A 432,579-nucleotide genomic window follows, 5' to 3' on the forward strand; every position below is an offset into this window, starting at 1 on the left:
ACATTTTTATGAAGCGGTTCTCAAGCTGGGAGGGTACGAAGGGTGCGGAGAAAGGGAGGGCATTTCCTGGGAACTGCTAGAAGCACAGTTGAGGATACATGCAAAGAAAGCTCAGAAGGCGAGCGGGGGACCGGCATAGGGCTGGGGCTGGAAACCTCTGGCCAAGAGGAGGAGGAAGGAGGGGGCAGACTGAGCAGAGACCATGGCTGTTGGGAGACCTTCAGCCCTGCTGCCCCATTTCCCAGCACCCAGGATCCTGCTGACAAAGGCTGATCTTTTCTTTCTCCTCTCCTACATCCTCTTTTTACTTCACAGCTCCTTTCTATCTGTGTTTGGTTCCCAGGAGCTCCCCCAAACTTCCCAGCATCATCTCACCCAGGCGCATTCAAACACTACACACCCCCCAATAAAACACCCCTAAATCAGAGAGCAGGGGAGGGGAGAGAAAGCAAAGACCTCTCAAGGGACATTAACACAGGGCCCAGTGCCACCAAACCAGGGGTGGCTGCCCGGAGTCACAGTGCCCGGAGCAGGGGGATGCCACAAAATGGATGCAGGATGACTCAGGTGGGGAGGTCCTTACCATTCATCTTCAACCTTGTGGTGTTTGGGATTCTTGAGCTTTTCAGTTGAGCTGATTATAAAACCAACCAGCTGATCAACAAACCCCCTTAATTTCAAGAAAGTAAAGAAAATTAACTGTTTATAGAGTGCCAGAGAAAGCTTTAAATTTTGATGTAGGAGTCCAAAAGACTCAGAAAATACACTCAAAAGATACTCAAAGCTGTCTGAGTTTTACCTCACGCAGTCACATCTTTTCATGGTTTCTGGTGACTGTGCTCATGATTTTTGCAACCTAGGACTGGGGTTTTATTTTCTCTCACTTCCTAGCCTCAGGGAACTGCTTAAAGAAACACTGTGATGACATTTCTATAATAGGGGACAATCCAGGGCTGGTCAGGCTAAGCAGCTGTGCCTCCCTGCTCCCCTGCTATCTTCCACCTGGCTGAGTAATTACCATCCTGCATTGCCTCTTGCTCAGAGGATGAGGTTATTCTCCCACTGGATAACAAGGTAAAATCAACTTTCCTCACAAATCCCATTATCTCCTGTGATATCCTCTCAGAATGCAAATCAACAAGTTCAGCAGAACAGAGCCCAGCAGCAACCCACAGCCTCTGTTCAAATTGCCTCCTGGCTGCAGGATGAGAATCTGGATTACCAGGAATCGCCTGGGCAGAGCAGTGGAGCAGGGACTCCGACTCTTGTGAGCCCTCGTTCCTCAGATCAAAGAGGTTTGATGGGCAGTTAATTAAAAAGTTAAACTAGAGGGCTGTAAAACACCAGCCTAACCTTTGAAGTATACAACTCAAGTTACAATTAAAGACTGACTGTAATTGTCAGATTTTCAGACTTCATGGGCAATACACTCCGTCATTATGGATAAATTGACTGGTGAGATCAGTGGCCACTTTGCTTGTCAATGCTGCTGTAAGGCAAGCTGGTTCAAGTGGTACCTGCCCAAGAGCTCATATGCAGTGTTGAAGTCTCTTCTTCCCCCAAATCCAAGGATATCCACAGATGAAAACACAGATGCTCTTTTCTTCTTCCAGGACTGCTGGTCCCAGAATAAGCCATCCTCTCTCTTAGCATCAACATACTTCCTTGATGGGCTGTTCATTCCCCCGTGCCCCAGGGAAGAGCAGCCAAGGAGAAAAGCTCATTTAAAAGATGTATGTCTGAACACTGGGCGTGCTGTTAGGAACGTGCTGTGAAAAGTGACAAAGAAAGTAACTTCAATATTATCTGCACCGAGCTCTCTTTTCCCCAGCACAGTGATGTAACCGTTCCCTGGCTGTGAAATGCTGGCTGAGGCAAGGTGCTGGCAGTTTTTAAAGACAGTTTTTGAGATCAGCTTCTGCCTCTCCTCCTGCATCGCTCACCCTGATTGTTGGTACTTGCTGGTTTCTCTCATAAGAAAACCCCAACGCCTTCTCCCAGCTACACAACAGGACAGATGACTCTTGCACATTAACACCCAGCAGAAATATGCTTTTCTTAAATGGAGACACCAGCTGCACAGGGAGACATAGCATCTCTTAGGAGAACAGCTGATAGAGTAGGAAAAAGGAGATCGACACTTGGATTAAAAAGCCCCTGAGATCTGCTTCAGCAAAGAGGTCTTATCCAAAATAGCACAGTTTGCGAAGTGTTTCAAACACTTTGTCCCTGTGCCACCCAGCCCCATGTGCAGGGTCCTCCTCCAGCATTTTGCTGCTCGCCTCGATTGTATTTTTCACATATCTGGTGCTTAGCTGTACTTTTCTCCAGCGCATCCTCTCACTCCATGCCTGTGTATATTTACAGCCTGCTCTGAGAATGATTTACATTAAAACCCCAGTGTTAACACTGTGGAGCCTATTGCATGGAAAAGTCCAGAGCCATAAAGCATTTACAACATAGCAAAAATGGTTTCCTAAATCTCTGGCTTGCCTCAAGATATGGAAGAGCCTATTTTTTCACTTTGTCCTCTGGATCTGTTTTTTGCTCCTTTTCTCCGGCTGAGTAGCTCCACTGTAATCTTGGAGGAACGAATCATTATCCTGCCTTGATAAGAAGGGCAGAACCACTCCCTCAGCATGTAAAATTGAAGTCCTATTTGATACAGGAACTGTGATACTCTTTATACATTTCTTTCAGTGATGACATGGTTTAAAAATATTAAAGGAGCTAAAGATGTTAAAGTGTCTGGATGATGGCAAGCTCTTTGATAAGTTAATTTTGTATTCAGAACCAATAAAGCACTGGTCAAAGAGACACAGGGTTTGGATTTACCCTGGATAATTCCTTTGCCATAAGACATTTCAAATCAATTAATTCTGACCGTGCTTAGTCATTGGGATGTCAGTGCTAACATACCACATTAATTGAAGCAACAGAGAAAAGTATTTTGAGTTTAACTTAACAAAAGATGCACAACCTTAGCCATAAGCAACAGGCAACGCATTCACGCTGCGAAAGTGAATGCAAGGGCTCATTCTGAAAAATAATGTTAGCTAACGAGAGGCTGCAAGTCAACACAGCCACAGGGGAAAATAGACCAGAGACGCGTGGGGAGGCGAGAGAAAGAGCAATGGGGAGAAGGTGCCTGCAGAGGCTGGGTTGTGTGCCAGGGCACCTGGCTGCTATTGGGCTCGGTGTGCCCCAGCCCCGCTGGGGTGCTGGCAGCATGAGCCCCTCTGAAGGTGGAATTTCCCTTTGACTGTACCCAAGCTACACAGGAAAATATTTTGCGTTTAGAGGAGAAACGGATTAGAGGCACTATCTGGACCAGCGTGATAGAAGATGCATCTACTTCGAGCAGACAATCAGCTCAGAACAAGCCTTAATGAAAGGTGGGAGGTTTACCTGAAGTTTGTCTCCATTCCAGTTGTGTCATTTAAAGTACTGGAAGCTATTTAAAAAGCAAGTAATCTTCTCCCTGTTGAAGGATGTACACGCAGCCTTGCAAAGCTCCTTTATCTCCATATTGCTATCACCACACAGAACTTAAATACATTAAAATTGCTCCAAAAGTTGCCAACAAATTGTCTGTCCTGGTTACAACAATATTAGTGCATTTGATTCCCTTGAAAAGCTCTGCCTCTTTTCTCATTGAAAGGACTTGAGCACATACTTGCTGGGCAAGAAACTAATTGGGCAGACTGTATTTTTAGGCCTTTGAGAAAAATCTTCCTAATGTTCCTTCCCCTGAAAATTTCCCTTGAGTTCTGCAAAGAATTTCCAGTGCGATCATGCTACGCACAAACCTGGCACAGCAGGGGTGACCCTTACAATTAGAAAGCATGGGACATGGTGTCGTGGTGCTATTAGCATTTCCTTCCCAGCCAAAGCCTACACCAGCTACAAATGTAAAACTGCTTTTCCCCCACTTCATAGCACTTACTCTGGGCCAGGTTTGGCCCAGACGCTGAAGAAGGCAGCACAAGAGCTGCAAAAGGACATGAAAACAGCATCAGGAACTCCCCTTAACACTCAGCAAGTTATTCACAGGAGAGAGTTTATGGATTGCATTAAAGACAGTTATTTTTATAAGCATCTTAGTATCAAAAAAACACTCATTTATTTTTAACTTTCTGAGTGGGATGAAAGGTGATCAGATCCAAACAGCAACCATGAATTCTGAGCCCGAAAGCCCTGGGGCCTGTTTTTACTGCAATCGTTTTCAGAGCTGCAAGTAATCAATCGCTCTCTCCCGGTGTTTACGCAAGGGGAGCTGATTGATTACTCACTGCTAACATGATTGCCAGAGCTGAGAACACTTTTCCATGGACAATTCTCCAAAGATCCCAGGGTCTGAGGCTAACAAGCGCCCTGCTGATGGGAGGCCATGGAAGCAGGGCAGCAATTTTGGGGTTGTTTAGGCTAATATTATAACTGCGATGTTCAAGTGGTCTGAGACTCTCGAAGCGCTCTGCACCTTTGCACGGTGTACGGCAGCATCGAGGTCTCGTGGCCGACACCACACCTGTGGCAGAGAGGAACAGATCACCCCTTCCTTACATGTGACATTTTTGGGGACGTCCTGCCCATACGTTTTGCAGAGGGACAGAGGGCTTGCTGTCTTATCCTCATTCTACCCAAGGGAGCAGGAGGCAACTCCCCCTTCCCTCTTTGTTTAAATCCTCACGTCCAAAGCACTCCTTAGTAAATTGTTTATAGTGCAAATTTTACTGGTCCTACAGAAACCTAGGACCTCTGTATTCTTAATTATCCAATACCTCCCTTCATTATCTTATTTGCATGTGAAAGAATACATCTCTTTCATTAATCTCTTCTGTAAAATCTATACTTATTTACAAATGGAGAGAGACAAGTTCTCCTCCAGGCCATATGACGGATGGTATGAACTGACATCCTTTGTGACTGTTTCAAGCCTCAGACAGGATGATGCAGAGGCTTTGACTGCAGCTCCCTCCCCAGTTAGGGATGCTTTCAGGCAGAGGTGAAGGCCAGGGGTTACAGCATATTTATTGCTAAATAGATAAATAGAACATTGTCCCCCTAATGCTGTTGTCAGGAAGTGGGGATCAACAAAAGCATCTCCCCTCCCCACTCCCCCCCATTAAAGGCACCAGATAATTAAGTGAACTCCTATGCCATTTTCATGTTTTACACTGCCTGTAATCTGAAACCCTGGCAAACAAATAGAATAACCCAGAGTCTTTCTGGCAAATGGCACAGACAAGACAGTTGAACTACTCCCAAGTGCCACGAGCTTTCTACAAGAGCCTTTTACAGGACACTATTAATTGGGGGTGCAGAGGAAAGCATTGGCAGATACTGATGATCAGAAAGCGCTACAGGCTTGATTTATATGGATTCTTCTGCCACTTTGAGACCAATTCCAGTTTTAAAATTAAATATCTGTTTCTCTCTGTTGTCCTTTTCAGTACTTTATGCAGCAAAAACAATGCCAACGGAACCAGGGAGGTACTAAAAGGGGATGTTGATTAAATGTGCACCAACAGGCACAGCTAACAACTGTTCCTCCAACCAGATTCTCATATCATTCCTAACAAAGAAATTTCAATATCCAATTTCCAAAAATATTCTGAGAAAATCTGTATTACTGCAATCTGAGCACATTTCTCAAGGAATGAGCCCAAACACCTTGTAAAAGCCCAAGGGATCCAGAACGGGGTGGATGAGCCCCCATCATTTCCCACAGGCTTCCTGCAAAGCTTGGACCTCAGATATTGCATTATGCTGAGATTATCTAGCATTAAGAACCCAGGTCCTTCTTACCATGTGCCTTTTTTCCTTTCATATTTAGAAGAAGGTTTTAAAGCAGTAACAGTCTCATTATAAGTGTGAACAAAAATAATTGCACCCTTTATACATTACAGCATCTGAAACAGATTAAAAAATTCTAGTATCTTCTAGCTGCAATGGAAGGCAATGCCTTAGGAAAGGTGATGGGAGGCTGTGAATGTGTACAAACAAGCACCTCCAACTTTTCCCAAACAGCTGGGCATCACCAGTTCTTTGTTTCATTCCTTTTTCCTTCTTTTTAAATTTGACCTTTTTTTTTGTCCTGCTCTCCCAAGAAATGGCCACACTGACTCCAAGTGACATTTCAATCACAGAGGTAGGTCTCCAGCACAATACATTATTAAAATAAATAAGCTAAACAAACAAACGACAACAACAACAAAAACACTAAATCAGAGAATGCCCTAAAACTTCAGATGCAGCACTCCTGATGCCATTGATCAGGAAAACAAAATCCATGATACAGACAGACACATTGGCTGGGGTTGTCTTGCTGAAAGATGCATGAGGAAGAAAAAGAGAAAGAGGTTTTCAAAGACAAAAAAAAAAGCACAACAAAACAACAAAAACAGAAAATTCAACAGGAGTAAAAAACAACAACAACAACCCAACCACCTGTTTCTCTTGCCCAACTGACACCTTCATGTGCCATTTCAATATTCCCATACATAATACTACAGACGATGAAAACGTGCATACGTCATGCCAAAGCATCGCTGTATGAACTTGTTTACTATTTAGCAACACACTGACGGGGCAGATCTCTTGCAGCTATTCCCCTTCTGATGATACAACTGAAAACTCCAGTGTGAATGGAAATACGCTGCAGTTCATGTCGAGGAGAATAGCAATTTCCACCATTGTTTTTTCTGTTCTGAATATTCATTAAGCTTTGCTTAATCATCTGCTTGGCTATTTAGCAGCAACATTTTCAATAACTATTTAATTTAATGATCAATTTCTTTTAAAAAAATGAACACTTTAATTACACACAGTTGCTGGAGGGCCTGCCAACCATCAGCTGAGTTTTAAAGCAGCAGCAGAAAGAGTACTGGATGCAAGAGGAGCCTTGGCAATTTCTGTCACTGAGAGGATCACTCCAAAACCAGCATGACGCAGAATAGTCAGAGAGGGATGGATGTCACTACATTCAATTCTAGCACAGTTTTTAGCACACCACAGAAAGGCTCTGCAGACTGCAGCATCAGGTAAGATATGCAAAACTCTGGAAGAAAATGGCAATCCTGGCATTCTTATTTGTCTGTATTAGTTTCTCAGGTACTGACTGTGGCATCCCTCAAACGTCCTTCTGGCCTCCTGTATGCCCTCCTTGGATTTGAGCTGCATGGCCACATAGTTTTGCAGCCCACCAGGTCCCCAGCTGTGGGGGGACGTCAGTGAGCAGCTCACGGGGTCTGCCAGCTCCTTGGCTGATGGGAGCAAAGGGCCCCCCTTCCTCCTGGCTCCCTCAGGGCTGAGGCAGAAACGGGCTCATGCCAAACACGCAGCTGTGACAGAGCTACCCCAGAAAAGCGACCCCATATCATCATCTTTCAGGTGGTAGAGCCCCCTAACGATGCCCAGCCGAGCAGAGTCCTCTGGTGGGCGCTGGGCCTCTGAGCCAGCAGAAATGCCCCAGGGCAATGGCAAGTCCTACTGCTCACCCCGATTCCTGCAGCCCAGCATCAGAGATGTGCCAGCTACGTTTTCAAAGCACCAACCCAAGTTACCAATCCTAATGTCCTCTATAGGACCAGCTTTCATGCTCAGGATCCAGCTGGAATTCCATCTACATTTCAGTGAAATATCTCTGATTTCAATGGAGACCATCCTGATAAATGCCAACGTATACAGACACAGAAGCAAATCTTCCCTGCAATCACCCGGGGCATCCAAAACCAAGAGGCGTCTTGGCAGGATACACGACCGGCCTGATTGTGTCCATTTTCAGGAAGGAATACATATGTATAGCGCTGCGATCCAGCTCAGCCTCTATGGGATTCAGCTCTGCTTGATGAGCAATCAGCCTGCTGCGGGAACAAACACATGATGACTGCTTTCAGCTGCTAATGCCACTGCTTTTTCTGGAGCAATAGAGAGACCTAAACTGCAAATTCGCATCTGGCCTTGTTGGAAATTAGCTGGGAATCGAAAGGGTTTGCAATTAGCTTTTGGAAGGATCCACGCTAATTCACAATCACAGGACAGGTCACCAGAGCCCGCAGTGACATTTCGGGGGGATCTGGTGGTGTGCCTGTAATAGGGTGCTTGGTGTATTTATTTTAGCGAAAGTCTATCTTCTTCTGTTTGGCTTCAGATGCAAGGCTATGAAAGGACTCAGGAACAGAGATATTCCAAACATATGCTGATATTCATTTCCACAGCAAAATGTGATTTGGTTGCAGTTTCCCACTGTGTGCACTCATTTGCCATAAATGTCACCAGGATTAAGATTTGCCATGGTTATTTTTCTTTTCTATTTTCAATGAAAATTGTCATTGATATTTGAACACTTGTTTGATTCTTGAAGTTTTATAATTTCTTATTTTGCTAAAACACCTAAACATGTTTAAAACTTAAAGTTTTCTTTAAAAAATCATTTATTAGAACGTCTTAAGGGGATCTTTACTTTTAAGCGTTAAAACCACAATGAATTAGTTTTTACCCAGTTCATCTACACATCTTTCCTGGGCAGGAAACACTGATCTCCAACACCTGAGAAGCTGAGCCAAATTTTAGTGGTGGTCAGGTGAGAATAAAAGTACCACATCTCCCTACTTTTTAAGCAAGTAAATCTTTTCCTCCTCTCCTCATCTTCTTTACATTTTCCTGTACTGTTAGGAACAGAATTATAACTTGCTGCTCATAAATACAAGCTGCAAATCACTGTCCTGGGAGGAGAAAGCAGGGTGGCTCCAGGCCACAGTGCCTCCTGCTCTTCCCTGGGGTCAGGTCCCACCACACTCTGCTCCTGCCTCCAGGCTGCTCTTGGTGTCACACCTTGGCTCCTAAAAACTGCCGTGGGTGATGGCCCCAATCGTCTTCCGCTGGAAAACCTTTTCTGACAGCATCATTGGAGAGTCTGGGAAAGGGATGGGGGCAGAAAAGAAAACCCCTCTCATTCATATATCTACTAAGTATCTTGGAACCCTTTGCTGACTCATTTTGCAGTTTTGCTTGCAGCAAATTCAAAATTAAGTTACTAGAGAATAATGACCATTAAGTGACTGAGATTGCTTTATTTCTCTGAGCCCTAGCAACAGTGATTTCGCTCGCCTGTTGCCATAACAACTACGGCATGCACATCAAGGTCACTAAGCCCACTTTGCTTCTTGCCTGTGGCTATGTCTCTGATGGCTTATATGCCTCATTTTTATTGTAGATCCGTATGCAATGAGTAGGAAGAAAGGGTACGTTTCATCTTATGAGTAAACATGCATACGATGAGCTTTTCTCAAGGTAAGAGAAAATGGACAAAAGATGACATTTATGGGAAATGTTCACTTCATTCTTAATGGAACAGCAATTCTTGAATATCTAATGCATGTGTGAGGTCCAAACCACCTAATACGTATGGCTTAAGTTCTCTTTTACAAAGATGAAGAAAGATTCCTTGAGCAGTATGTTCATAGGGTTGGAAGTTCCTTGGTTTAAAAGGGGATCTACCAGCCTGCCCCAGGTCCTCAGCATGGGGACATCAAGGGCCCTGAAGATCCACCTCAGATATTGAAGAAGTCTGACCTCAATGCTAAAATATATGTATGTACTGAAGTACAGCTTCAATGGAAATGCCCCATTTATTGCACTGCTGCTTACTGAGACACATTGCCTGCACTAGGCTGGAATGAGAAAGCAGGAGAGGGCCACCGAGCTGGCTGGCTGATGAACTACAGAGCCCCAGGTCAGGCAGGAAATCACTCACAACACCATTTTCCTTAGTTATTTCTTTCATAGATTTTAACAGATGCAATTTTTACTCCAGAATATTTACACCACACACATCATTTTCATTGTATAGAAAGGTTATAAAACATCTTTTTAATACAAGCGACCTGCATTCATTTGTCTCATAAGTCAACTAGAGGCACTTTCAATGGAAATTCTAAGCTCCTACATTACCAGAGCATTTTTTTCTGCCCCGTGGAAGGAGAGAAAAGAATTATTGTCTCTGAACAATATAAATGACTTTGCCACCTCTTCTTATAGCTAGTTGATTACAGCAGCCAGGGAATGAAAGATTTTGCTGTTTATCTGTCAGCTTTACACCAAAAACTGCAGCAAAAAAAGATGAAATGTCCAGAATTGCAGAAGGATTTATGAGGCACTGAATACTTCTGTGAATCAGGGCTGAAATGTGATTTTATATATACATGTGTAGTAGCTAGCGATAGGACAAAATAGATAGATAGATAAATGTACACAGACACATAGGTGGGTAGACAGACAGACTGGAGCTGGACAACAAAATGTCAAATTTCAATATTGATTTATCATTTACAGCAGAGATTCTGGCCCAGCTCGCCTAGCATTGTTGAACATCTTGCTAGATACGGCAGATCAGTCATCTCATTCCAGGTAGGAAACAGAAGAATAAGAATTGCTGAAGATCATGAGCCCACCGGGCCAAGACAAAGATCTTACCACGTTTGGGGATGCCCAAGCACCTGGCTGAGCGGCAACAAGTAGCTTTGGTGTTTATAACAAGGAATAGCTGCAAAAGAATTGGCTGTCTTGGTTGGTATTCTACACTGGCTGACATTATCTGTAAAGATAGAAGGTAAAGGTATTCTTGATAATGACTGCTACCACATGTGAGCTCAGAGAACTCAGGGAAATAAGGCTTCCTGACAAGTTAAATGCCAGCTGCTGAATTTAGGGCTTTTGGGCATAATCCCATGGTTTACAATGGGACACACTGCGCTCTTCAAGAGAAGGCTTGTGACAGCAGTTGTGCCCCAGCAGGGCACGTCACAGCGCTGCAGGGCCAGGGGGCTGGGGACATGGAGGGGCTGGCTCCAGCCCCTTCCCTGGGGCCCAGGGGAGCACAGTGTGCTGGGAGTCACAGAGGCACCTGTGTGGAGCTTGATGGAGCCCCAGAAATGTGGTAGGCAAAGGCTAAGACAAGGGCAAAGTCTGTCCTGCCAAGTATATGTAGGGTTGCAAAGAAATTGGTTTCCAAACATTATTTATTCATTAGACACAAGTTTCTTCTTTTCTAAAGTTTTCTGATTTAGTGGATGTTCTAGACAACCAACTCCAGGCCAGTTTAATAATTCAAAATCCTTTGGATGTCCTCATTGTTCTCTATTTACAGGAAAGTCCTTGGCACATCCACCCCAGAGCCCTGGCTGCCTCCAGGTCCCCCCAGACACACAAAAAAATTAAATAGCTAAAAGAAACACAAAGGCTCAATGCAAGTCTGAACTCAAATCATGGGAGCTTGCCCAGCTTGTGTTTGGTGAGATGCAGCCCGTAAAGCTCCAGCTGACTACAGGTATTAAAGACGTGGTGCTTAATGCCTTTTGGCAGAAAATAAGCTGAGATGTATCTCGGGGAAACAGTACGTTCAATTGCTGCAGATTCAGTTGCTTTCCACAAAGCATCTCCTGTTATTGCTTTAATAACCAAAAGGAAATCCTGTTAATCATAAGTTGCGAGGTTGTACGAGTTGACAGCTGTGATATCTCAGCTGTTGATAGCTCTGCACAGGCACAGTGAGATAGCAGATAACGCACGTCGCGATTTTCAACAGGGAGTTGAGTCGGTTGCCTTATTCTTACCACACGCACACACAAACATGCGCCCCCAAGAACGTCACACATCTTTCTTCTCCTGGTTATTACAAACATATCGCTCCTACAGGCAGATGCCAACATATGATTGAGGACATACAGGTGTCGAGCATGGATTACCATTTCTTAGTTTAACAAAGGGCTAAACCAAAAGAAAATGAAGCAAACAACAAGTCAACCAGAAAGAATGAAAAACAAATAACTGAATTAAATTCATCTCTACTGGGGTGAACTCAGCCTGATTTTTGCCATTGAAACACACACAAAACAGCACCAGCAGCCTGAGCTTGCCTGCAACTTCAGTAACCTTTTCTTTTAGACAGTTTTTTAAAGCACACAGTCCACATGTCAATGAAAGCACCAGTATGGCAAAATTAGTCTGGTGTTGAGACCTGTTTGTAGGAAAAAAACCTTCCTGAAATGGTGGCTAATAGAAAGCTTTTACATCCAAGTGCACATCCATTACTGCACATGAAAGTAAAAAGTCATCTTGTGCAAACTGACCAAAGCCTGGCGAATATTTTAAACCCTTTATGGCTTTAAATGACACCCAGCTATCTTATATTTTCACATCATTTATTGCTGCTGACACACACAATTTGTTAGCACACTCTGGGTCACGAGTCAACAGAGCACCACTGAATTACAGCGACTGGATGGGTTCTTCTCCTCCTTGGTTATACATTCTGTGCAGCTTTTGTGCTGCAGGACAGAGAGGGCATAGCCTACAGCACCTATAGGTGCTGTACAAACAGAGGTGACAGCTGCCCAGGAGGCTGGTGGCTAACGAACACGGACAGGGTCCCATCCTTCTTCCTTTGAGCCCTGAAAAGTGTCCCAAAGGCTCCCGCGGAGAAATGCTTTCTACCTTTGCAGAGGCCTCAGGGCAGTGCTTTGCATCCTCACCCAAATGAGGGAGAACAAGCCCCTGCCACAAGACAGCTCAGCACCCGGGGTGTCAAGGTGCTTCCTTGGTCCTCTGAGCCCCCACGGCTCTGCGCTGCCCAGATTGAGGAGTCGTCCCCCGGGAGAAAAGGCTTCATTTTAATTATCTCTGATTCAGCCTTGCAGAAGTTTTGCAGCCCCAAACTTTATATAATACTTCAAGATTAACTGCGTAATAAGAGGAGACTTGACCTGGAAAAAGTTCCAGCTTAGGCAAAATTTATCTCCCCACCCCCCCCCCCACCCTCCCCCCATCTTGAGCAAATGTAGTAAAGATAGGGTATTATAGGTACAGCTCTGCCCAGAAGCAGTAGCTATTAGTCACCTCATTATCGTTAGTCATCTAGAATAGCAATTTTTAAAGACCTCTAATAACTCCATCTGGTTGTTACACCACAGCCTTAAAGGGGGGCTCAGTGCAATAAAACGGGCTCCCATGTTGCAGGGAACCCAAGAGAAAAGGCACGGTAAAATAACAGGAAGGAGCAAGCAGCTAAATGGCCATTTAGGCTGCCCACCCCCATTTTCATTTCTCTAATTAGGGAGAAGATATATCAGCCCCTTTTGTTAAGATCTAGGTAGTTAAAGGGCCTGTTTTCCCCTTGGGGTGATGGGTTGTGGTCTCCTCCCTCCCATGGGCACAGCCTGTGGTAGGGTTGTTCCTCCACCCAAGAGCCACGTGGATCCAGACCTTCCCCGATACACACTTCCCTGAGAGGAGGAAGGAAAGAAAGCAGGTTCAGGAATTTTGCCCTCCCTTCCCTCCCTAAATCAGCTTTTTTTGATTAACTGAAAGAGAGAACAAGTCTCCGGAATTTCATCAATTATCTGAATAGGATGGAAACCAGTGACATCAGCTGCTAATGAAATAAGTCCAAATTAAGCCACTGCTTTTTTTTTCCTTTTTAATTTTATTATTATTATTATTTTATACAAAAGGGAGACCATCTGGCGTTCACCACTGAGACCATTCAAGCCTCCAATTAATCTCTGCAAAGCAGCATACCTCCTGGTTGTTCTGTGAGTGACCATTTCTGCAGCCCTGACCATCGGTATAGAAAATAGCTTGTTGAATGGGCCGCTATAGAAATCTTCTTGTCGCAAAGAACTCATTAGGTCAGCAATAAAGTGATTTATCAAAGACTTGGACTTCAGCCACCAGCTTCACTCATACAACAGACTCTGTTGCAGTGCTTCAAGCGAAGGCTTACAAATTGCCATCATAATCATGTAAGTATGCCTCATCTACACCAGCTAGCTCCTGACCAGTGATGTGAAGACCAAGAAATACAATCCTTTTTGACCTCTATTATATGCTGTCAGCCATCCAGATGTGATGCAATGAGTTCAGCAGATATTAATACTTCTGAATGGCGAGGAAAGAGAGCTCATACTCTAGAAGAGATGCTGGAAGCAAGATCGCTTTATGTAATCTTAACTTCTCCTGAGCCAGTCACCACGAGCTTCCTTTGCCAGATCACGCCAGCCCTTCTGCAAGGAGCCCTTGGCAGGGAGGGATGGTCTATCAGCCTGTGTCAGCCACACAGCAGCTGACCTCATATAATCCAACTGTGCTGGATGATATTTTCAGTTCCCTCAGGTTGAAATCTGCTTTTCCGGAGGCATCAGCTGTGTTTTTGCACTAATCCCATTCTCCCTAGTGCCTGAGCTGGGAGAGCAGAGGGAATAAGGTAGGGAAGGAAGGAAGGATTTCCTTAGAAAGTCAAAAATCTAAGTTTCCATGGTCTGGAATGCAGAATCAAGCTCATCAACTTTGTCAGCCCATCACATACGCAACTGATATTTTTCCTTGCAAAACAGACTTCATTTTCTTACCTAAGTCACTTTTCAGCAAGAAGAAAGCCCACGGCTAAGCACAGCTTCAGTAACAAGCCAAGGTGACTCAAATACATTCCCACACATACATACCGTATTTACATTTCCATCCTCTGCTCTGCCTCTGATCCTTCCCCACCATCACCTGGGTCCTGCTGTCTCCTCACCGCCTTTCTCTCGCCTCTACCAGTCTTTGCCATTGGAATTTTTCCCCTCCTGCCAGTGTGCTCCGTCCCCTCAGGACATGAACTCGGTTACATCAGCACTGAACTTTCAAACCCGTAATGTTCGAGTGGATTCAAAATTAGTCAAAACAAGCTCATCCATCAATGGCTTTTCATGTCAAGAGCTCTTAGGGCAGGGCGGGGGTGGCAAGCGGGGCCGCAGTGCATATCCAGGGAACAATGAAAATGTTGTCAAAGAGCAATTAAGTGTGCTCCTGTGACAGGTTGGCACCGCAGCTTTTCCAAGGTGAAAGAAGTCATGAAACATTTACAGTTCACCCAGCACCACCAGCAGCTACTGCCTTTTGCATACAGCCTGCATTCAATCAGAAGGCCCAAACCTGTCTGGTACCAAACAGTAATTGTGTTTTTTAAATAACATTGATCACCTCTGATTATGGCTTCTCAATTTGAAGAGTCAAATGTCATATTCTCTATTGCTGTGCAGCCCTCTTCTTTGCACTGTGAGCATTAATTAAACAGACAGATTGAAATTGTTATCATATATCTGGGCCACCAAGCATAAACATAAATAAAACAACGTCTCTCTTTGCTAATATTAGTGTAAAATCATTTGTGGTTATCAAAACATTCAAAAGAAATATGATAATAACACTGTCTTGAAGAGTTTAATCAGAGTCAAAACCCCTTTCTAGGCAGAGGAATATTGCACTCCCTTCATATTCATGGCTGTTAATGTTATTTCCATGCACAGCGAATACGGCACTTTAACACGAGAATCCAGCTGGATTCAACTGCTGCAATCCTACCTAGCAGGAAAGTCAGGGGCTGAATCCTAAGAAGCAATGAATCAAAAGAAAGCAGCTGAAGAGGCTGCTCAGCAAGCAGCACATATTCCCACTAAGACCTGAGCACACCAGGTAGGATTTCCAGAAGGTGAAGGCTAGAGCTGTAAGCCAGGTATAAAAATGGAAAGAAAAAGCAACATAAAGAATTGGGTATCTGAAGACTATAGAGTGAGCTGAGGCTCCCTGCGTGGCTGAAGGGCCAAGTATGCTATTGACTGAGCCGACTGAGGGTTTTGGACAATATGGGAAATCAAAGAGATGTCAGGGAGCTGGAGAACCGGCGTAGTTCTGCATCCCCTCCTTTCCAAATGAGGGGAGCAAAGCAAAAATTCAATAGAGAAATGCCCATGCCTTAAGTGCTTGGAAAAATGCTTTTGTGTGAAGCGTTGTGGACAAAACACACTGAATGAAAGGCTAAGAGCCAGCGCCTGAATGCAGTACCTACTTGTGTGGGAACAGCTCCGTTTCGCTCCTGAATAGGGCACTCACCCACAGAGGGGACACCAGCTGTGTCCTTCGCCACCCTCCACAGCTGCAGACAGAGGGCAGGTACACAGCAGCTGATCTTTTTTGTATAACAGCACAAGGCAGACTAAGCAAAAAGCATTCTCCTCCACGGGCGGAAGCTGATACCAAAGTCCAGGCTTACTAGGTGCTCGATTCGGTCCTTAGCCAGCCCATGAGATATCAGAGAGTTCAGCAACACCCAACGTGCCCAGGTGCTCAGAGGAGAAAGTTTCCTATCAGTGCCTTTTCAGGGCAGGAAGCAAGGGAACACAATTTTGGTCTCTCTTTGCTGTGGCACAAGAGTTACACGACGCCAGAAACAAACCTCTCTTGCAGAGCTAGGGCTGGAAGCCACAGCTCCATGCTCGATAGCCTAAGCACAAGTGGTGCTGAGCCCTAGCCCTGAGCATCCGTCACCACGCAGAGCTGGGACAGGCCATTGCACTTTGCCCTCTGCCTCATCTCCTCTCCAGCAATTCCACCTATACTGATCAAGTCTGTACTATTCAGCTACAGTTGATAAGTCCTTCCAACAGCTCACTACAAGAAATTCCAACTTGTTTTATTAACCCATCTCCTGTACATTTACATACCAGCAACCTAAAAATGATACAGAATTAAAAACACTTTACCTTTATCTGTAATTATCCCATTATAGAAGCAGGTGAGTGCTGCAGAGGCAGTCATCACATTTTTACAGCATAACCACTTTAGATAAATGTTGCAGGGAGGCAGGTTTCCCCTCTGTGGGGAGATAAAGTGGGTCCTTTTAGAGCTTTGGCTAGTTTGTGACAGGAGGTCAAATGGAAATGTGAGAAGGCTGAAGTCAGCATTTCCAGGTGACCTGCATTTTGCCTTCAGGAAGTTTCTCTTTTCCCTTATCACTGCTGCCTTTGTCACCTGTAGCAGATTATTCAATAGATGTTTTGTGGTTTTGTCTCTGAGCCAAGATTCATCTTCCTCCAGGACAAGCAGACAACCCCAGAAAAGGAAAGGGCACCTGCTGGCCTCACCTCTTTGTGGAGGGCTCCTCCACCTTCTCCCTCCTCCCCAAACGGTACAAGAAGGGCAGCTTTTCTCCTGTAACACGGATGAGAAATGCACCCATAACACTTCTCGTATGCCAGGTTGAGAGATCAGCTTAGGGATGGGGGAGGCAAATGTAGGAGATGCAGACTGAAGAGCATTAGCTAGATAGATGAGCACAGTGAGAAATCAAGTAAGAACTATCCAACTCACTTTCCCACAGCCCCAGGCAAACGTGAAACAACTTAGTCCAAAAATAATTCCTAAATCTTCTTCTGTGTGCCTACTGCAGGCTGTCCGCTTCTGATATCACAGTGGATGTTTCCAGGCACCGAGCTGTAGGGGAGCGATGGGGAGCTCTGGCTTTCAGGAGGACACTGGGGGGGCTTCCCTGTTTTCTTGCAGAGCTGGCAGTGCTGTGTTGTACACCCCCACTGCTCCTTCTCGTCCTCGCTGTGGGTGACAGGACCCCTTTGGGGCATCCAGAGCAAGAAGATTTACTTCTTGCTTGAGCTTTCATGCTCATTTTTGTTTCAGAAATACCAGAGCAATTTAGTCGTTTGTACTGAATGTTACGATGTTCTTGTCTCTTCCCAGTCGTGTAAGCTGGAATTTTACTTTGCAAAAATAGGACAAAATATTTATTCCAGCCTTTCTCATGGAACGGAAGTCCCGCTTCTGCTCACCTCTCCCAACAGAGCCTCAGTCCAAAGGGAAAATGTCCTTGAATACCCTCTCTTCCTTGATGAGTGCAGAGCTTTCCCCATCTGCCATCTGAGCACAGACAAGAGCCCAAGCCTTGTGTCAACATGTTCCCAGCCTCCTTTCGTAATATGGAAATGACAGCGGTTGCTGCACATGGAGCTGAAATCAAATGAATAAATGAGTGTCAGCAGGCTGTGGGTAGAGGCGCAGAGGTTGCATAACAGAGCCACGACAAGTGCACAGATGCAGCGCGACCGAATTGGGCGTTGAGTGGATCGTCAGGGCTTGTTTCTGAGGGAGGCACCTCATCATTTCGCAGGCACAGCTGTCAGCCGATGAATTATTCCAAGGGAATGAAGAAACAAAGTCCTCTACCCATCCAGTTACTTGTGCAGGCCACTTGGAGGGAATATTCTGTGACATCTCAAGGTAAATTGGGTGGCAAAATATTATGGAGTGGTTCCTTCTCCCTGCAGGATGAGTGTCTCGAGATATCCTAAAAAATCCTTACTCTGTCAGTGTCAATAACCCTAAAAAACATATTACCAGCTGCACATTAGCATTAACGTCACGCTGCAGGCATGACTACACAGATAGGGACCAGCAGACCTGTGCTCCTTGCCCTGGCCAGGTGGAAATGACTTCTGATCCAGCAGCAGACAGCCATGTTAGCAGGAAGACAGCTCACTTGAGAAGTAAGGCCAAACTTTTTGCCACCATTTGGCTTTCTTATTGTCACTGCTCCTATTTGTCTCCCTGTCAGATGTCACTCCTGCCAACAAGCCCTCTAGCCTGAACTGGAATGCTTGCTTTTTATCCCCTTCACTTGCAGCAGCAGAGACGTAGATGAACCAGCGTTGCCTCAACAAACATGGCAACAGATTCTTAAATAAACAGCACGCTCCCGTGCTTCATCCCCCCCCACAAAAACACCACTTCAGCCTCTTTGTGCTGCTTCCCCTCCCAAACTGCAGCAGCAAAGCAATCAACGAGAGAGTGAAGTAGTAGCACGTAAAGCAGACCTGCTTCACTCTGAACAAACACACAAATAACCTCCAGTTTCAGAAGGAGGAATGCACAAACACTTAGGAGATAATTCCCAAACCCAGCAAGACAAAAACTGAGTTAAAAGACTCAAAACACCTGAGCAAGCAAAACAGTCTCTTATCCCTCACTAAAGCAAACACAAAGACGAATTGCATTCACTCTTCAACCTGGCAAGCCAGCCATAATATATTGCCTGCCACAGCGACGATGATTGTTCTTCTGCTCTCCACCTTGGCTTGATATGCACTTGGCAGATTCATAACTCTTTCAAGCTCTCCAAGATAAACACGTGTGTGCCTGATAGGGAACTTCAACTATAACCTTCCTGGAAGCATCCAATGCCCCCATGCCTGGCACAGAGGTGGATTCAGGCCCTACCCCAGGGACGTGGCTTAGCTGGTCGGGTCCAGAAGGGTCAGAGGGTCCTTGTGCTTCGGGAAGTCTCCTTTCTTCAGTGAGGATGGGTAGGGGCACAGGTCCCTGCTGCCTGTGGTTGCCTGAAGCATCCTCCAACATGCCCGTCCCCAGTCCCATGAGGACCACAGTGGGGGTGCATTGTGTTGGCCACCAGCACATGTAACGGGGGTATCCCCTCCTCTTGCTGGGCTCTGGGCTTGCTGACGTTTTTGGCAGCCCACCTGTCTTCTCCTCCCCTAAGCCCAGTAGCTGAGGAGCTCCTACTCTGCCTGATGCCCGCTTCCCGTGTCCAGACCTAACCCACTTCAAAGGCTAAGCTGCCACAAGGGACACGCTTCACGGGGGAAAAACCAAACCACTGTCACTCAAAGGGGTCAGAGAGTTTAGAAAAGTCATCTCCCCCTTCACCCCTAAGCCATGGAGGATTAGCAAGAAGCATCAGACTGCTGAGGTGAGAAGGGCACCCACAGCCAAAGGCTGCCAAGAACTGGGAGAACATGGGAGAGCAGCTTGCATTTAGGTGAGGAGCTGGTGGATTTAAATCTTGATTGAAGGAACACTTTGGACTCACTTTTTCAGTGGTGGGAGGAAACAAACAACAGTCTGTGGCTGTGTGTAGCACGCGGAAAATCCTGAGTTGCATCTTAGGGCTGCATACATGCATGTATACATACAAAATACATAGCAGGTGTTGAGAGAGCAGCCAGCTCATGTGGAAGCAGGAATCTGCTCAGGACCATCACAGGTCTGGCTGCCAGACGCCTCTGTCCTTGTGCAGAGAGGGGTGGGTGAGCTGCCACCAGCCCCGTGCCAGCCCCCACGTTATTCCTGAGCCGAGCAGGAGCCCACCCAGCTCCGCACCCGCAGCTTGGGCATGGCCGTGGGTCAGCTCGGCCGCAAGGTCTCCAGGAGCCACACAAATCTCAAGGTATTAGCCACTAGAGAAAGGTAAAAGCAAAAAGAATAAAGTCCCATCAAAAGAAGAGCAGGCGCATTCTCACTAGCCCGGTACAAAAAGTCTCCATGCCCTTCAAGTTTCTCACAATAAGCAGAAGTTATGGGGTGCATTTGTGTCGGCAGCTCCTCAGAGGCACGCTGGGGAATGGCCTCCCTGCCCATCGACTTCTTCTCTGCTTCTGAAGAAAAACTAAATCCCTCATCTTGTCAATATCGACCCTGATGTGTTAAGGGTCCATTTGTCAGGACTAATATATCGCTGCAGTGTCAGCATATCAGGATTTACGCTTGTCTGTAAAGATGGGTTCATTTCAGAGACCTGTGGAGCTTTAGTTACTGGGCCTTGGCCTGCCCTTTAAAACCCATTTTAGTTTAAAAAAAAAAAAATGCTATAACCAGCTGCAGAGCAACATGGAAACCAGGGAGCTTGTGTTCAAGCAGCCTTGTACTCAGCCCCGCACAAGTGTCGCTGCTCACACACCTTGCCCCCCACTCCCGCCATAAGGATAAGCCCTGTTTACATGAAAGACCCTCCTGCTCCTTCAACACCATGCCGTAAGGATCAGGCTGTGTCTGCAGGGCATGAGCTTCTCCGTCTCTCACCACGCCAGACCCTGCTAACCCTGTGGCTGCTCTGATTTACACCGTGGTCTGCAAGAGCAGGATCAGGCTCCGCAGCCCCAGCGGGTATCTTGTAGCAGCCCTGGAAACGGGTGGCAGCCAGAGGCAGCCCCAGCACATGGCTGGTGGGGTCTGACCTAGTTTTAACCCTGCTAAATATGCAGAGAAAGAAAATGAGCGCGTGTGGGGAAAAGGACAGCAGCGCAAGGTTTTCTCCGTTTCCTTGTCACTTCTCTGCTGCTTCATCTATAACATTTGTATGTTCATCCCACATTGAAACATTTCCACTGCCTTTTTTTTTTTTTTTTTTGTGGGGTGCTGAGAGAGGAAAAACAGTTACTCTTGAAGGGTGGGCTGCTTTTGTGTATCTGTGTGGACAAGCTTATAGGAGGGTAGAATTTTCAAAAGTGTAAAGTTTTGGCAAAATATAAGAACATCTGAAAACCTGTTTGCTATCTTTTGCAGGAAATCTCTCCTCAGCTGTTTACCTTCCCAGTTTGCTTGTTTTTTGCTGTCTTTTTGTTCTTACCTTAGTCATCAAGAGCTAAATGCTACCCTGACTATCATTCTGACAGGGTTTTTATTTTTTATTTTTAAGAGAATGGATTTTTATGCACTTGGTGTTATCTTTATTTCAACATCTGCCTTTCCCTCTGTATTTCTGGTCCACTTCCACCATAGAAAATACTGAAACTTCAGCTTCTCCTTCTGATTCTCTTTGAACTCCAGACCATTCGCGTAGTACATAACTACTTCATTGCTATGGAAACGCTGTTTTACTCGGATCACCCCACACTGTTCTGTATACCTGGGTTTTGGCACCTTAATTTCAATACAAAATTGTGCTCGCTGACAGCACAGGATTTACCAAGGGTACGTGTAGTCTACCTTTCTGGTCTGCTTCCTGCAGCTCATACTGAGCCCCCTCAGCCAGGATCTCATGATGCCCCTGATGCCAGCATGCCCTAGCAGTCTGCGTACACACCTGAGCCTGAGCCATGGAATGCCATGGCAAGACTGGGAACATGGTTCAACACAGGGACCATAAGAACTCGTGGAAAAAAAAAAAAAAGGAAGTAGAAACCCTCTGAATATTTGCTACTGGCTAACAAGAGAGAGAAGAGATACTTCATCTAATGCACCTAATTGAACAGACATCCCCAGACTAGATCCATTTTCCATCCCCAGACAGCAAGCAGAGACACATTGGGCAGACATCACGAAGAGGAACTTCACGGACAGGGAGAGGCCAATAACAGGATGCAGAGGTAGAGCCAGGTTTTGAATGCACTCGTAGTGTAAAAGAGGATTTGCCACATGATAACACGTGTGGAACAAGTCTTGAAGATCCTTGTCCAAGTGGTTAAGAAAAAGCCAAGGATAGAAAAAGCACGAAAACCATTAATCAGCAGACCGCAAGTGGTGCTGTTTCTGGCGTAAGTTAAGACAATGCTGGTCATTATGACTCCAATGAACATTCCAGGCCTCAGAAAGGTTCTTAATTAAATTATTACATCCCTGACTTCAACATAACTCAGGCACATGCTTGTGTGCTTTCCTGAGCAAGGCTTTTTTTCTGAATCAGGATCTCCATGATTGCAGTCAACTAATTATTTGAAAAGCATTTTCATCTGGGCTCCAAGCAAGCAAATTAAATACGATTAATGTGGGTTTGGCAGGATTCCATGCAAACAAAAGTTGCTCTGTTTTTGCACAAAATTGGAAAATTGTTTTTTTGCTAATAGAGCCTGATGTATGAAATCTGCTTGTGCAGCTTCTCAGTATTTTCCCAACTTTTCCACTTCGCTGCAAAACTGTTGATGCAATTCTGCTGTGATAAATGAAGCCCCAAATCTCACAGCACCCTGCCTTTAGTACAAGACCTTGTAGGAACCAGAGACTGAGAAAGAATGAATTACTACGGTTTGCAGTAAAAGTGATAAAGACAAAGAGCATGCTGAAAATAAAGGAATCAACGGTATGCCACTTTATCAAAAGAGATATACCAAGACAGTGATATAAATCATGAGGTGTTAGCAGCTATGGGGTAATTCAGGTAGGAAGGCGAGTGGGAAAACATGAAACAAAATATCTCTATAAGTACAAACACATACTAAAAAATAGACTTCATTTTGGACAGAAGTAAAATCAAACATACAACCTTTTTTTTATGAAGCCCGTAACGACAGTCTGCTTGTCTCTTTACTCAGTATTTTACTACAAAATTCACTTGACTTCTCTCTCCCAACATCTATCATTATGGATAATTTTTCTCAATGAAACAGGTACTAAAACAAATCTAAACCTGAAGCCAGTGCACGTCCATTTTTTCCCACTGAATTAGAGCACATCCTTTTTACAGAAGAAATTTTGAGGTGAAAATCATGAAACTGTGTTGCTGTAATACATGTCAGTAACAGAAAGGATACGTAATTTGGAAAGACCATGAAGCTTTGTCAGAAGAAGGAGCTATTCATATTAAATCTTAACTGGAATAAGGAGAGTCATCCTGATGAAAGAAATCCTTAGTACGCAGAGGGACACAATTTTTTCCCATATATTGAAGTGATGCTAATAGCAGAAGCAATGATCATGAATATTAATATTATTTGCATACAGAGTTTAATCTCTAAGACAGAACTTCAGGCTAAAAATATTTGAGTTAATGCAACGACACGGGATGGCAGTGTTTGTCACTCTGCTCTCAGCAAAAGGAAGTTTTCCTCCTTATGTGGAGGTCTTCATGGGGGAAAACCCAACTGTGCAGGCTTTGGGATGCCCCAGAAATGTGTACATGTGTTCGGGAGCAATGCAGATCTGCGTGCCCACCCATTTAGGCCACTGACTGTGGGTGTGAAGGCAACCCAGCTGCAATGCACCCCAGAAGTATGGGGTCCCTCGTGCAGGCTTGTTCCGGTCTCTCGACACAGGCTCTAGAGAATCAGAATTGTGTGTGTGTTGCCATGTTAAGCACCTCAGAGTTGTTTATCATTTGCATATTTTCGCATGGTTATTGCACAATTAAACTGAAAACTTCCAGACCGCGCTGTCCCAAAGGCACAAGGAGCTTCAGCCGCAGTCAACTTTCAATCCTGTTAATTAGGCAGGGAAAAGAAAATGTTTTTGTCGATGCATGCCACACGTTAGGAAAGTTCATTTAGCAGCTCCTCTTATTAAGAACTAAGCCTTTTCAGGGTAGAAAATGTATATTCAGTGATATCAAGTATCACTTGTATGAAGCAATACTTTCCAAGGACCACTGAAGACCTGTTTCAGACTTTTTCTCTAAGGTTCCAGCACAAAGATTTCTTTCTGACATCCCAAGTATTTTGTCTAAAAGTACCTGTCCCATCAAGTTATCCTTTAAAACAGAGAAGGGACTGGAGAAGGAAAACAGATGTCTGATGCATCCTCAACAGTGCAGCCACCTCAGCAAGAAAATAAGAACGCGTGACAAGAAACATATGCCATATATTTTCTTATGGTCTTTTCTTTCTGTTACTGCTATTAATACCATGTTAATAACTCACACTGGGACCATCTTTAAACATCTTCTAACCATTCAGTACATTTCACAGAATAATGAAGTCAGTACTGTGAATCAGCCACATAAATCTTACGACCGCTTTTAGTTTTTATGTCACTTCTGGAAACCCAAAGGACATGGTACTTTGGTGCTCCTTCAGAGAATGATTCTTGGCTTTGTCTGCGTCCCGAGGTTGCCCTCTCCTCGTCTCTCCATGCCTGTGGTTGGGATCTCCGTTTCCACTGAGGAGTAGGAGGGGGCCGCGCTGACCGTCCCTGGTGCTGTACTGTACAACTGCCTCTTGCTCTTGGACATTAGCCCCGCATTGCACAACTGCAGCTCAAAGGTTACAAAGACAAGGGCTTTGCCAGCAGACTCGACACTTCAAAGAAGTGGCAACAATTGCTGGATCAAATAGAGAGGAAAGAAGTTGCCTGGGGGTTCCCCAAAGCAAACTGGAGTCTTAGAAGCAAAAACAGGATCCAGAAGAACGTTACTGAGAAACAATGAGCAAAAACTGCTCATTTATGTGGAACAAAAGCCCGAGTCCTCAAGAAACTCTCCAAGTTGCTTCCGTATCCAATCAATATTTTCTCTAGCACATATGGAATGAGCCTCAGCCAACTTCCTCCCCCAGACATTCCTGTTTCCAACTATCCTCAGACAGAAGCAAGATCGCCAATTCAACGGATCTCATTCATAAAGGCACCAGCTTGGAGGAACAGTCTCACCATCCACTTCCCCTGACTCAACAAATTATTGCAGATAAGCTCAGCCACAAATACACCCATAAGTATGCCCTTAGCTCACAGCAAATGCAAGTTAATGTCACTTAACTTCAGTCCTCTAATGACAGACAGAAAATCTGAAGACTGAAATTTCTGAAAAACAGCAAAGGGAGGAAAGTTAAGACTGGCTGTAGGTGACACAGGAGTGGAGAGGAAGCCTTCTCTATGAGAGCCACATAAGCAATGTCTAATTCCTGTTCCATACAAGCTTGACTTCTTGCAGTAAGCACCCAAGTCCCATCAGCTTAGGAATGGCCCCATTAACTTTGGCTGAGGCACAATGCCAGCAATTTACAATTGGTTGGATATGACGAAAGAAAACACTCAACCAAAGTATTTCTCAGCAGACCAATTTCCATTCTTCTCTCCCTCTTGCTGCAACAAACCTCCTCAAAAGTTCTCTTTTAAGAAACTGTTTGTTGCAAAATTAAAGCTAATGAGACTCCTTGAAGAGAAGAAACCGCCTCCATTTCAGCTTCGACATCTTGAGGCTCAGACAACTCTTTGAAACGGAGGATTTGCAATTTGCACGCTGACAGAGATTTGCTGAGGATAACAGCCCTCCTCAACTCCCCCACACCTGCCCAGACAGCCAGCAACATCGACGGTGGGTGTTCATCTCTGCTGCTTCAGTGAGGGGTGCATCGATTTAGCTCACGCTTTCACTGAAACGGGTTTACACAGAGATGTCTGATTTGCTCTGAAATGGAAGCACTGGGGCATGCGTTACTTTCTGCTGACTGGCCAGAGCTCGTCTGCTGGTGCCCATAGGCCCAGATATGCAAAGTCAGTTGGGCACTAAATTCTGCTGGAATATGGGGGTTAATAAATGGTAGTGAATAACAATTATACAGTTTTATGTGTATTTATATAAAATAAACTATACCATCATAAACTACTTACATTAATTATATTAAGTATATAGTTAATAAATGTTAAAACTGCCTGATACCAAACTCATGCATAAGCCTCACTTCATTTTAATGGCATTTATACCCTAATATATCCTAGATAGAATATGCTCAGAACCATATCCACTTATGGGTATTTAATTGAAAGTACAGACACCATTCTGCAGACAACTTCTTACATTTTGATTGAATTTGTTAGTTTTTAGAAACAATCCTGCAGCTATCACAGTTCCATCTGGGAAGGAGCATGTGTGCTGTCTCTCTCTCCTAGGCCCTGTAAATATCAAGAAACATAATGATTTTAAATATTTTAGAAACTCTGTGTCCACATTTAAACTTTGTGTTTTTAAACTTTGATGGACATTTATTATTTAGAGGAGCACTGTAAAGGGTAAATTTCACATCACAGCAACCTGTACGCTAATTGCCATGAGTTCTTTTGAAGAAGTGGTTTGAGGGCCTCTTGTAGGAACATGGACGAGAAGACGATGTCCTACAAAGGCAAAGCCTTTGCTTTTTCCCCGATGTGTTGCACAGGTATAGCACTATCTTGCTGTACGTTTATGGCAATAAAGGCAATATGGAAAAAGAAATAGTAATGCCTTAAATTCTGAAAAGCACTCCCTGACTTGAAGTTAGGGACTGTGTGACAGATTGTCATAATATGGTCAGTCCCAACCATTGAATTTCTACATGCATTAAGCAGCAGTGCTTGTGGCAGCACATATTTTACACTCCTTTCCATCCTGAGACCCCACAATTTTCCATTTGTATGACACTTTACTGCCTCTTCATTATATACGCAGGGAGTAATGCTGATGGATTAGCTTCACATCCAACCGAGATCCTGGCATCATCTCAGACTCATGCGATTTACAACAACTGCTGAGTAAATTGGGGTACTTTTTTAGTTCCTACTCTTTTTTTTTCCTTTCTTTTTTTAAAGATTTATCTTTAAAAAAAAAAAAAGGCAACCTCAAAGGTCTAACAAGCACACATTTACAGATGGCAGCAGCAGGTCATAAATGACATCTTTTCCTGGTACTATTTATGAAAGCCAAATAAACTGAACATATTATGAGCCATTTATAATATTCTTCGGCAGAATAGTCAGCCAAGAGACAGAGCTGAAAGCCTGTTGTAACAAAAGGTATCAAACTGAGGAGGAGAACAGTATCTATAATTACTTCTACGGTGATAAAACAAGCATAGTACAGCAGATGGATTTAACACAAGATCACTATGAAATAAAACACTGGCTCGAATGCCAAGGAATGAATATTCAAGGAGGAGGTAACTCAGTGAAAATGAATAAAGGCAGCAAACATAGTGCAGCTAACCTAGAAGTTCCTTGTAACTCCGACCAAAAAGATCAAAAACGACATAATTCTTCATGCTGGTGAACAGCCCCTCTGCAGACAAAAAAAAAAAAAAGGTATTAAAAAAAAATTCAGGTATTAATCAAAATGACATACACAAATGACAGGACCGAGCACATGGGTGGTACAGGATCCTAACTATGTAAAACTAAGAAGAAAAAAAGGTGTTAAAAAAAAAGGAAAATAAAGAGAAGCTAACAATATCAACATATCAACTTGCTGAATTTTTCACTTACCACTTCATTAACTTTTCACTTCTTCATCAGAAACAAGTTTGTTTTTTTTTTTTGGCAACTCCATAATTGTAGATCATTGCTGGAAAACATCAGCAAAGTTACAGTCTAAAAAAGCATTTCTTTTTGGTTTTAGAAGTTTTGAAAAAATATAAGAATTTCATGGTCAGAAGTAAAGCTGGAATGAATTAAAGGGAATAGAGTTGCACCATGGAATACAGAGCTGCAATGCCCTGCTTTAGACCAGGGCTCCTTCTCAGTGGGTTTGGAAGCAGTAGAAAGGATGCCACCACTAAAAAGGCATTATGAGCAACTACGTATTTTTTCCCCTCATCTTTCAGTATTTTTTAAATTAAATGTTTTGTAATATAAAATTTCAGTATTATGTAATATCATCTTTTACATTAAAAAAAAAAAAAAAAAACATTTCAAAAGCTTAAGACTCACCTAATCAGCTAAGATCATTTAACCTATGCTATTATGTGATCTTGGAGAGGGTAAACAGTACAAACAGCAGAAGATATAAAGTCAGGGGCAATGTATTCCATCACAATATAATTTCATAGTAAAAAAGCACTGGGCGTCATAAAAGATTCAAACCTAAAATGTCCATAAACTTTCTCCCTGACCCAAACATACCCTTAAAGACTTAGGCTGCACCAGACCACCTTTGCAGGAGCTGTGATGGATATACAAACTGTTCACTGCTGCGTGTGATGATCTTGAACAGTGACACAAAAGCCAGGCATAATAACAAACCCTGCTCCACCTAAACACTCAGCTTCTGATTATTCTGGGGAAGAAAATCTTATATTGGAAAACTGGGAACCTTTGCTTTAAGGCTTGTCAAATGATTAACGTATGCAATGGATGACCCTTGGAAACTGTAACCTACAATTTACTAATTTAAACAGGGATGAGTAAGTAACATTACGTTGTGGCTACTCCTTTATCTTATCACTACACTCGTATGTATGCTTTGTATGGAAAACTTTATTTGATAATAAAAATAGCATTCACAGACTTTCTCCTTCTTTGTTGCTACATCATATACATAGCGTCTGTTCCGAGGAAAGAAGCTTGTACTGGGTAAGTCCACATCTACTCATCCTAGTGTTATGTATAAACCCAATAAGTCAAATAAAGCTATGAACAATGTAGTATTTATATATGCATAGTGTTTTATAAAAAAGATTGGCCCACATACTGCTTTTCATCAACACCGAAAAGAGCATTATGTCTATAGCACATTGCAAGAAATGATGATTGAAGAACAGAGACTGCATACATGTGCTTAATAATATATAAGCAGGCCCACCATGAAGAAAATGATATTCAAACCAACAAAAGCTTTAGAATTACTTATATAGTCTCCCATTTTAAAACAGCTTTACATACCTGATTGTTTACATTAAAATATATCCCCCTGAATCAATTTGTTCTATTTTCAGAAATATAAACACTTAATCACATTCCTCACAGCTAAATTTTGTCATAAATCCTCTTTTATACAAGAAAAAGGCAACAGTTTTTTTTTCTTTTTTTTTCTTTTTTTTCTTTTTTTCCAACAGGCTCTATTAATTACAATTTAAACTGTACACACAATGATCGGCCATCTTCTTTCTTGGTTTTGTTTTTACAGTACCATGGCAACAACAGTGATAGACTTGCAATGTTTTTGTGTTCATATGGAAAATGTGAAACAGTATACATGTACACACCAATGCACTGTAAAAAGCAGCAGTTTACTTTAGTGGTCCAACAGTAACGGCAAACATTTTGGCTCAGCTAGGCAGTAATCCATTAAAATCTTATACCAATGCTACAGCAGACTTACCACACAACTTGCAAATTTGAAAATACAACTTAGAAACTTGCAGGTTTCCCTTTTGCTGCTGTTCTTAGACTCAAATTTACAGCATATAACCAGTATGGATAGGCTTCTACAACCAGGTTGTCCCACTGATTACCTCTTTTTGCCCATGTTTTTTCTTTGATACATTTGATACATCTTTTTTTTTTTCACTTTTATTTTTTTTCCTCAGCAAGTGCACTCCTTTTGTCTCAGTGAGGATGAACCAGTAAACTAAAAACTTAAATACTGAGCGAAAAGGAGAATTTTCTGAATTTGGCAAAATAAGAAAAGCCCACTGGTTTTGCCTGAGCAGAAGGAATACACCCGCTCCGAGGGAGGACTCCGCTCCCCACCGCATTGTGCCTTGTCCCAGGATCCCGTTCCCTTCCCTTGCTTCAAAGCAGACAAACAATACCATGCATGCTCCGGTTGCTGTCCATATACATCTAGAAGATGAGTAGGGCTGCGGTGGCTGCCTTAATGACATATCGTTAAGTGTTGCTGAGGCTAATGAGAGATCAACAGTCTACGTTAGTGTGTGACACAGGCATGGTGGTTACCAGTCTTTCTGCCTTTGCGCATCCTGTAGAGGGGGCCTGAAAGTATAAACTGTTCATGGAACAAACTAGAAATTCCTTTTCGTAAATCATCTTGTGCTGTGTGGGTTTTTTTTTTTGTTCTTTTATTTATTTTTTATTTATTATTATTATAAATATCCTTCATTGAAACAGTAGTCTCTTCAAACAGTTCTTGCAATTTTAGGAACATTTTGTTTCTTTCTTTTTTAATTCCTTCAGCAGGAGCGCTCCATTCCTACTGAGATGAACAATATTCTTCCTTCCCCACCCCCAACCCTTAAAAAATTTTCTACATACAGTGTAGCAGTGAGTCACTAGAGAACAGTCTGGATCAAATTATTCAAACTTGGTCATAAAATCCTTTACCTATATTATATTACTGGCTACCCCCATTTACTATATTGGGGAGGGGGGAAAGTAGCCCGATAAAGGAATTATTCTTAAGAAATCTACAAAGAATGTAGAAACAGAACTTTATAATCCTTTAGGACCAACATTTGGCAAGTAATTAAAAAAAAAAAAAAGAATACACTGAAAAATACTTTCTTTAATATTATACATCAGGCACAACACTTTTTTGTTTGTTTGTTTGTTATAAGATTTCATCTGCATAAAAGGTTTGTAGGACCAGCAGGTGCCGGGTGTCTCCTCGCCTTGCGGAGGCTGGATCCTTCCAGCTCCCGTGCTCTCTCCTCCACTCCCGTGGCGTGGGGCAGGCGACGGGGACCCCGGGGGACCCCTCAGATGCTGAGGTCGGTGCTGCACTCCTTGTAGGGCCGCCTGCGCTGCTCGGGCAGGTGCCGGCGGCTCGCCTCGTGCTTCCAGCCGGGGTCTTCCCTCTCCCGGTGGCCGGCTCGCTCCTCCCTGAGCCGTCTGTCGGGCGACCTCTCCCTCCGTCGGTCGGACGACTTGGCCCGCCGGTCGAGGGAGGTCTCTCTTCTCCGGTCGGGCGACCTCCTCGGCTCTGTGAGTCTCTCCAGCGAGCGCCGGCGCCGGCTGGGCGACCGTTCCCTGCGCCTCTCGGGGGAGAGGTCTCTCCTCCTCTCGTGCCGCTCCCGCCTCTCCAGGGTGTTGTCAGCGCTCCTCGTCCCTTCCCTCCGCTTTTCGGGAGACCTCCTCTTCTGCCCGTTCACCACCGCCCTCTCCGGCTGCCTCTCGCGCCTCCTGTCCGGCGACCTCTCCGTCCTCCTGCCTGGCACGGTGTCGTTGGTTTTAGAAGTCCCATTCCAAGTGTGGTGTTCATTGGGATGTCTGCTAACCTCTCTGCTGCCTTTTAGGTCTCTAACGTAAGTCCGCCTGTCCCCATGTTGTGATGATTTGTGAAGGTCTGGTGGATAACTGGACTCCAATGATGGGTGCTGCCGTCGGTCGGATGGCGCGGGTTTCATTTCCGATACATTTTGTGAACCTGTGGCGGGACTGTTCCTGTCACTGCTGGGGTCTGCAAGAAAATAACAGCAAAGCGTTTGGTACCGAAGCCTTCCGCGGCGCCGTGACACCACTTATCACTCTTCAGACTTCATTAGTGACAAAAACAAACAACTGTTAAAGCAGTCAGCGAAGGCTAACCGGAGCTTTTGTTAATTTAACTGCGAACAACGAGAGTTACAGGTTAGTACTGGTGCTGCCCTGTTCATTAGCCGTGTTTTGGTCCAAGCCGATATCGTCTTTATGCTCTTCTCGTCATGGGGCGTTTTACATTTCCCCCAAGCCCAATTCACAATGTTTCGCTCACACTACTTTCTCTAAAGTGGGGTAAAAAACATGTAGTTTGGGTTGCTGGATTTTTTTTAACAGTTTCCAATAAAGAGGGCCGTTAGGAAATGTTTTTTTCTTTTAAGTCTTTTGAAAGCATTGCCTTCCAGTTGTGGGAGGCTTTGTTTCAAATAGCGGAAAAAAGCCACAGAAAATAGAATTGATTATTATGTTTTGACCTTGTAAAATAACATTTTGAATGTGTGAGAATTAGACTGTAATCAAGCAATTTCCATTTTACTTAATCTCACTTAATTCTGCCACGTTATGAGAAGTCCTAGGGTAGATTTTGGTTTTGCCACAATGATTCAACAAATGATGACAGAACGTATGTATTTTTTTTTTTCAAAGCAATGGAAAGGTATTGTAATATGTAGAATGGCTTTGATTAGAACCTAATCTCCAGTTCATTATTTTCATGTAGCGTTTCAGGTAAAATACAGCTGAGCTACCTCTGTAACAAACTGCAAAGCAGCAGGATAACCCCCCAAACCCAAACCCTAGCCCTGCACTGTAGCTTAGCTACAATCACCCTCGTCATTTGTAACGGATGTTTATAAATGATTCATTAGAGACACGGCAAAGGTATCCGTGCTGACCTAATGTGAGCATTCGTTTTATCTGGTTATTTTCTTTTTAAAGTAACTTTTGCATGGCAGCTGGGCGGGTGTTAGCTACACTTCCTGGGTGCTCCTTGCTGCTGGCACTAACCTCAAGGTGGGCTGTCCCAGTGGCAATGACCAAAAACCCTCACAAACACTTGCGGGGACAGAAATTTTTCTGCTTTTCTCCTTTTTGTTTTCCCTCCCCCATGCCAAAAACTGTACATGCTCCTTGCTCCTGTCACCACAACGTGTCTCCCATCTGGTGGCATTTCCATTCCTTAGCTCGGGAGGGTCAGTGTGTGCATGGGCTGTTATTTTGGTGATTTCCGGGTGAAACCCATGGTGCGACTCACGTGCGTGCGTTTTTGCTTATTAGCTTTTCCAGGCAGCCGCTGGAGGACCACACCGCTTTTCCGTGGCTGTAAGCACGCGGCTTGGGGCAACCTGGCTATGGCACACGGTACAAACGAGGCTTACACGTGTTGAGTGGTGTACTTACAATTCGGGGGACGCAGGGTGCTCGGAATGAATTGCTGTACATATAAAATATAGCGAAGCGGAAAGCAATGTGAGGGAATTAGGCCACAGCACAAAAACACCTAATATTGATTTTAGCTACAAACCGTAGTTTGATTATGGCCCATAAGGTAGAAGCAAGACTCCCCGAGCTTGTCATTTCTCATACATGCAGCGATATTAGGAGGTATCATCGCTGAGGAAGGAAGAGCCCAGCACCAAGAAAAGTAAGAGAAAGAGAAAGAGAAAAGTAGAAAATTTAGATTCCCTATATTAAAGGTGAAAGAAAGAAAAATCTTCATATTTTATCTTAGAATAAAGAAAGTTTATTTTTCCAGTCAGATTGTCTAGGCTTCACCCAAATATAAGGCTGCAAAGACAGCAGTTGTTATTATCGTGACATAAAGAGACATCTAAGAGGTGATTCATTAACCCAGACAACGAGAGCATCCATTCTAAAAGACAGCTGGAACAGCGACACAGAATGTCATAGAAAAAACATTAACAATCAAACAACAACGAAAAATAAAGTCCACCAGAGACCACAACATTAAAAATAAGTACAAAACTCATTACAAAAATATACAGCCTCATAGAGAAGCACGTTCCAATCGAGTCAGAAAAATATTGGAACTTAACATTATTAGAGGAACCATTTGTGACTGCAGCGAACAGAACGAAGAGAGGAAGGAGTCCCAAATGTTACAAGGATATTTCTTTACAGCAGTGCGGCCCCTGTATATTAAATCCTTGCTTGGAGAATGAACATTTTAGTGGTTTAGCATTAGCCAAAATAAAATTGGTGTTGGATTTTCATCCTCAGTGCAACAGACATATGCTTTGAGATGTGAAGCACTTAATTTACAGGGTATGTATGCAGTCTAGCATATGATACAGTACTGTACATCCGAAGGAGTATAGGAAAAGACAAAAGTAGAAAGAACATTACAGAATTTCAGTGCTATCATTGAACCTTCTGGTGTGCTATTTATATTACAGAAGTGTAAACCCACAACTTCCCTTCCGTATCATTAAATACTTCAATTGTTTGTTGGTTATACTCTGAATTGGTCATTTAAAGTTAAATAATGAACAGAGTGAGGAGAAATGCTCAAACTTGGTACAGTAAATAAAAAGAAAATCTAGTTCATAAATTGTGCAGAATGATTTTGGTTTTGTTATTCGGACATGGAGTGAATGATAAACACAGAACTTACTGACACAGAAATAACCCAAATAAGGGGAGAAAAATATAAAGGACATCCCTTCAATCATCAGTTTCTATAGAAACCTCAAAGACCTTTGGTTGGGAGTAGCCCTCCATCGAGGGCACAATATTTGACAATTATCTCAAATAAATAAGACATAATTATAATATTAAATAGTGTGCTAAGTTAAGCCACCCAGCAATCCAACCTCCGGGGGAAGAAAAGGAATTCTAATGCAATTCTTAGTAAGAAACAAGGACTGAGTGTTTCCCCCAAGACAGACACGAGAGCACCTTTTCATAACCTCCGCACCTTTTCAGACCTTACAAATTAACAAGTTGAAAACAGCAGACTGTTTAAAGGGGGAGAAAAGGGCTCAGGAGGCCAAATCAATATATTTTTGTAGTAAAGCTTTTCTTTTTTTTTTCTTAAATAACTTTATAAATATTTACATAAATATTAAGGGAAGGCAAAAATCCCATAAGCCATCCTGGCATTCATGTCTATGGATACAGACAAGAACTAAGAGAAAAACCTAACAAAAATTCACTGCTTCAGAATAACAAATCAGGATCCCAGTTTTTGCATTGATTAGAAGTAGAGACCTATTTGAAACAACAATTCAGCCGCTGAGAAACAGTTTGGCACAGTTCAATGACATTCCTTGTTTGGCTGGACAAGACAATAAGGTTTTTTGTTTTGTTTTGTTTTCCTCTCTGATCACCAAAAATACTGCTATGATGATCTTGCCTTACACTGCGCCCCAAGTCCATGGAAGCAAGCAAAGGATGAAATGTGTAGAAAATTCAGCACAAGCGAGGCAATTAACCATATGTTGCAAAGGTTGGTAAGACACTGGTGAGAAAGGAAAATAAAAAAGAATTCCCGCTTCAGATCTTGAGACAAATCATTCATGGAGTGATGCCAGGGAAGAAAGGAATGTTTTCATAGTTTGACCCACCATATTCTGGGACAGAGCCATCTCCACGTTTCAGAAACAGGCGGACCCTGCGGCCACCATTTTTAATCAGTTCAATGGCCCGAGCGTGCTTCATGTTCTTGGTAGTTTCGCCGTTGATCTCTAGGATTTCATCACCGATCTGTCAAAGCAATAAAAGAGAAGAGTCTAAGATTAGAAAGTAACCTGCAAGAGGGCCACCGCCAGCACATCACAAAGAAGACAGTGTCCACAGCAAAGGTGGAAGAAATATGCAGCAGGTAAGTCTACACGTGCCACACTCCTTCCAGTGACAGCTACTGCCACAGCTGAGAGTCCACAAAAACCAGCGTGCAGAGGAGACATGACGAAAACAGAAGGCTTGAAGTGTCGAACTATTTCTCTACTATTTCATAAAACCACCTTGCATTTTTATATTGCTTAATAACTAGATCTATGTTAGAAGCAGTATTGTTTTTATCTTATTTTGATTATTTTTAAGATTTTGGTCAAACTTGCTTGTTTTACAGTCTGCTGTAACCAGCAAGTTCAAATATTTTTGAGGTCCATTTCTCACTTGGATACAGATATCTGGTATGAACCAATAAACCTGCTTTTGTAAACATAATTTATCAGGATAGAAAAACAGGGCTTGGAGGAGCTTGTTAAAGCATTGGCTTCCACACAGCAGCAATGATTTATTTTCATCAGCAAAAATTTTGGACTTATAAATCTAGCCCTAGCAATAGAATTTTGAAAATGCCCTGTGTGTGATTTATCTGTAGTAGACAAAGACATGTTGTAAAGTTATTATGCATTCTCTATCAGAGGAGCATGGAGTGCATAAAACTTGGCAATTTACTTTTTCTGTAGGCATTTTATAACATATGATTGTGCTATAACGTTTATAATTTAGGTGATATGCAAAGTTAACAGCTAATACTCATTAAAAACTACACTGTAATTTTTTAACCCATCAGTCAACATATATGAATGGTCCCTCACCGCTCTACCCAGCAGAGGAGAGGATCAGGTAGGATAACCAGATTCTCTTTTCATGGCTCCAGCTTTAAAGGAGCTGGCAAAGACTGTGATTGTAACATTTTGATTACCATGCATATCTTTGTTAGGCTTAAAAAGTCAGTTTATATATTAGAATTTGGAAATCTGGGTTGGAACAAGGATGGGGCGAAGTCTTCCAATGCATGTGCACTTTTATAGAATGTACATAAAGAATGAAAGAAAAGTCACTGATAGAAGTAAATCTATTGCTCCTTTCAGTTACAATTTAATTTCCCATTAGCTGGCAAAGCAGAAGGCGTGCCTGTAGGGGAGAGGCAGGGCAGTTAGCTTATTGCGAAGCACTGTGTTTTTTAAATGTTTGTGCATACCCTCATCTTCCCACATCTCTCAGCTGGACCATCCTCAGCTAGTCGCAGCACGTACAGATCCATATTATACTCCCGGCCGCCTCGCAGGCTAAAGCCAAACCCTTTGGCTCCTCTCTCCAGCTCAACAGTGTAAAAATCTTGGTCCTGCTGGAGGGAAGACAACATATGTGCAATTCAACAGAAAGTTAAATGCTTCTCTATTTCTCATTTTGAAATTATTCAACCAGTGAACGTTATTATTTCTGGAACTCGTTAAGTACAAAAATAAAATTGGTGGAGTTTTCACACACACAAGCATTTTCTGCTTCCTCAGTCCCAATCTGCAGAAGAAGGCTAGGATGACCTCGCTCCCAGTGTCAGGCTCTAGTTAGCTGGTACATGGGACAAGTCTACACCATGGTGCTGTCTTCTCCTTTTTGTTACCACCTCTTCTATTCCTTTGCAAGAAGATCAGAAGCACATGCACTGTTTTATTCTACAGCACAATGCTGTTGGCGTAGGGATGTTTTGAAGTCCATAGTGGAAGAGGTTACTTCTGGGATGGCCAGTGGCAAGGAAAGATAACAGTGAAATAACCTCTCTAATAAGGTACTGTCTGCAAAACCAGGAACATGTTGGCTATTGCCCCTTATTAAGTTTTACTCTTTTTGTTCTCTGATTTTATCACGTGCACGCAACAGTACTTTGTGGAGAGCACCCTCAAAACATACACTTCCACAAACAAAACACATCAGTTATTACTGTAGTAAAAATGCCTTTTTTTTTTTTTCAAGTCATGATAAGAATGCATTGGAAATGCTTGTCAGATGAAACAACTGCAATACATATTAAGAAACTAATCAGCAAATCCCTCTTCCTCCAGCGAACAGACTGAGGGAGAGCAGCCTCCCAGCAGGAATTTTCGAGGGAAACGTTTGAACACAGCCCTTCAGCAGACTGGAAGCAATAGTCTGTGGTAAACAAAGCAATTAGGAAGGCACTCCTTACCTGAGCTGCTTGGGGCGGTTTGAAATCAAACTGGGATTCCTGCTTTGGTTTGGTGTTGTTCCTGCTGCAGTGAATGAAACAAAGAGGGAGAGGAAAAATACAGCTCATGGAAAGTGAAGGTGATTAAGAAGTAACCAAACAGAGCGCATGGCAAGATGCTCTCCTCAAGGAAAACAGTCTGACCTGGTCTCCTGCGGTATTTGCTGAGGAGTATGTGTGGTGGTAATTGTAGCAATTTTTTCTGCATTGGTCAATAAAGTAGCATTGGAGGATTCTGCAAAACAAATTTTATTTATTTATTTTTCATTATGAAGGAAGACCATTGGCTATGCGCTGAAAAATAAAATTTGCAAAGTCATTTCACTGGAAAGCATCAATATGTTTTTTTGTTTGTTTGCTTTTTTCTTTCTTTCTTTCTTTTTTTTTTTTTTTTTTTAAGAACTGGAAACTGGCTCAAAATTTCCCAAATCCCAAAATGAACAGGATAAAGTCTAAAGCTAAGTCATAGCAATTATGTATATAAAACTGTACAGTATCCCATTGCACAGAAATACTGGCCTGTAAGTTGCACATTGAAACTTAGTACGATCCCTCACAGAATTGCAGAATGATTTGGGTTGGAAGGGACCTTAAAGATACACTGTATCAGGCTGTCCAAAGACCCATCCTCAAGGGTCTGCTTTTTCTGGTATCTGTCATCAGATGTAGAAAATCACTTTCTACCCTTCTTCTCTGTAAGGGAAAAAAAAAAAAAAGCCTTCCAAACACTAAGCCCTTCTAAACACTCCTAACGAGCTAGGAAACATTGTCACATCACTGCTGTTGTTGTAGCCTATGCTCTTGAAAATGTCAAGGCTTTAGTGAAAACATCGTATTTAGTTTCATCACTGAATAAGTTAACTAGAAAAGAATGTGTGTTCCAGAAACCACCACAGCCAACCACCACAACTAGTGTAGAGCAGGGAGTCAAATACTTCTATATATCTGTATAATGCAAACATAGTATATTTATAATTTATTTTTACACAAATGAGGCTTTTTCAATAACCAAATGCATCACCATGATCATCAATCTAAAGGGAAATCCAAAGACATTCAATTGGAAAAAAGGAGAAAAGTTAAAAAAATAAATAAATTCTGTGTTAGACACAGAACAAAGACTGAGTTGTGAAGGAAGGGTCGAAGAATGCTTTGTCTGTTATATAATGGCACAAATTCCAAAATTCCAATCATTAAAGTCTCCAAATATGGAAGGTTGGCTGGATTAATAATCTTAAAGTAGCAATAACTATTCCATGGATTATGAGCTTAGCAGTACTTCCCCCATCACAAATTGCAATCAGTAGGATTGAGATGTGGCTTTTATCTAATGCCTTACAAGGTGATATTGAATATGGCTAAACCCCAAACTTGCTGAAATACGTCCTTGAAATGCCACCCACTGGTGCCTGAGCACTCAAAGATGCACAAAAGGATGTGGAACTGCCTGCACCAAATGCATCAATGGCTCTGGGTACCGTTTAAAAAAAGGGTCACTAAGAGAATGCAGAGAAGAGGATTAACCTCAAAGCTTAATTGACACCATGATGAAGGACTCCCAGCCCAACGTCAGCACATGCAAAAGCCATGTTTCTCCATGCAAAGCAGGAGGTGCTTCCAAGTGATTTCCTCACTCCTGCTTCAGAAACAGGGAAGGGAGTTGCTGTAGACATGAGTTAAAAGTGACCATCGAGCTGCTCCTCACGGTACAGCATGGCAAAATGGTCCTCTTGCTATTTTGGAGCTTTATCATAGACTTCAATAAATATAGAGTTAACTTAGAACTCATTTAAAACTCAATCTAAAATTAAGGTCATGCGAATGTCATTAGCCAAATTTCAACACAGTTTTGGAGGAAAGGCCTGGAACACATCCATATGGAACTCAACGCATTTTCCAGAAATCCATATTGTATCAATCCGGAACTGAAAATAGTACTGAACGGTTTCAAATTTTGAATTGTTCTGGGGTGCCTGCAGGTCAGCAATCCCCCAAAATATCCTCCCACTGAATTCTGAGGAAGAGTTAGTGGTATGAGCTTAACCATTCGAAATGTCGAATGGTTACCTCGGACAAGGATGGGCATTGGGACTGGAAAACCAGAGTCAACAGAAACACCTGCTCATTAGGCACAGCATTCCCAGCTAGTCACTGCAGTGGCAGGCACTTGCTCTTTTGTGGAACTGTTCTGCACACAGGACATCCCCACTACGTGCTATGCTGACCTTGTTTAGAAGAGGGCCATGGAATACAACTAATCACAAAACACTGATCAATACTTTTCAAGAGCAAAATCTAAGCTGAATGCACAATCAGTGGTTAAAAAGATGCAGCTTGTTTCTTGAATGAATTTCTCTAGTTCAGTCCCTCTTAAAAAAAGGCACCATCAGACAACAGAAGCAAAATCTGGGTGGAAATATCTTGCTCTCCAGAATAGAATCACAAGATTTTCTACCCTGCCCTTGTTTGCCTCATAAGCTCCAAGCATCTGGTAATTCACTTTATTGACTATGGAAAAAGCTCCCACTATTAAACAGAGTCCAGCTGTAATACAGATTTGCAGAAATGGGAGGAAATGGGAGGAAAAGCGGTGGTCATGGGTTTACTTGGATCTGGGAACCTATTTTATTTCACGGATTTATTTCAGTTGTGGAGGAACCTAAAAGAGCTGAAGGTTTTTCCTTTCTATAGCCGGTGCTTGTTAAGGGAAACTCAGGAAAAGGGAAAGAGAAAGAACTGTTGAAACAGATGGGTGCAAGGAGAGCACAGCTCCTTTGCCTGCAGCATTGTGCCCAAGTTAACATGCCCAAACCCATAGCATCTGGAGCCGTAACATCTTCCAGACCAGAGCTGGCCTGTGTCCAGTGGCTCGGAGAGCAAGAGAGGTTCCTGGGTCTGCCTGCACCTCTTGGGGCAGGCATGACCAAAAGATGCCTTTACAAGGTGGTGCCGTCGACAGCTGGCTTGTGTGAGAAGGACACGTCCCCGTGTGTGGCTAAACTGTTGGATTTAACAAAATAATTCTGTGTATTTTGTAAAGATGCCTTGATGCTAAAATCTGTCTCCAACTTCACAAGGTCCTGAAACACGGTTAAGTGTGCTGTATTCACCCAGAACAAAGCCCCTGAAATCCTCCACAAATATTTGGAGATGAGACGAAGATGGGCTTCAAAGAAAAAGCAACTTTCCTCCCCTTTAGTAGGTCACACTAAGAATACCAAGTAGAGCAACAACACATCTTTGGTACAGATGTATCTTCACACCACTGTACTGGGTCTATCTTTAGCCCACCCTATCCTATGAGGCGGGATTTGTGCATCATTTTTGCTAGTGTTTTAGATGCAGGACACATGCCAGCCACCATGCAAAATTGGAAAAGAATACAAATACAGGAAAGGTTTTCTCAATAACTACAACAGTATATTCTAACATAGACAGATTTCACCAACTTCTTGCACTATTCTGCCCTAGAATACCCAGACACCAGTGCCTAATCTAAGGTTGGTTTTTTTGGCTGCTTGTACCTTTGCATCAGCCAGTAGCATGCTAACCCATCGTAATGCCATTACAAATACGCTCCTGTAGTGGTCTATTACAACGAATTGGTGCAAGACTATCACACAGCAAAAACCATTGGGGGTTTTAATAATGTTAGAAGAGATTAGCAATGTGAGTTTATTGTGAGTCTTGTGATGAGCTTCAGTTTCACCTTTATCTGAGAAGCACAGCTTCTAATTTTTTTCCCATCAAAATACAATGTTAGACCCCTTAGACTTGCCAAAAGCACCCCAAAAATCACAAGGCAACTACAGAAATAAAACAACATTGAGACTGATTTCTTAAATCACGTTTTCTGAGCAAACCTCTCACCATGTTTCAGAGTGGTTGGCCTTACTACCTTTTGGAAATTAAATGCAGATAGAGCTGGCAATCAGACTTTGAATTTACAGAGCTCAGCAAACAAGAAGGCTCAAAGCCTGCATTATTGCAAGAGAAAAGAGTTGACTCCTTCCCAGAATTACAGTTCTCCATCTTCTCTAGGAATGCCTGATGTTAGTCACAGCTGCAGAGCTCCCTTCTAACCTAAGCAATTTAACAAGGTATTTTGTACACACATCTGCATGAACAAGGCTGGCTGAGCATTCCTCTCACGATGCTATGTTCCTCTTCAAAAATATCAATGGATTAAAAGTTATTTCACGTGTATTCTTTTTTTCTTCGAAGATTCATCTGCCTAGATTTTGATCAGATACCAAAATAAAAGTAATGAACAACTCTTCTCCTGGTTCACCTTCCAGAGCTGGCACACACAGGCCAGCTTAGCCATTAGCCTGATTCACAACCATTTTATTATTCATGAATATTTATTTTGCTGGAAGCAGTAAAGGATCACATCCCATTTGACCTGTTTGCTGCTAGACAGTAGGAAAATAAAGCCTTCATGCAAAACAGATCACCGTAAAGAGAAATAATTTATAACCAGATCACCTCTGGTCCTGCCCTGTGTTTATCCTATAGCTAAACAAAGCACAGTCATGCTCTGTGGGGTAACCAAATCCCCGTTTCAGCTTACTACAGCCATAGAAAGGAGAGTTAGCAACTAGTGAATGTTTCCCAGAGAAAATCACATCATGTAACTCCTTCATTCTGCATTACAGATACCAGGCTCAGTTCACAGCTTCCCTCCGGTTCTTCGGAAGCGGTAAGTGCACTAGTGCTAGTCCAAACAGGCAGAGCGACAGCAAAATGCTTCCTGGCAGGCTGCAGGATGAAAAGGTCTCCTTCCAGTAGTTCTCATTGTGAGGAGACATCTGCAGTTCCGTCAGACTTTCTCAACCTTCCTTTCAAATTTAATCACATTTTCTCTACGTTTAACTGAATGCAAGTAATGTCCTGTGCAACTCTAAGAAATGCTCATTAGCACTGCATCTGAGTTATCAAATTCTATACCCGCAGATTTAGCTTTAAAAAAAGAGCAATGTGAAAGAATTTCTGCTAAACGAGTACCCTCTGTGAACCTGTCCTCTGCAGAGCAGGACAATGAACAAATGAAATTCTTACAGTTTGGAACCAAAGCAATTTTAGCTCTGCTGCAGATGCTTCACATACATTTCTGCTCTATTCTTATTTGGCATCGCAGGTAAAGGATTAATTTCATGAAACTGATACCTAACGCAGACCCTCACTTGAACCAAACAGTTCAATGACCTGAAAATAGTACCAAGTGTCAGCATATTGCCAGGCATCCTGCACATCCCCTCTCATCTGAAACAATGAGATCTCATCCAGGGGAACCCTTATGACTGTCAGCTGCAAGCCCACAAGCAGCTCTGGAGCCATTGCCATTTAATAAAGTCATTTGAAAATGTACTGAGATGGCTTCAAAAAGCAACTTATGCAGAATAAAAACAAATCTTCTTTTCAAACAGCTTAAAGTATGACAAAGTGTTTATCTCTTTCTGTGATCTCCTTATAGCCTGTGGAAAGCTTCAGGGATCCCGTATATTACTGGGCATGCAATGATTCTCAAAAATCCTGAAGCTCCATTATTAACCTAAGAATCAAATTAGAGAGTACCAAGATATGCATCAAATTTATGGAAGATTTTAAGGAGATACTTGGAGGAACACAATCAAATTGAATATAATTATTATTTTTTAAATGGAGAATCAGTATCCTCCTTTAAAAAAAATAGGGCTCCTACTTCTATAGAAAGAAAATGGAAATACATCTATGGGACGCTCACAACCCCTTGCTGCTAATTCCCAAAGCAAGAGTGGAAATCTTTATGCTTTTGCAGCTCTGACTGACGTGAAAAGCCCAGGAACAAAGCAACAACAGGGTGAGAAAACACAGCAGGGAACAAATACTTTACCATCTCCTGGAATGATGCGCAGAGTAACGGTGTTTCCCGCTTCCTTAATGAGGTTGACGATGTCTGAATGCGACTTGTTGGTGATGGAGCACCCGTTCACGGCCAAGATCCGATCGCCTACTTTCAGCTTGCCACAGCGGTCTGCGGGACTCCCTTCAATTATCCGACCTATTTTGTGAGGCATGGCCACACATGCATTTCCCGCTTTTGTATTGGTTTGGGGGTTGTTTTTGTTTTTGTTTGGTTTGGTTTTAATTGTTTACATACGTGGGAATTACGGTGAAGGGGAAAAGGAGAAAAAGGGTTGAAAAGGGAAAGAGAAGGTTAAGGGTTAATTAATTAATGCATCAAGCAAAAGTTATTATAGGATAGCTTTGCTGCCAGTGTTCAAAACATTGGCAATCAACTAGTATGAGTGCACAATACTTCTTTTACAAAAAGGTGCTTGTTAACCCTCAAATCTCCCTCCCCCTTGATCTCTGTTAATACACGGTGAGCTTTTATGAACTACAACTGCACTTAGCAGCCCCACAATAACCCAAATCCCGATTTTATTTTTGTACCAGAAAATTGAAACTGTGTGTAGAAAACACAACCTTCCTCCTCCAAGATTACATCGGTGTCAGCCTCTCAAGTCTTTCCCTAAATCAATTGCTGTTCAAGCTTCTGCCAATGTTTTGTTCTTTCTCAATTCAGAAAGATGAAATCATTCTAGTACGAGGAGGGAGCGCGCCTCCCTTTCTACCACAAAGACCCAATCTGTCAGCGCTGGATGGGGAAGCGACATGAAATGGTTTTCTTCCGTTGTGAACAAAGGTACCACCAGGGAAGGCACAGGACCACTACAGATGGGCCAAGACTGACAAAAAAAGGTAACCTGTTTGGTGCAGGCATCCACCTCAGCCTCTGTTAACCCCCCCCCCCTTTTACAATCCAAGATGGCATAAGGGTGGGAGTGGGGAAGGGATAAGGACCTCCTGATTTAAATACCTCTAAAACCGCACGCAAAACCCGTGAGATGTCTGGCACTCAGAGCCAGAGCGCTTTAGGATGAATGTGTTTTGAAGACAAAACTCCCCTCCTGCTCCATGCAATTGGCTGGCCCCAGAAATGCAGGGTCTTCCACAAAACGCAGATTTGGGACACAGGAGCTACAGAACAGCACTCAGGTAAATCCTCGGGGCTTCTGTATGGCTTCCTTACGTGGGCAAGAGGCCCTCAGGCATGCAGTGCGTGGTGAAAAGCATGAGGTATGTGGAGCGGTCATCTGACACTTCACGCATACACGATACATTCACCCTCAAGATGCACTTTCCCATCTGTGCTCTAATCTTTATTTGATTAGTAGTTTTAAACGTTGCTGCATGACAAAACCAGAAATGCCATAAAGGAGAACAGGCTAACAAAAGGAATATGAAGTGAGAGAACAAGGTTGGAAAGATGCAATGAAAACTAGCAGAAGGTGTTAATATTATTTGCAAATGGTGGGGGATTTTTTATCGTTTTACTGTGATGTTAGAAAGTTTCCCTCTCTGGTGATACAGAAATCCATCCAGTATAAAGATTGTTTCAAGGGTATCTGAAATAAGCTCCTGAAATAAGGAAGGAGTTCCAGCTCTGGCCAATCTATGGGAAAATAGATGAGAGGCCACACCAAAGTGACCGAGGTGGGTTTTAGAACCACTTTGGCCCATCTCTGAATACCACCTATGAAAGAAAAAAAAAAAACTACAAAGCAGGCACAGAGCAAGCACCGCATGGCAGAGGGAACACATCTCATGCAGAGTATTAGAAAAAAGCTGAACACAGTTGAAAAAATTAAAGGAAAAACAGTCACAGATCAACAGATCTCCATGAGAAGCCCCTGCGCAGAAAACTTCCAGTTAGAGAGTATCTTGGGCTAAAACAAACACAACTCTTTACAATTTCAGGTCAAGGTTTCTCTGCAGAAAACAGTTAGAGCACAGCCTTCATACCGTAAAAGTTCTTTACGCACATTTGAAACGCTTTCAGAAGATAAAAGCTCTCTCTCCATTTTAGACTGAGTTCAGCTTATCCAATATTGCGTTACACCGTTGTGTTCGGGCACCAAAATACCTGTCCTGGAAGCACAGTTTCCAGCCATGAGGACAGCACAAAGGTAGCCCAGCACCTGAGGGCTGACAGAACTCACTCCACCAGGTCTACACTGGACAATTCCCCCTTGCAACCTCTGCTGCTACGGCTGCCCAGAACAGTGTTTAGAAATGGTCTGCTCTGTATCAATGCCTGCAAAGGAGGTGATGCTCCCTTGATCCCTTGTGCTTTTACTAGTGTAAGGGCACTGCCACTGGGTAACAGCAGGAAATTTCACTGGAAAAAAAGGGGGGAAGGCCACTTTTCGCCACACGCACCTGCCTGCCCCAGGAACAGTCAAGCTGTACAGGGAGACTGCAAGGTATTTTTGTCTACAAAACACAACCCTGCTCTGAGAGGCAGCGTGAATATGGCCAAAGCACTTCTTCTGCCCTTCCTTTCCCCTGTAAAGTCAAAGTGGATGCTGCCTCTTGGAGACCATAGAAGGGAAGAAAGTGGCATTTCTGACTGCTTTCCTCCTTGCAATGACAATTCTGCTCTAGAGCAGGCTGTCCTGCGCACACGTGCAAAACCAGCTTATTTGTGCTTTGCAATATATGACTCATTTGTTCTGTAAACAGAATGACGCCTCTTTTGCAACAACACCTGAAAACAAGTGTCTGTCTAGCAGAAGAGACAGTCGTCAGAAAGAAACCATGACCACTGCTGTAAGGGCAGGATATCAAGAGCGACATTGCACGAACCTTGTTCCCTCTTGCTCTGAAGAAATGGGTTTGGGAAAAGGAGACACAAGGTGGAACGGGTCAAAAAAATTCCTGTGTTTTTTTGTTGTTGTTGTTGTTAAACAATATCCTCCATTTAATGTCTCAGCAAGCACTATTAATTAAAACTTTCCAGCCATCAGCACACTCACTTTGTAATGAGGATCAGAATAACCCTGATTGCCAAAGAGAAGTTAATCAGTTTAGGCATTACTGCTCTTAATGATGGCTCAATTCCACCATCAGGAGACACACTTCCTGCCACTTGCTCCCTTTCTGCATTACACAACAGCATCTCTGAGGGGATCCCTGGCTGCTCTCCTGAGAGCAAGCCCCAGAAAGCTGCCCAGCTTGCAGGGACAGCCCGTGCTTCGGGTAGCACCAGGAATCGCCACTGGTGGTATTTTTGCTCTTCAGGATGGGACTTCTCATTTTGCTTTTCTCGACTCAGTGCTGAACAAAACCCAGGAGGCAAACACCTACCAAGTCTCATCCTCTGATTAAGCCATTAATCACACAAAATTAGGTCATACCCATGACTTTTAATTAAACATCCCCACTTGCCTCCTTGTGCTGCAGCACTCAAACCTGAGTCTCATTCGAGGGGCGCTGACAAACCCCAAGACTTACCGAACGTCGTCCCCGCCTCCGGCCTGCTCACCGACGAGACGATGACGAACCCAAAGCCCTCGTTTTCTCCGCGGCGGATTTCCACGTCGTAGGGCTGGACCACGGCGCTGACAACGCCACTGCCTCCCCCGCCTCCGCTCCCGATGCCACTGGTGCTGCCGCTGCCCGAGCTGACGGTGTTGAGGGAGTTCTGGCTGCCCTGCGGCGTTCGCTTCTCCTCCGTCAGCGAGGCCGGCTGGTTGCTGCTGTGGTGGGATGAGGCTGGGGACGGGACTTCATTCTCTGCCTTGGGAACTGGGGAAGGAAAAAAAAAAAAGACCGTCTGAGCAAGCTGCACTGTTTAATGCTTGACAAGTGCTGCACACTGAGAAAAAGACAAAAGAAGAAAAAAAGCACAGAACCTGCTTTAATCCATAAATCATGACCAGTGGCTCCATCCTCCATCTCATTTTGGATGTCACCGCAGCTCTGTTCAGTGACAGCACTGACCACACACCCACATCCACTACTGTCTGTGGTCATGCAGCCAAAGCCTTCCACTACCACATCCCCTCTTCAATTACATATGTGCAACTGTGTGTATGTGTACAAACTGTGAGGAGATACAGTAATACCACATACCCATCACTCAACACTTGGGTATTTTTTTTTTAACTCAATGCTATCAGTTGGGTAGCTCCGAGTGTTTTTAATTAACATGATCATGATTAATAATAACTACCCACACTAAAACAAAACAATTGTGAACTAAGCTTTTCTAGATGGAGGAATCAGCAACTCTCATCTGTACAGTCTGGCACGGTTGGGGGGAACCTTTAAATGTTATTAACATTAATATTAAGCAAGTATGTAACAGCAACTGAAGATGGAGGTGGTATTAGTTTAAAATCTAATCAGCTAACACAAGGCTTGAAGAAATCTCAAAAAATCTCTTAGTCCACACTACTCAAGTCCAGGCCAACAATACTTACTGTCAGTCCCGGCAGATGTTTGTCTAATCTGCTGTTAAATATCTCCCCAGGCAATCTATTGGTTGTAATATCTAACTTAAATCTTCCCTGCTGCAACATAAGGCTATTATTTCCAGTTTTATCTTGCAGGCATATGGAGAACATATTATTCCCTTCCTCTCTGCAGCAGCCTCTTATAGTCTTGGGGAGTTTAACACCTCCTCCCCCTTGTCTGCTTTAGGCTAAACAATCCCAATTTGTTCGATATTTCCTTGCAGACCATGTTTGCTAGAGCTCTCCTTATTCTCCCTGGTCCTCTGGACTCCCTCCAGTTGGGCCCCCTCCAACTCAAACATGTCTTTCTTGAAGTGCTGGACCACGTTGCAGCTGAGAGATCATCTGCTGGGAAATCAGGAGAGTTCCCTGCTGCCTACATTCCAGCAGCGTTTGTCTTTACCTGAGCCAACCCCAGGTAACACTCGTGGCCTACAATAATTTCCACTTCTATTTACCCAGCCAGTTCTCCACAGTCCATTTGTGCAGCGGAGAGCAGCATATTGCACTTGTCCCCACTGAATGGCTGACTCCATTAATCAGCTCACTTCTCCAATTTGTCTGGTGAATAAAAATCAAGTTGAAGATCTTAAAAGCAACAACAACAAAAAAATGGATGGCAAACACAAAATCTAAAGCTGTAAACCCATGATCTAAAGGAAAAGAACTTTTAAAATATTATTGGAAGGCAGTATTTGTTTGCATTTATATACTCGAAGTATGTTCTAAATACATAATATTCTACATATTAAGAATGCATTCTACATATTAAGAATGCATAAACATTCCCTGATGTGAATCTCAGGACAAGGAGTACCCATTTAGGTGAACAATCTTTTGCTACTGGCATATAGATGAGCAGAGGAATAAGGGACCAAAATTTGGGAAGAGGTTTCTCTGCAAAGTTGTGCTGGAATTTAAAAGCCTACAAATATAAGGTGAAAAAAGGGTTCCTGAATAATTTATGCTAGAGTAAGTGTCCACATTTGAAATGATTCGGAAATAGCTCTGAACAAGCCCCTGAATGAAACATCAAGGGTTTATACCAAAATCTCTCATGCATCTAAATCGTGTATAATTTCCAGCCTGCAGGGTTATAAAACTGGAAAACGCATGCACAGAAACAATACCAAGAATTCAACTGCCCTTCCCTTCCTCTCAACCCTCATCTCCTAAAACTTTTCTCGCAATGGCAGCTCTGCGTCAGGAATGAAAGATGTGCAGCGTGCACCACACCTAGCATAACTCAGCATAATCAAGCCTCTCTGTTACAAGGAACATGCAGTCCCTGTGCTACCTGCCTGGATCAGCGATGCTTACAGTTTTGCATCCTGCAGTGGAGTTGACTACATGGCACCACCCCACCTGAAGCTTCTCCTGCAGCTGGGACATCAGCCACCACACACCGATCCCCTACCTCGCTCTGCCCTTGCCTCCTCTCCTGTGGACTCTGAAGCATCTTTTCCCTCCCTCCCTGTTTAATGGTTGTTATCAGGCAGCACAATTATTTTGGGAAGAAAACAAAAAACACAGGCAGTCAGACACCGTTTCTGTCACTGTATGGATTCAAATAAAAATGACATGTTGCAACTAAACAGTTCCCCATTTTACCAGAAACCTTCACAAAGACTAGAAGTGAAATTGAGAGAGCCTTGACTACAAACAAAATATTTGATACATATTTGATCAAGAACAAAAAAGGCTAAAAATAGCCAAAAGAGGAAGAGTAACACCGCATCCCCTGAGTTTTTCCAGTATTACAAGGAGGAGCATTTGTTCCTTAAACTGTTGGCCGAACAGATGGAGTCTGGCAAGAAAATCTAGCCCGCTGAGCAGCACTGCAGCCTACCTGTGTAAACTACTTTGCGCCTGACAGTCAGATTGACGTGACCTTGTTTGGCTGCCTGTTGCATAAGCTGGACGACGAGCTGGTGCGATTTCCCAACAACGGGCGTCCCATCCACACAGATCAGCTCATCGCCCGATCTCAGGCGGCCGTCAGCATCAGCAGCACCCAGCGGTACAATGTGACCGATGTAAATCTGATGAATTAGCACAAACAGGAGAAAGGAAAGAAAGAAAGAATGATAAATGAGAACAGTAGATGCTCAGCAGCCAGCTAGAAGCGAATGGCACACAAATTTAGTAGGGGCCAAAATTGTTGACGTCTGCTGGTCAGGAGAGTCGATCCTGTGGAAAACAGCTCCACATTAACCTAGCCCTATCGTGAAAATTGTAATCAAGATACTGACATCTTTTTCCTTTAGGCAGTCCTCTCACTCTGCTGACAGATAGCCTTGGGAAATGCATTCAATCAGACAGTAACCAGAGAGGAGGATGGTTAAAAGCACCGGGAGCCTTGTCAGGGAGGCTGAGATTGAGTTATCCTTTCAGTTGCCTCTAGGGTTTACGAGTTCAGTCCCTTCAGCCTGTCCACCAGTGCAGTTTTGGTTTATCTTCAGTGAGCTCAGCAGAGTTGCTCTGGCATGAGAGGGATTCATGGGCTCTCTTTCCATAACAGCCAAAAGAATTTTGGCAGGAAAATATGTGGAAATTTATGCTGCTACTAACTAGCTTTGACCTGCACGGTGTATGATACCTCTCAAGGCACTGGATTTTGGTAAAGAAGCTAAACGAATACAAGAAATGAAACTGAGTAAATAGAAGGACGACCACTCTGAGGTCAAGCAGTGGAAACTACTTGTAAACTTGACCAGGACAACCTTTCCTCAATATCCAGGCAATTCCAGACATATGTGTTTTCATCTGGGCTATCACAAAAACAAAGAATAGCAGAGGAAGTCATACCCGTTTCAAACGTGGGGGTTCAGTTGGTTTTTGGGGGCACAGTGGGGAGATGTGAGGTATATAGTCATAGCCCGTTAATCATTTAAACAAAGATGCCACAGTGCAGTTCTGCACAGTTGTGTGTGCTATTGCTGTGATTCTGGAAGATGTCATGAGTTAAAACAAGCCAACTTCTTGATGTACTCACAGGTTCTCCAGGCTCATTTCCACCCAGAATCCTAAATCCAAAACCGGTTTCCTTTCTCCATAGAAAGATATCCTGCTCTTGATAATCTGGAACTGAAGGGAAAGAGGGAAAACTGTTATTTTAAATCAAAAACACAACTTTATACCTGTATCAGGACTACTCTGATGTATGTGTAGAGGGATCTGTTGCACAATTTTATTCATTAAATGAGGTGGTCTTGAACTTTTAGACATAATGAAGAATATTTATAGGTTTAAGTAGCGAAGGATTATTAATTAAATCACTACTAAAAATTATCCAATGCTTTCTACTTTCTAGGTGTCTAATTGTGATTTTGTTTATCGCTGTAATATTTCCTTCCATCAATATTAGCATCATTACCCAGAGCAAGAGCCTCTTCCAAATCATCAATAAATGAATGTGCACGACAGAGAATCACTCTGCCAGAAACAATACAGCTGCCTCCTCTTTCACAGGAGACAAAAGAGCTACTTGTTATGACTTCTACTGTTTAATTAACTTTCAGAAGCATAGTTTGCTATCCGTCTACTGACACTGCTTTAAATAACTACAGGACAGATCCCCAACTGGTGGAAAACAGAAGGGGTCCTCTCAAAACAGTGCAGCTCTCCAGACTTTCACTTGCTCATGTACAGGTTTTATTAAACCAATGAACAGACAAAAACAGCTGGAAACATAAAAAAGAGACCAGCCTTACCTACTCATTAGCGTAGAACACCAGCAAGGTTTTTACAATGAATATTGCATACCGTGAAGTACTAACCTTGAAGTGTAGTTGAACAGTAATATTTTACATTAACTTATTCATGGTCGCTTTCATCCCTTTTTTAAAAATGCAAAATTAATTGCTAACATTAAATCGTATCAGAAGACAACTTCAGGTTCATTTAATATTTATTGGTTAGTATCTATAACATTGATTAATTTTGTAATGATCCCCTCCCAGAATTTATAATTAACGATCAAAAAAGCTATTCCTTTACAAGTCAGCTGCCTGTATCTTTAGTAAAGAAACTAAAGCATATCATCCGGAAACATAATTTCAGTACGTGCAACTCAGATACAGGATGCAACACATTCGATAAAACACGATCTAGTTTTCTGTATCTACGAGCTGATAAACGGGATGTTTTCCACTGGCATCAGTGAGTGTCAGCCTGGGCCCTGACTGCATTTTACACTGTCGGTGCCTGTTGGTTTGGGTCTGCTCTTTTGGGGCTTCTCAGTGTTAAGACTTTTCTCTGGCTCTGATGCCTTCTCTTCAGTGACTCACCAACGGGCTTAAAATACAATAGGAATTCAAGACCTGGGAATACTAAAAATTAAAAGAGCAGGTGAGTGCTCAGGCACACGGCTGGTTTGACATACTCATTCATATCGGTTTCTAGCCCTTGGTTTTACGTACAATATTTTCACATTTTAATTGTTTGCAGTTACAAACTGAGCTTGAGACCTGTGCACATTACCTTACTGAGCTCGAGGCTAATTTTTTCCCAGCTACAATTACAGAACATCCAGGTGCTGAACGCGCTGGAAGCCCGCATTGTTCATCAGTTAAAACTAGCAGGCTGGAGGCAGCTTGCCATCCCAGGGAAATGCGGCACAACAGCAGAACACAGACAATGAATTAATTGCTGTTTGTCACTGCCTTCAGCGAGTGGGAGCGTGAAGAGCAGACACACTCGGAAGCGCCTCTCTAGCACTTCGTAGGCTTTTTTGGCAAAGGCTGGCCCCAACCAATTAATAGCGCGTGTTGGATCTGTCAGAGGCAAAATGGCTTCTGCAGAGAGCTTCAGCGTGGGCCCGTTTTTCTCGGCATCTCTCAACACCTTCCCATTTGTCAGCTCTCCAGCCTCCCTGAACGATGCCGTATGCTCCCGGTTCGGGTACCAGCTAGCCCATTAGCGGCCGCTGGAGATAGCAGCGAGCCGAGGTGTAACGGCGGGGCCAACCCACAGCAACACAAAGACAACTCATATGGACCCCAAGAAACAAGCTCAGTCCCGTAATGCTCCTTCTGCTGGGAGGATTACAGAAGGGTGAAACACAGATACAAACGTACAGACAGCACACGTTTACACAGCGTGAGTATGAACCCAACAAAACCCCTTTTACCGCTTTTTGCTCCAGCTCTGCAGTACGGTGACGCACTGAGAAAACCCCATCCACCTCCGTGCTTCCACACAGCCGAAGTAGGACCGCCTGCCGCTAACTGTGGCCACGCTGGAGAACCACCTTAGGTTCTCTGCTATTCAGTAGTGCTTCCGAGGAGCCACCTTCCCTACTTAGAAAATGTCAGACTGCTGCTGGACTTATATGTTTAAAATGAACGAAAAGTGGCCTCCAGGTGTCATTCGTAACATCTTTGCACCTTGACCTGATCTTAAGCTGTCTGATTCTTTCAGAAAAATCACCTACAGAGCCCAAATAGGTAAAATTTGCCAGTCTGCTCATCCTGTCCTAAAACAGACTGCCTGGAGAGCGTCGCAAAAGTGGTAAGAAGAGTTCTGCTGGGGCCAGAAGACAGAATGGAAGGGGAGGCGAGCGCCGTTTCGTGATGGGAACAGGAAGGTGATGCCCCCACTACCACCGCCCGTGGGATCCGCCGCCAGCCAGTACACAGTCAAGCAAATGCTTTGCACCTCCACGGCTAACCTCGGCGCACGGCCCCGCCAGACGCCCGCGGTGAAGAGGAGCCCCCCGCCACAGAGCAGCAATGACACCAGAACAAGACATCACAAGACACAGATACATTCTCGGCACAGTCTTACATTCTCCAAAACTCGTGGAATTGATTTCTCTCTCTCTCTCACCCTTGCTCAGTCCAGTTGCAGGCGAAGGTGACATAGCTGTAACATTAATTTTACAGTTTTGCAAAGCTTAATGTATCTGCTTTCTTGTTAGTTCATTTAATTAATTTAGACTGTATGGATAGTGTTAGGCTTTCATGCATGTAATTGCTAAGGTTATAGCTACCATGGATAATTACATACCAACTTTCACGTCTATTTGCACGTCTGTGTACATGGGATACATTATACGCACACATGTGAGTTTATACATTTATTCACATGCATGCAGGTACATTTGAGAGACCTTTTTTGTTCTCAGAGGAGGAATCTATTTGAGAACACCTTGGAAATACTTTTCTACCAAAAAATATTCAACATCATGACATAATAAGTTTTCCAAATGGAAATCGCTTTCTCTAATGTTAAAAGAAATTCTAAATACATAGTGATGAACAATGAAATCAGTGGTTAATTAGCAGTGTTTTTAATTAAATTTCTCCTATACAAACCTTAGTAATTATCTCACGTTATATATATAAAAAATCTCCCTGGTGTGATATCAGTTTCAAGAAAACATGGATTCAGAAATAATCAGTATGAGTTCGCTTTAGTCACTAGCTCATTTGAGGCAGCAACACTTTCAGTGACTCATAGCTTGGCAATGTAGAAAAGTTTTAAGGCCCAGATTCAGCGAAGTATATAAGGACAAGCTTGAAATTATGAGTGAACAGTCTCACTGGAGCTGATGGAGAGTTTCAGTGCTGAAAATTCCCGTGATTTAGCCGTAAGTCTCGTGAGATTCCATATTCACTGGAGAGCCCCGCTTTCTAAACTATCCCGGTGCAGGAAAATTGCAAATTTTCTGTCTTTTCTTTTTCATCAGCCCTTCTGATTGCACGGAAAGCTTTAGAGAAGGCTGCAGCATGTTCCTGCCAAGAAGACCAAGTCCTGCCACTGAGGTCTGGGAAGATGCATTGCCCTGGGCTGAGCCACGGACCGAGCTGGTGCCAGACGAACATCAGCAAAGCCTGCTCACGAGCCAGCTTCGTAAACTGCTCTGCAGCCTCTGCTGCTCCTGCAACGTGCTGCGAGCACTACGGTCCTTCCTAGCAAGGCATCCTCTAAGGGCATGGCCACATCTGCGTGCCCAAGTGTACGATTGTAACCGTTTGTCTCCTGCTCATGTAACAAAAGGACATAACCCTACCAAAGGCCCTTTACTAACTATTGTCTTTAAAGTCAGCCTGATCGGAAGGCGACTGCAATTTCCTGAGAGAATTTTTCTTTTCTATTTTAGGCAGAAAGTATCTCATGTTTGGTATCATTGTGCAAATATTTTTAATTCTATGTAATTGCTGGTGAGTGAACGCTACGCACTGGGGTCATGCCTTGTTTGTATTATTTTAATTAGATTTGGGGAGAGAAAATCCTACCAAATAAATTATGTGCCTGAAAATAAAATTCTAATATTAAAGATAAATTTGAATATTTTAAAAGCTTTAAAAATTATCTATAGTGTTCTGCTTTACTTTTAATTAAATACTTAAGCCCTTCAAGGGGATTCATTAACACATCTGCAATTCAGATTAATTCATTTTGTCACTGCTGTTTTGACAGATGGCCATATGTAGGATACGGTATTTTGCAAAGCAATCAGGCCACATGAGAAAAATTTGACAACAGATTGTGTTAATCTTTAAGGAAGTTTAATAATACATTGAAAAATAAAAAGCATATTATAAAAATGTATTTTCAATAAAACAGTACAAGATTTCAGAATTGTGGATCTCCAGTAAACTATTCAATTACTGTTTGTCTCACTGAGGGCTCTTCATGCATGTCATTCCCGGTCTTGGAAGTGCTCCATTTTTCAAACCTTAAGGGTTCATCCTTCTCTCTGATTCATGTACACATCTCCCATGAGCAGCAATGAGTTACCCATCAAGCGGAGCTCAGCCAGCTGAAACTTAGCACCAGCAAAGAGTGCATTTGTTATTGCCACCAAATGATCTGTTTTCGGATTCACTCAACACAAAGTCTTAATCCAGTAAGTATTGCAACTCTGGGCCAGATTGCAGCAGACCATTTGAGCTCAGCCTTAGCCTTAAAGCATCCAAGTCTCTTTGGGTTTACAGCTTGAATTTAAGCCTTCCTGGACAGCAGCCCGAGCCCTGAGCACCTTGGGGGCCTGATCCCCCCACTTAGGGGAGCTGCATGTGAAGGAACTTAAAGTTGCAGTTCTCATCTGCTGCCATTCAGCCAAAGTCCAGACACGGTTATGGAGCCAGTGCTCAGCTTTGCATTATTAATTCCAGCTTATTTTTTCTTCCTTCTATTTTTATTTTTTCTCTTTCCCAGGCAGCATCTGTAGCTCTCCTCCACAGAATCTGAGCACCTCCTGATATTAAGATGCATCAGGCAAATCAAAACCTACATGTTTTTACAACAGTATGGGTTGAACTTGAATTTGAACCAAATCCTTCTCTACCAATGGCTTCAGTGAGACGTGCCAGATAGGTCAAATATAGTCTTTTTTATTAAATAGAGATCCAAAAAATAGTCAAAGAAAGGAAGAACACTCTTCACCAATTCTGAAAAATTAAATTGTTGCCTGTGTGCTTCCCATGTCTACATCATTAATGTTAATAACAGTGGGATGCACTCCCAGTTAAAAAGGCAGTAGGTGGTCATTATAGATTCAGTACTTCTTAGAAACATCCTGGAGACAATGTATTCATACGTTGAATCAAACCTTTTTATATTATTATTTTTTGAGGGAAAAAAAATTCTGGCTGAGCTGTGGCTAATGAATTCACCTTTTTGTGTCAACTGCACTTGAAAAACTGCACTATGTTCTCTTTATACTCAAATGATTTCACAAATGGGACTAAATAAAACACTGATGATGATCTAATGCTCTGAAATTCTCTCCTCCACTTCGTCATACACTTCAACACAGAGGATTGTTGCTGTTTTTCAATCCACTTGTTGGGGATTCAAAAACCTGCCTCTCAAAAGACCATTTTATTATCCCTTTCAGGCTTATTGAAAATGTAAGGCAATGAATCAACAGAGAGCCCCTTGGACTAGGCAGCAGGGAGAGCTGACCTGGGGCTTCTTGGGCAGCAGGGGCTTCTAGGGCCCACCAAAAACCCCCCAAAAAGGATTAATCAGCCAGTCTCAGCACTGGCACAAGGGTGGCATCCTCCCACCGTATAACAGATATTCATTTAGTCCTGCTCATGTCTTCATCAGGAGAATGCAGAGTGTCACACCCAGCACCCAAAGCTATGGACGTCAAGGGAGAAGAGATGCCGACTTCAGCCCCAAAGCCAAAGGAAACGAGTCCTCAAGCAAAGACGCAACGATATGACCGTACCACTGCAGCCAAAGAAGGAACTGGAGTTAAACTGAACTGCAGCTGGGTGAAACCACAAAGAACAGCACACGTGGAGCAGTCAGCAAAGCTCAAGGCCCAGGGCTTAGTTTCTTCCATATCACGAGCACTCCAAGAGCCACACAGCTGGTGCTTGGGAAGCAAGTCTCCAAGGGATGATTCACATTCATAACAGAGCAGCTAATAATTGCCCACTTCTCATGCAGACCAAACACGGGGAAGGAAACACAGTGGCTCACCCCAAGCTGAGGAGGTGCTGGGTTTCAGCTGTGAACCACGGTCTCCATTCATGAGACTGGGGAGCAGGACGAAAGGGGAGGGCTTGGTGGAAGAAGGAGCAAGAGCTGACCACTGACCTACAGAAGAACCCACCAGTCACACTATGGGATCAGACCGCAACAGGAAATACAGCGTGTCCAGCAGCCTTGTTCACTTAGACCATCACGTTCCTCGTTTTCTTCACCTTTTGTTAGGTGCAGCGAAGCCCCACCACGAGGCAAGAGTATAGATTAATCCCCAGGGAACGAGTTTCACTTCAGCTTAGGGGCTCAAATCCAAAGGCTTTTGCAGACTTATAGTGGTACGTGAATACAAAGAGACATGGCCTCATCACACTTTTGACATTACCCAAAAAACCTCTTATGCATGAAACCAGCAAGTCTCAAAAAACACCTTCCTGGGAAGGAAATGACAAGAGGACAAAAAAGCGGTAGAAAAGCATTGATGTCCAAACAGGGAGGTCTCATCTGGTAAAAGAGGCAGGAGATGAGGACTGAAGCAACAGAAGAGGACCGGCCCGCTGCACAGAGATGCTGGCCATGGCAAGCTGCGAGAGGGATGCTGAAGGAGCACAGCAGATCCAAACTAGAGCAAAGCCTGAGCAGAGAGGGTTGTGGCACAGGGAGAGACGAGGTGTGGGAAACCAGCGGGTCAAGAGATGGTGAAACAGACTCTGGAAGGGCTCTACTCACAGACAGGGATAAAACCTCTACGAGATACCTGCAGCCATCGAGGAAAGAGCAAGGATTTAGCACATGGCGGTGGAGGTGGCCACAGAAGATGACAGCCTGCATGTGCCCTTCAGGATTTCTCCGTCTCAGCCTCAGGATTTTATCGGGAAAGACAGGCAGGAGTTAAGGCTGCTAAGCTGATACTAATGACTAATTAGTATGAGTTAAACTGTTAATTAGGAATTAGCTAAGTAGCTGTAGGGGGTCAAAGGAGACGGCAGCATGGTGCCTACAGGAAGGCGAGCTGAGCAAAGGTGATGCTGGTGCCATGGGACAGCCTTGGCCTCGGCCGTGTGGGCAGGGGAAGGAGGAGCTCTGCCTGCAGCTCTGCCGGGCTGAAAAGTCACTGCTTCTCAGCTCTCTGCCCTTTTTTCTATTTCAACGAGCTGCACGTGCAAGTTCAGTCTCTGCACTTCACTGTAGATCAGCATGATCAGACCCAAGAGCCTGCTTGGTCAGGAATGCACCTAGTCCCTGGAGAGGGAAAGGAAGCAGTGCACAGAAGCTGAGACACCTACAAACTGCATTGCTGAGACATTCAATCTGAAGAGATGCATCTTCAGCCAAGAAACTGTGACTCATGATTTAATTTTTTCCAGGACATAAGATTTAGAAGTGATTCATTTGGTCAGAAAAAAACAGTCCTACCATTTTTCATTCTGGGTTAGCGTTCATCTCAGACCGTTTCTACCAATTTCCAGTTAGCAGAATAAAACCAAACTCCAGGTGATACTCTCATGGCACCAAAACTTTGAATCTCCCCTTACAGTAACCAAAAGAACCATTGCTTTCGGAAATGAACTAATACTCTTTAACTCTTTCTTTAAGAAGCTGTTGCAGATTTGATCATTTTCAGCAGTGCAATTAAAGCAAAGCCAGCATGTTTATTTTATTTCTGGAGAAGAAACTGATTGAAACCATATTTATTGCCTTGGAGCAGAGCCAAAGTCCTGCTGAACTAATAGACAAGTGTGCAGATTATTAATTGCCATAAAAGCCATTTACAATATGCATTTGATAGCTGTATTGCTAAAGTGTCTACTCTGGTTAAAGTAAAATGGCTTAGCTGGATTTTCTCCTCCCTAGAGTGAGACTGGAAACCATCTGATATGAATTTCAGCAAACTAAATACTTCCCATCCTTACTGAAATTCCTGCGCATATCAGTCAATGAGTCTTAACCCCCAAACAGAGCTTAGGATCTAAATAACAAACTTTGAAATTCTCCTTCGGCTTAATTTAAAAACAAACTAAAAAAGGGGAAAAAATGGTCTTTAATTTTAATAGGATTCTTAGAATTATGCTTTGTTCTAAGTGCCCCTTCCTGGAGATGATCTAATTTCAATCCTCACCAGAAAGGAAGCTGCAACTCTGTGAGGTACAAATCACTGACAGATAAGAGATTAACAAACCGAAGCCTTATATTTCTAACACAAATCTAAAAGATGCAGTTCTTTGCAAGGAAAATAGAGAGAGGGAGCGCAGCTGCCAGAGCCGTAGCCTTGGCAACCACACCTGTTTCATACTCACGTCGGCTTTCATACATGCTCCTGGACTGGGCCCAGATTTTGAATGGATCTGGCTTTTTCTGCCCAGAGCCGTCCGGTTGATCCGCGGCGGGCGGCTCGGCGGCGGCGTAGTCCGGCAGCACCTGCGCGCTGTGAACGGGGGAAGCGGTGTGCCCGCTGCGGTGGCTCGAGACGCTGTGCTGAGAACTGTTTTGGCTGTCTTTCCTTTCAAGTGGTTGCTGGAAGGGAGAAAGCGAGAGGAAAGAGAGAGAACAGACGGTTATTGGTCTTTGAGTGGGTGTTTTCCATCAATTTTTCTCCCTTCTTTGATCAGGGTTTCTGCATGCACAGAAGTAAATATATAAATCACAGTTTTGCTGCCACCAGTTAATTCTGGGTACAGTCAAACTCCCTGATGGCAGATTTTGATAGACAGACTGACAGAAAGAGATATGCAAAACAAAGTCATTTATCATAAAAAACATGCGGTTCTGCATCTCGCACATAAAACAAATCTAAAGCTCATTATAGGTTACAAGTTTCAGAGCACTTCTTTTTTCCTACGGTAAGTCAGAAAAACTGAATCACGTTAGGGTCTAACGTGAGCTTGCAAGAAAACAGAAAAACTACCAAATTTCACTGGGAAAACATAAACAGTCCCCCTGAAACAGATGCAGGCACAGTCCTTACTATGAAAGATCACTTTTCCTCTGTAACCCCCACAACACGACTGGGCTGTCAACAGAGTACCAATTTCATGTCTCTGCTCCCCAGAGCATCCTGAGGATTACAGCAGACCTTCACAAACGTGAAGATGTCTATTTGCTGTTTGATTTCCTTGCTTTAACTGAGCACTTTAAAACAGGAAAAAAAGCATCCAGCTAAATTCAAAGCTTATTCAACAGCAGTGTGTCAAGAGCTCTGTCTGCTCAATATTTAGCTAGGCAGGGTACATAACTCTTAACTCAAATTCACACCGGTGTGCTCAGATGAAGCACAAGTCACATTTGCATCGCCAGAATTTGCGCTACTCAATATGCAGCAAAATCCTCCCTCAAAAAGAGCTCCCCGAACCGTAGAGCAAAAGCTTTTAAACGCTCTTTGGAGATGACCTTGGGCTGGCATGCAGGTCGAGTCCCACCTGCCACCTGCGCAGGGAACCAGCACGATGCTTGTACAACGGCCACCATTCCCTGGCTACAAGGGGTCACCCACGTGCTACCTAGAAACCTCAGGCAAAAAAAAAATAAAAAAATTTAAATCCTCCTACTGGCAGGTGGTGCCTGAAAACATTGCAACGGGAACCTCTGCTTTGAGAGACCCTTCAGTAAAAAAAACAAGACGGGGTAGGGGGAAGAGCCAGTGGCAAACCCAGAGCAGGGCAGCACGGGGGCTGAAGCGCACATGGGTCTGGGGACCCGCTCCTGTACGCTGAATGCAAAACCCTGGGTGGGCAATGCTCCATCACAGAAGGGCTGAATTAATTACAGAGGAGAAAGTCACCACATCAAAGCAACCTTTTTGAGACTTAACAGTAGTCCTGTTTTGTTTTTTTTTTTGTTTTTTTAAATTGCACATATTTTTGGGCTTACGTCGAGAAAAAACCCAGCTCCAACAGCCCAAATGGCTTTGACACCGCAGCCCCATATTCACGTCGTTGATCCACCACTAGCATTTTTTAAATGATGTCTCAATTGACTAGAATGTGAAATTGCCTTTGTCCTTTAAAGTAATTTTGAACAAAACATACCTGCTGTGATTACTCATCCACAGACTTTCAAATACAAATATCTGAACCAATTTCAAACATTTTTAGCTTTTTAAGTGGTAAAAGAAGCTAACTCATGCAGCCCTTCAGTTTTTAAATGAAGCAGTTTAAAAACATCTATGCTGTGGATAATCACTCCTTTGTAACTTAAAAAAAAAAAAAGAGACAAAAAAAAAACCACATTACAACTCTCAGTTCAACCATCTGGATTGTTTTGTTTGTTTGGCCAAACTACTAAAATAACTAAAAGCATCCTGTGAAACTTCAGGCCAATGTCACTGGAACTAGCTGGTTTACAGAACTTAGAGAAGAGGGACTCAAATGTAAAGCTTTATTCAACCCTCAGGGAAACGTTAAGAACTCTCTGAAAACTTTCTGATCTAAAGAGAAACCAAGTTTGAACTTCCAAGAGTGCTCTCACTTTATGATATGGAAGGTCTAAACACTGAACAAACTACGAATTCTGTTTTCTATTTGGGTTGCAAATGGAAGTGTCAGCTCATCTCAAGCAAAACCACCTCTAATTAAACCAGGGTTGCAATTGCAAATACACAGACATTTTCCAAGAAATAGGGGAAAACTATTTCTGAGGGACAGTTGTTTTTCCAAACAAAAATACTTTTAAAAGCCTGAAATATCTCAGTTTGGGAGTTGAAGAAGGGAGCAGAGAAAAGGGAAGACAACCACAGAAATCATGGATATATGTAATTAAATTAATTCAAGACAACATTAATCGACTCTCACATCACTAGATTAGGACACAAACATCTTTTCACGTGCTATATCAGCTTCAGCTCCGAAGGAGCTCCTGAAACGGGGACTGGCCAGACGATGGAGTTTGCGCCTTGGTGCAAAGGCTGAGTTTTCCCCAGAGAGCTGAGCCAACATTACACTGGTGGAATCCTCTGCTTCCTGCCTTGTTCCTGGCTTTGGGGCCCATCCTCCTGGGTCCAGGTCCGACTGCCCACACCGAGCAGCTCCCACACAGGCAGAAGGCAGCCAAGCCAGGGCCAGGTGAGCAGGGGCTGTTTGGGGCCAGACCTCTGCAGACCTCACCCCGCGATGCTCTCGCTGTCCACCTCTTTCAGGGCAAAGAGAATCAGACCAGCTGAACCGTGTTGACTTTGACAGCAGCTACAAAAGCATGGGGCACTGAGATACCCACGTCAGAGCACCCCTGACGCTGGAGTGGGAAGGGGAGGCAGCAGCGGTCAGTGTTTGGGACACGGCAGCCTTCTAGGATTCCTTGACCCCGCCGTGAGTCCCTAAGCACTGAGCACCTCGCCATCCTCTGATGACAGGGAGGGAAGCAAAAAGCAAAGGCCTTCAAATCTTCAGCTGAGGAGCTTGGAGCTGTTGGGCTTCAAGGGACGCAGGAGGAAAACTGATTACAGAAGCGTACGAGAGCCTGAAAGATGCCGCAGATCCCCACACGGCAGAGCCCCATTGGTCATTCGTGCTAAACTAAAGAGCAATCAGCTGTTACTTTGTACGGGGACTGCTAAAACAACGGAGACCTGTGACAGGGCTGGGGCACTAACCACTGCCTGGGGCCCTGTACGGCTGCGGCAGGCCGAGAAACCCACAGCGGAGAGGCGGCGGTGGCAGGGAACGTGTCCTGCAGCGAGCCCACACCAAAGGCTTGGCACAGGAGTCCCCAGGCATGAAACGGCAAGAGGGGAGAGCTGCTGGCTCCCTCGGCATTACACGGTGGGGAAAAACGCTCTCTGAACGGAGAGGGATGTGTCGTATTGTGCTGCGAAGCGATTTCTCCTGACAAAAACAGGGCACGAAGCGGAGCCCCAGGTACTGCCTCGCCACCCAAAATACGCGGCAAGTCTCTCTGCGGGGACAGGCTGTGCACAGGAATCGCACTTTGGGCCACAGTTCAGCCAGGCTGACGTTGTACCGAGAGAAAAGTAAGCTTTTTGGAAGAGCTTGGCACTTTCCCTGCAGTGATCTTGTCTGCCGCTGATCGAGCTGCAGAGTTTGTGCTCGAGAGCATTTTGGAGAAGCTGGTGCTGGCAGTGACAGCAAGCAGAGCTGGGAATGAGAATCTTTGCCCCCTTGTGGAGTGTTTTGATGCAAGCAAAAAAAAAAAAAAAAAAAGGAAATAGAAAAGAAGAGAAAAGTTTGTTTTCATCCATGTTATACCAGGATAATTGCAGGGGAAATTGCTACGCTAGACAGAACTTTCACGCTGAAAATTTATATCCCCAGACAGTCAATACAAAGGTACTGTCCATTTGCATTTAAAGATGAATCAATGGGAAACTGGAAACAAAGCAGCACAGAGAGCTGCTGTGGATCCATCCTTGGTAGCAGTGCAGGGGGAGGGAAGTGCCCAGTCCCCTGTTTGGCTGCAAACTTCAAGATCTGAAGATCTGGCTCTCAAGATATATTTTTTTAATCTAATTTGGCTCTTTCACCAAGGTTAAAAAGTCCTCCCTAAAATAAAAGAAACACAACAAAGCTCATCAGAAGATGCACAGGTTGAAAAATACAGCCCAGGAAAACTGAGCTCAAGGTAGCAAAGTATTCCCAGACCTTGCCACAGCTCCAGCATGAACAAAACCTCGCCAGGGGCCTCCGACACCTTCTCCAAGCTGGGATGTGCCCAACAGCCTGAAGTCAGCCTTTTGGGAACACGGGATTGGGGCTGACAGCTGAAAATAGGGCTTGCGGAAGAAAGGGACAGCTGCAGACAGTAAGCTGAGAGTGCACCAAGGATTTGGGAAAGGACAGGGGGTAACCAGAGCGGGCTTTTCACTTGAGCAGAGAGGAGCAGAGGATGAAGACCTGAGCTTGTGCTCAGCGGGGAGCACAGCAGTGGGCAGGCCTGGCTCTGCTCCACCAGGACAAGAGCGCTTTTCCCTGCCCGTGGGTTCCCCGAGGGGCTTTGCTGCAGGTTTCTGTGCCCAGCCCCTGCACGTCACCGATGCCGGGGATGGAGGCAGGGGCTCCACATGCCCGCTGTGCCCCCGCGAGGGGCGGCTGCTCGCTGGAGCTGCCGCGCAATGCAGCAGCGTGGTGGTGCAGCGGTGCAACACGGTACGGCTAATTGCCGATGCAAATGATCCGCGGGCAGGCAGCAGGAACAGGAGGCAGGCAGCGGGAATAGGAGGCTCTGCTTCTCGTGAATCCTCGGCTTCAGATGCGACAGCATCGCCTGGGGCTGTAGTAAAATGTACTGGAGGGAGCCTAGAGCAAGGTGATGGGTTCAGGAGAGGCACGCGAGGGGCTGCTTCTCCAGGGCTGGCCAGCTCCTCCGAGCTAAAAGTAGGAAGAAAACCGCCGTTGCAGTGCTGCACCTGTTTGCAAGCAGTGGCTTTGTTCCCCGAGGCAGGATTACCCCGATTTCACTGCCGCTCAGACTCTCAGGGAGCATCACTGCCCCCCAGACAGGTGTCTGCTGGCAGGAGCCAGCTCCCCGACTCCGAACACACGTGGGGCAAAGCCCGAGACTCGCTCAGCAGGGCTGGTTTGGTGCTGGCAGCCAGACTTCGAGGCGAGTGCAGCAGCTCCCGCTCCGACCGAGGAAAAATGTGCAGGCAGAGAAAAGAAACGTGCCAGCCGCGTACATCTCACACGCTGGCTTCTGTCTTACCGAGGGCTGAATTAATCTCCGCATACGACACAGAGGCGAGCGCACAGGGTCTGACATGCCCGCGATTTGCGAGGGAGCACACCCCGCGCTTCTGCCTCTCCGCATTAATGCGAGCTGACAACGGCACAGGCCTGGGCTCACGTGACTTTAATCAGCGCTGCCCTAAGCCATCAGAATCACATTAATTATTTCAGGGCTTTCTTTTGGGAGGAACAGAGAACTCGTACGGAAAGCGGGAGCCTTCTGCTCAGACCCTTGGCAAGGCTCACGCCCAGCTCTGCAGCAAGGCAGCGGGCGCCCAGCTGCAGGTTTTGGCACCCGGGGGGAGTGTCGGTGAAGTTTCGCACTGTCTCGCAGCACAGCAAAGACCTCATGCGCTCTGCTTCCCCAAAGCTTTTTTTCTCCCTTCCTCTCATCAGCAAACTGGAAACTTTCAAGCTTAAGTGCTCCATTCCCTTTAAAAATAACGCATTTCTTTTCGTTGCATATAAATAGCACGTTAATTTTTTTTTCTACAATATCGTGCACGGAGCTTTAATGACACTTTAGCTCACAGCTAGCACGCTATTAGCTAACACGTCATCCGGCAAACAGCTTTACATGGAAATAAGATCAGGCAGGACAAGAAAATGCCCGATTTTTTTCTTTGTAATATCAAAACTCACACCTGCAGCACAATCCTGCTCAGAAGGAAAATGCCTCCAGAGCAAGCACTCGGAGAGCTGCCTGCATTCACATGAAACTGCAAACACGCTCCGGTCGGGCTTTGTCTTTCTCGGCAAGGTACATGCTGTCACGTTCTGTCAATAATTCAGCCGAGGGTGCTCGGGAAAACTCAGGGAGTTAACGGAAAAGGTCGGTGCCTACAAACACCCGACAGAAACTGCTATCTGGCAAGAAGGTGGAGCCTCCCATCTTTCCAAAAGGAAACAATAGCTCTTTTTTTTGGTAAGTTAAACAGGAGAGAAGCTCATCTGCCAGGGAAGGGGATCTGTAAACCTGAGGCTTTATTTGCAAACCAGCCCCTCTTCTGCACTGCATCCCGCTCTCGTCTCCCCATGCAGCACAAGCTGCGCAAGGTAATCACAGCTGCAACAGAAAGACAACTTAAAGCCATCAAAGCCCGCAACGAAAACAAACCAAACTCACCCCCTCCTCCCTCAAAGCAGACAGACAGACAAAAACAGTAGGTGAAAAAAAGTGCTTACCGACTTTGGGCTCTTCTTTGGGACCGGCAGTCCTGAAAAATGGCAACAAGGGAAAAAAATGAGCGTTAGCAGCGAAACGTTACCTTCCCTCAGAGAAAAACCGCCTAGGTGTTTTCATCCGAACGTGGCCATCTGCAGAGTTAGGGCAGCTTTCCCTCTCGCGCCGGAGTTCCCAGTCTGTTCATATCGAATCAAAAGCCCGGGGAGAGGCAGCGCGAGCGCGAGACGGGAGCGAGGGCGCGGGGGGAGCGCTGGCGCTGCATTAGCTGTGCTGCCTTGCGCCGCAGCAGCCGGCAGGCTGCGAGAGAAACCCACAGCCCGCGGCAGGCGCCGAGCGAGCCCCAGCGCTTGGGCAGAATCGCCAACGCTCCCCCCCTGGCTTAACGGGAGCCTCGGCTCCCAACGAAGCCGAGGATGTTTGCCTTTTGACGCCATCGCCTTGTCGATTTTACCGGGCCAATCACAGCAGCACAGGGGGAACAGGTTGATTTTTTAAAAAGTATTTCTCTGGAAATAGATTTTTTTTTTTTTGGAGAGAAAAACCTACATTGGCTCGAGCTGGGAGGTGCCGGCTGGGCAAAGGAAAACAAAAGCACACGGGGGAGTGAGCTTTTATCCCTAAAAGCGTGAAAGCCGCTGAGAAAACACGTTTCCTTCCTGTCCATCCTAAGTACAAATCTTTGAAGCCAGAGATTTGATCTGTTAGCTACAATTTCAGGGAGCTGTGGCTTGAAAACAACGCTGCCAGTGTCCTGACCCTGGGGGGGATGCTAGGGAAGAGGGGAGCTTACACAGGTTGGAGGCGATGCAAAGGAAGGAACAACTGGGATGGCCCGAGAGAAGGTTTTTTCAAGGACAATTCTGCATTTTGGAGCTGCCTCTTGCTCGCTCTGTGATGAGCGTGAGCCAAGGAACTCAAGTGGGATTTGTACCGACTACTTCTGCGTGGCTCCGTTCCCAGCAAAGGAGACGCTTGTCCGGGGGAGTTTACCCCCAGTGCAGGAAAAGCTGTCTCCTGGGCCCGCCGCACATGGTCCTCCTCCTCCTCTGCTGCCGGAGGAGAGGGAGCCCCCCCATTTTGCTCTGCGTGGCACTCCAGAAAAGAACCATAAACTAAAGCACAGATTACCCTCCACACTAAGTGCTCAGTAATTCAGACGTCTGAAATCTGCTTTTGTCTTTAGGATGTGATTTATGTGGCATTTATGCCACATTATGTTTTCTACTTCATGCATTTTGTCTGTGCTAAAAACCATGCCCTCGTCTAACTTTTGCACAGAGAATAAAATAAGTGATGCAAGCGAATTACAAATGTGCCTAGGAAGAAGCTCATTTTAAGGTAATTAGGGAAATGTTAGTTCTGAATAGGGAAGATCCACAATTAAAAACAATAAACAGAGCTCACTGCTGCCTGCTCGCAGACAGGGCTGAAAACTGTAACGAGCATTTTAAATGAAATGTTTTCTGCTTTTGAGGAACATCCGCACTCTGCACGTCACTGCGGTGCGCTCCCAGGCACAAGCAGATACCCCTCCAGGCACTGATTGATCGAGGGACATCGAAACATCAAAACTGTTTGAACTGAACAACTGAGGCTGCAGCTCCATTTCTGCTGGCAGTGACTGGGTTTGCATAATAGACTTAAAGAGTAAAGCACTAATAACGTACACGGCGAGCCACATTTTTAACAGGCATCATTTATCATAGACAGAAGCACACGGACAGGAATTCTCTCTCCCCCTCCTTCCACATGCATGCACACACGTTTACTCTTCCCTTTCAAGAGATGCTCTTCCCTATTAAATCAATAGGTAGGACAGAGCTCCTTGCATGCACGCACCCTTGGCAGACCAACATGAGCCGGAAGAAGTATTGCAGCGATTTAAATGTCCCTTGCAAAATATAAAGCTGAGATGCAGCTGGGCTGTCAGTTCAAACTGTACCAGAATTTACTGTATTGCATCACAACCATTAAATGTTAAAATTTACTAACTATGAGCTACCGAACAAACCTTTTCTTCAAAGTTTGTCGTTAATTTTAACTTTTCCAATCTAAAAGAGATGGAAAATGGTTGAAAAATGATGGAAAATGCCCACAAGGCCATTGTTTGGCAGGTCCTTTAGAGGCTGATGAATCTTAACGGTGTTACTGCTCTGTACCAGTGTTTGCTGCAGAATTTGCAGCAATTGACTTTTTACTAAAATAAGTGGCTGCAGAACACGTTCACAAATATTGTTAGCTGTTCGTGGGACAGGCTTACAGTCAGGGGAATGACGTGCCTGTACATTTTCCTGTAACGAAGTTATTTATTCACCTAATTAGGGACTCGGTTCTTGACGCAGCAGGCCAAACGAGCAAATGATAGGTGTAACACGTAGTTTTCATGCTCAGATGATGGAAAGGATGTGCTATTTAACAGTGACGAACGCAGGGCGCTTGCATAAGCCCCAGCTCCTGGGAGCGCCACAAGCAAGGAAACGATGAGCTTTCCCAAAAGCTTACAGCATACGCAAGTGCCCACGCCTCTGAATTCGGGATGGTGTCAACTCTGAATTACAACATTCATCTTTCTATTATGTTAACCGCATCCCATTGCCACCCAGGCACTGCTCATGCTGTGCCTTGCCTGGTTGTGCGCATCCTGGAGGCTGCCCATCCTCTCCTGAAGCCTTCCCACGAGTTTTCAGAGCTAGACGGACCACACGTGGACTTAACGCTTTGCATCTCCCTGGCATTTCTGCCAATTTTTGGTGCTCAGAGTCACGGCATTCATACCCCCAGCTAGAGAAGCCACAAGGCTTTACTGCCTTTCCCCGCTCAAATTTGACAAGGGAGTAGCAATGGTTGTACCAACACCGTGGGCAGTGCGGTTCCGCTGTGATTTAATCCACGTGGACATCTCCAACCAGCACGGTAAATGCATCTCCTAATCTTGGGGGCTTCTGGAGGTGCAGATTAGAGAAGACGGAAGGCAGAGCAGTGCAAGCGAGCGGGGCTGGTGTCATCGCAGAGTTAACAGTGTTTTAAAACAAACCGGCACATCTGGTAAACAATGTCAATATGACCCAAACCCCCTTGAATGGGCTCATTGTAGCTACTTACAGAATGTGACTGGAATTAAATTAATTAGAAAACACAAATTACTCTCCTCTAAATAACAATGTAATAAAGCAACTGCTTAATGAAAAATACCAGTGATCAGCGAGCAATCCACAAGCACAAAAAAAGGGATTGTAATCACACTAAATTCGCAGACTCGTCAGTAAGGGAAGAAAGGCTTCATACAAGGTTAGTCAAAAATGAGTCAGATGCAAGGATCTAAATTAAACTAATTATCACAGAGATTATTACATTTATCTTAACGAAACCTCTCTCTTTTTTCTCCAGTACTCCCTAAAGCTCTATGTACAGCTGGCTGCATCCATCTGCTCAACTATGTTTTGTAACGCAGGGAAAAAAATGCAAATCATTAAGCAAGTTTTGTACCATGACTCCAGCATTCTTTATGCCTTTACCCATCACGGGCAATATTCTGCTGTGTGACACCAAATTATGCTGTGAATGATGCAGTGCACGCCGTAAGGTTGCAAGCCAGTTCCTTTCATATTATTCAGCATGTGTTAATTTTGCAGTCTTCTGCGGTAAACCTTTTGGTGCTGGGAAGCTGTGAGCACCCCAACCCTACATGCTATGGGATCACGGGAGAGCCCAGGGCCAAAACAGGGAAGTCACCCCCAGGTGTTGCTGTCACACGCAGTGGTCCTCAACTTATACAAGAACATTTTCTCAACCCCTTTTGTCTTTATGCAACCAAAGTAGCATGGGCAGACCACAACATGTGGCAAATCGTGTTTCACTGAGCACGTACAGATCGCGATATTTAACTACAAACCTGTACCATAACCTGGGCCGGACTCTGGTGACAGACCTCAGAAGACCACAGATGTTCAAAAATTACCCAGATGGACACCAAACACATCACATTTGAGACACAGTGGATTAAAACGATCAAAGGCTGAGTCTTAAGGAAGACATCCAGTCATCCCCTCTGTACAGCTCAGTTATGCGAACGTCAGTTGGAGCGAACACTTCTCCCTCTACCACCAACAAATATATATATTTATATACATGTATATGACACACATATATATATGTTGTAATATAAATATATGTAGATATATGCACACACACATAAAATATAAATATATATTTATGGTATTATACTTATATTATCGTATTATAGGTATGTATTTCAACGGGATCCAGCTGAAGTTGTAACAATACCAGTTCGCACAACCCATCCACAGGACAAAGGTGCTTGAAAGTCGCTAAGAGCCCACCCAGAACCTAGATATATCATCTTATTTATTTTATTGCTAACAATCTCTGTGGCAACTGCTCAACACTTTCCAGTGTTTGGGTGTTTTTGCACATGACGAAACAGAACAACTGAGACAGGATCTTCGCTTCCCATGACTGTTTAACATTTCCAATCTGGACACCCTGTGGACCACCTGCATCCTACAACAAAAACGCCATAGGTGAGCCCAGGTGAAGAGGCCACCCATTTGGTTTTGCCTTTGTGTGGTCTGCAGCCCAGAATGCACAACAACTGAAAATTAGGGGGAGATGAATAAAAACACATGAAAAGAAACATTTCAGATTGTGTCACAAGGTTAACGTTTGCAGAGAAAACATTCCTGCCTGGGAAAAAAAATAATAACTAGCTTTCTAAACAGTGCTGCTTACACTGTGCTGAATAAAAGCCAAAGGCTGTATCAAAGGAAACAGACACTGCGAAAGATGAGGGGTAAAGTACCGGAATCAGGGGGTACACAACAGTATATGGCATTGCACATTGATCGCTGTTTTCTGTGTGCAAAAGAAGGAACTCTAAATAATTAACGCTAATGGCCATTAGTGCTGCTGGGGGCAGGGGAGACGAGGTGGTAGTGACAAAGCAATCCCCTTGATTCTGTATAATCCGTTGCCAAAGAATTTTTAATAAAGGACAAAAACTATCTAACAAAAAATGGAGGGAAGTTGATCTTTTCCAGAGTGAACAAAGATCAAGGAAACGCACCAGAGTAATTGGCAGCAAGAGACCCAAGTCTGCACACAGCCGTAAGGAGCTCCACCAAGAAGAAAACCCCTGCCTCCTTCCTGGACAACTTTCCTGCCCATCATTGTGATCTGTATAACAAGAGCATCGCTGTGCTAGCAAGAAAATCAGCTCTGCAATGCAAGCTTTACGTGAGAGAATAATTCACACTGAAGGAATTTAGCCCTGCCATAAATCAAGATTGGTAGCTATCAAATAAAGTGAAAAATGCCATGTTTCTGATGCTAATGTTGAATGCTAATGCTAGGAATGGGTTGTTTTCAAGAGACCATCTCGGGCATTATTAACCCACTGGCACTAGCAAAAAGCATAATGAGGCATAGTATATTATCACCATTAACAAGAATTTCAGCTTTAGGTGCTCTAAAGATGTTTAATTGTATTAACTTCAATTAGTCATTCTCGGTCAGGATGCAAAACAATTCCCTTCATTTGCAAATCCAGTCATATTTGCAGCATCTCAAACCAGAACTGACTGCAGAAGTGATAAAGAAGATATAGGCCAATAAAATGCTATTTAATTACTACAAAAATATAAATTTAACTATGTAGTAAGATACATACGGTAAAGCCAAGACAGTAAGATAATAAAGTGATTGAGAATTAGTGCAACCATTACCCATCCAGCCAATGGCTGGAAGCATGTCAGCAGTTGTTAGAATTTTATTTATGAAGCTCATTAAATGAAGAGTTCTTCCTAAAGCTTGAGCGGTTGAAGTCATTTGCTTAAATGAAAATCTCTGTTAATATTTAAACAAATATGTACATAGACATTAAATTTCTTAAACATCAGGAATTTGAGAAGGTGAACACCAGAATTGGAAAGTAATTAGAAACCTTGGTGTCCTTTATACATATGTGCAAGCGCATGTGTACATAATATAAATTTACATGCGTACACAATATCAATTTATATGTATTTCCATATACTAAAGTGGCTATGCACGAAGCTACTTACCCTTTACCACAAGCCCACAAAACCTACGACTTGCATGCTTTACTTTTAGAGCACGTCACATTTTTTTCAGTGCGCTGCAATTTCTGTTGTCCCTGAAATTAAGTGATAATAAACCAGGGGTTTGATTTCTAGCTCGGAGGGGCCCAGTCCCAAATGTCATCTCCTCAGCTGGCTGTCCCGGAGCATGGCCATGCGGGCACCAAAGGGAGGTGACACCCGGAGGCCCATCTCAGTTGCCTCTCCAAGCTCAGCACGGAGCACGCTGCTAGAGGAAAAAACTTATTTTGCTGTTGTCACATCCAGAGTTATCTCCTGAGGGTGTTTGTCTTCAGGCTTACTGCAGCACCGTTAAAAGGTGTAAATCCACATGCTCGAACCTGTTTGGTTTACGGCAGGTTCTCTTATTTCAGATTTGGTCAGCAGCTCGTACAAAGGGGATGCCTGCAAATAGGGCCCTCCTGGCATTAGTTCGCTGCTGCTATTAATAAGTAACATCCCTTAGTAATATAATAATATTTACAGCATGCTCAGCCAGATTCTGTCCTGGGGTATGCACATGCACACATTGCACAAGACAGAATTTTTTTACTAGAGGACAACAGATTTGCCATGACTTTATCAATTTACAATACAGTTCTCTATAAAAATGGATCAGTAACCCAGTATACTTCGATATCTGTAACTGTGCATCTCAGAAACTAACCCTTGAGGATAAGGATGGAGACAAAACTTCTGGGGACCCTTATCCGCCTGCCACATCCCTCCCGATATCACCTTCCTGTGTCCCCAGCATCCTCAGCCAGCTGCGCCAGTGCCCTGAAGCTCAGCGTCCTCCACCCAGTTCCTCTGGTCTACCTGCCTGCCAGCTCTCCCGGACCGACACGGCACGCTGCAGGCTCCTGGCAACACAAAAGGCGCCGCTTTACCAGGGCCTTAAGGCTGGTACAGTCCTAATTCCTACCACCATCACACCTGATCAAGGAAAAGAAACACAGAAAGGAAGAAAAAGGAAATCCTGATGCTGGGTAGGGAAAAAAAATTAAAATCCACAATTAAATTCAGAAAAGACTTAGAAACACAAGGGTATATATTTAAAAACAATCTGTCTCAGAACAAAACCATCCACTAGCACATTATAACACTATCCTTCTTCCTCCGTTTTGCCTACCTGCTATTGCTTTTAATGACTCTCCAAATGTAGTTAATTACAGTGATAAACAAAGCCCTTTCTTGGATTTCTGATAGCTCATTAATTCTGTTATGACTGGTTATTATAATGCCAAATCAGGGCAGCAGCCACCGCACCCACCTGCAGCGTGGCTGATAAAAACTCCTTATTTACAAGTACACTCACACCCAAATGCCACACAGGCAGCACAAACGGGTAGGAGGAAAAACTGGGTGGAATAAAACCCTCTGAGCTGCACAGCTCCAAGTCTGCTCCATTTCCTGCTGTGCAAATCCTGATGAAGATGTGGGAGGCACATCCCTAGTTAAATCTGCCTTATCTAATGCCTAGCACTAGGTTCTGCTGTGCCACCTTGTGTTACAGCACATCACATTTGATAGAGAACAACGCTGCGTGGATTTGAGTTGCTCCACTTCTACCACTTCGGCATTTAATACCAAAACCAAATCAAAACATGAGGCGGAAAAAAACCAAACCCACAACTTTCAAAACCTCAATCTGGGGAGAACAAAAGGCTTTGGGAAGAATTTCAGAGCTCTCGCCTTCCATTTGCTAAGCAACCCCCAGTTTTGTTCTCATCTAAGAACGAGCTGCTTTCTGACAGATAAGGCGGTTCATGCAATAAAACATCCCGATGAGAAGATTTCAGACATTTTTTCTTCCAGCGTTCAGCAATCGCCTTGGTATTCTTACTGATTATAAAGCAGATCCAGTGCCACAGAAAGGCAGCCAAGTGTGTAACGTGCACAGCGCCGCTATCGCCTTGTCAGCGTGCAGCATTATGCGAACCTGAAATGATGTTGTTAATCCAAATATGTTAATCGCTCATCTCCTTAATAATCAAAGTACAGGTTTCCTCCTGGCCTCCAGGCACACTTCATGAAATAGCTCAAAACTTTAGGAAATTACCTCAGCCCTTAAAATTAAGGCAAAGCATGTTAGCATGTTACAAAATGCCATGCAATGAATCAGCAACTGCTTGGTGCTCTTCTGCCCTTCCCGGTGACACGCATGTCTGGGGGACACATGCTACAGCACAGAAAGGCCGTGCTGCCACAGAAATGCAGGGCAACTGATGCAAAACTAACGCTGACCCAAAAAGCAGATTTCCGGCATCTCTCCATTTGCTTACTCATTTCTAGAAGAGAATCAAACGGAGTTAATGAAGGGTAGCTGGGGGGAAAACACTTGTGCCTCCAATGTCGTACAGATCAGAGTCAGCACATTGCATGCCCCACACCAGCAAGAGCTGGAAATTCTGCAGGCAATTAAAATGCCCACATTCCAGCAATGCCCATTTTCCTTCCTTATCAGGATTGCAATAAAATATAAAGCCGTTGTTTTTTGGAGTCAGGTGCTCATATATGCATTGTTTGAAGTTTCTTAACCTTTGGGGTTTTGAAAAGGCAATTAATATGAATACTAGAGGCTTGAGGTAAAAAGACAGAATAATACATATTATTTTTATATCTGGAGTTTTGGGGCCTTAAATGAAGTGCTTGGGCTTACTGAGGTCGATAGTTGAATTTGTCTCTTCCTATTTCAACTGGATGCCTTGCATTGAGAAACTCCAGCATGACCTGGTAAGGCTAATTAATTAGTTCCTGCAAATGCACTGTTTGTATCAACATTAGTAATGCACATCGAACACTAAGGTGCCTCAAAAAGCAACCAACAATTATCCTTTGTGGCTACAGGCATTTGTAGGCATTCAAAACCTTGCTGAAACCCTACTGCCTCCTGGAGTCTAATGGGAGCCTTGCCATGAACTTCGGCAGCACCAGAACTTCATGTTTTTGGTAAAAACACAGTTGTCCCAAGCCTTGCAAATTCAGATAATCAAAACCAAACGGTTAATGTCGCTAAGATTAACACCTGTAAAGCACTTTGAAGGAGAAAAACACTGCATAATCCCCAAATATTACATTATTTATAAGACGACCTGATTTCAAATGTAAAGTTTGGCTTATTTTTATCACAAAGAAAAACAAGCTCCTGCTAGCTTGCTTTACAAAACCAATTACCAGTGATCAGTGTATTGTGCTGCATAACAATACACTGCATTGCCCCAAAAAGGCACGTCTAATGCTCCGGTGCTGTTCAGAGGAAAATTAACTTGCACAGTGCATCAAAATGCATGCATATAAGCAATCCTAATAAGGGCTATGAACTTCAAACTTGTTATTAAAAATATCGCAACGTGTAACGTTTCCTTTATTTCATCTTTTCTTGACTTGAACTGATTTTTGTACCTGCTCCTTGATATACTGGTCCCTAATCAGACTGTAAGAGAATAGTAAATGTGACATCAAACTTGCTTTAAACTTGTTTTTTTTTGCTTTAAACTTGTTTTAAAGTCTCATCAGCTTTTTTGGCCTTGTTTGAATATAATTCTGCTAAACAGAGAGAAGAGAACAGCAAAGACTGACTCAGTGGATTGGAAAAAAAAGATGCATCTACTCCCAGACAAAGGTTCTCCAAACTCAGCTCCTCTCCTGCACCGTAACTCATGGAAACTAGGCAGCTTGTGTTGAAATTATATTAAACCTGATGTAGTGTTTAAGCAATGTGTTTGTACTAGGATTATCTATTTTTTTGAAAACAGAAAGATAACATTGCAAAATGTTTAAAAATATTTCATTTTTATGCATTTTGTAGACAAAAACTTTACTTATCTGATTTCCTTCTTTGAAGGCAAATCTATTTAAAGGAAATAGTAACAAAATTAAACAACAGAAAATGATCGAAGGCAGATTTTTAAATGCCAAATAAGTTCCCAATTAGATCAGGAAATACGTAAGTCTGGAATCGCAAAGCAATAGCCCTGACATTACAAAAAGGAAAAAAAAAAAGAAAAACAGAAAAAAAGAACTAGAAAAATAAATCTTGGCATTACATATGTACATATATTTCTTTAAACATGCTGCGATTCTCATTTTTAACATAATTTACTAAATAAATACGTGCACCTGTGAGCGATCAAAAAAAAAAAGTATATCCCCACCTGTTATTTCTGGATGGTGTTAGTAGCACTACAATATCAGGTGTTTTATAGTGTGCACGTCAAAATAACCTGCACGGAGTGACAAACTGCTGAGAGCCAGCAGGCGTGATGGGAGACACCTGAGCAGAAGGTACTGGGAGCACTGGGAGCTGGTGGTGCTTGACAGAAGGGAAGGAGGCTGAGGCAAGAAAGAATTGAGATGACTTGAAATGGAGTTTTCAGAACCGCAGAGGTGAGCTGAGCACACCATATGGCAGAGAGGAATTAGGTCTGCTTCTGGTGAGGGAAGAAGATGTCACAACGTGGTGGGCTAGGGGGTAGAGGGAGAAACCCACTGCCAGGGAGGGCTGCAGGACGATCCCTACCGGCAGCTCCGAGCTCAGGGAGGTGGATTTTCACGGGGGTGCCTGCGGATCCAGGCGTGGGACAAAGACCCCAGTGTAATGCTCTGCGCCCTCTGTGCTGAGAACCGAAAACACTGCTGGAAACCCTGAACTTTTCTTCCCTTTCCAGAAGCTTTGGCACAGGCAAACATGCTCTGTGGTAACGGTCATCCGATTCCCAGGTTGTGATTTTGTCCTAAGAGCAGTTTGGACTCGCTTTTCCTCTACTTCAGCAGCTGCTAAGGCAGTTTGAGATTTTCTGGCAGCTAGATGCAGAAGTGGCATGACTTTCAGCTCGCTCTTCACTGCAAGCCTAAAGGGCAAACAGAAGTGAGTGGCTTGTTCAAAAGAGTTCAAGCCTCTACTGAATAGCTGATTGCAACTCTAATTACCATGGTTTTACATCATTAGGGATAGCAACTGAAAATGAGCTCTAACTCCAACACTGTGAGATTAGACTTTTTTTTTTTGGCTCTAACCACTCAATGATTGCTTTCCAACACTTTTGGTGGGGACAGGAAGGTAAAGTTCCCTTTCTGTGGGGGTAGAGGGATCTCAGTAAACAAGTACAAAGACAACATTTTCACTTACAAAATTCAGACTGAGAGGGGTTTGTGGTGGGGGCAGAAAAAAGGGAGGAGATGTCCTCTGAACCCAGCAGTGGTAATGGATCTCACTCGGTTTGGGCACTTGCGCTCAGTGTCGCTGTAACTTACGCCCAAGCATTGTATTTTGACACTCTAGATCTCAAAGAGCAGTCTGATTTCAATCACGCTGTTATAATGTGCATGCAATTATAAGTTGTTACGATATATTGTTTGTAAAGCTTTCCCACCGTGTCTAAAGGATCTTCTAACTCTCTCTGCCCTGGCTGGGGGGTGCCTGAAGCTGCAGCCAGCAGCATAAAGAAAAAGACAAAAATCTTTATATTATTGTATTATGTTTCACGGGCCTAAACACAAGATAAATAGAGAGAGAGGAAAAAAAAAAAAGTCCTTCCATTTTAGGCTACTGAAAGACCCTTCGAGTCCAGAGCAGTTGAGTCCAGCACTCATTTTTGGCACACGAGGAAGGAGTTAACTCCTCTCCATGGGAAGTGGTGGAGGTTAATTAGCCTCACACGCCAAGAGTACCTCTGGAACAGCAAGGGAGGCTTCATATAGCTAAGCAGACTTAATAGGTTTATTGCTTTCAAGCTCTGTAATTTCGTTCTGTTGCTATAAACCTCTGCTGTAGTTTTATGTATCGCAAGGACCTTCTTACGGCTGAGTCAAGGAGCAAATGAGCAGGGTTACCCAGCAGAGGCCTCCCCTCTTCTTGCCTCATCTCTCCCCACAACCACCTTCCATTCTACAGAACCCGAAACAGAGATTTCACCGACTGCTTTTACATGGAGGTTAGCACTCAGGTGCCCACTGATGGCATTCACACAGGTAGATGTTGCTCAGTCTCCCCTTCCCATAAAACACACGTGGTTCTGAAACTCCAACATTCGTACCATTTATGTCTTGAAAGTGATTTCTGTTCCCTGGTTTCATGTGAATTTGGCACTAGGGAAAGCAACTAGAAACTGCACTGATCTGCACATGACATGTGAGTGACATCTCAACTGCACACTTTTGCTTTGATCTCCAGTGAAGTGGGAACACACCTTTGAGGGGATTACATGGATCAGGCTCAAGGTCTATGCTACTTTCAGCCTTCTGGTCAATAAAGATGCCAGCGAGCACCAGCTGTGAATGCTTGGAAAGGAAACTGCCCATTCAAACCCGCATGCAGACTGCTCAGCCTAAGTCTTGTAACCCAGCACAAAGCAGTCACAGTATCGTTGGATTATTTGTACTGAAGACTAACCTAAAATTGAAAAAAAATAATCCTTTTTAATTTGAGGTAATTTGCAAAATACATCAGTAAAACGTGCAGCTGCTTTCACTGAGACAAATGTTAGTTCTTACCGACCCAGATAAATACAGCCCAGCAGTTTTTGCAGAATAACAACTTCTGAAGCAGCCCCCTGCCCGTCCTAGCACAGACACAGCTCCCTGGAACAGAAGTCACTTGGGAAGCAGGGAAATTATTCTGACAAAATGTTGCTTTTATTACAAATGGAATCTATGCAGAATGGTGAGGTATTTGAGAATTGCTGATTTCAGTCAATTACTCTGCGTCGACAAGATTTCAATGAAAAATGGATTTCAAGTGGCAAACATTACCTTTTTTGGGGTGGAAAAGTACTTTGTTTACTTGGTAGGTTCAATGTTTAAATAACCTTTTTCAGTTACAAATACTCAAAATAAAGATGTGCCTTTTTGTGGCCTTGTTAACAATAATTCTTCAAAATAAATGAGATGTGCAGTGGCATTGTGCATCGCAGGGACAAAAACATCTCCTTAATTCTGCATTTTGCAACCAATAGCGCTAGCAGTTCTATGTAGTCAGGCCTCGAACGGCCCTCCTGTGCTGCCAAGCATCTCTTCCTCCGGTGCAAGCACCGTGTCGTAACCCCTTCAAACCTGCTGAGCTTCACCTTCAGCCAGCAAAGGCTTCCTGCCTCCTCCAGTTGGACTTACAGACTCTGATGGGTCGGCACTTCCTTCTTATTACCGCTTTAAATTACTCACGGCCAGACAACACCCATTTGCTCCTCAGCCAAGATCTCTCTGGTTTAAGAATCTTCTTTCTCTCCTGCCTAATAGCTACAGACAATAATTTTCCCCTCTCCGTCCCCTCATTTTGCTGAGCAAAGGCAGCTTTTCAATCTGCTCTCAGGTACAGCCCAAGCAGCCACCCTGCCCCTGCCCCTGTGCTGAGTTCATCCTTCCTCAGCCCCTCGAATGTTGAAGTCCAAACCGTGAGATGGGCTTAGGGAGTTTTTTCCAGCACTGTGTAGGGATGAGATAGGAAAACAATAGCAAGAATATAATCAAGCCCTAGGGAAGGGAGGAGAAAGGGGAAAATAAACTGAAAACAGAACATAGGTAAGGCAAGTCTTCCATGGGGCCTCTCGAAAGCAAAAAAATGACATGACATCATCCCTCCCTTTATGTACCTTCCCCCCCCCAAAAGCTCATGTGAGTCCCACAAATGATTTTCAGATGACACACGAGCAGCTGAGCATGCAGAGGGGGCATTTCGGCTCCATCCTCCCTGAAACCCTCCTTCCGTTCCTCCCTCGGAGCACCTGCAGGACTCGCCTGCTCCCCCAAGCCAGCCTTACGGGAAATATTTCCCAGGCTGCTCTCGGCGGCTGGGGGTTTGCATTTTAACAATTAAACCTTGTTGTTGGGAGCGCACGAGCAGCTTGGAGCAGGCAGAGCTTTTCCTGTATATTACCCGTCTTTTGCTGATATTTTTCTGCCTGATTAGTAATCGCTCCTGACAAATCCTTTCGACAGCTCTGAGCACCAGACATAGTGTTACAGGGATGCTTTGTGCAAAGCCTGGCTGAATGCAAATGCTAGGCTAACGCAAGGATGCCTGGCAGCATCTGAGCACTTTCTTCACTGGACACCAGAGGGAGGAGGAGGAAAGGACAACTGTCAGCGAAGCTGAAGAAGAACAGCTTCAGGAGCCCTGAATCAGGCACAGGGGCCAAATGCATTTCTGTAATCGGACCACAAGAAACAGCAGCACGTTGTCTGGGGATGGTACTTCTGATAAAAGACTTCGCAGAGCTAACACAAGGCAAAATTTCTGCAGAGAGGACCCAAGTGCAGCAGCACTGGGTGTTGAGTATGTTTTAGCCACCTCCATCTCGACCTTTTAACAAACCTGACTGGTTTTGATGGCGGGCTACTACCACTGTGTGTATTCTGCTTGGCTTGCGTGCCACAGCCTCCGTGCCTTTCAGTCCAGCTTTCTTCTGGGTGGGGGGAGAAAACCACATTTCAATGATTAACTGGATCCAGGGCCACCACAGTTTCAGAGTCCTGTATCATGAGAGCATGAAATTTGGAGCTGCAAGTGCTCTGCACTGAGAGAGAAATGTCAGGACCTGGAGGGAGGGAGGGAGCTCAAGGAGATTGATATGGCACCTATGTGGGAAGGGGACAGCAAATGTTCAACATGTGTTTAGTACCTCAATTCAATAAAAAATATATGAGATTCAGCAAGATTACCAGGGAACTATTTACTATCCTATTAAAACTCTGCTTTTATTTCCTCATCAAATCTTTTCATTATGCCTTCAAGGCACAAGGAGAATTATTAAATGTCAGCCACAATTCAAATAATTAATGTATGGTGGTACCAGATATATATGTGCTCTCAAGGAGGATTAATAATAGCTGCTATCTTTCTTCCAACCATATTTTTTCCAAAATACATATATTAATCATGAGACTGTGGTCCATTTTTTAAACCTATCTAGTATTGAAAGTCTCTAAGGAACTCACACCTCGAAAATTGCAGAACTCTTTAATATATTCTGTTCTGTACTTTTTAATTTACTACCAAAATACAGAAATACAGTAGGCAGTTGCAAAGGAAGGAGTATAAGAAAGGCACTGCTTTCTCCGGGATTGCTATTAATTGCAGAATCGGTGCCCTCCAATCCTTGAAAGGACTTCAAAAACAAACCAGAGTTGCAAATTCAGAAAGCAGCGTGCCTCCATTAAATGGACTGGCCTTGGTTGCCAACTGACTACAATCAAAACACTTTGGGAGGGTTTCAGAGAAGTGCTTTCATATCCAACATTCCTCCCAGGGCTGCCTGGGGCTGCATTCAGCACCTGCCCCCCAGCTTACCTCTGTCCCCGCAGCGTGCCTGTCCCTGCAGGGTGCTGAGCGCCCACTGCTTGTTGTCTGTGCAAAGCACCACGCAGGACTGGGAGCGCCTTGGGGCCAGGGCTTTGCCCCTGTCAGAGCCGCAGGACCAGCCTCAGGGTGATCCCTCCTCGCAGCAGGGAGCAGAGACACGGGGGAGAGCCGACCCCTCTGCTCTCAGCTTCATACTCTTCAGCTGATCTGAACATCCCCTGCAAGCTCCCCACTCTCTCTCCCTGTAACTTTAACCTGCAGATGAGAGCGTGCTACGTGAGGTGGGGTGTGCCGCTTTACCCTTACTCTGTGGGTGGCAGAGGGCTCCTGCAGACGGCCGGGTCCCACTAGCAGGTTACCCTGCATGCCCACGCCCGGACTGCAGACATACTGCCTGCAGGGCATTTTTTGTACCTGCTGGTGCCCTCTCAGCAACGCAACCGAAAACAAGCTCAGCTCCCAGTTGCCAACAAATGAATATGGCAAGAAGAAACATTTCAGTTGCTCACAACATGAAGAAGTTTAACTCCTCTGCCTCCAACCCCAATTGCACCCCAGTGAAAAGTCCTTTCCATAGTGAAAAGTCCATGGGTATCTGGCTTCAGACACTGCAAATCACAGAACATATTACAAGCTTCTTTTATCCCTTAAAACAGCTCAAGAAATGTCTACATTTTTTAAATGAATAAAGTTTTATGAGCGGATCGGGGTTTGTAATGTAAGTAAAGGTGTAGCCATACCACCCTCTTGCCCCCTACCAGAAGCCGTGTGTAGTGCAAGCGCGCACAGGAACTAATGCACATTCCCCTCAGAGCAGCATCAAAACCCCAATAATTTTAAATATCTATGTAACCTAACAACTGCCAACGTGCGGCAGTTCCTGCGCCTCAGGCCACAAACCATTTCAGCAGAGAAGTTTACAAGAGCAGGTCTTTTGTGACACGCAAGGTTTTTTGTTTCATTTCAAGAAGAAAGATTTGCAAGCAGTTTCGAAAACGTACCTCCTCGCTGCACCAGCAACGTGACTTCGCTTCCCTTGGGACATTCAATCAGCATATCCACCACCTGGTTGTGCGTGAGGCTCTGCACATTCTTCTTGTTCACTTCGACTATGAGATCGCCCTCCTTCAGGCCTCGGCACCGCGGGCTGTCCACGATTTGTTTCACTCTTTGGCCGCCCCCGCCGGGACTGTCTGCTATAGTAAAGCCAAAGCCCATGGGCCCTTTCACTATATGCACAGTTATCAGTTCAGGCTGCGTTGCTATCGAGGACGCCAAAGAGACCGTGTCATTGGGGTAGCCGTGGGGTCCGTTGGAGGAGACCTCAGCCGGGCTGCTGGGTCTCGCTTCCTTTGTGCCGTTTACTTTCCCTGTTTTACTGCTGTGGCTCGCCGGGGAGTCATAATTTTCCTGCCCGTTCACAATGATTGGCTCTTTGTCCAAAATCGCCACGGACGTCACCAGGCTCGTGTTGGGGTCATCGGGATCGAAGGGCAGGGGATACCCTCGGCACAGTTCCAGGTCCACGCTGGCACCGATGGGGATGGACTGGAAGATTTTCACGACTTGAGCATGAGTGTGCCCCAGCACACAGGTGTCGTTCACACTGACTATGACGTCCCCTGCAGAGGACACAGACAGACAGACCAATGCATACAGCTGCTTCACGTTTGTGCAGGAACGTGGGAAGTGGAGCCTGTAAGCTCTGGTCCGCAGCACCCACAGGTACCACTCACAGGTGAAGAGCAGCACCCATACACTTTGCAAGGAAAAGGAGCAGTCACATTTGGGCAAGCAAGAATTATCTGCACATAAAGGATTCACGGCATAAAGCCCTCATGTACAGAAATGTTTTTGAAAGCGAAAACGGAATTTGGCTCATGCAAAAATTAATAAATTCAAGCGACAATATATAGCCCATTTAGCAGTTATTGTGAAGCCCCAGCTCTCACTGTTACACCCTGTGCTACGCTGACATATGATAGAAGCAAAACTGAGAGCGTATGAGAGCTGTAACAGAAGGCTCAAATACCAACTGCTTAAAAACAGCGCCACGTAGCATGTCTCAAGCATACTTTAGCCTGAAATCTAGGTATGATTCACTTCTTTAAGGCTGTGGCTGCAAGACAAGGATCTTTAGCATGCAATGCGCAGGTGGGCACTCCTCTGCCCATAACCTGCGAGAAGCTGGGAGAAGGGGTGCATGCCATGGCAGATAAATACAACGTGCAGTGATGCAACCCTACAAAAACACCGAAGATTTAGAGTATATCCCCCATTGTATCCCACTTCCTTGCTTGCTAATTGGAAAGACGAATGCCTTTCCCCCAAAACAAGGTGAGGACTAAAGGTCGTTAAGAATTGCACATAAAAACATCTGTAAAAACATAAATCAAAGTGGTGCTGGAGATTTTGATTTAAAGTACCTGTTTCCATTTTGCCATCCAGGGCTGCGGGGCCGTCGAGCACCAAACTTTTGATCTGCAGAAATTCATCTGGCTCATCTCCTCCAACGACAGTGAAGCCAAACCCCCTGCTGCTTTTCCTTAGCTTAGTGTGGATGAACTTCCCTTTCAACTCCGAAGGGTTTCTCGTAAAAAAAGGTTTCCCTGCGTAGGAAGTTTGGAAAATCTATGAACAGGCAAGCAAGAGCATTTGATCTGTTTTTCCTCTGTCCCTCCCCGTTCTAACAAGTGCACAGACACAGCGGTGAGCCAGGCTGGGACCGAGCTTGGCTCTGCTGTCCTGGCACCTCATTGCACTCCACCTGTTTCCCTGGGACCAATCATGCAGTAAAAGGAATGAGCAAAAACCTCCTATTAGCAGCTGCTTTGTTAGCTGTGCTTGTGCATACCAAAGCCCCGAGGCTACACAGGGGGAAATTTGTTTTTTTTGGGGGGAATGGAACATATTAAAGCTGGCAGTGCTGGCTTAGATACGTGTCTTATCTCTGTCCTGAGGTGGTTACATCCGTCCCAGTAAGGATGGGATGGGGGCAGCACATCTGCCCCCTACAAAGTCTGTAGTGAGAATTTCTGCAGAAATGAGTACCGTTATGTTTTCCTCCCCCTGGCCTTCTCCTAACCCACCCAGCAAAAAGCAGCTTCCGAGCAGCAGCAAGACACTGCTCAACCCTCCAGCACCATCCCCTGCCCACCCCACCACCGCTACCGCCCTACGACCTCTGCTGAAAGGGCAGGGAGGTGCTGCTGTTGTTCTTCAGACCCTGCTCGATGTCTGACTCTCTTCTTTCTGCGCCTTGCCTGATGCGGATGAAGCACTGCCGTTGTGAGGTACGGATCAAAGAGCACCCCGGGACCGGGGTGGCTGTGCCGGAGGCTGCTAAAGCTCTCCGGGATCACGGTTAAGAGAGAACAAGGCGCTCCAAAACCAAGCGCGCATCCTCGCAGAGCACGTTGCACAGCCTTGGAGAAGGAGTCAGAGCTGCTGTACTTCACAGTGGCAACGGTAAACACCTTTGCACTTTTAATTGTTTTTAATGCTTAGAGGGGAAACGACTGTGCCACTAAGCCCTCTGGTGACAGCTCCGGGAGCGGCAGCGTGCGGCGCAGCCAGGAGAGCTGGCACACGCTCAAAAAACCTCGGCGGCATCGCCGTGGGGCTCTGCTCAGAAAGCAGACCTTGAGGGAGGCCTGTAAGCCTTTGACTGGGGGAAAAAAAAAAATAAAAACGTACATTTGAAGATTATTCATGAGGGGGAAGTGCGAGGATTCGCACTCTTCTGCCTTTGAAGGGTAGCGCGGAAATCCCGCACACCGTGGGCAGGACCCAAGGTGCAGAAATGTGCCTTGATTGCTGAGTGCAGCCCGGCCTCGCCGGTAAAAACACAGCTGAGAGGCAGCACGTAGCAGGGCTTGGTCCTCTGCTAATTTCTGGTTCAAAAGCTGAACAGAACAGGCAGAGCTTGCCAGCTTCTGCCTACAAACACAGCGCGAACTCGCCCTGTAGTAACAGCGGGTGGTAGCACCACAGGCTATGTCCCACCTACAGCATTTGGGAGGGGCTCACGTTTTAAATGAGTGTATCCACAAAATCCCAGCTGGAATAGCAGTGCCAGAGGCACAGGGAGGGCTCCTTGTGCCCACATCCCCACCTGCAGTGCCACCGATGGGAGATGGAAACCCCTGGGCATAGGGCAGGAGGAGAGGGGAGCTGGAAATAGCTGCTGCGAAAGGGGGAGCGAGAGAAGGAGCAGCACTGAGAAAGAAAGAGGAAGGAATGGAAGAGAGAGAGTCATCAGTGGGTATCAGGGCACATCACTCAGAGTGGTGCTGAGACACGCTAACACTTTCTTGGAGTGTTGCTGTAAGATTTTGGTGGATGGCAGTCAGGAGCGGGTAGAGAGCTGAGTGAGGCTCCCAATGGGTCCTTTGCATTGCCATGCATGGGTGCTTGGGCAGCCCTGCTCCTTCCTGACAATGTGAAAGGCAGATGCGGCATTCGGAGATGGCTCCTTGGAGAGGACTAGCTATTTGAGGGCATTCTGATGAGATAACAAACACCAGATGCCCGGTGGGCAGGGCACTGCCCCCAGACCTCCTGCGTTTTTCCTTGCTGCCAGTCTGGACTATCCTAACACACTCTGATAACCCTTGTGAATGTGCTGGGGGGGTTTGGATACTGTCAAATCGGGCACAGCTTTTTCAGAAGGTCAGACCTGCTGCCACCTGTAGCAGAGAGCACGCCCTGGCTCTTCATGGCAGAAAAGGCAACCCAGGATCTCACTTGTGAGAACTGCCTTTGGAGACCGTGGCTGACCTGCAGAGCTAGAGAGTTATTTCCCAGCTCCTGGGGCCTGTTCCCCCAGCTCTGCCAGGATGACATGCTCCTGTGTCCCTTCTCTCACCTTCCTCATCCTCTGGTTCCTGCACACCAGGGCAATGCTGCGCACATGCGATGCAATTTAGACGTTGCTAAAGATGCAGCTTACTTACAGCCACTTGTAACCAGAGAGCACTTGTACTGCAGCAGGTACAAGTGAAACTCTGCCCTTGCTGGCAACCTGATCCAACAACATTTCTACTCATGCTGCTAATCCAGGAATGATTCCTGTCCTGTCTGGCAAGGTTTTTAAGACAAGCCACTGGTCTGTGAGGAGCTGGCCATACACAGACCACTGACACTAATAAAAAGGGCTGTAATACCCTATAGTGCTTGTACACATTTAATTCAACTTCCAAGTAGGTCCACGGTGTTTGGACCTAATATCACTCCCTCCTCATCACTCCCTCCCAGCTCCTACCCCTTCCACATTAAAGGCATTCAAACTTAAATTTTCACATGGATGTCTGCGTCTTTGACATATTAAAATATGGTAAGATTTTGTGTTGATTTGGGGAGGGAAGGTTGCCCTGTATAAACAGGAAAAAAAAATGTTTGCTCTTGATCTTACTATAAGAGCCACGCTGTAAACTCAGCAGTGTTTAGAAGATATAAAAGTCTAATCCTTGCTTACCCATACAGCTCTGTAGAAAAAGTTCTCCTCCCATTTGCACTTGCATCCACCAGCAGCAGTTGCTGTTAAAACCCACCGAAGTAACTCATGCTTTCATGCCTTTTTAAAGACTTGGAACACTACATGGGAGAACAGTCGCAATCCTTTTTTCATGCAGGTAATCTCATTTGCCTCTCACATTTGGCAACGGATATCGTCTTGAAACAACTAGTTTCAAAGTGTAGGGTAATTCAGATGAGCAGGCACATGCCCTGGTGTATGACACTAGTCATGGAGATACTCCCTTTACTGTGGCTGAGGGAATTTAATTTGTGTGAAAAAAACTTGTTGCACTTTTACAACTGGTTTCACAAGGTTGTTACCTTGCACTGGTGCTTCCCGAACTGCATCTTGGTTGTTTGAAACATGGTTTGGAGCAGCGGGTGGTGGGAGAGATGGACACTCTTCTGTCCATTCTGGAGAGGGCAGAGACGGAAATATTACTTGTTTCACAACAGCACTACGAGTTCGTGCATGTACACTGGGAGTGTAAGGTTTGAGCACAGGAAACATGAGAAGCATGGCAAGAGTGGAAAGAGTCACGGAGAGAAGAAATAAAATGAATGGGATGTTCAAAAACCTGTTCTGGAGGACTCCCTGTGTCCAGGTCAACTGCTGGGACACGCTACCTCACGCTCATACTTGGGACTTCATTTGCACCTAGGTGGTCTCAGTATTTATATTAAATCTGTTCCTCACAGCCCACATCTGTTCACCCTGACTGTTAAGTAGAAGAGATGATGTTGTGGCAGGAGGAATGCTGAGGCCTAAATCATGCCCCCCTTCGACAGTAGCTGTTGTTGAATGAGGGATGGGAAAGCTATGAAAATACCAAAATAAACCCACGGGCATCTCACTGCATTTGAGCTGCTTTAGGAAAAAAAAAAAAAAAAAATGGAAAAAAGCATTCTGAAATCATGAAATTACTTTAGATACTAGAGCTTGACAACATCCAAAATCCTTGGGTGAAGAACTCCCCCATGTAGAAAGGTTTCTCTACTGTACATGTAAAATGCCTGCTCCTCATCCCCTTCAGTATACTACACGTCCCAGTGTAGATTGGAACAACACCAGCTATAGTGAGCTACTTGATACAGCAGATTAAAGAGGAAAATGCGTGCTTTCATTATTTCTCGGAAGCCTAGAAACTTCCCAGAAAAAAAGGCCATTAAAAAAAAACTCTCCCCATTACAGGGCTGAAAGCTAGGACATTTAAGTGGTTAGATGGTTTAGATTTTCTTCCTCTTATGTGAAGGGCATATGCAACTTTTCTATGCACGTCATTTTGCCTTTAAACACTCTAAGGCCACAAAATGAAGGACAAAAAAACATTGGCACGGTGCTGCCAAAGTGACGGAAGGTACATTCCCCCAAGAAAACCCCAACCACCAAGCCCTTGGTGGTGCCAACCTTCGGGTGGCTGTTGCTGTTGCTCAAGCTGTTTCTTCCTCTTCGCTTCAAGAACTGGGTTTTCATATTGTGTCTTCCGGTTGATGTGGCTGGGGAAGAAAGAGAGCAAAGAATTAGGAAATCCTTTATGTGACAAGCGGGAATGTTGGTCAGGTATTAAAGCAAAACTCCAGATGATATGAACAGCAGCCTATGTGAAGCAATGCTCACCTAGTCGTGCCAAAAAACATACTTAAGAAAACAAGCTGATTCCAGTCTTGATACGATGCACTGGCTAATTCCTTCAAATACATTAAAATAATGATCTATTCCATAAAATAGTGAGATTAAAGCATGAAAGGTGCCCTTGCCTGATTGTATTTTAAAAGACAGGCCCATATCATCCCCGCTTCAATCTGATTCCCGGAGGTGCAGTCATTCCCTGGCTCACTGAAGTTAAAAAAAGAAAAAACAAACACAAACCCAATACCTGCTAACATCTGCCAGCTATCTGATCAATGCACACTATTAATAGAGTGTCTTAAAAATATCTGCTTGGATGCAGGCTGTGGGCTGAAAAGCTGCGCTCTGAACGGATCAAAATATTCAGCACTGGCCACCAGCAAACGCTCCCTGCTGAAACCAGCATTTGGTGAAACATCAGCTGCTCTCCTTCAAGGGCCATTAGGGTGCTTTTGACCCTTACAAAGTGTTTAGAGCTAACACTTCTTACCAATTTCAAGAAGAAAAAAAATGAAACAACACAAGCGTAAAAGTTTCTCCATCACTACAAACGCTTCCTACTGCCAGGGGACTGGGAGTGTTAATTGTATTTGCTTAATGCACGCATCTTTGTGTCCAAGGCAAAGTCTACCTTTAAGGACTTTTTTATTTTATAGTCTCTTATCCCACATGTCTTTATTAAAAAGCAAACACATTTTCAAGTAATTATGATACAAGCATTGTAGAGCGCTGTTCAGAATTTTTCTGCTAAAGATCAATATTTAACCAAACAAAGAAGCAGGTAAAACCTAGTTCGTGAGTTTTGTAAAAGCCTTCCAATTTCAAGATAGCTTCAGAAACTTAAGAATAATTATAAGGATTTCAAAAAGTGCTACAATTTGAACTTTTTCATCATAAAGTTGTTTCTCAAAAAACTACTAAGTAATAATAGAGGAGTGCCTGAATTGGAAGGGACAGAGACAAATGTTCAAATTACGAGCATCTTGCTAGCTTATAGATAGCAAGTAAAATAACTTTCGTCTCATTGCTGTTACTTTTCTATTTAATTACAGCAGTAAGGAGTGCCACAGAACTACCAGGCAAGTATATATAAAGTGACAGGAAAAAAGGCTGGAAAGACCTCTTGGCATGGGATTTAATAGCCGAAAAATATTCTCGATGTCTTTGGTAAATAAATGTCAAGCCTTAATTACACAGTTTGCTAACCCTGTTTCCCTAGGCACAGATGGTAGGGTCAGAACTGAGCCAAAGCAGACAGAAATTGTATTCCATGTCTATTCTGAGGGCTATCGTAAGCCACCCTAGTAGACAGGAGCTTACACATAATTAAAAATTCATTTTATGGGGTCAATGATGAAACAAAACTCAGCTCTCCAGTTTCCCAAGGGAGCGGTCTGTCACCTAGATGGAGAAGAAGCTGTTCTAATTCTGGAGAGCGTCTCCCTGACCCTATGACTCTAGTCACAGCAACGCAGCCCGGTGCAAGAACCTCTGCCGTGGCTGGGCGGCCACGCAGGCTCCTCCATTCCTCCTCGGGACCCACCCGAGGGGAACGGGCAGCCTGCTTTGCGTGCTGGTATTGTGAGCAGAGTGCTGGATGAAAGGGATCGAGCTCGGCAGATTGCACGCTTGTTAGTGCTCTATGGATGAAGGCATTTTGGGAGGTGCTGGGGCTCCTGCACGCCCTGCCCCTGGGGTGCTCCTGCCTCCCCTGAGCAGGGTGCTGAGCAGAGCCCACCCGAGGATGGGGAATGCAAGGCAGAGGAAAGCCCTTCTTCACCCACCAGCCACCCCAGACCCGGAGAGCAGCACTTACTCTACATAGTAGACACCATATACGGGATCCTCAATTTTCTCCCAACCAGCAGGCAACTCTGGAAATAGAAAAAGCATTACTGAAGCCTCCATTGCAGGATCTTTTTTCTGGCAGGTACCTGCTCTTGCTCAGCATACACTCAGCAGCAGCAGCAGCTCAGATATTGCTACAGACGCTTTCCAGAACGATCACAGCATTCTTTAAAGGCTGGCGTAGCGCTGCACTGACATCTCAACCTGCCCCATCGGTGCCGTGTTAGTGTGGGAAGATGCCCCAGCCAGTCAATTTTAGATTTGTTTTTTGCATCAAATGAACAAATGATCAATAAATTTCCTTTCTGGGAGTGCCTCAAGTACCCTCCTGGCTTGACCATCGCATGCAGAGTGGCCCTGGGTGGAGGCACTGCAGCAGAAATGGATGGACACAGGCTACAGGCCAGATTTACGTTAACACCAGCACATGAAGATGGGTAAGATTACAGCAGGCAATTGTAGCAGGCTAACAGAAAGAGCACTTTTATCTCCTATACCAGGGCAGGGCCATTTATGCTCAGCACTGCTGATAAAATTATATTTTTGACACATTTCCCAGGGATTTACATTGCATCGCTCAGCCCCAAGTCCGACGTAAACGTGCATCTTGGAACGGGACAAAGGGAATTTAACGTAAACACCCGGCATATGGAAACCACCCAAGTGGGGCTGGCACACACAGATGTATTTCACTGCATAGTACTTAATGTAAAAACACATTGCCATAATCACATGTAACAGAGATTTCCTTTTTTAATTAGCATAATTAACAAAAAACAGTTCTGAAGATGAAATTAACATTTGGAAATGTATCCACTTTTGTTCTTGTTGATTTTCTAGACTGCATGTAGTACTTTAGTTATAATTAGGGAATGTAATAAAATCACTTCAGCATCCAACTGAGGGTTATTAAAGCTATATGTATTACTTAAGGGCCTGATCCTTGTCCCACTTATTTGAACACAATGTTCCCATTGGCTATGGGTACTGAAATGATCATCAGATAGAGTGGTACGTTTATGCAATATTGTAATTCAACTCAAAAGAAAGCTCCACCATGCTATGGACTGTGCAAGTGTGGTCCCTGCCCCACAGCCTCTGCACATTCATTCTTTTAAAAAAGCCATTGCCAGATAACAGAAGTTCACATATCTGACACAAAATAATTCCTCAAAATTTATCACTAAGCTGACGAGACCAACAGTAAATAATCAGTGCTTGTTTATTATCAAATGCAAAGATTTATTTTCATTAATGGTATCAATTTCTCAGCCAATACAATCAACAATGGCCCATTAATTAGAATAAATGTAATTATCTAATTCTGCCTTAACAGACTTTAGTTCTGTTGCCATAAGGATAGAAACATCTCCAGACTGGAGACGAACAGGATCTATACAAACACACATGGACTAATTACTCAAAGTTTATGTTTGTGTTTGGAATTGGCTGAAGATCAGATGAAATTGATTTCAGGGTTTTTGCTCCACATGTCCCTTATTTGCAGATATAAGGTAGGTTTTTCATTCTTATCATTATTTCATCCTTACTGGGTTTAACATCTTTGGATTCCTTGAGACATAAGCAATTAAATGCAAGCCAGTGCTAAGTTTTGGGCATAAGAGTGCTACACAAGTTTATCAGAAGACTGATCTGAAATGAATGCTTCAGAAACTGGTATTTCTCCATGCCGTGCAAGGAAGAAGACTGCATGAGAGTAAAAGTTAGAAAGCAAAAGGTCGATCTTGAAAGTCTTTTTGCAAAGACAACGCTCTGGTTTGCAAAGGAGTCCCGTATGGTGAAAGCATGCCAGGGCTGGCTTAAAGAGTTTCCGTGCAGCTAAATTAAGACCTAGCAAGCAATCAGGAAAATTGCAAGTTGTGGCAGCCGTTTCATTCTTAATTTGCACTGCGGTGAAAGTAGTATGGTAACAACCAAGCCAGGGGTGGGGTAGGGTGGGGGGAATCAATGGGGGAAGGGAGATGTAATGTACAAATGCCTTGAAACGAGTTTTCCACAATTTTGCTTGCTTAGTAGTTTTTGTTGATTTTGGACTATTAAGTGCTTTTGATTTTTACAGTTCAAACAAAAATGCTTTGCTTTGCTTCTGTTCAGAACAGGTTTTGGTATTAAATTTTACTTTTCCTTTTCTTTTAAAGAACTTTCATGGAAAGTCAGAAAATCAGCACTTTCCTTAACCCCAAAACTGGTATTGGGCCCAAGTCATTTCAGGCTCCTGGACAGTTTTCTATCTCTGCATCTTCCCATTTGAGGAATGTGTGTCTAGGTTTCTAGAAGTAGCAATACAAAAAAAATGGCAATTTTTAACACATTACTTGCTGATTATATAAATGCACTTTTGGACTTCTAAAAGCCTATGAAAATTTCTCTAATGCCAATAATCTCCACAGCCATCCAAAACAGTAATTTCTATGCCATGTTGCACAGTCTAGCTTCTAAGCTGCTTTAAATTATTCATCACCTTTCTCTACCTCTCCTGCCAAACTGAAGATGACCCAGCATATCAAAATTTTTCATAAATTTAAGATTTCCAAAAACATTTTGCATCATTAGGAGTCTGAGTGAGCCATACAGCTTTTAATTTGGTACACCCACGCAGCACTCTGAAGACTCAGAGAATTTGTCAGCAGGTAAATTCAATGGACAAATATCCAATCTCACACTTTTAAGCCTGGTGTAAATACATAGACTCCTACTGAGATGCTCTTGTTTAGTATCCTATCCTACAGAGGGGATAGATGGAATCCTACAAAGAAAATCCTCCAACAACCAGGGATTTTAGTCATTCCCACGCATCACATAAAGGAGCTGGAGATGACTTCAGTGTACCCAGCTCGTACTGCTCCCCACGCAGGTGAGTCCAGGAGGACCTGCCCAAGTGCATGACAAATTCTACTCCAAAGGGGAAATTTTTTGCGTAAAGAGAGGTGATCACATAAGGAGAGGTGATCTATAACTCCATATTCAGTCCATCTCTTTCAAAAGGTGTAAAAATGTTTCAATTTTTGATTTTCTCATATTTATTAAAAAAACCTGCAGATACACTACAGAGCTAAATATCCAGCAGCACTACGTTAATGCTAAGCACTGATGCACTTAGTGAGTAGGCCATATGTCTTCATGTCCCCTCACTAACTTTGCTGTAACTGAACCATTGGAAAATGTCTTTCTTCACACTGCAATATTTGCTAATCTCAACAGCATATCAATGGGCTGTGACCTCAGTAAAGCCTATCTGCATTAAAACAAAGAGAACATCTCATGATGTTCAAGCAAAACACTGGTGTGTTTAAGTGCCTGCAGAACTGGGGTCAGGCTTATCAATTAATGAGTTTCCCTGCATCTGTTTTTCAGCCTTTCTTCTCATGCATTATTCCAGGTATATTATCTAAAAGAACAGTTCCTGGAGAAGTGTTAAAAGTGAGTCAATGGCTGCTGGCTGCCAATGCCATATCAATCACACCAAAGCGGGAAGCAGAATAACTTGCAAGTCATTACAGAAAGTGGAGGTTAATTCTCTGGTAATACAATCCTCCAGTATGCAGAACTATAAACTGTAAATACAGTCCTCTTTAAAGCAATAATAGTGGAAACAAAATCCTATGCCATCTCTTATGCCTTTCAGCTTTCAAAGTGCACTAGAGCATAGCTGAACAGAAATAACAACTACCCCCACCATCAGGATAACAGAACGAGCACCGCTGAGATTAGATATCAAGACAGCACACTTCACAAAAGGATGCAGCAAATAAAAATGTACCACATCACCGAAAATCATGTTTTTAAAATCACCTACTGAGGCAAAATGTTCTGCTATTTCATTCACAAGCTCAGCAAAAGCAGCCTGTGTAATACTTAAACTTTCTAAATCACACTTTGTTTCTCTTGTCTGGCAAATACATTCGTCCTTCAGCTAATTGATTTCAACTTTGGCACATTTGAACCTTTCCCTGAAGCCAGTGATACCAATGAAAAATCCCCTAACTTCTACAGAGTCCAGAAGGAAACAAATTCAAACAAACTTTGCAAAATTAAGGCCCTCTAGCTTTCCTCAAACTCTGAATCAATACAAAAACTACTGTAGATCTGAGACTAGGGGAAGACTAATACCTTTATGGGCTAGGGAAGTTTTGTTGCTAAATTAGGCTTGTTGAAATGAAAAACAAAATTGAAAGATGCAAAATGACACAAAGGAGAAAGCAATTAAAGGCTTAAAACTGTGCAGTTGAAGTCAAACATCAAAACAAGAGATGGATGATTTACCTAGTTCACTGTCCAGTTCCTCCGTGTGTACCCCTTCTTCTCCAAGGGAAGAGCAGTAAATGAGACAGAAAAAATTAAAAGAAAATTTCAGATACCAGCACCAAGCAAGAAATTCCCTCCAGCAAACAGCAGAACAAGCACTAGTTTTCCAGATTGAGCCCAAGCTTTCCATTTATCACATTCCAGTGACCAGAATATTGATGGATTTCGTGTATATAATGAAAGAACTGGTTCTTGCGTTAATAGAATATATGTATCAATTGACTATTTTCATGCCACGGTTTGATGTGGCAAGGTAATACATTTGTGTTCTTCTCTCTGTAGTGAAGCTTCTCCCTCAGATCTGCATGGTCCGACCTTCGTAATCTTTTCTGTAGACACAAGGATCTGTCAGAAGGCCAGACCTGAATACCAATGAAGAAATCTGAGAGGAAAAACCTTGTATCTAAATAAGAACTAATGTGGCAAGGTTTTCAAGAAGGTACCTAAATTTGTGTGCATACAAGGTCCAATTGACTTCATTTTAACTGCTGGGATGATTTAAGATAGGCACGAAGCAAAGTGCCTCGTTTAACTGGAGTCGCAGGCCCACACCAAAGTCCTGATGCACTGGTGAGGCAAAGACAGGAATTCTCCACTTTTAGAGGCACCTGGGACAAAGATCACAATTTTTCAGACACACAAACCCATCAATATTCACTGTTGCTCCATTTATCATTATCTGCTCCATATTCATAAGTTAACAGTGACACAGATGATTAAAGTATCGCTTAGCCTATAAATAATAATAATGCAGTCAGAAAATGAAGGATGATGACAAACCCAGAACAAAGATGGTAAAAACAATCTTGGACCTAGTACGGTAAGGTATAAGCCACGTAAATGAATGACAGAAGCAAACAGAAGATGTAGTGTCACGGCACTGCTTTTGAAAATTTGGATACCTAAAAACACTTCCACGACCTGCAACAGATTCTACCCAAACAGTTGTTTAGGAACATTAACATGAAATATGATCTGCAATTTCCTTTGACAGCCTAAACAACTCAAAACTACCCGGAACTGGCCAGGGACACACGTCCTGACGAAGAAAGAACACAAGACAACTGCCACCAAACAAGTCTGAAAAAACATCTAACATTTATAAAAGCCACAGACGGGATGGGGTCAAGCCTGAAAACTCACGCACACACACAGAACACGAACAAAATGGAGGCGTCCCACTGACTTCAGTGGAAATACGCCCGACGGCGACCCTTGCCAAAAAATGTCAAACTTCCACGATGCAGTAAAAATAATTTTCTCTCTTTTTAGTGCTTTGAAATATAATTATTCTTATGTGTGAAGCAAGATCGGAGCAGCCAAGCAAAACAGTGCGGTGCATGGCTGCACCTAGGAAGCAACTGTTTTAATTACTGAATGTTAAAAATATTCATTAATGAGCAACTTAGTGAATGAAGTGAAGGGGCACGTGGGAAGATGAAATTAGCTAATTTTAAGGACCTGATAAACAAAAATGCTGCAACTCTGTAAAATTACGAATTAAATACAATAAATTACCCAGCTGCATGTTTCCAATCCCAATTAAATAAATTATCCCAATGCTTGTCTTGTAATTGCTGAGAGGACAAGAGGTTTAAAAGACTTTCCCTTCTGCAAGGGGACGTAAAACCGTTGAGCGGAGTTGCTCAGCCGCCCGCTGCTGGCTCATCCTGCCAGCTGCTCCTCGCCCTGGCTCCGAGCACAGCGCGGGGCATCGCCAGGGCTATCCGCGTAGCGGGAATCTCGCTGGCACAGAAAGCCAGAGCAGAAGCTGTGCTTCAGGGAAAACTGCCCTCCGAAAGAAAAAGGCTTGTGCTGAGACTTTGCAACCTCCTCCTTAAATTGCCAGCAACGCTTAACTGGAAGGAAGAGGGAGCTCCGCCTGCATATGCTCCGATTTAATTTTGTTCCCGTTCTGATTACCCGCTGACATATCCATTTTTAGGCCCAGAGCAAGGCCTTCATTAATCCAGCTCCCTCCGCTCGCTCCTTGACAGCTGACGCCAGCTGCTGAGGATGTGAAGCAGGCGCCGGAGCTCAGCGTGCCCGTGCACGGTCGGTGCCCGAGCTCTGCACATCCCCGCGGGCCGGGTGCACGCCGCTGCACTGCCCACAAGAGAGCTGGCGACCTGCTTCGTCACGGCAGCGAAGGCCGCGCAGACAACTTCTCCCATCCTGCAAAACCTCACACGTGAAAAAGAGGAGGAGGCTGGAAAACGGCACGTGCAGAAATAGTAAGAGCAGTTGTGGGGGCCAGGTTTGAACCTGCCGGTAAAAAGGTTGAGCTGAATCGGTCCTTTTCCAAAATAAAATCGTAACGCTAGTGAGCTGACTCACACCAGTAGGAGGTTAATCATATCACGAACATTAATTTTACAAGGACAGCAACAACACCGATGAGGTAAACCTTTCAATTTTTACTATCTGTCTACCACGATAGCATTGCGTTAGTTGAAACTATTCACTAGAATATCAACACCTTTTCCGGTCAGTAGACCAAAATTTCCACATAGGTTTTTCCCAAGTGTCTGAATTATTTTTATCATGAGTCCCTTTTTCTTCCAGTGCCTCCTTAAGGACGCAGGGAGAGAACCTCCTTTAGCAATCCTGCATTTGGCTGCTCTACATTGGACAGTGGCTTGCATTTCCAACATCTCAAGGAATACAAAATTACCTCAGTGCAAACAATCAGTGGCAAAAATCTACAATTTCAAATGGAACTTGTCTTCAACAACCACAACACTAAGTGCGCTGTCAGAATTTAACATTAAAAGTGAAGCAATTGAGTTATTTTTGCTCAAACAAGGAAATAAAAACACAACTCTTTCAATTCATGTAAAACAGGCAGTTGAAGCGTAACACAATGAAGCACGCAGAGCCTCAGCCGCTTTCCTCCTACACAGCGATCCAAGGAGTGAGCGTTCGAGAGCTCCGAGGCTCGTTCAGCACCAGTGACTATTTCAATGCCTTTGCAAAAACAGAGAGGCCTCTCACTTTGACCACCTCTCGCTGATTTTTACTAAATGATCTGCCATCTCGACAGCTTACACACACAGACAGTGATTTTACAACACAATATTATCTCTATGTACTTATAAACCATCTTATTATTATTTACACATTTCTGAACACAGTACCAAAAAGGGAAAAAGGAAAGGGAGAAAGCCAAAGGATGAAACACATCATTATTTAACTATTTTCAGTCTCTTACCATCATCTTCACATTCTTCTAGAGGCTTTTGCTGTTTGTTCAGGCACCGTGGATCTAGCCAAGATGTTGTTTTTGTATTATGGCTGGAAACCAAAAATGGAAATATGACCTTTGTTAATAAACCAGAGCTGAAGTATCAGTGACAGAAAAGTATATATCCTCCTTATTATTCAATAGACCTGAAGGCATACTTTTGCCTCAGAAAACGCAGCATTACAATCTGATGTTCTGCAAACTAGTCTACCAAAATGCATGAATCTTGGCATTGAAAGGTGAAAAACAAAAAGCTAAAATACAAAAATTAGCATTTCTGACTGGCAGGATGTATGTGAAAGTTGCCAATATTATAATATGAATTTCCAAACTTTAGTCTTGGTGGTTTGTTTCTCGGTTCCAGGAGCTGTCTCATGAGCCATTTGCCTCTCGATGAAAAGACAGAAATTTCCCTTCCACAAAAGATGCAGTGACCTTTCTCGCTGCAAAAGACCCCTAACATTTGTTTAGACTTGGCCCATGCATTAGTCAAAAGCAAAACTTCCAGTGACAACTTTTAATTACACACACAAAAATGTCAGAGCCTTTGATGGAAGTCAAACAGCTTCCCTTTCAACTCTTCCTTCTCACAAGTCCCTTGGCAGTACTGTGATGCCAGTCCCAGTGGTGAAGGCTGCGTTGCCAAAAAGCTTTAAATACATTTTCTAAAAATTATTTTCTCCCTTCATTTAATTTGCATGTGGAGACAAGCTTGTAATACAATGCCTCTTCTGCAGCCTGATGTCATCTTAGACGGGACCTGCAAAGACAAACCTCTGGTCCCTGAGGTATCGTTTCTCTGACTTAGCCTGTAACACTGCTTAAGAGCTTTAGGTTTCAATACCATAGTAATGCTATTTACTTCTCCTTCAAGGTCTCAGAGAGGTTTACAAACTTAACCTTAGCCTCACACCAGGCTCGTGACATAGGAAATGATGTAAAGAGGGCTGTGATCCCTGAGGAGCTGACAACTGACCAGCAAACTTGTATTTTACTACCAGAACATGGGACTGCCCTGCTCCTAGGATCCGAAAACATAAATAAAAGGTCCTTGTTTTACACATCCTGCTACTCAGCCCTTCCAAGGCAGGAGAGCAAACTCGTTTAATGCTTCTGTACGCTTCAGAGCAATTAATCGCCAACTGGAAAACTGAATGGCAGAAATTGAGCAAGTCAGGCAAATTAGCAGCAATAAAGCAGAGGGGTTCTGACAACTTATAAATAAGGAAGTCTGTAGCCTAGCTGAGAAAAAGAGCTGTGGGAGGAGAGCAATTGAATATTTACATACTTTCTGCAACTTTGCCTCACTAACCCAAGGCTCACAACTGCATGGTTGGGTGAGGCACCAAGCATTTAGCTAACCACCTCTCAGATCCCACGCCCAGGGGACAGACCTGTGAAGTGCACAGATCTACATGCAGGGTAACAAGGGGCAGGGATACTTGGGGTAATGAAAATCCCAATTAATGCACCGGAGACACATATCTCAGGGGCCGAATCACTTCAGCTCCAAGCCAGCAGGATCTGTTATCCGACACACAGCTCTGCCCCCCCGGACCTGTGCTGGTTCTGTGCAAGCAGCTCAGATGTTCCCGTACTGCTCCCTTCAGCACCCCGACTTGATAAACTCAACGCGCTGTAGATGATGGTACAGGCATCTGAGCCAGCTTGGGTCCACACAGCTCATTAGCTTGCTCTCTTAATTTGATACAAATCAAAGTAAATTGTTTCTAGGCTCAGGCTGTCCTTAGAATTAATAGAACTGCAGCCACTCAGCGCTGCATCCCCACTAACACTTCCCTGCACAAAATCACCCCCTGTGCTATGCATCCTCAAAATGGTCAATCTGCACCGCGGGGTGGGAAGCAGTTGGTGTGCTACCAGATTCACATCAGACAGCGAGACGGGTACGCAGGCTATGCTTTTCCATCACGTACACGATTCTCCTGCAAAAGGTCTAACAAATTAGTTGAGGTGCTTCAGTCCTGCACCGCTATCAGGTAACGTGCATGGAGAATACAGTGGGGATGGATTTTAGTTTGGGGGAAACTGGTGGCAGCAACACCACCCCTTCTTCCTGAAGCACTGCTAAGGAAGGGTGGCAGGACCCATGCAGGGACACAGAAGGGAGCAACCGACTGCCTCGGCAGCATTTGGCACTCAGCATCTGTCCTCCTCCAGGGGGAAGAATGGCAGGCTGGCTGGGCGATTACTCAGGCTGTGTTATGTACATTAAAGCCAGAAAGTACGTCAAAGAACGAGGCACCCTGAGGACATAATGAGGGGCAGAACACCGCGTTCGGGATAACGAACACATTTCGGTTTCATCTGAAATGCAGCAGACGAGGATTTGCATTGTGCCTCCTAGACTTTGGTGCGCGGTAGGGCTTGGTGGAGCCTCTCAGGTAACCGAGAGCACCCTGGCCCTTTTTGCAGCAGCCCTCTCCCAGCTGGTGAAGAGCTCAAAATTCCCCCAGCTTCTCCAATATTCTGGCACTCTTCTCTAATGAGTTCTGCTGCCGCTGCGGCCTAAAGAAAACCTGCTCTGATGGACCTCTCCTCGGCTCCCTGCAGAAGTCCTCTCTCTCGATGACGGCGGAGGACTGCTCCATACGGCCCTTATCCAGCGCAGCTCTCACAGACTCACAGAATTATAGAACCACAGAATATCCCGGGTTGGAGGGAACCCATGAGGATCACCTCCTGCGTGCCCAGAGGGATGGAAGCGGAGGGGGTGGTTCTGTGTGAACTGGTCACCGCCTTCTGGTGCACACAGAGGCTCAGTTTCCAGTACCGCGTCTCACAGATCATCAGGGCCCAAATCAATTCCTCACCCCTTCCTCCAGCCACACAGCTAAGGGCTCAAGTTTCATAAGCTAATTGAATTTTAATGTCTAGCTAAGCTCTGTGCAAGAAATCTCTTCCACTAACAGGTCCCATTTTATAAGTTACTTCTATCTCAATAAATCTAGACAAGTATAATTAGGGACTATTATTTATGGCATGAAAAAAAATCAATATCATCATAAAGCTGCTGACAGCGCAGAGCTTTTAGGCGAAGACTGTAGAGCACCAGGTGCTCCGTGCTTTTCTGAACTCGCTGTGCCTACTTAGCACAGAGCTGAGCCTCCCGCAAACCACTGCAGCATGTTAACATCTTTGGCCCGTTTGCTCTGACAAGAGGACAACACACACAAAGCCCATTCCCTGGCTCCGCAAGGGACCGGGGGAATTCTCTGCTGCACTGCGCACAGGGGCAGGCTCCAGAAATGAGCTCTCAGCCCTTTCAGTCGGGACCTTTCATTCCACCCGTGAAAACAACTGGCCCATATTTTCCAAGGGTCTGGTGCTTTTGTAGCTGCCCTCATCAAACAAGCAATTGCCCGTGGCTTTGAACCTGAGAGTCATTTGGATGCTAATCCAATCAGGAAATGCAAAAGCCCTTCACACGCAGTAAAGAACTTTTAGCTTTGCAACATTACCGTGTTCACTAAATATTTAATACATACACACACAATGCATCCACAGAGGTGTACCCAGGGGAAGAGAGGTGGAATTAGAATAACAAAAATGTGCTTTACTCTATAAAATAGACTTCTCCGTTCTCGGTGTAGGCCATCTCCCAGTTTTCCGGCAGAGGACCTAGGTTGTCCTCGGCAGAAGGAGGTAGGTATTGAGGGAGGTTCTGAGATGGTTCCGTGGTGGGAACGTTGGTGTGGCTATCAAGCACGGACGGTGGGGCTGTCTCTCTTACGATATGCGTATTATGCTCGTCTTGGTCACCAGACTCTGCTGTGGATTAAAGAATTTTTCATTAGGATTAGTTAGAATTACTTGAACGCATAAATTTTCAACTTTTTTTTTCCTTCTCCTATTTGCTTCTCCGGGTTTATCCTCACAATTTTCCTCTCCTTGCTTTTAATTCACACGACACAGAAACAGATGAGCTGAGGGCAGAGGCTCTGCAGGCTTTTTGCAGTCGGGGCTGAGCTTGCTTTGCCCACACAGGCTCTGCCAGCCAGAGCCTTGCCAGCGCAAATCAGAGCTTGTGCTCAGCTACCGAGTTTGCTCTAATGGGCCCTGCTGAGGCACCAAAGTCTTCCAGGCTGTCTGAGGCCAGGGCTCACTGATGTGGATGTGTTCAAGGGGCTCTGAGCAGGCTTACGGGTTGACTCCTGCAGCGCCAATTGTGGCGCGGGGATTAGGAGAATAGAATTTCCCATTTGAAGAATGATCAAAAGGAGGGTTTGTAAGTGTACAAGGTAGCCTGAAGCTCAAAGCCAACAAGATAATGGTGAACTTCTTCTGTGTGTTTTTTAAAAAAATTAAAATGGACGTCAGCACCACACCGTGCGTCCACATGTTGCTCACAAGTGCCTGTTCTGACTGTCTAGAGAGGTTCATTACATGGTTCTTCACTATATCCATCCAGCCAAAGTCACTTAGGAGTATTTTATGATGTATTTGGCCCTCCTCCCTTTACGGAAATACTTTTCATGCTTATATCCATGCCGTTTTGAGCTATATACGTGAAACAGTGCTGACCATTCCCTCTGGCCCTAACCACAGTAAATACTCCCACAAGCCAGGTCTGTTCTCCTAACTCCTTCACAAACAAACTTTGGCAACAAGAGAAAAAAAAATCCAAAATTACCCACATTTAGCAAAGTTTTTTTTCTGTTCATCCCTTGAAGGTGTCGAAAAACAGTGGCAATCCTTCCAAATCCCCTGAAACCACCAGTCTGCAGTACAGCCCAGGGGCAACAGGCGCTGAGCACGAGATCGGTGTCACGCTGCCAAGTCCCCAAGCAGTGGGACCAAAAGAACTGACAGCCAAGACCTCTCTTGTGCTCTCCAGACAGGAGACCTGACCTCAACTCAAAGCCCCCAGCCTTGTTTTTTGGGGGGACCATTAGCAGCAGCTCCTGCACTGTTTCTACTCCGTGTGCTGCCTTGGCGAAAAGACAAGATACTGAAAATAATAAGCTGGAAGAATATGGAAGAAAAAGACCTAGACTGTACCCGTACCCTCAGACGCCTGCTTTCTAGCCTTCCTGTTGTTCAATATTTTAAGGTAGAAGCTGACAAGATAAAAAAAAAAAAAGCATGAATGAATCATCGCCAGCTTAAGACTGTGAGTGTAAACATGCCAAAGCCTGAAAAACACAAGTCACTGAGAGGTCTTCTAACGAAGTGGGAGCATTTTAATATGGCTAGCACACATACACATGAAATAAGCATAAGGAATCATTTTGGTATAGGAGAAATAATTCTCTTTTCTTGATTCTGTGCTCATTTCATGGAGGCAAGGGGCCAGGGTGTGATAACATTGTGACGAATGAGCTGCATCTTCCAGCATTTCATCTTGTGAAGGAAAACAAGGAAAATAAATGATGCTACAGTCAGTTCAGGGGCAACGCGCTGAGATGGGCCGAAAGGAGGTCAAACAGCATCTCCCACCAGCCTCCTCTCAAAATCAGATCCTGTGACAGGAGCTGAGGTAGCTCATTTTTATTTTACCCTCCAGTGAAATTACCCTCCGGTGAAAAACTGTAAAGGAGCTGGTAGGCAGAGATGGAAACTCCTAGCCTGGGAGGGATTAGGGCAGCCACGAGTGATTTGGGTTGAAAAAACATAACGGGTAACAGCCAAGCAGAGTACAAGCCCCAAAACCATTTGAGAGTTTGGCCTTGAGAGGTGCAAAACTACATCTCAGCCTAAATCCTTTCCAAGCTCTACAAGACGTCAGAGCCAGGACTCTGGTTAGTAGGAACTGGCATGATAGCTCCTGTGACTCATTCAAAACTGGGAAGAAAAATTATGGAGGTAGGAAGTGACCAGAGCCACAACAGGATTGAGATCTGTGTTCAGCAGGACACAGTAGGACACAAGACCTTCGGAAACACAGAGCTTGCACCCATGCTTCAGACCCCACTTCCACAGCAAGCAGCCCTCAGTTTGCTCGTAGGTACCTCGGAGAAGAGGACCTGTAATTAAATGCAGTGGGCATCTGTAGGTGCAAGGAAGTGGACAGGACAGCAATGTATTCTGGAAGCAGCACTGATTAATTTCAAATGCACCCTGCTTGAGCCATTTCATACTGGTTTTAATGACTGGAGCTCAACTACAGGTCAGCTCTTCCTTAAACTTTCTGACCTTGGCTGAGGTTGTACCGAAAAATAGCTGACAAAGCTACAGACAGAAATGAAGTTCTGGGCCAATTTACAATGTAGACGAGTACACCTCGTGTAGTATTCAAGATCGTTTCAACTCAGAAAGTTCCTGATTTCCAGTGGGACCCTTACATTTCAAGCTGACTGTCCACAAAGTGATGTTCAAAATGATGACATGTTCCTTGACATCAGAAGTCATTACACGCTTCTTTTTAAGAAAAACCTCTACGTTTGCAAGTAGCAGAATGATTAACTCAGAATATAAAGGGATTGACAAGTGTTACCTTTAATTTCTACCAGACATCATTTCATCTTTCTATACTTAAACTTGTCATTTGGTTCAACAGAGTAATTGAAATCTACACTGGAGTAACTGAAAGCAGAATCTGGCTGACTGCATTCAATGGACAGTTTCTGAAAGAATATGGATGTGTCATTAATGATCAAACTGCACAGTACTAGATAACATCTTTAAAAAAAAATCTCAACTATCGTCCACAGTTAAAGAAGTCTATTCAGAGACCTAACAGTTTCCTATGCTTGAGGACTTCAAAATTCGATGCTGCAAAGTAAAACACCTCCCAGGAAGGAAAACAAACAAACCAACCAAACATAAATTTCCTTCATACACCTTCTCAAATTCTATCCATCGCTACCAACAGCTATCCAGCAACAAACGAAAACAAAACAAAACAGAACAAAAGGTAACTAATGGATGTGAGGTTTTCCCCACTTTTTCTCATCCAGCCCCGTACCGCAAAGGCCATTTCAGAAATCACAACTGTGGATGTGAGCGTTCACACCTGGACACCTGCCATACAGGTAACACTGGCCAGTTCCTTCCAAAATTGACAGCTCTGCAGCAAATCCATTAAAAACAAACAAACAAACAAACAAAAAATAATAAGGTAAATTAAAACAAAATAAACAAAACCAAAATAAAATAAAACCACATAAAATCCCCCTCCATAAACCTTCCCCGTGTGTCCTAACTGATGGACTGCGGTATTTTTGTTTTACCTGTGAAGCTACTGCTCATTTCAGGTACATCATCCTCTTCCTCATTCTCTGTGTGCACTATGCCAGCATTTTGCATATCATTGTAAGACTTGGTTCGCTTTGGAGTCGACTGCTTGGAGCCAGACTGCAGGTTTTGCAGAGCATCGGTGGAAGTCACTTTCCCACTGAGGGGCTGGCTGGGAGGCTTGGGCGTTCCATAATAGTTACCTAGGCAATAGAAACACATTTGCATCTTCAAAAGGGAACTGTTTAAAGCAGCAAGATTTCTATTTTATTTTATTTTCAATTCCATCAAAATCTCTGTCCCACCCCAGCAGTAAATAAACAAATAGATAAACTGACGCACGCCGTTCCCATTTTTTTAAGGGCATATTTCATCTCCGGATCTCTGGAGCGGACACGGAAATATTTCTTGCCTTTTAAGTTATTCTTGTTGAATCTAAAAGGAGAAGCAATGGTTGCATTGTTTAGGTGCACTGAGCGTACAAGGGCTAAAACAAAAGGCAGCCGTGGTGAATACCAAACTTCATCTCATTACATCTGAATTTCAATTAGTAGCCTTTTTCCATGTGTGCACCCACACAATGCTGTGGCAGATCTGGAGTGAGCCCTGCAGAAAATAAAAAATTCATGACTGCTATCACCCAGTGAAGTGATGAAAGGCTCGGTAGCCTGCCTTAATACACAGGTTCTTTTAGGGCGGATGTTGCATTTAAAAACAAAACCCAGTCTCTGTCTAAAGGAAAACTTTGTCAAAGGAGAGAAAAGGAAAGGCACCGCGTGGCACTGCTTTCTTCAAAGGGGAAATTCCGCAGTTGGGTCAACTTGGGTAGAAGTGAAGACCTTAAAGCAAAACCAGGAGGGACAAAGACGCACCACAGTTATGCCAACACACGGCTGCTGGCAGCTGTCACCAGAGGCGACGTGAGCAGTTCAGAGCACTCGGGTACTTCGTTGTCATTTTAAGTGACAGTGGGAGAAATACACAAGACTTACAGGTCCACCGAGACCAGAACAACAAGGGAATGTTTCACTGGTTGGTTCGCTTCGCCTCGAACAGCCCAGCAGTGCTCGACCCTGGGATGCTCCAAAGGAAGCTCAGGTCTGGAATCGCCTCCGGCAGCACTGGGAGATACAGAAGTCCCGGCCCTACTGCAAGGCGCTTCTTCCTCCTCTGACGGAGGGATGGACACTTTTTGCACAGAGATCTGGGATATACGGCAGTTCATACGCAATTTCCCAAATCTTCCCATCCATTAATTATAATTATTTTTTTAATTTGCCACCTTTGGATTCCAAAGGTGGACTTAAATATCCTCCCCAGGCTCTCTGGCATGCCACAATATTAAAATCTGCCTTCCAATCTAGCTGCATATAAACCCACGCTGCTATTACAGCAGTACAAGATTCTTCTTTCAAATACACAGGTACGTTTATTTACATTCCTCATCTATCTCCATAGGTTATGCACAACACGACAGCATTATTTTTCAATTTTTCAGCACGTAATTACATAAGATATTAAATGTCCATTCCCCAGAAAACGCACACGTCCCTTTATTACTCCTGTTACACCAGATGGAAACCACATGCCAAAGGCACATTACGCAAGGGCACTTTAAAACCTCACCTGTGCCAAAAAAAGATTATTTCATTTACTCTTTACATCCGCGCGTGTATTTTTGTTGCAGCAGCCAGCCTCACCGATCGTACTCTGCGATACAGCGCAGGGTAACGCCAGCCAAGCAGTTTGCACGGACCCACCCAGCGCTGCGCGGAGCAGTTCCAGCTCACCCAACGCGCTCCACGGTTCTCCCTACTCCTGCTCAGCCCACTCAACTGCCTTTCCTGTCTGAGCCTCGAAGTCCCTAACAACCCCAAAGCTGTGGGAGTTGCCTGCTTCGGGATAAGGCCATGGGGATTGTGCACATCCCAGCACTCGCAGATCTCAAAGCGCAGCTCTGGAAAGTCTCCCGATACACCTGGAGAAAGGGAGACGGGGAAGCACCCAGCCCAGGCTGGCAGAGCCCAGCTGGGGAAGGCCACGTTGGGCACACGTTGCTGCCTTCCCCAGTTGTTGCCTTCCAACTGGAGGAAAAAGTCTTACAGAGCCGAGGCTGGAGGAGTCGTGCATCTCCTCGCTCCGTGCTTTCACAGCCCGAGCAGCCGGGCAGCACCACGTGCACGTTTGTCTTAACAAGGCGCGTTCCAGCCTGTGTACAGCGGCGTGGGTTCGGCTCCGTAGGAGCAGCGACACTCCGCACACCGCTTTCATCTTCCGTTCGTCATTTCAGAATCTTAAATGCACGCTGTTGCATAATTTATGGGGAGGAGGAAATTACTTCTTCTGGAAAGTCTCTAATGGGGATGGAGGCTACTAAAGCAGGTTGCAGTCTGTGCTAGAGAAATGATTCTTATGCTCTACATACTGCAAAACTATTTCATAAAAAAAAAAAGAAAAAAAGAAAAAGGAGGAACGGGGGAGAAAGAAAGCAAAAGGAAAAATACAAAGGTAGGTGGGAAGAAAAAAGAATTTACCCTGCTCCACTCCTATCCTCCTAGGCATTTCTCCAGACAAATGCTGCTACTTTTTTGTTTGCTTTTGCTTTTTCAAAAAGTAGGTGTGTTTTCTAAGGATGTTAACTGCTAAGCCCACAGATCTACGTGTGCACAAGGAACATGAGAACGGCTTTTATTTATGGCACTGAACACCACTATTTTGGACAAAATTTACTTCAGGTCTGTTGTAAATGATTACATCCTTCTGCAATGGATGCAATAAAGTGACTGAAGAGGGTATGTAGATGTTGTTAATGTGGATTTTTATTTCTCCTGGACAAAAACATAGCGCAGATGTTACCATCACTCCTCCAATTACAGACCAGTATCTTTGAGTTTGCTCATTTTCAGTTCCTCTAGTAACGGGCAATGCTGGGCTTCCTACCAGTACATGGAGAGCTGTTCCTCAACACAAAAACAGGCTTCTTCAAAGTATTTCAGATTTTCTTATTCCGAAATCACCAGTCACTTTTCAAACCCGCCATGGCTGTTGGTATCACTATTAGTGAATTATTATTTCATACAAAGGCTGTGTGCTGTGCTAGGGGATCCCTACAAATATATATGAAGGCATACAAAGAGTAAATATGAACTGGAAACTGAGCAAGGGTGTGCACGCGTGGGTTTTGTTTTGCAGGGTATGGGAAATGCAGCCACCGGGGCTGAACTTTGCTTTTCCCTCCACGGGAGGCAGATTCAGCCTGAGTCAATAGTGAAAAAAATCACAGCTCTTCCCTCAGATTCCCACGAGGAGATCCAGGCTTGGCACACCGCACAACCCACGATGACGAGGTGCAAAAGAAAGCTCCAACGCAGCTTCCAGGTGGCAGAGAGTGAGAAAATGGAAATATTCTCTTTGCCTTGTGTCTGCTGGGTGCAGTCAGACCTACTTCTCTTTGCTAAGCAGCTCATTTGGAAGGCGCAGCACGCGGGCCTGGGCTCGGGGGCAGACACACCAGTAGGAGGGACTGGCACTTAAAATCATCATCAAAACTCGTGTTTAATCCTACAAATTATAAAGAGAAAATATTTACCCTGTGACTCAGAAATCCAAACGTGCGCCATTAACAACTGACAGCAAACAGCCCAGGAAGAGTTTTTAAGCGCTCAGACTTGACATCATTTGCTCAAATTAAATCTGTCAATGTTTACGAAAAAACATATATTTAAAAATATGCTTTAACAGTGCTTTGTGAGCCACTTGTAAGCCTACAGAAGGGGCTAACTTCATAGCCAGTGTAATTTGTACTGAATATCCAATCAGCTCTAATTATTAACAGCATGTTACATGCGCATACACAAGCATCTGTCAGCCCAGAGGATCCCAAAACATTCCCAAAACTCCGCGCAGAAGTTGTGGCAGGACTGCCCGGGTGCTGGGCTCCCCCCTGGTGCCCCTAACGGGATGCCTCAAGGCTGGAAAAGAGCAGCTCAGCTCCTGGGTGAAGGGCCACGGGAAAAGCTCTCCCTTCCCGTGGAAATGCCAGTTCTGAAGCACCTGGGATGCCAGGAACTTTCCCAGGTCTGGTTCCTATGGGAATGGGGCTCCTAAGCCTTTCTCTCATCCACGTTTGGATCCTGCCTACAGTAACTGAAATAATAGCTAATAATACACTCCCTCAGCAGATGCACATGCTATTAACTGAACTTCTCGTCAGCACCTTTCACTAACCCTTATTTTATTCAGTCCCCTGGTGCATGAAACAGATTTATCCACAGCTGAAGTCTGATGGCAGCTTTTGCAGCCAAAACCGTGACTTAGTCCAGGTCCTCCAAAGCACCACTCAGGAGAGCACACAAAACTACCAATAATAACGAGGAAAACACAATAGCTATTTGGAAGGAGCTGATTTCTTTTCATCTCCTTATCTCTAAGTGTCGGCAGCTTACACGTTTTAGCATCACGCGCAGTAATTAGGCTTCGGTAACAGCTAATCACAACAAGACGACAAGTTCTCATCATCAGAACACTTCTTGCTCTGCCAGTTCAAGCAGTGTTCATAATCAATGAAAGCGATCTACAGCAGCTCCGATCCTGTCCTGCAGCTTATGAATTAAAGTAATACCGTCAGCCCAGAGACACCGTGGTTTTTGTTTGTTTAAGTTTTGGAAACCTAGTGGTAATGAAAAATTTGTCTTATGTTTCACAATAATAATTTAAAAAAATATTAAATGCTTCCCTGAAGGCAATAAATTCACATACAAGCCTAAGTTGTTTACTTGACTTGGAATTTGAAATGTAATTCATAAAGACAGCTAATTGGTGCATTTTTAAGTTAAAATAACTGAATCCAATTCCTAAGAACTGCTGCCTATTAGCATTCAATTCAAATACAGTTAGCGGGACTCCGTCCATCCAAAACGCTGCTTTTGGAATGGGGTGAAATGTGCAAGAAGACACATGCAGATCTAAAAGAGTCTAAAACTGAATGGACAGGAAATCAGGTGTTTCACCTTGCAGAGAGGCAAGATGAGACCACAGAGGCAGCTGGGGTGAGGACAGGGCAGCAGAGCCGACACGGAGATGTGCCGGAAGGCAGAGGAGCTGTGCGCAAGGTCAAGCACGAGGCCAAGCATTAGTCCTCATGGTACAACACCAACCGAGGAACGTGGCCCCAGACCTTACATTTCCAGGTACTTTAATCTCTAAGTGTTGGTTTTGCTGTAGCTATTCTCCTTTTGGGGAGAGGGCAATTTGTCTTGATTTTCTGTTGCAAAGAGATTTAGGACTAGAAGCGCGTTTGTCTCAGGAAAGTACAGAGCGGAGTTCTTGCGGTCCTGAATTTACTGATGCCTGCTGCGAGGCATAATTTTGCAATTATAAAACAAACAAACAAAAAAAACCAAGACACTCGAAAGCCTCTGTGTAGCGTAGAGGACCCTGCGTCCACAAGAAGTGCATCTGATCTTCAAAGGAGTTACCGAGGACTCCATTAACAGCTCATGTTTTAAGAAGCAGTTTGCAGCAAACTGCGTTCATGCAAATGCGTATCTGGGGAAAGGGACTTGGAGATAAGCAATAAAATTAAGCAAGGCCTGGACATGAAGACTTTAAATGTAATTATTAATGTAATTGTTTTCTTTTCTGAGAGGCAGCTCCTCTTCTCTGTGCCGTACAAGAACCAAAGCAATTGACCCTTAATTTTAGCAGAAGAGCCTCTGCTCATCTAATCCAGCAAGAGTGCTTGTGTCTGATTAGCACAGGATGAATTGATTCCTGGGAGCAGGGCTCCTGCTACTGTGTTTTGTCTGTTCTCCTTCCAGATCATATTCTGCTACAGATTTCCACATTTAGATGACAGATCTGGCTGCTGTCTGCAGGATTCACCTAGCTGCAACTGCACATTGATTAGCAATTGCCTCGAGGAAATTCAGAGTAACCAGGCAACCAGGAGGAGGCCTTGGATACAGCATCTGGATTGGAAGCAAAACACAGACAGTGGAGGATCTCGGAGAAATTAGCCTACAATATATGCAAATCCAATTTGCTCGAACTAGCAGATTCTCTGCCAATTTTTGCAGTTATTAATGGTGAGGTTAACTGGAAGATCAGTCTGGATTTCTTGTTAAGTTAGTAAAAATACTACAATGGGCACATTTCAATTTCTGCTCGATATCTAACACATACTACAGTGAGTGCCTTACAGGCGATGACAGCACGGCAGAAAGTCACCTACAGATCCGATCGGTCTCATTTATTTTAATTTTCCCTGTGTTTAGGTATCGCTAGGCATTGCCACAAGTTACCGTTAGCACTCACGTGAAGCTCTGTCCAAGCACATTTAATGCATGAAAAATTTCTAACGAGCCAAAACAAAGCAAAGACACTTCCAGTAACACATAAGCTGGAACGTATTGGTGGTACGGGGCATGAGACGGATGTGGAAGCTCAGGGTGCTTCCTGAGTTCAGCTATATCAGAGCTTCTGCTGTATATACATGCAAATAGATTTAAAAAAATCGTAGGGAACACAAGTAAGTGTGTGCTTGTGCATGGTACACCCACAGAACACAGAAGTGGCTGGCACACACCCTGCCTAGCACAAGGACGTAGGAATCAAGAAAATGCCACGCTGAGCCATTGCAACATGCAACCCTTCTTGCAAATGCTTGTATGTTTACGTGCATCCCCCCCCGCAGAGGATGTGTCCCGTTAGCACCTCGCCCCTCCGGAAGGCAGAGGCGTGTGCCTTGCAGCTTGCAGCACGGGGAGAGCTCTGCAGCGGCAGGGGGATGCTGCGAATCGAGGAGGCTGGGCTGTCTCCTGGCACAGAAGGGCTGCTCAGCTGCAAAGGCAGCTGGATGCCACCTACCCCAGAGGTGCAGCCAGCTCCAGAGACAGTCCTGAGAACATACAGTCCCAAGAAACAATGCCGAAATGTGCCTGGCTGCCATCTATCAACAGTCTTCTGCAAACAGCCTTCATTAATCAACGCATCAGATTCTGGTTAAAGAGTAAATAGCTTAAAATAACGTGACTCTAACTTAACACAAAAAGCAACCGATGCGCCATACCCTTTTTGTCACAGGTGTTTGGGAACAACCTCTGCCCCTGAGGCCTGTGTTTTAAGATATATCAAGAAAGAGTAAAAAGCAGGGCTGCCGATGAATAATTTCAGAAAAATTATTGGAAAACTTCCTACCACAAGTGCACAGAGAGAAGCCACACAGAATTTCCATAGGAAATTCGAAACCACTCTAAAGCCCTATCAGAGATTTGAATATTTGCTTTTAGAGAGAAAGAGTTACTCAGCTACGACTTCAGCTGTTTGTAGAACGAAGCATTGTTATCCGATGACAATTCAGTATAGCTGCGCTCATGTTTAATGCTGATAATCGGGCCCAGACAAAAATGTAGACTTTTGATTCTCACTAGCAGTTTAAAAAAGAAGAAGAAAGCAAGGCGTAACGCCAAAGGTAAGAAAGGCATCTTTCTGCAGTGCACAGATGCTTGCTCGTAAGTGGGAATTCGACGTGATACATGGTAACGGTGCTGAAGGAGCCATTATGATTTATTGAGTCAATCTGCAGGATGGAGACATTAATAAGCAGATCTTATCTCATTAAGCGGAACATGTTGTTCCGCTGCATGGGCATCCCCAGCATCTGCCAGCCCTCCTCGCCCAATCTTCTCATGTTCTGCACGCCGCGGATGCAGTGCTCGTTTCATGGTTGTACCGAGCTGGCAAGACCCACGGGCTGCAAAGACACCAGAAAAACGGCAGAGAAAACCCAGCCGTTTTGGGAAGGCAGCTGGGGGAGCAGCGCTGCTGTGGGGAAACCCAAGGAGAGCTCGCCCATCAGATCTATCAGGCCAAAGGCATCTTGATTTGAAGCATGTTGCTGAGTACACCTCTCTGCTTCCGCTGAAATTCTAACTGCTCTGTTAAGGTAATTTATTACACTCATTAAGTACCATGATCAGAGACCCTGTCTACAGTAGCTAGTTTTATACACTTTAAAAACGTTCGCAAGTCACCCCATTACATCTTAGTCATGAGGCTAATGCAGATTACTTATTACTTCTCTTGGCAATCACATAACGCTTGTCCTGAGAATGAAAGATGATGCCTTGACAATAATACTCCATAATGTAATAACCCTTCACACGTTATAAAGTGCAGCACTTTTTCTTTTGAGGATCGCTAAGTGCTGGGCAGGCATTCATTAATTCAGCCTCGCCAGACCCCAGAGATGCGGCTATCCCCATTCAAAATTCGGCCACCATGCCTATGTCCCCGTGTGTCTCTGCACAGCGCCCACCTCCCCTGTAACATCTCGATCCAAGCTCCCAAATTCCCAAATGCCATTGCTTCCACCGCCTCCCTTCTGTCTGTAACACGAGATAACTGCAGGCACAGGACAGACGCTGAAATATTAATGAGGAGAGAAGTAAGTGTTGTTTTAATATTCTCCAAGCCGGTAACCTGAAGTATAGAGCTGTTACCTGATTCGGCTACTCGGCAGGCTGGGGAAGAAATGGGAATAAAACCTAGAAGCTGTGTCTCCGCTCAAAGCAGTATTCCCTTGGGGGCCCTGGGAGAGCCCGCAGTTCAAATGCAGAAGTAATTGCCAAATAATTAGTAGCCTACACAATTACTGCCGTGCATCCATCAGTATTTTATGCCCCGAAGGATCAGTCAATAAATGCCCAAGATTACAATTATCTTGGTTTCCCATCCACCAGAAGGCCCAGGTAATGTGCAGTCTAAAAAGATTTTTTCTTTGTAATGAATATCGTCAAGGGGAGTTACCAGCTGGCTCGAGCACGTCACGTGCAGCTTCACCAGCACTCGGGTGGTGCAGAAATGACCAATACTGGTGCAACATCACGGCTTTGGGCACATCTTCCAGGATTTCATCTCCATGCAATCAAAATGGGGCTTTCATAAAGGAAAAAAGCAGACGTTTCTAGCAGCATCTTAAAACTGGATCTGAAAACCTCAGGAATTAAGGTTTTCAAATTCACTCCCCTCCCCCCCATGTGATTATGATTTTAGGAGCATTTTGGGTGAAGAACACACCACGGTGGTGGTCAGAGAAGAGGCTGCCGTGCCTCCTCTGCATTTACAGGGACGTGAATCAAAAACTGCCCTGAGGAACACATTTGCAGTGCACCAGAAGAAATACTACTGATATTATGCAGCCCAGTGGGTAGGCAACACCTTTTTTGTCCCCTTCAGCTTGCAGTTTCTCTTTGCAATTAGAGCACTTTCAAAACCTGATACACTCTCCGACTATTTTGTGGTTTCCAGCTGTTCTCTTCTGCTTGTTCTTTATTCCTTCCAAATCAATAGCATCCGTATCAGCATCAAAGTCCTGCATTTTACCCCTGCTCTGAAAGCTTCCTGTTTTCTATTCTTTCTCCCCAGAAGTTCTCTTCAGTAACTATTAAATGCTTTTGTTACACCTCCTGCAAGGTTTTTCCCAATGATAGTGCTGGTTTCTGAGTGGCTTTATGCCTTCAAAAGGCAAATGAATGCCATCTGGCAATGTCAAAACGTAGCCTTGATTGTTTAAGTCACACTTCCTCTCCAGCTGCTGAAATGTAGCAGAGAAATAAAGAACACGACTACATCCAACTCCCACCCGTCATCACATGCAGACACAGAGACCTCAGCCTCTGCTCCCAGCACCACGAAGAGCAGGAGCTCCTCAAGAGGTGTGAAATGCTTCTACCTTACTGTGGCATCAGGAGCTACTTACAAGCCCGTTCGTTCCTCCAGCCCCACCAAACCTGGGTTAGATCATGAAGCAGAATTTGCCTATTCAACATCACCGCTCTCCATCTCATGGCTTTGCCCTTGCTTCATCTCTAAATCACCAAATTGCACTGTAACTGAACGCAACCCTATCCCTGCAGTTGCTGGAGTTCGGCTCAGTACAGTAAGTAGCATTACTAATATTAAAAGCCATGCATTAAAGGTATTATTTTATTGTTCTCTGGAGAGAAACAGGAGAGTATTTCCTTTTGATAAGTTCTATCCCTCTGGTTTAGAATAAACTGTCACTGGGAGGGTCAAAAATACAATCAACTTCACCACGGTGGTGCATTAAAGAAAAAAAAAAAGGCAAAATGCAGCATAGAACAAATGAAAATTAAAATAATCTAGGGCTACAAAGCTGGGTACTAAAGAAAACCTGGACATTAGAATTCTAACTTAGTGGCCTTCATTTTGGGGGAGATTTTTTTATTATTATTATTAGTAAAGCAAAATTGCTGGTGGTTGCAGCTTGAGTCTTAACCACGCCATATTCTAAGATCTAATCAAGATCAAAACTGTTTTGATCAATACTCTCGTAAAATAAGATTTCAAAAAAAAAAAAAAAGGACAACGAAGCCATTAAAGAAATCTCAGAAGAGAGCAAAATCATTTCCTGAAGCTGTAAGTGAAAAATGAACTTTATTTATTTCACATTACTATCAAATATTGATGTGTCTTGATGCATATGTGTATACACACATTGTTATTATTTTCTTTATTCTAACTGATTTTTCCCTCATGGGCCAGTTCTCCAGAACCACTAAGCATCAGCATCCCTGATGTCAACGGGGAAAGAAGCTTCTCAGCACTTCGGACAAGTTAGTCCCTCCAAGTTGACACTTCTATCACCCACCGAAATGAAATACCCATTAGACTTAGGGAAGTCAACCTCATATGCAGCAACTCAAAATAGCTAACCATGAAATCTAAATTGTTTAGCTGCTAAAGCATATAATCACATAAGCAATGAAACGACCATGCTATCACTGTCCCAGATGGGTACAGCATTCCCTGAAAGCTAATGCCCAGCATCTCCCAGGAGCCAGCTTACAGCCAGTTACCCATTTTGTCTTTCCAAGTGGAAAGGTCACCAGAACGAATATGATCAGGAAGCAATGGCAAGGCAGTTCAGCCCATCTATTTCAAGCACCACAACAAAGAAAACTAATTTAGTGTTATAATTAGAAACACGGAGAGGAAAAAAACTGATTTTGGAGAAGTGCTGCTTCTGGAACCTTAGTGTTGGTGCTGATAGGGCTAATCAGCTCAGAGAGGTGGAAGAGCGAAACCAAATAATGCATTTAGCATCTTCACGTAAACCAGGTTTGACACCGCAATTGTCTGTAGTTGGGATTAAGTGCAAGGTTTAAAGGTGACCTTATAAGAGAGTTTTTAAAGAATTAGGCTAAACAGTGTTTCAGAACTTTATTTTTAGAGCTCAAAAAACAAAACCACATATCCCAATCTTTTTTGTTCATATTTGATAACTACTTTTCAAAGAATATCAGCTATTTGTGTGTAGTTCACATCGTAAAACATAATCCATGTATCTTGTTACTGGCTGCAAGAAGGGTTTTTCAACTCCTAGTTATGACAAGACCCATTTCACTTCTTGCAAACGACATGCATGAGCTGAAGTGCACGGGAAGGACTTTCAAACCTGTAAGATGTTTTTTTTGTTTCTATGATTTTCATTAGCTTCCCAAGAGATGCATCTGACTGTTCTCAGTCGGGGGGTAGATGGAAACAACACAACCAAAAGTAGTTTTCAATTTAAAGGAGATAGAGATTGCATCTTTAGGTATACAAATCCTATTGTGTAGCTAAATTTGGCCAATTTGCCTCGCATTTTCTTGGGAGGCAAAGCCATCTTTTTCCTTCCCTCACCCTAGTGACATTTCAGTGCCCCCTTGGCTGTCTCAATGCTGTTGTTTGTAAAGCTGCGCTGTCAAAAGAATCAACCCAATGTCTCGGCTTAGAAGTAATTATCCAAGAATAAAGAAGAAGAAAAGGCCAAAAGCAGTGCACCACGTAGTTGCATCCTGAGACACATTTGGGTGATGAAGGATGTGTACATAGGGAAAAAGACAAAAAGGCCGGAAGGAAAAGAGAGACAGCAGGAGGGAAGAAAAAGCGAACAGAGAGATAGGTTATAGGGGACACAAAGGAAAGATGCATTTTCATTCACTGCCACGCTGCCTTCCCTCAATATTTTGTTACCAGATTTCATCTTAGATCCTCCTGGCCTACTGATGTTAATCTTCTGAGGTAGTTAACTCAGTGGGAAAAGACAAAACACAGCAATATTGAAATTCCCTCTCTCTGCGTACAGACAACAAATGGAAATGGAACGCAAAGACAGAAAACAAGGTCTTAACTGTAGCTGGTTAACTTGAGCACGGGTGATGCAAATCAGACATCCTACCATGGCTACTTGAAGAGCTTTTTCTCTGCCCGTGATTCCGTACCTTCATAGGTTCCTACTTCCAGAAGGGTCCCACTTCGCTCCAACTCCAGAAACTCCTCCACAGTCAGAAAGTTATAGTCCACACCAGGCACTTCTCCTTCTCTCGGAGGGCGAGTTGTGCCTGAAAGGCAAAATTAACATTTAATACAATTTTTTCTTATCAAGTGTTAAAAGGGACAATAAAAATGATTATAAAGGTAGAACAGTATCCAAAAAATACAATTCTATGATACACAGAAAGCAACGCCAGGAGACCAGTTAGGAACCCACATAAAAACAAGACAAGACATACATTTCTGATGACGGTACTAGTTGTTCCACCAAACCACAGTAGTTTTGATATTCCCAGAAAGGCTTTCTGGCAAAGAATTATCTTGTACCACATGCAGAATCACAGCTGGAAGAGTACGGTATCTGGGAATACGCCAGCAATTACCTTCCTGCCATTAGCAGAGTGTCACTTCGACTTCGATAAAATTGCAATTCGTATTTTCAGATAAGGCAACTTCTGTCTTCCTTTATTTCTTTGTCACTTATTCTTTCACATCACAGATCTCTTCTCCCTTATTTCTTCTTATTACTTTATCTCTATGTACGGTTTTTGTTTTTGATTTTAATTCTACATTAAAAAAAATACCATGAGGCAGTTTGGATGCACCACTCACATGCACTCGCTAGAGAAACTGTCTGCAAATGCTTCTTAGTTCACCTACGAGCTCATCCCGGTTCAAGAAATACTCTTCCTTTTAAGCAATACTTCGCACTGAATCCCTCTCTAGCACTCAACAATTTAAACAGCACCCATGGAGAACAGGGCTCTGATCATTGCTGCTCTGCCAGCTCTGAAACCCTTCCCTTCCTACCAATTTCCAGCCCTTCGAAGCACGGTGTAAGATGAGTCATTTCACGACTTTTTGCTGAGATGGCTTGGGCCACTGCATTTTAGGTCACTGAGCACAGCTTAATTGATTGGGATCCATTTCTGTTCAATAGCCTCTATTTTCCTTGACTCCAGAGACTGGGAGACGGCTGAATTCTGTACACCTGGGATTAAATACAAATGACAGATTTAGAGACACCGGTGGAAACTGAACTTTAGAAGGAAGAACGGTGTTAGATGATTGCAGGTGTTTGATGGCTGTGGCCGCAACCAATCTGCTGGCTTGGGAGTAACTTCAGAGCTGTGGAAACCATACCTAATATTTAATGAAGCATGATTTCTCACTTCTTTGAGGCTTTCCCGGCCCCTGGGCAGTACCTTCTCAGTGCATATAGTTTCTTAAGCCTGCTATAAAAGGACTGAAGAAAATATAAAGAAACTGAGTTTCTGGAAACTAATTGGGAAGATTCCAGCTCTCAGAAGTTGAAAGAGCATAAATTTACCATGCCTACATCTGGCAAATGTTTTCCTCAAGTGCCAGGGAAGCGGAAAATCTGCTTATGCCCTATTCATCCGAGAGACTGCTCAAGAGGTCAGTCTCGATGGAATGACACCCTCAAAACACTATCACTAGATTAGTTTCCTTGATAGACATCCACTTTCTCCAAAATCCTCCATTTCTTGTTTCAAAATAGAATCTGTCTCTCTCTCTCCTCCACCCCCTCTCTCATTTTATTCACCATCAGCCTTCAGATAGCCTCTGAATTCCTGTGCTTTTGCTATCATTCCTTCTCTTGGAGCTGTGTGAATGGTAAAGGCAGGAAGAAGAAAAGCAAAAAAGGGGACGGAGGCGATGAAGGCTACCTTCACCATACCAGCAGAACTATTCTTTCCTATTTGAAAGGATTCAACTTGGCATTCTTTGAGTTCTTGAATTCCTACAACGATTTTTACCAAGCACTTTGCAGCAGAGGACAGCTGTCTTTCACAGATCTAGACCAGAGGAGGACTGGGCCTGCACTGCATGCCCCTTGCTGCCTAAGTTGCTGCGTTTCCACCCAAGACACGCTGCCCCACGCCTGATGCTGCTGCGGATGTTCACACCGTGACGACCCTCACCTGGGCATCACGGGTCTTGCCCCCTGTTGGGTTCCCCTAAACCAGGCCCGTAAGAGGGAAGGAAGATGAAAAAGCTCCAGCAATACGTCCAAGGATGCTCTGTAGCTGCCCCACGCCTGGAGCACAGTGGAAGTGAGAACCAGACTCCGTAACGCTCCTCACCCTCCGCGTCAGTCAAACGTCACCCCGAGCCACGCGAGCCGAGTGACAGAGACTGGGACGTGCTTCTTCCCAGTAACTGACAACACACGTTCATAAAGCACAAAGATCAAGGAACTTCAAGATTCATTTTACTTTATCTTTTCGAGTTCTCATCTTTTCTTTATCTATATCTTCCCACGGAGAGTATTTATTAATCATTTTTTTTTTCCTTCTGAATTTTTATAGCAGTGAAATTGCAGTCAGCAGTTTACTAGTGCTGGCTGCCTATTTGACATGACAATTATATCTCTGCCATAATTCCTCTGAGCCATTTTAATGGATCTATTTGTTTCATCTCAGTGTTCTTAATTTCCTGAATATGTTCAAGTCAAAAAATCGCAGATGTGCTTGCTATCAGCGCGATTGCCTGCAACACACGCTGAATGCATTAGGAGCGCCAAGCCAGGGCGTAGAAGAAAAACATTACATCACAGAGATAACATTTGTCACCTCCCGTTGGGCTCCAGCAAGGAACAGGGGGGGAAATAAAAACGACACTGCTTAGGATATCTTATCTGGACCGAGGCGAAACACCCAACAACTTTCCATGTCGCTGTCTAGAGCGAAGATTGCTTGCAGATGCTCGGGCTGTTATCCTGCTCCACATCTGAGCAAGTGTTACTGAATGCGATTCAGAAAGGCAGGGGGAAGGGAAAACCCGCCTCCGTTTTTCTTGTAGCAGAATGACAGGCTGCCGGCTGGACACACGCCTGGCAGATGGCATTTCAAAGAGTTTTCATGAACCATCTGGGATGTGTACAATGATTACAAACCACACTTACAACAAAGCCAGAAGGGCTGCTTCGCGAGAGGGGTGGGGGGAGAGGGCAGGCGGAAAGAAAGCGTGAAAGAAAAGACAACCAAGAGGTGCGTAAGCCAACTCGGGGACTTTTCTCCCAGGAACGGGATGCTGAGAACAACCGGCACCTTCCACCCCGAGCTCTTCTGCAGCCCCAAACAACCGCTCGACTGCTGCCCAGCACCATCGCAGGCTGCAAGCTGCCGTCAGAGCTTTCTGCTGATAAACTCAGAATTGTAATTAAGTCTCTCGTTATTAATGTGATTTAATTATGTGCAAAGCGTTGAGTGTGTCCTCCCTCCCCCCGTTAAATTGCATTTCAGCGTCCTTACTACAGGTTGGTCATCGCTGAGGAAAAGGGCTACGGAGGTGGCTGTGTATTTTATCAGAGCTAATAGCAGATCAGAGCACTGCTAATGGCAGAATTAATTGAGCGCAATGAGTGCTGTAGACAGCCCAAACAAGAGTTAGATACTCCATTAGGAAAGGAGAGCCTATCATATTTAAATACGTTAACCTGCCTGCCATGTTTGCACTGAAATATTAAGTGGCATCAAATCTTATTGCCATTAGGTAGCAATTTAGCTAATTAATTTGAGTTATGTCCCACTGCGTGACTAGCTCAGAATTGCTAATGCTACAACATGAAGAAACCGAAGGAGAAACTGAGTGGTTACTGACTCCTTCTGTACATTTAATGATTCATAAACTTTCACGATTTGGCTAAAATGTCCCACAACGTACAAAAGTAGGTATAAAAATGAATGCGCAGTGGAACTGCTCAAATCTTCTACAACCACAAAAAAAAAAAAAGAGGAATAAAAAGGCTATTGGTTAGCATTGAGGGTCTTGCCTTCTCTCTGGCTCTGGGGAGGTAAAACTGCCTTTGGGTGGCCCTGATGCGAGGTGAAACATCTGCCGAGCTGTTGCTTTGGTTGTCACGCTCAAGCTAGTGGCATCCTTGACAATCCATGCACGATTAATGCCCAGGCCACAGAAAAGGGATCTCCTCGCGGGCTGGAGACCCCACCTGAAAAAGTGCTCACAGACAGGTGAGCATGCGCAAGGAGAGCCCCATGCTGCACTAACTAAATTAATTAAATTAAAGCTTCTCATCCATGCCCAGAGTAACTGGACTACGGCTCAGATGTACTGATGACTATCAACTATTACTCTGAATAATTTAAGTGCCCATTTAAAAGACAAATAGCTACTGTTATTATGTTGCCTATCAACCATGCTGACAATTACCCAACATGAGCCTCAATTATAGCATGGCCAGATTGTTAATATGTGATTCAGGGGCTGTTTAGCTCCTTATCAATCTACCATGGCCTCATGTTAAGCTGTTAATAGCCACTGATGCCCTGCTGCTAAATTAATCAGAATCTTGCTTATTGTAACCTAAAAATAAGACTTCAAAGAGGCCATAGTCACTTCAGTTTTCTTCTTAAAAAAAAAAAAAAAAAAAGGAAGAAAAAACAGTTTTTGAGCTGTAACCATGCATCCAAACAGCCTCTGGCGTGTTATTTAGAAGTTAACTTCTCCAGTGCAGAACACCTACATCTCCCCATTGCATTTCTGCAAGCTCTTTACCCAATTCCACTGCTTGGCAGAAATTATGGTGAGCCACCACAACATAGCTGAGCAGACCACAAGTCGTTTCTCGTCTCCGCTGTCCAGATTCTCTTAAAATGACAAAACGTGGGAGTTTTACACTGAGGGTACTGACGTGGCTGCTACAGGCGTATTTTCTACAAGCCCCAGCCACTGGCGGTACCACAGGTGAACGGAGTGCAGGAGGGAAGGTTTTAATGCACAGCGTGCAGGGATGCTACCGACTCACAAAGCTGCAGGGCCGAGCGCTGCTGCGGGGGTTTGCCAACAGGCTGCCTGCAGGCAGGCTAGAAGGAAGGATGCTGCTCTTGCTGTTGCTCTTGCAGGCTGATATTTTTGTTCATTCAGCAAGCGATTCCTCTCCTTGCCTACCTGGAAAAAATCTTCAGCTGCTAAGGAAGAAACACACTAGGAAAAAAGCCCCTCTTCGCTCCGCGCAGCGCTCACAGGTCACCGTCTTCCCTCGTGTCACGAGACAATTTGGAAAGCCTGCTTTGGCTCTCCTGCATCTGTCACCTCCAGTGCCAGATAACTGGAAGGCAGGACAAATTCCACAGATCTGCTGATGGCAAGCAGAGAAGGGAAGAGACAGACAAAACCTGGTCTGCCTCCAGAAGAAGCAACCTGATTAGCGGCTAGGCGGAAGCCCGAACTTACCTGGAACACAGCATTAGGAGTGGCCTCATCTACGTTAACAAACAATAAAGAGTAACCTGTCTGTAAGCAAACGCTGTACACAGAACTGCTTCATACTATAGATTCCCGGGGTTATCCAAACTAAGACTGCTGACGTTATTTTCTAACAGCAGCATGAAGGCATTTTGTTTGGACACAGGTATGTTATCCATTACTCAAGTGCCTGTCCCCATTTACCTAAGGTAAGGGGTGCAATTTATAGTTGTAATTACATGAAAAAGACAGAAGTTTCAGAAAGCCTTAGTCTGTTACAAATCAAATAAGCTCAATTTAGAAATACAATTTTATCTGGAAACTCCAAACTCAGGAAACCCATTCTGGGACTTTAAATGGTGTCTGTCCCTTCTCCAGCCATCGACTCGATACCTGTAAACTACACAAACGTGACAAGCATCCAAAGCGTCTTGGTGGCAAAGCAGAAATTCAGTCCAAAGGAGAACGTGCTCTGTCATTAGACATTAACTCCCAGCTTTGTTAATGATGCATGTGCAGGAACAGATGCTGATTGACTCTTCCTGGCCACACAGACACTGCAGTACTACAAGCAAAATTTCTGTCAGCACGGTCTGCAGGAATGACTGATTAAACCCAGAAAGCAGCTGACCAAGACAAAGCTATCTTTCTACAGAGACATTTCAGAGAGAAATGAATTTTATGCCTACAGTCTACACTTTTTGTCTGTAGGGAAGATGGAAGGGATTTGTCCAAAGAGCTCGGTATCTCCTCCTGCTCCCACCAGCCTCTCCAGCAACGCTCCTTGGGCAAAGCCGGATCCCTCAGCTTAGGGGGACGCCCTCTTGCTCGAAGGACCGTGCTGTGCACACACCAAGCAGTGAGGCCGACCCTCGGCACACGTAAAAGCTGCTCTCCCTCTTCCTGAGGCACTGGGTCCTGCTGCATCTCTCGGCTCCTTTCTCAGGAAGAAGTACCGCCGGCCTGGAGCCTCCCTGGAGAAATGATTCAGCCAAGCCGCGCGGCAACGGCTCGGGGTTTGCATACCCTCAAGGCAGCACGTTATTTTTGTCCCTTCTAAATCTATTCTTGGTATTCCTGCGGCCCTCACTGCCACTGAATGAGAACACTGATAATCTTCAGCACATTTATCCCTGTAGTGTTTGGAGGTAGGGAAAGCAGTTTTTTTTCTGTTTTATAGCACCGGGATGAAAGATGAACCAGACCCAGGATCTCAAAGGACTTCAGGAGCCTAATTCCAGAGAAATCAATGGGATTTAGGAAACCTTATGTATCAGGGCCTAACAGATTAAAAGACAAAAATAACTTGCTGCTGCTTTGGGGCTTTGCAAGCTTGTGAATGGGCAGTGAAACACCGTGCCGTGGCTACATGAAGCCAATTCGCATACAGGGTTTTGTTCTGGACCTCAATATCAATTCAAAGAAACCGATCATTATTCAATGACCACAAGATGTAAGGGTTCAAAAACTGCCACGCTTCCCAAGAAAGCCACTTAAACAGGTCTTTTTTTAAGGATCTTAAGAAAAAAAGAAAAAGAAAGTATTCTGGCAGCAAATAAAACGTAAGGAATAAATGTTCTCATGGTCGCAGCAGCAGCTCACCTTCTGGATCCCTCTCTTTGAGTGATTGCTGTTACCTCAGACACCTGCAGCCGAATCCCTCTCATTTCCCATGAGATGGGACACCCACCAAGAAGATTAAACTTTGTGAACTAATGAGTTTGCCATTAATCCTGTGCTTACTGAGTCCAACAGCATGACATCCACTAATTTAAATTGTGAGAGCCTGATGAAAAAGCAAACGATGTACCTACTTGGTGAGAAGACCTTAGATGTAACTAGGCACTGTTTTATTCTAATATATGGATTAGTGTAATAAAGTGCAATTTTATAAATCAATAAAGCTGTAGTAATGGGATTGCACTGCAATGTTCTGCTTTTAAAAACTGGCAAAGAAATGAATGAAAATTGCCATTGGTGTAAGTGTGTGTGTGACTTACGGGAAGTGAAATCAGCTGAGAGTAAATTAACAGGGTGATTATATGTTTGCATTCATATTCACTTTCTCTCATATATACATTTTTAGAAGTCTAGATAATGCTACAACCATGACGCACGCCTTTACTTCAAAAGGTCCACCTTTATTGTCGAAAGAAGTACTGACACACCTCCTAGTAGAGATTTTGACTACTGCGTACAGCCGTGCACATCTGTACTAAACACAATGGACCAAAGGTGCTGGGGTGGGTGCTCTCCACCACCAGCTGCTCAAAATCTACGTTGAAGTCACAGGATATGTGGATGCAGGGTCACTCCCATGAAAACAGCACTTTTAAACAAATACCCCATTGGCTTATTGACACTTCCCCACTGTAGGAAGTTGTGTACCCATATGTACAACCTATCTCATATGAGTTATCAGTTTTTCTCATGGCCATTTGCAAAGCTATCTGATTTCTACAAATTGCCGAACAGGAGGTGTTGCCCAGTCTGAGAGTTTCATGAGCCAAGGAGCATTGCTTTTTTCTCTAAAACCTAGATAATAAAGAAATTAAATCTCCCCCAAACAGGTAACCTATTCTCTATTTTACTCCAAAGCTTCGGAGTCCTGTGAACAGATACTGGAATTATGCTCATACTAAACTGGGTATCCAACACAGACCAAACACCTGCAGTACTTCAATTCTGTTTATATCCAAAAACAATATTTACTCTTGACACCTACATACATACGCGCAGATATATCCATGAAAAGACATTCTGCACTTTAAAGCCACAGCAATAGATTATTTGATGTCCATTTGCTCAGCTGCTTCAACAAAGATTGCTTGCCTCCCTGGCTGTTTGTCTTCTGAGGCCGTTTGCGTTGCCGAGATAAGTACAACACAATGTGGGACAACCCTGCTTGGGTGTGATAGAAAACTCTTTTTGTTGCCTTTAATTGCCCTTCTAGCAGACCTTCAATTTGCATTTAAAAGTCTTAATAAAACAGCTCACCTAACAGCATGTGCCTATAACTAGATCAGTTCATTAGTCTGATCTCTACAAATTCCACCATAGAAAGAGAGAGTCATATAAAACCTACACGTTTATCTCTGAAACGTTGCCTGATGTTTGTTTCTGTGACCAAATTTTCTCTGACCATGAAAGAGAGAGCATCCATCACACTTCCACAGAACATCAATATAGTTATTTAAAGCAGTCTTTTCCCTGAACAGCATACACTGGAGATACCATCACCGCGGTATACTTCTTCCCCTAGCCCAGAGCTGCAAAATGCTTAGAACCTAATGGACTCCCAGCCGTGATAACCTCATCACACTCTTACAAAGTCACAAGTCTCCTGTGGCCCTTCGATTTTTGGCAAGACAAAAGTCTACCCACTTACCAACCCTCGGCTCAGATGGGTCTTGTTCCCAGACAAATCCTCCCCAAGCCTTGCTTGGTGGTTTTCCAGCTTCGTATTCATTACTGACCAAAAAATGCAAATGCATCAGATATAGCAAGAAGTATGCAGATTATAGAAACATGCAGTTATAGAGCCATATGGATGCACTTACTGTGAAATGTAAGGGAAGGACTAGAACAGACAGCAAATCCACCCAGCAATATGCCCATTTAGGCACCATTCCCTACAGATTCTGTCCCTTAATTTTACCTGTACTTAACTGCTACCAATTTCTCTCTTTTTTTTTTTTTTCCCCCCAGTAGCTCTGTATGCCTCGCACGCTTTGGTTCTCCATGATTGCTAACACTTTAGCTGGCTGAAAAGATTCTTCTGGTTTGCTTTCTGTAACGTTGTGATTAGGTGACTGCTCAGGATGCTGAAAAGATGCCAAATGTTCAGGAGTTGATTGGTGTTTGAGTTTAGGATTCATCCCTATTGATAATTGGAAGCATTAGAACATGAAAGAAAACAAATACATTAATTCTAATTTTTTCTTACCTCGCTGAAGTAAAAACTGTTGGAATATTTTACTGTGTGCAGTTCCCTTGTTGTCAATTCTACACTACCAGTTCTAGCACAGCAAAAACTTATTAGTCCTTACAGCTTTGTAAGAGCAATAGAATACCAGAGAAAACCCGAGTTACAACGCGTATTCCTCATGTTTAATTAAAGCATTCCCCGATCCAGGAAGCCTGCTGGTTAGTCAGCACACACCTCTGCATCTCCGCGGCCTGAAGCTATCCTGTCACGCCACTGATAACATACACAGCCTTCTCCATTTGTTTGTTTCGGGTTCGGTTTTTTGTTGTTGCTGTTGTTTCGGCTGTACACAAATAATGAAAACCTTGCCTCCCAAACCTGTCATCACCTCGGAATCTCACAGGATGTGTACCCACGGAGTGTTTTACTGCGCCTTTCTGAAGCCGAGCACCACCCTTACAAAATACTCCAGTGCTCAGACTGGGGACGATGACACAGTGCTTGGCTTAAATGGTCTTTGCTTCATTTCATCTGATTACTTCCAGTTATACCTTCTCCCTGCTAAATGTCCCTGCGTAGGCATTTAGAGCTCTGCCTTCACACAAAACAATCAGTCCATCACATTACACGCTTTGCCATTTTATTAGCTTCTCGCAAGTCATTTTCTGCAAGTGCCCCCATTTTAAATGCCATTTTAAGCCCGCTTGCCATTTTCCCAATGCCCTTCTGGTACGGGCGGGCCAACAGACAGCGCGGGACAGCACGCAGAGCCGTAACGCCAGCAGCTCCCACCTTCACCGCAGTAATTCCAGAGTATCTGAAGGTCCCCACTGTCACTGGTTTGGATCCAACGTAAATAAGCTGCACGCAACAATTATCGTCGCGCAACTGTTTGGCAGCCCAAACAAAATGAGCTGTTCCTTGTCCTGCGTCCAATTCCCAACAAACAGAAGCACCACCAGGTTTTAGCTCATACCTGTGTCAGGTTCACGCGGAGAATAAAGAAAAACCACAACTACTTTTTCAGCTTAGACACGGTCAGTGGAGGACATTGTCATCCGGGGTGTTGAGAAAACAGTCGGCCCAGAAATTTGCTTTCTCACACTACTAGATCAGCCCACTCCAGCAAAACGAATGTCTGAAAATACGCAATCAGATCTCGGCTTCAGAAAAACTCTGTAATGAGATTCTCTCCAAAGTCCCGATATGTTACTCGATTTAGAGGACAGTCAGGCGATTATCAGAGACAGAACGCTTTTCTTCAGCACGTGGATGTCATATAGCAGATAAGACTGTATCAAAAAATAAAGTTTACACCCAAACTCCAGCACTTATACTCAAAGCGTGAGGCATTTATCCTGCGACAAGCGTGTTGAGTCCTTCAGATGACTGATGCAGGTGACGCCACTCTGCCAGATGGATGCTGGCACAGAAGCCTCACGACACTCGCTGCAAATCACCTGCTTAGCTTAAAGCACACAGGTGCACGCAACAGCTTCAAGGCTAATTTCCATGCCTCGTGTTAAAGATGTGCTCAAGTTTTTGCAGGATAGAGGCAATAAATGTTTTGAGGATCTAAAAAATGTTTCTCTCACCCTGCCAAGGAAGCATTGTAGTAAAGCAAAAGAGCACCGGGAGATGAATCCCTGATACCCTTGCAACCGCAGGATGAGGGGGAGCAGAGCCCGATGGATGTGACAGATCAATTGCAGGCATTTTAAATGCTTTAAATAACAACAAAATAACCCCCTAACATCCACCACAAAATCTGAGCAACTCCCACTTGTCAATATATTCAAGAATTCCTTCTGCAAGGTGGGAAGATTGAAACTGCACCCATTTTTTGGCCGGGTTACGGAGCCACACGGCGACCGAGCTGGCAGCCCCAGCTCCGAGCTGACTGGGAAGCAAAAGAGCAGCAGGTCACTTGTGCCCCACGACTCTGCAGTTAGCAGACTTTGTTTGGGGGCTAATGGCATTACGTGCTCTGTGACGCTGATCTGCTGAGATAAAAGTGACAGTCCTCGGTGATGGCTTCATCAGAGGGAACTGCTGACTCAATATTTAGGCGTAGCAGCAAGAGCTGTTTATGTGCATACATTGAAAAACAACAGATGACTTGCAGAGCAAAACACATGGGCAACATTCTCTCTCGAGGCAATACAAAAGAGCCAAAGTAGCTAAAGCACATTCCCACAGTGACTGTGCAGTAAAGTAAATTAGAGCTCTATATAGCCATCATCCATTATCCCATATATTTTTAGCAACGCTAAGATTAATAACTGGAAGGAGCCAACGAAACCACATTACAAAGAAATATACGTCCTTTTGATAAACTGCCACTCCTTCCTCTGAGGTCACTTCACAACTTAACAGAAGATTAAAGTTTGAAACCTCCACTATAGCATTTTTTCTACCACTATTGCCATTTGTTTAGGTTATACTTCACATTTTTTAGATGAACAAATCACATTAATTATTATTTCTCTCTCCAACTCTTAAGCCAAATTAGGTTACTTCCAGAGGCTAAGGAGAAAGTGAAATTACTGATGTTTCCAAACATCCATTTGGGGGCAAAAAACGTGGTGAGGGGAAAACTTTGCTAAGATTTGAAAAAACATAATTTGTCTACTACACAAATATTACACTCTCCCCTTATTGCTGTAGCTGTCTCACCTACAAGAACATCATTTGAGATAGGTCAAGACTGTAAGCAAGTATATTTGAAAATCACAGCTCTGAGACTTTCATCAAAATACATTAAAAGTCATTAACACTCGTGCTTCCTTGGAGTCAACTCTACGGGGTTAGAGCTGCAGGACCTGGAGGAGATTCATCTCTCCTCCAACCCCATCGGTTCTTCCCAGGCCTCCATCAGAGGCTACACAGCCGCGATTCAGAGAGCTGAAGCTGATTTCCTGGATCATTTTGCTCAATGGGAATCTCATTTATTATTGAAAATAACAGAAACTTGACCTTCCCTGGAGACTTTTACAGAAGTTCAGACCAAAGGTGAATTTGTCCAACCTGCATAATGCAAGTCAATTCCTCCCTGGGTAAAGCAGCATTCAAAGTGAACGAGGCTGGCAGAATTGAACCTTTTGTGCATAATTAATGTAACCATCGATCAGAGGAAGCTTAGATTCAGAATTTTTCTGTGAGATAAATGCACAAGGATGAACTTCTACACTTTTTAAAAGTGTAAGAGTTTAACTTAGAGAAAGTGTCTTCGATTAACCAGAGCCTCTTGCTATTTCAAACTTAAGCGGACGCTTTCCATGGAGCACATGTTGGTTTCATTCAGCAGAAATGGTTGACAGTAAATGATGCCAGTTGTGACTCTCGCTTGTCACAGATCAAGATACAATACCCCTCGAGCACAGATAAGTGATTTCCTGGGCTATTCTCCACTTGGTATGTGTAAGCAATCCCCATTAGTGTCAATGGGAGTTATGCATGCGACCATGAGAAGTCACCAATTAAAGCTCAAGTGCTGAAGATATCTACAGGCTCTTTGATGTACTGTTTCATGATCTTTAGCTCATACTCCTTATCTTTTGGGGAAACATGGCTACAGGGTTTCCAAAATGCGTGAATTACAAATAATAACGTATTAATCCAGACTGGTATACATGCTAACCAGGTAGCAATGGTCACATATTTATGTAATTGGATTTATAAAACTGCTCATTCTCAGCCAGACAGAACTTGCTGTCCCTCTCCCCAGGCCTAATGATAGTGCAGAGGAAGATAAGCTGTTCGTAAAAAGTCTATTTTGTAAGCCCTGTATTACAGACACAGCTCAGTATTTCATGGACTGGCTGATGGAACATGTCTACTGGATGGCATCCTATTTTCTCATACACCTTTCCCATGCAAAAGACTTCAGATTCTTTGGATGATATTTAAATATCTAGGTAAAGGTTAGGTTTTCCAGAGCTCTAGACTATTACAAGTCACTTCTAGGCAAATTTTTAAAGAGTTCAGCATCACAAAATACAGGCTTGGAGGAAGACTGGCTGCAATAGCAGACAGTTGTGAGAACTTTGATATACTAATGTAGTTATTTCCATTGTTGATACAACATCCTATAAAACTAGTTTGTCTCTGGGGCTGGGGGAGAGCAGAAGGTAAGGTTACTGCGAGAAAGAAAGGGGCATCTTTAAGAGACACACATTTATCCTAGGAGCGATGTTTTTTTCTGATTCTCTAACTTTCAGGGCAACACCAGCCCTACTCTCCATCACGAAAAAGGCAAGTTTTGAAGTAAATGGATGTCCACCAAAGTCACCTACCAGCAGCGTTAAGGTACCATTAGTGGAGAATTCCTGCTGGCAACTACAATTGGCCCTAATGGCCAGTCTCCTGGAAACCACGAAGGACAGAAAGCCGACCCTCCTATCATACCTTTCAGGGATGATGCCTGGGCAGAGCAACTCTTGCCATGAGGTACAGGAATGGACTAAACGATGTCCTCAAGGTCTCCTCTCTAAGTCTGTAAATCACAAGAGCTGGCCACACTGTAATCACGTACTAAAAATTCCAGGAGGGAGGCAGAGTTGCTCTGAATTCTGTCAGAGTTGTAGTAAAGTGTGCTGCTAGAATAGGATATTTTTTTTTAATGTATCCAAGCCAACTCATTCATCTGTTTAGAGTGTCTCTCTCTTAAAAGGAGTTCTTACAAAGGGCACATCTACATTGCAGTCACTCGAGGACAAAGCTCAGCAGCCAAGTATTTATGGATTTCTTAGGGCAGGTGCTGCAGCTTGCCAAGGGCAGGAGGCTGTGCAACTGGATTATGAGCAACGCAACTTCATATCCAGCCAGGGATCTTTACACACCTCTAATCACCACATAAAGTGCAGACAGACCACACGCTCCCCTCCACGTGCAGGCTTATATAGATTCATGTTGCAGATCAAAGGTTTAAGAGTTCAGGAGATGTTGAGTTTCCACACGGATGAGCACGATGCCGCGTGCTCAGGCTGCTCCCTGCTCTCTCCCCATCCCCTCCTCACCTCCAGGTGCCCCTTCCCTCCTGGTCCATATGCACATCGCAGCCTCCCATCTCTGGCTCGTCCTCGCATCACTTCAGGCTGCGCAGCCTGGCAGCCCTCGGTAGTTGCATTTGGATTTAAACAATACCAACTAATTTTAAATGATGTTCTGTATAACCTTGGAAACAGCTGTGTGTGATGATCGTGGTCCAGGCACATAAATGCTTTTAAATGACGACTGAAAAAGCATGTTTAGAGAAACAGAAATGCATTAAATGAAATGAACTGCCTGTGCTGTTCAGCTCTGAGCTTTGTGCCGAGCTCTAGTTTTCTGGCCTAGCACATCAGGAGCTTCTACTGGAGGGGTTCATTATATTTCTTTTTCACAGCAGTTCAAGGAATTGCCCCTTCCCTTCCTCATAAAGTCTCTCCAGGAAAAGCACAGGTTCTAAGATCAGAAACTTTTCCAAATGGACCTTTGTTTAAAATCTCCTGGAAGGAAAACGGTCGAGTTGCCTATCTTCAACTTGTCTTTGGTCTCAGTATTTGTTGCCCTCTTGAACAGAAACAGGCGGGATCAGAAGGAAAAACTTCTGCTTTTTGTATCACTCCAATTATGCCAGCTCTGCCCCCATCATACGCTGATATTTCTGGAGCATGTTAGCTGTTAAACATCTGCTAAGTCCAAGTTCTCCCTTCCTTGGCCTCTCTCCCCTCAGTGCAAAGGCTGGTGAACAACCTCCTCGAGTTTCTCCTGGGGCTGGAAATGCACCTTAGCAGGACGTGTGATGGTCTGCAGGTGGGTCCGCACCTCAGCTGGGAGAGCAGAGGGGAATGCCAGGGCTATGCCATCACTTCTGGGAGAAGAGAGCCAGCTCACCCAGAGCTTGCTAGGCCAAGTTTTTAACTCATCATCAACGCAGAGCCTCCCTTACTTCACACAGCTCCACCTGCTCCACATTATGGTTTGGTGAATGATGAATTTGCGCAATGTAAATAAGGCCTATTTTATAGGGTTTACCCGTTTCCTACAGCCCAGGCTCAGAAGCAAAGTGTTTGCCATGGGACATCAGAGCATTAAAGGCCTGTCATCACCTTCCAGGTTTTTAAGAAGGTCTCACATGAACAGCCTCCTGTCCTTGCCTCTCTCTTCACGCATATCCCAAAGGGAAGACAAATGGATAATACTCAATTACCCCGATAAAATTACAAGCCTCCCCTGCTCTGCATGTTTCACCTCTTCAGCTCAGTGAAAATAAGCAAGACATGATTGCACGAGTCTAGGTCCCCACAAACATACAAATAAGGATCGGTGGTGTGAGACAGGAAGGCATTACCCCTTTGAAGCTCTGCTGACACATGGATCTGGGCTTCATTATCACCTCTGGAGTTCAGAGCACTGTTTGCTATAATTAGAAACGTGCCAAAACTCGGGCAGAGCATTGCAGCCATCACTGGTCACTCCGCTGAGACGGGCCTGATAACCAGCAGGAGTCCTTAAACAGAGACCGAGTCCCACCCTCTCCCGTTTGAAAAAGACCATGCTGAATGGTTTAAAGACCAGCAGGTCGGTTCATACTGCCGAGACCCCAGGGGCCTTGGCAAATGCCGAGCTCCTGCGTATCATTCACGTTGTCATAAATGGGGCTGGGGGTAGCAGGAGGGGGAGGACAGACTGGGCAGCGAGAAAAATGCCACCAAAAACTTAAGGAAAAAAACACCGTGAAAAGCTGACCTTTGCCAAACAGACTGGCATGCCAAGTACCATTTTCATAACTGATTAAATATATATAAAAGATTGTATACAACCGTATTATTAGATTGTTAAATATGTATAGTCAAATGCCTCCTGGAGTAGAATAGCTCTGCAGGAGCCATTCCTCACCCTTAGTAAATATTCACGACGTTTTGGCATACTCACTACATTTTTAAAACTGGAATCCACATCTATTTTTTTCCTTTGTTTCACAAATCTGCAGATATTTTTGGGTCTGGGCACTACTGATCTTTTCACAGCCATTCCAGTCACTAACTTCAGATGCTTAATGCTTTAGTAAAACTGTAATTGGCCACCGTTCGTCACGAGCTTTCTAAACAGGAGAGAAATGTTTATTGCTTTATGCCCAAATCCCACAGCGTGGTGCACGCCACCCGGTCTGACAGCGAGCAAGGTTCAAGTTCAACAACGTGTTTAACCAACTCACATCCCAAAGAGGAACTTTTTGTTCTGGGTTTCCGTAACCGCTTAAAGGCTGATTGCACTCACCTTATTTCTCACCACTGGAACAACCATAAAGCTAAAGTGAGTTTTTATATTCTGCATTTCAGGGTACCGAAAGTAGGGGGCTATAACAGAAATGCTGACGTTATCCAGCTATGGTGGCGCAACCTCTCCACCATAATTACGTGCAGTTGGAGATAATAAGCGCTGCTGATTCAGGAGGAATATCTGATTGGGCAGGAAAAGGGAGAAGTGTTGGATAATCGATTTCCTGAGTGGCAACAGCAGGCCTAAAGAGCGTAAGCAGAGGAACAGAGTTGGTAAGGAAACGACAACAAAGTCCAATCACGAATCCCTAGAGATGCTCTTACTCCTTTTATTGTTCATGTGATTGCAAGGGACCTAAAGGACTCATTCGGGACCTGTGTTAAAAGGGCATCACCAAGCTCCCTGGAGGAGCATGCAGCACGGATGGCAGGGGAAGGTTTGATTATGTGGCTGAGACGCTGGATGCCCAGGTGAGAGGGCACAGAGCACTGATTTTCAAAAGAACTGTGTTCCTTCCAGCTCTCTTAAAAATCAAATGCCTTCAAAGCATCTCAAATTCACCACCGAAAATGAAGGCACACAGAAAAGACTCACAACACACACGCAATGCTACTTTTAAACTGTCTGAATAACCAGCAAAAATTGCCTCGAAATTACTGATAAGGAAAAAAGCCTAATAAAATTGATAAAACTGTTTCAACCAGTTATTTTTTGTTTGAAGAGGGATAGGCTCTTTCTCTCCTTCCTCTTTTTTTTTTTTTTTTTTTTTTTTACCTTGGCCTTGGGGATGGGGTGGGGGAAGGGAACAGGACTTTTGCTGAAAACTGTTCAGTGATTTTAGTTTTTTTCCTGTACCCCTCCTTTTACCAGAGCTCATTCTAAATCTACACACTGAATTTCCCACAAGATGATAATTATCTCTAGAAGGGCTTGTTCGATTGATACAAAAAGTTCCAAATGCCACACTGTGATTGGTTCTAATTACTATTAATAAACGCATAATGAACATTGATAAGATTAACAAACCATTCTGAAAATTTCTTACTATATTCACTCTACAGCATAAACTTCAAACTAACAGCAAGGCCAGCTGGCTATTAATATTCCCAGATTAACAAAATGCAAGCAGCTCACACAAGGATGAGCTTGGATTTCGCGAAGTAAAATACCTGGGTAAATATTTAGCGTAAAAGAAAAAAGGTGCAAGTTCCTGTTTGCCTAGGATGGGGTATTATGGAAACAGATCCAGCGGCTTTGCAACATTCACCCCAAAAGGAGTGCAGGCACCAAGAGACGGGAGCACATCGCCCTTTCCCACCCAGTGGCACAGATGAGCCCACTGGTACCTGTTTGAACAAACTGGTCCCCGTCTCCTTCCACCCCCCTCAAAACCACCCCGCTCCCGACTGCCCCAGTCACCCACCGCAGGGGGCCGGGGGGCCAATACGCACTTTCTGGTTGGCTTCCCATGTGTCGGATGCTCTGGGGCATTTCCAATTTAATATGTATTTCTTTTTAAAGTTAGTGGGATTGAAATAAATCCATACTGTTTGCCAATTGCCAGCTTATGTAATCAAAGTCAACTGTGCATTCATAAATTCCTCCCTTCTCTGCAAGCTAATCTGACAGTAGTGGGGGGGAAATGTAACGGGAAAAATATTCTCCTGTGGCACTGTCTTGATTTCCCCGGGAAAATAAAATGCCTTCGGTTTGTAATGGCCTGGTAATGAAATAAACATATTGAAATCCATAAAGGAACCTCAATAATAAGGTCTTTAAAAACTGCAGGCACAGCCAAAGCAAAAAAAAAAAAAAAAGATTAAAAAAAAGGCAGAAATATGCCTGAAATTAAGTGGAGACAAATCACCAAGCCGCAGACACGGCGAAGCCCAGCAACAGGCGCACCAGGAGAGGAAGGGGAGAGGATCCATTCAGCAGCGTAAGTTTACACAGCCAGCATCTGCTTTCACCCCATACTAAACGAAACAAAGTCACTGCAGCTACAGCACTGGTCACTTACAGAAAACACCTAACTGGAGCTAGGTATACAGAAATATCAGTGTTGTAAAGCCTTTTGTCTGAGCGCTCAGCCAGGCTTCCCTGGTTAAATAAAAGTCTGTTCCTCCTCCGTGCCGGGAGGTGCTGAAACCCCGGCATTTGCATGGCTTAAAATGGCTGCAGCAGTTCAGGGCTTCTCGAACTTCTTGTAGGCAAGACCGCGGAGCACAGGAGAGGGGTGTCTTTCCTGGCTATACACTATTTTAAATTTAACAAAGCCATTGTAATTAGTCCCCTGAGTACCCCTCCAGTAACAGCTTCAGCTCCCAGCACTTGCTGTATGCCATGCAGTAATTATGCTACCAAGCTGTCAGAGCTTCCTTATCTGCATGCAAATTAGTTCATATGCTATACATCTGCCATAATGACAGTATTAAAACAAGAATTTTATAATGAAGCCATCCTCTTTACAGCAACACAGCACAATTACTTTATTAACATACTGCATATCTACGTCTGTAACCGCTCCCAGTCAAACAGCCAAATTTTCCCTTCCTCCGTGCAGCGAGATCATCTCCACCTCTCTCTCCGTGCCTTTCAATAAATGCAAAGAACAAGGACGGGAATTTCTCAGCTACCCCTGTATAACACCGCTCCTTCATTGTTCCCGGGGAAGTACTGCACCAAATGCCATTAAGCGTGACTAGGTGAATAAATATTCCCACAACGCTCCGAAAGGTTAGGAGATGAAACAGTAATAATCAAATCAGCAGCTGCTCGCTCCCAGCCTTGACATCAATCACCGGCTTCTGCCGACCGGTGACTGCGAGCGCCGCGGCCAAACGGCGGCGGGAGGGGGCCGCATCCCCCCGCGAACGCACTGAGCAAAAAGAGGTGCCAAGAGCAGAACGAAGCACGGGGCGAGCGAAACCTCTGAGCGGGCAACCCCGCAGACCTGGCGCCACGGAGGGCTTCTGCCCGGCGAAGGCATGCCGGTGCCGGAGGGGGACGCGAAGGCGAGATCGCGAGGCACCGCTGCCTCCCGCACCCTGCCTCCGCCCCTCGCCGCGGTGTGTCGGTGCTCGACGTGCCCGCCGAGCATCTTCGCCTCGCAGAAATGTTAGCGTTGGGACACTTCGGTGGGTCGCGGACCTCTTTGCCAGCTTGGGTTTTGGAGGAAGCACGCTGTTCTCTCTCTACAGAGCTTGCTCACAGTGACCGACCTCAGAGAAACGAAACCGATAGAGGACTTCACTAATTGCCTTGTGGGCGTTCTATGGTTCTTCTCTTCATTACCTTTTGAGCTCAGGTGCTTTTGTTTTCTTTCTTCTTTTTAGCTGTAAGCTATGTGATCAGCCCTAAACCTTCAAATAAATATTTACATGTATTTTTCAAACACTTTATTTTTAGCTCAGTTATTAACCTTCCAGTGGGCATTACCACACGCCACTGGTGCTTTGGGGGAGCTGCTGGGATCAGCACTCCTGCCCTCTTGCAGGGGCACACCCTGCACCCGGGCGGCTGCCTCTCCAGTGTAATCGGGGGAGGTGATTAATAGTGGGGGGATATCAACTCAGGGGCACTTATATAAACTGATACAGATTATTTGCACTTTTGACCAACTGGTTACTCTTTGGAAGCCTGTCTGGGGATACAGCAGTTGTGCTTTGTGGGCATCCTCCCCAAGCAGGAACACAGGCGTGTGCGAGTTGGAAAAAAAAATAAAAAATCAACTTTTCCCCTTTTCATGTTCTATTTCCCTAAGCACCAGAAAGGTGTGGATAGGTCTCAGCCAAAGTTTGAGCGCTGCTTTGTTCTTCATGCAAATCACCTCTTTCATCAATTATCTTAAAGCCATCTGTAAACATGACGGCCGTTTCAAAGCCAGGAGGAGATAGGTGAGAATTACCATGGACAGCACAAAGATATTCAGATACAGAACAAACCCAAACGTCCTTTTGAAACCTGTACTTACGGCTTCAGTAAAGCTCCAAGTGCTGACACCACCGTGCATAAAACAACAAACAGAAGAGTGAGGAAAAGGCACGGAGCGATGCTTCTTTTTCCCCTACAAAAGCAGGTTTTATTTTTGTCAGCATAACCTGTAGTTTGTTGGGTTTCTGTGAGACCAAATATTTGATCAGTTTATGAAAGGGATGATATTATGTGTTTGCCTGAAAGAACAGGGTCACCAGATTTCACGACCCTGGAGCTTATACCAGCACTTGGCTCCCATGAGACAAGTACCAAATTGCCTTTTTCCTGGGGGAGAATAGGAAACAAAATCAGGATATATCCCAGTCCTCCCGCAGCTGCTAACAAGACCTTCTGCAGCCTTTGACACCACCCCATGAAATAACACAACACAAGCCGCCTTATTAGCGCTCAGTGTGCACCTACCCACACGGACAGCCCTTTCGGAGAGGCCAGTTTTGCAACGAGCAGCTCAGTCTCATCTGTTGGAAATCTCCCCTGCTACTCTTCCGACACCTCTCTCTTACAGCTGTTATTAAGGCTAAACTCCGATGTCCCTTAGCGTCCATAAAAAAACCCTGTCATTAGCTCCAGCGGGGTTTGGGTCACGTCCTGGAGGCAGCATCCATCTCACCTAGCTTTCAAGATGACAAGGCAGGCATAACTCAGCCAGAGCTCACGCCCTAGGCTCCCTGTGCTCTCCAACACGAGACACGGGCACACTCATCCAGAGCACCGCTCACCCCACGGTGAGCATCCAGGAACGTCAATTTCTCCTTGTTGGCCCTAAAGGGCTTCTAGAGCTTTAGTCCAGACATAGACATCTGCAGTCAGGTGAGACAGACCCCACCTCAGGAGCATCACCACCCAGCATCACCACCCCAGTGTCACCAGCCCAGCCTCCTCAGAAGCAATGACTTTTTTGGCATCAACCCCTCCCTGCTGCTGCTACCGCCGAAGGCCCCTCCGTACTTCACCTGACAGCCTCAGCTTCTTCACACTATCCCTGGGATTGTCCATCCACTCTCCTCTCCCTCTTCCATCTCTTCTGTGTCTCTTCAAAGCCCGTATAGTTTTTTCAGTCTTATCAGTTCCTTCCCCAGCAGCTCCCTCATCAGAGCCATGAGCTTCTGGCTGTGGCTTGGCAGCTGAGTTCCCATTGCCTACTTAGGTTTTTGTTGCATTAATAAAGAAGAAATACTGCCATCAGCACGGTAATCTGCTGCAAAATAAAGGCACACAGAAATCACCTGCAAGGTGTGCTATTTTAGACAGACTGGTAATGTAGGTCAAGTTTTATTTAAAAAAAAAAATCCTAGCTGTGTAATTTGTAACGGAAAAGTTCTCCTCTGGGTTGCATCTGTGTTTATTGAGAAGCCTCTTATGAGTTCTGAATCCATGCACTATTGTCTTTCAAAGGAAACTCACATAAGCTTATACAATTCCTGTTCCCTCATTTCAGTGAGCCAACTCTACGTTTGCAACCATACATCTTGGGAGATATTCGTGACAATGGAAATTATTTTTTTTTGCACCTTAAAAAATAAATGTGATGGTGAAAAACCACCCAAGGCATTTGAGAATCAAATTGGGATCACTTCTCGATGCTGTTACACCTCTGGCTGCCCGACTCATTGAGATGGGTATTGTCCAGGCTCCTCTTTTATATAAATCTTCCTCAAGCCCATTCTACTCTGGGAGCCAGTCCATGAAGAATTTAACAGTTTTCCTTGCAGCTTTGGCATGTTCTCTCCCTCATGGTAGCAATATTGATCCATCTGGAAAACTGTGGTAGCACAGCCAGACTGCAGAAACACTGCACAACCACCTTGATGTATTGAAATACTACAGTGACCTTGTTTTCAACATACTGTCATATACTTAGTGTGTACATGACCCATATAATAATGTAGGGTTTGGGCTTTTTTTTTTTTTCCTTAAACAACTGAGATTGCTATTGCTCCTGAGCAAAGTTTAATCATTATAGTATTTTAATTTTGTAATTAAAAAATACAGAAGCCAATCCCAAGCCGGGAGTACGATGGCTGCGCTTCACAAAGGAGAGATCTGACAAGGGATAAAGCAATTTATTCACTCCTCCTTCCCTCACCTAGATATTAAACACTTCACAAAAGACCATCAGCAAGAAACCCAATTTGTAGCCACTAACAACCTTGGCAGTGTCCTCTGTAGCGCAGAACAGCTGTTCAGTTGATGGGCACCTTGTCCCAGTAGGGAAAGTCAGAGCTTTTGCCACTGCAAATGTTTCAGCTTTTTGCTTTTCAAGCTCTCTTGCTTTGTGCCTAGCTTGCAGGAGAACCCTGTGCAGAAATATTGCCACCAAGACCACAAGGACTGTTAACCCGAGAAATCGCTCTGTTCTGCCATTTGTCTCAACTTAAATGTATTTAAATTCAAACAAGCATTTACATTGCAAGCAACCTTTGTTGCTTTCGAAAATTAAAGGAAACAACACGTGACCTTTACTGAGACTTTATGCACTCGGATCCAGCTGCTGCCATTTAGCACTGACCGTAACCCAGCTGTGCTGCAGCTCCTCTCTGTGTAGTCCTCCCTAGACCAACCACTCAAAGCCTGAAGAAATAACTGAGAAAAGCCCCTTTCACCCTACCTTTGCGCTGGGCTAAACGCATTCAAATTCTTACCGCAAGCTCACCTGGCTGCTTTCTAACTGTAATATCTTGACAAACATTTTACATCCCATCCCCTGGCAGAAAAGACAAGTGCAGCCCCTTCCTCCTGCACGCTGGGGAACCCACCAGCCCACGATCTTTACGTGGTGTCTTCGAAATCTCTGTTCCCGCAGTGCTTTCCCAGACTGGTGGTTACCAGCACACTGAAGAACAGCGAAGTGGTGTCAATCTCAAAAGATCAAAAAACACCATTCTGAAAAACTGGTTTGGGTCCCTGGTTTCCAAATTCCTTCAGCTGCTGCAGTGTGCGTGCGATGCTTTGTACTTTTGGCAAAGCACACAATGTTAAAAAGGGGAATTTTGAAGGGCATCTCACGTCCCATCTCTAACCACCCAAAATGGGTATCCCTACCTTGGTTTTCCTTGTAATCTTGCTGGAGAAGAAAAGTTGCGTGCACCTAGAAACCTTCCACAGAAAGCCATATGGCTCAGGATGCCTGCACAACAAAGTGCCTGGTCTTTTCCCCACACCTAAATGAGAACTTACAAGGTACAGGAGGCACAAAGTTTGTCTACAGCCCTGCATCTAAGTAAGACCACATTTTAGGAATTACACCAGATGAGACTTGTATTCTGTATCTGAAACGGTAAAAGGTCAAGCAGAGGACGACAGGAAGGACACAGCCTGAAATCTAGTTTTGGGATCCTGCTTCTTAGCCTCCAGGAGGCTGGACGATTTAGTAGAAATCTGAAGGGTAAAAGTAACAGTTTTGCTATTGTTTATTACCTTGCACTAAGTGATTAATTGATAATAATAAACTGAGGTTTATTGCCTCAGTTGAGCAAAAGACCCGTGTGCCAACTCTTCAGGCAGACGGAGAAGCACCACATTGCTTCACAATTAAAAAAACATGGAAGAGCACCAAGGGTGAAAGGTAGATAAAATCCTAATCTCACTCAAGCAGAAGGGAAGAAAAAGGAGTTACGGCACAGAAATCTTTCTACCTTTGCTTCTGCTGCTTCAGAGATTACAGACAGACACACCAAACTTACCAGGAGTCCAAGCAGTGGTGAGAAAACTCAAGCAGAACCTGTTAATGCCTCCTTCCAGAACAGAGGGACCATAACACACTGATGTGAGACCTAACAAAGTCAATATATACCTCCCTTACACGTTGCTATTTCATGTTAGGGAATATCCACTAGCAACTTATCCCACCCATCTGCATTTAGCAGCGCTTCCACATCCTCCTGCGCACCACTCTTCTCTGCTCACAATAGTGCTGTTACGCACCCATGGTGAGAAGCTGTTGGTACTATCTTTCTCCCCCTTTTCTCTTTCTCTGTGATGCCCTAAAGCCAGAAGACCCCCCCAATGGCCACTGGCTTGTCAGGGTGCCAGGACCACGGACTGCTGTCCCACAAGTCGTTTCAGAGTCTCCTCCTTCCTGCATAATCTGTTGGTGGTCACCTTGCACATGGGTTTTGTGCTCTCTGAACACCTGCAGCACCAGGCACGGCTCTGGGCCGTAAGCAGGGTGCCCTCCCCAGCCTGCTCCGCACTCTACCAAGAACGAAAAACAGAGGAAGAGCTACAAATCTTCCATCCAGCACGCACAAACTGCCTTCTTTGGCTTTAGGTGTAAGCCATACTAAAAGCAACGTGCCTGGAAATCACACAGAATGCCGGCTCTCAGCAGCCGTTGCAAACACAGATAATCCTTATTGACCAAGCACGGCTGGGGGTGCGCTGGTCACTCCCAGCAGTGGTCTCTGAAGCCCTCTGCAGACTCTATTCTGCAGCGGTGCACAGGGAAAATACAAAGACTCTGGTTTAAATAAAAATTAATGCACTGTACCAGAACATAATTTTGCGCTGATACAAAAAAAAAATCACTTAAAATACTTTTTAAGAAGTTTTAAAATGACAGCTTTCAACTTTGATTGCACATACCCTGCTCAAGTCTACATGTGGGCCTCTCACAGGATAAGCAAAAATTTCCAGGTTCAATTCCTATCAATCTAGGAAACTTTAGATACCCCACATCTTTGCATCTAGACAAGCTGTGCTTGCTGCAGGACAAATCCACTCCATCCTGTCCTCAGCTCTGGCACATTGAATTTCATAAAGAAGAAGGATTCCCAGCTATCTCTGTGACCTATAATATTAAAAATGTCACATAAAAGATTAATTTGTTGGTAGAGAGCAGAAAAGATTTTTCTTTTGCCAGAGACAGATTTTTTCTTTTTAAGCGGAAGATGTCACCAGTTCAAAGTCCGTCAGAGATGTTCAGTTCAAATATATATTACAAATTTATCTCAGCTATCACTACCGTATACTTGCTATACAATTCACACACAAACATATTTCACTCTACATAAGGATATTTAACACAGAGAGGCTGTTCTTCCTCTGAAGCCCAGGATTAATTTATATAATGCACCTTTAAAGTCATTTTTTTATGCACTTGGCTATGAGTTAATTCCTGTTAATAAAGCAAGATGTTGCAAACATAAGTTCTAGCTTGGTACATGTGCTCACCCCTTTTTCCTGAAAAAACCTGCAGCTGAACCCCCAAAACAGCTACCCAGGAACAGCACGGCTGCTGCTTTCTGATCGGAAGTCGGTGCGAAGAGATGACCTGTGCTCAAGAAAAATGCACTGATCATTTGCCCCTGTAAAGAAAGAGACCAGGAGGAAAATAAGGGAATTTTGTGACATCGGTGGAAAAGCCCAAGAACATGCATAATGCCATACGACCCCACCAGGGTACAAACCTGCAGCAACTGCAGTTAAAGAGCAGGGCTTTGGAAGCCAGCTCGAAGGATGCCCGAAGGTGCTCCCCTCCCACTGTCCCCAGCTGCTCCCGCAATTCCGTGGCAGCCAGGCACCTTGGCACCTTGTCCCCTGCTCTAACTTCTTCCACATATGTTCTCTTCAAAAGGCATTTTAAGACCAAAGGACGAGCCAAAAACCTGGGGGGGACTTTTGATCGCTCCCAGCGTGGAAGGTCTGACATGGCATTCCAGTTCCTGCCATCGCAGCGAATACGGCCGCGATAAGACTCCTTATTGTACCTGGAGAAGCCTATGCTCACGATTCCAGGGAGAGAACTTCCACTACACATAGGTTGGGTTTTCTTGTTTTTTTCTCTTCTACTCTCCCTGAGGTTTAAACACATCCCTCCTTGAAGAGATCTTGTATAGGACACGACTATTCTGAACGCTATTATACCTCATAGCTTGATATATTAAAAGTGGCTAAAACTCTAGAAAAGTGTTTAAAGAAACTGGGGCTGCTGCTTGTCAAGGTTATAACCTACATCTACTAGATAATAATTTGTGGACTACGAAACATCTCTTCCATGTTTCTCAATTATTCCCAACATACAGTCCACACAACCAGATTAACATAAAAAACAAGCAACATCAGAAAGCTATAAATTTTCACAGTAAATCAGCCACTTCCCCTTCATTAGGCTTTGCACAGTTCATATTATTTCCTTTCTGGAGGAAATCGTTACTAGTTACTGTCTGCCTTCAGAAACAAAACTATCAGTAACATTTCCACAGGGATCATCTGAAGTGCATTTCTAATAACGCACAGGTTAGAAGGTTTTCAGCGTCCAGCGTTTAAACTTTATGGTCCCGATGACACCGTGAAAGGCACATGTGCTTAATAACAAAACTTGTAAAGAAACACGTCTTAAAACATGTAACTGCTTGCTTAAATATAGAGCAGACGTGAACTTGGGCACTCACTTTATACAGAGGAACAGGTTCTATTTATTGCTCCAGCAGCCAGCCTTAAAGCAGGAATGACTGACGCGGCAGATAAAGGCTCTTACCCTGGGCTGGGCTGTATATAGCACTTCATCAGTACACTTAGGGCACTTCAGTAAAGCAGGGATGTATTGTTATCCCTATTTTACTGCAAAGGAAAAGCTTCCCAAGGTTATAAAAGGTCAGAAACTCGTATATGCAACCACCACCTATATACCTTAATTCCCATGTTTTGCCCATTAAGCCACACTGTGCGTCACAGTCTGAGGTTTTAAGTAAATATTTAACTAATTTCTCAACAAAGCTATAAGCATTCACAGTACTTTGTCTTCTAAATCAGATTCACTTAGGCCAGCCTCAGCTGTGTCCAAGCACACGCCACTGATGGCCCAACTCTCCTCTCTGAAAACACAGAGAGGTAGAGTTACTTTTGCTTAAACTTCACAGGGAATACATGGGGCCCTGATAGATCTCATTTAAATAGGTCAATTAAGAAATATTTCATGTCTTTACAGTAGAAATTTAGGTAATACGTAGTAAATCTCACGGTGGAAGTCACAAGAGATGGATTCTTGAGTTAACACATTCATGTAAGTCCGAAAACACCCTCCTTGTGGAAGGAATTGCACAAAGCAACACAAAGCAATTTGTTCTTGTGGAAGGAATAACACAAAGCAATCTGAGTTAGGGTGATGCATATACCAACGCAGTCCTTGTGGCTGAGACCTCCTACCATTCCCTGCGAGGGAGGTGACACACAGAAGACGTCACCCTGGCTGGACCACAACTCCCCCACACCTCTGTGCACCACAAAACAGGGCTTGCAAGTCCCGTCACCCTCCGTCACATTCATTTCGGCCAGACCAGCCGGAGATGGCAACCCTTTTTGACCTCCAAAGGCAAAAGGAAGCCTCAGAGCACCTCTGATTAGAACTGCACAGCTGAAATGTTCCTTGCAGCGACTGTTTTCTTTGGTTTCTGCTGGCAGACAGCGGTTCGCTTCCCTTCGCTGCCTTCCCAGCTTCTTCAGCAGGGCATCATCCTGGCAGAGAGTCCAGCCCCAGAGCTCACAGCTGACTGCTTGGCATTCCCTCCTCTGCCTCAGTTTGCTTTCTTGTTTTACCATGCAAAGACTAATGAGTTCATTTTCATGAAGTGCTGAGCAGGCTATTTGACATAAGCCTCATCTTCCAGGCGGTGCCAAATACCTCAGCTCCTGCAGAGCGCCAGGCCATCGGCGCTGCTCGGCTGCGGGGAGTGGGACCGCGGGGCCACGAGGCAGGTAAGAAACAGCAATGCCATTTCTGGGGCAAGGCAGCAACATATCCTACAATTAGTGACGTGCTAGAAGGGAGAGACAGAGTCAAAGTGATGAAGAGAAAAGTCTACAAAGGAGAGCTACGGCCTTTATTTGCAGCCCTCTGCTTCACGGCTCAGCCGCTGCGACCAGGCCTCAAACCCTGACACAGCCACCACTCGAGGGCTGTATTTTCTACGGCCTTTATTCTGAAACGCAGCAAGGAAACAAACGAACGAGGAACGGCTTTCGCAGAGAAAGCAACCGAAAACCAATTGTGCCGGACATCTCTGCCCAGACCGCCTTGTCTGTTCGAGCTGTGACAGCGCGGAAACAAAACCCGAGTGCATTCAGCACAAGCTCGCATCCCCGCGTGCACAAACTCACCCCGACACCACCGCGGCGCGCAGAGGAAATGGCTGTGATGGGAGCATTTGCCAGGAATCACCGAGGAATAATGGAGCCTCTGTTCCCATTTCCAATCAAGAAAAGCTCACGCACCACAAGCACCTCCGCGCTACCAGCAGCGGATCCAGCACATAAAGCTCTTTAAGAGTGCTGCGCTGGGAAGTAGTGGGGAAATAGGACACTCCAGACTCTCCGGAGATTGGTTTCTATTTTCATGGCTTTTTTTTTTTCAATTTTTATTTATTATTTTTTTTTACAAGCAAAAGGACTGCAGAGAGGTATTTAAGCTACCACACCCGAGTAAGTAACTAAAGTTTACAGGGTTTGCCAAGGTCGGAGAGTGTCGTCTCACAAATTTTCACAGCCTGCAAACAACTTCACAATTCTAAAAATACCTGTGTAACTGTCATGGCAGGCAATCAAACACTCGTATTTTTTCCTACACAAAACTGTTTCCAACATACTCCGCCTTGAGAGCTAAAGCACGTTTTCAAAAGCAAAACCCCTGTATCTCAGCAAAATAGGAGAACAAAAGCAAATAGCTTGTGCAATCACCCTCAGACATTGGGGCCCTGGGAGAGGTGAGACAACTCCTCCCCAGCACACACAAGGCATTTCACATCGCAAACCATGCTCTGGAGAAGGCTGGGGAAGAGTGGAAGGTCAGGACCCGCTTACAATAAAAAATCAGTGTGCAATCTTAGTTACGAAGTTAAGATACTATAATACATTTTTAAGCAACTCATTACCAATTTATTAAAACACTAAGGCTTCTTTGAGACTGTTAGAGATCATTGTTTAAACTGCTATTTAACAGTGCACTGATTCACAGCATGGGGAATTAATTCTTATGCCATTACAGATACACATACAATATGTGTGTATATATTACATTTCATTTTTAAAAAGTGATTTTGCATGTAAAATAAATAGGCTTTTTCACATCTTGTCTATGAACTAGATAAATCTATTTTCAAATAACAAACCTGTAACTTACTGGAGCAGTAAGCAGTACTTCTAAAGAAACATAAATATTATTTTGACACTTGGGTACCTCACATAGCAATAAACAAAGCCATTAATAAAGGCAAGAAGGCACAGCGCCATGCTTCAGGAGATGCCAGACCATCACCTTTTTGAAAGGGTCAGGTGGCTTTAGAGAGAGGCAACAACCTCATCAAAGCCCTACGTCTGCTGGAGATTTTCTCATTTGTTCAGGCCGAGAGATGTCTCGCCTTCTTTCAAAGGATTAACAAAGAGAAGGGGAGCAGTGCTTCCTTGTCCAAGTTATTATTTTTAATAAGAAAAATAAATACTAATTAGAATACAAACCAACAGCAGTCCTGATGAAGTGGAACTGTTTTTCTCCCCCATCAATCAACAACCGGACCGCAGAGACGGGATAACCACACGGTAGAAGGTCTCATTTAATTGACTGATACGCTGGAAACCTTTGACAGAAAGTGGTCAGTTTGAACTTCGGGCTCAGTAATGAGCTCTCAGATTTTCTGTTTGACAGAATGGACCGCAACAGTCCTGCATGACTTCATTTAGCTTCACTTCATAATTACGAGCCTGTTCTTTACTATTTTTCCCCAGCTTAAATACCGCTTTTTCAAAGCAATGCCAGGAAAAAAAAAAAAAAAAAAAGAGGAGAGAAACCAATTTTAATGAACTCATGCAAATATAAGCCTGGTGAAATGAAATCACAGACCTAAGCAGAATACTGCATGGAACACATTTGTATGTTTTATGCAAAGCTCATCTAAATTTGAGTAATTGAACCTAATTTGGCAATCTGCACAATCAGTTTGCAAACTTCAACCACTGAATTTTAAGTATAAGCCTGGAAGATCATTAACATTTGTATTTATCACAGAGGCCACGATCCAGCAGAGTTCTAAAATCTGTGCTCAAGTGTTTTGAGCAAGGTCTTAGCATACACATGGCATCTAAGAGAGTATCAGGAGCTCTACATACAGAGAAAAGTCTTTGATATGTTCAGATCACACAATTTTAACCTCAAACCAATCTCAAATCTCAAACCAAATGTCAAATCTCTGAAGATTAAGGGTAGAAGCCTTCCTCTAAAAAGCCTACCATCTTTACTCTCCTCCGCCACTATCCAAAAAACATTCCCCTGATCATAACCATTCCTCTACAGCTTTCCATCTCCACCCCCTCCTCTCCTCCAAGAGCCCCGTTGCCTGCCGGTTCCCTCCTCAGGCAGACGTTCAGCCGGCCCTTTTCCTTTCTGCATGCACCCGGTCCCCGTCGATAACTGGACGTGCTTCCCATGCTCCAGGAGCGTGGCGAGAGCACCCAGCTGCTTATTAAAGGGCACTTCTCCCCTGCTCTCCCCAGCGCATGTTTTGGCTGCCGTAAGGGTTATTTTTCATTCGTGCCTTCTCTTTCTTCAACCAAAAAATGCAATGGGTCTTGAACTCATAAAAACGTTCTTGCTCCAGATAGCTTAAAATACTTTGTAGGAAGGAGAACTGTTTCCCATCCAACTCTAGTCATTACTTTTTTTTTTTTTTTTTTCTGAAGGCATCTCCTCAAAGAGAAGGCGAAGCACATTTTTCAAGGTGAAAACTGCCAGTCTGAATTTGATTCAAAGTCTGAATCCATTTCGATGGGAAGCTTCACAGCATCCCAGCCACTTACTCAAGCAGAGGAGGGTAAGCAGCCTGTGCTGGTATCATAAACCCTCTCCACGCAACCAGAACACCACCAGAGTTGAAATATGGTTGTGTTTCAGTAACACGGTTTTAAATCATAGGCATAGCCAAGATTTATTAAGGCAGAACTGCGCTAGAGCACATGCGAGTTCAGTTTCTCTCCATGTGTCCTCGGGAAATGTGTTAATTGCTCACAGCTCTAACACAGATTTTCAATACATCTGCAAGACACAACAACACACATGCTAGCACTGGGGGGAAGGGGAAGATCTGATTCTTTCCATTGTACAATCCAGAGAGATTCAGCACATTTCAGCATCACGGCTTTACGCCTTTCCCAAAGCTCCCTTTCCTACCGCCCCATCCTTCCCTCCAGCTGGCACAGCGCTGCACCCCAGCTCCCCATCCATCACCGATGTGGAGGGATGCAGCTTGCCCCCTGCACTCCTCCTGGGGACATCTGATCAGGGCAGGGTGCAGTGATGAGCAAACGCTGCAACCCCATACCTCAAATCCCCACAAGTCCTGCCTCCTCTTTCTCTATCTCTGACCAGTGACATATAAATCTGATCACACATTGATGCTGCAAATTAGATTTTGTTTTTTTGTCAGCCTTCTTAACAGCTGTGACTTGAAGCAATGCTATTTAGGCAAGAATTCAGAGGAGCAATTCCCCAAATCAGGAGGGCTTTACAAGGGATTCCTGTTGCTCCTGGGCCTTCTACAGCGTAGCCAGTTACAGCTACCTGCATTCCCATCACACTCCTGTTGCCAAATTCTCTCCAATTAAACTGAGAGCAGTAAAATCAGGAGGAGAAAAAATTGCAGGAGAAAATTTCAAACTTGCTTGGTCACAAAACATTTTATGAAGATTGCTGCTTAGGTGGAAGGAACCACGTGCTGGAGATGAGCTCAGGCCAACTCCAGCTGTAAGCACGCCAGCCATGCACAGCAGCGTCCCACAAACCTAGGTAGTTCTTTCTATGGAATAATCTAACCACCTGAACCACACCGAATGCTCAGGACATGCTGCTCTTATGGCCAGGACCTAGCAGGCCCTCACCAGGTGTGCAAATGAGAAGCTATCGGGTGCTCTAGCAGCATCAAGTCCAAGACAGAGCCTATCTTCTAAAGCAAACCTCTCCCCGTGACTGCAAAACATTGCAAGTTCCTACGTCCTGGCGGCTCATTCACCCCAGCCTGCCAGCTTGTAGAGAAAGAGCTGCGGTGGCATTACGATGGTTTGAAACGGGAGGTGTCACCAGAAGTGAACTTTGAAGATGTGCCTTGGACTGCTCAGCCTCACAACGCCCCTGACAAACGCTGCTCTTCGCATGCTGAAGCCGAGAAATGACAAAGAGGAGCTACTCAAACATATCTGGGCAAAACCCCTTTGCGAATCTAGGGGCAACGCAGCCGCATCCAAGGGACACCAGCGCCACCGGCCGACATAAGCCCAACTGACCGTGCTGCGCTCCCTCCAGCCCTCAGCGCGTGCTCACCAAACTCCCAAGTTTGATCGTCAAACCCGATCCAAAAACTCTGGGACTCCTCCTTTCACTGAGGGCTCCATCAGGTGTCCTCATTAATCACAGCTGACGGATTTTAATTTGGGGACTTCGGAGGGAGCGTGGAATGTGGCTTGGTGTCTTGTTTCAGATGAGGAGGCGACAACTCAGATCCGCAGTGCCTGATTAATATTTTATGACTGTGATCCACTGGGTATGCGGTGTAATTCCGGTGGCTTGTTTTGCTCTACGTCTGCTGCATCTCCAACGCTATCTGCAACAGCTTCGTGGAACAGCACCGAAAAGAGGTTTCAGTCCAGCAGGACAGCACCGGCTGACCTCCCTCATTGCTTCAGGTAGTTCAGAGGGAGCAACCATTAAACAGGAACTGGAAGTGCTTTTCAACTTTTAAAGGGAAAAAAATGGCACCAGAGATTTACATATAGATAGCATTTCAGAGAAGAATGATGCTGATTTCTCCTGCCTTGCATTTATTTTCCGAGCCAGCGTGTCGGAGCGGTCAGTAGCAAAGCCTGCAACAGGGCACCACTGAATACACATCTCCGTGTCCTCACCAAGAGCTCAGCGTGCTAGCATTAAAATGACATTAAAGCCCAGCGCAATCAATGAAAAGAGCTAATGACAGCAAAACGCATAACCTTAAGCACAATTCTGCAATCGAGATCAGTCTTAAGCCTTTGCCCCGAGGTCCCTGATGTAACTTTTTAGGGAATAAAGGGCTAACTTAAAATTTGGTGCTCACTGAGGGCACAGTGGGGTCTGTCCCACAGCCGGGCAGTGGCCGCAGCCCAGAGGCACCCGAGGTACCGGCGCTGGCTTGTCCCAGACCTGCTGCCTGCGGGGACACAACAGCAGGGGCGGCTGTTCTGAATCACCAACATCTTCACACAGCTCAGAGAGAAAGCTTTCTGGTTTCCTTGCGACCTATGAATAGGGTGGTTTGTTTTGTGGTTTTTTTTTGTTTTTTTTTTTTTTTTACCCCCCATTCAAAGATTTCTAATAGTATACTACTCAAAAACTCCCATTCTCTCCTAGGAATACAAGTAATGCTTGTTATGAACTCTGTCCTAAGAAGGTATGTGTCAGTGAAAGGCCGGGATATTTCTTGATCTCCAGTCTCTTTATGCAGCTCAATGCTAATGAAAGGAAACCATTTTTTTTGCACACAGTGAAAGGGAACAGATGGTGTCACAGTTCTGCTGTGGAATTTAAGCAGTGACAACCTATACAGCAGATCAGTATCACTGGCGAAACTCTTTTCAGGCAGTAGCATGGAGGGTTTATTTTGTTTTATTTTTTATTACTACTCACTATTTTGAAAGTCTTTTTCTCTCCTTTTTACAATGAAACCTGAGGAAATGGTATGGTAATCTCACCATCCTGCAAAACCTCAGAAGACACATGATGACCACTATTTTAAATGTATTGCGAAGGGACAGCTGAAAAACAGCACCTCATATTGCAAGCCATGATTTTCCAATCGTGCATCTATCTAGACACCAGTCGCTGGAGAGCAAACCAACGAGGGCTAAAAAGGGACACTGCCAAGCTGAAAATCACTCCTCTGTCTGAAATGTGGTCCCTAGTCTAATTATGCCTGCAACACAGCTAATGGGGAAAAAAAAGAGGTCTTTTTTAATTATTTTTAATAGTTTTGTATTTCGTACTTTTAGTTGGCAATATTCTTTGTGCAGTTCATCTCATTGTTTTGTTTCTAGGCTCACCTGCTTTCATCCTGGGGAAAAACAAAGGTGAAAAAGCTCAAAAATCACAGCTGGAAGTTGACTCAGAAATACAGAATTTTACAGGGACAGAGATTTCACATGGATTTGCTCCTGTTTTTGCTTACTGCACTGTTAATTACATTTTTCAGACCCTACTGACAACCAAATTGACATGTTTTTATATGCGGATCCTACCAGAGGCATCTGAATGCCCACAAAGCATCCCCCTCTGGTGAGACAGCCACATGCAGCTTGAAGTGTCAGTTTTTAGTACTATTACTCCTTCAGATTTATCTTCTTCTCAGCTCACTTGAACTGCCTGTATGAGTATTTTATACCCATACCACCAAACGAAACAGATGATATGCTCATCCACTCCACAATTCACACCGAAATAGCCAATCTCAGCTCAACCCAAATCCCACAAGAAAAAGGATGAACCAGGCAGTAGCATCCTTGGAGAACGAACCTCAGGCTGCAGGAGAAGGAGGAATGGGAGCTTCCCAAACCTCCGACCCCTCCAGGAATGTCTGGACCCACTCCACTTGGGAAAACAATTTTGCACAGGGGTAGGCGGTACGCAGCCAGAGTTACCCTATTGTCAGCCTTGCCGTTACGGTCATTGAAATGAGATTGAGAAAACCAGCTCTTAGACACACCTAGAAACTCAAACGGTCCGTTGGGCACGTTGCCATTTGCAATGCGCTCAGTTCTCACCGGGGGGGACAACAGCATTCAGCCCGTAAAACACTGCGAAGCCAAATTAATATATTCAGCTTGGAGTTTGCATAGATTAGGGACTTGAGATCCAGGAGCAGTAGGGGCACCATCATCCCAAGTGCTCCAGTCTTCAGTGGGGAGCGTGCTCTGGCTTTGTGCTCCCCTAGGTGCGTAACACATACGGCTCTAGAGCTAAGGTGTAACACAAAGGAGAAGCTCCTCTCTTCAATGCACATAAGGCTCAGGCCCAAATTCCCCGACTTAGCCAGGAGATACATACGTACAGGGGGTTAATTAACGCTTTGTCATCAAGGCACTGCTCCTCAAAAGCAGATGCCAGGGCTGCTTCACAGAGCTAGCGCCTCCAGGAGCAGCGACCGCAGGAACCGCTCCTCCCGCAGCACCAAACCGCTCCTGGCTTCCGAAGTGACAACCTTTAGAGGAACGATTGAGAGGAAATACGTTTGGGATGGGAGCACCTCAAGTGTGGAAAAGCGACAAAATATTCGCAGCGAGTGGATTCTGAGCTCGCAGGAGCTCACGAGATGTCACCTGCTGAGGGACACGTCTTGCAGGGAGGGACAACACACCACCTCCCAGCGCCTCCCCCGAGCAGAAGCGAGACGCTCCGGTTATAAGGCGTTTATAGGGCACCTCTTACACACCTTGGGTGCAATCACCACCGTGCACCAAAGCACCCGCGCTCTTGCGGCAGAAACTCAACAGCTATTACACAGCAAGCGTGAAGAAGCAGAACGAGAGGAGATTGTCAGTAAATAGGGTTAATCCCTGCAGGTAATATCCACTCCGTTAAACTGTGCAGCATTTTCCAGTCTGCAGGTTCTCAAGCCCATTGAACATCTCTCTCATGGTGCAGGCAGCCCCATCTGAGCTCCCCCCAAATTCTGCAAGGCTGCGTTTGCGGGCAGCAGCCGGTTAACTAAAGGCTGCTGGTGCTACCCCGGGAAGCTGCAGGGGGGTGGGCGAGTCGCACAAAAGCTCTCAGCACAAAAGGCCATCCTTTTCATCCCTTTTTCTTCTCCATTTTCTCCAGCTGAGCCATAGCTTTATTCGATCAAGTGTTAAAAATAATAGTTGCAAACGTGGGAGGGGGTCTGACTAGGGGTGGGGGCAGAATTACACGGGGGAACACCTAATTTAATACGAACACTCAGATTTAGAGGGTGAGGGGATGGGGGGGAGCCTTCAGCTCTCATCTTCCCCCTGCTTCCAAACGAGCCCTTCAGCCCGCTTCCTGGCACTCCATGCAGCACGCTACAGACATTTTCTGTTGGTTTTTTCTTTATTGTCCCCCCCCCCCAGCCCCGGAGAAGATGTGAAGTGCCCGACACCGAAAGGACAGCGAACATCTTTGCATTCCCAGCCAGAGCCGCACAGTGCACATAATCACATAAAAAACATGGCTGGCTGGTGCATCGACAGATGCAAACGAGAAATACCAGACGTAGCCTTATTTAGATCACGGCAAAATTAAACGGGGAGGAGGGGGGTGGGGGGGGAAGAGAGAGAAAGGGAAATAATTGTGCCTGTGTAACATGGCTGCACAATTTTCAAAGCCTCCCGACTGCCAGCTTGCAGGGAGCAGGGAAAATGTGTGCCTGCTCCGAGGGGAGCTGTTCCTGCCACCCCGCAGCGCGGCCCCTTCCCTCAGCCCTCCGGGCGGCGGGCAGGCATCGGCCGGCAGCGCGAAAGGCAGGGAAGAACTAAAATAGTTTACCTGCTCAATGCAACTTCACGGGAGCCCGGAGGTAGGGATTCCAGCAGAAACGCAGCACGGAAAACAAAACCCCGCTCGGATCCTTCTGGCGGTCCACGGTCTCATCTACATGCGTCTGAGCAAGCCCTCACCAGCAGCTGCTTCTTTTATCGAGCCCACAGGCACGGCGAATCAGTCCGGTTAGGCAGTTCGGTCAATGTGGGCTATTCACAGCGTGGCTGCTGGGAGAGCCCGGCTTCTCCTGTCCCCCCTGTCCCCGGGTAGGCACCCGCCCACCTCCACATGGCCCTGGATAAACACGGCTCCCGCAGCACCCACGGCGCACACCACATGATCCTGACAGTCAGCAGCACGGGCAAAACGCCGCCCGGACCTCTCGCTTCGCCCGAGCGAGACGCCAAAATCGGGGTAAAAAGGCAAAGCTGAAAGGAAGGGTTTATCTGAAAGGCAAAATCCCTTTTTTCCCAGCTCCCCCTGCCTTTTTTTCCCCCCCCTTTTCCCCTCCTTTTTTTTTTTTCTCCTCTTTCAAGGAGGAAAAAAAAAATAAAGCGAATGCAAAGACCTGAAGATTGGTAATATCTTCCAAATAACTCAGTTCTGAAAATGAGGTGTCACTGACACAAAGTGTCGTTCAGACCTCCAATGGGCACAGAGCATCGGGCAGAGACCCCGGACCAAGTTCAAGATGTTCCTGGAGAGATGCTGACCACAGCCAGCGCCTCCCTGGTCTGTACGAAGCCACACATTTTCATTGTTGCTTCCCAAAAAGAAAACGTGACAAGCCTTTTTTCCTCCTTTCCCAGCCACGAACCAGAGTAAAATATTCCTACAGAAACACACACACACACACACACTGAAATGCAGCGCTAGGGAGCTGGCAGCCCGCTCACACTGCCTGCCATCCCTGGAGCGGGGAGCAAGCCTGCACGGGGCACGCAGGAGGCTTCAAATACACTCCTGAGTGGGATCCCCAAGGTCAAACATCGGAAACAATTATAAAAGCCTCGATTCTATCATTGCACAAAGGGGAGAAGAACTGAGCCCTTCTCCACGCCTTCCGGCAACGTATCTGTAGGACGAACACCGCCTTTTCCTTCCCTCCAGCGTGGGAAGGCAAACGTGCACAGAGGGGTGCACAAAGATGTCCCCTAAACAAAGGTCCTCTTGGTCACCTCAACTCTCCCCTCCCCAAGGAGGGCACTCAGCTGGGAGGGTTCCCCAAACAGCCTGGCTGGTGGGTGCAGGCTGCCTGCTTCTCATCAGCATCTGCATTTAACCAGGAGTTAGCGCAAACCAAAGGTAAACATTCATAAGGTATTTGATGCTTTAAAAAAAAAAAAAAAAAAGCAGGCTTCTCCAAAAAGCAGATACTAGGAATACATCACGGCATAACAATGCCCCCTCTTGTAGTTCGCTTAAAATCCTGGTTCCTGAAGCTGTCACACCCAACCCACAAAGACACAAAACTCCACAAAACCCGCCTCCCTTTCTAGGCAGGGAAAGGAGCTCGGTGTTCTTACAGCTCTGAAGGAAAAGTTGTAAACTGCTGAAATTCCTCCGGGGCTTAGGAGAGAAAAGAATAAAAGGCAGGAGAAAAAAAAAAAAAAAAAGGAATAATTCTATAAGAATGAAAGCAAGCGAGCTGGTGCTTTCCTTTGCCATGCCCAGCTCCTCGGGACCCGACTCAGATGCTGTAGGGCCGGGGCTGGGCGGCACACGAAGCTCTAACCAGGGCCCCTGTCCGACCGGGGCCGTGGGCAGCAGGAGGACACCTCAACAAAGGAAAGAGCAAGCACGGAAAGCGTCCCGCAATGGGTAACACATTCATTTCAGGCTTGGTGGATAAGGTGAAACAGAACAAGAACTGGAGGGGCGGGGGGGGGGAGCGGGGCCTTGAGAAATCCCAGAAGGCGAAGCTGTGCCACCGCTCCCCAGCAATTCCCACTCTCAGCCACGAGCTGTTACCTCTGATCTGCTCCTGAGCAGGGAGGTTTGGTGCCACCCCTTTGCTCTTCTGCTCCCCCATTACCTCTCTTGCCTGAAAGGCGAGAGGAAGCAGGAGGCAGGACTGAGGCCGTTTCGGGATTGCATTGCGGGGCATTTTAATAAGCTCGGCACATCGCTGTCCCACGTGGAAGTGCAATCCACGATCCAGCCGGAGGGCAGCCTGTACCGCCCCCAAACCTGCAGCTGCTGCTCCTGGAAACACGCGAGCAGCCGGGGCCCCCATCCCGGGGAGGTTCCTGCACGTCCGCCCGCAGCCGTGGGGTGCTGCGTTAGCCCAAGGAGGGCACGAAGCACGTCCCTTCTGCTCTGTTGGGCAAACAAGAGCACAACCGACACCACTGCGGGAGAGATGAAGGCTGCTGCAGCCCCAGCGCCTCTCCTGGCGATCGCATCGCGCCTGGCGCCCTGCAGAACGGTGCATTCACCTTCGAATCATTCCCGGAGATCGCAGGGGGACTCCGGGTACCCACAGCACAGGGAAAAGGCTGGTTAACAGGCAAGCGGGAACAAAAGGTCGAGTGTGCACAATGCGAAGCTATGCAGGCCAGGTGTGATGCACGCAATGCGAAGTACAGTCAGCCAAAGACCTATTTTCAGGCTTAATTAGAATTTAGCTCTGATAAAAGGCCAAACCATCCTCCCATTTAAGTCAATAGAGTTTGTCATTATCCTTGATGGCAGCAGGACATGGGACATTAGGATAAAAAACAGTTCAATTCATCACCTTGAATGGGTGAAAATGAGAGTCAATTCTTTACGGTCCCATTTTATTCCTAGAACTTAGAGCATTGCTAGGATTTAGCTTTATATTTCTTAAAAATTACCTGAGGCGGGACAAAGCGATGCCATTTCCCCCCCTGCATATTTGATCACTTGTGAAGGAAATGCAATCTAGTCCTGCAAAAATCCATGCTGAAATCCTTCTCTCCGGGGATCCCTGAAGCACCCCCTCGGACCCGTGACGGCGGCAGTGTCACCCTGGCAGTGTCGCCCTGGCACAAACAACGCACACGCCTCTGCGCTCAGCCTCCTCCTGCCAAAGCACCGCTGCTCACCACGTAGTCCTGGAGTTGGCCCGGACTCCGTAGCAAGGAACAAAAGGCAGGAGAAAAACGCAGAGGCTGCCTTAAAGCGCTCTGAAAATGTGACTTCAGAGGAGAACAGCTGGAGTCCACATCGACAGGAGCCTGTGCTGGAGAAGCAGGAAACAAACAACCTCACCCTTTGAAGCCGGCTGCGAGCACAACTGGTTGGTTCCCAACTCCTCTCAGCCTAATTCGACACCGACTTCACCGGATTTATTTATTTCAGGGAGAACGGGAGAGGAAAGAAAAGGGTAAAAGCCTGGATCAATGTAGTAGGGACAAACACCTCAAAAAAAAAAAAAAGAAAAAGGAAGGAAGACCTCCATTCATCACTTCATCTGTAAACCGGCCCCTCATAATCCGTTTAGTTGCTGAACAAGGAATACAGGCGTGTATCCTTGGAGAGCAAAGCTTGCTCCTCTGGGGGCACCACGCAAACTTACATGAATGAGGCACATTTCTGAAAGCAATAAACACTGATCTGGAAACTGTTATCAACTACACGCGTTGTTATACACCGCTTTGTTCTTCACGTGCATTGATTTTAGGAACAGACCATTTAATCCACGCTGTATGAACCAGGCCCAACATTTCAGTGAGTTCCTCTGGTACTGAGCCCAGGCAGATTAGCCCGCAGAACCATTACCAACTGGAAAACTATATTAAAAAGAGAATAAGAAATCGATGTTTTGATATTCCTCCGTTTCTTTACATATAATTTCTGGGAACTATGTATTCTAGTGGCTTCCTCTGAACAGGAATATTTTTAATGATAAATAGAAATACACTGAATATAGATCTTACAAATGTCTAGTTCTCAAAAAGCCCAGTAAAGCACTAACTACTCCACAGAGTTCTCGTACGTTTGTATACCTCAATGTGAATTTTTTGTTTGCATTGCAGGAGCAGAAGCACAGCAGTCTTACAAAATTATAATGTTATTTTTAAACTTCTAAATGGATTTGTATGATAAAAACAACCTTGAAACCACAAAGTATCCCAGTTACATAGTTTCTAGTTGATAAATGGAAAAAAGACCCTTTTTATAATCACAGAACAGCAAGACATCCTTGCTACTGAATAAAACTTTCTATTAAAGGAAACAGTGCTTGCTCACTGAATCAGAGGATTTCACCCAAGTGGTCAATGATGACTGTTTTAGCAGTACACGTCCCACAAGCACATTAAGAGATGCTATATTTACCTGTGCATGAAAACTCCCTTCCTCTCTCCTCTCCCTCGCGAGAGACAGCCCCCCGAAGAGCGAGAGCATTCCCCCGCCGCACCGGCAGGCAGTTCTGGGGTTTTTAGACGTAGGAACAAGGATGCTCAAGGATCTTTTACGGTTTCCCGGCAGTATTTATGGCTGCATCCCGGCTGGCTCGGACGGCAGAGATGCTCTGCAAAGCGTCGTTTCCGGCTTGCTCCCCGCCACGGAGCGTCTCTTTCTCTCGCATTAGGAGCGAGCACAGGACTGATCAGTTTTCCAGCGCTTAACAGATTCTGGCACAGCCTGGCCTCTGCTATAAACAAATAGCCTCGGCGCATGAGACCCCTGAAGACTGATTAAAAGTCAGCCCGATTTCATGAGCACGGGTTGCGTGCGGCCATTCCCGGCGCTAACACACAGCCCTTTGTTCTGCCTCGCTGGAGGGCAGCTCGCGCCGCACTCAGCTGGGGCACCTCCGAAGGTAGGCTCCTGCCAGTGACATGTGCGGTTACGGTAATGGCCCTTAACAGTTCTTTAACGTATGGAAAACTGACACCAGCAATACACGAGTTGATATCGCGGATGTGAAGCGATGCCATTAGGTTCGGGGAGGAACGTGGGGGCCTTGCTGGCAACGCAGCCGTGCGGGTTTACACGAGCGCAGGGAAAGAAAGCACCTGGGCTGAGGTGGCCACAGGTGATGAACATTAAGCAACTGGATTCGCATTGAAGGAGCTGAGTCCCAAGCAGGACAATGCTGCTTTTGGACAGAAGGCAACAGAAGAACTGGAAACGTTCAGGAGAGGTGAGAGCAAAGGGGCCCTGGGCCGAGAGACCCTTCCACCAAGTCCTCGAGACCCCAGGGGACTCCTGCCAAGGACCGTGCTGGGGGGAGGTCTGAGCATTCCTCTGCCTCAGGCCGCTTTCCTGGCACTGATTCGCTTTTGTGGGGTGGGAAAATTCTGGCTGGCTTTACGGTCTGGCAGGACACCGGCACGCATGCACCACCCCCACGGGCACCCCAGCTCCCCGCCGAGGGAGCTGCGCGGCTTCACTGCAGCCGCAGCTCTGCTCCTTGCCCTCTCTTTACTGGCCTACGAAAAGGATAATTTTAAATCCAAATTAGGTAGCGCACACTGCAGGAGAAACCCCGCAGGTAAAATGATGAGGATACAACTTTTCCTGCGGTACTGAGACATTAAAATTTAAGTCTGACGTTTTTAGAAAGAAAGGAGCTGACAAACAGAGGAGGAAAGTAAAACCGTCCCCGTTCCTCCCCCATCTTCACATCTTCCTTAAAAATAAACAAACAGAAGAACAGAACAAGCCTTTGAGGAAAGGACAGCCCCGGTCAGAGCTCACTTCATTACACACCAGCAGCTCTGTCGCCGGACCCTTGGGAACGCCGCCTTCCTCACGTCTGCTCCTCGTGGTGCTGTCCCTGTGAGCTTGACCAAGGCTTGGCCACGCAGCCAGCTGACATCAAAGGATCCACTCGATGTAATTTATTCAATTTTCAACTATTTCATTTTAATGACCACTGCAAAGTTGTGCTGGAAGACTGTAGATGTAAGCCTAAACCGGTGCAATTCAGATCACAGCTTCCAGCCTGCCAAGACAAACTGTCCGCTCAGGCCAGCTCTAAAATCTCATTAATTTTAGATGAGCATGATGCTTCTTACAAGTAATGGACACCTGGCAGCAATCTACTCATCTGCACGGGGCTCAACCAGCAGCAACCACCAAAATAAAACCAGAAGAGCAGTTTGCAGTCCTGGTGATCCAGCTGCAGCGCGCTCTGCCCCTTCGGACCCATGTGAGTGTCGTGCCAGGCGCCTGGCTCGCTCCTGCAAGGTGAGAGCCAGAAATCCTGCTACAAACCCTGCAGCTCCACGAGCCACGCTGCCAAAAACCGCAGGAGTTCCTCCAGCAGGGACAGATATCTCCTTCTCACCAGGATTTTGAGATTCCCCCCCCACACGCATGCAGGTGAGGTGACTTCCCTGAGCGCAGACGAAGCAGGGAGCTAGTTTGCTTTCCGAGCTCCCTCGCTGCCCCCCTTCCTCAGTTTCTTGTTTCGAGCTCATGCCTACAACTTCACGCCTTGCTCACGGAGTCAATGCTTTCCAAGGCAGATTTATGCCTTGCCGTGCGTACAACGCAGGCAGACTTTGTGCGTGCCACTGCCAACAACAAAGCTCTGCAAACCTGTGAAATACGTGCCGAACACCACACCACGAGGCACGTCCCACGAACAGTTCAGAGGCACGGTGTCCGCTCCTTCGTGCCACAGAGCCAGCCTGATCCTGCCCACAGGTCCCGGCAGCCCCCTGCCAGCTCACACAGGCCGACTGGTAACACCGCTGCCACTGGTGCCTTTAGCTCCACCTTAGCACACTGTGCTCCCATGGAAGCCGGTCTCACTGGAACACGGCAGAGATCAGGCTGAGGATTAGAAACTGCATCTCCAGCTTTCATGAGTTAAGAACATGCGACAGGCATTTATTTGTTTAGTTTTTCAACCTAAAGGCAATTTTCCTCAATTCTGCTGTCAAACATTAGGCACTAAATAGCTTGTTCCTTCAGCTTACGCTTTGGTAAAATAATAACAGCAAGCCCGTAAATGGAGTATTGACTCTTTGGGATTCAATAGACTTTCTGCGAGAACCCAGCAGCATTCCTGCTAACTACAAGAGACAAACACGGAGGGACGCAGAGAAGGGGACATCATTTTCCTGTAGCCAAGCCAGGCCAGCGCGGAGATTCGGACCCGGGGCTCTCCGATCTCAGCATGCCATCAGCCTCGGCCGTGCTCTCTAGGCCAGTGACCTACAAGCCACGGAGAGCACACGAGCGAGGTGCGTGCAGGACCAGCCGCTCTCAGCATGGGCTGAGCCAGCCTCACGCCTCCCCCTGCCCCTCGACAGCCTCTGCCTGATACAAACGCACTCCAGCTTCACTTGGGGAATCAGCAACGCTTAGCTCCAGAGACCAGTCCCACGACAGGCCACCAATTAAACTGCATCCGAAGACAGGAGCGACAGGACTTCGTTCCAGCTGCTGTGCCGACGGCGGCTCCCAGAACCGAGAACATCAGCGGCTGGGAGCTGCTCCGTGCACCCCGTGGGATTCGCTCACCCAGCCGGCGTCCCAGGAAACGCAGGGCACAGTAACGCTGCCATTTGTGACGTGCAACGTGGGATCGGTGAAGTTCCAAGAGATGCGAAGGAGGGTGATTTCTGGCACCAATGCCAGATTCCTTCCACCATCTCGCTTTCAAAACGGAAGCCCGATTCCGCCTCTGCCTCTCCTCTGGCGCAGCCCGCTGCATACAAGAGTGGGGACGCGAGCACAGAGCGACAGCAGCCTGCAGGAGGATTTGTTTTATAGCCCAGCTACCGACCAGGTCGCTCTCTGGAAGACGCTGTACAAACAAAGACTAACAAGACTGATTCCTGCTCCGAGGCACCTACGGTAAGTAACGGTGACCCTCCGCCCCGACCCCCTCCGACACGCCGCTGCCAGCCTTCCGTGCCAGGAGAACGCGCAGTGGGTGCCTGCGGTAACTCACACGGCTGCTGTGAGTTACGAGGCAAAGCCTGTCGCACTGAGAACAGACCAGGAGCTTCTCAGCAAAGGGCTGAGCTCGTACCTCTGCAATAGGAGGAAAAAAAACCCTCCTGACCCTTTTATTGTGTGATTAAATTAGGCCAGACCTAACCCCGGTGCATGAAATTGTGTCAGACTTGTAGGTAGTTACATAGCATTTGCATTTAGAAACAAAACTTGAACAAACATGGCCTAAGGGCCTAAAAGCCACAGATCCAAAAATGAACCCAGAGCAAATGACCCCATGTTTTACATCCAAATACTGCCGTCCTTTAATGCATGATAGGTGGGAAGTAAAATACGTATCAGTGTGAAACTGATAAGCCTTGTACGTGAGCTGAGACAAACAGCACAGCAACCTAAGTTAACGTCATTAGAACAAATAAAACAAAACAAACCACAGAAGTATTTGTTTTAAGTGTTAGAGCAAATAAAGGTGAATTCTTTAGGTCAGCATGATTTTAAAGTTGACTCCACATCCTTCTGTAACTGTGTGCTTGCTTGGAACTGAAACGGTTTCCTGCTCGAGAGGAAAGCCAGAAGAAACAGTGAGCACCTCCATGGGTGACGAGCGGCGTGACAGCTCTGTCCCCTGCCTGCTGGCCATCTGCGGGACTGAGCATCATCCTTCCCTGCCAAGCTTCCCATCCCAATGATGGGCTTCATTTGGAAAACCATGATCTACCGGTGAAAATCACCAACCAGGTTTATTCGTCGTCATGTTTTCTTTCTTCTTCCAAGCATCCCATTGCTAATTACACGTCAAAGAGCTGTTTTCACACCTGCACAAGCAGCTATCCCACAGCACCCGCCCTTTTAGAGCAAAGACAAAACCACGCAAAGCCAGTCCCTAGAACGGAGCACACGAGGAATTCGGGTGGAAAAAGGGTTGCCCCATTCCCACCCCCGGGGCGGGACAGGCAGCCCAACCGCCCTGCACCCTGCAGCTCACCTCCCTCTTCGTGGCACCCCGGGGTCCTGGTGCCCCACTAGCGGTGTGCGGACCCTCGATCCCGTAGGCTTGGCTGACAACCTCAGCCTTAGTTAACTGCGTCTTTTTGAAATCCTGAGATGTGTGGGAAGAGGCGGTGAGAACTTTAAAAAACTGCAGTACTTTGATCCTAATTAACAGAGTTGACTGAAAGCAGAATATGTAGAGCTAATTTTCACAATATTTTTCCACTATCCCTAGACAGAGCCTTTTTCCTGGCACTGTTTAAAATTAATGAAGTAAATATGTTTGCATATTTATCTTTTCATTACATGGAAACAACAACAAGGAAAACAGATTGAACTGATAGCAGAATTCTTCCACTCCAGAGCAGTCTGGATGTGGTTTTTGTTTCAGTTCCTACAATGCAGCCCAAATCAAACAGGCAATGCGAGTTCACTGGCCATGTAAGTAATCAGTTTTATCCAACAGAGCTACTACAAAATAGCTGCTATTGGAATTGACCCCTTCATTTTATTTCTGTCTCTGAGGAGAGATACTGAAACAGTTTTCAAGGAAGACAATATCCTTCCTGAGGCCTAAAAAACAAATCACTTGCCAGTTGTACCACACCAGCAACAACAAATGTCCAGCAGTCAAATGCTACCACGTGGCCGATACGCTCACGTAACGGAAAACAGAAATAAAAAAGAGAAAAGACATACAGGCACAGGTTCATTAGGACTCCTGTATTAAGCCCTGAAGAGATCTCTCCATTTTTTGAACCTGCAGCCCAGAATCCATGAACAAGTGTCCGGGAGGTCAGCGGTCCCTACGCCACTCTGCAAGCCATAGTGTGGTCAGGATTTCACGTGCGGGATGGGAGGAAGAGAGGCACCCACCTGCAGGACTGAGCTGCAGCTCCAGCAGGCTGTGTGCGGAGGAGGCCCCAGCTGGCACGCGCCGTACGCGACGGTGCAGGCAGGTCCCAGAGCCGGGGGAGCGGGACGCACGGTAATGCACGCGCAGACTGAGCGGGAGCAAGAGCCGAGCCTTGCCGGGGTGGTAAGCAGAGAAGGGAACGGACCTTACTTTGCGTTTGAAAACAGCCAGCCTGTCCCCAGGCCCAACACCCCCCTGGCCTGGATGATCCTACTCATTTCCCATGGCACAGTGTGTGGAAACCCCATCAAGCCTCTTCCTTTTAAACCTACCCCGTAACGTGCCTGTTACATTGCTGGTTAGACATCCTCCAGCCTGGGAGACAGGGCGAGCGAGGACTGCACCTGATTCAGGAGTCACCCCTCCAGACCCAGTTTTACCTTGATTATCACAGATACAATAATTCACTAGAAACAGATTTTTTCTTTCCAAGGGTCACAAAGGCTAAGTAAACGTGATGGATTTTGCTCTACTCAGTGATTCCTATTTATGCCTCGATTATTGTATCGATTGCCATTACTAATGGTGAGTACCCGTGATTGAAGCAATAATTAAAAAGGCAAATCATACGCGGCAGTCGTTCCCCTATTACTGGGGTGGGTCTTGGACTAGACTGTTCACAGCACGGACTGCATGCGCTCATACAAAAAGCCCTACGGAAACCTCAGATTTCAGAGACTACAGGAGGAAAAATAAATAGAAAAGAATCATTATCCCTTCTTCATCGCCACTTATGAGGGAATTATCTGGCATGAAGATTTATTAGGTATTGGTCTATCTGGAAGAAAAGAACAGAGGAAAATTTCAACACTGATTATGGCACTTAAAGCGAGGAATTTTGCTCTGCTTTCAAGTCTGTGGTGCTATAGGAGAGATCTTGTTTTTATGAAACTTCATCTGCCCTACAGTTCCATTACAGCTTTGGAGCTGGAACTGCAAACACAACTTCCACCGACTTCTTACTTCCCCTCCTAACGGAGCCGTGCAGATGCCAGGAGTCGCCTCATCGTGCACAGAAGACAAAACCACCTTCCCTGCTTCCTAGCTCATTTCTGGTCCATCAGCTAGGAAGAAAGCTCTAAAAGAAACAAAGGTCAGCTGAAGATGACCGTGTTCAACAGAGCCACTGAAAGAGCACATTCCCAAAACCCTGTTGGCTCTCTAGACACAGAACAAATATATCACCCTGCACGTCTGTTCTCACTAAACTAGAAACCCTTCTCATTTCAAATTCTGTTTTCATTTTGTGCACTTATTTTCATCTTTTTCTACGCTGCACTTCCTCTTTCTTTTTCAGAGTAGGAGCGAGCAAGATCCTTTTAGATGACACTGTGGCGAATGACATGGTAACTACAAAATCCTTTATTAATATTTTGCCACAAAAGCCTAGAAAATAACGATGGATCTCAGAAGTAAATGTTGTCTATGTGCATAAAGGGGTTTGCTCTTTGAACTTCACTGAGATGACACAGTCATTACTATATAAAAGTGCGAGCATTTTCTTATATTTTGCAACAATTGTCAAGCAAGTGAAAGCTTTATTTGATTTTCATTCGTGTGTAAAGACGAGATTTAGTGCTCCTGTGGAATAGACTGTGTCAGAAGGGTTTTAAATTGTAATGCTATCACTTTAACATCTTTAAGGCTCTTTTTAGAAGATAAACTCATCTGCCTGTAATGACTAAATGACAGTAATGGAGAAGAGCTAAAGATTTTCTTATAGTAATAAAAGGGAATGCTTCACCCAGAGAAAGAAAAGAGAACTATGCACTTCCCAGAAACACTTTCAAAAATATTTCAAAATAATGGAAAAATAAGCAGATGTACTATATTTACACACACAGAAACTGAACCAGGATTGATGTAGGTCTAGGTTTCTGACAGCAAGCATCGCTGCAGAGCAGAAAAGGAACAAATGAAAGCTCTCAGCAGAGCACTTGTTGCTGTAACGCAGCAGGTGACGGTCCTGGAACTGGGGAGAGCTGCTGGCCAACGCTAGCACTGCATCAGCTTCCAAAAATAATAAGTAATATGCCGTAAGCCCCCATGATACACAGACAAGACTGTCTCAGCTGAAAGCCCTCGAAAAGAAACAGGGAAAAAAAAAAAAACACAAAAACCATTGTTTTCACTGATCCTCTGTGAAGCATCCCTGGCTCTATACAGTCTAGTTAGCCTCCACATTTTGTTCTCTCCTGTACATCCACAAAGAGGAAGTTTTTGAACAAAGTTGCTCCATTCTTTCACAAACATGAATAGCATAACTCTAAACAAAAGATTTTTGTGGGTGCATAACCACAGTTATCTACATGTTTCCCTGGCTGCTCAATTTGTGAAGCTATTGTCATTAGAAAAATTGCTCATCAGCCTTATGTGGTGCAACAAACACAGAATGAAATGTACTTCAAGGCGTGATTTGCAACTGAAAGCCAATCAAAAGGCAATGAATACGCTCCAACAATGCCAAATGAAATAGCGTGGCTGTGTCGGCCAGCACACGAACCAAATGTTACACTTGACATCTGGCGGGAGGCAAAAATGCGCTCAGCGAACTACAACTCCCAAAGTACTTTGCAGAACATTTATCCCAGATAAGTCAGATGGCAGCTACGGTTGGACCACGAGGAGAACTTAAAAATAAAAGGAAATGTGCTCTTTTCAATGCCACGAGATAGCAATCCCAATATAGGCTGTATAAAAATTTCTTGGTCCTTTAATTAGATTCTTCATTTGTTTGCATTATTCCGTTCAGATTCATCACAATAGCTGATCACTTAGTCAATACTTTCCAAAAGCAGAACTCTGTTTTGCATAAGCGCCGATGCCAAACAAGTCTCTCCATTTATAAAATAACAGTTGCAATCCTTCCTCCCCAACTGAGCGCTAGGACATAAATATGCCCATTTAATGAGAATGCTCAACCATGAACATTTATTAAAAGCGCGCTAGACATCAAAACGCCAGCAGAAGCTGAAATACGCATCGTGATTTTGGTCCTGTTGTCAATACTTGCATGCAAAAGTAAGCAGAAGATTTTCCACTTTTCATTAGTCCTGCTTAACAATTATCTCATTCCTGGTGCGGTTTTGTTTGTTTGAAAATAATCATATATATATTTTCCACAGAAGATTAACTGATATTTTGTATTATATGAAGTACAATTCCGTTGACACTGCTAGGAATCAGGTGGAACTTGATCCTAGGAATCTAGGAATCTAGATTCTAGGAATCCTAGATCCTAGGAATCCTAGGAATCCTAGGAATCTAGGAATCAGGTCCTGATTAGCAGCACTTCCAGGTGAAAAAAAGCCACCTTAAACCTAACAAAAAATCATGAAAAAACTATCCATGCATGGTGTAAAACAGCTGTAGCTTTGGGGGACCAGAAAACAGACCTTTTGCTTCCAGCCTGTCACGGAAGGGCAGCTGCCACTGCTGTTTCCCTGACCTTGGAAGGGATCGCTGTCTGTGACCGGGGACATTGGCCACGCCACGACCACAACGTGCTCCTTCTGCACCCTGCATTTTTCAGTGTGGACATTTCAGAAGGTACAGCCAAGGCAAAGGGGTGCCACAGCAGCTCGCTGTTACTAACAGCAAGCTGTGCTGCAGCCACTGTTTGTCACACCATTATCCTTATTTATACATGCAACTAAAAAATAAAAAAAAAATTTCCCCATTCTTGATGCTGAGGCAGCATTGTGATTTGGAGAAAAATCTCTGTAGGTGTCTGATTTTTCTGGGGGAGAGAGAGGAAGAAAATAGTGGAGTCGTTCTGCTGGGTTTCTTAAAAACGATCTGATATTATTAAATGTTACCAGTACCTGGACATTTGTGGGTGGCCATGCTTTATAAAACAAAACAGATGTATTAACGACGGGAATGGGAATGGACAAGATTAATTTACCAGGACAGCTGATAAAACTTGCAAATACTAGGTTTTGGCGACGGAAAGCCCTTGCTTGTGAAAGACTTCAAGGAGAGGCACCACGCTCCTCTCTGGATCCATCCCACCTTGCAAATTGGGATTTTTGGATTCAGCGGATGTTGGCCTCTGCTCACCCTGAAACTAATGGTACAACTGCCCTCTGCACCGAACGGGGAGAATCAGCCCAAGGAGCACAGCTCAGAATTACAGCTCTTGGCTTAAAGTTAAATAATAAACCAACGGTCCTTACTAAAAACTAAACTAACAGCCACCACAGGGGCAGAAAATGTTCTCAGATTTGATCAGGAGGTCACAGATGCTAGGAAGATGCTACTTGCACATTTTCCTTCAAGAAACACAAGGTCAGAAATTAACAGCTGAGAAGCAGCAAAGAGCACGTCTCAGTTTGTGCCATCCCTCTCCTGTGCTCGCATATTCCTCAAACCTGATTCCGAAAAGACCTTGCTCCATGCAAATACAATCCATTATGTCAGCGCAATTAAACTTAACGGGATCATAAAGTCAGCGAGCATCTGGAACTATTGATAAGGTTTCGGTTTATGGACACTTTGGTAGGGGAATTGCCGCTTCCTTTTACATAATGATGCAGCTATTATGGGTTTTGGGGGGTTGGGCTTGGGGGCTTTTTTTCTCTGCTCTCAATTTAACAGTTTGCTGTACCTTCATTCAAACACGTATGGGAGATCAGCGGTACTGAATTCCTTCCAGTTTTAATTTGGAAATATGTGGTGTGTGCTTATACATATATATATGCACATATATATATACGTGCATTTAAGAAAGCTTCTGTGTGTGTGTGTGTGTGTATATATATATATATAAAGAAGCTTTCTCATCAGTTCAACAGCTTGTCTTATCTCAATGCCTTGGATTTAAGAGACAGCTCACTTTGGCCATATGTTTCGGTTGTTCCTCTCACTCCCCCGCTGTCTTTCCACACATACCATGACCGTGGACAACCTCTCCTTAAGTGGGCAAACAAATGGTTTAGCTCAGATTTGCACAGTGTCTGCTGACTTGTGTGGGCTCTAGCATCCAACTCAGCTTCATCATTTCAGGCAAGCGCATTTCTGACAGACACCATGGTAATTAGAGCAGCTCGATTTTATTAGACCGATGACAGATTAAAGGCCAGGATCACAACTAGCAGAAATCGGTGTTGCTGCCCTGAAATCCACGGTGCTATGCTGGTCTGTGCCAGCTGCGAACATGACCCCAAGTCTTTTACATTGTATTGTGCCCCCCTTACGTAACGAGATTTTTAAAATTAAATGTTTTCAAGCCTGTGTGTGTGGTCCATAATCTAATTGACCAGACATTCTTGCATTCAGTTTCCACTTTCAATTGTCTGCCCCACCAAATGGTTTGAATTCACAAAAGAGCACATAACTGAATTTCAGCTTTTTGTCCCTGTACAGTAAAAAAAATATATTATATATTGTATATATCATTGCATCTTTTGGGACCTCTGTATGTACCAACGGCCCTGGACTGTCTCTCCCTCGTATCCTCACATACATCTGAAACTGTTCCACATGAGTCTCCTTTATACCTTAGATTCCAACTGTATGGCTATCTAGAGTTGGTTCAAGTTGGTGCCGATATCTAATAATAATTAAAAAAAAAAAGAAAGCAAAACCAAAAACACAGAACTTGCAGATTCAGATCCAAGATCCATTAGCAGAACCCTTGTTTCAGCAGCATCCTGCTATAGGCACCAAATTCTCAAGGACCAAAAGCCCAAGCATGGGGATCCTCAAATCAGCAAGATCTCGGTAGACCCATGGCATGCGTAATGCTGGGGAAGATCCTTAATGAAAGGGAGCCTCATCTATAAAGCTGATCTGTATGAGGTCTTGCGGCCCCTCACCTTGTCTTTCTTAGCCCTTCTCCAGCCGGTAACAGGACCCACCACGCAAACCTCACTCCCTTTACAGCTGGAAGCAAGATTCCCACTACGACTGCGCCAGAGTCCTGGGAGAGCTTCTGGCCTGTCCCCACGGGAGCGGGTGACCTGGATGCGCAGGGACGAGTACCGAGGAGGCCTTTTACGTCAGGTGGGTCCGTGCCCGTTGTTATAACCATCGGCATTAGCAAATGTAATCAAGCACTCGTCTGACCTCGTACCAGAGGTGAGCTGCATTTGTTTTGACCAGGCAAAGAAAAGAGGATAAAAATCCATTAAAACGATCCCACTATAAGAGGCAATCGAGACTATCCCATTTATTTCAAGTATACATTATATCACAAAACATTTCAAGGGCTTTCTGATGCTTGGTCTATTTTTAAAGACTTGCAGTTAGTCAGAGATGAACCTCCGAACACTCAGCAGCTTGGTATGAATAAATACGCTTTCCCAAGCCTGTGACCTGACATAAAACAGGCTGCAGCGATTCGTGCCAGCTGAGGAGGTTAAGCTAGGAGACAGGCCTCTCTTGTGATGCACGAGGGTTTTTTGCTGTTACAACTCAAGTTTAGAACAAGCCAAAAGAAAGAATCCTTTCCACAAGAAGACACCACTGCTATAATCTAGCCTGATCGCTCCAGACAAGCAAGGAGCGCTTCACCCAGCAATCCCTCTACCACATCTGTAACTCCAAACTTTAACAATTCTGTACCTTTTAAGATGATGTTTAATGCATTTTGATGCCTCCAATACGGGAACAATCCAACTCATTCCTTCAAAAGTTTGCCAGGACCTATTTTGCATGTAGTAAAGCAACAAAACAAAGCCAAGATACTTCATCGGTTCAAGAGACAAGCAAGAGGAGTCTTTCTTTGTTCTTTAAACCTTTACCTGGTGCTGTGCAAGTTCCTTATTTACAAGCCCGAGTTATTTCCCCGGTAAGGGGTGCTGTGTCGAGGGGTCACCGCCATCAGCTAGGAGCATCAGCGCAGAGCTCCTTATGCAAACCACCACACGCGCAGATTACAGAAATCTGTACTAACAAATCGGTCACGCAACAAACAAACAAATTAAACCCAAGCGATGAACACACATTACAAATTAACCGATGGATTATCTCCCAAGTGCTCATTGCCTGGAACAACTCAGGAAATTCGGTAGCTGGTGGCTTGAGCCAAAGGGCAGCAATTGGCAAGGATATCTGTGGTGAGTGGACACCACCCAGCAGCACCACAGCCGAAGACCCTCCTCCTCCTCCTCCTCCTCCTCCCTCCAAAAGCATTTCTGCAGCCTCTGCAAAGGAACAGAGACCCGAGCCAGCGCTCACCTGACACCAACGGAGCAGCTCACACGCAAGTGCCCCATCTCCGTCATACCCACAGAACGCAGCCGTTCCCTCTGAAAACCCGAAAACACTTACCAGGAGTGAATTAAGACAATTCACGCTTGCACGCCTTGTACCTGGAACGTATCACGGCTCTAAAGGCAACTTCTTCCCCTCCGTTCTCCATACGAAGCTGCTTGTAAGCACATCAAAAAATACCGAGTGCTAAAATGGCAGCTGTATACGTTCCAAAACAAGTTGCTACAAACTCTCCATAGGTATTCTGTTTTCCAGCAATATTCTCTTGCCCCATAAAAGACAGGTTTTGCATACCAAAAAGACACCTGTCTGCACTAAAAATTAACTACCTGTAAAATTACTTTTTTTTTTTCTTTTTTTAAATTAAGTACATTTTTGGCAGCAGCAGGACTTGACTTTTCTTTTGGCCACACTTCTGTAACTTGCAAATGCTTTAACCGAGCAGGGTCACCGCTAGTTTAACGTTTTCATCTGGGTTTACAAATAAATAGCACAAAGTTCATAGGAAATCCTAAACATAGCAAAGGAATTATGAAAGTTTGGCAACTAGCAAGTCTACCAAGTAACTTTTTGGTTTTTTAATATTCTGTATAATAAAAAGTACAGCTTTATGATCATTTAAATCATTATCATGTGTGCTGAACCTTACGAATCCTAGCCGAGCTGTACGCTCCAGCGCCTGACTTTTTTTCCAGCTGGAAGATGGACAGAGCTGTTTGCTGTTTGATCTGGCCACATCTGATATCACAAAGGAGAAAATAAAAGGTGAGTATCAACCGCTTGGCCCAGTGCATGGGAAAGAAGTTGTTTCCCCTGAAATATTTTGCTTTTATTGACTTTGAAGCTGAAAGAACTGACATCCACTGCTTTTTCTTTTCATAATTTGGATGACAAAAACTAGACGTTATCCTGGTCATTTTCTAAAGATCTGCACACAGGTAGGCTTCACCTGCAAATTAGGGCCTAAGCACCGATAACACCCCGCAGGGTTCCGAGCAACAACTTAGCTTTGCAGTTTGGATGCTATTAAAAAAACGCCGTACTTGCTCATTTTCATTACATTTTTTGGGGGGATTTTCAATGCCAGTCAAATCTGGCAAACTTTCCAGCGTTCTGGTGAGCAGCAACTTCATGTGCTTAGCAAGGCTGAGAACACATTCAGACAAGTGGGGGGATTTTTGTCTTTTTAACTTCGTCATCACAGTCATGACCCGATGCAGTATCACTTCTGCTTAACATTTTCCAAATAAACCACAGAAAATTGTATGCTATTTAGGAAAGTCAGCTGAGGTGATGATTAGCTACTGAAGCTATTGTAAAAATATAAAAAGCGCACAGGCATGATTTAAATGTGAAGTTCCATTTTGGTACTAAACCACTCAGCTTTCATTTGACAATACAATACTCAGAGACACAAATTAGCCTTTATCTATAATTATATGCATGCATTTACCAAAAAATAAATATTTTGAAAGAAATTTTCTGACAAAACAATCCTGAGACAAAACAATGAAGCATTCATTTCAGCCTCTGCCTGGCTTAAAATAGGTAGAAATGGTATTTTGAGGTACGGTTCTCAGGCAAATTGCACACAGCACAGCTGCTTCAGAATTTGCAGGCTTTAAAAAAAATAAAAAAAGCAACCTCTCACTTCTTTCATCTCAGGGAAGAGACAAGCATTTGAACTTAATGGCCATGAGAATGATGTGGCCAGAACTTGATGTTACATTGCCTAAGCATCTCTGAGTCCCAGGGGCTGACCACGTGTACTCGCGGGCATCATCCCCGGCTTTACGTCATTTTATCTCTGATGAGGTCTTCTTTTCTTTGTTTCAGTTATTTTTTTCCTCCCTCCCCCAACCCTTTTTCATGCATTTCCATTGGTTCAGCAAGATCTTGTGTAGTCTCAACACAGACCACTTTGGGTAAAAGATACACAACAGAACCGTCCTTTTTAATTTTAGCTTCAACACTGAAAGTCCGGTTCCCAAAGCCCCACCTAGAACACAAGGTTTTGCCAAGAGCATGTACGTTCTCTTTTCATTCTATAGGCGGCACCATAAAAGCTGCACTTCAATAATTACACAGTGCTTTTCATCCATCGATCCCAAAGAGCTTGAAAAAAGGAGCATGGCATTAATCTCAACGTACAACGGCAGAAAATAAGGCAGAGAGGGAGGACTTCTCCCCGCTGTTTGTATTTTGGGGGGCATAAGGAACTGTAACGCCCCGGGAGCCCTGCAGCGCCAGGTCTCCCACACGGTGACGAACAAGGGAGGCTTTTTTTTTTCCCCCTCCCTCGTGGCAGCTGGGCCATTCCCGCAGACAAGCAGCTGCTGCAGGCACCCCGTGCACCCATCGCGGTCACGGCCGGGCTGTGCGAGGACGCCCCCGTGCAGGGGACACGGCTGCCTTGTGTTCCCCACGTCCTTGTGCACTGGAAACTCACCGCTGGAGCACGGACCGACGGGAGCTGGGCAAAAACCTGCCGTGAGCGTAGCGCTGCCCTTCTTCCTTTTCACTCCTGTCTTTTAGGCTGATAACAGATCAGCAATTAAAGCAGCCACGCAGCGGCTGTGCCGTAGGTACGGTCTATTCGTAGTTTGCCACGGTCATTGTTATCCTGGGTCAGCTGCAGCACGCCGAAAAAGTTAGACCGATAAATTTAATATCGGGTGGCATTTAAGCCGCTGACAGCCTATTAAGGCAGCCGTGCTGTAGGATGCTGGCACTTAATTACTGAGATGGTATCGGACCGCACAGTCAGCGTAGCGTGGTACGTATTGGTTTGCAAGCAGAGCCCCCAAAACTGTTTTTAATACTACTTTAAGCTAGAGAAGCTTTGAATATGAGAGCTGTTTAGTCCTAGTGCTGCCCAGAGCTGGGGCAGTCAGTTGCAGAGCCCAACGGAGCGGCCACACCAGCTCCCACCGCGTGTCTCTAGAAAGAAGGATTATTCCTTGCTGTTGCCTCCTGTAATGTCCTGAAATTTATCTTTTTTTTTCCTCTTTTTCTTGAAGTATAGCAGACACTCAACAAAACAGTTTTTTGGAGAGGGCAAAAGTAATTCTCAGGATTGAGATAAACTGGGGAAGGATACACAAAGGATCAACCATTGCACCCAGCCAAAACGCTCTCCTATTAACAGAGCTTGTGGTACCTTAGCGAGGATGGGTGATTTTCTTATCCCTTGTGTTTTTTAGAGATGGATAAACGGATAAACCTGCAGCACGCAGAGGTGCAGGTGGCCACCAGCAAAGCCAGGAACCTCAGGGTGCGCAGACATCCCGGGGATGTTCCCCAGCAGACACCAGCCCACGGCAGCCCATCGCACGGCTCGGGTCCAGCCCAGCAGCTCCCCCAGCACGCTGCCAACAAGCACTGCCCCAAGTCTGGGGGCATAAAAATGGGGCTTGGGAAACTGAACTGGTACAAATCACACAAACCACAACTGGCAGCCTCTGAGCATCTCTGTTTCTTATTGCCTAGATGCATCAGAATAAAACCAAACTTAGTCAAACAGGGAGGAGGCATGAGCCCGGAGAGAAAAAAACAGGCTTCAACCCAAATATGCTTTCTATTTCAGCAAAAAGAGCAGACCACAGCTTATTGGAATACACCAGGCTCTGTGTAGGAGGAGGTTCAAGTACCAAGGGGATGGTCAGCAATATAAAATAACTAGGCTATAAAAATTAATAGTGTCAAGACTCATTTGAATGCATATTTGCAAAATACATTTAAAATAAGTAACTCCTGAGGGAAAGCTATCAAAAAATAATGCAATTAGATACGAGGTCAGGAAAGACATCAAAGGAGTTTAAGATTTCTTCCACTCCACCCAAGAATATCCAAGGAGTAGAGTTTCAAAGCCCAAGGCACAAGTGCAATTGTTTGTTCAGGTGGCGGTCACACCGCCGTTACTTCTGCGGCTCTAACAGTACTGCAAACCTCCAGAAGCACCAGCGAGGGCAGCTGCCTAGCGGCATATGGTGAATAGAAATATTTATTTGCTTTTAAAACACTCTTCTCGGGTTACAGACAGGTGACCAAACAGGTTACAGGCAGAAGACTGAAAGAAATCAAGTTACCCCTGGCCGCGTGACAGCATTAGCATCCCCGTGCAGAAGCAGAGTGTGAGCTTTTACAAAACAAAAATTTAACGCTAGAAACTAACGTATTTCATTTTATATTTGCTCAGGGCAAGGAACACATACGTGGCCAGTTACAGCAGCTGAGCTGATGAGCAAAAGCTCATTAGGCCATGCCAGACCAATCGATTTTGCCATGCAAAGATACTCGTATTTTATGCCACCATTTGTTCTGGTGCAATCATTCTGTATCAGAAGCGTTGTTGTTTGGAGCAGCGGAGAAGTCAGAAAAAGCAAATTTATTAAGCACTATGAATATGGAGAGAAACAGAGTAAATTTGATACACTGGTAAAAGGAGAAAAGGGATCAGAGAACAGTTACCATAAAACCTCATTACGAAAGCACCCATGAGAGCCATCGGTTTGCACTATTACTATATAAAGCCTTTTTGTTATAATGGGGCTATCTGAAATAGTGCTTAGTGCGGTGGGACACGCTTTAACTTCACAAAGAATGTTACAACAGGCAACTATTTAATAAGGCTGCTAGATGATCAGGTCAGCAGGTAATTCGCCAGGAGTGAGCCACTTTTAAATATTTTAGTAAAAAGAACACACCGAGATAATAACATCTCATTTACCAGCTTGCCCTTCAAGATGATATAACCCTAGTATCGCTTTTACAGCAAAGCAGACCTTTTCTAAGAAAGGTGCTTCAATTTAAAGATCTCCCCATGGCGACAGTGTGCCATTTTGTAGCTCAAGATGCAAAGCCTTCTACGTATAAAAGCAACATTTGGGCGGCATTAAAATTTCCCCTTGCTTTGCGTGTGTCAGACGCAGACAGAAGCACTATCTGAAGAGCTTGTTTCACACACACACACTTACAAGCTTCTGTTTTCAGTCGCTCCCACTGCAAAGTTTCCCGAACTTTAAATACCATGGATGGAATCTGCTATAGCTGTTCTCTGCTCCTCCGTAACAGCTCGTGCTCTGCTTTGGGAGGAAAATGGGACTCTGAAATTTAGGGGTGGTTCCTTTGCTCCTCCCTCCCTTTATAAAATGGGAAAACATTGCACAGAAAAAATGCCTGCTAAAACACAGCCTCCCAAAATTAAGTATTTCTGAGCTAGAGGAGGCCACAGTCCAGTCTCTGGTTCTCTTTGCACATGCAGGTAGTTCATAGAATTCCTCCACAGTCATGCTGGACATTACTATTTCACTTCTACAACCCGTTTCTCACTTCATTCATGTGCAGAGGAGAACAACAAATAAGGCAGAGTGTTACCAAAAGAAGAAGGCAAGTTTGAGCACAAGGAAAGCTCTTAACGTCACACGTCTGTTTGACAAGGCTTGGCCAGGTAAAGGCAGAATGCAATGCATAAATTAATCACATTCTGGCTGCCCCAATTCTGAGATTTCCTAACCTCGGAGCCCTGTGCCCTCCTCAGAGCCATGCCTATCCAAGTTCTGAGCGTGAAGCAGACTCCCAGCAGGAATGCCCCAAAATATAAGCCTACCATTAGAGGGCTGAATTTTCCAAAAAGACCTCTATTGGTGTAACAAGCTCCCTAACGAAGGTAATGCTAACTCTTCCATTTCCTATTATATGACTTAGAAATTCAAGTCAATCATGCTTAGCTTGTTAGTCTTCCCTAGGACTCTCCCGAATCCAACAGCATACCTTCAATTGTGTCACGGTACATTTCTTTATCTTGGTTAGGCTGGCAAAACTCCGCAGACTAGTTTCTCCTTCACCTCTCTTGCAAGGATCCTATTTACCCCAAACACCGAAGCAGGAACTTAGCAATGTGATGTACTGACCAGACCGAGAGGAAATGGGCTTTGATTTGCCATGCGATGAACTCGCTGATAGCACAGCACAGAGCAGCTCAAAAGCAGCCCGCGCTGTCTTGGAGAAGCACGAGGAAGATGAATAGAGGTCACCAATATTTAGTCACCAAGACCTTTATAAAAGTCAGAATAGTTAGACTGCAACGACCCAAAAAGGCCACTGAACTAATAAAACAATAGAATACATGAAACATGAGAAAGAAAAATGGAGAAAAAAAAAATGAAAGGGATCCATCCAGCCGAAAGCTAAACGAGCTGATGATAAGGGGAATTAAACGCCGCGTTGGACCCTGGTAACCCAACGAGAATCTGAAACTTCAGATACCGAGAACAGCAGTGCTCAACCTTCGTGTTCCCCAAATCACATACGTCTAAGAAGACGAGTTGTCTCTAACGGGTAAGCTGCTGCTCAAGAGTGATGATAAAATGAGCTCAAGTACTCAAATCCCAGCATCACTGTGGCTTTCTAGATCCCTTCCAGCTTCCCAGCGGTTTAGCGCCGTGCGAATGCTTTCTGGGGCACTCATCTCCTTCATGACAACATCCTCTCATCACCAGGTAACGCGTGACATTCTCGCTCACAGTCCCAGGAGTGAAGTGAAGGATTTAACGAGCACAGCATCTGAATCACTTCCTGACTGGGGTTCCAAATGAGTTGACTTCATCTTCACCAGGAAAATAAATCTGAGGTTCTTTACAAATTAAAGTCTTTGTGTAAAAAAAAGGCAAAGGAGTTCTAGTTCATGCATCTGAATGTGGAAAATCCTTGATTTCCCCTAAGAGTTCAGGATGACAGATTATCAGATGTTAAAATATTGCCTTGTCTACATTAGGACGCTAGCACTTGTCAACTGAACTATGTTCAGAACACACCTTTATCCAGCCAACAGCGCTGTGTGAGTAGCTTGCACTGCTACAGACCATTCCCAGCCTTTCCTAAAGAAAAGGGCTTGGCTTCCTCTGACATCTCACTCTCCTCAAGCCTCAGGCTCTCCTTGTGGACCCTAGAAAAAGAGAAGAGGAGACTTTTTTCCCCCAAGCCACTTCCCCACCTTTATCACAGCTTGCATTCTGGTGCTGAGCTGTTAGCACGCCATCAAAGAAATGACACACTATTAATCACCACCGCAGCCCTGACAATTTCCAGTGCATTTCCAATGGCACCTTCTACATGACTATTATTCAGTCTGCTCCCCGTTCGTTTAGATTAATGTAGAAGATTAACACCAGAATGTCCTCACTTCTAGCAATAAATGTACCAAAGACTCCTGGTAAAATTCATACGCAGTAAAGATGCAAATGGTTGGAAGAGAGAGGAAGGCTTTTACTTTTTCCACCCCAATATATCATGATTTCAGTAATAGTGTTCTTGCAGAGCTTTTATTTTTTATGCCTGATTCTCATCTCATCTTCAAATGCATTAAAGGCAGTGCTGTATGCTAATGGAGAATAAAATAAAATTTCCTGTCTACAGTGGACCAAGAGTTTCCTGACACAGATGGAAGTGGTGGTAACGCTGCCAATTCCAGGTGGGCCACCACCTCTGTTGGAGCAGGGAGAGCAACAAACTGCTTTTCGATGCAGTGAGCGATGGCCACAGCCACATCCCAACTGCTGACAAGACTACTTGATTCATCTAGCATTTTTCCCCCCACATAAATACTGGAAATTTGCAGAAAGTATATAGCAAAGTCATTCAGGCGCAGCTCACTGGGGGCTGGCTTCGCACATGATATTGTCGGGAATTTTGCCTCATTCACCTCAAACTGCTGGGTCAACTATTTTTCTTCTTGGATTTCATTTTCTTAATGAATCATTTGAAAGCCTATTTGAAAGAAAAATATATCCAATCTCTTCCAAGGAAGAATGTCATAAACACCCACATCTTACATCAACTAAACATTATCCCATTTTTAAGGAAAGTTTTTACTGAAGATGCTGTGCACTCTCCTGTTCATGACATTTGATGTTAGCAGTTAAATACAAGCATGAGTATTCCTACTACACACACCCACCATAAGCATACATCCCATACAACCATGTCTATACAGGGCACATTGGTATTAATATATTTTATGCAAGTGCGCTAATATTATAATAAGGGGATACAATGGTCATTCCATGGGTGAAATCAGTGTGTGGGAAGTTAGATTCCCAAGGCTAACCCATCTCCCTGCCTTCCGTATGCTTTTCTACTGAATCTGAAACATGGTCAAGTTGGAATATTGAGATCATACTAACAGACCCAAACGAATACATTTTTTTTTCCCCATCAGAAAAGGCCAGAGTTTGCTGAAGTACATCTCCTACAAGTAGACTCAGCTCTTAAAAATAAAAAAGTTTTAAAAAAAATCACTGTTCCTCCCTACATTTCCCTGTAGGAACTAGGAATATCCAATAACTTTCTTTAGGGGAACAATGTTAACTATAGTCATCGCTATCAGCTTCATCAGCTACATCTCTACACATTTCTACATGTAGTAGAAATTCTGCTTTTCTGTTTCTCTCTCTTGTTTTTTAATCCCAGATGGGGGTAGATGAGGGGTTGATGCCATTTCAGCACATGCCCTTTCCTCCAGATTTGAGAGGACTGGGATTCCTGAAGACATCCTGCATGGGCAAGCCATTCCTTCAGATGGAGCACAACAGATCAAGGATGTTTTTCCTACTTCTGCAGGTTTTGTTTTTCAACTAGAAGAAACACAACATACGCTTAGGAGGAGAAAAAGAGAGTAGGACATTCGATCTGTTATCTTTTACTAGTCAGCTGAAATTCTACTAGATATTATCAACAAGAGAGGAAAAAAAAATCTTATGTATGCAGAACAGCAACCCTAGGATTAGCTACAGACAGAAAGACCATATAGGATTAACACAGCGAACCAGTCATCATGCTTACCAGAATATTCACGAGCGAAATATTTGGAGGATTTCAGGACAGGATTTAGCAGAATTTGACTGAAAACAGCACCACATTCTGAATAAGCTTTATCGAATACCACAGCACCCAGCATCCCCTGACCAAAATGACTTAAAGTGCATTAATTTCAGAAACACTTTGGGCATAATCATTTAAGGACTCAGCGCACTGGGAAGGATGGGAGGCTGTCAGAAAGGTGTCTACACACAAGCTTCAAAGTGCAGGCAAGAGTCTTAACCTACAGCACATGAAGTTTTAAACGACTGAAACGCAGGGTAAGTATTATTACTGTCAGATGCAGAGTCAAGAACCCAACACCATTTAATCAGCTTCTGCTGCTGAATTAATGGCTTTCATTGTTGCTTTTTTCTTTCTGCAACGCTTTGACTGCTCTGACAGCCTCACTTGTGCTATGGCTTGTCAATAACGGAGGAAGGGATGCTCTAAGCTTCGAATTGCAGGTTGGATTACCTGCCTTAGAAGAGTGCCTAAGGAAGAAACTCGCCTGGAAAAGGCTCGCTTGCTGCCTCTGCAACACTTCAGCAGCGAGGAGCTCCTGGAGCGGCTGCCTGAGCTCTTTCTCAGCAGCTCTGCAACAGTTTCCCAGGAGGAAGCAAAGCACCATCCTGGGATCCATGCGGATCCATCACTGCTTCCATCTGACAGGAGCTAGCAGCAGGCAGTGCAGAGCGCGAACAAGCTGGCAAGGGAGAAAACACTCCCTGCTCCTCGGCACCACTGAGCGAATCCTCGCTCCCTTCAGAGCAAAGTTACTCCTCGGTGCATTTTCCCACGTTGCAGGAGGAAGCACGCATCAACAAGCAACAGGTTCACAATCTGGCCCTTTACCGAGCCAGATCCTCTGACAGAAAAGCCATTCGCAGCAGACTGCAGCCTCCTAGGAGTTAGACTTTGCATTTTGCCCATTTTTCCTTGTGCACTGCAGAGTTGAAAATGAGCATAACTGGCAATATAAAGCCTAGGCTGCTGAAGCTAGGAGCTCAATTTAAACATGAGCTCCATACATACACGTGGTGTGTGTTAAAAGAAGTCTTATTCAACTTCTGGGCAAGCACTGCCTTAAATTTAGACCCATTTTGGCTGCACGTCCAACCGCTACACTTGCAAACCGTCCCCGTTTACGTGCACACAGACGGATATCCGAGCAGCTGGAGCACAAAAGGGAGGGTAAATAGGGAGCAATTGATAACACCGCCGATGCTGGACGATACCATAACCTGACCCAGCGCACACGGGCTTGGCACCGGCTGGAACGCGCTCTGCAAGCGCTGCTGGCAGCCCCAAACGCTCGCCCTCTTATCTGGCTGCTCAGTAACTGCCTTTATTAACCTGCAGTCTTGGCCGGCCTTTAAATAGGCACAAGGGCCTGTCACCGTTCCAAACCGCCGGTTTATTTTTCTGAACTCCCGCCGGCAAGTTTACGCAGCAGTAAGTGATCGAAGGTGCTCAAGGACTAAGCCCTCGGTTGCGGTGACTCGTCCGTTCACCCGCGGACGGGGGACGCGGCAAAGGCAGCCGCGACGTGCAGTGCTGCAGCTGCTGGCCGTGCCTTACCTGGCCTGTGGGCAAATGAAGCTGACCGCTCTTCATCACACACCGATACGTTTAAAAAAAAAAATAAAGTCTTGCCTAGAAATTCCTCTGCAAGTCCTGGGAAAAATGAAAGCCCTTCCCCGTCTAACAGCGAGCACAGATCAACAGTTAAGTGAGCTCCAAAGGCAAATATTCCATTTGCACGGAGATGCAGCGTGCCACAATATGAACAAGGAACAAAGCCCCCTTTCATACCGCTGACAAATACAGTATAGCATGTCACAAATCACACGGGGAGCAGACAACACAATGGCAGCAGTCAGACGGGTGTCTTTTTATTAAGAAACACATATAATAACGAGAAATTACGTACACCTCCCCCCTCCCCCACAAAGCCTTCAACAATTACACTGGCTAACATGGCTGGAAGTATGCACGGAATTGACTTCTGCTACCCACAAAACTATCTCAGGGAGAGGTGCATCCAGCAGCACCACAGGACATGCACAAACACCGAAATGGATATTTTGTTTTTACACACGCTGTACATTTTGTTTATTGCAATGCGCACACAGCTTCTGCTACTCATTCACAGTTGATGTATTTCTGGAGGAGCTAAAAAAAAAAAGCCCTTTTTAACTCTCTCACTGCTGAATTTCAACTGAGACAGCATCTCTGCCTCCTCCCCTCCTGCCCTTTGCCCTGACAACCCAGCCTCCTCTCCAGAGATTCACTTCCCAGCCCTCACGTCTGCTTGGCTCAGGGATGTCGTACAGAAAAGAGGACCCTGGGGACCCTGCTACACCTCTAAGAGGTGCCCAGCCGCTCTCAGCCCGTCCCCTGTTGCTTGCCGCAGCTGGCATTGGGGGACCACTTCCCAGCTCGGCTCGCAGTGGCCAGCCCCTGGCCCCACAACATGACCCCAGGAGCCGAAACGCGCCGCTTCTCGCCTCCTGCTTTCCTCCCGGCGTGCCCGGCCGTCTGGGGAGCAGCCACATTTCCACCCCAGCTGGGAGCATCCCTCGCGAGGTCTCCTTCCTGCCCCCTCCCCGGCTGAGGCGCAGAACAATGCGGGGACAGACATTTAGCAACACCTGCTGTAGCGCATTAATATGCACAGGGATGTATGGATGGTTTTTCCCATCCGGCACTAAGACCGCATTGTTCGGGGCGATCCATCAGCGGATCGCTCCCCCCCAGCCCGACGCCGGCCCCACAAGCCCCCTTCTGACATGTCCCCTTGTCTCCCAGCCCGGGCTGACGACCGCGTTTAGGAATGCACTTCATTAAATCGGAGCTGCCCCATTCCAACCTGCAATGCGGAGGCAGTACAAAGCGAGCGCCACGCTTCCTCCCGCATTTCTTTCAAAAGCCCCATTGTTCGGCAGGCATCTGGTCCTGATCTCAGCCTATTCGTGCCCGCTGACCCCGCTTTTTCGCCGCGCACCCGCTCGCCAACGGGCCTCCCGTAAAGCCTGCTTGATGAATTAAAAAGCAGCACCAGCCATCTGTCCTCCCGAGGCTGGGCTTCGGCGGCGCAGACCCCTCTCGGCTGCTCCCTGCCCGGTCCCGCAGCCTTGCCTCCCCTGCCTCCCTCCACCGAGGAACCGCTGGGTTCGCCCTGCAAACGCGGACCCAGCCCGTCACGATCGCCGCTTTTCATTTCTAACGCTAGCATCTAGGAGGAGGAAAAAAAATAATACAACGGAACGTTCTCACTTGCCTGAGTCCTTCGAAATTCAAGCACAAATACAAGATTAATCCTTCCTTTGTGAGGTCTTGTCTTTAAGTCGTGGTATGTAATGATCCTCAGCACTGCAGCAGAGGGGAATAAAAAAATGCAGGGATCATAAGCAGGGGGAGGACAGGGCTTACTTACATCAGGGTTTCTGCCACATGACAATAGGTTTGAGAGGGAAGAATAAGCTGGCAGCAGCAGCTGACAGTGCAAAAGGGAGAACGCAGAAGCCTGCCTTTTATATTATTGGTGACATTTCTAACACATGACAACAATTTCCATCTGTATTTAAGCTGGGAGTGTGAGGAAAAGAGCATTACATCACGGCTCCTCTATTCCTAGGGGCTGTGGAATATGTAGGCCAGAGGGATTAAAAAGCACCTGTACGCGCTGGAGATCTGAAATACCCCAAGGCAGATTTCCCCCCACCACCACCTCTCCCTCACCCTTCCGATTTCTCTACCACCTTCACGGAGCTGCTGTTTGAGGACGTGCCCAGGGAAGTGCAAAATGGTATTGTCCTACTTTGCAAGGCGCAGGAATGGGGGAATGATGTGAACACATATTTCTAGCTGTCTCCCTCCGTAGGAGATACGGCGCTCATTTTTGCAAGCAATCAGACAAAACACAGAGCATCTCTCTGGCTTCCACTGTGCTTGTCCCAAGGGCTTCGAGTTTCTCTTAAAGCACCGACTTTCATCTTCCTTTTAAATCTGCAGGGAATTTCAGTGACAGTAACAAGGATTTTGTTTTTTTCCCCCCTTTCTTTTAGAGCCAACACACATGCCTGCATCTTCTTCAAAGCGAACATCAAGAACAGGGGCCAAAGATAGTTTGGAAGAAGCACTTGACTGCTTCAGAGCCAGCAGGTGTCCGTCTTGGACGCTTTCCACATACCTTGGAGGACAGGATGGCTCAGAGGCAGCACTGAAACCCCGGGGGAGAAGAGCCTCACGTGGAAACCTGCTCCCCCAGCAGCACCGACAGGGGCTTCTGTGGGTCCTGAGGACCACACGGGAGGTGCTGTGGGATGCTGTGGGAACACTGCAGGCAGCTGCTCCCATGGGACAGGGTTTGGGAACTATGGGGCCAGCCCTTGCTGCTGCAAGCACGGGGTGTTTTGAACCGTACGAGCCACGGTTTGCAAAGCAGCTCGGTACGGGCGGGGATGCAGGCAACAAGTCCCGGGTTTCGAGTACACGCACATCAGGGCCAGGAAACATGAGGAGAACACATCCATTGCGGCACCAAACCCAACGGCGCAAATCCTGCAGCTGCTCCGGCACAAGAACCCGACCCTCAAGGGACAGGATGCCACCAAGGCTCGTAGTACTTCTGCGAGGGAAATGGACCCACGCAAACAGGAGGCCGGCCTGACTATCAGAATATACCACAGTCCCGTTCTTACAGGGACACGAGCATCCCCATGAAAATGCCACCTGGACAAAGGTGCTGGCCCATCAAGTCTCTTGCCTAAAGAGAACAAACGAGAATTGTTTGCTCGGGAGCTGCCTTCCCTGTCTTTCCACAACAGCCTCCACGGGTCTGAGGCTGGTCTTGGTTGTGTGTCTGGTCAGCCCACAGTCTCTGCGGGAAGTCTAAAGCCTTTCATAATCGTGAGTTTACAATGCTGGATACCGTAAATCTCAAGACTGCAAAAAGAAAATATATAACTTAATTCCTTGCCTCCTCTTCTCATCCACAAAACAAAAATTTCTGCCCAAGTGAGGGAGCAGCTAACCGGGACATTCCAAAATACAAATAAATGCTTCTTTATTAAAGAAAAAAAAAAAGGAAAAAAAAGAAACGGAGCATTTTACTTTTATTCAGAGATGCAGTGCCCCAATCATTTACGAAAACTCTTTCATAAGATTTAGAAGGGGGAAAAAAAAGGAAACAATGAAATGACTTACTTTTAATCTGAGGTTTAAAGGCTTTTTCTCTATCAAAAAAAAAAAAGAGTCCCCCACACAGAAAGAAATTGAATGCATACCTCTGTTTCTGTATCATGAAAGCTCCTTGGAGCACCAGAGTAATCAATTTCTCAGAGCCTGTGTGGTCTACAGCAAAAGCCAAAGAAGGTATTTAAGTTTATACAGCCTTCAGCATTTTGATGGCTTGCTTTTGAAATATGACATGTTTAAATTTTATATCTTTTTTAAAGTTGGTTATGTCTTTAGAAAATGGTTGCTGTCAGTAGAAAAAAATAGAAACAAAGGAGAAAAAATGAAATTCAACCTGGTTTTGAGCTGTTTGTACATTTTAAAATCAGAGTAACTCGAAGCTCTAGCAAGAAAACTCTATGGTAATTACAGCTCCCTTCTTTACATTACATCCAGACTTATTTTAGCATCAAACACTTTGACTCATATCAACAAATTAAAATAATATTCAGTAAGAGCGGTGCTCCAATGCCAAACACCACCAGATAAACATTGATGCAAACTTACAGAAACAGTAAAGCAAATACTCGGTCGGATATGAGAGAACTTTGTACCTTTTCTCGTGCAGAAAGCCAAAGACAAATCATAAATCACTTCTGGATGGGGAAAGGAGCCTGTCCTTACAGTAACCCCAGCTTCCCACCATGGAACAAGACCATCTTGAGACATGGTTTTACAGCTGGGATTTAACTCGCGGGGTGGAAGAAGTGTGAGATAGAGCACTCTCGTAGGTAGGAACAAACCTCTCCAACAGACTTCTCAATCTTTCATCAGTGAGTTTTGGATCCAATTCACTTACCATGTGGGAACAGCAAATGGGGAACAAACTGTGAATTCAAATAACTGTAAACTCAGCAAGATGTGGAAATAAAACACAGATGGTGCTCTTCAGATTAAGGGTCAGTGTTTCAGCATCGCTTTCCACTTTTACATTCTGATAGGTGATGTATAACAACCACCTCCTCCCTGAGACAGCACTCTAAATAAAGTGTGACTCACTTAGGAAAACACAGAGGCGAGCGATACCTCCAAGGAAGCCTCCCTGCCGGGCGGGAGGAGCTGGGGGTACGTTCTTAGGCTGTGGCTCATGGGTTTTCCTCCTCAAGGATTAACATTTGGGAATGGAAGTCATCTGTGCTGGGTGGACACAGCTGAATAAAGTGTCTTGAGCTTTTCCAAGTCCCTGGCACGCAGAGGCAGGGCTGCTCTGCCTGGCGTCTATCACAGCCCCTGCCACAGCGCCCACCTGGTCTCCTCCTCACCATCTTCATTCTCCAGCAACGTTTCGCAGAGGCTCCCCTGATACCTGTCTGCAAGAGCCAAGAACACAACCACTGCTACCAGCATTACCCTGCGCCAACCCTTACACCGAGTGCCTGGTGCTAAAATACCTCGGAGGCTCACGTTTGGCTTGCCTGAACATCGGGTTCATTTTTCTTCTGAAACTGATTTTGTCCTAAATCCCAGGAATGGAATTTAGGATGACTTTATTCTTGTTGTGAAGTGTTAATTGCACGCCCAGGGCCCTCTAAGAAAGGTTCTGCTTGTAAGCACAAGTTCAAAGAAAAAAATAAAACAGTAAGTACAGATTAGATGAGAGAAGAACTATAAATCTATAGGAGCTTGAAATGTCAGATAGCGAGGAGGTAGTAGTGACTGTAAGGTGACTATTACCTTCAAAATATGCCGGAGGTTGTTTATCAGATCAGAGTTAATGACGGAGAAATCTAATAGTACTATAATATTAAATTTACCATTTTAATGGTATCATCAATGCTCTGTAATGTGGGCAATTTACAGACTGTCTGTCAGCGTGATCCTCCGCTGTGGTTAGTTACACGGGAGCGGCACGATCACATCTCGTCAGCCGTTCCCTTCCAGAAAACGCAGTGTGCTGAGCAGGGGACTGCAGGAGCCTGAGATAGCAATGCGTATACATATTTTAATTACAGGAATACAAAAATGGGAATGCTGTTCATGAACGTTACGGGTTTCTTTTATTCCTGGAAGACCCGGGTTCAGCTCTGCCCCGCTGCTGAGCACAGCCTTCCTACCTGCGCACCGCCATTCAGGGTCCTGCTGCGTTCCCCTCGACTCTCTCGCACGTCTGCTTTTCTCAAACCCTCACACGCCCGGAATTAAGAGAGCTGAAAATAACCTCACAATCTAAGCACAACTTGCAGATCTCATGCAGTACCACCCCAGCCCCCAAAACAAAACCAACCAAACAAAAACCAACCACCCCATAGCTTGGAAAAACATGAAAGAAGATGGAGGTAAGGGCTCTAAAACTAACAGGTAAATTAGAAGAACCACAATACCCAGTTTCAAGCTTTTCCTGACTAATTCGAGACTGTGAACAGCAGGAGACGGTAATGCTGCGTTTATAAATAGCCACCTCCTCACGTATTCAGGGAAGAGTTTGCCGGAACAGCTTCTTAATTTGGAGTTCCTCCTTCCTCCATCACCTGCCCAGCCCCTCGGTTCTGAGGTGCACAAGTTCAAATTCTTCATACTGCGAGAATTACCTGCATATTTTAGCACATGGCAAGCAGCTTTAAAGGAACATACTGTAGTGGCAGTAGCAGAATGCCATGATGGTCTGAGATATAAATGAAATTATCAGTTTATCCAACAGGAGATCCTGCTTCTTCCTACAGACCTCCCTTGGCTAACACCAGAATCTGTTTGCAGTAGTTTTATTTTTATTTTTTTTTTAATTCATAAATGAAGCGTTAAACCTGAAATTTAAAGAAGTGCAGGTAAGGAATGAATGATGAAGAATAAAATAACTCAATGGCAGCTAATGCTTGCAAGGGTCTGATGTTTTCCTCTACCTTCAGCTCCAAAACGACCCTGCAAGTAGAACTGCCAGACCAGTATCTACCTGATTACTCCGTAATATATTTCTCATTCTGGAGATACATTAGCCTTTCAAAGAGTCATTTATTAAACATTTCCATTTAAATAATAATTTTCACAATTCTCAGTGAAACAGACGTATTCCCTCTTAAATCAGTAATTAAGAGCAGCCTGGGACGTTACAAAGCCCTGTGAAAGGGATTCAGGGAACTAGTGTCCCCCTTAAACAAATCTGTTCTGGCAATGACCCAGGAATCTTGTCTTCATAACTCACAGCTCTAATTATTCAAGAGGACATTATAAAAGAAGGATATATCTAGACTGTTATGACTAATAGGAAAGATTTATTTCTCCTACAATAGGGGTAGAACTAGAAATATTTGTTCTTTTTTTTTTTTTTACTTTCCTACTGGGAGCTAAAAAAAATAAAATCAATGCAGATTAATTTACAGAGTTATTCCTAGTAAAGATACTGGGTATGACTCTCCCCAAAGAAAACCGGCTAGCAGAAGCCAAACAGTTTTATAAATGCTCACACAGCTAATCTCCTCTCCGCTGAAATAAACAGGGAAAGGATTAGAGAACAAATACAGCACACTTTATGTGAAGAAGCATGGTAATGTTAACAAAAAAAAGAAAAGGTAATTGTTTGAAGATGAAACACAGCAAGACCACATTCACCGCCAAAACCATCAGGAGTTTGCGTCTGCCATTGCTCTCCTGGGCTCGGAGACCGTCACGGTAGCGATATATGTGACTGGCAATCACACAGGCTTTTCCTCCTCTGGCATGCCACTGGTTTTGCCCACATTAAATTGCCGGTACTGAACTGGACCAGAATAATATCATATAAATGGGATTTTCAAGTGTCCTTTTTTTAGGAAAAAAGAGTACTGACATCTTTAACTAAGGAAGCATGAGACTTTCATACCTATGAAACAACCACACAAATCAACACACCCAAGTACGAACATACCTATATAGAGTGACGGTGACTGTCTTCTAGAGAGTTAAAAATGAAATACGAGGTGTGCATCCCAAACACAGCTGTGAGTGGAAGAACAGGTTCAAGAATAGCTATACGTTTGATTTTTCCTAATTCTAAACTGCTCACTTTGCCTGGAAAACTCACTCTGTTGGCTTGTACTACAATCAATACACGGTAAACTGCGAGCAGATACACAGGAGTAGTTGAAAAGAAATTAAACTGCTTGGTTTATGAAATCAACTGCTGGGATTTTGCAGCCATCACAAGAGCTTTAAGCAGGACACTAGGACATCACATAAAAATGTAGATAAAAGGACACTCGTCACCTTTGACCACACACTCTTCAGCAGATCCTCATTCTGTGACTTTTGGAGATATTGTGGCTCTCTTCTATAGTTTAAACCGTGATGGTGAATGAAACTATGGCAGGATGGAGAGGGTTTTGAAGTGAATAATCTGGGGTGACTCATCTCCACCCCTTCAACCTCCCAAGAGCAGTACCTGCTTTCACCTCTGATTTACTCTCAAGCTTTCCAAGAGACTCACAACCTTAGAAACCTTCCCATTTTAAATCACATGCACAGACTTTGTTTGCGCTACCTAAATACCCACTCACAGATGCTTTTCTGTAGTACAAGGCAACCGCAATGAAAAAAAATGTGAAATCAAGTACATTGGGGACTAACAAAGAAAACAAAGAAAACTAGCCATGTAATCTCTTCCCACACTTCTTACCCAAATCTCCTTTGGCAAACAGCATGGGAGAGCCTGTAAGGCTGAGCTCTTCTGCTTTGTACTGTTCTCTGGTGCCTCATGCAATTTCAACCGGGTGTACAGCGAAATACAAAAAGCTATTCCTCACAAATGGGTAAGCAGATGGAGCAATATTTGCTATCATAAGTGCTTTTATTTCCAAATGTAAAAAAATAAAAAATAATATACCAAATAGTTCCACTGGCACAAAATGAACTATTGATCTAAAAGGACACACCAGATGGAAAAGAAAAAAAAAAAAAAGGTCTGAAGTCTCCTAGATTAAACAGAAATGGCTGTGTATAGAAAGGAACTGAACTACAGATATATCGGTCCTATTGTTCAAAGCAGGGCATTTTTCTCTCTCAAAAGTGAAAACACACCTGGTTCACTAACTTGTGATAGAATTGTATCCCTGGAAACTGCAGGGGACTCAATTCTGCACTCCCGGGAACACAGCTACAAGAATTTTCTAAACCCACTAGTTGTACCCAAGGTACATTCCCTGATGAAAATAAAAGGGAAAAAATAAATGTGTGCATATTAGCTGGCATGGAAAATCTCGCTCATTCTTCAGAGTTAGGTAACTGACAAGGAAGCGTTCTTGAGAAAAATGATCTTTACATAATGCCGGTACCTGTACGTTGCACCCTAGTGATAAGGGTTCTATTTTAAAAACATTTCAAACTTTCTGCTCACACAGATCTTGTAAAACAATTAATTGCTCTTCCTGTGGTAGGAAAAGATCAGCCCACCGCTCATCACCTTATCAGTGCGTGCTTTCAAATTAATATTTCATGGACACTGCAACTTTTTCTCATTACAAAAGCAGAATTACACTTCTAGGAAAGGAACTGCAACAAAAGGTACTTGGATAATAAATACGGCTGCAGTTCTGGAGAGCTTTTGAGAATTCAAAGAACATTTGTTTACATAAACTGATGATTTATTGCCTGCAAAGAAAAATAATGTGCACTATCAGTGATTCTGTTTATCCTTAATAAAAATTAGCAACCAAAAATAACTTCAAAATTGTGACTCAAATATCCCCACGTGTAAAAGCGCGTGTGCTTGCAACGTAAAGGTCTTTTTGCCTCACTTCAATGATTTTTCCCTTGTATTGATATTCTGTTATACCCAATATTCTAAAGAGAAATAGTACCTGTAAGCTGGTTTGCATGTCTTCCTGTCAATTCATTAACAAGTTCAGAAGTCCGTGTGGGGAACCCAGTGCTAAGCGGTCCTCTGTTAGTTGCAGATGATGTGGGTTATGCATGTAACAGCTTATCCAGCTCCTGGAGCATCTGAACTACCCTTCGGTATTTTAATTATCGATGAAAACATTTACTCCAGGTGATAAGTTCTACACCCACTTACTAAAGTCTTTCCTATAAATACCGTGAAGTTACCTGGGTCAGTCTTGTTGGCTCTCCTTAGCAGGACACGTTCCCTTTGCACCAGCCATCACTTGGAATAAAGAAACTCAAAGTTCCCCCCGAAGTGTGAGAGAGCTCGGGCCAACCAGGTGCCTGGCAGTCACGGCTTTTTTCTGAGCCTCCTTACAGATCACTCAACGCTTACACTATTGATTTTTTTATCCGTTCCTTCCCATTTTGCTCCCTGCTCCCCTCTAAGACTAACCACAACGGCTGTAATTGAAGACACGGGAACACATCAAACTCCGGGAAGGCGAGAGAACAGGCAGCAGAAATGAAAGCGGTATCTCTCGAACACTAAGCTCTCCAGCCAATTAATCCCAGGGCATATACTTGTTTTGGGAAAGTGAATCAACTGTTGAATGATGACCTCTCGAGGTTTTAAACGTCAACTTTGGGAAGAAAAAAAAAAGAAAAAGGTAGCTACAGAGTGTCTAGGCTGACATCTAAGACTTAACTCTGGGCTAGGCATTACGTCGTCCCTGTTTCATCAACCATCAAAAAGACCTTGCTTTTCCCTGAGTTTTGATGACCGTAGCCAAGCAAAAAAGAATAAAAAAATAAAAAAAATTGCACCATACTGAAATAAGACAAATGCAGAATATACTTGAATAGGGGTCTGTTGTTTTAGTCATGCCTGCACCGGGAGCACTGCTTTGGCAAGTTAGGGTGCAGATAGCAGGCCCACCATAGCTGTCTGTGCACGTCACTGAGGAGTCCAGCAAATGGAGAATCAAGTAAAGGTGCTCAGGTGGAACCCCGTCCACCCCAAATACACACACACGGATAAGCTTTTATGGAAACAACCTCTGGTTCTTCTTCAGACACTGGGAAAGCCGCTGTCGAGTTGTTGAGAAGAAGCATCTAGGACAAATGGCCAGTGCTGCTTGTTTACGTTAAACAGATGCCCTCTACCATCATTTCAAAATGAGGAAGATAATCCTGTCTGTTCAGCCTTCCGTGAACGGTGCTTTAGACACGCTGCTGCACCAGGACATGAAAGGAAGCTGCCATCCCATCTCTTTCTCAATTAACACTACTGCACAGATATCCCAAGCTAAGGCGACGTGGAAACACCTATTTCGGATGCAGTCGCACGGATATATTCTTACATGCACTTCCAACTAATCACGTTTTCCACTAAGCAAACCTTCACATACACCAATGCGATTTTGAGGAGTTCTGCTTCTAGAAACACTTTGTGAAAGCGAAAGGTGGGATGTCAACACGCTGCACCTCCTGGCCCCTCAGCCTGCCCCACGCCAGGTGGGACGCAAATCCCACCAGCCTCTCTTCGCACGGGTGGGCTCCGTCACCCCTCGCAGTCAGCAGACCTGCCCGATTGTCCTCAGGGTTTCTTCCAGCTCAACTTGGCCAGCCTAAGTGAAATCCACACTAAAAAAAAAGCCGTGGGCAAAGTCCCAGCATCAGCCAAAGCGCTTCTGGTGTAGTCAAGGCCAGTCGGTAATCGTGACACCGTTGCCAAGTCACAGTCTACTCCAAGCTCAATGGAGCCGTTAACTAGCCCACAAACAGAGCGTTATTTCTGGTGGTCTACATTAGGCACGTCAGAAAACTGGAAAAATGTGGTGCTTCAAAACGAAACGAGGCCAAGGGGACAGCGAGAGCCTGCCCTAACATCTTGCTAATCTGGATGATGTCTCTGAGGGTTTTTTTCTGGTTTTGACAATGGATCCTATGTGCTAGGAACGAGAACGGATATTTGAACACGTAAAGAGAAAAACTTCGCTGAAGTTTAAGGTGCTGACTTCTTTAAGCAGAAGGCAAAAATACTATTAAAAAGTCTCAAGACCCAGCATGTGAAGTCAACAGTGAAATGAGAGCATCAGGAAGAAAGTGGAGGAAATGGCACACGGTTGGTTTAGCTAAAATAAAAGCTAGCTCAGTGTCTGAACTGCGCTGTTTCAAAGACGTGTGCATTGTAAATGCATGGCTTCATTAGTGTCTCTGCACCATCCCAATACATAAATGTGTCCTGCCTCTCTTCCTTACTCGGAGTCCTAGATTACGATGCCGAAGTTGTAAAACCCAGAGAAGAATGCTTTGTTTCTGTAAATAAGCCCGTGGGTGTGGTGTGATAGCAAGAGCAGAGCACTGAGGATGGCACAGACACCAAACCTGGAGGCCACCTGGAAGCTTGTCACAGCTGTTGTTTACTACAGATCTTTGCAGGAAAACTCAGCATGATGGGGAGCAGGGAGCTGAGTGTGTGACGGGCTGGAGGAAGCGTGCTGGAGGGCAGAGGGACGACTGCTGAGGCTGGCCAGAGCTGGGGCAGGACTGCGTGGTGCTTCCCATCTGAGCTAATACATGCATTTGCAGATGTCTCTTTACGACTTCAGCTTGCAAATATAACTGTGCAGTCCACCTACTTCTTTCAATAATAATTCCCCTTTGGGTGCATTCCTATGTCTCGTTTCTTTACAGACAGCTCCTGTGTTTAGCGGTGAAGTTGCCTGCTCTCTCAGAAGCCCGTACACCTGTGTCATCCATCTAGGCAATGCTCACATCGTCCCAACTCGATGAGAGCAACTGAAGTTGCTCACCTTGGAACACAGCTAGTTCCTAATCAACTCTGCTATAATAGGCTGTGCGGGAGCCTGCAGCCCTTGGACCTGAATGCCAGCCTCGACCAAGTGAGTGAGAGCTGAACCGCGGGGGATCCTAACTAATTTTGGGGAATTTGGGGGGAAGAACAGGTTAACCTTGCCTTTCTTCATGTTGCATTTAGTAATTATCACTTCATTTAGCCCTTCTATTAGTGCAACAAAAAGCAGCTGGCAGGCCAAGCACGCTCAGTCCAAGTGACCTTGTGTTCTTGTTCGTGTTTACCACATAATCAGCAGAGAATTCCATTTTCAAATACAAGACTTCATAATCCATTAGCACTAGAGATTGGTCCAGGGCTCTGGATTTACTGGTCACGTGCACCAAGGAATAAAAATATGAGTGTGCAGCTAGATTAATCTCCAGACCTGTAAAGCATTCCAACCCACCATGCGTGCAGTCATCTCATTCAAATTCACACATGAATATTAGCATCATTCTTAAAAGCTACCACTAATACCATCCCCATGGTACACGAAGAGAAAATTAAATGTTACCTGCTTTACAACTCAGCAAGTACGAAGAGACATGGTAACCGAACTCCACTTCTCAGATTTTCCATTTGTTTCATAAACGGAACATGAGTACTGATGTTCTTATTAACACACCAGCAACACAAACCTCCTCCTCCTCCTATTTCCAGGAGGCAGCAATCGCTTTCACCGGTCTTAATTTTAAATCAAAAGTCTTTAGCGAGTCCAAGCAGTTTAGCTCACCATCAAGTTCAATAAATCAGAGAATAGAATCAATGGAAAGCATTTCAAAATGTAACCTTGGTAACACACAAAATGCGTCCACAGTACTTCACTCATTTGCTTTATTTGCTGCTTCAGAAATTAGAAATTGGGATGTAACACATAGGCAGAAGGACGTTAGCATTAAGACATTGCATCTACCGAGCCTAACACCACATGCGTTTTCCTAGAAGGCACTTTCCCCATTATACCTTAAAAACCTGCAGCCAGGCAAGTCAGATGACTGAAAACTAATCATATTTCATGCTAACAGAATGGAAAATGGAAGTCTTCAATAGAAAATAATAATCCATATTTATTCTTTACGTCCACGCACAGCACTTTAGAGGTAATTTGGTCCATGCTTTCCACTGATAAAACGAGAACAAACTCAACAGCGATATACAACATCTGCCATTTGAAGAATCAACATCTATCAGCGTTACCACACAATTCTAACTGTGGCCCTACACAGTTCTCCCTTGTGCAACACTTAGATTGAAAACAGCTATTACTCTACCTACCATTATGTGGTATTTGTTGGTAAATACTGATTTTTGAATGGCAACATCATTATTCAATATTTATACAAGTCTTCCAATATAAACAACCTCTGATTCACGTACAGATAGAAAGCTTAAAAACGTTTTGCTGCTCAATTTAGCATGCTATAACTAAGAGTTTACTAGCTCTTAGCCAAGCCTGATCTGAAAGGCATGCCATTATCTTCAGAGCTCATCAAGGTTCAAGCAAAAAACCTTTTGTTTTCAATAACCTCTTCTAGAGGCTGGAGAATGGTGCAATGAAATAGGATCTTTTTCCACTTATTCTGCATCTTCCCCAAAAGCTAAGCACAGACTGATTTTGGGTAAAGCTTCTGAACTCCTAAAGTTTATCACTCTCTAAACTTCTCTGTTTTTCTACTAGTTGGTTTCTGGGTGAAAAAGAGTATTTCCTTCTTAGCTTCACTTTTGCTGCTTACCGCCTACGCGAACTGAAGATGACCTTCCAACAGTGGCAGTGCCCTCTTTCAGTGTGACCCAGCCACAAAATGCTGTTCCATTTCACACATTAAATAAGCATCAGAAATAAAGTTTTGCTAACAAAATAAATATAAAAAAGATGCTTTTATTCATCGGTTTCAAAACAATAGAGGAACATGCACCATAATGATACTAATGAACACTTTCTAAGCCAAGTACTCTTTTTTAAAATCTTTTTTTTTTTCTTCGCAGTAGAGCAGCATTCCAGCCATGTATCAGAGCATCCACTGATCCAAAAAGGTCATCACAAAAGCCGAATACAAGGATGAACTGGTTTCCCTGTCAACCCTATCTCAACCCTTTCTGCTGTCACACATGCAAGTTTGTCCTATCTGAAAACTGAGCTCTGCACACCACCACACAAAGGCTGCCTCCGATAAATAAATCCACAAATAAATGAATAAATAAATAAACCAATTAAAATTCCACTCCGTGTAATCCACCAGGTCAGTGTTTTGTTACTTACAAGGCACAGCATGGCGATAAAGGTTATCTCTAATAGTCTGCTGTAGATCGTGATCCGGCGATCCTTTCTGAAACCTCTGGTTGAGATAATGTCTCAGGTCTTTGTTCAGTCTGCTTCCTGCAAAGAAAACACAGCCATTTATTTATTTCTAAATGCACACAATTAACATTTCCAATTCAGGCAAATGTTAGGCTTCCATTCAGAGTCCCCTAAATTATGGCATGCTGACTTTACGAGCGGAGGCTCATCTTCCTCTACAAATGGCTAATTACCAAAAATAACTCGCTGTAAACAAGAGGTCTCTCTTGCCTCGTAACGCATCTTTCTTCCTGTGGTGCTAAACAGATCATGATTCCCTTTTATCACTTATTTGTCTGAGCAAATGGAGAAAGACAGATGACGTGAAAGAGATGAAAGATAATAAAGGTAGAGGATTGTTTTTGCAACTCACTGGAGAGGGAGCTGGGCAGGGAGATGGAAAGGAAAGACTGCTCCCATTAGAGGTACTAACACAGCCAAACACGGCACAAAATCAAAGATGAGCTGTACTTTGCACTGCTACCTACCCCTGCACACAGCGTGAGTTGGGAAATGACTGAAGGAGTTAAGAGCACCCAAAGTTCTTAAAAACCAACAGAATAATATCCAACGCTTCTCACTTGAATTTGTTTCCCCATTCAGCTTTGAACATTTCCATAAATATGTGAGAATAAAGACAGATGAGCTAAAAACAACAACAACCAAAAAAAGCAAGACTTCGTTGTAAATGAACATTCAACACCAAATCTTTTCTTGTAGCAGAACATATGAACTGGAGCAACTTAATGAAGTCTTTTCCCAGAAATGAAATATTTCCAAATCTGAAATAATGCTGACATTAATTTGACTGAAAAGCAAAACCAATCCCACATAAACCTACAGAGAATGGGGATAGAAACCCTTTTGTTCTTAAAATAAGGAGTGGAAAAGTAGCTCACACAGGCTGAGGCAGATCTGCACCGTGGGTGCAAGAAGCTTATAGAGGGGCTTAAAGGGGAGACCTGGAAAGGACACAGAAGATGGACCCATTGCAGGAGGGTTGCATAAATTGTAGGAAATCCCTTGAGCTGAAAATGAATTGCTGGTAGCTGGGAGTGTCTTGGGAGAGGAAGTGGGGGAATATCAAACATCTTGCCCATTTCCTTTTCTTTCCTAGGCATCTTGTTCAAGGGCACAGACTGAGCTAGAACACTGGGCTACGTGGACCTTGGGGTGAACCCCCACAGCTGTTAATACGGTCTTTTACAGTTTGCATGATCATTTTTTTATTGGATTGTGAATATGTAATGCAGAGGCCATCTCAATATTTGTTGACACTGCACTTAACGTTACTGTTGTGGATCCCTGGCTGGAGCCTCTAGGAACCACTGCAAAACAAATCAAGAATGATAATGCTGCAACGCAGTGCGGCTGGACAGCGGGGCTGGGAGGCAGCAGCGGCACCAGGCAAATGAGGAAAATAGTGCAGGCCGCTGAAAGAAACGGGCAGGAGCAGCCTGAGTAATGAGGATCTGCAACTTTTGAACAGTAACATCAGGTTAAAAACAAGCGTACAAACAACAACAGAAAACTAATTTGAAAAACTGAGTTAAACTCTAAAAAAAGAAATACAGGTGATTTGTATTTTTTTGTATGTACATTCTCCAGACAGCTTTTTTTTTTTTTTTTAATTGAAAGACGGCAGGAAGGAAGGAAGACAGGAAGGCAGGTTTAAGCTGCAGCCCCTTTCCTAACAAGAAGCAAAAAATTTATGACCAAGATGCTCATTACAGAAATGGCTGAAACAACAAAACTGAAATAAAGGCCAATAAAGCTGGCTCATCATACCTCCTGACTTACCCCAAGCAACAACCCGCCACTCCAAGAGCAGTCTCTGGTTATTATATTTAAAGAAAATAAAAATAAAATGGTTTCCCACATAAGACTGTGGGTTAAAGTTTTCATATTTCAGATCTGACCTTCCAAACTCCAGGTGTTTGATTTGATACCAAGTCTTTTGACTCCAGAGAGATACGGCACGAAAAGGAGCACCCTCCGAAATAATAAACCACTTGATCTTTCCGTTGAACAGTTCATATTTTTCCTCTGCACACGATAGTAAGACAAGGTAGTTACTCATAGCTAAAAACAAACAAACATGACAAGCACCTTGGACACGCTGCAGGGGAAGGAATTAAGCACTGAGCTGCATGTTATAATTTAGGCTCTCTCCTGAAATACTGTGTGATTCATGATTCAATGATTTATGTCACAATAATGTCTAGAGGTGAAAAAGCTCTGCTGAGATAGGCTTGTTTGACTACAAAAAGCATGCAATTTACTGATGATATCTGCCTTTATCTTCCCTCTGTGCCTATTCCATCGAGCATCTCAGTCTGTTACGGCCCCCACTCGGAAGTTTGGCTACGGGGTTATGCAGTAGCTGGGATCTCCCAACTGAGTCACCGATGTGCCAGCCAAATGGCATTGCAAAACCAGGGGCTACAGCAACGTTTGCACACCCATCCCCTCAGGGAGCTCACAGCAATGCCCATTTCTATTACATTTACTTGAAATAGGGAGGAAAAAAAGGGAAAAAGGGAAAAGGGAAAAAGAGAAAAAGGGGAAAAGAAGGAAAAAAGGGAAAAAAAGGGTTACATTTTTGTTGCTAAATTCCAGAAAATTCCAGATGGAAAAAAGGCTTCCTGCAGCCCTGACTAGCTTGGCTCAGCAGCTGCTGAGCCCCCAGCTGTGCACAAAACCAAGCTCACCCCATACAATCCAATCCAGAGCATGGAAGAGGAAAACGAGCTCACAGAAACTAACCCCACACAGAAAGCTGTCGAAAGGACCCGCCATGGAACACGTGGGATTCTCTGCCATTCGAAGTGTTGCAGTCCACCCTATCTTTTCCAAAAATCTGCTCAGCCGTGAAAGGGCACGTGCTTGATCCTGGCATTCTTGAGCAGATTCTAGCGCTAAACTCAAGTTTAAAAAGTCTGATTTTTTTTTTCTGGAGCCTAAAATATAAAACCCTGCAATTCCTGAGAAACAGAAAGACATGCCCATGACATCTCTGCAACCTCCCATGTGCAAAGTGCAGCAGCAAAACTCGTACTTGAAGGGCATCCCCCACCACTGCTCCCTTTGCCAACACGTCTCACCCGCCAACGGCTTCTGCCCCTGCGCCAACCAGCACCAGGCTGGGTGGGAAGGCAGGTGCCCAGCACCATCTGCCTTCGTGCAGACGTCCTCCCTTTGTAAAATCTGATTCCACGCATAAGTTGTGCTAAGAATATACCTGGCTTCAGTTTCCTTAGAGATGAGCCGTGCTAACTGAAAGGATAATACACTTTCAAACACTCCTCTGTTTTCAAGGAGATCGGATCTTACATTTGCTCTTTGGAGAACCTTCCTTTTCTTCTCTGATAAGCACATGTAAGGAGATCCTACAGCGATAACAGCAGACCAACAAAAGATGCAATCCAGAGGAGACAGCTCTTAACATCCAACCTTCCTGCTGTTGGAAATGCAGGAAATGCCACTAGAAATTCATGCTGGAAACGCATTTATTTGCCCACAGAAAAACTAACGTGTCTTTTCTGTAATCAAAATTGGGCAGTTTCAGAAAATCAGACATTTAAAAATAAATAAATAAAAATCCTTCCCTACTAACTTCAGCAAAAATCATACTTTGAAACTGAAGAATTACAACATGTTGCAAGATTGATTTTTGTTGCTGAAACATTTTTAACCCCTGGAAAAACAAAAGCAGTGCCTTTCTTTATAAGAGAAACAAGTTTCCCCTGCTCTCTCCCCACTGTAGACTACTCCAAAGCTGAGATGTTTCCACCTTATTACCTGAACCCTTCTTTCCCTTGCATGAAACAAAGGCAACTTACTGTATGGCCATTTTTCTCAATTATTCTTAATTATAATAGCGCATTTCAGAGCACATCAATCATCCTCCCAAACCATTGCACCATACTGATATCTCAGTAACAAAAACTAACCCCAAGGGGGAAACAAAACATCTCCCATGGAAAGAGCTGATGCTGCTGACATGTAGTTTTCTGAGAAACAATAAAAAGGTGCTGGTCAATTTTGTGAAGAGATATATATATATATATATATATATATATAACCTAAATGTTTCTGTGATTAATGAAAAATATCGACTGTTTCTACATACGCTTCTCTCAAACCCTCAGTGATCTGTCACACACTTGTCCCCCAGCAGTTACCCAGTACTCAAGGCACCAGAGGAACTACGCTTTGAATTCTGCTCTGACTCTTGTTGCTGCAATTCCCGGTTTCTGCAGGGGAGCAAGCTGCACACACCATCACCCAGCGCTGCCTTCGCCGCAGGAGCACATCCATCTCCTCCAGAGCACCGCCGCCAGCGAGCAGCACACAGACCCGGGGGGCTGAAAGCTTCTTGCTTTATCAAAATACAGCCTTCCAATAAGGAAAGCAGACTGCATAAGTGACCGAGCAAAATCTGCTATTTTTCCCAGCGAAAAGCTGCGAGTGAACATCGCCAGGCTGACAGCACCTTCCTGCCAGCTGGTAGGCAGCCTATGCCAGAGCTGCGCAATATGTATATGCCGAGGATATATTTTGAACTCATGTTTTATGCATTTGGAAACTGGCGTTTCTTAGTTTATGTTTATATTAATTACTGCAGCTGTTTTTATCCCATTTGTGCGTTGAGATGGTCAGAGCTAATCCTGATAAATAGCTGTAGTCTGGCAGAGCCCATGGATGCGTGTGCCACGATGGATCAGGGTCAGGCCCGGGACACAGTGGTCTCTGACCTATATTACATTCCCCTAAGAAGGTTTGCAGCAGTAAATATTTTAGCTTTACCCTTCTGTGGAAAGGCTACCGATTGCCACATTCACAGTGGCTGATTGCATCTGAACTGGAAAAATGCGTTTTCCATTCCCGAATTGCAGCAGAAGCCCCCTTTTCTTGTAGGGATCTCCACTTAGAGGCATCTTCAGCGAGTGATTCTCTGCGGGCGGACAAAGACCGTTTCAAAACAACAGGACCGTGAAGCAATCAAAGGTTAAAGGCCTCGCTAAAGGGATAAGAGTGCAATAGAGTCATCTGGATTAAGACTCTCTCTTGCCGCCTGATGTCTACATTGAGGGAAGGATTCCATTTTTGAAAGACACAAAGATTGCACATGTTGGATTTGCAGTATAAACCCCCGATTATAACATGCTGTCTTTCATCTGAAGATCCCTATCTGAAGATATTTAGCAGCCATTAGTAAGCTATCTTTGTCGCACAGGAACAGAACAGTGCCAACCAAATGCAGAACTGCAGATAATTAAAAAAGATTAATAACAAAAAATCAAAATAAAATAATAAAAATCAAAATAACTTGCTTAGAGGTGTGAGCAGAGAACCTGCAGCTCACGTTTTGCAAGGCAGTGAGGGGACTTGCAAACTCACTTGGGTGACCTCCTGGGCTGGGTGGCTCAAACCGTGCTCCTGCCTCCACGGCTGCTGCTCTGCCAGCAAACTGGACTCAACAGAAACTCATCTATACTGGCAGCCAAATCAGCTCCCCTTATATTGTAAAGTGTATTAACCTAAGCTAGTCTTAAACCCATCACCCTCTTTAAAACAAACACTACTAACTAGCTAGTTGTTGTTTGGGTTTGGGGTATGGGTGGGGTTTTTTTGTTTGTTTTTGTTTTGATAAATGCTAAAATATTAATGAAGTAACTAAAGACGACTTCCAACTGCATTGTTAAATTCTTACTGAATACAGGGGGCAGACAGGGCTCCTGGGAAGCAGAAACCACTTAAAACTCTTCCATACAACACTTTACACGAGAGCAGTGCTGGCATCAACCCTGCATTCACCACTGCATCTTACTAATGCCTGCAATGGATTTCCTTCGAGTCCTCCTGTAAAGGCAGCCCTGATACTCACACATACAGTTTGCTACTACCTGGAGAGATTCATATTTCATTGCTGGACCAATTAATATAATAATTTTCACAGTAAAGTCCACCAGGCAGCAGCCTGTCTTAGGAGATGAAATGAAGGCTGAGTGGATTTTTATCGTTTAACAAGACTGCGCTGGTAACCACACCACCACCAAATCTTCCTAATCCCAGCAGTTGTTACCCAGATGATAATATTTTGTGCTATATCATTTCATTCTGTCCCAGCCTTGTCTTCCAGCTGCCGTCCAAAAGTGATTATAAATAATGGGGCTATAAAAGCCATTCAATAATTAGAAGATTCATTGGCCATATGCCAGCAGTGACAAAAGAGAGTGATTTATGTAAGACGAGTATGTCACATCTGCCAGATCACAGTTTCATTACGCCTGTGGCTTTAAGGTCACAGTTAAACACTCTTCCAACAGCCATTTGTCAAGGGGGCGCTGGGGAGAAGAGGCCAAATAAATCACCACCGTTTTGTTTGCTTTCTTGTTTTAACTGCTAGGTAAATAAGTAAATAAAGTCGGGTACCTACTTTTGTTATTCCATGTCTCCTGTGAGGTCAAAGACACAAGGATATATACTAAGACACAAAGGATTCATTCATCATTGCTGGCCAGAGTTCAAACAAGACCACAAAGCGAAAACATCCAGTTCAAAAGCCTCGAGTATTCATAGGGCTTCTTAAATACAATATAATCTAAGCATGTTCTATCTGCCAGCCACCCATGAAATGAAGGCACCTTGTAAACCCACAACTGTTGGTAAATTAATTGCTATTACATTTTCCTAACACAAGTAAACTTAAAAACCTTTTATGGCTCAGCGTGCTAAAGATATTTGAACATTGCCAAGGGAGTTCAGCTTAACAGTTAACGCGGCTCAGCAGACACCTGATTTGATGCCAGTTCTGTTTTCCTTTTCCCTCTATTAAAAACAAACAAAAAACACTAATGAACTTTTACTGCTGCGTACAACCGGTCCCATGCAGCCCAGATGTTTGGGTGCCCCACGAATGCTTCAATAGCCTCATCTGTCAGTGTCGACAGTTGCTTCCCTACCAGCGTGGGGTCTCTGCTGACAAACTCTCCTGGCCTGGGGTACAAACTGGATCTTGGTGAGACACGTTAAATACAGCCCCAATCTTCCTTTCGTTTGTACCAGCCTGCTACAGCCGGCCTCAGATGCACTGCTTAGCTCAACCTTGGTTATTCTAACAAATCCATACCACAGCCAAAGCGAAACGACTGTTCATCCCCTACCTACCTTCCTGAGGTAAAACATAAAACACTTCCCAATTTCTATGCTTCAGAACCCACTCAGAACAACAAAGCCACGTCCGATGCAAATCCTTCCAGTGGAAGGAAATTATGATAAGCTGGAGGGCTGTACTGTAAAGAACTGCAGAAAGTTCCAGGATGAACTACCTCCACGGCAATAAAATCCAGCTTTGATGGAGCACGGCTCAGTCTCCAGCAGCAGCCCAGCTGCTGAATCAGCAGAGAGCACTTCAGCGCAGCTAGTAATTCCTGTCTGGAGAATGAATAACACTTGTTACTTTATTGCTAACAGAACTTCTTAAAATATTATTTTAGGTGTAAGTTGTGAATCTGAAGGAGATGTATTCACTCCAAACTTTCAGGGCGTGCTCAGAATCGGGAGCAGGCGAGAGCCTGCTTGGCACCGTACCTTTTGGTATCGCTCTCCATCTGCATGGGTGAATGAACCAGCACTAAAGTGGTAATTCAGCATTTGCTGCTAAAGAAATACACTTAACAGATCATAAATCCCTGGTGAAACTATTCTACAAGCACCTAACCTAATCTACTGTATTCGCAGGGCACTCCACATTATTTTCTGTGCCTTAATAGTGATTCATATTTCTAGTGTGAATTCAAACAAATAGCCTTTCAGCTGAGTAGTGCCAAAAAAATAACACAGAGCTCAGGCTCGGAGGCTGAAAAGCAGAAGTATTATCATTTATACACTAGGCCTGAGCATTCGGAAGCCTCGTGACAAACACACTTCTGTTGCCCCTGGCTGAGTACCAACAAATGCAGCAGAAGGCCCAGCCTGTCTCCCCTTTGGCCTTTTCAAGCTTCCAGTGCCCTCACGGTTTTCATCACAAACTTCCCAAAATTTAACTACAGCTACAGCCCTGGGTCCCTTCTGGGGCTGAGCAGGTCAAGTTGTCCCCAGTGCTGGTGGGTGACACAAACTGCCGGGGGCTGCTGAAGCTGTGACCACGCCGAGGAAAAATGCAGTTCTGCTGATCTTTGCCCCAGCTTTGCTGTAGACAGTGGTAGGTTTCCATGCAGAGGGGTCCTGTCTTGAAGTAAAGGCAAGAGGAAGAATTTAAGGGCATTTTCTGCTCCTCTCTTCTTAAAGCATTCGATATCTTTTATGCTCGCATGGAACCTGTAGCACCAGGACGCTGAAGAACAAGGGACATTTCTCTAGGGGAAGTGGCAACTGTACCTACCCAAGGAAGTCAGAAGGACAACAAATCTAAGATTGGGGTAACACATGATGCAAAAATAATGGGTACTGCCTCTAAATGCACCCGAACTGGTCAGGCTGAGAGCCTCACTCAGCAGCGTGGCTTTGCTGCGTCCACACGGGATCTGGCAGACACACAGCCAGCCCCAGTGCTTCTTGCCTACATCACGGTTAATGATTACCCCAACTAATTACAAGCTGGAGGTTAACCACTACTACTCTATTGACTCTCAGGAATCCAATTTTCCTGCCTCATGGTGTTTTCGCGAACCGCTGAAAAAAAAACCCTGCTCTTGACTCCGTTTTTTTTCCTTTTCTCCTCCGTTTTTCACTTCGAAGAATCCACACCAAACACGTGGCAAGGAGGGAGCCAGGGCTCTCGGGCAGTCTCTGGAAGTGACAGCGGAGAGCGAGGTGAGAGAAGGGGCCTGCTGGGATCCCAAATTTTCTTACTGAAAAGTCTGCAGGATAAACCATAACACTGATGAACACGCTATAAGGCTATCACAGGAAAACTCAGGGAAGAGGTAAGGGTGCAAGGAAGAACCTCCGGGAAGAGTTAGGGGTGCAAGGAAGAACAAAGTAGCGCAGCATCCCCTGGGCTTGTTTACAATGAAATCTGGACTAGCATTACGCTAAAAACTTGAGACAGTTCTGAGGCCAGACCGGCGCTGGACGAGAGGCTTGAGTTACCCGGCTGGCAGTCGAGCTGTGAGGTTACAGTCACGTCCTTAAGCGCTTCCTCATGGTGCTGACTTTAAACCAAGCACCCAGAGCAAAGCCTCAGCTCTGCAAAACTGTAGAGAAAGCCATGCCCTGAGGTGAGCATTGGGAAGAGCCACTCCTCCGAGGCAGGCGCTCTGCCTTGCACACAGACACTGCTGTGCTGGGGCTTTCGGCAAGGAAAGCAACGAGGAGTACAAAGCAGTTAACAGTGGCAAGAACTGTGATGTTGCCATGTAAGTTAAGGGGAAAAAATTTTAAAAAATAATAAAATAAAATGCACATTCAGCGTGAATGAAGTGGCATGGGATGCAGCCTCTTTCCATGAGCCGCTCCAAAAGAGTCCGTCCGAGCGGCTCACGGCCCGCCTCTGCTAAGCCTTTCCCAGGCTGTGTGAGCAACCCAGCGTTAGGACTTCATCGGGAAAACACAGCCTGCACGGGAGCCACCTACCCGCATTCGTCACCGACACCTACTCCATAAAACGGGGCTGCAGGAAGCAGCCCGGATAAGGGAGCGTTGTTCCTTTTGCCGTGCTCCCCCTCCAAGCAGCCAGCATCTTTCCTTTCCTGGGAGGCGGGGACAGAACAGGAGGCAGCAGAAGCATGGTAGGGGTGAAGAAGGGAGTCTAGATAAAGCAACGGGAACAGGAAAATCGAGATGAAAAGCACTTGCAGTCTTTCAACCAAAGGCAACGACCCGTTTCTGGAAATTAGATGCGTATCTCTGCTTGTCTTCTGAAAGAAGTCACCATATGTTCTAAAAGTAGGATATAATATTTGAGCTGTAAAAGCCAAATCAGCTTGAGAAACAGACGGTATTACAATGCTTTAGCAGAACAAGACCCACATAACAATATGCCAAACTCATTTTCTAGAACAGCACTAGGAAAATATTTGCAAAATCTGCAACCCATTCCCTAAATACAGCATTGGATTCTTTCAGAAAATGGGGGGAAAAGTGAAAATGCCAGTATCTGGGATTTATTTTCATTATTTTTTCTTACACTTGCTCTTCGCTGTAACTTCAGCACGGGAAGTGGGTTTTGGGGCTTTTTAAAAAACAACAACAAACTGATTTCAAACTCCTTCGGCAGTCAAGCCAAGGCCATTCTCATCCTTACTTTTCTGCTTGGCTGCTGGAGGGACAAACTCCCATTGCCCTGCCGGTTGCCAATGAATTCTAATCACAGCTTTACGAGTTTCAGCTCTGCCCTTGTCAGCTCCCGGGCGCACGTCAATACCACCGGCCTGATTTCCAGAGGTACTGAATACGTGAAATCCAATGCTAAGAGCCAGTGATGGACAGACAATAAATGCACCCACTGAAAGAACGCGAGAATTCTGATGCCTCCTATATATTTATTTATTCCCCTCACAGGCATCAGACAGAAAACGTTGGCCTTCTTGGAAGAAACAACCCGAAAACCACAACGTGTCCACTGTCCAACCCATGTGCCGATTGACAGCCCATTCCCTGCTGTGGCTGGACGATGTCGCAGCTGCACCAATTTCTCAGCAAAGAAAAAGAAATCTATGAGTTTCTTTCTCCAAAATATATTTAAATATATTTATTTATTTATTTTACACAAAGGGCTCCAAGTTACTTTTCCGACCTGCTCTAGCAATTTCTCAGGTACCAGATCTGCCAAGGAACCAAATCAGAAAGGAGACTCGCTGTGGTCTCGCAGCAGCAAGTAGAGGTCCTCTTCCTGCTTTGTTATTTTCAGAGAGTGAAAACTAACCCTAACCTTAGGTGAAACTGCCTTTTTTTTTCCTTTTAATACATAATTACACATTTGTGGAGGTACAGAAGAGGCACCAAACCACTAACATACAGCACATAAAAGAAGCACAAAGGCAACAACGCTCTGTGATTTAGAAAGTTAAGCTCTCAAAGCTGAGCATAATTAAGAGCTAAATCTGCTGGGGAAAAGCACATTTAAACAGAAAAACATGTATTAACAGTTGGGAGTTGTTGAAACACACTTTACAAGAGGCACAAGAAGCCACAGAAATCAAGTAAGAAGGTCACGCCGGTTAAAAAGCCAACCTAGCTCATAGGGAAAGAGGCTGCAGCTTTTTTTTTTTTCGTATCACAGACAAAGATAAAACAAGATCTAAGAAACAGCACTGACTCTGTTTAATTATTCTAACTGCAAATATCTTTGTTTTATTTTTAGGCTACTATTGGAACAGCACTCTGACAGTTGGAGGATATTCTCCATCCCTGGAAAACATTACATTAAGACTGAATGTATTTTTTCCTGAAAAAATATATTCAAGTTTAAAGAGGAATTGATTCAAACTAGGTCTATAATGTACTGACCTATAGCTTGGAAATCTAATTTAGAAAGACAAATGCTGAGCGGGGTAGGTAAAAGATTTGGAAGAACAGGAGATCCAGCAGCAACTGAAAGGAGTTCACAGCAAAACGATGCAGAGTGCGAAGACTTCAATTGCTCAGTTGACCAAAAACCTACGCAAGTTTGGGAAATCTCAGTGGTAAAAGGAAAGTGTTAATGTGCTGATTCTGTTATAAAAGCAATTCAGTACACAGCATTATGGATCTCCCTTTTGTGGAGAAAATGGAAATGAAATTCTAAAATAAGATTTTAAAGCCCGGACAGAGTTGGCTGAAGCAAGCAGGAACCGGGCAGGCCAGTTCGCTACGAGTTTTAATACAGTACTACCGTATCTTCTTGCTAAAACTCAAATTCTCAGACAAAAAAGTAAATGAGGGCAACATGGCTGTTAGCTCTTCCACACACAATCAGGTTAAAAAAAAAAAAAAAAAGCTCTGATTCTTGGGACTCTCTTCCACCTAGGACAATCCTCCTTTGCTCCAACCGCCCCATTAAAGGCTGTTTAATGACAACAGTTAAAATAATGAACCACTTGCATTCAAAACAAAAAAAAAATTAACTTACATTTATGTTGGAGACTAGGGCTATGCAATACCTCATATAAAGCAAGCTTGGCAATTAAAAAAGTAAAATGTACACAAAAAAGCTTACTATGCTCTGTAGAAAAAAAGAATCGTTTTTTGCCTTGGTTGCAAGGTCTTATTTTCTTAATGTGTTTATAGGAGTGCCTGTATCATGTTTCTGTCACCCTAACTTTTCCCCTCAAGAACCAAATATGAATATTACAGATGGTAAAAACCACATTTTCTCAAACAGGAAATAAATGTTTATATGTGGCATATAGCAAAATGTATATTTCCAGAGACAATAGCTACAAGTTTTAGATTTATTAGTGGAAGGCAGGAATTTTTAATGGAAAACACATTTTTGGGGATAAGAATTTTAATTACAAAGAAACAGCGCACAAATGGCTCCTTTAGATGCAAAGCAGAGCTGTTCTGCAACAGAATCAAGAGGACATGGTCTCTTTTGGTGAAAAATTGAGTATTGAATAAAGAGAGAAAAAGCTTGACTTGAGCGTACGGCAGGCTAGACATTTTCCATGGGATGCTTTTGATCATCAAATGGCATTTGTCAAAGTGAAGTCATCCTGCAGGAACATGACATTTCTGCAGAAATTAGGCATAGCTCTGATGGCGCCTTTTCAGATTATGTCTCAGTGTGCCAGGCTATCCTGATCCTGCTTTAGGGACATGGGTTCCTGAGGGTCCAAGCTTGGACAAGTCAAGCTCTTCCGTCCACATGCCTCCCATCTCTGTCCTTCTCACAATCCTCCGGAAATTCACCCTGCAGGAATAACCATTAGCATGCTAATCCAAAAGCAGTGGCTTAAAAATGACACCTCCAGAATGAAGTTTCACAGGTTCTGGTTTGGTTGAAAGGGAGATATCGGATATTTGGCTCCTCAGCTAGGCCCAAATGAGGACTTCCTTTTGTGAGCACGTCCACTTAGCTGCAGGCACCTTGTGCTACAATTAACTGCAAAGTACAAGTCCAGCAGTTGTCAGAATAACAGTTTCCCACAACTCAAAATGGAAAGAAACACTGGTTTCATTCCCATTACATTACTGTATCTAGCGGTGGTCTCACACTCATATCTCCACAATGAATGGCTTCTGTGAAAGATTAAAAGGAAAAGCAAAGCTGAAGGGTTTAATCGGGCTGTGCTGCTGGCTATGGCTTCATAGGATTTCTCCCATTCTGCAGGATGCAAGCAGAGTCAAACAATCTTTATCCCCATTTTTGCCACGTGATGGTCAGCTCTCCAGACTCACATGGGTCTAACCAATTTGCAATTCTGCTGGGAAATCTGCATGCTCGAGCAGCGGCTTTACTGCCATTGTCATTAAAAACAGATACTGTAAGAGCGCTGATGACCCAGCTACAGACAAGAGGTACAACAGAGAGCAATAAAAATCAGCATTAAGTGTCTAAATACTAATTCCTCCTCCTTAACTTATTCTTATCATTTTGGAGAGCTCTCCTTCTACTTCCGCAGTCGGTTTGCTAACAAGCAGTTTTCACTCCCACTTAATCAAATGCACTTGGAGGTCTCATGCACTGGTTCCGAAACGGAAAGCTCTGATCAGCTTAGCCTCCAGTTCATTTTACGCTTCTCTTGTTTTTCCGGGTGTGCAGTGAAAGCTCAGGAATTCCTACAAAGATCAACTTCTTGGAGCTCCTCGTACTCCATCTACGACAGAACGGCAAAAATATTTTGGAGAGGTCTGAGATGACCCAGCAAGAGATGCAGGGAAGCACGGGATGGGCCTCACATTGCTGCTGAGTGGATGTCACTGCTGTTTCTGTCTTAGGGTCCTTCAGGACTTTGGCACAATGGACATCCAGGATCCGCTGTTCATAACGAGAACCCAAAAGCCCAGTTCTCCTCCAGACAGCAGCTGCATGAACGTCTGCAGCACTGTGCCAGTCCCACCGCCCTGTTAACAAGCCCCGTGCTGGGGCCTCAGCTTCCTAGAAATAAATTCTGCTTCTGGCTCTGAGCAAGCCCAGCCAGGCCGGCCCAGTAAACTGCCGTGTTTGACATGTTGTGGTTTTGCATACCTCTGTCCCAGGAGTTTTAAAATTCCATGGCTTAAGAGTAATTACTTGGGTGAATTTTAAATTTCTTTGGTTTTGGTCTCTTCTTTATGGCACAGCCTGTTTGATAGTTTGGGAGATTTTAAAAAGAGGCTTCAGCAACTGGTCCTGTTGTGAAACGATGCTCCCCTGTTGCTCCTTCGCCACATCTGTGCAGACACAGAAGCTTCTTTCAAACAAGGCTGAAGGTACAAGGTACATCCCTGAAGGTACAAGGTACATCCGAAGTTGCTCTGTAAACACCATGTACGCCCAAGCCTACGCCGCCAGCACATAAACGGCAGCTGCATCCACACGGGCTGACAATTGATTTACCCATAATTTGCAACCCCTTTCAGAGGAACCAGACTTCCTAGCAATCAATGAGAAAATAACCTTGTTAGCAAATAAGACAAGGTTCTTTTAAATTAATCAGTCTTTTTCATCCAAACAGTACAGATAATGAAAGAGATGATATTTTACATGACCTATAAAGAATAGAGTTTCTATTTCAGGCTGTCTTTCGGTAAGGGTGCCATGATTATGTTTTGTTTACTGGACAGAATAATCTCTTATTTGTTAAGACTTGAATGCAATTTTGTACAGTACAAAATTTTTATCTTCTATTGTCTTAATTATCATCTGGAGGGTTGAAACATGAGACGATGGCACAGAGCAAAATGAATATTTATGTGCTCTATCTGCAATTTAAAGAGAAAGGACTTGGAGCTTTCTCTAGCTCACGTGCCGAACGTGCCGCATCGGACTGGTGAGTTGTGTCTGAACTCAGCGTCTGGAAGAAAAAGGTGCAAGTCCCCAGGAGCAGGTGGGGAAAAGAAAAGGCTCAGATGGTGAGCAGTGCACGGTAACATTGGCAGGTTGTCCTAGGGAAGATCAAAGCGAGCTGATTTTTAATTAAAACAAACATAACGCAAGGCCTGACCTGCTCAGTGTTATTTGAAAAGTATCAATAGGGATTGAAAAAAGACAGTGCTTACAGATAATGTTACATCAGTTAATTCTTCTGCTGCCTCATTGCTGTATCAATGCCGACCTTTCCATGTCTGAAAAAAAGGAAGAACTGAAATACCTTTTTTTTTTTTTCTTCCCTTTTTTGAGAAGAAGGAACTGGTTTGGTTTTAGTTTTGGGGTTTTTTTTCAGCTCCATAGACAGAGAGATAAGAACTGAAAATAATCAACGAAAATCAATCTCAAAGAGAGAAATATCAATTAGCATGAGGTTAATTTCTAATTTTGTGCTAATATGACATCCAGGCTACGCTGACAAAAAAAAATCTGCATTTTAGAGAGAGAGTTTGCATGGCTTATCAAGATAATCCTTTTTGAATACAGTTTTAATGACAAAGGAGAAATAGTTGCTTTAAAACCTAAGTGCCTCTATGGCATCCTGCACTGAGAACATGAAGCAAACGTTTCAGGTTTGACTTGGCTCTTGCGGACTCCAGGGGTAATTGCAAACACAGAAATACCAACAAAAAAAGATCTTTTCCCCTTGGTTCTGTTTCAGGTCACGACTATTTTGAGGCCAAGCTTGCTTGCATCTAAACAACAACTGCATTACAGGTTTTCCTGTTTGGGGTTCTTTTTGTTTATTTGTTTCCACTACTATGCAAAATCCCTCAAATGCCTAATTCTGCTGTAGCAGCTCCAAATTCAATCAAGTGGATTAACTTTATGCCCACCTAAGCAGCGTGCAGAATACGCAAACAGCCGTCGTCAAGGTGTACCTGCTGCGAGCTGGGCTCGCCGAAGGACAAGACGAACTGCAGACAGCTCTGTACGCGTATCACGGCCCGGATAACCCACCCGGGGCAGGAACAGTCATTGCCTGAAAGCCACCCCATGGGCCACTGCCCCGTCTGACTGACCGACCCGTGCCACCCGTGGCAGCACAGCCTTCCCTTCCACGGGTGGCAGCACCGCTGGAAGACCCCACGCTGTCCTTTTGCCCACCCCAAGCGAGCTTCAAGCTTCAGGTCACCAGCGCCTGTCCAAAAGCTTCTATGCAAAGGCCCTTTTCACTACACTTCCAAGTCTTTTAAACACATCATAGCATGGGGAGAAACACGAACATCTTATGCTTATTGGACATTCATACTTGAGCGCCTCGAAATAACAATATTTGTATCTGTGCAATACTACCTGCTATAATCAAGGAGTAAGGCCACGCAAAAACATCCACCTATGAAAAGGAAAAAAGGAAAAGAAGAGAGAGAGAAGAAAAGGAATGGAATTCACAGCCAAACAAAATAAAATTGAGAATGCAGTCAAGCTGACGGAGGTAAACTGGAGGCAAAACATATCTGATAAATGCTGAAACCATACTGCCTAGCAGATCAGTGCCTACCGAACAGAAGGACTGAAGAGCACAATCACTCCGGCATGATAGCTATAAATCAGTTTAATGAAATGATAAGCCATTTGTGCAAACTATTCATGGCTACGATAATTCACTTACGCTAAGTGAAAATAGACTAGAAACTTGTCAAAATGCAAACACAACAGTGACCTACTGACACGGGTCAACATGAGAAGGGAAGAATCAAGTTCGGGACCCAAGGGCTACAATTACTGCAACGTTCTTCTATAAACACGTCTCTTTTACACTGTGATTTTCCATCGAAAGGCAGATCTAAGGAACTCATTAATACTGAAGAGAAACGAACCAGATGTTACTGAAAAGGAAGTGAGAAATACACATTTAATAATTTGAATTAAGATTTCCTGCCGGAGAATGCCTTTATCTTTCCAGGCAAAGTAGCAAAACAATTTTGCAGGAGAATTTAATAGAGAAATATGGCACACAAAAGGGCTGCTTATATGCATACCGCGGTGGAAGATCTAGGGTAGAAATAAGTCCTCTGGACAAGAATGAGTATTGCACATCAAACACTGCTGCCAAGTGTCATTGCTCAGCTATGAAATATCATGTTTAAATCTGTTTCTAAGGAAAGCCACATTGCTTCCCCAATAAAAAAAGAAAAAAGTTATTTTTATGTTACTACAGTTATGATACACCAAACATAAATAAGTCTGTGCCAAAGCAAAAGGAAGCACTTGTGTCTACAGTTTTGAAAGTCACTGATCTGGTTAAGACAGTGGTATTTTGACCACCAGGTTTAATTTTGAAAGGATTTAAGCAGCTTTACTGTCCAGCAGCCACAAATAATTCTGTGCTTGAACACTTCTTACAGAAGTACATGAAGCAGAGCACCAAAGCAACACACAAAGCGCAGGCCATTACTCTCACCAGCTTTATTACACAGGCAAATGAATGCAAGGTAAACAAATGGTATAGCTCTATTAATCCATCTAGCTGACTTTCTTTTTATATATATACACACTTTTTTTTTTTCCTGCAACGTTTTGGTTTCCATAAGCAACACAACAAATTGCTTTGATTTTGCTATGAACAGGAGACAAATGGGTTAGGTATTCTCTCCGTGCCCAACAGCACATAAGCAATAGAAAGCTTTGAATGCTTCTGCATTTCTTCAACAGCCTCTTTCACTAAGAATTCACCTTTTCCTTCTGCCCGAGTAACGCAAGCAATACATCTTGCACAACAGAAAGAATAGCTCATATCAGGAGAAGGTTGACTTAACTGACCACAAAGAACTAAGCTGGGACTGCTGTATGCACACATGCAAACAGACACAAAACTTAACGCATTTACATCCCATCGTGTTTTGTTACATTCAATAAAGAGCACAAAATGGGCAAGAGAACTACTGCTGCTCAAAGAGAAGCCAAAAAAAAAAAAGACACCCGATGGGTTTCAGTTCAGTTCTCCCAACTATTCCAGGAACTTATTAAGGAGAAAGGAATTATGTCTGCATAAGCCAGAGGAGAACCACAGCAGCAGTGTAAGCTGCCTGCATCAAAGACAGCAGCCTGCTGTGGTTGCCAGAGCAAGGAAACTCCTTCTCTGGATGGTGTCTTCTACAACATTTTCCTCACAATGTATTTTGTCTGCCTTTGCATTTCGTAGCTTAAAACACTATAAAGCTTGCCAACTCTACCTTAATTTTTCCTTCCTGGAAACTCATTAGAAATGACCAAAACTATTCTGAGTAAATGAACTCACTGCCATCCCTTCAGCTCCCGTTAAATGCCACTCTGAGTGTTATGTACCCTGAAAAGGAAAATTGCACCCAATACCTTCCTCTTCCAAGTCCTTCACCTAACCAAAGCAGCAGGCTTGACATTTAGCAAATTCTTGATCCCACAATGGTTTCTCAATTAACTATCACAGGAAACATGTCTGCAGTTATACTTCCAATATGGTACGTGTCAGCTTGTGGGGGAGCTGAAGAGAGAAAAGATGAAAACAGCACGGCTTGTCATCACTTCCATAATCTCATTGAGAAAATAGTTCAGATATACAAGACTGAACAGGCAGGGTTTTACAAAGACAAGGTTCTTTTTGTTCAGTACCTGCAGTTTAGACAGAGGGTAACGCAAGAAATGCTCATGGCTAGATGTCTTAACTACATGGAGGTGCTCCAGCGGATCCGTTTGCCCTTTTGCTTGCTGCATTTTAGAAAGCTCCAGACTACCGAGTGAGTGGCAGTGGTCCCAGAAGGGTCCGTAAGGAAAGCAAAGTCTCCGTCAAACAGTGAGCTTCAAATGTCATGCTCCTCTTGCTAATGTGTAATAAAATGCTCCTCTACTCGGGCAAAAAAAGAAAATAAATACATCTTGTTTATTTAAGTACCCAGTGACCACAGAAGTAAACAACTGAAGATGAGAGAGATACAAGTACCTGAGGGTGAAGGCAGACGGTCTTTAAATAGAAAAGAAACCTTTTTTTTCTTTTTTTCCTGTCTAAAGGAGACTGGATATTTTTCTGACTACCCCAAATAAAGATTTCCCACTTTTCAATTTCTCATGCCATCCTTCCCTTTGCCTACCCTCCTGGCTGCTCAGATGAGAAGTTCAGCGAAGGACCAGCCTTCCACCAGCATCGCCCATGCAGTACCAAGCACCCTGAGCCTCAGACAATGCCCACAACACCACCCACAAAACAAATATACACACGCCTCCTACACACAGTTGCACCGTGCCCTATCTTTTTCTTCTACTTGAGGTTATACGCTCATTTTGGGGATAGATTTGTATTTTGTTCTAACTTCTCCAAAATGTTACCAGACATTTTAGAAGATAAAGATATTAAGGAAGGCAAAACACCCACTGCTGTGCATTCTCATGTGACGAGCAGAAATAATTTAATTGCTCCATTACAGACCAGTACCAGACCTGATAGCCTGGTTGCTTCGCTGTACAGAACGTACAATAACCACAAAAAGCAGTAAATGTCAAGAGTTACTGTTATTACTGTATGTAAAGTGCAGAACAAAATTATTTCCCATCAGTTCTGCTATGAAGAGAGCATGATTCTAGGATTACAGCTTTTGTGTTGAACAGCACCACTGAAATTAAAGGCAATTCAAAGTAGAACCACCTAATAAAATAATGAAGAAAAACTAAAATAAAGTCTGCTGTAGCAACACAAACCAGCAGACCATATGAACCGGCTGGGGCACAAGAGGAGAATGTTCAGCATGAAGGCTGAAGAAGGTGGTTAAATAGGCTGAAAAGACTACGTCCTCTCCAAATAACCTAGTCAAGCTCTGAGAACAGAGTGAAAATGCAGTAAATTTATAACACAGAAATCACATCTGTTAATTCATTGACGAAGAAAACCTAACACCAGTATGTTCAGCTCCCTTTTGTGTCTGTGTCTTAACATTCACTGTGGTTATTACCTGTTAGGCAATACTACCTGCAATGTGCACGCATACATCAATGACGTGGGGAAGTACTCCTCGTTCTACACATGAAAAATGTTGATTTGGAAGACACGAGGAGTGCCTGCAGACAGAAGAGCAGCAAACAGCCCACCCGAGGTATCTCAATCACCTGCCCCCAAACACTCTTTCCACTCTTTGCCCTGGAAGAGGCATTTACAAGAGCGGCACGGCTACAGCAGGCATAGGGAGGACTCAGTCGGGATCCACCCAGGGCACAGATCGGTCCTACAACGTTTTGTGAACACGCTCTTCCATTTAGGTCCCATCCCCTCGCTGTGGTTTTTATCGCACAGCACTATAATGATTCATTATGCTATAAATTATTTCAAGACCAAGGGATAGGACCGTGCATTGAAACGCACGGGGCAACCATGAAAATCTCAAAATCTGTCAACAAGTGAAGCTCATTTGGAAGAAATTGAGCACAAAGGGCAGCTACGAAACCACACAGCGTCGAGCAGCAGGGAATCGGTGCTACGGCATGAACTTGAAAGCAACTGTCAGGGTAGCGTTTCTCGTGATTGAAAGCCATACAAACCCCGGGTCTTGGGGGTAAAACAGAGCTGTCAGCCCGGGACGGGAATCCAAGCAGACCACATTGTTACCGGGTTCAGTCTGCAGCTAACTGGGAAAATTTCAAAGAGGCGCTGGCATGCTACGCCTGGAAAGGGAAGGGAATGAATTAAGGTCCAGCCTACGTCTTCTCTTTTTAACAAAACTAGATAGCTAACCAAGCGAAATAAACCAGTGGCAAAGTCAAAAACTAGAAAATTCATCTTTTTAAGTGGAACGTACAAAACCACTCCCATAACAGGCATTACAAGTGCAATTTTCCCCCTCTACGGTGACTGGGAAGGAATCACTCTCCATCTGGCTCTGCGACTAGGGGGAAGACGGCACCGTTCAGAAAACATGGAGATGTTCGTTGCTGTCACAAAGTCAGTACTTCTGCCCATTCGTCTTTCTTACCACAGAGATGTGAGGTTCAGCTACCTGCTTTGGCTACCCAAAAACTTACATGAGCTACCAAGAAGTCATATTTAATACACCAGCTTTGCTACACTGCTGTTAACCTGTGTAACTCTACATTACCTTGATATAAACTAGCAGAAACACATTACCTCTTTAAAGCAAGCCACCAGTTCCATCTGCTTTGCTAGAACAAATTCAGCCACTTCCCAAAACACCAACAGGCCGAGACACATCCAGACTCTTTGAAAAAATTGATTCATAGCCTACTGCCTCAAGGATTTGTTAATTTATTCATAGCTTGAAGCAACCTTTGATAAAACTTACACTTTTTTTTTTCTTCCTGTAATGCAAACTATCATCTTCTGGATTGCAAACGCTCAGTTTCCCACATTTCATTCATTTCATTGTAGACAAGGGGCTTTGTCCTCCTGAAGCACGGCTGGGAATGCTTTGGTTGTCATTCCAATTCTCTACCAGCTGCAGGAGGAGAACCACTGCTATTCCAAAACAAAAGGTTAAACATACGTCTTCTTTTCTGGGTAAGCAGGTTAAGCTGAGACTATTAAAGTTTTACTGCAATGGCATCCATTTACAGCAGCAAAAATACCAAGGAACTGAATCTAGGCCACCACTACACATGCACTGATACACTATTTAATATTCTTTTCAGGGCACTTCTAAGAACATTTGATCTCTTTGATATCTTTTTGACGGTACTTCTTCATTAGACTCATTATCTAAAAATATTTTAGATTTTGTTTTTATACACACACATTTGTTGTGAAGCCAGCTTCAATACTGCAAAAGCCACTCGGCGTAGGGAACTCAAATGTATGAATCTCCAGAAATTCCACCTTTTGAATACAGCAGTTTGAATTGCAGATTGGATGAAAGAAAGATGACTCTAGGAGCACAGAGGTATTCTTGCTCAGTAATAGAAGGTTACTTTTCCCTTTCCCCAGTAAAGCTTTCACCCTGAACAAGCCATTAGGGATCTTCAGTCCACATTTAATAATTAGTTTGTTTAGAGGTTCATTTCACAACAGAACCGCAGCCTGTGAATGAGCAGAATAATCTTCCAAGCTTAATTTACTGGCAGTGATTTGTTTAACAGTGACACTTACAGATCTCAAACCTTTTTAGAAACAGATGATCTGGGTAATACATCTGCCACACTAACGCCTTGGAATTTTATGGGGCATTCGATGATTTGCTTCTTTTACACATCTTCCTCACATGACCACCTGTGGCTATCGGGTCACTGGTGCTCTTACTGCACTGCTGACACCTGATAGCTACCTGAGTAGAAACAGAGGACCAGAGCAGTGACATTGTCTCCTTTATATTGCCTCCTTTATATTTTCAGCCTCCAGGCCAGCCTGGGCAGCTATACACTACCGGACACTGGGAATCCTGCAGAGAGCCCAGGGCCCTGCGCCCCAGCAGTCCGCAGCCCTCACAGCCTCGAAGAGGAAGAGGCTCTTCTGCAGCCTGGAGAAAGGCAAAGAAATCAAGTTCTTGGGAAACCAAGAGCAGAGTCATGTCTGTGTCATTAAAACGAGTCATATCATAGTTAGTCCAAAGCGTTTCCACTTAGCAAAACCCAAGGGTGAAGCTCTGAGCCAACGCTTTTTGCTGTTTGGTACCTATTATCAATTCAAATCAGCTTAAACCGTAACAACAAAGTCTGGGAGACCCTGTCTAGGGAGGCTTAGAAAAAATTCTTCCTTTATATGCTTGAAAAAATAATATTGAGCTGCTTTGGAGAAGCCCAGGATGGGAAGAGCAGAGCTGTCATCTGGTAGAACTGGGACAAATTAACATGGCTCTGTCAGAAAGCCCAAAATAGGACCTTGTATTATGTACGGTCTCAGACTGTCTTAATAGCTTCTTGCTCTCCTAAAAGCTTATAGCTCAGCCCAAATTCCACACACACAATTCTTCATCCTCCATAACGAGATGATTGTTGCATCATTGAGAAATGCAGAATAAAGAAGTCAGGCTTTGGTTATGAAATATGCTAACCAAGAATCCAAAATGATTAAACCCAAGCAACATGAGAGAACTTATTTACTTTGCATTCATGAAACGTTAAGTCATTTCCATAGGAAGTGCAGAAACATCCCTAACAGCTATGCTAGCTACATCTTGCCTTAAAAATCCCCAAACCTGTCCTTGGTGTCCCTACGCAGATGCTCTCACATGAAAAGAATTGAGGCTGGACTCTAAGGACTGGTAGAGTGGAAATGGTGAAATGTGCGAAGGTGAAAATAAAACCAGTCCTGGCACAGCATCAGTAGTTTAACTGAGAGAGTATTGCAGTTGCATAGTGATCTGGTAATATCTGTTTACTAAATAAACTCAAAGCTTACAGAAATTTCTCTGCGGGACTTTGTCGATGTAATGATTTTTGCTGTTGTGAAGAACTAGCACTTAATATCAGAGGATGCTTGCATACGACTATGCTGCTGGCAGGTTTTGAAGTTCCAAAAAAAAAATAAAAGAAACCAAACCCCACTAATATTCGTCTAAATGCGACACGAATTTTTCCCACAAAAGCAGCAATGTCATTGTGGGACACTGCCTGCAACAAAGCAACACCGCTTATACACTGCCCCAAAGCATCAAAAAGTTCATTTAGCAGCTGTACCTGTACCTGTGAGTCCAGCGGTGCCCAAACCTACAGCCCAGCAGTGCCCAGGGATGCTCCCCTGCCCCGGACGTGGCTCTCTCTACTATTAAGCTGTTACAAGGTCCCTGGCACAATTTTGGCCTGTGCCAACCACCTATTGCCATGCAATCCCAGGCAGAGTTTGAGAGCTGGCACCGTTTCCCGACCTGTGGGAATGTTGTGTAGGTTAAGAGACTTAACGCTACGGATGTGGGTCACTCCGGACCAAACGCTCCCAGGCACACTGACTAGCAGAGAGGTAACCTCTAATAAAATATTAATTGCACAGTAAATATGCTGTGTTCCCCCTACACACACGCAAAGGTTTGAGGCACTTCACAACACTGGAAAGCAGCAAGTGTTTTAAATACATTCCGAGTTCACACGACGACGGCGGTTTCCAGCATTCATCTCTTGGAGCGCCCTAGAAATTCAAGCTAAATAAACAAAAGCTCGCATCATACAAAGCGCTCTGATAAGTAGCTGCTGAAAACTTCAACGCTTCCGACTCACAGAGCTTACAGAAGCAAAAAGCATTTATATTCTGAAGCTACACTTGTAAATGGTTCAAGCATCGTACCATGACAACAATCTTATAGGATAAAATAATCTTTAATAACAGGGAGAGTAAGTCCATATTCATGCTTCTTTTTTTCCAGCAAGCATCAAAGCTGGCTGTCCCCGTGACTCAAGTACGGGATTTAAAGCCCTAATGCTGCAAACCCATGCATCTGTGAGCAGTATTCCACAAACAAGCTGCCTTGCATAACTCACGGGTTTCCTGTATCGTGGACCTTCACAATACTCCTTCTGGACGTACCTTACACCTTTTTTTTTTTTTTTACCTTATTACTGTTAGCACTGCTCCCTGCAGGAATCTGCCAGGAACAACCTGCAGGATATTTGGCACTGGTGCAGACGGGAAGCGTTTCCAAATCCTGCACTACCCAGGTGGACCACGCTGCAGCTGGAGAGAACGAAGGGATAACAAACAGACAACACGCATGCAGACAAATACCACGCAGGGATGGCCACCGGTTCCAAAAAATGCACAAGTCCTTAAGTTCACTTTGCATGGTGGACAGCAGAGGAGTGTTGGGATGCTCGTGGCACCGCTCGGACATACCCAAATCCCAAGCAAAGGCCCTGTTGTCCTCCCGGCCATGCTGCTCCCCAAGGGTGTGCCTCCCACCTTGGCACCCTCCTTTGGGACACTTTGTCTGCCCAGACCGGAGCCCAAACACAGAATTGGGTTCAACCTTGGCTGAAATGGGAGCTAAACTTCCCGTCAGCTAAATTTCAGGATCTGGAAGCCAGGATACTGCAGGGCTTTCAGCAGCGCTGTTGCTCCTGGAGAACAGCAACATCTCCTCTTACAATAGAGGCAGCTACAGAAAAATCAAATGGCTTTTTTGCAGCCTACCCATGAAAAGAATTGAACCACAGCAACAAAGAGAAGAACTTATTACCATGGTTATTGCTGCTATTTCTAGACAACGTGAATGGGCTTTTTAGGCTTTCATGAGCGAATTTACAGACTCTGGGGCAAGCACACTGTTAGTAATTGCAGTTGCATTCTGCCACTCGAGTATTTTTGGCAATTGAACTGTCAGAAACCATTTGATAGAAAAATGTCTCCACATCATTAGTGCCAGCAAGGAGGATATTATGGGCCAAAGTACGAAGTGAAAAGTACTTCTGCCTTTACAAGTGAATCTTCCGCAGCTCGTGGATTTCAAACGGCAGCCCCCCTTCCTGGCCCTTCGCAGGATTCAGCTTTGAGGTTGTCGCATGTGCCACCCACTCCTTCAAAGGGCTTTTTGGTTCCGCACAGCAAAACATCGGTGTTCTTCATTCAAACTCAATTGCTGCATCCCCTTTTCCCGCCTCAAAGCATCTGATTTCTGGTACACCACAGCCTTTCTTCAGCCGATCACTGCAGTCTCTGTTCTCGCCTTCCTATCTCTAACAAAACGTTTTGGTTTTCAAAACCGTGTCTCTCGGTTAAGCCAGTATGAGCTGCAGGATGTTCAACATGTTCGAAAATTGGATCGCTTAAAAAGGGGGCTTTGGAAACACACTGGGAAGTCCTGGGCTGGAAAATTAGAAACTAAACAAAGTCAGATGGATTTTATACTCCTCAGGGAGCCTTTTCAGATCTCAGTGGTTCTCGTTTTCCTTATTAAAATAAATAATTTATTGTTGCTTTTTCTTTCTTTTTTTTTTTTTTTAAACTTAAAATGCAGCAATCCCAACTGTCAGACTTTTCCTCAGCTTGAACATTCAAGAAGTTCTTCAGCAGTTAGGTACCAGCTCTTTTCACTTCAGCAGCTTTCTCTTAACTCCCCTGGAACACGAGCACATTTGTCAAGATTTATGAATCAACAGGTCCCCACCCTCGGTGCCTGCTTCTAACCACAACGGAACTGCCCATCTCCGTGTCTCCTGCTGTTTGCTCAGTCCTTTCACTTCAGTCTTGCTTCGTTTCTCATCTGCTGCACACCTTCTGGACTACCGACATTTTTCCTTTAAGGAGTGTGTGCGCTCCGCAGTGAATTGTAGGAGCTGTAATCAGCCAGCAGCGCATCCATTTCCATGTTCAGCCTTGTAAGGTTGCAGATGGGAAAAATAGGTGTTTCAGCGAGTTGCTTATGCTACCAACTACTCACATTACCTCTAATGAGAGTTGTGCAAGGGAAAAATAGCAATTTTGCCCACTTAAAATTAAAGTGCATATATTATTAAATCAATTATACATTAAATAAAGTACCGTTTAAACTCTGAACAAGATAGACAAAACAATGGCTGATTTTGCACCTGCACACCCTAGGAAAAGTGATACCAATGTAAAATGAAGAGGTATACAAGATTTAAATGCCTCCAGGAGAAGAGATCTAGCCACCAGTGATTACACCTGTCACTGAATTGCACATTACAACTTCCATCCATATTCCATTGACAGTGATTGAACACCAGGTCTCTGGCAGTAACTTTTTAAGCCAAGGAACTTTAGCAGTTGATTTAAGCACATTTCAAACCAGAAAGGTTTTATAGTGTCTTCATTGATCACTGGGGATAACGCTCCAAAGGCAAGACGCTGCCTTGTTGCCAGTGGGATGAGCAACTCTGTTGTTTTGCCTTATCCGAGAATAGCTTTGAGCTAGGGGAACTGGATAAACAAACCAGGAATAGAGACGGTATAGTCAGTTCTGCCTCAGATTTCTCATAGAGGGTTAACCTCCTTCAGCTTCAGCAAAACAGAGGCGACTTTATTTCCAGGCTCAGGTGGTGACATCCGCTCGCTACCACCGCGTGCTCGGCACAGGCACACCCGGCCCTCACGCCTGCCTTCACCCCTACCCACCAGTGCTGCTGCAGCGGGGAGGATGACACAGGTACACTTGCCTGAGATCTCTGCTCCACCATCACCAAATGCCTTGCACAGGCAAAAAACCTGAGCTGCTAACCGCAAGGTTGGGAGCGCGGCTGCCTTCGCCTGGCTGCCACCGAGGCGCGTTCCTGCGCTCGTTATGCTGGGGGGGGAGCACAGCCCCTTGCTAAAACTAACATACAAATATCCAAAGATGGTTAAACAAATACAAAAATATGCAACGCAGAGCCTTGCAATTCACGTGCATGGACATAATTAAGTTTGGATTCTGAAAAAAGAATTAAAAGACAAAATTAAAATTCATAGCGCTAACTGCAGACTCCACCGAAATTATATTTTAAACAGCAGTGGATTGAATCAAAATTCATAATTCACTATTTCTTCCTAATCCATTTCAAAGTGAAATATTAATCAACAGAAATATTTCATTCTACCGTTTATTTCTGTTTCTCAGAAAAAGTACCCTTCATTCTTCTCTCCCTTATGGCTTTGCAGAGGTGCCGGGCTCAGAAGCGCTCGTTGCCAGCTCAAGGACTTGGCTCAGCCCCATGTTAAGCACCTTCAAAACCCAGCTGTGAATCACCCCGAGTTTGGAACTTGAACAGAAATGTATTTGCCTACAAAAGCAGGGTATTTTCTGTACGTTTCATATCTTAAACTGCACGTTACGATGCTGCAGTGCATTTTTCAAATTCCAATAGCGTTATGCCTCTGTTATGGAATTGGATCTCTTCCAACCTGAATTTGTTAACTTAAAGGCCAACACGTGCAAATTAGTTCAGGTTAAATCTTTTTTTCTTCATCATCCTTAAAAGCTTGTCTTAATTCATTTGTAAACAGCAGAGCCCAGCATCATCCCTAGGGTTTTAGTTTGAGTTAGTTATCTTGGAAAATATACAGCCTGAGAGCGCTGGACATACAGAGGGCAATATCTGACATTAAACCAGGATTACTGGGCAAGTAGCTCCCACTGAAATTCTCTGCACTAAGGACTATGGCTCCTACCTGACCATTTCTATGCATTTTTAAAACACTCCCATCTTTCAGATCTCTGCAGAATTGCCTACAAGCCATCAAACGATGATTATGCCCCTTTAAAATCCTTCTACTCTCTTTCACTGTATCCTCACCGTAAGATGCACGGCAATTGCCGTGTTACATTTCACATAGGCCTGAGAAGTAAAAATTGCCATTTAAAGCAGGTCTTTTCCATTATTCTATTAGAGTCATCCCGAGTGATAATACAGCCAAATTCCCCTTTTTGTCAAAATAAGTCCTGCTATTTGCTGCTACCAACCTCCAGAAAACGATGGGAGGAAGAGAACTGCTACTGTTCAACACTCGCAGATCATATGCGTGGCTAACGTTGTGCAACCCTAGGCATGCTTGAAAGATAAACTGCGATTTTTAATGTACTGCCGTCAGGTTTTCACTGAATACCCTTCTCAGAATCCAGAAACAAATGACTCTTTGTTTGGGAGCCTTGTGATCAATTGGATGGCTGTTCTGTGGCTATTTCAGTTATGCTGGCTGTGTGCTTTGCTGAGTACATGGCTTTGAAGAAAAGACATCTGTAACTAAGGAGAAATAGCTGATTAAGTGCCCTCTCCCAAACTAGCATGCCATTATTTATCTTGACAAACAGCCTCTCCAAGGAGGGAGGCAGAAGCCAGCCGGGCCCCCAGCTCCCGCGGGGCTGCGCTCGCACCTCCGGACCCTGCGCCCGGCTCCCGTCGTGTATTGCCCTGCACCCACGGCCACCGGCAGCGAAAGCAGGAGCTGCCACGGCCCAGCACATCGGGCTGTGCTGCTGCCACAGGCAGGCGAGAGCAGAGGGGCTGCAGACTGCCCGCGCTGCATGGGCGTGTTTACAGGCTGACCGCAACTAGGGCAGCGCCTGACACCCGAGCGGATGGATTACCTGACAACATCGTTTCTGCAGCTCAGCTCCATCTTTCTGGCCAGACACCCGGAAACTCTTCCCTAAGAGGCCGGCAGCTGCTGCCCATGGGGCTGGCTCATGGTTCTGGCAGCGCCGGAGGGAGAGATGCCGAGCCACAGGCCACGGTCCAAGAAACCTCCGCCAGCGCTGCCCTCCCTCACCACACCTGCACGGTGCTTATCCCGGCCTTGGGGCAAAACGCTTTTCAGGTCTTGGTGTCTGCTTCTTTCCAGCTTTGGCTGGGGAAAGGACGAGGCAGGGAGCAGACCCCCATGCCCTCGGGGTGCTTCTCGCCATTTGCTTCTGCCAGGCAGGCCGCAGCCTTACGCCATGCACCAGGAGCGCCGGGCCTGGCACGGCCGGTGAGCACGAACGCTCCTTACTTAGCAGCACCTTCTTCCTCTGAGTTATTCATCTTGTCAGACTCGCAGCCAATTACTAACAAAATTTTTGACGTAACAAATGTGCCATTAGCTCTGCATGAAGGAGCGACAGAGCCTAAAGCAGCGAACTAGCACGTGAGGACGGGGCGCTCGGCAGGAAAAAGCTGCCCCTGCTCTCGGCACTGCGCTGTCAAGAGCGGCAGCCAAACGGTGGACCACAAAAATCATGCTACGGCAGTCGGTTTCCAGACAGCCCACTAAAGCTAACCTCAGTTAATAGAGAAATTAACTCTTTTAGCAACTAATTAACTGATAAACCGGACTGCTTAGCGAAGAGGCCTGATTTTCCTGATGGTTTCACACGCGCCAGAACAGCAAGCCCCGATATTTTTCAGGACCTCAAGCACGAATTGCCACGCCGCAGATTTGAGTCACAGAACCAGGTGTGAAAAGTAACTGGGTTTAACTTCCCACGCCATCCACTGCAAGTGACAGTAAATAAAACTACTGAAAGCTGCACGCACAGACAGTTACCGCAGCTCAGCTGCTGAGCCACGGACACAAACGTAAGGCCACTATCAAGTCTGCCAAATGGCACTCACCATTAAACGTGTAGCTCCTGGTACAGGAGAAAGCAAGCTGCGGTGCTTTTTGAAAATTGAAACTAACGTTATGCCCAACAGAAAGAGCACGGAGGGTGCTTTGGAAAAATCTTACACTATTTCTGGGAAACTATTTGCAAAAAAATGTCAGTTTTTGCCTGCTCGCGTTCAGCACAAGCAAAGATAGCAGGACACCGCATCACACAGCAGTCACTGCTGGCAGCAAAAGGCTCGGGTCTTGCTTCCCATCCCTCCCTGTTGAGTGCATTTGCGGCATCAGATCAAAGTTTTCAGTCCATATTCCATGCAACCCCACGGTACAGAAGAAAAGCAGCTCACTGCTAGGGAGCTTCTTTGCTGCACAGGATTTATACTGCCACTCAAAAACTTTTGGGCATCCATAAATCAAGAGAGGTTGGAAGAAAAAAGAAAAGCCTGAACTAGACCAATGCTCCACTGTTTGCTAATTTAACTTCCAATTTCTCAGCTACTGGCCTAATTCAGAGAGCGTCATCAAAAACACCATTTCATTTATCTGTGTATTGCTTCAGATTTTCTTAATGTACTTAACTACAATCTCTCACACACAGAGTGTGGTTTGGATAAACCCTGTAATCTAATCAATCAGCTAATTCCACTGCAAGCCAAAAAAAAAAGGGGGGGGGAACAAATCCTAAAACTTTTCATTACATATTTCTCTCAAAAATAAATCACCACCTAATGGATTGCTAAATTCATGCACAAGTAAATTACCAGCAGATAATTAAGAATTAATAGCCTTGTGTGATCAGAGGTTGCTATTCATAACGAGCTGACTGAGAGATTACAAAAGAATGCTTTTTCTATAAAATAAATTGAAATATAAATGCTTGTACACCAGTGTGTGTGAAAAACTAATAAAGAACATCAGAAATGAAGTTGCATTTACTCATTCTCTCCATGGTATATGAGAATTTTAAGCAAACAGTAGCCTTATTTCCGTATTTGTTTACACTGCAGCATTACAACTTTTTTGTTGTTAGCTGCAGCCACAAACAGTGAATGAATCGCTAATGCTAAGGAATGACTTCATCAGTTTCTCATGATAATCTTGTTATCTCAGATATCCAAGACGAGATACATGGAAAAAAAGTGCAAGACTTACCCACATGCACCATGCAAAATCCCATCAAATAGGTTTAAAGATAAACACATAGATACACCCAAAACATATAGCACAGCACAGCACGTGCCATTTCGTACAAAGAGATGTTGAAGAATCTCTCTAACACACCTTTAGTTGTGCCAGCGTACCTCCAGAGGCCAGGATCATGCATCCAAAACCATCACACCAACCACAGGCAAGACTCTGGGTGCCCAGGCAGCTGTGGTGCATTGGCAGACGCTGGTACCTCTGCCAACGCCTTTGTAAACCGCTGTTGTTCGTACAGCTTAAAGTGTGTTCAGTAAGGGACCACTGAAGTTGCAGTCTCTTGGAAAACACAAAATAAATCAGCTCAGCTTCAATAACCTCCTTTGCAACAGCTTAGCACCACCCACGGACAGCTACAGGGTCTCACCTGGAGACCAGCAATTCCCTCAGGAGCACTGGTTTTGCCCTTGTATGCACGTGAGCGCAGCCCAAGGGTGAAAGCCTCACCCAGCCCACTCTGATCCAGCCCGCGTGGCTGCCAGAAGCATCGGGCCCCCTTCTTGCCCCTTCCAGCTTCCTGTGCTCCTTCCTTGCCTCGGCTCTCCCAGCTGGCCGGGGAGGGCAGAGCAGCAAGGCAAGAGACAGCAACAATAACCCAGAGAGGTTCATTCTTGGTCAGATCAGGAACCAAACCTGCTGTCTCTGTGGACAAAAAGAGGCAGGACTACCCCTTTTAAAACCATATTCAAACACAGCAGCACAGACATGCTTTCTGGTGCCAACTCTAAGGCTGATCTAAAGCAGCCCTGGAGAAACTTTCAGACATTGTAGTATTGCATTGCTTCACAATATACAGCAATGCTCTCAGAAACAGGCTTGTTTTTTTCTCCATATGGCTCCAAGTCAGAGAAAACATTAACTCGCATTTACAAAAGACAGAGCACGGGTTTCTAATTCTGTGTTTTACCCTGCTTAGGCTTGTGACCTTTCAGACCAAGATAAGGGAACAAGAAAAGGAGTTAAAAATGTGAGCTTTAAGAAATAGGATTTTTTTTCTCCGGATTTTACTGGAAGACCATCAATATTGGATGAACTCCTTTAGATGTACTGTGCCCAGAGCCACTGAATACCAAATGCTACAGTAGCTGTGCTTCAAAGAGAATATTCTGTCATAAGCTGAGTTTTAGCAAGGCCAGCTCCAGATCAGACCACTGCCAAGAGCCTCGCCAAAAAAAACCATCCATGAAGGCCGTGCCTCATTATTTCATGACGACTGCTGCTGTTCCACAAGCCAGCGTTCATAAGGCAGAAGTACAGGAAAGCATCGAACGCCACAGGACACCACAAAGACGAAAGCAATAACAGAGGAAAACACACTGGTGGTGTTGCCAGTGGTAAGGGATGGTTTCATCCATGATTTGGTGTTCCTCTTAGAAGATCCTTGCATGCAGCTGTGGACAGCCCAACAGCATATTTTATGAAGAAAATATATTATATATACATATAAATAAAATATTCACGTCAGCTCTGTGTCGGTATCCATTGGGCCCTAAGCTTGTGGAGAAGCAGGAGACTGCGTGCAGTACAGACAACGCTGTCTCAATTCACTAATTAGATCCAGAACCACAATTAGATAGAAAGGCAATTCTCATTAATAGGCCAGTAGAAAACTTCCTAACCTACAATAATTTTTGGCTGAGGGAGCACAAGGAATTTCAAAAAAAAATTCCCTTTTCTGTATAATCTCAAATTTCTGGTTTCTACCCCTGGAAAATAGGCTTGTGTGTGCATCAACGCTCTGCTGCTCTGGTAAATCAGCCTTAAAGGAAACGGTGTCCAAACAAAGAGCAGCAAAGAGAAAACACTTCCCAGTCTCGGTAAGCAGAAAGCATGCTCAGCCTGGCCAGGGTCACTGAAATGTTCATTGAGAAAGAGATGTGTTCCTCCCTGTACCTTGTTGCTTACCTCCACCTAATTACCTGAAACAGATTACTTTATTGATCCATTTTAGGAGCAGTTCTTTAAATCACCATTTAAACCACAGGCACTAAGATTTCTTTTGTCTCTGTAATTTAGCTCCAGGCCAGAGAACAGCTGAGCTGCTGCAGCCCACCACATCAACCGCTCCGACCAGCAGTCCGCGGTGTGGCAAACCTCGTAGTCTGCCCTGAAAATCTCCTCTTTTCTTCTATAGCAAATGGCCAGAGATATTCTGTCACATAAAAATTCTGGGCTTATTTTCTAAGAAAGCTGGTTCATCTTAACAGCTTCACCGTTCTTCCTGTAACTGCATTTCTCCGGCTCTCGCCTAGTTAGATGAAGCAATCGATTGTTTGCATCCTCCCATCCATCCATCTCCCAGTACAATACAACAGAAGCGTCAAATAAGATTTATTGCTATGAAATTATAAGAGCAATTCTAATTAGCGCTTACTATGGAAATGTTAGAAGCACAATTCTGTTTTTCCCCTTTCTTTTGCACGGTGATCCAGCAAACTGCGGGTAAGAGGGGATCTCTGCAGGGCATGGCTTTGCCCCAGGCTCTGCCTTGGCCAGCTGGGTGATCCCCCAGAAAGGTGCTTTATTTGTACATTATTCCATAACTTTGTCTGCAAAAACACAGGTAGTAGTACTCTTCCCTTGGCACACTGAGATTCACTGATGATTTGTTGGGTTTGTTTTCCTTTGCATTCAATTTTTTCACTATTTTTCAGGTGAGCAGATACGAGGCACACAGCATGGGTCAGGGCCACCCTCCTCTTCCTCACCTTCGAGGAGGGAAATGCCTTCGAGGACTTGTGTGGTGCTGGGTGGTAGGGGTGTGTGTGTGTGTGGTTACAAATAGGTGCTTGATACACCTGCACAAAACAATTACCATTAACTCACAAACTGACATTTCAGCAGTGTTACCAGCTTGCTTCAGTTGCCTCAGTTGTTGTTGCTGTTATGACACTAAATGAGCTAGAAGCCCGGTTAATTGATTGCCTGTTAGACATTCTGCGCTGTCTGTGCATATACTTTTAACTTGGAACAGCTTCCTAGTGTGCCATAAATTTAAACCCCAGTTTATCTAGCAGTATTTCTTAAATATCTACTAGTATATAAACATACTCCCAAGTAGTCTTCCAAAAAAGGATGAGAAATATTAACAACAATAGAAATGTCATTTATTAGCATGCTAAGGATGTCCAACCAAGCTTTCCTAAGATCATCTTTCATGCCAGTACCCCGCTCACTAGGCCAGTGCCTTCATCTCTTTGCCCAGGGCAGACAGAAGGGCCTGCAAGCATGCAGCCAAATGCACAGCAGTGGAAGTGCAGAAATGTCAGGGATGAAACCAATGCATCAATGAAAACCGTCTTAAAACCTTTAAAGAAAGCTGTTACGTGGATTTAACTTCTTGAATTTTCCGGAGTGTGAAGTAAATGAGCTGTTGTATTTCCAAGCCAGTGTTTCCCATGAGGTCGCCATATGAGATAACCAGTACAGGTAAAATGTTTTCACGGCCTGGAGTTTCTCTTAAACTGTTTCTGTGAATCCACCTTCGGACCAAAAAGCCGATATAAAATTGGTTTTCTGCCCACTGCACCCCTCACCACTCGTTTGATATTTATTTTATTTTTAATTAAAAAGACATATAGTCCCTTCAAGGGCACTAAAACAGAGCAATTGTTTAGGAAAAAAAGAAAAATCAATATAGGCATGGTTGTAGCTCCCTCTAGAAAGCTTAATTGCTGACAGCGGCTCTGCAACACTACAGACAAGAGCATGAAGAGATCCCCAGTGCCTCACACAGCCCATGGGGGCAGCCCCGGGGTACCTGCCTTCAGGCACCCCGCTTCCAGGGGCATCCGCTCTGGCCCTATAAGCTGTCCCCCGACTGGAAGAGTCCTGACTGGAAGAGGTCAGGAGAATGGGGTGGTTGCTGGATGGTACTGAGAGACTGAAACATTGCTGGACGAAGCTGGAAATGGGGAGAACGGCCTTGATTATGAACCTGGCTGGGCAGGGCCTTCGGTTACAGGCCATAAGGAGGAGGGAAGTGACAAGCAGACATGAGGGGTAGCTGACACTTCCCTGTCTTTTTATATGGCCTCCTCTGAAGTGTTCAACAGAGCCTTCCTACCAGGAAGGAAAATGTGGGTGGTTCAGAGGAAAAGGAGCAGCTAATCAAGTCCCTGGGATTCATCAGGCAGATGTGGGTGAGACACCTATTCTGCTGGCATAGAGAGATTGATCCATTTGGCTCACTGCTGTTAAAGCTTCTGCTGCCAAATGAGACAGACTTTACAACTGCTTATTTATATATATATTTATATACTAGAAAAAATATTTATAAAATAAATAAAACTTATTATTATTAATCATTAATCAATAATTCTCGATTAGTTATTATTAAAACTTATATATATGTATTTATATACTAGAAAAACTACCTGTTAGAAAGGAAATATACGGTGCATGCCATGAACACGGTGGATACACCCTTCAACCAAGTACTATCTGCAGTTAAGCACCATCTTCTCAGCACTGAAGATACATCTCTGAGATTTCGTGCTTTGGGATATGTGCATAAACGTGCATATGGGGGCTGCATCGTAATAAGTCTTCTGACACTACTGCACTATTTTAAGTGACATAGCACAATAAAGTTTCATTGCAACTCACTTGATCAGTCAAGCAGGAACAGCAATACTTTTAATGTTTGCAAAAGCCATCAGCAGACTGGAAGCAAAATGCTTTAGCATTTACCTTGTCTACATAAAGACATGTATATATTTTTAACTGAAAATATAGGAAGCTATTATATAAAAATGTCCAAAATGTTTATTTCCTAAGGCAGTATAAGGCTTATTTCCAGCAACTGGTGACCTCCACAGGAAGAGCTTTCAAAGAATGCAAGGAACTGAAATGGTCTACTGAAATACTGAAAAAAGTCATTTTTTCCAGACACGTAAGATGAAGCAAACCACCTCATTGCAAAATGTTCACATAAGAAGCAGTAATAAGTTACAGCAGCAAATCCTGCTGCAATCATAATTACAGGGATCACGAGTGAGAAAGGATGACTGCCAGCACACAGCAAGTGCAATAGCTGTGGAAGGACTGTATGCGATGGTTAAAGTAAGCCCTTTCTTTTTTTAGAGACCAGCAACACCTCAAAAACACCTACGGTACAGCTTTCTCACCTAGACAAGACAAAACCCTGTCTTGGTCCATACAACAGACCACTGAGGCCACAACCAGTACAGTTCTGCCCACCTGCCACCCCCAGCCCACGGGATGGGCAACCCTTTGTGCACAGCACAAGGCACTGGCAAGATAATTGCACTGACTGTAAATACTGAGGAGACTAAGCTGTGTTTTTGCTCTGTTAATGCTGCACCCTGTACAGCAGGTATCCAGACGCCCATGATGGGCACCACCATAAGCCTAATGAGCCGAGGGGAGGAAAGCCACAAAGGGAGGAAAGCCACAAAGGCATCGCTCTGAGACCTCTGGTTGGGTGTGTGAGATAAATGACGGCTCCAGGAGCTAAGCCACACTTGTACTGTGCCACATCCATGTGCTTTATACATTAATACACGATGAAAGTAATAAAAATGAGATTTAATTAAAACAGGGGAGACTCCAGTAAAAGTTTTTAAAGAACACTGAACTTGCACCGTTTCATGCAAAGCTAAACTCTAGAGAATCATCTATTTTTCCCCCTTCGAGCTGCCCTTCCTTTCACCCTGCCTTTTATGAGGCCCCATTTGGAAAGGTGAGCCCTGAACTCACAGGCTCGGTCTTTCATGAAGCCCGGAGACAGAGCAGTTCACTCGAGTACAGGCCATCAATTCTGGAAAGAGACCTCTATGTCTGGATCCGAAAGGGAAGTTGCTAAACATCTTTCCAAAAACAACATGCTTTAAAACGTGTGCTTAATGTGTGGATTAAAGGGAGCTGGCCTGTGCAGCCAGCTCAAGGGGAAAATAAGAGCTCTGACTTAGCAGTTTAGAGCACGTTAATGTAAAAGCCGCGAGGAAATCTTTCGCTTGCATGTGTGGCCAGGACGTGAACATAGGCATGGTTTGTGCTCCTTCATTTGCAGTTAGCAGGCTAGTGGGGACTGAAACAGCCAGCTAGGTGGTACTTCGCATAGCTGGTCCTCGCTACTGTCACCGGCCTGTTATTTGGGTGGCTTCAGGCTGACGCCACAAAATAAAAATAAGATCAATGCTTGGTAAATAATTTAAACATGCAGCCATCAAAGTGGCAGCGTGCCTCCCTGGAGGCAGGGAGAAAATCCTTACTGACCAAGAGCGATACGAGAACTCTTGTAATCTTCAGTCTGGTCAGCACAATGGGAAACCTGCTTTTGGTGCACATTTCAGATACTTTTGCACGTGCTTTTTGTTACGGGAAATCAAGTAGATTCAGTGTTGACATTTAGAGCTAACACAGAAGATTTGCCCTTTCGAATCTTCTAAAAGTCATGGAGAGGTCACTTTGGCTAAGCATTCTGTGCCTAGGAGTTCTGCTTAAACCACAACAGACTGAGAAGTGTTATATCCAAAACATGGAAGGACCTTCAAGTGACGCTGGGAGATCCGAATCCTACTACACAAGATAGTTGAACCAGTTCAACTGGTATTTCTTTACATACTGGACTACAAACACCCATCATTTACATTTACATTTTGCAGACGCAGAATATACCCAGGCAATTACAGATTGATACAAAAGAAAATCATACTTCTGATCCCAGCACATTAGGCTGCAAGTCAAGATAGTCGCATCTCCACACAATCATTTGAGGAACATCATGCCAAAGGCCGCCAGCTACAACAAATCCAGTCTCCTGAAATGGTAGGTAACGCTGAAATAAGGCATAAATAAGGCATTTCGCTTGCAAGAACCCACAAGATACCCACTCTCCACTGCTACTCACCACAGCAAAACCTCTAACAAGTGTCACGTTTTTAGTGGCACAGGGCTGGCCACAAACTGTTTAACGTGGCAGATGAAGAACAAGGAAAGGTCAAAGGCAGTGCCAGGATTTTACATTCCTAAAACTTCAGGTTCAGCTGGGTTGGTTACATAACAAAATTGATTTTAAAGCTCTTAGAAAAGGCAGGTTCTCAACAGCTGCTATAAAAACATGCATAGGGCAGCCTCATTTAAGGAAGAAAATCAAGAACTAAGCAAATCTCCCCTTAAATCTTAAAATATGCAAAATTAAGCTTATCTGTAATTCACTGCAGCTTTCTGAAAATCAAGTATTTTCTATTGTTTAATGCATATTCTTTTTCATGTGTTTGACTTAGCAAAAATCTTACAGAAATCTTAACCCTTCCCTTGCGCAGCATACACATGTTCTGCAAAGCCCTGCTTGAGCTGCAGGCAGCCAAACTCTAGCACGGAGAGCCAAAAGCCGCACTGAACACCAGCCGTTGTATCTTCTGTTACGCATATGCAACAAGCAAGATAGGCCAAAAAACTATAATGTAAGAACTTAAAATTTCTAGTCCTCACTTTTAGGAAGCTGATCGTAACCCTGCACATGTGAGTTCTGTTTTCTTCACTACCAAATGCCTGAACATGTTGGACTTTTTGTGTAATTTTAAGTTAAGACTTGAATGTTCCTTGCCAGGACTGAAAAAGAAGACATCCTACTGAAGCTTAGCATTTGAGATTGGTATGCAATTTTTAGGCTTATTTGACAGGCTACAGCCAAACTGATAGCAGTCATCAGCCTTCTGGGAAACATGGACCTCTAGGGAAGATGAACACTGCAAAACTGAAAGACTGTTCAGCTGTTGATATGGCATTTGGAAGGCCAAGAGAGTAAACATCATTAGCTTGATAAAAACTCTAAGTGCATTGTAGTAACCTGAAAATGGGATCACAGCACTAATAAAACGGTGAGAATTACTGCGATCTGCAAGCACACATGAAGCACCAATTCTGAAAAGAAAGCTATGTATAAGTTGTTTCTAAGTGATGACCTCTTTAAAGTAAAAGTCACTCATTTAAATTAAGGCTCAAATATAGTTCAGTAACCAGAGTGTCAGGATTTTGATTCTGCAGGGACAACATTGATGATGTTTTAATTAAGTCCTCTGCTAATCCCTGAGCCTTGAGCATCAGTCTGTCTAATTCATTTGGAGAAGGGTGATGTATTTCAACAAGGAAAGTCATACACCAATATTGGATATGGGTAGGGTTACATAGCTTTAATTTTTGTTGAAAGCAAATTTTTGTTGAATTATATATTCAGTTACTTTGGTAAGGATTGTTATCACGTCCCAAGAAACTCGGGAAAACAGGCTTTGTCAAGTTAACAGTATTTTTCTTCTCTTTGTTGCTGAAAACACAATGAAATTAGGAAACTGCAATTACAAGTTTGGCAGCTACAATCCTCATCAGCTTTCCTTGGCTGCAGTATGTTTAACACCCCCCAGTTTGTAAGAACTTGTGCAAGTCAAGAAAACATCCGAGTGACATGGCTTTGCCAAAATGACAGAAAGGTTTCGCACCCACGAAGACAGTTTGACCAATGCATCTCCCTACAATGTAACTTAAACGAACAGAGGAAAACCATCCTCAGATACTGTGTATTAAACACGGAGGGTAACCATTTAACCACGTCTGGCCATCCTTGGATCTGAAGATCACTTGTTTAAGTGTCATAGTCAAAGCAGTGCCCAAAAACATCCCCCAGAGAGAAGAGCTGCCTTGAGGACCAGGAAGCCCATGGCTAACTGATGATCTTTCATTAAAGAAGGGTGCTCATTGGGACAGAAAGGTATGTCCAGAGACAGGGCAAGCAAAGGAAAGGAGCCAGCAAGATCTGGTTACTTTCTTTTTCTCTCCTGTTCAAACCTCTTACTGAGACTCAGGCATACCTGCTGTGCACACGCACGCACCCAGAGCAGGAAGGCTGATTTTCCTCCTCCGTGATCCTGCAGAAAACCACACCGAGCAACGAGGAACACTAACACGGCAATCTCTGCAAACAAGATTTCTCACCCATGTTGCCCCTCCAGCAGTCAAAGAAACAACTTCTCCAACAAGAATTTGGCAACTCCTACCGCATGTACCTAAACCTCGAAACCATATAATCAACATCAGACACGAAGCTGTAAATCCAGGCACCACAGAAGGGACAGGTATGCACGAGTCTTCCTGCTGTACCACCGGGGGTTGCACATTGAGCATGATTCGGAGGAAACACAGACGCGTTGCAGATCTGCTGTGGAAGACAGGAGTCTGAAGAGGAGCTTAGCATTACCAGGGAAGACTTTTTTCACAGGTGGTGAGATGCTCAGCGATCAAACTGTGCATAGGGAGGCTTCTGCTAGTGTCTTGGTGCTGGTCAGGGAGCAGAGAGGACTTGGGGACAAGGGTAATGAGAAATGAGACAGAAGAAAGTAGAAGGACAATGGCAATGATGAATTGGGGATGCTGGTTTTTTGGAAGTCTAGAGAAGCCTGGAGAAAGGCTACCACGGTTCTCGTGCACACTCTCACAGGCAGCACTAGCAAAGCATGCCGTGGCAACTCCCCCCACCTTTTTAAAAATAGTAATAATTTTAAAAAAACAACTGTGTTATGCAGTTACGTTTCAAGAAAATAGCATGATTTCAGATCTCCAGATGGTGCAGTGTCTGCTAGGACTTCAGCTTCAGCCCCCCTGCAAGAGCCGTCAGACCCCTCTCCATCTGACAGGCATCGCTCAAGCAAAGTGGGACAAGCTGATTGAACCCAAGCAGCAAGGAAGAGGCAGGTCTGAGAAACAGACACGCAGCACTCCTCGATCAGCAGCTTTGCTCCACAAAACAGGCCTGGATCAATCTACACTGATAAGCTGTAGATTGTGGGCATTAAATTCAGCCACGTTTCATAGCAGTCACAAATGATTATGGTGCAAAGTCAACAGTATCGACAATTACTGCAGCGCATGAATTTCAAGACCTCTGCTGCGCAGTTTGGAGGTTACCACTGCAGAGGCGGCTCCATTTGTGCAAAAGATCTTTAGATATAGTTTTAACAAACCTAAATTTCAAGCCTGACAAATTTCTTTTACCAGCAAATAAAATTGATTCAATGCACAATTTGAACGAGTTCACAAAAAACAATGCTTCTCCGACTTGGCATTTAAATCCACGGAATTATTCAGATGTATCACCTTAAAGTACTGCCAGTAGAGTCCATGCTCAGTTTTATTATGTAGTATTTTTATCAGAACTTTACCCATATAATGCAAAAGTCTTCTGGAAACTCCTGCAGGGAGTCTAGCTCAGCTGATGTAAATACATGACAAGTCTGCCTTGTATTTTCCTCCCTAAATCCTTCAGGTTAGTGGTGCCTTTAAACCACTCCAGAAAAACAGCTGTATGGAACCTGCTCTTCAGGCACCTATGATTTCTGTGTCTACTACTTTTTCATATGCAGAACTTGCTGTTTGCTGTGACCACAGTGACTTCCATGGCTTACTCAACGCCTAGTTTAATGCAATATCGCCCTCTTATTTCTCTTTCCCTCTTCACTTGTGCACAGGCATCAAAGCTGCAGTCATCACCATGGAAACTAGCTGGAGAATTAAAAAAAAATTAAAAAAATCAACATGCCTCTTCCAGAGCTAGTACACTGCCACCCACTGGGTACTGGTGTTAGGGGCCTCGAAGTACAAAGCAACGCTGCTCAACGTAAGCAAATAACTGCTTGTTGCAGCAGCCTGCGTTCAGACCCAATACATGCACTTCCCATCAAATAGCGGGATTTGCCCTCCGTGCCAAGATCACCCTCGTGAAATTCAAGGTTAATACACCCAGCTTCTTCGCTACTGTTGCCATATAAGAGATCTCTCTTGTTTTCATGCGAGTTTAATAAGCAGTCTTAGGGTCTGTGCAGGCTCTGCAATGGCTTTTGTATTTCCAGAGAGCAGAAATGGGCATCCTGGAAAAAACGGACCCATGCAATTCCCGAGGGAGCTGCGGGTTGGGCTGTATGAGGGAGCAGGCCCGGAACCTGCAGCTTCTTTTTGTGAGGTATGACATATCCAATAGGATTTGGGATTTTTGTTGATCCATAATGATTCCTTACTAGCCAATATTAACTAATATCAGATTTTACTTTTGGAAGATCTCCATGGTGATCTGAGCCTGCTGACATCAGCTGGTTTTTGGTGTGGATGTAAGAACAAAAAAAAAGATGGCCTAATTAAAGGGGAAACAACCTCAAAAAATTGAACAAAGGATGAAGAACTCATTTCTGTGCTGTAGTTCAGTCCTCCAGACAGAAGCAAAATACTCCAAAGGAATCACTTACGTAGTTTAAGACAAACACCCTTGACTTTAGAGCATGCTCTATCATTTTTTAAAAAATAAAGTAAGCAAGCTGACATGGAAGAAAATATATATATAAAATCCATAAATCTCAAAGACCAGAAGAATCACAGTAAATTTTACAGTGCTTTATGAGATTTTTCAGATCTACTGCAGTGTTACGTACCAGCTCTCCAGCTCAAATCTTTAAGAGGAGGGAGGAAGAAAAAAGGGAAGGTATGCAGACCTGATCTGTTCTGTTTGCTGTTCCAACAACTTACAATTCAAAATACTTCTAATCAAACTGCCGAGATTTTCACAAATTTAGATGGGAATTTTTCTATTTCATCTTGTTTCTGAAAACGATTGGATGTTTCCTGCATGATTTTCTCCCTTTTTAATAGGTTTTACAAACACATGCGGGCGCTTATTTCAAGCTGACGCTCCAGAAGTGAATTAGTATTTTTATCAGGCACAAGCCAAGCAAGAAAATGATTTAAAGTAGCAGGTAATTACACCAATAAAATATTTATGGAAGCTGATTATGCCAAAACACTCATTTATATCTCAGGATATTTGTATTTTATATAACCAAGCAAAAAAAAAAGTTTAGGAGTTCTACAAAGTTAGAGTTCGCTCCTTTTGGAAAATAAAACCCAGGCAATGATTTCCAGAAGACTGACCACGTGCAAGCCACTGTTTGCAGTAATGCTTATTGTGGGGAGGGGGAGCTGTGAAAGATCTGTTTTCTCCAGTCCTGTGATAGCCCTGGAGAAACAGTCATGTTGAAAGTCATCCCCTCTACAGCGTCAGCACAGAGTCCCTGCTGTGACGGATGGTGCACCAGCAGAGGCTGGGCTGGGGCTGAGACACCGCTGGAGATGGGATCTCCCCCCTCCCCTGGCAGCCTGAGCACGGTCTTGGATTTGTTGCCTCTTTTTCTCTGAGACTAGCCTCTGTAGGACACGGCCGCTTAGTGGCCACCTTGCAACCAGCTTTCCTGAACGGGGGCAGGAGGCAGGAAGGATGGGCACAGCTCTCACAGTAACAGCAGCAGGAAGGCTGAAAGCCACCCCCAATATGTCCCCCAAAAACCCACCACCACCAACTTTTGCCCTCAATACTACCAGCTGAAATTAAGCAATAATTTTGGCTGTGCACTTCATTTGCAGAGTGAGCAACATAAACGCTGCCTCTCTATTGAGGCTTCTGTAGAGGTTGGCATCTGCCTTCCTGCTGCTTCTAATCTTGAGGCAATTATCTGGAGTTCTAGATCATTCCAGAGTACTCTGAAGTATTCAAAATACATTGGTAGATTTAAAAATGGGGCTGCGTAAGGACTGCACTTCACGTCATGCAGCAGGTCTTCCATGAGCTCATCTTCCATGAGGTTTTAATTATTTCCCCCTTCTGTTAATGTGTCAGCAAGACCAGCGGGAAGAGGTTTCAGGTCCTTATGAAGGCTACATGTTTATATATAGTGTGGATTTTTTTTTTTACAGATGCTAGAAAAAATGAAAAGCATTCCCCATATGGATCAACAAACAGTTATCTGGGAGCGAAGGCTGGAGCAGAATCACATTTAATCCACCCTAGACCTAAAGCCACCGTTTATGTGGCAAGCTGCAGTGCAGAAAAGCAGTTTTCAGGCCAAATACAGTCCCTGTGCCGGTGCCAAGGCCAAAGGAGCTAAAGCCAACGCAGAACTTGCAATTCTCCCCTCAGGGGCCTTTCACAGCAGCCTACGGACAACAGATGGGAAAACACCACTTCGTCCAGGCACAGCTCCCGTGCTCTCCAGCAACCCCAGCACAAGGGGATGTGCTGCCGGCTGGACTACCAGGCTAATCCCTGCCCTCCTGCATGCATCCTGGAGAGAGAGCAAAATAGAAGCTTAAAATAAATAAATAAATAAATTCAAGCATGTCTGGCTTTGTTCCCTTCCACCCTCCTGCTCTGGCTCCTGGCAAGGGGAGCCTGGGATTACAGAGGAGCTCACCCGGCCACCACCTTGGGATCCCTGAACCATCTAACGAGCTAGCCCTCCAAAGAAATATTGAAAATATATATGCACAGACGTGTGTATGTATGCGTATATAACTATTTTTTTCCTGAGTATTTCCTTAGCCAACATGGGGAACAAAGGCAAGCACCCTCCTGGCCATCCTCTTCACTGCTGAAAGTCACTACGGTTTCCCTCTCTAAGTACTGTGCAGATATATCGGGATGAAAATGAATGCAAGTGATATAGTCATTCTAGAGAAGTACATGCAGTGAAAATTACACAGAGCAGTTAGAGCAGTCCCTCAGTTCTACAGACTGGAGTGGTTACGGTAGCACTGCCCAGAAATACTGCTGAAACAAGTAACGCATCCAAAAGATAAAATTAATTCAAATGAAATGAAAAGCGAGTTCCAAAAAAGGCAAAATGAGTAATGATAATATAGAAATTAAAGGAGCAGAAACAGAATTTAGACGTTGTAAGTTTGGAGGAAAGACAGATGCCAGTATACGCGTTAAATACTGTGACACTTCCCCAGAGAGTTCTGATAATACTTCACCCTTAAATAACACAGTCAAAGTGCTTCACAGACATTAACTAATTAATCTTCAGTCCTCTTGTGGATGGAAAAATTATACGGTAGGGGAATAAGGTCAGATCTTCAGAGGAGATGAGGCTGAGATTAAACAGTCTGCCCCCAGGCTGCACACCGATGTGACGGCAAAGCCGTGGCTCCCACATCCAACATCTGCCCCACAAAAAGAAAGCCTTTAAGAGCAAAACTGACAGCTCCAAACATCTCCAGCAGCTGCCCAGACACAGCAAAAGGCTCAGGCTGGGTCAGACATCTCTTCTTGCTCGATGGCAAGCCCATAAACACGTAACTCAAGGGACAAGGCGTTAACTGTGCACCCACCGACCTCCCTGCCCCGTTGCTGCTCCACAAACCAGTGCCGGCTGCAGGGCGAGGGGAGCTTTCTGTAGCACCTACCTCCGTGCCAGCCCTTCCCAGTGCTTCATCCTCCCCAGTCCGGGTTCCCAAGCACGATGCAGCCATCGCTTCAGCTTTGTGAGGCTTCAAGTTCTTGAAGCACATTTTACAAATAATATACATGATGTGGTGCAAATTGCAGCTGGGCAAATCCTACCTGCCGGTGCATTTACAGGCCAGAGGACTGTGAAGATCAGCGTGGAGGAGGTGACTTCCAGGAGTACGGAATACCCACAGGCAGGGCACCGCAGAGAGGTTGCACGGACATGCTCAGACTTTTGGGAATCAGACGCTGCCCAGCACAACGAGAGCATGTCCTCGCTGCAGGAGGAGATCAACGCATGTATCCTGCAGCGCAACTGCTCGCAGTGCTCGAGTCAAACCATCACTTGTCCAAAGCATGTTACAGGACATCAGGCAGATCGAAATTAAGCTTTATCCTAATGAAGGCCACGCTTCAGAACGGACAGGGTAATGGCAACATTGCCCTCTGCAAGATGCCCCAAAGGAGGTTCAGGGGCAAGCCACGAACAGCAGGCCTGCTCCGAGAGATGCTGCAATGGACTTTCAAAGTCCACTACAAAGTGCTTTCAGAGCAAGCAACAAGCAGAACAGCTACAGTGAAGTTTTGCTGCAGGCTCTGAAAAAAAAAAAATCAAAAAAAAATTAAAGTGTGCTGATGGCCTGGCCAGAGGACACTGTCTCCTATAAACAAAGCCCAAAAACTGCCTTCTGCCCTTTGTTGTGGCATTTGAACGGCTCCTGACAGAGCAAGGGCTGCTAGTTTCACCTACAGCTGCAATGTCACACGGTATCGACCCTCAGCTTTTTTAGAAAGTGCTCTAGAGTGCTTTGAAAGTAGTAAGGCACCATTTTAAAAGTTCAGTGCTCGTTGCGGTGCTATCAGAAGATGAATCAATTAAAAGCTCGGCTACTGCAAGCAGCGGTGCGCCTGCTAATCCCTGGCTGCTTTTGTGTGAGGATCCGGGGTTTGGTTTTTGAAGTAAACCTGTGCATAAACTCATAATTATATTAAGAAAAGGTAAAGTGCTAGAAAACAGCTGGATGTCCTAGCTCTAGCAGCAAGTTATTTAAAAAGTCAAGGGCCTAAATGGAATCATTCCTTTGGATACTGTTCTGGGGAAGAAGGGGTAACATTAGGCTGCACTGCTGCCAGCCCTTCTGCGAAGAAGCAATGCAAAAGACCCAGTAAATGTGAAGATTTACTTAGATTTACTTAGAAAGTAAAAGCAACAGAACACATGGCCATATATTGAATTATCTCAAGAACAGAAGTGATCAACAATGCAGACCAGAGAAAGTGCAACGCAATCAGGCAACCAAAGGTGAACTGCAGCAAAAAAAAATACCCATTTAGAAAAAGAAAAGAACAGGGATAAGAGAAAAGGCATTACTGTAACCAAAAAAAAGTATTTCAAATATTTTACTTTGACACTGCACATTTGTACCAAGGCCCTGGAATTGAACAGAACTAGGAGGAGGTGCCTCTCCCTGTCCTGCTGCTGTGGGCAGCCAGGTCTGGGAGGCACAGAGCTGAGGAGGGAGCAGTGCCCATGGGACACAGCACACAGGGTCCTCGTCTGGCTGGCAAGAGACAGGCTGGGAGAGGGAGAGGACGGGGGGAAATCTCCCACCGGCACAGGAGTGGGAGGCTTGGGGTCAGCTGGGAAAAGGTGCCCTGGATGAAGACAAATATAATTCATAAGCGAAGACAAGGAACTTGCTAGACAATGATGGCGGGGGGGGTGAGGAAGGGCACAGAGCTCTGACAAACTGAAAACACACAAAGACGTAAACAAGATTTCAGCTTGAAGGAACTGGCAGTCCCTCTCTGCCACTGGCATTTACATTGCATTTCCTCCAGCTTTTATAAAACCTGGCTCCTCTAATTCATCCTAATTCACTCCCCACCGCTCCCACGCGGCTCCCTCAGTGCACGTGCGGGCAGCCTAAGGAGCAGAGGTTGGGCGCCTTGCGGCTGAAAGGCAATGTTTCGGGCACAGCCCAAAGCCTGTGGGAGTCAGGAGAAAGAGCTGAATTCGGCCTTTAGAAGGAACAGGATGTCAGGAGAGTCACATCAATGCCTAAAACAACTTCTCGGCTTAAACAGAGGATGCATACGCCCCAGTTGAGTTTTAGCCACTAGCTGGAGCAGGCTGTTTGTAATTAACAGCAGGTGGCGGCTCACTCTTTTGGCAAGAGAGCAGACGTGAGTTGAAGTTTTAAGATACGAATGCGCTGTTTGCCTTCCCTCGTAAAAACACCGCGTTCTGCGATCTGCTGCCTAGGACCACATCTGTGCTGACACCGCACAGGGACCTGGGGGCCACGTGAGCGGTCAGCAACACATGAGCCCTGGCAGCAGGGCAGGCGGCGGGCATCCGGGGCTCTACCTGGGGGCACACAGGCCAGCAGATCAAGGGAAGAGGTTAATCCTCTTAAATCAGCACTCGTTAGGCCACAAACAGAACGCCACCTCTAGCTCTGAATGCCACTCATCAAAAGCACAGGTAGTTACATAGTGCGTACGCTTATAAAGGCGGCATGTTCCTAAAACACGGAATTACAATGCAGCTGTCAGAAATTAAAAAAAAATACAGTAACCCACAACAGTACTGAACACGGCTACAAGAACCCACGTCTTTTTTTTCCCCACAAACTTCTGCAAAACAGGATTCACCCTGGCAAAAACAAAAGGCAAGAACTGTGTAAACTAATGTTACCCATTGAGTTTAAGACACTACGCAGCTTTATGGCCAGCTGAGATGAACCATCCAATGGACGTACAGCCGTACAAAAAAAGTGATAAATTAATAAAATCACGTGCCTTGTACAAGGCTCTTGTTCTGCAGAAAAACATGGAACAATGAAAGAAAAGCCACCTTTAAAACCACACTGATCTAAAAAACAAACTACTAAGTTATTGACTGCAAAGCGTCTCACATTTTAAACAGAGATTACAGACTCTGGACTAGCCTTCCACTTAATTTAGACTTCCACATCCATGTGATTTAGGTCTTAGCACTGCAAGAATAATCACACTGGCTTTCACAATAACTACCTTTTGTTGTTGCTGTTTTAAAATGCATCTCAACTAGATAACCTACGGTTTAATTAAATTACAATTGAAATAGCATTGTAAGAATCCAGACCGTTTAGTACCTGGAACACCAAGCATTCCTTCTATTTCATAAAGAAATTAATTATGCAAGAGACATTAACAACAACTGTAATTCTTTATGGATTTAAATTATGTTTTGAAATGGAAGAATAAAGTTCCCAGCTGATCTAAATTCCTCTAGATTATAAAAATGAATTAATGATGATAATATTCCATATGTCTAAGAACTGGCGCAGGAATTAAGTTCTTAAATCTAAAGGCAGCGGTACGGATAGCGAAAGCCGAATAACCCATTTCTACCCTAATAACTTGCCATACTAACGCCTGGAGTGTTTTTGGATGTGCTGCAGTCCAAGGGCTCAGACTGGTTTCTGGTTAAATCAATGGCAGCCCTGGAACTGACTTCCAGAAGGGCAGAACAGGGCTCTGGCTTCTCAGCATCACGTACCTTTCCCCTTCTCTGCAAGAAAATCTCAGCTGTGTCCAGGTGAAATTTCTCCCAGCCTGACAAAGAGCAAGGATGATAAGAAAAGAACTATAAGGAACGATGAATGCGGTATTTCAAAATTGGGCACCCTGCTGTTAATTGTCATCATTCCCTCCACAGTTTACGCATATTAGAATTATTCTGGCACTTCCCCGTTTGGGGAGATAGCTTGAAAGGGGATAAGCAAAGGGAACCCCTACAGCACAGCAGGCAGATTGTAAATTCACATGCTGTATCAGCTGGGCAGAAGAGTCAATTTTCCAGATATATAAATCTGGGTTTAACCTCTGCAAGGAAATATATGCATCTCCACTCTCCCTTACCGCATTAAAGGGACATCTCTGCTGGCTAGCAGTGACATGCAGGGAATCAAAATGAAAATGCAGACCAACTTCCAAAATAGCATAACCCCCATATGACCTTCTTCGCCTGAGTCCAGGGCTGCGTTTTAGAACTAAACGGTAACACCCGAGCTTTGCTGAGGACACTGCTCTCCACTATTGAAGCCAACCAAGCATGCAGGGCTCATTTTGTTTCCAGGAAAAAGACGGTGATTAATTAGAATGCAAAAGATGCCTTCCTGCCAAATATTTTCCAGCCTTATGTTCAACTAAGAATAATTAAGGCTCGCCCATATCATCCAAGAGACTTTTAGCCATTCTCAACGCGACATCATCTATCACCCAACAAAAGTCCACGTTTGCCAAGGAACAGATTGCAACCAAGTAGACGGGCTGCACATTAGCCGGGAGTTTTACTCGTGTCTAACTAACAGCTTCTCCGATATAAAAGGCCAGTAGCTGCTCTCTTTACTACAGCCATGCCTCGTTGGCCTGTAAACACCACCAGCAATAGCTTTAAACAGGCATTTCTTCTTGGCCTCAGCTGCTGTTCATTGCACCCTCCCCTGGTGCAGAGAGGGAAGGGGGTGCTCTGCAGGACAGCGGGTGGGATGGAGACCCCAGCACTGCTCCCAGGTCGGGCTCAGCCATGGGACCTGCTGGCACACCGCCTTAAATCCGACTTCACCTCCGTGAGAACAGCCATGCTTCAAATTAAGCACATGCTCAGAGTGCTTTGCTGATGAAAATAATCATAGGCACGGGATTATCAAGGAAGGTTAAGGAAGGGGTGGGGGGCCCTACACAGGCGTAAGCAGGAGCTCCCTTACAGGAGCCCACTGCTGCACCAGGGAGCTGCCCTGCAATCTGGGGGCAAGTTTCTCCATCTGCTTCTACAATTACAATGGTGACCTCCTTCGACCAACCCTTTTGATGCCAAGAGGCCAAGAAATGTAGTCACATTAGGATTAATAACTCAAATTAACTCGCTTGCACCTGTGCCTCCCTGTACCCATGGCAAACAGAGTAGCCTCACCTTTACAAAGCAACACTTGAGGGTTTCTTTGGAGCGTTTGTCCAAGAAAAACCTTTTCTCTTTCCGTCTTACCAAAATAAACTACTTAAGAAGGAAAAATGTCTCCCATTGTAAAAGTCTCTTGATATAAAAAAATGCAAATTTCAAGCAGCTGTAATGAATAGAATCAATTTTAGCCTTCTGGTGGCTACCTTCCTGCAAAGCTGTATTATTTTTCAAGTATCTACAAGAACCAGATCACGTTTCTAGCTTCCCGTTCCTCTCCTGTGTAATGAAGAGAATCATGTATATTGCTTTCATTTAATTTACCCTAGAAATTCAGAGTTATTGATTGCAGTTGGTAGACTTCCTAGCTATGAGATACTACAAGCAGCATTTTTAAGCCTTTTGTATTGCTCAACCGTGATGCACAACTACAAAAAAAAAGCAAAATGAAATTTTGAGGTGGGGAAGTATATAGCTGTGGAAATGAAATACTGAGTGGCAGTAACTGAATATACAAAACAACACAGAGCTGTAAGCTGCCCTTTGTGACATTTATTTAAAGAAATATCTGCACAACCGTATCTGAGCAATATCAGAAAGGTCTAGGGTTATCAGATAAAATTTGTACAGAAAAAAAGTCATTTAAATACAGGTCTACAGAAGGACCAGAAAATATTCCTTAATTTGGATGGTATTCAGTAAAAGGTTTTGCAAAGGGAAGGAAAGAAAATCAGAATTTAGATGAAATGTTTTGTTTGGATATTCAAAAGCAATAATATAATCCAGAAAGCTGCCAAAATATCAAAAAATGATTAAAAAAGAATGCTGCATTAAGGCAATTTTTTTTTTTAATTTTTATTGTGATGAAAAATATTAGTGGGAAGACATTCAATTAGTAGTGATCACAAAATGTTTCTTTACTATTTTTCATTTTGGCCACTGAAACAAGTTTAATTACTAGCATAGCACTAATCTGAGATTATTTTTAGCCAGCCCTATCTCCATTGAAGAAATCTTTGATCTGTTCAAGACTGTGCCCTGTGTTTCCCCCCAGTTACTTACAAAGCCTGGAATTTGGTATATCTGAGGTCAAGTCGTTCTGGCATTGAGAAGTCAACTCGTGCAAACAAACCAGCCAGCCTGCCTTTTCACTGGTGGTTGTGATGGTACGGAAATAAGCAAAACCACACTGATAATTCAGGAATGTTATTCATAAGGTTTTCCTTTCTTCAGCAGTCCTAATGACAACATCAAAACGCATGCAACTAGCTCCAAATAAGTAAATAAAAGGGAATCAGTCTAAAATACAGGGTTCAGAAAGTAAAATTAAGTTGCCTTCTCATTTCAGAGTTCTCCAGAGTTCAGAAACTGCCTTCTTCTAAAGGAAACTAACATCCTCACACAGTTACACAGTTTTAGGATCCAAGCCTCTTCAAAAATCAGCAACTCACAGCTTACTTCTAGTATTTTTTCACTTACCTTTATGAAAAAGAAAATCATATTAGACTTTTAAAAAATAGTTTCAAACTTTTAAATCAAACCTCCTACGTTTAGTCCCATTTTTCTGGTTTTAAAACGTGCATAGAACAAGTATAATGGAGAAACCAGTAATAATCACAAATGAAACACTGACACAATGATACACAGACAGAAACAATTGGCATCTTCATGCCTATTTTTCAAGGGAAATTTTAGAGTATTTTAAAGTCTTGTAAATGATTCTTTGTTTTCAAAATACTACAGGAAGATACATATTATTTGCTTCTTGCTGTTTCATGTCATCTATCAGAACAGGAATTTAATGAAGACACAAACCACCGTAAATGCTTCAGTTATCACAAAGGTTGGTTTTTTGTTTGTTTTGTTCTTCCAGAAGTCATGAAATTATACATTACATTGGCTTTTAACAGTAAATTTACAATCAAATGTTTGATTTGCACTAGAAGTAAAGATTTTTTGCTGCTTTTCTTTGGCAACCTGCGTACATCATACCAGTGTAGCGTCAGAGTGCTAGCACTTGGAATAGAGGGAACAAACCTAACCAGGTTGTACTCACCAATACGTTACTGCCTTTTGCTGAGCAAACCCAGCAAACATTAAAAACCAATACAACCGCTTCATGTAACATCTCCCCCATACAGTCTGACATCTGTTCATTAGGGCCGGGATTTCACATCAGCCGTTTAAAAGCAGCATCTTCAACTCAGCAAAAAATTTATTGTCCTTTTGCAATCAATATATGCAAGAACTATATTAATTTATTACGTAAATGAAAGCACTGTCCATTTATATTTGGATATTTGCTTTCCAGATCTGTAACTGATCATGTATTAGGCCAAAACAAGCAAACAAGACTATGGCCTTACCCACCCCAGCTTATTTCACAGAGATACTATTTTTCCTACGTATTGGCTTTGACAGGCACCTTAGCCCAACAAATCTGCTGAGCTCTTTGTGTGTCTGCAACTTGTTCAACCCAGAAATTTAAAATGCGCAGTCTGGAGCAGCAGGCATGAAAACTGCTTGTCCAGCTGCAGCAGGATTTCTCCAAGCGTTGGGAGGAATGGCACAGTCTCACTCATACCACCCCGCTGGGACTTCCAGCTGTTCAGACATAGCAGGTCTTAGAGTCTGGCAAGAAATTTTGCCAAATGCGTGTTAACTCTCGACTCATCTTGGGAAGACACGTAATTGCCTATGCAAATCAGGCTGAGACGTTCACCGAGATCTCCCTCTTCACCTCCACTGCTTTTTAAAAATTCTTCACCGTGTTAAGAAGGGATAAAATGCTTTACTTACAATCAGAGCTCCTAATTTTGCAGGCTAGAATACTTTGCATGATTCGGTAGCTTACAAATGAATACATGGAGCCAGCATCTGTCAAATCCCTTAGGCAGCCTTGCTTAACGGAATGCAATTTCTTACCTGAAAAACATAAATAAGCGACACACATTTACATTTTATCCTGCATAACTTAATCTTATTTAGTACCTTAAATCACACATGAAACTGGCTCTTCCCATTAAGCATGCAAAGACACTGCATCACCTGTTTAGACTGTTTTTAAAACGAACAGTGGTTTCCAATTAGAACAGTTCAGATGTAAATATTTATCCCAAATACAGAGACGTGATTAACATTCTTACCACAGACACGAGCTCACTGGAGTACAATGCTTTCCAGCGTTACCCCCAGCTTACAGACCCGAGTCGTTTGATCCCCCAGACATCAGGAGAAAGGGGGGCTGCCCAGGGCCGCCGCCTGAACCACAACAGCCACAGAGCTCCTAAGGGTCCCCCTCCCCGTAACAAAAGCCCCCTGGGACACAAGCCCCAGCGCAGCACAGCTCTGGGAGCACCCACCCCTGCTCTGGGGCTTCACGCCGCAGCCCCAGCTCTGAGACACCGGCCTGGCAGGGGAGGACAGGCAGGACACACGTGTGGGCAAGGCTCAAGCAGTGCGTAAAGTTGGGTGCACAGACCAGCATCAAGGAGAAACTTGAAGCAGCTTTTTAATTCTCCCCACTCCTGTCCAGTCCGCAGTCCCTATCCACCGGGATCAATTGGTATTGAATACGAACTCCATCCCTGAGGCTCTGCTAAGATAATAAATATGTTTGGTGCAAGTCTCAGCAGTAAATCAGAGCAAACTTATAAGCCTAGAATGATCCAAAATCCACAGGGGTCTAGCAAGAATCCATACAGTTGCCATGAGGTCCTTGGCTGCAGTCACAGATTGATTACATACATTTAAAAAAAAAGGTATTAATGTATAAAGCTTCCACAAGGGACAAAACCCACAACACTAAAAGAGAAAGCGTCAATAAAGCACAAGAGCTTTTCATTGACATCTTCGAGAAGCAATGTAGAGCCAAGTCAAAGAGCCAGAGAGCAAATGCCTTGGAAACGTGCCTCATCTCACGTGGGCCCACCAAACTGTCTCTCTCCCCTTTTTACTCTTCCTTCTCAAAATACCTTCTGCTGTCAGAAGCAACGGAAGAAAACTTCCACAAGCCAGGAGTCAGGATTTTGGTGCACACACCAAGCAATCCTCAAAAAGACCAGGAAAGATACTTGATTTTCCAGCAACTGCAAAGAAGCCACCCCAGCTCCCTAGGTTCCTAGGGTGGAGCTGCAGTAAGGATTTCCAAACCTCCCTAACTGCTCTTCAGCTCTGTCCAGTTTATTCTCCAGAAAGTTTTAACTGCATTTTAATTAAGCAAACATGCTGTGGGCTTTTAAGGTAGAGCATTACCTAAAGTTGAAAGGAATACATACACCTAAATCTAATCCAAGGGTCTGTAAATCAGTCATTTCTGCAGTGTGTGTGCTCCTCCTCCGTGAAGAAGCCATCCTGTATTTATTAAACTGACAGAGTTCAACCTGACTCCACAGGAAACTTGTGAGAGCTCCCCCAGCCCATACCTTTAAATGTGAATTTCTGGAAGTAACTAAAACCGTATCTGCAAGTGAGGCGTTTCGAGCACAGATTTCCCTGGGGTGGTTAAGAGCGCAGGAGGAGACCCAGGCCAAGATATTTCAGCAGCTTTCTGACAAAGCTGCATCTGCAGGACTCTCCGAAGTCTCTCCAAGTTCAACTTACATCCCTGAATATTACCAGGTCAGAGCTGATGCATTTTATTTTCCCCACAGGTTTGGAGCATAAGCCAGCATCCAGACAAACGTCCACACCACGATGGCCCCGTGGTCCTTGAGGCTGCCCGAAACCATGTTACCCATTGCACAAATGATGTTTTTGTGGGGTTATTGCAAAAGTTTGCCAGAGGAGCGGATCAGGGCTGAGACAAACCAGCCCTGCTCCCTGCCGGGCAGCGAGAGCAGTAGCAGGGACGAGAGGGACTGACACTGCCAGCTCACACCGCGTTCATGCCAGCCCTGGGTGAGGGGGGGGAGCACCAGGGAGAGCCCCACTCCCCCAAAACAGCTTACAAAGTGCTTAGGGCTTCAGTGCAAAGCCCTAAGGGAACACGTCCCATGGAGGGCTGAGCAGCTCTCACAGCTGTTCTTGTAGCTGACAAACCCAGAAACCCATGAAATGACAGGCGAGATGCTCCTGAGCTGCATTTCAGGAGCAAGGTGACCTCAACTAATGGTATAAGTAAGGGTGGACGGGGGGGGATTTGCACTTGCAGGCAGAGATTTAAAGCATGAACCCGACGGGTCTGTCTACAAGGACCTGCTCCCTGACACTCACGGCTCGGCAGTGTGACAGCAGCACACATACAGGCCAAAGACTACCATCGGTGCTTCCTGACTCCGTGCATTCCTTCACCCACTGATCTCATAATTCACAATCACTGTATTTAATACACAGAACTGTTGAGTGCTCCCCAGGAACCATCAGCGGCCTTTGTGGAAGAGCAGAGCTGCGCCGGGCGATCGCTGCACGTAATTGCACCGCGGGCTGTCAGGCTCCTGGTGCTGAGCAGCAGAAGATGGAGGTGGGCTGCCCCGCGCCCTGCTGCCCACTCCCCCAGCAGCAGCACGCGGGAAGCACCGAGGCCCTCCTGCACCCCCACAACATCGAGACAGATCACGCCTGGCCGGCTGCGGCTCGCCTGCTGCTTTCTGTCACAGCCGTGCCGTGCAGGAGGGCTCAGAAGCGACAGGTTTTAACCACACTTGATGGGAACTTGACACAGGTGTCGCTGCCTCAGCACAACATCGCATAGCAAGGAAAGCAAACCCTGCTTCAACTTCACAGGCGATTTCCCGTGTTGAGTTAGGAAGGGTCCCTACCCCGGCTGTCACTTCTCCTCACTACCTCTTGGATCACCTGTAGAGCGCGGGGTTTGCCTCGTGTCCCCCCCTCTTTAAACCCAGGGGACTCCTTCCTGCAGAGCACTGCTGGACGGCACGCTGAGCTGCGTCTGAGGCCGCCACACACCGCGGGAGGTGCCCCCAGCACATGACAGTGACACGGGGCTCTGTTCGCACAGCGCCGTCTCAGTGTCACAGGAAACCTCATAGAGTCCGGGGACTTCCATCCGCAGCGTGACGTTCCCATTTAAAATGCACACATCTCGGACAAGGAACGGAGGCATTCATCTGCTTGGCATTGCACTGGCAGAATTGCTCATAGGCGTAAAGGAATTATCTAAATGTTTTCCAGAGAAAGCTGCAAACAGCCTTGCACCAGCACCTCCTATTTTCCACCATTTCTGCAGTCTTCCAAGACTTTCAGAGAGATTTTAAGAGGTGGCTCCTCAAAAAGACTTCCCTCTCCTGCTCATTTCTGAGTAAAACAAATGTTTAGACACTGAATAGATGCACTCTGGCCTCGGTTACACTGCCAAATATAAACTGTAAAGTAATCGAAAGGGAAAGGTCTGAATTTTTAGCTGATCTTCCCCAGACTCTTCCAATTTCTTTGGTGATTTAATATACGAGAACATCCCGGTGATGAATGCACTGTTTATACCAGAAGTCCGGTAATAAAAGCAATGTTCTTCAAAGAAAATTGAAATGATTCTGATATACCTGTACGATTATAGCACAGGGACTTGGGAAAAACAAACATCAGCAACTGAAAGAGGATACTTCAATAGTTCAATAACAAAACAAAATAATTAGGCTTGCTTCCATCAAAACATTTGGATGAGTACAGCTGCTGCAGGTCCTGCCTGGCAGCTTTGTTATCTTAACAATTAGCTACAAGACTACGGCCAGAGCCAAAGGAGTTCGTAATTCTCAATGATCTCACGGTATCCAGAGCAATAAGAGAAGAAAAGAATCTTTACATTATTTCAAAACTTTGAAAGCCCACCCCATTTGGTGCAACAGCATGAAGAGCTTGTTTGAAAACTCAGTGTTATTTTAGCAGCAGTAGCTTTTGCTGGCAGCTTTCTGAACACAGCTGAATGGAGAGGAAATTATTTTCCTAACATTTACTTCTTCCAAAGGCTAAAAAAATGTCATGGCTAAAAAAGGCACGACTGCAACCTTAGGTACAGGCTAATACCCATCTTAAGTCCTAGCTAAGGGTGCCAAAACCTTAGGCAACTCATGGTTTTACCGGTAGCAAACAAAGAAATGCCAAAGGAAAGCAGCAAAAGTTATCCACAATCCAATTAATATTCCAGCAGCCTGAAGAGCAAGTAGTTACTCAGCTTTTTGAGTAAATATTGATTGCAAATGAGCTCAGTTACCTGAACGTGGAAACATTTGGTACTGAAGCTTTGCCACGTTCACTGTGCCAGACATTTGGTGAAACCATAGCTTTTTTCCCTGGTTCTAGAGCACCTGCCCTTGGGGAGGGCTGTGCAGCTCTGCACATCGCTGAGGACCAGGCTGATGGGAGGGCTGGTGGCCAGGCGGACACAGCAGGTAGCAATAGTGCAGCCACAGCCTCAGCATTCGTCTGGTGAGATGAACCACATTTAGAGCAAAGACTCAGCTCTGTGTTGCTACGTGGATGCTCAGGAGAAGGCACAGGGAAAGGTAGGTCAGGAATTCATTATTAGCCAGCTTACTGCTGTGCACACTCACACCATTTCTCATCGCATTTCTCACCCATGCCTGCTCAAGGCCTAACCCAAGTTTTGGCAGGGTGACTGAAGTGTTAGAAAAACACCACAGCCAAACTAACATTATGCACCAAAACTCACAGCCCTAAAGCTCCAGGCGGGCTGGTCCCCAGCATGGGGCTGTAGCTCCAAGACCTCCAGCTGGTGTCACTTGCAGTAAAGAGCTCTCAGCTGCAGGCAAGAGACACCGAGCCATTTCATTACTGAAACCCTCAGTCCTCTCTGATCTGAAAATTCACTAATGACCGCAAGCATTTATGTCAGCAAAACCCTAAAGCCCCAGAATTGCTGCCCCTATACCCCAATGCTTTCAATAAATTACCCAAAGCCCAGGACAACAGAATGAGACATGAGCTAGCCGATGCCCAGAGATCCATTGCTAAGGAAATAAATTTCCCTTCGCTGTATAAAGTTCCAGGAACGTGCTGTTAAAGTGATCAAAAGCTCAGTGTTGGTGCCACTAAATCTCTGAGGGTTGCCATTTTGGATGCCTATTAAAGGTTTATATTTGTGTTATAAATCATCTTACTGCATTCCACAGAGCGATTTTAACACTGGAATCATACCCCCTAACTAGTGTTTATATGAAATTTAAAGGGTGAAGAACAGTAATGGTGCTATTAAAGACACCTCCTTTTTGAGTCCTGAAAATAACAGCATGCTACAGAGCCATGAAAAGAGAAAATGATAGCAGCATTAACCTGTAATAATTACACTAATAAAGGGAAAGTAGCACTGAAGAAATTATTACAGGGGAAGACACTAAAATTTCTGTCTAAAGCACCAGCATAACCTTTCAGAGGATATATTTGCAAAGTACATAAATAAAAAGTTCTAGTTATTTCAAAGGTTACGATTATCACCTTCCCTTATTTAAATTGACACCAGTTATTACTGTACCTTCTTGGTCCAGAGTCTAAAAAATAAAAGGAACATAAACTGTAGGTATAAAATCATAATGTTATTTGTTATTACACTGTTATTAAGGTGCTGTTTACTGAGTTTGGGCTGCTTTTCCCCTCTCTGGTGTGAGATTCAGCAAGGAGCAGGAAAAGCCTGACTTTAGGACAGAATTAGCTAGCAGCTTTTAAACTTCCCACGTTTTAAAGGCAAGAGAGCAGAAACAGAAGCACCCCAGAGTACAGCACCCAGCACCAAGCCTTGGTGCCACAACCATGGGTGCCAGCCCTCCTGCCCCAGCACCTCCCCTGCTTCCAGCTGCGACCTTGCCCAGGAAAACCTATTTAAATCATCAATAAATCAGTGCTGAGACAGCAGTAACCCTTCACATAACCCAGAGGGAGAAGAGGCATCTCCAGGAGTCCCAAAAGGAGGGAGCTGCATGCAGCGAAGGCCAGAGACAGCCAGGAAAATCCCCCCCCCCCCCCCCCCCAATAAGTAAAATTATTGATGACTGACAGTTGCAAACCCTGTTTCATGTCAATAGCAGCGCAAGATGGTTTATACAAACCAGCTATCATTTGGATGATTTGCAATAAAAAAAAAATCAAAATAAAGGATGATCAACAGTATGGCATTTGTTTATAAACAATTGGTGAAAACTTCTGCCTCTTATTCTAAGAAGTGTGAAGTCATGCAGTGCTTGCTTGCACCTTCACTTGCTACTGACACTGTCTTTATCAACAGCTGTCAGCAAAATGCAAAACAGAGGAAGAATAATAGACAATCTGAAGAGTGCAACCAAATTTAAAGAGTTTATTACTGCTGCCTTCAGCTAAATATTCACCCTGAGAGGTAGCAGCAGACACATTACCAGACACCAGTCCCAAGACAGCCAGGCATATGACAGAGAAAAAGGCAAAACTTTGCTTCAACCTCAATCTACATTTAAAAATAATTATAATAAAGAAGAAACCGAGCGTAGCCTAACCTAAATCTGTATGTTTTAATGGCCCCAAACAACAGCAAGTCTGATTCTGAGTGGGGGGAAGGCACAACACAGCACAAAAACATATTTAAATGAAAAAAGAAAGGAACCATGGGCAAAGTGCAATGTTAGTTCAAACCACAGATCTGAACACTGCATAAACCGGCACAAGAAGGAGGGGATACGATGTGCATCCTGAGTGCTTGGAAGAGCCAGCCCGCATGTTACTGCACCTGAAGAAAAACAGCCTGGAGAGGTCAGCGCAGGGGTGTCTGAAACACCTTCTGGTCTGACAAGCACTGTCTGTTCCCTCTGACTAATCTGACAGAAAATCTTTTTATTTTTAAAGAGCCTGACCCACTGCAAGCGTCAGTAAAATTAACCTTAAGCGTCAGAGGAGGGCCTGGCCTCAAGCCAGCCCGGCTCCTGCAAAATGGCGCCCAGTGCCTGCCTGCTCTTTGTTGTCACAAGCAACTGGCAGATTTAAGGGAAGAGACAAAAACCTGGAGATGAATGTTTCTTGGCCGCAGTGGAAGAATCCACAGGGTCCCCAGCAGAGAAGACACTATTTTGTGAGGACTTCTGGGGCTCTGGTGTCTCCGAAACCCACCTCACCACAAAGGGCTCACAACTCACTGTGAGAGACTTGGCTGAGTCTAAATTTCTGTGATCTCTCAGGTGCAAACTGAAGTTCCATTGTGTTATACAGAGGAAATATTCTTCCAACAAGTCAGTTAAAAAAATAAAGAGTCAACCCATCAGATCAGGGCCCACCTTGGTAGATCATTGTCCAAGGACTAAAATTACTTGAGACAGAGCTACATCTTCTTCTGACTGTAACATTCACAGCCAAGCAAACTGATTTTCAATGTACACCAAGAGCCACGTTTAGCTGAAAGGAACAGGAGACTGGGTGAGGTTATGGAGCATTCCCAGATCTTTAAGGCCTAGTGCAGTAGGGTCTAAGAAAAAGGACCTCCCCACTAACCAGACAGGAATAAGACAAAATAATAATAAATAAATAATTTTAAAAAGGCACTATCAACAGCAGAATCTATAATTCCCTTTTACTTTTCTACTTATTTGTGGAGGAAGTGATCTTCCTTATGTTCAGAAGAACAGCCCAGAACAAAGCAGACAGAAACCCCAACCCCTTGGGTTGAACACGACTAACAGCACATGGGCGACCCAGCTCAGGGATCAAGTAGTTGTTCTGCTGTCTGTTTTTTTTTTTTAAATCTTTTCTCTTGCTTGGATTTGAAATTCAGAATAGCTGCTAAGGAAACCTGAAGACAAAGCATCCACTCACAAGTGACCCTGTAACACTTACTCCATTCCCTCCTAACCCCACTCATAAATCTCCTCAGGGCTCTGAGGAGTGGCAGGTCTGCACAAAAGACAGGTGAAAATGAGAATAAGAGAGATAAAAGGGATGAATCCCTGGGGGTGGGGGGAATGCATTTAAATACAGGGGAAAAAAGCTATTTAAAAAATGCCACAAGACTCGACACATCCCAGCTCACTTTGTTCCTAGCGCTGTTGTGCAAGCGCGTGGCTGAGCTCTACCTATGCTGTCCATAAGCTGTTGTGCGAGCACTCGAGTGCCTTTATGCTCGCTACAGCTCGCGGCACATTAACCTTTCTTCACTCCTCTCCTCACCACCCCAGCTCCTTTCAAGCACGCTGTTTGCAAACAAACCACAGGCGATGCCAGGGAGCCCCCCTGGAGCCTCACCTTCTCGAGAGCCCCCAGCGCGTGATGCACAGCCTGTACAGAGCGGCGACACGCGTGTGTTGAAGCAGAGAAATTGAGCACCAGCTCCTGCCCCGCGGGGCAGGCACGTACCCACTCGACCCGGTGTGCTGCTCAAGTACCCTGCGAGAAGAGGCAGGATCAAGAGGGAGCGCTGCAGGCGCAGATGAAGGCCAAGCTCCTGCTCTCACCGTCGTGAAGAGGAAGAAAGCGTGCTCCTCTGCAGCCTTACTCCTCGCCCAGGTAAGGGATCCTGCCCCAGGTTTAGCTCCCACAGGTACAGGGAACAGAACCGTGAGTAGATCTAATCACAGCCCAAGGGAAGACGAACCGGCATCACAGAGGAGATGATTACAAACATGCCAACCTGTTTTGACAGCAGTAATGTCACCATCTTCAGTTTTTATTCTTTGCTGTGTAAGCAGTCGGTTTCACCCAGCTCCAGACAGGCGGGCGGTCCCCTGGGTCTGGTCTGTGGAGCTCCCAGCTCCTGCAGCTTAAAAAGGACGAGCTCCACGGAGCAGAGCTACGAACTGTGGTGTGACTGGCCACTGAAGGGTTAAATCAGAGCAGGCAAAAATCCCAAACAGATTCAGATTTCCTGCAGCTGCTTTCAAGCTTCACTCCCCCTCCCCTTTTTAAGGGTCTGTTTCACTGTTCTCTAATCACAACGGAAGCTCAAGCACAACACTGTCTTAGGTTGGAGAAGTACTCTGATTTTAGGGTCTCTGTACACCAACACCTAATCATAATCAATGGGAGGGGTTATATATTTACACACACATATATAAATCAATACAATTGCACTGGTTATACACAATAGGGCTAGTGGTAGGGAGGCACCTTACACAGCCAACAGCTCATTCCCCTCCTCACCTGGGAGCAGCCAGGCTGCTGCAGGGCAGTGTTACCACCCTACAGCCACCCCTGCACCAGGGATCGCGTTGCTGTATTTATTTATACCAACTATATTGCTAACTCAGACGGAGCCTCAGCCAGGCGACCCTCTCATTTGCTTTTTACTCCCATCAAGGCAGCGATCCCACTGCCAGCCTGATGTTGGGAAGAGCCCCGGTGCCACCGCAGCTGCAGGCAGGGACCCAGGCTCACGGAGCCGCCAGCCCAAACCTTCTGCAGGTACTGGTCCTGCTCCACCCCTGCTCTGGGATCCCATTTTGCCAGAGCCAAAGCAGGAGGGATGAAAGGCCAGGAAAAAAGCTAAAAAAGCTGGGTTTGGCAGCATGGGCAGTGCTCAAGAGCAGAGCACCCAGCATGGGCGCATTGGCAAGGAGCTGCTTTTACACACCTGGCTTCTCACATCACCTCTGCGTTCCCGAAATGGCAAACCCAGATGTGCCTCGCTGCCTCCAGCCAGCCACCAGCCAGCAGGGCACCTCGACGGGTGTTTAAACTTGTGTTTAAATCCCAGTCTAGAGAGCGCTCAGTCACGCACTCGAACGCTTTTCTCAGCTGGGAGAAAGGTAAATACACATTTAATATTGTTTGATGAGTTGGCACCAAAAGCAAATAAAATCTATTTTGCCAAGTTTATGTTGGGACTCTTGATTATTTAAAAAGAGGCACCTCAGGGAAATGTCTCAACCATCAAATGTGAATGTGCTTTTCTTTAGCAGATATCTGCCTGTTTCAAGTTGGATTTGCAAATATATATTACTTTGTATTGTTTTCAAGCAGAAAATGGAGGATAAGTGGAAAAGGCTTTTCCTGCATCCCAGAGAAAGTGAGTGCAGAACCACGCAGGACTTGCTGTACAGCCAGGAAAGCTCCTCACAATGCACTAACTGGTGTCAGCAAGGCAAAAATCCTCGCTGGGCTTCAGCTACACCTCTGGGACGCAAGAACCAACCAAAGGTTTTAGCATCTGATCTAACTGAGCACTCCGTAGGACTAACTTGTCCATTAAACCAGGTGCTGCCTTCATTTGGTTGCAAACAACACAACACAAGGAGTCTGCGAGCACAAATACAAAACAAGCTATTATAGATTAAATTAGAGCACCACAACCAGGAAAGGAAATCAAAATATTATTTTGGCTTGCCATTTTATTCATGGAAGATCAAAACAGGAAGATAAAGAAAATCCCAGCGCTGTATGACAAATACGTCTTATTGCATTGCTCATCTGATGTTAATAAAAGAATACAAAGCCGAGAAATCTGCAGAATAGCTTTAAGTATGACTGAGATTACCCATTGTATTGGCCATCATCATCTTCGTTTAGAACAAATATACCACACCAGAAACAGCAAATAAAGCACTTTTCTAGAACTCAGATTTATCTTTAAAAATAAGTTATAAAACGAAGGTGATTAAAAAATAGAGCATTAAATAAAACTTCACATCTCTTGTAATTGCATCAGTTTGCAGGATGACAATTTTGTTGGCGAGGGCATAAGGGCTTTGGGCATGCATACCACTCAAATAATGAAACCCAGCTTTACCCATCGGACTCAAGAACAGGAAAAAAAATAGAAAAAAATGATAATGAAAGCTGGTGCCTCTCAGTGCAACCACAGATTTAATAGAAACCATGCTTCTGTGTTGCCTACAGCCAGGAACAGATGAAAGACACTTGCGCGATTAGTTAACAAGTGGTCATTTAATCTCCCTGACAAACCCTCTTCCCCAGCTCCACGTTCTCCTGTTACCACTGATGTTTGACTGCCTTGTTCGACGTGGACCCAGCCCTGCACATATCACATAAGTCCGCATTCCTAGGAAGAACCCAGATCCTTTTACTTGTGCCAACAAAACCGGCAAATACTTCACTGACTCGGGTATTTTCTTCCGAAACAGATGCTGGAAAAAGTTGTTAGAAGGTGGAAATTCACCACAAATCCACGACTCCGTGTGAATTACTCTGCTTACCATGCTGTAAGAGCCAGAGAGTTTTTTTTTCTTTCCTTTTTTTTTTTTTTATAAGACCAGGAAGTTATTTTGATTCATCTCCTATTTACCCGAAGTAAAAGCTCAAACATGGGCAACCTTTCAAGAGAGTTTGGTATACTTGTTCTCTTCAGTGCTTGTGGCTGGGATTAACCTTGAGTTTACAATGCTGGTCTTGACATGCAAAACATCCTTTATGATTACAGACTTAGAGATCACAAGCTATTTTAATTCTAATTTGAGCCTCCAAATAGGTCTTGCCTTTAGTTCTCACTCTATTCTTAACTTCTGAGAAGGCTTCGCATTATAGTAACGCATAATTTGTAATAATCACATTTAAACCACATTCTCTTAAAAGGGAATTTCTGGCTCTACAATTCATGGGATAAAGCAAGGGGGAAGAGAAAATAACCTTTTGCTTCCCCCCTTATCTAATCACTTCATGAAAAATTACTCAAAGGCGCCTTTAAGGCCAAGGAACACGCTCAGTCATTGGGTTTCCAGGCATTGACTTTTAAATGGATTGCTTGAAGCAGTGTAAATTTCTTAAATTCCACAACAGTAGCAAGATCCTGAGTCTCCCTTTCATCTCAACGACTCAATTTATGCTCCAGCACACATTACTGCAGATATGACCTCTTCCATCATGAGCCAGTGACGCCGGCGGTATTAATGCAAACAGCCTTGCTCTACAGCTGCATCGGAACCAATTGATTCAAGTCTTCCTGAATTGACATTAGAAAATCCCAATTAGCCGCCAAGAAAAGTTTAGAGGAAGTATTTTTAGCTGTCCTAGACCAAAACAATCAATGTTTCTCGTTTGGCATTTGTATTTTAAGTTCAATGGCTCAAATTCTGATGACTCAGCATTCAGTCTGATGAATCAGAAGCAGTCGTATTTTGATGAGTATCTTCTCCAATTAGTCAGTCTGGTAATAGATACAGGTTTGGGGCACAGTTTAATGAGACACTGGAGCAAAAGTTTAAGTATTTGGATAGCTCAAACCCAATTTAGCGTATCTTTTATGAACCTGTCTGCATTACATAAAAGCTCCTGCTTAGAGAAACACGAGCAATCTAAGTACAAGAACTACTTGGCAATTCTGTATAATTTTTTTTCCCATAAGAATACTACTCCAAGTCACAAAGTAAACTCACACTGTTGCTCCTTCACCCCAAGAATCTCATTTAGTATTGGTATCTCTGGTTGAATTAGTGTTTTTCGGGCCACAAAGTAAAGACTTAAGATGCAAACTTGCCCTTTCTAAGCATAAATGCCCACATTTCCCAAAATCTGGGAGCACTGCCCAACCCGTTATGGAGAACTACTTGCCACAGGTTCAGGGGTAGGAGGGTCACAGAGTCTGCAGCACACAAAATCTCCCACTGCATGTTAGTGCCTCTTCTTTTCAATGAGGAAAAAATACCTCCAAAAAATTGCCATCCAATTAATAAGTCTGCCAACTTGCTTCTTGCCCCTGACTGTCCCTGACGTGAACAGTCAGAAGCAGTCAATGATACAGTCTGTGCAGTATGTATGTTTGCATACGGAATATATCCCACTAAACCAACGAGAATGACCATGGGCAACAACTTTCAAAGCTGCATACCTGCCAGCACCCCAAATCCCCAGGTGCTTCCCACCAATACTTGGGGACTAAAGCGAAAATCTTCCAGCCGATGCAAAACCACTGTAGGGAGACAAGAGGCACAGAGGAATATTTACCTTTGTTTACTTGTGTACAGGACTAAGACATCTATGACAGCTCTATTTTGTAAAAGGACATTCACAAAGAAACAAAACCACTGTGCAGAAACCAGCGCTCACCACAAGAGGGCACTTTTAAAAAACCTAAAGCTGAAAACTCTTAATAAGAGATGCGATACCAGCAAGGAAGGAAAGGGTTTGGAGATGAGGGAGAGAGGCGCTCAGGGAAGAGCTGGCATACAGATGACAAACGTGAAATGTCAATATGCACGCTCAAGCTTGAGACAGGACGAACATTGCTGTGACAGAGCGATCATCTCTGCACCGGCACTGCGTGGACACTCGAGTTCCCTCGCACACCTCCCGCCTCCTAGAAACGTCAGCTCTAGTTTCAAAGTGCTCCAAGTCAACTCCGCATTTCTCTTCTTAGTGAGCAAACAATTTGTGCAGGTAAGTTGCACTCAGAAGTATCAACATTAAAAAATTACGAGAAAAGAAGCTTTCACCTTTCCCTCAGCTCCAGAACAAGATACATTACCCTGCCAGCCGTACTTCTGAGTCGCATTTGTCAGAAGAGCGTGCTGCAACCCTTCCTGCGCAGAAGCACGTTTCTGTTGTGAATGCTGCACCTTGGCTGAGAAAGCAGAGCTGCAGGAAGCTCGTTAGTCTGTACCAGGGTTCTGTAAAGGTACAGATCCAGACCTGCTCTTTTGCTACACTTCTTTTAAACACAAGACAGTCCATCACCTGCTTTAACAAATACCGGATTATAACGTGGCTACTGAAAGCTGTAAGGATATATGCTCTTTATTCACAGTACTGTATATCAGAAATATAAAGTTTTGAGGGAGTGCTAATATTTATGAAAAATATTACGAATAAAAACTTATTCCCTTACAACACAATATAACATCGCATGTTATTTTAACGGGCTGCTGGGGAACACTTCAAGTGTATTCGACCTAAAAGGAAAAGGATATTTTATTTCAACCACTTCGAAAGCCCACATGAATCCAACAGGTCCAGTTGTTAGCCTGTTTTGATTAGGGGGAAAACAGTGATACTTCCCTCTGGCACACACGGCTGTTCAGAAAGGGAGCAGCCAGTACCGGCTCCGATCCCTTACTCCTTACTCCATGCCTTCCCATTCAGGGTTTTCCATATCAATTTGCCTACTAAGAAACCTTTTGGAAACATTTCAAAGGCATCTTGCTCTCCTCAGCTGCTCTCAGATTTCTACGAGGCTGACATCAGGCCTATCTCTAATGAGACAATTAACAAGGATTCCTTTCTACTCCGTGCCACCACAAAGCCTGTTGATAATAAAAACCCCGCTGATAATAAAAACTTGGCATTTCTGTCAAACTTTCTTTATACTGAAATATTGCTGTGCACAACGCTGAGGAAACCAGACGATATAATTCAGCTTGTAAGGAAATGTGATGAATTCAGCGGGACTTCCACACCAGAGCAGTCATTCAAACTTATTGGCAGAACAATGAACCCGAGCCAAAGCAAGTAACAGCCCTATTAGTGCTAAAATTACCTAGCAGCAAAGGGGGGTGAAAAAAAACAACATCTGGCTGGCAAAGATAGAGGGCCAATGCTCAGTTATTCCTTACGTTAGGGCTGCCAGAGGACACCTCCTTCCGCAGAGGATCCAAGGGCACAGCAAGAGCTGCCCCAGGAGAGCCCAGGGAACTCGGCTGCGGTGGTGCCACTTCTCTGTGGGCTGTTCCCCTACCAGCAGGCACCTACGGAGGGGTTTTCAGGAGCTGGTGTAGGTCAAGGTCAGTGAATCCTGTGCCACGTAGCTTTATCAAGTCAGAAATTACGTGAATGGAAAAATTAGATAATTCTGTCTCCTCCAAGGAAAGAAAGAATCCCCCAGTGCAACCGCAGAGCTCATGCACCAGCTCCAGGAGATGGTGCCGCAATTTAGAGGTTCCCGTCTGCCCTGCCTCTCTTCTGGCGCTCACCATCTCCCCAGCGGGCAGCAGCACCCTGCAGACACCTGAGGTGACCCTTCGGTGACCAAAGGAAACTGCCTGTAGCAGACCCGGAGCGCCCCTGCCCCAGGCACATCCCCGGCAGGCAAACACCCACCGGGACGACCACAGCTCCTTCCAGCCCCAACCACCAGCTCCAGACCTAGCTAACCCTCAACATCACTCAGCCCTACAAGCTCCGAACAGCTTCCCAAACGCTCCCCAGCCACCTCTCCCCTTCCCCACCACCGGTGCCCTCCCGAACCACTTGTCAGCATTTTCCCTCTCCTTTCAAGCTTAAGCGACAGCAAGCTATTTCAGCACGAAGCCTGCCGACTTCGGGTCTGCAGCAGGCCCGGCAGGAGCCACGCTTCGCTGCACCCACACAAACCAGAGTGTTCAGACCAGACTTGTTTCAGCCCCAGCACGATGATGTCAGCTCTCCACCAGGCCCACCAAATCCTGCAGACACCCATCACCTCCTCTGTCAGCTTCCTCTGAGCCAGCTTCAGCTCAGGCTGAGCGGTGCGGCCGCGTGTCCATGCTGTGCACGGCCTTGCTGTCGCCTACTCGTGTCTCCAAAGTGACCTTGCAGTTTGGAGCCCAGGTAAGGTCCTTACACGGTGCCGCAACACCTTGCCGTGCTGATTTCAGGGCATACCACCCCATCTAATCGCTCACCCTGCTTTCCTAGGAGGGATGCAAGAGCCCCTTCGCAAAGAATTTCTACTTTATCTAAATAACAAATCAGAGAACAAAGTGCAAACAGTATTCACCAGCTGGATCTCTGTAAGGGCACAGCTCCCACAGACCTCAGGCACACGCACAGCAACGAGAGGATGCACCCAGGAGCTGCTGCACTGGTCTCCCCCAGCAAGGGGAACTTCCACGCTATTTGGATCTTTAAAGAACCCTTTAGGATGGAAGGTTACCGATAAATATAGGTATACAAAAAACAAACTCACAAAATAAAGTACCGAGCCCACGTCCCTGCTCGTACAACGAGTGTTTGACCTTTGGAGCTAATTGCTGTTTTCTCAGTACACCAGCAGCGGACTGGGCGAGCAGCCACCCTTAACGCTCCAACAGAGCGCTGCGAGAGCTGACACTTCACTGCAAATCCCGACAGATCCAGCACAGCCAGTGCCTGGAGCGGCAGTGCTGCTGGCTCCAGAGGGAGCCACTGGCTCACTTTTGCGGTGCCAGCAAGAGGCCAGCACACAGAAATCAGCAACGACTTCACGACCAAAAGGGCTTTTTAAATGAAGAAGCAGAAGAATGGCAGGGGAGTCTCTTCTGCGTGCCATGCTGAACAGTGCAATGACAGCTACGTCCCAACAATAAGAGACATGCATCATGTGTTCTACTATTGCAATCAAACCAAATAGCTTGCATTATAAAGAATGCAAACAGCCGAGTGCTGCCCAAAGATAGTGCGGGTGCACGCACACGTGGAGTGAGATTACAAGAGCAGTTTTCATTCCACAGCCACGCTGTGAGTTGGAAAGCACCCTTGATGAAAGAACTAACAGGAGAACAAGCAGAACACGTACTGTAAAAAGGGAATTGAGAAGAAAAGCCGTCCATTGGAAAGAGCTGCAAATGAATACAGGTGTAAGAGCATCCTCTGTTTGACTCCTTAGAGACACCTGTAATGTCTTTTGTTAAACAACAGAGTGAGGTCTCCTTTATTAAAGGACTGAACTGTGCTGAACTTGGACCGCGCTCAGTTGAATGGCTTCTGATCACGGGACAGGGAATTGGGTTAGAAATGAGCAGATAGGGACCGTCAGAGAGGGGAGTTTGCGCACCTCGGCACGGAGCATATGGCCAGGTGTTCGTTACTTCCTTCTCCCTGAGCCCCAGGTGAACGAGCACCAGAGGAGCAAGTTTATCCTCAGCGTGATGACAAATGGGGTTAATTCTTGGAGACGTACCCAAGGTAGCTGTAAGCCACCTTGTTCAAGCAGCTACCAAGTTTCCCAAGCGCTACCGCCTGCACAAAGCTCTGCAGCCAGCTGTAGCGCCCAAACCAAGCCTCAAAGAGCACCAAGTTCATCGCCAAAAGTCACAGTAACAACTTCGCTGTGGTAGAGAAGCGCCCGGGGTCACGTACCTTCCCAAAGCCTCCCTAGACTCACTGCCCCTGCTCTGAGGAGGGAACGATCCATCTCAAAGCTGCATGAGCTCTAACCCAGAGCACAGCGTTTGCCTTGATCTCCTCTCAGAAGTCTGAGTGCAGAGGGGTGGGTGAGTTATGGGCAGACACAGTCCAAATACATTTTCTCTTTTGCAGTGGTCCAAGTACGACTGCCAACTAAAATCAAAGTTTTGCGGTTTTCTGTCTGCATAGCAGCAGTCAGCCTTTGTGAGTGGAAACCAAATCCCACAGACACACAAGAGCCAGGCTGGAAAAGGCTCTCCTTACAACAAAGCAAGGGAGCGCGTTTTGCAGATAATAAAGCAACGTGACTCAAGCTAGAGAGGCTGGTTTGTTTCATCTCTACCTGCTGCATATCATAAAAACCAGAAGACGTGCATCTCAGCTACAGCTCGCTCACTGGAAGCCTGATGGACGCGAGTTTAACATATCACTAACCAGGAGCTGGCAAACGAGCACGCTGATTTTCTCAGAGGATTGCCAGAGGAGCGCTCCCATTTTATGCTCCGTAACACACCAAGGCTGCAGAGAGCCGCGAGGGGAGCACCCAGGTGCTGACTTCCAGCAAACATCGTGCAGGCCAAACCTTAACCTCCTCCACTCCTGTGCACATCAGCAACCTCCGACACCGCCTGGTAGCAGCAGCGTGTCCAGGAGGAGATGCTTACAGCCTGGCCAAGCTGAGCATGACTGCAGCGACCCTCACACACATCACCAGGCAGGGTGCGGGGGCTGGCTGCTCCCCCTGCCCTCTGAGCAACTTCAGAGCTTTGCTCGCCACCAGCAACTTTGTCCCCAAGAGGAGAAGAGGACACGAGCCCGTGCCCCCTTGCTCACCCCTCCCCATGGACACCCCTGCAGGGCAAACAGCTTGCTGGCGGCTCCAGCAGCTCTGCGGTGCCCAAATTCCACCACTGGTGCAGGCAGGGGAATTGGAAGTGAAGCAAAACCGGCCCACGTGATGTCCTGACGTGCAGCCAAGGCAAAGCCTATTTCAGGCGGCCGTTATCTTCTTCGCCAGCTTTCTTCCCACATCGGCAACCTTCCCCGCTCTTCTCGCGCAGGAGGGAACAGAAACATCTCCCCAGCAAATCCACCCTGCGAGGGGAGCACGGCAGATCCCCAGCGCTCCTCCCCAAGTGCAGCACTTTTGTGCTATGCAATGACAGTGTTCCCACTGATAGCTGCTTCCATATCGCTAATTGCTCACCCACAGATAAAGATCTGCCCTGAAAAAAAAGGGAGCAGCAAAAAGCACCCCAGGAGCCACGGCTCCTTGCACTGCTGCCCTCTCCTTGGTCCCGCCTGCGAGACGAGGTGGGGGCTGCAGCCCCAAGCACCGTATCTGGCTCTGTAACACGTCAGCACCTTTGGTTTTCCTCAGATCAGAGCTGTTGGGACTCAGCACCGTTCTTGTTGGGACCTACCAACACGCACTACCCCACAAGGAGCATTTTGGGCAGAAATTCCACAGCAGAATTATCTGACTGGCTGGATGCATTTACTGCATCAAGCAAAACAAACTAAAACTCAAGCAAATGCAAGCACTCATTTTTAAACGAAAAGCTGCTTTTACTCAAGCAAAGGAGATAAAGACAGCAAAACACGTAAACAGGAAAAACTAATTATAAAAAATAAAAATCCTTTTGAACAGACTGCACGGTCATTTGGAAATAAAACTCTATTCTTAATGTTTCAAAGCACCCGCTGTGTCAAGATTATTGCCAGAAGAAAGGCTGCTTACAAAGATAATTTCCTTTCATTAATGTACAACAAAGTATTTATATGAAGAAGTTCCAGACAGAGCAAGACTTTCTCCTCCCTCTGCCACCAGTGTGCTGTCAGATCAACCTTCCTACAAGGCACGCTCTGCTGAATTCAAGGAAAACTGAGGAGGTCACAGGAAAAATGAGAAAAAAAAGAGGACAAATGAAAAGCTTGGCTTGACGTGTTAATCTGTTGCTTTAATTATTGTGTTCCATGTCAATAGGAGAGAAAAAGAAGTAAGACTACAACAAAGCCGTGGGCCCTGGATGCAGCGTGCTCAGCAGGACTTCTGCCAAAAGCGAAATGTTTTTATCAAAACAGCTCCTGATTAAGCTTTCCCCCTCCGATGGTCCCGTGCATTTTCCTCTTGATTTAGGGCCAAATTCGCCACCCGTTCCAAGGGTCACCGCTCTCACGAGCCTGATTACGGAGCTGCCTGCTCAGAGCCGCTACGCGTGAACTCAAACCTGCAACAAACTCCAGCACTTACAGCAGTACCGTACAAAAGCCAGGTAAGACGGTATTCCTTTGACTGCACGAAGTCATTAGCAGCACAAAAACCTGCAGCAGACCTAACACCTGCTTGTCCTTTGGTGAGCTCAGCTCGAGCCTGAGCAGGACGAGTGCCCCGCTGCCAGGAGCCGTGCCTGCCTGGCTCCCAGCCCCGCAGCGACAGGCTGCTGCAGGGACGCGCCTTCCACTTCAACCTCCCCATCCAGAACCCGGGAGAATGCTGCCTGCATTGGAATGCTATTTTTGGTTGACTGACAGCTTTAGGCCGAAGAAAAGAAACTCTTTTGTACCGTTTGATCCGGTTTCTTGTAAGCGACCTCATTCCGGAGGCAGGTATCTGACCGGTGCTTCATGCCGGAGGGAATTACATCCAGCACCGACTCCTAGAGCAGCGTGCATCTTAGAGGCACTAAATTCACAGCACTCCTGGGGATCGTGCGACTCAGCCGCACACCTGAGGGCTGCTCACAGCCCCTCAGGGCCCCACAGCGCTGAGGGATGGCTCCGAGGCTCACCCCCCTGCCCTGCACCTCGCCCCGATCTCCAGGCTGCCCGGGGGGCTCCCGACCGGCATCTCCTCGGCTCGGGAGATTTCCCCCACGCTGCGATCGGACTCTGGAGAATGGGAGAGGAGGACAGGTCTGCGTGTCTGCGGCACTAAAAGCAGCAGCTCCGTGAGCAGCAGTGAAGTGAGCGGTCCTTCCCTCTTCCCCAGCTACCACATTTCCACATCCCAGAGGAAGGCAGCAAAGCAATTCCCAAGAGGGAGCACAGAGCATTCCTCGCAGCACCCTTCCTTGCTAACAGAACTGTCCTATTTGGGTTTTACAGCCCAAGAAGCGAGGCAGAGAGGCCATATCCCACCTCCTTGTGGCCAGGCTGCCCCTGGACGGTCAGGCCCAGACCTCCTCCCCACCCCACGGCCCCTTACCGTCAGCTCACGCTACCTCTCCGTCAAGCCGCACGGATTCCTTAGTGCTGTAATGGCTTTCTTTATCTAGCTGTTTGTTCTGCAGCCCATCTCTGAGGTATAAACCAAGCCTGGAAAAAAACTAATTAGCGCAGACAGCCCCGCAATGCGATCCACAACGTTAACAGCCTCTAAGTTTTCAGGAGAGAGCGCAGGAAGCGATAAATGCTGGTGCTCCGAGAACTAATGAAACCCCTGAAAATGCCTGCGGTGGGGACACCCTATTGAATAAGGATTTAGATTTGAAAGGCCATAAGGAAAAGCTTTTTAATTACAATAATATACGTAAAGACAACTGTTACTTCAGCACTGTGCTTGTTTAAGGCTTTATTGTTAATTAGCTTATACAAAGAAGCAGAAGAGATTTGAGGAAAAAAAACGAAAGGTTATTTGCTCTAAATATTAACATTTGTCTGTTAATTTTGATAGGAGCTCATTTGCAGGCTGTGCCACAGTGGAAGACTGAGGATTGGAAAGTTTTCTTCTTTGTCTTGCTACAGCGCAGAATTTGAAAAATGCAGATTATGCCATGCAGACCAGACATAAATATTGCAATTATTTCCTTTAATGTTTCCAATTAAAGCATTGGCAAGAGGGTGGAAAAGCAACAGGATATCACCAACGTTCAGCTGGAGCTCTGCTGAAGGCCAGCCCGCCCTATGACTGCAATTTCTACTCTGTCCTGTCTGCTCGGCTTCCCAGGACCACCGGTACCCAGGCTCCTGACAACGCCTTCTAATCAGCCTCAGCCCCCTGATGCAAAGATGCTGGGCTACATCTTCTGGGAACAGGGAGAAGGGTTTGAACAAGAACAGGGTTTGTTCTTGGGCACTTACTGTATTTGCAGCAGTACGATCTGTTCTTAACAGCATCTTCTGCATTTACAGTACAGCAAACAGGCTCAGAAGGCAGAGCCACCTGCTTTGGTACCTGATTTTCAGGGAATAAGAAATTGATCCTAATGAGAGGAGTTCACAATAGCAAGTGAAAGAATGAACTAACTCTTATTTTGAACGGCTTCACTGCCTTCACATCGCAGCTTTCTCTCTAAAGAGAAGTGCAAACGTCAGCACAGCCTGGGGAGCACAAGAAACGGCGTCGAGCCCTGAAATCCAAATAAGCAGGCATAGCAACCGTTCTTATGCCAATCACCACCTGTGTTCTCATTGACTACTTCCCTCCGTTGACAGAGAAGATACTGCAGAGGAAAGGAAAACACATCCACGCCACCACCAGCACAAAAGGCAGCGGCAGGTACTGCCACCAGCAGCTCCCAGCTCAGTGCCGAGGTACGTACCACCCTGAAGCAAACCACAACCTTGGAAGCAGCTTGAGTAGAGAAGCATGGCAATCTAACCCAAAGGAAAAGAGGGGAAAAGAGGGGCAGGAGAGCTGGAACAGATCTGCAGGTCTGCTTGCAATTGAGCTGTGCAAATATGGGCATCCTACTCTCCATCCCCATGCCTTTACCTTCCCTCTTTCTACTTTTCCCAGATCTCTGGAGTTTTACTTCGATTCTTGGGCGTTCAGGAGCATAAGCTTCTCCTGCCCTGTTCTCCTGAGAGTGCCTTGACCCCTCCCTGCCAACAGAACCTACAAGAAGAGGGGAAATCAATTTAGACAGTTTAAAAAGCAGCCTGCTAAATATAGTTCCCATTCTTCAATTGTCTTAAGAATCTGAAATGGAGAAAGGCACCTCGCCTTTCCAGACACTAGGCTTCCACTGATGCGTAGCCACGGAGAATGGTCTCTTGCTATCTGTTCAGTCTGTCTGCCCTGAACCAATACAGGATAAAAGCTTCAGAAATGGCATAAGCCAAGTACTGCATAGCATAGTCTGTGCCTTACCAGTAGCAAGCACTTGAAAATAAGTCAATGTTAACACAGAAGATTCTGACAAACGCTGCATCCCTCTTCTTTGTAAGAGTCAATAACAAAACTTGTAAAGCCGAGACCTCATCTGAAAGTAACAAGTTGACGGATACCCGAGGGACCTCTCTTTTGTATTCTTGTTTCCTACTTCACATGTGGCAGGGATAAACCCCTTTACAAGTCTCCTCTTCACCTTAGATTGTTTTTGAAGCAACGGTAGGCACAACCCCCATTGACTTCAGGACGATTACTAAAAAAGTTCTACTAAACTACCAGACATTATGAAAGAGCTTAAAAGTGTTCATTGAATGTTCCTAACACCGTATGATGATGGCCTTGAAACTAGAGTTTAGTAGCACACTAGCCTCACTCAGGAACAGCTCATAGCTGAAGTTATAACAGTGAAGTAGCAGGAAGAAAAAAAAAAGGCCCCGAGGAGTAAAATCAGGATCTTTAGATGCACCTCCATGTCATTTGAACAAATAAAGCCGTGCCCCTAAACAACTGACAAACACATATACGAATGTGCAAGCTGGACCCTTTCAGATAAATCTGCTAGTCAGCTACCAAGCAGACGAGCAGCCTGTCCTCCTGGAAGCACTTGGTCATGCGAAGAACAAATGGACCTGCTCACAGCACAGCGGCCTTCAGGCCGCTGCTCCACGCAGCATCACCGCCTTCACGGAACGGATTAATTGAGCCGGTTACAGAGCGGGGAGTAAGTCAGGAGGAGAGAAGACAACAGTTTTGCTTTGCAGTGAAAGTCTAGATAGCAGATAGTGACAGCAGGCAGCGCCTTTGGAAAGGGTGGAAGACCAGGTGAGGTCTCAAGGACTGCACTACTTCTGTGGTTTCTGTCAGAAAGCTCCAAATGGATGCACATCACATAATTTATTGCTGGTAAGGAAACCAACAGCTTGCTTAGGCCATGTTCTCTTCTACCAAAATAGTTTGGGGAACAAGATAAAGCACTAAAATATTTGCTTTGTTATTTAACATCTCTTTAAACAGTCTGTGAATTTACCCTACTTTATCTCCTATGTAGACATGTTTGTTATCTGTGCCCCTCTTCTCCTTCCTTCGCACAGCTCACGGCCCAGGTATACGGAAAGCCAAACTTGCAGCCCTTGCACATCATGCCCAAGGCGCGTCTCAAACTCAGATTTGGCGTTTAATTTGTTCAGGCAGCAAGGTAGAAAGGAAAATTTATTTCAGGTGCAAATATTTTGATATCTCACGTTCCTGCAGAACGAACACTACAGAAAGGTAACAGCCAGGACCTACATTCAGTAAGAGCCTACATTTTTCACCTCTGGCCATTCAGTTCTAGCTCTAACGGCACCATCACAGCTGCAGGACGGTTTAGGCAGAGCTTGGCTTGCGGATGACTGCAGGACATCCCCAAAGGCGGTGGAGGCAGGCTCTGTGAGGCTGAAGCGAGCATGCCAAAAGCCCGGCTCCTGGACATCTCACAGGTAGAGGAAGGCTCCGCAAGGAGCTTTCTGCTGCCCACAGAACGGCCCTTTGCATGGAGGTCCGTAAGAAAGGAGATGGGGGAGAACCCAAGATCCTCACACCAAAAAAAGTCACCCTTTTCCTCTTTCCAATTGCATGCTAGAAAGCAAAGGAGAAGCCCACATAAGCCTGTTTCCACCGTTAAAAATATAATGTAAGAGGATAAAGAACAAACAAACTGCCCGCACAGCTTATCCCAGGATGAGCTCCCGTTCAGTAAATATTTGTTTGTTCCAAAGCAGAAGCAGAACAAGGAAACCAGAAATGACTTGCAGAACTCCTCGCCCGTACACCGGGAGCCACTAATCTAACAAGGGGAGCACAGGCACGACCACGGCTAGCAAGCCTGCGTTGCACCCTCACAAAGGGGGCAAGAGGTCTCAGTACCGTGAATCACACCTTTTCCTTCGTTTTATGGAGATCTTGATGTTTAATGCTGCTCAATCCCCGTCTCCACAGCAGAGAAGCCTCTTCTGTAATTGCTGTTTCTCTCCGACGATAAAAGTCAGACCCGAGGTCACCACGAGCACCACGCAACAACCTCCTGCCTCCGCGCCTCACCCGCCCGCGGTCCTCAATGTCACCGCCTCCCTCTTCTCACCTCTGCTGCTGTTGAACCTTCTGCAGGACCCACAGATACGGACCAGACAAGTTTCTTCGGACACAAAACAGAAATGAGATTTGGCTGAGCACCTCACACACAGGGAGATGAGCACCTTCATGCGGAAGAAGGATGTGTTTGCAGCCCTCTTCTCCCCAGTTCAGTTTCTCCTCTCAAGGAAAACCAGCAGAAAAAAGTTTGTTCCTTTAGGAACCAGTCTCACATAAATAAAGTAAGTACACATTCAATGCACCTTTTTCTTTTCACAAAATCAGGCTGCTGCCCACATTTGAAGGAGTGATGAGAGTTTGGCAACATGAGCCTAAAGAAATGGCTTTCACATGATAAAAGTATCCTTTACAAAAAATGGGTGTTTGCCACGGATCGCATCTAATTCTTGCAAAGTCTCCGACTGGAAAAAGTGCCTGCTTTTATGAGTTTTGAATACACTCACCTTTCCTTTGACTCATTTTCCTTGAATGCGCCTTCTCTAACTGACATTAAATCTCTATTTGGACATTTACTCAATTAATTTGCCTTAATTAAATTGAGATTACTCCACTTATGAAGTGAACTGAAATCAAATTAAGGCAACTTTAATTCCGAAAAGTGTGCAAACACAAACGTTTAATGAGGTTTAAATAATCCTTTTTAAATTCACACCTTTAGTTAATTTAATTCAGCTTTCCTGAGAATCCCTGCATGGGCATGTTCCACGGCAAGACGTAACTGAGAAAAACAGTGAGGGGAAGAACACCACCCACAGAAAAAAGAAGATAAGGGCAATTCCGACCACAGGTCTTCTCAGCAACGGGATGAGATCACTCATTTTTCTGCTTGGAAGTACCCAGCTAACAAGCAGGGCATGGGAGAGGAGCGGGTGCCTCCGCACATATCCTCAGCGTGGCTTTTTCAACGCTTACTCAGGAGGGCAGAGCAAGGAGAACAGACCTATGAAAGTTCTGTCCAATTAAAAGGTGGAAAATTATAGAAAAAAGACACCAGCAGCAGCCAAGAAACAGGCAAAAATTGACCTTTACCCTAAGGTGTTTATAAGGGCTTTAAAAGAAAGCGTCCAGGACCTACAGAAGGGAGTGACTTTGTGCATCGCTGCTGTGATGACTGCACTCGAAGTGAGGGACAGGACAGAGATTTTTATTTGAAATTCCCCCAAACTAACATGCAAGGCTTGGTAAGTAAGACAAGACAAGCACAGTGCGCTTTCAGCAGCCCTTTGATTTTGACCTCCAGGTCTGGTATCGAGCCATCTATTATTAATAGCTGGCTGTAGCTGGAAACCTTTGGTTCACTGACGTGAACACTGCCCCAGTGGTTTGTCTTTTTAGCTGTCTTGAGCGACCTCTTGGCACAGGTAGCTGCTCTCAGTGCCTGGGGGCACATTCTCCAAAATCCTTCCTGGCTGATTTCTCAAGTTCTCCGGCCATCATTTCTCCTCCTCTTATGCACCCTCCATCTGCCTTCAGACCATGAGATTTATCGTTTTCCACTCCCCAGCAAGATCAGCTTTTTCTGAACCCGTCTGAAGCCAACCCCCACGCATAACCCACGGATGCTCCCGAGCACAGGCTGCTGCCTGCTTGAGCACGGCTCCCCCTCCAGCAGGGTCTGCCCGTGCCTCCTCCTGCCCTGGAGGACGACGAGGGAACCCAGCAGCCTCCGACAACCCTCAGCACCTCTGCAGAGGGTGACCCACGCAGGGCTTGCCGGTTCAGGCAGCGCTTGCCAACAGCTGGCTCACACAGCTACCTGATGTCACTGTTTCCCCACACCTCTGCACTTTAAAACAAGAGAGCTGGAGAGAGCCAGCATTGCGGAAAGGTTTGAGCTCGAGCTGGCCACATGGGCAGCAGGGAGCTGGGTGCATGCACCCGCGGCGGGGTGAAGCAAGACGCCAGCAGCAGGCATGCACTGACGCTGGCACAGTCACTTCCACATCCTCTGTTCCCTTCCTTCGCATCGCTACCGGGCTCCCTGGCAGAGCTGCGCACCGACCTGGATAGCCACAGCCTGGGGAAATCCGTGAGACTGCTCACACACGCGCCGGTGTTCCTCTGAGCCCCGCTTTTACGCCTGACGTGTGCCTGCGTGTGAAATAAATCTACGTACGGCCCTGGAAGCAGCACAAGCTGCACGCCTTTGCTTCTGCACCAAGTCAAGCTGTCATCATGCAAAGATCGGACACGGGCAGCAAAATAAAGCTCCGGCGTTCATACAAAGGCTGTCACACGCACGTTCAAAGGCAACTTCAAATGAGGTGAATAATTCCTTGTCTAAACCTTCCTTTAAATATAACGAATTGCTGGGTTTAGTTCAGGCATTCACATTCCAGCTCAAAGCAGCGGAGAATTCCTTCTCAAGCACAGCAAGCAGCGCGAGGTTTGTGACGGAATCGTCTGCACCTGCACAATCTTGTTTATCACGAATGTGAGCCGCAAGTTCACTTTTGAAAAGAAATAGAGATTGGAGCTGAGAAAGTGAAATAAAATGGCTTTCAGGACAGTACACAAGCGTTCAGCCCTACCTCTCGCTTTCACAGACGCTGGCAGGCAGCGACTTCTAGCAAGCGCAGGGCACCAGGAGCGCGTTTCCCCCACAGCAGCAGAGGCATGATCGATTTGTACCGACAGCAGAAGTTATACTGGGAAGCCACAGGGAGCAGGCTAATGTGAGACTGTAGCAAGGTAACACTTGCTACACACCAATTAAAAGCAGCCCTCGCTGGTGTTCAGAGTCCTTTGCAATTTACTCAAACAAACGAGTTTCCCTTAAAAGAAAAAGAAAACAACAACAACAACAACAACAACTGAAACCCCTCAATTTTCAACAGGAGCTCAGTACCACCGCTGGGTTGCTCTGAAAGAAGCACTCGCAGGCTGTTTTACACCTCTGCAACATTTATTCTTTTACATCCACGTGACGATCAGTCCCTCGCAATGACTAGCATAAATAAAACCCGAATACTTTGCAGCAATTTCCATACGGATCTCAGCCGCTTTGCACACGTTCAGGAACTAAAAGCCAGCAGCTGAGGAAGACCGGAGAAGGTCAGCCTTGTGCTCCCAGGGAGCTGGGCACACGGGATGCTCCATGTCACCGCTACCCAAGCATCTCTCAGGGAGCGAACGGCGAGGTGGAAAAGCATCGCACACGATCCCACAGATGGGATAACAAAGCCACATTCGCCCAGACTGTTAGGGGAAAAACAACGAAAGCAAGAAAGGGCACTGAGCTCTGCAGCACCCATCCGAGGTGCTAACACAGCACTGCAGCACACTGTCACCAAGCGGCCGGGGCTGAGCGCCACCCGCTGCACCAGGACCCGCGCCAAATCCAAAACCCACCGGGCACCTCCTCCCCCAGCACAGGCACCGCAGCAAGGCCCTCTCCTCCCAGAAGCGTGCACGTTTTGGTCCGAAACGCACGGCCACGGGAAAGCAGCCAGCCTCCCCTGCCCAGCTGAGGGCCTGCCAGGCTTCCTGCCAGCACTCGCCAGCTTGCAGCGAGGCAAAGACGGGCAGGAGGTCCCAGACAGACGGGGCTGCTTTGGGCACAGAAGAAAGCAGAGCTCCGTGCTTTCTTCTGGCGAACGCCCTTTGCCACAGCGCTCGCCGTTTCACGAGGAGAGAAGCCCCCTGCAGAGGGAGGCGAAGGAGGGGCTGCGCCCGACGGCACGCTGCTAAATACTGCCCGAGACAAACCTGCGGCTGGCACCTTCCAGCAAACCCCTCGTTGCCTTTCAGGTGGCCCCAAAAGGCTCTCAGCCACCCAGCAGCGACTTCACGGGGGGGAAAAGAAAAAAAATCCTGCAAGGGCCTTGTGAATTAGGAGGAGGCTTTTGCAGAGGATATTAAATCTCACGCTTTGCGGATTAAGACAGTCTTTATCTGTTAGAGATCAGGATGTGGCTAACAGTAGGGGACAGATTATCTGCATCTGCCGACTGGGGAGGATTTACACCTTCTGAAGCATCTGTGCTGGCTATTGTCAAAGCGAGCCTTCAGCCTAAGCCAGCACGCTCCTATAGAGGAGAAAAAAAAGCTTTATAGGTTGCATACAAAGGCCTCTGGAGTGGCAGCATGCAAGAAATTTCAAAAGGCTATCGATGATTTGGAGGAACAGAAATGAAATATTGATCGTACCGGGCCCTGCAGAAGTTAATTTTTCAACAGCACACGCGTGGGCTGGCCCAGCTTGTGAAACCAGCCCCAAAAACACCCCAAAAACACCCGCCTGAAGGGCTGCCGTTTAACATCAGCCCAGAGATCTCCAGGGCAGGCAGAGAGCCCCCAAAAACACCCTGAATTTCTACAGGTTCCCCCTGGTGGGAAGATCTTGGCTTAGAAAGGAGGAGCTGAGACCTTCACTCGGTCCCTGCCCCCTTGAAGGACGGCTCCAAGATCGCTGCCCTCCGTCCCTGCTCAGGTGTGCAGATGACAGCACACACCCTGCACAACACTACGGCAACTGCGTATTTACAGCGTATTTACAAACTCTTTAAATTAATTTACCCCAAGTTCTTCAGCAGCGTCCCTGCCAACTGGATGACTTTTAACCGTTTATAAATACGGCGCCAAAAACAAACAGCACATTAAATCTCCAGAAAGCTATTTCAGAGCTACCTCAGCTGTCATGGAAATAAATCAGTCCAAATATTCACGAAATTCATCTTCCAGAAAAGCTGATAATCACACGCTCATAAAAAAAAGTAAATGTTCAACTGGAGTCAGTTTTGTAATATATTAATTAACATAATTTTGGTCTGCCGTGACAACAGGCCATCTGCTTATGCTGGCACCAGGAGAGAGGGAGCCGGGAGGCGGCTGAAGCCACTTGCTGTGCGCGGCCAATTCCCACCTGAGGACGATGCAAGAGCCACAGGGGTCGCCGGAGGATCCCTGCCGCCCGTCACCCAGTGCCCGGCTCTGGGCTCGATGCAGCCTGGTGCTCAGCTGGCCTGCACAGCCCCACGAGCCAGGCCAAGATCCCAACTCCGAGCAAATCCATACGAAAAATCATCTGGAGAAGCAGGCAGCGGGGCCTCCTCCGTCCTAAGTGAAGTGCAAGCTGCGCTGGCAGCAGCTGCTGTCTCATTTATCGATAGAACCGGCCCAGGGGCACAGGCCTTGTGCCTGTGCACCTCTGCAGACACAGCTGCGTCCGACAGACTTGCTGAGCTATGACAAACTGGCAAACTTGGATTTTTTTCATTTTTTATTTTTATTATTTCAAAGGAACGCAAGTGCCACCAGAATGCCATCTCTGTTTGTCAGGACTGCCTCTACCTTCACAGTAAACACAGACGAATACAGAAACGGATGAGGTTTTCCCCAGTTATTGCCACTCACAGGCTCCCGTAGCTCAAAGTGATCCCATACACTTCTCCCAAGCAGGGCCTGAATCTGCAGGGCCCTAGGGTGAACAACCATCGTTTTGGCAAAGCCAAGAATTTAGGAAAGTTGCCCACATACGGGGCAGCACAGATCCTGAACCTAAACAAGAAATAACCGCCTCATCGTTAGAAAGCAGGTTCATTTACTCCGCTATTTTTAGCTTAATTATGCAGATGAGCAAGCTACTTCCAAGTGAGATCTGGTAAGCTGCAGCAGTTTTGCAAACAGAAAATCTCTCGGAGGACACAGTTCAGTCCCCAGCTTTGAATCCAAGGTGAGAAACAGCCACCAGCTTCCAGCCCTGCAGCCTGCACGGTTCCTCCAGCTCCACTGCAGTACTTCGTGGAATTGCATCTGCACCAGGACTCGGCATTTACGGCAAAGAGCCGGTCCTGTTCTGCTGTGGGAGTGCAGCCAGGGAGAAGTTAAACATTTGCAGAAGATGGCTTCGAGCGCACCACAGCAAAACCCACAGCGGGGTTTCGAGTGTTGCACAATGTTGACTTTCCTGGAAGGTGGCACCCTGCGGCTCGGAGGTCAGCCAGCCTCCGCCCGCCCTGTGCTTGCCACCCAGTCCCCGCTGGTCCCTGAGCCCTCACGGACCCCAAATTCTCCAGGGGGAGGCACACACCCCATCCGTCACGGGTCTGTAGGGCGGCGGGCAAATTGACAGCGATGGTTACTACCAAGCGTAACCAGAACCAGCGAACGTCTCCAGGCTCTGCTACAAACCATTTTCCCCACAAAATCTTACAGCGCTGATAAAGGTCACTCGCCAGAAATCAATATTTGGAAACAGACTCCTGAGCACAGCAGATTAACGCTGGTGACGACGGTATTTACTTTCATTAAGAGCAATATTTGCACTCACAGAACATTATTTTGTGCTACGCATGACACATGCGAGGAAACCTGAACTATTTAAATGTAAATGAGAACATTCATATTTGACACCAAGCCTTTGCCATTCGTTATTTGCCAGAAATATTAAAGGGCTTCTATTTACCAATTTCAGCATGCAGTGAACCGTGCGCGTTTTTCACTAGATATCCAAACAGACCCTGCTTCAGCTCTCGCCTGACCCTTTTCAGGCCCCCGTCCCCTTCCTGCAGATTACATTAATCTTCTTGTTTGTTCTTTCTTTAATTAAATGATACAATCTTTCAGGCAGTCTGCACACAGATATCAGCAGATAAACCTTTCAAAAACCAGGCGTGCTCACACGAATAATCCTTACCATGTTAATTAGCCCCCAAAATAAACAGGAACAAGTACTCAATGGAAAACCACATGGAGAGAAATGTGCACTGAAGGTGTAGTTCAAAGAGTGGTTTGAAGATGTGGCATTCACTGGCCGTACAGACCAATGGAGGCTGAAGGGACCTTCTGAACACCCCCTGCACAAAGCAGACACAGAGCAGGGCGCTCAGAGCTGTGTCCAGGGGCAGAGGTCCCACACAGCCCCTCTGGGGCCCGGGCCTGTCTCACCACCCTTGTGGCAGCCTTGGAATAAACCCAAATTTCCAGTGTCACAAATTCCACCCGTTGCCTCTCATCACTGATAAGCCTGGAAATCAGTCACAGAATCACAGAATCCTTCAGGTTGGAAAAGTCCTCTAAGATCATCTAGTCCAACGTTAACCTAGTACTAAAGTCCACCACCAAACCACGCTATGAAGCTCTACACCTACACTTTTCTTGAAGACCTCCAGGGATGGTGACACAACCCTGGGCAGCCTATTCCAATGCCGCCCAACCCTTTCAGTAAAGAAAATTTTCCTAATACCCAACCTAAACCTCTCCTGGCACAACTTGAGGCCTTTCCCCCATCTTATCACTCGGTGCCCGAGAGAAGAGCTGAGAAAAGGTCTATTTCAGAGAATTTTTGTACAGGCACATTAAATAAACGTCTGCTCAGGCAGGCAGAATTAAATTTGATCCTCTCTGGTAATGAGGAAAGAGCGGAAGATGACTCCTTCAGAAGACATCATAATACTGTACTGTGACATTTAGCATAAGGACCAATTTCCTTTCTTCAGCACCAACCTACAGGAGAACTACTCACCCAAATCAACAGGCTTGCTAGGAAAAGACTGAAATTCATAACCAGGAAAAGAGTTGATAAGCTCCCAGACAGTCTGGGTGGATTTTGATGGATGATGCAGAGTCAAACAACAAACTTAGATTTGTTTTCTCTTCTTCTTCAATGAGATGAGTAATTACACAATAATCTTTGAGAAACTGGTCACTGCAACAATCCAACCACCACCCTTCAGTTGTTATTTCACAAAAATGATTACTTTTTTTTTTGATCTAACGAATGAGCCTCTCTTTACTGCCTCCACTAATGATGTTTCAAAAGAGAACAAATTTGTCTTTAAGAAAAAGTTACAGAAAGTCTTCAAAGTGCTGCCTCTCTAGCAATTAAAAAGCGACAGCCTGTTACCGAACAGGAGGATACGTGCTATTTCTGTATCCTGCTAAATAGGTAACACCATGCCAAGCCAAAGCAGAGCTGGGGCCTGACTAGCACGTACCCACCAGGCGTGCAAAAGGCCTGAGACCACTGCTGGCAGCCGAGGCAGAGCCTGACCAGGCGCCACGCCGACCCGCCCCAGCGTGGGGAGCTGAGGGGATTGGGCAGGGGGCGCGCACACATGCTGGAAAGCCATCCTAATAAAAGGAAAAGATGTAAACCAACAATTTCTGGAATTTTCCTGTGCGCTCATTGCAGTACCGGTCTCAGCGAACGTTTGAAGCGAGAGGGAGACAGACCAGCTCGCGCTGCTTCTGGATACCTGGCACGGCGACCTGCACGGATCAGGATTCCTTACAAAGGCCAGTAACCTCCACAGCAGCGAGGTTTGGAGCGTTTGGGGGAAGAAAAGGAAAATTATTTCGTCAGTTTCTGTAACAGTATTACATGTGACGTGACCATTCCTGGTGTGTACGGATCTGAACTAGTGACCATAAGGTCTCCTCCAGGTCCCCGTCTCAGACACGGGGAAGAGGAAGCTTGCCCATAGCAGCTAACGAAACCCCAACAAGATCCATCTTTATCCTTCGCCAAGGGCAACAGCTTAGTAGCTCAAGCGGATATTTATTCTGCAGTCCAGACGGCTTTTAAACAAATAGAAGAAGATTTGAAAGTATAATATGTTATTGATTAACAAAATTATGAACTTTTAATGCTTTGTACAAAAGAGCAGTTTGCATTTAGTCACTTAGTGCTGGTGCTGCGATATGTTTGGCCTTCCTCTCAGTTCAAGGCACTGCATGTTTTCGCTGTTAAGGACATTGTTAATTTGAAATCTAATCATTTGGAGAGAAGTAATAAGTGCTTTCAAGTGCTTTCACAGTCACATTTCCATAGTCTTGCAAAACATTCAGAAGCTTCTTCTCCCAGAGCTACACACAAACAAGAGAACACTCTGAATAGATCGGACCAGAAGGTACCGCACCACGGTGGCATTTCTCAAACACGAATGAAGCGGGTAAGAGACGACAAAAGGTGGTGTTTTGACTTAGGACTATTTGCTACCTGCACCAATGCCACTTGTCACCCTTAACAAGCAATCTGCAGCCCTGTGTGCACTGCGTGCCCCTAATACCGGTCGCAGAACACCGGGGTCTCGAGACAAAGACATGCGAAGGAGCTGTCAGCCCCGTGCCCAGCTCCCTCTCCTCGCAGCAGAGCACCTCTAACACCTCTAGCAGCCGTCTTTAACACCTCTAGCAGCCGCTTACTGACTACTCACCCCATGCCCATCAGCACATGGCCCCCATTCCAGATGCCCAAGCTCGCAGCTAGACCCACAGCGGCACGCTTTTGCCACTGTGCCACACAGGTAAGTGGCTGCCAAAGAAGAAAAAGCCTCGTGCTCTGCGATATTTCTGGTGATGACATGACTTTAAAAGTTTAAAGCATGTGAATAAAAGATTTTGTGGTCAGACAAATGGCCCATATGCTAGCAATTAAATTACATATATATACACACACACACGGGCAATATGGTTGATTGTCAGCTACCAGAATACGAACGGAGTCTTTGAAAAACTTTGAGCTGACTTTGAAAAACTAAACTGGAGCTGCAGGCTCCTCTGCCAGACCCAGTGGCCGCCGTATCCCAACGGGGCTCCAAAAGAATGCCCTGATGCCCCCGAATGGCACCACACAAAGGCAGGGCTGTGACCACGCATCCTCCCCTTCCAGAAGGGAAAGCTGCACGCTGCCGCCTGTTGGCACAGCCCCAAGCGGTGTCTCAGGGCTCTCCCACCCTGCACACCCCCTCTTTGAAGAAGCCTTCACACATCCTTCGGGCTAGAGTTTCAAAGCACGCCGTCCCAGCCCAGAGCGTGGTTTTCGCTCTTGTCCAGCTGGCTCCACACTCTGCTCCCTAGTGCCCAGAGTGGAGACACGAGCCAATTGCAAACACAAACCAAATCCCTTCCAAGCTCCTACTTGCTTTAATCTCTTGCTTATTGCAGCAGCCCTGAATTTACAGATGTTACTTGCACAGAACAAGGAGTTGGGATTTTTTTTGTTTACGTATATTTCAACTAGCCAGACCTCTGTGTTTTCTACACATAATTAACCGTCATTTCTGTCCCTCACTCAGACCACACTGCTTCACTAATGCACGTCATTAACAAAAGCATCAGTTGACTAAATTGATATGCTCCAAATGCCACTTAATCCTCAGAAAACAAATCTGGTAATAAAACTGAATCTACTAACAGGTCACTAAAGACTAAGCTGAATTCACGGGCCAGCATTGCCCTGAATACACGTGCTGTCATTTCACACGCTGACATATTGGTGTCACCCAGATGTTATTGTTTGTGGCACTTGTTAAGACAATAGTGACATCTGAAATACATGTACTGAAGCTCCCCATTCATAAACACAGGCATAAAACTCCTAGTCACTGGCTCAGCCCCTGCCTTGATTTCCAGCATACAACTTGTATCTGTTTCAACTTAACTTTGCGTTTCACATTGTGGTTGACAAATAAGACACGGCACAGCATGACTGAAAGCTTAATCTTTTTTTTTTTTTTCCTTGTCGTACACACCACCTCCCTCTGACACAAGCAGAGAACTGAGACAAGCCCCATGCAAAGTCACAGAGGGGCTCCGCAGTCAGGGCCAAGAGGGGCCTAGCAGGGACAGCCACCTTTTTCACACCAGAGCCTTGAGCAAGAAACACCAAATCCCACCAGAGAGCTTTCCCATTACATCACAAAGTTGACATTCGCAATCCTGTACACAAAAGTGAAATCATTTCCTTTTCATTTCCTGAGGACAGATGGGAAAAAAAAACCTCTCCAAAGGAAGGAAGTATTCATCTTATAATGAGTTCGGATTCACACAAGTTTTGCAGAAAAGTACAGCCCTCGGTTTGCAGGTATGTCGTTAGCCATGATTACTTGGAAGATCCAGTGAAACTGAAAAATGAGATGGTCAAACTTCTGGGCACAGAAATAATTGCTTTTATGTCAGATTGCTTTATTTAATTTCAGAGAAAGGTAGGCTCTGATAAATTGTACTCCTCGCAGTATTTCCAAATGCACGATACTACAGTTCATTTCAGTTCCCCATCCCTATCTGTGCCTTTCCTCAATGCCACTCGAGAACTCGTTTCACTTCCCTTCTTACACCAAACAGCCTTCGTTACCATTGCTGCTGCAAAGAAACTGAAGTCTGTATGGAAGCAAAACATGCAGAAACGTAGGAAACCCTAGCCCTAGAACTTGAATTCCCTCGGCCCCATTGCACATTTTTTGAACTTTAACACTTCCCCAGCAGAACTCAGCATGCAATCGAGGCAGTTATTTGGCTCACAGCTGAAAGTTAAACCGTTCCTCCCACTCCGAGCAGAGAGCAGCCCCACAGCCCCACTTGTAAATGAAAGGATTTTCGCTATGTAGCATACAGGCAAACACGTCTGGCAAAAATTAGATTTTTGAGAACATGGTAATCCTTGAAATTTTGCTGGGGCAGTGAGGAGACAGAGCAATTAAAGACAGCCCGGCTGGTTTACCACCACACTTTGGAGTTCCCAAGGATTTTACAAAAGGACCCAGGCCAAATTTTGGTGCGTTTTTTTTCTCCCTCCCCCCAAAAAATTCAGTTATTTGTCTCCTCGAAACACAAAACGAGCACAACGCCATAACAAATAATGAGATTAGGAGAGAGATATGGGATTGCTGATGGATGCTGCTGGTAAAACCCCTGTACAAGACTGCCTTCTGCTCTCTTCAAATGGTCTTTACCACACTGGGACCATTTGTTAGACCGCAGCCGCTGCCAAGCGGCCAGACGAGATCCCTGACAGTACCAGACCTCGTTACGCTCTGATTTATGGAATGAGACCTCAGAGGGGCCCAGCACACGATCTGGAGGAGGGCGGTAAAAAAAAAAAAACACCACCAAATCCATCCAGAGGTGACATTTAATAGGTTTGTGCATTTTATAGTAGCCTTAAGTGTGCTCCTATAAGAGGCGGGGAGGATATACTTATTCAGAAGGAAAATTCATTTCTTCTGTCTCCCAGCCCACTTTATTACATAGCACTCCGCAGCACGTGCCGTGTTTGAAGGCCAGCAGAATTCCCCAGGGGAGCAACATCTGGGCACAGCCACCCCCAGAGAGAGATGCTCACACGTTTCCAAAACACATTGTAGATAAGGCCAAAACGCTTTGCTTTAAGCCATAAAGATTTTACAGCAGACAAATAGCGAGGTCACAGCAACCGCCACTCCTTTTAGCTTGATCCCCCCACACACACACACCTCAGGCCTGGCTCTGGTACGCAAAGGCAGCACAGGGCCTGTGCACGGCGACGTGAGGAAGAAAATTCAGTCAGAGGGCAGCGGGGCACTGGCACAGGCTGCCCCATCCCTGGAGGTGTTCAAGGCCAGGCTGGATGGGGCTTCGAGCAACCTGATCTGGTGGGAGGCATCCCTGTCCCCCTGGCCAGGGGGTTGGAACCCGTGATCTTTGAGGTCCCTTGCAACAAAAGCCGTTCTGAGATCTCCACACCTCATGGCACCGGCGGCCCTCGGTCCCTTCGCCCAAGGGAAGGGCTCTGCTGCCTTGGCTGCTGCTCGGAGGCTTCCCAAGCAGGCCTCTCAGGGAGCGGTGAGGGACTTGTGACAGCCTCCACGCCGCCCGCAGACAAGAAGCCCGTTTGCTCGTCGAGGAAAGCCACAGGGAGCCAAGGGCCAAAACACCTCCACAGGTGTAAGCCACAGGCACCTGAGCTCCTCAATGCCAAAACGTCCAGTCAGTGCTCCCCCGCCAAGTTCCCAAAGAAATTCCAAGTGCCCGTAGGCAGCGCGGTGCCCTGAGCCTCCCCCCTTACCCCAACTCTCTCAGGTGGCTTCCAAAAGCCCAGTGACAGGAAATTTTCCCAAGTTTTATCGAAATGAACCGCTACAGATCAGCCAAGAATTCTAAATGAGAACACCTCACACAGCAATCCGCCCTCTAAAAAACAAGACCCAGGTGGGTGTTCCCAGGTATTAGTTAGCAATATAAAGCAATCTTTCCACCTAATACTTTGCACAGAAGTTTAAATTGAACAGGAATCTATGAAAATTATGGACCTGGAGGTAGTGGTAGGGAAACAAAGCAAGATGACAGCTTCGTGTTTTAAAAAGCGTGATAGCAATTTGGGAGGAAACGTACACGCTTCATTTTGTCCAAACCGACTAAGTCACAGAAAATGCAATTTATTTTCAGCACGCCACACAAAGCGTGTACAACTCTGCCTAAGATCCTTCCCTCTCCCCTGCTCCAAATGGTCAGGAGCCTTCTACCAAAGTTAAAATGAGAATGAAGTCTTTAAACAGCTTGTGTTTGCAGGACAGAATGGAATCAGCAAAAACGAGTCCAATTAGTCAATCATACCAAATTGGTACTAAGAAAAAAAACAGCATGTGAGCTCTATTTTATTTAAAGTATCAATATTTACACATCTAACTATAGAAAGAATAAAAACTTGTAATGTTATTGCTACATATTATTACAGCAGTGACAATCAATAAATTCTTACACACTAATTACAGCACTTGACTACGGCACTTTGATTAGGAAAAAAAAATCAAATCCCAGCGAGAAGAAGTGGGAAGGATTTACAGCTCCCTAATAGCGGTGCTACGAACAGCATATTAAAGCTCAGACAGATGTTTCCCTCAGCAAACAAAGAGCTCAGTGACAAGACCTAACACTTTTTTACACCACGGAGCTGTACTGCTGCAGTCTGCAACACCAGGCAGGCAGCCAGACATGCACAAAACCATGCACATAGACTTCTAAACCACGAAACACTGATTTCTATGAAGTGCCACAGATCAGTGTTTGGTTCAAGGTGGTACGTTTAAAAATAGTAAGTTCAGTTTTGTAAACTACAAAAAGTTAATTTGCACATAGTAAAAGAGAACCTGCCAAGCAGATTGCTGCAAGCAGCGGATTTTGTTATGTTTTCCTTCCTTCATCTTTCCAGGTAGTGGTCATAGTCAAAAGTTATTGTAATGCTGCAACTTTGAAGCTGACCTTTATATTAGCCCCAAATTTAGTATCTGAGACAAGATCAGGGAAGAAAAGAAAAAGGACAGAGAGAAAAAGGGTGTGCAGAGTGTCTGCAACAGCTAGGGGGCTTGCTCAGTGCAGCAACAGTCTTGGTGGTATTAAAACATTTCAGCTAACCCACTGCAGCCTGCAAATCTAGTTTAGCACTGAAATGCATTTGGTCTTCTCTCCAGGTACCTATTACTGCACTGCTTATGATAACACAACACTTGAGAAAGGCTGACAGACATCTTTTAATTAAAAGGCACTGAAAACGTACTTAAGGCAGCACAGTTGACCACAGAAGAAAAATCAGTGTTTTCCATCACAAGCTTGAAGAGCTTCCATATAAAGGATACAGATTGCTTCTTCCCCTGGCTTTTAACTGAAATTAGTTCACTTTCATATTGCCAGGAACTGCTCAAGAGTCAGTCCTACCAGGCTACAACCCTTCCTGCATCAGCTCTTCAACCAGAGGCTCTGAGGGGAGAAAAGCAAAGCAACCACCCAAGCCACCCCTCCCTAGACATCACCGACCATCACCTCTTCTCACAGCTGGGCCTCTCGGCACAGTGCCCTGAAGCTGCAGCACCCATCTGTGCCATCACCGTGCTCCACACTGATGCTTTGGAAACCCGACCTCATCACTGATGAGAAACAAATGCTGCTTAAACTCAGGGGGGCAATGAACACCAGAACTGCTGGGTGGGACCCAAGTGTTTGGGTTGCACAGGTCAGGTTTGATGATCTAACAGTTCCCCTGACCTTAAAGATGATAAACTACATTAACTAAGCAAGATTTTAAATCAATAAAACACATGCGCAGAGCAGTAACAAAGGATCTTCTGAACCTCGACTTGAAAGTTCTTTCCTAAAAGGAACAGTAAATATTTTTAGAATTGTATTTGCAAGAGACAGAAGTGATCCAGAAGCGTTATATTAAGTCTTCAGACTAAGCATCGCACTGTAGGAGGGACGAGATAAAGAAAAAAAGGAAGAGATCTATTTCTTACATAAAGGATGTGATTGTACCTCTGGCCACCTGGTCTCAAACTTACTCAGGCTGAAGTTTGTCTAGCAGATAACAGACACGGTATATAAACAAAAGTTCCTGTGATTTCTAGTACTTACATAGTCTGACAGATATAGGACACATAATATCTAGATAGTAGTATATTTTATCTATACACCATACGAAGACAGATATGCTAAAAATACACACAGACGACGCACACTAGTACATTTTAGTGTGTAACACTTATCTAACATTTACTTTCAGACGCTGGCTACAGAAAAAATCACTATTTCAGAAATGCTTTAGGTACAAGTAGAATAGTCACTAAAGGGAAAACGCAATGAAAAATAGATGCTTTTAGACCACTTGAAAAATCATCCCTTTATCTTGCTGACGCGGTGATGGGTGATGCTGTCATCTGTAAAGCTGAACAGTCTGATTTGGAGAAGCTGCCGTGCTTCACTTTTGCAGCATGAGCCATTTGTTAGGGAGATAACACATCAACATTTTTTCAGGAAAAGCAGCTACATTAAGCTAATTTTAAATCCAACAGCTTTGTTACTTCGTTTGAATCCTTAATCACAGCATCTTTGAAACAAACGGTCTTTGCTCTTCACTTCTCCTCTCCCAATACTTTGATATTGAAACTTGACGATGGTATCCTCAGCGATGGGATGTCAGCGTGCGACAGCAGGCCTGCATTTCCCACCTCGTTCGTGACCAGTGACAGCACCACTCCGAAGACACAACACAGGTATAGGTGCCTCACGGCAGGCTGCTCCTGCCCCGCTCTGCCACCGCAGAAAGGCTGCCGGCTGGTTTTAGTTAGCCCTCGGCTGCTTGCCTTCCCTTTCGCCGGTTCCAGGACCCACCCTGGGCAGCGGCACAGCTCCCCTCCCCAGCCCGTGCCTCCTTGCTCCACGTCGTTTACGACTGTTTTGTAAAAATAATTGATCTGGCCACTTTCACAGCTTGTGCTGCTCATTCTTCATTAAATACACCTCTCCTTGGAAAACGCCATTTACTCTCGCAGGATCACCAGGCATTTATTGCTGGCACAGACAGCAGCCCATAATGTTGACAAATGCTCTAATGATTGGAAAAACACTTACTGGTATGGCAGGCTTTGGGTTTAATCTGCAACATGCTGACAGCACGTGGTGATAAATGCCACATTTATTTGCACTTGAGCAGTAACCACACACACAAGCAGCCTCTCCATACCCAGGTAACATCAGCTGTAGCCTGAGGACACTCCAGGTCACACATCAGTCACCTTCCACGCTCCCACGTCCTTCGTCTCCTTCAAAGGGAGCAGTCGAGATCCTCCACGTTGCTTTCCCACGGACATCAAACTCCAGGAGCGTAGACGGTGAGGAATTAAAGCAAGTCCCGACACATTCTCTTCTATGAACACTGTGATTCACCGAAGCCAGGACTGCTCAGGGGAGCTTGTTGCTTTAGAGGAGGAAAGTTCCTCATTTTACAGAGATTTTCTGGGAAACAGCAGGAGAGAGAGAGGCTCGTTCCTCTGCTGCACGAGAGGAAAGGGCCCAACTCCGTGCAGTGCCTGGCTGAAGCCAGAAACCCTCAGCAGGGCTCACAGACCATCCTATAACAAGTTGTTTTATGCCCTTTCCCCTCTTCATCCAAACATTTCAGGCTGCTATAATCCTGACGTGGAACAAGGGCACTCCTGAGGTCTGAAAAAGACCTCTTTGGGGAGAGGAAAAAAAAATTCATTTCTCGTTTTGCTGTCGCCTGCAAACCAACCATCGCAGCAGTGCACTCAGAACACATCCTCCTGAGTTTGATCAAGGCAGCAGTCTGTGTGCGCCTGGTGAAGTTAAAGCTTCTCAGAACCAAATCTGTGCCCAGTCCCTCCCATTCAGCTAAGGACGGGAAGGAGAGGAGAGCAGTGCTGCAGTGTTTTTGTCGCTGCGGCCAATGTGGCTGCTCTTCCCTCCAGCGGGACAGCAGGCCTACCGCTCCGCGGGCCCAGGAGAAACCCCCGTGGGTTCCTCTTTTATGGATGCCCACGAGGAGAGCTACACAAAAAGCTATTTCAGACAAAGGTCCGCAGCTGGGTAAACTCATAACATGGCTCTACAGTAAAGAAAAACAGATTTCCTCATGCAACGCTGGCTCCCAGAGAGCTATCTTGGCGCGGGTAATTGATAACAGGTCTACGTTTCAGCAGCAAGCAGCAAACAAATGATTCAGCCATTTTTCCCACAACATTTTAGTAGCACGGTAAGTTCAAAGGACTTGTTAGGCTTTCTCAAGCTGCTCTCCGCTATCTGAGCGCTCGCCCCAGGAAGCTGGCATACTTTTTTTTTTAAAGCATTTGGGAATGTCTGCTTTCACATTCACCGCTAGCCCAGATTGAAGGGCAGCCATTTCAAGCCATGGCAAGACGGACAAACCAAGCCCCGGGAGCCCTGAGAATTTGGCTACAGCCTTGAGCATCTCTGCCAGAAGGGACCACGTTACTGCTACAGGCCACTGGCAGAACAGGGTGCCCAGGGAAGGGGGAGGCTGGCAGCCACTTCGTCTCTCTCCTTTTTTCCTGGGACAGCCTCAGAGAGTTGATAGAAACGGAAAATAACAGCAGTAACCAAACAATCTGAAAAGGCAGAGCCCAAGAGAAGCAGAGCTATGTTTCTCTGAAACGAGTGGATATTAGTTTTCTGACAGTTTAAATATTGTATTCTGCTTACTGGCTGTCAGTAAATTTACAAATAGTTGGCAGCTTGGCTTATGACCAGCACCCAAAGGAATGTCGACTGCAGCAATTTAATGGCCTGCTCCTATCAGCAACAGCAGCAACATTTAAAATACTTCTCATTGCTAGTGAGTTTATCTGAAGAAAAGGAAAAAAAAACAGCCGAGATGTTAGTTTTACATTTTTCACCCTGCTGAGGCCTCATATTAGATCATTATTCATCCCACACACCCCCAGCCACTTCTCCAAAGCTTTGAATTTTGCTTCGTTCCAACGGCGAGAATTGCAGACTCGATGATGAAAACAGACAACCTCTGGCTTTTTAACAAACAAAAAATCCCTCGCTCCCTAACGAAGGCTTTATCCAGTGTTTAAGCACCGATGACTCAGCGATGCCGCTACACCAAGACTGGACGGTTTAAGATTTTCCAAGCTTCTTGATGTCAGAACAGAAAACACGCAGAGACACAAAGCCTTAAAAGAGACTGGTGCTTCTAATGCTTCTAGGGCTTGCAGTACCCCAGAACCCCATTCGCCAGCCCCATAGAGCAGAGCGTGCTTCTCCTGCAGGAAGATACTGCAGCTCTTATCCAAGACGCCGCAGCTTCATGCCTCGTGGGTTCCCAGACCCTCCTCTCCCTTCAAGAGGAGCAGCACAAGGATCACAGAATGATTCGGGTTGGAACAGACCTTCATCTTGGCCAGCTGTCCCCCACCCAGGGACGTGAGCTGGCACCGCTGGATGCTCAGGGCCACGTTCCTCCAGCAGCAGCCACGCAGGGGAGATGCGAGCTCTGGTTCCCTTCCTGGACAAAATCTCCACTGAAAATTTTCACTAATAATGCTGACAAAGTGCATTATTTTTAAATGGCATCTCCATCTTGTCCAACAGACAGTTAGCCAACAGGGACGAGTTTCTGCCAGCACCTGCTTTGCTCAAGGGCCACAACACGTCTCCACCAGCAAAGCTCTCCAAACACGAGCTGCACCTGCATACGGAGAGCATCCCAACGAGGCTGCCCACACCAGCTAGGCAAAGCCCCACTGGAGAATTATTTCCTTTACCATAGCTTCCTCCACGAATTTCTGGGACTTAGCCCTGCAGGCTGCACTCGGCAGGCTAAGCTATGAATTTTACTGCAAAGAAATAAATCTACAGAAAGGGTCATAGTTAGTTAAACTCATCAGGAGATTGCAGAGGGTGAAGCTAGTGTGGGAAATGCATCAAAAAGGAAATGGTATCAAAATAAATTCAGGATGCCTGCCTAGGAATGTGAACTGTTGCTTTCTATGCAATTACATAGACAAATCATAGCTCTAGCTGAAAATGTAAACATCTCTATAAGCAATAGGGGAGGAAAAGCAGGGTATCCAAACTAAAAGGCTCTCACACCATTAAATGTAATCACTAAGCAACTATTAGCCAGTCTGAAAAGAAGATGAAAGGATAATGGAGGGAGATATGGGCTGGCAATTACAGGGAAAGTGAAGTGAAATAGTCCATATTTTTGTTTTTATTACACTTCCACAAGTATTAATAGCCAGATTGTACTGGGAAAAAAAAAGAAAAAAACACCAACCCACCTAGGGGCTAGGCAGCCTTTCCCCACATCCCCAGAGACGAGGGCAGACGCACGACTAGCCTGGCTCCAGAGCACGGCACGTCACATCAGGGAGCACAAGTCATGCAACTGGGTGGGACACCGCTGCTTACGCTAGCCAAGTCCCTTTGGAGCAGATTATGAAAGGCCCAGCAGCATCAGAGGAGTTTCACAGCAACAGCAGGAACAAGAACCGAACTCGCTTTTGGTAGGTCTAGGCTTTGGGACGCGCCATGTATCCCACCTCACTTAAGTAGGCAGGGGGTTGTTTTAATAAAACAGACTTTCACACCTAGATGCAGCCATCTGCACAGGGCGTTTCAGGGGATACAACCACAAGAGGAGATGATGAATGCCTCTCAGAACTAAAGCCTTGGCACCATATCTAGAAGTTACCATTTCGCTGCTGCATCCAAGATAAGATACGCAGGACAGTAACGTGCTACAACAAAGCACTACTGGACAACTTCTCACGGCAGAAAGAGGAGCAGCAGTTGAAGTTACAGTACACCTTTTAACTGCCTCCCACAAAACCCAGCAGTACATCTGAATCAACACCAATACTCTTCCCAGCATCAAGAGCATCTCCAGGATTCGCTGATAATGTGCCAAGTGACATTATTCTAGCTGTAAACCACAGCAGGGTTCATTTTTAAGATGTCATAAGAGAATTTGCTCACGGAGCATGGTAACTGCATGGGAAACACGTATTTCAGAGCAGCTACCTTTCCTTTCAAAAATAATCTATTTTATGTCTCAATAAATCTGTTCGAAACGTTTGGCAAAGGACCCAGCATGGATGTTTCCAGGAGCACTTCTTTCAATGGCATCAGTCTCAGCACTCCTCCAACGTCTCAAAAACCCTAGAGCAATTTCTGTCGGCACCTCTGGACCACTTAGAGGTAAGCTCAGAGGTCGCCCTCCTCGCCCACCAAACCAGAAGTCACAGCACGAAGTGACACTAGCACTAGAACAAAAATCCACGTCTCAGTACAAAGCAGGAGCTCTCCAAGACAACGCCTGTCACCTTTGCTACGTGCCGGTTACCACCTAGCGTGACAAAAGCACCACCTCTCGATTGGGCTCACAGAATTGTACCAGGGAATTATATTTCCCCTTTCAAAGAGTTACATAGAGGAGCCACCAAATCAATAGACTGAAGAAAACATTGGTACTACTTGTAACTCTTTTTGGACATTTGCTATTCCGCTCAGAATAGCAAATGACAGCTGTAAAAGAACAAATGTTTGGGTAAGTAAACGTATACTACGTAAAATTCTAGCAAGCCAGGCACTAAGGTTACCTCGTCAGTATGGCACATACTCCGATGGCATGCTGTCAGGACAAGAGTGGTGAATTACATGCATCTCCTCCAGAAATATCAGCAAAGTGATATAGTTATTCAATTATATTTCCCTGTAAAGGATATTGCTTTCCCACAAAAAGCTGTTTCTTGTTCAGGGCACAAGAAGCAAACAGATATATTAAGACATCTGCAGATGATGTTGGGAAGTCATTGCTACAGGTAAAATTGGATTTTTATCATCCAGCCATCTGAACTCTGTTGCAGGCCTTCTATTAATGGCACAAAAATGGTGTTGTTTTTTTTTTTGATGCACTGTTTTTAGAACACATTAAAGGTTTAAGTAGAACTAAAACGAGCCAGTAATGACAGAAGTGCATTGCTTCACAGAAGCAATGGCAACCCCAGAGCTGGCCTGCCTCCAGTCACATCGCCCCTGCACCTCTTCTTCACAGGGGCAAACACAGATCTTGAGGTTTCTTCTCCCTTTGCCGTTCTCAACATCAGCCTCCTTCCCTAACACCCAGTGCTGCTTCTTAGTAGGACTACCCTATACCTAGAAATTGTATTTTAGTTCTCTCATTGGAGGGCATGTGCCAGTTGGAAAAAAGATTTAGTTTAACTTTCAGGCAAAAGAGGAAAGAAAAGGGGAGAGCAGATCCCCAGTGAAGCATTCCCCAAAATGAGCCTAGTTGTTCTGCTGCCCTTGGCAGTTCCTAGAATCCACAACAGCACATACGGTAATAAACACATTTACTTCAAGAACAGCCAGACAGGGTTAAACACTGAGTTCGGACTCAGAAGTTGTAAGTCTTGCAAGCAAAGGACCAGACTCTGGTTCTTGTACCCTGCAACCTCCAGATTCGACCTCAAGTCACAGTTTTAGAAGTAACCTCAAAATTAAGGGAGCTTGCTACTGTTTTACCCAGGCAGGAAACAGAGTAGCAGCTTAACTGCTAAATAAGTGATGCTTTGCAACAATTAAGAAATAAAATCAAGTCTTTCTGGAATCCCAGCGCAGCTCTGGCAACACGCCCCAGGCTCTGCTGCCAGCAGAGCTGTGAGCAGCAAGCCAGATTTACCAGAATAAAACCTGATCAGATACTGAATTAGGTATTCTGCAAGGACCCGAGATCTTTTTCAGCCTTCATACAAACATTTCAGCCATATGCATTCTGCAGCCATCAGTTTTGGCAGGACTAATTCTTCCTTTTTTTTTTTAAATGACTTATTGGGGAGCTTTTTCTTGGAGCTGCAGTCAGTGGATATAAAGAATGGCCTCCTTTCACAAGATCAGAGATGTTTTTGCACATAAACAGCTGAAAAGAACTGGACTCAACAGTCTGCAGATGCCCATGATATAATAAGAACAAATAAAAAGCTTATGACACTGTAACTCTGCACCAGCAGCGACATAAATCCTGCTGGAAGCACTGGAGCCCGATAGCCTTTGAAATCACTCACAGGTTCTAAAATTCCTGGCAGTGCACTGCGGGGATGGTATTAAAACACAAAACCTTTCTGCCAAACAAATACTGAGGCAATAAATAGCGATAGTAAAGCAGAGACAGATAGACCTTTGAATCCATTGGACAAAAATGTTGGAGCCTCGCAGACAGCACGCGGACCTATTTACTGACCCCGAGCAAGTAGCAGCAGATACTGGGAGCATCGAGGCACCCTGCAACATCCTCATCCCACATCCTTCTCCAGGCAGTATCGCCCTGGCTGGAAGCATGGAGAGGAGAAGGCAGAAACGATGGGAAAGGAGCTCTTATTTGGTGCATAAAAAATCATGACTAACTTCTCACTCCCTCACCCAACACCACGCTCCCTCCCAAGACTTTTCATGGCAGAGCAACACAGATCTGAACCAATACAGAGCTTCCACTGAGCCACAACATAACATGAATCACTCCAGGAGCCTTTAGTATTTGTGGGCAGGCGCTTCCTACGTGAACTACAGCTACACCATCACCTAGCAGGTAACTACTTTCAAAACAGGCAGCAGCACAGAGAAATCTGTGATTAAGTAAATGCTAATACAAAGAACAGATAACCCTTAGCGTGAATCCAATGACTAACAGAGAACACAACTGGAGCAATAATTTCTTAAATATCCTTGCAGTAATCCTACAAAACATGCACAGCCTGCATAGCACGCTCAATTGTAAAATGCAAAGGGAACTCATTTTACAATCAGAATTGAATGGAATTCAAATACAAACAGTCATTGAAACCTGAAAGCCTCTGAATTTCCTTCCTCTCGAAGAAAGCAAGCAAATGTGTTTTCTTTTTAGTTGAATGTGTTTAACAACCCTCTCCTCAAACAAGCAGGAGAAACGCTCCATGGTCTTTTTTAATATTCCTCACCACTGACACTTTTCTTTAGTAACTAGCAAAAACCATATGGTCTCTAATTATTTCTGTTTGGGTTTCTTGGTTTTTGTTTGTTTTTCCTGCTGCAAGGGCTGGGGAGGTTCTTGCTGTGAAGTCTTTTCCAACGAGACATTTCAGCCTGAAACTCCGATCCCGCACTGGAGAAGTCAAGTTGGGTTTGGTGAGCACCCACCGAGGCAGCAACCCAGAAGAGCTCATTAAATCACCCCCTTAATTCACAAGGTGACACCGAGCAGAGACCAGGACAACGACCCAGTACGGCACAGCGGTCACCCAGAAACATTAAAGGCGTTTTTACACATCCAGGTCTCATCTTCTGTCAATATTTATGGGTAACAGATTCATATAGATTTGCAGCCCCCGGGGATCCTGAGATGATCTATTCCCGGCTCCCTGCGTAACACAGGCCACATCACATCAATCAATTCCTCCTTGGCTTGTGCTTACACTTGAGCGTTTCCCTGTATATCAGTCGCTCGTTTAAAGCCTCCCCGACAGAGAATCCACACTTGATAAATTGCTTCAGTGGTTAATTACCCACTCTTCTAAAAAAAAAAGCATATTTTATTTCCTGACAGTGTATTAGTTATTAAAACTGTGGTAGTTTGATAAAACTGCCTTTTTTTTTTTTTAGTCTTTAGCTAGTGAAAAATGGACTAATATGAACAAAATCTCCCATTTTTATATACTTGAGCGAAGAAGACATCGAAGAAGTACCAGACATTGGAAAGATGGGGAAGGGCTGTTGCGGAAGACCTCCTAGAAGGACGGGTAGCTACGGGGGCCAACTCGCTTACACCCGAGTGTGAAGGACGGCTGTTCAATACGCCACACCAGCCACCCCAGCTTACTCCGTTCACCACCTCAGCAGGCCTGCAGCGCGGCCTGTGCTGCGCCAGAGAGCGAGCAAAGCTCCCTGGCAATGGCAGGGCACTTGGCACCAGATCCCCTGGCCACAAATCTCACTTGCCAGGAGATACGCAGTCACAGACGCCTTATGGTGCAGTTGTGGTTTTGGGAAAGTTGTAAAGAAAATGAAGTTACATACAAAAAGGTTGAAGGCCTCACACAGAGGCCCAGTGACTACAGCGGAGATGAGTTTAGCCAAGCTTAAGGATTCTTATCACATCAAATCAAATTAGCGAGGCAACATTTAAGTGTTACTGAATCAAGGGAAGAACCTCTCTCAGTTTTGGCTTCTTACACAAACCACCTCAGCAAGCGAAGAGTTACAAGTTCATTTTTCTGCACATGTCAAATATTTGAAGACATGAGACAAGCCAAACATGTATAAGCTTCTTTTGACACATATAAAAAACATATCATACTTAACCTTGGCAAATAGAACTGATTGGGCCTAAGCCAGCATTTTTAAGACTTTCAGAATCAAACTCTTCAGTGCAGCGTCTAGGCCATTTATAATAAGAAAAAAAGTTAAAAAAAGAAGAGAAAAAGGAAAAAAAAACAGTCCTTTACTGACCACCCTGCAACATGCAAACAGCCCAGATCCCTGTTGTGACCATTACTTCTCAATAACAAGGCACCACAAGCTTCAATCCAAGCTTTTTTTTTTTTTTTTAAATAAAAGAGGGCAAGATCTCCGACGGTACCTCTGTCACCAGCCTGAGCCCAGTTCCTCAGGAGGTTAAGAAGAGCCTGCAGGAAGCCTCTTAGAAGTGATTTGGCCTCTATAAAAACCCTTTGTCTTCAAAGTTTGGTATTATTTTTAAATCCTGACAAGGAATCCAGACATCATAAATACCATCTCAACCCAGAATCCCTCTGATTATTATCAAAGGAATTACTTAATATAAAGTTATCACAATTGTAAAATGCCAAGTTTGAAGTTAATACAATGATGCCTAAAAGTGATTGATATAGCTGGTGAACATCCCAAACCTTCTGCCAACTTGCTCACAGTGTGAATAAATTTAAAAAAAAAAGTTGCTGCACAGCTTTAAGCTGTCAACAGGTTTCAACCTAAATAGTTTTTAAGCCAGTCAAAACATAACACATGGCCAGCTGCACTTGACTTCAGGTTTACTTGCAGCCAGGTAACATTTTACTAATTCTAGGGAGAATGGACTCCTTCGTACCTGCTGTCCAGTCACAAAGCTGTACAACGCTCCGCATTGCTTTAAGCCAGGCATCCCTCCCCAGCAGGAAAGCTGGGAGAAACCGGCAAAAAAGGAGGATGCAGAGCTCGGTGCTTCCCAGAGCACGTGAATATTCATCAAAAAGGTCAAGTCTATTGATCACACGCACAGGGGTGCCAAGAAACCCTGAGCTCGCTCACGTGCCTGTCGGAAATTAGGCTGCAGAATGCAAGCAGGGTAAAAGGTTAATGAAATACAAGCTGAGGAAATAAAACAAGGACACAGAGGACTGTGCCACAAGGTCCCAGGGCCAGCTATCCTGGCTGGGGCCCTTTTCCCAGACACGGGGTTGCAGAGGCACAACAGGAGCTCGGAAAGCTGGGTGACACAGGGCACTTTCTTTCTATCAAGAAGGGAGTTGAGGTGCCCTCGCAGGCCATTTTGCTCACCACCACCTAAACCCCGTGCGGGAACAGAGACCCGCGGAGCTCCCAGACTGATTTCACTGGTTACAGATTGCAGACCCTTCTAGTGTTACCTAATCAGAGTATTCTAGCATACATTAAAATAGCTAGAATAAAATAAAAAACTACAACCACAGCATGCAGTGAGGAATTACACCATTTCACTAGTTTGCTCCCAAAATGCCAAAAACACACAAACTATCAAGGACAGTAACATGAGAAGCATTTAAGAATACAGACTCACGAATATCTATGCAGTATATAAAGCTGCCGTTGGACCAGGCATATGTGGTCGGTAGAAAAAAAAAGATCTGAAACTTGGAATCACTTTTTACAACTGGCGTGTTAAGGCGACAGACTTAGGGAAATATGAACACAATGCAAGACTAAGCCCAACAAAAAGCCTCACACAGTTCACGGCAAACACTCTGCCAGTGCTTCACCAGGTGAATAAAATTAACCCAGCTGACAATTAGCAAAATGAATAAACACCTGTAAAAACCAAGCAGAAAGGAATTTTCAAATATATCAACATAAAAAAATTGGCACATTTTCAGTTTTTAACAATGCAATATATTTACCCATTTCTCTATGCTATATGAAACTTAACTCAGTATGAAAACAAATCACTGCAAGTCTTGGCAGATTAGCAAATGTCAGATCAAATTAGACCTTCTCCTGGATTATGCAGGGGCCATACAGATTTATCACAGTCTAACAGATTCTTTGCTTTCTTGACGTGAATAGGTCAGAACAGCCCAGAGACAAAAGGCAGCAAGATCAGACGGCTACAAGTGCACAATTTTGGAAGGCCATTTAGTGTTGGGCTTTGCTTTAAACTCATTCACACAGAAATGCTTTGGGAGATGGATAATGCCACAGAAGATAGCAAGCATCGAAAGAAAGTAGTTTTGTGTTCCCAAATCCCTTTCCCTGCAAAACCCCACAGCCCTGCCTCTACCAGGAGCAGCACACGTCCCCGGCCTGCAGAACTGCTGTGCTCTGCGTGTGCAAACATCCCGGGCAGGTTTCAGATTACCGACAGAAATTAGAGAGATCCCTGAGCCCTGCACAACGCAGACACATCCCTGGAGCTACGCGCAGAGCACACGAGCACGCCTTCCTCCAAAGCCTGGGCTGCTTCAGCGCCCGACCCGCTGCTCCCTGCGGGACACCGAGCTGCACAGGGCACCGAACGGACCCCAGCCCAGAAGGCAAATACACAGAAATATTGGGGCTGAGGGGAGAGCCGACAGCGTTACTTCAAGGGAGAAGGATCCCCGTTACAAAGGATGGAACTAGGATGCACCAACGAGAACCCGAAGTTTTCCCTGAGCCGTGCCGGCTCTCCCGCTATTAGGCAAGCCTGGAGAACAACGCAGGATCGCTGCGTGGATGCCCCGGCAGCAGAGGAATGGCAGAGGAACCTGACCAGAGCCCAGGGCGCCCTTGTAGATGAAACCAGTCTGTGCCTGGCTCCAGAGGCTTCGTTGCCAACAGACTGTCAGAGACGCTGCTGGGAAAGAGTAGAGCGCAGGCAGCCAACAACTGCAGGCAGGACTTTTAGGACAGGGTATCGCCTTTAAAATCCAGCACCCTGCCTGGCAGAAGAGCTAGGACACGAACACGCATCCCCCCTTCCAGCTGGTAGAAAGAACCAACCCCCCTGCTGTCCTCCTGCCGGGGGCGAGGGGCAGGCAGCAGCAGGAGCACGCCAGGCTCAGCATCAGTCACCCAGCCCTCTCCCCAGCACCCTCGCGCTGCATCCCACGCCACTGCAGATCCAGCGCCTAAGGCAAAGTTTACAGCACCTGCAACTATTTCAAAAGGAGTTACAGCCTCACCGTGCCACGGCCGCCAGGCATGCCCTCTTCCCTCCTGGGCTGGATGCTTTCGCTGGCGCTGCCCCCAGCCCCGCGTGGGACGCTGCCCCAACAAGCTCGTCCCGCAAAGAACCTCTTGCAGCTTCGCTCAGAGCTGCAGACACCGACCTTCTCCTTTCCCAGCAGTCACCAGGGAATCGTTTGCCTCACCCGATAAGATAATTAGGGGCGGGAGGGGGGGCTAGCATTTATCACCAGCCCTTCAAAGCAAAGAGCAAACCCACCCAGGCATCCCCTCCCTGGCCCCTAACAATCCCCGGTGTACGCAGGTGCAGGGAATTAGGCAGAACAAGTCAAGGCTCGGCTCAGTAAGGTATTTAAGCCTGTGCTTATCCCAATGAACCCCAGGTTCTCCCAATTTCATTAGCTCTACCCAGAGCCCAGGGACAGGCTGCTACATACCTCTGCTCTTGCAAGGAGAAGAGGAGCTTTGAATTTAGGAACTCGCTGCATGCGCGTCCAGACCGATCCTCGCTGGGACGACCTGTGCTGAGAGTCCTTCAAGTGCGGACTTCCTCCATCTCCATCGCATTGTATCACGAGTTAATGACTCCCAATTACATAAACTGTTTTTAAAAATCGTGGTACAATTAGTTCCAAAAAGCACGGAAGTATCCGACAACTTGGATTCTCATTAAGAAGACACAATTATAAACAAGAACCCCCTTATTCTCAATAGATAGCAGAACATGCACTGTTTATAAAAACAATTGTTAAGTTTCTGTGAGACGGGATCGTCTTGTGCTTTTTATTTAAGGAACACAATGGTAAAAGAGCGCAGAACCATTAAAATACGTAAAGCCACGGTGCTTGGATGCTTACTTTGCTTTTTAAAAGGGAAATCAGGAGCACAATAAGGTTTTATTGTTATTCTTTTAAAATACACAAGCGAACAATATAATGCTTGAAAACAATTTCTTGTAAACAATGTTAATAGCAAAAACAAACAATACCTTAAAACATAAAATGAACTTATATCCTCCTAGATCAAGTTATTATTTTGGCTCGTTGATAGGAAATAGAATAAACTATTTAATAATGCTCGAGTCATTTAGGAACTATAACCACAATGATCTGTAAGTAAAGACCAGGGCAGGGAACAGAACCCTAAGTTGAATATTTAGGATCTTGCTCCTAGGCACACGGGGAGAAGGTTACAGGACCGCCCTTTCTGGCAGGCACCTAAAACCAGGGTAAGAATTTCACTATTTTCAAGGAAGCAAGAAATTAAAGAGGATTTTTTTAAGGAAAAAAAAAAACACACCCAACAGCTTTTCTTGGTAAGACTTGCAGCTTGTAAACTTGATCTACAAAACGTTAAGTTTCAGCCAAAGCTGCCACTGGCACCGAGCGCGCAGACGTACGCCACAAGTCGGGCTGGCTGACGGAGAACCCTGCCCTGACAGCCAGCAGATGAGGAGCTTAATTAGAAACAAGCCAAATTAACCCGAGCTCTCAAGATGGCTCCGAACGATGGGCTCCGAACGGGGAGCGAACAAAGAGCAGCGAGTGCAGCAGGCGCCCAGGGATGCACCTTGAGAAGCGCTTTCAGACTCACTCCCTCTTACTCAAGCCTCTTCCTTGCATCTCAGGGAGGGAGAAAGAAAACAACCAGCCCCAGAATTCAGTTACGCCGTCTGAACCAAGCTCCGCATTCCTTACCTGCCTCCTTTTCCCACTCCCTTACTCCGTTTTGGGATCCCCAGACAGACTGACGGCCGCTGCGGGAGGAGGGTGTGCCCACGGCGCTCCTCTGCCCGTACCTGTGTGCGGGACACTGAGCATGCTCCAAATCCCTCGCCAGCCAGGTCTCAAGGGGAAAAAAGATTCCCTGAAAGCAGCTTAGGGATGTCCCAGCACCAGCCGTGGATGAGCTTTATCCTGGATCCGTTTCAAAGCATTTAAACTCCCAAGGGGATAAAGCAGCAAGCAAATTGCACGCAAGGAGAGCTTGTTTTAACAGCCGGGTCGAAATCGACTCATACGAACAAAACACGGGAAATCGGGGTCCCACTTCAGGCACTGCCAAAACACACCTGCGTGCTTGGTACTGCCTCAGTTTCCCACCTATAAAGAGCAGCTGGAAGTGCCGGGCTTAGTCCTTCTTGTGCTTGCCTTGCCTGTAAAGCATTTGGATAATGCGCAGCCTTTTACAAGGCACTTTTACAATACCTAAGACAACAGGGCCTCGACCCCTGTTATAGCTGCTAAATAGTCTCACATTGCTTGCGTTACTGTAAACCCAGAACTGAGGCAAATAAGGAACGGCTCCCAAGTGGCTGTCAAAAAAGTCTCTTCCAGTATCCAAACAGTGACGGCAATATAAGCAAAGCCGCCGGAGCCAAGACGTGAAATCTTATAGATCGGGAAGGGAAACGGGCAGGAGGACAAAAGCAGCACGCTGCTTCCCCGCGGCTGCAAGAGCTCGCTTGGTTCAGGGACTACCGCTTCCCCGGAGCTGAAGGCTGCCAGGAACCTTGCACCAAAGCCCCATCCAATTTCCACAGACTTTCCTTATGTCTCCTGCACTCCGGCTTCTTGCCCATTCCTCTCTGCCCATTTGACAACAGGATCCCCACGCCGTGTCCGTGTCATACCTAAGATGAAAGTCCTCAAGCAGCCAGCTTCCCATGCACTCGCTGTCGATGCAGGACGCCGCTGCCAGCTTGGCCCTGTTGCATGCTGACTCGCGCCTCCAGCTGCAGAAATACCCGCTCTTCCATGCATCTGCCTCGTAAATAATGCTATTTTCCCAGGTCTTCCCAGTCTGCTAACATGCCCTTGTTATGGAGCAGGGGCTCGGGGGGTGCAAGAGCAGTCGCAGTGCAGCCAGGTGGGTAGGGAGCCGTGCTTTCAGTACATGTAGGATAGTGAGGGGAAAAAAATTGTTCTGCTGCCTTCCCTGTGACTGACAAAGCGAGTGCCATTCTTTGGAGTCGCCTCTTGCCAGGGCTGAGACTGCAGATCGGTAAGACTAAAGAAAGATTAAAGCCAGGCTGTCTTTACTGTAAGATCATACGGTGATTATGGTCGAGGCCCTTTCCTTGTAAGCTCTTGTTTTCCATGGCTTGTAGCTTTCTCAAAAACAAACAAGGAAAACCTTTGGCTTGAAATACCTTTCAAACAGTCTTAGCCCAGAAGGATGCTCCAAGAGTTTAAAGGGCAGCTGTCTGATCGGCTGTTTGGTTACCAGGAAAATGAGACACTGTTTCTACCAGGTAAAGACTGTTCGTTCCCCTCTTATGCGCTAAATATTTTTGTAAGTAGATTTTAGATTTTCAAGCCAGACAGGGCCCATCTGACGCTGCAGTCCATAAAAGAAGCTGTATCCGAGTACAGTGATTCCCATATGGGATGGGAAAAAGGTTACACTGCTGGAAGACTTTGGCCATGTTAAGGTTTTGGGGGTCTATTTATTTTCTGCTGACTGTTTGCTGTTGGTTGTGGGTTTTCTGGTCATAAACCAGTACCCCCAGCCATCGCACCCCGAGCACACCTCTCGGTGCCCTCATCTCCAGCTCCTACATCAGCAGCTCGGCAAAGAGCAAAACCCGTGCTTCCACAAAGAAGCTACCTGCAGTTCTCAACGGTTTCACCTTTAAAAAGTCAATCACCGCAGTGAATACACTTTTATCAAGTGTGGCAGAAAATAAACTTCAAAATCTAATCACATGCACTTGTGCGAGGAGCTTTAAAAAAGCCGTGCTGTGAAGCACGCCAGGCTGGTGCAACCCATCCGATCCCAACGCGCTCGGTTCCGAGCCAATGCAGCGCTGAACTTCTCCTCAGCGACTTCGGTGCTGCCAAGACTGATGATTTTCACACATATCTGATGGTGGTCTAAAAAAGCTCAGCTCCTGGAGTCATGCGATAAAGTAGAAATATGCACTTTTATTAAGTAAAAGCCTTTTAGATCATCATTTTTGCCCAAGGAATAAAAAAAAAAAATGAAACTTTACATTATAAAATACGAAAAATCCTAGAGCTAAAAACCCCTTACCGTCTACCTTTGCTTCCAATATTGGGGGTGAGGGGTGCTTAGTAAGATAAATGATTTTTTTCTTGAGCTCAGCTCACAACTTCCATGAACATCTAAAATATTTTCTTCAGAAATTTATGCTGTGCATAATTCTGAGCAATGAATAAATTCAGGGAAACGAGCTCTCCACCATTACTTCGGTAATACGAAACAAGGTGACATTCACAGGATAAAGTCCCAATTATTCCTTTAGTTCTTGCTGTCATGACAGAGTGCTCTTTCTCTAAAATGGTTAAAAAAAGAAGAAAGGAAGCACAATCTGAGAAGCAGTGAGGGCACAGAAGAAAGGGTCCATATTTCATTTTAAGACCTTTGCCTCCAAATCCCAATATTTCCAGAGAGGTTCCAGGCCCTATCCCCTAACTTTGGAGGTGAAACTCCCAACGAAAGCCAACGCAACGTTGCCTGCTGGTGCCTGCCAATTCTGAACCACCTCTGGGAGCGAAGAACAACTAGCAGTACGAAATAATACCAAAAACCAAACACCTGCACCCCCAGCCCAGCTTGTGCCGGGGCAGCACAGCCCCGACGCTGAGCCGCAGCCCCTACTACGCTGGGGGAATGGACCAAAGCTCCTCCGTCACCTCCTGACCCACACCCAAAGCACCTCCAGCGCTGCAGGAGGGGATGGGGAGGCGGTTTGGGACCCTCCTCTTCCTCACGGCCCCCCCACCGCCGAGCACCGCGCATGTTTGCCACTCCTCCGGCGCCCACCGGGTTCCTCCCGCAGCAGACGGTGGCTCCAAGCGCTCCGTGTCCTCGCGTCAACTCTTCACCCCGACTCATTAAGATGTTCCTCCCCGCTGCCCCCTTCCTCCGCAAGCGCTAATGGGCTTGTCTGCAAATCCAGTGCACGCTCGGTAGAGCTCAGCAGGCCTTAAACGCCAATATTCTCATGCGTATGCGGAAAAGCAAACTTTATTCTAAATAGAAGTGGCAGCTTCTAATTTAAGGACATCCAGTTTGACTGCTAGGCACAACAAAAATTACCTATTTGCCATGTAGGCAAACAGGCTGCTGTAATGCCAACCCAATGTGCAACCGCAAATAAAGGCTGCCGTCTTCTGCCCTGCGCGGCCAGTGCCTGGGTCCCCTTTGCCGTTAACCCTTTCTGCCTGGGCTCGCTCCCTAGGAGCCCCATCGTATATTCTACGGGTGAAATTCTGCTCCCTCTGCTAATGCCATCGACCATTCGCCAAGAGGAAGGCACAAATTAAGTTATTTTATAGTTAGGCTGCCCATCAGGGTGAGGGCGAGGGAGCGGGTGGGCGGGGGGGCAGGCAGGGACCAGAATCCCACTGGATCCTAAATGCAGACAGAGCTGCTCGTCTGCCTCATCCATCTGCTTTTATTTAAAAAAAAAACAACAACAACAACATTCTTCTTTGTATGTGCGTGCATACATCTCAGAATGCCTACGCCTATGCACACAGACATCCACAACCCTCCAAAATGCAGACGGGCATCACGTGCACCGTCACCACAGATAACTGGGAGCATTTCGTGTGCCCATCACCAGCAGACCGAGCAAGGCTCCCTCGGCAGCCCCGCAGAGGTGTCTGTGACCAGTGGGTTCCCCAGGACGCACAAAGCTTTAGCCGCTTTACTCCGCAACCTGCCGAATTGCTGGAATATGGTTAGCTGCCACACACCGACCCCAGATCCGTAACCCCACCGCCGGCAGCTGTTCCCTGGGCCGGGGTATTTCCAGCAGATGCTATGGATGGGTAAAACAACCAAAACTTCCAAAATCAGGGCCAGGGGAGGCGAAGCAGAGCCCAGCCCCTGCCCCCAGCTGCAGCACCAACACACCCAACAGCCGCACGGCAGCGGCCAGGGCTTGGAGAAATTTCAGCCTTTCCTCAGTGGCATTAAAAAGCCATCAGCTTCCAGCGAGTCAAGCCGCAGAGACTGAAATTCAGTGTTTAAAGGATGATTAAATATAAGTGACTTAAATTATACATTCCAGTTGCTGGAACTGCCACCATTTAACACCCACCATCTATCCCCCGTTTCCTCCGACACTGATTGCCGTCCTCTAAAAGATGATCGTTTTCTCACAGGCGCTCAAGCACAGAGCCAGGGATTTATGAATTGGAGATAATTAAGCGGGTTTGCATTACAAATAGGGTAAAAATGTACCTTCCGTGGGCCATCTGAGAACACCTAACAAGTCAAAACGGCCGTTTTCACACCTGACAACCTGCCTGCTCTCCATCCAGGCTGCTAAGCCATGAAGGGTTGGTGGGGTTTTCCAGACAGGGACAAGCTCTTACCCAACATCCCTAACCCACAGAGCTCAAAGCTCTCTGCCGAACAGCCGCTGACCCCTCTCCTTAAGTAGGGGAACTGAGGCACAAGTCTTGAGCAGTCCTGGGGCAAGCTGGTTGCGATGGCCACCACCGGCACCATGCTGCCAGCCACCGGGGCCTCGGCCCTGCCGTGACACGTTGCCACATCCCAGCTGGCAGGGACGTGCCGCACCTGAGCAACCTGCGGCCTGCTTGGCGCTGAAACCCCCAGCACCTGCGAGCTTCCCGGGCTCCAGCTGTCTCAGGAGGTGTTTGAGGCAACAAGGCGTCAGCGCTGGTTGCTTCAGAGCGCTTAACATGCTTTGCTGCATTGCGAAACGCTGCTCTGGACCAAAAATAAACCTGGCAAAACGGCCAACGGAGAGCTCCAGTCTCCCTTCCCAGCCCTGCTACCAAATCGCCCTGGTCACAATGCGGTGCAGGGACAGGGGGAGCAAAGCCCCACGAAATCCTTCCTGCACCGTGGGCTCGTGCAGGACGCCCCCCTCTCCTCCTCCGTGACAAGTGCACGTGTGGGTTAACCCCTGCCGGTACAAAAGCAGACGGTGGAGCATGGGCATCTCATTAACTGCAAAGAAAAGCCCTTTTAAACTGATTCCCTCCCCCTTTCCTGAAATCTATAAGCCAGAAAACGCAGTATCGATCTCGCCGCCTGGCAGGAATGAGAGAGACTTATTAAGCACAGAGATCTCAGGGAAGGAGTCCCCAAGGAGTATTTTCACTCGACCAAGGGCCCTTACAAAATGCCAGGAGGGAAAGGAAAAAAAAAGTAAAAAGCCTAACCCTGGATCTTCACTGTCAGCTCGCTTTTCCCTGCACTCCTGGGAGCCCAGAGCATCGCAGACTCAAACAGAAGCAGAGGCTGGGAGATGCCCCGAGGCGAGCTGTGCCCGCGGGCATAGGGCAGGGGGAGAGGAGAGGCGATGCAAACAGCAGCAAATGCAAACAGTGACTCATGGCACGCAGCAAACAAACGGTGATGTAACGGCTTTTGCAATTAAAATTCAAACAAAAATGACAATCCCACAAGAGGAAGGATGGCGGTGGTGGGAGGGGGCGCGGGGACTCCACCACGTTCACCTCTGCTGCTGTTGTAACGCCCCAAATGGGAGCTGCAGGCAGGAACAGAGAGAGGGCAGGAAATATCCATGGGACAGCAGCAATTTGTGATCTACAACGGTGCTTGAAGTTTTCATGGCTGCACCAAGAGCAGAATTTATATCCCAAATCCACGCCACGGCCTCTAGCACTGCTACTGGTTTTGACCCCCGGCCCCCGAAAGCCCCGGTAGCAACTGATGGGTTCACGACTAAAATAGACCTTGCATGGGGAGGGGATGGACAGGGAGCAAGAGTGGGGGGAAAACATTTAATAAGAAGTGCCACAGAAAAAAATCCCACACCTTCCTCAACGTTTTTGTCACTGCCTGAAGTGAGCTGGGTTCTCCCACAGAAAATGGGCACTTCACCTCCTTCCTACCCCTCCGTGGCGATGGAGGGGTAGAAAGCAATTCTGGAGCAATCGCATGCCCAAAACCCCACGGAGATGGGTTTAACACACACCATCCTTAGCAGGCGCTCGTTTAACTGCTCTGCAAATCCTCCCATGAAGCAGAGCTGCAATTTCTTTTGCTCCTGCTTCATTACCCTCACAGTGAGAAATTCTCCCCCCCAACACTCACCTTGAATATTCTTTTCAGGCAAATGAAGGTATTTTCCCCCAATGGCTCCTAAAAACTGATCGTTACCCTTTTTACAGAAATCTTTTGTGTGTCAGAAAAGGAATTGCCTGCGCTCAGGCTTGCACTTCCAGACACGGCTCCTTCAGCCTCCCCTCTCCAGCCCCATTTTCCAAGCCCCCAGTCTGCGCGGCTCATCTCCAGACGCAGCAGTGTGAGCGTTTTCCTCCCGCCACGCACTGCCCACACCGCTCAGCACAAGGGGAAGTTATCATCAGCCAAGTCTTACACACACCGCTTCTGTAAGGATGACTCAGAGAGAGATGTGATCCTTTTTTCAGCCCTCGGGACGCTGCTGACTCGCGTGAGCTGGCCTTCCCCAGCAGCCTCCCTCACCACGTCCCACCCAGCTCCTCCTCTTGCATTTGGCCATCGGGCTCCTGCTCCTGGCACCTTCTGGACCTTCACCTTCCCTGTGCTTCATCACGCTGGGGTCTAACTACTTTTGCATTTCACCAAGACCTGAAATTCTGCTCATAAGCCTTGGTCACATCAAAAGCACCATCTCATGCACCAAGTATTTATCCCATTGAAAGGCAAGTTGGACAGATTTACCATTTCATTTTATTTTTCCTCCCCAGTTAGCTTTTCCTTCTGACCACCTCCTCCTCCACCTCTCTGATGTTCACAAATTCCTCCAGAACCAGGCTCAAGTTCTCCGATCCTGCATTTTCTGGGTCTTCCCTTCTCCTGTTAAAGGCCTGGCGTGGATTTTGCTCTGCTCCTCATCCCTCCCCACCACATCCTCTGTGAGCACCGATGGCAATCACCAGTGGTTCGGTGACTGCCGAGACTGTTTTTTTCAGGTAATCTAGGGCAATTTCATCAAGCCTGGCCAACAGGAGTATTGGATCATCTCTTCCTTCTCTACTCACAGTCCCTTATCGCTCCTACCTGAAGAAGTTACGTGTAAGTGAATGTAATTAATGTTATGTTTCGTGAGGACTGAAGCAGAGGTGGCATGGAGCACATCTGCCTTTCGCCATCTCGTCTCTCCAGGCTTGCTCTGTTCCTCCATGACCTTTCTCGCACATTCCACTATTTTTGCAAGAACTTCCCCCAACTTGGAAGCCTTTAGATAAAGAGCTTTTCCACTAGAGGGCACAAAGACAATTTCTCCTAAATGAAAACCAATGTTAGAAGGACAAATAATATAACAGTTAGCATCTTACCAAAGGTATCTCAAACACCAGAAATGAACATTTAATAATTGACATGTAGTCCATACTCCCTGGGTGTTTTGCCACCAAACGCCTCTAACATGTACAGATTGAAAAAACAGAAATCCAAAAGTGAGCCTCCTTTAACAAGGTCTCCTAAACAACACCAGGCACTTTGTCTAGCTAACTCTACTCTGCCCACAACTTCTTGTTAGCCACAGACAGCCCTGGAGACAGAAAATCCATCCTAGCATTTTCTAGATTTAACTTACTCAAATTCAGCAGTAAGTAATGGGACTTTTTTACACTGTTGTTTCCTAGATCAAAAGAAGCCCTGTGCTAGCAAAGACCTGCTGTTTGCAGATACCTTTAAATCTTGGTAAGTCACCTCCTGACCTGTCTTGTGTAAACTAATGAGATTTTAGCCTTTAAGGCTCTTCTACACAAGGCAGCGTTTCCAGCTTTGAAGCTCGTCTCGTGGACTCGTCGCTGGTTATATATATATTTATATATATAACCCCGACACTTTAACCAGCTCCTCATCAAGCAATGGTGCTGGGCTGTAAAAAATGTATAAACTCAGCAGGAAAGCAATCGAGTCAAACATCTGATTACATGAATTCAACAAGCAAGACAGTAGCGACAATTTCAGAGCAACCCTGAGGGTTCATCAGCATCCCCAGCCCCACAACAGCTCCAGGTGCAGCCATCGTGTCCGGAACCTACCTTGCTGATTCCCGTACTTCTGAAAAGCTGCTCTTTTGGGGCCCAGGCCGAGGAGATGCGTGAGCGCCTGGTAGCCCACCCGTGTCCGCGTATCCACACGCACACCCACGCTCCCCTCCATGGCAGCACGCAGCCCGACCACGGCGAGGTTTGCTTTGCGCCCTGCCGCTGCCCACGGAGCTCCGGTTACTGGAAGGTTTGGCTTGAACAGAGCCAGCCCAGAGACTTTTGCTAATGGAAGAGGAGAGACAATAGCAACACGCAGGTGCTTCCTCCCATTTAAAGTGTTTACTTACGCGGCTCAACACAGTGACGCTATTGTGAACTGGATCTGCATGCTGGTTTACAGAGTTCAAAAGGTAGCACGTAGCAAAAGGAACCCCAAAATACTGTTTATTAAATTAAATGCTGAAGATTAAGTATTTTTGCTTTCCTTTTAAACTCCGCTTCCTTTCCCAATGCCGAGTAAGAGGGTTTTTCCAACCATACAATTAAAGCAGTTGTAAATGGGAAGTGATACAGACTACATCAAAACAAACAAAAAAAACAACAAGAGCAAAGAATTTATCGGCACATCTCCACTGTCTGTGCAGCAGGATCCCTGCGGCATGGAACGGACAACTCCTTTCCTTAGCAGAAAAAAGAGGGTTTATAATCTTTGGAAAAAAGGGCGGGCCACTGAGGAGGACTACAAGGATGTAGCGAGGCTGTGCAGGGAGAAAATTAGAAAGGCCAAAGCTCATCTGGAGCTCAACCTGGCTACTGCCGTTAAAGACAACAAAAAATCCTTTTACAAATACATCAACGCGAAACGGAGGACTAGGGAGAATCTCCATCCTTTACTGGATGCGAGGGGAAACCTAGTTACTAAGGATGAGGAAAAGGCTGAGGTGCTTAATGCCGCCTTTGCCTCAGTCTTTAGCGGCAATACCGGGTGTTCTCCGGACACCCAGTGCCCTGAGCTGGTGGAAGGGGATGGGGAGCTGGATGTGGCCTTCGCTATCCATGAGGAAATGGTTGGCGACCTGCTACGGAGCTTGGATGTGCGCAAGTCGATGGGGCCGGATGGGATCCACCCGAGGGTACTGAGAGAACTGGCGGAGGAGCTGGCCGAGCCGCTATCCATCATTTATCGGCAGTCCTGGCTATCGGGGGAGGTCCCGGTTGACTGGCGGCTAGCCAATGTGACGCCTATCTATAAGAAGGGCCGCAGGGCAGACCCGGGGAACTATAGGCCTGTCAGTTTGACCTCAGTGCCGGGGAAGCTCATGGAGCAGATTATCTTGAGGGTCATCACGCGGCACTTGCAGGGCAAGCAGGCGATCAGGCCCAGTCAGCATGGGTTTATGAAAGGCAGGTCCTGCTTGACGAACCTGATCTCCTTCTATGACCAAGTGACGCGCTTGGTGGATGAGGGAAAGGCTGTGGACGTGGTCTACCTTGACCTCAGTAAGGCTTTTGACACCGTTCCCCACAACATTCTCCTCAAGAAACTGGCTGCTCGGGGCTTGGACTGGCGTACGCTTCGCTGGGTTAGAAACTGGCTGGATGGCCGGGCCCAGAGAGTTGTGGTGAATGGAGTCAAATCTGGCTGGAGGCCGGTCACTAGTGGAGTCCCCCAGGGCTCGGTACTGGGGCCGGTCCTCTTTAATATCTTTATTGATGATCTGGATGAGGGCGTCCAGTGCACCCTCAGTAAGTTTGCAGATGACACCAAGCTAAGTGCGTGTGTCGATCTGCTCGAGGGCAGGAAGGCTCTGCAGGAGGATCTGCATAGGCTGGAGCGATGGGCTGAGGTCAACTGCATGAAGTTCAACAAGGCCAAGTGCCGGGTCCTGCACCTGGGCTGCAACAACCCCAAGCAGAGCTACAGGCTGGGAGATGAGTGGCTGGAAAGCTGCCTGGCCGAGAAGGACCTGGGAGTATTGGTGGATAGTCGGCTGAATATGAGCCAGCAGTGTGCCCAGGTGGCCAAGAAGGCCAACGGCATCCTGGCCTGTATAAGAAGCAGTGTGGCCAGCAGGTCGAGGGAAGTGATTGTGCCCCTGTACTCGGCTCTGGTGAGGCCGCACCTCGAGTACTGTGTTCAATTTTGGGCCCCTCGCTACAGGAAGGACATGGACGTGCTCGAGCGAGTCCAGAGAAGGGCGACCAAGCTGGTGAGGGGTCTGGAGAACAAGTCTTACGAGGAGCGGCTGAGGGAGCTGGGCTTGTTCAGCCTGGAGAAGAGGAGGCTCAGGGGCGACCTCATCGCTCTCTACAGTTACCTGAAAGGAGGCTGTAGAGAGGTGGGGGTTGGTCTATTCTCCCACGTGCCTGGTGACAGGACGAGGGGGAATGGGCTAAAGTTGCGACAGGGGAGTTTTAGGTTGGATGTTAGGAAGTACTTCTTTACCGAAAGGGTTATTAAGCATTGGAACGGGCTGCCCAGGGAGGTGGTGGAGTCACCATCCCTGGAGGTCTTTAAAAGACGTTTAGATGTAGAGCTTGGGGATATGGTTTAGTGGAGTACTTAGTGTTAGGTCGGAGGTTGGACTCGATGATCTTGAGGTCTCTTCCAACCTAGAAAAATCTGTGAATCTGTGAACTCTGTCAGCTACTGGTGAGGGCTGCATTTGAGGCTGTTGTAACTGCGAGAGAGGAATCAAAAAGCTGAAGAGGAAAGGTACAGTACAGCTAAGCCACAACACAGAGTTAAGGAAAACGTCAGTCTGAGAGAGGAACAAAGGCCTATTTGTTTTATGAGATAAAGCAAGCAATTCAGCTGTATTCCACGGTAAACCATTTGGCCTGGGACCGAAACAGGGGGCGAGGGAGGGCTGGGAAGGAGCATCTGATTCTAATTTGGTTGTCCTAAGTTTACATTACACGAATCAAGATGTTTTCTAGAGGTGCCAGGCACTCAAATCCATGGTTGGACCTTGTACATAGGAAGTATCGGATATACTGAACATCTTGCAGTTCCCTCTACAGCCAGTGAAGGCTCAAAGATACTCAGCACTTAACAGCAAAATAACAGTAATAATAAAAATAGCAGTATTAAGGTGAAGACACTTTTTCTGGTATCTAAATAAACTCAGAAATCCACCTTATAGACATGGGTTTGCAAAAATTTCAGTCTTTCCCTAGCACAGCCTTTTTATCAGTCAAGAAATTTCAAATAAAATATCCTCATATTCAACATCATGCAACTTAAGAATTGTGCCTCATTTTCACATAAAGCTATACCAAAAAATGGCAGACATGATGCAAGCAATACGACAAATAATAAACAGAATCGAGTCCTTTCTTCTGAGTGCCACATTCTCGAGTCCGCTCCCCACAGTCATTGCCATTTTAGATGTGCTTCCATTGATTTTCCTTCTTGGTGGGAGCAGGCTGGATGGGATTCAGCACTTTGCTCCCTGCTATCATTTTCCGTGATCCTGCGGGATGATTGCTCCGAGAGAATGAATGTCAGCTGCAGACTCCTTCCACTCGCTATCATCAGTGAAACTAGAAATGGCAATTAAAATCCCTCACCCCATTGCTCTGTCAGAAAGTAAGCGGCAAGTGCCACTTCCATTGATGCAAGTAGCAGTCATGCAGAGACCTAAGATCAGCAGGTTAATCACTGCAGAACTGCTTTTGTGCAGCTCCACAATACTGCGTCCATGTTACTGAAATAACATAAGAACATGGGCAGATGTGTGCCTAAAAACGGCTGCAGCAGCTCATGAACTGCGCTGTTCACCACCAGTTTGGACCGAACCCAACCCACCCGTGCTGAAACAGCCTCTCAGCACTCTCCAGCCCTTCACCCCATGCTCCTCATTTGAAACAGCACACGGGGTTCATAACCTGTTAAACCTCTGGCAAGCAAAGGCCAAATGAGCATCTACGGTCTTCTCTGAGTTATCCACAAAAATGAAGGCCCGCCACTGTCTGCACTGTGTTATCAGACATGAAGTCAAAGCCAGGATAAGTGCTAACCAGTCGCTGTCCCAAAAGAGCCAGTCCCACCAGGTGCAACCACCCTGAACTGCTTCACCAGCCCTTCCAGCAGCCCTACAGAAGGGGAACAGGGATCTTGCAAGGCAGCAGACAGGAAAACAGCACTCCTGTGTCTCTTATTGCTGGTTTTAGTCTTTACAAGCAAGCCATGTGTTTTATTTTTATTGCTTTCATTCTACTAGCTTTACAGCATGCGGTTCCTGAAGGGACACGGGACGCCGTTGCTTTAGAGAAGATCCGAGAGAAAAGCAGTTGAAAGCATTCACTGAAAGAGAGCATCAAAAGGTAAACAGGTGAAAGTAACTTCATTTACCAGCGGTGGCTTACAGATGCTCAGGAACACTACGATTGACCACGTACTGCCGTGGGCAGGTGGGAGGACAGCAAGAGGAAAGGCTTTTCCAAAGCTCCAGATGTGACAGAAGAGCAGGACAGGGTCCTGCTGAGCAGCCCGGAGCCCTGGGCTGCTGACGTCTGCAGGACATTGGCAATGCCCAACGTCTTACTCCCTGCTGACAAGCTAAGCAACCAAAATGCTGTAAAACTGCCACTCCAGTAGCATCTCCAGCCCGCAGGGTGGTTCATCCCGCCTCCACTTCGGTCGCAGCACGGCTGGGACGCGCTGAGCAGGGAGGCCAACGCGTGGAAAAGGCCCCCGCGGAGGCCAGGGCTTGTGCTGAGGCTGACCTTGGACACTTGCTGGGTCCACCTCGGCTGGAAACTCCCCTACAGATAATAGCTGTTAGAAAACACCTCTGTGAAACACATATTTCTGCAAAATCCCAAGCTTTTTTTTTTTTAAATTACTGAGAATTTTTCTTAAAAAAAAAAAAAAGATTCAGCCTCAAAGAACTGCAGCCTGAAGGAATTGAATTCTGCAAGCAGAAACGGCACAGGAGTTTGAAGCAAACACAACCAGAGTCAGCAGGAATAACAAATTAAAGGTTTTTGTTGTGGCAAATGAGGCTATCAAAAAGACCAGCAGTAACACCGTGTTCAAAACTTTGCTACATCACTTTTATGATTCTTACCAGCAGCATGCAACAAAACATATCTAAGCTGGGATCAATTTCTTACAGCCTTACATAAACATTATAGGAATTGTGTCCTCTGCAATACTTCTTGCTCTCTAGGCTGCTATAAATAAGTCAGTTACAGCCCCTCCGCCTCTTTGTCTCCTATCTTGCCATCTCAAGTCGCTGTTTTTATTTCTTTCTCGCTACCAGCGCAGCCACTTTTGGCTTCAGCACATATTTTAAATGTAACCTGTAGCTAAACTCCACACGGAATGAAGCATTTAACATTCGCAGGGGAGGAGTGGAAAGAAAAAGCTGGGTTCCAAGGTTAATGCCAGCTCCCCTCCATCCAGTCTCTCTCCAGTACCAGGGAAGGGAGCTGTGGTAGGCAGGAGAGGAGCAGGATGCTCAGCCCCAGGAGGGCAGATGTCATTGAACACCAACTTGCTGTAGGCAGAGACCTTCTGGGACATAAATCCCTCCCCTCCAGGCCAGGCCTTCAGCCTGGCCGTGCCCCGTGCACCCCACGAGCAGGCCGAGGCGTACCCAGCACGCTGGGTCCCACGCTGTAGGGACACCTGAGAGGGGACACGCTGCAGGGCCAGGCCCCGAGACCGGGCCTGCACCAGGCCCACAGCCATGCAGAGGGCTGTAACCGAGCTGTGTGCCGCTTCGTGACTTACCCTGGTGTATCTCTGGACTACACAGAAGTGGATTTCTTTCCCCACTACCAGATGTGTAACGTGAAGGATGCTGCCATACGATAGCCACGGGGGAGGTTTGCAAAGATGGGGAATTTTCTGAGCAGCAAAGTAAGCTCCTAGTGACAGCACGTGGAGCAGTGCCCAGAGCCCCCAGAGGCTCTGCCAGCGGGAGGACCCAGGAAAAACAAGCCAGCCTTGACCCGGCACCAGGGGAGGGCGAGAGGAGCACATGCGTGTATTTTATTTCACACTAACCTCCATCTGACCAGCTAGACAAATAAATCTCCTCTGCTTGTCCTAAGAACACTTCTAGGGACCAGGAGAGAATTTGGAAGACTTCACAGTTGAGCCAGGCCTGCTGGTCGCCGGACTGCGACCCAGCTCAACGAGTTTCAGGAAATGCAGTATCAAGCAGGCACGCTGCATCCAAAAAAGTACTCCAAGTGTGGAAGAGAGAAAGAAAAGGTGCTTAGGGATTTGGTACGTGATCATGATCGCTTAAATCCCTCACGGGCAGAGGAGCGCTAGGCGGTCCCAGGAGAGCCCATCCCAGGGCAGGAGGAGACACAGGGGAGGGCCCAGTGCCTTTATGGTCAGGGGAAGCAGCGTGCGCGCTGCCTGCACCGACACGGGGCCGCTGCCTGATCACAAGGACAAACAAAGCACGGGTATCTATGACACCCGGCCTCGCTCCAGGAGGCAGCTGGCACGCCTGGTTTCCAAGCAGTGCGCACGCACCGCAGTGCTGACGGCTGCGCTGTTATTGTACTTTTGTCCTCTTTAGTGCATAGGCTCTCCAGGGGCAGGGATTGCACCTTCCCTGATGTATTTACAACATCTCACGTGCTAGATTCCCCTAACACTTCATTACTGAGGCTATTCAGAAACCGCTGTCACGAAGATGCTGTGCTTACACCTGATTCCAGCTTCCTCTTGCTCAGATCAGCGTGGCTCAGACATTCACTCATCACTACAACCCCGTAGTGCCAGGTCAGCTTAACTGTGCCAATATTCGAGTGAGCTGGATGTAAACCCTATAATTTTCTAATTCTTTCACTTAAATAGCTGCTTTCTCCTGATATAAGCAACACATCAGAGCTGTGTGAAGACTCCCTAGGCCCCAGTGATGGCAACGTGGGCTTGTACAAGGGGTGCAGTTCAGCTAAGGGAAGGAATGGAAGGAAGCCAAGCCCTAAATCCTCAACAAACCAGGTTTTACAGCTGAGAACAGCTTCAGTCCCACATTCCCTGCAACAACACTGCGGCAGAGCCATGGCCCACCTGATGCTGAGCAGCGAAAGTGGCCCAGCCAAAGGCACACACATCAGGGCAGTTCAGAAGAAACACAGAACAAAAGTCAAACAAAACTTTCAAGCTGCTTAAGTCGTCCCCCTTTGGAGGCTCACCTGCCCTTAGAACCTCCCGCATATCCACCACGGGGCGATGCTGCGAGCTCAGGGCACAGCATGCTGCCCACCACCATGGCCAGGGCTGGACCTGAGCTTCCCGCCGGGACCGCTGAGCTCAGAGCTCTGCAGCACGGCGAGCTGCAGGCGAGCAATGCAGAGGAGAGGGAGGCACTGCTTCGGTGCGCTGATCCAGGCAGACAGCAAGAGGCGGGAGGGGGGCGAGGGGGCGAGCACTAGAAATTCCTTTGACAGGGTGAAAAATGAAAGCAAAGTGAAACACAGCTCAATCTGTCAAAACAAAATCACAGCAAGCCCACTGAAAAAAAGAAAACGCGGCTCAGCTCACATTCTGTAGTAAGCAATAGCTGCTGCATTTGTTTTCTTGAAGATAAGCAGGTGGGTCAAGTTTGCCAGACAACACACTGAGTAGATCTGAAAGGTAATCACAGCAGAAAAGCAACCTTTCAAATTGTGCAGAGGCTCTAAATGCAAACAGGGACAAACTACGGACCTGCTTCCACCTTGCAATTCAAAAAGGCTTGCAAAAAGCTTCTTGGAGTTGCACTCTTGGGCCGATGGACGGCTTCCAGGGTGTCTGCTCCAGGCAGGCTTCTCCTCTCCTCCGAGCACCAGCCAAGGAGGAGAGAGGAGGCTCTCCATAGAGAACAAATCACGAATGGGCACATAGCAAAAGATCCCATACAGTGCATTTTTGGTCACAATGGTAAAGGTCAACCTAATATTCAGAGTACAGAGAACCTATTAACCTGGTAAGAGAGTCCTAACAATGTTACCCTGAGGGTATTTGCAATGGTGAGACAGCTTGTAATTAGCTTAGGTGGGCCAACCTAATTATTCGTGGCCTGAAGAAGCGTCTTGCAGTGCAAGAGGAGTACAAGATGTATTTATAGTTCTTTCCTGATAAGCTCATTATAAGCTTTCAGAGATGAATGGCCACAGCATTTGACTGCTTTCTTGCAACCTGGAGATGCGCGCAGTAACGGGCAAGGGAGCCAGGAGCACACGGCTGGGGCTGCGGGGCTGGAAGTGAAACAGGAAAAAGAAAACAAGAAAAAACATTTGTGATTTCTGTCACACTGCAATGTGAAACTGTGATTTGCTGGCTTCGTTTTGCAATGGACAATTATATGTGATGCATGTCCATTTTATATAAACGTTCCAACAAGCATTTCCATAAAACCCATTTTAAAAAGGCCTCGAGCATTAAAAATAGGAAATAATATAACAGAAACAGTTAATAAAGATGTGCAGCACCCCATATATATATATATATATTCAGAACTGTATTCACATTTTAAAAGCTTGGTCATTCTTCCGAATAGATCAACATTTTAAAAAAAAAAAAGTCATTTCCCAATATTTCCATTCCATTTGCCTGCTCAGATCTTTATTTGTCATAACAGGCCTTCAGGTACAGACAGAAATTAATCTATTTCAAACTGGAACCTGGCAGAAGAAAGATGGAAGGAAGGAAAGGATACCAAAAAAAAAAGTTTCATTTATCTGTGTCTCATTTATTTACTTTTTTTTCAGGGTGTCTCCTAACATTGCTAAATCTCCCTAGTGCACACAGCTTTGCCATTTGCATCTGCACTGTTTTAACCTCTCCTCTTTATCACGGCGATTGCTCGCCTATTCTTGCAGGGGCTGAAATCCTACCACTTCTGTGTTACCAATTCCCTTCCTCCTCCCCCGAGGTTTCCTCTCCCATTACAAATTAACTCTTCAGTGCTCCAGCCCTCCTCCTCGGAGCCTGGCGGCAGGTCCCTGGATTCCCATGACACCCTCGCGTAACGCCGAGAGCAGCAAGCCTCCTCCCTTGGCATCAGCAAGTTCGGGCCACTCCATTCAGGCAAATATTTTCATACGTGCACGCCATATTTCATAACCAAATATTTATACATGCAGGGTCAATCCTGAGGAGCTCTTTATCACACTGACTTCAGTTGCACCACTGAGTTGAGCAGGGCTGCGACCCTGCTTCTCAGCAGTAGCGCACTAGGGAAGACTCCCGGCACTTGCAGCATCTGAGATAACCCTTCCTGCCCCAGGGACAGGGAGAAGCGCTTCTCCTTGGAGGGAAGAAAATGGAATTTAACCCCTGCTTACAATGCCTACTCTCCGGCTCAAACCAAGTCTCATTCCAGTGCTACTTCGGTATTTTCACTGATTAAAATACATCAGAACACCAGGGTTTGGTGGAGGAGGGAATGAAGGGGTGCACAGGTCACCAGTAACGCAATTTGAACTCCATGACCGTCTTTGTAAATTTTCATAAAACCTAACAGAGGCCAGAAGTAACGAGCAGCTCGAATTAGCGGCCTGTTGCTGACCTCCAATTGCTCCTGCATGAGCACCGGGTGAACCTGGCTCCTCCATGGGTCCCTGAGGGTGAATGTTTGTCTGGAGGCTGCGGGCACCAGCCTCACCCCGCAGAGCAGCCGGCAGCTTTGCCTGCGCTTGGACATTTGTAACTTAACTCGGCCTCTGCGGAACCGAATCAAGAGGGAATTTGCGAAGAGACCGCAGTTTCCCTTGGACTTCTCTATTTTGCTATAGAAAAACAGTGTCAGAAGGTGCAAAACCACCTGCAAGAAATAGTAGATGATGTGAATACCTCCTCTTTTCCATTAGGGTCAGAGAGTCCAATGATCTCAGCATTTATTGAAACGCTCCTAATTACACAACTCCTCATTGCGTTCATTTAAACGCTCTGCCCAGCGTCCCAATTAGTGTGCTTTATCCGCAGGCACGTAAATCACCCAGGTGAGACTTGGGGAGCTGCAGCTCCACGCAGGGCAAGCACACAGACCGCGCACGCGAAGGCACTTGGGAGGGCCTCCCTTTTAACTGCGTTCTCACCGCTAAACCTCCAAGCCTCGGTGGTTGGCCTCGAGAGCGATCGCTGCTAGAGCCTGCGCTGGTGCATCTTACACCACGTAGGCTCTACCTTTGCAGACGTATGTCTGCTATGCGTGACCACTCACGGTGACTCAGGGATGAGCCCCAGACTATCTCAGAGAGGATCTCCTTCCAACAAGCCTGCCGGCGTCCACCAGGTGTGCCAGGGGGCAGCGCCACCGCCCCCCTGAGATGCTCCTCACCTCGGTCCTCCAGCGTGATGCCTCCACAGACCTGCCCCGTCCGAGCCCCCTGGGGGTCCTGAGCGTGCACAACCGCTCACCCCCAGCTCTAATTCTCAATCACACCCGGTCCCACGTGGTGATTTGGGTGCTGTGTTATTTGTACTTTTCAGTCTATTAAAAATCCCGCAGCTCCTTCCACATGGACGTAGTCCTGCGAAATAGTGCCCCAGTTCTCAAAACTGGGTGAGGATGAAACAGGATAGGAAAATAAAACTGCTTGATAAATGCACAGCAATCTCCTCACACTCCTGTAAAGCGTAACTGGAAATGACATGTATTTTAAAAGGGTAAAATCTGGGAACTGCCACCCAAACTGTAAGTGACGCGGCAAACCCTGCTTCCTTCCTTCCCTGCGGCCAATAAAAGACGAAACGCTCCAGAAATGAGTCACCTCCAATTCCCACTATCAGCAAGAACCTCCAAAAAGTGCCTATATTCAGTGATAACACCCCCCTCAAAACAGCCACAGAAACACAGGGCTTTTAACCGAAGAAGGGAAAAACGCCAGCCCCGGGGGCTCTTGCTGCAGTGCAGGAGGAGATGCAGCTCTTGCTCAAACCTCTCTGCTCCCCACCCAAGGAAGAGATGCTTTGACATGCAGCTCGCCATGGGTAGAGCCCTGCAGCCCCCGTGGGCAGCCCGGTGCAGGGTCAGGCCCCTGCCCACCTGCGCCCTGTGAGCACCTGGGGGATGCGGCACCGCGCATCCCTGCTCTGGAGGGAGCTCCAGGTGCGCTCCCAGCCACCCTCTTTATTTCATGCCCAGGCTTCAAAACGTTTTCTTCACCTTACTCCCTTCCAGTACGCTCACGGCTGCTCTCCTCTCTTTCTCCCCTTAACTTCCAGCATTCACCACATTCAGATGCCCTGCGGGTCTGCTTTGCCACCGCAGCCACGTCGCACAGGCAGTCCCCGCTGCAATCCTCCAGCGCTGCCCTCCTGCTCTAAGTCAGCTGTTAGTAGGGTCATTAGAAAAGACATAATTGTAGGTAAATGTTTTTTGGGAGATTACTCTCCCAGCAGCATCACAGTCCCCATGCCTCCTGGCACCAGCCGGGCTGCATCCCGGGACCTGCGTGGAGCAGGCTCAGACCTGGCAGCCTCCTTAGCAGAGTCTGAGACAGCAGGGGATGAACTGTGCCAAATGCTCAGCAGAAATTTTAGGGCCGCCCGAGCTGAGCAACGGGGATGAAGCCTGGGTATAACATACATCAGCGGAGCCTAAAAATGCAAGCATTTCCACTTCCAAGGCTCCAGCTTTATCATTTCACACAGAATTACAGCGTTTCTTAACATGCACACATTGATGCATAGCAAATTGCAACAAGAATAATGGGAGGGCAAGAAAACAATGGCAAATTAGCAAGATAAAACCAACTGTGACAGCATGAAATTCTTGTCACTCTTGGATTAGCCTCTAATCCATTTATCAGTCACTCTGGTTTTTGGGTTTGTTTCCACAAACTCTAGGGAGGTGATCTGAGAAACGTGGCATTTTTTCCTTCTGTATAAACAAAAAACTGATCTGTGCTGCATATTTTTAAGATTAACAATCCAAGGTCAACCTCTTGAAAGGAGAAATAATGGTAAAATATTTTTCCAAACCACGTTTCAGCAAAGGAGGAATTTCATCTTGACGTAGGATACTTGTTTTTTAACCTAGATAGGCTCTAGGACTTTTTTTTTTTCTCCTTTAACAATATCAACCAGTTAGGACTCCCAAGGCCTGATTAAATGCCCACCCTTCAGGTCAAATCCTGGTTACCGAAATGACAAAGGTCAAGAGATACAGAAAAAAAAATGGTGGTCTCATGATGGACAGAGCAGGTGTAGAAATTTTGCCTTATTCTCATCCATAAGAACGTGGGGAAAGGCAGGAGAAAAAGCATCCTTCAGCTGGAAACAGCACGCTGGGTGACACAGAGGCACCCGTCCTTCCCCACGCCAAGGCATGGGTCAGAACCAGGCCCTGGAGACCCAAAATACTCTGTGGCTTGTATTTACATCTTGCAAAAAGAAATACGGCAGAACAAATACCTCCAGAAATCGCCGATCTCCACAGGCTCCAAGTATGCTCATAGAAACTTTTACGTGCCGAGTTTTAAAGCGTAAGAGCAACAGAAGAGGGCAGCGAGCTTTTAAAACCTGTTCCCAGGCTAAAACCCTCAATTATGGAGCGAGACTAACGCAGACAGAGGTGTTTACAAGCCTCTCCGACGAGGATTTTATAAACGGAAGAGCCGCCACAAGCTGAACGGTAGCCTTGAGAGTTACAAGCGTGACACCAGGCTCTTCCTGTCCCCAGAGGGGACCCATCTCTCGCAGGTCGTTCCAGCCTTGCACAGGAGCGTTAATTTGGGACCGATGACTCACGATTCCTGTTTTCCACAACGTTCAAACCAATATTGGGAGGAAACCTGGTGTGTTTTTTTTTCTCCCCCCATAGCCGAGCGGCTGGGTAAGAACAGGAAAGACAGGAAGGAGTAAAAAATTGAGCAAAAATGGATAAACAGTGTCGTGAGCCCTTCCTGAGCCTTCCCAAGCGATGCGCTGCAGGAGATCCCATCCCACACAGGTCGGAGGCAGAGGCTGTGCATCCAAGAGCCAAACGCGCATGTGGAGCAAACCGAGGACAAACAGGCCCAGCAGACAAACAGCACCGAACATAACTTCGCACACAGCCTCTTCAAGAGCTGCACCGCTCTTGTCTCGCTGCTGGGGAGGAATATTTTAGATTTTGAGTTTTGATTTAGCCCAAACAAGAAGCCTGGCGGTGCAAACGCAAGTACACAAAGGGGGAAAAAGCAAACACAAATAGGGCCAGGCAGCAGGCCGGCAGCACAGCCCCGAGGAGCCGGCAGCCGCAGCGGAGGCGAGGACCAGGACTCCCTGGGCTGCGGGCTCCACGAGGCCGGCCTCGGCCTTCGCCGCTCGCAGCCGCTGACGAAGTTGGGAGCGTTTTTGCACTCCATCAATTAAAAAAGCTCGTCAGTAAGCGGGCTGGCAGGTGGAAACCAGTCGGACGGGCCTGCAGCCCTGCGCAGGCGCGCTGGGCCGGGATCAGGCCTCCCTGAAGGCTGAGCTAAGGGGCGGGTTACGCACGTTGGGGGTGCACGGGGAGGCTGGGGCTCCCGGCTGAGGTGGGAGCACTGCTCCCCAGCCTCCACGGGCAAAGAGGCCGCTGTCCCCGTGCCCACACCTCTCTCCACCCAGCATCCCGAGGTGCTGACGTGAACGTTCACAGCCCCTCCAGACCCCCCGTCAGCTGCTTCTCCTCTCTGAGCAGCCTCACCTTGTGTGAAGACGTTGCAGAGCCGGTAATAATTCCTACCAAACGTGACATCACCTCACTTCCTCTGGAAAACAGCGTCCCGGCCGCTCCCTGCCCGCCTGGCTGCGATCCGAGGCCTGGAAGGCCCTGGAAAGCCGCGGCTGCTCCCGTGGCTGCAGCCCCCCGGGGCGAGCGATTCCTGCAGAAAGCATCTCCAGCATCCCTGGTATTAAACCCTTCCGGCAAAGATGAAGTTTCTTAAAGTTTGCACTTTTTTTTTTTTTTTTCCCAAAGCTCTGCAAGTCATTTCGTTCCAAAAAGTTGCCCTCACAGGCTGAATTTGTGGGCAAAGGGAGATCTCGCACACGAAGAAGCAGCCCAGCCAGCTGACAGGCTGGGGGCACTGCTTCCAGCCCCAATCCTGACCCATTATCCCCCCTAGAGGCACGGGTAAGCACCCACATTATGCAGGCAATTGAAGAAACCATGCAGATGGTTGTGTCACCCCAATTTCCTGAGATTAATCCTGTTTCAAACCCTTATCTAAATACAAATAGGAAAATATACAATCAAGCAAACATCAAAAAAAAAAAAAAAAAAGACTACGACTTGGCTGGACAAGAGCTTTATGAGGAGCAGCTGTTTTTTCCCCAAGGTTTCTGAATTATTTTATTAGGATTCCAAGAGCTCTTAGAAGAGGCTGACAAGACCCCATTAAATCACCTAACATTTAACAGTCCCATTTATTACATTTCCCCCTTCCCCCTCTTCCCAACGCAAATCAATCTTTTTTTTTTTGTGCGTGTGCTTATTTCCCACCCTCACCGGTTCTGCACACAATGGATTTCTATCACAATATTGGATGGGGAGCACCTCATCTATTAGAATGCCATCAGTATCAGCTCCGTACGTGATGACTTCTGAGAGGAAATAACATTGCTTTATTTTTTTCCCTCCCTCTACAGCTTCACATTTTCACATTTTCTGGCCAGGAAAAGGGCAATGTGCTCTCAGACTGGAACTGATAAACACACCATGGAGCAAAGAAAGGCCTAAAGGCTGAATGAGCCGGTCTTAACTCCTGCGGAAAAATGTTTTTTTTTTAAGACCAAGTCTGAAGAAAACGGTACCTGGGGAATATACTGAATGAAGGACGAAAGATCAGGTTTTTTTTGTTATTTTGGTGCCAACTGGAACCCAACCGACTTTCATCCACAAAGTTATTATAAGCTAATGAATGAAAACGCTCCAAAAGAAAGCACAGCCAAATAGCTTGTTCCAACCTCAGCAAAACCTGGCTCAGCAACTCTTCCAAACAACCTGGAGCCAGCTTCCAGTGCAGGAACACATCTCCCTCCCATTCAGGAATGACATTTGCCCCAAGACCAAAGGTTCTGCCCTGCGCTATCAGACGTCAGACCTGTGTTCCCAGCCACAAAGGCAGCAACTCCCATCAATTCGGGCACAAGGTTACGTACAAGCTAGGCGCGTGGCACTTGCCTTAGCTGGGAGATATGAAAATGAAGTAAGTGCCATCAGATGTGGGATAACTGCTGGGAGAGAAGTGTGGGGGAATTCAGGACATCCACAACAGCGCGTTGCCTGGTATTCCCCGGTTGGAAACACTCGGAAATATCCCCACTGCTGTGGTCTCCTGCAGAATGTGCTGCACTATGGTAACTGCTGTGGAGAAAGGAAGGAGCAATCCCTTCTGGTGTACAAACCCACGATGCTCCATGCTAAACATTACTGCTGGCAGGCGAGAGCATCCAGGCTGGACCAGAAGAGGACACTGGATAGAGCAGGGACAGCAATGTCTCCTAACACGCTCCAGAGAAAACTTCTTCTTAATATCAATTTATATCCTGAAATATGAATCCCTAGCCCTTCCAACATTCTTAATTTCAAAGGGCTGTTTTTTGTTTTGGGTGGGTTTTTGCCTTAATCTCAGCTGCTCCAACAGTTCACATACACTACTTAATTACTGGCATCGTCTCAGACGTTGAATTTTGGCCCTCAGTAACATCCTGCGGCAAGAAGCTCAGCAAATTACCATGGGGAAAACATTCCCTGATTCCTTTGGAGTGCAGCATTAAGGCTGCATAGTAAAATTCCCAAAGGCCAGGAAATGAAAATATTAAATATTCTAATAACATCACTAAAGAAGTAATGTTTTACATATATGTCGTTCCAATCAAATATTTTTCCTGCTTAATCATTTAGGAATGATTAAACCTCAGTGCAATTCGTGCTGGTGTCAAATGCTCATACACAGAAAAAGAGAAAGGAAGGACTGCACACAGAAATCCTGTACACGATATAACACAGCCAGGCAACCTCTACTGCAGACACTTGAATTTCACATTTTCTGGTTTTGTTGATTCTAACTAGACAAGCTTAATGGCACCGTAATTATATAAATTACCTGGCATATATAACACTGCATAAATACATGATAAATGAACCGTTGCAGAGGAAACACCACAGAAACATCACAACTAACCTTTTCTTTGGTTTTCCACCTAAAAAAAAAACAAAGACCATGCAACTGCAGTAAAATATGATGAGCAAAACCAGCTTCTGTAAGAAAGCCTGCTTCCTGCAGACCTTTGCTTAAATCTGGATAATTAAAGTATTTCCAAAGGGACTACAAACCAACCTAAGGGAGGGCACAGACTTGAAATATATACACGTATTATAGAAAAATCAAACCATAGGCTTTTGATTACAGCCAGAAGAATAAAGCATCCGACTTCAGTCTTCAAAGACAAGGAAATTCAGAAATAACACTGACTCTCCTATTACTCATCCTGACTGTTCTTGGTTGTTAAAATTCACGCAGGCCACCCAAAGTTAAGAAACCTCCAGAAAAACGTTCAGCTCAAAGGGAGATGTAAAGAAGAAGCCCAAGGCAGGTTATGTGGTTGAAATGTAATGCACAGCATCCATCAAGAGTGTTGTATATGCCATTCCTGAACTGCAACAGTCACACTCATATGGTTATAATTTACAGATTAGCACTAGGTAAAATAAGAACTTCCTCACACCTTGAGCTGAAATACCAGATATTCTTCCCAGAGTTAACTTCATCCTCCCTTACCTTTCTACAACTGATTGCCATTTTTCATGGCGATAGCATATATTTGGCAAACATTTAAGCTCTTAGCTCTGTTTCACTTACGTTAGGTGGTAGCTCGATGTGCATTGATACCAAAATTCTCACACACACACACAAAAAAAATCCCACAGCACTTACATGGGGCTGAGCTTTCTAGATCAAGGCTGCAGGGAGGGAGGACGGATGACTCAAGGCCGGTATGAGAGGGCCGTTAATTACAGCTCTCACGTACGCAGGATCGTGCCCGTACGGGCCTTTCCGAGGCTTCCTCATCTATGGCTGCGTGAGAGGAGCGTTAGCGCAGACGGAGCAGGAGGGCGCCTCCAACCACACAGGCTGGGAAATGTGAAACACGGATCAGCCCCGTGACTGAGGCATTCCTCCATCGCCTCCCAGATCAGGAACCGCATCACTACAGAGCCAAACACACCCTTAAGCCTGCCGTGATGCTTTAGGCTACATTGGGCACAAAACCAGACCGAAACACCTTCCCACGGGGCTGAAGAAGACCTAAACCCCACCAGCTCACTGGGACAGCAGCAGGACAAAACACCCCCAAACTCGCTGTCCCCATCCGCACCCCATAAACTGGTGCACGTGGCTCCAACCCCCAGGAGATGGCTTTTCAAGGTGTAAAATCCCATCTGGGCCAGGAGAGCCTGCAGCTTTATCGTCTCCATTGACTTCTGACCACACAAGGTCCTCATCTACACGGCAGCCGCCTCTTACATGAGCACCGCTGCAGCTCCGCTCCTGGTGGCTTCTGCACATTGTTTAGGTCGAACATGAAGAGGGTTGCAAGTAAAATCACCAAGTGCTGCAGGAACTTGCACCGATTTGTTAAAAAAAAATGGCTTGGAACCAACATTTTCATAAAAGGCGCTCCTGCCTCACCCTTTTCCTGTAGGGAAAGATGATGAATACTGGAAATAAGTAGAGTTTTGAGACGAAGCTCCCAGCGAAGCAGAAAATGACCTGACAAAATCAACTTCTCCCCCCATCAGACTGTCTTTAAACCAGACCTTACTTTCTCCTGTCCATTTTATTTCCTCGCCCACCGCAAGCCTGTGTGTGAGGACAACCGTGCTCGGCTCAGCTACTCTGTGCCCAGCGCTGAGCTAAGCACGGCATTTCCCTTTGGAATGGGGCAAAGCTGTGCCTGCAATCGTTAGAAAAAATAAATATTAAATATTTAACATTATATCCTCTATAATATATATTAAGATCTCAAATATTAAATTAACTTACACTGAGCTTTTGACCCACTGCAAACAATTTTTCAGAGAAGTGGTATTTACGCGACTAGCCAACAACTTTAGAACAACCCTGTAAAGCAATTAAATGCTGCTCCACAGCGCGGGTGACACGGTGTCATGGATCATCCAGTGCCCAAACTGTGGAACTGCTGATTTCAGTTACGGGCAACAATCTGGTAGTAAATACAACGTCGTGTCCTGGCTGACAACTGACTGGTATCATTAGGAAGTATGTGTTGTACCAATTACAAAATTAATTATAAAGTCATGTCAGGTCACTCAGTTGGAAAACAATTATTTCACTTCAGGACAATAAATGAGAGCCGGTACCCCACCTTGAGCAGTATGCAAACTGCAGTGGATTGCTTGGGACTAACCCAGCTCTCTGTAGTGCTGGCAGGTACCCCAAATACCTCATGGACTTGAGACGGATGCGTATCGCCTGGGAAGAATCCAGCTGGGCAGTAAGGAAACACAGCGGGTGAAGATGGATGGCAAAGAAAAACTGCGACCCTGGTGAACAAGTTCTAGTTTACCTGCAGCCAAGGAAAATTTCAAACATAACAAGCACGGGTTACTGTCTGGTTATCAGTTACGTTTCTGGGGCTAGGCTGGTCGATGGCTTTTCTTTTTTAGCAGTTTTGTTGAGGCAGTACAAGAACTTTGGTAAAGTGTTGGTGGTGTCATTGTGCTGTGACAGAAAATCCGCACTACGTATTTCCAGGGTAAAATTCTCCATGCACGCTTTCCCCACAAAGCACCCGCAGCCTGGCACAGCTGGGGCCGCTCAGAGCCGGGCACTGAACCTCCCCGGGTTACTTTAGGGACTTGCATCTCAGTCACCTGCTGCGTGACAAAGAGCACAACAAAACAAAGCTGGCTCCCAGGGAACAGTATAGAGATTTCACATGTGTAATATATGCAAATATCAATAAAATATGCACACATATGTACAGGGTACGAGCTGACATTTCCTTAATGCAAATAGCCCGGCCCTGATGCTTCCTGAGGCTACGGGGGTGATCTGCAAGGTGCGGATGCCTCCTCAGCACAGCACGCAGGTGTCTCCCTGGTTTTCCATGTTAATTCCTGAGCCCTTGCCTCCGGATTTGCCTTGGCTTTGGTATGCGGCTGCCATTGTCCAGCGCTAGCTCCCGAGGCTGCTGCGGATGTGCACATCAGGCCCGTTTCAGAGAGTAGTGATCTCACAGATACAGGGGACCAGTTTGCATCTCAAAGCACAGCAGGTTTAAATCTTCTGCCTCAAAACCCATGAGAATCAGTAAACGTTATGCAAACCTCCCTACTTAAAAGCTAGATAAGAGAGAAGTAAAACTGTGCTTGCTTTGCAATGGTTAATACCCTCCCAACACCATGCACGCTCACCAGTTAAAACAAATCAGACTTACTTCTCCAAGCCATAACAAAGCCCAGAAGTCTGCAGGCTCCGAGCAGCGTTAGAGGCAGCACTCTCATTTTAGCACAGTTGCAGGGAGCTCTGTTTATATAAACACCCTCGCCGTTTCTGCTGCAAGTGCATGGACGGGAGGTCTCTGCTACCTGCCCTGTCCTTGGGACGCAGCTCGCCTGCTCGTTCTGCTTCACGCCGCGACCCGGCTTTCCTACTCGAGGCTGGACTGGCTACGGCTGAACTTCACCAGAGGCCCCCGGGAGCAGCATTTTACAGCCTTGCTCCGTTCGTTCTCGGTGCACGCTCCTGAGTCGCTGACGCTGCAGGGAAGAGGCAGAAAGCAGCCCGGCTGTCCCCCCGGCACAGCCAGCCCGCGCTCCCGCAGGGATGCTGCGCGCCTCCAGCACCGCTTATTTTATTTTTATTTTTTATTTTTTATTTTTTTATTTTTTATTTTTTATTTTATTTTTATTTTTATATTATTTTTATTAAGGCGCTTATTTTTTTGTAGTCCTTAATTCCCCTTCCAAGCACCCTCCAGCACATCGTGCCACGTGGGAGCCAGAGCGCGGGCAGCAGGACGGCTGTTCCCACATCCCCTGGGCGCGTGCACTGCCCCATGCTCCACAGCTCGGAGCCGCTGGCGAGCAGCAGCAAGAGCAGCAAATTTCCAAAATCCCACTGGCCCCACAGCTGCAGACAGGCTTGCATCTAAAAGTGATTTGCAATTCTTGCCATGGCTTTTACCTTATTTTTTAATGTAACTTTTGCTATCTATTTTCCATTTTGACATGTTTTTCACAGGCCTGTCTCTGCTTACGGGAATGATATTTGTCTTTCTTACGAAATTTTACATTTAAAGCTTTTTCTCAGTTTTAATCAACTGTCTCTATTAATTTCCTCTGCAATTCAGACAAAGTTTATTTGTATCAGTTTCTCAAGCTATATTCCCTCCTGCTGAATAAGGCTCGAACACACTCATTTCCTTATGACGGATTATTTTAATTAGATTCTAATCCTCTTTGAAGTGTATGTCATCCCTGGATGGCTTCCATCTCTTTTGGAGTTTCACCTTTTGTGTTACCTTGCCAGGACTCGGCTCCCCAGCAATCCAGCTCTCTGTAGGAGCACACAGGAGCGATTCAAGCACCTTCCTATCAACAAACGTTCAGTTTTGCAAAACATACTGGTTTATCTGGTTTCGCTGCCGAAACTTCGGCTGCAGCCTAAGCTGGTTTAGATGGTTAATAAAACATTGCGGGTAGACCAGATACATGAAAGTATTTAAATCCAGCGTGCTGCAAAGACATTATTTCCTTTCAAGAGTGCCTGCTGCTCGCATCTCTGACGAGGGTCTGCCTTAAACAGGGAGAGGTGAGGGATCAAGGACGGCTGCGGCAGGGGCTGCTGCAAGGCAGAGAGCTGTAGGAGGAGGATAATAAGGAGGGAGGTTACGGAGAGCTTTAGAAGAGGTGATATTCAAGATATTATGAGAGGAGATAGCAGGGAGGTGTGGTGCGGGGCCTGCTGGGAGGGCAGGCCGGCAGCATCGCCCTCAGCCATCACACGGGGCAGCTGCAGGACTGCGTGTGACCTGTTCAATTTTAAACACATGGGATGCAAAAGTCTTCAAGGACTGACCAGACAGGCCCTCGGAAGGCAGATCCATGTGGGATCCCTGACCAGAGCAATCCCTGGAATAAGGAAACCCTCTGGGCTGAGGGAAGCCAGGGGATGGCATGCCCAGGAGCCCATGGAGCTGCCCCCACCCCTGCTGCTCCCTGGCTGCCCATTTACAGCAGCAGAGGCTGTACTGGCCTCACAGCACAGCCACTGTTACAGAGTCATGCCCTATAGCATCTACTTCGTCTGTATTTCAGCCCTTCAGTTGTTCTTAATTTCCAAAGGCATTTTGAAGATGTTTGAAACACGCACACAGCACAAGTTTATCCGGAAAACTGCCCGGCCAACATCTGAGATTAGCAAGCACTTCACCAGCAAGTCCAAGCGTTTTTGTTCACAAGCTTCCTAGGAAAGAGAGCAAACCACAGCCGCCTTCCCAGGAAGCTGCCTTTGCGAGGAGGGATGGAAACAAAGCAGGGGGAAAGGGACGATCCTCGCATTGTCTGACATTTTGTGGTCATGGCATAACCAGCCGGGCAATTCCCATGAGAGAAGTCTACAAAGACATACTGGCTGGGTAATCCTAATTAAAAAAAAATAAATCCTAATGTATGGTTGCCACATTTAGCCTAGCCAGGACAAAAGCATGACCAAGATTTGTAGGACTAAAAACGATTGTGCTAGCCAAGTCTGATGCGTCTTAAATCTTCGTGCTCACAGAGGGCAGAGAGTCTAACGCTTTTAGTAAACCTTTGTCTTCTCCTCACACCAATAACCACACATCTGAGATCCCCAAGTCTTCAATCATTTTTTAAATTCCCAACTGTCTGTAGTTCCTAAAACCCCAAGTAAACACTGTCTCTTGGCTTGGCCATTTGCAAGAGAAAGTAGCAGCTTTTGTTGATGAATGATAAACTTTGTCAACACAAGGGCAGGGGAAGAATGGACCAAACGCATCGCAGGGTCTTCAGCAAAGATGCAGAAGTAATTGCAGCTGACAAGCATTAATATGCTAAACTTAGCAACCTCCTGTTTAATTAAGTTTTATCAAAACTGCCATCGTTTTGCACATCTCGAAGAACTGTGTACGTTTCTGGGATACTTGAAGGATCAATGTAACACAGATCTAAAAATGCTTAAATTAAATGAAATCAGTTCTAACTCCACTTCCATGGATTTTCTGTAGTGCGTTTTCCCCACTTGCATCTCAGCTTGATTTTATAGCTATTATCATATTGCTGTAATGCAAAGATTAACTTTCCCATTAACCGCAAGTAAATATATTTTAACAGTTCAAACTGATGAATCTGAGGCACAAATCACTCCAGCTCTGCCAGCCTGGTAAATGGTAAAGTCATTCGGTCTCAGCAACAAAAGGTTTTAATCAGATAGCCAAAACTTTTGTCCATCAGATTTAGATTTGTCCTGAAATGTAAGACAGACTTTGCTCTTTCCCCCCCTCGCAGAGCCAAAAGCACAGAAAGCCTGAAAATTAAAACCTGCTGCATTATTCTGCAACATGGTACAAAATGAAATAAAAAGCCAAATGTCTCTTTGCATTCCCCTCCTCATCAAGTTGAATTATTTTTTTTTTAAAACTGCAATGTAGTCGCAACTCAGCCTACATCTCCAAAAGCTAAACAATTATGCCACAATAGGGGTATTTTGTTCACTCAGAAAAAATCGTCTAATGAAAAGCTATGTTGGTGGTTGAATCCGTTTCCTTTAGGAGGAGCTGGCTGTAATCTCAGTGGGACTTGTGGTTTCAGCTATTCATACTGCTCATAGCAGTTTCTGTTTTTTCTCAAAGCAACGTAACCCAGCAACACAGAAAAAGCTGTGATTAACTTCTTCTGAGATACAAGATGTCACAGCAATGCAAGTCGCCTCTTCGCTGAAGAGAATCGTAAATCTCCGTTGCTCTGCCTTCATTGCACAGCCATCTCGCATCCCGGACAGAGTCTGAAGGGGACGTTACAAGGCACTGACATTTTCTCTTCCACCCCAGCACAAGCTGACCGTGGGCTGGCAGCTCTCAGACCAGAGATCGTCCTTCCCAGCTGCATCACTTGGAGCCTAATCCATAGTTCTGGTTCGTCGCCAACCACAAGAGAGCTTTAAAATTAACAAGCATTATATTAGCTGACATAACCTAATGAATAGCTATCAATTGTCTACAAACAGAAAGCCTGCCCTTTTATTTCTGTGCAAGCGTACATATGCGGTGGAATGAAACTCACAGGGAACGTCTGTGCATCGAAATCTTAAATAAACTAAATTGTCTTTAAAATAATGCACTAGAAGCTGGTGTCAATCCCAATAAATTCAAAGAAGTTTAAGAGAATAATAACAATAATGTTAAGGAAAAAAAAAAAAAGAGGAAAAAAACTCTTTCCCCATCGAAATCACCTCTCCAAAGCAGAAAAGCTGAACACAGAAGTGAACCTTCTGAGGCTCGGCTGGGCACGTGGCGATGCGAGGATCCCATCACCCACCCAGCGATGCTGCAGAGGACTCATCCGAGAGCTGAAGGGCAGCCAGCATCTCCAGACCCGAGCAGCTGCGCCAATTTTAGGACTAACTCATGGCAGCGTGACAAACGTCGGAGCTTCTGCAAGAGCAGGCGTGCAGCAACCGGCCACGTGCCCGAGCGGGACCGCGGCTCCACAGCCACAGCTCTACACGCTGCCCCGGGAAGAGCACCACCTTCCTCCAGCCAATGCTTAGCTCCAATGCAGTCGCTTTTTTACGCTCTGTGAGGTTGTTTTGTTGTTGTTCTTCTTCTTTAACTGGCACGTTCTACTATATACTGTGTATTATAAAATTGGCCTTTCGGCTCTTGCATTAATACCAGCTCCCCAGGTCAGAGATGAACTCCGAGCGACACGAAGAAGCCATACTTTCAGCTCAGGGCAGCCCTCTGACAAGGCACTTGATGTGGCCTCTTTACATGTCTCTGGGCAATTTTTTCCCTCTTGCTGCAGTCTTGAACTCAAGGTTTCCAAACTGCTCTCCATCAGCAGTTATTTATTATTACTCCGTCCTACAATGTCATTTCCCAAGCACCCAGGTGCCACAGAAATAAGAAAGAATTAGGCCATTCCCTGCTATCAAGAGCTATGAAATATCCTGAAAAAACCTGTGAAGGTTAAGCAGATGGGCACAAGTTGAAAGCAAAGCAATCCTAGGGGTGAAAAGCACAACTTTTGGCTTTGCAAAGACGATCTTTTTGGTTCTTTAAATAAAAATAGATGGGAAGACAAGAATAAACTTATCACAACCAGAGTAACATTGAAGAAAAATCACTACCATCAAGACTACAGCACACCGCTTGCCTGTTGCATCTGGACAGAGGGTCTGGTTTCTGACCAGGACTCACAGCACTTGTGCCTGTAACTCTTCACGTTTACCCCTTCCCTCCACTTCCCGGCACAGCAGCACAACCTGCCCCTGCTGAAACGATGCCAGCTGAGCAGAAAAAAAACAAACTCAAAGCAGGCAGCTCCACAGAGTCCTATGACATGCGGGAACGGGACACCTCCATCCATCCGTGCTCCCCGTTTAGGAAGCAAACCTTCAGGACCCAGCTATCACCTCTTAATGACTAGTTTTGTTACTTACAGGCCCCACAATGAAACAGGGGGTGGCTGAGGTTGCCATGCTGTGGCAATAATCAAATATAAGGGGATTAGAATCATTAAAAGCTAATCAGGGTAGAATTATATATTTTTAATTAGCAGCTGCTGTGCGGTTAAAGCACTAGAATCCCCCAGCTGCTTGCTGGTAAATGCAACCAACAGAACGCTATTTGAAGTGCAAAATACATATTTTTACATGGAAAATATATTAAGGAAATAAAAAAATTGCTTTAAAAATACTATACATTGTAAAACCTCATTATAGATCATTCTTTTTGCTTTTCAGCATTGGAAAGATTTTTTAAGGCCATAAATTCTGGCATTTAATCTTATACTGAATGCAGGCCAAATATAAAAAGGGAATCATTTACAATACATTGTGTATATTGTTTCTTCAAACCACAAAGTAGTTGCCCGTAAATCCTCCAGCATTTGGTATAAACATATAGTGTTTGTCTACTCATTGTAAGTCTAGAAAAGGACATATTTCTGCAGAGCCTTCAGAGGTATTCACTTCATGAATAATAGAGACCGAATAAAACTTGTCATTTGGATTTTCTTGTAACAACACACTTTAATCCAAGACTCCCAAGCACAGAAACAGATCTCTGTGGTTTCTGTAACCACCCCTGCCCATACTGCTGTATTTTTAAATTATCCTTAGTTGCATTTTAGCTGACAACCTTTCTACACTATCACAGAGAGAGACTCCACCAGGCACCAGTCTCCAAAGACCTTGCTTTGTTTAAAAACAAAGCGAACCCAACAGCCAGTTCATCTGAAAAAAAAAGCTGGTTTTGTTGCAGGGCGTTCAGCTCTAGGGAAGCTGATCAAGAGCACGCAGATGCTTGCCAAGAAGAGTTGCTCTCTTAGCACCTAAATTTGGCAGAAGTCTACTAAAAAGCCCGTATAGCAAAGCAGTTGGTCTTGTCTTTGAACAAGTTCTTCAAGTTTCCAGTGTTAGACCAGCCTCCTTCTTCCCAGTTCAACAGCACTGTGACATTTTGGTCTAATACAGGGCAGGAGCAGAGCTGCACCTGAGCACAGCCAGGCCCCTCATTTCCAGCATCTCCCAGCTTTGTTAACCGTCCCTTCCACTAACAAAAATGCCAAACACGACGTACTGGTGGGTATCTCCTGCTGAGCATTCCCACTCACCTTTAAGTCCTGTTATCAGAAGACACATTAACACAGAACTGAGAAGACTCACAAGGTTACCATGATATTGTTGCACGTCAACGTGTTTTTTGCCCTCTGCATCATCCTATTTCGACCAGACCACGTTGGCTGTCCCCTGGACACACTGCCTGGGACACAGCGACTTTCTCCAAGGTTGTAACAGCTCCCCGGCTCACGGCTAAGGAAAACTATTCTTAGGGGATGAACAGACACAATTAGGCTCCAAAGCAACTTCTTGAGGGTACATCTTGGGGTGTGTCTACAAGGTTCAGGAGAGGGCTGAGCAGCTAGCTTCAACTTCATGTCCCATCCACACGGACAGGAGGGCTCAGACGACCACGTTGGCCAGGGAATGAGCATGTCTCCAAGCCGAGGCAACCCAGCTCTGGCAGGCCTGTTTCTGGGTCCAGCACCACTGCATCCCGTGGTGACCAGGCCCTGCCAGCGATGCTCCGCGTGGAGCAGGCCGCCCGCTGCTCCCTGGGCCTCATCCTGCACGGGAAGGGGGACACTTTGCAGCCTCCACGGCCTCTGAGCACTGTAACTGCTCCAGCACATCTCTCACTGGGGATCAGGTACAGATTCTGCCACTACAGAAGGCAAATGTCCTCAGATTCAGCAATTTCTGGTAAAATTTTCCTCTGAAGTCTCCACAATACAATTTCTTGGCTGTTAAGAGAAACTGTTCTCTCAAAGAGTTTTCGAGTCCTGAATAACATCCTCTGCCAGCTCGGGAGACTTTGACTAACTATGAGGAAAAGCCAACTCAGAAAAGCCAAGAACCATTATTTGACTTCAAGACCAAATACTCCTTTGTTGACTCACACTAATAGAGCCAGCCCTGGAAAAAAACAGGCCTCCTCCTCGGATAAATCATCCGGCCTTGCAGACGGGTGTTGCCGTCAAGCCAGCCCTCATCACCACCACCCAAAGCCCTGTGAGTGCTCTTGGTACGCTGCCTTCAGACAAGGGTTACCGGTGATGGAAACTGCACAGGAGACACTACTTACTTTCTACTCTTCCCTCTCAAAAACACAGTTTAGCCTCAGAGCAAGTGCAAAATATATTCAGGGGAGGAGGAGCTCACAAAGACAGCTATTATACCCAACATATTAGCATCACAAATGTGGCACTTTCAAGTCACAAGAATAGATCCACCACTCAAGGCACCACCTCTGACAAGAGGAGATGTGCAATGCAATCAAAGACTTCCACAGAGCTACGACGCTGAGCAGTACCCAGGCAGGCAAACAGCAGGGGAAATTAATTGCCTGTAGCATGACACAGCTGCAAAATCCTAGAGGTTTTGACTGCTTCGCAGCATCTTTCTTTCAACTCTACCCCATGCTGGGACTTTAATCTGCAGGGCTATAATGGTACTATCAGCAATGTTAGAGGCGAGACTAAAAATAAACATGGGACAAGAAAAATGCAGAGCTCCTCCTCCCTGCTGGATCTGGAGGGAATTTCCTGAGTCAGTCTGACTGCTCTATCCCTTGTTTACTTGTTACTAAGTATGAATTTTCACAGCAGCGTGTGTGGTTTTCACTGAATTTTCGAAGTTAAAGCCAACAGGACTCTAATGTCATAACAAAGCTAAACATCGCTAACCCTGTCTGGAGGGCTGGGATCCTCGCTGCTTCCTTCCCCACGCTTCACACTGCATTTCCAGTCAAATATGGAAGTGTTTGGGGCAAATACAGTCCACTGGGTCACGGGATGAAGGACACCAGCTCCCAGTGACCTGCAATGTGTCCAGCATCTGGGATACCCTATCAGACCCATTAGGTGTGTTTACCCCGGACAAAGAAAGCATGACACAATGTTCAGAAGAGCTGGAAGGTCTGTCCTTCTGCACAGCACCTCTCCAGAGGTCCTCCCAACTGCTCAGCGCCATTTCAGGAAGGAAGAGTCAGCTCCTCTCCCTCTGGCACCCACAGAGCACACAGCAGCTGCCACAATTGACTTCAGAGCTATATTAAAAGTTGGCAAAAAGATTTGTTTATGAAGAGCTAAAAATTAAGTTTGACTTTAAAATAGTGCAGCCACCAGTAACGGCTCGGAGGGTCACATTCTTCTTCCATCTCAGCCTCCTCCCCTCTGGGACCTCTGCTTTGCCGAGAAGCTTTCCCAAAGCAATCTGCAAATCGGGCAGAAAACCCCACCGAGAGAGGAGGGGAGCAACATGTCCCAGCAGAGCTGAAGGAGCAGGCTCACACACGGATGCCCAGCATTTCACAGAGGACTTGCCATTTGTTCAGGAACAACGCTGCAGCAGAGTCCATTGCTATCTGCAGCAACTTGGTATGTTAGATAATGCGGTATTTCATGAAAATTTCAGGAGGTGATTGCAGGCTCCTAGATGCTCTCAAACTAAAACGCACACCTTTTCCATTTCATGGCATGCAGCACTCTCTGTACCCTCGTTCACCTTCCCTACCCCGAGCATACACAAGAGGAAAATACAAGATTTCAGCTTTGCAAACCTCCAGCCTAAACCAACATCCTGTAAAACTATGAGTTAAATGCAGGAGCACTTCACTTCCAAACCGCAAAGGCTGTAATAAGTGTGGGTTTTAATTGGCTGGTACAGCAGCTACGCAGCCAGAATCACAAACCGGCAATGAAATCAGCTCTTCTGCACTGCCGATTGCTAAACTTTTGCCCTTGTCCACAATGCGTTGTGTCACAGAACTAATTCAGTACCCATGGAAAGAATTAGGAAAGCACTTAAGAAAAATTAAGTGTAAGCCCCAAGCTAGCCAACTGGCATTACACCTTACATTTCTTCCCAAAAAGTTTCTAGTTGTTCAGGGATCTATCCCTGACCCTACAGAGATGAATTTCCACCATGCAGTATACAACATCCTCCGTAATAAACTTCTAGATCTTATGTATAATTTAAAATCTGACCCTTTAGAGCTACTGATTTCAAAAGGCTTTGTACATACTTAAAAATCTCATTATCTAGAATTAGAAATGAGATTCTTTGAAAACAATTAGTCCCAAGTGACAGATGCAGTCTCTATCAAGCAACTACCACAGGTTTTGAGGCTTCATTTATTTAACGCAGCTTTCACAGTTATTCACATGCATGTCCAACTTCTCCTTTATGTGGTTGCAAAGCACACAGCAAGCTCTGTGATAGCTTGCATCCAGCTTCAGAATACTTGAAGAAAAGCTAGATTAGTAAGGAACAAGACTTTACAGCAAAGCCTTCCTTTCATCTGGTGCAAAAAGCTTTGAATCTCATAAAGCAGCTGTAGTAAACTTTAAAGCCACGGTATTTCACAGAGTTTGTGGGGATGCGTTGCTACTACTTGCTGGGGTTAATGGAAGTTTTACAGTTTACTTCCTCACTCTCCTTAAAACCATCTTGTTCCTGAGTGAAGAGACGCACACTAGGTAGAGTAGAAAGAAATGACAAAAAAAAAAATAATAAAATCACATTGAGAACTTAAAGTACGCATCTTTTAATTCAAAAAGCTGGCTGACCTAAGTAGAAGCAGCACATACGAGAAAACTGAGGCAGTATCCTCGCGCAGGCAGATGAGGAATTGCTGCTATCGGCCTCTCCTCTTGTGAAATCCTGGACGCCAAGCGCAGCCCTCGCGAGACGGCTTCTGTCTTGGCTGAGCCGGGGCTCAGACCGGAGCCACGCGGTGCCATTGGGAGTGCAGCACTCGAGACGAAACGCAGAGCAGAACACGAACACCTCGGTTAGCTCAGTTGCCAGCCACAGGCTTATATTCTGCTTTTACCTGCACAACTTCATTTTAAACCGGGTCTTGTCCCCAGGGCTCCATAATAAAGAAGTTGCTCATACAACGCACCAAGAGTCAGAAGCTTTGGACGTGTCAGGGCAAATCCCACCAAAAGTAAATTGGTATGATACACAGACTTTACACTTGCTTACACGGCACTAGAAAGATGCAGGAAGGCAGGCTGCTGCACAGACTCCCGACCCCAGCAATGGTAAGCGTTGCTTTTTGGAGGCTGAAAGGAGGTTCTGGGAAGGAAGAGAAATCAGAAATGGTATCTTTGGAAGGGGGACAATGCAAGAGCTACAGCCTGGTGGCTCCAAAAAACACCTCTCTCTCCACAGAAGAACAGGTTTTGGTGTTACTCGGTATTTAAGTTTTGCAACAGCTTTTATTCCAGTTAAAGTTTCATGAATATCCATTAAATTTCAGCACCGTGTGCTTTGCCACGTCCATCCCCTTTCCCAGCTGTTTTACCCTATTACAAAAGCTACCACTAACCATGTACCTACACCAGCCTTATTTTAAGGGCATTTACTCCTGCATTTTGGTGCGTGCTCTTGCCCTGAATTACTAAAACAAATGCACAGAGCTCACCTCTACACAAGTAACAAGGCATTTCATTAGCACACCGCCAGTGCAATATTAACTCCAGTGTTTCGCTGGGAAAAGACTGGAGTGCAGGAAAGAAAAGTGGTTGTCAGAGTAAATAGGGCACTGTTATTAAAGAAATGGGTTAATTATCAACCACAGGCATGAGACTGTGGGAACACAGCAGCAACCTGGGCCGGCTTGTTACGACTCTGGATGTTGGATGAGCAGAAAGTGACCCAAATGTGTTGCAAGAAGAAAGCAGCTGGTTTTGTAACAGGTATCTGCGGGGGATTTGGGGTGCACTGCTTTTATTAGCCAGGGATGCAACAGCCAGCAAGGCAGGTTTAAGAGCCACTGCAAAAATATTTTATGGCTGGTACCAGGGAGCTTTGCAGGATTCAGAAATGAATCAGACATTTCTTCACATAACAAGGATAGCCAAAGGCATAATCTGATATTTAAAAAAAAAAAAAAAAAAAAAAGGAAAGAAAAGAAAAGAAACAAACACCAGGAACAAGGAGTGTATAGCCTCCATGCTTCTGGGCATAAACTGCCCCTGTCTACAACAGAGCAGGACCACCTTCCAGGGAAGTGCTTTTCTAACCAGGGGGTGCCGGTTTCTAATGCTCTCTTCTAAACACTGTTGTATTAGCCAGAATCCGCAGCAGGAAACCGACCGAAAGGGCCGCTCACCTCACTGTGCAGTGACGCATCCTACAGCAAAGAAAGCAGCAGCATTCCGGCACCGAGTTAATTTCCTGAGCCAACACACCAGGAGAAAAACAAAGCCAGGAGTCGGAAAAAAAAAAAAAAAAGTAGCAAAACGTGCAGCAAAGAAAGTAGCAAAAAACACAGCAAAACCGATAGCTGCTAAAAAGTCAGTATCTCATCAGCCCCAACTCACCAAAAATGATGGGCTCATAACAAACTGAAAAAAAAAATAATATTACAAGAAAAGTGGGTATAAATAGAAGTGCCAGGATGTGACATGCCTCCCAGTTACAGAAAAAGCATCTGGATTGTCCTCACATCGCCTCCTGACCGCTGCCTAACTCAGCAAGCATCCCTCTTGAGCAACAGGGCTTTCTCAAGCCGAGCAGTGGGGTAACGCTGACTTCTCTCCATCCGACGCCACCTGGGGCAAAGAAGCTCCTGGCCGGCCGGCAGCGGTTTGTTCCCTCGGCTTCACCGGCTGCGGCGCAGCCCAAAGCCACGCCAGGAGCACGCCAGCACCAACCTGGCTGCAACCAAGTTAATTGCAAGTTAATACGACGGTGCAACTCGTTCCAGCTGAAGTGAAGAGCATAGGGAGCCCCGAATCAGCCTGCTGAGGCTCCAGAAACACCATTTCCACTTTATTTTCAGAGCCTGCCACCCGGTCAGCATTGCTGAGGAGCCCTGCTTCTCCTTGGCACTGAGGGCCTCCCGCTTCTGCCACGCAGCCAAGGCTGGGTAACACATCCTCACTGGCTACACAGCACACGGCTCTGGGCAAAGTCAGCTGAGCACGCTGGATGACTCAGAATTTCTCTTTTCTTTAAAATAAGAGAAAAAAAGGCCTTTTCGACTGAGCAAGTTTTCCTTCTACAGCAGTTACAGGCAGCTCTGTGGCTCTGCGTACGGTACCTGCCCACGTGCATCCTTCTGGGAACGTGGCAGCTAAGGGAAGTAACCGAAAACATTTAAGCAAAAGCCCTTTTGTCATCTTGTGAAGCATTAACGCTGCTCAGCGCTTCACTGTTTTAAAGGACATCGCAGCAGCCTGGCCGTGGACACGAGCTTCCCAGCCCGTGTTACGGATTTCGTAACACCCAGAACAGCGCTTCTGAAAAGCGAGAACCTCGCGGCGTTCCTCCGCCGCCTTCCCCGTGGTCCCCAGCGTCTGAGCCGGGGAGATAGTTGGCTTTTCACGTCTAAGCTCAGGCACTGGAAAAAAAAAAATCCCCATCCAATGGGAAGTTGAGGAAAACAAACCCGAGCAGCTGCGTGTGAAAATTACATGAAGGCAAAAACCACTAAGTGCAAGCCTTAGGACAGAGAAACATTCAGTCAAGTGCACAAATGCCTTCCACGTGTTCGGGATGGAAAGAAGCTGAATTTTTTAAAGACTAACATGGAAACTGCTTTAAGCAATTTGTCATTTTCAATAGAGCTTCTGCAGCAAAAGAGAGATTTAGACAAGTTAAACAACTTCCTACTGGAGTGGCTGCATGCAATGCTTAAACTGCTTCTTTCAGTCTTCTTATAAAGGGAATATTTATAATGTTGCCATTCAGGAAGACTTTGGAACACCACTGCCATTTGATTTTACTTGTTAAGAGGAAATGCAGGGCTGAGAGCAGGGGAAAACACCGCAAATGCCAATTCTGGATTTTTTTTCTGAACTTTGTTTCAGGCAGCCTGGTGGGTGGGTGCCAAAGAGGGGGAATATTTCACCTTTACCTTAAAATGGGGGGAACTGGGGATATTTTCTGCAATAGGGGCAACTTTAACCTCACCTGGGTATCACCTGGCAAATACGCAAGACACGATCTGAAGGAGAGCTCAGTTTGAGAGCATTCCTATGCTCAGCTTGGGCTAGGGACATTTTTTTATGGCAAAAAGTCCTCCGAACGTGATCCGCTGCAAGCACAACAATGCTAAGGTCTCTTCTGCGTTAGGGACTTTGAGGAATCGCACACACACAAGGAATACTCCCCGCTGCTCCTGCTGCTGGTTCCGATGCCCCAGCAGATGCGGAGGAAGGGAGGTTGTGCAGGCAGCAGCGAGGCTGGTTTGTCAGAAGTAACGCGAGTCACTGTGCCCAGCATCTCCCGACAAAGGCTCGCGGCATGGGGCGGACGTGACCTTCCCTGCCAATTCGACTGCGCTGTGGAAAAAACACTTGTACTCGCAGCCAGGGGCAAGATCCCATCAGGGCAGCGTCCACGAGGGCAGACCCTGTGCCGAATGAAAGAACACTAAAATAAAATAAGCGGGTAGCCGGGACGAGCCGGCGCAGGAGCCGAGGCTTCCTGGCTTCCTCCCGTCTCCTTGGGGCAGAGCAAGCAGCGCGCAGCAGCCACGGCTGTCCCAGCGGTCACGGCGTTCAGCAAACCGCAAGCACGGTGCTGGGTCACGGCTGGAGTGCGAGGGCATCTGCGGCAGCCCCAAAATCCGGCCCGTGCTCCAGGTTTGGGGACGTACTCCGAGGGCCACGCGGAGCCAGGCACCAGCTCCACGAAACCAGCGCGAAATGGGGTTTGGTTAATTCACCGCAACCTTTGAACGTCAGTGAGCTCTCCAAGACTGTGACAACTTGCCCGGCTTTTATGCAAACAGCAATTTCCACACTGGTTTAGACAAGCCTCGGCATCGCTTGTAGCATCTTCTGCAGGCGGACTGAAGCAGCCCTCGGTGACGCACTGTGTTAGCACACTCTTACGTGTAAGCACCCTCCTTTCCACTGGGGCTTCGCTCGTGTGGAGCAGCTTCAGCAGATCCGAAGTCACCCACTAACTGCTCACCAGTCCACGATGCGGCCGAGATAGCCTAGCCCGGCTCAGAACTACTTAAAAAAGACTGCAGTTAGCTCCTGGAAAAACCGATACGTGCGTAAGTAATCACTGGAAAACTGGCAGCAGAAAGCAAAGCGAAATGCAAAAGCCACCCCGGACGGTCCCTAGGTCATCTCCTTTGCAGATAAAATCTCAGCTTTGAAAGGCTTTGTGAGCGCACAGCAAGGCCCCGGGGGGGCAGGCTGGATTTTCCATGGGCACTCTCCCCTCTGCCCTGCTCAGCGCTGCCGGGAGCAGCCCGGAGCCAGGCACGGCCGTGACGAGGAGCTGAGACCCAGGGGGGGCCGTGGCCTTGCTGCAGGCATCCCAGCCGGGCGCTTTGTGCTTCTTCCAGCATCACTCTGAGACCTTCCAGACCTCACCCTCCTGCTTTTCCCGTCCTGCATCCAGGCAGGGACATATCCCGCAGGTTTACGCGCTGCCTGGCCACGAGGCCCCAGCTTCCCCAGGCCCGTCAGACCCCCGCCACGTACCCCAGCCCGCCTTCCTTCTCCCACCCCCCCGAAACCAACCACCGCCGGTTAACGTGTAACTTCCACCTGCCTCTGGAATGAGGGAAGCGAATGCAACTTTATTGCCTTTAAAGGGCTGCCAGCAGGGCGAAACCAGGCACCTTTCCCAGATAAGGTGGAGAGGAGCGCTCGGGTTCGCCCTCCCTCCCTCCCGAAATGCCTCACGGACACCAGACGAAGGTCGCGGCAGCTGCCCCGTGGCGCCTGCCAGGGAGCCGGCTCCTGTCCCGCTGGGGTCTCCCAAGCACAGGGGCTTGTACAAACACCACGTTCCCCCAGGGGACTTGTGCAAGCATCACTGATGGTTTCACCCAGGGAACAGCACGGAGCAGAAATTAAGTGTTTTTTAACAGGACCGGAGGCTGCTCGTGCATCCCATGCAGGAACGCGCAGAGGAACTGCTCGGGGTCACTACGGGGGTGCTCTCACACTGCTCCTTTTCAGCTTCCAAACAGCCGTTCCACCAACGAATTTTGCCATTTATTGTGACTTTTACAGCACTGGCTGTTTGACAGCCGGAGCTGTCGGAGTCATGAGATAAGTTTCCACTGAAAAGCAAAAAAGAAAAAAAATAGAGAAAAGCTTCCAGAACTCCTTACCGAAGCAGCATTCGACAATCGGAACGCTAAAGTGCAAAAATTAAATATATCTACACAAACACACACCGGTCACATGCCCTAAGAGCCTCACCCAAGAATTCTAACTATTTTGATAGGTGATACACACTGTTTCCGCAAGCTCCTCCTCTCTGGCTGGGCGCTGATACAGAAATTTCCTCCATACGTAACCTCCCTGGGAAGCCAACCCTTGGACCAGCTCAGCACCGCTGTCCTCAGCGCCCTGCCTGGCTTTTGCCCCGTGCAGCCTCGCAGAGATGAAAGCTGCCAGCCACATGAAGGATTCATGCAGGCGACGCTGTAAGTTCAGACAGAAACACCTCCGCGTGAAGTTAGGTCAGCGATCGATATTCTCAGCCGGTCTGTGCTCCTTCATTTGAAAAAAAAAATGGGGCATACAGCTAGGGTGAGCATAGCACCATATTCTTCGGCTTGGATCTCCCTTGGGAAGCTGTCTGAGTAATATCAGGAGCCCGGAGCGCGCACCGACCATGCAGAAGCTGACAAACCGCTGCATACCACTGCTCTGCACGCTTGATACTTGCACGTAAAACCAATGCACAGAATTTGCTGGGATACGGGCAGAAGATAATTTAACCAAAAGAAAAAAAAAAAAAAGAAAAAAAAAGCCATCCCCCAATAAGCGAACAGCTTCTTATGGACTTGAAAAAATACCCCAGTCTGTGATCCTCGGCGTGCCCCATGAGCCCGGCAGAGCCGGCGGACGTGCTCACGCAGCCAGCCCGCTGCCGTTCCTCTCCACCACAGGCAGAGCAAACTAAGACCATACTCTATATTAGTCACTCCATTGTTTAAGGAAAAATGCATACCAGAGAAAGAGAAGGACACAGCTCTTTGTTGCGTGTGAAACTAATCCCTCTCTTGCCCCGAGGCCAGAAGGATGCCCGAGCAGCACACCGGCTGCCGAAGACCTTCTGCAATGCCACCGCTGACCCTGCACAGGGGATGCTCCATGGGGAGACACCAACGGCCCCAAATCCAGCGGGGGCACAGGTCTCTCCCCACGCTTGCTGGATGCCAGCTCGCCCAGGCCACGCCGTGCCACGCGTCCCCAGCTGTCCTCCAGCAGCAGCCCCAAGCAGCACGAGTTATTTTAGACCCAGCATCCTCACCGGGTATTCCACCAGATTATACACTGACGCAGGCATTTAGGGTGACCAGAACAAGATGTTTGTCCAAACTGCCCAGGGACGGTGCTCTGTAATCAGCTGGAAACAGCCAAGCGCCTGTCCGGCCCTGCACAAAGCATCCCTGCCTCTGCTCTTGAGGGACAGGCTTGCTGCTGCACAGCAGATCCTCCTCCCTTCCTCATCTCCCACTTACACGCAGGAGGCGGCCTCAGCACAGGTAACATGTCCAGCAGCGAGCAGGGAAGTCTTTGCTGAACCCAACACTTTCAGCATCCTTCACCCCCCGCTGCCCGGTCCTCTGCCTTTCATCCAGCCATCCTCAGCCTCCAGCAAAACATCAATGGCTTGTTCCTTTGAAGGCCCGAGACCCAGAGCACCCTCCTGTATCCCCGATGCTTAAATTGCCAACGGGGAGTAGTACGTGCACCTTTGGAAAAGGAGAGATACGTCCGCTCTTTGCAAATCCCTTGCTATTTGTAAGAGAGTTTTTCTCATGGTTATTCTGCAGCCCAGGTCCTCAATTCCCCAGTTTAACCTGTTTGGAGGTACCTTACCCCCCTTTCATTTACGCATCCAAGTAAATAAATATATAAATACAATCAAGGCACCTGTGTCTGTCATCAGTTTGGGCTAATACCCACTTAGTGCAGGATCTGCACCCTGGGAATATGAGAAGTTTCCCATTAAAACATTAAAGCTTTTTTGAGAGCACACGGTATCTGCACGGCTTTGTTTGTGTTGAGGGAGTGGCTGGATTTTCGGCAGCCTCTTTTTCAAAGGCTTTTTGTTAACAACTAAATGAAAAACCCCAGAGCTGAGGTTTTCTCCTTAAAAAAAGCCACTGTGATTACGGATATGAAGAAAGAGAAGCCGGCCTCTCTCTTCCCAACCTAATTGCACCAAGGCACTGACTTTGGGGTTCCAAAATTACAGATGTATGATCCAAGACAATGAACTCTTTCGTCGAGGATTAGCAAACCATGTAAAGCTGATTCCTCACTCAAATGCCTTGCAATTGTAAGTGCGCCTGTTCCACTTTGCAAGTCAGCCCAACGACTTCCTTGTTTTTCTTTTTTGTTTTATTTTTTGTTGTGTTTTGTTCTGCTTCCCCTACGAAGACAGGACACTTTACGTTGTTTTTGCACCACGTAACGAGTGATGTTGTTTAGTCTGATAAGGGACGCTTAATGAAAGCCAACAGATATTTTTACATTTCTTTCTTTTAAGTTATGGTACAAGCCTCTGAAATATAAAAACAGGAACTGTTCTCAGTCAAAAGCCAAGACTGTAAAAATGTAACCCAAAACATCAGGACCTGAAAAAAAAAAAAACCACTATTTTGTTTCTGAAAGGTTTACTAGGGGCAGTTAAAAATATATATGTAGGCTTAAAGAAGATTACTAACACAAAACAGTCCAGCACAAGTGATGCCAAAGCCAGCAGCAGGGACTAGCAGAGAACGGTGCCATCATTCCAGCAGAACAGCTCTGGAAAGTGCTGCCAACGTCAGAGGCTGGAGGCTGGATGGAACGTCTGACCTTTGGAAAATGAAAGGTGGATCTGGACAAAAACAGCCCCGCTGCCCCGAGCCACGCCGCCCCGACAGGGCCAAGAAGGATGCTGGCCCACCTAGCTGCTCTGGAAGGAAAAGTGAAAAGAAAAGGAAAAAAAAAACAAAAAACTCCAGGCTGCCAGCATACCAGCCCAGTGTAAAGGCTGCCAAGCTGCTCTGGAAATAGGCAGCCTCTGCCACGGCTCTCCATCAGATCAGCAGAAAACAAATTCTGGCCAATAGCCCAGACTCAGGTTTGTTGCCCAACAGCAGATCCTCGCAGAGAAGCCCAGACTGAAAACAGGGCATGCATTTCATACGGGGATCTTGAGATGGTGCAAAAAGCCTCAACGAGAGGCGTAGCTCGCCAAAAGCAGCGGTGCAAGCCCTAAAAAGAGTGAGAAAGCAGAATATTCAGCGTCAAGAGACAAAGGGAATGATGACAGCAGTGAAAACGGTGTTTTCCAGGAGCTGCTCCTGCACTCAGCAGTGCTGTCGCTCAGTGCCGACACGCTGCTGCCACCGTCCCACACGCGGTGCCTCCGGTGACAGCAGGGATCTTCATCCAGCACAGCGAGGGTGATAACGCTCAGTTTCTAACACGCTTTTTTTTTTTTTTTGAGGTAGAGAAAATTCCTGCAGAAATACAGACCCAGGGGATCCTGGATTTTGCTGTTCCTGGAGCTGGTACCGGAGCGGGACGGTGCTCGGGTATGAGGGCCGGTGCTCAGCCCCGTCCATCTGATCCCAGTGATGAGAGTGCTTCTACAAACTCACGGCACCTGTGCACTCAGAACCACCATTCCGGGCTTTTCATCACAAAATTTAAGTCACTCGAAGCCCACACAGACCAAAAACCCGCACGCTTTGGTTTATGAGTTCCAACTGAAGTGAGAGATCATGGGGGGAAAAAAGAAGCAAAAACGTGAGATAACTAACAACTATAGCATATGTCCGGAGTAAAGAATGCAAATAAGAAACTTAGTCAATTAAAGGAACAAAACAAAACACACACACATCAGTAGAAGTCCTAAGGATGCCACCGCTGCCCACACTCGGACACTGCTAATTTAGTAGAAAATGCCCCTGAGGCAGCAGCATCTTCTCAGTTTCCTTCAAACCGAGCGATGCTGAAACATCACAAGTGAGGGACTTGTTGGCCCAGATCGCCCGTTCTGCACAGCCACAAAAATGCTGCTCAGAAGACTTTTACGACTCCGTGTCGCTGCCTTCAGTAACCGCCTCCCTGCGTGCGCACCCACCGTGAAGGAGCGGCATATTTCTCAGGCACCAAAGAGACAGAAATGGTCAAAGGTTCATGAACAATCGCAGCCTGGACCAGGAAAAGATGACTCCCCAAAAAACGAAACACATCAAGCTATTGATGGCGGGGCCTTCAAACCTGTTAAGAGGTGAATTTTACATTTGGAACACGGCACGCAGAAGAGGAACCTTAAATCTCACAACAGCAGCTCGATAATTCGCTCATGCAGAAGTTGTAACCGTCTTAGAAAATAAACTGAAACAGCGCACAGGACGGTGTTAACATCTTATTTTGCAATCCTGTTGAAAGACTGCTCGTAATGAGACTTTAATTGTGATTTAATTGTGCTGTGATCTGACTGGCCATAAAGAGGGAGCCTGGAGTCCCATCACAATGGGTGGGAAGATTAACCTTACTGAGGAAAACATAATCCCGTTTCATGCCATTAAAAGGATTGTATTAATTCCCGAGCGTTTTTATGGCACAGGGACGTGGCACCTCGGCTCCACCACCCACCTCGGGGGCGCTGACTCGCTCGCAGCTCCGTGGAGGACGGACGCCTGCTTCGCCACAAGCACAATCAGCTCTAAATCCTGACAAGTACCAGACTGTAAATGCAGGCAGAGCGAAGATAAGGTCTTCCTAACAGCACTATTTCAACGGGCAGACATACATGTTTCATGACTGTTAAACAAGGTAGCACTTTAAACAGAGAAGATTACGGATTTGTAACAAAATTTATGAGAAGCGATGCGAAAAAGAGATTCTGTCTTCTTCTATTTGACGTTCCGGTAGTGACTCGCCCTGCCTAGCGCTCATCCCAGAGGGTCGCTGTCAGAAACAGGCCTTATAAATCTAACACACATGAACATCTCCAAATTTCTGGATGGCAAACCTTTCACTCCGCTTCAAATCCACTTAAGGCCTCAAAGAATTTGGGTCACCCGGAAAAAACGCTTACAAAATTCACCGTGCCAGCGAGCGGCACTCGGCTGCACCACCACCAAAGGAAAACGCTTTCTGGGGCTCACGCCTGACGCCGCAGAAACCAGCTCCTGGGAACGACCAGAGCTCGCTGTATTTCCCCCGGTCTCCCCAGGCAGCTTTTCCCTCGAGCAGAGGCAGCCAAATGCCCCAAACAGCCAGCACAGGCCCTGCTGCAGCTCACGGAGGTGCAGATGCAACGCCGGGCACCGCCGTGTCACAGAGTCACAGAACTGTAGGGGCTGGAAGGGACCTCAAGAGATCAGCAGGTCCAACCCCAAGTGGTGTCACCTACTTAGTGTGAGGTGCCCAGCGGTGCTGTGCTGCTTCCCGGAGCTGGCAAAAGTACCGGACGCACATAAACTTATAGATGCAGCAACCTTTTTTTATTTTTTTCATGTTCTTTTGATTTTTTCATTATTTATTTTTTAACTGTAGGAGTACACCACTTGTCTCACCAACCCTCTCCAGGAAGAAAAAGGAAAAGGCCCAAAGACCAGCTCGTGGAAACTTTCTGGAAGAAGCAGTTTTTGTTCACGTCGGTCGATGAAGCTGATTTCAACACTCGGCGCTTGGCTCCCGCAGCGAATGCCAGCCCGACACTGAAGTGCACAGCCACCGCACCGAGCCTTACGATTTATCTCAGGGTCAAGTTAATGTTTGAAAAGAAACAAATGCAGCTGATAGCACACGGTAAACAGTGACTGTTTCTGTTTGGGGTCACACCTGCCCGTTTGCCCTGAATGTGGATTTAAAAAAACCCAACCACATAGCTCCTCCCTACTGTGGGAGCTCCAAACACCAGGGAAATTATTAATTGCATGAACTGATTGAAATATCTCAAGGTTTCAAAGCAACTGGTTATTTAGGGCTTAGGGTCCTGAAAGAGACTTTTTAAGGAAGCCAGGAGTTGAACACAGAACTGAGAAACATTTTAAATAAGTGTATGAAAACACGGGCTTTGACAGATCTCCTTACCAAGCACCTGGCTTGGGGAGCATCTGGCACAGGTCATCGAACCAAGGAGTACAGAAATAAAAGGCCACAATCTGAAACCTCTCTGAATATGCCCATGCTTCCTTCAGAGGGAGACGGAAAGCCCAAATATCTTTCCTTAAACGAAACACGATCCATCTGTGGTAGACACGGCCTGAAGCCTTGTGAAGGACGGCACGATGAAGTTCTGCTCGTTCTGCCCGACTCTGCAAACTGGGAGACATGAGAAAGAAACAGGGTGCCTGATTTAAAATACTGTCACTTCTTATTGATTTATCTCAGCGAGCTGTTTTGAATGATGTGAAGAATATTCAAGGAAACCACAGTGTTAGCAACGCAGCCGAGAAACCATCGTGTTAAGGCACTGCCAGTCTTACAGAAGAACACGCTACCGCGGCTCCTCTAATCCCATCTATTAATTCTGTACTCTCTGACCAAGCAATAATAAAATTGCATTTATTAACTCCACAGGAGTTAATTGCCAAATCCAGCAGAATTTAGGCACAGATGTAAGCTGGAAACAGTCATAAAAGCACCGCGTGCTAACGGAGGTTTCTTTCACACGTTTGACAGTTCTGTAAGTTACTAAGAGACATGACAGCAGGTTCTTCCTCTCTCTCCCCAAACCCAAGCAACTCTAGCAGTATATATTTTTTCTCAAATGTAATACCGAAAAAGGGCACATATGGGGAAGAGAAAGGAAAAAAACTTTAAGTTCTCTAGTTTTTCTTGCTCTCTCTCTCACAGGGTAAGCGAAGGACCAAGAAATCCCATACGAGCAATATTAAATGCAGTTATTCCAATTAAGCAAATTCACATACGTTCCCCATTTTTGTACTTTGTAGGAACCCATTCAAAGTTACAACTCACAAAAGCGAAAGAAAATACTGGACGTGGACCTGTAAGTCTATAAATCTGAGTTTAACGATAAAGCAAGTGCACGGCTTGTTCAACCTTTCTTTCACATCCTGCTCCCTTGTCATCCACTAAGTGCAAGGTCACAACAGTTATTTTCTCTGTTCAGGCTGGCAGATGACTGACTCATTTCGAGTAAATTTCCTGTTCTTCCAGCCTTATAAATGTCATACAAAATAGACCAGGCAATAAAACGTATACGCTTCCAGGCTAGGATTGCCCTAACACTTCAGCACCGGCTGACTGGGCACTAGGAACTGGGAAGAGGAGGAGAATCGGAGTTAAACATATGTTTACAATTTCATCTTCACACTCCTTCGCTGTCTGCTCTATTGCCACACACCTCCTGCGGAATGACAGTTGTCATTCCCATAATGAGATTTTTAATCAACGCAGAAGCACAGCATTTTAATTAAAGCACTCTCCTTTCCTACACATACACTCCTGATCCGCAAGGGAGTTCCCCGCTCCGTGCAGAGCGGCGCACGGACGCCCAGCTCTCACTGAGGGAGGCACACGGAGCAGCTTGCAGACCACAGAAGTATTTAATGATTGAAAAAAGGGGATTTCTGGGAAGGAAACAAGGAAACAAGGAAACAAGGAAACAAGGAAACAAGGAAACAAGGAAACAAGGAAACAAAGGCAAACACAGCCCTGCAGTAACCAGGCTTGGCTCGGGACGAGGGCGGCGCGAGGCTCAGGTGCCTGCCCTGGCTCTGGGCAGGGCTTTCAGCCCAACCAGCATGCTGAACGCCAGCTGTCTGCCTCTCGTTTTGACCCTCCCGGAGCTAAGACAAGTTTCCTATCAAATTCTGTCCTTTCTGGTGTATTCCCGCGACAAGTTTCTATTTACACTAGGCAGCGTTTCCAAAATAACCCAAAGTTTAATGGCAAACTGCTTGCGGGGAACGACCCCCACACCTTCCGTCACCCACCGCCGCCGCTCCCGTTGCAACATCGCAGGCTGTATTTTAACACCTGCTAAAGCGATCAGCACACAAGAAAACCTGCCCGATTTCCTCATACTTTTCCCCAGCCTCCTCTCCCCATCAGTCCCGGGCGCTCCCCTCCTCGCTTTCCGATCAAGCGGAGAAAACGCAGGAGGGGGCACAGGCATTTTTTCGGCGAGGACGGTTTTCTTGGCGGTTTGGCACTTGGCTGGGGCCATCCCACAGGCTCCAAACTTCCCAGCGGAGCCGTGCTGCGGGGCGGGAGCACCGTGACGGGGCAGCTTCACCTGCTCGCCGGGTGCGCTCTGGCCGGGGGAACGGGGAACCCGAAGGGACAGGGATCCTGCCACGGCGGGGCGGCTGTCCCCTCCTTGACGGCGGCAGCCCGCCAGCACTTTCTGGAGCAGGGTCAAGCTGTCGCCCAGCAGCGTGGCTGCTCCGAAGGATGCTCGGTGGCGGGAGGTGGGCACCTCTGCCCGCGTTGGCCCCGGCTGGACGTCGCTTGCGGGGCCGAGTCGGGGTGCAACGTGCCTGTCCCCACCTCCACGGGCACCTCGGCGCACAGCCAAGGGGAGCGCACCCACGGGTGCCAACGCGCCCACGGGGCCGCGCGCGGCTCCCCCAGCCGCTCCTACGGGACCCCAGGGTGCCCCGAGGGGCAAAGCCTCCCCCTCCACCCACCCACCCCACCGACCCGCCCCCCCCTCGCACCTTGTCGGACGGCTTTGACCACGATGGGCTCCTGGCAGCCGCGGATCACCTCCAGCACGTCGTAGCGAGGCAGCCCGGAGACGCGCACCCCCTGCACCTCCAGCAGCAGCTCCCCCTCGCTCAGCGCCTCCTCGCCGCCCCCCGCCGCCGCCGCTCCCGCGTAGGGGAACTCGCCGTGCTCGGCGCCCCCCAGCAGCACGAAGCCCAGCTGCCCGCCGGGCCCCCGCCTCAGGGCGCACTGCCGCACCCGGCCGGCCCAGTGGCTCTTCTTCTGCACCACCCGCGCCATGGCGCCGCGCGGCCCTCCGCGCCCGCGGGAGCGCGCTCAAGCAGGTGCGCGGGGGAGCCGAGCCGATGCTTCATAGACCGGGCCGAGCCGCGCCGAGCCGTGCCGAGCCGCGCCGGCCGCTCAAGGCATCCCCGCCGGCGCCTCCGCCGCTCCCCAGCGTGGCTCCGCGGCCGCGGAAGGGAGCGCGCCGCCTCCCGTGCTTAGAAAGGGTTATGGGGGGGGGGGGGGTAAGGGGGGGGGTTGGAGTGGAAAATGAAAAAAACGGGGAATGAAAAAAAAAAAAAAAACAACGGGAAACCCCGACGTTAAAATGGGAAATGGAAATGAACGAATGAAAAGAAAAAAAAAAAAAGAAAAAAGGAAAAAAAAAAGAAAAATGAAAAAAATAAAAAATTAAGATAAAATATTTAAAAGCTCGGAATTTAAAAAATTACAAATAACAAAAGAAAAAAGAAAGGGAGAAAAAAAAGAAAAGAAAAAAAAGAAAGGAAAAAAAGAAAAAAAAAGATTTTTTTTTTAAAAAAAATCAAAAAGTGCCCAAGCAGCAGCTCCCAAGCAGCAGCTCCCAAGCAGCAGCTCCGGCTCCTCCTCGCCCTCCCTCCCTCGGCCGCCGCGGGCCCGCTGCGCTCCCCCTCTCCCTCCCCCGTCCCCGCTCGCTGCCCCCGCTGCCCGCCGTCCCCCCGCTTGTTTTGTTCCCCTCGGCTCCGTCCCGCTCCGCGCCGCCGGCGCCTGCGCCCTGGCACGGCCCGCCCCGGCCCCGGCCCCGGCCCGGCCCCCGCCCGCATCCCCGCCCCCGGGCCCCGGCCCCGCACCGGGCCCCCCCCGCGGGCAGCCGGGTCCCCGAGGGTCGGGGAAGGGGATGGGAAAAGGGGGGAGGGGGGGGTCCGGCGCTGGCCCCGGGGGGGCGCGGCCCCGATGCGCTGCCCACCTTGCGGGGGGGGGAGCTGCGGGAGGGGCCGGGGGCGGGGGGGGGCCCGCGGGAAAAGTTGCACGCGTGGTGCCAGCGCTGCGGGGAGGCTGGGTGGGAGCGGGGGGTGCTCCGGTCTCTGCTCTCCGCTTCTGGGGGCTTGAACTTTCGGCAGCGCTCGAGTTTGGGCGGTTTGTGTTCCCGTGCAATCGGTCAGAGCCATGGGGGGGGGAAGAAAAGGACACGCATCTGTCCCTCCACCCCTGGATCCATCCCTCCCTCTGCCCTTGGCCCCAGCTCTCCGAAGTTACCCAGAGCCAGTGCAAAAACTCAAACGGGGGAAAAATAAGTAAGCGTGCGCAGCCAGCTGTCCCTTCCAGGTCGCGCTCCGTGCTTCCAAACCTGAAAGCCAGGCCTCGTTCTGAGCAGTTTATGCATGACCAAGCCCCTTCCAGCAAGGAATTCAGCTGTCAGATGAGTGCCTGCCCTATTTCGCTGCTCATCGGGGCTGAGAAGTGACCCAGGGAAACAAAGAGCCCCATCCCGCTCCCCACGATGCCCTCACAGGTGCTCTGCTGGCACAGCCCAGGGACTTTTGCTGCTCCCCATGTTGCTCTCATCCCCCATCTTTCCAGCCACGTGTGTACCGAAATGATCTGCGACGCTGGCAGCTTGGGGTGCAGCAACCGGGGGTGCACAGACCCCAAAAGCAGTGCCTTCCCTGCCCTTCCAGGTGTCCAGAGGAAGAAGCCTGTCCCTCACACCCAGCATCCCCATCGCCGCTTCCCCGCAGCCAGGCTCCCTCCCGCGGCTCTCATCAAACCCCCAGCGCTGCAGGCAGCGCCCCGCAGCTGCACATTCTGCTCCAGGTGCCACAGCCACCCCCAGACCAGGAACGGGGACGCTCTGCCCGCTGCCACGCAGCACAGCAGCGGGAAACTTGTGGGATTGTCAGTGCTTGGGAAGCTGGGAACGAAGGGAGATGCAGGATGGGACTCCTGAAACCCCAGTTCTGTGCCGTGCCCGGCTCCTGGCTCCTTCCAGCTCTCTGGAAGGTTTCTTCCCACTCGGGGCTTTACTGCTTTTCACGCTTAAAGCTGTGCTGATCCTCTAGCTCGCAGCAGCCTTACATCTGCTTCGGCTGGCTTTGTAACCAGCTACCCAATTTGTCACTTTTAGGATCAGGGCACGCTTTTTGTGTTGCCTTGACCAGTAAAAACTGGATCAGCAATCAGGCTAAATCCTCCAGGGAGTAACGGCAGCAGCGTGGCCGAAGGGAAGGGTTTATGTCTCAGCTGCCTGCCAGCTGAAGGCTGTGTCACTCGTGTGAGGTCACAGCCCAGGGAGACTCCCTCCTGCTCACGGCCAGACCTGGGTGTGACATTTTTATTGCCGCCGTTTGCGTGGGGTGTGATGCGACAGCCCCGTGAAGCCAGAATTCAGCTGGGATCCACATGACCATCGCACGCGTTGTGGCTGCCCTGACCAGATCTCACAGCACCACTCCTGCCTCGGGGAAAAATAATTGAAAAACGCCATTTAGAAAAACGGTTTCAGTAATAAAAATTTATGATACAACAGATTTCTCAGGGCCGTTTTCTGTTTGCTCACAAACACTGCAACGCTAACGCACGTGTGATCTGTTCCCATCCTAATCCTAACGCTATGCTCATGTCTGGGCCACCGTGTTCCCAAAATTGTTCTTGCTGGTAATTAACAAACCCTCAAAGCTTAGCCAGAAGTTTCTCTTGATTTTAGGGCTCTCCCTTCAGTTTTCCTCCCTGCATGATGTGTTTGACCGACTTCTTTCCATCTTCTGCCAGCTGCATTCAGTAAGGAACCTCATTCCAGTAACCTGCCCTGCTTTTTGCAAGGGTCTCCAAGGGCTTTATAAATGTTAATTAACAAAGCTTCACCTGGGATGATGCCTTCTTCCTCCTTCAGAGGAAGGCTTGCATGCTTTGGGCCTCACTGCAAACACAAAATAGCAGCTAAAACGGTTCTTTCAGAAAGGACATTGACCTGCGGTCTTGGTCTCATAAGCATCTCTGAAATCTTAGGCTCTGTCCTGGACTTTAAAGTGGGTCAAAGTTCTCATTTAAGTTTTGATGAGAAAAACCATAGTTTTTACTTGTTTTGGGATGAAACACCACATTCAGTCACTGAGAACTCTGTGGGTTTATTAGAGTTCAGAGCCATACGGTCCCACCAGAGAGCATTAAAAAAGATCACAATGATTAAGGCTATAAAAAAAAAAAAGCACAGATTACTTAATAGAGCAGAATTCATTTTTAATTTCCAGCTAAAACCCAAACCCTCTTTGACATCATAGGCCTGGAGGCTTCAAAAACCCTGAGTATGTAGATCCTGGGATGAAAAGAGACTTTAAACAAGGTCTAGCCTTCCTGACGTCGAGGTTTCCTGTCGGTACACTCGTGCTGCTAGCATCTATCAGTAGGAAAGTCACGGTTTGCTGCATTTCCCAAACAGGAATTGCTGTTCACAGCAATCCCAGCACACTCCTGCCGGAGAGGAGTTTTCTGCATGGTGTCCAGGTTTCTCTACAAGCAGGTACTGGTAGCACAGAGGAGCGGGGCTGACTCCGCTATACATCGTCTAGCAAATGTTTAAGAAAAGCCCCAACTCCAGCTGCTGACCAAAACCACACTTGTAGAAATCCTCCCAAGCACAGGACACGAACAAATCTGCTTAGAGCCACAGGACAGGCAACAGGAGCACACCACGGGGTTTTCATAGAGCTGTGCCAGCCCGCTCCGTCCTGAAAGGCAGCACCTTGCACAGGACATCACCAGCATCCCACTGGCAGGGGGCTGGAGCTCCAGCCCATGGCACTTGCAACAGGAGACCGAGCAACTCTGCGACCACGGGATCCTAAGAAAAAGGCAGCTCGCCCCTTGCTGGGATCCACCATGTCACCTTTCTCTACAATTTATTTCAATAATTTCACACAGCAGAATATAAAGCTGAAGATCAATCTCATAACCGTATTAAGACACTCTGGGATATATTTTATGGGGCCATTAATATACTTCTTGGGTGGTTAAAGTCACCCACGGCATAAATTAATGGCTCCATAAGACATGCTCTGTCATATCGTACGGCTTAAATAACACACAACAGGGTGTTACAGCGTCTTGGGGATGTTGTCGTACTTTTTGGGCAAAACGCAAGGGCACAGAGCAGCCACCTGGATGCAGGCCTCGGGGTGTCCCGCAGAGAGGGTGAAACCAGCAGTCATCTTAAGAAGTAAGATTTTAAAAGAAATCCTACACCTGAAGGAGTGCAGATCTCATTAGCTTTCATTAGCATTTGTGCTCCGGAGCTTATTAGTTTCTTTCAGACACATCTTCCCTGCAGAAGCCGTTGCCGTTCCAGGATGTGATTGCCGTGGGTGCGGCTTTTTGGCAAGGACCGAGTCAGTCTGTTCCCAGACTTGTAAAGCTCCCGAGAAGTCCAGAGCGGAGGGGATAGGGCACAGCCTGTTGGTTATATTAAGGATCAGATTTACTTTGCGAGGGAAGCTGAGCCTGCCACATGTTTCAACTTTCCAAAAGAAACCTGAAGGAAACCTCCCCACAGTATCCATTTTGGGCAGCTTTTGTGGGAGTGGAGGTCTGGTACACATAGGAGCATTTACCACTAATAGTTTCAAAATGGAAAAAAAAAATCCTGACTTTTCTAGTCTTTCTTGTCTATGATCTCGTCGCAGAAGGAGCAAGTTCCTGCCCCTAGTCTGGTACATATTAAGTTTTACCACTTCACATTCTTCTCTGGGAATTTTTCTTTTGCTATTTTAATGGGCCCACATGAGCTAAGAGGGACTTTTCAGTAGACAATAGCTTTGTCCTGCTAAGATAAGCTATCCTAGCTCATCTGTGTCAGCTGATAAGCCTCCCCCCTTCTGCTTCTGGAAAAAGAAGGGCTTACCTCTGTGCCCAAGGCACCAACACTGCCCACTTTCATTTCAGACCCTGAAAGTCCCATCCTCTCCTTTGTTCCTCCTCCTCCCCTCCACAGATACGCAGTGAACCACTTTGCATCCTCAAACGCCACTGCCAGCTTTGCTGAGGCTAAAGGAGATAACATTCCCTGTTTTTTCTCCTGCTTCCTGCACTGTACTACCTTCCTGTCCCATTCTGTCACCTATTTTCTCTGTACATCTTCTACACATAAAACTTGTTTTTCCCCCCCCCCTTAAAATCCTGAAAACTAGTGGGAGACAGCTAAATTAGGAAAGGTTTCTGCCATAAGGAGAGGGAGAATCTGAGCCTTTTGAAGATGATGCGTATTGAGTGAGTTGATGGTCCCTTACAATGCAAGCGTGTTCAAGTCTGATGGCCTAAACACAGAAAAAAAAGAGTAGGAAGAAAAAGCTCCTAAAAATCCACACCATCCTGTAGCACAACCTGGTTTAAACAGCTTACATGGAGCTACTTAAAGGTGTCCATCTCATGGGTTCATTGGACAATAAAACTGGACATAAAGGCTCTACTTCACCAAACTAACTGGCACACAGGACCGAGGCAGTACAGTGCCTTGCCTGCCGCCTCCCCCGTGCAGGATTATTCTCAAATGTGAAGAGTCAAAGCCCAGAATATTAATAGTGATATCGTGTACAGAACAAACAGCAGAAATCCCTTTTCCCTGTAGAAACTCTGACTGGGAGAAAGATTTCAATGACAGAGAACTGGTTTTGTTCTTTAAAAAAATAAAAAATGTCCAGGTGCCCTCAATACAATTAAAAGAAAAAAAAAGTTGTTGCGTCTTGTCATCAAAAGGCATGATGACAAGACACAACAAGGGTTTGGGGAGGAGTTCCTCCAGAGCAACACCAACGCACCCTTCCTTCAGCAGTGCGGTAGCTGGGAGGTCCCTCTCTGGGTCACACTTGTAATTCTGGCAAAAGCCACAACAGACGAGGCAGCAACACAGCCCTGATCCTGCAGCCATCTGGGGACTGGCTTTGCTTTGCTCATGAGAGTGATTTACAGGCATCAGACAAGCCACATGTGTAAGGCTGAGCACACACATAAATGTTCTCAGAAGCAGAGCCAATTAACACACCACAAGATATCATTCAGTGATTTGGAAGATATACAGCCCCTGTCTTGCTTTTTGAAGCAGCGAAGCAGAAGAATTCATCGCAGTGTCTGATGTTGTATCTTCACAGAAATGGCCCTGATCTACTTGCTCTTTGCTGGTCCTGTAAAAGCATCTTCAAGCTAAAGCAGCATCTACTTCACATTCCAGCTTGATCCAAAAAAAGCAGCATCTTGGACGCGAGGCGCTACCCCTGCAGTGCCTTACCCCCTATGGAAAGATTATGATCATCATCATTGCTATTTATATACAATAATGGCCAGAAGCCTTGGCTGGGATGAACGGCTCCCAGGGCCGACTCTGGTGAACATCAAGGGAGATGTTCCTCTTCTCCAACCAGCTCCAAAGAGGGACTCGGGGCCTGGGAGCAGGTCAGTGGCAGTCAGGCTGAGGATTCCTGACTCCCTGCCTAGTGTCCTAATATTAGCTCGCATTGTCTCCCAGACTGGCGTAATTCTTTCACATGAACCGCAGGCCCAAATTAGCATGTCTCGCTGCATAATCTGCCAGACCATCCTGTGCGCTAAATTAATCAGGGACTGAGCAAACATCATGGGAACAGCTCCCATATATTGTATGTGGGCTAAGCTATTCCTACAGCATTGTTTGCTTTATATTTTCCTAGCATCATCACACAAGTACGTTGGGCCAGATCCTGGAGCGTTGGCTGTGCGCTCCTTCCTGCTCCAGCCCCGCATTTCTCTCCAGCACGGTGCGGAGATGAAAGCCGGCTCTGCCGGGAGCGAGCTTCGGGAAGAAGTGCTAACAAATAAATTCCAGTTGGGCGGCAGATGAGCAAAGCGAGAAGCAAGCGGGAGCGCGAGGGCTTGTACGAGCGCCAGCCTGTCCTCACAGAACATGCCGGCCTCCTCGGTGTGGTATTTACAAGCTTCCTTCCTTGTTTCACAGTCAGCACACTGACAGGTTTTCCTCTGTCACGTGTACATCTTATCTCAGGGCAACTTATAGTGAGATCTGGCCTCCTCCTGCCACCGGTCTCATCCTCCTCTCACAGAGCTCACCCAGTCTCCCACCCCTGTGAGGCTTGAACCAGCAGAGATGGAGGAAATGGCGCAAAGGCCCATTGTGGCTCGCCCGGCCTGTGGGTCACTCAGTAAATAGCCCCAGCCAGTGAACAGGAGCTGAGCTCCTCCACATGTGATGGCCTGAACTGTGAGGAGGGGAGGGAGCCGGAGATCCAGCCTGCGGTGTCCTTGGGGCGCTCACCGTTGCGACAAGGCCGCTAAGTCACGGGACAGGTTTTGTCAGGTGCCCGCAGGGCCTAGGGCAGCAGCAGCAGGAAGCCGAGCGACTGGTTGAACGCCATCCCTTCCTGGCAGCGGGACCAGCGCAGTCAGTCAGCCGTGAAAGCTAAATGGCGTCCCTGGCAGGCTCCAAGAGGAGGCAGCCCCACCTTGCCGCTCAGCCCAGTGGAGGTTGAGGCGTCCACGACCTTGCCCGGCCCACTGCCGCATGCCAGACCCATCACAGGCAGCCACAGCGACAGGGACAAACCCAAACGCTGTCCCTGTCACGCAGCAGGGATGGTTCAACTGCCCTTGCTGAGCCCTCAGCACGAGGTCACGGAGGCTTTCCACAACCCCAAGGCTGCTCAGCGAAGCCCTGTGCAAAAAGTCCATCCATATGGCACCAGGAGGTTGGAGATCACCTCTCATATATCTGAGCCGCATCTCAGCACTATTTTACTCTTAGGCTCATTTCTTTTTTTTTTTTTACTGCAGTAGAATTAAGTTTTAACACTCCTGACTTGTATCAAATGAGCTTTTATTTGAAGATCTGGATCCATGGAAACAGAACTGCATTGCACAATGGCAGACAGTTCACTGCCCAGCAGAGAACCAGAACTGGGAGAAAGCAGCCCATCGGACGATAACCAACCATGAACCTGCTCTTGTGCCTGCTCTTGTGAGCTGCTGCTCCCCACTACTCCTTGTAGACAACATCTGAAACAGGAGAATTGTCCTTGCACTATTATGACATTGGTTATAAACCTGCTCCTGGCATATATGGTCCTGTTTTCCATTGCCTGTATGTGTCACCAGGCCCTACATACAGCTCTGCTGGCTGGAGATGAGTCGTGTTCATCCTCCACAGTATGACGGGGATTAGACTCAAGGCAGAGTAGAAGGTTTGCTTTGGACGAGGTCCAATTTCAGCATGTCGATCACTTATAAAAACACATTGCTATCCAACCAGGCAAGTTTCAGTTCCTAGATGATTCAGCAGCAGCAGCACAAGGAAATATGGACTTGAAAAGTTCCCCTAGGAATTCCCGCAAAATTCTACATTAAAATAAAATGCTCTCAGCCCAGCAATGGGATGGAAAATGGAAAGCACGATCCTCAGCTGCCATGTCTGCAGGGACCCCTAAGAGCTGGGAAATGTTTATTGGAGTTTCAGTGAGGGGAAGAAGAGTGGTTTGGGTAAAAAGGCAGAAACCAGGTAGGGGAAAGCAGCTGAGCAGGAGAAGGAAGGAAAATACAGCTCAGGGTTTGGCCAATTTATAGGGGCAGCAACTTCATTGTCACTAAAATCATGATAATTTTGTGAACAGGTAAGAAGAAAGTTGCAGTGAGAAACCTTTAAAAAACGTATTCGGAAGGCAGCCTGAGAAACTTCAAGTATGAAGATGTGAGGACAGCTCCAAAGCCCATCTGAGCACTTTGGGTTTTGGATGAGATCCATGTCTATTTTAAAAAGGAATGATAAAAAGAAATATAAAAGGAAAAGTGCCACACAACTGCCCAATGCAAATTAATTTCTGCACGGGCATGGCAAGCCAAAGATGAAATATTCATCTCCTCATCTGTTCTGACCTCTTCCAATTCATTATCCTAATGTTAGCTTCAGTACCACATTTAGCTTTTGCCTGCATGCAAAGTCAGCAGAGACCGGCCGGCCCTTGCTCAAGGTGTAAGAGCTCTTCTGAACACATTTCAACGGGAGATGTAATGAAGGGAACTGAGAGCTATAAAACCACTGCAATAGCTTTAAGTTAGTTCAAACATTGTTACTGGGCAAACTGACGTTTGCTTGGAAACACTTTCCAGGAGACAGCACACCCTCTACTCCCCTCTTATCATCAGACCCTAACACCCGCTTTGACCCGTTACACCCAGAAGTGCTGTACGAGGTCAGCTGGCAGTTTCTGAGCAACCTGGCACAGAGCAGCCTCTTCCCAACGTGCCATTTTCCAGCCCATGCTGGGCACAGAGCTTGTGCTCACCAGCATGCAGCCTTCGGGGAGGTGCTCAGCATCTCGCTGTGCGCAGACCTGCCTCCACCAGTCACCTACACAAGGAGCAATTCCATCCTTCCTTCACAAGGAAAATCTGTGCACATCTCCCTGAGCAGCACAGACCTGATCCTCCATCCTTCAGCCCCCAGGACTCCCACCAGCTGGGGCTGGCTGTGGTGCTCAGCTTCCTGAAACCCCGTATACTTCAGTCTTCCTGCTTTTAATTGCTGCTCGGTGCTGACATTTCAAAAGGATGCTTCTTTGCTCCCTCTTCTGTGTAGAGCCTGTTTGTATTTTTTGCTCACTGCTGTCTCTTCCCCGGAGCCCTCACTAATGAATGCAGCATGCTGATGACCTCTCCATTATAAATAGTTTAATACTTTTAAATAAATATGGGATGGTGCCATGATTGTGTGGGTATTTCATCTAGCCTGCGGCACAAAGAGTTGGAGCTGACAAAGACAACCACAGCTTTATTTGCCGTTCTGTTGCTTATTTGTCAGAGAAAGCAAGGAGAAGGGGCCAGTACCCCGTACGGCAACGGATGTGTTATTATATAGATGTAGCACAAGGAGCTGCTCCTCATCCCAGGGCAGCAGATGGATGCAATAAAGAGAAAACTTTCTGGTTGTTATTCAGTTACTCCAGATCTACAGTGCTGCAGAACTGTTAGCTGAGCCACAGAGTGAATCAGAGGAAGGTGCATGGCAGGGGGAATTCTGTTGTACGATTTTCCACTGCATTGCAACAGAATTAACACATTAGCTTGACATTTAGCTGATTTAATTTATTCCTAATATGGGAGCAAAATTTATCCTGAGCAGCAATATTAAAAATCAACAATCAAACCAAACCTAAAGTGACAATGGAGAAAAGAAAGGGAAAGAGCCCAAGTACAGGTCAGATTTTGCAACATGTTAATTAAGTTTTCAGCCCAGTAACTTCTGTTGTCCTAATTTCCCTTCCTTCCTTCTGGGTGCATCCAGATTTCCGCTATACAGATCACAGTGGGTTAGATCCAGGCTCGCTCATCCCTCACCACCAGCTTCTCAGGCAGTAAAAGGCTCACAGAGAGCTCACCCAAATGGTACCCAAGGGTTCCTCTGCACAGGCAACTCCCAGGCGGCATAAAGCCAGTCCTGACGCTCCACATCTTCCACTCCCAGCCCACAGTTTTAGCAAGACACGGGGTGTGAACAGGGACTGCTGCCAACCGAGTAATCTGCAGCAATGCAATCCATCCCCATGGACAAGGAGGAGCAGCGATAGCTGATACCAGCTGTTCCCCAAATGTTTCCCCCCAACAAGTCTGCTCCTGGGCTTGAAACCCAGCTCTGAGAGTTGAGAAACCCGCCTGTGGTCACACATCTCCTGCAGCCGAGCACCAGGCAGGCTGGTAGCTGCGCGAAGGCACTAGCCCTGCAGCTGTGGCCTTGCACCTTTTGAAAGCCACACAGTGCAAAGGAACTCCTTTTCCCCCCAGGTAGTCACCTTAGCTCCCAAGCGCCACAGTAAAGCCCTGTCAGATTGTTTTTTAACTGATTTATCCCAGGCTGAAGCCACACAGATGCTCAGTTTTCTGACTCTCTTCCCTGTGCCACTTCCTTTGATGGCACTGTCCCACCAGCACAGCTTGAGGGAAGGAGGATGGCTCCTTCAGGCACACCATGAGCACTTTTGCCGCTGAAATGGGGAGCCCTGCATGCTCAAACACCATGCTCATGCATGGTTTGGGACACGACTGTCACTATTAGGGGCAGCATAATAAGTGGGTGCCCTCCCAAGGCGTCCATGCAAGCATAGGCAGCAGCAAAAGCTCTGTTGCTCCAAGACTCAGGGTAAAAGGAGGAAGAAGCGTGTAGTGAAAGAGTCTATTTTAAAAAAAATCAGCCTTGCAGAGAGCAACACAAATCCTGCCTCTGCATGAGAGCTTGGTGTGAACCCAGCTCGGGAGGACAGCAGAGGTATAATTACATAATTGCCTCTAAAACACATTATTTATTAAATGCTCCGCGTGGTGCCTCAGCAGCTGGGGGAGGCAGTCCCTGCCCTAGGCAGGACCCCCATGCCACCCTGCCCGTCACACCGGCTCCCACCAGGCAGGGGGTGGCAGCCCCCAGGAGGTGACACCCTCGGGGGACACACAGGTGCCTGCAGCCCTCACATCGCCCTCTCCTCCGCTTCCCAACAGCCAAGCACTTGCATTAGTTCTGGTTCACTCACTGCCTGGATGGAGATTTTATTACATAATATGTATGTGCCTACACACACAGAGCCCTGTAGATCTGAATTTCCTCAGCGAGACAAGGTGGGTATAAGTGCTCTGTTATTAACCAGCGAGGGGAGGAGCATTGATTAAGAAAGGGGGGAAGATAACAGCGATAAACCCTCTTCCCCACATAATCTGAACCACAGTTCACAAAACATTAAATTTCTAATTATAAACCCAGGAAGTTTTAATGTAAGAAGTGACTTGTGAGACAAAGTAGAGTTTTCTCTGTTCATTAAAATATCCCCTGAGCCTAATTTCTTTGCCCTTAATCATGATCTTTAAGGTTTCCACAGGCAGGTAGATAATGAACACAAATCTCTCGATCGCACAGCTCTCAGCACCGCAGCTCTGGCTGCACAGGGGCTGGATGCTGTTGGATGCTGGTTTCCCCCAGGCCCCTTTGGGTAGCACAGCTGTGGGTCACCTCCCCACGGACCTGGGAAGGTGCATCCCTGCTCAGCTTTGTTTGAGGGAATAAATTCTAACCAAACCACGTGAGCAAACCTTAGGAGTGATGGAGGGAATCAGAGGGGCAAATCATTGAGAACGTCACTTCCCTGGTGAGAAATGGCTGCATTTACGCCGCTGTAGACCTGCCCCAGACACTGTTCTTTACTTCAAGCAGCCACGCAACACTGACTGCTCTGTATCATCTCAGATACCAGGCAGAAAGCCTTCCTGGCAGGCTCAGGCTGGTGACACCAAGCACATCACCTCTACTCTGCAGCACACAGCAGGGATGGAATTTATGAAGCCAGCTCCCTGGTGGGGAGCAACAGGGTCGCTGATCAGGTCTGGGACCCTGGGGGAAAGCAAGTCCCCCTGCCACCAGGCCCTAAGGTCCTCGCCTCTTGTATCCTCTCAAGCACTGCAAACCTTTCTCCTTAAAGAAGTCCACCAGCCTCAAGGAGGGCCATTATATCAGTGAGGGCAGCATCACCCACAGCAGCACATTGCAGCTGAGGGACCCACGCTCTCCTCTCCCACCCCAGGTGCTGCTGGGCTCCCTCCTCCCTCCAGCCCGAGCTCTGCCCTTTGCCTGGGAGATGTCATGATGTTTGCCCTGAGCCACCAGGAGCAGAGATCCCATCCCATCGGGAACAAGGTGCATTTATGTGTGAGCAGTCACTGCGTGCACCACTGAGCTCTCCTACATGCACAGCCAGCAACAAACTCATTTCTTCCTGAAGCTGAGGATGAAAAATAAGATGTAAAACCAAATTATGCTGTTTATGTACATAATTCCCTGTGCATATAGATAAGAGCACGCCCATGGCCTATCCTGCACTGCATCTGATTCTCATTAGGTGCCTGCGAGCCCTGCTCGGTGGGGTTTTATCGCTCCCGGTGACACAGTTACAGCGCGGCTGCTCGCTCCCCGCGTCTGCCCTGGCGTGGCTGCTGCCTGCGCAGCCTGCTCAGAGCAGATCCGTATCAACACAGCTTCTCAAGTGACAGCCCCGTTGGTTATGAGCTAGAAATAAAGCCAGAGCTCTCCAAAGTGAGTTTTGGAAGTTGGCTGCTGGGGTTTTATTCACGGTAAGCAGGAGCAGAGCGCAGGAGGCAGAGCCTGGCTTGGCCCTGCAGCCCAGCACCAGCCTCCTGGGAGGGTTACGCCTCATCCGACCACGGATATGGTGTTTGACTCAGGGGGCAGCTTTCCAACACAAGACATTTTGCTAATCTATTTTTCTTCCTATGAATTCCAGCAATCCCCCCTCCTCTGTGTGTTTTGGCTGCATCCCCATACAAAAGCAGATCATGGCACGTTCCTGGGTGAGCAGGTACAGAGGCACACAGGGAATCCGGCTGAATGGGCACCGAGCCTCAGCTTAAGGAGTTTTAATAGCTTGCTCTTCAACAAGTTGATTTGAAGGAAGAAATTAGTGTTCTGGGAGGGACAGAAAAGCAGACTAAATTCTTTCCTACATTCTTTGTCACCTTTAATTAAGAGGAACAATTTCAGAGCCCTTGATGCGTATCAGAGACATCTATCCTGCTGGTGATCTTCCTTGTAAAATGCAGATTTACCTGGCAGCAAAAATCCCTGCAGTAATCAGCAAGAAAATGATTTAGTATATTTACAAATTTTTATTTTTATTTTTTCCTTCTGGCAAAGAAACTGGAGAGTTACAGATTTACCCCAAACCTGAACTTTTTATTAACTCTAAAAAGACTGACAGAGCTGCTCATGTAAAGCCAAAACCTTAGCTTTCCTCTGCTGATGCAGCAACAAAATGCACAAGTTTAAGTTTAAACAGTTTTTGATGCACAACTGAGAAACCTTAGCAGTCCTAATTCTCTTATAGCCACTAGGCCCCTGTGAACAAAGAAGCAGGCAAAGAAATAAGTTAATTTCTTACCATTTTCCTGGCTCGTGAAAGCGGAAGGGCCATGCAGGACCACCACAGCACCTACTAAGCCCCACAGATTCACTGGGGGTGCAGCAACTTCTGGAAACACTCCCAGTGCTGCCAACTTACTGCATTAGAGCCTAAAACTTCACTTGCATAGTATCCCCTGCCTAGGGCTCTTCACACCCTAAGGAAGAGCTTTAGGGCACCCTGCACTGCCTTTATATCCCTTATCCACAACGAGCTCAGCACCTGGTGGCCACCATTAATTCCATTAAATTTATAAAGCAATTAAAACTGGGTGAGCAATGCCAAAAAATCTCAGTGAAAGTCCTCTCAGCTTTTTAAGCAAATTTATCCCAGCTGGGTTTGTACTTCCAGCACATCAGCGTCCCACACATATCCCAGCATGGGAGGTCAGAGGCACAAATGTTTTGGGAAGGGGTGAATTTTAAGTGAGAACTAGAAGATGTATGCAAATTGTGAGCTGAAGCCAGGGTCTGTGCAGGCAGGAAACACTCACAGGCCACGTGAGTTAACCAGCTAATTAAATCAGCACAGCACAGAGTCTGTGAATGAGCTATGGGTCAGAGAGTGTGGAAAAAAGCAGACATGGAACTGATTAATTGAAGGTAGCTGTGATCTGTCTACCACTAATTCGGTTGAGCAATTAGAACTGGGCAAGGAAATGTTTTTGCACTTGGAAGAGTTGGAAATATTTCTTTGTTTTATCTCGGGACAAAAGAAATGTAAACTGAAAAGGGAAAGAAAATTCAAACAAAGTCTGGCCTGAATCTGTTTAGATTAGTTTCAAAAGTGTCATTTCCACTCTGGCCTTATTATAATTCCTGCTTTATGATTATCTTACCTCTGAATATGAAAAAGATGACTCAGGCTGGATATCTGGAAAGCAATTTCATTTTAAACATTGAAAATATTTCAAACTGTTAACAAAAAGTCTTATTGAAACCTGTCTCCTCAAAGTGAAAGAGACATTTTCAACAAGTCAGCATTGTTTTTTTGGAGAAAAAGTCTTTCAGCTAAAAATCCTTGACCCCCTCAGTCATTTATCCATTGCATATTACCAAGCTCTAAAGGCAAGAGCCTTGGAGAAGGTCATGTTTTCTTAGTTATCTTAAAAGAGACACTTTGTCAAACAGCACTTATTAATTATCCAGATGCTGAAAGCAAAATATGAGTGAGGGAAGAGGGACTGGACAGTCACAGTCCACATCTCCCACACCTCCTCAATCCATAAGTTTTCTTCTGTTCTTCTTTTAATTATTTTAGTTATCTTAAGTGAGATATCAATTAAAACAAACAAACAAAAAAAAAAACACCACAAACAAGCATTTCTCCAAAGGCAAGACTGGGGAGATAAGATTTCAGCTGGCCCTCAGCATCCTTTTGGGGTGACTCCTTCTCCCATGACAAAAGGCTCAATACAAGCAGGGCGCTAAGGCAATAAGATTCCCCAGCCTCTGAAGACTTCAAGTGAACAAATGTGCTGTTAGCTCTGGAGGACACACCGTGTAAGGACCTGGTCTGACCCCAAAGTCTGACCCTCAGTAGAGCCCAAAGGAGGGCTTCAGAGGGATGTTTTGACACGTAAAGATAAGGTAGGCATTGATTAGGGTTTATTAAGACTTGAGATGACTTTGGCATGCAAAGGCAAGAAGAGCAGATTAGGCAGTTTTGATCATTTTGAAGGCTTCTCTGCCATGTCTGATTGACGTTTAATCAAGTTTTCCATGCAAAATGTTTGATTTGGTTGATTGAGTCCAAAGGAATGAAAAGTGCTAAACTTGATTTGAATAACGGTGGTGTGCAGCTGTGCAGTTCTGAACGGCAGGACGCTGAAAGTGGCTGGCCCGGGAGCAGGCTGAGACACCCTGTCTCACATTTTTTCTTTTTGATCAAAAGTTATTTGCGTTCTCATGTGTATAGGATTCCATATATTTCACCCTGACACAAAGGCTGAACACCTTCACAAAGGTGATTAACAGTTTTTGGTTGCATCTTTGGTTAAGGTGAATAAGAAAAAGCTTCAACCACTAACACCAAAGACTGTAAAAGATTGATTCATCCTTCCTTTCTGGAAGCTAAAAATTCTAGACTTTTTAATAAATGATTACTCTTAAAAGGTTCAAGGACCTCAAATCAATTTAATTAGAAACAATAAACTTAATTAGACCTCAGGATGACCCTGCACCTAAGGCGAATGTTTGACTAACGGGTAAGCGTCTATCAGAGGCCAAATCCCGTCCTAACCATGTTGGCAAAAGCATCAGAAAGGCAGGAGAAGGCCGAAGCAGAGACTGTCCTGCTAAAACACCACGTAGGCACAGCCTTTACCGCAGTGCAAAACATTTGGGAAAGTGTTCCTCGGGGGAAGGAGCCCAAAATCATACCCCAGACACCCCACGGTGCTGCCAGGAGTCCTGGGTCGGTCGTGGCAGGACGAGGCGGAGCCCGGGGCACTGCTGGCTCCAGGAGAGGAGCAGGCAAAGCAAGGTGCCCTCACGCCCAAGGGCTTCTCCTCTCCCTGCAGGGACCCACAGGCTGCTCAGCTCATCCCCCGCGTCTGGTGCCCGTGATGCATCTCCTGAGCAAAGGACACAACGTCGTGGATAACACCGAAATAGCAACACGTCTCAACACTTGGCATGCTGTTGGAAAGGTGACTTTATTTTGCTCTTCGGCCCAGGGACGAAGGACCGGCGATTTGATGATGGGGAGCTGTTCGAGTCCTGCCTGGCAATAGAGGAACTGGCAGAGGCACCACCTGGCTTTGTGCAGCAAAGAAACAAGGTCAAGGACTCGGCTCATCCCATCCGTGGTATTTTTACACTGCAATTCATGTTACAGTAGGAACAAGAGGCCTTGTCAGAAATCAAGGCCCCATAGCCCAGGAGGAACAAGGGAGGAGAGGCAGCACGTACCTCAGGGCCGTTGTGCTCCAGCTTCAGCTCCCCAAGCCCTCTCCAGGGAGGGCCGAGCAGTCAGTGGGATGTCAGGGGGGTGGTGGACCTCAGATGGACTTCACACCGCAGAGTGCCTTTGGCCTCCACCTACAAAAGGCCTCACGGCCCTGCTGAGGAGCCACCAGCGTGGATGGAGCTCACTGGACACGGGGTGGGGAAGAAGGGGGTTGCAGAGGCATGGCGGGGCAGCAGAAAGGGTGGGGGGCAAGATCCAGCTCTGCCTCGGCTCACTGGGCTGACAGGAATTTGCTCCCTGTTCCCTCGGCACCTTTGCACTTCACTGGCAGTGTCGTTATGCTAGCCTCAAGCCTCTTGGATGCTATAAGCGTCCTCCTGCGTGAATTATGCCCGCAGTGAAAAAAACAATTTCCACTCCCAGTTACATCAATATAATCCTTCAAAAGATGATTTCAGCTTTGCATCAGTGCTTTTGATAGACATAGGCCCCTTGAGCCCAGCCTGGCTGTGACTCAGACACAGATTTCAGTGGTGCTGCTTTGGGAACACAGCTCTCCTCCCATCCTGCAGGCTGCTGGAGCCTCAGCTGGTTTGGGGAAAGCTGGGGCCAAAGACACAAAGAGTGCAACCTGTACAGAAGTGAGGAGCCCTGCCTGTAGCACCCTCATGGACTTTTCAGCCCGTCCCGTCCCTGCAGCGTTTAGGGAAGGGCTCTGGGCTCCTCATTCACACCGACTGCCATGGGATTTCTCCTGGCACCTCTTTATGCTCAAGGTGTTTGAGACCTACGTGGTCTCACTATCAATATAAAAACAGAAGAAGTGGTTTAATGATGCACAAGAAAAAAAATAAACCAAGGCAGTAGATTCATATTGGAGACCAGTTTAGCTTTGCCACGCATTAGGGTTGCACCCTGCACAAAATAAGTTAGGTGGGTAAAGGCAAAGACATTTACTGCAAGCACAGGCCAGGAAGATTTTGGATTATGGTTTTCACGAGCTGGTTTATGAATCCTGGTTGCTTTGGCATGGATCTTTGCAGTGACATGTGTCACTGATGAGATATTTGATGTAGTCAGCTCAGTAAAGCCAAACTCCCTCTGAAATGAAAGTCGGGTTTGCCTGTACGACAAGTGTTTAACTGGCCCCAGAAATTCAGGATACTTGTTATAGGATAGTCTAAAAAATAGAAAAGGAAAAGACCAAAAAAAAAAGAACCCCCCCCCCCCCCTATATTTAGTGTATGGTCATTAACAAGGTATCCCATAGGTAGGACATGATTTACTGAAAACTAAAGAGAATGTCCTGGTTTTGCTAGAATGGAGGGTTTTGTTCTACTCAGGGCACTTTATATGAAACAGATGCACAGTCGATAAATCAGGCTGTCCTGCAGTAAGGATAGACTGCATTTTCTGGATAAATTACCTTGCTCTCTGTAGGCAAACGTTAGGGATGAAAACGGGGCTACTCTCGCTTCCTAAAAATCATTGATTATTATTGTTGGAGAAAAGAAATCCTTAGGCCTGTAGGATGTAGCTGTGGGAAGAGCAGTCAATGCAAAACTCCCTACAGAAATCACTTCCAGAGTAAGGGTTTGATTAAAAGATGAAACAAAGGGAATACTTGAAATTCATGTTCAGAAGGACATTTTGCTTTCTCAAGTTTCGCTTTTTTTTTTTTTTCAAATGGCTGCCCCCAAAAAAGCAAGCACATTCTAATTTTAACCTACAAACTTTTCTTTTTTTCTTTTTCTTTCTTTTTTTGGTAACACCGTTAATCAGCGCTCAGGCAGCCTGCAACACTCTGTGAGGTTTGGAGTGATGCTGCGGGGAGATGCAGCAATAAAGCAGCAGGACCCAGCAGCCGAGGGAGGAATGGGCTTTGTTTGACAACTGCTCAAATATGTATACAGAAAGCCATAACGTGGGTGGCTTTCAGACAGAATTCAGAATGCAAAGGGATATTACAGTTTTTCAATAAAACTCGTGAGAGTGGTGCCATGGGATAGGATTTCCTGGAGTTTTCTGCTTACGAATGATAAATACGTACGGCACAATCCAGAAGTTCAGCAAATGCCGTTCCTACGTGGCTGTGTTTTTAAATGCAGCGTTTCCTTGCCTCCCACCCCACTACGTTTAAGTGGCTTTGTGGAAATGGGAACTGTTTTATGGAAAATGCCAACGATGGAAGGTGAGGCTGGCGGGACGGCTGCGTTGCCCCGTGGAGCTGCACGGAGCAAAAACCTGAATGGAGCCGTGCTGGGCGTGCGGCCCCCGCTCCTGCCTGCCTCCCCCCTTGCTTTTCTTCATTTAAACTGCATAAGCTGCAGATGAAAAATATATAAATAGTGATCCTATATATAGTCCCCGGATAAAACTGCAGTTCATTTATGACAGCTGACAAATCTAAAATGGGCAATGTAAGTGCATTACAAAATGATGAAACCTTAAGTTCTCTCCCCCCCAGCCATAAGGACGCATTAACATTAAATTACCCGCTGAATAATGTAATCTGCTGCAGTTTTCTGCCAGTTCAGAAATATAGCCAAAATAGCCCTTTCCCTTCTATTTACAGATGGAGTCTCAAAACCCATCTTCCTTGCGGCAGATACAGCATCCACTCACTTACATTTGCTCAGATTCAATAAAATCTGAATCTGGCTGAGTTAAAGTTGGTTCGAAGCATATTCTTGGTTTCAAGCCATACAAATGGCACGCATGCCTAGGCTTAGGCCCCGGCTCATGGGATTTCGGAGGTATCAGACTACAGATCCCTGGAGCTGAGACTGAAATCAATACCCAGTACTTGTGAGAGATGTAATGGATTCAATCTGACCAAAAATTTAATTGCATTTTTCATTACGATGCAGCCTTTTCTATGTCTGGATGCCTTTGTGTTTAGAAAGAGTATTTCGGGGTATTACGGCAAGGTTTGCTGAATATTCCCAGTGATCCCGATCTCGCTCAGGACACCGCAGAGCAGGCTCTGGCAGGCAGGTGGGTGGAGGTGCAGAGTCTCTGGACTCGCAGAGGAGAAGCAGCCACACCACCTTTGGGATCTACCATCAGAACCTGATTTCAGGACATGCTGGCAGTAGCTCTTTTTTCCCTGCAGTCTCGTTGTGGCATGCCATGAACGGAAAGATGTGGAAAAAAATGTGTATGGTGAAAAAAAGTGAGTCCAGAGAAGAAGTTTGTGTTTGTCAGTTCGTTTTCTCCCAGGATATTATGTATGTCCAAGGGATCCTATGGTATTTATGAAGCATATTTTTGGAGCCATGAAAGGAGGAACGGTTCCTTTGGCCTTGCCATTGCACTTGCAAAGGGCTGCTTCTTCCCCTGGTGGGTCAAACTCTGCTTCATGGCACTTACACCACTTAATACACCATGGTCCGCTGGAGGGTAGTTAATGAAAGCCATGATAAAAATGGAACACCTCTCATCTTTTCTCTGCTGGGTCCTTCAGGATTTGGCCAGGATCTCTCCAGGGCACTCATTTCATGAGCGTCCCTGAGCAGGCAACTGATCAGAAACCCCAAGAGGAACCCCCCTAAAACAGTATGTGCTTGGATCCCATAACCAATACCTATTTTTCTAGAAAACTCAGAGCCATGATTGGAAAGAAAGCCAGCTATCAGACTTTCTTTTTAAGCAGCTTTAGATCAGGAGGGAAAGAAACAGCATCATCCCATTACAAATGGAGTCTATTTTCTCTGGGGGAAAAAAAAGAAATCACTTCTTTCAAAAAGTACTGTTCCGTCAATACTGCTCCTGTTCACAAAGAGGAGCTGTCACACAATTCAAGCTAAAATTGGCATCGCACTAAAACCTCAGTATCAGGACTTGAATGAAACTGATCTGGAAGCACTCACAGTATTACACTTCCACGCGAAGTTTTCCAACTCCTGATTTGTCTGCACACCATCGATCCCTGCGCCCTCCAAGGGGTTTGTTTTCTTCTTCCGTGGCAGGGGCAGATGGAGGAGTGAAGAGAAAAGGAAGCATGGGGCAGGTTTGGGGTGGTTTTGGGGTGGTTTTGGGGTGGCACAGGCAACTGGCAAGCTGCAGGGCAGCAGGCACACAGCTCAGCTGTGCTGTGCCCCAGGGCACTGTGTCCCCATCCATCAGCACCCTGCGGAGAGGGAGCAGAGGTCTCTGAGTTACTGAAATGAAGAAGCTGCTCCGTGGCAGTGGGATTCAGCAGGGGAGCTTCCCTTCTACTCGGCTACCTGCCTTTGTGGAGGACTTGAAGGTTATTTTATTCCACATTGGGAAAAAAACAATATATTATAATCAATGTATTATAATTCATTATTGAACTCTACCTATCCGTGCTGCCTTTATAGGGTGCTGTCAGCAGCAAGCAGCGTTCAGGGGACGGTGTGTCCTGCCCAGCAGATGCCCCCGTTACGCTCCGTGCTCCTGGTGGCCGCAGCACGGGCTGCTGGAGCTGCAGGCACCATGCAGGGTTTGCCCATCGGGATGCTGATCCCAGCGTAATTCATCCTGTGCCATCAAACCAGGTTCCTCGCAGGTGGTGGTGCCTGGGGACACTGTGCAGAATGTGCTCCCACTGCAGGCCCTCAGGGACACACATTTTTTTTGACTTTTTGGACTCACAAAACTCATCCACCACATTGTCACAGAGCAAATTAAGCTGTGATCTCTCCCTCCCCGAGCCCTACATTGCCAGCTGTTTTCAATCCACAATTTGTTTGCCAGCAGTTCCATGCGATATTGCTGTCATTAACACTGCTCACCGGTTTATAAACACGACTGTTTATTTATCAAACGCAAGTATCTGCTTTGGGCTTCAAACCAACCCCAGGGCTTTGTCTGATCCGGCCAGGCTGTGCTGTGGGGCTGCCCCACTTCGCACAGACCAGGGCTGGGCTGCGAATGAGCTGTCACCTGTTGGTGCTATTCCTTCTCCATGTTCTTTAGGGATTTCTTCTTGTTGATGTTTTTTGCTTGCAAATGGGAAAAAAGAAAGGCAGACTTTGAAAGAGCTTTTAAAGACAGCACAAGTAGGATTCGATAGCCTCATTCATATTATTCCTCCTCAAAATCCCATTTTCTGCCTCAAACACAGTCAGTGTCTAGTCCCTCAGGTGCAGGTGAATATCCAACAAGGCTGGTTGTGTGGTCATGCAAGTGTCAGAAAAGGAAGAAAATTCCTTCAAGAACCATGCCAGCGCTGGCTTACACCCCAAGCACGACATTTGATTATCCTGCATTTTAGCGCTGGCTGCAGTTCCAGATGTATGCAATGCCACGCCACCGGGCTCTTCCTAAATATGACTTTTAGAAAAGATTTACAGTAAATCCACCAGGACGAAATAAGCAGTTAGTTATGTCAGCTCTTTAATCTGGCTACAGTAACCAACACTGGGAAAACTGTCTTTAAACGCCGCTGCCTCCCTACAGGCAGGCGGTGAGAGCCACGGCTCTGGCTGGGACAACAGGACAGAAAGACCAATGCTGCAGTCTGTGTTAATGCAATTTAAAGCAGACAAACATAAAAAAAAAAATAGGTGTGGGAAAGAGTAAATCATCAGAATTGGGAGTGTGTTGGAAGAGAAGAAATTGTGGGCATCCTTTCCTGTCTGCAGGATTGCACTGAAGTGTGTGATAAGCCAGCTAATAATCCTCGTGGTAGTACAGATCATTTCCTCCACCATTGCCACGTGGTGTCTGCACCAGGCAGCCTGGATGCACCTGAGAGCATCTGCTGACTCCTGGACGACCTCGTGCATTCACGGCTGCCCAGCGGCTTAATGCAGCGCTACTGGCTGGAAAATTAACAGGCCGGCGTGTGCGCCCAGCTGGGAGTCCCTCAACGGGGACTTCTCACCTTTAATGTGGCACTGGCGTGAAGCACGACCTGACACACAGCCACAGAAAGGTCTCTGAGACAGCCCAGACGTGCAGGTGCTGGAAACTGAGACATTACCTTCAGCACGGTGCTGCCTGCCAGGAGGTTTTGTAGCTGAGGACAGGGATGTGTTTGCCACCAGCGTGCTGAACTGTTTTCTAAGAAATCCCATCCCTCTGCGCTCTCATTCAGCGTAAGGAGCCTGTTCGGTCTCCTGCTGCTGTTTATTCTATTTGTATTGACTGCAATAACAGTATCTCGTGGGCGACTTCTCTCCAGATGGACCTTGAGAGGGGCTCTGTGATGGTGCAGGAATTATTTAACCCTGGGCAGCCCCCAGAACGGTGCCACGAGGCTGGTGGTGCGGGGGGCAGCAGCGAGCTGCCTGTGCCAGGGCTGCCCCGGAACTCAGCTCATGCCAGGGTTTTGTACCTCACCATGTCTGAACATCTCCCTCGCACAAACTGCTACAGGAAGGGTCTGGCAGCAAAGTATCTGTCCTCACATCGACCAGATTTTGGCTTTTGGGTGGCTCCCTTTTCTCTGATGACCTGCTCCCAGGAGTGGCATGGGGCTGGGTGCTGCATGCACCCCAAGCACCCTGCCCAGAGGCCGGGCACAGGCGGCCTCTGCATTTCCAGGGCTGTGAACTCAGCAAAATATATTACCTGTAATAATGTGCCTCGTATATACAGCTGCCTTTCTGGGTATATTTTGAAATGTTTAATGATGTGTGGCAGAAATGCAGTGATATCTTCCTAATGGAATGCAAGGCGAAGGAGAGCTCACGCACACCAAGACATCTTATCTGTATCAGCAATTAAGAACCTAGAAATTAAAACAAAGTATAAAACCAAAGCTTTTTAGTTAAAGCCATGGGATTTGAGCCTGCAATTCCAGTCCAGTCAGGTTTTCATAAGGCTTTGTAGTAGTGAAATCCAGATGTCAGGCAACTCCACCTATTAGATATTCGGTTCTTGTAGGCCGTGGGCTTCTCAGTGTTTTTGTGTCCCTCAGCTGTCTCAAAGTCCATGTATTCATATAATTATATTGCTATAGATTTTTCTCTCAAGTCTGCGGTCCTGTTTTAAATTAAAATAGTCAAGTGCCAATTGTTTGAGTTACCAAAAGCCATTGTGCAGACTAGTCTGGACACGGCACTAACATTTGTTCCAGGATCTTAACCTCAGCAGTTCACCTGCATCGTGACTCCAGTCTCTGTGGAGCGTCTAAATCAACCTCACTAATGCTCCTAATCAATTTGACAGCCAATTAACGAGTTCAACCACTATCACCAATGCTATACCATAAAGAAATCCATGGCTTTAGGTGACAAATGACACAAGACTGCACGTTCTCCAAAAAGTATACAAGCTAGATAAAAAGTCTAAACCTAACTTGGTCGGTTATGATGTTTGGTTTGAGAAAAAAAAAAAAAGAAAACCTGGATTGCATTAGATTATCCAGCCTGCCAGGCCAGGCAAATATATATATATATATATATATAGTGAAAATGCTGCTCTTTGATTTTGCCAAATTACCTTACTGGATTTCCCTCGTTTTAAGAAAAAAAAAAAACAAAAAAAAAACAAAGGCCAGAAGTAATCTAGTCTAATCAATTTATTTTAAACATAGAGCTCTCCTGATAACCCTTGGCATATTGCTGTTACATGATCAGAATAAGTGAAAAGAAACACTTCCAGCTTCTGGTGAAGTTAAACCTCTTCCATTGCTCTTCAATACAGTGATAAATTGCTTCTCAATAAGAAGTTCACAGCCTGCCTCCACTAGGCAGAAGTATTATTTACATTCTTCCTTAGAGAACTTTAAATTAAAATCATTAACCACCTTACATGATTTAAGCCGCAAAGAAAACAGTGTATGATTAAAAGTAGGTCACAGGAAAGTGACTGTAAAATTGAAATATAAATGAGCAATTTCAGAAGACTGCCCTCATCCCGCCATGCTTTGTGGTGTGTATTTCACCCTCCCCAAAGTTTTAATAAAGGCATTGTACTGTCAGCACTTAGTAAATATTAAAATAATAATATATGCCATAATTACTTTCCAGACATTACTAACGTGTTCCGATCTGCATGGGGCTTGATTCTCAAATTACACCAAAACCTTGAAGAGGAGAAAAATGGTTTCCTGTTCCTGCACCACTGCCGCCGGAGCTGGGTCAGCACAGGCCTCGGTCCTCGTCCTCGGCCCAGGAGGCAGATCAAGAAGTGGATTGAGCAGTTGGAGTAGGCTTCATGTTGGCTGTTTTGTGCTCCCTGGGGCCTGGAGGAGAGCAGAATATACTTCAGAGAGACGTTAATGCCGTCCCTCCCACCTCAGAAGCGCGCCTCACAGCATTTGGGGCGCGGATTACCTGGTCGGAAAGGCCGCGTGTCCCGGCCGGGCCTAGAGCAAGCAGCTGCACGGGTCTGTCAGGAGTTGTTTGCTTAGGCACAGAAACGTGTGTTGTAACATTATAAACGTTATAAACACCCAGAAACGTGTGTTATAATGTTGGGATGGCCCAGCGTTTTGGCTCCACCTGTGTCAGCTACAGGCTGCGTCCCTCGGCTTTCCTTTTCCTGTTTACTTGGGACAGAGCCATTCCTGTTACAGTGTGCCGCTGGGGCAGGGCAGAGCTGAGCTCAGGACCAGGGATTTTGGAGGAGATAAGCAGTCGGAAGGGGGAGGAGGGCTTGCAGCACCGCTGTTTGTCAGGGCCCATCACCGCAGACACACGGACCGGTGATTAATTGGTCAACTGGGGCATATCAGGCGGTTTCCTGACTTCTCATTTGTGTCCTGTTATCACGCGGAAGCTTTCGGAGAAGGAAACTAAAGGTAAGAGAAGAGATGATGAAGCCTTTAGTCAACAGGAAAAGGCTTCCAGTGTCAGGGCTGCTGCGGACCCCAGGGTCAGCATCCTCTGGGCGAGCGTATGCTGCGCTGCTGTGCACAGCTGGAGCCACGGACACTTTGGAACGATACCAAAAAGCCCAGCACAAGCAACTCCTGCAGGAAGGTGTTAGCGGAATAATGTTCTGTAATGCCCAGGAGGTCAAGAAAAGTATTTCTTCTGATTCCTTTTTTAGATTACATATTATTCCCACACCATTGCCTTAGATGCTTGCAATGGAAATGGAAGCACATTTAGATTTAGTATTTTGGGCTAGAACCACTTAGCTAGAGCTAAGTGAAAACACAGGTTCTTGTTATGCATCCCCATTGCATCAGGCCTCTGCAGATGGGGCCTCCGAGCACCACCGATGCTGCCCAGGCAAGAGGCAGTGAGCATGGGGGCTTCCTGCAAGCCCCCAAGCATCAGGTGGTGGGCGACAGGAACCAGCCTGGAACAGGAACACGAACCAAAGGCACCAAAAAGGCCTTCAGCATATGGGGTTGTTAGGGTTCTCTCTCATAGGCAGAATTACTCCTCGGGGCAGTCCTGGCACCACGGCGGTGTCATTCTGTGCCTCTCTGGTACGTGGGTCTGGGAGCACAGCTGAAGAAATGCATCGCCATTCCAGCTCACCTTTGCAAAGCGGTGTGCACAGTCTGCTTTTTAATTTTGCCAACTTTATCTTATATTCAGTATCTAATGCAGGACAATTCCAGTTTTAAAAAGACTTAAAAAGAAATGTGTGTGTGCTGATATGACAAATGTAATAAAACAATAGTTCTAATGGGAAGAAAAGCCAACACATTTGCAATTTCCTTTCCCACAATATGCAGTAATTCAGCAATCCCATCATGAGATAAGAATTACTTTGAGAATAATTTTCTTTTAATAGCTCTGTCTAAAACAAGGCAAATTTCTTTCGTAGTCATTACAGCTTCTGGCCTGCAGTAAATGGCTAGAGACTGAGGAAGAATTTAAAGGAAGCATCTTGCCATCGCATACACAAACAATGCATACCACGACCATTTCTTCAGCAGATTTAAAGCAGCATTCCACATCCTTGGCCATGATGCTGCTTATGCACCACCTATTTAAACAAAGACTTGGAAACATTAATGCACTGAAAGATTCACTAATTAATTTCACTGATTTACGGAGCATGGGAGCATGGGCTGAAGCAAGTGATAACACTGATAGCGATAGCAAAAATATTTATTTACAGAGACAGAAAACCACATATGGCCAATAGAGCCAAGGATTTATGACTGTGGGGTATCTGATGTGACATCTGATGCATATCTTAACAAGAATGAATGCCAAAAAACCAGCACAGACAATTCCACCCAAAGCCACTCCAACTTTAGAATCCAGGGCCGCAGTCCCCAGTCTTTGCGGGCGGCAGGAAGCAGCTGGAGGACCCGGAGAGGCTCTAAGTAACAACTGCTTGTTTCAAACAGGGATCCTGAATGAGATGTGAGATCTCACTAGCTGTGTTTGACCTCAGGGCTTCCAACGGCAGCTTCTTCAGTTTCAAGTTTCTGTACCTGTCACACCTAATATAAGCTTTCATTCTTTAAGTGCCCACAGATCCTTAGCCCTTTTCAGCGCGAGAGATTGCTTTGGAAATGTGTACCAAGCTGCTGGTGTGAAGTTCAGCTCAGAAGCTTTTCCAAAATACGTGAGTTATTTAGTGCCTACCCGCAGAGCTTGCTGCGACCATCTCTGTCCCACCCCGTCCCAGCTAACCACACACGCTGTGACCACCTGCTGTGACCCTGTGAGTTCCTCTCTGTATCCATGTCACGGGAATATGATGCACAACCAGAAATACCTGCAATCAGCCCCAGACAATCACCACAGTCAGCCTAGATTTTGCAGTCCTTGCTCTGGAAAAAAGAGCAGCACAACCAAGCCAGCAGCAAACACTCCCTCTGTTATCCCCAGGTCTGGGCAGCTCGGTGACTGCACAGGTCCTGATGCACACCTAGAGATGGGGTGGGTCACAATGCCGGGTTACACATGCAATTAATTGAGCTTAATGCTTAGCAGAAACAGCACAGGAGTCTCGGCTTATCCAATTGTCATTTATCAAGTTCCTCTCTCTCTTCTACTCCGAAGTGAAAATTGGTTTCATTGCATCATGTAATTGTGATGGATATTTTTAGATCTGCAATTTATCATATAGAACTTGTATCTAATGAAACCACTGTTGTTCTTCTCAATACAACACAAGGATAAGAGAAACAAACTTTCCCAGACACTGCTGGGACAATGAATGAGACCAAAGGACTCCTTCCCTATGGAAATAAATAATTTTAATTCAGTTGGTTTTTGTTTGTTTCTTTGTTTCTTTTTCTTAGTACAGAGATTTACAGCTTTTATTTTGGCATTCAGCAGAGATTCACAATCCAGTTTTCAGCGGTGATCACCAACTAAACTGGATTAAAGCCTGAGAACGTTACTCCTCCTTGAAGACAGAAGGGGAGCCATCCTTCTGTGCACAATACTTTTGATCTTAATCATCTTTGAAAACATCAAGCACAAAATACCCCATTATCGTTCAGAAATTATAGCCAGGGCATGGAAGGGAGCTGAGCATTTATATCATAATGTAAAAAAAATAATGTAAATGATCAACATTTCTCGATCTAAGGCTGCACAACTTCCTTAGAGTTTGTGATAAAAGGAAAGAAACTGAGACCATGTTCCAAGAGCCCAGGTCAGCCCCAGCTCTGCAGGACGCTGGTCTCAAGGTGCCACCAGCCTTCTTCTAGGGCACTGGGTATGGAAACGAGGGGACAGACTGCTTGGGACGTGATGGCTTCTCTACTCGGTGTCAAACCAGATCATTGCGTCTTCTGTGGTCTAAATAAAGAAGAATAACACAAGCATTTTCAAAGTAAAGCCAATGCCCATGCTGGAAGAACACATTTTATTTCCCACGAGCAGCCTTTAGAGGCAAAAATCCTTACAGTGGCTGGCTCCCACTTTGCTAATTCAACAACAAGCCACAGAAGACAAAACGCACGTAACGTCAGAAGTTTGGCTTGGACCCAGAAAATGGAGGGAGAGCTCATGGAGGGCTCAGGTTTTCTGGAGGGAGTGCCTTCACATTACACCACCGCCTAATGTTTCCCCTCCACATCGCTCCAAACCAAACCCCAGGCCGTGGCGGGTCAAACTTTGGGGTTGTACCATGTCCAAAATGAGCCCAAGCAATCCTCGTGGCAGCAAGCAGCAGGGGCATTCGTTCATGTGCCCCACACCCCAGAGCTTGTTCCATGCACATGGGAACATGTTCAGTGTCTACAGCCAAAGCAAAGCAATTCATTAAAAAACACAAAAAAAAGCCCAACCACTGTACTGAATTTAATAGACACGGTAGCTCTTGGACATGGATACAAGAAAACCATTGGATTAATTTACTGATGAATCACAAAAACAAATCTGTATGATATTTCAGAAAGCAGAAGACTTTCTTAATTTAAATTAGGGCCATTCATTTTCCTGAGGACCATGGGAAGAATGCTTCAGAAGTGCAGAGCACCCACATCTGTTATCTCTAACTAGGGCTGCAGTTACTCAGCAGTCCTACAAACCAGGGCATATATTTATTTCTCACTTTAATTGCTGTTTTAGTTTCTGTGTTATTGATGATCAGTACAAAGTGTCCAAATATGCCTCCAGAAAAACATATTCCCTTTAATTGCAGAGCTTAGAAGTTTTAGCGTTCAACCTGCCCATTCAGAAAAGTGTTTGCAACAGTTGAAGGATAACATTGCTTATTACCTCAGCTGAAATACACGTCTTTATGGCCAGGCTTGAACTGACATCCTGGTCTAATAAAACTTCCTGAGAATCAATAGTATTTGACAGAGTTTGCATCTGTCACAGCTGGTACAACACCAAATTCTCCCTCGATCTGTTAACCCTCCTGGATGCCCGAACTGCTCTTGGCTAAGCCACAAGGCTTTGGGCACTGCTCAGTGACTGAGCACAACGTCAGGTACCATCAGCTCTGCTAGCAGTAAAGGACCACCCCCGTTCCCCCAGTGAGCACCCCAAAAACGTCTCTGGCAGCAGCGCTCGCTGTGCCGGCTGTGTCCCGTGAGCTGGAGGGCTGCTCTGCGGCATCATCTGGGAGCATCAGTTCCCCAGGGACACCTGCAGAACGGGCTCCGTGGGGCAGAGCGGGTACCCAGCTCTGGATTCATGCGGGGCTGAAGGAGGGGGGCTCATTCGTGCACCCCTCCTCCTTGGCTCTCACCCCGCTGCTGCTCTCAAGCCTGGCATGCACTAAATCAGTTCCCAGAGCATAATCCATGAGGATAAGCAGCGCCATTGCTGTCCAGCTCCCAATTTCTTTTGAAAACCTTCATCTCATATTCAAGCCAATGCAGTAAATAACCCAAAGCGCACTAACCTGAAGCTCCAACCTGTTTTCTGGTTAAAACTCCAGATACATCTTTCATTGAAATCAATAAATACACCGCTCGCTGGGATCAGTGGCCGAAAGCTGGAGGAGGACAACGTGGGCAGGCACTAAACAGTCACTCAGCAGTTTGCTAAAGATTTTTTGCTCTCGCAAGGAGAACAAAGCCTCTGCAGAGGCAAGCTGCAAGCTCCCCCCGGGCTCTGGCGGATATTTCATGCAATATCTGAAGGCTATCTAACAAAATGACTGAACTCTGAAACAATGCAAACAAACATCAGCCGTGAATTGATCAGAAACCTCTGTGCATTCTCTGATCTGTTACTCACACAAACCTCCTTTCTAAAGGAGAGGAGCAGAAATGCAGTTTATTAATTCGCTTCTGACAGAAAGCAGAGTCCAGCTTCTTAAAGATTGCTTGGTTGGGGGGAAAAAGAATAAATACAGCAAAATGTTTCCTAGATGAAAGATTTGGATTATTCTGTGCTTGTTAATTGTTTTTTGTATCTAGCACACACTCTCATTTTCATAGGAGTGCTGTTAGATAGATATAATGGGGAAAAAAAGTTTGCAAATGCTTTTTTGGCTTCAGTGAGTCCCTGCTGTTTATCCCAAGGCTCTAATTCAGCCGGTGGATTACTAGTTGTACTCCATTTGTGTTCACAGACCCTGCTTTCTAAAGAGAAATAGAGTCATGTGCACTGGTACATACATGCACGTGCACATAAAGCAAGCTAGCACTTGCTGTGCTATTCCACGTGATGTTATTTTATGTAGCACGAGTGGCTGATCCCACACTGCAGGGATCTGTATGATATTCACTGGGAAAGGTCTGTGCTCCTCGTAGCACTGGGGTTTGTTGGACGTTTCCTTGAAATTGGTGGCACGGAAAACTGCCCTCCTTCGGGATAAATGCAGAAACATTTCTCTCCCAATGGGGCTGGAAGAGGAACCACTGCCTGAACGCACACGGGAGGCAGCAAGACAACGTGTGAGCAGGGGGCAGCTGCCAGATTATGTTTGCCTCCAAGTGAGAGAGCACGAAGATAATGTCACAGGAATAACAAACGTGAAGGGCAGGAGGGTTTGGGCACTGCATTTACTAGAGGAGGCTTACAGCTACCAGCAGACTGTGTTTTCTGATATTTGAAACATTCAGGAGTTAAGGCAGGCATATGTTTGCATTACTTTTATATATATATATAAAATATCATTTTTATTTTTATATATACATGCACACACGTGTATACATATATTTATATAAAGAGGATGTTTTGGCATCTAAATAGATGCTCAGTTCCTGGCTCGCCCAGAGAGCCCGATGCCTGCAGCCCGCGTGGTGCCGCTGCGTGGAGGAGCCGCCCTGAGCGGGGTCCTCTGGCCGCCAGCCCCCTCCCTGCCACCGCTCCCACGGGGAAGCGAGAAAGCACAGCTTTTGGGGAGGCTTTGTGTGTGAAATTGTTACTCAGCCCTTTTGATGAGAGAAAGGAAACGTGTTGCTGGACATGAGGTGGTAATGGAAACAAGGAGCAAAGCCTGGCTAATGAGAAGGAAAACACAGAATGTATTAATTTAGGCTTCCAGAAATTAGTTTGCTGAACATACTTAAGGATTAAATACAGGTGTTAAGCCCGGCCATTCCCACAGTTAATTACGTGCTCTCACCTACTTGCATAATCACTGTCTGTTTAAGGTTTTCCCAGATTGCCTGCTATTACCATGCCCAGGCAATGATTCCCATACTGGTAACCTGATCCCTATTTATACTGTACTGCTAAAGTACTAAGTGGTACTGCTTTAGTCTGTCCTAAAATCAATTCCTAATGTTACTGTAGAAGCAAATGTAAAACTTGATGTATTTTTCCCCAAAGGTTAATATCATATGTTTCTGATTGAGCAAGAAAAAAAAAAATCATTTCCTTACAAGATGGATTTTGTTATGTCTCTTGTACGGGCGTGGAGGAGGGGAAAACCCTCAGGGGATGCGTAACAGGACCAAGAGCCTGTGTCCTGGTGTCAGACCCAGCCTCGGGCAGCTGTTTCAGAAAGCTGCCCAAGAAACCGAGACCACTCGGCACTTTCTGTCCGTGCTGCAGCGGACAGGTGTCCTCATTGCAGGTGACAGCACGGCCAGCACCAGCGGGGAGGTCAAATCCGGAGATGACACCAGACAGCAAATCACCCAGAGGGACAGCCCAGCCCATGGAGACAACCAAAGTGTATGGCTGAAGCTTTTTTTCCTCCTGCTCGGACAGAAAGGAGATTTTTCATTTTACCTGGAGGTCTCAACATCCAGCAGGAAAACTTGCAGCTTTGCAACCAAAGTGCTCCCAACTCCCCCCAGCATCCAGGATGTTTCACTGTGAACAAGCAAGCAAATGCGCTCTGCTCTGATCCTGCTACATGAATCAGCCAGTGCTGCTTTTCAATATGCTCCAAATTGCATGATCGAGTATGGGTCTTAATAGCTAAGTGATGATTCATTTATGATGGCACCAGGACAATCCAAGTGAGTTTTTACCTTTTATCCTCAATGTAATGCACTCCATCTATTACCATTTCACCGAGATCTGAGCAAATTCAATAATCAGATCAGTATTCAGTGCTCTTTATGCGCAGAACTGCTACTAAAAGTTTAACGAGGCCAGCCTTTTGCATTACTTTCTAACAAGAAACACAAGGCAGCCTCGGTTCCGCGGGTGTTTTCTCTCTGCTGACTGTACAGGGCTTCAGTTTTACGTTACGGAGGGCTGCAGCAGTCCGTGTGCTTTAACAGCTGCGGGGGGAGACAGGGAGGTTCAGGGGGGCTCCAGTTGTGCCTGGCGAAGCTGCTGCTAGCAGCACGCTGGAGAAACACCCGCCTCGTCTCCAGCTGCTCGGCCCCATTAAAGCAAAGCTCAGCTACATTAAGCACATTCCTGCTACGGCCTTCCTGTGTAAGCAAACGCAAGTGGGGAGAGAGGTTATGCGATCGGGAGCGGGACACCAGGCAATCTTTTAGCGAAGATAGGAAGAGTTAGGGAATGCTTGAGTTATACAAACATTCCTGAAATAACAGGAAAACTTTAGCAGATGTTTCCTCGGTCTAATTTTCCCCCCTTCTCCTCGTTTTGTGTGTGGTTTTCAGCTCTCTCCGCTTTCTAAAACTCCTTTTGTACGAAGGGCCCACATTAAAATGTCAGGTTTTATTTTTCCAGAAGACAACTGCCAGAAATGAATCCCTAAATGCTCATTTCGGAGCGAGGCAAGGATCTCTCGGGAGCTGCTGGGAATCCCACCCATATTTCTGATTAGATTTTTGTCAGCAGCGTAGGAGCCAAATTCTCAGTTGCCCAAAGGCTTTCATCTAGATGAGAATCAGACTTGGAGGCGTTCTGAGGTATCAAATCGTATTCACTGTCTGCGTTAGTTATTGGCAAGGCGTCTGGAAATACCTTGGGGTTAGTGCTTTGATTAGAATTTGATCATAACTTTAGAAAACACAGATAGAAATGATCTCGGGTTTGAGCCAAGAACTCAGCAGATTTGAGGGAAAAGTGGACATTTATATGAAGGAGAGGAATAACTTTTAGCAGCAGTTTACACAAAGAGCTTTAGGAAGGATCAAAATCTTTTGCTGCACGGAGCAAGGCAATCCCTGACAATTCAGGATTAGGCAAAGCCTTTTGTAGGGTAATTACTCAGCACCTTCCTGGCACATCTTGCCTGAGCATCCTGTAAAGCTCTTGGTCACAGCTGGAGCTGGGATACTGAGGCAGATGGACTGCAGCCCGATTTGGAGAGGTTTATGGCACGTGGGACATCATTTCCTCCTGCTGATCACCAAGGTGGCCGTGGGTCAGCCTGGCCCTGAATCTCTCACCCCAAAAACTCCCTTTCCAGTGGGCAGGTGCAGGCATCGAGAGCTATTTGTGTACAGAAATACACAGGTGGTGATCGGGGTGGGAGGATAAGCCCTAAAGAGCTGTAAAATTAGGGATGTCATACGGACACGCAGAGGGGCTGACACAGGCTGCTCCTCCCTGCGTGCCCCTTGGGCCAGACGCTGCCAGGAGCTGCTCTGCCCCGTGACTTCTCCCCCTCTCCCACCCCTTTCCCCACTCTACTTACAGCCCGTGCTCTTTCCAGCAAGAGCCACCTCCGTTTCGTACTCGCTCAGCAGAGGGGGTCCTTCGTCTTACCCTTGATGAAGTAACACACACAAAAGGCTAATCAATGGCATGTGACGAAAACACCCTGCCCAGTTCAGAAAGCTGCCAGCCCGTCCCCTGTGTGCAGACACAGCGAGGAACGGGGAGTGTTTTCCAAGCTGCCTTTTCCCCACAGCACCCTTGGGGTCTGGGGATGTTTGGTTCTCTTGGTAAGGAAAGCAGGGAAGGGGTCCCCGACAGGCTGGGCCGCAGGAGGGTGGCTTTGCCCTCTGCTGGATAAAGCCAGACCTGCTGGAAGCTTTCTGATCGTGGATATTCAGGATCTGCCGGGTGGGGAGACTGCATTTAGAAAGCAGTTGCAGCCAAACAAGCGTTTCCGAACTTACTGTCTTGCTCTGAAAGATAGCTGCAAATTTTCATCCAAGGTCTGAATTGGCCAAGAAGGAGAGGATGTGGTAACACTGATGGAAAGGACCGGGACATACAGAAACTGCATGGCAAAATAAATAAAATAAATAAATAAATAAAAGAGGAAGAAAAACATGGCAGGTTGTGTCTGGTGTCCTTCGCTATTGACCATCCTTGCTTGCTTGCAACCTAATATACTCATACCAATTTCAAGCGAGTGTATCAAGATGGCAGATCCAAAGTACATTTGAAAGGTATTGATTTAAATACAGCAAATCAAATACATCTTACTTTGAAACCTATTTGCAGTAACAGGATATGCCATCTGCTTCTTGCAGGGTAAAGGCCAGAGAATTCAGTTCTGGAGACGTAGCTAAGACAGGCCGAGAGAGCTGCGATGTTCAGCCTGGCGAGGAGAAGGCTCTGGGGAGACCCCGTTGTGGCCTTTCAGTACCTAAAGGGGTCTTGTAAAAAGGATGGAGAAGGCCTCTTTACCCGGGTGGATAACAATAGGACAAGGGGGAATGGTCTTAAACTAAAAGAGGACAGATTCAGATTAGATTAGGAGGGAAATCTTCACCCTAAGGGTGGTGAGGCACTGGCCCAGGCTGCCCACAGAAGCTGTGGCTGCCCCATCCCTGCAGGTGCTCAAGGCCAGGCTGGACGGGGCCTTGGGCCACTTGATCTGGTGGGTGATGTCCCTGCCCATGGCAGGGGGTTGGAACTGGGTGATCTTTAGGGTCCCTTCCAACCCAAGCCGTTCTGTGATTCTACGAAATGATTTAGCTGAGGTGCCCCAGAGCGGCGCTCACAGAGTAAGAGGTGAAACACGGTTGTTGAGACCACCCCCTGCCCCCACTGAAAGAAACCTGCGGTAACTGTGCTTTCTTTTCATCCATCATCTCAGAAAGAAGCCAGAGGAGAACACAGATGCATCTGGGGCATCATCTCCTTTTGGCTGGTTCCAGCCTAGCGCCATTTCAGAGAGCTGCAGTGTGAATCCATTATTTCATGTTGGCTATGCTGCACTCAGGAAGACAATAACATTAATTTTTATTGTAACAAACAACCCTAATTAAAATTGCAAAATAAATACATAGTCTTGAAGTCTTTTTCTATGCAGGAGCTTAGCATTAATCTTCATTATTGTTATTAAGTGTTAGGGGACAAGAACATTTTGATGAATAATAACAGCGCGTACCCAATCGATGCATACTTAAAATATATGTTTACAAAAAGCAGTGGCATGAACATACGACTGGTGAGCTCGGAGGCTGTTGTGGCCAGATAGATTAATGTCAGTAATTCATCATGTGCCGTGGGGATTAGAGAGACGAATAAGGATTCTTGCCATGGCTCTGGCAGGCGGGCAGCAGTGATGTGCCTCGTCCGTGCCCCGAGCTCTCCGCTCTCACGTGTTGTCCTCAGAGTCGGGAGGTGACGTTCAAAGATAAAGCAAGCCCAAAACTTTGCTCTCTGTTTTTGGCCAGGCACAATAACTGTTTCACAGGGAATAAAAGCAAGAATAAATTCTACGTTCTTTTGCTGGGTTCTCAGAAGAGATGAAGCTCAGCTTTTGGACATTTTTTTGTTTTTGTTTTTTGTTGTGTGATTTTCAATTGGAAAAATGGGAGTCGATACTCATTTAGTACAAGCTACTATTAGCAACAACCCTGATCCAAAATCAAAGATCTGAACTTTCTTTAAAATGTAAAGCAGCCCTTGGTCAGGTCTTGTTGAGGACCCAGAAGATGCCCCGGGTTCGTAGGTGAGGGGAAGACCCAGGAGCACAGGCTGCAGAGATCTCCTCGCGTCTCCCTTCTGAGCCCTCCTGCGCAGCTGCAGTGCGCTGGCTGATGAGAGCACCTCTTTTTTCAGGCTCTGCCTTTCCCACTCAGCAGGTAGATCTATTTAAAGCACAAACAGGATTTGATCCTTTCTCCCCTCTTCTTCCCTCTGCCATAGCCTGTTTGGTTTTGCGGTACAGTCATTCGAGAAGTGTTGCAGTGGGGTCAGGCTACGGGTGTACATATGCGCATCAACCCCAGAAACCCCCTGCAGCTGCAGCATACGGGAGTCACACCGCTGCCTGCTCTTCTGAAAATGGATTAAATCCCCTCATACAAGAGATAACCTGACCTGGCCGACAAGGGCTCTAAAAAAATGGCTAACTGCGCTCCTAGTGCAGAATGCGCCTCTCGGTGAGAATCCCGCTGCCAGAAAGCAGTGATTCATGGAGAAGTAACAGTCATTGTGCGCTTTATCCTCCCTCGTGCCAGTTAATATGAAGCAGTTACACTGATGAATCTCACTGAGAATCTCTGCTGCGATATAAATCAGTGTAGCTCCACTGAAGTGATGGAGCTGCGCATATTTATATCAGCTGTGCAGCCAAACCTATATATTTCCCAGAGAAATAGCAGGACTTCAGATGGCAGAGTGGGATCTTAAAGAAGTGAACCAGAACAAAAGCCCCAAATGTAGAGGGCACAAAGAGCACGAACCAACAAATTTAAGCGGTTCTGACACCTGCTCCTACCTTTTGACACAGGACAGGTCATTGGCACTGATGTACACCGATGTGGGAATTTTGCCGCAGATATCACTGTGGTCAACTTCATTTGGTGGAGTATCAGTAGGAAATAAATCCAGCTAAATCGCACCTGCAATTTTCTTTTGGAAGCCACGTATGTATTTTACCCTGCACAGCCATCCTCCCCCAGAAACACACAGTTTACATGCCTTTGGTATCTATCATGGTTCATTACTCAAGGTAATTTATGACATGTTTATCCTGCTTCAGTACATCATTTTGTGATTTTCTGCAATAAAACCATTGCACTGACTAGTCTTGGTTCTTTATTACATTTGAGGTCACTTAAAAGGGTAATTTCATCTACTGAACATTAAATCCTGCAATAATTCAATACTTTCAAGCTCTCTGAAAGCAGTGCTCTCCTTCTCTTTTGCAGGATCACGTGGCTGGCACTGAGAGTAGCCCCGACTGGGTATGGCACACAGATTTGGCTGGAAGAAACTCCTGTCGTGGATGTAAAATACACCTTGGTGGCAATCTCTGAAATGCTAAGCATGGTTGAAAGGGCTTGTATGGATAAGTTGAATGCCTGATCTTTTATTAACAAATGTACATGAACCCCAGTGGAAGATTCCTAGTTTCAAAAAGAAGCTTTGGGGCCAGGCCATGGTCCAATGTCAATGGAATTTCCCTTCCAAATTACATGAGAGCTAACCAGGCTTTTAAGCATTTTCCCCATCACAGCTTGCACAGCCAAAACACTGGGATCCCTTGAGATTCTCTAATCTCAATGAATTTGGCACTAAAATGTTCAAGAAAATGTAGCTGCACAGGAACTGGTTAAGTAACAGCACTAAAAGGGCTTTAATATTGCGCCATACCAGCCCCACAAGGACTCCAGGTTTTGCCTACACTAGAGAAGAGCTACAGGTGTCCCACCTTTTGTCTGGCTGGAGAAAAGCCTCTGCTTTAGCAGGCGTTGCAAGGAGAGGTGGCCTTCAAGGGACCCTCAAAAATCAGTGGTGCCATGCCCAGGCTGGGGTGGGCAGTGGGGGTAGTGCCGCAGGCTGGAGTGCAGCTGGGAAGAGGAGAAAGCTCCAGCAGAAATTCCCTGAAAATTCTGCAATTCTGCCTGACAGCTGAGCACATCCTAAATGAGGACCCCCGCGAGGTTTCTGCCCACCTCTACCCGTTGGCGATACTTCTCACCACCCTGTGCTGAGCAGCCCGGGGTGCCTTAGCGCAGAGCTCAGCCACATACGGTCTGAGAGGAAAATGATGCTGAGCAGAAAGCTGGAACGTCTCCAACGACTTGGAGAAGATGCTGTAATACACAGAAATGTGCTGATTGCAAGGGTTGGTGTCTGGAATATGCTGAGGCTGGATGCTGTGTGCCTGTGCCTCATTAAGGAGATTTTTTCCCTTGTAGTTGGTAATACAGGTCATTAGACCCCAAAAACAGCTTCTATTCCTTCTGCCCTCTAAGGGTTTCCACTACCTGCGTTTCTCCATTACTTCTGTTCTTTCTCTACAGCTCTTTTATTTTCCTTCTAACACTTGTATTTCACTGCTGCCTCTCTCTGGCTTTTCCTCAACCCAGGAGCATGCAGGGGATGTCTGCAGGGAATATTTTGGAAGCTCATCTTTGCCATCTCATTCCCTGGCCACAGGGCTGTTCACAACGGAAAGGGGTAATCGCAGGAGTGCTTGGCCAGCAAAGAGGCCCTAATAAGCAGATGACTTGGATACTCTGGAGAAATAACAGCCATGACCTCTGCTCTTTGGTTTTCCCAGCTCAGTCCTTTGCCACTTGATCCCTGCACTCGCCCCAGTTGTAAGCCTGTGGCCGAAGCAGCTGTGGGGTCCCGGCACAGGAGAACTTGGATGCGAGGATGTGTGGGGGATCTTCACTTCTCACCCATCACCTGCAGCTCCTCCCTTCAGGGGAAAAGAGCAGCCTCAGGCTTGGACTTTTGATTCATGGAAGAAAGAACCCAAACTCACTCTGCTTGTTTCAGCTGAGTTGTTAGTCATCAAAATAATTTGTGCCTGGTTTCCAGTGATTCTCGTTTTTTTTGCTGGAAAAGCCTGCATTGCTGTTTCCTTCTGAATTTCAATCGGGTGTCATTACTGTGCATTGCCCACCTTTTGCTCAGGATAGATGCTTCTCATAACATACTGGAATTGCTCGATGCAGTGAACTTGTTCTCTTTAAGAATCTGAATCACACTAAGTGGCTTTACTTACCATCTGCTTTTTTGATTTGCTTACTCTTCTCCTGTTCGTACTGTCTGCAGGAATCATTTGTTTCCCTGCCTATAAATTAGTGGTCCAGAAAAAAAAACTGCAGTGTTGTCAACAGATTACTGAAATACAGCTCCGAGAATGGACCTACAAAAGAGGTTGGAAGCAAAACTTAGCACAGAGCCAAACTATCTGTAATTGGATTTTGAGACCAAAACATTATAATGAACACAGAGAGAGGAATAAACAGGATCGTTTATTTTATTTGATCATTAGCAAAACTCCTCGGTTACATGTGATAATTACTGGTGAAGATTTACATGCACAGTGTGCGCCAGAAAATGTTTAAACCTATTTCTTTGCAGCAGATCCACCACCAGCATACCAATTACATGACATAAAATGCATCGCGCTCTGAGAAATCCCCCAAGGTTTTCAGCAGCCCAACCTGCGAGCCTTTCCCTGCTCTGTGCTTGGGATTGCTGCCGGCCGTACTGATTTGAGCAATGAGTACACATTCTCAGCAATCTATCATGTATGTTTAGAAAATTGTTTCTAGAGAAGCTTATAGGTTAACCTGGAAATGAGAAGTGACACAAGATCAAGATCTTCAGTCTTCGCTCTGGTAAGGTACTAATGGATCATAATGTGCGATTTTGTGTAAGCAAGGCTTTGGAGACTTCTCCATTAAGAACCTTCCTTATACTTCTGTGTTTTAAAACTGTGAAGTTTAGAATTTTGCTGGAGTTTATGTCCAATAAAACAAAGAGTGGAAGCCCAAATTGCATCTCTGAGACTGCACCACTCTAGGGGCTGGTTCGAAGGTCATTAATCAGAAGATATTTAGTGACTTCAGAATTTGGATCCAGTGGGTGAAGAACCAAAATGCATTAAGGTAGATTCAGGGAGGGAAGAAAACATCCATGCCCAGAAGTACATAGAGATTCACCTTCGGAAAACATATCAGCAAGTGAGAAAGGTGTCTTATTTGGTGAGCTGGGTTTCAACACAAAGGGGGCTAGAAATAGGAAAACAGACATAGCTTTCACTGCTGCCATCTGCTTCTAGCTGGTCTGCCTAACCTATGTAGGAAAAAAACCAACCAACCAACTAAAAAAAAACACATTAAGACTTTGGCTGTGCAGCCTTCAATAAGAAGTCCCTTCCATATTTGAATGCCCCTGGCTCTCCTGCAGGCTCAGGGCAAGGAAATGGAGCGGCAAACGGATGATGGGCTTGACAGGTGTCCAGTCTTGTGCCAGACAACTCATCTTGCAACTGAAGTATCTGGGTTAGAGAGCCCTCTGCCCACTTTGAAGCTCTGGATGTCACTCCAACTCCTAAGGATTTTTCCAGGTGACCCAGAAAGGGAACGTGCGAAAGACACCGGTGCCTCCAGACAGGCAGGGTGGGAGCCAGAGCCCACCCAGGAGGACTTCAAATGCCAGTGGGGCAAGGTGAGGACTGGTTCTAGTTAGACCCAGGTTATTAACAGGCTGCATGCCTACAGAAATGGAGGCAATTCTGGGAGTCTTTTGTTGTTTTGTAAGTTAGAATCCATACCTTAACTTTTCCTGGATCTTAGGAGGAGGACCTAAGATCTTCTGGATCACTCATCTTTTGGTTTGAGCCCTAAGGCTCAATAAAACCTCTCTTTCAAAAGTTTTCAGTCCTTCTATTTATTAGAATCAGCGTTTTACGTATCTAGAGGAATGATCTATCAGAAGTGGCCTGGGAGATCAGAAAGACAAGAAGAACTGAGCACCATCAGGAAGGCAAAGTGACAGGCTGCTAACAGCTGAGTGACATTTCGGAGCTCTGCAGCCTGCACAGCGAGAGGCTGTGCTGACAGCAGCTGACGTGCCCTGCTCTGCCTGAGCCTTACCCCAGCCCCTACTGACAGTCATTCCCCGTCAGCCTGCTGAATACGTGTCTGGCCTTTCTGGAAGAGGCGTGAAGGCAGACGGACGTGAGGTTTGTCAAGGACACTGCTACGTAGCTTTTGTCTGCTTGATTCACATGCCTTAAACACATCGGGTTGGTGTAGCACCTAACTAAAGCTGCTGGCTCCAATGCTTCTTGTGTTGCAAAGACGTGGCATTTTCATGGCATGTCTTCATGTCTTATGATGCCCTGGAAGAGGTGGAAGTGAGGAAACACAGCTAACCTTGCCAAAAATGCTATAGAAAGTCCCTGGTGGAATGGGGGAAGGAAGGACTCAATCTGTAGTCACACGTCCCTCAAAAACCTGTCTTAAAGCATTTTACAGCCGTGATAGATCCTACAGCTATGCTGAGTCATGGGCAGACCGGCATGGATGAGTTAGCATCAGTCTTTTTTCAGCTCTTACAACACAGTGGCACTTTGGGTGCAGTCTGGATTGGAACCCCCTCAAGCAGGACACTGTACAAGAACCACAGAGCCCAGAATCCAAATGATGGATCCAAAATGCCAAATGGCATCCAAAATGCTACAGGTGAACAAAATGCTATAGGTGATCCAAAATGCTATAGGTGAACAGCATACGTAATACTTGTTGCTTAGGTTTTACCTCCCAGCCAAACTTTGCTTCATTTTGTGTCATTTCGTTCTCTTGCACTGCTATCTTTGTTCGTTGGAAAGGCACATCTTGTGCCATTTTCTCTGTTCCATTTTAGTCCTAATATTGCTGGTGGAATGGATTAATGGCACACTATTTTCTAGTCTAGTAATCTTTGTCACAAAAGTGAGTGAAAGCATACAGTGAACACAAAGATCTATCAGCACTGCTGCCTGACTGATGGCTCACTCTGATAGCTAATGCTGAGATGAGAACAGAAGATGAAAAAAAAAAAAAAAGAGATCCCTTTCTTATTTTAATACCAAGAACACTACATAGTACCTGTATCCATCTTTTTGACAAAGACTGTAATGAAAATGGCAGCATGCTGGAATATCATCTTACCTCTGTGATGGGCTGTAATTTTATGCCCCTCCATGGGCACTGTAGACAGTCAGTGGTCTCTGTGCAGGTGTGCAGGTTAAAAATGTCCATCGCTCACTGTGCATATTGCATCTTGGAATCACCTAGATGGTATTTCAAACCCCTCATGCCACACAAACTACAGCATATCCTATTTTCTACAAGTTAATGGATGGCTTTCATGCCAAGCCTTGGGACCTGAGCTATTTTCATTTCTACAGGAGTGCAGGGAGTATCATATCTCCATTGGATAGCCAAGGGGTTCCCCTCCTGACTTCTGAATCCAGCAGTTTCAGCAAGGGGCAAGGCTGGCCCAGGACACCCTCTGGCTTTAGCAAAAGCAGCCTGACCCCAACAGAAGTCCGATGGGCAGCGACACCTATGGAGGCCTCTGTTTCCATTAGGGTCAGGCATTTGGAAGCAATTCAGGTACCTTTGTAAGGGATTTGTCCTAAGCCTTTAAAAGACCTGAGTTTACTAATCCTCATGTGATTGTTTCCTGCTTCAAGCAATTTACATAGTTATTAGGCCCAGTACTCATTCTCCTCTCTACAACATGTGGAGGACAAGGCCAAATGAGAGGGGAAATTTGATTGCTTCATATTTCATCTGCCTGTTACTATCAGTAGGGAGCAGCTACACAGCCTGGCAGCAGTCTGCAGAGGGCCTAAACCACTCCAAAATTAAGAAGACACAGATTCATGTTTCTCCTGACTCCTCATTGTCACAGGCCGAAAAGAAAAGAAAAGATAAAAAGGAAAGAAAGAGAAATACAAATTAAGAAAGAAAGAGAAAAGAATATAATTTGTTTGGGGAATATTCGTGTGTGTGTGTGTTGCAGAAGGTTAGTTGGAAAGGGTGTTTCTATGCCAACAACGGCTGAGAACAGACGGCCGAACCCGGAGGAGTGCCCACCCCCGGGCAGCCATTCTGTATGTACGGGTGATGTGGCCCCGTGGCTACCACACAGTGCGGGCTGGCAGGAGACGGGGCGCCTGGGCCACAACCAGCCCGCCTGCAGGGCCGGAGGAGCTGCTGGGCTCTTCCCCTGCCCGAACTTGGCCTGGCAGGCCCAGCCAGAGCGTGGCCTGGCTGCTCCTCTGGTGGGCTGCCATCCCACTGGGGGTTTTGTGCCATCTCCTTCGAGCTGGGGCAGGTCCTTTCCGTCCCACGCAGGGCCGGCACCTCCCTGGGGGCATTGGCCTGAGGAGGAGGCACCTCGAGGGTGTCCAGGCTGGAGTGGCTGCTCCCCTTCTCCAGCAAGGGAAGGCCCCCAGGGGATGAGAGCGGCCTCCTGGCCTCAGGGACTTTGTGATATGTTTGCCAGGCACAACGGAGCCCTGATTTTGTCTACAGGCTCTGAATGCAAATGTACCAATATATACCAGTTCATTAACAGGTTATTAACCTGTGAGATATTCAGGTTGATGTTCATGTGTTTCAACCCTCTCCCCTCAAACATATCTGATTTAAAGTCTGGGGGTGAGGGCAAGCAGCCTTTTAGAGATAAATCATTTCAACAAGTGCATATCAAAGCTTTGGTTTAAGTTAAAAAACAAAACAAAACCTGCAATGAAAACTTGGCTTAAAACTACTCAAACAAGGCTGAGTGTGTTATGGTTCTTACTGACTCATTTTTCATGCAAGGACCATAATTTCAGCTGGCTCTCAGGACTGTCATGGGAGGAAACCCTGCTCCACACACTTTTATATTCAGAGACATTTGAAATGCAGATGGGGAATGAGGCAGCTTAGTTACAAGTAGGCCCAAAATGGAAGCATATATCATTTACCCTAAATTTCTGGGGTGAGATACCTAATCTTAGTGGTAGATCAGTTTCTAGGATATTCAGGTCATCATCTCCTGGCTGAGGTCAGCATTTAGGGCCTTCGCATGGGTCTTCAAAGTGAAAAAAGTGCCCTGCAAGGCCAGCTGAGGCCTTGCAGCTGGACTGACCACATCCCTTGGATCAAAGCGCATCTCTGAACTGCAAGGGTACATTAGTGGGAAAAGGATGACCGTCCTCATTGCAAATTCAGGTGGTAAAAAATAGCTTTGAAACATGCGTCAAGTGTGTCCTATTATAGCACCAGAAAGAAAATTGAGCATTTAGAGTAGCTGAGTGATGCATACCCCAGCTAACTACAACCTCTCCGCAGCACCGAGTCTTGCTGCTTTGTAACTGAATTCCCCTGAATCATCAGATGAACAGATTTTCCCTCTGGTTTGCTCAGGCAGGCTTTTACACGTGCCCACCCCATGCCTCCAGAGCCTGCTGGGAGCAAGGGACACGGCGAGCGCTCACGTGCCGGTCAGACACACATACAAGCTGCCCCAGGTCTGCGTGCTATCTGTTCTTAATCAGCACATGGGTTCCATGGCCGCTTTGCCAAGGTACCTTTAAAATGAGGGCTTAATTTGTTCAAAGAAATGGCATAAACTACACCAGTAAAAACACACTGACTACACTTACAGCCACAAATTACCTCTAGGACTGAGCTATAGATAAAAGTTTTGCCAGCACAGCAATGCTCCTTAAGGATTCAATTTTTTTTTTGTGACATTCCTACGCCAGAAAAAGTCATGCGAATGCAGCTATGCCAGTATAAAATTTCTTTTGCCAGCATAGAAGTATTGGTCAAAAAAAAAAAAATTAAACTCTTAACTTTTATTGCTTTCCCAGAAAGAGTTTCTAGTGTAGACTCAGCTGCAATTTGAGCAGTGAGGCCAGAGCAATCTGCTGGCTTTGAAATCACTTCTCCCAGCAAGGGAGGCGAGGCACCTCGATGCGCACTCATTCTGCACAGGTTCGTGCTATTTGCAGTGCCCCGAGGTCACGCTGTTTCTTTGTTTGCTGATGCAGCCAGAGCCCCTCCGCCAGAGCTCTGCACCAAAGAAAATGTGCCAGACAAATAATTTCGGAGATGAGCAGCTTCGTTTGTGCTTGAGGAAATGACTTGTCAGAGAGCTGCAGAGCAGCTAGTGCCTCCAGCCCCTGCCGGAGCCTGGCTGGGCTCGTGATGGAGCCCAGGGCAGGGTCCCTGTGGTACCAACCCCATGGGCATCTGCTGAGTAACTCTGCCCTACCAGGCAGTGGTTGATTCAGCCCTTCATCCCAGATTTGTGTCAAAGGCTCTGTGAGCTAAGGACAAGACCCTGGAGACGATGCGGGGCAGGGGCTTGAGCTGAGGCCTGCAGCGCTCCGGCACCCACACGCGCAGCCAGGCCAAAAGCCAAAGCCCAGTGGCAGCTAAAAGCAGCCAGGGACATCCTGGGCAGCACAAGCTTCTGCAAGTGCTGTACCAACAAAAAGAAGGGCAGAGAAGATGGGGTGTCCTGCTGAAGGGGAGAACACTGCTGTATTACGTTATGGGAAGGTCTTTGGCAGCTGTCTGAAAGAAGTAATGGTTTGTGCAAGACTTGTGATGCCATGGTCAGGCTGCTTGGGTAGCATGACGCGGAGCTGATGTGTGGAAGCCCAAGTGACAGCTATGAGGCTTGCTCTTGTGCTGATATGCAGAGTCCTGCCTCACCCCACCTCTGTAAAATAACCCTTAAAGGAGGAAAGATAACAAGGCATTTAACTTGCACATTAGGAACAAATTGCTGGATGTACAATAGCTATGCACCAGAATTAATTTACAGAGAGCTGGGGGAAGCTTTTCCCTGGAGACTTTTAAGCACCAGCTAGATGGCATCTGCGCCAGCAGCCAGAAAAGCTGTGGCTGGTCCTGCCATGGCACAGGGGGATGTGCGAGACGACCTGCCCTACTGCGATACTCTGAAACCTAAACCCTCCCATGGCAAGTCCCACAGGAACTGCCAAAACAAATACCTGAACTATGGGACCACCACCCAAGAGTCCTGATTCTTCACCACGGTTTAACCCTGCCATGCTGTGAGCTCTGCCAGGCGTGCACCCGCTCACTGTGGTCAGCTCTCGAGCAGCTGCCCAGGGAGGGAGAGAGGAGGCAGCACTTGTGCCTTGCTTGAAATTCCTCAGGAACAGGCTCAGATGCAGTGCCTGTGCTTTTGGCCGTGCTCTCTGGGTTGTAATGTTTGTGTTTCTGTTATCCTCTAGATGCAGGGCAATAAAATTAGCGTTCACATTCAGATTTATATCCCAGTAAAGGCAAGTTCCCTCTAATAAAAACAAGCTCATTTATGAGACCAGATTTCAGGCATGACTTGCAAGAGGCAAAATAACATCCTGTGTAATTCTAATGGCTCGTACCTCAGTGGGCAGACACGATGGGTGTTTTTCTGCAGCTCTGCTTCTGCTGTCAGCCTCTGTCTGCACAGGGTCTGTGGGTCGGTGGCACTCCTGGGACTGTGCGATGCATGCTCGTGGTGTGTTTTGACCTATCCCCATGCAATGAGGCATCTTCTCACCTCCTGTGCCTCTGGCTCTCTGGTTGCTTTTCTTTCCATCCCGTGTTGAGGCTCTGCAGGTCAAGGAGTGGGTAAATGCAGTGGGGAGTCCAAGCCCTCAACCAACCATGAAACAAAATGAAGAACTGAGTTTAAGCCCTAGCGTTACTGCAGCATTGCTTGTGCTCCCCCTGGCTCCCATCTAACAGGTTGCCGTGTGAGATTTCACTGCTTTCATGCCTTGCACAGTTGCCATTGCCCCTTTCTGCTCTCTTGAGCCTCCCCTGCTCCACAGCCACCAGCACAAACACTTGGGCAGCAAGGGGAAGGAGGCACCCAAGGGTGGCTTTGGCCTGGCCAAGTGGTGGGAACAAGGGGACACCTCAGGGCACTCGAGGGGACAGATTTTAGCCTCTGACACAAAGAGGGTTGTGAATTATGGGACAGGAAAAGCACAAGCAACCAGAAGACTAAAAGCTACCATTTCTCTCTCTGTATTTACTATACCAATAAAATATCTTCATAGCAGCTGGCTGCAATGTAAATCCTCCTTAAGGACTAACGGCCGTACAGGGGACCATTAAAAAAACAGCTCCACCATTAAGGTTTTTGGCTGGGCGGCTGCTGATGCTGTGACTCTGAAGGCTGCACTGAGCCCGCCTTGCCCTGGGTTTCGCCCTTGCGCAGCAAACCAGCTCCCTGGCAAAGCACCAGGCTGCGGCTGGCTTTCAGGGGGGGGATTTTTGCACTCTGATTCATGAGAAAACAGCTAAATCAGCTCCTTTTGTCCTGCAAGAGCCCACTGCAGACAGGGTATGGGGGCATCCTGAAGCCCAGCACCCTTCTCGTGCTGCAGCACAGGGCGAGCACTGACCGCAGCACCACGGCTCCTTGCTGCCTTTCTCTGCAGCGGCCGTGACATGATGCTCACCTGCAAACCCTGCCCGGGGCAGGCTTTTTCCCCATCAGCTCTGTGAACCCTGGATATATTTTTCAGGGCCTTTGCAATGTAACGCTTTAATGGCCACATTAAATTAAAAAAAAAAAAAAATCAAATACCAGCTGAAAAGCAGTTGATTAGTTGCAGAATCTGATCCTTTTGAAGTAGTAATGTAACCTTCCACCTCTCTCTGTTCCTGGGGCATCTGCCTTTAATCTAACGTCTTAAAAGCTTTCAGAACAGCGCCTGTACCTGTAGTGCTGAGCTCCTGGGATGCTGCACTCAGAGGGTGCTCTTCCAGTGCAGAAAGGAGCAGAGAGCCCTGTCTGCCTCACCACATCCCAGGGCAAGACTTGAATTCATAACGCGCGTATGTCTTGGATGCTGCCAAAGGGCAGGTAGAGGGCACGCAGAGGAGCACGACAGGAGTGATCAGAGCAGAGAGGCAGGGACACTGCCCTGTTTGATGGCTTCATTCAGATTTCACCCATGTAGAAGGCTATTGAGAGAAACAACAATGAAATCAAAGCACGTTGTGGAGGCAGGAGCCGAGGGCATTGTGCTGATCAAATAGCACTTGCCTCTCTCGTCCTTGCAGTGCAGCATCCTTCCTCAGCAGTTACTCCGAGCAGAGTTCAGGGATTACCTTGTTGCACACTGGGTCCTGCAGCACTTTGGCACAGACCTCACCAAGCCCCATGAGCAGAGGGATGGACAAACCCCTGCCCTGTGAAAACCCTCAGCTCCCCCCAGCTTTTAACCTCCAGCAGGTCAGGCTGGGCCGGCTGGGACGTGGCTGCCCACCTGCACTCGTTTACTTGTGCCGAGCCAAGTGAAGCAAGTAACTGCTGGCCTCCTGCCGCGGTCTGTCCTGCTGCAGGGACCTGGGTCACTGCTGTGCCCAAGCCCGGAGCTCACAAACACCTCTGAGGTCTCCCTGCTGCTCTTCAGCGTGGCTGGTGCTGGCCGGTGGGTCCAGCAGGTATTGAGGAGGGGAAGGGACAGACAGACAGACACTGCAGTCCATCTTCATTTCTCCCATCACCAGCCACAAATGAGGCTCCCACCACAAGGTTACAGGTGCTGAGGAGCCACAGGCTGCCAACCTTTGCAGTACCACGATCTGCACCAGTACCGGTCTCTTATTTTGAGGGTGATGGTGCAGACGGCCAGCCCAGCTCCTCGTGACTGCAAACTCTCCCAGTGACTGCAGCTGAACCCCGTGAGATGGGGACGATCGATCACAGAGCTGTGGGTTCACGTTTACGCTTCGCAATCTGCTGTCGAGCAGGGAAGCTGGCACAAGTTGCAGCTCTCCTGCAGGACTCTGGCTGGTGATTGCCTGGCAGGATTTAATGAGTTACGTTCGTGAGATCTGCCCCAGCCTGCACCTGCTGACCTTGGCCCCAACACGTGCAATGTTATAAATGAACACAGGCTCACAGATCCATCACTGTCTTCATCTAAGAGCCAGCTTATCATCCCTCCTGCTCTTCTGGAGGATTTCTGCGTAATCAGCATGCTGATGCCTGTTTGCTTTTCTCAGAAACAAGATCATCCATAGGAGAGACAAGTGAAAAGTAGCTGCATCTTTGCGCAGGAGCTCTCCTTCTCACCTTGTCTAGACAAGGATCTCCCTGCTCCAGAGGTGTAACGGAGAAGAGGAAAGCCTGGGTTGCCCATGGTGAATCAACAAGCTCTGATTCCTCACTTCTCCAAGGCCAAATTGCATCAATGACCGTCTTGAGAGAAGAAATCGCAAAGATGAGCTCAGTCCTGGTGGGAAGATGAAGCAAGAACGGCTATTTCAAAATGGAGCTCTTTGTGCGAAAAAATAAAATAAAATAACAATAATAGTAATAATAATAATAATAATAATAATAATAATAATAATAATAATAATCTACTTCTGAGTTGGCACAAGTGACAAGGAAAATATCCTTTATAAGGAAAGTAAAGAAAATGTTGCCTTTGGGGCCTGCTAAAATGGGAGCACAAAGGTAGCCACCCAAAGAGGTTTCACTAAGTTTTAATTATATGGGGAGTTTGAAGGCCTCGTATTATTATTGCTGAGATATTTGAGATACATAAAAGGGCCACAACAAAGTGGGTAGGCACAAAAAGGACCCACTCCAAATGAAAGTTCGTTCACTGACGTATGTAAAGATCAGCAAAAGTGCATTGCGTGCTCCAGGACTGTGCGGGGTTATTCAGAGGAGGACAGCGGTCACATAAACAGAGGGGATTGTTCCTTCCCTTTTGAAAGTCACCGGGTCTTTGCTACGGAGCCAGATTGCATTCACAAACAGTAATGTCTCCTGCGGAACGTCCCACCTCGGTCATCGGGTGTTCTGAGTTGTTCCCAATATGACTGAACTCGGCCATAATTCCACCGTGCATCATCTCGTGTTGGCTATGCTTAAATTATTTACTGTAGGGAGCTCGGCCGCTGTAACCCTCTATTCTTACAGCCGACCAAAGTTTTCACCTTGATCATTAGAAACCACAGCGCACAACAGATGGCTAATTGATGCCACGCAGCTTGGCTTTACACAGCGTATCTTCTGACTTCTTTTTATTTATTTATTTGTGTGCGTGCGTGCGTGTGTGAATCTTTTAGAATTTCAAATGGGAACTTCGTTATAAACCATGCAGTAATTTTGCAAGTGAAAACCCACAAGTGCATCATCAAGAGCTGACCTTGTAATTAAATGTTTTCCTCTGAAATTCTGACCTGATAAAACGTTCCTGCGTTTCCATGCTTGGCGAAACTCATCATGGGAGTAGGCAGCCGTGAGATTTTCTGGGTCTGCCTTCCAAGCTTGGCTAATCACACAATTTTAATAGCAATAAATCACCATTTCAACAAAGGGCTGTCTCTTCAGCAGAGACGTGCAACTTTTTCTCACAAAGGTAGGGGTTTATCATGTTTATTTATAGACATGCTCTATAGCTTCGCATACCGCAAAGCAGTGACTCAGCCACCGTGCCATGGGCACACAAACACTGTTAATAAAACCCTATTCTGCCACATTTAGACAGATTATGGACAAATGATAAGGAGGTATTTGCATACGAGCAATCCCATCAGAGGTACCTGAAAGAGGATCGTATTTTCTGGTAAATCAGACATGCCATTTCCTCTGGAAAATAATCTAAAATTCAGGTGGTTTATCGCAACGTGTATTTATACTCTCAAATGTGGTAAATGCCAGCCGCGAGCAGTCACGGCAGTACTTTGTTTTGTCAGTCCCTGGGACGTGTCAGGACACCTCCAGAGCAGGATTTACAGCTACCAGGAGCTGTGCCCAGGCAGGGGGTGCGCGGGGGTACCCGACGGGCCAGTGGTGCCTCCTCGGCAGGAGCTTGGCTCCGTTTAGCCCCAGCGCAGGCTGCAGAGCTAGGAAAGCACTAGCTGTGTGCTGAAATATGTGTAACTGCTGCTGTTAATTTCAGGGAGCTCCCTGGAATTAAAGTGCAATCATGGATGAGTATCCCCTGACCCCCTAAGGAGCCAGGTCTTTCCAGGAGCCTTGGTGCCATCCCGCTCTTCCCAGGGCTCTGCTGTGGGAGCAGTGATGATTCCTTGCACAGGGAAGCATTTCTCTTTGAAGATTTCATCCAGGCTTTGTGGCAGCAGGATGTCCTGATAAACCCCCAAATCTCGCTGCCGGCGTGGGAACCCAGTGTGAAGACATCTGGCTCCACGGTTAGTTCTGTATGGCAGGGCTCTGCTGCACAAAGGAAACCAGCCAGCAGTGCTGATGGCCGTCAGGTCCCAAAAAAAATCTCTCTGTAGGGGTGCTCTCAGTACCCACCTCTTTGCAAGCCTAATAAGCACCACCAGCATAAGAAAACCTACAAAATACTAGTAAACAAGGCTTGCCAGGAGGGAGACAGACTTTCCTCCTTTTCCCTCCTACTCTCTCTCTGCATGCAGGCAAAATTTAGCAGTGAGCCAGGATTTACAGCTTTAATTATGAACTTTAGCCCAAGCAGTCCTTCTGTAAATATCCTCGCAGGGGAAATGGAGAGTGGGACTTTGGCGTGCGCAGCGAGGTGTACAGCTGTGCCTCCGGTTAATTGTACTGATTTTGGTCCTTCGTTAAGTTGATTTCATTTGAAGGGATTTTATCTTCCCCCCTACTGCTGGTGACAAGCAAAGAAAAGGAAAAAAAAATTGTCTCAATCTGTCTTTTACTGTGTTATCCAATAAAATAGCAAAAATTAGCCTCAGCATCAGAGATTAGCCTCCTTCCAGCTCACACACCTTAATTAAACATGCTGAGCTCTGGCTGGCGTCACACTCAAAGTGTTTTACACCGTTAAAAACTGTTCATTTCTTTTGCTGTCCAGTCGTCCTCATTTTTATACATAAAGCCAACCAGGACTCGCAGCAACAACCAGGACAGTGGGCCACCACTTAGAAACCTTCTTGCTCGTTCCAAAGAGAAGATTTTGGGTAAGAAAGGGGTATTTTGGCAAGAAATCACTAGTGAGCCATTTTGCAGAGAAGCAGTGCAGACCAGTGCCAGCGATCAGTGGTCTTTACATTGAAATATAGTCATCAAGCAAGCAGGTAAAGCAGCTGTGCCCGGCCTCAGGCTGGCCACACCAAAGTGCACAATATGGCCACGATCAATTTTGGAAACACATTTTATCATCTTATCTATTATTCATTAGACACTACAGAAAGGGGACTTGCAGTTCCCCGTGGAGCCCGGGCTGGCCGACACCATCTCAGAGCGCACTGCACCAGCCCCAGCCCCGCCAGGCAAACCACGCCGTGCCCAGCCCCAGCGCGGAGGCAGAAGGCAGCGTTCTGGCTGCAAAGAGATGGCGTGCTGGGAGGTTTCATCGTGTCACGTTTGACATTCCCAGCTTCCCTAATAGATTGTGCTTGTCATCAGGACCTAACAAAATGCATTACCTTGCTGGCATTTGCTGCTCAGCAGCAAGTACAACTCTTAACCCCACTAGCTTCACTTGGGGGTCCAGCACTCTGATTTAGAAAGTAATTTCAGAGGTTAAAAAGCTTTTTTTTTTTTTTCCTCCAAAAAGATTTAATTTTAAATCTCTTTATAAGAAGGCATTTACAGCTGAGCAGTTCTTTTAAACTACATTTCGTTCTTGATAGGAAGGAAATTGAAGTGCATTAGAAAACGTTCAACCAAATCAGCATTCTTAAATACCAGTGTGCAGGAGATAGGAAAGTGCCTTTCCTACCTACGTTATCTAAGAAAGGCCCCCAAGGGCTTCTCAAGCCTTTGCTCTGCACCTGTTTTGTGCTTGTTCATCCCAAAATGTCCTCTTTATTATTCCTTGAAGACTCTCGGCTCAGAGCTTATTTATGTACATAGATGGCCCCGCAGCCAGAAAACACCAGCACCAGAGTATGTGTGCAGATACTCTGCAGATATTCACCTTTAGCTCTTTTGTAGTTAAATACTTACATACGCCTTCACTCTCGACACCTCTCTCAAAAGCTGGCATGAAATTGCATACAAATGCTGTATTTCTTTTAAATTATCTGGAAGAATTATTGTATTAACCGGAGTTCACTAATGCACAGCCAAAAGCTGTCATTAAGTGATACATCATGCATTAAAGATAAAGTTATGGGCTCTAAAACAGATTTGGTAAAGGAAAATTTAACTTACACTAAATTACCTATGGAAATAACTCACCTAAACACTGACTTAATTCATTATGAATGGTGCCATTATAATAAATATCAGATATATTCGTAATTGCATGGCATTTATCTTCGGTTAATGACCTGTAGGAAGGTTGTTACATAGGTTCCATCCTCTGGTTACTGCAAATGGAAGTGTTCACCGGGCTGGTTTGCAGTCCCACTCCTCATCCTGGAGAACAGGGCTGGGCAAAATAATAATAAAATTAGCTTCTGTTAGTAGAAGATAAGAGGAATCCATCCACTTCCCTTGTGAGCGTCAGCTTTGACACGCAAGTCACCAACGTGCTCCTCAGCCTCGTTGCTTGTACTGGGAGCAGCGGCATTGCCAAATGCTAGAGGAGAGGCGTGTGCTTATCTCACGCCCGGGTTCGAGCTGTGGCTGTTCAGCCTGGAGAAAAGAAGGCTTGGGGGTATCTCATCCGTGTGGGAAGTGAAGAAGACATGACCAACTCCAGTGGTGTCCGGTGAAAGAACAAGTGGCAATGTGCACAAACTGAAACACGGGAAATTCCACTGAATTCCACGTAAGGAGCAGAGGCCTCACTGTGAAGGTGGTTGAATGCTGAAACAGGCTGCCCAGAGAGGTTGTGGCGTCTCCACCCCTGCAGATGTTCAAAACCTGACAGGACGCGGTCCTGAGCAACCTGCTCTGGGTCAAGGCGACCTCCACAGCTGCCTCCTAGCCACTCTGGTTCTGTGATGTTCTCTCTAAGGCAAAACTTCTATTACTTTCAGCAGAGTAAATTTTACCTGAAAATGTTGCTGTCATTATCTAAATTTCTACCAGAAATTGGGGTTCCTTCTTTTTAGGAACGATGACCATCTGTCCTGATTCCCTGAATGAATGCTTTTACCTCCTATCTGCAGGCAGAGAAGGAAAAAACAGCAAAGCTGAAAGCAGTTTGTTGTTTGTTAGTGTTTGACTGAGTTCATATCCTTTCTGAAAGTCCTCAGCCCCGTGTATGCTGACTGTTCTCTTGGATATCCTTCCTACGGGTATAAATGTGCTTTTTTTTTTTAACACACAAGCCAATAAATTCTTGGCCTAAACAAGAATTCCTGGGGGCAAGAAGTCCCTGAAAATGTGTTACTTTAATACCATATATATTCCCTACAAAAAGTCTGAGCCCAGGTGTGATGGATTGTGCAAAGATTTGCTTGGATTTTTCCAAAAAATGTGACCCGAGGCCTAGGGATGGGGGAGAGTTGTGATTGAAGCGGTGTGGTTACCTGACCCCTGACTGAAGACTGTGATCCAGGGAGAATGACAGCGGCAGCCTTTCGTTCCAGCATCGCTGTTGTTCTGGTTTTATTTAAATTGGAAAGGCGAGAGGGCTTGGGAAGCTGCCAACGTTAACGCTACAGCCACTGACAAGGTAAAATGTGCCTTGGGAAGATATACAGCTCTCCTCTTACAAAGGCGGCCGCCTGGCTTTAAAGTTGAAGCTAAGCATCCTGGCAGAGCAGATCTGGGGAGAACGGACTGCCTTGGTTCCTGGCCCTGGGAGGTTTGGCGGAGACGCGGCACCCCCCGCTGCAGGAGGGGTGGCGAGGGGCTGTGATGCCCTGCGTGGTTTAGTTGCCCTCAGCACTGCAGCCCACACAGAAGCTTGCTAAATTACGGCTGATGCTCAGCTTTATTTCTTCATGAGATATGGCAGCCAGTAACGAAGTGGAGCATTTAGTCAATGGTAATAAATAAAACTAATTTCTTTCTTAAGTAGAAAAATGGAAAGAACGAAAAAACTAGAACTACAGGTAGGTGATCAGGCTTTTCTCTTCTCCTTGGAAAACATCACCAAAACAAAACAAAACAAAACAAATCAAAAAAAAAAAAAAAGCAAGGAGTTTTAAGGAGTCAATTGCACACCCAGAAGCTCATTAGTGTGGCAGAGCAGGTTCCTCACTGACTTGGCTCTGCCATCACACGTTTAAGCCTTAAGCCATTCTCTATTAGACATGCGTTATAAAAGAGACTTTACTCCTCTGACCACATAACACTTTCTTTCCTCTTGCTTTAGCCTCCTGCTCTTGGCAAGAGGGGAGTCTCCTACAGAAGCCGATGTTTCCCTCCCCCTGCCCAGGACACGCTGCCTTTCGGCTGAGGCCTCCCGCCTGCCGGCACTTCCAAGGGCTGGGGCTGAGCCCTGCTCCCCCCGCAGCCCCCTGCCCCTGCCGAGCTGCCACGGGGAAGGGGCTGAAGCGAACACAAGTTTCCCAGAGTAGTTCAAGGCTTTTTTGCTCTCAAAAGCAGTGGGGTTTCCCAGGATGTGTTACTCCCTCCATCAGTGGTTGGCTTGGCTCCCTGTGAATGCCTTGGTGGTTTGCGCTGTCCTAAATAATGCCACAAAGAGACCTGCTGCTTGGAGAGCCAAGGAAATGTTGAGAAGAGGACCCAGGCTGGCAGCATGAACCTATCTGTGGCCTACCAGCAGCTCAGTTTGGGACTGGGGACCCTCAAGGTCCATTCATTGATTGTTCAGAAAAGCTTACATTTTATGTAAAAATTAAAATGAGTGACTGAGATGCCATGTAAGCTCTTACTGACTGCACAAGGGCAATTTGCAGGGTCTGTCAAGAACAGACCAAGTGTCTAGGGAAGTTGCTGGCACTGCTTGGTTCCTGTGCATTCTCTCATTAGCTCTTTGTACGCTCTTCCTGCAAGTGACTGCTACCAGGGTGTGGAAGGACGGTGCTTACCAGTGCTGACTTGGCTTCCTCTGCTCTGTGCCTCATTACTCGTAGCTCTTGGCACATCGATAAAATGTTATCTCCCAGATAAGCCGAACACAGCACGCTGTTGTCTTTTGACTTGTGCAATAACACTTGGCCTCTGTTGCTGTGGGAAATCGCTAAGTGGGCAGGGTACATTCAGGGACACGACTAAATTATCTCCTTGGAGGCACTGCCTGGCACTAGCACTGCAAGCAGTGGTGCCTGGGAGGGGACGTCAGGTGAACTCTGGCAGGTGCCCCCTTCCCTGCTGGGCACCATCTGATGCAGGAGGACACGAGGTGTCCTGGATCGACAGCTGAGTGACACAGGGAGGGCTCAGGACCTAGTGCAACAACAGCATGAGTCGTATGGGAGTGAGGTGCTGCAACGGGTTGTGAAGGAGTGGGCGTGAAGCCATTTGAGCCATTTGGCTACAGCCCGCTTTGAATTTGCGAGGAGGCCCAGGACTGTGCTTGGGCTCATCCAATACACGAGTGGTAGGAGCACCTGGGCTTCAGTGAGGTCCTGATGGGAAGCTGAGGCTCACCACCATGCTTTTCAAAGGAAGCTTTGAAAATATATTGTTAGTATGTGTGCGTGTGTGCCAGTGGCGCAGCACAAGCCACCGCCTGTGAGCTCTGCCTGTGCAGCTCCTGCCCCAGCTCCCCAGCACGCACACCAGGCGCTCTAACAAGGAGAGGATATTTTCTGCGAGCCTTTCAGTGATCCATGGCTGTCTGTGTTAACACAGCAGGAGGAGCAGCACAACCATCTGCAGCACTGACAGGAACCAGGCTCAACCCACGAGAGCGCTGCGTATTTTCAGCGAGGATCAGGAAATCAGCTTACCAAGGAGAAAAGCAAAACGCCCGGCGTTTAATACCCTTGCTTTTCACATCTTCCCTGGGGTGCGACGGCGGGCCCTGAGGTGTTCTGCCTTTTATTTCAGTCAGCTCCCCAGAGGACGGGCTGGCAGGGCCCCCCCCACCGACGAGGCCTGCGGGTAGTGCCGCCATTAGCCGAGGGCCCAACCTGCCGCAAGGCCCGTGAGCCATGCAGGCACCGGGATCTCTGGGGACAGCTGAAATGGCTCAGCCCTTCTCCAGCAGAACCGCTTCGTGTCCTCCGTGGGGGGAAGAAAAAAAGGAGAATAACTGCATAAATTACCAGTGGAAGCAATTTCTTCCCTGACAGTCTGCTCTGCTCCTAAAGGACCAGTATATACTGATGCTAATCAGGCTGCCTGCTCGTGTCGGGAATTTCAACACGAGCAGGGACAGGAGAGGCTCTGCTTTCAATCTGGAAGAAAATCTCCTCCAGTAGAGATTGCTCCCTGGTGGCATGGGCCCTTTACCCTTGTTGATCAGAGGAAAAAAGTTGCTCCTAGGCATTACCCAGTTACCTTGGCCTCTGTTTTCATCGCAGCGCTGCCACAGCACGGGGGCAGAGCTGCACTGGGCATTTGCAGTACCGGAAAACGTAACAGTGCCCTTTGCAGGTTTCCTCTCCTAGTCCAGAGAGAAACCTCTGGTAAAAAATGAAGGCAGTAAGGAATTGCAGGGGCTGGTAGGTTCCTTTAAATCATCTGCAAGCCCTGCAGAGGCAAGGGCTGTGTTCTGTGTTTTAGCACCTGCAAAAAACACTCAGATCAGCAACTTGCCAGAGCTACAGAATACATAAACCTGATATTTTTGCATCTCTTTAGTATGTGTTGTTAGCAGGAACCAGCTGAGGAAGTTCATGGTTGTTTTTTTTCCCTCCCCTCAGGAAAAAGTAGATGACAAAAATCTCTCTCCTTATATTTTTAAAAGGAGGCTAAGAGAAGCCACTTCTCTCTCCTGCACAAAACATTCAACATGGCTCATTATTGTCCACATTCTGGTATAAATCTCTACAAGTAATGATTGCAGCTGGAAAAAAACTGCAGCCTGCAAACCATGAGACACTCCTTTGGGCTGACCTGTCCCCTCTCCGTGCACCAGCCTAAATGGTGGTGTATTGATGCCCGTGGACTTCCAGAGTGAAATCAAGCCTTGTGTCAGCTGAGGTGGGACCAATTGGCCCCTTTGGATCACATTTGCATAAAACTGTTTTGCTCAGTATTGATTGTTATTTCCCAACCTTCTCACAACTCATGAGGATTTGGGGGGGTTCTGGGAGAACTGAGATGAGAAAGAAAAGTAAGAGCCAGTATTGAGTTGGTCTGTCTGAAACTGAGTGGCTGGAGCATGATTTGAGCATGGCACAGCCACACGTTGGGTGAGAACATGGATTTAAGGCTTCTTTTTTCCTACTTGGGCACCACCTGCTGGCATTTAATTAAATTAGCATCAGCCAGATATTAAACTCTCTGCAGTCCCTGAGATTATGCCAGTTTTTTTTTTTCAGATGAAACAAGCTAGGCAGGAGAATGTTTTCATCACCTTGTGCGCATCATAGACCCAATGTATAGTTGACATACCTATAAATATATTTTTATCTATTTATATTTTTATCTCCTTGCACAGCTCTTGTGCTTTTAAGGTTGTGGCAGGGAGCTCTTATGGAGACGTTTCTCTAAGTGACTTGCTGCTGACAGCAGGCAGGACCAGCTGGGAGCAATGTCTCTGGTGGGACCATGCCAAGGCTGTCCCCATCACTGCCTCTGCCCCCCCCAGCATGTGTGACATGGGCTCCTAGCCAGCATGTGCAGCCCTTCCCTGCCCTGCGAAAACAGCCAGAGGACAAAAACAGGACTGGAAAGAGCCAGGGCTGCTTGACTTGCTATAGCCCCAAACTACGAAGTCACTTGGCTGAGAAATACTGCCCTTCCTCACCTGGGCATCCCAACAGCTGCAGGGCTGGCAGTCACAGCACATCACACCCATTGCTCATCCCAAGGTATTTCCTACTCAGCTTTTGGCTGGGAGTTTCACAGCTGGTTCCAAACAAGCTGTTGTTTCTCCATATTGAAGGAGAAATGATAACCAGGGCTTGGATTGAGAAGGCTGAGAGGAAATGAGAACCGACATCCAAATTCCTCATTGCTTGCAAGATGCGTGTACACCACAGGAGGAAACAAGCCAAAAAATTAAAAGCTCTGCTTGCAAGAAATTGCACTGAGAGTGGAAAAACCCAACTATTATTTTCACTGCAATCTGCTGTTGAAGGCTCATGGTCTCACAGGGTCCCTGGTGCTGTGGGAGAGCTGTGTCAGGTGGCTCTGCAAATGGAAAGTCCTTGGAGATTCATGGGAGTGTTTACACATTATCTGCCTTTAACTGGCTGCAGAATACAATAAATTTTATAAACAGGGTTGCTTTTGGGAGCCCTGGGCACTTGGTCATGTTCAAAGTGCAGCCACATCACCTTTTTCAGCAGCATCCTTCCCAGAAGCCTTTCAAGAAGGCAGAGAAAGCCTTTACAAGAGAAGTAATGATACTGAATTTTAACAGAACGTTAGTAGAGGAAAACACATCTTCATGTCCTTCCTGCAGTAATAACAGTCCTCCAGCTCTTAGAGAAAAAATGAAAAACGGAGCAGTGTCAGCAGTTGCATTTATGATGAAAATTGCACCCATGTGCAGAGGAGCAAGGGCTTCCCCCAGTCCCTGCAATTCCCTGTGGGTCTGACAGAGCTGGTTACAGAAACGCAGATGGAGACATCGCGATGCAGAACCTGGTAGAGCTGCGACTTCTCCACGTAATGGTTACTTCAGCAGGGGTCAGGGGACACCCTGAGCTGAGCTGCCCAAGGTCGGTGCTGGGGGAAGCAAGCCCCTGCCAGCTGCAACCCCTCCCCTCACTCTGCCTGCAGTGACCAGCATGGGCCAGGACCCAACATGCCCACAAGGCTGCACCCTAAAAAAATAGCAGGAAGGATTTTAAGTGTGGTTTGTGAGCAATAAGGCTTCCCCTGCGCTGGCTCAGTCTGACAAGCTCTCCCTATATAAATTTCAAACAGGGTTTTGCCCTAGTGAAAATACAGTGAAAGGCTCTTTTATATGCTTTTTAAATCCTATGCAATCAAAAAGCTCTTTGAAGCTCCAGGAGCCTGAGACACTGTCTAGAAACATCTGCTTCTATTTTTCTGCTGGATTTACCCTTGATGGGAATCAAAACCAATCGAGCCCTGGTTAGGGAGGAGAGGCTGGGCAGTGCTGGGCACGCACACAGCACCTGCACAAGCCAGCATCACCCGACTTCCAAACACCAGGCTCAGCTCCCACCACTGCTCTCCTCCCCAAGGATCAGCCTCAGGAAGCTTCTCTCTCCATTCAGCCCCACCTGTGCCGATGCCGAGCTCGATGGATGGTAACACTGGCCTCAAAGCTGCCTGCCCACACCCCTGCCATGCCCAGAGCAAGGATGATGCTGGACAACCTGGGCCATGACGGGGATCTGAGCTCTATGTTCCAGCAGGCTGGAGACAACATGAGTGGATTTGTCATTTAAAAGCATTTTACAGGAGGCATTCATTTTTCAACGCAAAAGCTTGGAGGAATATTACAAACTGTGAGCATTACTTTATGCTTCTTTCACAGCAGGCCTGAGCCATCTCATCTGGCACCCTGTGAATAAATTATTTTAGATTTTCTAAGAAAACCCACGGCTAATGCAGCAGCTACCTTGCTGCTTCTCCCAAGAGGTAATCGCTTAATATGAACGTCTCACAGTCTTCAAAAGAAAAATACAATCACCAGGCCTGTGGGTCATCATCTCCATCCCTTCTCTGCAAGTGCCTACATATGCTGACAGTTTCTAGCACCACAGCCCCACAGATCTGTCCTCCCCCAACCCCGTGGCACGCTCCAGGCCCCACACTGAGCTTCCCTTCCCTGCTGGAGGCTCCTTCCCCAGAGCCGTGGGCTCCGGCCAGCCCCGCTGACACACAGCACCCACAGCATAACAGCCACACGGGAGAACAAAGTGGCAGGGGCTGGAAAGCTCGACGTAAAGTCCTGCACTTGGCTTCAGGGTGAAAATCGCCCGCTCCCCATTCACGCACTGCATTTCTGCCTTCCCCGTTAGCCCCAGGAGGAGCAGAGCACCACAGCTGTGTGGTGACGGGGACAGAAGTGATGATTTCGCATTCGAAATGCACGCAGCTAACGGGAAGAAATTTGCAGAAGAAACTTGGTAGTGGAACAGGAAGGCTGCGAGAAAGATTCAACGCCCCCCAGCAACACCCATACAGAAAGACGAGAGAAATCGTCAAGGCCCGAGGCTGGAGGTGCCACAGGATTTACGGTGCAGCACGAGTGGCATCTAGTGGCAAGGGACAGCGATGCTTTGCTTTTGTGAAGCAGGTCTGCTTTGGGGTGAAAGTAATGACCAAGCCCAGGCATGGTGCTGGATCTTCTCTCCTTGCTGCTCAAGTCTGGAGCCCGAGCTGCAATTGTCCTGCCTTCAGGAAACCAGCAGCTCCCACTAAAAACAAATAAGTCCTCAGCAATTCAAGCAGCACTGGGCTGGGGCACGCATTAGGTACCTGAGAGCCCCCAGGGTACTTCAGGCTCCTCTTTGGGACAAGTCAGCAGGAGAAAGGCTGCTGCTCCCTGCACCAGCAAGGCAGCGTGGCAGAGGATTTGGGGCAGAAAGGCAACAAATGCAGACCAGAGCAAGGCAGTCGCATGCGGCAGCCAAGAGCTAAGGCCTAGGAAGGACACCTGATCTGTACAGAGCCCTGCAAGCCACCTGCCCCACCACTGGTTTAGCTGCCGTGTTACAGGAATGGGGAAATGAGAGGTAAGGAGGGGTGGGCTGGCAAACAGCGCTGCTCTGGAGGAGCCACGTCTGCAGAGCAGTCAGGCTGGAGGCGAATGCCTGGAGGAGGAGCTGGTGAGGAGGTGGCCGAGGTGCCCCTCGGCAGGAAGAATTTGGCAGCAGGGCATTGCATTAACCCCACCAGCTCTGTCTGCACACAGCCTCTGGCAGAAGCCAGCAGGTTTTGCTTGCAGTCTCGCACCCAGCACAGCCCACGGGGTTCACACAGAGGGGAACCCGCAGTGCCTCCAGGAGCCTCGCTTTTCCAAGGGCCTCTGTAGCTCCGTACTCCACTCAGAGCTAAGCAATGCCTGGCTGCATGTTATTAGGATCCCCAGCATTTCCTCCTGTAAGCCTTGACAGTATGCTGACAACTCAATTTGAAAGCCAAGGTGTTTCCTTGATGTAGGACTTCTTCTAAAGGGGAGGCAGAGTACATCAACCCGCAGCACAATTCATTACCCTCATCTCAGAATATATGGCACATCAGGGAGAAAGGCGTGAAGTTTTGATTTATACAGGCTAATCAAGGAAAAAGCTATTAACCGAGGGGCAATGGATTATTAAATAAAACGACAGAAGAAACAGGATGTCAAGACACCAGTTCTGACTCTTGGAAAATAGAACTGCTCTTATCTATACCGAGTCCTCACTATGGAAGTTAGAGCCACCTCTCCAGTGCAGATACCCTCACAATTTAAAATACATTAAGGACCTGATCCTGCTCCCTTTTAAGCATTTAGAGCATGGCAAAATGATTGCAAGTCTGAATAACTTGACCCAAGAGCTTTCTCAAGAGCGCTCTGTAATAATGAGCTCAGAGACCAGGACCTGGGTGCTACCCCCTGCACAGCTCTCCGTGCATTGCCTTTGACTGGCAGCAGGGTCAGCTCCGCGGGGCGCAGGCTGGAGGTCTGTCCCACAGCACATGTCCAGGCACAAGAACAATGGTTATAAATACTACGCCTGGCATCTCCTTCCACCCAAAAGTCACCCGTCTGAGAGCTGGGCAGCATCGCTAAGAGGATGACAAGAGTGGAAACCCTCCAGGAACAAATTGTCCTGTAAACGGCAGCAGAGCTGCCCCAGAACAAGAGCTCAGCTCCAAGCACAAGAGCTGTCTGCTCACTGGGATGGGAGGGGGAGCTTCGAGCTCCCTCAGACCTACCAGCTTTGGTTGTAAAACCCCAGACAGTCCCTTCCAGCATCCCATCGGGGAGCAGAGGAGCTGTAAGTAGCTACTGTAAGGCTTCACAATCAAAAGCAGCAGCAGCTCACCGAGGCCATGGCTTGGAGGTTTCTGGGGTGCCAGGGACCTCAGGCCAGACCCAGCACCAATTACACCTCTGCACCTTCTGCCTAAACCCACAGCAGCAATGAAAGCCATTAAGAGGCCCAGATGTACAGACCCGCTATAAATCAGCATATCCCACATCTACACCCCTCTTAGAGGGCAGGTGGAACAAACGCAGAGAAATCCCAGCCCAGGGACAACTTCCGTCACTGTGCCTTGTATAAGTGCAAATTTAGGGTCCCTTCTCTCTATGAAGAGAGCCTTTTACTACCTCGTGGCTTGCTCAGCCCTCATCCCTGATAAAAAGGCGTCTTCTACACCCCTCCTGCTCCAGCCCTGAAGCTCTCCCCCATCCTGGCCAGAAAACAGAAGCCCCTGCATTGCCTCCCACCGTGTGCTTGGTTCCTCCCCACTGTGACCAAGCCCCCGGGTGCTGGTACCTGCTTCTCCCAGCCCACTGCACTCCCAGTGGGTGCTCTCTGAGCACTGCAGCGGGCTGCCTGCCTAAGCCTTGTTATTCGGCAGCAATCCACTTAGAAGAGCCAGAGGATGGGGACTCAAGCAGAGTTCAATATTCTCCTACAGCAGCTTTTAGGAGCCTGGTGTTGGTGCATGACAGCCTCTCCTTCACTCCTAATTAACACAGTCTGTTGTTTGGCTAGGGCTTTCTTTTCTGCCTTTTTTTTTTCCCAGTTTGTTTTCCCATTTTGCTTTTTAGTGCCTGTTCTTCCTGCACAATGCAGACAGAAAGCAGAGCCCGAGAGGCCAGGCCCTGCTGAAGGAACGACTGCAAAGGCACAGCCCGGAGACACACACAGAGCTGCAACCTTGACACCGCTCCTCCAGCTGCAGGTTCACGGAGAGGCAATTCTGAGTTGTGCTTGGCCGCTTACAGCAAATAACTCATGTGACAGTCAACGTGGGTGGCTTACCCTGAGCCACACACAGAGCGCGGTGAGCAACCCCACACTGAGCAGGAACGGCAGCTTTGCCTTCCCTGCCCTCCCCACTCACCCTGGGGAGCTAGGGGCACAGGACTGAGCCCTACCAGTGCTCTGAATGCCACAAAGGGCTCCCTGAGGACCTCCAGCAAGCACGCTGCAGGTGCAAATAGGAGCTTGATCCTGTCTACTACTCCTGGAGAAGCTTGCTTAGGAAAATTCCTTAAGGGAGTTCCCTGAAATCCAATTATACAGCTCCTTTCATACTCTTGTTTAACCTGTTGGTGCATATTTCCCTAAACGTGGACTGTAAAGGGGTGCAGCTGGGGTGCCAGCAGTTCTCCAGCCTTTGTGGTCTTCAGTTATCTCAGAGCCCTTAGCTGAAACAGAGCTTCAGGACCTGCATCGTGGTATCCTCTACATCTTTGTAGAGTTAACTTAGTAGCCATATTACAGTGTTGACTCTAGATGATTAACTCTAGAGATAGATGCCCACCTGACCACATTAAGTGCTCTGTTGAAGTTCAAACAGAGGAACCTTCAGTATTTACAGTGCCCTTCTGACCCGGACTGGAGCTAATATCTGCTAGGACACCCTACAGCCAGCTAACCTTCATTTAAGACAAGTTCAGCCAGACACAGCATTCCACAAAAGTTCCTAAGCAAAAGTAGTAACAGACAGGACCATTGAAGAAACAGAGTAAACAAATTTTTCCTACCTTCCTCTGCTACCCCTTTATTTTACTTTCACATAAGTTTCTTTCTAGCTTTCTCTTCTTTTGGGGGGTTCCATGCTTTCATGCTGAGGCCTATTACTCTTCTAACTCTGTACTAGCGTCCTAGGAACCAGGAGACTTCTGAGCTTTTCCTTCTCCCTCTATCCTCTGCCACTTCTCCTTCAGAAAGAGAAGAGACACAACCCTTCCTCCACAGCCCTCTCCTCCCTGTCCTTTTAAAGGACTGTTGTTCCCAGCCCAGGCAGTGAGTGACTTTGATTCCTGGGTGACTGGATCAGCTGAGGAAGGGAGGGATCAGCGATCCATCACAGATAAAGCTGAGCCCAGATACCAGCAACTTCTCTTCTACACCAAAGGCTTTCTGTGTTGGGGGCACCTACTAGTATGCTGTATGTTATCATACAGGGATACTTCCTAAGATTAAGGGGGTAGGAAAACTCTTTTTCTTGCAGGGAGTACCCTTCAGTAGGAAGGAGCTGAGTGCTCCTCTGCGTTGATATTTCTTTTTGCACAGCAAGATGATCTTGAGCCTTTTCTGTGCGTTCTTTAGATGAAAGACAGCCTCTGTTTTTATGTGGTACTAACACCCAGGTCTGCAATCCCTGTTCTGGGTTGTGCTTGGTTGCTTCTATAAGGTAGCCTGATATAAGTTTGTTTCCAAATTTTCATGGCTGGCTGGAGGCATAGATGTACTAGTGGCTTTGGAGTAACCCTGAAGCAGAAATGTGTGATGAGCAGTAGATGAAAGCCAGCTGTCCTGTTCTTCCTGTGTGGTGTCAAGGGCACTGAAGAAAGCTCTTGCATGTGTTTCCAGGTGTGGGGAAGTAGCTTCTACTTAATACAGCAAATGTAGGCTTGTCTTTTGTGATGGATAGAGGTGTTTAGCTATCATATCCCCCCTGTTGAAGGGAGTAGGTGGGCTGCTCTCTCCCCTTTCTCTCAGTTTTCTTAAGCTATCAGCCTGAACCCTCCTTTGGGTTTTGAGCTCTGAAGTTACCATGCCCAACCTGAGCAGCTGTGTGGCCCCTGGGGGCTGCAGGAGCAGGGGGCGATGTGCTCACTTGGCTCTGTGTACTGAGGGCACTAACAGATAAGTGAAAGGAAGGGGAGAGAAAGGTCAGGAAAAATTCTGCCGATATCAGCCCCAGGCTGGTGGGAATCATCTCTGAATGACCTCTTGGGTTCCCCCAGCTTCTGGGGTATCAGTGGCAAAGGAAAATGTTGGTGACAAATGTGTCAAGTAAAGTTTTCTCTGAAATCAATGAAACTACTTTCCCTTAAAAGGGATTTCTTGAATACTGTCACAAAGCTAGCATCAGGAGAGAAAGAAGCCATCAGGTTTAGATGTCAACAGTGTCAGTTTAATGCTAGAGGGAATAATTTGCCTGCCCATCGGTCCTGAGCTGTTTTTCCCTGCTGTCATGCTTCTGGCTGGACTTAAAGAGAAGGCACTTAAAGAGAAGTTTAGTCACACAGGGCAGCAAGAGAGGGATGCTTGATGTGGTTACAAATGCCTCTTTTCAAACCCAAGTATGGGTTGAGATTTCCTGCACATGTCAGTCCTGGCTCTAGCAGGGGTGAGCAGGCAATGGGTTCCTCCTAGGAAAGCTCTTCTTCCTCTCTCCCCCTGCACTGTGAAGGAGCAGAGGGCTCTGCTCTACAGTGACCTGCCCCTTTGCTTTGTCCCTGCTGCTTCATGGCAGGAATGGTTCAGCTCTCATCCTGGCACAGCAAAATGCACTTTGGCTCGTACCAGTGGGCAGTTCTAATTTTCAAATGGCCTCATCAGCCTGAGAAGGATGGCTAGGCGTGCTGAGGATCGCAGCGTGGCTGCCTGAGCTGAAGGAGAAATCCGAGATATATGCTCTCCAGTAGGCTGTGAATAATTCAAGTGGGCTGAAAATGAAAGGCAGGTGCTCTAAAAATGGTTCAAAAGGATTGGTGCCTTCTGCCTGAGGATGTCCAGGCCCCCTTACAGCATTGCGAAATTGTCAATTTGAAGCAATAAGATACCTTTATGGCTTTAGCATCAAAAGCGATGTAATGGCTCTTTGCTGCCAGTGGGTTAAAGGCTTTCTCTAAACTGCAGTGTTTTCAGGGGAAGACATATATAACAAGCCTGGCACGGTGCAGTCTGTCACAGCTCATTCAGTATCTGCAAGAAAACAGAGCTGCCTGAACAGTTCCTAATGCAATCTTTTTCCAGTTGAAAGTGCTGTTACAGCACACTGAAACTGTAAGGATGGCATGGGAGGATTTTAAGGCAACTTCATTTGGAAAAGGCACAAGAGTTTTCTTGGGTCAAAGGGGAACTTTTCATTGTTTTTTTTGTTGTTGCTTCAAAATTACTTGCCAAAGTATAGTAGAAAATGAATGGTAATTCAATAAAAGTCAAAGCTGGAGAAGGCATTTCATTCGGAAGCATTTAACATTTCAGTGGCTTCTGCAGTGTTTTCCAGTTTCCCTGCAGCAACCTGGCCAGAACTGAGTCCTCTTCCCCTTCTCACAGCCCCTGCAGGGCTTGTGGACCCCTTGGTATCTCATTGCATTGCCTTGATTTTGCAGACTGTCACTTAAATCGCTTAACGTTGCTGGAGTCACCTTATACATCCAAGGTGTATTAACACCGGAGCATTAATGTTATCTATTTTGCCGGACCTTTGGAAGTAAAAGATAGCAACCAAAAGCATCACTTAGGCTTCCTGCACGAGCTATTATTAAACTGGCTGAGCTCCAAGATCCTAAGCCTAGTTGACTTTTCTGTTCCAATTCAGCTGAGAAAATAAGATGGCATTGTGTAGCCTTCGGCCTGCCTTCTATTTGTACGCGTCTCAGGAGACGAGTAACTTATGATAATGTAATTAGCGAAGTGAACAAATGATTGCCCTGTGCGCTTCTCCCCGCGAAGAAGCCGCAGTCTGCCATCAGGACGCTAGATGGTAGTCTCAGCCCAGAAACACTCGGCGTTGTGGGGACGGTAAGTCTTGGGTCTGTGTCAGTGGGGTTTGCTTCCTGCACCACGCAGTTTGAGAGGCATGAGCGCTGATGTGGAAGTCTTATTCCAAGCCGAACTCTTCGCAGTTAGGTTCTGAAACTTGCCACGAACTCCCAGCTGATTGCCAGAAAACGGGGATCTTGAGCCCGACAATTTTTGTGGTTAACCATTTCTGAAAGCAGTAGTGAGATCTCCGTTTCTGATGGTGTGAGCACAAATTCTGATTTAAAAAAAAAAAAAAAAGGCCAGTCCCTACCTATGTTGATGCCTGGAGTCAATGGGATGTAGAAGACATGGCCGACCCTCCTCCTTCCCCTTCGTTTGGAGCAGATGTATGAGCAATTATTACCAAGCACTATGAAAGTGTCCTAGTTTGGCTATTTTGTGATTTGTTTTAAATTTGGAATAAACAAGCGTTGACGTGCAAAGTCACGCTAATTGTATCCTATGTGATTACTTGGGTATAGTCAGCTTTGTGTGTGTCACGAAGTGCTCACCGACTTGCACTCATTGCTGCTACGACTGTAATATGCTTCAAGTTCAAGCCTCTGCTCTGAAGGAGGCAGGCAAGAAACTTCAATTTGCATCTCCTGTAGCCAACCCCAACACTGCAAGATGTTTCTTTTCATCTGCTTTTCCCCTGAGAAGTCAGAGTTGTTAAAGCTTAGTACAGCAGGTATATATATATATAATAAAATCTGCATATGCCATAAACTTTCAAGAACAGAAGAATTTAATAGCAGCAGTGAAGCAGAAGAGGCTCAGTTGGCTCTGCTCCCCACTGACCAATATTCAGGTTACATTAGATGCCCTGGCTAGGGAGGGAACTTCTTCCAGCTTGCTCTGAATCAAAGAAAAGATTCCCTTTGACAGTGATGTTAAGAAACGTTCAGATATGTTCCTACTTGTTTTGTTCAGCATATGTTTAAGTGTGAGGGAAGATGTGGGGGGTGGGGAACTTGGAAATAAACTTTTTTAATTATGAGATATCAGATTGACTGAGAAATGAATCCAATTTTTACTCTGATAGACTGGGAATAGAACGCAAAGAGAAATCAGGCATATATTACTTGTAACTTGACTCTTTCACAGTTTCAACAGATTGCAAACTAGTATTGATTTCTATACATAAGCTGTGAACAAAAAAGAATTACCAAACTTTTCAGCAGCCTGAAAAGCCAATATCGACCAACCTAGAATGGCATTTAGGAGAGCGATGCTTAGCTGATGAAAATAAATGGCAGTAAAATAGCTTCTCACTTGTAATTTTTATCTAATATTGTATCAGGTCTGTAATCCTTCGCAAGTGTCATCTAATGCATCACTGGTGACTGGAGAAATGTGCAGAATTAATAAAGAGGATGCCTGGATGTGGAATAGCTAACCACCTCCTATCTTCCTGAAAGGCTTCAGTTTGATGCATGATATTCCTCTGATGAAAGTATAAAATCTATTCAGTTCCCAAAGCTAGTCTTATTCTTGAGCTCCTGTAAAAGCAGCCCTTTGACACCATCCATTTATTTGTCTCCCAACATGTACCTGCAGCCACGAAATCCTGTGGCTGTGCTACAGCACTGCTAACAGGAGGGGCTGTGGGGTTGCAAGCATAGATTAGAACCATTTCTGTTTTAATATTTCACTATCTCTAAATATCCAAAGCAGAGGAAGGGAGCAGAAGATAGAGGATGGGTGTGAACTGTCAGGCTGCTTGTGAAGGGAGCTTTCTAGCGGGAAGAGCAGAGCATTGGATACAAGTGCCTGAGATATTGAAATTAAAAGCTATGTCAAAAAGCGCAAAATAAGACAAATGTTCCCCAGAAAAGGGTGGATTTGACTCCTCTGGAGATGCCTTCTCTCTGTTTTCCGCCCCAAAATATTACTACCCTAGCATATAACAAGCATCCCTAATTTTTAAGGGGAAAGGGATGAGAATTTTTCTAACGTAGGCCAATCGTTTTGCATGTAAGCCTTCCTTGTTAATAGAATCAGTATATCCCAAGCTGGAAGGGATCCACGAGGATCATTGAGTGCAACTCCTGGCTCCACACAGGACCACCCAAAAATCCGACCATGTGTCCGAGAGCATTGTCCAAATGAACTCCAGCAGCTCGGTGCCGTGACCACTGCCCTGGGGAGCCTGTCCCAGTGCCTGACTTCACCCTCTCCTTCTGTGCCTCTTCACCCTCTTGGTGAAGAACCTTTTCCTGATATCCAACATGAATCCTGCCCGTCACAGCTTCATATCGTTCCCTCGGGTCATGGGAGGTGCAGGGGAGCCCAGGTGGTGGTCATCTGCGGAGCACAGCATGTGGGCTTGGTCCATTTGAACGTGCGGCTGCAAAGACTACATCCTATGATCGTCCTCTGCAAAGAGCCTGTGGAGCAGGTACTAGGTCTCCAAATGCTTCTGCCAACTGAAATTACTATTCATTATATTAATTCTGAAAGGACATAAATTCTTGTCATATACGGGGGGAGGTTGCTTGCAGTAGGATATTGGTGTTTCTAGTTCAACGCATGTTCTGCCGGACTGGAGCTTGAATTTTTATCTACTTTTGGCCAACTACAAGCAAGAGTAGCTCCATCCCTTAGGTTAGAAACATTACCACTTGACTGGTATCTTAGTTTGAAATTAAATTAAACTGAGAAGCAGGTGTTGCATATGACCAGACAAAGAAGAAGTTCAGCAAGCCTCTATCTGCACCTTCAGATCAAGATGAACTTTGATAAACTTGGTTATTAAAAAAACAAGCAACATTTTTCTCCCTCATCTGACTTGCAAATGAAGCTAAACTCGCATTATCAAATCTGATTGGAATTTATTTTCAGCTGAAGGGTTCACCACAGACTTAAAGGACTAAAGCCAAGATCGTAATTACATATTGTGGGCTGCCCCTGCTGCAAAAGTTTTGCTGATTTCAGAGCAAAAATCTACTTAGCGAGAGAGCTTTTTGTGCTAAATGAATAGTTAGAAATGCAGTAATTGATGTTTCTCATTCAAATGCAGAAAGGATTTTGATTCAGATCCCTCCTCCCTCCCTTTGAAATGCTATTTACCTACATCAGAGTCTAATAAGGTTAATGCGCTAGATGTTCCCCCAGTGTAAATTGTATCAGTAGGAAGAATGCTGCTTGAATAGAGTCCTCCAGCTCTATTCATTTGCTTTCAATGTGTCAAATTAATTTTGCCACATGGGTAATAAAAGCTGTGCTTCTGTGTATTTCTGTAAACATTGTATGATTTAGAAAGTGTTTATGATTTCTTTTAACAATGAAACTTAAACTGTGCGCAGTCCAATATCAGCAAGTAATTTCAGAAGCGACTGAGGCATGTAATTGAGTTTGTCAGTGTAATTGTATTTTGGAATAGATAGTGGTATGGTTTTTTTAGTTGCTAGTGAGTCTCATATTTAGCGTGCTGATTAATTCTATTAGAGAAGTTAATTAGACTGAGGAGGTGGGGGTGCGAATGGCTACAAATCGCTTTAAAGCACTGCATTTAACTTGGAGTTGATCATTCTGTGTACGGAGAAATGATGCTTCTCCCTGTTTTGGACTCACGTGTGTGATTAGAGCTCATCAGCCTAGCCCTGAGCCTGCCGACAAGGACAAACGAGGAGTATGGATACAATTTTCTCTCCTTTCAAGTGTGAACTTCCAAATTGAGGCACTGCAGGGTACGGAGCTGACCTGACTTTAAAACAATAAGCTCCTGTTTGCTCCATCATAAAAATAATTACACGATCTGTATTTCTGGCACAGCCTCCCCATATTGTTTCCTGTAAATAGTAAAAGGCAATAAGGAATAACTAGGCACCACTTAAGGGCACTCTGCAAGACTTCAGAGAAGCTTGGGCTCAAGTCTTTGCATTTAGGTTTTCCAAGATGCTGGAGGTCTGGCAGCTGTAATATCTGCCCCTGAAGTGGTAGGTATGAACCGTTTCTGGAGTGCATCAGCAGCTTTGGGATGGTGAAAGGAGAAGGACAGACGTTATTTCTCTGTGCCTGCTGACTGGGGCTGCACACAAAGCGCACCCTTAGGAGCAGCACAGCATGGTAGCTCAACCCCAGAGGAGCTGATGGGGCTCTTCTGCACCTGAGCTAGCATGAACCAAGCAGCTGAAATTGGAGGCAACAATTCAAAGAGCCCTTCAACGCCTCTCCATCCCCACAGCATGCCCCAAAGCGCTTCTAGGTGTGAGATGAGAGGGACGGAGGAACGGGGGAAGAGGGAATTGCAACAGCCTCCTCTAAAGCCAAAGATATGTGAAATAAATCTATAGAGAACAGATTTTAAGAAGCTGTGTGCAAATTGAGTCACCTGGAATATTTCCAACTAGACAAACACACAATGCTAGCAGAAGAGCATTAAAACATGCCTTGACACCTCATCTGAGCCGGACAGAAGTCAGGACCATTTACAATGCACATGTTGGAAGCTTATGTTATTTTCTGGAAAAAGTCTCTGCCTAGATGTGAAGGCAGGATAGTGTCAAACGAAGCAACGGTCAGGACTATACAAAACCCAGGTCAGCTGTCTGTACCTCTTCAAGCAACTTAGATATTGTGTCAGAGAATTGCTCCCAGCCTGCCTGCTCGGGCCATTATAACACTGTCAGTGAAATTCCTCTTATCTTCTGACTCCTTCCTCGCACAGATTATGCAGCCATGGTCAGCACAGGGCATATTTTAGTAAGATTCAGAGTGGTAACATCTGGCAAATTCACATGTCATATGCTTCTCCTTCCCCATGTACAAACAGCCTGTGTTCCCAAGCTTTTGTTTCCCTTAGATAATGGCTTCTCTGCAGCAGAATACCAATGATAGGTTATCTGCCAGGAATGGCAATGCACCTCCCGATTGCGTGATGCGAAGAAATGATCAGAAACTTTCCCTGTTGGGAAACTTCGCATCGGAAGGTGGCTGTGATAAGCTTAGTGAAAGGAGAAAGGCTGGCAAGGTTCCCTCGCTGCACAACAGGAGGAAAAGGAAAAGGCCCCTGGAAACTCGCAGGAGGGTGAACGAGAATGTCTTGTCATCAGCCTCCTTCCTCTGGTCCTGGGAAGGACGCTTTGGCCGCGTCTCACCAAAGGGACGGGCTGCACAATGTCAAAGGCAACATCGGAGATGGAGACTAAAGGCTAAAGCAGCTCAGGAGAGAATTAAAGGTGTGTGCAGAAGAGCAACAGCGTGGCAGTCCGGGGATGCTGTGTGCTATTCAGGATAAAATGACATCTTTTTGCAGGGGCAAATCACGTCCTGACTACTGGGCTTGGGCTCAGCTGTTGGGTTTGGTGGTGGTTGCAGCAATGCTCCTACAGGTGCCTACGGGTGGACAGAGATGTGTTAGGGGTATTCTCAAATGCCCAGACAGTCAACGAGATTTGTGAAGCTGAAAATATTTAGGTACTACTGAGACTTTCAACATCCTGCTTTCTCTCCCTTTTAAGATCACTGCAATCCCAGCCTCCTGGGACTAATACCACAATCTTTAATCACATTTCATGGTTTATTATAGTCCAAAAATCAAGCATTGCCTGCAGATAAGGTTTTTACCACTTGTGCAAGCTGGTGGAAGGAGCTGCACAAGTCCTCTCAGAGACCTCAGCTTTCTGGAGACCTGGTGAGTCTTCTGCAAAAACGTAGTGGGGATTCCAAGCTATCAAGGCCACGTAGCCATAGAAATAATGCTGGGTAGTTTGGGACTTCTGATGCAGACTCTGTGGTGCATGGACAACTTGGTTTCTTTGTCCTTTTCTGAGTAGCTAAAACAGCCTGAGAGAGACTTTTCCCTGAATTAAAGGATACTAAAAATGAATTATAGCAAGTACACAGCACCAAGCACAGCGCACAGCTTTTTTTTAAAGCAAATGTCATTATTTTTACAGTTTACATGTAAAAATAGCTGTAGTTTACACACTGAAATTCAGCCGTTCAAATAAGCCCTTAAGCTCCTTCCTTCAGCAGCATCTCCCGGTAGGGGCATCGTTTCGGCTGCGGTGTCTGCTCTGCGTGTCACCGCGAGCACTTCCCATCAGCCACGCTCCTGGGAGCCAGAGAAGGAATTGAGCTGATAAAAACTAGGAGCTGAGCAAACAGCTGGCAAGGAACTAATTTTCTAAAATATTGCTCCTTGCCTGCATGGAAACACTTGCAATTTATTTCTGCTAGAAGGCTGATGGAGCTGAGCGGTGGGGGTGAGGGTCACTCGTGAGCCAGGGCCACGCACCTCCCCTGGGGCTGGGGCTGCCATCCCTGTGGCACTGGTGTCGGGACGGAGGATCTGGGGGCACTGGGAAGGGACCAGGCGGCTTCACGCTTCACTTTGGGCAGGCTGGGGTGTCAGTGTCCAGCTCTGAGGAGGGGGGGAACAAAACACCATGAAATTTGAGGAAATACAATTGAAATTGAGTCCTTTACACGGACTCAACAAAATATTGTTCTCTTAGAGGACAACCCACTGCGTGCTTCATGAACCCTGGCTGCAGCCTTGGAAGAGGCCTGGGCTGTTAATCCTCTATTTAAAAGAGAGGAAGGCACTAAACCACCAGGAGAACGACTCAAGCAATTCGGTTGCCCAAGGAACCCACTTTTTGGGAAAGTCAGGGATGCTCCCCTGGAAGAGTTTGCTAGTGCAGAGCTATCTGGGCAGTTTAGGGCCATCCTGTTGCAAGCTTTTTCTTAACTCTGCTTCCTGAGTCAACTAAGTCATTGCATCAGCCCACAAAACGAGCTGAGAACAGATGTGAGCGATTCCAGTTGTCAGGTCATTGGACTGTAGCCACAAATGCAGGCATAATTAAGATTTTCCTTCATTTCTCTTATGTACTAAATGGAAATATTAGATTAATTCAGCTGTGCTGTGAGATGAACTGCAGAGACTCTGGCAGATATGTTCACATGGAAAAGGTCACCGTGTTGCCATTGGATTGTTATTTCACTTACTTTACCCAGTAGTTAAAATGGACATTTTGTCTTTCCCAGACCAGTCATCTCCAATTGTCCAGGCAGCCAATAAGGCAGAATAAATGAGGATCACCAGAAAGTTGTACTGCTTAAGGTTTTCTATCATTATGCAAAAGCTACAAGTTCATTAATCACTTTTCTCTTAATGAATTTGGGGACTAGCGTTTCTGCTGCTAAGTACTCAAAGGAGTTATTAAATCTCTGGCTGTCTGGTTCCCCCATCTGCTTCCACAAAAATTTACTGCAATTAGTATTTCAGCAAAATTTCTAAAAATGGCCCGATTTCTTAAGAACAGGGAATGCTACTGTAAGTGTGAGGGGGACCTTATGGTGTATGAGTAGCAAAAAATGCTTCTAAAATCCTCATTAAAACAGCCTTTCCTGTATTTTGCAAGAGGGTCAAAGCAATAAAAGTGAGCCTGACAAAATGAGGAGAGGCTGGAAAAACTGCTGCCCGTCCAGGTCCAGCTGTCTGCTGCTGGCGAGATGTTAGGTTAATATTTAATTCATTTTTATTTTTTTTCTGAAGGAAGCAGCTCCACAGGCCCACGCAGCAGCCAGGGAAGTAGGCCGGTATCTGTAGCACAGCGATCGTGCATGCCGAGGGGCTGTGGGGCACTGGGGTGGCAGCCGGAGGCAAGGACCAGTTCTGGGGCATGTACTGGGCACAGGACCCTGCTTCCTTGCAGCCTCGATCCCTAGGCCTCGGGTTGCCTCTGAGACTTTACTGCACTGAAGCTGTGACTAAATCATTTCTGGCCCATCCCTGACAGAAATACATTATAGAAAATAATTCCCTGCTTGTGCAAGACTGTGTCGGGAGCCCTCGCCTTCATGTGTGCACATGGTGGGTGTTTAAGAAGGCTGGTGACAACGCTGTCTCCTGGAGAAGGGCCAGTGTCACGCCTTCCATTGCATGGAGATACGCTCATGCTGTGGTCTCAGGGATGTCCTTTAGCTCTGCTCTAACTTCGCGGTTCTGTTGCAGTTTGTCATAAAATGGGGACGAACAAGTTTTTTGATGGCCAAGAGGTTGTGTTGCTTCTGGTCTCTGAGATAGCAGGCCCGCTCTGCCGTGCTGTGCTCCCATACTGCACCCCAGCTCCTTGGGTGCCGTACGCAGCCACATCGCTGAAATCCGCCTCCAGATGGCCTCCCTGGTTCAGTCACGTACCTGCTTAGTTTCAAATCAGAGGGATCCACGAGTCTTTATTTTTATTCTGCTTATGCCAGGACACATTTTTGCAAGGGCTAAGTTTCCATCTGCTTTTCACAAGAGTGGGCCGGGCCTGGTTTCTCAGGAAGGAAGAGCTGCAGGGTGTTGTCTGAGCTGAGGCAAACCTGACGATCCAAGAGGGGCTGGCTGACTGGAAGGGCTTGGCTCGGATGCGCCTGGATTGCCCAGGAGAAAGATAATAAACAGAATGAGGAGAGCAATTGCTTTAATAAATAAACTGGAACATGTGTGCAACTGATACCGCCAGGGGCTGATATATGCCAAGAAGTCTGTTTTTAACATCTGCTCTTCAGCGGCCTTAATATGTTATGACCAGATCAATATATCTTCTGCTGCTGGTGTCAGGCTCCCTATAGCAGCTAGAGACAGCAGGGAAAATACAGGTAAACAAGCATATATTTATATATATACGCACATATATGCTTTTTTTGTACATAAATACCCACCAGTGGGAGGATTAATAATGTGAAACAGATTCAAAATGGTGCTTAAGTAGCCCATAAAAAGGGGCCCTACCAGCGGCCCATATTCATCCCCTATGTTTTGCATAGCACAGAGGATTGTTCTGTTGTCGGCAACTCATATTCCACTTGTGGCATCCATAGATGCGATATGTTCTTTACCATACTGTGATTAAAGGGATTTTCATCTCTTGCCAAGGCTTTTATGTGCTGCAAAGGTTGAGGGAAGCAGGTGAGGTGCTGTAGGCCTGGTGGTCATTTTTAAAAGCACTCCTGCCAGCCTGCAGCCACGGGCAGGGAAGGGCAGAGAAAGTGAGGAGTAGGGAATGTCAGAGATTAAAAGGGGCTGAGCAGGTGGATGTTCCTGGGCTGTAGTTTTTAACTAAAGACAGAGTGCTACTGGGGGAGAGGAAAACAAGAAATCCTACAGGCAGGAAGAAAGCGTGTGAAATTATTCAGTGTTTGAAAGTCATGTGGATGAATTGACTGAAAAACTTTGAACTTACAGCAGAAATCAGGACCCTACTGAGCAGAAAAGTAGTGAGAGAAAAGCTATAATCAGCTTATATTTTAGGAGACTGGCAGGTTTGAAAGCCCTGTCTGGCCTAGTCATCTGGTAGACTGATTCTGGCAAAACCACCGGACAACCATTGTACGTGCACTGTGGGGAAGAAGCACCATGGGGCTATGCCTCAGCCTCCCTAGCTCATCCTTCAGCCCTTGAGCTTCAGAAAGGATGTGAGAAAATGGACTTTTTTCTTTACTCAACTTACTCTGCAAGCTTGGGGGGAGTCCACTGAAGGACTTTGCACACAGATTAGTGCTTGGCCTGCAGCATTAAGCAGAGCTTGCTCATTTAAGACAGGATGGTG

General features: G+C 46.0%; 1 protein-coding gene and 4 long non-coding RNA genes across 46 annotated transcripts; 2 read left to right on the forward strand and 3 right to left on the reverse strand.

Moving 5' to 3' along the window:
* The first annotated feature begins 9,235 nt into the window (after positions 1–9,235).
* On the forward strand, positions 9,236–11,929 carry LOC310880004. The gene is made up of 3 exons (XR_014571321.1): positions 9,236–9,294; positions 10,336–10,410; positions 11,150–11,929. It is a non-coding gene; the product is annotated as an uncharacterized lncRNA (long non-coding RNA).
* A 4,651-nt stretch (positions 11,930–16,580) lies between these two features.
* On the forward strand, positions 16,581–30,530 carry LOC310880015. Its single transcript, XR_014571325.1, has 2 exons — positions 16,581–17,167; positions 17,267–30,530. It is a non-coding gene; the product is annotated as an uncharacterized lncRNA (long non-coding RNA).
* MAGI1 (membrane associated guanylate kinase, WW and PDZ domain containing 1) lies at positions 30,079–355,528 on the reverse strand. 42 transcript variants are annotated; one of them, XM_083795152.1, is made up of 25 exons: positions 354,955–355,525; positions 196,538–196,654; positions 117,545–117,664; positions 105,254–105,460; positions 101,642–101,852; positions 98,028–98,110; positions 94,775–94,810; positions 90,459–90,516; positions 88,421–88,509; positions 87,334–87,426; positions 83,922–84,104; positions 82,497–83,117; positions 66,081–66,112; positions 59,520–59,736; positions 53,563–53,640; positions 50,771–50,862; positions 49,625–49,817; positions 46,772–47,065; positions 43,305–43,472; positions 37,574–37,664; positions 37,391–37,451; positions 36,404–36,547; positions 35,037–35,175; positions 32,975–33,063; positions 30,079–31,432 (listed from the first exon to the last, which is right to left on the reverse strand). In XM_083795152.1, the coding sequence occupies exons 1-25, from the start codon at positions 355,241–355,243 to the stop codon at positions 31,376–31,378; spliced, it is 3,762 nt and encodes a 1,253-aa protein (XP_083651278.1). In that variant the 5' UTR covers positions 355,244–355,525; the 3' UTR covers positions 30,079–31,375. The 42 variants fall into 42 exon arrangements, with proteins under 42 accessions (XP_083651278.1, XP_083651291.1, XP_083651274.1 ...); XM_083795165.1 differs by having other exon boundaries at positions 43,305–43,508; XM_083795148.1 differs by having other exon boundaries at positions 36,404–36,550; positions 37,391–37,454; positions 43,305–43,508.
* Positions 355,529–357,683: 2,155 nt separating this feature from the next.
* LOC310880292 lies at positions 357,684–369,365 on the reverse strand. The gene is made up of 3 exons (XR_014571599.1): positions 369,166–369,365; positions 368,744–368,849; positions 357,684–359,650 (listed from the first exon to the last, which is right to left on the reverse strand). It is a non-coding gene; the product is annotated as an uncharacterized lncRNA (long non-coding RNA).
* Positions 369,366–399,839: 30,474 nt separating this feature from the next.
* Positions 399,840–403,640, reverse strand: LOC310880005. The gene is made up of 3 exons (XR_014571322.1): positions 403,500–403,640; positions 403,171–403,417; positions 399,840–402,052 (listed from the first exon to the last, which is right to left on the reverse strand). It is a non-coding gene; the product is annotated as an uncharacterized lncRNA (long non-coding RNA).
* Positions 403,641–432,579: the final 28,939 nt, after the last annotated feature.

This window comes from Anser anser, assembly GCF_964211835.1.
Source record: "Anser anser genome assembly, chromosome: 12".
NCBI classification, from domain to species: Eukaryota; Metazoa; Chordata; class Aves; order Anseriformes; family Anatidae; genus Anser; species Anser anser.

Coding starts and splice junctions, on each gene's coding strand:
- MAGI1 (XM_083795129.1), bottom strand. CDS start 355,243: ATGGCGCGGGTGGTGCAGAAGAAGAGCCACTGGGCCGGCCGGGTGCGG. Junction 98,111..101,641: donor GGAGAAGTCTATTTTATAGA/GTAAAGCACATT, acceptor TTTGGTTTCCAG/CCATAATACAAAAACAACAT. Junction 35,176..36,403: donor AGAGATGTGGGAAGATGAGG/GTATGCACAAAC, acceptor TTGCTTTGACAG/ATCGGTGATGAAATCCTAGA.